Source organism: Miniopterus schreibersii (assembly GCF_964146895.1).
Source record: "Miniopterus schreibersii genome assembly, chromosome: 15".
Classification (NCBI taxonomy): Eukaryota; Metazoa; Chordata; class Mammalia; order Chiroptera; family Miniopteridae; genus Miniopterus; species Miniopterus schreibersii.
In genome coordinates, this window is record NC_138115.1 from 31,246,625 (window position 1) to 31,759,679 (window position 513,055).

Consider the following 513,055-nt stretch of genomic DNA (forward strand, 5'->3'; position numbering starts at 1 on the left):
TTGCAAAAATGGAATGGATCATATTGCAAAATTCATGGGGTCTGGCTCTCAAAGTGTTGATTCAGCCACATTTCCAAAGTTACAATTTGCTCATCTGTAGAAACAACTAACACATATGTTTTCTTGTCTTTTTTCCTTCCCTCCCTCTCTGCCTCTCTCTCTCTCTGTCTCTCTCTCCTTGCTTTCTTCAGACCTTAGCAAATCAACCATTTGGAGGGTCACTTAAATTCTAGTATAAATAACTTTTGACATTAGAAAGAATTTTTCTGAAATCATTTTCTGCACTGATGTTTCTTAATGTACTTTGCATAATTTGGAATCTGTTACAATAGTTTTCCGGGGTTCAGTGGCTCAGGGTTGAGCTTTTGTTGTATACTGCCCCATTCATCGATCTGATTCTCTTCTGCCCAAATAGCCAACTTGCAGGTTAAGCACCATTTTTGACCAGGAGAGAAATGGGAAGACAACCATTTAGCGTCCAGGGTGTCCGCAGGACTGGCTTCTTCTGAAGTCTCTCTCCTTGGGTTGCATATGGCGGCCTTCTTGTGTCCTCACACGGCCTTTTCTGTGTGTATAAACATCGTGATGTCTCTTCCTCCTCTTATAAAGACACCAGTCCTGTTGGATTAGGGCCCAATGACCTAATTCAGCCATAATTATCTCTTTAAAGGCCCTATCTCCAAATTCAGTCACATTCTGAGGAACTGAGGGTTAGGCTCTCAATATATACATTTTTGGGGGGGGTGTGCACAATTCAGCCCATAGCAATGTTGTTGTTGTTATTATTATTATTGCATTTTTTTGTCCGTGATGAGGCAAGACGTGAAGAATTTCAGTACCCTGCTCAGGATCTCACAATGTGGAAGCGGCCAGTTGGATGTGAGTCTAGATGAGCACACTCCCCCCCACACTGCGTGCTGGTCTCCTGCTCGCCCCTTTCTTCACGTTAACAGACACTTTTCCTGTCTTTACCCCCTTTTTGGGGAGCTGGACATCAGCCTCTCAGCTCACTGCTCTGTTGTTTTTGAGACTAACACAGACTTATGTTGTCGTTTCATTTTAGAATTAAATGAAGATTTATTTATTTTTTAGCCTAGCCTACAATTTTTGAGTTCAGTTGTGTGTATTTCAGTAATAGCCGAAGGCATGTAACTGCTCATTTCCCCAGGGAAACAGACGTGGGCTAACTCAACAAGTCAGGCCAGAGGAATAACAAATTCTTGTCCTATCTCCCTTGTCTCTGGCCTGGATTAACTCTCTTAGCCGGCTCTTCGGGAACTCTGAGCCTTCTTGTTTTGTTTTCTACTTTCCTCCTTAAGACCAGCTGCTGGGGAACCTCCCTGTCCCCCTTTCGTCGCCCCCTCCCTCCTCCCCCCGTGGCCTGTTTCTTCCTGCGGCAGGAGGATGCCCGGAGCCCGCCCTTCCTGAGCTTGAGGCTCGCTCTGCGCCTGCCAACGGGCATCAGCGGCAGTGCAAGTCTGCCGACCCCCAAGCGGCAGCTTACGCCTCAGGGGAACCCCGAGTGGGCAGCTCCCGTCTCATCTGCTGTCTTCTCAGCACAGGAAATGCTTTCTTACCAGCTTAATAACCGTATTCCGAATAAAACTTCCTGCTCCAGATGGCTGACCGAACATGCCTGTTTACCTGTCTTCCTTTCCAAAATCCCATCAGAATGAAGAAATATAAAAATTTAGTATAACAATGCCTGATAGGCCTACTTTTTACAGTTAACCTTCAGAACACATCTGGGTAGACAGTAATATCAGCCTTTTCAAAGAGGAAGCTCAGCTTCAGAGGAGGTAACTACCTGCCCCAGGCAGGATAATACGAGCGGGGCAGCTGGCACCTCCGCCCGCCGTCCGATGGCCTCATTCTCGGCTCTGGTCTGTCCAGATGATTCTGTTTAGCAAGTCTGACCATCTGATCAGGCAGAATTGACTTCTGGTTGCGTAAGAACCGCTTGTGTGGAGAAACCACTTTGTATCTAATTTAAAACCCAAAGATCAGTTTTTATTTGCAATAGATCTCCATTTACAATGTAGGATGCATCTGACTTCACCATCCATTCCTCCAGCTTATCAGCATTTTTTGAGGTGCCTGAGATACCCGAGGCTCATTAAGCTGGCTACCTTAGGCAGCTCTGTAATATATTTAGTATTATGACAGAATCTATGCTTTCATTTGGGGACTGAAATAATAATTCAGTTTGATATGTAATTTTAAAAAAGCCTTCTCACCTTATTGGTGTCTGGTTGAAAGCAATGCCAAGTGTCCAGTTTCTAAAGGTGATAAGCAGAAACAGGCTGGACCGGCTTCTAGGGAGACTTTGCTTTCATCCCTGAATCCAAAATGGTTTTAGATCATGCTAAATAAAATGGAAGATTCAAGAGCAATTATGCAGAGAGGAAGTGCATCTAATCCATGGCTTTGCTGATGTCGTTAAACAAGTATTTATTCAGGAGAAAAACGAGCATGCATCCCTGTATTGGTCTAAGAAAACCACTTATAAGTGAACACAGTAGATATCAGAGTCAATTCTACAAATCAAACCAAACCAGACCAAGCCAAACAAACAACCAGTACCTCAACTGAAGAACTTGAGAGCTGTCAGATAAGATGGGACCCCGCAAGATGCGTCCAATAACTGAAGGATTTTAATATGGTAACATTTAAAAATAATGAATTTTCTTATTTGCCATATGCTTTTTGAGGAAAATTTCATATTTGCTTAAATTTATTATAGAATTGGGAAATAAAATTGCCTGTGATTTTACTATTTCTTGTGTTCTGCATGTGTATAGACAATACACATACTTACACACATGTACCATGTGTATCACATGTACTCACACAATGTAGCTGTTGGCTACCATACACACCCACACACCCATGTATATTCAGGATTATACCACACATGCTATTTTATAAGCTTTTTTTTTTTTTAACATATAATGAGTTTATTTCCATGGCAATGCCCGGACATACACATTATAAAGCTCTTCACGGTCAGTTCACAAGCACTCTGGCCCTCAAGTTTATCCATGTTGCCACAAATGGCAAGATTCCCTTCTTTATCGTGGCCAAAAAATATTCTATCATATATATGTAGCACCTCCCCTTTATCCATTCATCTTGACTATTGTGAATAATGTTGCAGTAAACATGGGAGTGCAGATTCCTCCACAAGATAGTGATTTCATTGCCTTCAGATAAGTACCCAAAAAATTGCTGAATCATATGGCAGTTCTATTTTTAATTTTGCAGAAATCTTTATACTGGTTTTCATAATGGTTGTACCAATGTAGGTCAGCCACCAACAGTGTACAAGGGTTTCCTTTCCTCCACACCCTCGCCAACGCTTAGTATCTCTTGTATTTTGATTGTAGTCATTATAACAGATGTGGGATGATAGCTTATTGTGGTTTTGATTTACATTCCCCTGATAATTAATGATGTTGAGCACCTTTGCATGGACTTGTTGGCCATTTGTATGTCTTCATTGAAAAAATGTCCACTCAGTTCTTCTGTCCATTTTAAAATCAGATTATTTGTATTTTTGTATTGAGTTGTGAGTTTCTTACATATTTTGGATATCAACCCCTCATCTGATATATTGTTTATGAATATTTTCCTCCATTCCACAGGTTGACTTTTCATTTTGTTGATGGTTTATGTTGCTGTGCAGAAGCTTTTTAGTTTGATGTAGTCCCACTTGTGGTTTTTGCTTTTGTGGCTTGTGATTTTGGTGTCCTATCCAAAAAATCATTGCCAACCAATGTTAAGGAGCTTTTCCCCTATACGAAACTTGAATTTTAATACTCAATGGGATAATCTTCTTTGCCACCTTCAAGTCACTTTCAGCACAATCTCTTGCAAAACCCTTTGTGACCCATCGTATGTCAAAAGTGTTTGCTGGGATATGTGCAGGGGCAGGAAGGAATGCAATGACTGAAGCTAGTGCTATAACAGGTGTCGTGGTGGGAGCAGTCCCTTCTGAGTGCTGACAATAAGTGGGTGCGCTGTCTAAAAATAGTAACAAAACTAAAATTGGTCTGCTGTTTAGTATCACATGTACCAGCAATTCTAAAGGGTGTCAGTGATGAACTACTTCTCTATGTCTCAGCCAACGGCTTTCACCCACTCCCCACTCGAAACACCACTGCCCAGCAAGCACAGATGGCCAGGCTTTTTCTTCAGTGAAGGAAGCACAGTGCCTTCTGGATAAGAGCATTGAAGTAGCATGTAGGAGACCTGCACTGTCCAATAAGGTAACTGCTGGCCAAATGTGGCTACTTACATTTAAATCAATAAGAATGAAATAATATTAAAAATTCACTACCTCAGTCTCACTAGCCACATGTCAGGAGTTCATCAGCTCCATGTAACTAGTGGCTACCATGTCAGACAGCTGGTTGGGGCTGATGTTTTCTGTTATGTGTCCTTGGCAGTCGAATTATGACATTAGTTTGAGACATGGGAGGGGAGGCAGGGCGGGGCTGTGGATGACAGCTGGGAAAGGGCCTGTCTCCTGGAAGCTGTACGAGTTGTTCTTTCTCACTTCCTTTTTTCTTCCTTCCGTTTTATGATTGCAAACTGGTGGTGGCAGGACAGCTCTGGCTATATTTGCCAGGAGCAGATGTCCACAATAATTTATAATTTCAGAAACCGAAACTCACAGAGGGTGGCACCATGAAATGCGGAAGAAGCGAATGAAAATTTTGTCAGCCAGATGAAATCTCTGCCGATCTCCTGACTTCTGAAAATTATTGACATGACCGGATACTGGAACTAGGACACCTTTTAATAACTGAAAACATTTTAGGATTTCGAAGTTTAGATCTAGAACTTCAATTCTCCCTGATCTGCCACTCCCTCCCCTTCCCCACTACCTAACCTTCTTCTGGAGTTTCTGGAAAGCAAAGAAACATGAGTGAAAGCCGAACAAATAAAAATTCAAGACCTTGTGGAGGCCAAGGGCTTGGCCTGTGATAAAATAACCCCATCTTTACCGAGTTTCGTTTAAGATTTGTATGCCAACCGTGTCAAAGAGAAGAATCATTTCTCTGCTGCAGGAGCCACCATCTGTCCATTTCCATTTTTATTTCCTAAGCTCACCACCCACTGCCTGGGTTGCCACACTGCCCTCCACAGATGCCTTATCACCTGATCCTAGGATATGACATCCAAGACCTCACACCAGTGAAAAGGAGTTGCTGCCACCTCCCTTCTAGTGGTCAGCCCACAGTAGGTCTGTCACTGCTGAAAACGCAACTCCCACTGGAGTTGAGAGAGAGGGAAGAACAATATAAGAACGGCAGAGCCCCTGCAATTCTTTCCTTAGCTCTCAGTTCCACCCCGGGGCAGGGCTGAAAAAGAAAGGAATGGGGCCTCCCAGCTCCGGGGCTATCAGACAAGCACAGCCTGACGCGAAGTGGCCATCCCAAGCTTAGGATCCTTTAAAAAGGTCTGAAAAATCGACGTGGCCTGGGAACTTGGCGGAAGAGAGGCTGCCCAACAGGTTCAAACCTGCAAGGTTTCCATCGGAAGCGCCCGAGCAGTTGCTCAGGGTGAGAGGTGATCATGCAGCCAAGGAACAGAGGTGACTCCAATGCGGTTGTGTTTGGAAGTTGAAAAGGAATCTGTGGTGGTTGGACCAGGGTAAATAACTTACTTTATGGAGTAAGAGGCTCTTGTTTGGAGCCTGTTTTCTTTGTACCAAATGACCTTTTGGAGTCGGCAATATTCCAAGTTTCAGGCAAGTTACATCATATAAGAGTGTAACTCGCTGGCCATCTGGTTTCGTGTGGCTACAATCCGCTTACAGCCATGGCTTGGAAGAGCTATCTCACGCAGGTTGTTATTTATAGTTTCCTTTCCCACAATATCACTTTCTGTGATTTCAGTTACCTGTGGGCAACAGTGGTCCAAGAATATTAAATTGAAAATTCCAGTAATAAACAATTTATAAGTTTTAAATTGTGGGCTCTTCTGAGTAGGATGATGAAATCTTGAGCTGTCCTGCCTTGTCCTACCTGGGACCCTGGGATGTGAATCAACTCTTTGTCCTGAGCTTCCTGCCCACTCCCTGTCTGTTATCACTTAGTAGCTATCTTTATTTTTTTTTAAATAAATGTTTTTATTGATTTTAGAGAGAGAGGAAGGGGGAGAGAGATAGAAACATTGATGAGGGAGAAACATCAACATCGATCGTCTGCCTCCTGCACGCCCCCTACCAGGGATCAAGCCTGCAACCCGGGCATGTGCCCTGACCGGGAATCGAACCAGCGACCTCTTGGTGCGCAGGTTGATGCTCAGCCACTGAGCAACACCAGCTGGGCAGTAGCTATGTGATTATCAGACCAGCTGTCACGGTATCTCAGTGCTTGTGTTCAGGTAACCCCTACAGCACCCTAATTCTGTTATGTCACAATGGCTACGTCACTCACCTCACATCGTCTTATCGCATGGGTATCATATCACCTTATTACCATCACAAGAGGAAGGGTGAGTAAAATACAATAAGATATATATATATTTAAATATATCTTTATTGATTTCAGAGAGAGGAAAAGAGAGGGAGAGAGAGAAAGACAGAAACATCAATGATGAGAGAGTCATTGGTCAGCTGCAGCCCGCAACCCGGGCATGTGCCCTGACCGGGAATCGAACCCCGATCGCCTGGATCCTAGGTCGACGCTCAGCCGCTGATCCACGCCTGGCAGGGCCAATAAAATATTTTAAGAGAGAGAGAGGCCACATTCTTATAACTTTTTAAATAGTACATCCTTATAATTGTTTATTTTTGTTATTAATTATTGTTAATCTCTTACTTGTTTAATTTATAAATTAAGCTTTATGATAGATAGGTATGTATAGAAAAAAAACCATAATATATATATAGGGGTTGGTACTATCCCGGTTTCAGGCATCCACTGGGGTCTTGGAACCTATCCCCCATGGATAAGGGGGGACCACTGTACTTATTTTTTCCCAAATCAGTTTAATGCAACCGATACCTGTTGAGAGCCAGTGATGAGCTCAGTTCTGTGACGTCGTGAAGGGGAAAGAGTCTCAGTTGCTGGCAGCCTTGACAGGAATCCAACCGTCCACATTATATTGATGCTGCCATTTGCGGAAAGCTTGATGAGTTTTACCTGAAACTGAGGATTGTTTTATGTAAGACACGGTCGACAGGAGAGACTTTGGGTATTGGAAAGTCTGAGAAGAGTTTCTTGGCTTAGAGAACTTAGTTCTCAGGAGTCGGGCATGTTTTCATAATAAACTTCTAAGACTTTTAATGCCCAGACTCCTCCCAGGCACCATTCTCTCTAATTATAGATCCCCTGAATCATTGCAGGTTTTTAGAACCAGAATGTTGAGAGAGGGATAGACTATAAAAACAAGCTTATTTCACTGGGGTAGGGGGTATAGCTCAGGGGTAGAGCATTTGACTGCAGATCAAGAGGTCCCTGGTTCAAATCCAGGTGCCCCCTGATACATTCCCATTTTTGGACTGACTTTGATTTTATTATTTTCTGTAGCTCGTCGCTGGCTGACTAATAAAGTCCCTTGTGTGTATGCCAGGCATAAGTCTAGGTTCTTTACATTAATTATCTCCTCCACTTCTTGCCAATATTTTATGAGATACCTACTACCAGTATCTCCATTTTACATGAGGCGACTGAGGCAAATAGGGATCTGGGTGTAAAGAACTTTGCATGTTGTGCTCAGAGACTTGGAGTGTTTCATGAAAGCGTTGAAAGGGGAATGACCTGGGTAGAGTTGGTTTTAAAATGGCTGTACCTGGATGGATGGGAGGGGTTGAGGCCTGGAGGCCATCTAGGAAGTGGTGATCCTGCTAACATAGGGATGGGGTTGGATCTAAGTGATGTCAAAGGTAAAATCAACACTACCCAGCAAGATTAACTGGAATGGGGAAGAGAGGGTGGGGGAAGCCCAGAGTTGTGTTGGGTGTTTTGGCCAAATGATTGAATACACAGTGATGTCACCAACCAAGACAGGGAGGAGGCTGATGCAATGGCTAAATAGTCAGGGCCAATATTCACCGGACTCTGCACTGGAATCCCGGCCCCACCACCTCCTAGCTGTGTGACCACTCTGTGCCTCAGTTTCCTTACCTGCAAAATCAGTATGCTAACAACAATAATACCTGTCTTACGGGTTTTTTTTGTGATGATTCCTGGGAAGTTAGGGGTAGAACTTTTAGTACCATGCCTGGCACACAGCAAGTGTCCAGTAAGCAGGAGCTATTCTCATTACAGCAAAGCAAAATAGGAGGAGATGTAGGTTTGGGCAGGAAGATGACAAGTTTTGGGGGGCATAACTGGGTTTGATTCCTGAGGTTCCTATAAGGACGCAGAGTGAGGAGGCTGGGGATGGGCGTCTCAGGGCTTCAGAGAGCTGGTGAGTTGGAGCCCGGGCTGCTGTTGGCTCCTCAGCTCCAAGGCAGCTGACAGGCCTCATCGCCGAGGATTCGTTGCAAATACAGGGACTTCCTCGACCTTCCTTCTCAATCGTGGACATACACAAGATTTAAAATCCTCAGATTGGAATTCAAGGGAACAGGAATTAGAGGTGTTCAAAGGTGAATTTTGAACTTTGGAACATCAGTTTGTGTATTTTTTTTTTTTTTAAACTGTAAAATGAGTGTCACAGAGGAGGTCCCTTTCGAAAATCTGATGAAAACCTGCACAATTTTGTCTATGATTTCAGAGTTGTACATGGACCTATGAAGTCCATTTGTGGATACCCAGGTAAGATTCCCTCGATGTCCAATACAGGGTGGTGGCCCATAGTATTTAAAATATTTATCGATGTCCTCAGAGATCTATGGGCAGTTGGTGGTATATTTTAAAAGCTGGAGAATTAGACTGAGAATACAGCACTGAGCTTTAGGTGCTGGGAAGAGAGTGAGCACACAGGCTCTGGGAAAAGCAGTGGGTGGTATGGCTACAGGGAACTGAGATGAATTTAAATCCAGGAGGCATCTCAACCGCAAAGGTTATGTAGGATGATGTAACTCATAAAAGTGGAATAGGTGTTTATAGAGGACCTGTCACGTCAGGGGGTATAGCTCAGTGGTAGAGCATTTGACTGCAGATCAAGAGGTCCCTGGTTCAAATCCAGGTGCCCCCTGTTTATTTTTCCCCTCTTGGCAGTTTCATTAAAAGACTGGATCCAGGGTGAGGCCAGCAAGGTGCCTAGAGCTCAAAATTTAAAGAGATGCTCATTGTCAGGTTTATGCAAGCACCTTGGCTCATTCATTCCCTCCCAGCAGAGCTTATGTTCACATAAACTCACCCTTCCTCCAACACACACACACACACACATACACAATCACAGCCACACACCCAGAGAAACACACACACAGCCACACACCAGATGTCCCTCAACCACATACACACACAGACCCTCACACCATCACACACACACCCCAAGAGACAAAAATTAGCACCCTTACACACCTGTGGTTTCTCACATGTACTCCTAGTCTGCTTTCCTGCATATTCAGTCTTATCAACCAGACCTTTTCTATTTTCCTTTCTTTAAATGTTTTCTCTTTTAATCATTTTAGATTTTCAGAAGAGTTGTAAAGATAGTACAGAGAGGTCCCATGTACCCGTCACTCAGCTGCCCCTAATGGGAACATCTTGCATGATCATGGCATATTAATCAAAACTGTGAAATACACATCGGTGCAACTCTGTGAACCAAACCATAGACTTCATTCAGATTTCTCCAGTTTTTCTACTAAATGTCTCTTTTCTGTTCCTGGATTCAATCCAGGACACTATGTTACACTGAATTATAATGTGTTCTTCCTTTCCTTCAGTCTCTGAGAGTTTCTCGGTCTTTCCTTATGGTTTTTTGTGGGTTTTTTGTGTGTTTTTTGGTAACACTGTTTAAAAGTCCTGTTCAGATATTTTGTAGAATGCCCTCACTTTTTGGGTTTATCTGGTATTTTTTCATGATTAGACTGAGGTTATGGACTTTTGGGGAAAATATCACAAAGGTGCTGTGCTCTTGTCACATCTTATTGGGGGTGGAAGAAAACACTGCAACAATCTAAAAGTTTGCTACATTGTAAAAATTTTCAGGGTCTGGTGTCAAAGCCTCATCAGGATAGCCTTCTAAAGTGAGGGAAGCCATACAGAACAAAGCACATCATTGGTAGGGCTCTTGGGGGTTTGGTGGCAATGTATCTGGATGCGCTTGTCTGGCATGTTTGCTAGATAACAATAACCCATAAGACTGTCAGTTTTCTGTGGGTCCCAGAGCAAGAAAAGGGCCTGTACTCCTTCCAGGCTGTGGGGAAAGCTGTCCCTCCACGTGGGTATTGTGACACAGTATCGGAAGTGTAAGTGCCAACTCCAGTTTTGTTAATTCACCTTTCCTTTGTTTCCATAGCACATTGAATCTACATCTCTTTAATGTTATTATATGGTGTATTGTAATCATTTCTTTGTCTATATGTATTAGTCAGGCTACTCTTGGGTTATAAGGTGGTAACAACCCCGAAATCTCAGGAGCTTAAGACAATCAAGATTTGTGTCATTCATGTGAGGTCTGGTGTGGGTCTGGCTGTCCTTGTAGCTATGACATTTAGCAAAACGTGGCCTCTAGGGTCATTGGTCCAGGGGTAGAGAGGGTTGGAGGAGTCATAGCAGTTCATAACTGCCTTAGCCCAGCAGTGCCATGCATCACTTCTGCTCACCATTCATGGGACAGGTCTAGTCCCAAGGCCCCAACTTCATTGCAATGAGGCTCAAAAACTAAGAAAGCATTTGGATACCCAGTGAGCACTAATCTTCTCTGCCATAACCCATCCTACCCACCTTAGTTAGATGGTGGCACTTCTCTGATTTCTTCTTGTTATCACCAGTGACTGGCAAGTACCTTGCCCATAGTAGGGACTCAGAAAGTATTTGGTGAATAACAGCTATTGGCTATAGAGGGAATAAATAAATGGATGATGCAAGATATATGAACAAATTATGTTTTTTAATTATTTGAGAAACTAATTTTATTATAAGGCAAGAGTTTTTCTAAATAATCTCTCCAAAGACCCAACCTTTGAGTGAAGATAACTTTATCGATGCCCATCACGTAAAACACAGAATAATTTTTGACCAGTTTGTTTTACTACTTTAAAAAATAAATGTTTACTACCCTGCCCCTCTTTCATGACTTTCACCCATTATAAAATCAAAATACCTTTATTGTATAAAACTTGAAACAGACATCAAAGACTAGAGGAGGGAATAAAATCTGGCTGGATCTTCACCATTGTCTTTTTTAAACTGCTGTCTTTTTCATATGTGATTGTGTTTGTACCTGTGAGCGTGTGTTTTATGTGTGTAACTGTGTGAATATTTATTATTGAATAGAAATGTATCAGGCATATCTTAGGCAGCATCTCAGATCCTCCTGGCCTCCACTCGGCCTGAGGCCCTTGGCCAGCTCACTGGGGTAACCAAGTTCTGTATTATGGACTCCATCACCACCCAGGCAGCCCCTGCAGCCCCTCCTCCCTGCCTCCGCTGGCTGCCGCTCGCCTCCTGCTCTCGGTTACTCTTAGCTTTTGAGGTGTGCGAGGCCGTGAGCCCCAGCTGGTGCGCCCACAGGCAGAATCTGGAAGGGCTGAGGAGCTCATGCACCGTGGGGAAAACTCTCACCGGTGAGATCCAGAGCCAAGGGCCAACGTCTTCTCCTCCCTGCCTTAGGACAGATTGTCCTGGGACGCAACAGTTCTTACGTTGTCAAGAGGCAGCATGATGAGATCGAGCGATCATCTCAACTGCATTAGTTACCAAATGATGGGCAGCCTGGAAACGCACCTCTGCACCGAATAAACCTTCTTTCTCTCCCTCGCTCCTGCCCCTGGGATCACTCCACTAGCATGTAAGCTTCTGCCTTGAGCTCTGGGTTCTGGGGTATCTCGATATAGCAGACAGTCTGGGTGCTCTTCCAGTTTCTTCTTCAGCCTGTGCAATAGTTCAGCCTGGCCAGATTCCAACAGCCAGCATTTTCATTTCTTCCCCTGAATTTTTTTGGGGGGTGGGAGTGGGAATGGGGAGACTCAGCCAGAGCCTATTGTTCAACTATTCCTGGCAAACTGGAAGTGCCAGAGAATGGATGGCCCTTGGGAGCATGTCTCAATGACTGGCAAAGTTGCTATTTATATACCCCAGATTCCTTACCTCTTCCAGGGGATAACTGAGTCGGGATGCGTTTTCCCTGGCTCTAGACTTTCCAGTAGAATGAGGCTGGGTTGCCCTCAGTAGTAACTTTCTTGACAATGCAACCTTCATCGGCTGCCTTCCCTCTGGTCTCACTTCCCCTCTCCTCTACCAGTGTGTCCTGCGGTCACCACGTAAGCTACTGGGACTTGAATGATTGACTCAGAGTCTGCTTCTGTGGGAACCCAAACCAAGACAGCCTAAGACATAATTTTTAAAATTGTTATAAATGGATTTTTAACTTAATAACATATCCTGTACACAATGTTAAATATTCTAAAAACTTTTCTAAACGATATTTGCTTTAAATTCTGTGTGACATTTACCATATGGCTTATCTAAATAAAATGCTGGACATTTCAGTTGTTCCTATCCAACTTTAATTAACTCAGTGCTAAACAGACCTAGACAAGCTTTGTCTCTGGGGTCAGAGTTGCAAATAAATAAACCACTAATGGGTCATTTTTCACATAACAGGAAAGAAATCATCAACACAGAGAATTCCCCTGACTTCTGTTTGATGTGTTTTGAAGGTTGCCACATAGCAGGAGTTCTTTAGAGAAAAATAAAAGGAATCTTGATTATATTCTACTTTAAAAGGAAGTAAATGGCATCCAAGATTTCATTACACAAGGCACCATCTCTACCACCTTTGAAAAGAAATGACAGCTGAGGCTCATTATGTGGTTCTTTGCTACCTTATGGATTTTGTTTTACTGTGGGGCAAATTGGGATCTCTCTCTCTCTCTCTCTCTCTCTGTTTCACAGAAGGAGAACTTCGAAAATTTTATTTTAGCTCTAAGAATGATTTGGGGCCAGTTAACTAATCCCTGTAATCTCTGGGTTCTTTTCATTTGTTCATTGGGGCTAATAATAGTGATCCTCTTACTAAGTGTGATGTCAGAATTATGTAATATAATGTCAGTGAGTACATAGTAACTGCTCGATAAATGATAGCAATTATTTCACAGCGACTTTATTTTCAGTGGTGAAAGAAGTAACGCAGAACAGAGGGTGGAACTTAAAAAATATGAAGGGCTTTGGGGTGGGACACTCAGTTATCTAATTAGATTCAAGAAACAGGAATGGTTCTCAGCTCAAAGATATTTCCTCTACGTGTTCTTCCTGCTGCGACGGACTTGGTCCCAAAGTCCTGCATCATCCCAGCCCTTCTGTCTAGCTCAGCACTTTTCAAGGTGCTCCAGGAGCACCAGCAACACCTGGGAACTGGTAAGAAATGCAGATTACCAGGTTCTTCCTTTGATCTCGGAATCAGAGTCTCAGCAGGGGGTAGTATTCTGTGTTTTAAAAAGCTACTGATGCACGTTAAAATCTGAAAACCACTGATCTAGCTTGAGCCTTGCCCCTGGACTGCCCAGCCTCTCCTTCCATGGCCAGCCCTGGGGGCCCTGCCTGATTCAGGTTCCCCACCTTCCAGCCTTCATCCTGATGGTGCTATTTGTTCTGTCTCAATTCTGCACTCTCCTTTCCGCCTCTGATTTTGACCCCTCATCTTTTACATTATACTTATCTGCCACATGATGTGATTTCTATCTGTCCGTTGGTCCCTGTGTCTGGCAGCTCCAGACAATTCATCCTTGCGCAGTTTAGCCCCTGAGACCTCAGTCTGTTTGAAGCCAAATGGGAAGCCAACATTTCCACTAGGTTTTGGCCCCTGCAGGAGGACTGGCCCATTACTAGCCCAATTTCCAGGCTCAGTCCTGCCCCAAATTCTGCAGCAAGGGGACTCCCAATCAGGAGAGATATAAGAATCTCTGAATTATAGCTCTGCCCCTAGGCCTCAGGCAAATGTGTGGTTCCTCTTGCTCTGACTACCCTAATTTCCATATCCGAGTTCCTGTTTCGGCTCCTAGCTCGGTGCCCCATTTCTCCTGGGGCTGGAGTCCTTCCTGCCTCTCTCCACTCTTTCTTAGTGGCTGAAGTCGTGTTCCTCTCAGCATATGAGTTATCTATATTATTAGTTAGATCTGTTCTATAATTCTGACATCACACTTAGTAATAAGTTTTATTACCCCAAAATTTATTGACTTAAAACAACAACAAGCCTTTGTTATTGCACAGTCTCTGAGGAGCAGGAATTCAGGATCAGCTTTGCTAGGTGGGATGCCTTGGGGTCTTCATGAGGTCAAAGTCAAGGTATAGAATGATGAAGGCTTGACTGCCAGTGGGCATGATGCTTTCAAGGAGACTCCCTCACACATTGGCAAACTAATGCCTGCTGTTCGCGAGAGGCCTCCCTCAGCTCCTTGGCGTCTAGACTTCTCCATGGGATTGCTTGAGCCTCCTCATGACATGGCAGCCAGTCCTTCCTACGAGTGCTTCAAAGAGAGGAAAGCGTGATTTTTAAGATCTATTCTTTTAAGTCACAAACCATCATTTCTGTCACATTTTATTTGTTAGAAACAAGTCACTAAATTTAGTCCACACACAAGGGGAGGGGAATTAAGCTGAACCTTCTGAAGGGAGAGGTGGCAAAGAATTTGTGGGCATATTTTAAAACCACAACAGTCAGTCTTTGGGGAAAGCTTCCTGCCACATACCGCCAAATTCTTAAGATGCTCTTCTCTGCTGGCCCATTCTAGAAGATTCTAAATCTTTGTCTTTGGCCAGGTATCCAGTACCAGCCACCAGTTGGAGCCCCCTGCTCCCACCTTTTAAAAAAATAAATCTAGCCTGGCCGGGCGTGGCTCAGCGGTTGAGCATCGACCGAGGGTCCAGGCGATCAGGGTTCGATTCCCGGTCAGGGCACATGCCCGGATTGTGGGCTTGATCAATGACTCTCTCATCATTGATGTTTCTTTCTCTCTCTCTCCCTCTCCCTTCCTCTCTCTGAAATCAATAAAGATATATTAATAAATAAATAAATAAATAATAAAATAAATAAATCTATTTTCAGTACTCAATCCAGATTGGTATGGCTATCGAAGGGATCTTATAAAATGATAAGATTCAGTAATCTATTGAGTACCTACTATGTGAATTGATAACTGGTGCATTCGGTCATCCCCTAATTGCCTGTTTCTAACTTGGTGAGTCTGATATGTCCTAACACAATCAAAGTCTTTGCCAATAAGAGATTAATTTGAGTTAACAAGTTCAAACTTTTTGTATGTCAACCAGGCTCAGAGCTGCCGCTTGAAGACATGCAGTTAGAACATAATGCAAAGCTGCTCAGCTGAGAGGGTGACTAATGGATGAAATCCAGCCCACTCTCCACTAGCCAACCTAGTTTGGACTGCATGTGCCTAGAGAGGAAAGGCAGCCTCTTTCCAATGTGCACAAATATGCCATTAATTTGTTGACCATTAAACCCTCAGGGTGCCCAAAGCCCAGCTTTCTCATGCACGAAACCCTAACATCAGAATTCCAGTTGGTCCCTCCACCCTGAGGTGCTTGCTTTTCTCTCCATAAATCTATGATAAGAAGACATGCCACCCACCACGTATGGAGGTTGAAGACTAATTAGAAGACTTGAGAAATTCTTTGTTTTTACAAAATGCTAGCAAAAGAGCACTGTGCATTAATATCTCTCACTCTCCATTTTCTCTTTTTTAAATTTAAGAAAAACAACTTCTCTGCAAAGTAAAATTTGTCTTTTCTTTTAAAAAAAGACCAATTATCTAGATTCACTTTTTAAGATATAAACAATCTAGACTAAAAATATCCCTGCCTGTGGTGGGAGGTGGGAGGATTCAGGGCCAAACTGGCTCTCTCTCTTTCCAGTCCCCTCACTTTTCTTCCCTCATCTTCTTAAATTCTCGACTTTGGGGTTTCTGGTACTGTAAAGAAATGCAGTTATTCTGAAAACTCCAACGCCAGTGAGATGTTAACTTGATTTTGTTTTAAATCTAAGTTTGTCACCAACTGGCATTATTTTGAGAAAATACTCCATTGGTTTGTATGAGAGTAGATTTGCTGCAGAGGAAATGAACCACATGGTGCAGTCACCAGGGAAGGAAGGGGTGGGGTGTACTGGGGAGCAGGGGGGCAGGGAGGACGGGCCCACGAGGGAAGAAGGCAGAGCCAGCTGAGACAGAAACAATGCCCGGACCAACCTTCCTCGATGGCCTCAAGCTCCGGTTAGATGATAGAATATTGGCAGGGCTGTCAGATTTAGCGAACAAAAATGCAGGACACCCAGTTGAATTTGAATTTTAGATAAGTAATGGATCCTTTTTTATTATGAGCATTTCATGGCAACCCTTCGATGTAAGAATAGGGGCATTTTCCTTGCCTAGGGTCAATGGGTTACTTTGCTAGCTTTCTGGAACCTACAGGTGAAACTGACTCCAGCTCATAGCCCGAGAGCAAAACCACAGAGAAGTTTTACTCTAAGTTCCTGAAACTTCTGAACTCTCTCTTGTTTTAATAGATGCCTATAATGGACTGAAGTGCTCACATATTCTATCTGAGTAGTAGTATGACTGTATTTCTTTTTTTAAAACCCTTTTTATTATTAGAAATTTAAAATTACACACAAAAGTGGAATTATAATGAACTTCCACTGCCTTGCTTGAGGAGCTGTTAACGTTTTGCCAGTGTTGTTTCATCTCACCTCCTCCACCCCCTCTATTTTGCAGGAGTGTTCTAAAGAAAATCCCAAACTTCATGTCATCCTGAGACACTATGTTTCTTTTTTAATTTTATATTTTCTTTCCTATCTTTAAGCATATCAAATCTGTTTGATATTGCCAAGATCCTGCTTTTTACCTGTCTCTCTTTATATAAAATAGTAAATGTAAAGTAATTGTCTCTCCCCACACAAGATAATGAATATTCCTTCGTTTTCTTCCTCAGAGCATCCCTATAGCTCCTGGTTTCTCCTACTCTGGTAGCCTGCTCAGGCCTCCTCAAGGAATTGGTTGCATTGTGTTGAGGGGTCTCTGGTGGAAGGAAGGGTGGAGGGTGGGGGTGAGGGAGTGGGGAGTGAAGGTGGGGCTGAGCGTTACTATATTTTGACTTTCTCTGAAACTTCCTTCCTATGAGAAATGCTAATCTTCTCTCTTTTTATTCTAACTTTATGCATGATGCTAGTCTATACTCTTCACGGTAACTACTGGATCCTCCGATTTAACATTGAAATAAGCCAGGCAGAGAAAGACAAACATCACACGATCTCACTTATATGTGGAATCTGAAGAACATAATAAACTGATGAACAAAATAGATTCAGTGACATAGAAGCATGGAACAGACTGACAAATCTCGGGGAGAAGGTGGGGATGGGGGTGGGGGAGGGAGAGATTAACCCGAGAATTTATATGCATATATGCATAACCCATGCACGCAGACAACAGTGTGGTGAAGGCCGGGGGTGGGCAGTGGGAGGGGGGTGGAAAGGGTTAATGGGGGAAAAAAGGGGCATCTGTAATATTTGCAACAATAAAGATAAATTTTTAAAAAGTTAAAAAAACACACACATTCAAATATTTCTAGGAGTAGGTTTGAAGACCCGAGAACAGCATAGTAGAGGACAATGGTTCTCAGATGTTAGTGCGCAGGGCACCCTGGAGGGCTGGGTAGACGCAGGTCCTGAGCCCCCCCCCCATCCTGATTCAGTCGTCTGGGGTGGGGTGTGAGAATTTGTATCTTTACAGGTCCCCAGGCAGCGAGTTGCTGGTTGTCCGGGAGAGCATCATGAGAACCACTGGTATAGTAAAAGGGTTTTGGCCATAGAAACCTGAAGAAGAGCCCTTATTCTGCGGCCCTGGGCAGGTTACGTAACCTCTCAGACAGTGTCCTCACCTGTGACCGACCAGCGTTCATTCCTCCTTCTTTCCCAGTAACGATCTGCTGCTTCAAAGAGCAAAAGCTCACCCTTCCTTCACGGTTGCTTTGTCAGCGGCTTGTTGGAAGGGGCTTTGCCGGACTTCCCCTCTCAGATCCCAGCTGCAACGCCAGAGCAGAGCTCTGGGTAAACAAGAATAGGTGTTGAACTCAGAAGATTGTACCCCGGCTCCTGAAGAGAGGGAGTGAGGGGGAGACAGCTTTAGTTCACTCATTCAGCCAATATCTACTGAGCCCTACTATGTGCCAGGTGCTTTTTCAGAGCTACAGTGAGACTGAAGCATTGTCCTTAGGGAATTTGCATTCTTGTGGGGTGAGCGAAAAGGAAACAATCTTGGTGGGGCCCTCATCAAATAGGAAAAATACAGTGATGGGTCAGTTAAATAAGAATTTGCATTCGCCTCTCCCAGTTCTGGAGGCCAGAAGTTCAGAGTCAGTTTCACTGGGCTAAAGGCAAGGTGTTGGAGGCTCCAGGGGAGAATCTGTCTTCTTGTCTTTCCAGCTTCTTGAGCTGCGTTCCTTGGCTCATGATCTCTTCCTCTGTCTTCAAAACCACCAGTGTAGAATCCTAAAGGAAGCCTTGCTACACAGTCTTTCTCTTAGCAGCATTGGAATCGCCCAGGAACTCGTTAAAGATGCAGAATCTTGCCCTGGCTGGGTGGCTCAGTTGGTTGAAACATGCACCAGAAGGTTGCAGATTCAATTCCCAATCAGGGCATATACTTAGATTGTGGGTTTGATCCCCCTTGGGGCATGTATGGGAGGCCCCAGAAGGCGACCAATCGAGATTCTCTCTCATATCGATGTTTCTCTCTCTCTTCCTCTCTCTAAAATAAATAAAAACATATCCTTGGGTGAGCATTAAAAAAAAAGGCAAGCCTGGCTGGGCGTGGCTCAGCAGTTGAGCGTTGACCTAGGATCCAGGCGATCTGGGTTCGATTCCCGATCAGGGCACAGGCCCGGGTTGCGGGCTGCAGCCGATCAATGGCTCTCTCATCATTGATGTTTCTGTCTCTCTCTCTCTCCTTCTCCTTTCCTCTCTCTGAAATCAATAAAGATATATTTAAAAAAAAAAAAAAAAAGCCAGAATCTTTGGCTCCATCCTAGACCTGCTGAATCAACATCTGCATTTTTTTTAAAAAAACATGTTTTTATTGTTTTCAGAGAGAGGAAGGGAGAGGGAGAGAGAGGTAGAAGAAACATCAATGATGAGTCATTGATCAGCTGCCTTCTGCACATCCCCTACTGGGAATGGAGCCCCTAACCCAGCATGTGCCCTGACCCGGAATCAACCCTTGACCTCCTAGTTCATAGGTCAAAGCTCAACCACTGAGCCGCACCAGCTGGGCAACACCTGCATTTTAACAAGAGCCCCAGTGACTCAAATGCACACTGAAGTCAGAGGAGCAGCTACTGAGCAGCCCTCTGGAAACGCAGTGAAACGACCTTTGGGCAGCTGTGGAGTTTGGCGGGGGTACCTTTCTCTGTGCTGTTTGCTGTGACGATATTAGGGAGCCCAGTTAGTCTGATATGTCTTTATTTGAGTAAACAAATAACAGGTTAAAAAAAAACACTCTCCAAGTTTTTGTCTTCAGGCCTAAGGAAGGACACCACAGCGCACTCTAAATAGCTGTTGTCTCTGGGTGTAAAATACTTGCTGACTCGGTTGGTTAGGTATCATCTCCGTGTGCTGCAGGGTCCAGGTGATAAATTATGGAAGAGAGTTATTAAATTACAACACTCTCTCTTACATCAGGTGCTGGTGTTAGGCGTATTTTGGGCACTGCGATCGTCGCACAGCAAGTAGAGAAACATGATGATTGTGCTCTGAAAGGTGCTTACTCATTGAAGCCCGTTTTCACCTCAGGTCCCTGTTAGGCTAAGACTCTTTTTCTAAACCGTAGAGTGTGCAGTTTGGGCTGGAGCAAGGTCTAGAAGAAACAGAAAGAGGAGAAGCTGCTATGTTAGTATCTCTCATGGATCATTTGCAATAGAATTGCTTGGTGCTGGTTAAAAATATAGATCTTTAGGCCTGTATTAGGAGCCTGGAAAATTAGAGGGTGATATTCATAAATTTTAATTTTTAAGAAGCTGACCAGGTACTTCTTACGTAAAGTAATTTTTGAGAGTCACCATTGTGTACTATCTGTTATTGTATAGGTGAGGAATCAGAAAAAGACAACTGTATAATGATTTTCTTAAAATTTCCGTGCCCCACATATAATAACGTTTCCCATTTTCTTTTATATATATATATAAAAGAAAAAAGTCTGGTATAGATGGTTGTGTTTTTAGGAGAGCCTTTTAGGTGTTAGTACCTAATAAAGGCAGGGCTAGCTGATTGTGAGTGGCTGAATGTGAGAGTAAGGTAATGAAGTGTTAAAGAAACAAGGGTTAAACTTTAAAAAACACTCTCATGTGATAGATATTAAATGGCCATTTGTCACCAGGCATGCGAAATCCACAGATTTTACTAGAATTTAGAGTTAGGGCAACTAGCTATGTTCCTTGAAAGATCTGACATAATGCCACAAATTGCCAGGAGGGGACAGCAGAGAGCTGCCAACCGGCCCGCAAAGGCCGGGTGAAGCAAGGTTATCAATTAGGAGGATTGTCAGAAGGGCTGCTGAAAGCTGGCTGCCTAGGGAGGAATCGAGGTAAATGAGGAGAGCTGGGTCTGCAGCAGAGGCAGCTACCTCTCAGGAAAAAAGCACGGCCCAGGCTAGGGGATGAAAGAGAGAAGCTGAAGTCAGAAAAGCAAGCTGGGCGACGCGGGAGCAGGGTAAGCGGTGGGTGGCTGTGTCACAGTGAGGTGGTGGGGCCATCAGGAAGCTAATGGGCTGTCAGGGAGCACCAGCTACCTCTGAGGCAGTTACCCCGGTTCACAGTATTTTAGGGGTCACTGCTCTGGTGAAATCAGAAAACAATACGGCTCTTGAAGAAGAACATCTCATAACCAGATCATTAAAAATCCTGGAACCTACAGTAGTTCCTTATTTGAGAGACCCTTTGGTAGCGAGATCTTTAAATTCTTGTTGGAAAATGCACTAGTATTAAAAAAAAAACCTTAAGAAATACAAGACAGGACATGATAAAATACTGCAGTTAGGGTACAATCAATACTTGCTCAAGAAGCTTCAGTGAAGGGGGAGATCAATGAAGGTTTGAGAGGCCAAGGAAGGCTTCTTTAAGGAAGGGAAATTTGATCTGAGCCTTAATGCACCAGTAGGATTTAGAAAGGCAAGGACACCTAATGAGCCAGGGGGAAAAGCTGCCTCGGCCTGCAGGGCTGTGAGGGGGCCCCTGCTTTGTATCAGGGCGCCTGGAGCTGGTGGAAGCCTGGGGCACAAAGACGCTTGTTTGACCTTCGTTAAACTTTGTTCTGTTTGATGGTTTACGAAGGAGTAGGGTCCAGCTCCTTCAAGCAACAGGAGAGATCATTCACTTAGAGGAAATAGACATTGGTGCCACATGTCACTCACACCCAGAGAGGTTGCTGGGGAGATGCTGCCTGATTTCTTCTCGTTGGGGCACCATGATCTTGATTCTTTAAATAGGTAGGATCTGCTCAGTACACGTCTGGATATATAAGACTGTACCCAGAATTTTAGGAAGATCATAAAAGATTTTATTGAGAATTCCTGAAACCATATTCTGTTCTGAGAACCAGGTACAGTGAACTATGCACATACTCGATAAAGGACGCAAGAAATCCATCTTCCTCCCACTAAACGGCTGATAATTATTTCTTATAATCCTGGTCCAGATAGAAATGATGATGCAGTTGGGTAGGTGTTCTTGGTACATCCTATCTCTCCTGAAATGTTAGTATCTTGCTTTTTATTGCTGATCGTCGATAGGTCTTTTTGTATTTGCTTATACACTTGTCTAAGATACTATCTTCTTTTCATTCACTTTTTGGAGGACTTCATGTCCCTCCAATACGTCTGTAAAGCACTAGCCTGTATTTGTCAACACAGTAGTTCTTGTTTCTCCAATGTAGGTTGTTTCTGAACCCCACTTATTAATATATTTTTTTGGTCTGAGCAACTTGAAAGACAAAACACTTTCCCATCAGTAACAGTGGCTCGGAGGCAGTAATTCTCATGGGAATGGAGATGGGGTTGGGGGTAAAGTAGGAAAGAACATATCACCCGTCACCAAGGGAAACATCACAGGGATCCTGAGAAACCCCTGTCCACCCCTGTGCTCTTGGCTAAGAGACTTCGCTGTAACTGCAGCATCTGGGAAGCTGTGGTGGGGTATGTGACTGTGTATCTTGCAGTAGCCACTGTTCAGTGCTCTCTGTCTGCTGTTGGGTTGTGGGGTGTTTAAATCCTTTTGGTGAATCCCTTTGGTAGGTCAAATCACTTCCCACTTGAGATCCAAGAAAAGCAGGGCCTCATTGGGCATCCCAAGGATGTTGGGACCGGAAGGTATTTTCTTACAGAATATTCCTCAGGGTGTCAGGGCGTCCATAAAAAATTATTTGAGGAAGGGAAAAGAGCTAAAGCTAGCATCATTTTGAGGTTCCATCTGACAAGAATGATAACTTAAATGAGAAAAAATGAACCACTTGGAGTCATTTAATTCCCCTAAGTGGCTGAGGGTTGCCAGAAGTAATGACCAAATCTGAAATCACAGTTGAATCCAGCCTTAGTTAAGCTCAGGCCATGTTAACATGGACTAGGGTTGCCTGTATCTGCAGCTGGGACTACACTCTATGTGCAGAGATTACGTAGTTTATTTCCTAATTAACTAATCTGGTCCACCTTGCTACCTAATGTTTAGTCCAATGGAATCATTTTAGTTCAACCCAGTAATTTAAACCCTCTACAAGTTTATTTTCTTTGCATAAACACTCTCTGTCCCCACCCACTGTGCCTCTTTAAAGTTGCGGTGGGTCATTAGGGCTTGTGGCCTGTGTGACCTCTGCTGGTGGGGTGGGGATGGGACTCTTGCACTCTGTTGTTTCCTGGGTCTGCTCTGATCTCCGTGGCAGAGGGGCTAAGCTGGGCTGCTCCCTGGCTCGGAGAATTCCAAGGTCAATGAGCTCCATCAGAGGGGGCGTTCAGCTGATGTCTGCTGCTGAACCCCAATGGCTCGGCCTCTCTCTCAGGTTTCTGTGTTAACCTGGCACTCACCTGGTTCTTGCTCTGCTGTGGGTACCTGGAAGTCTGGCTGGGACTCCTTATTATGATGGCTTCTGTGAAACTCCCCACATTGGCTCTCAGGGGTTTTAGGGAGCTTCAGGTGCCATCCATGGGACCAAAGGCAGCTTTGGGAGTTAACAGAGAATGCTCCTCTACCTAATCATGAATCATCACCAAATTTTGTTTGAGACAGGGTGCCCTCATTGGGTATTTTCATTCCAGTGTTGGAAACCACAAGCTGGACAGAAGTTTTACTGGAAATTTCCTCATTCCCTCCCTGATATACCTCTGTTCTCTGGGACTCTGGTCCAAATAGGGGAGATTGAGATACACTTTCCCTTCCTCTGCCTCCTTTGATCCTTCCACCGTCCTTCAGGCTGCAAAGGAAAGCTTTGGGCTTTCCTCAGCATCTTCTCTTCTTCCTACCCTGGGGCAGCAAGCCTCATGGTGAGCCATCAGATGTGCAAGGAGCAGCCTCCCTGGGTGTATCCTGGTTCAACGTGTGGCCCATGGACCCGCAGCATCAGCATCACCTGGGAGCTGATTAGAAATGCAGACTCTCGGGCCCCGCTTAGACCTAGTGGGTCAGAATCTGCATTTTTAACAAGACTTATGTGCACAGTAAGGTTTGAGGAGCCCAGGTGTAGAAGAAACATGTGATCTGGCTTACTTAGGTCTAGCCCTTAGCAAGTTAACGGAAGTTAAAGAGATTTAGAAAAATCCTTTCTTTCTCTTGAAAAAGCTTGCTTTTATAGACCATTAAGTTGCTGCAAAATTGTATTTTGGAATTCTGAAGCTGAATATTAGTGGGCTTTTTTTTTTTTTGGCACTCTAGCTATAATAATCGTTAACCTTCTCAAGGGAAATAGATGCTTCTGATGGACTATTGGAAGAAGTTCGGTATGGGGAAAGGCAGAAGAGAAAGCTACTTAACCATATTAGAATGTTATCCCATATGGATTTTGAAAAAAAAGACAAGAAAACAATTAAAGATGGTTAGAACAGTTAAGTTGGCGACAATATAATTTGCTATACTGACGTTTCCTCTGGACTGTGCAGCTTGTGAATAGAAAGCAGGTTTAATTGACTTATGTCGCTATGTTCATGCTTCTTACAGTGTATTTTGCCAAAATGCTCTCAAAAGGTGGGCTTCATAATCGATCGGCTTCCAAAATGCTGTGAGCTGCATATGCCCAGGAGACTTACAATACGCATTATCATTACACAATCCTGGGCAAAGCCCTGCCAAGACATCCCTCTGAGATAAGCTAACAGGAGCTTCTAAACCTCATTTGTTCATGGAACACTGTTTTCGTGTAAGTAATAGCCTTTAGCATGACACAAGACTCGCGCTCTCTGGAAATGTTTTAGAACATCCTAATCTAAAATAAACCCCTAATATTAAATCGATAATGATTGCCAAGGCTAATGGGTGGGGGTATCCCCAAGCTCCACCTGGTGGCTCACAGCTGGTTCAAAATGACCCAGATTTTTTTCACTCACCGGCAAGGTCAAGGCCCCTCGGTGCTGCAGGACTCCAGGCGATGCTCCCTCCTCCTTGCCCCGGACCTGGCTGCTCTGCCCTCCGTGTCTGTTTTTGTATCTGGTCCTTGCTTTCTGCCCGCCTAAGCCACCAATTCTAGTTGATACCGTGGACTGTCTGGTCGCCTCTCTGTTCATTTCACCACAGATGCAACCTCTTAGATCTCCTTGAAATTGAGAACAAACAGACGATAAAGAAGCTGACATCTCCCACTCACAACCCAGCTCAGGCTCCCAGGCCAATTTCCAGAGACTCCTGCTGACATAGGGAGTTGGACAATTACTGAAGTAAACTTATTCTAATGAGTTGGCACTGATGGCCTGACCGCAGCTGCAAGAGGCAAATAAATGGCTTTGCAAACCCAAAAGGACGACACACTCCGCAGGGGATTTCTGTTCTTTTCCTGGCACAGTCTTGGAAAAGTTTTCAAATTCTGTGTGAGGCTAGTCTTGCAATTTCCTATGTTTTCCAGCAACATTGTATAAATAAAACACATGCATGTTTAGAGAGGATGGGGTCTCAGGTATTCATTCCTCTTTTTCTCTTTTTCACAGTGAAAAAGCCTCGTCTGTATGAAAACCAAGCCTCATTCTATAGTTATGCATCTGGTCATTTGTGTATAGATTAGCATGAAGTGTATTCCATGGAAATAATTTTGGTAGATATGAGTCAGAAGAGAGTCCTATAGTTAAATAAAGTAGGGTACTCCTGGGATGGTAGTTGAAACATTGGTAGAGTCAAGAGTGGGATGGAAGGAATGCCAGGGAGTTAATGGGTTGTCAAAAGGTAGTAGAGTTACACACACACTCTCAAGCCACGACCTCATAGTAGGCAGGGTGTACTTCCTGCCCCGTCACTAGGGTTTGTCCAGATGTCTTGCTTTGGCCAATGGAGTGTTAGCAGGCCTGCCATGAGCAGAGGCTTGAAATAATGCTTGTGCAAGAGTTTCCCCTGGGTGGCCACTGCCCTTTCAGTCTGGGACCCAGAATGAATACTCCAGAAGGTGGCCTGAGCCCAGCCCATAGCCCAAAGTATAGTGAGCAAAGGAACATCCCCTAAAGGAGTCACTCACACATGGTTGTGTCTTTCCATGATGCCAGGATTTTTAGGGGAGACCTCCCCAATAAACCAGCAGAGCCACATGTAGGATACACATGTGAGGGGCTGCTTAAGCAATAGAAGTGAGCAGAGTGAGCATCTGGTGCAAAGTCCCAGCCACCGGCAGTGTCCAAAGATGGAGATGCAGGCACTGGTCTCAAGCCAGGAGGCAACAGTGGCTGCATGCATCCTGTGGAAGTCCAGCAGGGCTCTGAGAGTGATCTGTGGTACAGCCAAGCTTGAGAACTGCGTGGTCAGACCTCTGAGTTTTTATAGCCCACAAGAGGCGGAGGTTCCACTCATATCAGTGTCTAGGAGTCCTATCCAAGTGTCTAGACTTGTAGTTTTGGGTGCTCTAGGCCCTTCATAAGGGCATTCCTGTTATACCCCATCACCTCATTCTTGACATAGCACTTGACATAACTGTCACGGTTGACAGTGACTCCATATTGGGTTGTCAAGGGTGTCCCAAAAGTCCAGTCTGCTCTTGCTTTATGCACCAAAGCCCAGCCCAGCCAATCCTCAGCCTGAAGAAAAGGTGCCCAACTGAGCCCAGCCTAGCTCAGCCAAACTATTGTCAACCTGCAGACTTGTGAGTGTTAGAATAAATGCTTGCTGTAAGCCAAGGGATTTGGGGGGATGGGGGTTGTTATGCAGCACCTATTGTGGTGATGGTTGCCTAATAGACTAGGTTAACAAAGTTAAATATGTTTCTCTACTGCATTGTTTCTTAGAGACTTTAATCTTCTACATGCACGGAAAATCTTTAAAATGGCCATAGAATCAGTGGCATTTTCCACTGGACCTTTATTTTTCAGAACAACTTATGATACCAAGGCAGGTAGAGATATAACCAGAGTTGGCCTCTAGGGGAAGGATGATTAACCTTCCCCTTAACCCCAACCCCTTAATGCAACACACACAGAAGTCCACCTCAATAAGACCAATTGCTAATATGATGGGTTACAGCCACATGGTTATAGGGTCATGGTGTTAGGAAAATAGTTTTGGATGTGGAGAAGGGAAAGGTGAAATTTTTAAGATTGTTCCATGTCTCATCTTCATCTTCATAGCTGCTAATACATCTATAGCCAATATACATTCTTTGGGAGATGGGTATAAAAGACAATATGAAATTAAGAAAATACATGATCTGTCTGAGGTAGGGAAGATATCCAGCTGTGAGGAATGAAAATCTGAGATGTGACAATAAAGTCATCTAATTACCACACCCACCAGTTCACTGAGGTATATTTCCTTCCTGAGATTTTCTAGTGCATCTTTTTCTCCTGTGAGGGCTGATTGGAGCTGCCACCTCATTGGGAGGCACCTCCTACCTTGAGGAAGTCTAGGATGAGTGACTTTGGGTTACTCTGCTAGAGGTCACAAGAAGAAATGCCCCATTTTCCTCCCAGGTGCAAATGTTCTTGGGTTTCTCTCTCCTTGGTCTGCTCTTGCCATCAGTGATGAAAACCAGATGCTAAGATAAAGAGGTGCCATAGTTTGATGACCTCTGCTTTGGAAAATGCTTTCTTATCGCTAACATACCACTGTGCTTGAAGCCAACCAAAACACCTTGCGAAGATAATGCCTTTTTCTGAGATTCCCCCTCGGCACATCTTGCTCATGAACTTGTGATACAAAGTGTTGGATTTGCAGATCCTGGGCTTACGTTCTCTTTGTTCGTCTTTTTCTTTTTCACAGACAGGACAAAAAAGTAACTCCTGATGCTCTTATGAGTTAAGCTGTACCCTGGTCTGGAGAAGAAAAGATAAATATACCAGGTTTTGATTAACCTATATGTTATTTATTATTTTTAAACTCTAAAAGAAGGCAAACTTTCCTACTTTATTCTAAAAACTTCATCCGTGTTAGTATGCTACTATAGTGATTATAAAGTCTATGTATTTATATCTTTTGCTCAAGGTTTAAAGAAAAAAAATGGAGTATATTTCTTGAGAAGAATTTCTACCAGATTCTGAATTCCAAGCAACATGTGATAACATTTCCGATGTGCGACATGAAGAACTTTCTGCTTTCGGTCTTAGATCAGTTGAGTGTGACAAGACAATCTGAAGATGAATTCTCAAACTATGTCAGAGCAGTACTCAATATCTTGTACATAGTAAAGCTTTAAAAAATATTTTTATTGATATAATAAAATAATAATTTTGCCCTTATTTTGTAGATGCTTGACATTTACTTCCGAATTTCCTACAAAAGACATATTGGGGGGAAAAATTCAATAGCAAAATAGATTGCAGAAAATTAAATATTACAACTTGATAGATTGCTAAAAGGCAAATCAAATTCCAGAGAAGCATCCTGAGACAAGGAGACGCTGACGTATGGCCGGTGGGCTCGGCGGCCAGGCAGCGTGGCCCGGCTGGGGGGGCAGTCGGCCTGACTGCGAATTCAGCTGCGCACCAACGGGACCCCCCAACTGCACAGTGACCTTCCTGCGTTCCTGTGTGCTTGACACTTTCATGGTGCTGCCTCCAGCATGGCCCAGATTTCTTCCTTTTTATGACTCTCCTAAGTTTTTTGCCACAGCAGTCTCTTAGGGCTCACCGCGGGTCGTGCTCTAAGGGAGGTGACACAGTTACGCAAGGAGCCATCCCTGCTGGTCGCCAGCCACTTAATTGCCAGCTCTGCCAGATCGCCCATCAGGTAACCACAAAACTTTTCTGAAGGAACAGAGCCAAAATCAAGGGAGGAAATGTGACTGTTAGCAGCGTGTGGCTGCATTTTCCTGCCTTTGGGTGCCGATGGGTTCATTTTCAGGCTTGCACAGGCAAAGAGGTCTTAGGGACCATTGTCCCTTATTCCACCGTGAGCAACTCCTTCAGACACTATGGGGGTATCAACATGCAAGCAGAGACTTCTGGCTGCTCATTTATACATCTGTCTTAAATTCTATCCTATTGGCCCTCCTGGACTCTATGACATCTAATTAGACAATTTTCTGTCTGATTTTCTCCCCAGGCCTTATGTGCTTTTGTATCTTCTCATTTTGATGCCTAATGAGTGGCATTGGACTCATGCTTATTAGCTGGTCTTCTTGAGGTCTACAGACACTTCCAGAGTGAAAACTCACAGGTAACACTTCCAATTAGGAGAATGAGGTGACTTTCTTCTAAAAGGACCCAAAGCGGTAGCCTGGGTTACATTTGTTCTAGATTAGTTCTTGCTTTCAGTACCACAGACAGGGAAGCTTTCTGATAAAATCAAATCAACAAAAAACCAAGGTGTCTGTCTAGTGTGTTAAAAGCTTTGGAAATGATCCAAAGTAGATTGTTATCATTGCTTTCTTCTATCGCATTTCTGTGAGACCCAACGAGCCTATTAGAAGGGATGTGTTTTAAAGGACAGTCTACGAATATCACATATTATGTCTAATGAAGTCACAAGGTCGGTCAGATTTTGTTTTCCTTTGTTTGGCATCCAGTGTCTGTCCATCTTACTTTTACTACCAACTCTTTGGGGGATCCATCTTCTTTTTTTGTTGGTAAAATTCCACTTTTCAACTTGAGAGTTATCCCTGTTGCCTAAGCCAGTCAAAGCGTTGCATGCCATCTGCCTACCAAGATGAGCTTGAATTGGGTCATAAGCTCATTATTAAGGCAATAAGATATCTTTAGACTTGCTGAGACATATGGGACCGAGGCAAGTGTTTTTTCCACTGGATATGAATAGAAGACAATGTAGCTCTTTGTACTCTTGCAGCCACATTGCTTTCATGTAAATGCTAAGCATGGGTTCACCATCTAGAAGGCAGAGCCAAGAAATAAAGAAGAAAAATTTCTGGAACATGTTGGAATCTGAGCAATCCACAGTTGATTTCCTTATGGATTTTTTTCAGTTATATAAGATAATAAAATCCCTTTTTGCTTAACCCAATTTGAGCGGGTTATGTTTTCTGTTACTTGTAAACCAACAAGGCCTAAATATTCAGCTTCAGATGACCACTGCTCATGCTGAAAGGAACGTGAGGGGTGCTCCCTCCAATACTTGTTTTTGGAATGCATTAACCCGGGAGACGGGCACTGACTTGGCAGCAAGTCTGGTGGGGGTAGAAATACATCCAGCATCGAGATCTCTTTTCTTTCTGGCCTTTAAATTAAGAACTATATCCATCATTAGGCAATGAGACACATTCAAGAAAGCTGCTTAATCTTTTTAATTTATTCTCATTCAAATATGCCAGTTCTGTCTGCTGTCAGGTCTTACTTTTATCTTTTAAAATAAAGTCACAACAAGCAAACAAACCGATACAAATAAGAGTTATTGTAACATGCCCTTGGCTTGTCAATCTGAGTTGGTATGTTTTATAGGCTTTGGGAAAATACTGATAAGACACCTCCCTAGGACATCTGCCAGGACTGTCTCCTGGAAAGCAAACAAAGTATAACTTTTCAAGACAACCTCCCTAGTATCTGCTCAACTTCAGGACAACCCAAACCCCTCCCTTCCTTGTCACCTAGCAACCTACCTGCTTAAAAGCAGGCTAACTCGTTTTGTTTCTTGCTCTTGTATTGATCAGTAATGCATTGGCCCTTTCCCTTCTTGGGGAAAATAAAATAAACTTTCTTTCTGCATCTCTTCTTTTAGTTGAGAAATTTTTCACAGCCCGCATCACCGGCCCACAAAAACCCTATCATTATGTATTCTGTGTTATTAATGCCTCTTATCTCAAGAAAGATACACTTTTGAAGGTCTGTGTGAAATTCAGATTGTGTATATATATATGTGTGTGTGTATATACACACACACACACATATATATAATTTGTTCTTAGTTTGTTATTTGCATATCTTGTGCATATGTAACAGCGTGCTTTGGATTATAACAATAGTGCTTAGAAATGTCTCTTGAATCTATTTGTGAAGTAGCTACTATGCACAAATAGAGCATAGTGCAGAGTCTCTCAGTGAATGGTTCATAAACCACCAATTTTAGAATCACCTGTGGTGCTTGTTAATACGTATCAAGTATATAGATTCCTATGCCCCACCCCAGATCTACTGTAACACATTATCTAGGTGGGAAGCCCTGGAATCTGCATTTTACACCAGGCACTGTTTGAGACTCACTTGTGAGCAGCTGTCCTGAGTGGGCAATGGTAATAGCCCCATGCTGATGGTGGTGCCCTGAGCAGAGTAGTGAAAACGTGTTCCAGAAGGAACAGCCCCTAGAAATTCTATTGGCCAGTCATGGGCACAGTATCCTGCACAGCATGACAGGGTCCAGCTGGGAAGTAAGTCAGTCCACCAGTGTGGGCTGGGGTTAAAGGAGAGTGGAGCTGGAAGGAGAGGGGCTAGGCTTGTCTCAGGTTAGGTTCTATGGGACGCAGACTCTCAGTTGGATGGTTGAATGCAGAAAGTTTATTGGGCTGTGTTCTCAGAATCACCTCTGTAAGGGAGTGAAGGAAATAAGGTTGGGAAGAGAGAGAAGTTGAACCACAGTCACAACAAAAGGCCTCAGTCAGTCTTGCAGGGGTGCTGGAGCTGAGATGGGCTTTCAGAGTTGTCCCTAATTGAGCCAAATAGACTGGGCCTTTATATTTCCCATCACCAAGCCTTGGATGTGCTGGCTTCTGAGAAGACAGACTGTACTTTGGGTAAGGTGGCTTTCGTCAGCTGACAGCAGTCCCCATAGAAGGACTCAGCTGAGAGCTTTCAACCTCCACAATTCCTCGCAGCTAGAACTGTGAGTTCTTCAGTCCTGCAGGGGGCGATGCAGGCAACAAGCACAACAGCATCTAGTGCAGCAAGGTTTGCCCCACTGCGGCCGTGGACCAAATGCAGCCTGCCACATGTTTCAGTAAATAAGCTTTGCTTGAAACACAGCCATGCTCAACCTCTTTCATAGTGTCTATGTCTTCTTTCCTGATACAATTGCAGAGTTGAATGGTTGTGCCTAGAATATTTAGTCTCTGGGGAGAAAGATTGCTGCAACACCTGAAGTCGAAGCAGCCCAATCCAAAGTGCCTTCTCCAAGAGAAGTTCTTCCAAATACTAGGGTAATAGAGGGTGGGGTGGAAGGGGGGGAAGGTGAGCAGAAGGGGAACATTCCAGCTCAGACAGGAGACCTCATTAAAAATTTTGCCTCAACCCATTTTAGGTCCAAGGATGTAACCTCCTGCAGATCCCACTGGGCTGATCTGCAGCCTGGCTCAGGGTCTTCTCTTTCCTTACATGTTGGGGTCAAAGAAGGAGGTCCATAGCTATTTTTACCCAGGTGATGCAGATCATGAGAAGCTTATATGTTTTGTACTTTTAAACTCATGTACTACAGGAAAGGCGGGTGATCAACCTGACCTCTCTTGCATTTAAATGGGGTCTGTAAAAGAGGGGTTTGGATATCCTGGGGCCCTGAGGCCTGTGTTAGAGGGAAGGGAGAGCTCCAGAGGCGACATGCCTCAGTCTCCATGGTTAGAGAGAAACGCATCTGAACATCCAGTCAGCGAGCCAAGATGTGCATTGAGAACAAATGAGGCCTCCTGGGCTCCACTAAGAGCCTGTTCATTTCAATAGAGTATGTGGAGCTTATCATTCACTTAAAATAGGTAGTTTCTATAACAACGGTCCTAACTTAAATAGATGCATGCTCATCTCTTTGTTATGGAGGAAAACAATGTTTCAAAGGATCTCTTCTGCTTTGCTAATCACTTTCAAGATTGGAAAAGGTGTTCTGACTCATAACTTCATGGGGATTGAGCCTGCTTAGGTGCCTCCATGAGCTCTGAATTACTATTTTGGGGGCAGAACCCAGCCATTTGATGAGGCCAGAAACCCATTTCTCTCTGGGCAGCAGTGCCGTTGGATGCATTTGAAATCTTGGTTCTGGACTGAGATGGTTAAAAATGCAAGACACTCAGACTATAGGTGACATCTAGGAGCCCTTCAGGTGGGAGGGAAGGTTCAGGATGAAATATAAGCTTTTGAAGGGTGAGGGCAGCATTTCTTAAATCATGACAAAAGACTATCTGCCTTAAGATCGCTTGGAGAGCTTGATTTAAAAAATAGACTCCTGGATTCTAACTCAATCCTTTCAAATCTGATCTAGGAGAGTGGACTTTTTAAAACTAAGCTCTTTGGGTGATTCTGTTGCCCACAAGTTTGAGGAGCAATAACAGCTCGGCTTTTGCACCATTTCTGTCTACCATACCCTGGGAAAAATGTGTTTCCATGACCATCAAAAATAAATCACAGTGAAGGTAGTGATGCCAGTAGGGTTTAATAATTTTATATATATATGCATGCTACAGATCTTTCATTCATTTTTTCAAAATTCAGCCAGCAAACATTTAAACGTTGATTGACCACCTACTGTGTTGTAGGCATTGTCTTAGGCTTTGTGGGTACCAAGAAGTGTAAAGAGAATCTCCACCTTCAGGGAATTCACAGTCTGGCAATTCCACTTCACAGATGATGGACTGTGGTTCAAGATGTGAAACAGCTTATAAAGATAGATTGCTTCTAGGTGGCAGAACTGGGACTCAGTTCTGAACTCCTGAATCCTAGTCTAGTGTTCTTTTTAGTCCAGCTTCTATTTTTTTAAGGTATAATTATGCCCTTTTTAAAAACAAAATTAGACTTAGGCTTGGAACATGCTAAGAACATGAAGAACCATACCCAGCATATCTTTATCACTTTTTTAAAATGTCACAGCCATCTCTGTGGACTTAGAAATACTACTATCACTGGGCAATAATTATCCCTATAATACTATAATTATGTTTAAGCCTTGAAACTTTCTTGAATGAAAGGATTCTTTAAAATAAGGCCCTTTGGAAACTTTCCCAAGCATGCCCTCCTAAGCAGAGGTTACGGAGAACAAGGTCAAGGGCTGCAATGATGTTGAATGAAAGGAAACTGGAGATGAAGTTATTAAATGTTGGACTTAGGAGGCCATTAGTGACCTTGGGGTGAGCAGCCCCTGTCCAGTGGTGTGAACAGAAGCCAGGGAGCAGGAGAGCGAAGGGTCGTTGAAGGAGAAGCAGGAGAATCAAGCTGAGCTCAATCCAATGATCAAGCTAAATGGGGGCAGGTAAATGGTAGATACTGAGGTAGGGAGTTGTGGTTCTTTCCAGAGATGCAGAGCAACACAGAAGCTGGAGTTTGTTTATACTCAGCCAGGTGGGCAGCCAAGTCTTGTCACAGGGTTGGAGCTCCATAGACAGCTCAGATGTGGAATCTATCTTCTGGAACTGCCCCTTGACTAGTATTTGCACTTGTCTCTCAGAAGCCATCTGCTTTCTGTTTCTCTAGCATCATCTTGCCCAGAGCATCTGCCACCAGCATAGGCTATATATGGGATCCATTTCTCTGTGGAGCTTTTGAGGATGTAACAAACCACCCTGAAATTTTGTGGTTTAAAACAACCACCATACATTTAGTTCACAGTTCTGTGGATTGGATGGGTATAGCTGGGCTCACGCGTGTCTGTGGTCAGCCAGGAGGGCCTGCTTCTGAGGTTTGGCTGGCTGCTGGCTGAGGCAATGGGAGGTGACTGGGCCGTAGGGCTCTCATTACCCAGCAGGCTGGCTCACAAGGTGGCTTGGCAAGGTCCCAAGAAAAAGAGTGCAATATTTCTTGAGGCATAGGCTTGAAGCTGGCTCAATATCACTTCCACTGTAGTCTCTTGACCAAAAGTTATGGAGCCATTGAGACTGATAAAATTAAGAAATGGATGATTGATGGGAGGATTGAAAAATCACATTGCAAACAGATGTGGATTTGGGGAGGGGAACAATTGGGTTCACTTTCACAGACAATCTACCCAGTCGTCCTTCTGCTTTTGGGAGCAGGCACCACCCACCACATTGAAATATAAGCCAACCTTTGTAGTTTGCACAGAAAATCAACTCCTCTTCCTGAAGGGGTAGGCCTTTCCGGGTACCCACTGAGTGAACTGGTGACAGCACAGTGATTACATCCCTCCTGCTTGGTCTTAGGACTGGAGAGCAGGCGTCTTGGTCCTGATTCGCTCCAACGTGCTCTATAGTCCTTCGAACTTGAAATGCTTTTGGTAATGGCTTGCAACCCAAGGGAACCCGTTCTGGGAGGAATGTTTAACACCAGGAGACATGAACAATACAAAGTGGCAGTCAAGCCTCATGACTTCTGAGAACACTGAACACAAAAATGTCATCTCAACACATTCCCTGATCTCCATGTCAGGAGATGACCAACAGTACCACAAAACTGAAATAATTAAGCCGTATACTCCCTAGGCGATGACCTGGGCCAACCCTGATCTATAAGGAACCCTGCCTTCCTCCTCCATCACGGCTGGTGGGAGCTGCTTTTAGGACTTCTTTGTAGTTGAACAAAGCTCTACTTAGTGAACCCCTTCCACAGGATGGCCCTTGAATATCAAATGTGCTGTTCCCTCTCCACAGGCAGGCAGCCACCATTAACATTCCCCATGTGCCTGTTGTGAGAACTACAAACTAATTACGGAATGCATAATTAAGTGCTTCATCTTTCAAATGCTGAAAAAATAACCAAGCATTCATCCGTTTGAGCTTGATCTTACTATTGGTGATTAGCAACATGATGCATTTTGAAAGGGGAGGGGTGCGCTTGGAAGCATACTTCTCACTTTTCAAGCATAAAACAAGGTTGGAAGGTCAGGACAAGTTTGAATTATTTCTTTCCCAAAGAAAGAAAGTTGACTGAAAACCCCTTTCTTCTCACCCTTTGTAAATTATTGTTCAGTTCTCATTGGACTCGTGGAGTGTACTCCCTCCTCACTGGCTGAGGTCCAGGTAATGGCATAAGAAAACTACGCACATTCATGTAGCATTTTACAGTTAGTGAAGCTTGTTTATACCCATAACTTAATTAATACTCAGCGTAACAAAGGTGTTTTTATCTCCATTTTATAGTTGGGGATCCTGAAGTTCAAGGAGTTTATGTAATTTAGAGTCATGCTACTAACTAAAGAATGACTGAGGTCTTTGGCCAGGGTCAGTATGATTCTAGAATTCCACGTACATTCCATGTAGAATTCCATGTAGAATTCCATGTACTTTCTCCTACAACATTATGGAAAGGAGGGAGTAGGCCAAACAAGTTCTGTTTGGGCATGCCTAGCTTAGGACATCCCATTTAATTCCTAGAATTTTCTTGTGTCTGATACACCCCAGTGCTGCTGTTTGTGATGTACGGTGGTTGTCAGGTGGAGAGTGGGAGTAGAGTTTTGGCAACACAAAGGCATAAACGCATCTATTAAAGGACGGATGTGTGTAGAAGCAATACTGTCTGAATGTTGAGATTTGATTGTGGGGCTGAACAAGGTTCAACCTTGTTTATAAGATGACTTCCCCTTAAATGGCTTAGAAAGTGTGGAGTGAGCCTCCACAGACATGAGGAGGCTTCGAAGGAATTAGATGTATGTATGAGGAAAACTCTCTCGTTTCTGACACCGGATGTGTGGGGTTTTCAGTAGCTGTGTGTTCTAGAATTCAGTTCAGTTCTGATGCTGTCTACCTGGAATTAGAGTCAGATTCCACAAGTTAAAGGCTCAGTCCTGCAAGACTGCCCCCACTTCACATGCCAATCACAAGTCCCAGGTTCTGATCAATCAGCCATAAATCAGAGTTCCCATGACCTCCTACTGGGGATTGATAATTTGCTAGACGAGCTCACAGAACTCAGAGAAACACGTATGTTTACTGGCTTATTATATGGAAAGGATATAATAAAGGATACAAATGAACAGCCAGGTGAAGAGGTACATAGGGCAAGGCCTGGAAGGGTTCTGAGCACAAGAGCTTCTGTGGAGTTGGAGTGCACCAGACTCCTGGCATGTGAATGTGTTTTCCAATCCAGAAGCCCTCCAAACTCCACAGTGTAAGGATTGGTATGAAGGCTTCATCATGTAGGCATGACTGATTATTAATGCAACTTCCAGCCCCTCTCCCTTGTCTGGAAAAAGGGGGGTAGGGCTGAAAATTCTAAGCTTCTATAATCATAGCTTGGTCTTCCTCGTGACCAGCCTCCAAACAGGAGCCCACCAAGAGTTGTCTTATTAGAATAAAAGACACTCCTTTCACTCAAGAAATTATAAGGGATTCAGGAGCTCTGTGTTAGACACTCCTGCCACTTAGAAAATTACAAGGGTTTTAAGAGCTCTGTGTAAGGAATTGGGGTCAAAGACCAATATTAGCAGGAACCAACATAGGGGATATCTGTCTATCTACCTACCTACCTGTCTATCATCTATGTATGTATCTATCATATCTATCTATCTATCTATCTATCATCTATCTATCATCTATCTATCTATCTATCTATCTATCTATCTATCTATCTATCTATCTATCTATCTACCTATCTATCATCTATCTATCTATCATCTATCATCTAGTTCTCTGGGAAACAGTAGCACCGATTTGTCCTGGATGGCAACATAAACGCAGATTGCTCTGCCTTTATACCCAGTTTAACAATTGCACCTGTATAACAATAAAAAAAAAAAAAAAAAAAAAGATGTTGGTGTCCTGCTTTGCAGTTCACTTGAATTTCTTTACAATCATTATCATATTTCACACACGAAACATGTTATTTCCATTTTACAGATGAAGAGGAAAATTGAGCCTCAGAAAATGGAAAGATCTTATTTAAAACCACGTAGCTGGTAGTGAAGGGGCTGGGACACAAAGCGAGGTCTTTTCAGCCTCAAAGCTCTGTACCTGCCGCTGCACGGTTTTATAGCACCACCCCTTACAGGTCCTCCCGGCCTTTTTCCTTGCTGCTCCCCCCCCAGCCACCCTAACGTGCCCTGGCTGTTTGCCTGCGCTCCGAGCACCACTCTGCTTCTCCAATTGCTGCCTTTGGGTTCTCATCTCAGAATGTCCTTCAGCTCCTGGCCTCCCTGCAAAGTGTCTGCTCACCTTTATAAGTCAGGTAAAGCAGCACCTCCTCGGTGGGACATTCCTAACACATCTCTTCTTTATGAGATAAAGACCTTTGTCCTCAGGAATGGCACTTATCTGTTTTCTTGTCTCTCCTCTAGGCTGTGGACAGATTGAGGGCAGCGCCTGGTGCTCTTGCCTCTGTGTGGCCAGGACCTACCCCCATGTCCAGAACTGAGTAGAAACTTAATAAATGCCTTTTGAAAGGAAAGGCCCCCATGTGCTTCTAATGGCTAAGCATAATGCGATTTCCTTTGATGTATGAACGTGTCATTCCTTTCTGTGGTCTGTCAGTCACAGCCTTGCAGAGGATGAGCTGTTGGGCCTCTCCTGGGGGCGAGGCGTTTCCTGTGAGTGATTTACGGTGTTCCAGCACATCACGGGGGCGCATTTTAATTTCCATGTGACTGTCAGAATGAGATGCCTTTTGTTCTATCGCCAAGATTATCGGTATTTTTTGTTGCTTCCCACTTTTTAGTCTTCGGTTTATAGCTCCTTATTAGCATATCTGTCTATAAAATTTATCTTAATTACTGTATACAGAGTTCAATTTAGTGCTCTTATTTGGGGGAAATTTGAAAAATGGCTTGTTCTTGGCTTAAGAATGCTGGACACTTGGCAGTTTTCTCATCTCTTTAGAGCAATGCTAGAAACGATTTATTTTCTCAGTAAAAACACTTTCTCAGTCACTGTGAGTCCCACACTTGTCCGTCTCAGTGGAGACGAAAGTCTGAGATGACACTACATCTCCTAATGGAGAATAAGAGGATTGTAGGCAGGTTGCTTTGCTTTGGCTAGAGCTTTCAGATCTCTCGTCCTTCACGTATGGTTATAAATATTTCCTGGGTTTTCAGTTAAGCGAGTCTCTTAGACAATTACCTGCTAAGAATTAGCATACGGGGTATTTAAATATCATAGAACAAGTATCACAGTGTTTTTCTATGTGGTAGACACTGCATTACTTCCCCTGAGTCCTTGCTAACAGAACCCCAGTTCAACTCCTGGCAGCAATACGTCCAGCCTCAACAGAACACTTGTGATTAATGTAAATGTATCAGGGCTTTCTGGCTCCCCTCTGCCAGATCATTCCTTTCTCTGCCTGCCTGGGAACAAGCTGGTGGTAGAACTTTGAGTGTCAATGAGCTAAAGGGAAGGTTCTCTAACCTGGCTGTCCCCTCCCCATTGCTTCTAGCCTTGGGACCTTAAGGTGACAAACCTAGGGATTAAAAAGAAAAATCCTTAGGATGATGGGAAGACCAGCAATTGCCGAATCCTTGAAGACACATTTGAGCTGTTGAACCAGCCATAGACTCCTACCTCCAGGCTTATTGAGTAAACAGTTACATTTTTAAAGTTTAAGCAACTGTCTGCTAGACTTTTGGTTACTTGCAGCCTAATGCACACTGACTAAGGGAGGACAGTGAGCATCCTGTTTCCACACCTGCAGCAGTCAGGGACCTATCTCAGTTAGAGATCTGTCTCTGCCCAGGTTATGAGGTGTTCCTCTAAAATATATTGTCTGTTTTTTTCCCTGTGCCATCTATTTCTTCATAAACTCAGCTTGCATTAATTTGCATTTAATCTGTGTTCTTTTCTCTGGCGTCTAGATTCTTCTCAGCATTTTGCTTTAATATTTCCAGGCTATCCCAGCAATTTTGATGAATACTTTACTTTTGGTCTAGGCCAGTGTTATCCAATAGAAATATAATGAGACTCCCATATATAATGTCCAAATTTTCTAGAAGAAAAAAGTTCATACACATGGTAGTACAATATCTTATGTGATGCAATAGTTAGAATGAAATGTAATCATGCCGAAACAATAAAGTATATATAACAAAAAAAAAATTTACATTGCTTTAGTTTCAAAATTTAAATGAATTAAAATTAATTTATTGCACTGGTTACATTTCAAGTACTCAATAGCCATGTGGCTACTGTATTGGATAACTCAGGTCTATGCTTTTAAACCCTTTCAGGGCAGGAAGTGTGTTTTATGCGGGTCTCACCTTAGTTATTGCTTCTTCCTGGAACCCATCCCGTGTCCCCCCAAACTGGGTTAAGTGCCCCTCTGATGAGTGCCTACAGTCCTCTGTGCCAACTTCTACAGTGATGCTTACACACCCTTTATCACAGTGACTTATTTACTTGTCTATAGGCCCCTTACAGGTAAAGACTGTTCCTAGTTCACTGTTTATGTCTTGCGCTTAGTACGGGGTCAGGCATGTTGTAGGTACTCATTAAATAGATATTGATCTTTTTTTTCATAAATTGTTAAATTTATCAAAAAATGTTTTTGGAACTTCTACCAGACCATGAGTTGCTTGATGGTGGGGATCATGACTTATTCCTCTCTGTAGTCTGTTCACTTAGCATAATGCTTAGCATATAGTAGGTACTCAATAGAGTTTGTTGAGTGACTGTTGATCTCTGCCCAACCTCAGGTTTTGCAGCCCTCTGTCTTCACAGCTGAGGCTGGCTGGTTCTACCTGCAGCCTCAGCTTCTTCCTCAGTCTTTGAGACTTAGAGTCACCTTCTGAAGACTGTGACTTTCTGAGCTGGAGTCTCTCATGCTTCCTCAGTCTGGGTGGTGCTGGAGCCTCTCTTGGGCTTGTCAAGCTCCATCTCTCTCTATCAACAACTAGCTGTATGACCAGAGGCAATGGCCCCATGGGCTTTCTGATGGGGCCTCCCTCTGGAGTCCTTCATCCTGGATAATGCCTTACCTGGGTTTATATTTTACCTGGTATAGACTAATTTCTAGCTCACACAGTTTTGGGATTTTCTGTTCCACCTACTAGACTAGATTTCCTCCCAAGTTGACCTCAATTTAGTTGTTTTGGTTATACAGTGACCAGGCACACCTCCAGGGGGTGACATTCACTCACAGTCACTCTAGATATGAAGAGTTATTTTGACAACATCCCAGCAGATGGCAGTAACGTGTTTTGAGCAAGGGGTGCCTTTTCTAGTTTGCACAGTCTCTGAACAAGCTGGTATCAGGGCTGCCAGTGGGGTCTGCCTGCAAATGTAGCAGGACAGTCTAGTTGGAGTCCCTTTCCTCTTATCCCTTATTGTTGTAGTGAATCATGCCTGGCCAGGGATAGAGAAGACGTGGGAAATAGGAAAAGCCTCATGGTTGGGGAATGAAACATTTCCTTCTGACTATTTCCAGTCACCAGACACCACAGGGTACGGCTTCATGGACCACCTCCCCCCAGCCTTGCCTCCACCCTTGCTCTCTGGTCTCATTCCTTTGCTGTCCGTGAGTCACCTGGAGACACCACCTGTGCCCTATGATGAGTCTGACTAAGGCTCCTTGTATGTAAAACCAGTTTCTTCATGGGCACTAATGGTACACGGCCCTGGAGATTGGAGGAATATTCTATGCAAGATTTTTTTTTTTAAGAGAAATCTGTTTAAGACCATTAAAAGGATATAGGAAAGAAATGAAAGGGTTCCAAGAAAAGGAAGGTGCTAAAATGCTTGTGATGCTAATTTTCCTGTTAGACCTAATGGTCTGGACTGGCGAAAGCATATCTAACTGAGAGGTCTATAAAGCTGCGAGCGTCTCTGCCTGAGAGTCGGTCAGGAGGAATGCGGCCCTCTGATTATTGACTCTATCGTGACGCATTTCGGAGTGCATTTGGGGAGCAGAATCTATAGCCACACCCCTGCAGGGCTATGCCCCTGTCCTCACCCCAGGAAGCTCCAGGGAAGAGAGTGTATTGCAATGTGCAGCATCCAGCCAGCTCTGTCCTGTTCCACAGAGCCGACTTCATCGCAGCCAGTCCCCTTGTCCCCAACTTTCCTGGAAGTGTATTCCTGCTCAGGAGCTCAGGACCAGCCCTCGTCTGGTTTGGTTCTTAGAGGGTTGGACTATTCCAGCTTATTTCTTGGTGGTACATGAGAGAGGCCGCCACCTGCTGCTTGGGGGAACTGCCCTCTGGCCTGGCATAGCGGAGATGTGCTCAGCTTTCTTTTCAGAAGCTATGCAACAGACATGGCTAAGATTAAAGGCGACTTGTCTCATTGCGGGACACCAGTGAGGGTACTGAATAAAACCAAGTTCTAGCGTTGCTCCTGCGTTTCCAAGTAGTCATGTAGCTTCGGGAAATTCATTCTTTTGAATACTGCTTCTCTTATATTAAGTGTGAATTCGAAAGAGGGAAAGTCTCCAGAATTCTCTGACTCTGGGTGATGTATAACCTGGCAGGCATTTCCGATGCAAATGCTAAATCACTAAGAGCAAGGATAGCAAGTGCCTGGCGCTTTGCTGCCACGTTGCCTATAACCAGTCCCACTGATCTCTCCTCTTGTGCCTGGGTGTGGTCTCAGAATCTTTCTCAAAACGATGCCCCGGAGACCACTACTAGTCAATGGATGTTAGCCTGCAAGTTGCAATGTTCTTGCCATCCCAGAGGTTCCACGTCTCTCATCACATTGGAGTTTCCATTTCCTAATAGCTCCTAAAGCTAGTTAGTTGTTCATGAAAACAGACATATGCCTGGCCGGGCGTGGCTCAGCGGTTGAGCATCAATTTAGGATCCAGGGGATCGGGGTTCGATTCCCAGTCTGGGCACATGCCTGGGTTTTGGGCTCAATCCCAAGTTGGGGGCGTGCAGGAGGCAGCCGATCAATGACTCTCTCATCATTGATGTTTCTCTCTCTCTCCCTCTCTCTCCCTCTCTCTGAAATCAATAAAGATATATTAAAAACAAACAAAAACAATATAGACATATTAACAGACTCACGAGGATAAACTCCCATTCTCAATTTTTGGCATGCGTCAAGGCAGGGACATCTGGATGTGAAAACAGATGAAATGAAATAAACTGCAATGGTAAAGACAAGGCTACATCAACATGAATAAATGGCATTTGATCTCTGTTGAATTAAGTAGGAGAGGTAGAGAACTTTAAAAAAATCCCAAATCTAGTTTGGCACAGCATCTTCATATCTCAGAATAGGGGGGAAATCCCCTTGGCTAACAATGTGTTAACAATTCTGTGTTGCAGATATGAACAGTGAAGGCCTTTTCTTTGTCGTAGTGTAAACTGATGGACTACAGCCCACAGTCTATGTTCCCCAGGGACAGAAACCAACATGTTCAGGGCCTCTCATCCTATATACCTTTATGTTAGCCCCGTAAATCTTAGTTAGATCTAGTATTGTACGGTTGGACCAGAAATTATTTCAAGGTCTGAGTTTACTGGTTCTCAGACTTTATGGGTGATGAAATCTCTAGGGAACTTGCAAAAAAAATGCAATTTCTTGTGCCCCGTCTCTGGAGAATCTGACTTAATAAATCTGAGATAGTGCTCAGGAATATGACTTTTTATCAAGTCCCAGATAGTTCTGTGAAATAGTCGTCTATGCTTTAGTGAAGTAGTTCTTTCCTGAGCTCAAAACCGGATATTGATGGCTTCCATTTCTCATGTAAGTAAGCCACATGGTGCCCCCGTTTAACTCTGTGGTGCCCAGTTTGCATCAGATCTCAAAGAACAGATTCAAGAAGCTGTGTGGAAGATAGCAGTAGTTCTTGAGTACAAAAGCCCCTAGTGGCAAAACTAACACATCCACGCGATAATATTGTACTTTTGGCATCTGCTGGTGGAAAACATATACAATAAGGAGAAGATGCTGTGAATTCAGTGACACTTCTAAATGCATTTATATTTCATCGACAGCATCTATGCACATTTAAGAGTATTCGTGCATATATGTGTGAAAGATACTGTTTAGTTAATCTACTTACAAGGATTGGGAAACCCTATGAAAGAATTCCCATCAGCTAACCCATGGGTCCCTCACCCTGCCCTGAGTGTTCTTGATGCAGAAGTTTGAATTATTTGGCGTAAGAAAAAGCCCAGGAAGACCTGCGTTTGAATGCCACAGGGGACATGCGCTGGCTGAGGTACATAGTTACTTAACCCGCAAGCCTCAGTTTCCTCACCTGCAAAATGATGATGGGAATACATTCCTAATGGTTTTAATGTAAAGATTGAATGAGGTCATATATGCACAATTACTGGCCTGAAGTAGACCATTGATGTTCATTTCCTTTCTTTCTTTAAAAGAATTAGTGAAGCGATGCCTTAAGACTGTAGCCACAGGAGAACCTGAAGCTCTAAGCTTTCCCCTTTGGTTGGGCTTCACTGTCCCAGGAGCTTTCTTTCTCTACATGACAGTGTGGGGGGCTTTGCAGTTGGTGCTATGCTGAGACCCTTTTGTCCTGGGCTGCTTTTGTGACTTTAAGAGTCTATAAGCCACAGTAATCTTAGGAAAATGAGGCGGGAATTGGAGGGGACTTCTGCAAGTTGTCGGTGTCTGACACGACTGTTCTTCATTAAAAAGATTCCCGGCACTCGAGGAATGTGAGGAATGATACAGAACAACCACCCACCCCGTCCCTTTTCAAAGGACGTCACCCATAATTAGTGTGTTTTTGTTCTTAATGTTCCCAAGTCAAGCCTACAGATGGAGCCAAGGCTATTACATCCACTTGGAACATTCCCATTCGCCTCTTGTCAGGGGCTAGCGGGAGGAAGGTTGTGTTTCCTCTCTCCCTTTGTAGCTATTCTACAATTTGACACTGAAAACACTCAGGCTCGGGGTTTAATTTGAATATCTATGGTGTAAAATTACCAGTGTTCACATCCTCTAGCATTTTCCTGACAAATTAATTGCCAATACAATTTTCAGCAGTGGGTGTGCGTGGAGGGTGGTAGGGTTGTGGGTTCAGTTTACGGGAGGTAATTATGGGTGCCCTTGGCCAGGAAAGAGCAGAGATGATACTAAAGGAGCTGTCGTTTGGGGTAGGTAGCACCTGCTCTTTGCCTGCCCCATAGACCCATAGGCCTGGGAAACACATAGAATTTGGAAGATTTAGTGTCTACCTTTGGTACAGGTCATTTAATCTCGTAAACGTGGTGTGATCTGTGACTGCTGGGAGCTCTCTGAAATGACATGATGTGCCACCTGGCTCTTAGATCTGTGATGTATTGTGTTCAGCGTTTTGAGTCTTTCCAGCACCAAGATAAAGGAGACAAACAGAATTGCCTAAGGCAGAAGGAGGGTAAGTGAGGCTAAAAGGAGAGTCCTCCTTTTGGCTGGGCCTGCGGGAAGGATACTTTTGCTGACATATCTGAAAGTAACTGGTCTCCTCTGTAGGGTGTGGGAAAACATTGCGTTGGGATGAAGCATCTGACTGTTTAAGAAATAGTCTCTGCTCGTTTCCAAGTCTTCATTGAAAAACCATTTCCCTGAAACACACGCCTTTAGACAAGATACATACTTTTTTTTTTCAGCTCAAGCCTCTCACAACAGTTGTAATTTTCTAGTATCAGAGGCATTTGCTGCTGTAGTTGTTTTAATTTTTATTGTGTTTACCTGTAAAAACAACAACAGCAACAAATCGAAGCAGACAAATAACAGCCAATAAAATCCCAAAGTGAGATGAGGAAGGAGTGGAGGTGGTGAAGACCAGAATAGATATAAACCCTAAACATCCTCCTTAGATTTTTCCAACTGTTTAAAATATTAGCACTTTTATAGATTTCTTTTCATCTCAAAGATATTTTGGGGAATAGAGTGTTATACTATCACTGTGTGACAACAGAAGCCTCAGCAAAACAGACAGGTGTACACATTTGATTCCATTAAGTCTTGAACTCAAGTTGTCTCTGTGATGTCAGTTGCTTTTAAAAATATTAAAGGTCCAGTGGGGATGAGATAATATTTCTGGCACTCTTGTGCCTAGAATAATGGGATTGGAGAGAAAGGAATGAGGCTGTTTGTTGGCCGAGGTTAACGGACAGGGTTTCACTTGTCTTCTCCATGAACTTGGATCTCATCACCCAGGTATCTCAGCCACGAGGCTTCTGCCACGTTTCCTGGGAGACAACTCCAGGCTCTCAGAACCCTCACCAGGGTAATCAGTTAGTTGGAAGACACTAGAGTTGAGTGAGATCATCTACTTCAATCTTTCATTTCACAGAGGCCCACAGATGATCAAGAGACTTACCCAAGGTTGTTAAGCAAGGTGGTAATAGAACTAGGGCTAAAGCCTGGACCTGATTGTCCTTCAGGCAGCAATAAGCAAATGCTACAGGGCTCTAATGAGTTACTTTATGTGGATATGGGTGTTGCATTCTTAACTTTACATCAACTTTGCTTTATAAAGTTTTCAGATGATAATACAAATGTCATGGTGCTGACAGGTGGAGCTGGGAAAGGAGAGGAGACAGTGAATGTTTATTGAGCACCTACTATTGCAAGGCAATACCATTTACTATTGCATGTAATTTTCATGTATCATTAATTAGGAGGATATTCCTATTTTATAAATGAGAAAATCAAGGCTTGGAGAAGTTGAGCATTTTGCCTACGCTCCTTCAGCCATTAGTGTGAGATTTAAACCCATAAATACATGACTTGAAGTCCATCTATAATCTTTCCATTCACTAACTTGTTTTACCCCCTTTCAACAATATTTTTGTTACCTATCTAAGACCAGGAAAATCACAAAGCAGGACCTAGATAATCAACCTTATTATTTAACATAGGCATTTATAGTGCATCTATCAAATCCTCAGCTTTGTGCCGGCTGGGGAGAAAATACCAAAGGGGTATGAGACTTTTGTGTAATTGAGCAGGGCTTCAGACATATAAGGGCATCAGATAAATGTGGCTTTCCATTGGAATTAGCAGGAATTCAAACATTTCCCCCAGGGCTTACAAGGCCCTATATTCTTGCTATCTGTAGTGGGTTCCACGGACCAGCAGCGTCAGCATCATCTGTTAGCTTATTAGAAATGTGGAAGCTCAGGCCCTGCCCCAAACCTATTGAAACAGTTTCTGCATTTTAACAAGATCCCCAGGTGACTTGTAATCACACTCAAGATTAAGAAGCGTAGCCCACAATCTCTTTGATGTTATTACCCAGCCACAGCGGCCTTCTTTTTGCCCCAAACATGCTCTCTGGCTCCTACCTCAGGGCCTTTGCACTTGCTATTCCCTTTGCCTGGCTGCTCTGTCCCCAAATTTTTTGTGGCTCTGTTTTGTCATTCAGATTTCAGTTCAAGCAGTATTCGGTCAGAGAGCCTAAGAGGGCTGACTCGTAGGAAACTGAATCATACTGTTATGTTTTCTCACAGTGTTTATTCTCTGAAATTGTATAGCGTGCATCTATTTGTTTACATGCTTATTACCTGCCTCCTCTCACTGGAGTATTAAGCTCCATAAATGCAGGGATGCTTGGCCTGTCTGATTCACTGTTTTATTCCCCAGCACCTGGAGCACTGTCTGGCTCAAGTTAGGTATTCAGTGCTGCATGAATTAATAAATGAATGAACAATAAAAAGTATTTTGTTGCTATTGAAATTTCAACATGTTGATATTAAAAGCTAAGATTACTTGCAAACACTTATCTAACCAAATTACCAACCTGTACAACAACATTTTTGTGTGTGTTTGCTAGTTTGAGATAAAGTCCTTTGGGGCTGCAATTCATGAATCAAGGAAAGGAAAGCTGTGGTAGAAAAATAAGCATTCTTCTCAAAACTTGCCAATTTTATATAAATTAATTTTATTAGGGTAGCTTTTGTGGATTTTTGACTTATCTGCGTAGGTGAGTTTTTCTTTTAGTGTCCTTTTAGCAATTTCCTTGAGCCATGCAGATGTTCACCTTTGACAGGAGAAATGTGAGTGGAAACCTTCCCTTTTTATTTATAGGCACCTACAATGCAGTGGTTTATTTCTTGGGTAGAAACGGCGGTTTGGAGAGAGCTCACGCATCCTTTACGAGCTGACTCTGCACTAACACGCTGCGGATCCTCCTGGAATGAAAGGCAAAGGTAACCGCTCTGAATTCTGATGAGAGCTCCTGAGAAGGGGTCTCTCATCTGCGGAGCACGAAGGCCCCATAAAAAAGAAACTGAGAAAGAGAAAGGTGTGATCCTCTAGGTGAGGTGACTTAGAAACAAGCTTTCATTTTAATTCTCACAACACGATTACGAAGCAATATTACCCCCTATTCAGAGTGAGAAACCAAGAGTAAAAGGTGGACTTGATCAGAGTTGTCCCACTGGTAAGGGGCAGAGCTGGAAAGTCAAGTCCATGCTATTTCCATTTGATCACTGTCTCGTTCTCAGAGAAACTCCAGCCTCCACCTTCACTCTTTTGGGTAAGGTGAACTCTAGTGCTATCCTTTTATATAAGAACTTTGTGTGTGTGTGTGTGTGTGAGCCAAATTTTCTACTTACATCAGAAGAACACGTCAGGGACCAATACATTATAAAGGATTAATGAGGAAAACAGAAGTGATGGTGCAGAATCTCAGTATCATGCAGGCAGAAGATGCTCTAGCTCAGAGGTGAGGAAATCCAGAGCTAAAAATATTGCTTACCTCACAGGCCTGTGGCATTTTCAGTCAGCAGGTCCAACCAGATTATAGTGTACTAAGAATCTGAGAGATAAGCCATCGTGGTTTCACATACACATACGTATATTATTTTATTTTATTAGCCAGACAGTGGTAGTCATTGTTAAGTGAAGGACCTAATTCAGATAGAATATTTATGACCCTGTTTTTGTCAATAGAGGAGAAAATAATTTTGAGGGCCATCTGATATTCAGATGACTGCACCTTTTATTTCCCCAGGGACCTGAAGGCAGTGCGAGGCGGGGGAAGGGTTGCTTGGAGGGTTCTTCCACTCCACCCGATTTTACACTTAAGACCTACCCACCTGCCTTATAGAGATGTCCAGAAGCTTTCATTTCCTGGGGTGCTCACTTTGCATCTTTCCCCTGGAAATGGAACCCCTAATCCTATCCTAATACCTATTCAAAAGACCACGACAGTAAGATTTCCAGGTGAATCCAAAAGCCTGCCTGGGTTTCCAGAACTTTCTCTGCCAAGAGACCACTGTGCAAAATGAATTCTGCATTTCATTGCCAAGTGCACTAAAATTTCCTAACACATTTTGGGTAGTTCCCAGTAGATGGCGCTCATCAGCAACTTTCTGGAAAAGGAGTATCTTAAGCTTTTTCAAAAATACTACTAAAAGATTTTGACTTTAGAGCCTTTTGGAAGACTAGAGCTTTGTAAAAGATACGTTTTTGCTCATTTCCTGATTTATTGCTCATTTTTTCAGAAGTCAGAATTCAAAGGGCAGGAGGGAACGTTGCTTTTCTTTAGTTTATTAAATTGCTTTCTTTGGTTTATAAATTTTTTGTTAACTACGGTAGTAACTTCCATGGCTCAGCAGGAAAAAACAAACCATCATGAAAGACATTTCTCCCTGTTCTTTTCCACTTAGAGGATCTGGATGTATCCCTTCCCCCCTGCCCTCTGAACATTCATTTTTGCCCCAGGGGTTTTCGTTTGGAGGTCATTTGTTTAGAGCTCAAAGTCCCCTTCTTGAAACAGGTGTTTTTTGCAATAACAGGAGGCGCCTATAAATGCCTCCCGACCCTTGACGTGCCTGAAGTTCAGTCTCAGCACTATTTTAATAAAACGTAGGCACCGTGTACACCATTGTTTCTATGGAAAACGGATTCTGAATCCCTCCCCTCTCAATGGACCTGCAGGTCCTGAAACAGGTTTCCTGGCACCAGTAACTCATTGATTTGTCATCCTGGATTATAGATGGGGACTCTCTCGAGCCCTTACTCTCTTATTTTCCAATGGGCAAAAATGAGCAGTTACATTCCCACAGCAAACCTCAGCTTCCTCCCCGTGCAGGGCCTTGAGAATCTACTGTTCTCAAACCCAGTCTCCAAATCAAGCCTCCATTTGTGTCTATGTCTTCTTTCAGTAACTGAGTCATCCTACCTTTGGCAGTGTGGCCTCACAATAAATTATAGTGCCTTAATCATGACTTTTATCCATTCTGAAGGCTCTCCGGAGGAAAAGATTGTAGCAGGAAAGGGCTAAGATGCGGTTCAGGAGGTAGCAGAATCAGAGGAAAACTTGGATGATGGGTAATTCACTAAGCGTCTTCTTTTAGAAACTACAGGTCATTTTTATCATCAGCTGATGTGACACACCATTCTTTCTATATTCAGACCCTGTCTGGTCTAAGCACAGGCCGGGTCTTTAGGTTGGCACTCAAGTGTTTCTCAATGCTTTAGGGTCTCGCTGATGAGCCTGATCTTAGTACAAAGCATATTCCCAGCTCTTTCCTAAATCACAGAGGGACTGAAATACTACATTTCAGTGCTAAGAACATAAGAGAAAACACGGCTCTGTGAGTAATAAGCTATTGCTAGATGTATACAAGAGTCATTGGCTGAGCATTTACTTTTCCTTCTATTTTTTATTTAGTGTTTCCTACCAGAGAGTGTTCTATTTAGATCCCTCATTCATTTATGCACTTGATGAACATTTACTGAGCATCTTCTACATGCCACATGCTCATCTAGATAAGAGGCTGCCAAACTATGGTCTATGGGTGAAATCCAGCCCACCACTTGTTTTTGTAAATAAAGTTTTATTGAACACAGCCATGCTCATTTGTTTACATATTATCTATGGCTGCCTCTGTGCTATCGTGGCAGAGTTGAGCAGTTGTGACAGACGGTTGGACCTGCAAATCTCTTTATGGAAAGACTTCTGTTCTCGATCAGGAAGATACAGTGTACCGTGACCTTAATGAGAGAACATTTTTTGGAGGAAATGTGGTGCTGGAGAGACAGTAAGTAAGAGATGCCAGCTGTATCTAGATCAAGCCAGAGTTTCCAAATATTGGATCCCCAGCATTTCTACTCCTTGATGCACAGAGCTGGAAAATGATTTCAGGTGTGAACACATGAAGATCAGGGAGCTTTGTTCCTCTAAGTAGAAGTGACTCGTGATTTGCTAAGAAACATGATTTGGCAAAAAATTACTGTTTAAATCAGAGGCTAAAAGTCAAAGATTTTCAACATTAGGAAACTAAGGATCAAAGGTATAAAATAGCCAAAGCTACACGGTTGGTAAGGGGCTGAGAAAAAAATTAGAATCTGGGTCTAATTCAAAATTTCCAGTTCTGTGAGAATACCTTTGCAAGGTTTATTCCTATTTGGTAGCTATCTCCTCTTTTCTATCACTATTTTTATTTCCCTAGGGGATCTTTTCCATTCCCATAGCTATGAAAACCATCTACATGCTACAGACTCTAAAATTCTTCTTTTCAATTCTGGTACCGCTCCAATTTTGATATCACATCAAAAGTATATAACCAGCCCTGCCTACACAGCTCAGTGGTTGAGTGTCGACCTATGAACCAAGAGGTCGACATGATTCAAGCCCTGTGCCAGACATTGGGGTTGTAGAAGTGAATGTGGCCCAGTTCCATTCAGCAGGTCATACTCTAGGCAAGGAGACAGACATGGAAATGAACATTTTCAAAATCACTCTGTCCCAGATTCCTGAAATAGCTATTTATTTTATTTCCTTAAAATCCTTATCTATTCTCTGGCTAAGTTCTTTTTATTCACATGCTGAAGGCCATCTTAAAAGATACATTAAGCAAGAAGCTGATGGGCATGTCTTCAATAAAAAAGCACTGGATTTAGAGCATTGCAGAGTTCATTTTGAGCCTCAGCTCTTTTACAGCCATAAGACTTTGCTCAAGATTCTCAAGGCCTCAGTTTTTCTATTTGCAAAATGAGGAGAATTACACCTTCCTTTCTTATCACATGGGCCTTTTATGCAGCTTACACTGAAATAATGGATGTGAGATGCATTTGAAACTGTAAAGTGATGTATAAATGTAAAGAGATTTCAGTGTATCATACGCACATGAAATACAGTGTTATCTATAATGGTGAAAAAATATTGGAAATAAAAATGAGCCTGCAGTGTGGGCCAGTATGACTAGTCCCAGCCAGTGGTCTGGGAGCAACCATGACATTTCCAGTTCTAGGCTGTGGCAGTTAAGAGCCAGTGCGCCCCCCCCATCCTTCCTCTCCCCGGATGCAGAGGCCCTGAAGGCCACACATGTCAGATTGTTTAACTACTTGATGGAGCAACCCAGATCTCCATGTCACGATTTGGAGGAGAGTCACGTAGGAGGGCCACCTGTCTCACATCACACTTTTTGTGAGGTTAAAATAAACTTTTATCGTGTTCAGCTGTTGAAATCTTGGAGTTGTTTATTATCAGAGAACAGCCTGTCCTATTGTGACGAAGGATACACAGTTCACCCTTTCAGACGTTCAATGCATTTAGATATATAGGCAATTACAAAGGTATAGTATTGCCTGTGCATTTTGGCCATAAATGTTCTCTTACTGCATGTATTGTGGTGCAACACATTTTCACTCAGTAATATATCGGAGACATGTTTTATGTTGGTTCATATGGATCTACCTATTCTTTCAGCAGACACAAAGTGTCCCACACTAAGCCATTACTACATTGATGGAAAATCCCTTTCTCTCTATCTTTTTCTCTCAAACAATACTGAAATAGGCATATTTGTACCTGCTCCTTGCTACACATGTTGGCGATTCTCTAGAATAGATACTGAGAGATAAAATTACTGAGTTATAGGGCATATGCATTTCAAATGTTAATAAATACTGCCAAATTGTCCTCCAAGTTAACCGTTTTTGTATAAAGTATTTGTATGCTTTTTTGCTTTTGTTTTCAGTATAAACTGAATTTATACTTTCATCAGCAGTGTATAGGAGTGTCCATTCCCTACACTTTCCTATTATTTTTTAAGTAAGAATATCTAAAAATTATTGTTTAATTTATCTGTTGCTGTGTAACAAGCCACCCACAGCCACCATCTTATCATTTCTCATGATTCTGAGATGGCTCCTTCTTGCGGCTGCCATCGTCTTCTCTGTGTGGCTTGAAAACCCTCAGAAAAACCCTCAGAAAATGAGCAGGGTTTCTTGAGAGGAGGTGGAAGCTACCAGATCTCTTAAGGTCTAGGCAATGAAGTCCGAGAGCATCATTTCTCCACTGGTCAAAGCACTCACAGGGCCAACCCAGGTTTAAGGAGAAAACAAAAGGACTCACAAATGTATTGGTGGTCATCTTTGGAGACTATTTACATGCTCATTGTATCTTAACAAACAATAGTTGTATCTGAGTTTGAACAGAGTTCAAGAAATGGTATTTGATAAACATCCAAAAAACAAGTGGAGCTTTAAGTGTTCGATTCTTGATTATGCAGCGAATAAGCTCTGCGCTAATCAAGCTGGAGAAATAGGAAGTTCTGCAGGAATTCTAGCTGGAAGGCCAATCACCATACCGGTGACTAAGTGAGTCAAGGTTTGAGGAAGCTGCTATTTCTTCCCCCTCTAACGCTTTCTGAATAAACCAGCAGAAAATAAAACGAAGACTTGGGTTCAGGCTCATTTCCAGCGATCTATCATGTATTTGGGAGCTTCAAGGTTAGATATGATGGGAAACATTCAGGATAAATGGCTCAGATGTGTGCAAGGCCTGCATCACTCAGAATGACAGTTCATTCATTCATCTGCTTCAGCGACGGGGTAAGAGGCGAGGCCAATGATGGGGCTGTGGTGGGAGGGAGGGCAGGGGCTTGAAGGCAATAGTTCAGGGAAGGCCTGGGGAGGGAGTAGGAATGGGGAGGAGCGGGTCAATGGGGGGGGGGAAGGGAGACATCTGTAATACTTTCAACAATAAATATAAATTTTAACAACAGTAAAAGAGCCTCATCTTGTCCTAGCCCCAGAGAGCAGTTCTCTGTACCACATGACCCACCTCCCCACCCCTCACCAAGACAACTGTTTATACCAGGGGCTCACCCAACCGGATCTGGCTCCTCTGGAGTGCCCTTCTGGGAATCGGGAATTTCAAATGAGAGACTAATTAGGTGGTGACGGGTGCTGGAGTGGGAGGTCACGTTGAGCCTTTGAGCCATTTCCCACCATATGTCACTCAAGCATAGGAGACTGCTTTGCAGAAAGACATTTGCAGAAAGGGGTAAGGCCTTTGTGGAGGCAGAGGTGTGTGTGTGTGTGTGTGTGTGTGTGTGTGTGAGGGGGAGGGTCAGATGGGTAAGAGAAAGTACAAGAGCGCAGGAGCGGGGGAGCTGGGGTGGTGAGTTACACTGTTCATGATTTTATGGTCCTTGGTTGGAGCCTCTTGTAAGATCTATATGTGTTTCATCCATTTCAGTTCTAAGAAATCCCTGCAGTTTCTAGAAAATTTCCCATTTGCTTGAGAAGTACAAATGGGATTCTATTATTTTCAACACACCATGCTTGACCAAGATGCTTATTCCAACTTCAATATAATGGACTTGATATTATAACCCAGATGAGACCCATCCATCTCAGGGTATGCCTCCTCCCAACTCTCATCAGTCACAGCCTGGTGACCATATTGTAAAATCCTTGATAAGTCTCACCCTGCAGTGTATTATTCTGAGTATAGAAAGGAGAAGTAGAAAAGTTGTAAATATTAGTCCTAGAAGAGACCTTGGAGGTTGTCTAGACACCAAGCCCCTCCTATTATAGAGAAGGAAACTGAGAGCCAAGAGGGGAAGTGACTTGCCCAAGGTTGTAGGTTAGTTTACAGCGGAGCTGAGTTGCAAAATCAGGTCTGATTATCACTTCAGTTCCTGCCTGACTTTAAATCAGCCAGAGCTACTTGGGAGAAAAACGGCAGCTCACTGAGCAATCAAATATACATCCCACATCACTTTTCTCTGCACCTCTCTTGTTCTCATGGGAGTCAGACTCCGTAGGGAAACCTTGACTGCTAGCAATGACAGATGTTTTGTTATTGTCCTGATGCAGGGGACAGGAAGTATAGAGGGGACAGTAAGTATAAAATAAGGGTCACTTTAGGGGGCAAATTAAAGTTGTGCAAGCCTAGCATGCTCCTGAGAACTAGCAACACAACTTAGGTTATAACATGCATAAGCATTGAAAGCACTTGTTGGCTTTCCCGGTGGAGCAGGGGGATCGATATGATACCTTGAGGCCACTTCTAATTCTATGACTCTATGTTGTACCAAAAAAGCAAAGGTGTTTCTTTTTAATTTTTTATTCTAGACTATTTTAAACGCATACAAAGGCAGACAGAAGAGTGAAACAAATCCCCAGGCAACAAAGATTTTTAAAAGAGCTTCATGGAGGTATAATTGATGTAGAATAACTTTCATATATGTAAAGGGTACAATTTGAAAAGTTTTGACACCCACACATACAATGGTGAATCCATCAACACAATCAAGATAATGATACATTTTTACGCCTTCCCAAGCTTTCTCATGCCTCCTTGTTATCACTCCCTGTGGCAACTCCCCACGATCTCTTCCATCTTCCTTCCCCGTCTGTAGGCCGTGACCATCTGCTTTCTGTCACTATATATTTGCTTACATTTTCTAGAGGTTTATGGAAATGGAAGCATTGTGCACTCCTTTTAGCGTCTGACTTCTTTCACTTAGCATAATTACTTTGAGATTCATCCATGTTGTTGCCTGTATCAATGGTTAATTTTAGTAAAGTCAGATTTATTAATTGTTTCTTTTTGGATTATGTTTTCAGTAGTCTTTCAACTCCACTCAGCTGCATAAGAATGGGCCTTGGGTCTTATCAAGAGATAAAGAGCTCGCACAGCCTGTGTGAGGCTTATTACCTTGTGTGGGACTATCTTTCCCTGTTTCAGGAGCAACGAGTATTCTTGTCTCTGCCTAAACATGACCCCTGGCCAACCCCACTTTTATATCTGTTCTCTGTGAGGAGGAGACAGGGTTCCTTCTACTGAGGCAGCAAAGGGATACACATAGGCAAATCGCCATGTCAGCTGCTGGGAGAGACCCACTGGCCGTGGGGGACCATCGCACACGATTAAAGCTGATCTTACTCTGTCCCTTCTTTATGAAAGTAAAGCTCCATTCCATCTAGTGCTTGACTGCGTTGTATTTTCTTTGGTGGCTTTGCTACTAAGCTGTAGTGGGCAGAGGTGTTTAAAGTCCTCCCCGGGGATTGGTTTAAGTGGTGCATGGTGCTCTGCTTGACAACTAGCATTGCAACATGTGGGTGAAAGGAGAGTCAGTGGCCACCAACTAGACCCTGTAAGACTCATAGGTCAACAGCTGCACAGAGCTCTGTGCATGAGACCCTTGAACCAAAGCTGGTACTAAAAATCTTCCTACGATGTATCTTCTCTTGCAACCAGCTGGTTTAAAACCCTCCATTGGCTTCCATCACCTGCAGAGTGTGCACCAGCACCTTCATGATCTGGCCCGTCTTACATCGATCAGATTCATCTCTGGCCAGAGTCCCCAACCCTACTGCCTTAACTCAAGTTCCAGATAAAACAAAGGGCTTCTGATTTCCTGCGGGAGCCGTGTTCTTCAGACTGTGAAACTAGACTATGCCCTGTTCCCTCTGCCTAAGACCTCTTCCTCCATTTCCTTTAACTTACTTTCCCCAGCTATCTCCAACCCATCTCTTAGGATTCAGCTCTGAGAAGCTTCCCTCAGGCTCCAACTGTGTACCTTTAAGACATGTTGCTAATCAGGGTTGGTTACATAATTTGCAAAACCTATGGAAGATACAAACGGGGGGCCCGGTGTTCAAAAGTAGGAAACAAAAGTACCATTAAAGGTCCTACAATATAAAGGGTTTTCTTTTCTTTCATAGTCTGTCCCCTAACTTGCCTATTTGCTTGCTATTTAAATTGTTAGTGAATGTGAATTTTACCATTTATCTCTATATGGTGCAGTGCAGATTTCTATGAGCATTTACCTCGTATGTGGGATCACTGACATTACAGAATTCATGTTTTGTAGCTTGTACATGCATATGCGTTTTGTTTTTATCAGACAGTGGAAAATGTTTATAAAACTAACTCAACATTTTAAGTTTCGTTTCTTGGTAAGAACATATTCTATCAGCACTCCCTACCTTCAGCTTACTAGGGGTAAGGAGGGACTGTATGATAAATGCCTGATACTGTAGTTGAGTTCTGGGAATTTGTGTTAGTCAGGGGCCTCCAAAAACAAACAAACAAACAAAAACAGAAGCAATCTCCTTCCTTCCTCCCTTCCTCCCTTCCTTTCCCTTCTCTCTATGTCATCATTTTAAGCCTAAGTGAGTGGCTAATACAGGGAAGAAATATGAATGAAAAGAGCATACGATAGTATTTCTTGGCTATAGGTATTTGTTAGAATGCCATTGTTTTCTTTCTATGTTTGCAGAAAGTTTTGGCCTGAACTTTCACTGTGGCCTCTTAGGGCTGTCAATGGCCTCCGTCTCCTTCTCTCCTACTCACTTAGTTGTGGAAGTAACAATCTTATCTTCTACTCTGCGTCTCACTGAATTCCCATGTATTGTGTGTCCACTGGGATTAGTTGGTTGCAGGGCATCTCAAATGCTATATATGAACGGGGTGGCAAGGAACAGTGAACATGCATACCGTGCGTATCTCCTTTTGCTTGCACACATGCTCCGTCGTTCCATCGGACTGCACTTACAAAACACAAGTTTGAAGACTTTCAAGATGGTGACAGTAGATCATATAACCTAGGTCCTTCGAAGTGTGGTACCCTGTGTGACTGCACAGGTCTCACGACCATGAAGCTGGCGCTAGTGCTAACTCAGATCATTATGACTGTATCATAAATGCCTGATACTGTAGCTGAGTTCTGAGAATTTGTGTCAGTCAGGGGCCTCCAAAAACAAACAAACAAACAAACAAAAACAGAAGCAATCTCCTTCTTTCCTCCCTCCCTCCCTCCCTCCCTCCCTCCCTCCCTCCCTTCCTTCCTTCCTTCCTTCCTTCCTTCCTTCCTTCCTTCCTTCCTTCCTTCCTTCCTTCCTCTCTCTCTCTCTCTCTCTCTCTCTCTTTCTTTCTTTTTCTTTCTTTCTCCTGTTCCTCTTTCTCTTCTTCTTCCTCTTTTTCTTTCTGCTGGGGGCCCAGGGAAGAGTTGGTGTCGCAGTTCAAGTCCAAAGGCAGCCTGAAAGCAGAATTTCTCCCTCGTTGGGAGATCTCAGTCTTTTCTCTTAAGGCCTTCAACTGATTGGGTGAGGCCCACTCACGTTGTGGGAGGCAATCTGCTTTGCCCAAAGTCTACTGACTTAAATGTTAACCATAACCAAAAAATATTTTCATAGCAACATTTAGGCTTGAGTTTGACCCAAAACTGGGCACCATAACCTAGCTAAGTTGATAATACAATTAATCATCACAGAAACAGACTCTGAGAAGGATGTCAGTGTGCAGGAAGCTTATTGAGGAGCTCTCCGGGATCAATACTTGTGGAAAGGAAGGGAAGCAAGCAGGATTGGTCAGAGGAAGAAGGTGAGCTGTGATACAGTCACAATGTCAGCCAGCCCTATGGAAAATTCTGAGGAGGTATGACCCTTTTTTCAGAAGTGCCCCAGGTTGGGGAAAGAGGACTGTCCCCTTATTAGCTTAAGTTATTTGATATGAACACACCCCCTCCCCGAAAGGGGGCATGGCATCGAGCAAGGTGACTCTTCAGCCCAGGCATTTCTTTAAGGGACTGGCAGGTGGGAGAATAAGTCCTTTGACACCAAAGGGGCATCTGGGTGCCACATCATAGCATCTACTATAATTAACTCCCTTTCTTGTTGCCCTCCCACCCCCATATTCACTATCCCATGCGTAGATTGTAGTCTTTAAGGATCAAGATCTTGTTATATTTCCAACACATACCCCACTGTCTGGCACATAGAAGACACTCAACAAACCTTTATTAGATGAATCAAAAAGGTGCAGAGCACAAAAATAATTTTTGTCATAAAAAGTGGATTCAGATAAAGCATAGAATGGCCATGAATGCTTACACTACTTTTTACAGCTTTTTCACATTTGTCTCATTTAAACTTCATACAACTTGGTGAGGTAGGGAATGACTATTCTCATTTTCTAGATGAAGAAACTGAGGCTCAGAGAAACAAAATGATTTGCCCATAGAGCCAATGAGTGACTTTTGTAAGATTTCCTTTGCTTCAGTTTAGAGTGCTTATGTTTGTTGACTGAAAGTGACCCATCCTTCTTATTTTCTGAGACCTGGTCCTCATAATCATGCTCTGAGGATAAAGAAACAATCAAATACCTTAAATTCCTTTAGCTGCCTAAAGGATGCTACTGACTTGTGTTTCCTGTAGTAGGACAAGTTAGGGGAGAGATACTTTTCTGGACTCACATTGTGACTGCTGGTGTCAATGGTTGTTTGGGTGTCTCCAGTAATGTCAAAGCTATTTCAATGACCTCCTCATGGATAGAGCCAGTCCCTTGTCCTCATTATATAAGCACACTCAAACTACTCAAAGTAACTGGCTCTGATAACACAGGGTCAAGTTTGAGGCTATGAAGAGGAGAGAGATTTGTGGCAGATGCTCTTAAATAGTTTTTCCTTTTTACTGCCACTGTGCTGACCTTTAAAAAATCTGCAGACCATCAGATGAAAATAAAAATAGCCTTTCTTGGCATTGAATAATCTGACTTCTGTTGACAAAGAGGTCATGGATTCCCCTCTTCAAATGGTTTCTTCTTTTTGATTAAGTAGCCAAATCCGTTGAGGAAAGAGCATTCAACTCTTAGAGGAAAGAAAATGGAAATGTTTAGGTAAAGGACATCTTTTTTTAAAGCTGCATTTTTGGTGACTTCCATTTGATCTTATTGAACCCATAAAGTATGGATCTGTGGGTTGGAATGATAGCAGTAGAACTGAACTCTATTTTTTGACAGCAAATAAGATGAATCAAATATGTCTTCTGCTGCTTGGGTGTCCTAATAACAAGGAAATTAGAATCAAGAGTCAAGAGCCTATGACTCAGTGCATTTAAAGCCATTGGTGATGTAATCAGAAATTGGTAGACTCAGGTACAAGCGGATTTTAGTCCATCCTGTTTTTATCAGCTTGGTGACTCTAAATCTCAGTTACTTGACTGAGAAGACTAAAAAATATATGCCTTAAGCTATATACCTTTTAGTAGTCACACCATGTTTAATGTTATCACATTTAATATGACAGTCTACTGGATTATTATGCCAATCATTTGGATTCCAGGAAGTCCTTTGATATTATTTGTATATAAATAATTTGAATAATAAAGTTGTATTTTTCAAATGGCAAGTCACTACCCATTAGTAGATCCAAAATTACTTTACTCATTTTTAGTGTACAGTTCCATGAGTTTTGACAAATGTAAACCCCCTTGTAACTACCACCATAATCAGGATATGGAATATTTTCATCACCTGCCCCCTCCCAATTCCTTTGTGCCCCTTTGTAGGCAGTCCTCTCCTTCAGATCCCAGACACCATTGGTATGTGTGTGTGTGTGTGTGTGTGTGTGTGTATATACTGATCATAAAGAAAGTATTTCTCCTATATAGCATTTTATATAAATGGATTCATACAATATCTATGAGTTGCATCTGGCTTCTTTCGCTTAGTACAATGTTTGTGTGTTTCATTCACATCATGGGTATTAATAGTTACTCTTTGTTGCTGAGTAGTATTCCTTTATTAGGGTATATCACATTTTGGTTACCTATTTATTTATTGATGGACAAGTGATGGTTGTGCCCATCTCTTGGGGGCATATTATGAATAAAGCTGCTGTGAATATTCATGCGCAAGTCTTGGTGAGAAATTGTGTTTTTGTTTCTCTTGGGTATATACTATGAATTGCTGGGTCTTATGATCAGTGTGTATTTAAATCAATAAAAAGCTACCAACTGCTTTTTCGAAGTATAGCCTTTTACATTCACATTGGCAGAGTCCCGATTGCTCTGTCTTCTCTCTAACACTTAGCATTGTCAGTCTTTTAAATTTTAGCCATTTCAGTGTGTGGCAGTGGTATATCATTGTAGATTTTATTTGCCATTGTCTGAACAAGTGTCTTTTTATGGGTATCTTTTATGTGCCTATTGGTCATTTGCATATCTTCTGTTGTGAAGCATCTGCTCAAATATTTTGCCTTTGAAAAAATTGGGTTGTTTGTCACTGAAAGCTTTAAAAATAGAAACTGAACAAAACAGAATAAAAGCTATTGAATACATTGCATGCAGTAAATTTTGTTTCATTATACTTTTATTTCAGTATATATACACATAACCAAATGCATGTATGTATACACATATAAACACATGTATACATATGTACTGTGTTGCAACGTTAAATACATCTATAATTACTTAATACCACATTTCTTATCATGTAATAAAAAGATTCTCCTTGATTTTTTCAGCCCACTGAAAGTTGAGTTTTCTATTACTTGCAGCTGAAAGCATGTCTGTTCTGGCTTTAAGCTTCTCCAGTTTTTCCCCAGGACAACCTCTTTACATTCCACTCTTTGCATTATGCATCGAGTTGGAGTTCTGTATTTGAATAAATATACAGGAGATTGTTCATTTTGCTCGGCTGATTGCTGAAGTGTGTGATTGCTGAAAAGTGGAAGTCTCGTCTCGCTACTGAATTTGGATTCGTACGCTTAGATGGAAAAGTCTGGTAGGAAAAAGGGGAGACATGACATAAAAGATCTTTAGGGTTGGAATACACGTGATTTTATGCACCTTTTCAAGTTATATTTTATTCCCTTTAATAGATTTGTAATTAATTAATTTTCAATTTGGTAATAGTGGTAGTTTTCGAGAAGGTTTTAGAGTTTATTACTTATACCATGTTTCGTTTCAGAATTTTTTATTGTTCTGGAATTTCCTCCTTTGACTGTTAAATATTTGCAAAAGAAATTCTCCACAGGCTATTTTGAAAAGAAGAGAGGACTTTTCAGCTCCTTTTCAGTATGTTCTCCACATTAAAAGTTTAAGGCTAAAACTATCGCTTTTATAGTTCTGAGTTGCCTGAGGGTTTGCTGTTCCCTGAATGTTCCACAGCTGCTTAATAAGGCTGGAGGGTGTTTTACTTTTCTGCTCTAAGTGGTTGGCCAAGGGAAACATGAGTCCTCCCTCCAGGGAGAGCTGTTTCCTGAGATGTTACGCGTAATTGTTAGGATAATGCAAACTTCAGTAAGAAATAAACCTCCAAACTCCAGGGCTTCACACAACAGAAGTTTACGTCTATCTCAAGTAACAATCCACTGTGGCTGTTCCTCATCGGGGGCTGTGGTGAACGGGAGTCTGCTCCGTGCAGTCCATGTAGTCGCTGAGGGACCCAGACTAACAGGAGTTGCCATCTGGAATATGTTCTTTCCATCATCACCTTTGGCTCTGACATCCAGCCAGAGGAGAGCTAAGAGCATGGAAGATCACACACGGTCTAGGCTGGGCTTGGAAGCTGTGCGTCACCTCTGCTCACATTCCTTGTCCAGAGCCCGGCTGTATGGCCGTACCCAATGCAGGGGAGGCTGGTTGCTATGGTCCGAATGTTTGTGCCCCCAACTCCAATTCATATGTTGAAACACCAACCCCAAGGTGCTGGTATTAGGAGGTGGGAACTTTGCGAGGTGATTAGGTCATATCAATGGGATTAGTGACCTTATAAAAGATGCTCCAGAGAGATCCCTTGTCCCTTCTACCATGTGAGTTACAAGGAAAAGTTGACCATCTGTGAACAAGAAAGAGGGTTCTCGCCAGACACTGAGCCTGCCAGTGCCTTGATCTTGGACTTCATAGCCTTCAGAACTGTGAGAAATAAATTTCTATTGTTGATAAGCTACCCAGTTTATGATATTTTTTAAAGCAGCCCAAATGAACTAGAATGCTGATATACTTAGTTTGGCTTTTTGCTCAGCATATCATTCTCTCTCTCCCACATCAGGTCGGCCCAGGTTTTCAGATCTCAGGAAGGGTCCTAGCAGACCACTCAGGCAAAGGGGCTGCAGACTTAGAGGGTAAGAGAGGAAAGACCAAACATTCATCCTGAAAGCAGTGGCTTTGCCTTAAATTAATCCCCTCAGAGGGAGGGTTTCTTTAAGCTGCTTGCGTAGCTGAAGGCTGCAGTGATGATACCAGTCCCTCACCGGAGGCTGTGAGATGAGGAGAGTACCTGGGACTCATTAGCTTTTGTCCAAGATGAGTCGTGGGAGAATAGCACATTGGTATGTCAGGTCTAAGCTGCAACTGGCAGCAAGGCCAAGGCTTCCCATTCTCTGCTGCTTCTCATTCAAAACATCTTAATTCCCCACTGTTCCCTGGGGAGGCATTAACTATATTGTCCAAGGGAGCTGGTGAACTCTGGGTGCTCCTAGGGGAGAAACATGCTAGCTGATCCTTTATTCTCTGGGTGGCAATTCTCTTTCTCATAACCTCTGCTGCTAAGAATCCTGGAAGCACTTTGGAAAGCCCGCTGTTGCTTAGAACAATCTTATGTTACTTAAATGAAAGGTGCAAACCAAAATGATATCATCTTAGAAGGCCACTGGTGAGGAGGACTTGGCACTTCTTGGGGAGCTGGGAGCGACAGGCCAGGCAGGTTATGGACCAGCATTCTGCTCACACGGTGGGGAGTAAGTCACTGCTGTGGAATACTAATAGTTTCTTAGCCAGAGACACAAATCCCCTGGTAGAAGGGGTGTTATTGTTGAAATGCACAAATTGGTTACTAAATGATATACTTCAAGAAAGTCAGGGAAGGAAGAAAACAAATATTTACCAGGCTTCTATTAGTTACTTGGACCCCACTTGCCACTGATCTCACACTTTTCTCATTTATCCCCTAACTTGCCCTATGAGGAAGTTATGTAAATAATACTAAAACCCATCTTTATATAAAAAGAATTGAGTTTTAGAGACGTGTGCTGCTTGCTGAGGTCACAGAGCTGGTTGGGATGGGAACCAGGATGTCCTTATAAAAGAAATAATATAGAGATAAATGCATAAAAATGCACAGAAAGAAATAATAAATAAATTTTAAAAGTTCAACATTTAAGTGTGTTTTATTGAGTTATAATTCATATACCTTAAAATTCACCCACTGTAAGGATAAATTCAAAGGTTTTAGTAAATGTATAGAATTGTGCAACTACCACCACAACCTGGTTTTTGAATATTTCTGTCCAAATGTACTTCTTTTTATGTAATAAGACTATTTTTGAAAATTTGGATAGAGAAAATACTCTAATTTCTATAGTTTCCATTACCTTTTCTAGATTCTAGAGGAGGGAAGAGAACGAGTCAGGGTGCCGGGACCCACTGCAGCTCTTAGAGCTAATCCCAGGTGGGTGAGATTTCCAGAAGGGTGGTTCTAAAAATCAGTGATGGCCTGTATGGCCTTACCTGATGGGAGCTCTAAAATAAACTGTCCTCCTGGCATGCAGCATTAGTACTTTCAAATAGTTGGCTTGTTGTTACACAGGTCCACTCATTTTTTACGTTGATCTCAAACATCCTAGTATATTGAAGCACCGGGATATAGAAAATTGAGACGATGAATCAGAGAATATTGTTCTTTCCTTGCCTCCCTCTGGCACTGGCTTAGCCATCATGTCCCCAGGCACCCATCTCTGCCCTTCCTTCTGCCCTTAACACATTATTTGTCGCACTGTGTGGCATTGTCCTTCTACATCAGGGTCCTCCCTACTAGATTCTAAGCTACCTGAAGGTACAGGATTCCCCCCTTTCAGTAGAAAGGAATCCATTCAGATTTCATTTTGATTCTAGTTCACCTAGAGAGTTGACGAGATAAAGTGGTGTATGTTACTTGATTTTTTAGAAGGGGGTGGAGAAGATTGATTGCACTTAGTGTTCATTACCATCTAAAAGATGAAAATCCATAGAAAAGAGCATAAAATGTCTCTGAGTTTTTAATGTGGTTAAATGGGACAAGGCTGAGGTGATGAGATGGGGTTGGGATGGGAGCTGCTTCGGAAGAAGGCTTCCAGTTATGAAAAAGTACGTCAGCCCGGCCAGGTGTGGCTCAGCGGTTGAGCATCGGCCTAGGATCCAGGAGGTCGCGGTTCGATTCCCGGTCAGGGCACATGCCGGGGTTGCAGGCTCGATCCCCAGTAGGGGGCGTGCAGGAGGCAGCCGATCAATGACTCTCATCATTGATGTTTCTCTCTCTCTCCCTTCCTCTCTCTGAAATCAATAAAGATATAAAAAAATTATTAAAAGAAAAAGTACTTTATAAAGTCACATATGTAGTATAGGGTCTCCTAAACTTCTAGATTATTTAGAAATTATTTACCTTTTCCAGCCTAGAAATCTTGAAAATTTCCTAGAAATGTTTAACGTTTGACAACAGCTTTTAAGCATTGACACTGCATTTTCATGAGTCTATTTTGCATAACTCCACTTTCTCACTTTTAAAAAATATTTAAAAATGTCTATGTTGTTTGAAAGATGACTTTCTCACATGACTTTTGCAAGTGTTCTAGCCACAGCAATTTGATTTTCTTCTGGCCATCATATAACTATATGTGTTAACTAAATGAATGTCTGAAGTTTTATTTTAAATCTGAACTGGAATACCGGTAATTATTTAACCTTTTAAGTTCTTGTTGCAATGCACTTATTTCTTAATCTCTTGTGCCGTCTATAAATCAACTGATGGACTCTTTAGCTGATTTATGTTTAAACAACTGTTTGTATCTCAGCAAAATTTCTTCCATATTGTTTTGCCTTGTGCTCTAGAAAATATTGGTAATTTGTGGGAGTTATTTTCTTTTCCCCCCTTATTGTTGCCTGTCAGCAAATGTAACTGCTTCTCGATTTGTTTATTTGGTTGTTTATTAAAAGCCAGGGGATCCTGCAGTCTGGGTGGTGATTTAGGAAGTTAATTACCTCCAATAATCTTTCTGAGGACTTGTGACCTTCCTGAATTGGTATCTCTTGGAATTTTTAAACCTACTCTAGAGATAACTGGGAAGTCACACAGAACCGCTGCTAAACAGGTTTCAACTTTGGAGGCGAAGGTAGAGGGATGGGTGAGCATTGGTGGCCAGTGTTTCCCTTTCTCCTTTCTCTCTATAGCTAAGTAATTTATTTTATAGCAAATTGGGGCACAAGGCCAGATGTAGCTATAACAGATTTATTTCCAGAATGGCTAAACAGACTCACAATTCCAGTAGCACTGCCTAAAGTTTCCCATTTTTACACACTCTTGCCAGTACTTGGTATCATCTGACTTCTAACGTGATGAGCCAAAGGTGGCACCTTATTTTGACTTGCATTTTCTGTTTATTAGTGACGTTAACTTTGAGGATTTCTGTTTCTATAAATTACCAATTCATATTTTTTGCTCAATTTTTGTTTTTGTTAGTGTTTTGATCTTTTCCACCAAACTATTTTGTTGGAAATTTTATAATTAATAAGTAATAATAAATTCATTTCCTATTTTAGTGTTCCTATATCTCTACCAATCTCTCCACCTGCTAACCATGGCTTCTTATCAGCCCTTCTAATCAATGAATTGACATAATTCCAGCTAAAGCAGCCAGGTGTATCTGTTGGTCTATGTAGCCATATCTTAGTTAACATCACATTTCCATTAGCCTTTTTAAATGTTTGAGGATAGAATCATTTCACTTATATGTGGCATCTAAGAAAACAAAATAAGTGAACAAAAAAACAGAAACAAACTTATAGATACAGAGAACAAATTGATGCTTGCCAGACGGTAGGGAGTTGGGGGCCCTACCATCTCCCTGAAAAGGTGAAGGGATTAAGAAGTACAAATTGGTAGTTACAAAATAGTCATGGAGACGTAAAGTACAGCATAGGAAATATAGTCAATAATATGGTAATAACTATGTATGGTGCCAGGCGGGTGCTGGAAATATTGGAGGGAACACTTTGTAAAGCACATGATTGCCTAACCACTATGCTGTACACCTGAAACTAATACAAAATAATATTGAATGTAAACTGTAATTGAAAAAAAAAGATAACAAAAAACACAAGAAAGAGAGAGCTGAGCTGAAACGCAGCTTTGCTGCTCTTCTCTGTGTGGCATGGAGCATGATACTAAACACCCGTGGAGCTTCATCTTCTCAGGCAACACTGACTCCTCACACCCAGATTGGCAAGGACCATAAACAAGACAACATAGGTGAAAGCTATAGCCCAGTGGTGGGTACATAATTAATACTTACAAATATTACTTATATTGGAATCCAAATCTGTTTTAAAATCATAATGAACTTCACAGAGTGGTCCTTGTTTAGGTTCAGAGATGCGCAGATGTGTCTTGGTGAGATTCCGCAGTTGCCATCCTTTTTCTGTACTAGAGACAGATCTGGGCTCTTTCCCCCCATTAGCCTCACGGTGCCATCTGTCTGTGGGGTACAACCAATACTCGCTTTGGGTGGTTGGAGAGTGACCTGAGGGTTTCCAGAATCCTACCAGGGAGAGGGCTCTCTCTTTCTGAAGTGAGTCCATCAATACAACATTCTCTGACTATGGCCCCAATAGCTGATGGAAACCAAAAGGCCCAGCTTGGATTCCGGGACAGATTTCTGCCCTGCCTTCCCCATTCAGATGAAGGAGTTGTGGCCTTTTGAAAAATACCTGTCAGTGATAGTTTTCTTATGTCTCATCTAAGTTTTTCTATAGTCACGTTCCTCTTTTGGGTTCTAAGAACACAGTGGAACAGATCCAGGTTCAAATTTCCATTCTCATTTTTACTAGCCACATGACCTTGAACAAGTCATTTAATTTCCTTGAGCCTCCGTTTTCTCATTTATAAAAGGCAACCCATATACTGACCTTGCAGGGCTGTTATTGGGTTTCAATGAGATTATGTATAAAAATCCTAAGCACTTTGCCAGGCACATTGTAGGTCTTTAGTATATTTTACTTTCTTTCAGATTCACTTATCCATAAGGAAAAGTAGGTTGCTCTGTGAGTTGAGAGCCACGTGTGCCAGTGTCTGATTCCAAATTGGGCATCCTTCTCAGGTTCCCATCAGGACTCCACACCGCATTCTCATTTGACAGATGCTAGACTCTGGATTCGCAAGGCCCAGTTCTGTGACAGTGCTGGGTATGCAAATGAAGCCTTCCCAGGAGCAGCTGAATGTCAAAAAGCCAGCACTTCTGCCAAGGACTATTGATGTGCTTTCTTTTGCTACCTCTGCTCAAGCTCTCAGGAGCCCCTTTTCACATTTTAAAACCAATGAGCTTCCAGGGCTTGTCAACGCAGAACTAACTCTTTCTCTTTGTAGCCTGAGAGAAATGACTGGAGATATGGACTGGTAAGCAGTTGAGTGACTTACTTATGGCCTCTGGGATGCAGACCTGTGTTGGGATTCTAATGCCATGGGATCAGAGCATGTAATTTTAGGAAAGAAAATAAAAAATAACCTGGGGAGAGGGAGGTGCTAACTCTATCCCTAAGGAATAATGGGAAAAAGTGACCTACTTTGTCAGTAGTGAGGGGCTCATTCTGCTCAGTTTGCCTGAGATCCATTTGCCAGGCTAGAGCATCCAGCCTATGGTGTGGCTCAAAGGTGGAAAGGAGGAAGGTGAGACCCATGTCAAAGAATATTATACACAAGGCTTTGCTAGATAATAGAAGTCTTTAGTCAGGTCTGCAGAAGGCAGACATTTGTAAATAGACCACAAGACCAGAAGCTGCACACTCAGGAACTCTGTGGCCTATTTACAAATTTCCTTTGCATCCCTTCCCTGCCATCCAGCACTATCCTCTAGCATTGACCTGGGCATTGCCCTTGACTACTCTGAAGCTGTGAACCATGCATGAATATCAGAAGCCTGCTCAGGCTTCTTTTTCTTAATATTATTATTGTTATTATTTTAAAATTGGGTACAGGCTACATTGCGTATGAGCAGGTCTTATGGCTTGAAGAAATCGGGCAGAATTGTACAGCTTGCTTCTGTCCCATATTTCTGGCTCTTGGTTAGTGTAGTGGTTAGCGATTGCTTTGTAACAACTAACTACAAAATATTCTCAGTTGTTCACAACAAGCATTTACTTAGCTCATATGTTTGTGGGTTTATTGGGATGTCTCTGGTTCAAGTAGAGGATTCCGCTGGCTCAGATATGCTCCATATGTTTTATTCTGAAGTTCAAGGTAAAAGGACAGCAACTACCTGAAACTGTTCTCAAGGAAATCACAAGGACACAAAAGAATAAGCAGAAATATATAAGGCCTCTGAAGGCCTGGGTTTGGAACTAGCACACTATTACTCCTGCTCATATATAATTGGCCAAAAGAAAGTCACATGATTAAGTCCAAAGGCAAGAGTTGGGGAAATGCACTCCATCAATGGAAGCAAGAAGAAATTTCTTGCTAATTTCATAGCATAGAACATGGACTCAGGATGGATGAAGAACTGGAGACAGTAATCCCATCTGGGAATTAAGAGGAAGGCCTAAACTTATGAAAGTTATTTTATTAAATGTAATTCCTGTTTATTTACTTTGCAGGTCAATTTGTAATTTGGAGCCCTGCATTAAGGACTAATGGTTCCTTCAAATGCACACATGCCAAGCACAATGGGAAAGGAAATATCTGCATGTGTTCTCTGTTCCAACTAATGCTCATGAAGATAAGCCAAGAACTGAAATGAAAGTGTGAAGCTCACAGAGTTTGTCATTTAAAAAAATGTTGTGCTGTTGAAGAATAATATGCATTCCATGAAGTATACAAATCATGAGGGTATAGCTTAAAGAATTTTCACAAATTGAACACTGCTGTATTCAATTTGTATAACCAGCACCTAGATCAATTGACACAACGTAACCAGTATCCTAGGAGCCCACTTTAGGCCACCATTAGTCGTTATCTCTCAAGGGCAGCCACTATCAGGACTTCTAACATTGATGAGATTTAGAATTTTATAAGTGAATTGAATCATAAATCAGATTCTGCCTTTTGAGTCCCCAGCCTCTCGATGGGACTTCTTCAGAGGTTCTCCCTCTCTATGCCTTTCCGAGTGTCTAGAGCCCTCTCCTGTTCTTATCCTTCCCGTTAAAGGGTTTCAGAGTTCATTGGCACATTGACAGACAGACAATAACACCAGTGTGCTAGCACTGAAAATTATTTTATCTCTAAATCCCAATAGTAGATGTGTCTCCTCGTATAGATATTGTGGGTAATGGTGTAAAGGGGGAATTATTCAGATTTTCTGTGTCTTCGCTGATTTTTCACCTAGTTATTCTATCATTTTTGAGAGAGTTATGGTGAACTCTCCAGCTAGAATTCTGGATTTGTCTATCTCCCTCTAGTTCTGTCCACTTTTTCTCATATACTTTGAATTTTTGGTAATAGATGTATGTACATTTATAATCGTTTTATCTTTCTGACATATTGACCCTTTTGTTATTTTAAAAGATCTCTCTTTGTCTCCAGTCCATTTACCTGCTGTGAAGAACTGAAGTGGTGCTAGGAACATGGAGCTTTGTGCCACAGGAGGGTGTCGTTTTCTCGAAACCACTACCCCTGACCAGGGAGGGTGGCTATCATATGAACCTTTGTGTAGGTCAGGACCCTGGAAGAAAATAAATGGCATCCTTGAAAGTTTTAGGTGAAGAGAGTTGAAGTAAAAAAATACTTAGAGGATGTGGACAGAGTTAAGGCAAATAACAAAGGGTGGGAAACACCTGGAACACCTGGAGACTGGCAACAGAGGGGACCTGTCAACTCCCATGGGCCTAGAAAGGGAAGGGAGGGGATGGTGTTACCAGAGTCCATTGAGAGAGAGCAGGAGCGAGGGGACAGTGCTTGCCAGCAGGAGCGGTGGCTGTCTGTTGAGGAAGTAGCCATGGTTAGCACTGTGGTGAGGGAAGGAGGGAGTGGGGAGGGCTTGGGGTGGGGAATAAATTCCTTTTCCCACCTTCTTATCTCCCATCAGCCCTTTCCTTCCATTGGTCAAATCCACTGGAAGCCAGAGGGCAGGGGGTCTGGTTGAAGCCGATGGGAAGGTGCAGCCTGCCGGGACACAGGGCGAGGCAGAAGGGTGAAAACTGGCTCTGAGCATTCAGGGGGTCCGCAGAGAATAACCGGCAGGGACCCTACAAGGCCTGGGCAGGGAGAGCGTAGAATCCAGCGTCTAGGAGCCCAGCCTCTGGAGCCAGACTGTGCCTCTGCCACTGATAGCTGTGCACTAGTTACTCATCCTGTGCACAGCTCCCTTCCTCCCTGCCCAACAAGCATGATCATAGCATCTGCCTCATGGGGCTGTTTTGTGAAGATTAAATGAGTGAATGTATAAAACGCTTAGGAGAGTGCTGGGCACATAGCATGAAAGAGGCGATGTTTTTGTTTATAGTCCAATGGCCTGGAAATCTTGCTTTTCTTTTCTTTTTGAGAGAGAGAGAGAGAGAAACATCAATCAGTTGCCTCCTACACCTGCCCCGACAGGGGATCAAACCCACAACAACCTGGGTATGTGCTCTGACCGGGAATCGAACCCATCGCCTTTTGGTGTATGGGACGACACTACAAGCAACTGAGCCACACCGGCTAGGGCAGTCTTGCTTTTTTTAAGCTCTGCAACATCAGGAGCAAACTTCTTTGGAGTTTCAGTAACTTTCAAGTGAGTATGAGGATTGTGACATGTGTGGAGGAGAGAAAGCCTCAGCCCTGCAGGTCAGCGAGTGGGCAGGGCCAGGGAAGGGCAGGCCTTTGCCAGGAGAAGGTCCGGGTATTTGGCCTACTTTACGCTTTTCTGAGTGCACGTGTGTGTGCACATATGATGATGCTAAAATAATAATTCCACGGGCTTTGCTGCTAATTCTAGATAGACTCTGGCAAACTAACAAAATAAGGAGAAAGATGCAAAAAGCGGCTTATTTGTATACGAACGATTACCATCATTCACGAGCATTAGTTACCACTTAAGTACAATTATGGAGCAGCACAATGCGATTATGGCTAGCATTAGGTGTGTTATTTTATCAGGGCTGGAAACTCAGCTCATTTTTTTTGTCCGGTTGTCAAAGTTTATTGTCCCCATAAGAGGATGGTCAATAGAAGTTTCCAAAAGAAGTAGAATAGATCTGTGTCTGTTACTATCTCCATCGTTAAGTGAATGGGCAACTTAGAGAAAAGTTCTCAATCCGTGTATGACGTTTCTCTCTACAGATACCGCCGAGGCACTTTAAGATCCTTGGAGGTGAGGTCTCTGTTTTACCAATGGGTAATCTTGGGGTTTCAAGGATGGTATTGAGAGAGAAGGGGGAAGAGAACACTGGGTGCAGAACAGGGCTCAGTAAATATTCGTAGGTGGATAGACTGAGCGATCCTGCAAGAGTCATGTCCACAGTTTGCTGCCTTTAAAATGCTATTAGCCTTTCCTGCTTGTGTCAAAATGATGATGTATTGGTGAGCGTCGGCCCCCCCGTGCCATCTCTCCAGGACCTCCTTATCGCTCTTACTTGCCTTCACTGTCTTGCCAGTAAATGGCTCATACGACCTGAAATGGATTATAAGCCCCGATATGCCTTAGAAAATTACTCTTGTCCGTTGGGAATATGCTCAGAAGAAAATAAAAGAAAGACCACCTGAGAGAAGTTTAAGCAAGGAGTTTGTTTTTGTCACTTAATAAAAAGCAGAGGGGCAGGCTGGTGCAGCTGCCCAGTGATGCCCCTGGGGACGCGGGTCATTCTCAATGCTTATTGGGTCATGCTTGTCACCTCATGGTCAAAGAGTGGCTATATTTTTAGGCCTCATGATTGCAAGAAGGAAAGTGAATGGTGGAGAAATGCTTTCTAACAAGGCTTAACTTTTTTGTCTAGGGGCTTTTAAAATCTGCCTGAGGGACATTTGCCTGTGTTTCATTGGTTAGACTTGTGCCTTAAGACCACCATTGTCTACAAGGGAGGCTGTATTTGAAATGGTCATATTGCTGCCCTGAAGAGATCAGGTTAGTAAGGAAGCAGTGTATGTGTGAGTTGGGGGGAGTGGAAGTTGGGAGGGGAGGGTTTTGGAGGGGGTGGGATGGCCATTGGTTAGACACTCAGCAGTGTCTATGTCAGGAATTCATTTGTTATGTAGTTTCAGCAATAGGTTCTCTAGTCTCATGCTTAGACATATCCTGGAGACCTGCTTTATGCACATACAGACATGAATAAAGCAGAGTTTATAACCTAGTGGGCAGCTTCAGTAGAGGACCCTGGAGGTAACAGACCCTCTGCTTCTCTTTCATCTGTCTTAAAGAGCAGTGGAGTTTTAAAGAATGAGATATTCATTCCTTTTGCACTAAGTGTCAGAAACAGTAATTGGGGTTCATGCTGCACCTTGCATGTGAAGATCAACCCTCCTGTTGCAGTGGGAGAAATGAAGAGAATCACTAGTCTAGCAGATGGTGGCTTTGATAATGGGTGTATAAATCTTGGTCAGATGGGAACTTGCACCGTACTGTTTGCCTGGACTTACCCTCTGTCTTCAGAGCATCATTCCTGAGTCGTCCTCCCCCTCCTTGCAGCCTAACAACTCACAGACATACCACCCCTCTCATTAAACCCATATGCCAGAGTAGCATTGAGGAAATGATGACCATACTATCATCACCTTGCCCTAAAGAGCCCTTTGGGTTTCATAGCCTTCTCTGCACACATCACTTTTCATTTCGCTTGCACAGTCACTTGGTGGGTTTGGGGTGTGGCGCTTGGAGGAAAATTTTCAATCATTCTCTTTGTAGATAAGCAGGCTGCCACTGAAAGAGAACTTAGTTACGGCCACCTAACCACTACTTGCCTAAATTCTGACCCTAACAGTTAAACCAGGAAACCCACTTATGGAACCAGCCCTTGGTTAATTTAGAAAAGCACACATGCTAGGGGATTTTTGGTGATTTGATGCTCACTTCCTGCTTTGTCCATCTTTTCTCCCTGAATCTTAATTTTTGGCTCTGCACATTTTCTAATTTGGGACCATTTTTAATTCTGTCCTTGATCTTATAGCTGGGCTCCAACACAGTGGCCGGTTTGCAGTGCCCACTTTTTGCTCCAGTGAGCGCACCCCCTCCTAGGGCCTCTCCCAGGCCACCTTGGGCCACCTCTCGTTGGGAGCACGCCGTACAGTCTCCTTTGTAGCAACTTGCCTCATCTTTATACCACCTTAAGAGCCACAATGCAATTCTGTTTGGAATAAAAGCATAACCAAAATATCCCTTCCCTTCCAACCTTGAATGATCTGCAACAAAGATTCACTTATCAGGCCGGCTGTGCCACTTCCATTCAGACGATCACTGACCCCCTTGCAGCACCTCTCCCAACCCCAAATCAGGAGGTTAGATTCCTTAACCTGCTCTTGCTTTCCAGTTGCCCAAATAGCTTTCTCTCCTTTTCATACCCAGCTGGTAGTGCTTAAGATTTCCATTCATTTTTCTCTCCTGCTCCCTATTCCGTTTCTCAGCCTGAAGGCCTATGTAGCCACCAGGATCTGGTCTCCCAGGCTTCTCTGCCAGGGGCCCAGCCAATCAAGGTTTGAGTTAATTCTTTCCTGTTACCCTGGACCTAATATCTATCCTAGTCCTCTATGCTATCGTCACTGGCAACAACGTTCCTGGTCCCTCGTGTCTAATTTTTAATTTCTTCATTGTGTCTCTTCTAACAAAGCTGTCTTACGATGAAACCCAGGAAGGTGGGAAACCCAGGAAAGGAAAAAGTTCCAAATGACAGCAGGTACTTGCCGTATCTTCATTCTTGATGGCATCTCTGCCTGCCAGCTGTCCCTGCAATTTCCCTGCCGACCGCAGCTTCCTTCACAGGGGGCCCCATGCCCTATTTCTGGACCGGGTTACTGCTGGCATCTCCCATTCAGTTTTTCTCCGGCTGATAAAAATAGATTAAGAACAGGTGGTTGGCTTCCTTGGCCCACAGCCAGGGAGGAGAAAGGTTGAATAAAATACTGGAATCCTTTTCAGAATTTCAGAGTTAAAGTCGTCTCAGTTTTCACGTGGTGACACGGGAGAGAAAAATACTGTGCTCCATCTAATGTATGTGAAGTAGAGCAAAAGAGTTGGAGGCCTAATAGAATGAGCACAGACTAGTTACTGGGAAACCAGTGTTGCATTTCTGGCTCTGCTATTAACCAGCTAGTTGTGTGATTTGGAGAAAATCAGTTCATTCTTCTGAGTGTTGTAAGTGGACTAGTTACCAGTCTCTTTCCAGCTTTAAAATTCAAAAAATGAAATAAGCGAATTATTCCATCTTTCTTTAGGGCACCATCTATGCCTGTTCATTACCCTCTAAGTCTCATTCTCGAAGTGTATGCATGAGTAGGAATCATTTTCTCAGTCTGCTCCCAGCACCCAAGCGAGAGGCCACCTAGAGTCTGACTCTTTATGAAGATTCTGCCCTGCACAGCACCTTTTATCTTTTAAATACCACGTTGCTGTCCCCCTTTTTGGTAATTGATCTGGCACAGTGCAGTGGTTCTCAAATATGTGTGTGCATCAGAATTACTCAGAAGCCTATGAAAACCTAGATTACTGTGTCCTACCCCGGTTTCTTTTTAAGAAGGTCTGGGGTGATCCGAGAATTTGCACTTGTAACAAGTTCCCACATTCCCCAGTGATGCTGATGCTGTGGTGAGCGGGTCCCCACTTGCAGAACCTGGAGAGTAGAATGTGCAGAGGTTTCGCACACAGATATGAGTTTAAGTCTTGACTCTGTCCCTTACTGTTTATGTGACTTTGGGCAAGTTATTTCATTAGTCTAAGCCTTGGTTTCCTCACCCACAAATGGGGCAAAAAATACTACGGTTGCTGTGAGAGTTAATTATTGCTGTGTACCAGTGTCTGCTATTTTGCCAACATTAATTTCCTATTCCCTTGTTCTTTCTTATCTCCACTTTTCTTTTAGAAAAGTATTCAAGTTGTGTATTATCAGTGGATAACAACTACAATCTCACAAGCAAAACTGAAGATAGTAAGCTATCCTAACAGCCTTCTGAAAGGACAGACTTTTAGCAAGTTGAATAAAAACCTTTCTGAACATTCAAGGAAGTATTTTACAGCAGTCTTCCCATCTGAAGCTCTCAAATATTTTTCAGTTATAGCAGATATGGCCAAAACATTAGCCTTTATTATACATCCAGAATCCTAAGCGAATCATGTCAGGACTAAAATGAGGCATAAAGTATAGAGGAAATAGGTAATTGTCATTGCTTTCCATTTTCTCCTGACATGAACATGCGGGAGTTATGTTTCTGAGTGAGTGACTGAAGATATTTGGTACCTATTATTAGATAAATGATGTTCTCTTAACCCATCATATACTGAGTCATAGTAGGGACCAGATGGCAAGGACTTCCGAATTAGACAAATGCAGAAACCAACAGTAAAGAGAGCTGGGAACTATGACAGATATTATTATTATGGGGAAGCATTCAAAGACTCCTTTACTCCAAAATCACAAACTCAAATATTTAAAGTTATTCAGATATGAATTTTTGTTATGATTTACTTCGTTGAACCACCCTTACTTAATTCAGTTAACTCAGATTCACTTTTATTTATTATTTATTGAAATATTTGAACCCATAGGGAATGAAACCACTCCAACAAGAAAATGTCCTTTCTCTCATTTGTTTAAAACACATGGCTTTTTAAAATATCTTCTAATATATGTAGAGATCTGAAAACAAAAACCATTTCACTTTTAATTCTTCTTTACTGAAAATGGCAGCACAAGTGTGGTAATAAATGGAAACTGTTGCTCAGTCTCAGGGTAAAGGAGACAGAGGGGAGGGCCAGGGACTGTGAATAACTGGACATTTCATGCCTGGAACAGATTTCTGCCACGGGAGATGAGAATACAGGTTTGTGTTGCCATATTTGGATATTTTTTAAGAGAAGTGGGAAATGAGGGTCTTATGTGAAGACGAGTCACTTAATATAATTAGCAGATTAAGAAGGAGTTAAATACCATGCAGGTTGTCACTGTGGATGTGAGACAAGATCTGCAGGCTGACGCTGCCACAGGCGGCCAGGTCTCATCCTCCGCTTTAATGTACCTGAAAGTCCCTTGAAAAGGAGAGCAGGTCATAATCACTGTGGTTCTAGATATTGAGAAGAAACCCAGAATCAGACAATGTGGATTTTAGTCTTGGCTTTAGTAGTGAGGGTTCCTCCAGCCACGCCCCGGGCTGGGAAGCATGCTGAAACATCTCCAAGGGAAGGGAAACCGTGTGGGTGAAGTAACCTGAGGTTACCTTCTCACAAGCCAATGGCAGAGTGTCACTGGTCCTCTATGCTCCCTTGGGTTAGAGAGCATTATGTTCTTTTCACTCAGTCGTCTTGGGCAAACAAAAAACATGCTGAAAAGCAACCAACTTCACCAGCACATGCCATCCCACAGTTAGAAGTAACCAGACTTCTGTGCTCAAAGTTCCTATCAGCGGTGAACACCGGTGTCAGCTGGAAAGACTGGGTCCTGTTCTCTACTCTGGAAAAATGGCTGGGGTATGTCATGTATCTCCCTAACTCTAATCTTATCCCTCTTTTTACTAAAGTAGGTCTGCCACATCTTCAGTCAGTCACAGAAGGCTATCAAGAACTGGATCCAAGTGCAAACTCAATGCAGAATTTTGAAGAAATTGCCATCAGGGAATGTAGCTATAGTACTTCTCTATTGAGCGTGATTCCTGCCCGCTCAGTTTACTTGATCTTTTCCAATATCTATTTTGTTTAACACAGAGTCTCCTGGGGTTTTTTTCTTTTTTGATTTTAGAGAGAAAGGAAGAGAGAAAGAGAAAGAGAGAGAGATCTACAGAGAGAAACATTGATAGCTGCCTCCTGTACGTGCCCCAACTGGAGATCAAACCCAAAACTTAGGTATGTGCCCTGACCAGGAACTGATCCTACAACCTTTTGGTGTAGGGCATGATGCTCCAACCAACTGAGCCACCCGCCCAGGGCTAACACAGAGGTTTTGGTCTTCCCTTCCTCTTTCTTTCCAAATCTAAAGCCAATTTCTATTTCCAAGGAAAGTAATAAGTTAATTAATTAAGTGCTCATTACAAGACATGTTCTTGTTTTTCCAGAAACTATCAGCAGGAAGAGACAGAAAGGTGATGTGTTTCCAATAAAGATAACAATTTATGAAATTTATTGCAAGTGTACACTGTGCCAGATTAGAGTTGACAGATAAAACACAGGTCGCCTCTATTTTTATTTGCTAAATCTAGTGGGAAACCATGCTGGAGACTTTACATAGTTTATCTGGAATATCTATCACGACTCTACAACAGAGGATGAAAATGGCCAAACTGGAGTTTGAATCCAGCTGTGTCTCGTTTCTGAGCCTAGGCTTCTGCTTTATTTATTTCTTGTTCATGTGACTATAGGAGTCCACATAGTAAAGGTCAGTGAGAATACACAGTGGACTTGAACTTGTGCTGAGCTGATCCTGTCTTCTAGGAAGGAGGCGACTTATCTCTAGGAATTAAGCCTCTACCTGGGAGCCAGAGGGGACTTAGAGAGGAAATTGTCAAAAGGCTTAACTATTCAGAAAAGAGGCGAGAGTGAGAAAAACCTTACATTCTTTGACCTTAAAAATTTTTATTTTTTATGGTTTGAAACAGCATGTTCTGAAACATGATTTAAATAGGGGGCACACTAGGAGCTAACAATATGAACAGAAAGCTCTTACTGCCCCACCACCCCAAACTCTCAAAAGCTAATTACACAATCACCTCTGATTTCCCTTTCGGCAAAGGTTCTGGATTTAATAAAGAGATATTTTTTTCTTTTTAAATTACAAAAATGATGGAATGTCTATTTTTCTTTAATTTTAAAAACATCAAAAAATATTCCAAATGAAATTATAGCTATGGTTACATAATAGTTGAAAGACTTCAAGACAGATCATAGTTCACTTTCTTGAACCAATCTGTGAGTCCTACCCATTTTCCAGAGGGACAAATCCAGTCCAGAGGTCTAAAGTGGCCTTTCATCAATGATAATAGTGATCATAAAGATGAAGTGAAGTTGCATCTTATCAATGGGGCAGATGTAAGTGCAGCTTAGAGTAATGTTTCCAGGCTTTGGACATTCATATATTACCTACACGATTCTTTTTAACCCTCACTCGAGAATGTGCTTTTTATTGATTTGAGAGAGATTGAGAAAGAGAGAGAGAGAAGGAGAGAGAGAGAAATGAAGACATTAATCAGCTGCATCCCATATGGGCCCTGACTGGAGGTCGAGCCCAAAACCTAGGTATTTGTCCTGATGGGGAATCCAACTCACAGCCTTTTTGGTGCATGGGACAATGCTCCAACCAACTGAGCCACCCAGTGGGGCTACAGGATTTTTGCAATATCAATATCCTCCTTCTATTTACTTATTATTTTTTTTAAATCAAGTCACTGTTTTAACTTAAATATAAATTTAACCTTAAACTAAGTAATAATATGCATGACATTCTGGTTTTGATATATTTGTTTCTAGTAAACACCAAATCACAAAGATAACTTAAAATTTAAAACATTTCTTTGTGAGCTCCCTAAAATCACCCAGTATACCCATGTACCCATGGTGGTATATACACAATACTTTAGGAATCATTGGCTTAGAGGGGGGTCTGCAAACTTCGGCTTGTTGCCCGTTTGTGAAAATAAAGTTTTATTGGAACACAGCTAGGTCTATGCATTTTTGTATTGTCTATGGCTGCTTTTGTGCTACAATAGCAGAGTTGAGTAGTTGCTGCAGAGACCATATATTCTGCAAAACTGAATATATTTAGCATATGTCCTTTATAGAAAAGTTTACCAACCCCTGGCCTGAAGGGAAACTCCCCGGGTGGGTTTTGTCCATTCTCATGAACTGCCCTCTGGTTCCCATTCATGACCCAAGTCCCCTTCTCCTTGGAAGTGTCTTTCACCAGATTAGAGAAAATTCCCTGAAGCATAGGCTGAGCCCACAGTGTTTAATGAAGGCCTATTGATAGATCTGCACCAAATGTCAATTTGCTGCAGGAACTAGATGTCTCATTATCTCCAACCAGCTGGACTGAACATTCTCGTATTATTCTTCTCTCTAGTCTTCAAAATGGCATGTCAAGATGGGATGTCAAGCTTGAAAACTGACTGGGAATAAAATTTCCACATCGAGGTGGCTGTCATCCGTAGCTCTGATTTCTATATTCATGGCAAGTTTGGGCAGCTTCTGTTTGGGGTAAAGTTGAAAATTGTTAAGCAGAAAAGTAATTTTCATCAGGTAAAGGAAGGGAAAACCTGTGAAGTTGTGTCACCTTGTGTTACACTGTCTGACATTTTTTTTCTTAGTTGTTTCTTGTGGAAGGAGCTAAAAGTTCTTATATAAAAACAACTGAGAATTGCTCATTTTAAGACCAAAGAGAAACGGCCAGTGTATGTGTGTTCGCTATTGCTTGCTCTGGAAATGTGTTTTTATTACTTATTACTATTGTTGTTCATCATTGGATAGTAGCATTAAGATATATAATTTATATCCAATTGATAAGATAAGGAGATGTCACAATTAAGCATTTTTAGTATAAGCTTATTTCTTCAAGATGTTTATGGATTGAGCAATCACATGAAGGAGATATTGATATATTATAGAGAAGACAATGATTTATTGCTGTGTGTGTATGTGTTTGTGTGTTTAGGATGGAGAAGGATTGGGAAGGTATTCACAGAGGCATTTTATTTGGGTCTGGAAGGATGAGTAGCAGTTTTTAGGTGAGGAAGCTGTTGGAAGACATTTCAGGCAGAAGGACCAGTCCACCTCTTACAGCAGTCAATGATAAGCTTCTACGAGAAGCATTAGTTGCATCTTCATTGTCCGTAGCAAGTTTGACCCTGACCAGCCTTTAGGGACAGGTCTGCTTGGTGGGACTTTTGTGAAAGAGCCACTTGTTCTCAAGAAAAAGATATGCTTCCTTGTCTTTGGGGCAAGAATATGCACCCCCTAACTCCTGATGCTTTGGCCTGGCTCACCAAACCACATGACTTTTGCACCTTGGTCTCTTTTGAAGCAGTAGGGATTCAGGTTTGAGAAGGGAGATAAGACCCGTGCCCCGGCCTCACTGTTGCTTAAAGATTTCCTTTCTTGGGTGTCCCCAGAGGGTGAGACTCAGAAGCCTCACACCATAACACAGTATCTTTCTGATTTCTCTGATCTGGGCCTCCCTGCCAATTCCCCATTGGCACCTGCAGCAGGGATGGAACCAGTGAGCAGATGCCCACTTGTCCTGGGGTTCTGCATCAGAATAACGTCTAAATGCTCTTTGCATTTTTTGTGAATATTTTTGGATTCATATAGTTCATTGAATCACTGCATGTAGAAGTGGAAGGTATCTTAGAGTTCATCTGCTTCAAGTCTTTTGTTTTATTTCAAGGTGAAAACTGTGGCTCAGAGAGGGCAACTGAATTGGATGGTCCAAGAATGGTCAACGTGGCCCCCTCCCTCCCTCCCTTCTTTCCTCCCTTCTTTCCTCCCTTCTTTCCTCCCTTCTTTCCTTCCTTCTTTCCTTCCTCCTTCCTTCCTTTTTTCCTTCCTTCTTTCCTTCTTTCCTTCCTTCCTTCCTTCCTTCTTTCCTTCCTTCCTTCCTTCCTTCCTTCCTTCCTTCCTTCCTTCCTTCCTTCCTTCCTTCCTTCTTTCCTTCCTTCTTTATGCAAATATGTATCCAGCACCTACTATGTTCCAGGTAATCTTCTAGGCAAGTTGGGACATGTCAGTGAACAAAATAATGAAACATCTCTGTCTTCGTGGATCCTACATGCTATTGAGGAAACAGGTATTAGACAACATACATAATGAATGAGTTATACAACATGGTAAGAACTATGGAAAAAACCCAGTGCAAGATTACTGGGTGGAATGAGGGAAGAATATTGTGTTAAATAGAGTGGTCAGGACAGGATTGGTTGAGAAGGTGACCTTTGAGCAAAAGCTTAAAGGCAGTGAGACTTTGCTGTGTGAATATCTGGAGGGGGGGGTATTCTAAAGTATTCTCTAGAATATTCTCAACCTAGAATATTCCAGGTAGAGAGAACAGCCAATGCACAGGCACTGAGGTAAGAGTTTGTCTGATATGCTCAAAAAAAAAAATTAAAAAATGGCAATGGGTCCAGAGAGACTGGAGTGTAATAAATGAAGAGCAGAAAATAGAAGATGAGATCAGAGGAGTGGCAGGTTTATGATTATCTTGTAAATGATTATAAAGGACTTTGGCTTTTTATTTTGAGTAGGATGGGAAATCAGTGGGGAATTTTGAAGCAGAGGAATGACATCATTTGATTTATATTTACAAAGGATAATCCTGTCTGCTGATTAGGCATAGACTCTGAGAGGACAAGGGGAGATGTGGGGAACCCAGTCAGTGCTCTTTCTCAGACCAAGAGGTGGTGAAATATTGTATTGAATTGTGGTGTTAGATGACTCCAGAGGTTTGTTTGTTTTTGTTGTTGTTGTTGTTTTTTGTTTTTTTTTGTTTTTTGACCTGAATGATGGGAAAGATGGAGATGCCATCTACTTAGAGCAGGTTTGAGAGGAAAAATCAGGAGTTTAGTTTTGGACATGTCGAATTAGCCTATGAGACATCTAAGTGGAGTTGTTAAACAAGTGGCCATGTGGCAAAGTCTAGAACTTAGGAAAAAGCTCTGGAATGAATAAGTAAATTTGGAAGTAGCCATTGTATATGTGGTATTTAAATTTATAAGACTCAATGGAACTGTAAGGATAGTGTGTATAAATCGAGAAGAAGAGGTGATCAAGGATTCAACCCTGGTCACCTCAATATTAAGAGGTCAGGAAAAAAGAAACCAAGAATGAAGGCTAAGTAGGTACAACCAGGGATGTAAGAGGAAAACCAGGAGAGAGCGGTGTCCTAGAACCCAGGCGAAGCAAGTTTAATTAGGAAGGAGGGTGTGAGGAACTGTGTTAACGGTGCTGAAGGACCAAGGAAGATGAGAACTGAAAACTGACCACTGGGCTTAGCCATACGGAGGAGACCGTAAGGAGAGCAGCATTGGTGGAGCGGTGGCAGAAAACGCCGAGTTGGAGTGGATTAATGTGAAAATAAGAGAACTGTAGGTGGGAGGTATGAATAACACTTTCAAGGGTTTTGCTGCAAGGAAAGGAAAGAATTGAAGTGGCAGCTACAGGAAAAGTGGGAAGCTCCAGAAAGGATTTTTTAAGATGGGAGAAATAACATGTTTGCTAACGGATACAGATGATTTAGTAGAGGGTGAAAATTCGACGGTAGGAGAGAGAAGGGAGAATTGTTAGAAGAGCATCCTTAAGCAGTCCAGAGGGGTGGGGTCAAGCGCAAGGATGAGGGATCGTTTTTAGATAGGAGTGTGGTTAATTCATAGGTTAGCAGGTGAGCTGAAAATGTGGCCTTGCAGGTGGTAGATGGGTAGGAGGGGTGGCAGAGTTTGCCAGGCTTTACTGTTTCAAATTTCTCCATGAAGAAGAAAGAGAATTGGCTGAGAGTAAGAAGGGGACGGGTATTGGGGGTTTGAGGACAGAAGATGTGAGAAAGTCCTTCCAAAGAGAAGGAAAGGGAATGGACTAGGAAAATACAGCATTAAGTCTCCCTCCCTCCCTCCCTCCCTCCCTCCTTCCCTCCCTCCCTCCCTCCCTCCCTCCCTCCCTCCCTCCCTCCCTCCCTCCCTCCCTCCCTCCCTTCCCTCCTCCCTCCCTCCCTCCCTCCCTCCCTCCCTCCCTCCCTCCCTCCCTCCCTCCCTCCCTTCCCTCCTCCCTCCCTCCCTCCCTCCCTCCCTCCCTCCCTCCCTCCCTCCCTCCCTCCCTCCCTCCCTCCCTTCCTTCCTTCCTTCCCTCCTTCCTTCCTTCCTTCCTTCCTTCTTTTTCCCCCCTTTAATCCAGCTTTCTCTTGAATGCCTATAACCCATGAAACACAGGGGACCTGTGACTGAAGGTACAACCCTTTTTCCCAGACAGCCCTATTGGGAGAGTCAGCCCTGGTCCAAGTCAGTGTCCTGAGTGAGTCAGGCAGGCGTCAGGCCCACCTCGCAGCCGTCAAAGCTGCTCCCGCAGGCAACTGTAGACGGTTAGAAACGGGCAGTCAGAATGCCAGCGGCGGAGTTCTGCAGGAGCGCAGAAATCCCAAACCCAGCAGCGAAACTGAATTTGCCTCACTCCCACACACAGGCTCTCCAATTTCATTATTTAAGGAGGCTGTTCTCCTAAGTCAGTTGTCTAGAAATATGGTTCGGGTGATTTCTCAGAACTAGATTAAAAACATTTTCTTATACTGCAATGTTTTCAGAATATATCCAAGCCAAAGCTATTCATCACGCGACTCAGCTAAAGATTGTGGTCACTATTTCTCTTTCAAGGACTCTCAACATCTGATGGGTGCTTGGAGCATGCCATGTGAACTGGACATTGTCCTTATTCATGGGGACCCAAAACAGAGCAATGTAGAATTTATAGATTGTTTCAATTACAAGAGGGAAACTGAAACCTTCGTAGGGAATGCAGTGGCTAGGTATCCCATTCTAAATAGCTTTTCTTAAAATTCTGAGCTTTATTTCAAACAATATGAGCTTGGTTGTTTTTCATCTTTCCCAGCACATCATTTGGCTCCTATTTTCACTGTGTTGGCCTCTCCCTTGCCTCTTCCCTTATTGTGTTAATATGCTCTCAATGATCGAGGGGCTGGAAGTTGCTCAAAATAATTCAGGTTGACTAAAACTAGATACGTTCTAACTAAAAATGGACTTTAGAGGTCTGACCAGGAAGCGCACATATTTCTAGGGGAGACCACTTAAAAAATGAGCTAAAATCATATCTATAAGAGAGATGGTGCTGTAATATCTTCATCCCACTGGCCAGCAAATCTATGGAGTGACCTGTGCTTGTGTTCTGTGTCAAGTCTGTCCTCTGTTCTGATACAGATTCCTCCACACTGCTAGCCGTCCATCCAACACTTCCTCATGATCAATTGGTGGGTCCTCTCTTCCTTTGCTATGGTCACTTGTGAAACTCCCTGGGACAGACCCCTGGGAGGGACAAGACTCCCTCACTATGAGTCCATTAGAAGGGTGGATGTGTAATAAGTAACATATCCTTTACTCCCACACCCCCATTACACTATTCTCAGCACACACCACTCAGGGTTGTACGGAGATTCTACACTTTACTGAAGGGTTGAGAGAGGATGTTAAACTGGAGGTTAAATTTTACTTTTTTTGCAGTCTTTAAGGGAAAAACACAGGAGAATATACCCTCCGAGGGAGTTCTCTGGCAAAACACCCTCCGCTTTCCATCCTATTACTGTGCCTTCACATGTTTGCCTCTCCCTGTGAGAGCTGATCCTTTCCCCACTTTTTAACCTTGTATTTGTGACTTTCCACCCAACTTGTAGGAAACCCCATTTCTCATATGGTGGGGGGGGGGTCTCAGATTCTTGGCCCATGCAGCGAGCCACTAGGTCTACCATGAAGCCACCTCCCTAAAAGGCCTTCCCCAGGAATAGTCCTAGAGTCCCATGTTTGTGGGACCTGACAACCTCCTCCCTCTTCCCAGTTGAGACACTGTCTTTCTTTCTGACCCCTCAAGGATATTTTCTTCTTTCTTCCTTCTTCTCTGAGACATATAATAACTTCAAGGAGTTTGGGCCTTCACAGGGACTCATCAGAAACTTCAGCTTCCTGTTCTGCAAAACCCCCTGTTTCAAGGAACTACAAAGAGCCTGCCTAGTTTCTTGAAACAGAAATGGGGTAGGAAGAAAAAATATGGAGGCCAAAATAAAACTAATATCGCAATAATTTTTCATGTGTATTTCTGTTAACATCTGTATGTGTAAGTTCTCTTGTCATTTGAAGAAAATAATGACCTCTATTTCCGGGGTGCAGTATGAAATTTCCTTAAAGGCTCCTTTGGACAAGCCACAAAAATACCTTAAGATGGAATGGTGTGTGTCTTCGGAAGACTTTTCTTAAGGCCTTCCAAGAAGATTCTGAGATGAGGATTTATGTGAAAGTATTTTTAGAAAAAGTCATCGGGGCAATAGGGAACTGGGACCAGGCAGGAACAATCTAAGAAAGGGGGCTGTGTTGGGAAAAGTCCCCAGAGGAGCTCTTTGGCTCTATCCCCAGAGGAATTCTGAAAACAGTGGAGATCACACCTCAAAGTTGCCCTAACCAAGAGGCAAGCAAGATGCAGTACTTGTACCCCTGCACCTGTCAGTAATTGGTTAAAAACTATTGGGGGGTGGATGTCAGTTCCCAGGCACTTGGCGGTCTCTCCAGGCGCACAGGTAAAATGGTCTCCTGCAGCCAGGGGCAGCCCTCTGACAAAGAGACGAACATGCTAGATCTTGCAAGTGTGGCAGATTGTATTTTCCCAAAATGGTATAACACTCCCTCCCGCTCCACATGCTCTCTTCACAATATGACTTTGACACTTCCCGTTGAGAGATGGAATCTATGTTTCTTTCCCTTGAACTTGTGCAGGTCTCTGTGACTGCTTCCATGTATAGAATGCAGAAATGACACTACAGAGGCTAAGTTAAAAAAAGATCCTGCACATTCTGCCTCATTCTATTGTGAGACTTGCCTTTGGATCCCTGAGCTGCTATGTAAAACATCTGAGGCCAGCATTCTGTGAGGGAGCCAATTTGCTCCATTGAGAGACCTGTGTAGAAAGGAATTGGCAGCCAGCATCCAATTGCCAGCCATGTGAGTGAGCCAGCTTGGAAATGGGTCCTCCAGCCCAGCCTAGCCTCCCCATCTGATGCCATTCCAGCTAACGTCAAGATGAGCTGCTCCCACTGAGCCCTGCTCACCTTGGAGATTCATGAACAAAATGATATTATTGTTTTAAATTAGGTTTTAAGGTGTGTGTGTGTGTCTTTGCATATAAGAAGATCCATTGCCTTTTACAACCTAGCTTTGGAAGTCATATAGCAACACTTTCTCTAAAGTCACAGATCCACCCAGATTCAAGAGGAGGGAACATAGACCCAAACTCCCCATAACAGGAATGTCAATGTCATATTGTGGGAAGAATGTGTGGGATGAGAGATCTTCTTAAGGTCATCTTGGAAAATGCAATGTGTCCCATCGGGAAATCTGAAAACCACTGGGCAGTGTTACAAGGAGTCACCTCCAAATGCTGGTGTGGGTTGTGACTAATGTTTATCAGACTTGAGACACTGAACATCAGAGGCCATGGCTTCTTTATCTTTGAATGTTTTGCACACAGAACAGTGTTGGATTCATAGTAATTGCTCAACGAATGTTTATTACATAAATGAGTGGTGGTATTTAAATTTCATCTGACCCAACCCTCACAACCAGTGTTTCCAGTTTCATTAAGGTTGGGGGAGGTGGAGACTAAGAAAGCTAAAAATCATACGGCCTTATAAGAAGCCTTATAAAGCTGCTGGTGACAGTGGTGAGACAAAGCCTGACTCCAGTTGGCAGAAATGGCGTTGTTAACCAGTGGCCTCAGCAAGGTCATAGTCCATGGAGAATGAGACGAAGGAAGCAGCATTTTCCATGTAGAGCCACTGTGCAGTGGGTTGCATGTGTCACCATTGACAGCAGCAGTAGTAATAATAAGTTATTATTATAATAATTATAACAATGACAATAATTATAACATTAACTAAGTTGGCTATAAACCATCTATGTGCCAAAGGCTTTAGAAAGGTATCTCTGTGATCTCAAGAACCATCGAGCAAGGCAGGCATTCTTATCTTTATATTTTTAGATGATGAAACTGTGATTAACAAAGATTAAGTACTTTTACCAAGATCACACCCTATTAAGAGCAGAGCTGGGATTTGAACAAAATAGGCCTGATCCGAAAGTGTGTGCTTAATCGGCTCCATCCTGTGTCTTCCCCAGGAGCTTTCAATGGTCACTGAGGAATCTCAGATCCCTACTGGGAACATAAAGGATTTGGAAGTTTGAGAGGCCGGGGATTTTCAGGGTTGGGATAATTGAAATAGTCATCAAGTTCTTGACAGTTCTCTTTCTGACTGGTGTGACCTAGAAAGCAAATGTTACATTAGAATATAGAAAGTGAGTGAATACGTCACGGGGAAAAAGAACTTGCTTTCTGAGCGTTTCAATTTCCCTGTATTTCGGGGCTTTGGATCTTGAAGACACATCCCCTGAAGTCGTTATCTGAATGGAATGAGAGGTGACGGCCATTCCCAGAGCAGCTCAAACCACCTCATTACCTACTTGCAAATGGTCATTGAGGGAAAGCTACAATAAATCTGGGTTTATGAACATACCCACTTGTTTCCCATTCATTTTGCTTCTGGCATTACTTATGCATTCACCTCCACTATAAGTGACTCTTTTTAAGTCAGTTTATTATTTATTTATTTATTTATTTATTTAATCATCTTCCAGTTTTTTAAATTTTCTTTTTCTTTTTTTAAAAATTTATCTTTACTGTTGAGAGTATTACAGGTGCCCCATTCCCCCCCCCCAATTGACCCCCTCCACTTCTCTCCCACTCCCTCCCCAGGCCTTCACCCCGTTATTGACTGTGGCCATGGGTTATGTATATATGCCTATAACTTCTTTGGTTAATCTCTTCCTACCCTCCACCCCCCTTCCCTCTTTCCTCTGAAATATGATCATCTGTTGCCTGCATCAATGTCTTTGGATCTATTTAGTTCATCAGATTCTTTTGTTCATTAGCTTCTTGTTAAAGAAGACTCTTCAACTTTTCCTGTAGTGCTGGTCTGGTGGTGATGAACTCCTTTAGCTTTTTCTTATCTGTGAAGCTCTTTATCTGACCTTCAATTCTAAATGATAGCTTTGCTGGGTAGAGCAATCTTGGCTATAGTTCCATGTTTTCCATCACTTTGACTATTTCTTGCCACTCCCTTCTGGCCTGTAAGGTTTCTGTTGAGAAATCAGATGACAGTCGTATGGGTGCTCCCTTGTAGGTAACTAACTGCTTTTAAGATTCTCTCTTTGTCTTTAACTTTTGGCATTTTAATTATGATGTGCCTTGCTGTGGGCCTCTTTGGGTTCCTCTTGTTTGGGACCCTCTGTGCTTCCTGGACTTGTAAGTCTATTTCTCTCCAAAGGTAGGAGAGGTTTTCTGTAATTATTTTTTCAAATAGGTTTTCAATTTCTTGGTTTCTTTCTTCCCCTTCTGGCACCTCAATAATACTACTGTTGGGCCTCTCAAAGTTGTCCCAGAGGCTCCTTATACTATCTTCATATTTCTGGATTCCTTTTTCTTTTTGCTCTTCTGGTTGTTTTTTTTTGTTTCCTCATGTTCCAAATTGCTGATTTGATTCTCAATGTCCTCTACTCTACTGTTGATTCCCTGTAAATTATTCTTCATTTCAGTTCGTGTAGCCTTCATTCCAAATTGGTCCTTTATTATGTTATCGATTTTCTCAGTTATTTCCCTAATAGTATGCTTAAACATCCTTATAAACAAAATTCTGAGCTCTGTATCTGTTAGCTTGCTTGGATCTATTTCATTTAGTTCCTCTTCTAGAGATTTCTAATGTTCTTTCCTTTGTGACATGTTTCTTTGCCTCCACATTTTGGCTGCTTCCAGGTGTTTGTTTGTATGTATTAGGTAGAGCTGCTATGTCTCCTGGAATTGGTAGAGTGGCTTTGTGTAGTAGGTGTCCTGTAGTGCCCAGTGGCTCAGCCTCCCCAGTCACCTGAGCTGGGCCTTCTAGGTGCTCCCCTGTGTGGGCTGTGTGCACTGTCCTGTAGTAGTTGACCCTTGGTTGCTGTTGGCATCACCAGGCCAATCGGCTGTGAGGACCAGCTGCAACTACAGCCAGAGAGCTGCTGTGCTGGAGACACCCCTATGGAGCAGGATTTGCTTCAGTGGAGCTTTGGTGTTCACCAAGTGCGCCCCTTGAGTGTGTCACTCGTGGCTGTGGTAGGGTTGTAATCCAGCGTGGTTGAGTCTGACCACCAGGTGCACTGTCTCTGGGGCCTCCCGGGAGGTGCAAAGTCAGCCTCTGCCAGTGCCTTGCCCAGGGCCACCCAGCATGAGCTACACAGCAAACCGTAGTTGGCTGCTACTTGTGCTGGGCTTGGAGGTGCCCAGGAGAGGCCAAGCTATGAGCCAGTGCAGGCTGCCGCTAGTGCCAGGCCTGGGGCCACTTATCAAGCCGTATGGGGCCCGCTGCTGCTGTTTGAGAGATTTTAGGAAAGTCCTAAGCATGAGGCTCGAGGGGCCACTTGCACAGAAAAGCCCCTGGAAATGGCCTGGATGGGCTGCAGGTGGGGAGGGGCGGGGCCTCCGGGAATCACGGGGCGGGGCCAAGGGTGTGAGTTGGGCGCTGGCGACTCAAACATGGCGCCTGCCTGCCGGCTGTGTGCCGGGAGGACTCGCCAAAGCAGCAACGGCCTCTGCCAGCTCTTCTGCCTGGGAGGAAGCCGCCCCTCCACCTCTCGCCCCGACTTCAGGCAGGTTAGTTCCCCCCCGAGTGTCCCAGGTCCTTTCAGGCTGCTGCCCGGCGCTGGGGCTGAGGGAGCGTCCGAGTGAGTCCGCGCCGGGCCCTTTAGAGGAGCTGCTGGGGCTCCCGCAGCCTCCGGGACCCTCAGGGACAGTCCCCGCTGGTTTCACAGCCCGAAGGTGTGGGGACGTCTCTTCCCGGCCCTGGGGCCCTGCTGTGGGGCTGGGACCCCTCACTCCTCCGGGAAACCTCTGCCCCCGAGATGTCCTCCCGGGTTTAACCCACGGCACCGGGGGTGGGCCCGCGGCCTTGTCTCCCAGATTCAGCCCCATCCGCTGCGTCTCCGCCCCTCCTACAGGTCTCGGTGCTTCTTCAGGTCCCTGGTTGTGGGGCTTTTGTGCAGCCGGCTTTCAGGAGGCTCTGAGTGACGGTGGTTCTGTGTTTTAGTTATAATTTTGATGTGGTTGCGGAGGCGGCGGGTGCAGCTGTGACCTGCGCCGCCATCTTGTTCCCGCCCCATCCTAGGTCAGTTTTTTAAAATGTTCATTTTCATCAAATGTTAGCATGCACATGATTTAAAGAGTCAAACTGTGTTACAAGGTTTGACATGAAAACAGTAACCCTCGCCCTGCCTCCTTTACTCCTCCCTAGGAGACAACCGTTCTCCTCTTTTAGTGGATCCTTTCGGTATTTACCACCACGGTTTAAAGTAACATTTTTCCGTTGGGCGTTATCTATCGAGGCCCTGATATCAGAGGATTTACCTCTCTGAATCCCCACCTCGCCCGTCACCCTCCTTCCCATTCTCCTGTCCTAGTATCGTTGTATCAGTTAGATCAGTACTCGGGGTTTACCCTACGACAATGCGAATTATTTACAGCGGAGTCGCGGAGTATTCTAGAATAACTATTCTGCACTGCCTTTTGTTTTCCACAGTGAAACCGTCCTTTGTTTTCTTGTGTAATTTTCTATGTGCCTTTCCCTAAATTAAACCCCAAAATTTCACCAGCTGTTCAATTCACCTTTCAATATATATTCTGATGCACCAGGGGTTATTCTGATTTCATTTTCTGTGCTGGAACAGTCTTCCGTGCTCCGATATGGACTGATTACTTTCTATCCTGGCTGTCCGCTGCTCTTCTGGGATTGCCTTTACCCATCATTTTGGGGAGCCTGGTGTTGTTTTCCCTGTTTCCTGAACCCAAATCTTTTTCTTTATGGTTTATTCTCTTTTAAAAAAATTTTTGATCACATGCCTATACCAGTAAATGCCTGAAAAATAATGCATAAAGATAAACTATAGCTTTAGAGATACATAGTTTAATATAACGGTGGATAAAGATTGGGAGGGGGTCCATTGGAAGTTTCTAAAGATGGCAATGTTCTTTTTCCCCCCCTAACGTGGCTGGTGGTTACATGAATATTCCCTATTTGATAAGTTATTGAGCTATACATTTTTATTTTCTACACTACTGTGTATGGATAATATATTTGACCATAAAAAGCATAAAAATAAAAAAGGGTTTAAATCAGTACTTGATAGGTACTATAGCCTCATTAATTTTTGGCTGTTAGTGTTATTGTTAAAGCAGCAGTTTCAACCAGTGGAAATTTCCCCACTTAGGGGACATTTGGCAATGTCTAGAGACATTCTTGGATGTTTCAGTTGGGGAAGGGGAATGGTGCTACTGCATCTATTGGGTCCAGGCCAGGATGCTGCTAAACATCCTGGAGTGTACAGGATAGCTCCCTACAACACAGAATTATCTGGCTCAAAATGCCAATAAATGGCCCTGAGGTTGAGACGCCCTATTGTAAAGGCTCTCATATGATATGTAGCATCCAGTAGTCCTCAGAGAATGGTCATCCCCACCCTCATCACTAACTACACTCCTTACTTACGTCTGTTTAGTTTCCTTGTTAATTATATCACTGCTTCAATATGGTAACGATGCACATGGCTTGATTCCTTCAAGGTCAAATACTGATAAGCTTTAAATAGATGGGAACAGCCAGGGTTTCCTGTTAAATCACTTGGCTAACGGTAATGTCCTATTTGCTGGCCATGAACTCAGCTCTCCAGAGTCACCAGATGTACCAGGCCTATGCTACATCTTATCTTATCTTCTGACTGGCAAGGGTTAACTCTTGTGTTCTTGACGTCTTTTTCCTGTAAATTCAATCTTTCTCATTATAGGTCTGTCTCCTCAGGCAGCAGTGGCGGTGGGCCAGTGGATGTCATTTATATCATCTTTGCTTAAGGTCCAGAGACTTGGACAAATGGGTACAACTCAAGGGCCGTAGGCACACTGAACATGTCTTTCTCCGAACATATCTAAAGATATATTGAGCCACAGTGGTTGGCTTTTTCCAGACACAATGATCGGCTACACTACATTAAAATAATCTCAAATAATAATATATCTTTAAAATAACTCACTTAGAGAAGATTATACGTAATTGAAAATTACTGTTTCAGTGTTTTTCCTGGTTGAGGTAAGAACCTCAAAAGGGAATAAAATAAATTGATACCTATCTATGGCATATTGATTTGATGGAACAAGTGGGAAACAATGATTAATCTGATTGTTTAGTAAAGCTTCATATGACTTCATAATATAATAAGTAGAATAATATATGTGAATCCTATTAAACCAAGTAATTTTCTTTTAAATGATTTCATCCCTTCTCTAAACCACTCTGCCTTAAAAAAATGCTTTATAAACTTTGGAATTCCAGAAGCTGAGTTAGGTATGATTTAATAACTCATGCCTTTGATTTGGACTATTTCTCACATCGCGCCTTATGGTTTGTATTTTTTCTTTGTGTGCTTCAAGCAACAACTTTCTCCTGGAGACCGTCCCTTGCTCTGAAGTCATCCTGTGAGAAGCTATCTCTAGAAACAAATTATAAACATCTATAATGAGGAATTCTGATTGTTTTGGTTTGGGTGTTTTGTGCCAGGATAGATAAAATTTTTCTCTTTAATATTAGTATTTTACCACCGTTCAAGACAGTTTTCCATGGTACAATTAAAATAGGGAAGATCTTGGCTTGGTTGGATCCCAGCTTTGCCATTTACTGACTGTGTGGGAAGGTTTACTTAACCTCTCTGTGCCTACATTTCCTCATCTTTAAAAGGAGCAGGTACTTACCATGCTCTAAACAACTCTGACAGTGGGGAGGGGAACGCCATGGGCTTTTAGATGGGCAGTTTCACCTAGAAAGGGGTTTGGGAGAGATAGGCTGTTATGAACGTAACTCAATGCCTGGGGACTAGGGATTAAGTTTTGAGGGAAATTGAAAGACTTAAAATGTAATTGGGCTGAGTATAGAAAGAGGAAAAAGGGAAAAAAAGAAACTTTTGAGTGTCTGTATGCCCAACATATGCGAGGTACAGTTATACATTTTCATCTTATTTAGCCTTTGTGATGGTTCTACAAGGGAGATATTAGTTTGCTCCTTTTTAAGTTGAACCATAGGCGACTGACAGCCTGGGCTCCAAAGATGAGCTGGATGCATCAGCTCCTTGCTCTTGGGAAATCAGGAAACACAGGGAGAGAGAGGGGGTGAGGGGAAGAGGGGAGGGAGAGAGAGCGAGCTTAGCCGTAGAGGCAAAGGCAGACAGAGTCTGGAGTGGATGCAATGACATTTCAGAATTACAAGAATGAGGACCCTCTTGACACAGAGGGAAACTGGCTAAAGAAGCAGTGGGAACGGAGTAAATGCCAGAGAGAAACTTGGTTAGAGAGAGAGGGGGAGAGAGAGACTCCAGCTCATGAGAGAACTGGGGAAAGGGTACTCAGCCTCCAAGGCTGCCTGCCCACGGGGCTGTTGCTTCTGCATTTTCGAGTCAAGTGTGTCCCCGCCTAATTCCCAACCCTGTGGGTTTTTTCCAAAGGTGAAATCATTTGGATTGTTCTCTGAGGTTCTACTTAACATCCCATTATTACAAACACACACACAATCCCCAGCCAACCTCCCCTGAGTGTTGCCTGATAGCCAGGAACGGTGCATGTAGACGGGGAAGCCGTCCCGGCTATAAGGGGAGGGAGGGGTTTCCTCAGGGCTTCTACCTGCACGTTTTCTCACTTCCCCCCAGCCCGCTCCTGACTTCCAGGCTTTGCCTGGACAGCGAGGATGAATGTGGGTGGGGTCCCCAGTCCTACATACACTGAATATAGGACCGAAGCGTGAACTATTAGCACCCGGTCAACTCCTCCTCCCATGTCCTATGTCGTCTGCTCTTCCTCTTGCCCTTCATACCAGCCCAGTGTAGCCAGATATTTAAAGGACAAACCAACACAACTGTGTGCGATTGTAGCTACCACTCTGGAACTTTTTCACACCCCTGCCCCTTACCATCCACCTGTTCCTGATCTTTAGTTTCTGATCTTCATCTTCCGATCTCTTGGTTCCATAGCCTGAACTTGACCTCCCCTCTGGTCTTCAGAACCAGTGCTTTGTAGCAGGGCTGTGTAGTGTTTAAACCTTGCCTTTCGCCTTCAGAATTTGTGTCATAACCCCTGCTGTTCATCATGCTGCCTAAAGGTCCCTTGGCAGCAGCTGGGCCATTCAAAGTCTCTCACAAGAAAAAAGGGGGCATTTGGACATATTCCTGAAATACATTTTTCAACATCTGCACTGGTCGGGATTTAGGCACCAAATAGAGCAGCCTGTACGTGAGTCCATGTCCGAAAAGAACTGGGTTAGAAGACAGGGGACAGAAGTGAAATGAAGCCGGGATCCTGAGGTTCTTGATGGCTAGTGAATTTCTGTCACTAGAGACCTCAGCAGAACATAGGAGAGAAATTTGGCAGGTGAGAGGTTTATCCTGGTGCCCTGAATAACACAGGTGTATGGCAAGAATCCAGTATGGCTGATAAATTGCTTGCTTGCTTGATTCAGTCATTCATTCACTTTTTATTGCACTTTTATCAAGTACCAGCCATGTGCCCACAATGCAGCGTAAATCTCTTCTGCTTCCATGAAATACTTCAGGCATTGTATTTCCCAAAATAAGCATTGTAAACTGTGGCCAGATGTGAGGCCAAGGGTGTGAATGGGAAGGCCCCATTTTCAAGCCTCAGTGCTGGTAGCTGAGAAATTACCAGAACAATTAGATTTTCTCTCTTTCCCCAACATCCAGCTGCATGGTGCAATCTGAGCTCTTGTGTGGGCAACAAAAACATTGTAGAGTCCATGTGGATGGAGTTTCCTGCTGAAACACAAGACAGTTACAGAGCCAGGAGTCTCATCCTTGGCTTGGCCAGTGTCTGAGCCATTCTCTCTATTGAGAAAATACAGGAAAGTCTAAAGAAGCATTTTATGTGGTCTGTAATCTAACCTTCCAGACACAATCTTGTGTATAAACAACATTGCAAGATATATACTATTTGTATTAGGCTTGTCCCCACTAACATTATGTCTTGAAAATTTTCCCACATCATGACATATATTTAGAATATAATTTTAATGGCTACATATGTTTTATTATTTGGGTGTCTCTTTATTTAACTGTATTGATTTTTCTTTATGTAAATAGTACTTTTGTAAACATTCTTTGTCTGCATCTTTGATCTTTTTTTAGATAGATTTTTTTAAGTACTGAATTTAGGAATTTTAACATTTAAAGGCCTTTGATCTACACTACAAAGAGTATTTTTTATCAAGACTGAAAGTACCACAGAGTAGCCCCTCAGCAATGTATGCAAGTGATTGAAAAGTGACACTTTCTCCAATATTGTGCAATGACTTGCAGAGTCTTCTGTTACTGAATTAGCTGTCACATTATCTGCTGAAGGCTAACTCGAGTCTCCCGTTATATCTGAATGTTTATTACTCTTTTCTGACTAGCCCCTGAGAAGGATGAAAACGTTGAGTCAGGTGTTCAGAAAGCCACCAGGACTTGCCTCATTCTCAGATGTGCCTTCCTCTTGCTGCCAGGAGGCAAAATCAATGACTCTGCTCCTCCTCACCCTCAGCCCCTCAGAACGCTTGTCTTGATGGTGTGAGGATTTCTCTCTTCTCCTTCTGGCTGACAAGGAAGTTAGAATGTACTCGAGGGTGTGATGTGACTTGAAGCTGCTGATTGGGATCCGGGGAAGAAAAGATTATGATGGCTTTCTTTCCCATTCAGTATTTTAACCTTGACTTAAAATCAACTTCAATAAAAGAGTCCTAAAGTTGGTTATGTAATAACTCCAGATATCTTCGATTTTACCCTGGGTTGCCATAAATTTTTTTTCAAAGATGATGAAATATAATTTAATTTGAAAATTCAAACAACATTTTTCAGAGGAGAAGGGAGTATCAGAAAATCAAACCAATAAAGTAGAATTTCTCAGCTCCCTGAAGATTGGCAAATAATACCTTAAGGGCGAAGGACCTTTGGTGCTGGGTGTTTTTAGCCAGCCAGGCCTGTTTTGGCTGAAAACAGTGAAATAAGGTTGACCGGGATGAGATCAGAGTTGGAATGGTCTGTCTACTGGGATGAACTAGCACTTAGGTGACAGAACTAATTGTGGAAGCTAGAAAAATGTGGCCTAGGTTTATGATGTGGTATCTAAATAATGTGGCAACAAACACTAGTTAACATGATAATACTGGGTAATATAAGAGGTAGGTTTCAACAAGAATAATGGAGATGTCCCAACAGGTAGGTGCAACACAGTGTGAAAATAGGTGGCTGTTGTGATCCTGCCAGCGCACTTCAGGGAAGGCTTTCAGAAGATTACATGTGTCTAAACGATACGAATATAGGAGCTGGCCACTAGCTCTTGTCTACCTGGAAAGAGTGAGATGGTTAAAGGACCTACAGAACCTGGGATCCTAAGCTGGCAAGACAGAAAGCGAGTTAACCAGGCTAGGGCATGAGGTTGTCACTTGATTTAAAAAAGAAAAACTCTACAACCTGAACAATGGCCGGAGCAACCTGACAACCCAGGTGACAAAGCTGCATTGTGGAGTATTGAGCAAGAGCTGTAGATAAACTCCTTGCTCAGAACTGGCTTGGTCTTAGAACAGGCTGGCAATTGAGGGGTGAAAGGAGCCTTGCTGTGGGGTGAAGCTGTTGTGCTGGGATTGGGAGCGAGGCAGGCCCGACTCTGGGCCAGGAGCACAGCATAGATCATGCAGTTAGTGCTTGTGTCCCTGTTTGGGATCAGTGCAATGTCCTGTCTTTTGAATATGTAGATTAATTATGAAGGCAATTTGTCATCCATCTCTTATTCTCTCTTTGCTCCTTTATCTGCCAGAAGCCAATCCTCAATGCCCTGTTGAAGATGAAAAGAGGGGCCTGAAGAGGAAAGTGAATCACACTCCCCTTACTAATGTCATACTTGTCAAGAGGTAGATGAGGGCTGTGGGACAGCACATCCATCTTTTCCCACTAGTGTGTTCTTAAAAAAATGACTCATGGTTCCAGTGCAGTCCTCCATCATAGCACCCTTAGCTCTTACCACGACCGTGACAGAGTTAGAAATGTTTTGTGCGAGCAGAGTTTGGGGGTGGAAATGCTTCAAGTTGAAGAGGGACCTGGGGACTGTTACTTTTCTCTCCACCTTGGTCAAAACCATCTGTCTACTCTTCAAAGCACCTATAGTGTTGTTGCAGTGGACAGAGCATGGACTTGGGGGCCAGACACATCTGGGCTCGATTCCCTGTACCATCACCTATTATCTGAAACTGATCCTCCGTTTCCTTACTTATAAACCAGTATCTTCCTTGTCTGCCTTCTAGGATTGTTCTATATATCAGTTGGAGTAATGTAAATGGAAATGCTCTATATAGTTAAAAGTGTTACACGAATGAAAATTATGGTTACTGAGTGAAAAGAACAATTGAAATAATGAATTATCTGTTCTTTAAGTCGACCCTTAAGCAATAGAACTAACTTAGGCCAGAATCTGGAGATAAGCGAGGCAATGCTTTCATACACCAAATCATCAGACCTAAGTCAACCAGCAGGACCATTCACAGCCATTCTACTTATATGTTAGGAAGGCAAAGGTTAGCAGGAAAAGGCTGATGCACCTGGAAAAGAAAGAAGGCAAGAGATCCAGTCAAATTTTCTTGTAAACATGCTAATAAGAGACTTCTTGGGAAATAAGCTTAGTCTTTGTCTATAGCTTTTAGCAGGACTCTAGGACTCTTATCCTAAACAAACCTGAATCTATGACTTTATATGTCACAGCTCCCTGGAAGTTAAACTATGTTACTAACTGAGCATGACATGACCTGTTCTCTGTTCAGTGATGTGACTTGCACACATTGCTTAGAGACCTATAGGTTAATCAGGGCCTAGAGCATGACCTGATGTAACAAGAAAAGACTTGATGGACAGTGTCGGGAGTCCCCAAGCCTCTCCTTGCTTGGTCTGTGCCTCAAGATTATCTGTATCTTTGAAATTCTTAGAAAAGCTTGATTTGGTAAAATCTGGGCAAGATCTCTGATTCATGTTAGTCTGATTTGACAGTCTGATCCTGCGTGCTATTTCATTAATCTTCCTTAAAAATGAGTTGGAGTCCTCAAAACAAAAATTACTTGCTCATTACTTCCTCCAGAGAGTATGTGTTTTCATGGTCACTAATGTACACGGACAAGCTCAATGACACAGTAGGAAATCTTGTATCTATACAATCTAGTCACGCAGTTTCCTGCTTCCCTTCACCCTTTCTCTACCTTTAACTCCTCCCTCAACATTTCCTTCCCACTACCATATCCATCAAGGTCCTGATCACTGAATGCCCTTCCTCAGTTTACTATTTCTTCTTTGCAATTGAGCTCAGTAGGGTCTTCCAGAGCCTTTGCAGCCAGCTCTGCCTACCATCTGGTAGGATCCTGTAGGTTCTGTTTCCATCTGGTTATTGAGTGTGTGACCTTCTTATAGCTTCTCCTTTCTCAGAATGGTGACTATATTTCCTGGGTCCATTTGGCTGGCTCAGAGGCTCCCATCTCTACCTCTTCTTTCATTACATTGATTGAGAAGAAATATACAGCTAATTCACAGACAGCTATCAGCTTAATAAAAATGCACATCTACACTCTGTTTCCTTATCTTTGCCACTCACATGCACGTGTTAGAGGAGTCTCCTGCATCGATGGAAGAGCTGTCTTTCAGTTTCTCATCCATAAATAGTCAACTTCCTGCTGTGCCCTAGTTGGGAGAGACGGCCTTCCTAAAATCTTTGACAAATGGGCCTGTTCTTATGTACTGTTCTGCTTCCTTGGATTTGTTCTATTATAGGCGTCCTTGGTGTTTAAAAATCAGTTTGAGAGGGGAAAAAAATACTTCTACCTGGGAAGATGTCTTCTGATTCTAATTTTTTGAATTGTGTATTGAAAGCTTTGGAGGATGAGGAGTCCTATCTAGGATGACTGTAGGTTTGTTTCATTTTTCTCATCGCCTCTTGAGATGACGGGAATAGACAGCATGGTGAGATGGTGAGAGGACATGAAACTTGAAATTGAAGATCGTGAAGTGAAGAGACCTCTCTTTCCCAGTTGGTAACTGTGTGACTTTGAACCTATCCTGTGTCTTCTCTGAGCCTTATTTGCTTATATGTAAAATTGATATAAATATTTACATTGAAGGATGGTTGAGGTCAACTATGATGGTGGATGTGAAGGTATTTTCTAAACTATTAAGTGCTGCAAATAAATGTTCTGATTTGGTATTTTAAACAAAAAGGGCTTGGTTGTTTTTTTGTGTTTTCTGAGTATTACACCTGCTCCTGGCCTTGATCAGCAGCTCCATAAACATACATATATAAAATGTATGTATATGTATATATATGTATGTATATGTATATATATATGTATATATATGTGTGTGTGTATATATATGTATTTTAAATATATCTTCATTGATTTCAGAGAGAGGGAGAGGGAGAGAGAGAAACATCAATGATGAAAGAGTCATTGATCAGCTGCCTCCTGCACTCCCTCTGCTGGGGATCGAACCTGAAACCCAGGCATGTGCCCTGACCAGGAATCGAACCTCAAACTCCTGGATCCTAGGTTGATGCTCAATTGCTAAGCCGTGCCGGCCAGGGTAAACATATTTTTTAATTTATTTTTTATTGTCAACAGTATTACAGGTATCTCCCATTCCCTGCCTTCACCTTTTGCCCCCCTCCACCTAACCCCCACCCTACCCCAGGCCTACTGCACTATTGTCTGTGTCCATGGATTATGCGTATATGCATATAAGTTATTTGGTTAATCTTTTCCCTCCCCACCCCCTTCCCTCTGAGATCTGTCAGTCTGTTCCATACATCCATGTCTCTGAACCTATTTTGTTCATCAGTTTATTTTGTTCATTAGATTCCACATATAAGTGAGATCTTATGATACTTGTCTTTCTCTGACCAGCTTATTTCACTTAGCATAATAATCTCCAGGTCCCTCCAGAAATCCATAAACATTTAATGTGGGAGGTTAGACTCTATCAGACTCTTGTCTGACTGTCTGCTAAGTGAATCCTGAGATCTGTTCAAAAGAGAGCAGAAATTCAAGGGACCGTGGTACACATGCACACAGACACATACACATAGATATGCAACACACACACACACAGACATCCCTTTCCCCCAAATCTCAGAGCTATAATTTCTTTAAATCATGTTGTTTTTCACAAAAAAACTTGTTGTTTTTCCCACAGCTATTTATAATGCCACTTGGGAAAGCAGTGTTGGTGCCCTGTGAGCTGGCATCTACATCCAGCTTGGGAGTTCATGAAGTCTGAAGGGAGAGGAAAGACAAGATACCCCCACAGAAGGGTCATCATCTTGGGGTCAGAAACCAGGGTTAGGGCTCCAAATACCAAGGCTCTGTTGACATCCTGGCATAGAGTTTCTGGGGACTGGTCCTTTAGCTTTGTTTCCACTTCTGTGACTTCACGCTTTTACCTCATGGGGATGGTTGAGGAGAGTGAATTCCCATCCACTGAGCTCTTGGAATATTCCATTTAGTTCAATACAGAGAGAAGCCAGAGCAGCCGGGTAACTCTGCGTGCTTTCTAGTGAATGGGGAAATTGAAATCAAGTTACTCTGAATTACAAGGTCATGACTGGGATTTATTAGTTATTTTATTTATTTATTTGTTTGTTACTTTAGACCTGTGTGGTTTACGCCAGGTATCTGTGTCTAAGAGTAGCTCTGTAATTCTTTGACTTTTCATCAGGCAAATCTTGGTTCTTTGTCCAGAATAAGACTTAGAAAAACTAGCTGCTAAGTTATGGTTGTTCTTCAGCTCTGTTCCCAGATATTTGGTATAATAGAATTAGACAGACTTCAGTTCAAATCCCACTAACTAGTTTTGAGATCACAGATAAGATGGTTAAGCTCTCTGCAGTCAGTTTATTTATTTGTAAAGTGTGTATAATAATAATCCTTTGTGTTCTACAACAAAGGGAGAAAATACACAACCTATTGCTTGACATGGAGTAGGAACTCATTAAATGTTGGTTTCCCCTGTCTCCTTCCTAATTCAGGCTCCTCTTGATGGATTTTCCCTGGACAACTCCCTCCACCCACGACTGCCGTTTAGTTTTAGATTATTTAAAACTCACTTGGTTATTTGTTTAGTTACCTTCAAGCTAATGGAGATAATAATAGGACCTAACAGTACCCAACTCATTGGGTACTGTTAGGATAATAGTTCATTGTAAAGGATAATTGATATATTACAAAGAAAACAGCACAGAGCTTAGCAAATAGTAGGTGGGTACAGGATAGCTAAATTTATTATCCTTCCAATGAGTGAGGAAGAAAAGGAAAGACAGTTCTTGAGCCCTGAACCTGCCCCATGGTCAATTGTTCCCTTAGTGACATTTCCACAACTCAGTAATCCTGAGTTTGAATCAAGAAGTCCTCAAAATATTGTCCCTGTTCCCTGTGTGACCTGACACTACAGAAAATTCTCAAGTCAACTAAAACCATGTCTATGCTCTAATTTTTCTGCATTCCTTCATTGTTTGACCTGCTGCAGTTAGGTTTATTGAGACCATTCCCAAGGGTTGCACAGTGAAATGCTCCTGAAAAATCTGGGTAGGGATTTTTTTTCCAGTTTTGTTGGGCTTGGGGAGCGAGGGTGAGGTGGCAGTATCTGAAAACCCTTCATTTTACAAAGGAGAAAACACTTCTTCGTGTTCTCCTTTTCTGGGTCCAGCTTTAGATCATGATGAAAAGCCAAATACACCTCCCTCAACACACCTACAGCAATCCAAGGACAGCACCTGGTTCCAAATTACAGCTTCTGGGTGCCAGTTCCTCAGACTTTGTTTTCTTTAGATGCTGATGCTATCGGGACTCCTTTTTTTCTAATCTCAAGAGAATAAGAAACATGATAGCAGTGATAAAGAAAGGTGAAAACATTCTTACACAGAAATGCAAATTTGTGGCTTCAGAATGTGCAGCTGTTTTCAGGTATGTATAGAACTGGCCCAATAATTTTGGAGATTGCATTGTCTATGATTGGTAGTGGCCGTCTTGAGCAGCACGGAGCTGAGCTGGCTCAGGAATGGACTGCCACAATCAATTAGTAACGCCTGCCGTGGGTATGCAAGGGTGGGATGTGATATGTATGATCTGTCCTACTCTAGGTCCTTTTTATAGCATCAAACAGAATAAGCAGTCAATAAAACTTTATTTGAGTTCATAATTTGAAACAAAATGCAAACTGCCAAAAAAGCTCTGGAGTTATTACACACCCATTTTCTCTTCGGGTAGAACAAAAAAGCATATACCCATGACCATATAGTGTATTCTTTAAATTGGGACACTCTCAGGGAAAGGAGGCTCTATTGATAACTATTCTGGGACAGCGAAAGTTTACTGGGACTGTTGTTGATGAGTGAGACAGATGGGTTACCTTCTATGTCTCTCTAAAGAAAAACTAAAAAGTTAGCCTATATAATAAATTCGGAGTACTAGAAAGGAGTTGGCTTTGGTTCAAATCCTGAGTTGGACATTTTAGGACTGTGTGAATCTCTGCATTTCTCTAACCCCTGGGAGAGACCGAACAGCACAGTGCAGCAGAGTAAGCCCAGATTTTGGGGGAAGCCATGCCAATATTAAAATTGCTGACCCGTTACTTGCAGGCTCTGAGTTGTGGGATGATACGTGATTTCTCTGAGCTTTGGTATCTCAATCAGGAGGTAGGTGCAAAAGGCCATGGTATTGATTTTAGATGATTTGCAGTAGGCATAATCACCTTTGGTGGCCTCTAGTCACCTGGTGAAGAAAAGGGAATGTCAGGTAGAGAGCTGGACTGACAGAAGCCCTGGGGAGGGGTGAGGGGTATGACTTGATTAGAACCTAATACTCTACTTGCCTGTGCTCTAGAGAGGTGGCCTGAGTGGGACCTGGCCATGATTGCCGCTGATGAGTGAGAGGGATGTTTGAAAGGCTCAGAGAGAGATGGATGAGCTTTTAAAAATGCTCTTTCAGTTAACAGATCTAGCGACCATATGATACTTAATTTGGGTTTCCCCAAAAACTAACCCTAGGAAAGAATTTTGGTGTAAGTGGTTTATTTGGGAAGTGTGACAGAAATGAAGGGACAGGGCAATAGATAGGAAAGGTCAGAAAGCCAATAAAGATACATTTGTGAATCAGTTACCACCGTGGGCAACTGGGGCTGAGTTTCAATGAGGACCCCCTGAGAAATTATGTGGAATGTGGCTTAGAGTCGCTCCACAAAAGGGCAAGGAAGTTGGGATATTTATCTATTAGTTTCCATCCCTGTTTGGTTGAAGGTCACTCTGGGGGGCATGGCCTTGCTTATATTTTGGCCTGCCCTTGCCAGTGGCACAAATGTAGGCAGCTACCTATGTGTATGGCATCTGTTTGCAGGTGATCTCAGATTTGGGCAGAGGAATCTTAGTGAGAGGAGGGGAGGGAGAAAACCAATAGCATCTGCTACAGTAAGTGAAACTGTACTAACATGATGCCACACATATGATCTGTTCAGGTATTTTGGATCCACACTAAATGATCCCAAGTCCCATGAATTTTTATCTTATGAATATCTTTGTAATCACCTAGTCCTTCCCTTCTCACCATCACCACTTGAGTTTAGGCCACCATCATCTTTCACCCAGATCACTGCCACCATCCTAAATAGTCTCCCTGCCTCTGTATTGCTCACCTTCAGTTTAATTCTCCACCCAGCTGCTAGAAGGAGTTTTCTAAAATGGAAATAAAATCATGCCAATCCCCTTTTAACAATTTTTTCAGTGACTCCTTAAAGTCCACTTTTTAGTGACATTACAAGATCTGTTTGAGAAGTAAGACAGAGCTAGAGTTACTGGATAAAACCACCTTTGAATATTGTCCAGCCTATGGAGTCTTCCAACTCCATGAGCCTATCGATCCCTGATTGTTCAAGCTAGTTTATGTTCATTTTTCTGATACTTATTACCAAAAAGATTCCAAATTTGTTCTCTTGTATATTGAGTATAAAAATCATTTTGAGGGTAAACCATACATAAAGAAGAATAACATGATTATTTATTCATTCAATAAATATTTATTGAGAGTCTACTATGTACAAAGCTGCATTCTAGCCTTGGGTATACAATGGCCAGTAAAAGACAGTAAGTTAAGGGTTACAGATAATGAAACCAACACAGCACAGAATGGTAAATGTTATAGTGGGGCAAGTATAGGCTACTTGTGGGCACGTAAAAAAACCATATTATCTTCTTTGTGGGGTTCAGAGCAGGACTTCCCAGCAGGAGGGACATTTCCTCTAAAACTTAATAAATTAGCCAAAATGTATGTGTGCATGTGTGGGTGCATGTGTGTGTGTGTGCATGTGCATACACGCACACACACATAAAGGGAATTCCCAGCAGAGGAAACAGCATATGGGAGGCTCGGAAACAGGAGTTGAAGGACCTGAAAGAAATTCAGTCTGGCTAAAGCATGAATGTCAAGGAGCTGGAGAGGGTCATCGTGTGAGATCAAGCAAGGAAAGTAGAAAGGACTGGCTCATGCAGGGCCCACTGGCATGTTAAGGGGTTCATTGCAATAGGAAAGTACTGAGGGGTATTAAGCAGAGGAATGACACAATCTAACTCACCTAGTTGTTGACCCAAAGAAACACAATCTGGAAGTCATGAACTAGAGGAGTGACAAATTTAAGACCAGGAAAGGAAGTTATCAAAAATGCAGGAGTTAGGAGAATGGGGCTGCGAGAGATTAATTAAATTGCTATTATACAGGTTTTGACGGACAGAAAAAGTTAGACTGAGCCCAGGAGATTAAAGGGAAAAGGTTTGGAAAGAGACATTGAACAAAGGAGGGATGGAAACGCAGAGCAGAGCCCCATGGGGAGGGAGAAAAGGAGTGCTGAGTGTTTGTCCCCAGAGTGACCTTGCTTTTAAGGGAGAAACAAGTCAGTTTGTCAAAAGCAAGCCAGTTGTCATTGTGAGATAATTACAGATTTACACCAAGACGAATGCATTTGATTTAGACTGTTACTGAAGTTAAAAAAATAGCTTTCTCTCACCTAGCTCCATTGAATAGATCATTCTTTACAAACACATACACATCGCACACATTGCACTGTACCTAGAAGACAGCTGGGAAAGTGACTCCGTTTTATCACATTTAACAAGATGTGACCTGTGGTTGTGTTGGTTTTTCTTCCTGTTTCTATTTCATGGGCAGAGGCTATAGTAGAAGGAGAGGAGACCTTGGATTTATTTAGTCTCTGGATTGAATCCTGACTGTCTCCACTTACTAGCTGCTTGGCTTAGGGGAAATTACTTAATCCCTCTATGCCTCAATTTTCTTACATCTTAAAGAAATATGACTACCATATTGTATCAATTTGCTATTGATGTATAACGAACCACTTCCCAAACTCAGTGTTTTCAAATAACAAGCAGTTATGAGCTCACAGTTTTGCCCAGGCTCAGCTGTTTGGGGCATGGCTCATTCATGTGCTGACGATCAGTTGAGGGTTGGCTGGGGGATGGTTTGCTGATCTTGTCTGGGCTGTCTCACAGGTCTGGGCTTCAGCAGCAATGGCCCATCTCTGTCCTATCTCTCACTCATCCTCTAACAAGAGCCCGGGTGTGTTCTCATGGTGGCTGGGTGGAAACGTTCCAGACCTCTTAAAAGTCAAGGATCAGAACTGGCAAAACATCACTTCTGCTGCTTTTTATTGGCCGAAGCAAGTCACAAGTCCAGCCCAGATTTAAGAGGGCAGAGAAACAGTTGGCCCTACTGGGTGGGAAGAGCTACAGAGGGACCTAGCAAGGGGTATGAATATAGGGAAGGGAAGATAGGGGTCGTTTTTTGGAATCTCCCAGGCTGTTACCCTGCACTGTGGGGATAAACTGATGAAAACATACCCAGATGGGCCCAGTACAGTGCCTGGCCCACAGGTACTTAATCCCTATGTTAATGTCTCCTTTCCTATTAAAGCCAACAGCAAGGTCAGACACAGTGGAAACCATCCACTGCACACTGCTATAGGAAGAGGTGATAGAAACAGAATAGATAAATTTTTTAATACAAGTCTCAGCGTTACTTATGCCTTTCCCAACAGGCAAGTGTTTTTTTAAAAAAAAGATGTTCAAAATAACAAAATTACAGGCCTTGCTTTTAGAAAAAGTAGACAATGTGGTCTCTCTCTTGCTCTTCTCTCTTTCCCCCGAGAACACCCTCAGAATGATAGGACTTCACCTTCTCGTCTCTGGAGGAACAATGTGTTATTTTGGTCTGCCTTTGATCACCAGTGATTCACTTTAAAGGCAGCGCTGCTGGAAAAATGCAGAAAGCAGAGTTACAATCAGAAAAATGACTATGTAAAAATGGCATCCTCTGACTTTTTGTTCTTGTTTCCCAGGAGTTTCTTTCTTTCTCTCTTTCTCTCTTTCTCTTTCTCTCTCTCTCTCTCTCTCTCTCTCTCTCTCTCTCTCTCTCTCTCTCCCTCCCTCCCTCCCTCCCTCCCTCCCTTCTTTCTTTTCTTTCTTTCTTTCTTTCTTTCTTTCTTTCTTTCTTTCTTTCTTTCTTTCTTTCTTTCTTTCTTTCTTTCTTTCTTTCTTTCTTTCTTTCTTTCTTTCTTTCTTTCTTTCTTTCTTTCTTTCTTTCTTTCTTTCTTTCTTTCTTTCTTTCCTTCCTTCCTTCCTTCCTTCCTTCCTTTCTTTTCTCTTTCTTTTTTTTTTTAAATTTCTTTGCATGTTCAGAACCAGCCAGACTGGGAAAGGTGAGCTGGGTTCCTCATTCTCTGGCAGTTCTCATCGATATTCTCTCTGAGTTTTGCAAGGAGTTACCTGGGAAATGTCTTCCTGTGGAATTTGCTAAGGAGACATTTGACTTAAAGATACCAAGCAGATAAAGCAAGGTTTTTGCTCACAAAAATGGCAATTTCCATCCTGGTAAATTTCACAAAATTTATCATGAACCTGAATTGTGCATGGCCTGCACCTCAACTAGTCTGTATCCTAAGGAAACAAGTAGAAAAGTTGTGTGTTTTTAAAAAATAAACTTTCAATTTGGAATAATTTTAGATTTAATGGAGAAGTTGTAAAAATAGTATGGAGAATTTCCATATACTTGTCACTTATTTTCTCCTAAATTAACAGATTATATTTACCACAGAATATTTGTCATTACAGAAAAACCAACAAGGATACAGTACTATTAAGTAAGTAAACTCCACACTTTTTTGGATTTCACCAGTTTTTCCATTAATTTCCTCTTTCTGTTTGAAAATCCAGTCTAGGGCACCACCTTGCATTTGTTGTCATGTTGTAATATCCTCTAGTCTGTGACAGGTTCTCAGTCTTTCTGTTTTGTTTTGTTTTTTAATGATGTTGACAGCTTTGAGGAGTACTGGTGTGGTATTTTATAGAATGTTCCTCAGTTTGTGTTTGGTGTTTTGCTCATGATATTAAGCTGAGATTATGGATTTTTGTAAAGATTACCACAGAGGTGCCCTTCTTGGTAGTCTTGTCACATCATAGCAGGGGTGCAAGATATAAAATCATGCTCAGGGAAGCCTTGTGTATAATAGTGAGAAACTGGAAACAAATGCTAAGAAATGGGACTACTTTAGCGTATTTTATTGTATCCATACAGTGGATATTGCATAGACATTATAAATTATGATGGAGGTTAATATATTTAGACATAAAAGGGAGACTGCAAGCAGGATATATAATAAGATTCCATTTAATAATTAAAAATATCTTTAAATATATGTGGTTTAAAAACTCTGCACACTGCCTCACAGCAGCCCTTCATTACGTAGTTGTGGCAAGAGCCAAGCAGACCTGGATTTAAAACTCAGCTCTGTAACTAACTAGCTATGTAGATTTATTTTTTTTAAATATATCTTTATTGATTTCAGAGAGAGGAAGGAAGAGGGAGAAAGAGAGATAGAAATATCAATGATGAGAGAGTCATTGATCTACTGCCTCCTGTATGCCCCCAAAGCCCCCAACTGGGGATCAAGCCCGCAAACTGGGCATGTGCCCTGACCAGGAATTGAACCTCGATTTCCTGGATCCTAGGTTGATGCTTAACCACTAAACCACGCCCAGCCGGGCACTAGCTATGTAGATTTTGACAGTATACTTAATCTCTCTCAGTTTCAGTTATCTGCAAAACAGAAAGGGAATACTTAACTTATTTGGGTTGTCATGAAAGCTAACTACGATAATGTTAAATCATTCAGCCAAGTCTTTAGCCCTTAAGACAGGCTCAAGTATTATTTTCCTTTTCTCTCCATACCCATCAACCTCTTCTCCAGGAAAATCCAAAGCTGCTCTTCAGCTAAACTATAAGGTAGAAGATAATTACTTTGGGTACCATTAATGCCCATCTCCCCCTTTTTGGCCCACTTGCATATCTAAATGAATGGATAATTATCTCTTTGTGGATATATACATTGTTTTATTTCTTTTAGGCAGGATCTTGTCCCCAACTCTGTCTAAAGAAAAGGAAACTGGAAAGCAACTTGTTTATCCAAAGCCATTAATAGAAAATTGTCCAGGTAACTTTCTGAAGGTGTATCAGAAATAATATTTGGCTGTTAGTAACAAAAAGCTGAAAATAATGGCTTGAATCAACTGGTGGCTTAATTTTTCTCCTAATAAAATTGATGATAACATGCTTGCCTTCATGATATCAAGACCCAGGTTCCTTTATCTCTCTGCTTATCCTGGCTTAACAAATGCTTGCTGCTCCAAAGTCACATGACGGCTGACCCACGGGCACCTTCAGGTAGAGAACAGGGAGGGGCGGGGATAGAGGTACAGGCCGCCTGAGCCAGTATCACTCTCCCTTTTTAGAACATCATGGGAATTGCCCCATAACTTCCACTGACATCTCAATGGCTAGACCAGCACATACAGCAGAACTTTGGGCGATGCTGGAAATGTTCTGTCTTGGAATTATCCGAGATGGTAGCTACTAGCCACTTGTGACTATTAGAATTTAAAATGTGGCTAGTGTGCCCTGGCCAGTGTGGCTCAGTTGGTTGAGAATCATCCCATGCACCCAAAGGTCACTGGTTTGATTCCCGGTCAGGGCACATGCCCCGGTTGCCAGCTCAGTCCCCAATAGGGGCCGTGCAGGGGGCAGCCGATGGATGTTTCTCTCTCACATCGATGATCTTTCTCTCTCTCTCCCTTCCTCTCTCTCTAAAATCAATAAAAATATATTTATAAAAATAAAATGTGGCTAGTGTCACTGAAGAAATGAATTTCAAATTTTACTGAATTTCAATAAGTTTAAATTTGAGTAGCCGCATGTGTCTAGTGGCTGCCACATCAAACAGTGCAGGGCAGGATCTCTGTCACATGACTACCCCATCTGCAAGCGAGGCTGGGAAATGTGGGTTTGGGGCTGAGCACATTGCCACCTCCCACAAAACTGTGCTGTTCTTGTAAAGAAAAACAAACAAAAGTGAACATAGGCTAGGCAAATAGCAGCCTCTGCCACACAGTAAGGGTTGCATGCTAACATCCCTTAAACCCAAAGGAATGGAGTCTTAATGAGTTTATCACAAACACAAGGAATGGTATGGCTGGGCAGACGTTAAGTAGGTGAAAACCAGAATCCCAGAGATGGAGTTCAATTCAAAATACATTCTTTTCACCATGAGGAAACTGAGGGTTAGAGGGGTGACTGAAAGGCCTAATTAAGAGATATATGGAATAATTTGCTCTAAAATAACAGAGCTGATTCACTGTTCTTTAAAATATCACCAATGGGCAAATGTAAAATCTCAGAAAGAAAATGCTCTCTGCCTATGGTTTTAAAAAATGCAATGAAGAAAAGCTAGAGGGATTTTAATGCCACCTATTGGTAGGCAAGGGTATAAGGTGCCCCTTCCTTCCTGGCACAGCTTGTTGGTGACGGTTTTAGAGACACCAGGGTCATATAGGGACCCCACAGAGAAGAGTGACAAAGAGTGGAAGGTGTGTTCCCTGCATCAGCTTGGAACATGTGTGTTAATTAATTCTTTCCAGACTCTTAGCATGTTTGAAGGGCTTTCTTAGAGTGCTGCTCTCTGCTTTCCAGTAATAAAACCCATCTCAGGCATATACAGAAACACCAGAGGAACACATATCAGTCAATTCTCAAAATCACATGAAATAGAAAACAAAACACATTTTGAGCTATAAATAACCCAAGGGAGAAATTCAAGGTTCTTATTTTATCCAAAGACTCAAAAATAAATCCTGTTATTTACAGCCGTCCCCTTGACTAGTTGAGTGTGTAACCATCCTACAGCTCAAAAAAAAGAAAACAGAAATTCAATTTCAAAACAAAATGCTCATCCTGACTCATTCAGGGAAGGATCCAAGGTTTTTAAGGCAGGGCATCGACTCTCTGCCTGTTTTTCCCCTTCATCATCTGCTACCCTTTAAAAAATGGTATCAACTGCCTTGGTAAGAATCCACATTTCTTCCCTTTTGTTCCCTGGCTCCATTCCAGCATTTCACTTGTCACACTGACGGGTGAGGTGCCTTTCATATTGGCATAGGACAGCGTGTGGATGCCTCCCCTTATGTTATTAAACAGAGACCGGGCTGGCGAATCTACCCAGAGCTGGAGCCTCCTTTGCCGCTTGGGAAGACCAGTGGCACCTTGGCTCGAGATAATTCTGACTATGGCTGTAGAACCCAGCAGCTCCGAATCCACGAAAAGGAGAGTTGGAAGGAGGTGAGTGATACACATAAGGGGATTCTGATGTCACAGTTGTGGAAGGGACTCTGGCTGGTGAGCAGCTTGCTGTGGGCTCAATGGTTGCGACCATAGTTTATTAACTGGTTACACATCCTCATTTGTAGAGATGACCTGTTAGTTTCATGTGAGAGGTGGGAGTAAATTCTGCTTTTTGTGCCCTGCAAAGATCCTCTTTGAATTTACCTTCAGTGCCATGCCAGGAGGAAAAAACCACCACCAAGTTTCTGGCACAAAGCTGCAAGTGTGTTCTGCATACCGGCTTGCAAGCGACTGTTTGTTTCTAATTAGGGAGCTGAAGGCTGCTGGCAGAGGAAATCATATTTGTCACAAGTTGTGTTGCATTTAGTTTGTGTGTCTATGCTTATAACATGGGGGACCACATATGATGGTCCTGGATTCTTCCCCATGGGTTCCGACTCTATTACTTCTGTTCTCAGGTTCATGTCCAGTTATTCTGAGTTGATCCCTCAGAGCCTGCTTCCATGAACACTCCGGGTTCTCCCATTAACTGGTTGTGTTCCCAAGTATGATTATCCTGACAACCTAAATCCCAGTCTTTTTGTAGATATAATAAAACCCACTCTGGTAAATTGTTGAGAAAATTAAATGAGATGGTCAATAGAGTGCCTATCGGATTGCCTGGAAACAGTACATGCTCAGCACATCTTAATTCTTTCTCTCTTACCTATAAAATAAGAGGTTCGTGTTAAATGATCTCTAAGGTATTTTTAAAAATTTAGTTTAACAAATGTTTGTTGGCCAACTGCTAGGGAAGCACATTTTGTTAGCCATTGGGGTGACAATCAAGAACAGAACAACAGAGCAGACTACCACCAGTCCTCATGGGTCTTAAATTTCAGAGGACACAGGCAACATGCAAGGAAATGCTTAATGACTTTCCTTTCTCTTCTTTTCATCTTTGTAAATTCAGTCCAGCTCAGACATTAAGTTTGTCATTGAGGCTACTTCTCCATTAAACCTGAGAGGCATATTTTCTGACTTAACATTTTAAAAAATATATATATCTTTACTGATTTCAGAGAGAGGAAAAGAGAGGGAGAGAGAGAGAGAAACATCAATGATGAGAGAGTCACTGATCGGCTGCCTCTTGCACGCCCCCAACTGGGAATTGATTCCCCAACCCGGGCATGTGCCCTGACCGGGAATTGAACCCCAATTGCCTGGATCCTAGGTCGATGCTCAACCACTGAGCCACGCCCGGCAGGGCCTGACTTAACATTTTTATATTTAGTAAACATATGCTGACTTTGGTCTGCCCAGCATCCATCTCTTCTTTCTTGGTAGGAAGACCCTGAATTTCCTTTGGGGAACCTACCTTGTGTTTTACTCTCAATGTGAATCAGCTTGGGCTCCACCTTGGCTCTGGGAGGACTACAGGGCACACTCCGATGCTGTGGAAGGCCTGGCCCATCAGTGTAATTAATACCATATCCCAAGGCCACAGTGATAGGCATGTGCTTAAAACCATATGACCCAAGTATTCCCAATCAAAGCAAATCAAAGGAGCTTCAGTATACAGACAAGCTCCCTAAGATCCTTTCTAGAGACCATGTTTAATGTTATCCTACTTCCAAAGGTCTTGAGAGGTGACTTGGGGGAAGGAAAGTGTCTATATATTTTTTTGTTTTGTTTCTGAAAGCTTTTCTTTCTCTCAAAGATCTTCCTAATTGCCACTATAGAAGCATTAGTGGGGTGCCTGCCCCTCATCCTATTATTTCTCCTTAGCTGACTTTGAGATGGACAGCTCTGTGGTTGGTGAAAGGCTCTTGGCTGATAACCTCTGTACATGAAGGGAGTCTTGCTGGATAGAGCCTTGAGAGGATGGAGTGAAGACCCCCTACCTCCCTATGTCCCCATTAGATTGTCACATCCTCCATGTCACCTCAGTGTCAGAGAGAGTCTTTTCTGAACCCTAGGGACTGTGAAGTCCAATTTGTGATTCTGGCAATATTTATATGCTGAGTTGTCCATTTTATCTTCTGTTGTAGAAACAATCAGATACTATATGTTCTCCTATTGCTCATTTGCCTGAATTTGAATAAATTTGGAACAGGAAAGTCACATTTTCTAAAGTGCTTCTTAAGGTGAGGCAGTGGCTCTCCCTTCCACAAGACAGTGTGGTTATGTCTATTTTTATTTTCAAAATATATCTTTATTGATCTCAGAGAGAGGAAAGGAGGGGAGGAGAGAGAGATAGAAACATCAACGATGAGAGAGTCACTGATCGGCTGCCTCCTGCACGCCCCTGACTGGAGTTCGAGCCCGCGACCCAGGCATGTGCCCTGACCGGGAATCGAACCCAGATGGCCTAGATCCTAGGTCGATGCTCAACCCTTGATTCACGCCGGCCAGGCGTTATGTCTATTTTTAAACACAACTACTCCCTAAGCATTTCTTTATCTTATTTGTTAGGTGGGTGTATTTAGGAACACATTATGGGATAACCAAAAAACCTGGCTGTGCATTCATTTATTCATGCATTTACTTACTAAAAAATAATTACCAGGCTCCTGCTATACGCCAGGCACTGTTGCAGACATTAAAAAATAATTATCGGGCTCCCACTGTCTACGCAAGTGAGCGACTTCTTCATCTTCGGTGGGAGTTGAGCATGCATCCAAGAAGTTTCTTCCAATGTGTGCAGAAAAAGAAAAAAAGTGCCAGTCCCACCCCCTCGCAGATAGTACCGCTTTACCCCCAAGTGGAGATGAGCTCCAAGCACTCGGAGAACTGAACCTAAGGTCCCCCGGGGCCGGGTGTGGGCGACAGGGCTGAGCAGGAAGCCTGGGCTGTGGACGCGGCCGGACCGCCGAGCGCGCCACCCGCCGGGCCGGGGCGGGGCCGCGGACTCGCGTGCGGGGGGCAGCGCTCGCGTCGCCGCAACCCCCCAGGGGGCGCTCGCGCGGAGGTTTCCCAACTAGTATCTCGCGGGCTGCCGAGCGCATGGGTTTCGTCAGACGGTGGAAACCTCGCTGAGCAGCTGCCGCCTCCCGCCGCCCGCTCCCCTCCCCTCCGCTTCCTTCCTCCCTCCGCGGCTCCTCTCCGCTCCCTCCCTTCCCCCAGCACCGTCCACTTAACTCTCTGAGTGCGCCGCGAGCGAGCTGCTGCCCCCAACGTTTTCACCTTCCCCAGCCCCCATCACCAAGAATGGAGTCGGGGTTTCCGGGGAGACCAAACTCTCCCCCCAGCATCTTTTCCAGCCGCCGTTTTTAAACTGGCCTCAGAGGCCGAGGGGGGCGGGAAGCGCGACCCCGCGCGCACCGCTCCACCGCTGCACCGCCCACCACCTCCCCTCCCCAGCCGGATCCTGCACCCCGGGGGTGGGGCCGACCAGTCCCGCGCGGAATTCTCCGTCTACTCCTCGAGGTTGGCACGCCCAGGTGAGTAAACGCCAACTCTGCATTCCCGTGTTCCGGGGCGCTGAGATTGCAAAGTGCGGCGGGGCTGCTGCGTAGGAAGCCCAACTTTTGAGAGGCACCGGGTTGCGTCCGGATTTGCATGTTTATCGTGGCCGCTGCCGTGTTAAGAATTGGCTACCAGCGTAGCCTTTCATGCAGGCAACTTCGATCCCCTGCACCTCGCCTTCCGACGGCCCTGGGCGCGGCTCGCCCAGGTAGGGTGGGGCGCGTGGGAGGGGCGGCGGCGCCCCGGGGACCCCGGCGCTCCGCCGAGTGGCCGGCGCTGGGAGTTCTGAAGGGGGCAGGGCAGGGCTGGCACCGCGGCGGGAGGGGGGAGCCGAGTCCTGCCGAAGTTGCAGCTTTCCCTCCGACTGGGAGAAAGCTCTGGGGAGCCGCAGCGGTTTCCAATGGCTACACCTCGCTGCGGGGGGATTCAGCCTCCCCGCCTCCTCCCCAGCCCCCTTACAATGGGTCCCCAAACTCTCGCATTGCGCCCGCGGCTGTGGGGCTTACAACTAATCCCTAGGCTTCAAGTGCCTTGCTTGGTTCAGCCCAGTTCTTCTGCACTCCTTCCTCTCTTAGGAAAGTGGCCAGGGCGACCAGGGGACAGGGGGTGGGACTGGAGGCACTGCCGAGGCGCCAGCCACAGCTGACTCGAGAGATGTGGCATCGCAGGCGCCCCAGGAGTGCTGGGGCGGAATCGGGGGAGACAGGTAGGCGGGGGCCCACGCCAAGTCAAGCGGGTCGGGATGGCCACGGGCGGGGAGACGGGGAGCCTGGGAGATACTCCTGGGGAGCTGCGCTTCTCCTCGCCCCTGAAGGAGGTGGGTGGGCTTTAGGGCGCTGGCTGCCCTCCCGCCCTCCGGAGCCGACCGCGCCCCTCCGCGGCCTTGCGAGACTGGCTTCCAGCCCCAGCACTTGCCAGGCTCCGGGAGGAACCGCCGGCTGCGGAGGTGGCGACCCGGATCCGGATCGCGGGGCCCGAGCCTGGGAAGGGCGCGCCGGGGGCCCGGAGGTGGGGCAGGGAAGCCGAGGGGCGGGGGAGCGCCTGGGGAAACCCTGCGCGAGAAATAACAGCCCCCCCCCTCCTGCCCCAGCCGACCCACCGAGGCCCTCGGGTTTCTGTGCCTTTTGGGAGCGTCTCTGCTCGTTCACACCTGTGTTGAAAGCTATGCAAAACCAACTCTTCCCCCTTCTTGCTGCTTTGCCAGGAATTTTTTTAAAGCCTTGCTCTGGTTGCTCTTGGCTCACTGGCTTTTTGGTTTCCTAAACAGCATTTTTTAGCTGTCCAAGGTACTGAAAAGTGTTCTGAAACTAAGATCAGGCCCTGTTCTTATGGGAAAACTACTTTAACTTCAAATGAAATATTCTTTCCTTCCCATTCCTTCTTTCTACGGCCCTCTTAGCATCCATAATCTCAAACACGCCCCCCCCCCAAAGAAACCCTCAACTTTCCTAGAGCTTAGGTGTGTAGAATCCATGACGATGTTTTGTGGTTGTTATACGCTGGTTAAACTGCATAGCACATCCCCCAAGAGCCAGAGAGAAGCAACAACTTTTCTCATTTTATTTTATGCCCTTTAAGTTTAGGGAGGCCCCATTCTTTTCATCACCCAGCAGATAAGACAGAGCTCAGGATGGCTGTGGCTGCGATTAGACAGCTTCTGATGTTTTCATTTCCCGTACAAAGCTGCTGCCTCTAGGTTAAATTTGTTTTATTTGCCTGTCCATTTTTAAAGAAAGTCACTCTAGTAGATCAGGAGGCTGAGCTCAGGGTAGGTCAAAGGTGCTCACCTGTAGGGAGGTGGGTAAAAATAGGAGAACTGGCAAACACAGCTAGGACATCTGTGTTCATACTGGGTCCTAACAAAGGCGAGATTCTCATTTGTCTCTGGTGTCTGGTGGGAAGATTCTAATGGTTTCACAGTGTCAAACTCAAACCACATCAAAACTAGTTGATTTCCCCTGGTCATGACATAAAAGGAAGTATCAGTTCAAAGCAGGAGTGGATGTTGAATCCTGGGCAGTTTGGGATGGTTGGGTGAGAAGACCTTGCCTATAATGGAACCAAAGGTCTACTCATGTGTTAGCATGTGAAGGCTCTCACTGCCACCAGACCTGTACCTCTCCTTCGAGGGGTCACTCTCTTTTTTATTCTACCAGACATACTCCCAGCATAACTGTATTGGGAGCAGGCATGGATGGGCTCCATTGTGCTTCCCAGCATGGGACAACCGCTTTACCAGAACTTCTAAATATTTCTTTTAAAATAGTTGCCCTGAGGTTTGTGAGTTGTTTTTTAATTGCGCTTCAAAGACTAATGTTTATCTCCAGCTCTCTGGTGGCATCATGGCATTTTGCTTGAATCATTGGTTTGTCTTAAGGGGACCCTGCTTTTAGAGGTTTTAATTAAACAGTGTCTTGCATTAAAGTGTCTCTTGATCTGCTTGTGGATTTTCGATTTTAAAATATCTCCTTTCAGTTAGTAGGAAGCAAAGATGTTATCTGTCTCCAGAGAAGTTTTATGTAGCGTTCCAGCAAATAGAAGCTTTGGTTGTTACCATCTTCAGACTGAGTCCGCCAGCAGGATGGAAAACCTTATGGTTATACTGACGATAAGAAATAATTATGGAGGAAAAAAATGAGTTAAGGGTGGAATCTTTCTTTTCATCTGCATTTGAATCTTTTGGAACCCAACTGAATGTATTTATATGGCTTGCACCATGCCTTTCTCTGCCTTCATTTCACAAGGTCCCGGAAATAGAACACTCCGGACCATTATGGCCACCTTTAGTGGATTAAGGAAAGGATTTTCTATTTGGAGGTAAACATATTGAAGGTGAGCAGCTCATGTTGTGTGCAATCAATGTCACACACTCTCACAGGGATCTGAACCCAACAGACAATGAGGAGGGGACTCTGATGGTATCAGATTGGCTGACTGGGAGAAAGTCTCTTCACTAGTTGGGAAAGTCACTTCATGAGTCTTTGTACTTTTTAATCAGAGATATAGCCTGAGGATCTGTGTTTTATGCATTTTGAAGAGGGAAAGGGCTAAATTTGTTCTCTGTATTTGATCTTTCCATTTTTGTGTTGTTAATATATTTTTTAAAAACCACAAAGCCCCTTTGGGTCCATATGTAAGCCTAAGTCATATTTCCTTGGAAACGGTAGTCAGTATATTAGAGTTACAAACTATCAAGACAGAACATTTTAAATGCATTAAAAAATGTCATGTGGTTCAAGACCATCCTATAGTGCAATAGAACTGACCCTGTAGCATAGAGTAATAGAATTGCATTTGACCCTACCTTTCTCCTGATTGAATGCAGATGGTAAATAACAAATTACAGGACTTTAATGCTTTTTAGAGTGTTCTAAGAATTCTATAATGGTTTTGCTTTTGAGGCAAGCATGTTACGAAAATTAAGGGTTTGAAGTTACAAGTCCATTTTTTGGGTAAGGTGTTTATTTGAAGGTTGGCAGTAGATCGAAAATCAAGCTCAATAAATGGGTCAGGCAAGATGTATTGTCTTTTCTACGTTACCTGAAATAGACAATATATAGTAAGGCCTCAGTTAGCATTCAGTTCAAGCAGTTTTATCTGACAAAACTTGTGACTGCACAATACCTTCAGTCTTTACAAGAAACCTTATTTATGTGGAGCTTCCTGTTTAGTCCATGACCTACTGAATATATATGATGCATAGTATGTTTTCCTTAAGTTGGCCAACCCCAGGAAGCCCTTTATTTGTTTGCTTTATTCTTGGGAAAGCCTATTGAGAACCACTAGCTTTTAACTCAGTAAATACTGAAGACCTGAAGGCAAGTCTTGAAAAGCTGAAAGTGGTAAGGATGACTTGTTTGGGAAGGCTCGTTCCAGTCCTGTGATTTTAGTGTATACTCACCGGGGTTGGAGAGCCCATTTAAGCTGGCCTACGGTATGCTCACCTCCGTGCTGTGAACAACAACTTTATCACTTTGAATCTATGACCCTCAGAACTGGGAGAGAACTTGGGGATAATCTGTTGACTCTAACTGTTTAATTTGACAGATGTGGAAACTGGATCTCAGAGAGATGACTTGCTCAAGAACAGGGAACTCATTCAACAACCCTGTTGATTACTCCTCTCATAAAGAGACTCAGGTTCCCTGGAAATAATTACTGTGGTGGTGCCAATCTCTGGTGCCATGTGTACTCATAATCTTTACTGAGTTGGGGGTGGGGGGGCTCCCACTTCCATTGGAGTGTTTGGAGGAGCAGGCTTGGGACTTATTACATTGCTGTCTCTAGGAGCCAGTATAATACTTACCCAATAGATATGATTAAATTTGTACAAAGTCATTGTCTGCAGCCATCCCTGTTAATGTGCATGTTTTGTGAAGAATTGCTCATGCAGCCTTAGCTTTCTATTTTAAATGTCACAACCGAGTCAATAAAGTAAACATTTTGTGAGTGTTTACAGTTCCAGGAACCCACAGGGGAATCCTTTATTCTGTTTTGAATGAAAGGTCCACGCAAAAAGAACAAATTTCTAAAACATTGCTTTTCTATCTGTGGCACAGAACATAATATTTTTAACTTTGTATCTCTTGTTATTTAGAAAACTAAAGACAGTTCTCCTTGGAAACATCAGGGGGGAAATACAGCATTTCAGGTTAATTCTAGAAACCTTCTCAGGTTTAAGGTGTACTGACTGAAAGACCTTCCTTACCCAAAAGATCACAAACCTCTCTAGAGCAATGCATTTCGCTTTGAGAGAGAGGGGGAACGAAACCAGGCTGCCAGGGGCCTGAGGCCAGGGCAGCCCCGTGGGCTGGGAGGCAAGAGGAAGGGTGGGAGAGAGCTGGCATTAGAGGGGATGGTCGCTAGAGGGCGCCGGAGCACCGGCGGAGCCCACCTCCCGGGCCCATGAGCTGGACCTCCAGGCTCAGAGATGGGGTACTCAGAGCGCCAAGGAGGTGCCCAGGTGTTAGGCATTGGTTTTGGGGGGCACCCCTCACTCTCCACCCAAATTGCCTCAATGCAGAGAGGTTTCAGCCTCAGGTGGGGAGCTTCTAGTGCCTGGTTGGGTTGCCCAGTGGCTGGACAGCCTGACTGCTCTCAGGATTCGGCCTGACAGTCTGGACCCAGTCCGGCTACTCTTTGTTTCCCCAGAGGCAGAACCTCTGGGTCCAAAAATACATGGTTTGAATATTGGGTTTACAGTTTTCAAGCTGCAGGTCTTTGAGTGAATTACTTCACCTGCATGAGTGTTAGCATCTGGAAAATGGACGAGTCATGATTGTGCATGCGGAATGTTTAAACGTATCCGGTGGGCAGGCAAATGCTGGTTCTGAGAGTTCTCTCAGAATGTCTTTCCCTCCTTTCCATCTGAGCCCCTTTCTTGTGTCTCCACATCCATCCCCACCCCCAGCCCCCAGCAGAAGGGTCTCATTTATCCATCTGTTGAATAATAATTGATCACAGCCTTTATGCCGAAGGCTGTGTTAGGCACTGGGGATAAACGTGAAGTTCATGTCTTTTGAAGTTGCAGGCTTGCGGGGCAGACAGTCGTGTGAGAAGAAACATTAAAACCTGCAGTGGAAAGAGATGAACAAGTGATGTGGGTGAGACACGCCAGAGGCATTTGCTTTGTCTCACAGAGCCTGGAAAACGGTCCCTCAAGTCCTTTACACTCAGGTGTTTTCATCGCCTGTATTTCAGGGAAGAGGGTCTGTGGAGGGTAATTCTGAGGTAGGAGAGAGGGGAGGGGAATCTCACTTAGCACGTACTTTGGTTTTTACATATATTTAACGATGCTAATCGAGGTTCTTAAATCGAGCCAGCTTGTACCACTGCCCCGTATGTACTAATTTCATCAACATTAAAAGATAAATGCCTATGTAATCGACTTAATCCATTTAAACAGGAAAATGATTTTTAAAGGCAGCGTGATAGAAATATAACAATAACAAAATCCTTATCACTAAGTGGTGGGTCTGAAACAACCTAAATAAGGATTCTGTTTTTAAGATACTGAAAGATGTATTCAATACAAGTATGAACAAAAACGAGAAATAATGACAGTAGAATGGTGGAAAGAAATGCTTTTAGTTTATTAGTAGGTGCTGGGGGCACAGGGTTACCTGATTTGATGTCAGTGACAAAATGCAGCAACAGTCAGGGAAGTTTGTGTCTGAGATGGTGTTGATGTGAACCCCGGGGATGGGTATCTTGGAGGGGCGGTGCGCCAATTTTTTCTGTCCAGGTAGATGGCAAAGCTCCTGAGAAGCCATGGTTGGAGTTCTTTTGCTGATGCCCCTCAAATTCTGTGACTTGACTGATTTTGCATCATGTTGGTAGAAAGGCCTGACTAGAGGGAAAGGGTGGAAATAGTTTATTTCGCAGGCAGCTAAGAACATTCATCGCAGCTCATGGCCTGATTGAATGTTAAAGAGACAAGAAGAGAAATGTTTCGTATGGAATCAGAGCCTCTGAGGGCTGGGTAATGGAATACAATTAGGCACACTCCTCCCCATTTTCCAGATGAGGAAACAGAGGCCCAGCAAGGTGGAATCACCATTGAAGCTGGTTGGTGGTGCTTGGGTCCTGCATGAGAGCAGGACTCTCCTCCTTTTGTTCACTGCAGAACCCCAAACAGGGCTAGGCACCTAGCGGTTGCTCACACAATCTTGGTAGACTTTACGAACAATGCCATCTTTTTCTTCCTTTCTCTTTCTTATTTGGGAATGTGCCAAGAAATCCCTGGGTTGTGATGCAATTTGATAAAGACAAATATTTGTTGAGTTTTGTTATGATAATGGCTTAAGCTTTGAAGGTAGCCAGACTTGGTTCAAATCCTGGCTCTGCAGCCCCATAGCTGTTTGGCTTTGGGAAAATTACTAAACCTCTCGGAGCCTTATTTCCTCATTTGTAAAAATGGAGATGAAGCTATATAAGGTAGCAGAGGACTTGCATCGCAGGCGTGCACTAAGTGTTTGTTTTTCTTACTCTCCCATGCCCGCTCTCTGTTCTTTCTAGAGAAGATTTAAATGGGGGAGGAGGAAGACTCATGTCTAAGCTGTCCCCACCCAAATTCTAAGATCAAATCTGTGTATCCTATGATCTTTGTTTCTTATTCATCCTGCTTCTCTCAAAGAGTTTCAGATCCTCCCTTTCACCTGCCCTCAAGGCCTGGCTATGCTGTGGCCCCTGCCTTGTCACATCACTAGCCACGGGTGTGCCCTCTCGCCAGGTGTGATATAAGCTTTTCCAGGTAACAGCTGTCTAGGGCCCTTCTTGCTGTAACTCCAAAGTGCCTAGAGCCACCTGGTACACAGAGCGCTCCCTCTGTCACTCTGTGTGTGTGCCTGTTCCCTTAGCATATGGCCTGTTTGTGGGTGGCTACCATGTACATTTAACTCACTCAAAATCGACTCTATATCTTCTCTCATTTATTATAAATACTCAGGTTTTGATTGTTTGCTCTATATGATATAATCTAAGTTAATGTGTGAGGTTGTACAGGTATGTTACCGTACAATGTTGTGTATGTAGTACAATATGTATTGTACTTGATGAACAATTGATAAGATTTTTTTTCAAAGATTATTACGGGAGATCTCATTTATGCGTGAACTTTGGATCATAGCCCCTATCAAAGGTGTATTTCATTATATTTGCAAAAGTGTATTTCATTATATTTACTATTCTCTGTGTTGAACATAGATGGGTAGAATTATTAGTGAAGGGCACACATTTTGAGTCAGGCATTCCTGGGTTTGAATCCTATCTCTGCTTAATCTCTTGAAGCTCAATTTCTAGAGATGTAAAATGAAAACAATGATAGTGCCCAGGCCCTAGGAGACCTGTGAGTCTAGAAAGATACAGTGCACACCTATAGCTCCTCAACTGCCCATCTTATTGCGGGCATATGGAAATTACTCAAATTAAATTGTAGCTGCTATTGGCTGGTGGCATCCTTCAAAGGTTAGAACTCACGTGTAATTTCCCTAATGGTGGTGGTTTTCTGTGTTGCAGGGACTTATGAACACTAGAAATCAGCCATCAAATGTATGCTCTCCATAGCTATTGACACAACCATTTAGCTTCCTTCTCTCTCCGCCCACCTCTGTTCCCACTCACAGATTTTATGCCTAAACCACAAAGATGACTCAAGGGTTATGCTGTGGTTTCGCTAAGATATAGCTTCCTTTGTTCCGACTGCTTCCAGCTTTATTTCAAACGCAAAGTATCTTCAGCACTGGCCCCAGATACATGGCCAGAATACAGAATCAGTCGCTCCACTCTGCGACGCCCACAACAGACGGTTTTTGTGTTTGACTTTCTGTATCTCCTGCCTTTGTCCAAAAAAAGATCTTAGGCAGCCAGTGATAGAGATCATACTGGGTCCTCTCTGCTATCAAAGTCCAATATGCTACTAGCATAAAATACTCTTTTTTTCGGAGAGACCTCATGTGTATCTTAAAGCCATGGATCTCTCCCTTGAGCACAAACTAGAATCTCCTGGAGGGCTTGTTACAACACAGACTGATGGGCCCCACCTCCAGAGTCTCCAGTTCAGTGGGTCTAGTGTTGGAGCCAAATAATTTGTATTTGTGGCAGTTTCTCAGGTGATGTTGATGCTGTTAGTTTGTAGACCACACTTTGAAACCAATGCCTTAAGCATTCACTTTATATAGACAAACTGTGCATTTTCTCTCCTGCGTGGTACAACCAAGAACAACATTAGTGGTGAAGGAAGGGACCTGACATTTACTGAGCACCTGTGACATTTGCCATGTGCCAGGGACCTTACTGAGCACTTTACACATATTGTCTTATTTAATCCTCACAGCCATCCTGCCAGTCAATTCATAATTATTAGTTGAGACCCTGTTCTGTATCATGCAATGGGCTGTGCTAGGCTCTGGGGTTATGGAATGAACAGAATGAACATGACAGACATAACCCTGACCTTCTGGAGAGTATATTTCAGTAGGGAACATGCTTGAACAGAACAGTTGGATCCATAGAAAATGGAAGACCAGAGAGGGTAAGTAACTTGGCTAAGTTTACATAGCCAGTGGGACACAGAGGAGACAAAACAAACTTAAAAACCATTTTACTTCCACTAAACCAGAGGTTCTCAGACTCTTTGGTCTCAGGGCCCCTTTATACTTTTCAAAAATTATGAAAAACCCACAAAGAGCTTTTGCTTATTTGGGTTAAACGTACCAACATTTACTGCATTAGAAATTACAACAAAGTGGTTCATGCTTTGAGAACCACAGCACTGAGCTGACCTGCAAGTAGCACTGTCGTTCTTAGATTCTGAACCCTAAGGTGTTTCAATGACGTTTGTAGTCATCAAGGATGAGAAACTTCTCTCTCCTCCCAGACATTGTATTTTTAATTTTTTTTAATTTTATTATTTTTTTAAATATATCTTTATTGATTTCAGAGAGAGGAAAGGAGAGGGAGAGAGAGATAGAAACATCAATGATGAGAGAGTCATTGATTGGCTGCCTCCTGAAGGCCCCGACTGGGGATCGAGCCCGCAACCCGGGCATGTGCCCTGACCGGGAATTGAACCCCGATCGCCTGGATCCTAGGTCGACGCTCAACCGCTGAGCCACGCCCGGCCGGTTGACATTATATTTTTTAAACATGAGAGTCTCTCTTAAGCCTTAGCTTATATTTCTAGTGATGGTGACGTCCCCACAGAAAAGGCCGATCTGCTTTGGAATTGCCTTTTGTGTGTGTGTGTGTGTGTGTGTGTGTGTGTGTCTATGACAAGGAAAAGCAACAGTTAAGTTGCCAATCACAGAACAAACTAAGGCGTAGCGGCTTTGCTCTTCATCGAAGGACCTCTATCCCAGCCGAGTGCATTTAAAAAGGCACAGTTTATAAAAGTGTGTGACGTGTGTTGCCATCGCAGGGGAAGCCCGAGCGCGCTGAAGTCACTCCCGGTGCCCCTAACGGGAAGGAAAGTAGATGCGGGATTGGACCGCAGGGCCTGCTGATTTTATACAATGCTGGCAGCTGAACTGGCTTTGATCGTGGGCTAACGACCGAAGCACTGCCCTTTCCCATCATTTTCACTCCTTATCGGATGGGAATGAGAAGTCCTCAAAGACATTTCCCTTTGGTGTGTAATGGTCCGTGGCTGTTCTGACACTGATGCTCTCTCCGGCTGACTCTGAATGCTTTATGGCATCGTTAAGTTTTACTGAGTAAAATCAACCAAATCAGAGCTGACATAACTTAGCATGGTTCTCAATTGATGATCAATGGATTCGAATCGACTTTTATTTTTATAGAGGCCGGCAAACCAAGGGGGATGCTGCAGCAGGGTAGTGTGGTTATTTAGTGGTAGCAAATCCTTGGGTGAGAAGTGAGGAAGGGGACCCGCCAATCATCTAACTGGTCTTTACAACACCAAACATCTGGATCACTGGTTCATGAAGAAAGTTTAAAAATGTTTATCCAGATGTTTGGTGTCACATAGCACATCCTGCAGCCAAAACAAATCGGCCCCAAACATGTGATGCTAGATGATCGTTTGTCACCTTCCTTAAAAGCTGAAACTGGACACGAAGCATCTCTGTCGGTCCCCCGAGGTGGCAGGGGTTCCTGCACGCAGCATCTCTGGGCACCGTGCACATTTTGCTAGGTGATTGTAACTTTTTAGAGGAAATACCTTTCTGGAAAGAAGCACTTGTAGGAGGGTCTAAGGCATAAGTGATCTTTGAAATCAATCACCTTTTCACCTTCACATCCGGCAGGAGTCTGAGATACGTCTCATCGGGGCCATCGCCTGGGGACCTTCTCAGCCAATTTTCTTGTGCTATTTTTAAGTTGTGAGCTTTTGCCCAGAATTCTCAAATTCTGACTCGATGGACTCACATGAGCAATACATACTTTCACTGTAGGTGATGAACCCTGCTGGTTTTGTAGATTGCTAGGGCTACTTCGGAGAACCCTTTTCTCTAAAGTGGGCACAAACAGGGAGGTAGCTGGGCCACCTCTTTCTCACCCACTCACCCTGCCCAGGCAGTGGACTCGGGGAAGGTCAGACCTGCTTACTGATGAATAGTTATGCATTTTGAGATAAAGGACTTATGGTCTGGGTTTTATTTCCCCATTTATAAAATCGAAGTGTCTGATGTGATCTCGAAGGATCCTTCTTGCACGGCTATTCTACATAACATTAGAGAGAGAGGAGGTGAAACAGTCTTGGTGCCTTGCACCCCAGTCTGCCAAAGTGACAGCCACAGCCTCACGAGTCACCATCAGTCATACTCATTTAGCATCAGCGGGAATTATTAGGCAGGGTCAACAAGCATGACCATCCGCTGTCACCGTGATATCAGGTATCTTACGAGGAGAGAAGCAAAGGGATTTAAGAGGTGAGAGCACCAACATTGTGCTTAATGCTTGCTCTGAGTTGCTTTATGGAGATGGGCTTGAAGAACAGATTTGTGTTCAGCGGCTCTTCTCCTAATCTTGGTCACCTGCCAGATGTGCCTAAGGTCCCTTCGCTCACGTACCAAAATCATACGTGGAAATCATACTTCCACTAGCTTCCAAAATTATTGTACAGGGAGGGGGACAGCTATAAATTGACTACTTGGTGGGGGATGGAAGGAGGAGAGGTGATGGCAGTCTCCTGGCTCTAACCCCTGGGGAGAGATATGACATGTGTCATCCTGGGAGAAAGGCTCCTGCTCTGTGGTGTGATTTGGGTAACAGACTCCTGATTTATTCAAAGCATATGCTATGCCCCACTTTAGTAACTGGAGTTCCCATGGTCCTCTTTCCTGAAAAAAAAAAAAGCCAAAAAAAAGCCAGGGTTTCCATCTGCTCAGCTGCACAGATTTGACCATGGGGTTATTGTTGATTAATTCATTCATTTGGGAGGGTGACATGCTGCCTCTGCTGAGATGTGAGCGGAGCTCAGCCCCTGCGGACTTGGCCCAGGCTGAGCCGGGTTTCCCTCTCAGGCACTCCAGCCTCCGGAGCGCTGGGGTTCAGACGGAGCAGCCCTGCCCGCCTCCCGTCGTGGTAAGTGGCTCACTCGCTGTGGCAGTCAGGCAGCTGAGAGCAGGGGGGACCCGGGCAGCCCCCGGCTGAAGGCGTGGAAAGCCCACGCTCAAGCTTCTGGCTTCCATGGGCAGGACCCGGATCACTTTCTCCCTTTTGGGAAGAGAAGGGTAGGAGGGACAGGATAGGACCGACACTGGGAGGTACAGGCTGTCCCACATTCCTACTCTCGTCTCTTTAAGCTCCACGGGTGGGAGGCGAGTTGCATGGACAGACTGCCCCGTTCTCCCGGCTGGGGAGCAGAATTCGTTCCTTTCTAGGCTTTTAGTTCCTGAGAGCTCCTAATGCTTAGAACTTCTGAAAGCCATTCGTTTCAGGACAAGAAACAGAGAGATTGCTTTTTGATCTGAAGGATGGCTGATGTTGCAGTTCAGTAAAGTGGCGTCACCGTGTCAGTTGAGAGCATTGAGGCAAATTTTCCTGAATCCTGAGTTTCATATTGGTTACCTCTGTCATTCCTTATTTTCAAAGAACTGGGCAAATCATATGCAGATCTCTGTAAACCTTCTTCATTCCTTTCCATGTGTATCTTCCTGTGCCCCAATTAATGTATGCCCCTTTATTCGCCAAATTTGTTTTTAGCTGCATTGTTGTTACAGACTGGTGCAATACCGTGCCTGTTACTCTGAATCAAATTTATTTAAATCCTTCATCTAAAACAACAGCTATCGGAGTCTTTCGGCTACTCCCAACCCAGGGTTTAGGAGATTTCACGTACAATCAAGGCAGAGTCTTAGAGTAGCAGTTTCTTTTAAGTAAAGGACGGCACTGTTTCTGCAGCTCGGATACGAAGCTTCACATAACTGGACAGAATGTAAAACTGTAACACACTCTCTTGCTTGTCCCATTTGTAAATGCTGATCCTTGCACTGAGACCCTCGGAGCCTTTCCTATTTGCTTGTGTCACAACTCCTTAGGAACATGCCAAAGGAAAGGTAATAAAGGACAGTCTTTTCAAGATAAAACGTGATTCATAAAGGTGGCAGCCGTGCCATCTGTGAGCAGTGATTAACAGCGGCAGAGTCTGCTAACAGCTTTTTAAAAATAAAGTGATAACGCAGATTTTCCCATTATTCCGAGTTTCGGTGCTTGCTCAAGTGCATCACCCTGATTTTCCCAGGCTTCATTATATTCTGTAGCAATCGAATTGCTCTTCACGTCCCGGCAGGGCTCCCTTAAATATTTCACATGTATCTTTGGTTATTCTTCCAGCAATATTTTTAAATTTCAAGACAATGATTTGGTATATTAAGACTGCAACCTCTTTGAAAACCACTCACCTTATTGTTATTATTATTTTTTAGAGTGCATTTGGATGGACAAAGGGGAGTGCATTTCCAAGGCTTGTGTACTTAGAATTGGTTTACTTTAATTTAGAGCAGGGTTGGTGGTGGGCAGGTGCCTAATGAAGTGTCACAGGTTTAAATGGCCTTCCCTGGCCATCACCGCCGGATACGAGCTGCAGGGCTGGTGGGGTCAGACAGACAGATGGGCACAAAGACTGGTTTAGCTCTGAGATGGGGAATGGAAGGGGAAGAAAGCTCCGATATTAAAATTTAATTGTCACCTTAGAGAAATAGGTTAATTCTAGAAAATGCACTTTCATGAAGTTCAGTTGTCTTTGGCAAACGAAGCAAGCCCTCTTTTCCTGACAGATAAACTCCTGACTACTTGGCTTGTATTGGGTGGCAGTTTTAATCTTGTTTGGATCACAGTTCCCTTGGAGAATTGACTGGAAGCTGTGGGCTCTCTCACCTGAACAGTGAACACACCTACAGACAAAAGTCTGGGTCCAATTTCAGGGGCTTACAGACCTCCCTGAGGCAGAGACGGTCTCCTTTTCCCATCAAGAGCCCCTTCGTTGCGTCTTCAGTGGATGTATTTTCCATGGCGAATGTCTTTAAAAAAAAACCAAAAGTACATTAACATTCACAATGTTGTGTATTTCTGTTTGAGGGAAAAGGAAACAGTAGAGCTGGAGACATCTTGGGAAGCCTGGAGCTGCCCGGGATCTTTTTTGGGGGTGACCACAAAGAGCTGTGCATTTGCCAAGATGTAGGCTGCCACCTTCCTGTGTTGTCTGGGCACACTCTGAATTGAGTGCCTGGGTCCTGGCAGGTGAAGGAGGAAGATGGCAGTGCCACAGGGGGTGGCAGAGAGGGAGGCATGACTGCGTGCCAATGAGTATCCTCAAAGGCACTCCCCTGCCCCCACCCCGTGGAGCCTTGGATCCCTGGGTCCCTGATGGGCTGCCCGGGAAGCTGGTGGACCGAGCATGTCAGGTGATGCCTTGGCACGAATAAGAGGCGGAGGCCTCCCACGGCACCTCCTGGTGGAGAGCCAGCGCGCCTCGGGCTGATGCCCAGACGTCCTCTGGAGCTCCGAGCCCTGGGCCCTGAGATGCAGCCTCCCCGGGGCTGACTTCCCAGGACTGACGCTGCTTTCTGGCGGGACATGGTGGGTGCTGACCAGTGAAGCAAGTCGGCGTTGGAAGCGGCTCACGCACAGCCCTAGGCAGGTGCACCCACAAGCCTGGAACCAGGTGCTGGGTGGCCTGTGAGGTACCAAGAGATATTCTGGAAAGAGAAAGGGAACAGGCATAAAAATGGAAGATCCAGAAGTCCAAGGGTAAGACTTGTCCTGTGTCCCAGCCTTGCCCCCTTTTTCCACCCTCCCTTCTCCTTCCTCCCACCCTTTCTTCTAGCTGTCCTTCCAGTTTTCTTTCCAGCCTTCCTTCCTTCCAGTCTTCTCTCCTCCTCCCATCCCTGTCTCCCTCCCCCTTCCCTCCCCTCCACTGCCTTCCTTTTCATGATTTCCTTCCTTCCTTCCTTCCTTCCTTCCTTCCTTCCTTCCTTCCTTCCTTCCTTCCTTCTTTCCTTCCTTCCTTCTTTCCTTCCTTCCTTCCTTCTCCCCTCTTTCCTTCTTTCCTTTCTTCCTTCCCTTCCTCCCCCTTCCTTCCTTCCTTCCTTCCTTCCTTCCTTCCTTCCTTCCTTCCTTCCTTCCTTCCTTCCTTCCTTCCTTCCTTCCTTCCCCCCTTCCCCCCTTCCCCCCTTCCCCCCTTCCTTCAATTCTGCAGACATTTGGAGGTGTCTCCCGGGTACAGTTTGTCCTTGGCTTGCATGAGATTTTCATTCCTTCTCTGTCACGACGGGTCTGCCTTCATTCTCTGCGGCACATTTTGTCCTGTTTCCTGTCCTCTACTCCTCCTTTCTTCCTTCATCGACTGGCATATTGAAAGCCCACCTGTGCCGTTTATTGCCTAACAGAAAAAGCTAAAATAGTGATGGGCTCTGCTTTGGGGAAGGCTGACATCAAACCAAGGTACAAGTATGTGTGGAGCCAGATAACAGCGTAATTGTTGCACAATGTCACAAAACGAAAATATGAGATGATGCAAGACAGTGTGAGCATTATTGCTAGACGAGTGAGACGAGACGCCTTTGGAGCTCAGAGAATGCAGCAGTTTTTTTGTGGGGTGGATGGGTTTGGGAAAGTCTTACAGAGGAGAAATATAAACAGGGGTTTCAAATAGGATTTTAATATTTGGAGAGGAGAGAACATGCCAGTCCAGGAAGGGGCACTGACATGAGTAAAAGCTCAGTGATACCAGTCCTTTTTGGTTGCTGTTGTTGACTTCATTTTCCAAGGGAGAGTCTTGGAGGAACCTGTTTTCCTAGTTCAGGGCTCCTTTGGCTTCTCCTGGGCACTGTCATCTCCTCTCTAGTTTCCATATTTCTCCCCCAAGTGCCATTTCTCTTCAGCTAGCGATGGGCTCAGGGGAATCACCCAGCTTATCTCAGACCCTACCTAGATCAGCAGTCACTTTGTGCTGCACTTAAAAGCTACTTAGAATGGAAGTCCAAATAGAAGAGAGGGCATTGCAGTGTAATTCCCAGCTTAGTAATTTTTGTCAGCTCTTGGGTGAGCCAAAGCACTGCTTTTAGGACTAGTGATCTGACATGCTGGAGAGCTCAGAGAGCCTTGGAGTCAGGGATCTCAGTTGGAATTCCTAGTGTGGCTGGTTTGACACGATTGAGTCCAGTCCAGGATAGAATGCTTGGCATGTCATTAGATTTTTGTTTTCTTTTTATTGCAGGAGATCAGGGTTGAAAGGCTCCTAGAGGTTGTCTTACCTTTTACATTGTCCAATCCTATAGGCCAGGGAGCTCTCCCCGTTTTTGTTGCTCACCATATATGTACATTTAATTTGAGTTCTTCGATGTTTTCATAGTAAATGTGTGTTATGAGCTGAAACCAATTTATATTAGTGCCTGATCAGCCCAGTCCTAGTCCACTGTCTGGGTCTTTCGTGATAGTGACTTGAATGAAATGTGACCGATACATTGTGGTGACAGCTTAGCCATGGAGGTGGGAGATTCCAAGTTTATTCCCTCCGAGGCTGGCATTTCTCTGCGGTTGTGCCATCAGATCCTTTCCCCCACCCCACCCCATCAGAGCCTTTCAAAGGCTTGACCTCATCGGCAGCATTGCTTAGGAGATTCAGGGCTGGTGGTTGGGGTCCCCTCAGCTTGTGGCCTTTTGGTTTTCGCTCTTAAGTAAAGGAAATAATCCCTTTACCAAATATTTGCTGGCTGCGTTATAATTGATTATGGAAAAGTTCATAGCATCATATATCTCTCCTGTGTGTGGTAGTGGTGGTGGGGAGGGGAAGTTGGAACAAATGATTCATTTTCTTCCCAAGGACGGTGTGGTGATCCTTAGGGTCTGTTTGTTCTTTCCCTCCCTTCCTTCATCAGCTGAAACCTGGTTAAAGGGGTTACCCTGTAGCAGAAAGGAAGGGGGGAGAAGGTCCCAGTGGTAAATGGGAACCTCACACTGTAAGCTATCCTAGACTGATTTTGCCAAAAGGCACTTTTGAAATTTCTAAATTCAACTTCGAATGTTATAATTAAGGAAAACCTAGATCCAAAGATGTGAAGTGTTTGGGGCCAAAGTGATGTAGCAGACAAAAGATAAACCACCATCTGAACAGAGTCTCTGACTCTTGAAAATAATTAGATGTGCAGAATCTTTGCATCCTATCATCAAAATATGTTAGCGAAAGAAAGCAATGGCAAATAAATATTTGATCAGCAAGTAAATCAAACAGTTCTGTTCCACATTTTATTAGGAGTAATTTAAATACGTATTTTGTGAAAGACAGAAGCCAAGAACACAATACATGACAAGACAATAGCAATGTGTTCCTCCCCATATGCCATGGGACGCACGCCCATGTAATTAGACTACATTTCCTACACCCAAGTGCCAATGTTAGACAAGAAAAAGAGAGATTAAAATAGCTTCTGGATTGAAAACATTTTAAGGAAAAAAGTAAAAATAAAAATAATCTGAGTATGGAGGAAGGAAAGAGCTAGTGGTCTAATGAACAAAGCCGTCACTTCTAGCCCCTGCTTGATGGTGCCTCTCTCTTGCTCTTCCTCAGCTGCCCTGGCCTTGACCTCAGTCCCTGGGAAATTCGCAGTGCCTGAGCCCTGCACTCCCAGGAGGACGACCGGGGAGAATGGGGGGGGAAGGCTCTGAAAGTGCCCAGAGAAAGCACCATTCCCACCGGTAGGCTATTTCCAAGGCCTTCCAGCCTGGAGCTCTTGAAGAAGGGGCTTTCTTTACAGAGCTGCCCATGTCTTCCCGAGCTCTTCCAACAGCAGCCACCACTCTTAGAGCTCGGCTCGCCTTTGAGAGCCCTCAGGACAGTACAGCGTGCCCACTTCAGGAGACAGCGGTGCAGAAGGAGGTTGTCAGCAGCCGACACAATCTGGCTTAGCTCCAGCTCAGACCGCAGCCTTTGTTTCCCACCTCTCAGAGTCACTACGGCACTAACTGCAAACACTGATTGATCGCCTCTGTAGGTTGCATTAGTAGAAGCAGGTAGTACATAGTAGCATCCATGCTCCAGGGAAGTCCTTTCTCTGACTGCATGACCCCAATCTCCTGTTTAATCTTCTTCCCAACTTGATGACAATCAAGGGTAAGAACAGAGGAAGGATTTCCCACCATTGCCATCTTGGCTCCTAAATTCAGTTCGACCAGGAACGTCACCTCTTGGTTTTCACAGCAGGTGTCAGTGACCTGGAGCTCAGGTTCTGCCCACCTCATGCCCACCTAGAGCAGTGGTCAGCAAACTGTGGCCAATGAGCCCAATCTAGCCTACCACCACTGTTGTTGTTTTAATAAATAAAGCTTTATTGGAACACAGCGAATATAACTGACTCCATCTCTACTAAGAAGTTGTCAGTGTGATCTCAGCTCTGTGACACTCATTTTTGTGATTGTGAGCAATCCCTTTCCCAGAGTTTCTGCATGGGATGGTTTGGTGCACAGCGGAGCCTGTCTGTTGGCCTGAGATCCAGACCACTTTCATTGTCAGGCTATTTTTCACTCTGGCTCAGGACTGCTGCCATCAGATGGGCACTGTTTCTAATTTGCATAAAGGTACCCTATGGGCTAGTGGCAGTCCTGTCCCTTCTTCTCTCTGAGCTTCAGTTTCATCAACTAGGGGGAACTGAGCTAGATGTTTTCAAGGCACCTCTCAGCTCTTTGACAGAAGGCCTTTTGAGGCAGCCAAGAAGTTCTCTCCATGCTCTGTGGTGTTCCCCTGACTGGAGTGCCTTTGAAGCCAGCAGGGAACACCATATGCCAAGAAATCCATGGGGCCTGCGGAGAGGAGAGCTGCTGGGTTGCTCTGAGGGCAGGGCTCTGAATACTGGGGGTAACAGTGTCCCGACAAATAACAGCTATGGGAGGTCAGAGGGGCGTGTCAGACCAAAGGCAGGTTTCACTAAGTTTGGCCTGATATTGCTCAGCATTGGAACAATAGAGGCCACAGCCTGTCTGTGCAGGAAGAGCAGTGACGTGTGCCTAAGTATCAGGTATTGACAATCTCTTCTCCCTGACCAGACCATCACTGGAGTCATGCTTGGCCTTTGACACAAGACCTGGACATAAGAGTGACCAGTTACCTGGGCTGACAAAGAGGACAGGAATGGTTGGGGACAGTCAATGAGATGCTCAGTTGGGTGTGAGTGCATAGTGGTGAGTCTTGTTGGTGCCAAAAAACCCTCTGGGGAAAGAGGCAACAGGTCTGAGCCTCCTTGAGATCTTTCATACTCCAGTCCCCTCAGATTACCAAAATGGTTGGTGTATTTCTCTTAAAACCTTGTTTTATCCTGTTTTGCCCCGACTTTGTTGAGCACTCAATTATCTGTTGCTTTGTGTAGACATGGTGGTAAATGCTTTTCGGTTTTGTTTTCAACATTTTATTATCAAAATTTCAAACGGACGGAAAGGTTGAAAGAATATGTCTACCACCATCTAGATTCAACCCTTAATTTTTATTGTACTGTACCAGACCTATTCATTAATCCATTTTAAATGCTTTTTGAAGCGAATTGCAATTATCAGCACTCTTTTCCTTAAATACTTTAGCATGCGTATCATTAACTAGAATTCAATAGCTAAATGCTTTCTTATGATCTCATGTAATTTAAACCTCACAAGGTTAGATGTGACTGCTTGTCTGTGTTTGGCCGAAGAGGAAACCAAGGCTCACGGAAGTTAGATAACATCTCCAGGGCCACAGAGCTAGAGTCCTGCACCTAAATTCAAACCCGCACCCAGATGATATTCTTCTTAAATGCTGTGCCCCGGTGCCTCCCCACACTCCCCTGAATGTGGCTAATTTAGTTGCTATGGCAATGAGGTTGCAGGGGAAGGGGGAGCTTTCTTATCTGTTCAGAGTTAACATAACCCGGGGTTTCTCAACTTTGGCACTCTTGACATTTAAGGCCAGAATTTTTTTAAAAAAAATATGTCTTTATTGATTTCAGAGGGAGGAAGGGAGAGGCAGAGAGAGAGAAACATCAGTGATGAGAGAGAGTCATTGATCAGTTGCCTTCTGCATGCCCCTGCTGGGGATTGATCGCGCAGCCCAGGCATGTGCCCTGACCCGGGATCGAACTGAGATCTCCTGGACCATACAGATTGATGCTCAGCCACTGAGCCACCCTGGCCAGGCAGGCCAGATAATTTTGTCGTTGGGGACTGTCCTGTGCATTGTAGGATGCTTAGCATCCTCCCTGGTCTCTACCCACTAGGTGACAGCAGCACCCTCATCTCTATCCAGTTTCGACAACCCAAAATACCTCCAGACTTGGCTAAATATCCCTTGGGAGACAAAATTGACCCTGAGGGAGTGAGAATCACTGACCTAAACTCATGTTAATCTGCCATTAAAGAAAAACATCTCCACAGATGTAATTTCTTTATTATAGTCCTTTTTTTGCACCAAAATTCTATTATTCATGACTTGGGCCCTTCTCCCTGCCTGGCTGACATCCTGAACTGTATTCACCTTGCTGGCACTTTCCCCAACTCTCCAGACATCTCTCTTTGAGCGTGGAGTCTCCTGAGGAGGTATTAAGAGCCAACCAGCTATGAAAACAATGTGCTCTTCTATGTGCTAAGTGCCTCGGCTCAGGCAGTAAAATGCTTCAGTGGCATGAACATATGGCGTCAACCTGGTCTCTGAAAGCCGTGCTGGGCTTCTAACAAGCAAGGAGGGAAGGGGACAGGCTGTGCTGAGCTCCGGAAGCTTACAGAACAGGACCTCCCCACGCCCAGGAGCAGCTGGGCTGGGGCTCCTCGGGGATCTTGATGCCACACAGACCAAGGCTTTGCAGGGAAGAGGGCTGATGCCTTTAAGCCATTGCACTTTGTCCTTCAATAAAACACCCTGCAGACCTTGACATCTGCCACAGAGGAAGTCCTGGAGCAGTCATGTGGTCCCGCGCTGGCTCTTACCTCTGGCTCCAGACAAGCTTCCTGCTGAGCTACACCTTCTATTAGGTAAGAGAATGTGGGCAGCTCAGCAGTGACCCACTGCATCCTGCAGGCACAGCATCCTAAGGGTGGGGCCCATCCCTGTGAGAGTTCTAGGCCAATAAACCACCTTCAGTACTGGTCACAGAGCAGGTGTCTGAGTTGCTCAGCAGCTCAATTTAATAATGCGAGGATACAATAAGTTAAAGAGGTCATTGGCATAGTTGACCAGAAAAGTGACTGCCTGCGAATTTTCATAATCATGCCTAGAGCAAGACATCTCCCTCCTGGATGATGTCATCATGGAAATTGTTAATGGATTTTTTAAATAGGTTTTTTTTTTGGTTTGTTTTGTTTTTAAGAATATAAATTTTTGGAACTAAGTAAAATCACCAGGAAAAATCTTTAGAAGTTCAGTTCAATGAGCTGTTCTTTATGAAAGGATTTATAAGCATATCCTGAACCACAGACAGTGTGAGGTGTACGCACGTGTGACCCTCATGCCCATGTGTACATGTCCATGTCCATTGTTTTCTCCATATGGAAAGATCATGGGGCTTAGAGCCAGACAAGCCTGTTTCAAATTTGAGTTTAGTTACTTCCCACGAGTAAGGCATGAATGAATTACTTAAGGTCCCTGAGCCTGCCTCTTTGTCCTTGAGAAGGGATAATAGCACCTACTTCATGGCATTGTGGTGAAGGGTAGAGTTAATGCATTGGAAGTTGCAGAGCTTAGAAGGCACTTGGCAAATGACATTATTATTATAACCATCATGTCCTCTTATGAACTATTCAGAAAAACAGACACTAAGTCTGGGGTAGAGCTAGTTTTCTTACACTTGATTCTCCATTTCACTCTTAGGACTAGATAGGGATGTTTTCCATTTCAAAATACCTTCTTTCAATCCTCATTTGATACAGAATAAATCAGCTTTCTAAATTATTTTCACATAATACTCCAAAGGCTCCATCCAGCTCATTCCACAAGCATTTACGAAGCACCGACTGTGTGCAAGGCACTGATCTAGGGCCTAGGGATTCAACGATAAAAATGGAGACAAAGACCCATGCTCGCTGCTAGTTTACAGCCAGGGCTGCGCCGGCCGCGTCTCCTGGAAGGATGCATGCCATCCAGTGTTGGAGCTGCCAGTCATGAACAGTTTCACTCTGCAGGATGCAGCGATGAGCAGAAACGCCCGAATGTGGTGACGTGGCTGGTGCGCTGGGTAACCGACACATGAGCAATTGACCTTGAGACAGAAAATACAAAATCATGACAGGCATGATGGCAACCCAAGGGTTGCTTTAGAATCAATTTGTGGATGAATAATTCATTAAGACTTATTAAGGGAACAGCGTAAGTGCCTGGAACATAGTACGTGAACGTTTGAATGAACAAACTATGAATGAAGGAAAAGACTGCCACGTGTGCCATTCACAGTGTGGAGACAGTGTTCGCCCGTGTGGTCAGCGACTGCCAAGCACACGCACAATCTCATTTAATCCTCTCAGCACTCCACTATTTAAGTTGTGCTTTTTCCATTTTAAAGGCATGGAATTTGAGACTCAGTGAGGCTGTTACCTGCCCAGGTTAACAACGTGAGTCAGTGAGGGGCACTCACAGTTGGCACGCAGGCCCCTTGGACTCCAGTGTCTGCTTGAAGAACAGGAGAAAATAGTCCCTTGCAAGTTAATATGGATGGTTTGGATTTTGTCTTGTCTTTAATCAAATGTTTAGATCTCTGGGATCAAAATGGAGACAGTGAAATGATTACCTTTCATTCACAAACGTCCTGGGCTTCCAGTCACAACCCCTGTGAGCCCCTGGCCCTGATGTCTTCCACTTGACCACATCACATTCTTAGTCCTTCTTCCATCTCTCCTTAAGAGATGCCTGGGCCCAAGACCAGGTAAACCCACCTGGTAGGGAAGCTGGGCACACTATATGTACTATTAACAAACAATTAAAGGCGACAGCCCTGGACCAGCTAAAGTAAGGAGCTGTTACTGTAGCATATGAGCAGCTTCTCGGTGGGATCACATCCAGCTCTGCTATGCGGTTTCTCGTATAACTCATTTTTAATCTCTCTCCATCCCTGAGTCAGCAGTACCTGGATAACACAATGTCATGTTGGTGTCTTCTCAAGACTTGTTGGCTGTGAAATAACAAGCCCTTCCCCACACTGCCCCGCTGAAATCTTGGCACTTCACGCCCCCATGTGATCACAGAAATCCATGGGAGGTGGGGTTGACTGACTGCTCCTAGTCGCTCTTGCTTGTAAAGGCAATTCATTTCTCAACCAACTTTTTAATACAACAGCTCAGCCCAGAGAACCACAAAAGGTGAAAGAAAAATGAATGTCAGGTTAAAAACAATTACGAAAGGTGAAAGAAAAATGATGTCAGGTTAAGAAAAATTGTGGATTACAATGAATACAATTTTAAAGTTGCAGGGCCTGGAGGATTGTGAGTGACGTGACTTTGGAAGGGGACAGCAGGAGAGCTGCATGGGAAACACCTTGCCTCTTAGGCTGAACACTTCTGTCCGACTTTCAGAACCTGTGGGATATTTAGAGATAATCGACTCAGGTGCTTTACGTCTTTTGTTCTGTTTATCTTTCTTCAAGAAAGAAGGCGACGAGTGAGGGAAAGATTTATAGTTCAGACTTATGTGGTTTCCTTAATTCCCTCCAAGGATCCTAAAAGGAAGACATTACTATCTCAGTTTTCTTGGTGATGAAACTGAGGTCTTCAGAAGTCACACGGCCCAGGGTGTGTGTTCCAGTTGTCCCTCTCTGGACTGTGTGTGGCATAGCCCATGTTCTTTCTACAATAGCTTATATTTTGACACTCAGGGAGAGGCCACTTCCTCTAATAGAAGAAGAATTAATTCTTTTTATTATTGTTTTTGGGGTTTTTTGCTTTGCTTTTATTTTATTTTTATTTTTTAAATTCAATTTTTGGGATGACATTGGTTAATAAAATTATAACCATCTATAACCTCAATTCAGTGAGGAAGGTACTGTTTTTATCCCCATTTGACAGATAGTGAAGCTGAGGCTCAGAGAGAGAAATGACCTTCCCATAGTCACACAGTTGTTAGAAAGTGCCCCATCTTTGTACTCTTGTGGTTTTCTTCTCTGTTAGACTTTAAACTTCTAGAAGGTAGGGACTGTCCGTAATTAACTTCTTCATTCCTAGGAGCCCCAGCAAAGTGGTTTTCCCATAGTAGGTGCCAATGGACATTTGAGTGGGTGAATGTCTACTGCTCCTGAAGCCCGCCCTCCTTGATCTGTGCTTTTGGTCCCTTCACACATTCCGACCGACGCTGTTTTATCGGACAAATGGGGAAGAAGAGTGTGTTGGGAGATGGTTGTCTTTCTTCTGTAAAGCATAGTGACCTACAGCTATCGTGTATATATGATAGGGATGGAATATTCTTTTTTTTTTGGTGACTATATCAGGATAAGATAGGTTATGTTAACTTGACAAGTAGCTCCAGTGGCTTAGTACTACTGAGCAGCTAGCTCTTTAGGGCACTTGTCCCCCACTGTCAGTGGTCCAAGGTGCACTCTTGATCTTTGATTCTGCCATTTCAACACAAGGCCTCCTGCATAGTCACCACAGCAGGGCACACAGGTGCTGGGACTGTCTTGCATTGGTCATTGAAGAGACATACATCAATTCCGATTACATCCTGTTAGTTGAAATTAGTCATATTCCCCCAGACTTCATAGTAGGTGGAAAAGAGAAATTAATTTACCTTTGTGCTCAGGGAGGAAAATTAGATGTAAGTAACACCCGAAGACTCTACCCCAGTGGTGTTGGTTCTTTATTTTATTTATACTACTGAGTTATAGAAATGATTAAAGGTGACATTTATGCTACTATAGTATTTCTTCAGAAGAGTATCATGGATTTGCAGTTTCATTAGGCATGAGATATTAATTTTAATTCCATATGTTTAACCACAGTGACTCATTCCAGCTTTGGCTATTTGAAATTTCTATATGTTGGCTAAATCAGCAGTTGCTTTTATTAAAGGGTAAGATATTTAATCTATCAAGAATGTTTTAGTCAGGAAATTGTTCTATTTCTCGATACTATCGCAAAGAAGATAAACTCTAATTTCTTAAACTGTAAGCTTCTGGAGGATGTGGGCTGGTGCTTTGTGCAGACAGGTGCTTTCTTGTCATACTCACAGCTTTTTTTGACTGTGATCTGACTTGGAAACAAAGAAAAACAATAAAAAGGTTTAGGCATTTGAATTAAATGTGGCAAGAAAAATTGAAGCCAATCCTGTAGAACTTCACTGCCTTGTATTCCTGCTTAAATCAGAGTTGAATCCTTACAGAAGTCCCATGAACGTGACAAGGCAGCTACACATTGATGAAAGGTGTGGTCCCTGTCACTTGCCTTTTCTTTCTGGGTCTCTCTGTGACTTTCTGCCAAGGCAAGGGTTTAATTTAATATCCCCATTTCTGCAGTAATTGGTCTGCGGCCTTTTGAGACTGTTCTGAATGCCATGATATGCTGCTGAGATGATGAATGGGGCAAATAAGAGCGTCAAGACAACAGCCATAGCAAGCTTTTGCCATGGTGGATATGAGTGCCAGAGGTGACAATAAGATTGGCAGCTCAGTAGATTTTTTATTAGCTGGCACCGCCATGTGTGCAGGGATCCTTGAGAAAGTAGCCTAGGACTCGCTGGGAAAAACATAACCTGGTAAAGGAAAATCAAAGTGTTTGGAAAGGCTCACAAGTGGGAAAAAATTCTACTTATCAGCAGCTGATCTAGGGAAGCTACAAAAAGAAAATCAGTTGCATATGGGTTACCAGAGCCAACTTCAAATGCTTCCTTGTACTGGGCCGGCTGTAAATGACTTTCTGTAATTTGGAGGGACTCAGTGGAATGACCTACGGATATGGAATTGAGACTCAATTCTGCCCTTGAGTCTCTGGATGTTCTCATTTGTGGAGTGCATGGAAGGAGAGAGGCTGAAGGTCCACCTTCATACACTTCAAGTATACAGGCATGGAGCTGTTTTTAAGAAGTGTTGCTTTGAATCATATATGGAGGGGAAAATTTTTTTTTTAAATTATTTTTTTAATTTTTAAAAAATATGTCTTTATTGATTTCAGAGAGAGGAAGGGAGCGGGAGAGGGAGAGAGAGAACCATCTATGATGAGAGAGTCATTGATCGGCTGCCTCCTGCATGCCCCCCACCCGGGATCGAGCTGGCAACCCGAACATGTGCCCTGACCGGGAATCGAACCACAATCTCCTGGATCAAAGATCGATGCTCACCCACAGAGCCACGCCAGCTGAGCAGATAAAAAAATTTTTTTTAAATGCTGAGAAACTACTAGGCTCCAGGTATTTTTTTTTTTTTTTTTAATATAGCTTTATTGATTTTAGAGAGAGGAAGGGAGAGGGCAAGGGAGAGAGAAACATCAATGATGAGAGTCATTGATCAGCTGCCTCCTGCATGCCCTACTGGGATCGTGCCCTGACCGGGAATCGAACCCCGATCTCCCGGATCGTGGGTTGCTGCTCAACCGCTGAACCACGCCCGGCCAGACTCCAGGTATTTCTTATGGCCCAGGCCAGTAGGCTTTGAGTTCCTGCTTGGAGCAGTTGCTCCACCCTATAGGTGGCATTTGTATGGTTTTCATTTGAGACAGATCGCGTTGATCATTTCATCTGTGGGATATTGATTAAAGCAGCCGCATTGCTGACATTATCTCCTCATCATGCTCGGAGGAGATTTCCCCTCTGCCCTTTTATGAGTGTTTTATTTTGTTCTTCTGAATTAAGATGAATCATAATCCTCATCTATTCAAATCAAATCATCTTTTGGTCGACCTCCCTGACCTTCCCGTTCTCTAGCCAGCAGCATAAACCATTCGGTAATCAGGATGTCGCTGAGTTTCTTTGCTTTCTCGGTCTGGTTGTAACATTCAGAACCTTAGGCTTTTCCTTCCTGGCACCGCTTGCAGCTACCACACCAGGAACCAGCGGACTCTGTGCATTATGCAGCTTGGTTCTGACACGAGGGTTGTTCTGAGGGGGTCGAAGCTACCTTAACGCTTCTGTGCCCTGCTTCCTCCTCGGTAAAATGTGTGTGGTTTATAGGACGCAGCTCTTAGGGTTGCTAATTTCAAGGACTAGGTGAGATAATAATGTATTATCCATTTTTTGTTGTTTGTGTAAATATTGAAATGCTCCTGCCTCAGGAATTCGTTCTGTCTGTCTGAAATGTTTCTTCCAGTTCCCCAAATCGCCAGCTTTCTAATTCCTTTAAGTTTTTACTTAAGAATTCCCCCTCAATGAGAATTTCCTCTTTCTAAATTTTACCTCCCTCTTGCACTTTATATTCTTCTTCCCTGCTTTGTTCTTTGTCTTAGCTCCTATCACTGTCTAATAAACTGGATATTTCATTTATTTATCATGTTTATTGACTGTCATTCCCTCCTCTCAACCCATTAGAATATCAGATCCGTTAAGTAAAAGAAATCTGTGCCCTGTTTTATCCCTAGCACCTGGGAATAAAAAATATTTGTTCAATTAATGGAATGTGCTTAGCACAGCTCAGCACAGCTCAGCACATAATAAGTACTTAATAAACATCACATTGTGACCTGGAGACCTCGCACTGCCTTCGCAAGACTTATTGTCTAAATTCTACAGCTCAATCCAATTTCATCTGTCTTCCTGGGCCACTCAGATATTCATTCCTCTATGCCAGTCGCTTATTTCTTTAAATCTCATTTTTATGATAGCATTATCTTTTGACTTCTCCTAGCTTGTTCTCTGATTATTTCATATGAGTTAGTCCAATCTCCTCAGTATTTTTGCAAGCTTCTTTTTAGAAGTTTGCAAAAGTAACTCCTTGTGTGTTTTTTTCTGTTTCCTTCAGCATAGTGTCAAGGGCATAGTGCATATTTACTGAATATCATTGTATCAATCCACATTGAGGAAATGTGTGACTGCAGAATTTATCATTTACTAACTAGAAACCATGAAACCAATTGAATGGAGGAAAATAAGTATTATTTTTAACAGCAACAACAACAGAAAGCATGAGTGAAACATATTTACTTGTATGAATTAGTTGATCAGTACATGTCTTCGTCACATCAGGGTGCTCTAGCCACACTGGATTCTTTTCTTGCCCTCGCTTTTACTATGAAGAAAAATCAAATATCAGTAAAGTTAAGAGAATTTTACAGTAAACACCTATACCCACGAGTTAGGTTCTGTTGTTAAAATTTTAGTTTGTGTTATCACCCATCCATCCAGCTGTCTACTTTTCTGTCTATTAATCTCCTGTTTGGTGCATCTCAAAGTAAATTGCAGACATCGGTACACTTTCCCTTAATTACATCAGCATATGTTGAGCTAGAGTTTGATACTACACCCATCATTCTGATTTTTTTCCAGCATAGGTTTCATTTTCTTCTCCTAGGATTTCATATAAATGGAGGCATGTAGTATGGACTGTCTTTTGCATAAGGATCATTCACTAAACACCGTGTACCTGAGATTCATCCATGTTCTTGTAAGCTCATTGCTTTTCATTGCTGAGTAGTATTCCATTCATGGATGTATCTCACTTTGTCCTCACATCAGTTGATGGACATTATGAATAAGGCTGCTATTCATGTACATTTATGGTCATAGCTGTCTTTTTCACCTTGGATAATACCTTATATTGACATTTCTGGGTCATAGAATGCACTTCTCTTCTTTTTTATCCTCAAACATACCAAGCTTTCCCCTGTACTAGCCCTCTCTTTTGTTGGGAATGTTGTTCTCTGTGACTGCTCTTTTGTATCACTCAGATTACAGCCTTCCCCTACCACCCATTCTAAAGAAATCACATAGTCCCTCTTTAGCACACGATGCTATTTTAATGATCTACATAGCATGTCCCATCATCTGATACTTCTGTTTTACCCCCTTATTATAACATGAGCTAGGGATAGGGCCTGTCTGCTTTACTGTTCTCATTCCATAATCTAAAATGGTCAACAGTAGTTTAGTTGTAGTTTTAGACTATCCTGTGGTCAAAAATGGCATGGTATGTATTAGGTACTCAATAAACATTTGATGACATCCATACAGGAATGAATAAATTAAATTCCAAATTGCTAGAACCCCACTTATGTATTTTTATTTTATTTTAATATATCTTTATTGTTGAAAGTATTATGAATGTCCCCTTTTTCCTCCATTGTCCCCCTCCATCCTGCATCCACCCCACCCCCAGGCCTTCCTCATACCAATGTCTGTGTCCATGGGTTATGCTTATAAGCATATAAGTTCTTTGATTAATCTCTCCCTGCCTACTCCCCCCTCTCTGCCTTCCCTCTGAGATCCCTCAATCTGTTCCATGCCTCTGTGTCCCTGGATCCATTTTGTTCATCGGTTTATTTTGTTCATTAGATTCCACATGTAAGTGAGATCATGTGGTACTTGTCTTTCTCTGACTGGCTTATTTCACTTAACATAATACTCTCCAGTTCCCTCCGTGCTATCCCAAAGGATAAGAGATCATTTTTTTTTATAGCTGCATAGTATTCCATGGTGTAAATGTACCACAGCTTTTTTATCCACTCATCTACTGATGGGCACTTGGGATGTTTCCAGATCTTAGCTTTTGTAAATTGCGCTGCTATGAACATAGGGGTGCTTATGCTCTTTCTGATTAGTGTTTTGGGATTCTTAGGATATATTCTTAGAAGTGGGATCACTGGGTCAAATGGCAGCTCCATTTTTTATTTTCTGAGGAAGCTCCATACTGCTTTCCACAGTGGCTGCCCCAGTCTGCATTCCCACCAGCAGTACACCAGGGAAGAACCCCATTTATTTTATTCCCTGTTTTATTCTCAGTACCCAACACAGAGCAAGTGCACACTTTGTATTTGATGGATGGATAGATAATAACAGTTTCTTGGTGGACCAGAAACTCTTAAGAAAGTGCCACTCCAGAAAAGGCCTTCTGTCCTACCTTGTCATATGAAGGCAGTTAATTAAATTACTTAAACATGTTCAAAACCTGGGTAAAAATGGGTCAGAGCTTGATATGTGAGGCATCTGCCCTATGTGCCTTGATCCCCAGAGGGCAATTGCTGGTGGCAAATGAAAAACACATTTGTAAGCTGCCCTGTGAACAGATTGGCTCATTAATCTGATGGTTAGTGATGCTCAAATGTATTTCTCTAAATTTAGTTTTTGGTAGTCACCCTAATTAAGGGGATAAGCATGAAGGAGGAAGCACTTACCTTACAGAGTAATTAGTACACACAGTGGGGTTAGCAATTGGACATGGTTTTCTTGTCTTGCTCATGGATTGTTATCTAGGATGCCTGCAGCAAGAGCAACAGGGGATCTTTGAAGTTCAAGGGCAGGAAAAGTCAGCATTTCTACGCTCTTAGAGTTCCTGGAGTGGTAGAGGGGGACAAGAAAGAAAGAATGCATATTGATATCTATGTCTAAGTCCTTCCTTGCTCAATCTAGCTGACCTTGTACTATGTACGAGCAGAGAATTGGACCTGCCCGTCATGTGAATTGAGAAGAGAATCCTAGTACCTTCCAATACTCCATGAAAGAAATGGACAGTCAGTGGGTACATTGGAAGAGAATCTTCTCAGTGTCAGCTTCTCTTTTCATTGGTCACTTGTATGCGTACGTCCTGAATTTTAAAAACAGAGATATGAAAAGAGGCAAGGTGGAACTTACAGGTGAAGTTGTGCCTAGCCCGCCAAACCAATGTTCCACCCAACAGCCCTAGTCTTCTACCTCAATGCCCAGTGGAGAATCCACTTATTTGGGGGTCAGACTCAAGCAGCCATTGTCCATTGTGCCTTTCACTGTTAACATTTGCGTTTCCTCTCTCAATAGAAACTGGCTCATGTTTATTAAGGTCTCTTTCATTACACAAGTTGAATTAAACCATGTCTGGTAAATGTCTTGGTTTGAGGAAAAGGTAAATTAATAACATTAAGATGATCTAGGGCAGCTGGATAAGAGATGAGGGGAAACTTATGTGGGCTTCTCTTTCTGTAGTAGGCATAACCATGAAAAACCAAGCACTCATCAAGGTTTTTTTAATTTTTAATTTTTATTTGTAAATCAGGCTATTGTAATGCTAAGAAGATGCTACTCAGCAATGTGATATTTTGTAAAGCAGAGTTTATTCTGTACTATGAATGAGATCTATTAGGCCCATTAAAGACCACAGTTGGACTCCTTTCTTAAGTACCCCACATTATATCTCTTAGAAACTTGGACTTTGATCATTTAGTTGTATTTTTAAAAGATATTTGAGTTTAAGGGACACTTTGAGGTAGGAGATTCTGGGAAGATGGTAACTGGAAGGTATATTCTTCATATCGTCCCTTCTCAACTTCCAGTTATCTGCTTCTACTGAGCTAGATGGCAGTTGGGATTGACAAACTGGCAGACACTGGAGGTATAATTGAGAACACGTTTTCTGGGATTTTTGGATAAGAGAGCAAGTTTAGGATTTTATTCCCCTTTGGGCTAATTAAATTCTAGTAGAAAGAGCCTGTGAGGTCAAGGGTCAAGAATGGCTAACAGTTGGCCTAGGAGAAATAAAAGGACCTCCTTAAGGAAGGAGTCCAAGCGTAGTCTTTAGTGGGTCTGATGGATCCTCCTGGATCCTACATAATGGCCAGGGAGTTAAGTGGATAGGATATGATCCTCTCCTGAGTCTAGGAGACCATTAACTATTGTAACTCAGAAGACCCGAAGGCTTCTTCCAGGAGAATGGATGGGTAGTTGCTAATCAGTGCTTCACTGTTCCACAGTGACTGCTGCACAATCCACTATTTGCAACTTTCCTACTACCTAGGGTGACTTTTACTTGGTTATTGGAGGGTGAGAGGAATGTGGAAAGATTTTAAATAATCACTAATCAAAAGAAAATAGTAGTGAAGCCATAAGAAGAGGGAAAAACAGAATACCTAGGACAGACATTGCCTAGTGAACTTGAGCTGCTAGAGATGCAGGATGACCAGTGAGAATAATAAGAGTATTTAGGAAGACTTGCTGAAGCGTAAAGAAGAGTTATTTGGATCTTTATTATTATTTTTTTATTTTTAAAAATTAAAAAAAATTTTTTTTAATATATCTTTATTGATTTCAGAGAGAGGGAAGGAGAGGGAGAGAGAGAGAGAAACATCAATGATGAGAGAGTCACTGATCGAGCCTGCAACCTGGGCATGTGCCCTGACCGGGAATCGTACCCCGATTGCCTGGATCCCAAGTCGATGCTCAACCACTGAGCCACGCCTGGCCGGGCTGGATCTTTAAATTATTTTAAAAATAATAATGTAGTAGTTCAACTGAAAGAGAATAATTGCTAATTAGGAACTAAAAAAGAGTCTTGGAAGATGAATGTGAAGAAATATTTCAAAGCTCAGAGCAAAAGCATAAAAATATTAAAATAATGAGGAATGTTGAAAAACCCAGAGGACAGCTGAGGGCTTTACACAGGCCTTCCAGAAGGTCCACAAAAAAACAGATGAAGGAGAGGCAGTTATTTTAAAGAATAATAAAAGAAAATTTCCTATCTTTGGAGACAAAGTTTAGTCTATAAATTGAAGATCTTCGCTGAGTTCTGCATAGGATTAATTGAAAAACAGTCATACTTCTGGGCATATGCTTTTAAAACTTGTAGATTTCCAAAATCTGAGTAAAACTGTCAAAAGCTTCAAAACAGCAAGAAGTTACTGGCAAAGGAAAAAAAAAAATCAGACTTACCCCAGACTTCTTATCTGCAACTCTAAAAGCTAGAATGTGGTAGAAATAACATCTATGGAAAATTTGAATTTTTATGTCAAGTGTTGAACTCTCTGGAAAGATTATTCCTAGTTTGAGACTACACAACTCAGACATGCTGACTGTCTTATTGAGAGGGGACTCAAAAGACAGTGGGCTTTCCAAAGATGCTCCTAAACACTACAGAAAAAGCCCTTTAATTGCATTTTCTCCCAAACCTCACCCTTTCTTCCTGGGATTTTTTTTTTTTTCAGTATTATAGAAAATAGTTCTTGAAAATAGAGATATTTGAGAACACCAGACTTAAAATAGAGCTTTTGTTTCATCTGGTTCTACCTCCTACTTTATAAAGACCAGGAGACTGAGGAATATCAAGTAGTAAATTAACCAAAGCTTCATAGGTAATGAGTGGAAAATCCAGGGCAAGAACACAAATCTTGTTTCCAGTCCAGTAATCCTTCCAACCAAGCTGAGGGAAGAAGTTCTTTAATTTTGTGTTCTACTCCATAGCCTTCCAATAGATTTCTTTGTTAAGTAGCCTTGAATGGGTTTCTGTTGCTTGCGACCGAAGGACCCTAACTGATTGCAACTTCACTATTCTCTCAGTTTCAATAAGGACATATATTCCTGTGATTACTGAATTAATATTTCTAGGCACGTGTCACCTTTTCCTTGGCTTTCAATATCTCAAATTTCCTAAAAAGTGTTTCTCTCTGGGTGTGTTACCCACTTTTCAAACTCAGTAGTTAGGAAACCACACTCACATTGTCATTTCCAAACTGGCTGTTGCTTAATATTCCTATTTGTCACTGGAATCACAATTACTCCATAAATGCAAGCTGCTTTTTATGAAACAGCATTCTCATTATGTCATTCTCCTCCTCAAAAACCTTCTGCCTTTCTGTGCTGCTTGCAAGGTCATGTTTGTTAACACCCCTGCCTAGCATTCAAGTCCCTGCCAAATCTGGCCACTTTATTGTCTGGCCACTAAATTTTTTAATATTCATACCTGTGACCATACTGAACATTTCACCTACAATGGCTTTCCCTACCTATAAAAATGTTCTCCAGGCCTTGGCCAGGTAGCTCAGTTGGTTAGAGCATGGTCCTGATTTGCCAAGGTTGCGGGTTCAATCCCCAGTCAGGGTACATACAAGAATCAACCAATGAATGCATAAATAAGTGGAACAACACATCGATGTGTTTCTCTCTCTCACTTACTCTCTCTCTTTCTCTCTCTTTCCCTTCCTCTCTCTCTCTAAAATCAATAAAAATAATGTTCTCCATATTGCACGTAATCAAAGAACCTCCAGCTCTGCTTAAAATCAAAAGTATTGACTTGTGTTAGTTCCACGAATACTAGCAATGGGCCCTGGAAGCTTCAGTTTTCTTATCTATAAAATATGCATCTTTTTTCTCTTTTAGGCCAGCCCTTTCATTTCATTCATATAGATAAAGGGAAATAAGCTATAGAGAATTTTAGGGACTTGATTAAGATCACACTGCTTCTAAACAGCAGGGCCAGAGCTGAGGAAAATTAAATGACTATTTCTCAGGAGTTCCCTTGCTTGTTGCTGCTGGTGGCCTTCAGCATAGTGCGCTGGGAAGACCAGCCCGTGCAATGGGGAGGAGGGGACTGGGCAGAGTCTGATCTGTAAAATCTCTTTTTGTGTTTCTGTGTTTAGGATAACGGTAGCTGTTGGAAAGTCTGAAAATTTTATTCCCGAGTGGTCTGCCATTTCCACTCTTGGTTAAAAACAGACTTTTAATACCCAGGAAATATTTTTTCAGTCAAGTGAATTAGGCAGGTGGAGGGATGCTAGAATCCAGGCAGCTTTATATGAAAATAGATTATCTGAAAACAGTGGTGAAGAGAGTGACTCTTAATCAATCTTGTGTTAAAGGGGGGCTTTCCCAGTAATAATTCTATGTCAGCACTTATTATGGCCCCTTCAGCCTGGACCTATCCCTGTGTTATTATTTCCATGTGAGGGTTCTTGATGTAACCCAGTCATTCTCATCATCAACATGTTGGTCTTCATAATTCTTGAAGGAGATGCTTTATACATTTGGGTGTGTTTCAAAAATGCTGGTGCAACTTTTCGGGCCTCCTAAACCTCACTGCTTCATTTCTAGACAGGGAGACAATTTTCCAAAGAGATGAGGCCATTCCTTCATTCTCCCCTCCTAACTAAATACTCAGATGATGCCTTACAGGGTGTGACGATGCAATCCCAGTGGGCTGGGGATTCCCCAGTAACTACGAAACTGTGAAATCTTCTTTCATATGTAACCCATCAGACAAATCCAATCATATCACGTCTAGGCTCTGCAGACAGATGCTGGCTGAGTTGGCAGGCAGTGACTCAAGTGCCAGACAGCATTAAAAACTCTCAGTGCTGGTTTGAGGATTTTCTTATGTGCCCATTGCTGCGTTCTCTCCCCCATCCTCTCTGACATTATCGAGTTTCTCATCTCTCTCTTCCTTCAGTGTGTGCATGGATTCCTCTTCCTCCTACATGTTGACTTTTCCATCTCTAGCCTTCCTGCTCGAGTTCACTTTTTAATGAAATTTCTCCTCTGGTCGCCTCCTCTCTCCTTTTACTCTCTGTGTTCTTCCATAATCCCCCAGCTATAAATAACCCAAGGCATCCAACCTTTTGCGCTCATGGAGAAATGAATAATTAAAATTTTAAAGGAAGACACTTGGATTACATTAGGCACTTAATTTCTTCAAAACACAGCATTTTATGGCATTTGGTTCATACAGATGAGTCACAGCCAATTGCTTCAAGAGGGAAGAAAGCTGAAGTTTGGCTTCATCAACAATATTAAAAAAAACATGGAGTGTGCTAATCCATGTCATATATTGCACAGGAATGACACTTCTTCCAAATTCAGCAGCATGGGCTGTGGAGTCCCAGCTGTAATGCATGCGACAGTGACAGAGTTTCCTGACCAGTTGTGTCTATCTAATGTTTCTCTGTCATATTCCCTTTACATAACCAAATATCACAAATTCTGAGTTCCTGCTTGGCAAATGTGCCATGGTGGCAGTTCATTTGTTAGAAACGATCTGTTCGGTGGAGTGGGAAGTTTCGATTCTCTTGGAGCCCATGTTGAGGTGGTGGACTTGAGAGACTGTCTGATAGTAAGTGTTCGGAAAGTAGTCAGTACGCTTTGTGTAGCCGATGACTCAGGAATGGGTGGCCCACAGAGGAGGCTGGCAGCCGCCTGGCTGAGTGGCTCTCACCAGCTTCCTCGTTTTACAGGTTCTTCTCAGGCGTTCCACGGGCTGGCTGGGTTCCTTCCCGAGTGGGCTCACTTTACAGTGTCTTCTCTAGCCCTGACGCCTTGCTTATGTTGTGGCCAAGGAAGCACAGGTGTCAGGATCTATTATGCCATAGCCTGTTCTGCTGCTGTGTGAATGGACTTTCTGGAAGAAAGTAAAGAAGCATGTTCAACCTGTATGAAGTTTGCAAAACCTTTAGATGGGAGGCCAAAGGCCTCTCCCTACACAACCTTGAAGGGGGAGGTATCATTCAGAGACCCATGAGGAGGAGAGGCCTGGGTCCTGGATTTAGAAATAAAACATGCACATGCGTGCCCCCCCCCCCCCCGAAAATAGCAGTAATTTTACGGAAATATAGAAGACCTGGCTCAACCCATGTAAGAGCCATGTGTGCAACTCCCTCAAAAGCAACAGGAATGGGTGTGTAAATTCTGCTTTGAAAACAGATAAAATAAAATAAAAGCTACCTTGGAGGAAATCACTCAGTGAGGTAGGAGTGAAGAAAAGCTGAGCAGAAAGGACAGAACACTTACATTTTTATTAAAAAAGTGACTTTTCAGCCTGTGTTTTTGGTTAAAGCCCTTCTCTTTTCAACATTAATTATCTGCTTTTCTCTGCACGTGACAGTTTCATTAGAGAAAAGGTTTTTTCCTCTGTTTATCCACTCTCCAGTGTACATGCTACTCTCTAAAAGTTTGGGTTCTTTGGAAATAGGTGTTAATTAAGCTAATTACTTGCTTTCACTTATTCAGACCTTAGAAATGGCTTTAGGGCCCAGTACAGGGGCTCTCCCAAAGCAATAAACGGGCCTTTGGAAGAATTTAATTTCCTTTACTTGCACTTTGCTTCTTAAATAAGGGAAGGTGTCTTTGCCCTCAACACGCCTACCACTTTATGAATTAAGTTGTACTTGCACATAAGGTATTAGTCTTGAGTTATTGAACAAATTATAACTGAGTAAATATTTAGATGGAAGACTTTAGAATTCCAAGAACTTGCTGCATATTTTGCACTTTAAAGAGCTCTTTTTCTATAAATTGTGTTATCCAACATAAGTCTTTTCGTGTCTCTCCACATCGGAACAAGGAATTTATAATATGTATATATTTCAAAGATGCAATGCAGCATTCTAGCAATGAAACAGTCTCCGTATGATGTAAATGTAAATTACCTCTGTCAGGCTCTGTGTCTTAAATTCTAGTGCAAGGTTATATACATTTTAAGGATGGACCTACTGTCAGAGAAAAATTACTGTATCTCTTTATTTTTTATAAGTTTAGACAAATATGGAGTTAACTAGAGTTAATTCCCAAGACCCTAAACTCATACCTGAGAACTTAGGAATATGTAAGTTAGTGGCTTTTAGTCAGGAAATCTAATGCTCACCAAAAGCATTTTTTTTTAAAAATGATTTTTATAAATGTTGAATGGGAGATTCTCTGTTTTTTATTTTATGTCAGGTGAATACATAATTTGAAATAAATTGTAATTGATTTCTCATTTAGATTATCTTTTCTTTCTTTTTTTTAAAAAATTAATTAATTTTTTTTAATGTTTCTTTATCTTTATTGTTGATACCTTTATAGATGTCCCCCTTTTAACCCCACTGATCCCCTCCACCCCACATCCATCCCACCCCCAGGCCCTCCTCACACCAATGTCCACGTCCATGGGCCATGCCCATAAACATACAAGTTCCCTGATTAATCTCTCCCCACCCACATCCCCCTCCCCGCCTTCCCTCTGAGATCCCTCAGTTTGTTCCAAGCTTCTATGTTACTGGATCCACTTTGTTCATCAGTTTATTTTATTTATTATATTCCACATATAAGTGCGATCATGTGTTACTTGTCATTCTCCGACTGGCTCATTTCACTTAGCATAATACTCTCTAGTTCCCTCCATGCTGTGCCAAAGGCCAAAAGGTCCTTCCTCTTCACAGCCGTATAGTATTCCATGGTGTAAATGTGCCACAGCTTTTTTATCCACTCATCTACTGATGGGCACTTGGGCTGTTTCCAAGTCTTAGCTATTGTGAATTGCACTGCTATGAACATAGGGGTGCATAAGTTCTTTGAGATTGTTGTTTGGGGTTCCTTAGGATATATTCCTAGGAGTGGGATCACTGGGTCAAATGGCAGGTCAATTTTTAATCTTTTGAGGAAACTCCATACTATTTTCCATAGTGGCTGCACCAGTCTGCATTCCCACCAGCAGTATACTAAGGCTCCCTTTTCTCCACACCCTCACCAGCACTTGTAGTTTGTTGACTTGTTGATGGAGCCATTCTGACAGGTGTGAAGTGATACCTCATTGTGGTTTTAATCTGCATCTCTCTGATGATTAGCGATGTTGAGCATTTTTTCATATGTCTCTTAGCCAAGTTAGTCCTGGGAGAGTGTCAGTGTAGCTTCCATTCAGTCCACTGCCATCTTGGATCTCCTCAAAAGTATCATTTAAAATTAGTGTGGTTATAGTATTTTCTAGTTTTAACTTTAAAAAAAAAATTTTGTGAAATTATTTGGAAAATAAAAGTGATTGAGACAGTTAAAGATATTAGGAAATAATTGTCTCATTTTTTTCTTCTTTGAGGTTTTGTTTGCTCAAATCAGAATTATCTGTAACTTCAACATTAATTTTAGAGCATCCATAAAGTAACATGGGCAGAATATTTCTAGATAATATATATGAAATATATATGATAGTTTCATTATAAACAATTTGAAGTTTACTGATATTGCATGTATATGCATATATATGAAAATAAATATTACCTTTTATGTATTAATATGATTTAATACCTAAACAAACAAAAAGCTCATATGAGTACTAACAATAATGTACCACCAACGATCCCAGCAAAGGAGCACATAAATAAAGTTGAAATTATGATCTTCCTTTAACCATAAACTCTAATCATGGTAAAGGAGATAAGAAATTATTTATAATAATTCAGCCTATTGTAATTAAATTTAAGAAACCAACTACTTCTTTTCTGTGACTTTAGTTTCTAAATCTAACACTTCCTTTTCGCAAATTGAAGGACCTGAGTCTTTACATCCAGTGTGTGGAGGTGTTCAGTGAATAACTGCAGATTGATTGGATCCTTATGAATTCTGCTATTTTTATTAACTTAACTCTATGACAGCTTATTTATATCTTTGCAAGTGTTTTTACTAAATTACATTATATACATAAGACTTTTCATTAGTCTAAAATGGCCCATCAGTTAAGAGATCTGAGTGGATGTATTAGTGGTAAGAGAGTTTATCTCATAGGTTACATTGGTAAGTGAAGCTTAAAGATGTAGGTATAGCAGGTTTCCAGAGCTTTCAGTGGACATTTCAGATCATACAAGGGACATTTTTTTTTTTTTAATTATAGTGAGTTTATTTGAGCCAAACTGTTGTCAACTGCTGGGAAGCAAAATCTCAACGGATTGAGAAAATGTTCCAGAGAATGCAGTTTTGCATCTTATTTTATAGTTTACAACCAAAAGGGAGGGGGGAAAAAGCATTGCATGACCACGCCTCCCTAATCGTTGACAATGGATTTCATGTAACCCACGTACAGTGGACGTTTTAAAGAACCATATAGAGGAGGTGCCTGCAACCGAGTAGCCGAGCAGTGGTTTCTCGGTGTGTGTGGTGGCAGGGCGGCCGGGGCGGTGGAGCGGAGGGGCCCGGCAGGGGGCAGGTATGGCGGGTTGGGGTTGGGGATAGGTAGTTTTTTCCTTGGGTGATTTATTGTCAGATACGAATTTACTGCATTTTCAGCACAGGACGCCACTTCAGTTGCAGGTCCTTATCTTGTGCTACTTTTTACAGCCCTGAAAGGAGAAGGTATTGTGGTGGCTAATGGTTACCGTGTCTGCTTTATTACTATAACAACGCCACGGTGTCTTGCTTGTACTTAATCACTCACCCACGTGGTAAAGATTTCTTCCCGGTGACTTGGTTTACTTATAAACCGTGGAAGTGCAGCTTTGGGGAAAGTGGCATTTTTTATACATTCTCTGCCACTGCCAGGTCCTGTTTGCAGCGGGAGACTCTGGTCCTTGTTGCCTTCTCCCTGTGTCTCCTTCACTTCACCCTCTGACTCCAGGATAGTTGAGTATTGGTGCCGGGCAGAATTAGTTCGCAGTTGATTTGCATCTTTCCGAGGACCGTCTGGGAATGGAATGAAGTTAAGTTTCACCCAAAGTAGGTTTATCAAGAATAGTAATGTTTTTTCCTTCATCGCCTATTAATGTTTTAGTGGTGGAGGTTTATTTCTTTCAGATACTTAGAAGCCGGTTGCCAAATCCTTTGCCAGCCGTTACACAACCAGGTCATTTCCTTGGGCCCTAACTCAGAAGTAATTTCCTTGACCATTTGTATGATTTCCCCCCCTGAGCCTCCCTTAATTACTTTTCCTCTTGGGTACTGTGCAGCCTGATGCTAGACATAATTTTCTGACATTCATCTCAGGAGACTACTTCTGGGAAGGCTTTTCCCCCTCTTTTCCCTTTTCCACTCCTCTCCTACTTTTCCTCCTGCACACTCTTTAGAAAAACAATCAAAAACAAACAAACAATGGTAAGCAAACAAAAAACGACTTTCTCTTACAGAGTCTCAGACCCAAGTTGCCACACACTGGCCAGTCTTAAAGGGAAAATAGCTTAGGTGAATTTTATTAAAGTTTCCTGTTGTCGTTATTGAGTTTTCATTGTTTGCTTGTTTTGATATGAATGCAACATTTTTTAGATGGAAAAGTAAACCATGGTTATAGTATATTTAAAAAAAATTAAGCCTATAGAAGTAAATCTTCCCCGCCCAGACTCCTGTCCCCAGCTTTCTTCCCCAGGTGCTGAAGTGATAGATAATGCTGCTTTGAGCAAACGAAACCTTCTTAAAAGAGAAAAAGGTGGGACAATTACTTCTTAGTATCTTTAACTGCCCCATCATTTTTATTTCCCCAACGCAGTAATTTGTGACTTGGAGACAGTGACTCTCGCAAGGCACATGAGACACATTGGTGTAAATGAGCAGGGTTCCAGGGGTTCTGTGCGGCTCTGTCTTCAGTGGAGACTGTGGCTGCAACTGCTTTGTTCCGTTTCCTCCTGGAAACAGTATCTCTGACATCCTGGGGTATTTCCTTAGCTCCTCCTACATGAAGGAGAAGAATCCAGGGCAAGTGCTTATGTAATTTCACTCTCCCTTGTTCTTGTATCCAAGGAATGATCATGTCAGATTTGGGGGGGTGACAGGTAACTTTGCCAGCAGCGTGGCCTACTACTTTCTGAATTAAGTCATTCATACACAAGGTACTGGTTTTAAATTCCTAACGATTTATAACTGATTAAATATTTGGTGGAAGACTTTAGAATTCCAAGAATTTACTGCATATTTTGAACTTTAAAGAGCTTTCCTGCTATGAATTGGACTATTTCTGTATTCCAAGGATTAAATGTTATGTAGCGAGGGAACAGGGGAGAAAGGAATGAGAGAGCATTCTTTGCTTTTAAAAAAGACTAATAGTGACAACTTACCAAGGTTTTATTTCCACCTAACAATGTATCTTTAGAGGTCTTTTCATATTACCATTCACAAATCTACTTCATTCTTTGTCACAGCTGAGTTGCATGGATAACTTATAATCTGTTTTACCTGCCCTTTATCAGTGGACATTTCAATTCTTTCATTCATTTGGTCATTTATTTGGCTGTTGCAAGTCATGCTGTAACAATTATACTTATTTGTGTGCCATTTTCTCATAACCTGGTAAATATTTGTTGGGTAAAATTCTGTGCATACTAGGTATAAATATCTATGCAAGCAGATGTATGTTTATAACTACTTATATACACAAACAGAAGCACAAAGAGCATTCAGTTCTGCCCCTGATTTCTCTACTTGACAAAGTACCTTAGGATAGCAACAGGTACAGAGCTACCTCATTCCTTTCAGGGTCACCTTGCATTTCCCCTCTATAGATGTAGATGTCAGGGTGTTTGTTTCTGTAATGTAGGCACTGGGCACCCGCAGAAGCAGCATGAGTAGATTTCCTTGGATAGGAGATGGGGGCTGAAGAGGTTGGAGCCAGCAGCACCCAGGCTTGTCATGGCTCAGAAGACGAGGCTGGCAGCCGTGTGAGAGACGGCGAGGTGATTGAAGCCAACCCCACATTCCCAAAGCGGAGGGACTGGGCATCTAGGGGAAGTCAGGCTCACGTCTGAGTCACTTACTCCAGTGAGGGGCAGAGGCTCCTATTCCCCTCCCAGGGCTTTCTCTACTAAAGAGTGGAGACCTGTACTTCGTATTTTCTGCAGGTTGACTCTCCTGCTCTGTATTGTTTCTGTTCATGACCTTGACTTGATTTCTTACCTTGTACATTCAGAGTGGAAATGGACACTGAAACACCTCATTCAACCTCCAGAACCTAGATAAAATTTGACAGGCAGTTCTCTCTTGCAGAAGGGATTTTGCCAACTTCTCTGAGGCTGCAGTCTCACTTTGGTGATGGCTTCAAAACCACTGCTAAAAATTAATGATAGGATTTTTGAAAAAAATGGATGGTTCTCTGTCTTTCTCTCTCTTGCATCCCTTTTGAGCTGGTTGAGGGGACAGGGAACAGGGGACAGGCCTGGCCCCGTTCACGTAGCGCAGGGGAGGGGAGGAGTAAGCAGCAGAGACATGGTTTTCCTGCCAGCGGTGACCTTAGTGAGCTGGAGCCTCTGGCTGGCGCTTCTCTCGGTGGAGGCGGGATGAAGAGATGCTTCCTGTGTCCTTTCCCAGCTGAATCTGCTTCCAGACAAATAGGTCACATGCCAGGATCATGAGCTGCGAGTGTCACGGTGAAAAGAAGTTGGGGAGTCAGTATACATACACATATGCACTGTTAGATGTGTGTTAGATGTGCGTGAATGTGCACATTACACATATATGTATATATATACACACATACATATGTGCACTTACTGTATATGTGTACATATGCACATACATGTATATATGTGTATAAATGTGGGCATATACACACAGAAATATGCAACACATATATAAACACAATGGATTTTACAATATACAGCTGTGAAGGGAAGCAGAAGAGAAGATCTCTCTTAAATCTCTTCCAGGGAGAAAAAAATGAGAAATAACTATATTAAGAAGACCTGAGAACAGAAAGTTCTAACAAAAGCAAGAGTGTTTTTCCTTCTAAAGTGAAAGAGCTCCCACAGGACAGATTCTCTTCAAATATCCCCTTTGTACCACAAACAGGATTTTAATGACAGCCCTTCCCCTGTCTGTTTACATATGGGCATCGCCACTGATGCTGGTTGCCATGGTGACTTAAAGCAACTTGCTATGGCCCTGTAGTTTGTGTAAGAAGCCAAAGAACGTACTTCTGTGGCTTGGCGTCTTGCTAATCTGTGCTGAATTCTTAGGGTGAAAAAAATCCACGCTATGCTCCATGAACCAATTTCTTTTGACAAGATCTGTGCTTTTGCTGCCTTGTTAAATAGATAGACTATATTGACCTTAGAGATAAACATTCACACTAATTTTTCCACTGTTATAGCTATTCAAATCATTCCTTCCAGGTTTCTTTGAAATAGATTCCCATGTGGAGAAAAGTCATTCAATGTAATGGGTTGAAGGCTGGGAGACCTTGAAAAAAATGACTTAAACTTTCGATCATCAGCTTCCTTGTCTGCCAGTGGGGATGATAGCCTCTACTATTTATAGAGTTGTACTGAAGAATAAATTAATATATGTAAGACACTTAGAATCGTGCCTACTTCATACTAGGGGCTACGTAAGTGTCAGATATCATCATCATCATCATTATCATTATTTATTTCTACTATTATTATTACATTGAATCCTTGGCATGAAAAAATCAACTTTCTTTTTCTCATCCTACACTTAGATGAGCTCTCGGGGGAAGAAGAAAAATAATAAAGTCCATAGAACAGAGTCTGGGTAGAACTTGAAATCACACAAATTATTTCAAGATCACCTAAAAATCTTGAACACGCCTGAGAATCTCCATCCTTTCTTTTCTTCTCCTAAACTCAGGTTTTGGTAGCTCTCAAGGTTGCCGTGACACCACTAATCAGGTGTGTGAAATGACTTTTCTCCAAGTCATTAGATACACTGAGAGTTCAAGCTAAATCATACTGTTCTATTATGTCCAGCTGGAGTTTTAGAACGAAGAGGAGTTAGGGAGTTTGTGTACATGTGTGGGGAAGAAGGTAGAATTTAACCTGAGTTGTAGACCTTTGTTATGCCTTAATTCTCCTTTTAAAAAGTATATGAGAAAGCCTAGAGTTCAGGGAAAGATTAAGCGTGAAACTCATCATATTAGTGCTTTGTTGCTAGGCTTTCTTTGAAACCTGTGATCTTAGAATGGTAGGTCTGGGATGAGTCCATTGGGAACATCTGGCCCAACCCTCCCATTAATGGAAGAGGAACCACAACCCCAGAAACATGAGTGGCTTGCCCAAGGTAACCTGGGGAAGGAGGGACAAGGTGGGACCAGAACCAGGTCACCTCTTGGCCCAGTCCAGAGCTACCTTCAGAAGCAGAACTGTTTGTCGTTTGAGCCCTCTGTACCATTTGGCCTCCTCTGCATTGTTTTCTTCTAAGTCCTGGGCTTGGGTACAGAAATGACATCTTGACACTTTAACACTGTTAGAAGGTTCTTCTCAGAGGTGAGAGCATCCTTTGTTCCGTGACAGCAGCAGCTTCCTGTGTGGTGCCCCATTTCTCCTGTGGAATTCCAACAGGAAAGAACAGCATTCTATGTCCCCAGTATTACCATCTATTTATTTAAAAGAGAACCAAAGGTCACTGGGGTTTGGTGTTGGTCTAGTTCTGTGTGCATAAACAAAGAAACTGATTCTAAATGCTGTGATGAGGCTGAGAGGTCGCCAGCTGAACTTGGGGAATTCACCAGGGAGAGACATACAGAACTTTTTTGTCATACTGGAGTGAATACTTATTGACAACAGTGAGACCTTTGTGTGCCAAGGGGATGTTGCTGTATGACCCTAGTCATTTTATTGGCTTTAAAGTCTCTGAGAGAACAACATTTACTGTCCTCTGAGAGGATAAGCATTTCTCTTTGCTCTGTGTATTCTGTTTTTCTCCCGAGGATAGTAAAATAAATTTCATAATCCCAATTCTGACCTTTGGTTTTCACCTGCATTTTCTTCTCTTAAGTATACATGCTTTGCCATTCTCTCATTCATTCCTTTGTCTACCCATTCACTCCACGAGCATTAAACATCTACCATGTGCCAGGCACAGAGCTAAATGAAGGAGGCACAAAGGCAGTTAAGCCCATCCTAGACCCTGAGGGGTCCATAGCCTAGTGGGAGAGAGGTAAGTAAGTGGCTTCACTGTGTGCTCAACAGATAGTACATTGTAAATGTTTGGTGAGTTCAGTTGAATCTAACAGTAAAACTGGAATTTGGGGATTACTTGTTAAGATATTTCATGAGGGAATATTTCATATCTTCTTGTCTAAGTGAGGAGATATTTCAGATCTTCTAGTCTGTTGATGATCAACTTTTTGTTAGTGTTTTTGTTGTTGCTTTTTGACATAGGGTCAATTCAAGAAGTGAATTCAATAGTAATTTCCTCATTAAAATATTTTGATGTTAAAAGAAAGTAATTAATCTAAGAATATACTTTACTCAACATTAACCTCAAAGAAGCCTTAAATAGATTTAATTTAGAAATGTTTTAATAAAGGGGTTATTGAAATTAGAGAAAACACTTATTATTCTAGAGGGGGATGCCTGGCTGGAGCTGAGACCTCAGCTCAGCTAGAGGTCCATGACCAACTACAGTGCTCCAGGAGGAAAGAAGGTAAGGAATAATGCCCCTTTTCACTCTCCTCTAGTCCTTTACTCCCCCGCCAGCACCTCTCATTGACTGCATCCAAGGAGAAACCAGTGGACAAGGGAGCCACTAATAGAGCCCATAAAGGTTACACTTCCAGGGACTATAGCAGGGGAGTAAAGGGTGAAGAGTGCATTGGGGTGGAGAGGATGGGGAAGAGACAAGGAAATATCTAGCACAGTAGGGCTTTTGTAAATGAATCCAAATAACCCTCTGGGGCTGAAAGGAAGGCATTTAAACTTGTAAGGGAATTACTATTCACTCATCAAAGATTAATGTAGTCACTAGGGTTTTTGGATCCATTGGTATCTCAGAGAACCAGAGAAGCAGCCAAGAGGTTGTTATTTTATGATATAATAGAGATGATTGCAAATGCTTTGCTAATCTTCCCATTGGGACATAGAATCTAATTCCCCTCCATATAAGCTGGATATAACCTAATTGGTCATTTTCAACCAATAAATTTCAGTAGAAGTGCTGTTCTGGGACTTTCAAGGCTAGGTCCTGAGAAGCCTTGCAGATTCTGCCTTGAAACACTCTTTCTGGAAATCTTGATCTACCACATAGGAAATCCAGCTACCTTTAGGCTACAATATTGGATAGTCACTCCAGTTAATAGACCTAGAGGAGCCTCTGCCTTCCACCTGGCCCTACCAAGGTGCCAGGCATGTGAATGAAGCCATCTAGGACTTTCTAGACCAGACTAGCCACCATATAAACACCACCGCATGGCCTCATCTATGCCACATAGAACAGAAGATTCACCCAGCAGAGCCCTTCCCAATTTTTTGACCTAAAAACCCAGAAGGTACAATTAAATGGTTTTTGCTTTAACCTACTGAGTTTTGGGACCATTTGTTAAGCAGCAATAGGAAATTTGGAAGTGCTCTTACCCTCTCAAATTGATGATTTTCATTCAACTTAAATCCATATTAGTTAGGGAGGTAACAACAACCCTCCCTCAACTCCTATACACACATATACTAACACATGCAACTTCAACTTTACAGTTCTATAAGTGATCCAGCCAGATAACTAACTCTAATGTGAAGCTGTTGAGTTCTGGATGGATTTTGATTTCTGGAAATGGAAAAGGAAGGAGCAGCATCACCAGTTAACCTAGAAAGTGTAATCCATTTTATAACTAGAAAGCAGGCCTATTATGGTCAAGTACCTTGAGCATAATCACAGTTAATAATTGAAGAAGAATCCAGGTCCTTAGGTCTGATTCCAAAGGGTATGCTTTTTTTTTTTTTTTTTTAAAAAAACACACACAAAAACACCTCACCATGATTCCTATCAAGCAATTTATATCATTTAGGAACTTGAAGGGGCAAAAAGAAGTGAGGAGAATTTAATAATTGTATTTGTATTTGTATTTTGGGATGTTTTTTATTTTAATAAGTCACTTTGTTTCACCTTAGACCTGTGCTCTGAAGTGCCCTGAGGTGACTGAGAAGCTGTGGAGTCCTCCTTGTGTTCAGGGCATTGTTCTTGGTCTGAGAAGAGAAAGAAAAAAATCAGAACACAGTCACCAGTATCCTTGTAGAGATTATTATACTCTAGGAAAAAAGAGACATTCTTCTAAAAAAGGCTCATTAGGCACTTAAAGAGTCCACTTGTAAATTGATACTCGCTGCATCTCTTGAAGTTTGAACACGGTGTTTAAAAAAGAATAAAGATTCTTTTTATATGCAAATAGCCAAGTCTTGGAACTTGTTCAGATATAAGTATATATTGTTCCAAGCAGAGTTTAGAACAATGGTTCTTAAATTTTTTTGAATCAGGGACTCTTGAGAATCTGCTGAGAACTATTTTCTTTACTAGGAAAAGGTATTTTTACACTTGTAAATTTTTTAGTTTCAGGGGCTTCACAGATTCATTCCCCACCAGGAGTTCATCCAGTTGTGTAAGACTCCACGATTTAGATAAAATATTTAATTATAAATGCTTAAGTTCTTAGAATAGCACCTTCCACATATCAGGTGCTCAATAAATACTGTTGAACAAATGAATGGAAAGAGAAGGAATATTTGAGGTGTAGCTCTAATACATGCTCTTCTTGTATGGCTGTCACTCAAAAGGATGGTCTATATTTTGCTTTGGGGCCTCTGAGTGCATTTTGTGGATATTCATAGCATGAGAATTGGAACCAGAGGAGCTGAGAGAAATTGTTGGGAAGTAAAGTCTCAATGAATTGAGAAAATGCTCCAGAGAATGGCAGTTTTATAGCTTCTTTTATACATTAGAATCAAAGGAGGCATGAAATGCATTGGTGGCAGGCTAGGGAGGCGGGAGAAAGCAAAGTGGGGATATCTCTGAGATTGGACAAAGAATAAAACAGAGACATACTTCTTTTACATTGAAAGGTACAGAGCAGTTAACATTTATAGCACATAGAGATGGTATGTGGGTAACATGAGGGGTTCTGTGGTCTCCTGCTCTGATGGGAGATTGTGCCCTGAGCGGTCTGAAAAAGGAGGATTACTCAGTCATTCCAAGGGTATGTTATCTTAGATGCTGAAAGACAATAGACAGGTTCAGTTAAGGTAAAAATTGATGTTTGTGAAGGAAACTACAGGCCTAGGACATGACTCTCCACCACGATCCTCTTTTAGTTATCAGTTTTTAGGTCCAGACCATCTTTTGTGGTAACTTTTGGTCTCTGGGTTTGCAGGGCCTGCCATGCTGGCCTCCCCGGAGCTTGGCAGGGCTAGTTTGTAGAGTCAGGAATATCAGCAGAGAAGGGATAGGAGGGTGCTTTTGGAGAAACATGGCACGCGTGCTTGTAATGGAGTAATGCACTGAATGCGTATTTTAATGACTGTTTCAGCCAGAGACTCTGGCTGACCACTCAGGTTGTGGAAAGGCTGTAGTTTAGCGTGCTCACACTGTACGTGGCCCAGCTCCATTTCCTTTGGCCTTATAATAATGCATATTTGCTAGCACTATTTTGGATGGATTCCTGGATCAGGCAATATATCACATGTTTGTTCCTCAAAGCAAAAGCGGGACTTAATCAGAATCATTACTGTTCAAACAGTGATGAAACTAAGGCTCAGAGTGATTAAGTTACCTGCCTAGGGTCATAGAGGAGCTGTGGAAACTCAATCCTTTAGGATGCAAGAAAGTTTAAATTCTAATACAGCACTGTGAAATGATTCCTTAAGGGGAAATAAGTCATTCTATGAGCCATAGTTACTCAAAAGGGTTTGTTTTTGTTTTTTTGGTTCTCTCTCCACAAAATATACTCACATGGGAAATGCCCTGGATGGAGATGCAGGTGATGAAGATTTTAGTGCTAGTTGGACCCCTGATTACCTACCTCTGTGGCCTGAGAGTAGTCATTGAACATTTCTGATCTCTGCTTCCTGTGACATCTCTCTGAGGTGGTCTTGTCCATCTCTCTGGCTATCATAAGCCATGTTGCTTGTTCTGATATAAATTATGGCAATGAGACCAAACTGTTTGAAGTCAACTTTGTGGATTAAAAGGTAAATCAAATATCATATGAAAATAAACATTGTCAGAAGATACTATAAGCATGTTCAAAACATTAAGGGTTTCTGACGTAATATCATTATATGCTGTGCTATTCAGCGTGAAGAGCATTCTCTGTCTCACACTCTCCTATGCCTCACACTGTATTATCAGGCTTACAGTCCTTCTCAAGGCTGTCTCTGAGTTATTTTAATGACCTGAATCTTTAGAAGTGCCCCATAGTATGACATATTACTTGAATTTGCTACTGGATTTTAGTATTCAGAAGATGTATTTCTTACAATAATGATCATTCAAAAAAAATGGGCATTCATCGTCATAGCTGATTGTCAGTGTAATTCAGGGCACGGTATAACCTTTTAATTGAGGTGGCTTTGCAGGTGAGTGGGTGGGGTGTGTGATAAAGGGAAGCAAAAGGAGATAGGTCGTCCTAAATTGCATCTGAGAGTGGAAAACATTCTTTGTAACCTTCCACTAATTTTCAGAGAGGTACCATCATGCTCCAGTGTTACAGGCAGTTACACAAGTAAGTTACTCTGAGTGGAGGAGAGGTGCTTTTTTTTTTTTAAATTGATTTTAGAGAGGAAGGGCAAGGAATAGAGAGACAGAAACATCAATGAGAGACAAATAGCATTGATCGGCTGCCTCCTGCACGCCCCCTACTGGGGATCGAGCCCATAACCTGGACATGTGCCCTGACTGGGAATCAAACCGGTGACCTCTTGGTTCCTGGGTCGACACTCAACCACTGAGCCACACTGGTCTGGTGAGGAGAGCTTTTATTTTTTTAAAACATTGGGTGTTTCAGTCTCCCCCTTTCCGTAGTCTGATGGTGTGTTCAACAGTTACACAGTGGTCCTTGAATGAGAAGCTGGTGGCTGTGCCTTGGTACCACCTCTGACACTCTGTTCTGCTCAGCACATTGGCTTTGGTGACTGAAAATCTGATCTGAAAGGACACTGAGTTTGTGATTTTTCTCTCATGGCTTTTGATGAAAAATAGTCTGCCTTTCCTCTTCTACCCTCCCGGTTTCCCTAATGCTTAGATGTTGACATTGGGGGGATTATTTCCCAGTTATGGGTTTTGATGCCTCAATGAAAGGTGTGAACCAGAATTTTATTATTTTAAATACCTGCCTTTTCTGTAACATCTACTCATGCCCCAGGTCGAATGACTTCCTACTCAGCAATTTGATAACAATGCCGATAACCAAAGGCTCTGTGCATGCTCCTCTTTAGCTTGCTGTACCATAAAGTTCTCCTTTCTGTGTACCTAACGCTGAACGGGATGCAGGTCATGCTGCTGTGTGCACTGTGGAGACATTTCTTTCTCCAGATCCCCATGACTCCACTCAAGAAGCTATTCTATTTGTCCCAGGATCAGGCTGACAGGCTTGGAGATGTTATGCTTTGGAAAGGGCTGCTTCTTTTTTCGTTGTTGTTTTTGTTTTTTTGTTTTTACCCTTTAGAGGATGCCCTAGGTGGATTCTGGCAAGAGTGTGGCCGCGGTGGAGACGTGCTCTGACAGCAGTTGCCGATGAGAGAGCAGCTTCTCCCCGAGCTGCACTGTGGGCTCGTTTCGCAGCCCCACGCAGCCGAGGCAGGACGTGGCCCTGAACCAGGAGCGGATGCCCTGGGTGCAGGGTCATCTAACGCCCATCCCGGGTCAGTGCGGCTGGAGAACAGTAGTGACTTTTTAAAATGTGACGTGTTTTCTTCCTGAGGACAAAACTATCATCATGCTTATGATAAAATATAAAACATTCTAATGAAGAACATAACAAGGTTAAAACTTTAGGATATGTCCGCCTAGTCTTTTATCCTTTCTGCCCCCTTCCTGATGCCCTTCTCTCCCTCTCTCCCTCCCTTTCCTGGCCCTCCACCCTCTCACTCCCCTTCCCTCTCTCTCTTTACTTCAACATTTGCAAACAAAATTAAGTAGTTGTGGAATATACAGCTTTTTCTTACCTGCCAACCCAAAGTGGTTTCTCATAATCTCTAAATATTCTTCCCGAATATAACTTTTATTGGCTATTGGTATTCAACTGGGTAGATATAATACATTGTTTAAAACAATCTCAATTTTTTTGATATTTATATCCGCCCGCCAAATTACTGATATTACAATAAATTATGTATTGTACTTCCATCCCTACATATAAATTTTGTGTACATTTATGATAATTTCAGTAAAAATAACTACATAAAAATGGAATTTTACTTGATCATAAGGCATAAGCATGCTTTGCCATCCCATAAATTACAAACAACATTTTAAAAATATAAACCATTTTAAACCTTAAGATTTTATTGACTGATGGAGACATAGAAAACCTCGGCGAGCCCATTGAAGAAATTGACTTGGTAGTTAAAAAATATGCCTCCATCAATCCTACATCTCTCAAATTTAAAAGATACATCAGGCTAATAAACTTTGAACACAAATTTTGTTAAACCTCAATGAACTGGTAATCCCTGTTCCATGCATATTTCAGAGGACATAGAAAGAAAAACACACAAAATCATTTCATGAACAAATATTACCTTGATACTGAAACCAGGTGCTGACAATAACAGAAAAGAACACTATAGACTAATCTCACTTAAAATCATAATGAATAATTCCTAAATAAAATAGTAGCATATAATTCAAGTATTTTTTTACTTTATCTTTTGTTATTGAATTTATTGGGGTAACATTGGTTAATAAAATTATATAGGTTTCAGGTAAAAGTACATCATAAACAAGAAAAATTTATCTTGGGGATGAAGGATAGATCCCTATCAGTGTATATATCAATGTATAGCACCATATTAATATCTGAAAGAAATTAGAAGAGAAAAACGTTAACATTGTCTCAAAAAATGCAGTACATTTTATCCTGAGGATCCTTGTCTGGATCTTCTGGAAAGCAGAGCCTGAGGCACAGATTACTATGGTGACATGTAGAGAAGTACAAAGCTCAGCAGTGAGAGTGAGAAAAATAGGTAAATGTGAGGCAAGGAAAGATGTGAAGCAGTTGTGTCGCTGTCCTTGCTACAACTACTAAACACACTGCAAAGGCCCTTAGTCATAATCTCTCAGCTCCTGGGACCTTCTCCAGGAGGCTTGCAAGAGGAGCTACTATGAAGCAGCTCAGAGAGGGACAAAAGGAGGGAAAATTGATCAGATTGCTTCCCTCCTAACTCTTGTTTCCCTTCGGTCAGGGTTCATCCCACAAAGACCTACTAATCCACATCTGGCAACATGGCAGCTGCTAAAGAAGCCGCCCATTGTGTGGCATTTCATCCCACTGTGGAAGCAGAGGGGAGACTGGAAGCAGGTTGGAGCACCAGCCAAGAGGGAAAAGGAAACAGCTGAGGGAAACATAGGAGGCACGCACACACACACACACACACACACACGCGCGCGCGAAAAAAACAAAACCAAACTTACAGGCAATTCAATTCTGAAAGAGTATTGGATATGATGTAACACTTGGGATAAAAATATATAAAACAAAAAGAAAACCTCTTAACCAAGTATGAAAAAAAAAAAGGAAATTACCTAACATGATTAAATATATCTATCCAAAAGCTATAGCAAATTTTCAGAATTGTTTTGGCTAGTTAGGGGACTTTGCAATTTCATGTGAATTTGATCAATGCTAATGGACTATTGCACTGGAATATTATTCAGCCATAAAAAAGAAGAAAATCCTGCCACTACAGTATGTTACAGGCACAAGAACAGACTTAGATCAGTGGAATAGAATTGAGAGTCTAGATATAAGTCTATGCATTCATGGCCAATTGATTTTTACAAGGGTGCCAAGACCTTTCAACAGGGAAAGAATAGTCTCTTCAACAAAAGGTGCTAGGGCAACTGAATATCAATACGCAAAAAACTGAAGTTGGACCTCTATTCTACATCATAGACAAATTTAACTTAAAATGGATCAAAGACCTAATTATAAGAGCTAAAACCACGAAACTCTTAGGACAAAACATGAGGGTAAATCTTCATGACTTTGGCAATGGATTCTTAGACATGACACCAAAAGCATGACCAACTTAAAGAAATTTGACTTTATCAAAATTTAAAACTTTTATTTATCATAGGACATGATCAAGAAAGTGAAAAGAACTTACAGAGTAAGAGAAAATATTTGCAAATATGTATCTGATAAAGGTCAGAATATATAAAGAACTGTTACAGCTCAACAACAAAAAGATAAACCACCAACCTTTAAAATGTACAATGGACTTGAATAGACTTCTCCCCAAAGATTATGTGCAAAGGGCCAACAAGCACATGTAAAGATGTGTAGTCGTTAAGAATAAAGTGGAGAACTGGAGAGTATTATAAGCAAAATAAGCCAGTCAGAGAAAGACAAGTACCACATGATCTCACACATATGTGGAATCTAGTGAGCAAAATAAATTGATGAACAAAATTGATCCAGAGACATAGAAGCATGAAACAGACTGAGGGATCTTAGAGGGAAGGCAGGGGTGAGGGAGTGGGTGGGGAGAGATTAATCAAAGAATTTATATGCTTATATGCATAACCTATAGACACAGACATTGGTATGAGGAAGGCCTGGGGGTGGGTTGGATGGAGGGTGGAGGGGATCAATGGGAGAGAAAAGGGGACATCTGTAACACTTTTTCCAACAATAAAGATAAATTAAAAAAAACCAAAAAACTTTGCCAAAAAAAGAATAAAGCAGGGAGAGAAAAGATTAGGTGGGAAAAGCTTTCAGGTTGAGATACAAGTCTGATGCCTGGGAAAGGATAGTAAGGAGGAGAGACGATTAGATAAGAAAAGTTTCAGACTTTAGTGCAGCTCTGAGAAAATCTCAGCCAGGCCATGTGGGTCCCCAGAGCAAAGACTGCCCATCAGAGAGTCTGCTTGGGCTGGAATGACCCCTCTCTGTCTCTCTTTGTGAAATCCTTCCCAGTCACTGGCTGGGAGCGACCCTGGGAGGGTGTGGCCTCAGTGGTGAATGCTGGAGGATGCCCCACTACCCTCCTTGCCCCAGGTTCTCTTGAATGAAGATCCAAGCAGGACACCTCCATGGGCACTGCAGTGTGATACTGGACAAGTCCCATAATCTCTCTGAACCGCATTTGCAAAATGAAGTGAATGTCATCTCCATCACCAGGTTTTAGGAAGACTAAATATGATGACATAAGTAGAGGTACTTGGCATAGTGTCTGGAACGAATATAAGTGATTGACCATGATTTTTTCTATTTTCCATATGAGCAATCTGTGGCTCAGAGAGAGAAAACTTAGTAGTTTCTCCCGAAGGCCTCATGACTTGTGGCAAATGCGAGATTAAAACCCAGCCTAACCTCATATCCTACACATATTCCACTTAAGCACATAGTTATCTAAGAATTTATTTCCAATGTCTGGCACTAGGGACTGATGAACACTCTCTGTATTGTATAAGCCGTCCGTGGAGAAACATCTGCCAGCCCCGGGGTGGGCACATATGTAGCTTTGACTTAATTTCCTTGTGTCTTACTTTCCTTTGGCACAGCACAGACGAGTGCCAAGCACCTTCTTCTCTCATCATTAGGAGCATATTGGCATTTGGAGCTCTTGGAAGGAGATAATATCTCCAGCAGTGAAATATTCGTCTTTGATAAACACTGTCTTAGGAGGAAAAAAATTAAGATGTAAGTAGCTTTCATTTAAGTCTCACCACTTGCACCACACAACCCCACCAAGTTGATATGGCCAGACTAGAAGTAGCTCCCTTTATATTCCATGGCATCTGTAGAGAGATGGATGCACAGCAGCTGCTCCTTGTCTGGGGCTTTGGGGCCATGGGACGTACCCCGCTGAGGGCGAGTTGAGCTCTGGCCCTTACATTTCCCCTGCTGCTGCTACTATTGTGGAAAGTGAAATATTGACAATGGTGATCCCCAGGAGCAACCTGTGGTCAGGGAAGATGTACACAACACCCTGTGGTCTCTCAGCCATTTGTCTCACTTCTTATGCTTTTTTTGTATGTTACTCAAGAATACAGCAGCCATCCCTCCTTACCTCAAATTGCCCACATCGTGAAGTCATTTGTCAGCTTCCACTACAGAAGGGATGACACTGAACAGTCTCCTCTGGGCTTTCCCTGCACACATTGTTTTCTGAAAAAAAAGAGAGAAAGAGGTTCAGCTTTGCTAGTGTTTAGAAGATAAACATTTGGTGTCTGGTTAACCTTATAATAAATATAGTGTTAGACCTGGGATTCAGTTCTGTAAACATTTTTAATGTTGACCATGGCTAGGTGCTTGAAATTCGGAGTTGGAAAGATAGTCCTGTCTATCTTTGCAAACCAGTTCCAATACCCTGTACTGAATATGGTGGTAGACTTAAGTATGTATGTGGCAAAGCGACAGCAGAGAGGATAATGGTTTGGGGCACGTGTGATGGGGTATCTGCATGCATCAGGGGAAGGCTCCCAGGAGGAGGTGCTGCCCAAAGGGGAGATCAGAAGTTAACTATGGACTCATGGAGTGGATAACAGAGATCAGCAGCACAGACAGAAGGAAAGCTTCTGCAAAGGCGTGGTATGTTTGAGGAGACTTGAAGAGGTATTGCTAGAGAGTCAAGTACAAGGAAGGATATAGTAGGAGATGAAGCAGAAACCAGAGGTGTGGACCAGACAAGAATTGGTTTTGTAGATCATACTGCACAATTTAGACTTACTGGAGCCAGTGGCAGGAAGCTGGTGAGGACAGTAAGTAGGGGAGATGTGTGGTCACACTTGTGTTTTTAGAGTAATCCTGTGCTGACAGAGGAAGATGAGTGTCCTGGGAGAGACGCAAGGAGGGGAGATCAGTTAGGAGGCGAATAGAGGAGGCCTGGTGGGAACAGGTGGAGATCAGATTGTATGCAAAGGGCAGTGGCATTGGAGAGAAGGAGGTAGACGTGAAAGGGCTTTTGAATAAGAAATAGGATTCATCAGGTGGAGTAACAGCAGTAATAAGTTGTTATTGCTGTAGTAACATTAATTGAATCCCCATAATGCACCAGGTCCTGTGATCGATAAGCATTTCTTCTCATTTAGAATCTCATGAGGTATTAAAGGATTGCAGTCTCTCATCCAAGAATCTAAAATTCCTAAACTCCTCAAAGCAAAAAGTTTTCTAAGTTTTTTTTTTAATCTTCACCCGAGGATATGTTCTGTTGATTTTAGAGAGAGAGGAATTCCTGGGAGAGGGAGAGAGAAATGTTGATGTGAGAAAGGAACATTGATTGGTTGCCTCCCGTAAGCACCAAGTGGGAATCGAACCCGAAACCTTTCGGTGTAGGGAATGATGCTCCAACCAATCGAGCCACACTGGCCAGGGCAAGATAACTCTGTTTTCTATTTGCAGTAAAGCTTGACCAGGTTTTTTTAATTCACTTGGTGGGAAAATCTGACCTGAAATGATGGGAAGCTACTTATAGGTTTTATTTATGTTTCCTAGTGTGGATATCCACACTTGTGCTGCAGGAATGAATATAAATGTGTTTGATGACAGAGTGCTGCCCAGACCCTTCTGGGGACGTTACCAAATATACCACAGATGATGTAATGCCCTCTGTGGGTGTTACAGATTAAACTTTATACCCACTTTATTGCCTTTGTAAATTTCAAAGCTTCTCAATTTCCATAACACATCTGACCCCAAGGGTTTCAGATAAGGGATTGTGGGCCTACAGTCACCACTTATAGTGGTGGAAACACAGGCACAGAGAGATTAAGTAATTTTTTCAAAGATACCCAGCTTTTTTGGACTCCAGAGCCTGCTCTCTGAACCCTATTTCTGTATTATCTGCTTAGGTTGGCAGAAATAAATCTGAGAGATCACTTTACACTTGAGGCAACTGCTGTGTTCACTCTGTGAGTGATAATACCTTTATAGGCATTAGAAGAGTGGAAGCTGTTCCTTACCAAAGTTACTTAAATGAATCCTTTGGCGAGAAAAAAGACTCTGGAGAGATGGAGTAGGTTTTGGTGCGTGGGGTAGGGGAGTGGGGGAGGTTAAGGGGATGGGAGGTATGGAGGTAAATTGCCAGTTTGGGAGGAGTCATCAGGTGGAGGTGAAAGATAATAGTTGTTTAATGTCATCAGGCTCCAGATTGAAGGAGTTGGGACAAGATTCTGGTCCTCAGTTTTTAACTCACAAAAATAAAACGATGGTGCCCATGTATATGCACATAAGCGTGCCCGTATACTGGAAGGAACTCTGCCAAAATGTTAACAGTGGTAAACTTTGGGTTGCAAGGTTATAGATGATTTTGGTTCTGATTCTTAAAGGTTACAGGTTTTTTCATAATTTATCACATTTAACTTTTATAATTAGAAAATATGTTTTAACATTTTTGTTACAAATGGCATACTTTGAGGAGAGAGAATGCAGTAAGTGCCTTGTAAATACTTGTTGATGTGTTTCTACTGATAGACAACTCGATTGTCCCACTTGGTAATGGCCCATGAATACTGAAGTTTGCAAGTAGAATTTTTGTTAATTACTTGGAATTATTTTATGTTGTCTGAAATATTTTTCAGTTTTTTGAAGCTATACTGGTTCACTTTATTGCAATAACAAATTTTAAAAGGAATCACCTTGGCTAGTGTGTCTTAGTAGTTGAGCATCGACCCATGAACCAAGAGGTGGCTGGTTCGATTCCTGGTCAGGGCACATGCCCAGGTTGCGGGCTTGATCTCCGATAGGGAGCATGCAGGAGGCGGCCCATTGATGTTTCTCTCTCATCGATGTTTCTATCTCTATCCCTCTCCCTTCTTCTCTCTCTAAAATGAATAAAAACATTTTTTTTTTTTTTTAAAAGAGTCAACAGATTTTCAAATCATTATGAATTGTTTGGTGAAAATAAAGCAATACTTAATTTAGTAAACATTCCATTACCATTAGAGAATTTAGGCAGTCTTTTGAAGCTTATATTAGGTTTTAATAAGAGGAAAAAAGTCTCTTTCTGTCAAACAAGGTATTATGATGACATTTTATATGTATTAAAAATAACCAATTAAACATCTGTGAGCCATAGGAGGCAAATTTTTATTGAACACCTGATTAATGCTAAGAGGATGAGGGGAGTCTTAAAGTGGTAGGCTTGATCTTGGGTTTTAAAATATGTATCTTCTGAACCAGAAGTTTTAACCTTTCATAAAATCACCTTCATAATATTTGCCTTCAAGGAACAGTAAATAGCATCAGATATATTGCATACTTTTTTGAAAAAGCCTCTCTTTGGGCCTTAGTTTTCTTATTTGTAGTTATGAATAATAAGATCTATTTCATAGAAGTGGGACTGGAAGTGTGCTGGTAAATGTTTAACTAACAGCCTTCAAAAAGGAAGAAAAGGAGGAAAATGCTCTGGTTTGTAGTGTTTCCTAATTCCCGAGGTGTAGAGAGTCCCGCCATGGCTGATTCCAAGCTACCATGTAACATCAGAATGCCATTGTATAGTGTTTCTCCGCTTACTATATATATAATAAATGTAAATAACCTTAAGAGCATAGATAACAGTAAAATGTAGTAAAACAGGAAGGGATGAGTTTTGAGTGCTTATTACCATTGTTTTAAATGTAATTTAATTCTAAATTTATATAATTTAATTTTTAATGGTTGCTCTGTTTAACAAGCTGCTTGCAAAATTCCTGAAAATTTAACAGTTGGCTCTTAGAGCTTGTGCCAGCCAGCTCCAGCATACCACTCACTAGGTGTTAGGAAGATTAAAAGGAAATCATTAATTTTAAAACTGCCTAATAGTGCCTTGCAACATCATAGGCCCTCCGTAAATCTTAATTTTCTCCTGTCTTCCTGTATGTTTGATTAAGCGCCAGCCTCCTCCTTGGAGCCCATGACAACGTCTCTAGTTTAATGCATTATTCTGAATATTCAGGAAAACTTAGTGAGCATGAGTCACTTACTCTCAGGGAGGTTTCTGAGAAGGGTCAGCTGGCCTGTGAGGAGAAGAGACACTGCCATCTTCATCTCTCCTTGTGAACATTTGTTCCTGTTCACAAAACCTGCACGCCTGGAATTTACTGCCCTCTTTTCCATGAATCAATAGTTCTTTTTTTCTTTCTCCTAGATCTGACTGTTGTTCGGATATACCATTAACTTTTTGAACTTTTAGATTGTTTGCAAAATTTAGCTATTTCAAGTAATGCCCCAATGAATAAGTTCTGTTTACTCTGCTCACCTTGGGTTCCCAGCCTCCTGTCTTCCTCTCCAAGCCCATTAGCTGACATGTGAGATCTCTCTGATGTTCACAGCACATCACTCACGATGTCTCTTGGACCTTCCTCTCTTCTGACTACTGTGTTCATGGGAACATTGCTTTGCACTGTGGTAGCTGCAGCCATATCGTATTGGTGCTCGCTTGTATCGTGGGGCCAAACTAGAAGTAGAAAAAAGAAACAGCATTTTGAAAGGCAATACACTTTGAGATGTAAGAACTAAGGGGATCGTTTCCTGTCTCCTGGATCCACAGAATGTCAGAATGGGAAAGTACTTTACAGCTCTAATTTAAACATCTACTGCACCGATAAGAAATTTGAAGCCCAGTGAATTAAAGTAATTTCTCCAAGGCTACACAGTTGTTGGGCCCCATTGTCCACTATACCTTGTATTTATCTTAGTAACCAAAATATGCACATGACGACTTTAGATTGATTTTTTTGGAATATTTTCTGAATTGTAAAAAGGTTGGAGTGAAATGAATGTGACAGATAAAGTGTGGATGGTGACATAGTCTCTGTGATTGGAGGGAAATACTCAAGTTCTTTATCCCTCAGGGTTGAGGGAGTCCTCAAAAGTCATATAAAGCATAAACACTGGTGCAGGCCCTACAAACACAGCTGCCAGGTCTATGGATACGATGCTTAATATTGAGATAGTTAAGAACAGAGTTTACTCTCTGTTGAATATAGTTCCCTTGGCAAAATAGTCTTGTTGGTCAAGATAAGGTTACTGTTCTACTTGAGGGGACTTCAGTTTCTCCCTAACCTTTTAATTGAATGCATCCACCAATTTCTCCTTCACTGAAATTAGTTTCATTTCCTTTCTGGAGACATCTTCCACTACTCCTATGCTGAGGATTTTGTTCAGTGTTGGTTGGGTTTCAGGAGTATATCCAAACGATTCGACCAGTCTGATTGGTAGAACAAGTTCCATTGGCTGTACTTCATACCGTTATTGGAGTTGCCCTGAAATTTATGGGGAATGAATAAGTGTAAGTTGTCTTTGCTAAAATATCAGGTAATGATATTTCCTGTATGATGCATTGGGCCGTGCGCTGACTGGAAATATTTCTAATCAACACCCTTAGTTTCCTGTGTGTGAGCTCATTCTTTCTCACCTCCCATCAGTTCATCTGCCTCCCCCCCACCTTGTGAGAGAGGCAAAGACCCAAGATGGGAAGCAGGAAGTTTGAAAGCACCTGTTTCCGAAAAATTCTGTGATCACAGGCATCAGGCTTGAGAGCTCCCCACCGTTCAGTAAATTCTTTGCTGCCTAAAGGAAAGAGGTTATCGGAAGGGTCGCAGCTTTGGTCCTTAGGATCCTGTAGGTGAGGACCCAAAGAGACCTACATATAATTGGCAGTTTCAGGTTAGCCTGTCCCAATTGAAAGAGGTAAAGGAGTTACTATTCACCAGGTACTAACTATCAGCAGGGCACTGTGCTGTTTAATAGGGCTGTCATATTGCATGACTGCAGGGAGCACCATTGCAGTCTTTTACCACTGGAAGTTGTGCAGTGAGGTATCCTTATGCCTATTATCACAGTTACTACAACTGTCCCATAAATAACCATACCAATAAGTGAAGTCTTTTGGCTTTCAATTATTTTTTTTAAAAAATATATTTTTATTGATTTCACAGAGAAGAAAGGAGAGGGAGAGAGAGAGAGAAACATCAGTGATGAGAGAGTCATTGATTGGCTGCAGCCCGCAACCCGGGCATGTGCCCTGACCGGGAATCGAACCCTGATCGCCTGGATCCTAGGTCGATGCTCAACCACTGAGCCACGCCCGGCTGGGTGCAATTAATTTTTTTTTAATTGTGAGCCCCAGAAGTTGATCAGAAGAAAGGATGAGGTCAGAGTGTATAGTCCCCTGGCTTCTTCCCTGCGAGGTCACTCTGGGCTGGCTGTGTCCCTGCTCTTCTCAAGACAGTTTTTTTCTACATAACTCTGTCCCTCTGGGTTCTGGCTCAGTCTGTTGTCCCTTTGCTGCACTGCCCCTTGAAGTTTCTCTACATTACACTTACCCTAATTTGGATGTGCCATCTGTTTCTGTAGGGACCCTAACTAATACAGGCTAGATTTCAAGATGAGGTCTATCTGACTAGAAAGTAAAGGTCCTTTCCATTACCTCTTGTTAACACCCACTGGAACGTGTTAATACTGTAACAGGACTCTCTTTTTTAAAATAATATATTTTTATTGATTTAAGAGAGAGGAAGGGAGAGAGAGATAGAAACATCAATGATGAGAGAGAGTCATTGATTGGCTGCCTCCTGCATGCTCCCGACTGGGGATCGAGCCCACAATCCAGGCATGTGCCCTGACCAGAATCGAACCTCGATCTCCTGGATCATAGGTCGATGCTCAAACACTGAGCAGCTCGGTTCAGGCAGGACTCTCTTTTGAGTCACGTGGAGTCACAGACAAGAACATCTAAGGTGGTGCATGTTAGATACCTACTTGCAAAATCTCCACAGGAAATTTACAATAATGGCACTTGAAGCCCAGGGGACCTGCCCTGCATATGCATGGTGCTCAAGCGATTGCTCATTAAGACACACTAGAATAGTACTTCCTGTAAAAAGGATCCCTCTGGTCTCAGAAGCTTGTCAGTGCTGCTAATGCAGATTCATTCAATACCACTAACATTTTGCAACTCCAGGAGTGTTCAATTAAAGGTTAAAAAAAAAACAACTTGTAAGGAGTAGGAGTACACATTCTGACAGAATAGCTAATTAGTTGGAGAGCTTTTTAACATGGCGGTTAGGCAAGAGAGAATGGGTCACAGAAAAGGTCAACTCTGATAAGGGAGGGAGAATGCAGAACTGCATTTGAGCTTTGCCAAGGGGGCAGGTCTGTGCAGGTGGTAGGTACTGTGAGGAAGCCCTGGGAGGCCAATGCACTACCTAATGGAGGAGATGTGAAGACATGGAGGCGGGGTAGAAACGAGACATGGGACAAAGCTGAAATTTCCACCTACCTGACAGGGTTTCTCTTGCATGCCTTGGATGATGTCATTATAGATCTCTGGTAAAGCATCTTCAAGGCTTAGTTTAATTCTTCCACCTCATTATAAAGAGCCACTCTAATTTCCTATTTATTTTCCTTCCAGCAAAAGGGAAGTTCAAAACAGATTTTTAGGAGTGTGTTCACAGCCTGGAGGGTGTCTCCATGGGATAGATCACAAAAAGAGGAGGGGTTGGCAAGCTTTTGAAGGGTATGTACCCATTCTTTAGTTGTTTATCCCTTAAATTAGGCCCAGGGTTGCGGTAGGAGCTACCCAGACACGACTGGGGTCTGAATCAGTGCCATCCCTGTTTAACTTCTCAGCCATGGTTCCAATAAGAATACCCTGGGTGGAGGGAAGGAGAGAGGTGGTGTTGGTAGAGTGGAAAGGTCCATGGCAGGGAGGCCAGCGATTAAGAACAAACTCTGATGTCAGACCCTGACACTCAGTAACCATGTGACTTTGGCCAAGTTATATTACCTGGTTGAGCTTCAGTCACATCATCTGTAAGTAGGATAATAGTAATCATACATACATACCTCACAGATTTACTGTGTAATTGAAGAAGTTAATTTAAATAAAGTTCTTAGAACAATTCTTGGCGCACATTAAGGGCCATTTAGCCATATGGTTATTGTTACTATTAGGCAGAACGGGAAGGAAGGAGTGCTGTTAACAGTTGGCGAGAGCTTGCCAGAAGAACATTACTGACTTGAGCTTGGCTAAAACTGTTCCAGATTGTGTAACTCAGAAGAATCTTTTGGGTCCCCTTTGTCATTCATTCATCTATTTCACAAATATTTCTCATATGTCTCGAGTATCTACAACATGCCCAACACTGAATGAGGTATTGGGCCCATCATCGAGAGCATTTGTAGTCACATGGTTCGTCTGAGAGCGGAGGAGACGGATGAGTGAACAAATCATTTCAGTACAGCAGGGCATGTGCTGTATTAGGGAGAGAGCCAGCATGGTAAGTGTATGTGAAGGAAGAGAGGGGGAGAGAGATGGGAAATTTTAGCTGGCTTGGAATAATGTCAAGTTTGGCTTCCTGCTGACCAATGCCTTAGTAGAAGAAAATAGATAATGCATTGAAAAATACGCTTAAGGTCAAAGTTGTTTTATTGATCAACTCAGTAAGTGTTTATTGAACACTGCCTCCCTTCCAACCATTGGGCTAGGTGCTCTAAAACCCTGTGAAGGTGGAAACACTGTCGTTTTCTCAGTTCTCAGTTGACACCTGTGTACTGATACAGTGGTTGTGTAAAGGAGATCCGAGTCCTAGGTGATTCCAAAGACTATCCAAATCTTGGTCTTTACTGGGAATCTCTGGTCCCTGGTGGGCTTAGTGTTTGTAATACAGTGATGATATCTGTGCTTCTTATGTGGCACAAATGAATGAACAGTGAGTAAATGCAGCCATCAACTCATTGGTATGTTCTGGAACAGAGCACATCTTTTATTGTGTGTGAAGACAAGTTGGGGGCTGGTGATTGGTAATGAAAGGAGAGGTTGGCAGGATGCATGACACGTAAATCTGGTTAATCTGAACAATCTTAACCATCCCTGAGACCGTGAAGCTTATTCAGTGGACACCAGAAATCAGAATGACTTCCTTTGCAGCCGTTGTTTGGAAGACTCTCTAGCTCGGCTTTCCCTCCACTACTCTTAGGATTGGCCCTCTCCCTTGCACTGATTCCAGAACCTCATTACTCACCGTTGATAGCAGAAGCCAAGCTTCGATGCTCGATGCTCGTGCAGCCAGCTGCTGCTCATTCCCTTTAATTTTCCCTCCTCTTGACCAAGGTGTCAGGGAAACGCAGCTTCTCAGATGACAACTTCCCCTGGCTTATGCCTGGGAGACCTAACGTTCCTCCATCTGTTCCAATCTGGCCTGGGGTGAGCGTGGCAGGCAGAGTAGTCACTCCGGGATGTTTGCCTTAACAAGCATGGTCAGGTGCAGACATGGAAGACAGCTTGGAGACACGTGGAGATCACACCTCAGGCACACCCACCTGGACACAGCTTCAGGTCTTGAGATGGGCTTTGCAATGCTTGCTATAGGCAGCCACTGCCAGGATGCTCTTACCCTTTCAGACCTCCTTCTGTAACAGTTGGGCAACTCCTGCTGATGAATGGCAAAGGAATATGGGCAGTGGGGGTCACTGGCTTGAAAGGCTTGTTCTTTTTAATAGGGTTGGGCTGCTTTCATGATGAAATTCCATTAGGATTTTAGAGGCAATTAGATTTAAAGCATGCATTACAAAGTTTTTGTTTAAATACAATCTCAATTTTATTTGCAGGCAATTTATTTTAGAAGAGCAAACATAAATTTTAAATTGTACCTTACTTAATTCACTGATATATGTATAATTAATACATGCTTATTCTAGATTTTTGAACATGAATATTATGCAACAACCCCTGTCTATACAGTTTGCTTAATGCTTTAAAACATAATCTCTGTTGCATTTTTGTTACAAAAGTAATTATTCCTAGAGAAGTCATAAACAATGGACTGTGTCCCTGCAATGCTGGGGTCACAGGTACTTAGTTGTTGATCAAAGAAGAATTTGAGAGATGGCTTAATGAGTAAGAATTGGATTTCAAGGAACCTTACAGTCATTCTAGGAATAGCCACTGATGGAACATTTAGTTGTCCTTGTAGATAACTCACTCTAAAAGACCTTTGCATGAATTTAGGAGGTAGGTCTAGCAACCAGAGCCAATAAAGCATGCTGCATTCTTATGTGGTGATGCTATTGTCTAATAGCACACACATTTTCACTTACTTTTCCTCTCAGTTTCTTTCACTCATACCCCATCACACACATACACTTTGTTTGATTCAAGAAAAGAGATGAATATGGATATTGTATTGGTCAGGGTAGGTTAGGTTATGCTGCAGTAACAAACAAACCAAAACCTCAATGCTGAATGCACCAAAGGTTTATTTCTAGCTAACATAGAGTCCTTTTTATGTTCTAAGGCTACTGTCTTTCAGTGATGACTCAGTGACTGAAGGTGCTTAGATATTGCCATTCCACTGTCTTAAAAAAAGTTTTCTTTGGTCAACAGCAGTGAAAAGGACAGCTGGAGCATATATACTAGCTCTTCTGTGCTTTCTCCTGAAGCATTTTACTTCTCAGAACTAGTCACCTGGCTCTACCTAACTGCAAGAGTGCCAAGGGAACAGAATGTTTGGTGAGAAGATTTTACACAAGTACACACACACAGCTTTTTACCTTTGCTTCTTTGGTTCTACTATTACCATGAAAGAGGACCATGATAAAGCAAAAGCTATTTATAGCAGTCTTTTTAGTTGAACTAAACTCTGACTTTTCGAGTGAGAATGTAGTTAGCTAATTTTTAACCCTCCAGAAGCTAATTTCTTTACAGAATTTGCCAAAAATTCCCACATGTCCAATAAACCAGGCTAAATTATAATCAGACCTATTCATTCTCAAGTTTTTGACCCAAACCAAAATATATGAATAACTTAACATGAACTGATTTTTAATTTGGAGTCTTGATTTAGAATAATGATTTATCTTTAAATCATAGCTCTCTCAAGTGATCTGAAATATGAGTGTGGGAGCATTTGGGTATTTGCTACATTTTGAACCATAGGACAGGAGAAACGACGTCTTTGTAGAATCTACTGGGTTCATTGTTATGCTTGATTCTTTTATACCTGTTATCTCCTCTAATACTCAAAATGGCCCTGGAAGGTAGCTATTACTATACATTTTTTCAGAATGAGAAAACTGAGGATCAGTGAAGTTTGGTCACAACTAGGAAATATCAGAGCCAGACACAAATTCAAGTGCTTGGTCTCCAGTGTACTTTCAGCTCTCATGTACCACCCGGGTGATCCCCTTGTGCATTTGAGCATCTCATGACCTCCAGACACAACATGCTGCTTCTTTGTTTTTGCCATTTTTTTGATGGCTAGATATACAAATTGGCATTTCCTTTTTTCTTTTTTTAGCCTTTTCAAATTCAGAGCAGGCTCTTGGGCTTACATTAAAGACCTGTCTCTTCCATTTTACAGATAACATCATGATGGTTCAGTGTAAAGCACCTAATATCAGTTTTGGCATTAGGAAGTCTGTTTGATAAATATCGCCTTTCTTTTCTCTTCACTAGATTTTGGACCAAAGCATCTGTATCTTTTCTGGGCTTTATCAATCACTTAACTTGTCTTTGTTCATTATTTTAGCAATTCATCAAATATCTACTTGCAGAAATCTTTTTCACATCAATACTGGTAACATAATGATTATTTAGCACCTGCCCTGTATCAGTATGGTTACTCCCTGAGCCCTCACAACAATGCAAAGGTAGATCCTACTCTTAGTTCTGTTTTGCAGTTGAGGAGAAAGCCAAAGTACATCTTGCCTGTAGCTGTACAGTTAGGAAATTGTAGATCCGGGGCATGAACCTAGGCTGTCTGACTCAAAAGCCTACACATTTAAAAATCATGCTGCAGTGCCTTCCATGAGTAAATTAGTTCAGCTACTCGGTCCCACTGAATGTCCTTCAAAGGCAGTGACCACATCTTAACATTTTGGTGCCCTTTATAGCATGTAATAGAGTATTAGGTTCACAGTAGTTGCTCAAAATTATTTGTCAAGTTGCATTTTAGGGATCTTAAGGGTGAAAGGAGAGTATCCCTGATCATGAGCGTCTCTTGCTAGTGGTCTGTGATTATGAGAATTTGCGTTGTTTGCTTCCAAGGCTTTTATTTTATTTTTTTAAAGGGGCTGAGTAATCTTTATTAATTTTTTATTTATCTTTATTTTTGAAAGTATTACAGATGTCCCCCTTTTCTCCCACATAGACTCCCTTCACCCCACTCTTCCTCACCCCCCCCCCCCCCAGGTCTTTGTCACGCTATTGTCTGTATCTGTGGGTTATGCATATATACATATAAGTTCTTTGGTTAATCTCTTCCCGCCCTCCTCCCCCCCCCCCCGAGATTCATCAGTCTGTTCCATGCTTCCATGTCTCTGGATCTATTTTGTTCGTCAGTTTATTTTGTTCATTAGATTCCACATATAAGTGAAATCATGTGGTACTCGTCTTTCTCTGCCTGGCTTATTTCACTTAGCGTAATACTCTCCAGGTCCATCCCTACTGTCCCAAAGGGACAGCTGCATAGTATTCCATGGTGTAAATGAGCCACAGCTTTGTTATCCACTCATCTACTGATGGGCACTTGGGCTGTTTCCAGATCTTAGCTATTGTAAATAGCGCTGCTATGAACATAGGGGTGCATATATTCTTCACAGGTGGCTATTTAAATTAAGATGAAATAAATTAAAAATTATTTCTCCAATTGCACGAACCACAGTTCAAGTCCTCAGTAGCCCCCTGTGGCTAGTGTCCACTGTATTGGACAGCACAGATACAGAACATTTCCCTCATCACTCATTTTTTTTCTTTTTGTCCTATGCTGAACTAGAGGTTGTATTCTGTATTCTAAGAGGTATTTCTCTTTACATTTGGTCATTTATTTGACCCCCTCTTCCTTCCACAAGCACTCCATGCTGTTCTCTGCCAGGTAAGCAGAAGCATGTTAATACTAGGATGCCCTTCAAAGCAGATGAGACAGGTCTTCAGCGAGAAGGTGAGCAAGGCCCACAAAGTGATCAGTTATCATGCTTTCTCAAGGAAATTGGCTTCTGGCTTCACATGCTGTCATTAGTGTATCCCTTTGAATATAAAAATAATCTTGCTGCTTTTCTTCTTTTAAATTTAGCCACATGTAGGAGACCAAAAACACAAACTCCCATTTTGTGAGCCCTCAGCTTCCTGTTCACGTGACATTAGTAGAAAAATCCAACCTGTGATTACATTAAAAAGGGAAAATACTGAACAAAAGGGATTTGATCTTTCTACTGGATAAATTTAGTTGCCTGAGAAACAGGAAGAAATTATATTTCAGTACCAAAATAATAAAAGCATCATCTAAATTTTTTTTTCCTCATTCAGGAGCTGTAGTTGCCTTTGGTATGATAAGAAAAGGAGGGGCTATGACAGGGAGGAGATAGTCATTCGTATGGTTTCTTTTGATATTTTATTCGAGTGTTACTTTTAAAACTTTCGATCAGCCTTTATAATTACCCAGTTAAATTTATAACCCAGTTCTCCTAAAAATAGGTGACATTTGAGTGCAGTAAAATTAATATGAGTGAGATGCAATGGACATAATTGCTTTCTAGAAAAGTCTCAACTTTATGATTCACCGTTGGAGACAAAAATGTGAGCCCTGAAGTTCTTAGAACATTGATATATCCGATTCCTTATGCACATTTTCCCAAGAAAACTGATTTTCAGGAAATAGGATCTCTGCTGGATTTTTTTTCTTTTGGTCTCTTCATTGTCTCAAATTAGAAAGCTCAGGAAATGGCTGAAGTAATAATTTACTGCCCTTGAGTGATTTGACATAGTGTATTTCAGAAAAACATTCACGTACACAGATGTCAGTTTCAAACTGTATTCATTAGAAGCAGGGACTTTTGGTTCACCTGGTTTGTCTCTGGGTTTCTGGGTGCTGTCACCCCACCATTCATAACGCATCAAGTGCTCAGTGTTTGAAACCATCAGAGTAGGCGCACTGGTGAGGTTGCTGTTGCAAACAGAGCTCCAAAAGCGACTTGGGCTGCCTCTCTAGGGTAAGGGTGGGAAAAGTGAATTTTTAAAGATGGCTGGAGCACAAACTCATTCTGAACTACAATGCACATACCGTGTCTTTGCAGTTTATTAAGATTGGAATGGGGTAGGAATTTGCCTTTGCATGATCCAGGAAGAAAATAATTGTTAAACAAATTAAGAATGTGAATCATTTTATAAGAAATGGTCAAAAACATTTGGAGTTCATTAGACCCAGGTTTAAATCCTTGCCTCTTATTTATCAGCTATGACTTTGGGATAAATTACTTAACCACTGTTAGTCTTATTTTTTACATCTATGAAATGGGGCTGACAATTCCTATCTCAAGAGATTGTCTCAAGGTTTGTTTTTAGTGTAGTTAGTATTAGTAGGTAAGAAAGCAAACTATTTTTAAAAGAAATTTATAGAACATTATATGCTTAATGAGGACAAAAGTATAAATATTCATAGCTTTTCTTCCTTTCCCAGTCTCCAGAAGAGTTGATATTTGTGCTGCCAAACTGGGAGTTGGGGAGGGGTGGGGGCTGAGCCAGGGAAGCAATGATGCAGTTGTGAGGTGAAATCTAGTGGTCACATTAATTTACAAAATGATAGACTCTCTATGAAAGAAAAAAAAATACTAAAGAATATGCAAGTCTGGAAGATTGAGAGAGAAGGGTGCTGGAAGTTTTGGAGGGTAGACAGAAAGAGAGAAGCGGGAGTGGCTGCAGTGTGACAATTAGGGGAACCAGCTAGGTTAAGAAACTTTTGGAAAGTGTTGTGTGGGAAAGTCTCCAGTAGCCAGTTTTTTGAAAGTCTTCTTAAGTAGCTATCCCACAGGGAGGCAAGAATAGCAGAGTGGTTAAGGGCCTAAATTCTGGACCTGGAGTTCTGGGTTTAAATCTACAACGCTGTGGCTGGATAACCATGTGCAGCTGTTTCTCTCCTCTAAGCTAAAGTTCATTCCTGTGAAATGGGCACCCTAACCAGACCATCCACAAGATTATCCTGAGGACCAGGTGAAAGGGTCTCCTGAGGATCTGATGGTTTAATGTTCAGTGCTTGTCAGGTGTATAAATATATTGATAAACATCAACTTAGTGGTGTCACTTTTAACAGGTACAATAATAGTTTCCATTTATTGAATGTTTACTATGGACCAGGCACTCTTCTGCGTACTTTATGAGGATTAATTCATTTAATCCTCAAGACAACTCTACAAGGTAGGAATTATTATTCTCCCCATTTCACACATGATAAAACTGAGGCACAGATGACTCAAGTAACTTGAGGTGAGTGGTAGAGCTTGGGGAGCCTCAAATACTGTGATGCTAGATCCATACTCTCATCCTCTGGGTCATTCTGCATCTCACATATGAGTCTGATCTTAAGATAACTTTGGGGCCTTATTTTATAGGTGCTTGGTTTGCACTCAGCAAACTGGCAACTCAAAATGTGGTCTACAGGCTGCCCAGGAACAGAATCGCAGGCCCGCCCCAGACTCTGTATCCCAGGAAACAGGAACTGCATTTTAACAGGCTCCCCAGGTGATTCGTGATCATGTTCAAGTCTGAGAAGCAGCGCTCCAGAATTCGGACCTTCAGGCGGATGAACTGTCCATTCACATCTCCATCCTTTACAGTGTCTAGCACAGCCCTTGCTACGCAAGAGATTGACTCTTGATCCAAAAGTAGATCAAGGAATGTTAAATATGAAATAAACTGACAAGTCCTGGTTGAGGAACAACTGGTTTATCTTCGCCTGATGGAGTGGGATGCTCAGGCCTCCAGCCTCCGGCACAGCACCAGGCACATACCAGATGCCTCGTGCATATTTCTCAAATCAAGACAGAAATGTTGTGTGATAGAGACATCCAGCATACCAGCCTTCCCTGGATGTGCTCCGACATTTAAAAAGGCCAAGTAATGCCAGAGCAAGCGGAACAGTGATTACGCTCTTATTCTTAACACAGTTCTAAGACAATCTCTGCTCAGTTGGTTCCCCTGTGAACTCAAGCTACTTCTCCTCCCTCTAGAGCTCTCTATTGTCTTGGCTTTGTTTGCAACTCATTCAGAAACTAATTAAGTTTCAGGATCAGTTTGTCCTGTTAAGAGAGAGCGGATCTGCTGAAGTGGTGGCTTTTTTATAACTTAAATTATCTGAGTATAAAGACAATTATAATTTGCTTCTAAAATTGGCCAAAAGTCAGTTTTCATCAAAATGATTCTCAGCAGACATTAGTTTCTGTAAAACCAGGATATTTTAATGAAAGGCAACAAAGAGGATTTAAATAGGCCATGGAAAATGTATTGATAATCTGGCCATATTTTAATCCTGTTCTCTAACAGAGTGTGAAATTACTTGTTTACTTCACTTATCTGGGGCTGGAGGTAGCTCGTCACTCGTTGACAGAGCCATATTTTGTGATCACCTTTCAGCAGTGAGCTCCTGCCAGGCCAAAGCCAAACAGTTTGACTTCACTGGCCTATGTACTACCTCCAAAGTCAAGGTCAGGACTGCTATTACCTCTCCCAGCCAGAGGAACTCATGAACTCCAGAGTATCTGGTCAGGGCTTTCACTTGTGCATGGACAGGGAGGTAAGCCAGGAGTAATTGTAAAAAGTTGGGAGTTTTATTTCCAGTATCCTCACGTTTCTTTTCTGTACCACATTCCCCCAGAAGTGAGGATTATGTTGGTTTCATCATCAGCCTGCAGAATTATCAAGTTGAACAATATTGAGGATGCAATAAAGTATGGGAAGTAGTCCCTGACCTAAAGGACTTCATATATATACACATAATCAGAGACTAACCACTGTGATGGAATAGACCATGTTGATATTCTGCCCAGATTCCCTTTATCAAGTTCGTGCATTAATCCCCTAATGGCTGTGAGTGTTAACTGCTAATGAATGGCTCAGAGCTGCCCCTTTCTGGAGAATTGACTGATTGTTCTCAGCCAGTGGAGGGAGGCACCAAACCTGTGAGGTTCTGCCTCCCTGGCACAACTGATTGACATGGGGCTATAAGAAGCTGGACCCCTTTCCTTAAGGTGGGACTAACCCATGGTACAACTCATGCCCCAGAGCCTCCCTTGGAACCATGCTGAAGCTAGACTCCTGCTGAGACCACCTCCTTGCTTCCTTTCTATCCTCCGTTCAATTAGTCGAGTGCCTCTGAATCTTGTTCTAGAATGCTCAACTCAAAACTTGCAGGGAGCTATTACTGCCTATAAGCCTGAAGGAGCAAAAGGAGGAAACTATTCCCAAAGTGCAGCGAGAGCGAGAACCTCGGAGAGAGGGTGGCCTGACAGGACCGGGGCCATGTAGGGACTTGGCCACTGATAAAAATCAGGGTAGGAATTGGGAAGAAATATGTTGTCTTTCTCCTCCCTTCTCTGGGTCTGCATCCCTTTAGTCAGAGGGATGACTTAGCCCATGGAAGCTGCTATAACAAAATAGCAGACTGAGTGGCTTTATAAACAATAGAAATGTACTGCTTCCAGTTCTGGAGGCTAGAAGTTCAAGATCAGAGAGTGCCAGCATGGTCGGCGAGGTTCCTCTTCTGGGACATGGACTTCTCATTGTATCCTCACATGGTTGAAGGGCCCAAGGAGCTCTGTGGGTCTCTTTTATCAGAGCTCTAATCCCATTCATGAGGGTTCTAGCCTTATCACCTGATCACCTCCCAAAGACTCTTCCTCCTAATACTACCACCTTCAGGGGTTAGGATTTGAGGGGACACAAATATTCAGACCACAGCAACAGGAAGCTAGCCAACAATGAGCTGGCAGTCAATACAGGGATTATCCTGACTTTATAGATGTCAAGATTCCACTCTAGGGGACTAATGCCTTATGAGGTTGGGGAAGCCATTGCGGGTTTTCCTGAGGAATCTCCAGGGAAACAGAATTCCGTGAGAAGGATATTGAATTTTGCTCCTGAGAGAATCTTTCAGTGTCCTCATAGGCCCCATCATCCTTAGAGAAGGAGGAACTTGCTGGTGGCCACTGGGGGATCCCTGTAGCCTTGGCCCTCCTGATGCCAAGCGTTGTTGAAAGGTTATCAGGTGGAGGTGGGGAGGGGACCTGCTGGTGCTTATGTGTGGCTGCTGTTTCTGTGAGTCCAGAATCAGAGGCTCTGTGCTTTTTATCTCATACAGTCATTCTCTTGCTTTCCCCCTTTTGATTCTGAATCTTGATGGTGCAGGTCAGAGCTGGAAGGGAAAGGTGAGAATGGGCTTGGGCACCTGGGGCAGGAGATCAGCTTCTGGGCCTCTGTCTTGGAGCTGAAGGCATCTTGAGAAGGTGGACCAGGGTTTAGGGAAGGGAAACTTGGACTGTTTCTTCAGGCAGGGCAACATTTATCTCTGTGCCATCACATAGAAGGAAAAGTTGGAAATCTGCAAAATTGCACACAGTCTTAATATAGAACTGGATTACAGTTTCAGGATCCGTTTGCACTAATTCATTAATGTGATTTCTCAGACTAAAATTTTTACCATGCAAAGGTATGCAAATCGTTTTGGAAAATAATGTTCTTAGCCAAGTGCACCAACACCTGTTGAGGTTATTTTTGTTTCTGATTTTTGTTTGTTTACTTCCCTGGAGCTGTGCCATTGGGGTGGGATGCGGAAGAGTAAATACAGTCACTATTTGAAACTGTGCTGAATGATTTCCTACCCGTGACTGAGAGGTTTCCTCCTTTGATGGATGTTCCGCTGACTGGCATGTTTCTTTCTCTCCCTTTCTTGCCCCAAAACAGGATGAAGAAAATGAGCAACATCTACGAGTCTGCGGCCAACACGCTGGGGATCTTCAGCAGCCCCTGCCTGACCAAGGTTGAGCTGCGCGTGGCCTGTAAGGGCATTTCCGACAGAGACGCCCTTTCCAAACCGGACCCCTGTGTCATCCTCAAGATGCAGTCCCATGGGCAGTGGTTCGAGGTAGGCATGTCCGAGCAAACGGACACAAGTGTGGCTGGAGAATTGGTTCGAAAAGAGTTTGGCCTTCCTCGTTTTTCGGTGTTTTAGTTTGATGAGATGAAAAATTCTAGAGCTGACTATGATCACAGTTCTGCTGGCACCATGAGGGGTTTGATGTGGCTGTTTTGCTGCTGTGTATGTTTTCACATTTCTCCTTCTTTTGTGTGCTCCTTATGGACAGAGTGGCCCCCGAGGAAGGGCAGGGAGGGCTGCCCTGTGGGGGCCACATCGCACAGCATTAATTTTTGGGGGAGAACCTAATACTAGCTAAACTTGATTGGGCGCCTGTTAAATGTCAGGCACTGTTCTAAGAGCTCTATGTAAAAATAGCTAATTTAGTCTTCCTATGAGGAAACAGAGGCAGATTGGTTAAGGATTTGCCCAAGATCGTTCAGCTTGTAAGTGGAAAATCTAATACATGCACCCAGGTGGTGGAGCTCCAGGCCCTGGGCTTCGTTGCTATTTTATAATAATGGTGGGCGCCTGGCAGTCTTCGGAGGCTTGTGTGGGAATGTTGCTGGTTGGATTCTGCAGTTAGACTTAGTTTATTTAAAAGTTGAAACAAATCGGGTGAGGACTTGCTTTAAGTTGTTGTTGTTTTTTGTTTTTCTTTTTCATTTCTAGGTACCTGGCCTAAATAAGCTTTGCTTTTAAATATCTGGTCTGAGGTGAATGGGGGGCTAGGAAGGGGCAGGGGGTGCAGCTGTGTAAGCAGCTACTATCCTCTTTAAGGGAACCAGAGACTTGGTGGAATTTGGATATAGGTCTGAGCCATGCCAGTCAAGAAAGTGGAGACAATTCCTTGCTCTGGATCCCTGAGGACAAATGCTTTAGGGCTTCAACACTTCTCCCACCTGTGCGCAAATAGTTGGAAGGTGCTCCTCTAGGGGGCAAAGTCTTCCACTTGACAGTAGACAGAAGGTCCTAGAGGCAGCACATTTGCTATTAGTACACATGTGATAAAAGCCGCTCCTGAAAGGGAGGTGTGAGGGTGAGCAGATGTTATTGAGGTGAGTAGGAGCCGTGCATGGGGGAGTAGATGACAGATTGGCAGGTCGGGGATCTTAATTTAACTTCAGGCTTATCCAGGGCTTATACTGTAAACTAAAACAGTGTTCACAGGTATCTTAATGTGTAATATATATGTGTGTGTGTATATATATACTCACACACACATATATACATACATATTTTTTTCCTTCTAAATATCCTCATTGACCTTGTCAGTGGGTTTCTCTGTTGTTTTTTTTAAATTAACAAAACTAAGTGGAGTTTTTATATTAGAAAAAGGTCCCTCTGAAAATTAGAGAAAAAGTTCATCTCCTAATACCCTCTTTGCATAATTCAGTGATTATTTGTTCATATTTCCTTTCAGTCTTATCATGCATGTGAAATTTTCTTTCCTGATTATTACCTAGTAGGATATGTTTTTCCCATAGTGCTGTAATATTCATAGTTATAATTTTCAAGGCTGTATAATAGCCCATCAAATGGATTTAATTAATCATTTTTCTATTTTTTCACTTTGAAGTTGCTTCCCAAAATACCCTATTTTAAGTAATGCTGCCGTGAACATCTTTTCGCATGCAGCTCTCCCCCTCTTTGGGGATGAGTTCCTGGGACAGGTTCTGCCAGAGTGGAGCCAGTGGGACAAAGGACAGGACACTTGTGGGCCTTTTGATACATGTTGGCAAATTGCTTTTCCAAAGTGCTCTATTACAGTGTCACTCAAAGTGCAGACTCCACACAGACAGTTCCTTGTCCACAGACACTTTGTTACCAAGGGGCAATGAGATAAGAGACTTGTGCAGCAACGTATATTGCTTTGCTTCTTCCTTCACCTAAAAAGTCTTAACTCTTTAAAAACAGTAACGTCAGCTGAACTTCCTACATGCTTAGTGGTGTGGCTGATTTTTATTCCGGTGCTTTGAGAAGCTCTTCTCTGACACATTTTACACTCTTAGCAATATACCTTCAGGATACAGTTGGGAAAAATGCACTCGTGCCAGGCAGCTAATAAGATTTAGTTCAGGTAACTAACCACTAACAAAGGATTTGGAAATGCAGAGAAACTAAGAGAGACTGTGAGGGAACCAAGAGATGAACGAGGAATCTGTTCCTTTACTTAGGGTGAGTAGTAGTGTGCTGGAAATCAGCTTGTATAGGCTTGTAAGTGTCTGGCTATTAAATATTCAGGAATTTTCCAAGCCTGAGTGTATTTACACCGCAGACATTGGCAAACATTTCAAATCAGGGCTTCTTCTTCCCTTCCCCCCTCCTCCTTCCAGAGCCAGTTGTTAAGCATTTACCAGCACACCGCTGGGTGTGAGGGACAAAGGAGGAATCAAGCGGCTGGACCACCAGCAGAAGCTGGATGCATGGAAGGAGGGCCTCCTTATTGGGAACCCGAAAGGCAGAGGAGATGCAGATGGTGCTGGAAATGCTGCCTGAAAGGGAGATGCGGCTACCCGGGCATCCCCTCTGTTGCTCTCTGGTCTCCTATCTGTGCCTTCCACTGATCAAACCTTGACGGAAGCCAGTGGGCAAGGTTTGCAGGCAGAGAATGTAAATGAGAGCAAAGAGGTAAATGACTAGCCCATAAACGCCCTGACAACTCACAGTAACTTGGAGAATCATTCACCCCCTCTCACCATTAGTGTGAACACCTACTCTTCAGTGCAAATTCAGCCAGTGGTCCTGTGCTACAAGTTAGGAGGAACTGACAGTCTATTTAAACCATGTAGCTATTACTATCTGTGTTTGGTGAGGGCTAGCAAACATGGACAGTGCTTTCTCTGGGGCAAGATTTAGTGATAGGTGAGTTTTCCTGTATCTGGCCCCTAGAACATGTCTGGATTTACGGAGCGATTTTTATGTACAGACTTCCAGAATTGAGAGAAAGCCCTGCAGAAGAGAATTCATGCCGGCTGGGTCACTTCCTTGAGGGGAATCTGGTAGTTGACTGAGTGAAGAAAAGCATAGAGGCCAAACTGATTTGCATAATGAAGAGATGGGGGGGAGGTGTCAGGGAGGGAGAGAAAAAAAAGGGAGAGCTTATCTTTTATATAGAATTTTAAAGTCTGGAAAAAGAAGCTCTCTCTGGATGAGCACTGTCCCTGCAATGATGGGAATGTCTCTCTGTGCCACATGTGAGCACTTGGAAGGTGGATTATGTAAAAACTGACATTTTTAACTATTTAGTTTTAATTAATTTAAGAGTAAGTGTAAATAGCTCACACAGTTCCAGAGGTCTTTGGTGTTCTGGAGAATTTAGCTGGGTTGGGTGGAAGAGGAAAGGGAGTTTGTAAAAATGTAACCGAGGGCTATTAATTTTACAGCTCCAGTGTTTTTCTGGGGAGCTGTAACTAAAGATTGACATTTCCTTTTTATTACTTGTGATTGCTGGCCTGTGCTTTTTGTAATGGAATTCCAGCAGGGAAAGGACCCTGCTATGCCCTGGTTTACAGCCGGGGTTACTGCTGCTGTCGTTAGAGCCACCTTCAGATGGTGCTTCCTATATGGAGGGGAACGGTTTGCTCTTTTAATTGGCTGTAACTTGTTAACAATGGAAGAGAACATTCGACCCCCTAAGAGGGATCATAAAAATGTTAGCCTGGTTTTTAGACTCAGAAAGACCTACAATCTGGTCTCCTGTGCTGCTAATAGTATTAAGAGCCAGTGAGGATAAGTAGATATGTCTTTGAAGTATTGGAAATCAATTGATCTGAAATGCACATGGAATGTTGCTCTTTGTAGACCAGAAGGGTTTGGAGCATATGTCTGAGGACTGAGAAGACAGAGAGGATAGTTTTGGTTTTTTACCAGAATATGAAGATAGGATGGTGTTTTTTTATTGGGTGAACCCTTTAGTCAATCGCTCATGGCCATGATTGTAACTGTCAGAAAGAAGGAAAGAGAAAACTTGTAGCTTGGAAATATATTCCAAACTGAGAGTTTCAGACCTACCATTGAATTTCCCCAATTTAGCATTATACCTATTTTGTAAAATTCCCACTGAACCTACTCCTGGCCATGTAACGGCCACAGTATATGCTACAGTTCAGTGTAATGATAATTTAGAACATATTTCATTTTCCAATGAAGGGTGGAAATAATTTTCTCCTGCCTTCTGGTGAGTAGTGATGCATTCACGGACTGCTGGAGGTAAACATCGTATCCAAGTGGGATAAATGAACGCTTCTCAGGGATTGAAAGGCAAGGGCCGCTGTGAACCTAAGACTTTTATTCAGTTTCCTGGAGCATATGTTCCATCGCCTGGGCATGCTCAGTGTTCTCCATGAAGCACAGCCAAGCTCACGGCGCCGTGGCCCTTAGCAGAGATCCTACAAATGGCAGAGTACTTGTCCTCTTTGGGAAAACCAAGTTATTTCCCACACTACTAGAATATTGCTCCAAACACCTTCAATTCCGTTTTTCCATTTAATTTTAGTACACAGTTATTAAAGCCCCTCCATGGGAAGCTGTAAGTAATTCTGAGGACTAATTGCCGTTGGATCAATTCCATATGAAAACATGTTATGATGAATCAGGTGCTTTGGTGGAGTCTCAGTGATAATAGTAATTGTCAGTGATAATTAGTGTGGCTATTTCTAACCCATCAGTGCACTCTAGTGCAAGATTATTGTTTATAATAATAATATATTCATATAGCACTTTATATTTACAAAGCCCGTCTACTTACATTTATTTCATTTACTTCTCATAACGGCCCTGTGAAAAGAAGGCACAGGCATTGAAATGAACCCCAGCAGGCATTGAGTACCATGAAAAAGACATGGGTTGTATCCTCAACGACCTCAGAGTCCAGAGAAGAACTCGCCCTGTTGTGGGGTCAGAGGGCTGGAGGCTCAGGTGGTCTCGTGACCTTGAGAAACAGGCTCAGAACAAGGCCCCAACTTAAGTCCCTTCCTTTCCTTAAGGCGCAGTGGGTAGACCATCTCGCGGGTGCCTGGGCTACCTTATGGAGTGGGGCTAGCACTCCCTCTTTCGTTCCTCCATTAGCATCCATCGTTCCTCCATCCTCTCCATCTCTCCAGGCGCATGCAGGGCTGGGTGGTGACAGGGCGGGGCACCCTTGCTGGCCTAACAGAAGGGGAGGCGTGGGTCCATGGCGGTGGTAGGCTTGCGCGCTCCCAGATGAGTGGGCACGCGGAGGAGCTCCGCGGGAGTCTCTTTCATTTTTGGGACAGTAGTGAGCCACCACCCTTCTGTGTATCAAGCCAGGAAGATGAAGCCCCAAATAGTAGTTTCACCTGCACCTGAGATATTCCATTTTGCGTTGCTCCAAAGTGCTAGAATTTTATGAAAATGGGTCAGGCGATATGAACATTTTGGTGACGAGAAGATAAAGTAGCCGGCTGTATAGGCTGATACCAACTAAGCGTTAGCCGTTTTACACGTATACTTTCTAACCCTCATAACTAACTACGCTGCTGTGTAGACTTTACTCACCACGTAAGGAAACTGTGGCTGGGCAGGATTAATAAACCACCCAGGGTCACACAACTAGCAAGTAGAAAAGCTGGAATCTGGTTGATTCCAAACCCTGTGCTCTCTTCACTTGCTCAGAGGTTGCTAACTTGAAGCCGGACTCTGTCTAGTCTCCAGACTATTTTGTTTGGCTTTCATGGTGTTCAAACAGGCAACTGTTCATAAAGTACCAGGTTTCTGGTTGAAATTTTGAGTTACCAGAAAATATGGCAACCTGAAGCCTGTAAGTTTTGTGCAGTGACGAGCTGGAGATAGTTAGCAGCTGCCCATAGCCAGGTATGAGTCTGTCCCCGTGCTTCCCGCTAGTGAGCCTGCTGCGCTCACTTGACCTACTGTGGCCTCTGAAGGGATTTGAGCGTAGACCACACTCCTGCACCTCCACCCCCTGGGCTGGGTCCCTGCAACGTGGTTGACCTCTCCATTGTGGACACAGACTGAAGCCAAAAAATGAAAATTATGTCAATTAAAACATTCCCTCTGAATATCACAAACAAGCTCCTTTCTTCAAAGATGTTCTGTTCACACTTCACCGACTCGCAGCGTTTTGTTGGCTAACACCTAGGCTTGGCAGATGATAAAAAACAACAGTTTCTTCACTTGTTCACAAAGTTTCCTCTGTGGTTTCACATCAAACTCCCATCTGAGAAAACTTTGGTGTTGCTTTCTATCTCCTCCTTAACACGTCCTTAATAAAAATAATTTCTTCTCTTAAAAACAAACAAAATAAAGTTGATTTTGCTGATATTAGAAATTTTACCCTGAGCACTAAATGGAGAGGAAAGCAAAATGAAATATTAGAACCAGAAAATGTTTCTTCCCTGCTGCCCGAGATCACCTCCCTGATGTTCCCTCTGTAGGTGATGCACTGGATGAAGGGAAAGAAGCTTACTGGGTTGCATAATATGTGACTAAGTGGCTTTCTTGTCACTGAAATCTCAAAATTGTCAGTGTCATGGTGTTTGAGAAGAATCACACAAAATGAGAAACTAGGGGCTGCAAATGAGGACATACAATTACAACTGAAATCTTGAGTCGACTATTAATTCTCTTGTGTGCCCTGAAGATGACCTGCCAGCTGGTAGAATAGTGTCTGTCCTCCTGTGGAGAGGATAGCACCGTGACGCGGGCTTCACTGCCTCTTTAGCTTGCAGAACTCTGGGCATTCAAACAGCATTGGTCGCCGTGGGTTTTTATAATATAGCTTGAGTCCCATGATGAGTATTTGAAAGATGGAATTATAGGTTGAGGAAAGAGCTTCAGGAGACATCTATGATTTAGAGTCTTCTGCCTCTAGCTCGAGCCACCTTTAGCATCTCAGAGAAGTTGTTTTCAATATAGTTCTTGGGTACCTGTCTTAATGTTTGACTAGACTCTCTACTGATAATTATCTCCTTAAACAATGAGCTTTCCTGTGTAATTTCAACCCATTTAATCTGTTTTACTGATTGTAGTGGTAGTTTATTAATAGTAATACCTTAAATATGTTGGGAGTAGTTATACAATGTATCAGGCAGTCTCCTAAGCACTTCATTTGTGCCATCCTGTTTAATGATCAGGACAACTCTAGCATTGGGGTCCATATATATTTAATACGTAGGCTAGGTAAAGTAACTTGCTGAAGGGCCGCACAGGTAATAAGTGGAGGAGCTATGACAAATTGGACCCAGAATGTCTGACTTCAGGAACTGTGCTATTCATACATGACTAGAAGATAGAGATTGCAATTGCCCATTTACAGGTGAGAAAGCTGACACCCACATAGGAAAAGTCCAAGTCCAAGGTCACAAGGTAAGAAGTAGTATTAGGGTTTGAACTCAGATCTTTGTGTCTTCAGTGCCCGTGAATCTGCACCTCTCTCATCCTGGCCTCTGGGAAGGTGGAGCAACTCCATGTAACGCCACTGCCACTAGTCTTTAAAAGGAAGATGTTTTCTTCTCTTCAGAGAATTCAAGAATTCATTTAAAACTGTTCATGTTTGTTTCTTTAAATATAAACTAAATTTGGTTTTGTGACTAATTGAAACATCCTTCTCACCCCCAATTTATAATGGTTTCTGCCTGACCCCTGCATGGCATAGGGGTTCAGAGCTCAGACTGCCTAGATTAAGTCCTAACCCAGCTATGCTGAGGGCAAATGACCCCAACCTCCCAGTGCCTCAATTTTCTCGTCTATAAAATGGGTATCCTAATGGTACCTACTTCATGAGGGCCATTATGAAGATTAAATGAGTCAGTGCACGTAGTTGTGCTTAGAACGGTGCCCAGGATGAGAGTGAGTGCTCAGTAAGTGCTATGATATTGCACGTGTCATTTTTTGAGACATGTTTTGTTTTCTAAATAAAGATGTGCGGTTCAGTCCTCAACTTTTCTGAGGACTAAGGCCATTTAAAGAACCCATGGCTAGGGGCGGAGTAGTGGGAACGCATCTGGAGGTCACTGGGGTGGTGAATTCTGGGACACTAAGGCTGTGGCCACTGTGTTGATTTTGCGTCCCCAGGGCCCAGCACAGTGGATACTTGAAATTCAGTAGTTGGATGAATTTCATTTTCCTGGTCCCTTTCCCTGTGTTCACCTCCAAAGACACTGAATTTCTGAGGGTCATCCTGCCTTCATTCAGGAGAGTAACTCATTAGAATTTAACAACACGGTTCGGCTTATCCCTTTCACGTGGAAGCAAGAGGAGGGGGGCCTACGGTGAGGAGTTGGATCTAAACGGGCTTGTTTATGTGTTTGTGTGTTAAGTTCTGTGCAGGGCAGTTGGAGGTGTGTTGAAGAGAGGAGATGAGGCTTGGAGGGATGAGGTCTGCGGAGTGGTTTGTAACTGGTCCCGTTCGTTTTAAACTTCTTCATGCTTTTCTGTCCCCCCCCCCCCCCCCCGTGGGGAGAGTGGGGCAGGGAGAGCAAGGGGAGCCCTGCAGCGGCAGTTAGTGTCAGTGACTGGAGGCCTCGCCAGGCTGCCCCCGAGCTGGTCTTCCTCCTGGGCCTCTCGCTGAGACCCCACGGAAGACGGAGTGAATGATCTGCTGAAAACCCAGCTCCTTCCACCTGCTCTTCTCCTCCCTGTTCTCCTCCGCCAGCTTCAGAAGCAGCTGAGTCTAGATGTGGCAACGAGTTTTTCTTGTTAGCTCTCAGGGATTAGATGGTGTGTTTAAGCCACAGAAATTCCTGGAATGAGATTGAAGTCCTTCAACGTCTTAATTTAAACTTTAGGACAAAAAGAGTTTTCAGCTTCCCCACTCTGAGCCACTGAAATGTTTGCTTTCAAGATGTTAATTAGTGCTCTGGGAGGAGCCTGGTTACTACAGAAGCACTGCCAGTATTTGTTTGAAATAGAACTTTTTGCTTTTTATCAACTTTAATGAGGCAATTTGCATACAAATGCATCTATTTTAGATACACTGTCCCAATCAAAATATGAAGCATTTCCTAAAATGTATTTTACTATTTAAAATATATAACAGAAAATAACACATACTTTTAACCAGTAACTCTGATTGTGTTCCCATTGATTGACATGATAGTGACAGAAATTCCAACTTATAAAATACATTTATGCCAATAAAATATCACTTTAATCTATTATATATATTGGGGGCCTATGTAAGATTTTCTTTTAAAATGGGAAAATATGGTTCTATTACTAAAAAATTGGAAAATTCAGAGAGAGTACCGTAAAAAGAAAAATAAACCCAGAGCTTGTTTAGCTCAGAAACAAACTAAACTGTTTATGCCATGACTCACCCAGCTTTGGCTCAAGCTGAGATCGCTGCCTGACAGCCCAGGAAGCTGGCATAGCAGGCAGGCTGGATCTGGAGTTAGCATGGAAGCAAAGCCTAGGTCCTCCACATAGTAACTGTGTGACCTTGGAAAGTCTCCTAACACCTCTGACCCTCTCCTACTACCTCACGTCTACATGGTTGTGTCAGGATTAATGATTGGCTGGCAGGAGAGTGGAGAGGCTGATGCCACAGGCTGTGGAATCAGGCCACTTGGGTTGCCTGTGTGATCTTATCTTTTGGAAATGCCTCAGCTTCCCTGGGCCTGCATTTTCAACACCTGTCAAATGGAGGCAACAGTAAAACATATTCATGAGTTTATTATAAGGATGAAATGAAATAATGCTGAAGACTTGCTTAATATAGTACCCAGGGCATAGTGAGTGCTTAATAAATATTAAATGGTGCTATGTTTAAAAGAGATGCTGTCTCCAAAACTAATGTAGCTGGCACATCACTTAGTACTCGGTATACAGGAGATACCAGGTAATACCTGCATTGAGGTGTGTTTAATGCCAGAGGCACGTTTTTGAACTATTGCCCAGCCCAAGTATTCTTGGCCCCAGTCTTCTGTGTAAAAGAAGAGAACTTTCAGAGAGAAAATGTACCAGGTCTCTGAGTTTCTGCCAAGTCTCTGACTACCACTTTCACCTGTTTCGGCTCCCCTGGTCGGGAATTATCAAGCCTACTTATCCCCTGCTCTCTCTGCAGTTTGAAGATGAGTAGACTTGGAGCGACTCACTCCACTTGTCCCTGTTCTCTAATCTGTGGATGGGAATCCGAGGGGCCATGCCGATAACCTTAGCTTTCCATCTTAGCCTCGGTGCCCACACCAGCCCCCACTGTTTGGCAGTCTTAGAGGAGAAGTGACAAGAAAATTCTTTCCTTCTGGAAACTCCAGATGTTCTTGGGGTCAGTTTATAGGCTAATTAAATATTTTATCTTGATTCAAGCCCAGACATGTTCAACTCCCTATCTTGGCAAGTCGGTTTTCAAATGCTTGGTATTTCGAGAGCTTCCTCTCATCTGAGAATTTAGTCTTAGATATTTTCTTCTTGAGTGTGAAGACTGGTTCTTGTTGAGAGATTACAGTTTGGGAACTGTGCGTCGAAGCAAGAAAATTCGATACCTTTTAAATGTCCCCTTTTGAATTCTAGCCTTTTTTAAAACAACTTCTCAGAACCTGGGATTTGCTGGGGGCACTGATTTAGTCTAATCCCATTGGAGTTTTACTTTGTTCAGCTTGTTCTAGTTACTGCTGTTGCATAACAATTATCCCCAATTGAACAGCATAGGGCTGCCCTTTTATTAAACTCATGAATTGTGTGCGTCAGAACCTCAGACAGGGCACAGTGGGGATGGCTCATCCTGTTCCACCATGTCTAGGACTTCAGCTGGGAAGACTGGAAGGCTAGTGATGCTATAAGGCTAGGGTTTCAAATCATCTGAAGGTCTCTTTGCTCTCACGTCAGGCTAGGACTTAGGGTTGGGGCATCTACATGTGGCCTTCCATGTACAGCAGTCTCAGTGCAAGGACATAGCCCCTGTTCCTGAACAGGAAAGTGCCCAATGTTTGCCTCACAGGTAAATCATAGACTATATCTGGAAATGTGAATTAAGTTAGGAGCCTCATCTTATTATCACATGTTCCTATGATTACCTTAAAAGGTGTGATTAGGAGGAATGGGGGAATATTTATAATCCCAATTCCCATTTAGGGTGCTGTCTTAGAAGCTTGAAAGATGCAAATATTAAACTTGTAAAGGAGAGACTTTCTACTCTACTCTGAGTGATAAACGTAGGAAAAGCATAGCCTGGAAAAGTGCAAGAGGAAGAAAATATAAGTTGAAGTCTCTCTCCTGGTTTTAAACACCAGTCTTAAGAATAATACACATATATGCTACCATCACTAGATACAACAAAGGAACAGGGGAAGGGGAAAGAAAAGAAAAGGGGGGAGGAGAGAAAGAGGGAACAGAAAGGAGAGCAGCTAACATCTGTATAACCCTTCTACATTTTTTCCATTGATTCCTCACAACAGCCTACTGAAGTCAGCCCTATTATTTTTATTGCCCACTTACAGATGAAAGAACTGAAATTCAGATATGTCATACTATTTCTAAGATCGTATAGTCAGTGTGAATAGAACCTGCTCTCTGAAATCATAGGACTTCAGATTTCGGATCCTCTGGTCACAGCATGAGCCCTCTGCCCCTGGAGCCCATTGTGGCAAAGTCTCCCCCTTATTAGATGTCAACACACCCAGGGCTGTGGAGCCACCGAAGCCCAAACGCATCTCGTTGCTGCTGGATTCTCTTCTTGCATACTCTCCATGCTACCTTGAGATTGGCCCAATCCCACTTATCAATCCTAATAAATATTTCCCACTGTAATTTACTGACGAGAGAGCAGTTCATCCTGCAGCTGAGCCATGATTCACACTCGGGCCCACTAATGGTGCACCTGTAAATGGTTCATTTTTTCATTCAATCAGGGAACATTCATTGAGTTCCTACTATATGCTAGGCACTGCTCCATGGGCTGGGACTAGAGCAGGCAACAATACATGGCCCAGGCTTTTGTGCTAGTGGGGGGAACAGAAAATAAGCAATAAATACATACTCTGTTGTCAGATAGTGGTACATGCCACAAGGAAAAATGATGCAGGGAAGGGCATGGAGAATGATAGGGGGACTACTTTAAAAATTGTAGGCAGGGAAGACTTCTCTGAGGAAGCAATATGCCCACAGAAACCTGAATGGATAAGGGACATAGTTATCTGGATATAGGGAAAGAGTGTTCCACAGAAGGACTAGCAGAGGCCAAGACATAGGCATTTTCTTGGCTTATTTTAGGAATAGCTTGGAGGCAAGGTGGCTGGAGAGCAGTGGGATAAGAGGGCAAGAGTGAGAGGAAATAATGTTGAAGAGGCAGCTAGAGGGTAGATCGTGTAGGGCTTTGTAGGTCCTGGATAGTTGGGATCCTGGATTTTATTCCAAATGGGATATGAGTGGGGGTGCACGTTGGAAGGCTTGGAGCAGGGAAATGATTTGCATATTAAGAGATAACATTGTTTGCTTGTGCCAGGCAGTGTACAGAGATAAGAGCAGGTGCTGGAGACAACTCAAGCTACTGCATCTGTCCATGTGAGAGATATAATAGTTTGGATCAGGTGGCAACCATGGAGGAGACGAGCAGTGGTTTGCAAGAAGATGTTTTTGAAAAGTAGACTAAAATTTGCTGATGGGGACATCTGTAATACTTTCAACAATAAAGATAAATTTTTAAAAATTGCTGATGGATTGGGTGCAGAGTATGAGAAAAAGAGAGGAGGCAGTAGTGATTCCAGAAAACTGAGCAATTGGGTGAATGGTGATGGATCATACCGGGGGAAGAGCAGGTTGTATCAGTGGTTCTACAATGAATATGCTTCGATTGGTGAGAGACACTGTGGTGTACTGGCACAGGGTGATTCTGGTCACAGACTATATTTGAATCCCAGCTCCATTTACCAGCTATGAGATCTTGCACAAGTCAGATACCTCCATTTTCTCATCTGTTTAGTGGGTAGTTCTGAGGAGTTAACACGCAACAGTGTCTAGCACTTAGCATCACATAACTGCTAGCCATTAATTGTTATTATTAATATAATTCTGTGAACACTTATGATTGCTTTCTTAGGGAAAGAAGTAGGTCAAATAATACACACATTTTTTAAGCTTGGAAAATTACCCAGTTGCTTATCTGGAGTGACTATACCAATGTGTTCCCACCAGCAAACTGTGAAATTCAAAGGAGTCAATTCTTTAAAAAATATCTTAAACATTTAGACTTTAATATATAAATCCCTTTCCTCAGACCTTTGTCATCCCTTCTTGCCCCAGTGACAGAATGGGTATTTCCTTGCTTTGACATGACTTGAGTTCACATAAGTGATTCTAATCACACTTCTATCCTCCCTCCAAAATTATTGTATTAATATGTATAATTATTAATATAACATAATATGACTGACATAACACAACACTAATGTAATGAAAGCATAACTAATCTGCAGTGTATGTGCGTTTGCAAGAGAGTGAGGACGTGCGTGAGAGAGACGTGGGTTGTTATGTGTGTGTTAGAACTGAAGAGTGAATCCAAACATCTCTAGGTTGTCATCTATAATTCTAAACGATCACTGTACTTGGTGCTGTGCTTCATTTAAAGAGAGGAAGAGAGATTGATTTAATAACCTGTCACATTATACAACATAAAAAGAACTCGGGAAGAAAAAGCACTCTGGTATTCTTAGTGGGAAGAAAAATATTATGACAGCTCCATGGAGAAATCTTTGTGCAGAGAGAACTAGTAGAAATTATGGTGATGAGCTGAGGATCTTAGAAAAATGTACTGCTTCCATGGATGAAATTCAACCATGACACCACAGAGCTCTACATTACAAAAGGTGATTTCCCTCTCTTAGATGAGGGACGTAAGAAAATAGAAACTCCAATTATTCCCTCTTTATTTTTCATTTCTTAATATTTATTCCATCATTTCCTCTGGAGGAAATTTAACCGAGGTGGGACAGCATAACAGATTATAATAATATGATGGAATTGTAAAATTTAATCAAGAGAGTTTAATATCTTAGTGTTAAACTCTGGCATCCTTGAAAAGTCAGTTTATACTTGAGTGAACAAATAAAGTTAGGTAATAATTCCCTCCAACCACCAGGAAGACATCTGTAGTTGAATAAGTTGGGTTTATTGCTTATTGCTCCAAGGAAGAACACTGTGCATGGCGAACTGTGAGGCATCTTAGTGAGAGAATTTCAGAAAGGGCTTGTAGCATTCAGGATATTGTTAGGTGTTTCAGGAGAATTTAAGGAAGGACAGCTTTCCTCTGGATTGGATGGTTTCAGGAAGCCAGGACAATGCTATAACTGAGTCCCGTAATAGATCTATCTAGGAGGAAAGCATAGGCCAGGCCTGAAGCTGTAATGGGGAAAGAAGCAGCAGTCACTCATTTTAATCAGGATGAGGGATGTTTGGTTATTTTTTTGTGGTTTGGACAGTGTTGATGTTTGTTTGGTTCAAGCATGATCACAGAGAAGTCTAGCTTTTGTCTTGCCCCATCACGGGCACACAGTGTAGCCTTGTGCTGTGCTGGTTTTCTAATGAAATTTTTTTTGTTCAGCAGAACACTAAAACCTAGCTGTGTGTGCCAGGCCAGCTTCTAGCAACACAAAGGCCTAAATGATAGCACCGCGTCAGCCCACCACGCCCACTCCCAGATATCAGGGGCTGCTTTCCTCTTGCTCAAAGTGAAACTGGAAGTTAAGCTGCTCCATTTAAAAAACATCTTAATGGCCCAACTTGTTGGCTAAGCAGAATAGCAATCATAACAAGTCTTGGATCTAAACCTTTTATTTCTCAGTTATTATCCAAAGAATGATATTTGAGGCTCAGTGTATGTGGATTCTATAATATTTTTTTCTTCAATTTAACTCCATATCTCTTTTCTATTCTTTCTCTATCTCCCTGATCAGTGAGAGGGAAAATTCCCAGGAGCTCTTTTGAAGACATTGAAGTTTCTCACCTATAGAAAGCTCCTTAAGAAATATCCTGAGTTTATCAGACAGGGCGTGAGTTTTCACAAGAGATCTGGACAGGAGACATGTTTTGTTTTTTTAAGATGAGGTAGATGGCTTAATTGCTGTCCCATTTATTAGACCAACTCTTTGTTGTGTTTTGAGGAATGTTATTATCCGGAAGTTCCATTTTATAAGTATAACCTGGTCCCTGGCTTTCGTTCGCTAAATGACAATTGAATTCTTATGCCATGCACCCTCCTTGCCACTGGACTTGAGAATGGACAGTTATGGTCCCTGTCTTCATAAGGCTCATATTCCTCATGGGACAGAAAAATATGTGATCCAAAATATTCTTTAAAAGCTTGGAGGAGTCAGAGGAAAGTATATTCAACTCTAGACTGGGAAGAGGAGCCAGGGAAGGTTTTGTAGACAGGATGCTCCTTGAACTAAATCTTAGGTGATGAGTCTGCCAGGTAAACAAGGTAGGAAATAACATTGTTTAAAAAGGGAAAATTATGCTATGTGCAAAGGACTGACTTCAACCGGAGGGGACAACCCCTTCCAATCACTGAACCTTGATAATTCTGACAATAAGGTTCTTAATAGGATGTTATGAAAGGCTCATCTCTTTTTGCTAGAGCTCTGCCTAAGCCATACCCCAGAAGAGAATATCTCTTCTATTTTTAAAGACCTTTTGAGAAGGGGAATCCGCAGTCATCCTAGGAGGTCGATGAGTTTTAAGTCACAGAGCCTTATTAGCACAGATGGTGCTCAACAGCTCTCAGTGGGGAGGGGAAGGGACGTTCTGGGAGGGATAACAGGCCAGTTTTTGAGGGTCTAATCCTGTGAATAGAGAATAACCCTGATACAGCCGTGAGCTTGAATCAGATTGCTTATGTGCCGGCCTTTTTCCATGAATATACCACAAGAGACTGGATGTGGTCATTTCGGATGAAACAGCTGACTGCTTTTACATCGTGAGATCTTAGGGAAGAATGGGAAGCTTAGGAAAAACTCGCTAATGGAATAGATCTATGTTAGTTGCAAGATTTCAGCCTCAGGCACCCCCCCCCCCATTCATACCCTCTCCTATAGCGTTGCACACTCAGTTCATCTCTTCACTTAATCATTTTTTTGTCTCTTAGACAGCCTCACACACGGTGTTATTTGCAGTCACCGACAAACTCTAACACACACCGCCTGCCTCTTGCACGCCCCCCGCCAGGGATCCAGTGCAATCCTGACTTGAACCAGCAACATTTAGGTGCCCGGGACAACACCCAGCCAACTGAGCCATGTGGGCCAGGGCTAAGTTACACTTTTGATGGTATCTCTCAGGATAAACAAATCAATTTCCTAGGTTTTCTTTATTCAGGAACATGGGGTGGGGGGAGGGCAAGGTAAAATCCACGAGGGCAAGATTTTTATCTAGCCTACTCATCGCTGACTCTCCAGCTCCTACAACAGTGTCTGGTACCTGGAAGTCACTAAACAAATATTGGAATGTATCGATCAATGAAGTTTCCTCTTACTTGTAGAGATTTTTTTTTTTTTTTTTAATTAGTACTGAATTTGATCATTTGAAAGTTCTTCTATAGAGATCAGTGTACCCTGTCCCTAGCACATCTGTTCTTAGTGGAATATCTGATTTGTGGATAGCAAGTGAATTAAGGATATGTCTTATTTGAATCATCTGATTGATGTGATTTTGTTCAAGTCTGTCTTTGGAGGAATGTTCTCTGATAATTATTTTAGGTAAACTTTTTATTTTACAAGTCATGAGTGTACAGCTCAAGGAATTTTCTGGAAATGAACCCAGCTATAAAACTAGCACCCAGATTAAGAAGCAGAACACCCACAGCTCCTCAGGACCCTTCTTGAGCTTCCTTCTGTTTCCTACTCGTCTCTACCTGTGCCTGGAGTAAACACTAACTTGACTTTTAACAGCGCTGACTGCTTTTGCCTATCTTTGATTTTTATACAAATAAAGCATGTTGTCTTTAGTGTCAGGCTCCTTTCCTTTAGCTTTATATTTGTAAGATTCCTGGTATTGCATATAGTCTGGCGCATTCATTCTCGTTGCTGTTTGCTGTTCTATTGTATGGACATACCATAATTAGTTTATCCATTCAGCTGCTGAGAGATATTTCGTTGTTTCCAGTTTAGGACTATTATGAATAATGCTTCTATGCACATTTTTATAGATGATTCGTGGGGAGTATATGGATGTATTACTTTGAATAAATACCTAGGAGTGTGATTGCTAGGCCATAGGGTGAATATATGTTTAGCTTTAGTAGGTATTTCCAAGTAGTTTCCCAAAAAGTACACCCCCACGAGTAATGTATGAGAATAATGATTGTTCCACATCTTCCCCAACGTTTGATAGCACCCATCCTCTTCATCATAGCTATTCTGTAGTATCCTATTGGAGTTTTAGTCTGCACATTCTTGATAAACAGGAAGATGAGCACTTACATATATTTGTTGGGCATTTGGATAGTCTATTTTGTGAAATATTTCTGTGTGATAAACATTTTATTTACTAGTTGTATCTCTATTCTGCATATATGTCTCCAACCACAACAGGTGCTCTCTTCTCCACCTATTTCTAATTCACTTCTACAGTACTTATTACAATAATAACCAGGGTAATTCTTAGCTGTTAGAGTCATTTTTGCCACCACTCTTTTATTGTGGAAACTTATACTTTTAAAATCATTACATATATTTTTGATTGGTATTTATATTATTGATAATCTTTTTTATTCAAAATGTAATTCTTGACTCACAGTTGTTGCAATCATCATCCATATTATGTCATAGGCTTTAGAGTAAACCATGTTACATCTCTGCACCAGCAAACAATGCTTTCATCTGTGAGAAAACAAGGCTAGAGGGTCTTAAATAAATAGGGCTTAATTTTTCTCAAATAACAAGAGATTGCTAGCGTTAGATTAGCTGTTTCACATCACCATCAGGAGATCAGATTTTATTTTTTGCATTTTCTTTGTGCCATTCTTAGTAAGCTTATTGGCTCCCTTCACCCCCATAGTTAGTTGTTGTCTCCTGGACACAAGATGGCTGTTGAATTGTCAAATATTACATCTGTATTTTAGATGGGAAAATTGGGGTTGGACAGAAGGGTGTGCAATCCATGTGTGAAGCCCTTTTTTAATGGACTTTTTTTTTTTCAGGACCCCGATCTGTTTACATTTCAATGGTCACTTAATAGTAACTGTGTCATTGGTTACCACTAGCTGCAAGGGAAGCTGGGAAATTAGTGGTTGCTTTGTAGCCCATAAGCAGAAGGCAAGAGAAGAGGGGTGGTGGTTTAGTGTCAAGGGAACAAACATACAGTTTCAGCTGCAGACTGTTAGAGAAAAGAAGCCACAAACAGCTTAATGCAGCCAACTCCCTTCTTTACTGTTCAAGAAGACAGCACCAGAATGGCTTTTTAAAAGATAAATAATGCCCTTTGCTGATGATAATGCGACTTATACCTGGTGCTCAGAACATGATTCAGGGAGCACTTGCCATGTTGTTCCTGGCTGTTCCTTGTGATTAGAGATGTTGCCACATGCTTCATTACACTCTGCCACCTTTGTCAGTTACCACGCAGATTGACCTTTAATAAAATTCACAATAAAACACACACATTCAGGGAAAAAGGGAAAAAGAGTGTCTCCTAGCAATAAGCAGCTCTCACAAAAAATGAAAGGCATGCCTTCCTTTAGAGTTGAAATTTTGTATAAACTAGATAAATATTGGTTGTGCCTGCTTTTTATTGGTAAATGCAGGACCTTGTTTATCTGTGGAGAAGTAACTCATTTCTTTTCTTAACTACACTAAGTAAATAAAATGCACATACCGACCAAGAACAATCTAACAGTCTGTTTAATGGTTTTTGTTTTAAAATGGTTTTTGTTTTAAAATTTTCCAGCTTTATTGAGGTATGTTGCACACATAAAAATGATATGTATTTAGGTTTTACACCATGATGTTTTAAAAGTCAGTGTTTTTTAGATATCTGTGAATGTGAACGGGGCACATGGATGTACTAAAGGAACTGTTTCCCATGCAGCAGAATTTCATCTTCTGTAAGGGAAGTACCTCAGAGTGGCCTCAGGTCTGTAGAGCCCAGGAGATAAAACCTCATCTAAAACTCAGCATATCGAGAAGAGGGGAGGAAGGATTAGCCTGCCCTGGAGGCAGGTTTCTCTGGAAAAATCTCAGAATGCAGCTTTGCCAGAGTAATAATTTCACCCTCCACCCCGTCCATCAGGGTCCAGTCAGAAGGAAGAAACTACACGTTGTTTTAACAGATAGGACTTAATATAAGGAATTGTTTACTGGGACTTAAAGACATGAAAATCAAATAGGAGACACGAAGGCATCAAAACAATAGCTACTGCGGGAAGCAGCGTTCACCCTCGGCCTGGAAGAACAGAGGGAAAAAGTTGACTGAAACTCAGACCTTTGAGGTGAAGACTGCGCTTTGTCTCTGAAGGGGGGTCACCAACTGGTTCTGTGAGTGTTGGAGAAACTGCAAAGCAGATTCAGCAGCTGCCGAGGAAAGGAAGTGATGTTGCCAAGAGAGAAGTGTTGTTGAGGAAGAGTCCTGATGCTCATGGGGACTGGGAGCAAGTCTCCTGCCCTCCCTCTTCCAGCCTTGTAGTTACCTCTCGTGGTGACCCCTTTTGGGAAAGGCTAACAGGGATCCAGCTGGTTTTCAGAGTTCCCGGCCCCAGCATCACCAGTTAATGTAGAAGAGTGGGTCTGAAACGGAGAGGTGCGAGCTTCATAATTGGCACACCTGCCTGCCCTCCCAGAGCTGTCAGTCACAGACCACGGGCTGCCTACAGTTCCTCCACAAGACCACTAAGCTCCTACGTTTGCTGTTGCCAGTAAGTCAAGATCCCAGAGGTATGAGATGGATTTATGTCTAGAAAGTCCCATGGAGTTCATTGTGTTTAATTTTATTTGCATGGTAGGGATCTGAGCTTATTAAGTTCCCCTTTCATAATAAAGCCATGGTTTCTCCTAGGCACACTGAAGCAATTATACTGGGAGAAATGGAGTCTGGTATTGTGAGACTATCCGTTCACTTTCTCCTATGTTCTACCTGGACCCATAGAGAGTGCTGAGACGCTCCGGGTGGTCACTTTCCTCCTGGCAGCAGTATTAGACATGTTTCCAGTGTCTGGGTATGAAGTGGTAGGGAATAAAATGTCAGGATGTCAGCAGCTCTGCTCCAGACACCCTCATCTGGCCGTTTTCAGCATCCTGAAGAATGTTCTCCATGCTGACACCTGAGAATACAATCCTATTTTTAAGATTTCCAAGGAGACTCCTCAACCTTCATTGGTATAAAATGATCCCACATCCCCAGAGGGATGCTCCCTGTGTTCCATCCTATTTTAATCCCCTCAACTCTTATTATTAGGAAAAATCTCAACTAATTATTATTTTCTAACAATATTAATTCCTAGGGCAGAGAGAGAGAGTACACCCTCCTGTTCTGTCTTGGGGAAGCATACAACAACAGTTGGCCACCATCAGCTTGGAGGTGCTAGTTAAATACCTTCATGTTGCTGGTTCTTTCTCCCTTACCCTCCTGATTTATTCAGGGACTAGTTTTGATTTCTGCAATACTTCTTCCTCCTTTTATTCCTTTACATTTCCTTCCCCCCCCACTCTTAGAATTTTCTTCCTGGACTATGGAGGTAGCTTAATGATTGGTCTGTCAACCTACTATCCTTTCCCACCCCCACCACACTTACATCAGTAGGACCTCTTCACAGAGGGCACTCAATAAATGCTTGGTTTTTCCTAGGAGGTGGTTATGGAATTGCCCTTCCACCTTGTCTTCTCAGGATGATTCCACATCCCCAGAGGGTTGCTCCCTGTGCTTCTCTAACATGGCTCAGTGTGATGTCTGCTACCATGAGTCAAATGATTTCTAAATAGAAACCTTCTGGTAGCACCATTATTAATTAGCATCCTTTCTCAGAACATCTAAAAGAAACTAGTTGGGAGAACAGTGTGCTCCAAGCAAAACTCATGAAGTTTGGAAGTTGGTTGCTTTAAAAATAGATAGATAAAGTGCAGCCCTTGCTGATTAGTTGTTCATGTGGAGTTTATGGAACTTCTCTCTCTGTTGTCCTTGATTCTCTATCCACTGTCTTCTTGTCTTCTCCCCTCAGAATTATAACTACTTGTCTCTCATTGACTACACTGTGTCTGTTCATGCCTGATTACTGGTAGCTAAAGCCTCATACCACCAATTTATGCAAGGACTGCCTTTGTTGACAAAACCAGGTGCTCCTTGAGGGTAGGAACTATGTCTTATTTATCCCTTTAAGCTCTGTAATTGTAGTGCAGTGCAGGGCACACAGTGGATGCTCAGTAAATATTTAATGGCTAAATGAATGGGTAAATTATTAGTAGGGAATGCTGTTTTGCTCATTTTGGGTAAGGCAGCCAAGTGGGACCTATGATGATATCCTGACATGATCGCACTGAAATGCTCCTGGACGTTTGCCTCTATTCTGCCCAGGACATTCTTTCCATCCTCACTAAGATAGCTCTTACTCCTTGTGGGTAGATCTTAGCTTAGCTGTCATTTCCTTGAGAAACTTTCCCTAACCTCCACCAAACTTCAGTCTCCCTTCCCTTCTTACTAAGGTAAGGACTCCCATATATGCTTCCTTATACTTTTCATGTCATAGGAAATGCCATAGTTTACCTTTTGCTTATTAATTATCTACATTCATCTTCAAACTACATGCTCCAGGAGAGACAGGTCCGTACGATCTTGCTTTCATTGTCTTCCCAATGCCAAACAGAATGCCTGGCAACCTGTAGACTCAATAATTATGAATAAAAGTATACGAATGATTAATAAAACAGGGTCCTTCCCTGTGGGTTTTGGAATAGTTGTCTCTCCCATTTTCTTCCCCAACATAGGACCGTCCCATCTATATAGTTATTATTGTGGTATGAAAAAATAAAACCACAATAAAATATAACACATTCAACTCATTCCACAAAAACCCAGTAACATCTTTTATTTATGCTTTTCTCTAAAAATATTTTGATGCTATAAAATATGCAGAAGTGGAAGATAAGAGCCCCACAAGTTCTTGAATTGAAAAGCTGAGCTGACTAATGGACGTTGGTTGCCTCTGCTGTGTACTATGAATGGGCTGTCTCAGCTGTGTAATGTCATAGGTGCCATCCACCTATGTCTTAGAGGAGACTATGTTTACCATGAGAAACAGTGAGGAGTTTTATCAAAAAATGATAGAATAAATTAATAGCCCTAATATAACTGATTCTGGAATAATATTCCCTGCTCTTCATGCTTCACGGGCAATGAACTGTCAGAATATAGCACTACAGCCCTGGCCGGTGTGGCTTAGTTGGTTGAGTGTCGTCCTGTGCACCAAAAGATTTCCAGTTCGATTCCTGGTCAGGGCACATACCCAGGTTACAGGTTTGATCCCTGCCAGGGTGCATTCGGGAGGCAATCGATCAGTGTTTCTCTCTCACATCGATCTTTCTTTCTCCCTTCCTCTCTCTGTAAAATCAATAAAAAATATATTTAACAAGAATATAGCACTACAAGGGAGGCCAGCAATGTGAAATTCATGGTCTCATGAGCACAGGGAGAATCAAACTGACTTCCCCACCTCTTAGCTTTCTGAAAGTGATAAGATTTATCCAAGTAGTTGCTTTAGGACTGGAGCTGGTATGGAGGGCCTAGAGATGGGAGGAAAAGTAAATACTTCTTTTTTTATTTCTTGAAAAATTCCTCTTGAAATCTTGGCTTAGTTCTCAAAAGCCTTTAAAATGTACCTTACAGCCCGGCTGGCATGGCTCAGTGGTTGAGCATCGACCTAGAGTCCAGGAGATCGCAGTTCGATTCCCGTCAGGGCACATGCCCGGGTTGCGGGCTGGATCCCCAGTTGGGGGCGTGCAGGAGGCAGCCAATCAATGACTCTCTCATCACTGATCTTTCTATTTCTCTCTCCCTCTCCCTTCCTCTCTCTGAAATCAATAAAGATATATTAAAAATAAATAAAAAATTTTAAAAATAAAATGTACCTTACAGCAACCCTAGTAAGGAGTGTGTGTGTGCGCACGTGCTGGTCGTTTACTTACTATTTCTGGTCCTGTGTTCTCATTTTCTTCCAGTCCTTACTTAGATACTTGGAGGAATATAGAATCCTTCCTAGAGGTGGTATCCAGTGCTTCCTAATTAATTCTGAAGAGGCAACTGTCGCCTTGAACTTGCCAGAGGAATGTTTTTCCACATGGAGCGCAACATGAGCTGCTTCTGAGATGCTCTAGTCTCGGACGAATTCCATTGTAGAGGGTTTGTATTTCAGCTATGGTGGCTTTTATCTATTTAGAGAGAAGTAGGAAGTGCACTGGGCTTAGGTGTCAAAATTGCTGTGTGTTCAAATGTCAGCCCCATTGACGTTTTTAGCAAATTATCAAATCTGTAAAAGAAAACTAATAATTCCTGCCCTTATATCAGTTAGGACTTAATTGGGCTGCAAGGGAAGTAAATAAAAACAGTTATTCAAACAAGCAGAAGTTTGTTTTTATCGCATATTAAAGGGCCTGCTAAAGCAGATTGATGGAGCCCTTAGGAACCAAGGTGCTGTCTCCTGCTGCTTTCCCACCCTTCACATGGGGTTTCTGCTTCCTGGGCCTAGACGTTGCTTGAACTCTACCCATTAGTCTACATTTCAGCCAAGGAAGGGGAAAGGAGGAGACACACGGCCACTGCTTTCTAAGGGTGTTTTCTGGAAATTATAACACTGCCTCTCCCAGGACTAGCTGTGGGGGAGGCTGGGAAAGGCAGCCTGTATTTCAGATGTTTGTGGGCTGCAATAAGAGACAAGGAATGGATGTGGGGGGACCACTATCCTTCCCTGGATATTATGAGGATTAGGTGATGCAAATGAATTTCTTAAACTGTGAAGTCCTGTAATCTTGACAGATTTTATTTTAAAAATCTTATTAGTACTATTCTTATGGGTAGCAATTCATAAAATGAAGGACAAGTTAAAGGAATTAGGGTTGTCCGTTTCTTTTGTCTTTAATTATTATTTATTGAGAGAGAAACATTGGTCTGTTGCTCCACCTATTTGTGCATTCATTAGTTGATTCTCGTATGCACCCTGACTGGGGATTAAACTCATGACCTTGGTGTGTGGAGGGACGATGCTCTAACCAACCGAGTTACCTGGCCAGGGCTGGGTTTTCCACTTCTTAGAAGGGCAACTGTTAGGTAAAATTTCATTCTGGAGAGTTATTGCTGAGATCTGTTTTATGAAGGATTATTATAAGGAAAACATCATTCATTATTTATCCACATAGGGGATGAAGGGAACTGAGAGACAGGTGGTCCATCTCTTTCATTTTACAGCTGAGGAAAGGAGGCCCAGAGACAGGCATGTTATCTTTCAAGGTCATAAAGCTGGTTAGTGGCAGAGCCGGAATCGAAACCCAGGATCCCTGGCAGAATAATTAATTTTATCCATTGCATGTGCCTACCTTCCCCAAATGAAAATCAACTGTAAAATGAGAGGTGATTTAACAATCAAGGGAAGTTGTGTAGAGAAGTTGCTGGAGTTTTCGAAGAATGAAAGGAACTGGCATTTGCACAGAGAGCTGGGTGATTGACCTCTTAAGGCGACCTCAGCCCCATGCTTTCCTTAGGACTGGAGTTCGAATTCACAGGGGCTCATTCAACATTGTCTCTGTTTCCTTTCCTTTGACTTGATATTGGCCATCCTATGGCCACACTATGGTTCCATTCTTTTCTGTCCTGAAATCTGTTTAATATTTTGATTGTCCATTGCTTGCTGCATTCTGAATTCAACAATTCTTAGTTTCTCAGCTCCTGGTGCTTTCTGTCCTCATAGGTTTTCTTACCCACTCCTCTAACAGCTGTGCCCAAGGGAGGGGAGGAAGGAGACTCAGTTTCTCCTGAACATCACAGCCCTCTTTCCATCTCTTGCCTTGCATCAGGGAAACCTATTTCTATCTTCAAAATGGGACCTTACCCGGCCGGGTGTGGCTCCGCGGTTGAGTGTCGACCTAGGATCCAGGCGACTGGGGTTCGATTCCCGGTCAGGGCACATGCCCGGGTTGCGGGCTCGATCCTCAGTTGGGGGGCCTGCAGGAGGCAGCCGATCAATGACTCTCTCATCATTGATGTTTCTATCTCTCTCTCCCTCTCCTTTCCTCTCTCTGAAATCAATAAAGATATATATATTTTTTAAAAAGTGACCTTGAGCTTCTTTTATGAACAGTGGCAACAAACACTTATCACATGCACAGCAGCACCAGCTGCCTTTCTGACTCCTTACTTGAATTTCTAAGGAGTGTCGCTGAGATGTTTGTGCTTTGTGTTTTACGCTCGCTGTTTTCTTTTAATGCTTGGTGGTGTCTTTTTCCAGTCTTGTCTTCTTCTTTGTTATTCTCTTCTTTGCCCTCTTTAATTTAAGATGACTGTGATTCTTTGTCCCAGCAACCTGTTTTCTGCTGTGTCAGGAGCTGTCGGCCACTCTCTTTCCCTGATCTCCTCTGGCAAGCTTAATTAATTCATATAATTTTGCTATGCTAAATGGGAAACATTCACTTTACAAAACAGCAATTACCGCATGAATCTATCCTGTCTCTGTGTGATCCAATCTTATTATATGTCACTTGTTTCTCCTTTGAACCTGGATTTTAAACTTGGGCCTATTTGGCAGAAATTCCTAGTTATTTACTGTTTGCTCTCTCTTTTTCACTAAGAGAACTCTTTGGGGAGTGTGATAGAGGGACAATTGCTCCCAGCTATAGAAATTATAATTTCCATCCCATGCATTTTTTTACCACAATAAAAGACAAAACTTACATTAGTTATACTTCTGCTGCTCTGAAATCATAATTTTTATGTGTTTGTGTCTTGCTTCCCTCACCCATGACTCTAAACTCTGGATGAATGTCCCTTATTTATAAATCTCTATTATCTTAGTGTAATATCTTACACAGTGACCATTGTACTATGACCAATAGAGTAGTAAAACTTGGAAAAGATTAATAAATATAAGTATGATGAAAACTTAATTTCCAGTCTCCCTTTCATCTAAGCATGGCCATGGGGTAGTGTTCCCACCAATAACATGTAAAAAGAAGTCTGAGTTGGGGATGTCTGGAAAAGTTTGACTTTCCATAGATGCCGGCGCCTCATTCTTTGTGCTAAGCACTGTGGTTTATTTTTGTTGTTGTTTTGCATTGCTTGGCACATGGAAGGCACTAGTTGTTTTTTCCTTCCAGCATCTTCTGTGACATAAGCAATATAATCCCCGTTTACAAATGAAGAAACCAAGACTTTGGTTTGACGCACTTAGGCACACAACCTACATCTTGGCATCAAATTTAGGTCTACTTGACTCAAAGTCTTACACTCTTTATTACATGTCCACAGTGTTTCCTATGTCCTTCGTTAAAAATGTGTGCAGAGCCTCAATCAAAGGAAGTAAATGCAATTTTCAGATGTCTTTATTTCTGTTATCCATCCCAGGGACAGGAAATAGTAGGGAATATACAGACTTTACCTCAACTGTTTCCTGTTTCAGATCCTGCCATTTCTTTTAGTGTTTTATAGCAATAATTAAAATGAGCTCAATTACTTTTTGACTTCTTTATACCTTGGCCCTTCCCTCCTTGGGTTCTATACAACCACTAATCCTCCCGTTACTATCTGGACTCTTTCCAAAATGTTATCATTGTAATTTAGTAACACTTTTACTTTTGTAAGCTTATGGTCTTAGAAAATACTAACTCTGGTGGATTGGCTCTCTATATTGACTATTTATATCTCCCAAACATAACTTCTGAGGCATTTGTTTTCATGCTTTGTTGTGTGATGTGCCAACATAACTGTATAGACACAGGAGGTCTGAGGACCAACAGTTAAAAACTGAAGTGCCTTAGCTTGTCTAAATGACTTTGGGGTTGTCGTTAGTCTGAGTTCATGAGAAATAGATGGAACCCAGGAGAAGGTGATTGGTTTGAAATAAAGGCCAAGCATGGGGAAAGTAATTGCTGGATGAAAAAGTGTGGAATGATGGCATCATTCTGTGGATGGGTGTGCTTGGATGTTTTCTATTTTAATTAGGTTGTATCCTAGATTCTTTTTGATCAGAATCATTATAATTTCTTTAACCAGGGTCAGTGCTTCTCTGTATGTTTCCCCATTAGCTTCTGATGCAAGTTTTGCCTTTTGAGGTAAGGTTCTTGAGAAACCAAAGAAACTTGGGCATCAGCAGAATCAGAGACTGAAGCCAGGGACCCCTGCAATCTGAACTGGGCAGAGTTCAGTGTTGGCAGTACCATCTGCTTATTGGAGTCGCCTGGACAGCATTGGTTCTCAATCTTGGTTGCACATTCAAATCACCTTTAACAAGTGCTGATGCCTGAGATTCACCCCTGGAGATGCTGCTTTTTTGGCCTGGAATATGGCCTGGGTAATTGAATATTCTAAGGTGCAGCTTGAGAACCATTCAGATAGAGGTTGAGAACCACTGAGATAGGTGCTAAAGTTGGGGGAAAGTTTTATAGAAGAGGGTCAAAAGCAATGACTAACTTGAGTTGCAAGAGTAGCTAAAGGAGACCGACAGCAGGTGGCTTCCAATGATGAGTACTGGGCAGAGCAGAGCATCGTGATGACCACGGGCTGCCAGCAGGTGAGGGGTAGGAAAAATAAGGAGCCAAGCTGGGATTTGTGACTTGCTTTCTTGGGGTTCTTTGTGGATAGGTTTAATATACAAATTATCACCTAGTCACACATTTTTTGTAAATGAAAAGGAATGCTAGTAATAATGACACTGAGAAAATAGACGTGAACCAAGATTATCTTGGAAATATTGAGGTGTATGGTCACTTCAGCATGGGTCTCATTCTTGACTTCTGGTGCTATGAGTATTTGGCTAGTGTAAACTTGTCTTTTTAAAGTACATATGTACAATTGAAAATTATTTTTGACCTTTGATAATATCATTGCCACAGCTCCACCAGCTTCTCCAGACAGTGGTCCTCAACCTTAGTTGCACATTAGAATCACTTAGAACTTCTAAAAACAAATGCTAATACCTGGCTCCCCCTCCTCAAGTAATTCAGATTTTGGTGGGAAGAGTCCAGGCATTGCTATTCTTTCTTTCAAAGCTTTCTAAGTGAATCTAATTGACTGCCATGGTTGAGAAGCACCGCTTAGGAGGGAAGGGGCTGCTGGAGCTCCAAGTGTACACATCCCTTTGTGGAAGAGTGACTGGTGGCAAGTGACAATATTATAAAGATTGGTTGTGGTTTTTTGTGTAATGAGTCTTTTTGTTTTATAGCTACAATTCCTACATGTGCTTTGTCCCATTTGCTGTTGAAATTATGTAACTGTTATGTGATTTATGGATTTATGGTCTATAAGTTGCTGTGGCCTTGTGTAGACTTTGGCAGTGATTATTTCCAAATGGGATGGCATTCGAAAGAGAAAATGTCTTAAACCCCTTTTATAAAACTTCTGGAATACCATGATAATACCCTAGGATGCCCACTTGTAAATGGGTCTCTATGGATGACAAGGGAAGAAAAGCATCTCCCTTTGTATTTTCAGTATATATTAAACACTGCCTCTTTGTAAACATAGCCAACATTTTTTTTTTTTATCCAAGGCTCTTTGTAGACAATCAGTGCTTCTCTTGTCTCTTACCCTGGGGCTGCTTGTTTTTTGAGCAGTAGCTCATTACAGTCCATCAGAGGAGGGAACATCATAAAGGGGAAAGGAAACTCAGTTGCTATTTTCATTAATGGATCTGGTGATAGGGTTGAATGGGAGGAGAGTATAAAGCTTGGGTTGAAATGATGCCTTTCCATTACCTGTGTAATGCAATTCATTAATCTTTTTTTCACTCCTTGTGCCCTCAGAGAACAAATCACGGTAAAACCTTTAATTCTCTTTGCTTCATGATTTTAAGAGATGTAATTTTGTGAGTTAACTTAAAAAATGTGAACAATTTATATTTTTAAATTAATAAAATTTTTTGAAGAAATGTGTATAGCTGTTCTTAAAAGTTAAATTGTCAAGAAAAGAGACTTAGTTGCATAACTTGGAGAACTTATTCCCCTCCAAACACCTGTGGGGTAGTATTTATATGGGCTGCATCTGGTGAGAGGTCTTTTTTTTGCTCTTCATTTTTTTAACCACATAGCACCTGCTAGAAATTGCCTGCGTTGTTAGGAGAAATGAGGGTTGTATTAGATTTCTCAGTGGATTCTACAACATAATTAGCCCAAGAGTATAACTGATTGAGCAGCAGAGAAGTTGGGAGATGGAAAGGCGATGAGGGCCAGAAGAGGGTTTCCTTCTGCCATTCCGCAGAGATTTGCTCTCACTGACCTTTCCCCCAGAAAGCAAGGGCCCGAAAGAACATTCTGTCCTGAAGCCAACCAGCCCCAATTCCATACACCTATACAATGCCATATCTAAGGCCTTAGAGACTTTGTAGCCGCCCAACTCTTTTCTGAAAAATGAAGGAAATAAGTCTCAGGGAGACAGAAAGGTTCCCAAAGTCAAGCTAATTCAGTCTTCCAGTTCCCGGTTCATTGCTCTTTTCACTGCATCCCACTGTCCACCCCAGGGCTCCAGGCACTGGTTTTGGGAACTCGACAAACAAGGGAGCATTTCTTGTCAAGCAGAGAGTGATTGAACTGCTGCTGCTGGAAGACCCACCCTTCACTTTTACCCAATTTATGTTGCAGAGTTCTACATGAGGTTTTTAAGGTAGAAAAAGAAACCACAATCAGTTTTGCTACTAAAAATATAAAATACCCACGGACCGAAAAGGGTAAGTTGCCTTGAAAACAGATTTGCAACCCTAGAATCTGGCACTAAGATTGGAACCAAGTTATCTGTCATTAGGTTCTTGATTAAAGATCATGAGAAGGAACACATGAATGAAGGAACATGGCTTACGATCTTAGTTTCTCTCATTGCATAATCCTTGAAGGTGAAGGTTTGACATCTATTTCTAGGAGGAATATACTCATAATCTAGGTCAGGGGAAGCTACCATGTTTTGTAAACAGAAGTAATTGACAAAAGCTATTCCATCATATTCCACTGAGTGAACAGACTAAGTCTCCAGAGGGCTCAAATCTGAACTTTGCCTTCTATTAGCTGTGTGAAATCAAGTATGTTTTCTGTACTTTATTTTGCTCATCTGTAAAATGGGGACAATAACCTCTACCTCCTGGGAATATGAAATGGTTTAAGGCATATAAATCCTTAGAACAGTATCTGGCACATACAAGCATTCAATAAATATTAACAGTTGTAAGCTAAGAAGCACAATGCTTGGAAAATCCTTCTGTGGCCATCTTCCCCAAGGTCCTGTCGCATCTCAGTAGGCTTTCCTTCCCCCTCCCGTGTTTCTCACTCACATGTGTGTTCTTTTCCTCTTCCAGGAACTTAGTGCAGAACTTGCCCGTGAACAGCCCTTCTGGCTGCTGCCCGTATTCCTCAGACTCTGTACAGCCCTAGAAAGTTCGAGCTGGGAGCGATCCATAGAATGTTTAGAATGTGTAATACCTTTGATATCCTGGCTCATTCCTCCTGGCATTTTTGGATTACTGTGTTTGTTGTTGTTTTAAAGTTTATTTTATTTTATATATTTTTTTCTATCCATTTTTAGAGAGAGTAGAAGGGAGGGAGGAAGGGGAGAGAGAGAGAAATATTTATGGGAGAGAATTGGTTGCCTCCCACAGGTGCCCAGATCAGGGCTGGGATCGAACCTGCAACCCAGGTATGTGCCCCCCGCCAGAAATTGAACCCTCAACCCTTTGGTCTGCAGGCCAGTGCTCTAACCACTGAGCCAAACCAGCCAGGGTAGATCACCATGTTTTTCATAAAACATCTTAACTTAGATAGAATGAGTGCATGATCATTATGACAGAAACAATTACGTAGAAGCCATGTAAAGGGAAATGTTTGTCTTCCGAGCTTCTGCACATAGTGGGTGCCCCAGAGATGTATGCTGAATTGAATTGACTTTAGAGATAAAACCACCTGGTGGGTCATTTTCCTCTCATTCATATTAGATTATGTTATCAAAAGTTCCTGACCTGCCTCGGAGGAAAGCACAATAATATATTGCAAACAGAGGGACTACTCCAAACAAATTACCTATTGGCCTGAATTTCATATATAGTCCTGATTCCAGTGGCTTTTCAACCAGAGGAGGACTCGGAGAGAGGCAAATGTATAAGACCAAGTGCAGGAAGGAAGTTACAATACATTTTATTTTATATGAACTCAATATCTGTTTATTAGAAAAGATCAGGCTTGGCTGCCGGGATAATGATGACAAATATTGCCAGATATATGATGATAGATATAACCAAGCAGAGTCTGGAAGTGGGAGGCTTTATAAACAGGCTGAAACCAATCCTTCAAAATTAAATGGTTGCAATATCACACACACACACACACACACACACACCCTTGCAAAGGCACAATTGGAAGAACAAATGACTATTCAGATCAAAACAGAAACTAAGGAACTCGTGCTTTACCTAATTGTGCAACTAATGAATGTGAGATGGACAAAGAAACTGATGATTTTGAAACCAATCCAAGTTTTGAAAAAGAAGGCATAGCTGCAGGAGGGAAAAGATCCTTTTCAAACACCTGAAGCACCTTTCCTGAGACAAAGGCAGAGTCAACTCTACAATCAGAGTGCTGTGAAAGATGGTGCAATTATTGGCAAGTCGAGAGCCAAAAATACCCGCTTGTTTCTAGAAACTGGAGTCTTAGGTAAGTCTTCTTTGTGTCTGCTCATTGGATTCAGCCTGTTGGCACAGACCCACTACTGCCGTGGTAATAAGGGACTAGTTCCAGGTCCAAGTCTCCTTGCCTTTGCATAGGCCAATCTTTTTCCAACAAGGAAATCACGTTACCTTGTTCAACAATAGAGGGGTGTGTATTTTGGGACCAGAGGGAAAAGTCCAACTACTGTGAAAAAGATTCAAGAGAGATCAGACCCACAAAGACCCTCTTGACTATTGGAAAATAAAACCAAGGAAGAGGCTCCTCAGAAATGCACATAAAACAAAAGCTAGTTTCTCTTGAATTTTGTTGGATTCCTGATCAAAAGGAATGATGGGAACATCAGTTCTCTGGTAGGCTTGTCCTGACCCATGGAAAAGGGTTTGATAGATAAGCATTTGGATGTGTTTATTATGCTTTGGTCACACAAAATTTAAATTCTTGGGTTGAGTGCAATTGTGCTCTTCAAATACATCCGTTCCAGTTTTCTAGGCATCCTCAAAAGAAGAAAGAGAAATGAGAGACAGAAAGAGAGAGGGAAGAAGGGAAGTAGGGAGGGAGAGAAAAGAATAAAAGAAAGAATCAGACACATATAGTCTCTGCTTAATGATGCTGAGTATTTCTTACTTTAGTAATGGAATGGAAAATGTGGATGTTTTACCTCAAGTTGGAGTACAAATGGAATACACAAATATCTTTCCTAATTGGAATTTGAGAACCATTTGAACCATTTTTTACTATTTTTAAAAATTTAGGTAAATTTGCAAATAAAATGCACAGATCTACTCAGTTTGATGTCAATGTATATTATTTCAACAATTATATACACTTATGTAGCAACCACCCAAAACAATATGCAGAATAGTTTTATCACCCCAGAAAGGGGTAGGAGTGAAAATCTTTGCCTTGTTTCTGACTGTGGGGGAAAGTGTTCAGTGTTTCTTCATCAAATAAGATGATAGCTCTAAGTTTGTTGTAAAATTCACCTGTGAAGCCATCTGGCTCAGGACTTTTGTTTGCTGGGAGTTTTTTTTTGTTACTGTTTCAACTTCACTGGTTGTAATCTGTCTATTTGGGTTCTCTGGTTCTTCCTGATTCAGTTATGATGGTATGTTTTTCTCCTTTATTCTGGTAATGCTGTAAATTATATTGATTCCGTTTCAAATGTTAAGCCAACCCTGTATCTCTGGAATGAACCCCCCTTGGTTGTGGTATATTATCCTTCTTATATATTGCTGGATTTTATATATTGTCAATATTACAGTGGGCACACAGCCATCACACTCTCCTACTGGGGTTCATTCTTGAGAAGGGCATTATTTCTAATCTCTGAAAGTGCCCATCCCTGTATCATACTCATGATGCCCAGTAAGTGCATTGAAAATATTTTAAGAATAAAATAATTCATGAATAAACAAAAGAATGTATACACCTTGGTCCTCTCGTGTCTCTTTCAAGAGTAGGCTTTGCTTAACAGAAAGCTCAGGCTTAGTGCCTTCCCCATTGCCTAGGTCTGAGTGCCTTGTACTGATGGTGCCATTACAGCTGTCCATGATATGTGTGGGCGTCACTGCGGACACTCAGTTATCATCCATGAATAGAAAGGCTCATCCTTGAGACTGTGCGGTGATCAGAAAAGGGTTATGGCTGGGATCCTAGTCTGGGCTTTGCTGCTGCAGGGGATCTTTAGCAACCCACTTTTCCTGACTGTGTCTCTGTTCCCTCATCTATAAAGTAAGAAGGCTTGGTTTCTAAGACCTCTTCTGGTTATAAGATTCCATATGTCTGGAGGTGGCAACTAAATTTTGGGACGGCCAGGAATAAAAACCAGATCTTCTCAGGCCAAACTGGCTGTTACCTCCACTGGACTGCTCTCCCTTCTTCTTTCTAATAATTACTTTTTCATGCTGTTTGAAGGCTTCTATTAAAGTTATTTGGTTCATGGAATGCCTATTCTCCCTCTCTTCCATCACCAACTCCTACGAAATGATTCTATAAAGTTTTTTATACCCAGCCTCTATTAATGTGAGGATAGAAGTCAAACCCTGAATTTTTTCCAATTTATTGAGGTATAACTGAGAAATAAAATTGTGAAACATTTAATGTGTACTCAAATCCTTATGTACTGATATATTACTCCCTCAATACCTCAGAGCTGTTCTGTATGTGTGATTCATTTAGAGAGGAATGGTCCTAGCTATGTGTTATGATTTTCTGGTCTTCATTTATTGAGCTTGTCATATTTCCTCTGCCCAGCTGTTACACAGCTAGTGCTGAGCTCATAGAATATTCTGTAAGCCAACCTTTGGAGTTTCTCATTGAGTTTTTATTAAAGAGGATTTAAAATGTTAATTTTTAATTGAATGAGGAATATGCAAACAGTCTCATTTTTAAAATTTCAAATGTTATAGATAATGCTTAAAGCCTATGAATCACTCACCTTCCTTCCTGGTCACTTCCCAAGAGGTTAGCCATTTGGTGTCTTTTCTCATGTATTTACATATATACATGCACTAAAAAAAATCTAAAATGTTAACATAAATGGCATCATGCAATGCATATTTTTCAGCATCTTCCCTCATATTGTTTCAGTTTTTCAACATTCTAAGTGACTTTTCAGTGAAGATTCTTATAATGTTGTCTTGTATACAAGTGCAAGGAGGGGTGGCAGGAAGTAGAACCTCTGCATTGTGGATTATGTGCATTTTTAATTTTAATAAATAATACAGCAAAGTGGTTAAGGCATGGGCCCTGGAACCAGACTACTCAGGTTTGAATCCCTGCTCTGCTACTTACAAGCTATGTGATTTGGGGCTGGTTAACCACTCTGCAAAATGGGGATAAGATCTCACCAGCTTGTTATAGGGGGTAAATGAGATCACACATGTGAAACACTTAAAATAGTACCACCCAGTGTGTCTTCCACTACACTTTAGTTCACTGAAGCCAGGGACCGTGTCCTACTCATGTTTTACCCCTAGGAACATGCTGTACTTGGCACACCTTAAGGATGCAGGAAATCCTTATTGAACATTGTTTGCTTAACACCAAAATGGCTATTCTTCCACATCGCCCTAGGATTTCCTTGCAGAAGATGAGAAATGGAGTCAGAGTGGGAAGCAAATAAATATTTATTGAGTACCTGTACTGGTATATGCCAGGTATTATACTGGGTATTCTACATTTCTTACCTAATGTAACAGCCCTGTGAGGTCTCAGGATATAGATAAAATAACTGTGGCTCAGATAAGTTAAGTAACTTGTCCAAGGCCTCATAGCTATCAGGTTTGAATTAAAATTCAGTGATGTCTGCTTTCTGATCCAATGAATACTCTCCCTGGACAAACAACAGAATGTCTTCTGTTCCTATAGGCACAGCCTCCATGAAAGAAGGTATACTTTTTCTAGAGGTGTCGTATCCCTACATCAAGAGCCCTTAGAAAGCACTTTTAAAGAACAGGTACTTTCTTAAGATCTGTTTAACATTAAGCTGATGAAAGGAATCCTTTTTTGTTTGCAAAAAAGCAAACAAACCTAGAAAGTGTTTTAAATTTCAGAAAAATGGAAATGATGAATTATGCAGACTGCTGTTACAAAGGGCTACTCCCAGTATTAAGCAGATACTAGTCATGAATATTCTAAGTTTTATACAAAATGGAATATAGCATCTGTACTCACACTGAAAGACAGATTTACAGCATCAGATTGAAAAAGGAGTACTCCTAGATTTTAATACCTGTGTTTAGTACTCTATCAGTTTGCTTTTGCTACAATAATGCTGTTAAGCAAACAACTACGGACCCTTAGTGGCACAGGAATATGACTTAATTTGGTCCAAGTGTCTATAAGTTGACTGAGAGGCAATTTAGGCGAAGCTCCTTCACGTTCTTTTTGGGTTAGGACAGCTCTACTTCATGAATTTCTCACCCAGGCATGTACCATCATGGTGATGGCACAGGTCCCAAAGAGCAAGAACCATCACATAGGCCTCTTAACGCCTCGGCTCAAAGCTAACACACTTTACCTGCTGCTTCATTCGATAGCCAATGAAAGTAACATGGGCAAACCCAAAGCCAAGGTGTGGAGAAACATACTCTGTATCTTTAGATGGAGGAACTTCAAAATCATTTGACACAGGGCATGGAATCAGGGTAGGTGAAAAATTGGAACCAATGATGTAATCCACCACTAGGATTTTAATCATAGAGCTCCCCTGAGGATATGTATTTGCTTCTCCAACCTCAGATGGGCAGATGATGTCTGTGTTTATTTGTTGTTTTTTATCCTATTTTGGAATCACCGCTCTTGTTCCACTAGCAAGGCTGTGATGGAAAATGCCTGCTTCAATCCTCCCTCCCCTTTGGGCTCATGGAGAGAAGAGTAATTTAAAATGAGCAGGCTGCTGTAGATTTTTCAGAACACCTGCATCTTATTTTAGAAGCAATTGGCGCTCTTGGCCTGGTTTGTGCTTGGGCAATTTGAAGTGATTAAAGAATTTTACATTTCTCAAGTGCTTCTGTGTACAGATGAGCCAAATAGGGGTTGGGTGCAAATCTTCTTTGGTGCTTTTTTTTTTTTTTTAGGCACTTTTAATTACTAATCACCTAATAAAGTAGCTAAGATATGAAGCTCCCAATGCCCCAGTTTGAATTCACAGCAGGACAAATTTAGAAGCCTCCTTGGCAAACTCCAACTCATTGGCTTGGTATATCTTCCCCTTTCCTTTATTTTTAACAAGAAGAAGTCCTCGCCTCTGTGTTTGTTATTTTTGCTCACATGGTAGGCTTGAAGGAAGTCAGCTTAAAACTAATGCTCCCTTAAATGAGAATATCCTGGGGTGGGGATGAAGTAGGGAGAAAGGGTGGTGGGGGGGTGGAACAGGGTAGAAGCCAGAAGATAAGATTGGCTCCTGGTGGTATCTGCCTCAGGAAACCTAGAGATGGTGACCATGATGCAGAAGAAACAAAACATTTGAATTTTTAAATGAAGCTGTCTTCCAAGGAGGGTGAACTGTACTAAATACAAGTTCCATTGTTGAACAGACCAATGAGTTTGGAAAGACAAAAGGTGGATTCAGAAATGTAGCTTGGCCATAGGAGCCCAGAAGAGAAGAACTGATTGCATAAAAGAAAAATATGGAATTCCCAAGAGCCTTCTATGCAAAGTATCATCCTTGGACCAACAGCATGGGTAACACATGGGAGCTTGTTAGAAATGTAGAATTTGGGGCCCACCCTAGACCAATTGGATCGGAATCTACATTGTAGCAAGAACCTGGAGAAGAACTGCCCTTGAACAGCCAGGATGGAAAGGGTTAAGACTAAAGGCAGAGTGAGAAAAGGGAGATGGGAAGGAGGTGGTGTGGACTAAGGAGTGGGAAGCTGCCTGCGAAAACTCACCAGTGATGGCTGGGCCAATGGACTTTTAGGAACGAAATTGCCTAGTGTCCGATTTGAGCTGTTTGCTTTTCTGAAATATAAATTCCTTATCTATTTCACCCCCTACCTTTAGTAAAGTTTGTTCTATATATCACAGTGGCTTTCGGAGGTGTCTTTTTCTTTTGCATGTGCGTGTAAATCTCAGGTCTATCTGAGTTTTACAACTGAGTGTAGGTGAGAAAGAACAGAGAGAGCACATGCAGCAAGGCAGGGTGATTCAGGGCCTGAATTGATATACTGGAATTGGGAATCTGGGATAAGGGACAATGAGAATGTTCTAGAATATATTAATATATTTCCCCCTTGCGCTTTTGACTCTTATGCCCTCCCTATTTAATCAGAAGAAACTTTTGCCTCAAGGAATGTTGAGACTCTTAAAGCCATAAAGCAATCAGAGAGTCACTGTGCAGCTTGTGATTGTCTTGAAGACCATAAGGATTTTCTAAGTTGCAGAATCTCTCCTTTACATATCAAGAGTAAAGCCTATCTGGCTCTGATTATAGAATTTTATTCTAAACTCTGGTGTAGAGAAGATGCAGACTATGAACATGGGGATACCCTGTGACGGGAAGGTGAAGGGGACATGAAAGTCTTCAGCTGGGTGAGGAAGGAGAGCGTTTAGGATCTGAGTCTAAAGTGAGGACCCTGTCTCTCCCATCCTCAAGAATCCAGTTTCCCCATTCCATGGGCTTTGGCTCAGGAGATCTGATAAGTAAGAAACCACAGATAGGTTGAGGGAGATGCTTAAAGCAGAGAGGCTCTTGTTTGTAACTCTGGGAAGAAGCTGCGGAAGAGATGCCTCATGTTGACATGTGGTGACCACAGTAGGGTTGAAATGGCATTGTCAGATATGAATGAGGAATTAATGCCATTTCCCCACTAACACCTACCGTGCTGCTCTCATTGTATATGGACACTGAAGAAAGGACTAGAGCTCAGTGCTCTAAAGAACTTACCTGTAAGACTATCCATAATGACATAGCATGCTTTAGGGGCCAGGACTTAGAGAACATTTCCAATTTCTTTAATGATTATTGGATAATTCCAATTGTCTGCTTTTACTTGTGTCTGCTTTTACTTGTGTCAGCTTTGGAACTTCATATTTTCTCACCAATAAATAATCCATTTCATCAAACTAACCCCATTCCTTTATCGTTTTTTTAAAGCCTCTTCCATATTTGTGGTGATAGAATTTTCCCCAATGTTTTATTATGAAATTTCTTAACATTCCGAAATGTTAAAGATTTTGCTATGAAACTCATATAACCTCCATCAAGATTTTATTGCAAACATTTTACTGTATTTGCTTTATGACATTTCTATCCACCAGTCCATCTTTTTTTTAAATGAACTCCAAAGTAAACAGCTGACGTGGTGATAGAATTTTAAATGAAAAAAAATGTTTTTAATCTCTGTGAGCAGCGGAATGGCAGGAAAGAGATAGCATGTCATATTGGGCAATTTGAGGACCATTCACAGAGATGGGAATGGTGCAGTGCCCAGGGACAGTGGGGCACCAATGTCATCCTGGGGCATGGAGGGGCAATAGAAGAGAGTGCTCACTAGAACTAGAGAACGAGCTGTATGGAGCAGGCTGCCTGACAGGAGAAATGCAGGTCAGAAGCTGGAGGAATAAATGCCAAACTCACCCTGCTCTCTTCCCCCAGTCTCCTGCTGGTGGTCCCCATTGGCCAAACCCAGCCAGAGCCGGGTCAGCCTTTGGAGCAGAGAGCAGGATGGAGAAGGGTGCGAGTGGATCAGGAGGGGAGAATGGAGGTTCAGCCCAATTTTGAGTTCTATATCTGGAAGCATTTGGACCATCTAAGTAGCATAAATTTTAGGTAGAACCTAGCATGTTCAGCAGTAACCTAGATTTTGAAAGCCGTGAAGTAGCTCAAGTGGATATATACATGCTAGGAACCCAGGAAATGTCAGGTAAATGAACATCAGAGTTGTGAAAAGCTTAATTTAAGGTGATTGAAGCCCGAAAAACCATCAACACAGCAGCAGAAAAGCTTCTGGGTGGTAGAGGTAACTGTGAGAGAAGCAGAGAACAGGAAAGCTGTGTGGTTGATTGATCATGCTGCAGGCTTTTGTTTCCAGTGGATCTCCTGTCTCATTAGATAAAATAAATGGCAGGACTAAATGGCTGTCGACTGTGTGAAAGTGTGCTCGCAGCTGTGCACATCTGGCCCACTGCTGACTCACTTAGCCTGGCCTGCTGGCTGCACAGCTGAGAAAGTTTAATCCGAGGCCCTAAAGTATTTTCTCAAAAGAAGTGTTCGCAACCTTGTGGTTTCCTGTAGATTTGGAAATCGTAATGCACGAAGCAAGGAATGTTTGCAAGGTGTCTTCTAGGCCCTGTGGGGAATACAGGCAGGGCTGCCCAGGAGGAGCTTCTAATCAATAAATGAGATATAATGAAGCACAAATGACCTTTTTCTTGCAAGTGTCACTAGAGATGCTATTATCTTAAGGTGATCACCATGTTTATCCATATCATGATTTCTGCTTCATCTAAATACTGTGGGTCCATCCGGGGGCAAACAAATAGAGAAGAGGCCCCCACTAGAAAGTATAGTAGACACCGCACATTTGTTTCAGCTGCCCAGCTGCCACACCTCTTTCTTTATTTGGGAAATCTCCATCTTCGGAGTTTTGGGAGGGGACACAAGCCTCCTCCCTCCCAAGAAGCCGCAGGCTCTGTAAGTTGACCATGCCAGCCTGTTAGATGTTGATCAGAAACTAGTGATAAGAGACACACAGGACAAGGACTTGTTCTGAGGGTGGTTGCCAGAGGGGTTGTATTTTTTCACCGGAATCAGTTGAAAAGGAAGGTGTTAGTTATATTTCCTGGCTGTTTCGCCTCAAGGTTGGTTTTCAAGCCTTCCCCAAAAGACCCTCTGAACCACCTCAAATCCTTTGAACATAATCTTTTTCCTCCCTCCCTCCCTTTCACTCTTTCTCTCTTTTCTTGCAATTAAGAGCCCTGACTAAATACTCAGAAACCTAAGCATATATGTTCTTTTTTACAGGCAAAAGGAAAGAAACCATTATTTGTACAGTTGATCCTGGAAAATATATGGAGTTTGTATCATGCTGTCTTTTAAATGCCGTCTTTTAAAGGCTAATACACAAACCCAGTCCATGCTGCAGATATTATTATCACGTGCAGACTGCAGACAGAATTCCTAAAGCAGACTTTTAAATGGCTAAACATAAAAATGTTCTGCTCTGTTAACAATCAAATAAGTATGAATTCAAATAAGATATAATTTTTCAATTATCATAATTCCTTTTATTTTTAAAGATGATAATACCCAGTATTATTGAGGGTGTGGCGGAGGGATGCTCTCAACCCCTTATGGTGGCCAGTGGAAATAGAATCTAATGAATATGTAAACCTTACATAGAGAGAAGGTTGCTCCTCATGGTGTTATTTATAGTAGTGAAAATATTAAACCAATGGGGACAGCCTACATATACAACAGGAAAGTTATTAGATAAATTATGTTCATACAATTCAGTAGTGTTCAGTCATTAACAATGAGATTTTCAAGCAATATTTAATGATACAAATCATGAATTAATGTTGTTTATAAAGCGGGATACTTAGTTGTAGAGGTAATATGATCCCGTTTCTGTTAAACTGTGAAGAAATATATTATCATGCACAAAGTACTAGAAAAAATTTTCACTGAAATGTACATACTGTTTATCTCTGGGTTATGAGCAAGTGAGAGGTTTTAATTTTCTTCTTTATTCTTGTTGGTACATTCCAAGTCGTCTTCCCTAATCAAGTAAAATTATTTTTTAAATCCATGGTCATGATTTTCTCCCTTACATCTTGCTAATAGCCCATCTGCTGCAATTAACATCTATTTTCTCTCTCCATTTGAAATTTATGGTGTCCTCTTGAAATAGTGGGGACTCTAAAGTGGATGAATGTCCATATTTCTGTGCTGCCTCTTAACACTAATTATACCCACCTGGATAAACCCTCATATGTGGGATTTGAGGGAAATTCTATTGCTTTGGCTTCTTAACACTTGTTTAGCAGTAGCTTTGATTTCGGTCTCTGCTGATCCACGATTCTCTTGCCAGTTCTGCCTCAAGTTAGGAAATCACCAGATTTATTCTCTGATTAGACAGGGCCAGCATTGCATTCGGTTTCACTTAATTGTATATGCCCAGGATTGTGGGAAAATAAATCATAGACAACATTAGTTTCTGGAACTAATATACTAGTGAAATAAATGGAATTTGCTTCTTTATTGGAGGACAGACAGAGAGGTGGAGGGCATATGTATAAACTTATATCAGACAAAACAAACACTGAGTGGAATAGTAGGGATGAGCAAAACCAAGCACACGAGGGCAACTGGTCCCAGGGCACAGCCACAGAGACAAGATGCAGCGGAAGCCTTAGGAGACCAGTGTCGGGCAGCGGAATGGTGGGTCACCGCCTCGAGGAGCCAGTGGTGGGACGATGTTATGTCCGAGAGAGAACGCTAGACTGAGTTAGAATCTGACAGGTGTCACGGATGGCCACGACAATATGATCACCCCCATGCTCTTCCTGCAATAGGACTTGGACATCCCTCCCTTCAAGGTGGGTTTCTGGGGCCCGGCCGGTGTGGCTCAGCTGTTGAGCATCAACCTAGGATCCAGGAGATCGAGATACATTTAAAAAAAAGATGGAGGATCTGGGTAGACTTGTGACTACAGGAAATATGATGCTGTGTGACTTCTGAGGCTAGATCATGGAAGAAAAGACAGCTTCTGCCTAATGCGTGTGTGTGTGTGTGTGTGTGTGTGTGTGAGACATGCTCTTGAAACTCAGCTGTCATGTTCTGAGGAACTCACAGAATCTGTGAGCATGTTGAAATGATTGCTTCACACCTCTGGCTTTGGGATGTTTGTTACATGGCATAGTAACTGGACTAGGGAAGAAGTGAACATAAATGGGTCAAAATCTGGGGTTATGGTACAGAGACAAGGCTGGATCCCAAAAGCTAGAGTCAAGTTGCTAAAGAAAGGTAAAAACAAAGCATTTAAATGTAAATGACATTTAACTAGTAGTAACTCCATGGTGAAATACTACTAAAAGCACAGAAGACAATCTACAACACCTCCAAACATCAAGAAAGACTATCATAGCTCTAGAAGAGTTTTCACACATTTGACATCTCGTGGAGCTGAACTGAGAATCTCAACAGGCAGCCTGCCATCCGAAGCTACTCCTCAGTGTGAAAGAAGTAGGAGACACTTTCTCACTTCCTTCCTAGGGTCTGAAGCAGGCAGAAAATGGAACACTTTTTACTTTGTGGATGTGAGTTCATGGAGCCATCAGTTTATTCTGTCCTTGCCATGCCTTCTATAAGTGTTCCTAGTAAATTCCAGTCTGACCCATTACATCCATCCGCCTCCTGAACAAGGCCAAGCCCTTAGCACCTCTCTTACTACATCTATTCTGAGACAGGTTTTCCCTGTCGATAGGCAAAGAATAAGGGTAAAGGAAAGTGGGCTGTACTGGGGAAACTGGAGTGATGCAAAGGGTTTTAGAGACAGAGTTCTGACAACAAAACCCGGTAACTGAAGGGTAAAAGAAGAACCGAGGTAGCTGGAGACTGGAGGGAGAGGGGGTGGATTTCTGTTAATTTATTTCATCAAGAGTGTTGGAAGTCTAGGCAGTAAGGAGAGAGATATCAGCGCTTTCCAGCAGATCTGTGCTAAATGAATGTCTCTTGGATCCTGGAATTTATACTTGACGTTCCTGAAGAATACACACTTACTAAATACCAAGCACTTCTAAGTGATTTACATATATTAATTCATAATAGCTCCATGAGTGAAGTACATTATTTTCCCCATTTTACATATAGGAAAGAGGCACAGAAAGGTTACATGCTTTGCCCCAAAATTGTGTAGTTTATAAAAATTAGAATTTAGGTAATCTGGCTATAATCCCTACACTGTTGACCTCTATGCTATCAGGCTTCAAGTGGTCAATTTAATTTCAGTTAACTTTTCAGAACTGAGAATAGAATCAAAGATGCAAACTGAAAAGGTTTATCCCATTTCATAAAAAAAAAAAAAAAAAAATAGAGACTCAGTCCTCAACTCACTGTGGCCAAATTTTTGTCACAAAGCAAACATACAAAGCCTGTAAACATCCAGGAATTTTAAAAAGCAAGCTAGTATCCAATTTCTGCCACATTAAATGCCAGAGGAAACTGAGTAATATCTACCTACTCTTTGGGCAACAAGGATATGACCAATAATTTCATGCCTAGTCAAGTTGATTTCATAAATCATCTGTTCATTCACTCATTCCTTCATTCATTAAATCAACTTACTATTAAATATCTATTATGTTAAAGGAAGTACCTGAAAATAGCAGAAAAATATCCTGAGACATATTTTAACTGCCTTGAACCCATGTTCCACCTCCGTGCCTCTGGACTGTCTGGGTTCTTACAGGTGTGACATGTTTCTCATGAAGAATTTAAGTAGATTAAGGGAAATGTGTTGCAGTTAACGTTAACTTTTGGAAGATTTGACTGTGGTTAAATGGCTGGGCAATGCAACCTTTGGAAGGCAGACTCTCATGTCAGAGAACATTGGGTCTGAGTCCTGTGTCTGCTGCTTGAATGTGACCTAAGGTAAGATATCTCTTTTAAGACTCAGTTTCCTCATTGTGAAATGGAGTTAATATATCATAGGGCTGTTGTGAAGATCAAGTGAGGGTAATATGTTTAGATAGTTGAGCATGGTACCTGACATAGAATTAATATTCAATATACATTAATGATGGTGGTGGTGGTTGTGATGATGTTATAGTTATATATATAGTAAGCAGTCGGTATTTTAAATCAGTTTGCTAAAGCTTTTCAGCAAGTCTTAAATTCAGTGAAAATACATAAATGGAATTAAAACATTGAAAGAGTCTAGTTTTCTTTTTCTGTTAGATATTTTTCCAAGTCATCTTTCTTTTAATGGCTATGCTTAGCCTGTTTATGAGGAAATTGTTACTGTTTGTTAATGTAGTGAATTCAATGTAATATGTATTGTCTTATTTATGCCAATAAGGTAAATATACTTTAGAACTGTATTTATTATTATATGAATTTATCATTATATTTATCTAAGGTTTACTGAAATTGGTTTTTACCTCACCCAAAATTGAAATGCAGTATGAAAAAACTAGCAAGGAAAGTGATTATTACTAAATTATGAAGGCATAAATCGGGAGTAGCAGATGGCATAAACTCTTAGCTCAAAGTAATTGCACTTTTCCAGGAGTGTTGGCTTGTGTAGTGTACAGAATATGCTTTAGTGTCGTGTGGGAGCCATTCAAAAGAACTTCAAAAGAGAAAGGAAGGTTGTGGCTGGATAAGATGCAACATGATTATACGTATGGTTTTGCAGTTAAAACACCAGCAATGGGAGAGAAAGTGGTTATATTTTCTGTGTTGTCTTGTACCATATTCCCAAGGTTGAGATCAGACAGCCAGCACGAATTGAGTGTCTACTCTATGCCGGGCATCATGAGGGACTCTGGTGGGGAAGAGCCCTGAGATATGGACGTCACAGCATGGCTCCCGAGAGCTTAGATGCTCGAGGTCACAGCCGAGACTCAGATACCCATTCTGATCTTGCAAAGGTCTGTGACCTTCAATTCATTATCTTCCCCCAATGTCCATCGGCGTATCTGTTAAAAGGGGATGATTCGATATCCTCAGACATAAGAAACCCCTTGAATATCAAAATGTCCTAGGAAATTAAGAAAGTGTTGCAAAGAATTGTCTTTTTACAGTTGTGTGCTACTTGTACGTGTTGGTAATTTTCTCCAGTTGCTGCCTTTGTATTTGTTTGGGGAGATTAAAATTCCTTGAGCATGGAAAAAAAAAAGGGAGGGCTGATGATAGTATCTAAAACAGTGACCATTTGAAATATTTTATGAGATCATATCTATTAAAACTATTAGCCTGGCATATAGTAAACAATAATATGTTAATTTATTTTACAATTTCAACTTAACTTCAAGGAGCTACATTTTGGTAGATACAATGGCTTTAAAATAAATAATGAGACCATGACATATATGGAACATACAGAGATTTTTAGGATCATTTATAGAGGCAAGGTTTGCTTTTATCTGTCTAAGGGCCTGGAGGTAAATGTCGCAGAGACCTTGGAGAGAGAGCAGACATTTACATATGCGGTAACTATAACACAGACTGGGGCCAAGACGGCATGGGAGTGGCAGTGCGTGTGCAGAGGTGGTAACCAAACATACAGAAATGGAAAACAAAAAACTTTCTTTGAATTAATATCCCCTGAACATCTTCATATTTCTTCCCCAAAGTCCCTCATTCCCCTCTAACAATACAGAGCTAGGGAAACCAGGATGGAGGGTCACATTGGTGGCTCAGGGGCAAAGGGGACAAGGTCCTTAGAACGTGCTAGACTCCCACACTGAGTACTGTATGCACAGCGCCATTTAACCTTCACAGCAGTCCTGCAGGGGAGGTCTCATTGCCCCCATTCTGCACAGGAGAAAACTGAGGCTCCAAGTGATCGAAAAACTGGAACTAATGCAAAATTTCAAATTGCATTTTAGAAATGGCCTGCTTATCCAAGTAACCTGCTGAATCGCAGAGGAGCAAATCACTTCTTTCATCATAAACACTGTCAACACCATTACTTCCTTTTTCAAAAAATGTTTCTAAATATCTTGAGTTGATTAATAAATGCACACGCTTTCCACCTAGCCACTCTTTTCTGTGTGCATCACGTTGTCTCTTTGAGTGATGTGACCTGTGATGTGTAAATAAGAGATGACAACTCCTGTGGTATGTATGGGGGAGGGATGGATTTGATAAAACAGAAGCAAGCATAATTCAGTAGCAAGCCCTGTCCCGCTCAGTTTCGGCATCAGTAATTTGCAGATTCCCTGGATTCTGCTAGTAACTCTCCCCAGGCCCCCCTTCCAGAAATCTGAGTCATGCTGCTCATGGTATAGGGAGACAGGGGTGGTAGAAATCAGATTTGTTTGTCTCTAAATCTAATTATTGTCATTTCACTTTTTTCTATATGCTTTATGATTAATATTAGTGGGTTTTACTTATGTTTACTAGTAGGCAAATGGAGATGCAGAGATGGTTAAAGGCAGCCCAAGGAACCATTGCTTATTGGTGGAAAGGGTGAGATTAGGACTAAAATCACTATGTAGGACTCAGCTCATTGAGTCTGTGCTCTGTTCTCAGATGCCTTGTTTACCCCGTGGTAAATATCCTGCATTGTCTCTGGCCCTGTCCATCGTAGGGCCTTTTTCAGGTGTGTGTCTGGTGGAATCAAGTGTTTCATGTTACTTTTGAAGATGGGCAGATGGCTTAAAATTTTTAGTGACCAGTCGGTTGTGACAAGATACGATTTTATTTTTCCACAGCAGAACATGACTTGCTCTCGAGCCCTCATTCCTCCCTTGTGGTGATGGGAATGGCCCTAGATTTGCCTGCCGGAGGTAACTTCACTATTTCTGGTTTACAGTAGTTTCATCCAGGTCAACACTATCATTTCGGTATAAATAGTCAGTTGAGGACTTAAGTCCAGTCGATTCAAACTTTCTACCCAGGCGATTCTTCCCTCTCAAGGAGCCTCCTCTTCCTGCCTTCTTTCCAGTGCGGGGCCTGGGCTGAGACGGGCCTGTACAGGGGCAGCTGCCCGGTGTCAGAGGAAGGGCGTCTGGCCCTCGTGCAGGCGTCCGGGCCCCTGCGGCCCCCTCTGAAGCAGATGCCTGTGTCCATCGCACCGCGTGCCCTTGGGAGCGCATCCACCTGCTGATGTTCATGGTCCCCGTGGCTTCCTCTCTCTGCCTTCTTCACTCCAATTATAGGTTTCTTTCAGCCTATAGGCCCTCTTGGCCCATTTCCATTCCCTGCAGAAACTTCTGCAAACTACAGATGGGCACTGGGAAACTGAAACAGACTTTTTCACTCTAGCTCCTTCAAAACGTGATTCTGCCATTTCGGTTCTACTGGGGCCAGGTACACTCTAAGAAGACCCCAAGCCCATCTTGGGTTTCATCCTATTTATTCCTAAAGGGAGAGGCAGGGATCAGGCTTCAACTTGTGTTTCAAAATTCATGTTTCTACCCCGCTGTCCCCTTACTATCCCGATCCCTATCTCAGTCCTGACACCTGTCTCCATCCCTCAGCCTCCCCCTTGGCTTCTCTAACACAAGCAGAGTTTTTATTTCCTCCCAGTGTGGCAGGAACGTCCCCTGCTTCATGGTTTATAGCCAGCTCTGCTGGTGATCCCCGGAGAAGCTGTTCCTGAGGATTGTCTGCCAACAGCACTCCCAGCTGCTGGGCCAACTACCCCCTCCATGAAGAAAGATGTGGGTGGCGCACCTCCGTGTCCCTTACGATGATGGGTGGCTGCTGTGCTTGCTTAGCGATGGAACTGGGCCTTTCTTTTACACACATCTAAGTACCCTGTGTTCTTTCCTCTGCATTTCTTTGCCTTGTGGAGTGAAAGGAGGGGCGGTTTATACTCCTTTGGGAGGGTTCAGTCACTTCTTCATGGGAATCTGAACAAAACTTGATTTCCTATGTTCTCTCCTCCCTACCACGGCTGAAACATCAAGCCCCGAGGCTTCCCTGTGTAACACCATGTGACCCCCTCACTGCAGTAGCTCAGAGGTTCCTTTCCAGCCACTCCAAGCTCAGGACCACGAAGGCGCTACTCTTGTTTCAGAAACTAGAAGGACAGCATTTCAGCCATTTAGGAGGTGGCGATGGGTTGCAGAAGAACTGTGCTCAGAGGTGCTGTGTGGATGCAGACAAGAGGGAGACTGCAGAAAAGGGTGAAAAGAAGCTATGCCACTCCTTGAGAGGTTTCCCCAAGGGGATAACACAGCAGGTGGCCCCTATCCAGATAGTCACATCTTAAGACCCCCCCCCCCCCCGAGATAATGTAAATATCTATTTGTATCATTACAACAGGAAAAACAATTCCAGGTGCCTTTCTTGCCAAAGTCAGGTCATTAACAAACCAGAATTTGTGTTCTTCAAGCCCACTCTAGGAATGCAGAGACATTCAGCTGGAGTGATATCCATGATGCCCGCAAGAAAAGCTAAATAATCACCACTATACAGGACTTCTTAAAGGGCTCAAGGACTCAGGGTGGTGCCTGAATGTGTACAAGAGCCATACCCTGCGAGGCTGACAACTGAAATGCTAACACAAATATTTGTATTGCGACTTTGACTGTCCCTTGATTAGAATTCTCGAGTTAACCAGCTAGATATACCACACACTCAGCTGAGCAGAAATTTAAATCAAACTGTAGAATTAAAATCCTGTTGATAAATATTTTGGCTGACTATTTCCTACTGAGGCCGGCATTTAGCCAACAGATTTGTTAACTGAGCTGCGATTTGTTCTTTTGGATTCCAATTCACTGGTTCCATGTCACTCTTAGGCTGCTGACGGGGCTCACTGCAGAGGGAATCGAAATAAAAACAAATAATGATCCAAACGGCTAATGGAATAAAATTGGAAGCCAATTGAGAAAATTCCGGAGGAGAAAATCAGCTGAACTGGGAGTAGAAGAGATAAGGCTGGTGATGCTAACTTTTTCATCAAAATAGTTCTGCTCGCCTGCCAGCGTGGCTTCCCCTGCCTAACCCGCGTGGCTCTCGGCAGGTTCCCGCTTGTCCTGATGGATTTGTGTGTGTGATCATTTCCTCCCGACTAGACATTAAGGTCTCTGAGGTTAAGCCCACCTTTTCCATCTTGTGTTGCCTGGTATAATGCCTCACACATGCTAGGTAATTGAACTGTAACATAATAGAGCTAAAGGGAACTCTAAAGTGACATAAGCTCATTTCTTCTGTAGCAGGTGACACACCTGAGGACTGGGATGTTTTAATAATCTGCCTGGGGTGACCTGGTTAGTGGCAGCACGGCAACTAAACACCTCACTGTCAAGGCATAGTATTTTTCTGATTATAATATCACATGTAGAAATATGTTACCCATAAGCCTGCTTCCGTATATGACAAAAATATAAAGCACAAACCAGAAGTTATCCATAATCCCACCACTCAGAATAATCACTATGAATATATCTATATCTGTATACATGTATATGTACCCTGATTCATTTTATATTAGATTGTAAGCCTCTTTCCAGGGTATTATATTATGATTTTAAAGACTACCTTAAAATTTTCATTGTGTAGAATTAACAGTTTTTTAACCTCTCTTCTACAAGGTAGATTTAGAAATCATTCAAAATTTTCACCTTTATAATGCAAATGTTTTCCTTCAGGAAAACCTTTCCCCATTAAAATGTAAAGATATGAAGGTCATCTTTGCACATTTTTGTCCACACCTCACATTTCCTTACAAAGGTAATTTCTGAAACCAAGTAATGAACTATTTTAAGGCTTTTGATACGTATTAAAAGATTGCTTTTTTAAAAATTTGCACCAATACGTACTCCTATTACCATTATTTGACTCTCTTGAATAAGGTGTTGTATTAAAATTGCTTTCTTTTAAAAAGGCATTATTTCTTATTACCTGAAAACTAAAAATATAGTTTATTTCTTTATATTTTAAATTAGTATCATTGCCATTGTAAATCATGTATATTTACTAAATATATACATACCCATGTGTGCATGTCCATATGCATATGCATTTATATACATATAGATGCATATAAACATGCATACAGTAACTTTTTAATGTACAGAAGACATTGAAGTATATAATGTCCTGCCACTTGAGTTTATTTGGTTGTGTTCTATGAAATGCTTATATTCCTTTTTCTCTGATGAAAAGTTGTTTTGGTTAAAAGCTTTAAGAAATACTTTAATGTTGATCAACATTATTATTTTTAAAATTTTAACATAAGCTTTTAATGTTGTTTAATTTGCTATTGAATTTTCACAATTTTAGAGTTCTTTTTAAATATCATATTATTGTATCACCTACAGAAATAAGTTTAAATGCTTCTTATATACCTTGTTTACTTCTTACTGGTCCCTATGGAATAAATTTGTCATCAACAATAGCTGAATTGTCTCTGTCCTATATTGAGGTATCTTGAGTATTCTAATAAGACTAAGTGCTTCTGAGCATTGATAACAGAACTGCACCATTACCTTGTCATCCGTATTTTTCTAACATACACTGCATATGAAATCTTTAAAACACCCTCTGGCCTAGAGAGATTCAATATGAATATCTGATAATATTACCAAATTTTGAAAGAATAAATATTAAGGTTTAAATTTTTTTTTGTTTTTATTTTGAAATAATCATACACTAACACAGAAGTTGAAAAAATAGCACAGAAACCAGAATAGGTATGTCTATACAGAAGGTAGCCTGGAGCAGGGGATGGGACAGGGAGTGACTGCAGATAAGCATGAGGTTTCCTTTGGGAGTGATGAAAATGCTCTAAAAATAGTTACTGGTAATGGTTGTATGGTAAATTTACTAAAACCCATTCAGCTGTATACTTAAAGTGAGTGAATTTTATAGTATGTATATTGCACTTCAAAAAGCTCTTAAATATTGAATCAATATGTTGTACACCTGAAACTAATATAATGTTATATGTCACTTATACTGCAATAAAAATATGGGATTATATTTTTAAAGGCTTTTAAAAATACGTACAGTGTTCCCATGTATCATTTACCAAGCTTCCCTCAAAAATAATATTTTATATATATATATATATAACCTTAGTGCAGTTATCAAGACCAAGAATTTGACAATTGTATAATAATATTACCTAAATGACAGGTATTTTTGGGTTTTATCAGGGTTTTTTTCATGTACTTTCCCCTTTGTTATTTTTGGGGGTAGGAAAGTTAAAGTTCTATTAACTGTATTACATGTGTAGATTTGTATAACCTTTGCCACAATTAGAGTATAGAGCTATCCCATCACCTTCCACAAACACGTCTTTATGCTATCCCTTTATAGCCATGCCCTTTCCCCTTTATAACCCCTGTGGCAACCACTAATCTGTGGTTGTGGAATGGTGGTACCATTTTACACTTCCCAGGTTCCCAGAATGGTGGTACCATTTTACACTTCCACAAGCAATGTTTGAGGGATCCAGTTGCTCTGCCATCTCATGAGCACCTGATAATGCCAGCATTTTGTTACTTTAGCCATTCTAATAGGTCCATAGCTGTATCTCACTGTGGCTTTAATTTGCATATCTCTAGTGTCTAGTGATGTTGAACATCTTTTCATTTGCTTATTTGCCTTCTGCGTATTTTTAGTGCAGTGTATATTCAAGTATTTTACTCATGCTTAAGTTGGATTGCTTAGTTTTTTACTGTTGAGTTTAGAGAGTTCTTTATATATTTTGGATACAAGCTCTTTGTTGGACATGTGATTTACAAATATTTTCTCCCAGTCTGTAACTTATCTCTTTGTTCTCCTAATGGTACCTTTAGATGACCAGAAGTTTTTCATTTTGATAAAGTCTTATCAACTGTCTGTTATGGATCGTGCTTTTGACGTCACATCTAAGAACTCTTTGCTTAATCCCTGGCCGTAAATGGAAAATTTTTGTTTCTTCCTTTCCAAACTATTGCTTTTGCTTATCTTACTGCACAAACTAGAACATCCTTATGTTGGATAAAAGTGGTGAAAGTAGAATTACTTGCCCTATTCTTCATCTTTGGGAGAAAGCATTCAGTCTGTCCCATTGAATATGATGTGAACTATAGGCTGTTTCTAGATGCTTTTTATCAAGTTGAGCAAGTTTCCTTCTATTTCCACTTTGCTGAGAGTTTTAAGCATGAATAGATGTTACATTTCATCAAAGACATTTTTCTGCCTCAATCGATATGATCATGTGGGTTTTCTTTTTTAGACTGTACATATCGCAGATTGCATTAATTCATTTTTCAGTATTGAACCAACTTTGTGTCCTGGAATAAATCCTACTTGGTCATGATGTATTATTCCTTTTATATATTTATTAATATTTTGTTGGTAATTTTTCTATCTATGATCAGGAGGGCTGGGGTTCAAATGCTAATTTCATTTTCAAGTCTTTGAAGTGCTACTCTGGTCTGTCCCCCTTGTGTACCACCTAGAGGACAACCTGAAGATTGAGTGATATTTTTTTATACCATAATTCATTTCTCAAAGCATTTGCTGTGTTCACTCTGGCTGGGTTCATGCACGGGCCACATCAGGTTGAGCGGGGGGCTTCAGACATAGATTTAAAGGATCCCTTTCTCTAGCTCCATCTTCTCATGATCCTCTTCCTACCCTCTAGTTTGAAGGAGGAGGGACATGGAGAGATGCTGCCTCTGCTTACATTTGCTTAGTGAAGGGTGTGGATGGTCCTAATAGAGTTCCACTTCTCTGTATCTGCAGCAGAGATGCCAGGGGGTGGGGGCAGGACACCACCTCTCTGTTGGCATTTGCCCAGTGGAGGAAGGAGTGAGTCTCCACTCTGAGACTCTTGGGTGGATGCACTCATTGGGGAGAGGCAAAGAAAGGGACACTGCCTGAATGCCACAGCTGTGCTGGTGGCAAGTGAGAAGGGGACTGCTTCTTTTGTGGAGTTAGTAGTGCAGGTGGGGTACTGGATCCATCGGACAGGGCCTCCCTCTTCTCAGTCCTCTGGATAGAGGGAGCAGACTCTTCTTGTGTCTTTGTTTGGTCCTTTACTGTACCCTTTGGTGGGTCTGAGTTGCAGACAGCTCTAGCACCAGACCAAGATATAGATGAGACAAAAATAAACCCCAGGGAACTCACTGTCAAGTCTTCCTTCTTGATTAGCCCAACCATCTTTTTGATTCCACCTCTCAAAATATTTTAATAGCTGTCGTATGCAGGCCCAGGGTTTTAGAGGTAATTAGCAGAATAAGTAGGGTGTGATGTGTTTATTTCATCTTGACCAGAACCAGAAGCTATCATTTTATTTTTATCACTTGTGGGATAAAATTTGTTTTCTGTATTTATTATTAATTTTTATTTCTTCTTTGAATTTCTGTTGATGTCCTTTGGCCAATTTCAAATGAGATTTAAATGTTTTCCTTATTATCTAATATGTATCACTTGCTTATAATAATTTTATTTGCTGTAAAATAATTTCTCCAGCTTTTTGCCTTTTTATATTTACTGTTTTTTACAAACCTGTAGTTGGTTTCCTATGGCGATTTCTTCTTTGTACATTCTGACATCAGATAAACAATCATAGTTTCTTCAGACACATTTATTTTTTTCACATTTAAATTATGGTCTGACTTGAATTTATTTTTATTCTATGTTGAGAAGTGATGTAATTTGATTTTTTTCTTCCAAGTAGTTAATTGTCTCAGCATCTTTGTTTAGTGATCCGTTTCCTACTAACAGATATAATTATTGAATGGATAAGCCCCTTTTCCTTCAAAGAAGAATTTCTTTGCCACCCACACCTTGAAGTCTAACGAACCCTCTCTCACAATCTAAATAAGAAAATAAAATCTAACTCCTCTCATAGAAAGTGACACAAAAAGAATTTCCTGCTCTTCACTTTTCTACCCCTCCCTCATCAATCCACATCTAAAGGAATAAACAAGTAAATGAGCCAAACAGAGAAATAAGAAACTTAATTTAAAAGGAGATAATTAAGTCTGGCTGTCCCATGATACTAATAAAGGGAGAAAATGCAGGAAGAGAAGGGTTATTATAAAATCTGAAAAGGGAATTTAAACCACAGGCTTTCACTGTAGTCTGCATTTTTCTACCTAGTTTTTGTCTTAAAAAATGTGAGACATATGAATATTTATTGTCATCTTTTCAAAATGTGTAGTTAAAATTGGTGTTTCATGAAGAAGTAAAGTAATTATAATTTTTCAATTTGCAGATATTTCATATTTTCCTGCTTAATTCTTTGAATTATTAAAATAATTTTCATTGGCCATTTTAGTAGCTATGTGAATTTAAAGACATACATTAGCCCCCAGTTGCCCCTGCTTTTGTACAAATGGGGAAAATATGGCCCAAATGCCCATTCTCTCTTTCTGGAATGTATGTGGCTCTCACAGTGGAAGATGGAATCGTGGTGAAATGTGGGGTAAAGGAGAGAACTGGAAATGTTGGATCTTCTTGATGAGTCAGTGGTGACCTTTGCAAATTTCCCCAATTTTGATGAATTATTTCTGAGCAAATTAGCCCATCCAACTTTTATATCTGGGTGCTCTTAGCCAGCTCTCCTCTGTTACAGATGGCATTTTCAGCTGTAGAGACTTAGAGAACATCCTGGTTTCCAAAGCTACCTCAGTTGACCTATCAGTTACTGTCACTGTCCATTCAGAACTGGCTGGGCTAGCTGTATAGGACTATCCATAAAAAACCCCTCCCCCAAACTATAATGACATAGTGCTGTAATTGTCAACTACAAAATATAAACTATAAACACATTAAATAGAACTTTGCAACTTTCACAGTGAGGACTCAAGGGTGGCCTAGACAGGGAGGATTTTAGTCATTGAAATTGAAGGCCAAGAATCTCTTTTGACCTGGTAGGGAACTGCCATTTTACAGCACCTGCTTGTTGGTATCACATATTCTATCATTTCACTGTCACATTCATCTGCAACATAAGCACTATTTGCCCCATTTTGCAGGTGAGGGAAAAATGAAACTTGGAGAGATGATTCTCTAGCTCACGGTTGCAGAGTTAGTAAATAATGGGGGTTAGCATTTAAATCCAGATGTTGAACTCCAAAGTTCACCCTAACATCCTTATGGCACTAGGGACAAAAGAGATGATTTTAGGGCAATCTGGACACAGGATTAAGTAATCCTGAATCACACAATGAGACAGCCCTTTTATAGTCTCTTTCTATTCTGATGATGATGTCAAAAGGAAGCTTTTTACGGCATTATATATATGTTGTATCTTTTTAACACTTAATGTTCTCCATTTTCAATATAGGAGAGAAAGACCTCAGACTCAAGCATTGGGCCAACAATAGTATCTAGCTAGAATTTAATATAATTTTTCTTTTCATTATGTGTTTTTATTTATCTCTTCTACTTATGGCAAATGATACTAATTTTTTTTTACTAATTTTCTATTTGTGGTAGTGATATAATGCTTCAGCTGTTTAGAGGGAAATACTTAAATTTTTAACATGTCATTTTAAAGAAAAAGTAATATCTAAATGCAAGCACTAGGAGTATATGAAAGACTAATATGTGGGAAACACATATTTTGTTTTAGATATGATGCTATAAATTCTTAGAACAATGCCAGTGCTTGAACAATGTGATGTAGAATCCCTTCCCCTGGGGCCCACAACACTCATCCCATATGCCATGGACCGCTGAATTTGAGAAATATCAGCATCAGAACATGACAGCATTTTCCTTGCAGGGTAAAGAAAAACGTATTGTTTTCAATTCTAAGAAATGTCTACGAGTGTTATATACCAGATGAACTGCCTAGAAAAGTTGTAGCTTTTCTTCTTTTAAAAGCCCTCCTTTACTTCCAGGTGAGATAATTTTTACCTGCAGTTCTGCATGGAATTTAAAATTTGACCTACAACAATGATTCTAACAGTGTCTATCAATGTATTTTCTAAATTTCCGATGCCCAAGTCAATATCAAGGGAGACCTCCCTTCCCAGAAGCATCTAATGCAAGGTTTTTCTTTTTTTTCAACAGTTGTGTGTAGAGTACTACTCACTATATGCTGAACATTGCACATTTGGGACATATCAGTGAACGAAGTAAATGGGAATTTATGAGCTTACCTTTGTGGAGCTGGTTAGGGAAGAGACAGTAAGCAATATCTACATATAAAATAAGTACGGATATAGAAAGAAAATAAAGAAAGTGCATAGAGAAATAAGGAAGTACATGGGGGGAGGGGGGAGGCAGGCGGGTGTTGGGATGTGAGTAGGGTGGCCTGAGCTCACTTCATTGAGACATTTGAGCCAAGGCCCGAAGGTGCATAAGTAGGACTGAGAAGGAACTTCCATCAGGGCTCCGCGGTGCGGGGACCCTGAGCAGCCACGGAGGGGGTGCCAACAAGGGGGTGGCCAGGGGCGAAGTGCTCAGGGGGGAGGAGAGCAGCAGCCGTCCCCCTTACCGTTCTGAAGGGGCATACTGTCGGTGGGTTTGAAAATAAGCCGTGGAGGGGGACGGTGAAAGCAGGGGCACCAGATAAAAGGGGATCTGGGACTAGGCAGAGATGGAGAAAAGTGGTCATAGTCTGGATTTATTTTGAAGATAGACGAATTTCTTAGTGAACTGGATGTAGAATGGAAAGGACCTTGTCAGCGAGAGGGCAGCGCAGAATGAACTACTTGGGAAGGAATAACTGTAGAAAAACACAAATTTGGACGAGGATCTGTCCTTGGGCAGACACATTTTAATGGCATTTTCTACGCTTTAAACACGTAGTTAATTCAAAAGAAAAGATCTGTGAAATACTTGTGGGTTTTTTTGTTTTTGTTTTGTTTTCTGCCTTTATAGCCAAGTAAATCTAAATGGTGGCCACCTCTTCTTGCCAGAACTTCCCTAGTGCTGGCTTTCAGAGACGCGCGTGTTTGTGCGGTGCACATGCTAATTTTGCTAATTTCTGCCTCTAAAAAAGATCACCTAATGGCTTGATTGAAATGCAGCACCACTTTCTGCACTTTCAACACTCCTGGTGGCGGTGATGTTTTCGAAGTTATTTCAACAACAGAGACACATAAATCCAACCAATTTCTCCCCATTCTCTTGTCACTTCTGATTTATTCCAGCTCGGCATCTTTACCATTTGTCAAGCAGCGTTCCTGGGCGCTTTACCCTTTCGTTTGTTTTTTGTAGTGCAGTTACAGTATCATTTTAAAGGATTGTGAAGTTAACGTTCTGGACACCTTCCATTGTGCTTGCTGTCTCCTCGGCCCCACCTTGGAGCTGGACGTTGACTCCCGGCTCCCACAGCTTTCACCCTGTGCCCTGAGGGGGGCCGTGGGTAAGAGGGAGCAACCACGCTGCGCCAGGGAAATGTGAGCGGGGTGACTCAACACAAGCACGTATTTCATTTAACGTGTATTTACTAACCCCAGCCAGGCGCCAGGCCCTGGGGTTGTAATGATGACAACATACCGTCCCTGCTTCAAGGTGCAGTATTCCAGGTGGGTGATGACAAAGCCTAGTTCAGAACAACAATTTTCAATTGTTGTGCTGCAAGAAGTTTTAAAACATGCGCTACCTGACTGTTTAGTCAGGGGCACTGACCTCTTTTCTCTTAGATCGTTAAATGAAAACAGCCAACACAACAATAGGTGTCCAGTGAGAAGGAATCAAAATTATACCTATTTTTTTTATCAGATCGGCAAAAAGTAGAATGTATTTTTTGGTGTGCCACAGAATTTTAAAATTAGTTTATGTGTGCCATGAGATGCAAAAGGTCGAAAGTCACTGGCCTAGAGCAATGACCTTGATCGTAGATGAGAGAGAAGGACGTGGATTTCAAAAGTGTAGCACCCATGTCCATAAACAACAAACACGCCTGTACGAATCCTTGGGAAATAACGCAGTTTCTCAAGAAACATACTACCTTTCAAACTTTTCAGCAAAAACGTTCAAATATGTGATCCAGCTCACCAAGAAATTAATCAAAACAAGAGTTCAAGAATAAAATGTGTGAACTGAACAATTCCCTACTTCATATTCATCCAAGACGAAAATATACCCACACAGGGACTTACATAAGAATGTTCGTAGCATCTTTATTTATAATAGCCCAAACTTAGAAACAATTACTTGGAAATAACCCAAATGAATGATTAAACAAGCTGTGGTATATTCATATAATAAAACAAACTACAAGTGCATACAGTAATGTAAATAAATCTAGTAGACAGTTTTTGACCGAAGGAATCCACCTATTAAAAAAACACACATAATGTTTGATTCCATTGATATGAACCAAAACTAAGCAAATCTAAGCTAGGGTAATAGAAGTCAGTACAGGGAGAAGCTTGCTTGAATTAGGGAAATGTTCTATAGCTTGATTGTGGTATTGGTTAAATGTATATTTGTCAAATTATACATATGACAAAACTCATTGAACTGTATTCTTAAAGCCTGCACATTTTATTGCTGGGAAATTATATCTCAGTAAAAAAAAGAGTAATGGGGGAAAATAAAATTTGAGGATCAAGCAATCAGAAAATTGCATCAGACAAATTTAGGATCTGAGCAATACAATGTTCTATTGGCTTGTCTTAGACTTATAGGGATATTACCACCATATATATGACTTATGATACTGGGCTATTTTTAATTATTGTTTCTACTTCATGCTCCCTCATTGAAATATGAGCTCATTCGTTTCTAATTCATCTTTGGCAAGAGCATAATGCGTGCCACAGAGTATTTTCTTGGAATCTGCCACATCTCAGCTTAAGAAAACCATGCAAGGTACCAGTGATGGCAGTCTGGCTCCTGTGAGGTCTGTTCTACAACTACATACTTATTCCCGATGCCATCTGGGTCGGCTCCACGTTTAATCCTTTCATCTTATTTTATTAACTTCTTATTTCTTTCTCTTACCAATCCCACTTGAAGAGCCAACATTTTCCTACATTTCAGTCCCAACTCAGCATTCTTCCTTATGATATAATAAAATAAAACTGAAATGTAATAATAATAATAAGATTGAAATTAAATACTCTGAAACATGACAGTTATTATGGTAAGAACATGAGCATTTTCTAGTGATTTGATTCACTCTCTTTTGCTTTTTTTTTGCATGTATGGCTATTTGTGTTTAAATCATAAAGTGTTTTACGACTTGCTGTGCTGCCAGTTGTATCCTGTTTGTCCATTGCTGCTGTTTTCTACCGTCTCAAATGAAATTAAGGTAGAAGCTGCAGCTGTAGGTGATCCCATGAGACTGTCACAGCGGCCATGGATTACCGTGACTACTTGGTGTATTGCATCTTGTCTCACCCTTGAGTATATGCACATTAAAGTGTATGCACATGTGTACAGTGAAGCACGTTTCCATTACTGGCAAAGCTAAGGAACTTTGGAATAAACCGATCGTTTTGACAATGCAAAGTCTGATTCCTTCCTAGAACATGTTTTAGTTAATTCGATGTGTGTAGCTGGGCCCAGAAGCATTTGGGAACCAGGCTGACCAGGCTGAATGGATTTTTTCCTAAAGTAGTCGCCCTGAGACATTTTCCTTTCTTCTCCCAAATCCATATCTCTGACACTAACATTTCAGATGCATCTTTTTTGAATCCCATAAGAAAATTCCTCAAGATAATTCAAATTCTTTCTTTTTAAAGTGAAATATAACATATGTTCTAACTTCAAATTACATGGAACAACCTTCAAAGAATAGTAAAGACCAAGAATTAACTGTAAGAAAGAAAAACTAGGGCTGTTTATGGAGACACAGAGCTCATGGGATTTGGGTGACTGACCAAAGGACACCCAGACGTCCTGATGTGACGGAGCACGCAGTACATCCGAGTGTCTACATTTACAGGGTAGGAATGGCTGGTCAGAGCTCAGTGGACGGCCCTGTTGAATGAAAACAGTGTAGAGGGAAGGGCGTTAGCTCAGAGAACAGGGGACCTAAATTTCCTCTTTTACCTCACCTCCCTCAATTCGGAGTGACTTGGTGCAAGGGATCTCCTCTCATAGGAGCTAGAGAGACCCAAGGACATACTGAACCCCAAACCTGGCTGCGAGTTTCCCCTGAGAAACTGTTCTCTCCTAGCTCTCTCGTACTTTCCCTTTGATTCTGCCCTTGGGGTGGGAGAGGGTGGGTGAAAAGTGGCCTCCTACGGCTCAGCGGCGGGAGGCAGCTGGGGGGTGGTGGTCGCTGAACAGTCTGGAGAATAGGGGTTAGTCCTATTCTCCTAAGCAAACACATCTTTGTCCCCTCAGCCCTTAAATATGAAAGAAACTTCGCTAAGCTTCTTTCCAGCCCACTCTGAGTTTCTGTGACCTTTCTCAGTTATGAAATTATCCTTAAAATTCTCTTTTCAGTCCACCCATCTCTTCTCATGTGGTATAGTTTGTACCCTGTAATCATTTGAGTTACTCTTAACCAAAGATCCCCAGATTCTCTAGACTTCCCTTAAACCAATGAAGAGCCAAACTAACATACTTTTTGGCTACCTACTGTAGGCCAAACACTCTAGAGACACACACACACACACACACACACACATACACACACACACACACACACACACACTTCATCTTCATGCACAACCCTGTGAAACAGGTATTATTTCCCCCATTTTTGGGGGTGTGTGTGTGGAAATTTACAGGAATTAAGTGATTTAGCCAAGATATAGCTTGTGTAATTCAGGATTAGACTCCAGGGCCTATGATCTTCCCTTTGTCTTGCTCTAACTCACTAATTTCATTTATTTATGCAAATCCAAGACTTATACTGAGTACCTACTTTGTGCTTGTCTCGATACTGGGGATTTGGAATGTCTACAAAAATATTAATTCAGGCATTTTTTTCCCCTTTCGGAGTGAAAATAGTCCAACACACCAGAGCTTTTTTTAAAACGTTCAATCTAATATTCTGTTTAATTTAAAACCTAAAATATAGGACACCCTATAAAATGTCAAATGAAAAAAAAGTGGAGTGAAAGGAAAGTTCTGGTGGGGGAGTAGTTGAAGGTATGGTCCCTGAAATGGTGCTGAGGGGAGTTCCAGAGCCAGCCCTCCCTGCATGGGTGCTGGGTCCTGGGTCCTGTGCCAGTTCCAGGTCTCCTGCCTGAGCCAGTGCAGGTGAAGTTTCTCCCTGTAGTGGTACAGAGCCCTATGCAAGCTCCAGGTCTGTTGCAAGAGCCAATACAGGTGTTTTTGTAGAGTTCTCTGCTTTTATCACAAGCTTCTCTAGGTCCCTTTAATTTTTATTTTGATTATTTTTGGTTTCACACTATGTCCGTCCAAGACATGGGGCATAGGGCCGGGGCTCTGGGTAATGCTAAGAACAATTGGCCTGTGCCTTTGGGTCTGCCATCAGAGACTGAGTGGCATTGAATGAGTTGACTGAGAGTTCACTGTGTACTGTAGCCTTTATGAAGCCCAGGGACCTTGGCTGGGCCTCTTTCCGGTGATGTGAATCACAGTCATCATCTTGGGAAACGATTTTATGACAACTCTCAACCTAAACCTGCACAGAGTGGGTGTATACTTGCCTACCTTGAACTTTGTGCTAATACCCAAATTACTATAGGCAAAGCAGGCCATGACCAAGAAGCAGCTGACACTGTAGGAAAAGAATGACTTCTTATATATTTCTTCATTCTCACATTCTTCTGGGACAAAGCTCTACCTTAGAAATGACGACTCATGAAAGTTACCACTTTCTCATTTGTTGATCAGGCCTCAAAACAGTGCAAATGGTTTTGCCAAATTTTAGCTGCCATTTCTGAGGATAATTTTTAAGGGTATCCTGCAAGAATCACTTACATGATCCCTGTCTCTCACTATTAATTACATTTGGAATAATTCATTACTGTGACACCAAGAGCAGCAAAGGAATCTCATGACAGATCCCTTGTGGTTCCCTGGAGCTCCTAGGCCCCTCAGAGGTCCTGCTTCAGCGAAGTTCAAGGGACTTATTTCCATTTCACTGGTGGCAGAAGTTCAGGTGTCACATTCCATGAAATTAAGACTACGGATTCCACTTGAGTGGTCCCTCCAAGACTTCAAGATTCTGTGCTACTGTGAAGAATTTTCAGGAATATCAAGCCTGTCTTATTTCCTGCTGCCAAATGTGTCCACTCCAGGCCCTAACCAATGATGCTCGTCAAATCCTAGGTATCCTATAAATAAGAGGGAGGACACTTTATCTCCTTCTCTAGTTTATCTCTCTTCTCTAGTTCTGCTCCACAGGAAAAGGAAGCAGAAACACTAAATAACTGGAAAAGTTTTACTTCAGAGGATCCTGTGTTTAATCTGCTTTCATTTACATAACTTGCTATTTTTTTTCCCTGTGAGAGGAGTTTGCACAGGCTTACTTATTTAAGTATGCATAAAACTGGGACCCAAAGACATTGAAAGACCTGATCAGAGTCCTGGCTGATTTTAACTGCAGCAGTTCCACCCCATTCCCACCATACCCAGTTAAAGGATAAGACCAGGCACTATATCACGTCACGTTTTTGCAAAGATCGCTGGCGTCCAATAAAGACTTGGCCTCCATCCTTTGATAATATACTCAAGAGCCCTCAAGTGAGCTACCTTTTAGGAGACGGGTAGCTCTCTCTTTTTTAAACTTTGAATTGTGCATTTCTTTCTAAGTCACATTTCTGTCAAATCCCTATGTTATTGGATAACAAGAAAGATATCAGGGAGTAAGTATGTTCTGAATAACTAGGTTTTGATTTCATAGAATCATAGAGTCACAGTGTGAAATGGGGCCTTTTAAATGTCTCATTTGATAAATAAAGTACTCATGGCCAGAGAATTTAAATGAGGTATCCAACTGGTTGACCGTGGAAGTCAGGTTTTCTGCCTTCTAGAGTAGTGTTTTTAATTCTCTGAGGGTTTAACATATTAAAGATTCTTAGCCAGTGTTAGATTCTGCCCTCTGGCCTCTGAATTAGGAAACAGGCTGTCATTCATTCATTCTACAAGAATTTGCTGTATATCTTCTCTGTGTTAGGTGATTAAAGTGCGCCAAAGAATCATGAAATGGTTCTGTATCCAGATCTTACAACCTAGTTACAAGTTCCAATGTGCACACCAGTACCTCCCGTCTTTTTTCATTTAAATAAATGTATCTGGCTTACTATACTTTATACCAGACTAGAAACAAACTACAGTTTTGCTGTATGGTTTTATTTAAACCTTTCAACATGTACTTATCTTTAAATATTTTGTAGTGTGACTGATGAAAGCAACTTGGCCTTCATGCCTAACCTTTAGGGAGGGTGTGATTGCAACATGATTTTACAACTCCAGTTGTTTTTGCATTCATTAGAAAGTGCCTTAATGATGCTCTAAAGCTTATTCTTCATTATTGGCTTTCAGGAAGATATTTAATTGCTATGTGCTCAGTGAAAATGAAAGTCTTGACCCTGTCTATATTCAGAACACATGGCAAGTTTTAATCTCCACAGCTCCTGGGGGTAGTGTCTGTATGGATGTGACAATCTCCAAGAGGCTGATTTCCCAACTGTGGCACCATCAAACTTGTGGCTTGCTGGCAGTGCCACAGTGGAAGACCTAAGACTGTTGAAGTTAGGATCAAATACAACTCTGCAAATTACAGGGTATGGGAACTTCAGCAAGTGACTAACATTTCCACATGTCCATCCAGTGAAAATAACCCAGCATCTTGCAGCATTGCTATAGGGAAACACAATGCTTGGCACATAGCAGGTTTTCTATATGTGTTAGTTTCCTTCCCCCCTTTTCCTGCATTATATATTTAAAAAAAGACTTATGATTGGATGAGTTGCCACTTATTTCTGTCTCCTTGCTGAGAAGTGGGGAAATTATTTTGGAGATTCAGTCCTGGAAGAAAACAAGCTGAAGTATGTGAAACAGGAATATTTCCCAAATGATCCCTTAAGTAGATGGATTTTTCTGGAACTGCAAGAGTGAGGAGATGACTTGGATATATGTTACACCTGTGCAAGCAAGGCATCTGCTGACTCTGTATAATTGTGTCTGGGAAGGTATTTGGTTCTCTGTGCAGACAGAAAAGCCAGTCAACTGCCCAAGGCAGACAAGGACATTAACGTCGATGGCTGAGTAGCAAACTCATGGTCAAATTCTCTCCACTTTGTTAAATTAGTAAATTCTGAATTATGTGGGAAAATGGGAGTAGTATGGGTGTTTAAGGCAAAAAGGTATACATTGATTTTTTTAACACTTTGGAAAGTGATCCATGGAGCTCAGGCTGAAGTTACAGTCGTTGGCCTACGCTGGTCAAAGGATCAGAGCAACCAGCATAAGGAACATATAAGACAAGCACCACATGATCCCACTCATATGTGGGATATAAAAAACAAAATGAATTGATGAACGAAATAGATCCAGAGACACTGAATCATGGAACAGACTTAAGGATCTCAGAGGGAAGGCGGGAGTGGGTGGGGAGAGATTAATCAAAGAACTTATACGCTTATGCATAACCTACGGGCACAGACATTGGTATGGAAAGGGCCTGGGGGTGGGGTAGATGTGGGGTGGAGGGGATCAGTGGGGGAAAGAAAAAAAATTTTTTTTAATCCCTCTTTGAGATTTCTTGACAAAGAACCAAATTCCAAATCCTATAAGAGGACTCTGATAGGACTCCTAGAGAGGTTGTTGTAGCCTGACTGAAAGTTAAAAATCTAAGTAGTTTACTTTAGAACCTGAAAATAAAAGGTTTATATCACATGGTTTTACTTTGTTTTGTAAATCCAGTTTCTTTGAATTTACAAAATTTAGGAATTAATTGACTTCCTCTACCCTGATTATTAAGCATACATGTAAAATAGCAGTTTCCCCAGATTATTGGACTATTTACCAAGTCCTCACTTTCTGGAAATGTTCTTCTGCATTCGTCTTCTCTTGGGAATGAGGGAATAGGCAATTCCTTGAAGAGCTAGCTACTCAGGGTTCATTTGTCAAGTTTTCCTTTGTCAAGTTTTCCTATTTTCCAAAGGAGTCTATCAAATATAAATGGGAGGCATAGGAACCCCTGGAGAGACCTCGGGATCTGGGAAGCAGGATCCTGCAAGGATTTGGACAACATAAGAATACAAAGAATAAGTTGACTTGTTCTGTGGTCATAAGACTGAGTAGGAAACCTGCAGTAATAAGTGTGGAAATTTGCAATGCAGTGCACAGCTACAGTCCCCTTCAAAATATACCCCAGTTTTCTTTTGTGAAATGCACTTCTCCCCCAGCTTGTATAGTCTTGGTGGGAAAAGAACTTCATGTGCCCACATCTACAGTGGAAACCAATGGAATCGCACCCTCTCTGACCTCTCCGTGGTACAGCCTGGGGCCGCCAACAGATGATTTCTCTCCTGTCCTTCCATCTTGAGTGAGTGATGAAGGGTGGAAGGAGTTTTTGGGATTCATTCATCACAGTGGCTACACTAGCAGAATGGGCAACATCTATCTGTCTTCTGGCTTCCTGCTTTACAACCCCTCTTCCCTCTGCTCCCCCTGCCCCCCGGAGCTGTGTAGTCCTTCCAGCTCCCAAGCCTAGTCCTCTAACCTTCCACTGATTCCCTAAATTCCTAATGTTCTCCAACAAATGCTGTTTTGTGTAAATTGGTCAACGCTAGTCTCTGTTGCTTGCAACCAAGAAACTATAACTGATCTCTACTTCACTCTAAGCTTACTTTAAGTACATTACACCTCATCAGTTAATATGATGGGCTATCAGTAGAGAATTCTCAAGCTGAAAGGGAATGTAGAGGTCCTCTAGTCCAACCACAGTTTTTCTGCAGTTCTTGAGTATGTGAGGTGGGGAGGAGACAGGGGTTGATTACACTTTAAAATGTGGGAACATTGTGGCCTTAAGGTTAAGTGAATTGGCAAGATGCACGAATCACCTTTCTCAACAAATGGGAAGAAAGGGAACACAGCTCCCTTGACACCCCTGTTGTTCAATTGTTGATGGGTTGAGTTGATGTTGGACAGTCACAGCAATGGTGTGGCAAGAAGTGTCCTTTCACTTCCAGCTGCTTATCAGAACTATTTCTTGTTATTCTCTGCACTTGTTACTTCAACTATATAATGGAGATGAACATTACCCCATAGAATTATTGAGAGGTTTAAATGAGATGAGTATGGATTTCAGAGCCCCAGAGCCCAGGATTTAACAAAGTACTAAGAATTATTTTTAAGAACACAGATTGTTAGGATGTTAATCATAATGGATTTTTTTTCTGGACACCGGAGTCTCTATTAGTACGAGATGTTTGTACAGATTACATATGCAAAAGAAAAGCAAACATTACTTGCATAGTGTGCATGGTGTATAGAGATGGGGCATCCAGATCCCCCTTCAAAGGGTTTGTGGCTCAGCTGCTGAGGATGCCGTCAGCACAGTCAGGGACTGACTCAGCTGCAGAGAGCTCCCTCACCCAGAGTCATGTCCTCCCCTGAGTAGCCCATATCTATTGACTGACTGATGGAGGTGGGATAAATGTCCTGGCCATTGTCAGATAGCTCTGTCAGGACATGTTAGTTCCAGAACTTTCCATGTGGTCAGCCAAGTCTGTTGTTGGGCCTTTATCACAGCATAATATCTCCTTCTGCCTGATCCTGCTTCCTTCCTTTCCCTTCCCCAGATGTTGACCCCAAGGGCACCCCCTAATAAATTTCCTGAACACTAAACTCAAAATCTACTTCCAGGGGAACCTAATCTACAACACCCTGCGCTGGGCATTTTATACTGAATTCTTTTAAGAACCTTATGAAATATCTATTGTTTATTCCATTATAACAGATAAAGGAACTGAAGCTCAATGAAGTAACAATTTATCTAAGGAAACACATTATGTGATAAAGCTGGGATTCAAATCTGGTTTAGTTGGCTTCCAAAGACTGTGCTTAGAGAAATTATTAATGGATCTCCTCTTGGCCTGAAAGAACAATTTTGTCTCCCAGAGTAAGCAGCTGGGCTCAGTGCTCTGGGCAGGGTCAGAATCATTCTGTCCATACAACTGTTGGGGTTGGCTCAGATGAGATTCCCTTTCCTTTGGCCTGTACTCATTGACAGCCTTCTTTACTCCCAGGGTTAATGGCTATTGTTTTAGCCTAAAAATAGCAAGTATCAGCTATTACACATTTTCAAAATTTCAATGTAATCATTTAAAAATAGGCTCTGAAATTTTGTTTTCTCTCTATTGGCAACCATGGTTGCTATGGAGTTCAAGTAATAGATTGTGATGTTTAACGCTGAATTAATTACTACTTCTCACTCCCAGGGAACATCTAATTATACATATTCATGCCTAGCAGGGTTTGGTTTTCTTAAGCAGAGTGGTATGTGTGTGTGCATGTGTGTGTGTCCCTTTACTATACAGGGGAAATGGGGTCTTGGTTTGTGATCCTCTAGAAGACTTCTTTTCCCTCCTTAATTACAATTTCTCCTACTAGATCTGGCCTATATTGAGATCATATATCTCTCTTACACACCCAAACGGCTTTTCCTGCATGCTAACGGTGGCCTTTTTCTTTTCTTTGAACCATCATGATGAGCTAAAGCATGAAGATTTCCCCTCATTTTATCCCTCAGTCTTGTCCTCTTGGCCACACATAGCCTTAGGTAATGAAGTATTACTGGAAACAGCATGTGTCTTTTGGATTCAGATATGCCTGAGTCTGAATCCTGGTTTTACCACTTCATTGACTTGGAGCGAGTCATATCAGGACTGAACCTCAACTCTCTACTCAGTAAAATGGGGATGATTTTTTTCTACCTCATGGAGCTGTTGCAAAGATACAATTAGGTTTTAGAGAAACTTAGCACTGTGCTTCTCAAGCTTTAATGTGCAAAATGGAGGTCTTGTTAAAATGCAGATTTGGATTGATAACAAAGTTAAGAATCGGGCCCCAGGTTCTGCATTTCTGACAGGTCCCCAGTTGATGCCTTTGCTGCCGGTCCATGGACCACACTTTGAGGAGCAGGAACATAGACAATGCTAGAGATATAGTATGAGGTCTGTACATGTGTGCTATTAGTATGAACCCTTAATTAGCTATCCTACTGATTTTGCACTGAACAGCACAAAATTCACACCCATTAGCCTTTTGAAGAAACTGAGGCATGGGCAAGCAGGTCATGCAGTGTCAGCAAGATAAGCCCACTGGGTGTCTCTGCTGCTTATTGTGACTGTGAAGCTTCTATTTTTCCTCTGTGTGGGCTGTAGCAACTCCTACCACTACTGATGGGAGTTACTCGAGCATGTGTTGAACAAAGAAATAAATCCTGTGGCGTTTTATAGACTCAACTAATAAAGCAATTTTGTGTATTACTGAAAAGAGACCAATTTTCTGACACTGACAGTAAAGCAATGAGGAATTTACTTCTTTTGATTGACTCATCAGATGACTATTTTTTTAAAAAAATTGAATTTGGGTGTTCATTTGAAAATGGAGCTGTGGTTCAAAAGGCTCGGGAGACCTAAATGGCTGAAATTGTGCAAAAACGGCATGGTGCATTTTAAGATTAGAATGCAGCCCCTTGCTGAAAAGATCCTGAGATTCTTACAAAACAGGAGTTGGCAACCTTTCAGATGTGAGTGGGTGGTGTTTCTTTTATTTATACTCTTCGTTTAGGGGAGGTGGTAAAATGCTGCTTCTTTGAGAAGGCTGGGAAAGGACTTTGCTGCGTTTCTTCCTCAGTGGCTCAAGGGCGTACTTCTCTCTTTAACACCTGGCCACGAGCATCAACAACACAATTTCATGTCCCCTGGGCCTCCCGGCTTCTTAGAACCTCTGTGTTCTTCTAGCCTTCCTATATATTTATATTTATATTTATATTTATATTTATATTTATATTTATATTTATATTTATATTTATATTTATATTTATATTTATATTTATATTTATATTTATATTTATATTTATATATTATTTATTGTTGAAAATATTGCAGCTGTCTACATTTTTCCCCCTATTGCCCCCTCCACCTCACTCCTGCAGCCCCCAGGCTTTCACCGCACTATTGTCTGTGTCCAGGGTTATGCACATATGCATGTAAGTTCTTTGGTTAATCTCTTCCTGCCTCCCCCTCCCCTCTCTCTGATATATGTCAGTCTGTTCTATGTTTCAATGTCTCTGGGTCTATTTTGTTCATCAGTTTATTTTGTTCATTAAATTCCACATATAAGTGAGATCATGTTATACTTGTCTTTCTCTGACTGGCTTATTTCACTTAGCATGATACTCTCCAGGTCTCTCCATGGTGTCTCAACAAGTAAGAGAACCTTCTTTTTTTCTAGCTGCATAGTACTCCATGGTGTAAATGTGCCACAGCTTTTTTATCTACTCATCTACTGATAGATAACCACCACTTTTTCCTTGGCTGATGACCTTGATGGCCCCAGGGTCTCCTTCCACACCACCATATGACGTGGTAGAAAAAATACTAACCAAAGTCCTCCAATGGCCACCTAGACACATCATGGTTTGACTCCTTTATCACCTCTCTGACCCCCTGTCCTACTATTTGCTTCTCATTTGTCATACTTTAGGCACAGCAGCCTCCTTGGTGTTCCTTGAATATATCAGGGACATTCCTACATTAGGACCTATGCCGGCTGCCTGCTTTGCCTGGAACACTTTCCCCCCTGAGAGCAGCTGGTTAACTCCGCCCCCTCTTTCAAGTCTTACCTTCTTAACGGAGGCTTGCCCCAGAATCTCCTTTAATATTGCAACCTGCAAATCGTGGCCACTCCCACACCCACATTCCTGGTCCCCCACCCTGCTTTACTCTGCTTTCTTCTGTTCCTATGCTGTGAACTACAGTTTCAGTATAAATCACTCCTCACCCCCTCCCAACATTACTGATTTGGATGGAAACATCCCTTTCCTCTCGCATTAGGCAAATGTAAGTCTTTAGACAGACGCATTATTGAATAGCTTTTACTTGAGATAGTAGGGGCAGAAATATTTTTTTCTAAAGAAAAGTTAACACTATTATGTATCTTGATTTGGGTGGTGTCTGCATAGGTGTGTGCATTTGTCAAAGCTCATCACACTGTACCCTTTAAGTGGGTCCGGTGTACTGTATGTAAATTATACCTCAGTGAAGTTACTTTTAAAAAAGAGGGTATAACTGTTCATCCCAGGGCATGGGGTGAGTGTGAGGTAGGCTGATATTACAGGGTAGAGATAGTAGTTGGCATTTAGGAAGGTAAATTTCTTCCTCAAAAATGGTATGGATAGCCCTGGCCAGTGTGGCTCAGTTGGTTGGAGCACTGTCCCATGCACCCAGAGGTCACTGGCTCCATTCTCAGTCAGGTCACATGCCCAGGTTGTGGGCTCGATCCCCAATAGGGGGCGTGCAGGAGGCAGTTGATCTATGTTCCCCTCTCATCAATGTTTCTCTCCAAAAATTAATTTAAAAAAAAAAAGTACTTGAAAGAAGTAGTATGGACAAAAAAATCAGAATAAATTTGTATCATGCCAATCGCTCACTGTGGCTTTGAACGACTAGAGCAAAGGCCTTAGCGTTCACTGGCATTGTCGTTGCTGGCTCTTCTCTTGTTTGCCGAGTTGCTCTTAGAAACCCAAAGATTAGACATTTTCAGGTCAGTTTGATTTTATGTCATTCTGAACTGAGCTGATCCCTGTCTTACTCCTATAAAGGAATGTGAATTCGATTATTTAAACTCTGAAAACATGCCGTTTTCATAAAAAATTTCAACAAACAAGCCAAACCCCTCGTCTTTCCTGTGGAAAAACAAGCTAGCAGAAAGTAAGTGATGGACGTCTTCTTGTGTTAACACAGGAAACAGCTGATAAGAAACCAGCTAGCAAACTCCCCAAATGCACACTCCCAGGTATCTAAAGGTGCCCACTCCCCCCACCTTTCAATTTTAAACTTTTAAAAATGATTAAGTAAAAGGAAGGCCTAAATCTAAATTCTGCCACCCCTGAGACACCCACCATGACGGCATGGGAGGTTTGAGAAAACCTGCCAATACCTGACTATCAGTGTTAGTCCTGGACATATCAAAACCTATGGTTCTAGACTTCGAAAGTATGAAAATGCTTATAGAGGCACCTTGCATAACTGTAATTATAGTGGATGTTAAGACTTTTCCTCCCCAAAACATACTCCAAGTTTTATGTATGGCTAAGTTCTGGAATCTTCCCCATCCTGGAATAGAGGAAGGGCTCACTGTAAAGTGCTGCTTGGTTTTCTTAAACTTCTGTTGCTCTAAACTCTCAGAAAGGTTATCAGGAGGGTGTATCTGCTTCTCCTGCCCCCTCCGGTTGGAAGCTGGCTAGTGAGCGTGACTGTGGGAGGTCAAGCTCACCCCAGGTGCTCCTCACCTTCATCCCTGGACATCTCCAGTTCTCATCCATTTCTAACCGATCATTTTCCCCCCTATTGTCTCCAGTAAAAACTATTCAATAATGCTTCTGTCTCTGTCGCTTTATATGTACTGTTAGCAGTTTGTCCAATTTCCTGATACCAGAGCCTCTTTTCTCATATCCATCTCTGGAATGTCTAGTGATGCTTTCTGATTTTCATGCTAAATTATTCTCCCTTCAGATCCTTTACATCCTGTGGATATTTTTAGATTGCTACCATGTCCACCCCTACCACCCACTGTTGCTCCCTACTGCGTCTGCTCAACCAAACCTATACATATTTAATTCTTCTAAACTTTCTTTATCTACCAGACCCGCCAGTCTCTTAAAATTGTGTTGCTCCATCTGTAGAGCTCCTCCTGATTGTTGATTCCCTGTGACCCTGCAGACTGTCTGCGATGATATTGAAAGGCACCGCTAGCATCATATCTCAGTGTCTCATGCCTCTGTTAAAAATAATGCAGAAAGAGTTCTGGTGGTAGTCATTAACCATGTTTGTCAAGCATTTTCAGGTCTCTGCCTTCTGAACACACAGTGAGGTTGTACTTCCTGTGCTCCTATCATTGGTAGAGACTTGCGACTAATTCTGGCAAATGAATTAGGAGTAATGACTCCCTTCCAGGCCAGTGAAACACCCTCTAGAGTGCTGTTTTCTCTCTGGAACAGTGGCTGACAATGTTCAAGGTGGCAGCTGCTCTGGTAGCCTGATTCCTTGAGTCATTGTAGAATGAGCTGTAAGCCCTCCACAAAGCTATGATCTCCACGTGAGAAGAACAAAGAATATAGTTTTGTTGTTTTAAGCCTCTGAGATCGGAGTGCTGTTTGTTACTGTAGAATAACGTAACTTATCCTGACTGATTCAACTCTAACATATACACTGAGATGGTCCCATGTATAAAGGCGTCTATGCCATACCCAGCAGCCTGTTATAATACATTTTTGAGTATATGAACACAGCAAATCTCTATTGGGTATAATACCATATTAAGTCGATGCCTTCACCTAGACTCTTGCTATTTTTCAGTCAGAAATTAGGCCCAGAAAGGATGACACATTTGGAACCTCTTGCCAAAGACTCAAGATACAGAAAAATTAAGCATCCCCCATATCATTCAACACAAGAATTTAAAAACTGTATCAGATCTAATTAAGCACATCACATCTTGGATTCAGATGCCGCAATAACAGCAGGAATAAACATATGTTTTGGGACTTTTCCTCCTAGAACCCACTGCTTCATAGCATGCCAAGCACTCCCTCTTCAGCTGGCTTCCATTTGATATTTCTATTTAAGAATGAAATTAGTGACTTCTTTTTCTTCCCCCTGGAGAAATAGGTTAACATGTTTCTTTTGGACTTGCACAAAATGGAGTATTTTTAAAAATCTCTGAAACCCTTTTAAAAGGACTTGATTAATTCAACTTTATATGTGTATATGCGTATATATATACATACATAGATTACACAGAAACACACATACACACACATAAATTGAAACAACATGAATGGATTTTTACTATTCTTCTTGCTTTTGCTGTTCTGTTACAACTTTCATTTCTCTATGTTCTTCTTAATCTTTGTCAATGAGGAAATATATTTTACATGCTTGAATATTGGTGCTTCATATTTCAGTTGCCATTATTTCATGAATTCTTTTTATCTGTTTCTATTTAGTCTTCATAGATTTTCTTCCATTTCATTGGAATAACTTTCATTAGGTTGAAATTCCATTGGGTTAAATGATGTGAAAAACAGTCAAGTAGACTATCGAATCCACATAAGATTGTCTTAACTATTCCTCATCGGTTGAACATGTGGGTGCATTGTTTCCTGATTTACCTCAGAATAAATCTGCTTTAAATATATGCATTTATTTAAAAATATGTTTTCTTAGTATATAGTCCCAGATGTGGGATTACTGCCTAAAATGTTTATTCTTCCCTTTATTTTTTTTGGTGAACTCCTGTGTATACTTTGAGATCCAACTCAAATGGTCCCCTACTTGGGAAGATACCCAGTGTTCTCCGAGGTGCTCCCTGCAACACTGTCCATGTTTTGAAGTAGTAACAGATCTTGAAATTTTTAGTCTGCCAGGCTGCTTTCACTGGCCTCTGAACTCCTGTAAGGAGTGTCCAATTTCCCTGGGTATCAGCAGTGTTGTCAGCAGTTCTTGGGAACACAGTAAGTGCTTGATCTGTGTTTGTGGAATGGACTGAAGAAAAGGTTAGGTGCAGCCCCGGGCACACAACATTGCCATGTGACGTTTGACATGTATCCCCAGGGCAGTTGGTGTCAATGCAGAGCTCAGAGAAGTTCAGATTCCTTAGACTAACTGACAGCATAGCAGGCTCGGGTATCTTTATTTTTGTTCCTGAGTCCTGGTTGCTTCCCCAACTGGACCTCCACCTTGTTTTGTGTTATACCGAATGTGTTAAATATTTATCTTTGACTTTTTCTCTTTCCTGGGCATTCGTTTTGCACCTCTCCACCCCCCACCAAGCTAAATCTCTGCTTTACTTTCATCTTCATGTCTCTGACTTTATTGATTTATTTTATTAGAATTGTGCTTCCCAGACTTTGTGGGTTTCTGTCCCCCAGTTTGGACAGCTTAATTTCCATCTTCTTGATTTCCTCTTAGGGAACCATAAACATCGCTTCCTAATTATAGCCCTGGATGGTTTAGACCATCAGTTAGGGCACAGGTGTAAAATTGTCTAATTTTTTCTTTATAGGCCCGAACACACCAGAGCAGGGAGCACATTGGAATTCCTAGCAAGTACTATTGATTCCCGAGCCCTCCCTCACAGACAGGTCACTCTCCCATCCTTGACTCTCAAGCAATACCCTTCAACACCACCTTTCTGAAAAACTCATGTCCCTACCTTCGCTGATTGCTAGCTATGTGACCTTGAGCAAGAGGCTTTATCCCTTTGAGATTTAGTTTCCTGATCAAGGTTTTTATAGTCATCAGCTAAAGATGAGGGGGTTAAATGAGATGATGCATTTAATATTTCAACTCCTTAGCACAGCGCCTTCTGCACTATTAGCCCTTCGTAAGTATCAGTTTACTTTTTGTTTTGGACTGTGTTCAGCTTGGTTCCCTATTCTAATTGTTAATTTAAGAAAATCTACATAATGCCCTCCCTCTGGGACACTCAGTAGAGTAAGAACTTTTATATCCGGGCTAATTTGAATAACATTCTCGGGGAAAGAATTAGAGGCAAGGCTGGGACAGAAGGAAACCGTGGAAGGGTGGACGCCCAGGAAAGGCAGCTTTGAACACGTACAGAAACTCCACTTTGTCCCAGGTGACCTTCCTGCTGGATGTGAGGCCGTCCCCTCAATGGCCTTTCTGCCACTGCTCCTCCCACGCCCCAGGGTTCCAGCCTGACAGGCTTAGGTTGTTACTAGGTGTTAGCATTTTTATGTATTTATCTCTTCCACCTCTCTCTTCTCCTCTCCTTCTCTTCTTCCTCTGCCTTTGAGTGTGTGTGTGTGTGTGTGTGTGTGTGTGTGTGTGTGTGTGTCACAAGAAGATTTTTAGCCAGGGCTGGAATGTAACCTATTCTCCTGTAAGACATTTGATGCCCCTTAAACACTGCCTTGTTAGAGTCCATTTCAAGTTATTTATTCCCTTTTTGTGTTATATTTGCAAATTTCTACAATAGTCTATGAGATAATTAGGACCTGTTCACACTCTTACAAGCGATCATTGTAGCTTCTGAGCTGTTTGTCTACATCTGGTTTCCTGTTGGCACATGTTCCATTGGTTTCTCATTAACCCTGGTGTATTTTATTGTCAGTCTTTTATTACCACACAGCGGGGAGTTGACCCCTCACGTTCTGCTCTCTCACTTTTTTCCTAGGCAGCCATTGAAGTGTCGTGGATGAGAGGAGAGTGCTCTGGTAACAAATTACTACAAACTTAGTGTCTTGAAACAACACAAATTTATTATCTTACGTTCTGTGTGTTACAAGGCTGACCTGAGTCTCACTGAGTAAAATCAAGGTATTAGCAAAATACTTTCGGGGGAAGCACCTTCCCTTCTGGAAAAAAATACTAATTTTTATTACAGTGCTTAGTTCCCCTTTTACAAAATCCCTTACAACAAATTCTTCTGAAAACACTGGTCAAAGAAAAGGTTTATTCTCTTTTATTTCATAATAAAAACTGGCAAATTATCACATTTCTTCTTCTGCTTGTTAGAAACCTCAATGCTAACTTTATTAACTAGATTTCCTTACAGAAAATTTCATTACTTGGCCCATACGTATACTTTTTATGCAATTGATTTGATAACATTAAAGGTAGTTTCATTACAATTTCAAAAGACCCAAGGCTTTAAGGAATGGTTAGGGATGACTGATTTAATCTAAAATCTAAATGGTCACTTCAGATCATGACAATTAAATGGAATCAACAAGATGAGATTGATTAGCGATGAAAATAAAGACCACCTTTATGTTCCAGGAGTCAAATGCAAGGATACAGGAAATAGAAGGCCTCACTCAACAGAAATTTAATCTAGGGGTTTGTCAGCTGTGAGATCAGTAAAAAGTCAAGAACATGATGTGAATGGGGGGGGGGGAAAGTATATATGTGGCTTTAGACGTAATCACTAGATGAGATGTCGGAATCCACAAAATTTTATTAGTAAAGTAGACATCAAAAGACTAAGTTGATAAAGAGAAGACTGTACTAAAGCTAGGAATCTGTATGCTTTGTGATCTGAAAACAATGTGAAATGATTAATAGTTAAAACAACTATTTAGAGATAAATTTGAATAATGCTGGAGGGGGGAGTAGGAGTATTTCCTCATAAGCCCACTATTTAGATACTCAGTTGGAAACTGGTGGTCCACATACATTTCTAAACTGAGCAGATACTTATACTAGGTAACTTGAAGGTCTCTTCCAACTCTGGAATTAGACGAGCCTATTAAAAGACAAAAGCAACAGCAAATTTGAACTTGTACTTCTAATCATTTTTACTTTAAGTAAATGTGCCACTTAGCCCCAATACATAAGTACAACTTAAGTTCTAGCAGGAAACGGTGTAATTAAAGAGAACTGACTGACAGGATAAAAATATAAAAGAGACTCTGAGTTGGATGAATGGTTTCATAGAGCTTTAATTAGTTGTCTGTTGCTGTGTAACGACCTACGCTGAAATTTAGTGGCTTAAAATAATAAACATTTTTTTAATCTCACACTGTTTTTATAGGTCAGCAATTGGAGAGCAGCTTTGCTGGGTGGTTTTGGCTCAAGGTCTCTCATGAGATTACAGTCAGAATATTGGCCAGGGCTGCAGTCCTCTGAGAGCTGAGGTTAAAGGACTTACTTCCAAGATGTTCCGTTTATATGAATGGTGAGCATATAGTGTTGCTCGCTTCCTCTTGAGCAAGTGATCCAGGAGAGAGCAGGGTGGGATCCCCAATGTCTTATATGACCTAGCCTTGGAAACCGCACCCCATCATTTCACACTATCCTGCTGATGACACTGGGGGCCCTGTTCAGTGTGAGAGGGAGCTACACAGGCAAGTGACTGCCAGCTGGGGACCACTGGAAACTGCTTGGAGGCCACCCGCTACCGGGCTATTTTCTAATGCATTGCTTTTTAGCCACCTAAGCGGCTAGTGAGGGGCAGAGTAGACTAGGTGATGAGAATGATTTCTAATTCCATCACCTTTTACTCAGTAAATAAGAACTGGTTGTTGTCTTTTCATTATTTTTCTTTCAAATTAATTCTATTCAAATCCTTGACTATTTTATGACTGCCTACAATATGTGAAAATGGTAGAAGACTAACACCTGGAGTCATAAGACTGCTTCTTCACAGAAGGCTTTACACATGGGGTCATATTTAAACAATTCAGGAATCCTCTAAGTCGGTATAATGTGTTCTGTATCACAGATGAGAAAACTGAGGCTAAATTAAATGCTTATAATTATACAGCCAGTCAGTGGTGTTATCAGGATTTGAACACCAGACTACCCATCTCCAGATGTTCTTTCCACTAAACTGAGATGAAAGGTGTTTCCTCCTTATTTCTTCAGTTTTCTGTCCACTAATGTGAAATTGATTTTGCTAGACTTAAGAAAATAATGACTACAAAAATATTTATTTCTCTGAAGATAAATAATGCAATGGTTATGAATCTGGGTCCAGAAACTCATGAGCAAAAAATAGAACTTGCATTATTTTCTGTAATACAATTTAATATCTACTTGATCTAGCTTTATTGTGGTTTGTGGTATCTAAAAGTACTTAAGAGATTTTTTTTTTTAATTCTCACCTTTTCCCTGCACCTGGGAATTAACATCAGCTAATATCAGCTGACCAAGTTGGCTGTGTTTTGCTCCAGGCAGAGACTAACAACTGTAAAATTAATGTGTTCTGATTAATATTTTAAGGCAAAGTTCATATTTTAAGTTAACTATTATTTAGCTATATGTGGAAGGATGGTATCCAGGTTCTTATTAACACCCAAGATGTTTTTATGAAAACTCAAATAGGAAAGTTTTTTTATATCCAGGACCTGGCTGAGTATGGCCACACAGTATTTAATTTCTAAGTCATTAGCTAGTGTGATCCTAGCCACATGTCAATAAAAGTAAAGGGACTCCAGAATATACTGATCTCCCATTATTTACATGCACATCTCAGAGGTTATATTGTCCAGTGAAGGCTCTAATAATACCTTTCACCACCCCATCTCCCCTTGCCAGTGATCTTCTTTGAATGTGACCCCCCCCATCCATAATTGGAGGGGTGGAATCTGTATCCCCTTTTCTTGTACCTAAGCATACCTTTTTGACTGAGTAGAGCGACAGTAGAGTCTATTTTACAATGGAAGTGACACTATTTGACTCCTGAGGCATTAAAGGAGCTACAGCTTCGGCCTAGCTCTCTCTCGGAACACTTGCTCTTGGGGCCCAGTCACCATGCTGTGAAGAACTCCTGGCCATGTGAAGAGACCTCTCGTAGGTGTTCCACCTGACAGCCAGCATCTACCACCACACACGTGAGTGAAGAAGTCTTCAAGGTGACCCCAGCTCCACTTCCCATCAAGTTCATCTGAGACCCTGAGTGAGGATCACGTAGTTAAGCCCTCTCAAGGCCCAGAATGGCGAGAAATAACAATAATAAACAATGGTTGGAGTTTTTTTTAATCCTGTTGAAGTTAGAGTGTTTTTTTTTAGGCAGACATAGAAGACAGACACAGCACATTGGCCCAGGGACAAAAACAACCCTGAAGTAGAGGTGTCAAAGTTGGCATTACCTGTTGGTGGTTTCACTGTAGCTCCTTATGTTCATTTTTCCCCATCAACCTCTTTATCTTACCATAAATACTTGGAAACAGGAGAGCTCCCTGTCACATGCATCTTTGCAAAATTATGCTTCAGACTAGCTATTCAGAATAATGTATCTACGCAGGGCACCCAGGAAATTGCCAGGGAAATGCACATCTCCCCATTTTGCGGCAGCTGCACTGTGACTCATTCACGGGCTGATCCGATGGGAGCGGGGATAGAAAACTCACAGAGCTAGGATTCGCCTGGCTGGACTCAGGGCCAAAGAATTTGGGAAGAGCTCAGAATTCTGCTCATTTTGGAATCTAATCTGCTTCTGACTTGAATAATAAACCACCCGAAATATAGTGGTTTCAAACAACCACCATTTATTTAACTCAGTGTGATATGGTTAGCGATTCATGCTCTGCTTAGCTGAGCCGTTCTTCTGGTCTCAGGTGAATTTTCTCGTGTGTCTGCTCCTCCGCTGCAAGGCCTGGCTAATGCCAAGGGCAATGGGGAGGACTGTGCCACATGTCCCTTGTTCTTCAGCAGGCTGGCCTGGGGTCAGTCACATGGCAGTGGCATAGCTCCAAGAGAAAGAGCAGAAGCGCACAAGCACCTTGTAGCCCTGGCTGAGAACTGGCTCGCTGCCACGGCTACCACGTGCCATCGGCCACAGCAAGTCACAAGGCGACCCGGTGCAAAAGGTAGGCACACACACTGTAACTTGATGGGATGCATTGAAGTCACACGGTAAAGGACGTTGGACACAGGGAGGAGTAAAAAATACATTTTTTTCAGTAACTTAGTCCTGGTCTTGGTTGCCCAGGTCGGTGTTCGTTTCATAGATCAGGCGACAGAGGGCAATCTCACAAGTAGAAAGAGCTGGAGGCCAGACATTTGCTCACGAAGCTGAAGTCACATTCTGGGAAGATATACCTCCGTTTGTAAGTAGTTCTCACAGATATCTGCAATTTGTATTTATGTGATACTTGCCCACTCTATGAAATTAGCATTTTCTCTCTAGCACCCTGGTTTTATTTGGCTAAATCACGTGGAATCTTCTTAGGGCAGATGGCTGAGGTCCACAGAGATGTAAATGGTGAGGGCGAGACCCAATGTGAGTGGGTAGAAAAGGCAGAAGCGATATCAACTTTCAGAACTTCTACCTGATGGTAGAAAAATCTCAAACCTTCAGTGCCAGAGGGAATTTCAGCCAACCACATTTACTCCGATGGGACAGATGAATTAATAATGGGGTGTGTGTGTGAGAGAGAGATCGAGACTAGTACTATGCGGCACAAGAGATAAAACAAGATGAGAAAGAACTAAGATTTATTGTGACAGGAACTATATCATATAGACTCAGATGCTCAGCGATGGAACCAAACCTTAATAAGAACCTTAATTTCTTATTTAGTAAGAGGCTAGTAGTTCTTATTTATGGTTGTCCATTTTTTTCATTGCTGTCATTTTGATCACTGCGTAATGCTCTCGCAATTAGAAGTACATAATTTACTTTCTTCCCTGTTGTTAAACACTTATATGTCTAGTTTCTTATCATTACAAACAGTGTTGCAATAAACATTTCTGAGGACAGTTTGTCTCCCCAATTGTGTATAAGCCTCAGGAGGGCAGACTGGTGTCTCCAGTGCCCAGAACAGTGCCTGGCACAGGGTAGGTGACTAACAATGCTTTAAAATATCTTTTCTCACATTTTAAACTCTCAGGGAAGATGTCCAGATGTCTATGCCTTCAGAGTGTTTTTATCCAAATATTTTCTGTACAGAGAACAAATCACATGCACTAATTTTCTTCCGTGTGAAAAACTCGATAGAGGCAAATATCAGCCAAACTTCCTTTTACTTTCATTTTCTGGTTAGAAATAAGGAACTAAACTTGGATAGAGAAAGAGAGAATGAGCATTTCCTACACCTACTGTGTGCCAGACACTGTGCAAAGCATGATACTTTCATTGCCTCCTGTCATCTTCACAGCATCCAAGATGTGGGTGAAATTATGCCCACACACAGGCCTCAGGTAGATTATGCAACTTGCCCAATGCCAAGGTCACCCAACTGGCTGATGGTAGAACCAGGATTTGAATTCACATTTGTTGACTTCAAAGCACTTCTGTTTTTTACCTCTCGCTACCTACCTGGAAACCAAATTGGATATATAACTTCAAAAATCCTCCAACAAGCCAACCTCAGAAACTTCTAATCCCAGTCCTGTGTTCATTGAAGTTTTCCATCTGAGGCTGGGATATCAAAACCCAAGGGCTGAAGTACCTATTCAGGAACAGTTGTCTCTGTGGGTGGCTGACCTGTTCTCCTGTGATTTTTGGCCCCATGTTCTCATAACCTGGTCCCTCTTTGCAGACCATCAGGGAAAGTCAGCATCTTTTTCTGGGTCTATAAAGCCGAATACTCGGTCTTCATTGTTTGATTTCTTTCTGGGCTTTCAGACCCATGCACACATTTTGGGGAGGTTCCAGGGTTTTACTCTGTGAACACTTGGCGCTTTAGGGATGCTGCCAGGGGTCTCTGCTTAGACATCTGCTCTTTGACATCATCACGGCCTTGCTGTGAGCTCAGTGCAGTGTGACTTGGGTCCTTCCACCTAACGGTGCCCTGGTCGCATCCCAGCTACACCGCGCACGGCCAGCGTCTGCTGCCTGCCTCACCCCACTTTTGGAACCCAGAAGTAGCAGCTGGGCAATTTGTCAACATTTTTTGCTGTGCAACCAGGGCAGTTTGTTATAATCTACTGTTCTACACCCGTGACCGGAAGACTGAGGCATTTGAATGATAATCCTTCATATTCTTGGTTGTTTTCTGCTTGGGGGGGTCTGATGTTTCTATGGCCTCGAGCCTCTGTGGCCCCCTGGAAGGAAGCTTTTCACTCAACTTTGACCAGGTCGGTGGAACCTGATTCTCACCAAAGTCCTGGGACATTTTCCATATTACTCTCTTCTCTTATTTTGAATGTATCGCCTATTTGGTATGAAATGGAGCCTCTTTTTATCTTTTCCCTGAACTTCCCCCACCCCATATGCTTGATCTGGAAGATACGATTATCGCCATCTCTCTGGGGATCCCAACAGTGCCTCTCTCTCTACATTCCTCTTGGCTTCTGGCTTAGTTTTTTTTTTTGAATCCTAGCCTTGCTTGTGCTTAGAACAACTAGGCAATGTACCCAGACTGAGTCCTGACAACTAGCATTTACTAAATGCCTATCAGCGCTCACAAGCCTGAGAAAATACTAATGATGTCTACTTCATTTTATATCCTGGAATTTTCTGCACTGTGATGTCCTGTTTGTGAAAGAGTTAACCTGTGGTTGAGTCCTGTCTTTGGTTAGATGTAATGACTCCATAGCTATCCAGTCTCCCCAGTTTCTCTTCTGCTGACAGATAACCAACCCCCAGATACCTGAGCAGGTGAAACATCTCAGTCTGATTCCTCTTCTCTTTCTGTTTGGGGTCACAAGTCAACTTTTTGGCCTTAATTATATCGATTCAACTCTTCTGCAGCGGTGTAGATGGTCTGGAGCGATTGGACAGGAAGTTATTGTGAAATGCAGGAAACTGTAGAAATAAACCTGACCCATTTCAATCAGGAAAGCAGCATGAGCCTTTTAGAAAATTCCAGGCACTGCCTGAATACTGAGTGATTGGCCTGCTGAGGGCATTGCTAATAGGAACAGGGCATTTCTCCCAGGCCCCTTGCTTAAATGGCGGAGGCTGCCTGCAAGTGCCCCCTGAGGAAATGTATGCCTGTGGACCACGTTACTAGGTTCTGGATACTCCCTCTATTTGACATAAGGCCCTGCTGGTATTTTGAACTTGGTCTTTTTCTCAAATCTTTCTTCTTTACAACCAACACCAAGTCCCTTGGAAATCTTTCTAAATGACCTTTCTAAATGATCTTTTGTGATTGTGTGATTGTCTAAAATAGCCCTCAACGCCATGATCTTTCTTCTTTTCACCCTCACGGAGGTCGCCTTCATTTCTCTCGTGGAAACTCATGGAAACTGCTTATGAGGCAGGTCTACCTTTGCCCTTGTCTTTGCTCGTCGCTACCAGAGTGGGTTCCCCAATATATATATAATCATGTCACCCATTCCAGGCATCTATCCAATGTCCTCTCTCATTTGTTCAGAACCTTCATGAAATTAAGACCGTGCCCTTGGGTTGACATTTACAGCCTCTCCCTCGTAACCCCAGCATTTCTTTTTTGGATTATTTTCAACCAGGTCTTCCCAGCAGGCACGTGAGCAACATCAGTGGGAGATACACAGCGGGAGGTCCTTGCACATGCCTACTAGCCCAGCTTACTGCCTTAAACAGAATCGAAAGAAGCCCCACTTTTCATGCCCAACAAATATTTTGGCAGATAATGTGTCAGATCCATTCAAGCCCTGACATTTTAAGTGTGTATAAAATTAAAATATTGATACCTTTAGGATCAGAGTCCTAAGTGTTATTTCCTTTTTGCCAGTAGTGGATGGATAGAAGGTGACAGAATTAGCAAGGTGGTCAGATGTGTGCAAAACCATTCTTCTGTCATTATGGTAAAGCTACAACCCCAAAGCAATACCCATTTCACCATTTATCTATCCATCTAGTCACCTGTAGGTATTCACTGAGCAACCACTATATGCTAGGCACTGCAAGGAGCTAAGAATATGTAAGTTTTTGTGATAAATGGACCCTATCTTCAAGCAGCTTGCTATGTAAGGGTGGTAGAGACCTATAAACAGAGCTGCACCTCTAGGTGTTATGAGAGCTGCAATAACAACCTTAATGGTTGTGTGGGGAGCACAAACTCTCCTGGGGTAGTTAGGAAAGGTTTCTAGGAGGAAATGTAATGACTCAGATCCATTCGAGCCCTGATATTTTAAGTGTCTCTAAAATTAAAATATGGATACATTTAGGGTCAGAATCCTGAATATTATTTCCCTTTTTTTTTTTTTTTGCCAGGAGTGGATTGATAGAATGTGACAATGTGAAACACACACACACACACACACACACACACACACACAGAGTCTAAAGATAAGCAGTCCACGTGAAGACTGAGACCTGATGACTTGGGCTCTTGGAAACGAAAGCCTGCTTCATCCTCAGACCTTGCACTGTCTTCAACATTAGAGAGAAGGCAATGACCCTAGTTGCAGACACTGGCCACTTCCTCACTAGCCCTAGGGCCAGCTTCAGGCCACAGAACCATCATTCTGGGTACGTTTTACAGGGATTGCACCAGGTGAAGAGAGTCTAGGGTGCCGTTTAAAACAGTGATTGTAGTTGGCCCCACTGTTAGTGACAGAACATCATTCATGGGAGCTGAGAGGTGGGAGAAAGGGAGAGCATTGTGGAAGAAGACTATTCCAGTTTATTTCATAATTAAATCTGGAGACTTGGGAGCGACAGCAAAATATTAGAATGTAAAAATAAAACCAAAATAACACAACAAAACAAGATTCATAGGTACAGAAATAGATTCAGTTACAGAGAACAAACTGATGTTTGCCAGAGGGAGAGGAGTGGGGATAGATGAAAAAAGTAAAGGGGAATATGAGGTGTAAACTTCTAGTTATGAAATACATAAGCCACAGAGATTTAGTGGACAGGACAGGGAGTACAGTCAATAATATCGTAATAACTTTGCGCAGGGACAGATGGTTGCTAGACTTAATTGTGGTAATCCATCCTAAGATATATAAATGTTGAATCACTATGTTATACACCTGGAGCTAATATAATATCATATGCCAACTACTCTTTAATTAAAAAAAATTTAAAAACACCAGAGTAGGTAATCTCAGCATAAATAATTCTGTGAGTCCCTCTTGCCTATAGAGTGGGTTCAGAGGGATGGGTCTGCATACCTCCTTGCAGGTTCATGTGGGAGAATTCTAAGCCGATCCCAACTCACTCCTTGGGCACCATATTTTGGGTGAGATTATTATAATGGTCCCATTTGGTATTGCAGCTGTGCTCCTTGCCTTAATCTTAAAGACACTGCATAGAGTTTAACCTTTCATGAGTTTATTTTTACCTCATGAGGAAGTCCTGGCCCAGATGTTTGTGTCTTTTCTAACTCAATTATATCCAGTCTCTCATGGGGTAACTAAGAAAGTTGAAAACATTTCCAGAGTAGCATTCATGACTCCTTTTTTTATTTTTTTCTTTCAGAGCCAGTTTTCGTAGCTCCACAAAGTGGATAAATACATATTAAGCTCTTTGCAAATGTCTTGTCAGGAGAGTTTGGAGAAAAGTGCCTTTAATTGACTATGGGCGCACAGTTCAATTTAAATTCCAAAGTGTAATGGAGTTAAACCTTGCATGATTGTATCTTACTGATTTTCATCTGGGTTTTGGTTTAAAAAAAAAAAAGGAGAAGCCCTGGCTGGTGTGGCTCAGTTGGTTGGGCATGGTCCCAGGCACCAAGAGGCTGCAGGTTCGATTCCCAGTCAGGGCACACGCCTGGGTTTGGGGCTTGATCCCTAGTAGGGAGCGTGCAGGAGCCAGCTAATTGATGTTTCTCACATTGATGTTTTTCTCTTTCTCTCCCTCTCCCATCCTCTCTTTCTCTCTCTCAAATTAATAAAAACATATTTTTAAAAAAGAAGAAAAAAATAAAAACTTGCAAGCAATCCCTTTTCTTTGTGAAATTCAAACTATGATGCCAGGAGCATTAATGCTACATTAACCAAACATTACCAATTTCCCATCAACTAATAATGTCCATTTAACTGTCCCAGTTCAGCTAGTTATTTGATCAGGCTGAGAAGAGATAAGAGGCAACTGCCTTCTTTATTCCAAGCACTTGCCTAATTGAAAGAAAATTGGAAGGTTGAAGAACATCTTCCTGGGGCTCCAGCTACCTCACACAACTATCGCATCCCACTCAGCTTAAGGATCGCCTCTTCTAGGAAGTATCTTCTTATGTCCCCTTCATAGGCTAGGTTGGAGGATGTTCCTAGGTGTGAATTTTCATATTGCTCTATGCATATCTTTAACATCAGACTGAGGTTGTTTTTTATGTTCATAAGTATCTCTCTATGTGTCCAACTCTCTATACTATGATATTCTTGAGAATGGAAACCGTGTCCTGTTTATCTTCCCATTGTCATGGAAAAGAGTAGGGCCTAGGTAGTGACTGAGTGACTTATTGTCTACATCTTCATATCTTAGTTGGCAGAAGCCTATAACAGGCCATTGAGCAGCACTCTCCCCCTAATTACAGCAGAGGTCCGATGGTAGAGCCCCTGGGCTCACCTGCCCATTCACTGGGCAGCTTCATCCACCCACTGCCCTGACAGGCAGCCTCAGCACAGCTGTTCAGCGAATGCAGATGTGAAAGGCTCTGGTGGATTACGTCTGAACAGGACAGTCGGTCCATCTCGGAACATCTACTTTAGTGTTAGTGAGCACTGACCAGCCAGCTTGCCCTACCTAACTGGAGTATAATAATACTTAGCCCGTTTTCTGTAGCCAGTGACTCTGACGGATTAATAAAGCTTTTAACTAGATCCCCCTCATTTCCATGTTACTGGTTCCTTCAGAATAGGACCTAAATACATAATAGGTATCCTGAGTGTTGGACCCTTCTAGAATGTTCATTTGGCAAAGCTGTATGTGAAACAGCCTAACTGAAAAGTTCCTAATGGAATGCATGGTCATCTTCGGCTGCACTCTGGGATGGGTCTCTATGGTGGTCAGTCTTGATTAGCCAGTGGCAACGAGCCAGTAACCATCATGGTTTTTTCATGCTGGAAAAATACAGGCAAATCCCCAGCAAATTGGTCACATTTTGTACTGACTTGCCCGGAACCCTCCCCTTGCCAGTTTGGGGATCCTTGCTCAGGAAATAACAAATCCAAGAAGACAGATCGAAGCCCAACGTCATTGCAAATTAGAGGGGTGTGAAGTATTCTGCTTTCGGCCCATCTCTCCTTGACAAATTAGAAAGTCAAGAAAGATGGCCTTGATGTGGCCAGCATTTTAATCCAGAATTCAGACATCCATACCTTAAGACTGCTAAATCCTCTGTGACCTACAGACTTGAACTGTACAGGATGGAGTGAAACTTCAGTAAATACATGTCTTGGGGGCTGGAGGTGACCAGGACCATTGTGCCCTTTTCCAAAGAAAGACTCTCCAGCCTTCTGGCTGGAGGCAAAGAGTTGTTACCTTTGCAAAGAAAGTTAAACTTGCCCGACATCATTAGATGAAAAAAACATGTGTGTATTATTCTAACAACAAAGCCAGGGCTGCGAGAGGAAGGCTCCTGCAGGCTGTTTCAGTGAGCCACGGTGGCATCGATGCTCTTTGAGTGGGAGGTTTCTGTTCATTTGCAAATGCGATGACATTTGCAGCTTTTTGTACCAAGAACGGAAGCACCTTGGGAAGCTTGTGGTTGAATGCACTCTCCCTAGAGAGCAGCAAATGAGGTTAAATCCATTTACTGGTGGAGGGTCTGCAGGGAAGGGGGAACTGAGAGAGAAAGGGGCAGATGGGTGTGTGGCAATGAGTTATTCTAGTTTGAATTGACTTAGAGAAAATGTATTTATTTGCCTCCTTTCTTCCTACCTTAATCATTTTCTTCAAAGACTGCAGGGACAAGGCTCAGAAAGCATGATTCTTCAGCAGAAAGCTCTGGGGTGGCTGTAACCTCTTGACCTGAGAGGGCAGGCTCAGGCTCCTGGCTCCCGGGCATGGGACGCCTGACTTTATCCAAATTAGGGATTCAGTTCAACAGCAAATTTGATTAAAAGGGAGGTCAGTAGTGACCAAACTAACCCCCTGAAGGAGTTAATGAGGCTGAAGGGATTCCAAATGGCTTCATGTGGCAGTAGATGGTTTTAATTCAAGCAGCCTTGGACAGTTGTAATTAAAAAGTAAATAAAGTTCTCCGTTTATAAAAAGCTCTCCCATTTCCTCATACCAGAGATATTAGAGCCCTAAGGAATCTTATTTGATGCTGGATTTACCCCCTCAGTTTCCAAGGGAGAAAAAGGAACCCCAAGGAGTTAAATGACTCCCACAGAATTGGAGGTTATTAATGGGCTGCTCTGTGCTCTGAAGACTATGCCTCTCACTGTGGAATCTTGGACCCAACCCCTGCCCTATAGCCCTTGGTTCCAAAGCAGGAATCACCCCAAAGTCACAATAAGAACACTCCCAAGTAGGCGTGAGAAGAACTCTAGACTTTTTGTCCACTTGCTAGCAGATTTGACTCACTGAATTTTTTCTACTGGGACTGGGTACTTCCCCTTTGAATAATAGACATGTCATCTGCAAAATAAAACAAGCAAAAATCAGCGCTGGCGGGGCTGCTTGTACCACGCACGTAGAGCCTTCGCAGAAATGAGGAGAAATGCCCCCTCTGGCGGTGGAGCTGGAGAAGAACACCCTTTCCTGTGGGGTGGCTCGCCCTTGGAACAGGGGACCAGCTTGACAGGGGGCTGGATTTCATGCCCCACTTACCCCTTAGCCGGGCATACTTTTGCAGGGTGCCAACTACACATTGAATACAGGGACTCTGGTACTAGCCTTACTCCCAGGTTTTCGTGAGACCACGAGGGAAAGCATCTGTAGGAGTCTTTGTAAGGTGCAGCACTCCATGTCAATGTCGGTCCCACTAAAATATTCAAAGTGGTGGAGACCATAGGGACATCCCTTTATAATTAAATTGCGCTTGGGCAGCCGAGTTGAAACTCATTCTACCACTGAGAGCTTTATGCCTAAGTCAGCTGCACCTTTGAAAAAGTGGTTTTCAAACTTGAACTGGATTTTTCATGAGTATTTTCTTGGGAAAGGTCATTGAAGGATAGTTATCAAGGTCTGCATGTCAGGATATATCCCCAGGGAGAAGTGTCATTTCTCAGAGTCAATCAGAGGTGGCTTCTGCTAGCATGACATGTTAAGAACCTGGTAATTCTGATGTTCCTTAGGATGGCTGCACAACATAGGCAAGGGAAACAGAAGGGCAGTCACTGACAGCAAGCTCTTAGAAAACAGGACACATGATATGTGAGTGACTGGAGGTTGCAGGGTGGTAATTTTTGACATGAAGACTCTGATCTTGTATACATAGAAATGAAGGTTTGCAAGTGTGGTTGCCCAATTCTCTGTGACTCTCTCCTCTTTGAAGAGGTGAGATTTGAACTGAGACCTAAATGAGGAGAGGGAGCCAGCTAATGTGACTATCTGGGTATAAAGCATTTCAGAGAGAAGAAACAGCTAGTGAAAAGGTCCTGGGGCAGACACAGGTTTGGTGTGTTCCAAAAACTAATGGGTTGGTATGTTTCAATTTTAGTGAGTGAGAGATAGAGAGTGACTGGAGAATTGGCAGGAGCAGTAGACAAAAGTCATATCATACTGGGCAGTGGTTGTCAGCTACCACTGTATATCAAAAATGCATGTGCTCCACTCACAGAGATTCTGGTGCAGTTAGCCTGGTGCACTGCCCTGACAAACAGAGGTCATTTGAAATATTAGTGTGGGTGTCGAGAAAATGGATGGTTGTCCTGACTCGGTAATTAACAATTTTGTTTTTGAAAGCCAGGTTTTCCAGTTCTTTATTTTCTACAAAACTGGAGGTGGATCTAATTGACTTGTCAATGGCTAATGATAAATCACTATGTGATGTTGACATTCAGCTTTAAACGGTACAAAACATTGAGTGGCACCGCCATTACAAAAGTCCCATTTGTGTCTGTTTGTTTACAGGAAAAACTTTCTAAGTTCTAAGTATTTATACAAATGAAAAACAGGAATGCAATTGAGGCTGAACCTCATTTGTTCTAGAGATTGGTTATATTCATCCATGAATACGTGAGAGACCCATTTTGGATTATAGTTTTAACTCCGTAATTATTTATCAAAATTTAGAAGGTATTTTATTGTTTTGAAAAATGTTGTGCTCATAATTGTAATGATAGCTCAATCTTTAACACGTAGGGTTACAGAAAACTTTCTAAAGATTGTTGTAAAGAGGTATGAGAGACTGATTAATAGAGCATTTTAAAGTGTAAAATTACATTTCATTATGTAATTTTATGAAAAAAATAAAATAGAAATATAATTTAAAGGGAGAAAAAAGGTTTATAAAAGTTGTTAAAGAAGAGCTTGTCTGTGTTATTTTTCCCTCCAGCAGATAATAGCATTAAATTCCTGTGCCTTCCCTTTGCCACTCTTTAGATTTCAAACAGTTTTCAGATGGCAGAAGTAAAATATGCTGCATATTATATCCTTTGCAGCTGTTGAAACTTTAATGAAGTATTTAGATGCCAGCTTAGAGGTGTTTAAGTGGATTCATAGCTTTTCAGAATTCTTTTAGTGGACATGTAAGCACCAGAATTGGAAGGTGACTCTTTTAGAGCAGATGATGGACTTTCTTATGGGCCATTTGGATTCCTCTTAGGCCATGGACACACATCTTTCTTCTAAATGGCCTCTCTTGGGCCACTGAACACTGGTTGGTGTTACAGTCTTAGTTCAGGGTAATTCCAAAGCAACCACTGGAAATATATGTCTGTGTGTATATATTGAGGTAAAATATACATAACATAAAATTTACCACTTCAACCATTTTCAAGAGTTACAGTCCTGTGGCATTAAGTACATGCACAGGGTTGTGCATCCATCACCACCATAGAAATATTTTAAGAAACGATTTGGCACCTCAAAAATTTACAATCAATAAAATGCATTTTACTGGTATTTGTTAAGAGAAAGCCAGACATCTGAAAGCTTTCACCTTATTTTCTGCATTACTCTGATTGAGAGTTTTGTTTACTCTGTGCTGCCATATACAGGCCTGTGTGAGAAATACTTCTGTATCCAGGTCTCGGAAAGAATTAGATTTAAAAAATTTTAGCAGTGGTTGGGCTTTTTGTATAATGTATCTGCATTACAAAAACTGCAGTAATTACGTGTTCCTTATGTGGTAAAAATATAAAACAAAAACAAGAAGTTTGGATGCTTTTTACGAAAGGATGTGAGCTCTATGCTCAGCTCTGAGTGACTAAGGGTGGCCCTTCTTTGAAGCCCTGGGAGACACAGTCCCAGGGGGGGTCTGCGAGAATATTTTTCTGCCTAGAATTTCCTCTTTTATCTTTACATTAAGTTCTACACATGACCTGTCAGGGAAGTTCATTTGTTCATTCACTCATTCATGATTCATTCATCAGACACTGATTGGACACCTACCATATGCCAGGTCACCACCTTGCTAGCTCTGGGCTACAGGGAAACGTTATAATAGCCATCCCCCCAAAAACTCTTGGTTTAGTGTGGGAAAGAGAATGATTCTAAATGTTACCAATGGGGTGAGTGCTTCTGCTGATGGCAGAGAAGCACCTATCTGAGTCAGGAAGCCGAGCTAGAGAAAATGTTTCGGGTGGGGTGATGCCATAGCTGGGTCTCAGAAGACAAGCAGGAGTCAGCAGGGTGGAGGAAAGAAGGGCAGGATTTCCAGCCAGAGGGAACAGCTAGCTGGCCTCCCCAAATAGCCCTCCCCGGGTTTGGCCCATTCTTGACCTATATTGCAGAGATTTCAACTTCTAAATTAGACTCCTACAGAAGCTGCCAATTTGAGCCAGGCACAGAGTGACTGGCAGACAAAATCAGCTATGTTGGGGGTATCCAGTCAGGTTCCCATTTGGCCCACAGAGCAAAGAAGCACCCCTGGGGAGGGGAGGTTTTGGCTAAATGCTTAATTTTCAGATGTCCTTGTGTTCTTCAGACCCTGTGACAGCAAGATTTGGGTATTTACCTCTGTGAGCACAGGGCTTAGCACAGCCTTTCACTGAAGGGTGAACCAACCTGAGGAGGGGAAGTTTGTAACCGCCATGTCCAGCTGGCAGGGGCAGGAGGGAGAAAGGACCCTGGAATGTCAGAAGTGTGTGAGATGTGAGTGTGAGTTGGCGTTACACCTCCAGGCCGCCTGCAGTGGGAGTGGGCAAGTGGCCCTGGGAGGACACGCCTGCAGCTTTCTTTTCTCTCTCCTGTGGCTCATCACAGGCTCCCCTTAAGGATTGGACACGGGGAGATGATCAGAAGGAGAATGGAACAGAGGAAGGGAGCAGACGTGGACTGAGTGCCTACTAAGTGCTTGAAGCTCCAGCTCACTCTTATCTCCTTCTTTGGACTCCTGGCTGGGGAGCCGAGGCTGCTCCTCTGTGCTCCCAGGGTGCCCTGTACAGAACTCCGGCTCCCTTTGTTCTTTCCACGGGGACTTTCTTTCTTCCTGTATATTCCTCCTTCTCAAAATCAGGACTTTCTCACAAGCAGAGGTTATCTAGTCTGATGTTTTGGACCTTTAACAAGGACTTAGCACATAGTAGGCCCTCAGATTCTTAATTAACTGGATTGCATCTCTTCGATGGTGTTTTGTTTTGTTTTTAAATATATCTTTATTGATTTCACAGAGAGGAAGGGAGAGGGGGAGAGAGAGAGAGAAACATCAATGATGAGAGTCATTGATCGGCTGCCTCCTGTAGGCCCCCGACCGGGGATCAAGCCTGCAACCCGGGCATGTGCCCTGACCGGGAATCGAACCCTGATCTCCTGGTTCCTAGGTCGATGCTCAACCTCTGATCCACGCCCGGCGGGCACTCCGGTGGGGTTTTATATTCGCTGTCTCATTGAATGATTGTAACAAGCACTGCCGGGGTTTACCAGGACTGCTCTCAGTGCTCATTCACCCCTATGCTTCTCCTAAGACCTGTCGAGTGGGCGCTGTTACCATCTCCCACTAAATAAGGGGCCACCACGGCACCTAAAGGTTAACTAGCTTGGCCCTGGTCTCACATCGAGGAGGTGGTGGAGATGGGATTTGAACCACGGCCCCGACCCCCTAGCCTGTGCTTGGAGCTGCTGCACCACCCTGTTCCCGCCTTGACACTGCTCGGTCGGTGGATATTTATAACCTTTTGTAAATCTCATCTCCCTAGTCTTTGTCTACAGTATTATCTTTTCAAAATTTGTCAGGTAGATGAGAAACGTTTTCTTCAGTTTTAAAATTGTAATCCTTTGATTATTAAAGTGGCCTGGCTTTTTCTATGTAGTTCCTGGTCATTTTTCTATTTCCTGGTTTGTGTTTCTTTTCCTTTGAAATGTACTTTCCTATTTTTCATTCTTTTTTTCATTAGGATACTTTGGTTTTCCTAATCAACTTGTAGGACCTCTTTATTTATTAAAAAGAAGACTTGATCTGCTTCATATATTATTCAAATTGACCATTTGTCTTTAATTTTTTTCTTTTTTTAACTTATGGAAGTTTAAAAATCATATAAGCAAGCTATGAATTTATATTTTGCTTTTCCCATTGTTCCTGAAACTTGAATACCCCAAAATTAGAATCATGCTTACCTCTGTTTTCTTAGACTTAGGGTTTCAATTTTTATATTTCAGATGGTAATACATTTGCCATTCATTTTGGAACATGGTATGAGGTAGGTGCTAATTAGTCTTACTTTTTCTCAATTAAAACAATAGTTCAAAAGTGATATGTTGAGCGATCCTTTCCCCCGTGGTCCTTACTAGCATTCTCCTCTAGTTTTTTATTTGGCCCTATTACATCAAGGGCACTGCGCTGTATGCTGTAAGGCCTTTAGACGCAGAACTCCCAGCTTCTGCCCTCTGGGAGTTTCCACCCCGTGTGGGAAAGTCAGGCTACCACAGTAACCCTCCCACTGACGGAAGGAAGAAGGAAGGCAGTCATTTTGGTAATGGTTTTAAAGTTTCCATTAAAATATTGATGAAATCCTATGTCTACTTTGAATTTCTCCCGTGGAAGATGAACCACCCGGATCCCCCTTGGAGGAAAGTTGATGTCCAGCTGTGGGGAGGAAGCTCATCAGAGAGCCTCGAACTGTCAGGTCCTCCAGGATTTGCCTGCTTGGCAGAGGGCACCTCACCCAAGGACACGCGCTTTCTGCATCCAGTGACTGGGCAAGGCGGAGGTATAAAAGCCTAGCCATTTGGGTAGGACAGTTCCTACAGGCAGTATTTGCTCCAGAGATCCCCAGGGGTCGGCCAAGACTTTACCAGCCCTGAGTTTCAATTCATCTTCTCCCTCTGCTAAATCCTGCTTCCACCCCTTCCTCTCACAGGTGTTAATCCATAATAAACATTTTGTACTCTCAAAACCCACTTCAACATCTGTCTCAAGAACTTAACCTGAGACACTCTCCTCCTCTCTCTGCCACGTATTGGCCCAGATCAAGGGGACAAATCAGCTCTTCCAAGGCATCTACAGAAACTTAATTCTGGAGACCTAGGAGAAATCTTAAAGATGACTTTGGTGTACTAGGAAATGAGTTGGAGCATGAGGAGTGCATCAATTAGCATTAATATGAATTTAAAATGTGTGAAGACACAAATAGGCAGAATTTCAAGTAGGTAATAACTGATGTGTTCACAGAAGGTAGACAGGGAACTGCCTGGCAGACAGAGAGAGTGTGCTGGTGCTAACATCTGAGGATGGTGAAAGGAACACAGCATCATCTCTTCACGTCCAAAGAGGATTTTTATTTTCCCTGCCGATACATTTATGATCTCTGAAGGGATGCTCTGTAATAACGCCTAACATTTACAGAGTATTCTGTGTGCCAGGCACTGCACTAGGCACTTTCTAGGGATATGCTCACTTAATCTTCACATTGAATATTATAAATTCCATTCCCATTTTCCTTAGAAAGTTTAAGGACTTTGCTCAAAGTCATATACATTGTAAGCAGTGGACTCTGGATATGCACCTCAGTAGCCCAAACACTGCTTTATTCCAGGTGTGTCAGCCACCAACCAGCTGTGTGACCGTGGAAAGTTACTTCAACCTCAGTTTCTTCTTCTCTAAAATAGGCATCGTGGTGGCTATCTCGTGGAGTTGTTTGGGTGACTAAATTAGATAATGTAATATAAAGCCCCCAGCATTTTATCTGCCACAAAATAAACTCTTTACACATGTCAATTACTATCAGTGTTGTTATTTTCTAGGTTTGTGACACAAATTTCCACATCGAAATATGGTTTATTTCTAATAAGGGACTACATATGGAAAGACTTGTAGTCACTTTGGCAAACTGATCTGGCCTAGAAAGAACCCTGACTTTCTCCCAAGAAATAATAGATGAAATAAACAAAAGTATAACATAAACACAAAAGTGAGCTTGAAAGTAAGACAGAGCAATCCAGGTGCCAGAAATGAAACAGAGTATATGGCAAAAGCTGTTGATGACTAGCTCATAAAGCTGTTAGGATCTGACTATTGGCCCTGCATCCTGGAGAGCTGCTGCTGAAACGCCCATACAGGGCAGGAGAAGAGGCCTTTGGACCTCGCGGTTAAGCTCCCATGTAGACACGGGAGTTACTGTGATTAGAGAATTAAAAAGAAAGAGAAGCATTAAGAAAGCTAGGGCTTTACCTAAGTCACAAATAGTAATAGAGTCACCTGGGAGTGGCTAACACAGCCCTGATTTACACCATCTGAATATGTGAAAATTAAGAAATTAATACACAAAACAAGTAGTCTAGAACTTGTGGGTCTCTTAGGGTCTTGGAAGAAGCCAACATGAAACCCATCCCTTAGGGATGACTTTAAACCCGGAGTACCCAGACTCTCAGGGAACACAACTCTCGCTGAAGATGAGGCACAATAACAATTAGAAAACACATGAGGGAAGTAAGCCACCATGAGAAAGAGTTAGCAGGTAAGACAAACTTGTCAATTTTGTACCCAAAGAATTTGAGATAATAGAACAGTCTGACAAAACTTTAAAAGAAGTATTCTAAAAATATGCTGGGTCACTGGGGAGAAAAAGGGACATCTGTAATATTTTAAACAAAAATAAACAACAACAAAATAAATAAAATTAGGGATTAGAAGGAAGAAAAATAATTAAAAAATAAAAATAAAAATATGCAGGAAGTTGAAAGGAGAGAAACAATCAGGCAAAAATAAGGAAACAAAATCCCTGAGGCTTGGGGGAGTCATGGTGAGGAAGACTGTAATAAATAGGGTGATATGGATTAAATTAGTGTTTCAATATTATTATAAAGTATTTGTAAAATATGACATGTTTGTGAACATCAAATCTGAATAGAGGTGAGGTGATGACACCATATGAAAATCTTTGGTGTCAGATGCCTTTTTCACTAAGATATCTATTTCTATTACGAATTTTAGAAGCTGTCATTTCAGAATTGACAAATTGATATTTCACTTTACATATTACAAAGTTTGACCTTCTTGGTATAAAGTATTCATTTATTTAAGATTTTGAGGGTGATGAAGCGCATACTGGATGGCAGAATTGAAGAATAGCAGAAATAGTGCTATTTTGAAGTCACTTAACCGTTTCAAAGTGTTTCCGTATCTGCCATCTCATATCTTCATTCATTCACTTACTCAGTCATTTAACCGGAAGCTTCTGGCACCCTCTCTGTGCCAGGCTCAGGGGCAGGCACTGGAGATGGAGATTTGAAAGGCCTGCCTCTGCTTGCACGGGTGGTAAGGCTCTTCTCAGGGTGTGCTCTGAGCAAGAAGGAAGATGAGACTCAAAAAGCTTAAGTCATTTTCGCAAGGGAACACGTCATTAACGATTGAAAGGGCTGAAATCTTAACCACGTCTCCTGGCTTAAGTGAGAAGCCCAGACGTTTTTAAGATGGTGCATTTAATAAGTGTTTCACTTAGACTCAGAATGTTGATTTTTGAGCCAGTGATGACCCAGAGGGGAAATATTAGGAAATGAGAACATGCACGAATTACCACTTGTGTGCCTTCATCCCAGTAAGTGTTTTTCTTTGACTTCAACTTGAGTTTGGAACCCTCTTCACATCTTAGTTGCAGACACTCTAAATTTAATTTGTCTTTTTTTAAGAAGGACACTGTACTTTGCTCTGCCATTAAAATTCTGTATGGCCTTTGCATATTTATTATTCATGCTTGTTTGTTTTTTCGTTTTAAATATTCAGATGACTAGGGTAGGTCAAGTTTGAAGCTTTAACTCTGGTAAACGCAAGAGGAAATCCAAATATATGGCATTGTTATCCTTATGGAAGGCAAGATGGAGATGTCTCTTCCAGCGGGTTTTCTGCTCTTTTAGCATGTTTGTTCCTGGGCATTGTCTGCGTCCAGCCACATCCAGGCAATTCATGTAAAAACTTGGGAAAACATTATTTATATTTGTTGCTCTTCAGGAACTCTGACTTCTTGGTAAGAGTGGGGCTAAAGTGAGAACCAATTTCATTTTACCCGTACTTGGGTTCACCAACAGACAGAGATTGATTCAGGGGGCATTTTGTTCCCTCCTCTCCCCTTCCTCAGAGAAACATTCAGCCAGGCTCACTCAAACTTTCAGGGGACCCTCTGAGCAAATTGGTTTTTACCATGGCCAGAGTTCATGTCCCCCTTTGTTTTCTAGCCCTCCCTGCGCCTCCCATCCACCAGTTTAACTACAGGCTGTGCCTTGTAGTCCTGGTTCCACACTTTCCCCTTGGACCTGGTGACAGGTTTAGCTCCTCTGATTTGCCCCCCAGTATTCCTCCCTGGGCACTAGTAATGTATGATCCTCCAGCTCAATAACCTGCCAGTCCATTCCCCTCAGCGCCTCAGAGGGAATATAACACAGGTAGGGGCGAAAGTATCTGTGCCTTGCTATCCACAGTGTCCAGCCAGGCTAGGAATTTCCCCAGCTTGCTCTGTTGTAGAGCTCTACGAAAGAAACAGATGATCAGATCTATCGCACAATAGAACTGGAACAGGAAGGCTGACTATGGAGAGAGCAGATAATACCTACCATTTATGCATCTCCCACTCTGTGTTAGAAACTGCACTTTACAGGTACTTCCTCTGTGGTGGTGATGATAATCCCCAGTTTCTAAATGAGGAAATTGAGATTCAAGGATGTTATACGACTTTGAGGTGATATGCCAGATGTCACATCACTTGTAAAAGCCATATTTCAAACCCATACTCTGTCTAGAACAGGCTGCTTCTCATGAGATCTGGACTGTACATACACTTCTGGGAGGGGCACATGATAGGAGTGGGGTAGTATGTACTCATGGAGTGCGCCGGGCAAGGAGCTGGCCTCGGGAGCAAGGCGGTGTGCTGTTCCTAAAAGCAGAGGGTGGGGTAGGCAATAAGAGGAGCCCCAGCAGTCAAGGGAGGTTCCGAGAGATCTGTCATGGGTTCCCAGGGAACAAGCCTGGTGTAGGAGTTCAGCCAGACACAAATCCAGAGGACAAGGGCAGGACCAAGGCACATTCCCTATGCAGGATGGAGACAGTCACTGGAGAGTAAAACTCAGTCCCTCTGGGGGACTCAGTTTTGACAACTGGATCAAAATCATACAGAATCAGTGTGAATCTCCTTCCTGAAGACAAAGCTATAAAATTCCTTCACACCATCACTGAGTAACAGTTTCAGTAAGAGCATGTGTTTCACCTCCAGCCTGCTGGGAGAGGTTCCCCACATGGTTTCTTTCAACCTTGCCCAAGGATAGGTGCCGGGTGCTTTCCATTCCACGTCCTCACCATCCCTCTACATGCCTAAGGACCACCGTTGGTCTTGGGGAAGTTCAGGGTTCTGAGAATGTTGAAAGGGTGTTGCTAATAATGGATGTAACCAATAGAATTGCATAAAGTCTTGGGGTACATGTTGAGTCTCGATGGCTGCTATTGATGAGACATCCTCCCCAGGGAGGGCAGACACCATACTTCCTGATGGACAGTGGTCCCTAGAATGGCTCTAAATCTGCTTCTAGGTCCCTCTCAACCAGTCTCTCCAATGTGATCCATCCAGCAGGACAACTCTTCTCCACCCTCTGTGGAGGTCTCCCCAATCTTCAGCTATTTCTTCCCAATTCTGCTGTTTATAATAGGTTTGCCTTTGTTACTTGAAATTTCTGTGCTCTTGAAACTAAAGAAAACCAAGTCCCCAAATACTAATGCCACTGGTCCAAAATCTACTTAAAAACTCAAAGCTGAACGCATCTCATATTTTTTCTGTCTTTGCTTCTACAGGTATAGGTCTACCTGAGGACAGGGTATGTTGATTTGTTGAAAGTATGTGTGCTGGGAGAAGTCAGGTTCAAGCCACCACAGGGAAAGACACATGCATTACTCTAATAGTATCACCAATAACACAACTTTTCAGAGTAGAAAAGAAGGACTTCATTAAAGATGTACCTTTACTGTAAAATGAACCCATGTTTCCAGAAAATTGATATGTGTGTTTTAGAATACATTCTGAATGAGGCAGTCTGCAGGTAGGGTGTGGTCCTGTGGCTCTGCTCTGAGGATGGGAAAATCATGGAACCTCCAGTTAGATCAGAAGAAAGCACAGCAGCCTCAAGCCAACCTTCCTGAGCTACTAGGGGACAGAAATAGCAGTAACCAATATAAAACTCAATGAATTACTCTGTCACTCTTTAATTCCATCTATACACTTGCTTCAGTGTTCTTGTTAAGGTTTAACAGGCCTCCCTAAATGTGTGTGGGGCAGATAAAGGATGAAGAGGGGAGTTACTTTCTCCCCGAAGAAAGGTCCTTAATCAACTGTCAGCTCCTGATGAACAAAAGGCCATTGTCCAGCGAGATGCGATAGATGCAATGTATTAGGCGAGGTGCCCCCGTTTTCAATGGTTTGTGGAAAATGTTGACTTTTGGAGATGCTGATTGCTTCCAATCCAAGTGATTTTGTGCAGTACTTTCCACAAATTGACATCTGCTTTATCTCTAGGGGTATCTCTCTCGCTTGGCTTCAGTGCATCTATTTGAAGCTGACTGAAATGGTTTTGTCTGAAATAAAGTTCCCATTGTGACACTCTGTCCTTATCCCTGGTGGTGGCAACAGGATGCTCAGGTGAAAAATGTTCAGCCAAGATGCTATCAGTCTCCTCCCTCTCTTGTTTCAGGCACCAGGTTTCTTGAAGCCTCCGATCAGGGCTTTGGAAGGTCCTGAGGCAGTGGAAAGACACAGACTCCCCCAACTGGAATCCTGGCCTGCCACTTGCTATCAGTGAAACTCAGGAAATTTCTTAAAATCTTTGAGCCTTGGCTTCCTGACCTGTAAGAGGGAAGATACATTTTATTGAAGGAGATGGGTTCACCTCCACTGATATCAAGTCCATGACAAATACATGACGAGGCTGACCTAAGATCACCTGACCAAGAGGCTTGGTTGTTTTGGGAAGCTTATTAGAAAGCTAGTGAGAAGCTGAGACAGAATGAGGCAGTGACCAGTCAGAAAGATACTTCAGGGAAAGCCAGGGAGGAGAAAACAGACCAGCATGTGCCCGGCCACTATGGCTCAGTTGGTTGAGCTTCGTCCCACTCACCAAGAGGTCACCGGTGCCATTCCAGGTCAGGGCCCAGGCCCAGGTTGCGGGCTCAATCCCCAGGAGGGACATGCAGGAGGCAGCCAATCAATGTTTCTCTTATTGATGTTTCTCTCTCTCTCTCCCTCTCCCTTCCTCTCTCTCTAAAATCAATAAAAACATATTTTTTTAAAAAGAGAAAAGCATGAAAATGGATGCTCCACCTTGGAGGAGGGTACCGGGCTGAGCCTTGAAGTGGCTGCCCTCTCACAAGTATCTACCTCTGGAGCATGTTTGTGCATGAGGACCCAGGAAGCCCGCAGTGTATCTAGGCTGATGCATTTATTGTGCATTTATTTTCCTGATGTGCTTTGCCCACAGGGGCCTCTCTTACCAGTACATTCTGATCTTCTCCCCAACACAGAGAAGCCATGATATCTGCAGTTTCCTTCACCTTTGGGTTCTGAACTCTGAGACAGATAAAGAAGAACACAGCAGTGGAGAGCCCTGAACTCTCCTTGTTGTCCAGCTGGAACATTTCCAGATTTCTTATTTCAACTGGCTGCATGGCCCTCTGCAAGTTGCCAGCAGGAACCCTGATCCTTAGAAAACAGAACCTGAAGATTCAGGACTTTGGGGTCTTATTTCCATCTTTCATTTTGACCTGTACCCCATACTGCAAACCGAGAGAACTCAGGTTAGAGCCTTCCACAGAAGCACACATTCAGTGGCATTTCAACTGATGCAGCAAGTGGCTAGAACACTCCCTCCCCTTCCCCCTCTGCTTTCTTCTCTCCCCTCATCCCCCCAATCTCTTTTTCTAGCATCTTTTTAGACATTTATTGTGTAGGAACTAAAAGTCTACTCCACCAAAGATGGATAACTTTCTGGAACAAAAGTGAAGGATCCCTGAAACCTGCCTGAAGGAGCACCAGAGGTTTGAAAGAACTTAGTGCTCTGAGCTGTTTCCCCACTGCTGCTGAATTGGGCTCCCTCGCACCCACCCCCGGCGTCGGGCCCTCTCTCTCCTCTATGGGACCGTGGCCGGTTCATTTCTCATTAGGACCTACCCTAGAGGGAAAAAGGAAACAGAAAGCCGGAATAGGAAACAAGCTGGTTTAGTAGCTCAGGGGAAAAACAGATCTAGACAAGAAAGAAGAAAGTAGCCCAGTTCAGTTAAAGGGTGGTTTCTTAATTGCCTCGGGATTGCATCTTTTCTTCCACTCCGCCCCGTCCCTTGTCAGGATTTGGAGAGAGGTCCTTTTAAGTAACAGACAACTGCTGGTTTAGGATTGGCTTGAAGAAAAGAAATCCATCTTCTAAAAAGATGCCTAGGGTGGTGCTATGGTTTTCTATCATTTTTAATCAGGAAAAACTTTATAAGAACATCTGACCCTGAACCTGTATGTTAAAGGATGAGTGGGGGCGGTGGAGGGCAGGCTGGGGTCTCCCCAGTTTATTTTCTCCCTGGTTCTTGGTAACAACCCCTGAAGCACTGAAGAGGCTTCCCCAGAGGCCACAGTGACTGGGTAGCTCTGTGGGCTTTGTGGCCAGTCGGGGTTGGATTGAAATCTCATCTCTGTCACTCTACCAGCTAGAATGCTTTTGACGGCAAGTAACAGAATACTCAACTATTTATTAGTTATGATTGATTATTAATGTTCCTACAAACCAAGGTTCTTTTATTATTTTGCCCTTCTATCCAAAACATGTTGGCTTTCCCATTTTCCCAAAACATGTTGGCTGATTCCGCATTATGGTGGGGTTGTGGGCTCGATCCCCAGTTCTGGGCGTGCAGGAGGCAGATCAATGACTCTCTCATCATTGATGTTTCTCTCTCTCTCCCTCTCCCTTCCTCTCTCTTTGAAATCAGTAAAGACATAAAAAAAAAGAAAAGGAAATTGTGCCCTCCCTCTTCTGTGTCTGCAGGAAGGAAAGCGGTCCTTCTCTTTGCTTCTCTCCATTTATTCAGGATAGAAAATATGTTGCCAAAGCTCAGTAGACTTCCCGTGCTGTATTTTTTGCTGGAACTAGGTAGAGGTTCAGCTAAAAGCCAGTCCAGTGACTGACCGAGGAGAATGAGTTTACCGTTTGGAGTTTTGACCAGTTATGCTTCACCTTGGGTGGGAGCCTGTCTTCCATGGGAACCCTGCCAACTGGATAAAGCTGGCATCCTGTTAGCAAGGAAAAAGGGAGGAATGGCTATTGGGCAGGAAACCAGGTGTCTGGTGATCTTGAGCCTCAGTTTTCTTGTCTGACAAGTAGGGACAGCAAGACTTATCACAAGATGGTTGTGAAAATCAACAAAAGACAAAAGCAGCAAGTAGCTCAGAAAAGATATTTTTGGGGATAGTCTTCCTTGTAAAGTTTTAAATTGGCTGGAAGATTAAATAAAGGCTTGTGTCTTTGTGCATTAAATTCAACTGCCTCCTTCTCCTAAGAGTAGCTTAACTAGTTAATACTTAGAAAAAAGTTTTTCCTTTCTTTGCAACTAGAATATCTTAGTTCCCACATTTTGCACGTTGAGATATAATAGTGTTCACGTATGCAACTGTTTGAAAAGTAATTTGGTGAGATGTTTATAAGCTAATAATTATGCTTTAGGGAATTATTTATAACGAGATAACCCATAAATAGGATAAAAATGTTGGGCACAAAGATATTCATCACTTGTTATTTTAAAAGAGCAGACATTTGGAAGCCACCAAAAATGTCCAGCAATAGAAAATGGTTAAGTAAGCTTTGATTTAACCACTTAATAGAATATTGTGTGGCCATTTAAAATATTTGTAAAGAGTTTTTATAACAAATTAGAATGTTCAATGAACTGGAAAACTGGATGCAAGATTTTACTATTATTAAAAGTCCAGAACCAAATGAGCGTCTTTGAAGAGGGAATTTTACGAAATGGACTGTATAAAATATGTCAAAATGCTACCATGACTGAGTGTGCATGATTGGATTTTAGGTGGTTGTTTCTTCTTTGCATTTCAGTCTTTTCCAAATCTTTGTTAATGATCACATGTTGCTTCTATCATTTTAAAAGCACACATTCATTTTTGCACTTATTAAAATAAAAGAGAACAACTATGTTCTTGCTGAAGCTAGGTAGAGAATCTTCCCTAAAATTCTTTACGTTTCTCTCTGCAGAGATTAAACTGTGAGCCTAACAAAACACATGGCTGGTTTTTCTCTATCACGCTGCCTCACTTAGCAGATTATGAGATTCCAAATTGAGGTTCAAGGGGTTTTGCCCCATGGATTCTCTGATGTTCTACACCACCTAATAAATGTTAGGTACCCAATAAAGTGTTTATTCTTTTGTAATTTACCCATGAGTTGGTTCAGTCTAAAAAACTGAGTACACTCCAAAAAGGTTTCAAGAAATATTTGAATGATTGCTCACTTGTTAGTTCTTGTGGAATCCTCTGATAGAATTTGGAGATATGTTTCTCAGAGAGTAGCCAGTCCATCTCATTACTACCAGACACACCATCTCCCATGGTGTGTTTGATCGTGGAGTATGTAGGTAGCACATCAGGCCAGGGGTAGCCCCGCCTTCAGTAGACAGTGCTCACAGGGCAGCTCCAGGTCCAGATTTCCCCACACACATTCATGATGAGCTCACAGATCACAAGCAGCTCTCCAAGGGAACAAAATGCCAACAGGAACACAAAGGAAGGAATGTTCTAATATTAAATCACATGCAGTAAGATTTGAGGTCAATAAACATCCCGCCCCACTGCACTCATTCCTTGTAATTGACAGGGTGTTACCAAGCCATCTGTGTTTCACAAATCTGAGTAGCAGGAGCAGGTGACTTCACATCAATAATTTCAAGGAAAAATTATGGCTTCTTGCATTTGTGGCTCTCTGTTGAGCCTGCTAGGAGTAAAAATGCACCTAGTGATTCAGATGCTGTCAAGGAACTCTAAGTAGAATTTTTTTGCACTGACATAATAACTAACATGGGGATGCTTCCTCCTGTCTCACACCTTATGGACACTGTCTGAAAGAACTTCTGTGACCATAGTTAGTGTATCAAGACTCTCAAGATCTCAATCTTTAGTTCCATGTTAATACCAACTAATACTTAGAGTAAAATTTCATTCATCCCATTCATTAATCCACTTAACATATATTCATTGAGCACCTACTACATGCTAGGTACTGTTCTTGGTGTGTCGTAGGTATGAGTCACGTAGTCTTGGCTTCTTGGTCATTCTTTCCTCTTGATTACAATGAAGGTGGTTGAGCCAAGCCTTGTGGTGTTGCCACCTGTAGTGATTAAGCTCCTGTGATAGAACGAGGGACCTGCTTTGAGGGATGAGACACCTGCTAAACCTCCTGGGACATCTTCTTCCATTGCCTGGTCATCTGTTTGTTGTTAATGAGGAGTGCTGGTGACAGCTCAGAAAAGGACCCTAACTCCCATAAAAATCATTTGAGTTAAATGGAGACCCATGAGCAAGAAGGATTGCATCTGGAAATTAGTGTGCTGGAAAAAAAATTCAAAACCTCTTGCCAACCTCTGTGAAACAGGTGTATGAGATGAAATCAGGACTCATGAAACCACTTTCGGATAGTATCCACCTCATCAGAATGGGGATTTTGAAAAATCAACATGAATACCAAATCCAGATATATTACTGGCTAAAAAATTAAAAAAAAATAAGTGTTGTATGTCTTATAATTTGTATGTTTTCATTTATGGTATTTTAAAGATTTTTTTTTGTTTTTTCAACAAATATTTATTGAGTATCTATTATGTGGCAGACCCTGAACTAGACACTGAGGATAAGGCATTAAAATAGATATGCTTCTTGTTTTCATGAAGCTTAGAACTTGGTAGGGGCAACACTTTAACAAATAAGCACATAGAAATAAGGAGTTATAATACACGTAAAGACTATGATGGTCATTGGGCATTGTTTTTAGCCATTACTTTCATAAATAGATTTTCATGTGTTCTTATTTGGTCAATAAACTGAAATATCAAACTTTGCAGGAAATATCTGCATTTTGCAGGCAGGCAACTCCAGTAAATGGCTTGTGAATGGTGTGAAGACTTCTGCAGCTTAGATTTAGGGATCCCAATCATGACATTTAAGTATTCGTCAGGTTTTTGGTGGTGGGAACATGGCCTAAGCTAGTCCTAAGGTGGCAGAAATCTCAGCTTTGGAAGTTGCTCTTCCAGGCTTATATACCAGCAGGTGGTCATAAGCACTGGGCAGAGGACCGTGGCCCTCTTCAAGCTGTACCTTCACCCCTGCCTCTAGGGTCTCCTGGTTTGTCAGATGAAGAGTGCCTGGCACTTGAGTTTTCTTTGCATAGTCCCACAAACCCAAGGGAAACACCCACCAGCAGTGTTTCTCTGTTTTCAGTACGTAGCAAATTGACTTCAGAGCTTCCCAGGCCCCAGCCCTGAGCTTGCCCTCCGATGATACATATCCAAGAGCAGGATCATTGAAGTGCATAAGTTACCCCCCCATAGGTAGGAAAATTCCATAGGCAAAGAGTATGGGTGACTCTAACAGCACCAACGGATGAGCATATCTTGGATGAGGTCAAGCTTTGTAGATATTTGATGAAAACCCACACATCTATGCCAGCATGTACCTAAAAAATATAACTTCCAATAACAATTTACTCTGCCCAGTTGTCAGGGCTATGAAATATTCAGAACATCATTTTTTCTAGCCAGTGTAAGATGCAAAGGACTTAGAATTTCCCTTGAATAAGAAAATCTCTTTGACGGATGGAGGTAGCCTTTCCCTCTAACCGGCATCGTTTGGTGCTCAAGTTTCTGCCCGGGAGGCTCATTCAGTATTCACGTTCAATCTGGCTGCACCGCAGGGAAGGGTGGCATAGAATTCACGGTGCAGAAGATAAAAAACAAGGCAGAAATCCATCCTCCACAGTGGAAGGAAATCAGTTCTGTTTTTCCCAGGCCTTTCGAAAGCTGATCAGAGGGAGCCATTCCCTACCTGCTTAAGAGGAAGTTATTCAGCAAACGTCCCTCTGGATCCTTCGGAGTAAAGCTGTTTTTGCAGAGAGTGTCAATGGAGTTTCCTCCACGTCAAGGCCCTTTAAGTGCTGCGATTTCTAAAACTTGAGAGATTCTGTTTGATACCAAAACAGCAGTGAGTGGAAAGAAAAGATCAACGCGAAGGGAATTTACACAAAGGATGACTTCTGATTCAATATCTGCCTCCATGGATGGATTCTCTCTGTGCTCAGGATATCACGAGGGTGACAGGATGTCGTTCAGATCTCCCCTGTAACCAGCGTATCCTCTGGTGCTGTTTTCATTTCTACGTCTCCTTGCAAAATGCGAAATTGGAATTCCTGGGCTCTGACACAGCCTCTCTTTCTTGGCATCCTTAGTGGCCTGGACAAACCACCAGAAGTCAGGATTGGGTTCTAGGATAAGTGGGTGCAAACGTTCCTCAAAACCAGCCCTTGGTTTTCTGCAGGAATGGTGGGAGCAGGAGAGCATTGAAACTTCCGATACCTGCAGGATCCCGTCGGCCTGACACCGTCCTGGGCCTTAGCCTCCTTCCCGCAGGCGCTGGGATTGCAGATCTCCTCGCAGCAGCTGCCTCGAGCTGCCTTTCCTGCCGTGTCCGCTCCTTGGCCAGGCCTGGGAAGAGAAAGGAAGCTAGGGAGCAGAAAAGCTTAGGACCCAAATAATCTGCAACCTGGAGACTGGGTTTCCAGCTGAAGCAATAGGCTGAAGGCTCTGTCTGATAAGGTGCTTGACTTGCTAGACACAAACACCCAAAACGTGCTTTTCATAAAAACTGAGATCTGAGTGTGGGTGTTTAGGGAGAAGGGGATTGGGGGAATTGAAAAGAAATCCTTCTAGCTCAAATTTATCCTTTTGGTAGACAGATAGGATCTGAAGCTCTTGTTTTGAAGAAGCCTTCACTGAGGAAGCAGGGAAAAGTGTGGCTGTGTTATTTTTTTAGTTTTCTTTCAAGTCCGACAAAGAATGAACGATGCTCTCTTGTTGCCTAATGGAGAAAGGGGTCACGACTGCCCCCATCCCCTCCTGTCAGTGCCCCCGGAGACCACGGGGCTGGCTGTTCGTACTGAAAAATGCCACTCACTGGGCTTAGACAGGTCCAGCCCTTCATTATTGAGGCCTGCTTATTTTTTAACCAGTCTGAACTGGGTTTCTTTAGCTTCCTTGAAAGGGCCAGCTCTAAATGTATGTCTCGATACAGTGCAGCACTCCTGGGTAGAGGGTAAACCAAACTGAGGAGTGATGAAGGTTTTTTTTACTAAATATCTGAATAAAATATACATGCACACCACACACACACACACACAAACCAACACACACACACACAGCACTTTCCATGCCACTCGTCAAGCCTTTAATGCCTCATAATCAGATGTCATCAGTAAGCTATAGACTAAAGACAAAAGCAGGAAAAAGTGAAAGTAAATAAGGAAACATGAGGAAAAAGAAAAAGCAAAAAAGGGAGAGAGGGAGGGAAGGGACTTTTCCTTCCTTGAGCATACTCATTTGTGCTCACGTTCAGACTCTCTTTTAAAGTTTTGTTTTGATTTACTACGTAGACAACATTAACAGGCATCCAAATGAGAGAAAAATTTCACTTACAGCTTTGCCTCAACAGCAAATCAAACTGATTTCACGTTGCTGTTTTCTTTCCCTGTCCCCATCCTGACGTTGGCATCAATTTGTCTGTCATTTATCGTTGATTCTAGAGCAGCCTTGCTTGTGGGGCATCACTGATTTATTAATTGCTTTTCAGAACAACAAAACATGAAACAACACGGAGTGTGGATTATAAAATGAATTGTGAGCACAGAAAATCCAGCAAAAATAGGAAAATTGTATCTTAGATTCATGGAAACCTGTGAGTTACCATCTCATTAGAGATATGATTTTGAATCTGAGTTTTTTTATAATCGTAAGCAATTTGTAGGGCTGTGTCTAGTCTTTATAATTCCGATTTTCATAGCACCATTTTAGGTTATCAAGGGGCATCCTATGGCCCACTCTGCTTTTGCAAATATTTAAGCCTCTCCTCAGTGGGGTGCTCGAGCCGGCTTGTACCAACTCGCTCCTGGGGGCCCACTGTGCGTATCTCTGCCCTACTCTGGGTTCAGTGACTTCAAATTGGTAGCTTGAAATTGGCCACAGTGGGAGTCTTTACACAATGAAAATTGGCAAATGTTGCAAACTTACCAGCACCCCACCACTTGCTTATAAACTTCTTGCTATTCTATATCATACCATCATGATTATCTTTGACTGAACTTCCTGATTATGTTTCCCCTACTGGCATCTGGAAGAATTCTACCAAGGGAATAATCATAATATAGTAATAATAGATAAAGTCCGGAATACTTACCATGTGCCAACTACCTGATTTAATCTTGAAAACAACCCTATGAACTAGGTTTTATTTGTAATTTCATTTTACAGTTGAGAAAACCGAGGTTTAGAATAATTGGATGAAAGTCAGGTAGATTACCCGAAGTGGCACAACTAGTGAGCGGCAGGGCCAGGGTTTGAATTCAGGTGGTCTGGCGCCAGAGGCCATCCCCTGAGTCACAATGCAGCCAGTGGTGTTTCCAGAGCTCCAGCTCTGAGCTCCAACAAATGGACCCTCTGAAGCCCTAGCCTGCCAAGTCCTTCCCTGCCCTGTCATGAGGCCAGGAGGATTCGCATATTTTCTTTGAAGCTTGGTAGCCAGATCTGCTCAAGGTGTCCACACTCTTCTTATATCACTTGGTTCCAGTGACAGTGAGTTGATGAAGCCTGTCCATCCTCAGGATCTGTGTCCATTCTACCAGAGTCCCCTCCTTTGCCTGCCTTCCCAACGATGTGGCTCTCCTTCCCGGGGTCCTAGGGTTTGCCTCCGCCTCAGCAATGTAGCTTGCATCACCTCATTGCTCCCTCTCTCTTCCAGTTTCTTTCCTGTTTCTTAATCTCAGAGGAGTCAACAGTTGCCTTTAGCAAAAGACCACCAGAAAACCTATTAATCAAGAAAGCGAAGTTTGTTAGACCCACTGCAGTGAAAGAGAATGCCACCTGGATAGAGTCTTAGTAGTGTCTCCGATGGGTGGGTAGGGGTGGGGTGAAGGGAAGACATTTAAAAGGTGTTAGGGTCTGGGCTGGATGATAGGAGGCAGGTCTTGCAAGGCACGGAACTGGTTGGGGTTGGGGAGAGTTTGTGAGCTTTTGGTTGGTGGGCACAGTAAGGCGAATGGCCTAAAACAGCTCGGTAAGCAAGCCATTGGTCTTCAAAAATAAGCTATTATGTTGGTTCATGGTCTCATCTTCCAGGTGCAGTATTTCCTAGTGTGATGAACTAAATCACTTTTGTTTGTTCCCAGTATCGTTTACCCACAGAGAGAGGAAAGTGTGATGTTTTCAGTTCTCAGGAGAAAGAGGCCCTCCCTGCCCTAATGCCTATGACTTCCCGAGCAGGGAGGAGACTTTCACCCGCTTCTCATGGGCCCTCAGGCAGAAGCCTGAAACAAGTCCCTGAAGACAACACCGGTGACAACACAAGGCATCGTACCCAGGAGCCTTCCACCCCACAACCCACTGGGGTTCCCACATTGAGGTCCATGCCTTATGTTTTCTGGATGCATTTGCTGGCTTTAGTGACAGTAGGCCTTTGTTAAGCTCTCTCAGAGCTCCTCGCTACATCTAGTCGTCGTCTTTCTCAAGGCCCATTAGGAAGCTGTACAAATAAGAACCCTGCTAGCCTGCGCAAGCATACCAGTGGATGCACAAATTGACTCTTATAGTTATGTATTTCTTCCTAAATACATAAAGCAGTTTCTTTCTTTTGAATTGTGATCATAGGGCAATTTCTAAAAATGTGACCACGGGGGAGGAAATGAACATTTTCATGGTTCTTAAATTATATTGAAGGCTACTTCCTATTGAGGGTAGTGAGGATTTATACTGGCAGCAGCAAAGCATGAGTGTACTGTTTTCACCACAATATGACTAGCAGTAAGTTTTATGATTCAAAATATATTATATACTATAACTTAATTATAGTATTCTTTATATTTAAATTTCCACTTCTTTGATTTTGAAGTAGGCTTAATATTTGAATACATGGTCTTTGTAACAATGGCTACAACTAAGAGATAAGCAAAAAGAAAACTTAAGCACCCTAAAAATGCCACCTAAAAATAACCACTGGTACTAGCTGGATATATCTTTAAGGCTTTTTTCTTTCTATAAATGCATTCCTTTTTTTCTTTAAAAATGGGGTCACACTGTCCAACCTACTTCATAACCTGCTTTTTTTTCATTCACCCACCTATTTTGAACACTTTTCCATGAAATAATACGTATCCCTAATATCCGTTGTACTGATGGAACATTATTCCATTGTCATGAGGCTGCATAAATAGAGATCAAGTACATAAAGTGCCTGGCTGCTGGGTTCAAATGCTGGGTCAGCCACTCAGTAACCATGTGACTTTAGGCAAGTTGTTTAGATCCCTGTGACTTAGTTACTCACTTGTAAAACAGAGATCATAACATTACTGCCTCATAGGATTGTTTTGGAGGTTAAATGAGTTAAAACTTGTAATGCTTAGTTTGGCACACGAGTGTTTGCTGCAAACAATGTCGGGTATCCCATAATTAACTAATCAAACCATATTGTTGGATATTTCAGTTGTTTCCTCATTTTTTTAAAATCCTCACCCAAGGATATTTTTTCATTGCTTTTCAGAGACAGTGGAAAGGAGACAGAGAGAGAGAGAAAGAGAGAGAGAGAGAGAGAGAGAGAGAGGAACAATGATGTGAGAGAGACACATCGACTGATAGCTTCCTGCACTTGGCCTGACCAGAGCCAGGGGTCAAGTTTGCAACTGAGGTACGTGCCCTTGGCCGAAATCAAACCCGGAACCCTTTAGTCCACAGGCTGACACTCTCACCACTGAGCCAGGGCTCCTCATTTTTTCTATTACTAAAAATGCTGTGATCAACATTTCTTCCATTAATTCCTGAATATTAAGTTACTTGATCAAAGAGCACAGACAGTGTTAAGGCTTTTGTACACATTGCTGTTGTCCCCCCAAAGTACATCCGATAAGCAGTGTCAGGGAGGGCCATTTCTCCCTTCATGTTAGCCACCGGTTTCCTGTAGATTCTTTGCCTGCCTGAGACGATGAGGTCTGGGAGGTAAGCACGATCGGATGGAAGAGCCACTGGCACAGTTCCCTGTGGCCTCTCTGTTCTGCCCATCATAGCTGCTCATTAGCTGGCCTGGGACTTTATCTATAGCTGGGAACAGTGGCCACTTAAGCACGATTTAGAGTGACAAATAAGAACTGCTAATACTGCATTTGGGGTTATCATTACCTTGAGCTAAAATACGGTGAGACAGCTCCAGAGCTAAGTAGGAGATCTGGAGGAACAGCAACCGGGTTTATTCTAACTCCCCACGAGCGTGAGGAGCGCTGGGCCCGTTTGTCACGACGGGCGCTTCGGATCAGCTGAGTCAAATGAAGGCGGCTGGGCTGTGGCCGCCGGGGTTCGTGTTATCTCAGTTATTAAGTCAGTTGCTAAATCACACTTGTCAAGATACTTTATCCCTTGTCCAGCTTCAAGAGGAAAAACTCACTGTGCAAGAGGATCACACTGGCTGCTCCGTCGTCATTAGGGATACATGCAGCAACCTAAGTTTTCTCGGGGGGGAAAACGCTAATTACTCTGTCTGGAGATTTTAGATGGTCATGTTCTGCAAAGAAAAGACAGTTTTATTTTCTGAAAGAAACTATGTTGTGGCCTCTATATTCTTTTTTACCTTATCTTCTCCTTCCCTACAGGAATCTTAATGGGGTCGGTCTAGTCACTTCTGTGCGTGTGACTTTTTTTCCTGCCTTGACATGTACAAGTTTAATTGTAATATCAAAAAGAACATAAGCCTTTGCCTATTTTAACTTGGTTATAGGGGGGGAAAATGTATATCTCAAGTAAGGGAAAATCAGTTGCTATTTTTAATGTTATTACCTGAGCTTTCCCCCTGAAAGGAATAAAATTATATTTATCATTTTTTTTAATATTTCAAGAGTGGTGATCTAGCTCTTGCTTAATATTATTAGGATGTCAGCCAGCCCTCTCTTTTTCAGGTTACCTTCTTCAGGTCTTAAGCCTGACTGTTAACTTGTTAATGCCTGAGGGGAAAGTTAGAACATGCATGTCATCTCACTGTCCCTCTTAAATTACTCTCCAAGCTTGAAGAGGGAGGTGGCAGCTCTTGGCCCATATGAAGGGATTGGCCAGCCTCGATCCCTGACACACTTTCTCCCTAAAACCACAAAGAGGGGGAGGCGACTATTTCTGAGTGGCAGCCCTTCATTAAATTCATCTGTCATTTACAGCGTTGAAAGCATGTATTATCCACTCGTATTTATTATTCAAGAAACAAAGACCTAGAAAATTGTGTGTTTCAACTAAAGTCAGAAAGAGATGGGATGATACAAGATACTGGAACTAACATACATTGAGCAACTACAGACTAGATATACTGATTTGTGACAAATGATTTAACCTTGACTCACAACAGTGAGATGAGACAGGTACACACTCTGTCGTGGCAGACGTCAAATGCATCGTTAAGGCCAAGAAAGATCACAATGTTTTAGTTACATGCAGTCAGTCCCCAAGTGCATTAGAGAACTTATCAGGGTCTTTAATTTGCAATTTAGTATTTCAGATCTTCAAAAAGGGGGCATAATATGCAGAATCTCCCAGTTTATTTGGCACAACTCCCCACTCCCTCCCAAACACACACACACCCCCCACATCCAAACAGACACATTTTTAACAGAATATCTTGCCAGTTAAATGTTTCACAAAATACATTTGGAAAACACCCCTCCTTGTACTGATGAGATATTAGAGACCCAGAGAGGCGAAGTGACTCTCTTAAGTCACACAGAAATTTTAAGGTAGAATCGGTGCTCAGCCCCGGGCCAAGGCTCTGTCCACGTCAGGCCACCCACCCCCGTCTTAATCTTGAGCAGTCCCACTGCTGCTTTAACAACGAAGCCTCGCAGGGTGATACATATGCTTGAACTCCAGCTGATAAGGATTTTCTCCTGTGGTTTCTTTTTTATCCTACATATTATTCAGTATTCTCAATTTGAATAACAAAAGCAAGAAGTTCCTTGTTTGTCTTAGGCAAAAAAATCTTAAGATACTGGACCTTAGCTGGAGTGAGCTGTCACGGAGAAGTTCGGCTCTCTCTGGTCTGACCCGGCGTAATGCAGTTCGTAAGGGCTCAGCCTTTGGTTGAGACAGGCAGCCCTGACCCATATCTGGCTCTGCCACTTAACTGCTGGCTTCTTTACATTTAATGAGGGCAGTTTCTCTGTTGGTTTTCTTCAATAGTATATATCCACTAAGGGATTAAGAGATTAAGCAAAAACAAACAAATAAAAACAGACAACAGTGTGGTGATTACCAGAGGGAAAGGGGGTGGGGAGGTAGGAGAGAGTAAAGGGGAGATAAATGGTGATGGAAGGAGGCTTGACTTGGGGTGGTGAACACAGTACAATATACAGATGCTGTATTATAGAACTGTACACCTGAAACCTGTGTAATTTTATTAATCAGTTACCCCAATAAATTCAATAAAATATTTTTTAAAAGTTAGCTTTTATTCTGCTTATCAATCGCTATGTAAAAAACACCCTAAAAATTAGTGGTTTAAATCACAGCAGTTTATTATTGTTATATCTTATGATTCTGTGGATCAGCAGCACATCAGAGAGGTCAGCACACAGAGAGGAAAGCTTATTCCTGCACCCCAATGCCTGGTTTGAAGGGGCAGAAGTCATTTATTTTTAAAATGGCATTCCTCTTTAAGCAAACATCAAAGTTGTTAGGAAGATCTTTAATAGAATGGGCATCATGATGGGTCACTCATTTCACCAAGCAGGGGAACCTCATTTGAGTGCTATCATTTGCTCCCTAATTGATTGACTATAAATAGTAATCCAGACATTTATTTCCACTCAAAAAGGCCTCCTAATTTGTTCATTTGAGCATTAAAGCAGTGCAGATTTTCATCTCCTCTCAGCTGGAGAACCACGGTTTTTCCTGAGAAACATCCAGACATCCTACCTGCTTCCATTTCAACATCTGTTTTTGTTCTTTCCTCTTCATAGAGTTGTTGAGAGTTAACCCAAGACACCATCATTGGGTGGTCAAAGTCCTAGGGTTTTAAGAGAAGCAAATGCAATTAGGAACAGCAAGAGCACAGCACTGTAAAGGTACAAGTGCAGGTGTCAGCTGCTTCATGTATCTGGTTGAACTTGACCCAAATTTTTTCATGGTCTGTAGGAACTTAGAGCCACCCCTGCCACCCTGCCAATTAGTAGACATTCTCAGAAGCTTGCTTTCTTGTGGATCTCTGCCTCTAGAAGCTTACTTTCTTGTGGATCTCTGCCTCTATGATCCCCAATCTTTTTCTATAGTACCACTCGGTCATTCCAGACAATATGTCTAATTATCAAGACTATATTAACACTTCTTGTGTTTGGCAAAAGAGATGCTAGTGTTTTAAACACCAAAGCTTTTTGGCATTTTTTTTCACCCACTATCTCTTCATAGTCACCCATAAAATGCCAGCATAACACTCAGCACACTGTGCACTGCTCTTGGTGGTGTAATAAATTATTAGTTCAGGAGGACCTAGATGAGTTTACTGACATTCTCTGAGAAGGGAATGGAGACTTTATGGAAGTGCACTGTCAAGAATTTCTCTTAGACATGCCAAGGAAGTTTTACACTTTGAAACTGGATTGGAGAGTCTCTCTGGAAAATGCTTCACTTTGCTAGCAATCCTGACAGTCTCCGGATTAAGAATGCCTAATGGGATGGGACAGATGATCCTAATGTGATTTATTGAATAATGGTATAATAAGGTAGACATGTAGCCTTTGCATTTAACAAATCCCACTACAAAACACACAAAGGAAATAATCAACACTAGGAAGTGTAAAGTCTGAATAGATCTGATGCCGGGCTTCTGAATGTTAAGAAATATGTCAAACTTACAGTGTCTCCTAGCAAGGCGGCTCTCAGATTTATGGCTCCTGTAAGCCGATGGAGCAGTAATCAATTTGTAACTGTTTTGTAGTCTTTCATCCCTGCAGGTTGTAATAGAGGCAGTGGACGGAGTAGCAATTAACTCCTTGGGGTAAATATGAGTCGTCGGTGGTAGCGCTTATAAGATTAAAAATAATTTTTGTACAAAAGAAGGAAAGAGTTTATTGTATTTAAGTAATGCTCATCTGTCAGAGGCCCATGTAGCTGTTTTTATAGTGCTTGCAACCACTGCCTCCTTCCCTATGGAGAACTGAGTTGCCTTCGCTTAGTCTGTGTATCCTGTAGCAGATGATGCCCTCATGGCTCCCTTAGTGACTCAGTAATTATCTCGCAGTGCATCCAGGCTCAAAGAAATAGCCATCCATTCCATTTATTAAGTAGTTAGGTCCAAACAACTGAACAAGTCATTTGAAAAAATAGCACAAGTACATTGGAAGAAAAAAATTTTACATTTCACTCTAATGATCCTAGTTACTGGATAAAGGAATGCATGTGTCTTTGGGCACTTCACAGCTTCTCAAACCTTGCAACCATATTGGACCACACCACTCTCATTTCCTGTTCCACTTTTTAGCAACTGCCAAAAATCTAGTTTCACAAGGATATGACACTAAAAGAAATATAGTAGTGATCTGATGTTGAAAATGTAAACTACTTTATGCTAGTAATTTACAAGATATCCAATAGATACCAAGTATTTCTGCATTTCTCTTGAGCATATCTAGTGTTGCTGCGAGTTCACTGTGATGCCTTGGGGTGCCTTGGTGTAGAAAGTTTGGAGCCATGACCCAGGGCTTCATGTCCCAGGAGCACCTAACCTCCAGAAGCAACTATACTCTCCTGCAGCTAGAAGCTATTTTCTTGTGTTCAAAGTTACATATTTTAACACAGTATGTTATCTAAATGTAATCAACTAATTCAATTCAACCTCATACAAAGAATCAGATTCTATTACAACATGGGAAAAAAAGTTACTTGTTATTTGCAAGCCACATATTCAACAAAGGACCATCTTTAATATATTTTGAATCTGAAAACTCAGCAGTAAAAACAAAAATCCAATTAGAAAATGGGTAAGAGGTGTGAAAAATCATTTCACCAAGCAAAAAAATATAGATGGCAAATAGATGTATGAAAAGTTGGTCAGCATCATTAGCTATTAGGGAAATGCAAATTCAAACCACACTGAAATATCACTAAATACCTATCAGAACAGCTAGTAAAAAAAACAATCTCTAGGAATTGGCTAGCTTTGAGAGGAACGCTGCCTTCAGGACCAGCGAGGCCCCAAGGTGTCAAAACAAAAAAATATAGAAAATCAAAAGGCATGATTAATACACACATTCTGTTTTGTTGACGTGTTTGTTTTGTTGATGTATTCGTGCATATGGACCAAGAAAAATAGACCTCGCGTTGGATCAAGCTAAATCAGAGAGGCTGGGAATGAGCCATGGACAATTCATAACCACTAAACTTGTCCTCTGGGTAATTAAAAACTATCAATTTTCTGGTTATCAAAGCCAGTTTAAAACAATCCTTATTTGTATTCAAACATAGAATTAGTGTTCTAAGGTTGAAAAAACCTTAAGAATTAGTCTGTTTCCCCCTCTCCCCTCATCTGCTGCTGAAATCTCTTCATTCCTGCTAAGTGGTGTCTCATTCCTTCTTCAGGATTTTCTGATCATAAGAAAGGTCTTCTCTTACTGGGGCCAAAATAGGCTTCGTTCTTCGCTTGTTCATTCCTGAAAGCCTGATGTCTTGCTGTACAGTTAGAAAATAACACTCAGCCCAGCTCATAGAACAACTGCCAGATCAGATAAAATGTGTATAATGGGTCTGCAGAACTGCTGTTACCACTGTGATGAAGAGCCACTTGTATTTGTCACACATATTATACATCAAAAGATGTCACTGATGAGAATTTGTTTTCTTTCTGTCTCTGAGCAGGAATGCCTCCACCGCAGGGCACCATGGAGAATTGCCAATAGCCACCACTACATAGAGTGTCCTTCCTGTGCACTTGAGGCCTTCTGTAGAATGAATGGGACTTTGAGTAGGACATCGGTATTATAAATCGAACACTTTGCTTTGGGGTGGGTGGTATTTGTCTAGTTTAATGCTGGACCCCTACAGCCTAGCTCAGTGCTGGAAAAATCACATGCACTCATTAAAGAATGAAAAAAATTTCATTGAAGAATGAAAAAAATGCTTGGAAATGAGCACGAATTACTCGTCAGAGGCAACTGCAAAAAATTCACTTTGGCCAAATAAGTAAGACATAAGAAAAGAACGTTTGAGTTGCTATTACAAGAAAAAACAGTCCTCCAGAGGGTAAGGAGCATCTGAGGTTCGGCCCTGAAATCGTTGATGTTGTCACAAGAAAGCAATATACTTTGGGTTATGTTTCCTGAACCCTCTAACCTGTTGAGCAAGGGGCCCGCCCAGAAGGGCTGTTGTGCAGCTTCCGAGAGAGAACAAGCGTCAGAAACTCAGCACAGAGCCCACAGCAAGCTGTCGAAGGACAGAGCCCAGCTATTGTTGATTCGCTCCTTCTCTGTGACCATGAGTGTCCCCAACCCCTGGTGCTTGTAAAATGTAGGCCTGCAGTAAATATTGATCACTGACGATCGTTTGAATGGTGCTGATGGTGATGCTAGTGTGGTGGGAGATTTCTCCACGTAGAGAGTTGGCCGCACTCCCCTGGGGTGCTTGTACCTCGTGAAGGGCCCAGCAGCGTAGGCTCTTCAGCATCAACAGGCTCAGTGACAGAGGAGTAGGAGCAGCGCCGCACATTAGTGACAGAGCCTCCGAGAGACATGTGCTTCCTAAAAGCAGCATCATGGGCTGTAGGTCGTGCGTATTGACAGGCCGAGGAAGTAGGCAGCTGAGAGTGGGAAGGACTGAAAGAAAGACAGAAGGATTTTTACCCCTTCGTGTGTTACCTTGTGGCCGTCTCAGGGTAAGTGCCATAAAGAAACAGTTTACCCAAGTGGCTGGCAGTGAAGTGAAAATCCTTTGAGATTAATTTTCTGATGACCAATTCTTTTCATTGATCAGAGCCTCTCTTTCTTATGTTTACAACGAAAGACAAGAATAGGAAAGAAAAAAAAAATACACATTTGGAGAGCTTTTTGGTATGTGGAGCAGCTTGAATATGCTGGATCGGAGAAGGAACAGTCATCATCTATAATAGTCTAGAACATCCTAGTACTCAGCCTACTGCAGGGTGGAGTCAAGGCTCCAAACAGTCAGGATTCAATAAAGAGAATGTGTGTCCTTAACTCTAGGTGTCCCTCCCCCCATGCTTTCTCTCAACGCTGTGTAAGCAGCTTCAGCTTTTCCATGAACAAACATAGTAAAATGTTATAAATTCCTTGACTTCAAGAAGAAATTTTCAGGAACTAGTAAAACAAAAAGCAATATATATGGAAATGGGGCAAAAGAAGTGTATGGCAGCTATTGGGTCACAGTGAGAAGAGAACCCAGGTATGTAGCTAGTGACTCAGATGGCATCACCCCAAGCTTGTCACCAGGGAAGGTCTGTGACGTGCAGCTAAGCAAAGCTGTTTGGTCTAAGCTGACTGGAGAGAAGGCAGGGAGCCTGGGGCACATGCTGGAATCCACCCCAGGCCGGGCAGAAACTCAGTTATCTCTCCCAATCTGTGTCCTGCTGCTGAGATAGCCTCATGATAATAAGAATTTGTGATCACTTGGGTTTGGCTTCAGATAAAAGCTCAATATTTTAATAAGGAGTAGGGAAGGGAAGCTGGTCAAGAGAAACATCAGGGGAAAATAGAGGCAGGGGCCATGGAAACTGCAAAATATTGAATGCCTTCCGAGGCTTATCGTCTGTCTATTCATTTAATAAATAAATGCTGAGCAGAGTTTGTTCTCGGTGCTTTGCCAAGTGTGGAGTATGCAAGGCAACTTGTCTCGCTGGTGTTTTAACTTCTGTGCTCTTCAAGAAAGTGAAAGATGCCTATTAATACTTTAGTGCAAACTCCTTCAGATGTGTCTTGTTGGATATGAATATATTTTATGGGGGGAAGAAGGCTTTGAAAAGTTTGGAAAATTTTAGGAAAGTGAGCACATTTATCTGCTGCAGGAGTCAATAGCCTTTAACATATATTCTGCATGCAGGCTTTCTAAGAAAACGGCATTGTGGATGGGGCTTCCGAAATTCACTTTGCTGCTGGCCGCTGGACGCTAGCTGCTTGCAGAGCTGGTGTGTGTGGAGTGTGCCTGGCTGGAGGGCCTCTGACTGACACTCACGTAGGGAGGCACCTGGACTCACCCATTTCCTAAGGGGCCATTTCCTGGCCTGGCCTATTTCCATAGTGTTGCCCTCTTCAGTGGATTTGGTTTTTAAAAGTTTATTTCAGATGTTGTAGGGGGTTAGTCTTCATTTACAAAACCACACATACACACACACACACACAGGCTGAATGTGCATATGTCTATGTGTTAAACTTGGATGCTGAAGTGCTGGCTCTGAATCCTGTAGGCACCTGTGCAGCTGTGTAAGAAGTTGTGGAATAAGCAGTTTGGTGTAGGGAGACCAGGGGTCACTGCACCAGGATCCAGAGTACCTAGCTGGGTCCACATCTCAATGACCCGTGTGTAGCTTCAGGAACTTGAGAATGTCATTTAAAAATTTTAATTTATTTTTCAATTATAGTTGAGATACAGTGTTAGTTTCAGGTGTGCAATATACTGATTAGACATTTATATAATTTATGAAGTGATCACCCTGATAAGTCTAGTGCCCACCTGACACCACACCTAGTTATTACAGTATTATTCACTATATTCCATATGCTGCACTTTACATCCCCATGACCATTTTTATAACTGGCAATTTGTACTTCTTAATTCCTTTATCTTTTTCACCCAGTCCCCAACCCCCTCCCATCTGGTGACCATCAATTCATTCTCTGTATCTGTAAGTTTGTTTCTGTTTTGTTTGTTCATTTATTTTGTTTTTTAGATTACACATATAGGTGAAATGGTATGGTGTTCGTCTCTCTCTGTCTGACTTATTCACTTAGGATAATATTCTCTTGGTTCATCCATTATGTCGCAAATAGCAAGACTTCATTCTTTTTTATGGCTGAGTACTATTCCATTTTTTTAATATAAGAATTACATTTAAATATCTGTGGGCCTCGGTCTCCTCTGCTAAAAGTTGAATCACTAGAGTAGAAGAGGAATGACATGCATGTGACACCTGAGCCACACCTACCCCCTCCTACACTCGGGGCAGACATTGCTAATTGATCAATCTTCCCACTCAATAGAGAGATAACCTCAGGTACCTTTGCAACACCACGTTCCCACCAATCACTCTGCAATGAAAGGCAGGATGAAAGCTGCTGCCATTCGCAGATTTGATGAACTCTAGGAATCTAAGCTCTGAGGTTATTGCTGTCAACCACATACGATACACCTCATGGGAAGAGCAAAGTGTCAGGAGAGGTGAGCGCCCCTGGCGAATGAGGGAGTGCTGTGGGAAGGCATGGGGAGCGTAAGGCTGGGGTGCTCCTCCCTGCCCGGTGGCATGCGGAGAAGGCCCACCGGGATCCTCTGACTAATGCACAGTTTGGGCAATTGAGAACTGACTTATAAACAGAATGAGCATTGGTTATTCTAAAGGAGCCATGGGAGGGAGAGTTGGAACCGGGGGGGCTGCCCCTGAGCTATGGGGCAGCCCACTGCTTCATGCCTGCAGGCCGACATCTACTGTGAGGAGGGTAGATGCAGGCTCGCGAGCCCACCTTCACTGTCCGCTGGCTGGTGAGCCTGTGCGACCTGGGACGTGTGTGCAGCATCCTGCAGCTGAGTTCCTTTTCACTGTTTCAAATATCAATAAGAAAACTAAGGCTTTCCAGTCTTGGACAACCTTTCCTGAGGACTCCACAGAGGTGACAGAGGCGAGACGGGGGGAACATCCTGTTCATAACCAGCATCTGAGTGAAGTGGAAATCGCTGTGCGCTTGTGTGGGATTGGCCTCCCGGCTCCGTGTGAGGGAGATCTGACCGTAGCTGCAGCTTGTAGTGACCTGCAACCCGTCACCTTCCCACTGCCATCTGCAGGCAGGTGTGAATTTTGGGAGGTAGTTTCTGATTGCTTGATATTTGTGGGCCAGCTTACAGCTGGACTGCGGGGTTGTAGAAGGCGGATGATTTAGGACTGAAAAACACCATTTATGTCATAGAATCGCCTCATGTCCCCTTGGCTTGGAGCATCCAGATTTCTCCAGAGACATTTGTGGTGGAGGAAACTTGAAGAGCAAAATATAAAAGGAGGGGGAAGAGAAAGTTTCCAGACCGGGAAAGGCATGCTAGACACTCAACAGTCACTGAGAAGACTTTTCAGGGTCTGTCACCCAGCTGAGGATGTTAAAGATTATTTTCCTCTCAAAGAGCATGTGGAGTACTGAGTGTTGGAAAGGGCTTTGCTTGAAGCCACCCTTGCAGAGGGTGCCTGAAAAGATTTGTCTTCTTCCAGAGAGATGCCACATCCCAAGAAAGAGGTCTCAGGGAAATCCCAAGTGGCTTCATCACTGAAGAGCTGGTGACCTTGGGCAAGTGGACCTCTTTAACCCTAAGTTCCCTCATGTGTAAAATTATTGTAGTGTTAATATATGGCTGTTGGGATGACTAAGTGGAATAATGTATGTGAATTGGTTAGAACAACACCTGGTGCATACTAAGTACTCAGTGAATATTGCTTATGATCCATTTGGGGCCATGGTTGGGAAATAGGATGTTGTGGCTAAGAGGGACTCACCACATGAATCCCGTATGGATTACCACTTTTCAGAGTTTTAAAAGACCATATAATTCAATCATTGTGAGCCACCAAACTGGACACAATTTCATCTGCCCATTGGTTTCAGAAGGCTCTTTTAGGTTTTGGAATATCTTGGTCCATTTTTAAGAGTATTACTAAACCAGTCAGAGTCCTAGCCAAAAAAAGAAATGTTAATAATGGGACCACTTAGAGATATGTGGGCAAAATTAAAAGAATCAACAAGGGATGCTGAGATGTTCTGGGACTAGCGGTAGTGGGAAGCCACCCCTGGGCTTGATGGGAGGCAGAGGTGGTGGCGGTGCTAGAACCCGGTGAGACTTGGCGCCTTGCAGGAAGTCTTCTATGAGAGCCTGTAGGGGAGGGCTATAGTCACTGCCTAAACTGCAGCACAGGGCAGGGAGGGGGCAAGAAAAACACACCACCTGCCTTTCCTCTCACTTTCTGATCTCCTACTGGTGCCCCTATTAGCTGGTGGAGACAAGCTGGCAAAGAAACCCGAATGAAACAATCCACACAGGCCAGTCTCCTGGGTCATGGAGCAGAGCAGAAAGAACTGGGGATACAAAGAATAACTACCACATTCACTAGCTCTTGTTACACAAATTGGGAGCAACCCGTAATGCGGTATTTCATTCAGTCTTCATGTCCTGTAATGAAATGAACTGTAATCAAAATGGGAGCTTTCAAAGAAGCAGAAATGTACTAATACACAAAGTCTAATCCGGAGGTTGGGGTGTGGCGCTCAGAGTAGATTCCATGATACCTTCTGTTTCCTATTATCCATGTACCTTGGGGCTGAGCCATGGCAGTTGGTAACACAATATTACTGGTTATCAGATTTAACTGTGCATTGGTTAAGAGTTTTAAATTACTGGGTAGATTTTTAAGCTAAATCACCTGATGTCTTAGCCCATTAAGACTGCTATAGAAGAATACCATAGATAGATAGCTTATAAACAATAAAAAATTATTTCTCAGTGTTCTGGAGGCTAGGAAGTCCAAGATCACGACACTGGCAGATTTGGTGGCTGGTGAGAGCTCTCTTTCTTGTCCATAGGTAGCCATCTTCTCACTGTGTTTTCACTTGATGGAAGGGGCAAAGGAGATCTCTGGGGTCTCTTTTATAAGGACACTAATCCCAGTAATGAGGGCCCCACCCTCATTGAATTTAAAATTCAATTCCTCAGTCCCACTAGCTACATTTCAAGGGCCCAATAGCCATGTCTAGCTAGTTGATACCATTTTGGACAGTGCAGATATTTTTAGACATTTCCATCATCATGGGAAGTTTATTATAGAGCATTGTCAAGTGACAAGACCCCCATGCTCATGGGCTGGGGCTCAAGGCAATGAGAGATGGAGCAGAAATCAAGAAACTAATCCACACAAACTGGGCATCCACACTGGGGAAAGTAACAGCTATGGAGTATACAGAGGTGGTCAGCATAGGAAGACATATGTGAGACCCCTGCAGATATGCGGATCCGGTCAGAGTTGGCTTGGACTCTGTGTGGATGGAGCCAGCAGCCTAGATGGGCTGGGGAGACCAAGACTCATGCTGTAGCACTAGACACCTCTTGGAAAGTGGGCATAGGGTGATGGTTATTTCATTTACTTTCGAGCCTCACTCCTGGTCAAGGTGAGGTGACTCGACTGTCCACCTTGAACAGCACAAGCCCGGGGCTATGTCAGGTGGTGAAAGGACAGTCTATATCCAGACTCTCCAGCAGGTTTATCCCCAGAGCTCCAGAAACAGAACCGAGCTGTTGCAAGAGGCCCTGTTACTGGAGAGCAAGGTTAAGTGTATAGCAGGAAGATGTAGGGAACTTTCAATGGGCTGATAATGAGAGGGACATTTGTAATTATGAATTACTTATTAAGTTCAATCTAGAACACTTGAATGCTTTACCATGTAGTGGGGGAAGAGTGCCTTTTTGGAGATAAGTCCGTGAAAGGTGCTGACTGGATGTTTCGAGAGAGAGGTAGAATGGTAGAGCAGTTTCCCAGGACAGCAGTGCAGAGTCCCAGAGGCCGGATCGCTTAGACAACAGGAATTTACCATCCCACAGTTTGGGAGGCTAGAAGCCCAAGATCAAGGTGTTGGCAGGGTTGGTTCCTTCTGAGGACACTAAGGAGACTGTCTTCCATTCCTCTTTCCTGGCTTCTGGTTGGCTGGCCATCTTAGGCATTCCTTGAGTTATGAGCACATTCCCACTCCAATATCTTCGTGTTTAAATGGAATCTCCCTGTGTGTGTATGTCTGTGTCCAAATTTCCCCTTTCATAAGACACCAGTCATATCACATGAGGGTCCGCCCTACTCTAGTAGGACCTAATCTGAATGTAATGAATTACTTCTAGAACAACCCTATTTCCAAATAAGATTACATTCTAAGGTGCTGGAGATTAGGATCTCAGCATATACAGTTTGACATTATTCAACCTGTAACAAATGGCTCGGTAGAAAGAGCGTTTATTTTGGAATCAGACAGACTAGGTTTGAGTCTTGCTTTTGCCACTGCTTTTCTAATGCAGTTTTATTTTATCATCAGCAAAATGAGGATGATATATTTAATAGAATCATTGGTAAAATGATAAATCAGTGGTAGAATGAAGCACTATTTGATGTATTACCAGTTAAAAAATATTTCCAATTAAAACAATGGCACATCATCAATTATAACATGCACCACAACTTTAAATATGTCAAATTGTGAAATAAAATGTTTTAAAGTTAATGAAAGTAAAGACTGAAGATAACATGTAAAGTGTCTCCTGTGGGAAGGTAAGGAGGTGTACAATAAAACTGCATCAGTTTTCCTGTCACCCCTTTCTTTTGCCTGAGCAGAAAAGCTACCATCTCCATTGGTCACCACCCAACTTGCCATCCATTTCAAGAAGGAATGAAATCATTTACTGGGCAGAGGTCAAAATGATTTCCTAAGGAGACAGTTCTGTGAAGTGTGTTATTCTCACAAAAATTTTAGTTCAAACAGGGTGACTTCCGAAGTTTCTCATCTGGAGGATCCCACTCTTTATTCCTACCTTGGCTAATAAGTCCATTTATGTGGATTGCTCTGAAAACCAGAAAGCCCTTGGGGAAGTTTATTTGTTTAGTTGGGATAGAAGGTGGGTTGAACCAATAGGGAACACTACTACCTTTGAAGGATATGTAGTTCTGTGTTAATCAGAACTAATGTCGACAGTGTAGGATATTTAGCATCCAGTGATGTCACCTCATCATGACAACCCCCAAAACCCTTACACATTTCCAAATGCCCCCTAGGAAAGTGAGTATTACCCCCACCGAGAACTACTACGCTAGACCAATGTGTCAAGGGTACAAGATCAGCTTCTGCCCAGGATTTTATAAGTTAAAAAGAAGCAAAGGCTGCCAATATCAGGCATGTTTTCAATTTTAGAAACTGGTGAGCAGGAACCCCCAGTTCATGTGGTAGGTCAGCCAGGCCCCCAGAAATAATGCATCTTCAGCACATAGACATATCATAAACACATGGCACCCATGCACTTGATTCCACACGGGACTCTTTATATAACCAACAAATGTTAAAGAGTTTTCATCCTATGGAAGTAGAGAAATCACTTAAATTGAAAATAAAAGTCATTTCTCACTAGTACCAACCTCCTTCTGTTTAGTGATTTTGAGACTTAGAATTTGTTGCAGCTATAGGGCAGTCACTTGAAATCAGCAGCCACAAGCTGCTGAAATCCTGAAATTAAATAATGCTATTCAATTCTGGTGACTCAGTGATTTGATTTTATTATCTGAATTTTATGTGGTTTAATGTGTGCCCTTGGAAGTGATATGGTTTGAAAAACTGTCTGTAATAAATCCTTTATTTTTGAACATAAAGCAAGCGATCCATTCTTTATTCAGAGAAAATTAATTTTCTTCCCATCCTCACTAAATAAACATTGGGGAGATAGTTAAAGAATATCAGTTTGGAGGAATATCTAGTAATCCGCCTGCCGTGGAGGCCATCGTGTCCCTCTGGCCAGTGATGTCATTCTTTACCTGCCTCTGCTGCCCATGGGACAGGGCCTTGCACTTCCCCAGGAAACCTTAACCTGTTCAGTGACTGGCATCAGTTTGGGTCCCTGCCTTCACCTTCTCCTCACGAATAGCATCCCGTTGTTCAGTGCTCACCTCCCAACAGCCTCATCTCCTTTGCCTATGGGAGTTCCAGCAGCCCTTGGAAGCCTAAAGCACCAGACAGCTATTCTGTGCATAGCCTTGAACTGTTTCTTAACGACATACTGACCTTGTCTCCTACCCAATCCAATCTGGATTGGCTTGTTCAGTGTCCAGGGCCTCCACCGCATCTCCAGTATGCCCAGTGGACAAACCAGGTCTCTGGGAACACAGTCACAGGCTTATTCAATGACTTTTCCTATCACTTCCTCATTTTACATCTGTTGTCTGGCTTGTGCATTACTTTGAGCAACAGGGGTTAGGTGCAAAAACTTCAGATTTGCATGACGATAACCCATACAGGTGAAACACGCAGACTCGTGAGCTTGACTCCCTGGGTTCAACTCTACCTCTTGCAAGCTGTGTGAAGTTGGGGAGTTTACAGGGTCTCTCTACCTCCGGGTTAGAGGAGATAATAATGGTACCTGCCTCGTAACGCTGTCATAAGGATGAAAATGGGTGCCTGTCAAAAGACTTGAATGGACGCTTTACCATAGAATATACACAGATGGCAAGAAAAGATGTTCAGCAGCCTCACTTATTAGGAAAATGCAAGTGAAAACCACAAAGAGGTATCACTATACACCTAATAGAATTTTAAAAGTTAAACATACACTTATTTCACCCCTATGTATTTACCACTCAAGAGAAGAAGAAATATATGGCCATAGAAATGCTTGTACATGAATATTCATGGAAGCTATATGTGTAATAGCCAAACTGGAAACATTCCGTATGTCCATCAATAGACTATTACTCAGCAATAAAATAGATGAACCATTGATGCACATAACCATGAATAAATCTAAAAATAATTGCTTGGCAATGGGAGGAGGGTGGGATGACAGGGCAGAGTTACCGAGGAACATGAGCAGGCTTTGGGGTAATGTTATGTTCACTATCTTGACTGTGGTGATGGCTTCACATGTGCGTACATGTGTCAAAACTTGTTGAATTGCACACTTTAGATAGATGTGGTTTATTATATGTCAATTATACCTAAATAATGCATTTTTTAAAGTAAGCATTCCGTAAGTATTATCTATTATAAACTTTAGTGTTATACTGAAAAGTGTTTTAGATAAAATTTTTAAAAGAGCATCTCATCCAAAGCAATATTCAATTATTGCATCTATCACCACCATGCCATAACCTTGCTGCATGTTTCATTTTCATTTTCATTTTCAAGGGATTCTCATGAATAAACTTAAATTAAGGAAAATAGTCCAGGCTTTGAGGTCAGAAGACATGAGTTCAGGCGCCCACGTTATCATGTGATGCTTGACCTTGATTTTTCTCTTATATAAAATAGTGTACAGTCACACCCCATGTTTGCTGTAAGAATCAAGTTTAAAAATGGATGTGAGCATGTGCTGAAAACTGTAAAGCAACATGAGTATGTAAGTCACTGTGATATATATTATGAGTCATTATGACCAGGGAGGAGAGGCGATTAGCACACTTTTGGAAGACTTGGTGACAGAGAGCCAGCAAGATGAAAATAAACATTCACCAAAAAACAAACAAAAACAAAACAAAAACTCACACAAGAGCAAGGAATAAACCCTGAATCTTCTCAAATCCCTTCCGCTGGTATTTCTACATCAGAATTTCCTGGGACACTCTTAAAAGTACAGATTTCTGGGTCCCACCTTATACTTACTGAGTCAAAATTGCTGGGGGTAGGGAACAGGAATCTGAGTTTTAAGGAAAGCTGCCTGATTGATTCTGATGCAGCCAGTAGCATCAGTCAGTAGATAGTCTTTTGGAAACAACCACCTTGACCTTATCATATCTCAGTGAGAAACATGAGCTACCTTAGGCTCTGTTGCTCAGATTAAACCTGGCTTCATTCTCCAGAAAAGGTAATGCATCTCCAAGAATGGCTGGGGGTGCAGAAAGGTTTGAAACACCTTTCAAATAAGCAGTTAGTACTGAGAGCATGTCTTCTATCATCATTTTCTGTCTTTTCCTGAGCAGCTATGTGCTGTTAGGATTTTTACTGGCCCTGAAATTGTCTTTGGAAATCACCTACCTTGGTAATGCAAATGTATATTGCTTAATTTCTTTCCAACCAGTTATTTCCCTCAAAAAAAAAAACGAAACAAAAAAAACCCCACCTCATTCAGTGTTGCATGCTGGCAGCTTGCCTTAGCGTGCCTGAGCCGTGTGGCTTGATGCCAACATGAACTTTATACCTATGTGGGATCATCATTATTTGAAAATCAAAAAGTGAGAAAAGCAGAAGGATTGGTGCAAATCAGCCATTTGTGCTACTTGGGGCAGTTAAAGCAGAGGAAGCAAGACTAGAATCGGATGGAATCTAAACCTGCCTTTGACTTTATTCTTCCATCCACAAGGAGAGAAGATTCCTTTTCTGTGTCTTAAGGGTGTAAAATCCACCTAGAAGTTCTTTCTTGGGAGTCATTTTGAAATTCCCTATCAAAAGATACCATGTGAATATAATCAAGTCTCTTATTGTAAGGCTCTTTATTCTACAAATTGGACCAGATGTTGCAAAGATGCATCTAGGGGCTGGGCAGGGAAATTCATTAAGAGAAGAGCTGGAAACCAGAGGGTGAGTGCCCCCTATGGTTGGGGCAGTTACCAAATGTTGCCAAGTGCGAATGTGGCTTTTCATCCTCTGATCCTCACTTTGTCGATAAGGAAACGGAAGCCCAGGGAGGGGAAATGACTGAGTAACCATGATAATCCCAAAATAAGGCATACTTAAGACCAAAGGCGGTTATCTTCGTATCCATTCTCCTGGCTTTCCACTTTATTATGGGGGGAATTATGAGTTACGCAACCTATAAAGAGTAAGATTGGCTAAAATGGGCACCTACACAGTCATTAGCCATTACTGTGCCCATCACACAGCACTAATCTATTACCGGTTTCCTTCCTCGAGAGCCCAGATGTGCCCTCAGGCCCTTTCTCATCCTGAGGCTCCAGGCAGCCACTAATAATTGATCCATCTTGCTGCCCTATTACTTAACAACTCTAAATCTTTAAATACAAAGCTTGAGAGTATTCTGTCTAATAAGATTTCCCTCCTTGAAACACGGCTCATTTTCTGAGGGTGTTTCCTTGAAGACTTTCAAACTGCTTGCCCTGGTGATTATCTGCAGCAACCAAAGTCGAAAGATTTAAACTTTATATGGAGAAAAATTGCTATGTCAAGGCCTTTGTACCTGATTTGGTGCTGAGACTGAACTGGTGTATTGGTTTGTTCCAGAATCCAGAGGCCACTCCAAGCTTTGAAGCAAAGTGAAACCCTTAGGTGGGCCTTGGTTGCTTGAGGAACCTCTGGATGGGGGATCATTGGTTTTGCTCTGCACAGGACAGTCCTTCCCCAGGCTAAGAACTGTTTTATGAGAACAGTGGACTGAGGTATATACTGTGTTCAGTCCTTTGTTTGGGGCAACAGGTGGGGAGGACTTTATTTGTTATGTCATATTTCTTTTGGTAATCATTTATCCATAAAAATAAAGAGCAAATGAGTACCTCCAGGTCATTGATGATACCAATATTTTTCCTGCAGTTATCTCTTGCTCAGTGACACTAAGCCCAATGAAAAAGAACACAAGGGCTGAATTTACTGTGAACGCAAGTAGCAAAAGTGACTGGCATCTAGGATAGTGACAGAGCTGGGACTTGACTTTTGCAAAGGTCTCCCGGGCTTGCTGGAGAGCACTTATGGTTTGCAAGAAGGTGAAGCACCGTCAAGTTAATTTGCCTAAAGGTTAACAATTAAAAGCCCTAATCCCCGGTGGGTTTTCTCTTTCTCTGTCTTTGCAGGTTGACAGAACAGAGGTGATTCGCACCTGCATAAACCCGGTGTATTCGAAACTGTTTACTGTGGACTTTTACTTTGAAGAGGTGCAGCGCCTGCGGTTTGAGGTCCACGACATCAGCAGCAACCACAACGGGCTGAAGGAGGCTGACTTCCTCGGGGGCATGGAGTGCACCCTTGGCCAGGTGGGTCAGCAGACGGCCTTCCTCCCTCTTGCCTTCTTAAGGTCTTTCTTCTCCCCATTTTCTCTCTCCTCTCATTCAGTCCATGCTTTCTTTCTCTTGATTTTCTTTTCTTTTACATTTACTACTTTATGACTTCCTATGCACTGTCGCATCCATTGTATTTACCTAGGGATGTTGCTGAAAATATGTGAAGTTACTTATTTTGCAAAATTAATCACTTTTTTCCTTCTGAATTCCTTCATTTATCTCACAGTTGTTCACTGAGCAGCTACTCTGCTCTGGTTGTGTGTCTGATAGCTGTACCTTGATACAGTGTAAATTTCCATCTCCCAACTCATCTCCCACACAAGGAATATTGCTCATTTACATGTATTCCAAGCCTCTTGTGCCCAAAATAGCCCAGGAGAGGGGCTAAATAGATATTTGGTGAATGAATAAATGCTTTCACTTAATCTTCACAACACTGATGTGAAATATATTAACATCATTAGTATATACATCTGTAGGTGAGAAAACCAAGGCTCAGAGAGGTTCAGCGTAAGGCACTGCACTAAAAAGGGGCTGAGCTAGAACTTGAACCAGGTCAGCCTCACTCAAAACCCCATCATGTTGCTTCTGTAACATCCTTCCTTTTTCCTTCCCTTCCTACTGTACCCAGGACTTCAGTAGGTGCTCAGGTGATATCTAAGTGGAGAAATAGTCCCTGTGCCCAAGAAGCAGACACTCTGATTGGAGAAGGCATACTGTATGCATCTCAAATAGAGCAATTTCTGATGCTCCTTAAGCCACAGTGAGACTAAATACCCTGGGCTCTATGCATGGCATTGTGGACCTTCAGGGAAAGGAGAGCTTTCTGCTGGCTAGAATCAAAGAAATCATTGCGGGATCAGCTATTGAAAAAATATGGTCCAGGGATTGGAGAAGAAGGAGGGAGGCCTTTCAAGTAAGAAAGAAAAATAAGCTAGGCAGAGAGGTCAGAACAACCGCGGCGGGGTAAGGGGCAGAGGACACCAGTTTCACTGAACCAAGGCCAGATGCTGATTTACTGTGAAACCACTGAAGCTTAAACTTCAGAGCCCCTTTCTCGTGTGGGTTTCTTCCAAGGCGCTGGGTCACATTTTTATTTGTAGTTTTGTACTTTTTTTCTCAAAGAAGGATTCCAAATTATATGAGCCTGTAACTTCACAAAACCAGCACCAGTCCCATGCCGAGGTGAGAGTCTGCCTGGTAGAGAGATGGCACATATGCCTGTTGGTTGGTTTGAACCCTGCCTCATGCCACTTGTCCCTAAAAAAGAAATGTCTCCCAGGTGAACACTGAGTGACAACATAGACAGTGTCCTCAGTAAATGTAGTGATTACTTTCATAAGATTCTTGCTTGTTCCTTTAATGAAAGGCAAAAGCCTAAAGTGGAAGTACTGCTGAGGGGAGGCAGATAGGTCATAGATATAATCTCTCTGTGACTTTGGGAAAGAATTGATGGCAGATAATTCTAGGGTCTTGCCAGGTGCAGCACCCAGTAAGTAGGCATTGAATGAATAAGTGAGTAAATTAATGAATTTAAAGTGGACTTCTGTAATATATAAATAAAATTAAAAGGTGATTAAAATGGCATCTTTTAAAGACATAAATGAGCCACTCTACGATTCTCCTTAGGACAGTGGGCATCCCTTATATATAAAAGTCAAATTCTGTCCCAAGAAATAGATGTAGATCCATGTAGGAGTCCTGTGAATAAAAGATTATTTCATCCAGAGCTTTGATTATTTTGTCTATGTGAATGACCCTCAAACTTATATCTTTAATCTCTCACAAGCCTCATCTTGCCAGCAGTCAGTAAGTCCTTGACCCTCTACTTTGTGCCAGGTGTTGAGCTAGATGCCAGTGGTATAGTGGTGAGCCAAAAACATTGTCCCTGCCCTCCAGCAGCTCACCGTCTAGTTGGGGACAAAGAGAGAAGCAAGTGCTCCAGTTCCTGTCTTGCCACAACTGATGCTGAAAAGGAGAGATAAAGGCACTTCCCACAGTCAAAGCTTGTTTCCTCAAAGCTGTGTGCAGGGCCTTGCTCGGTCCATCTGAGTTTGTCACGTTCGCACTCTGCCATGTGAAACAGCAGGCCTCGTGGCCTTTAGGGAAGGAAAATAGCAGCCCTAGGCATGCTAGAAACTGGCATTGGCCATGCGGTTGGTACAGCACATCAAGTGACTTAGCTCAGAGCAATTCTGCCAAAGGAAGGTTCATGTCCTCCCTGAGCACTCAAGGCAGAACCGTGTGTTCTGGGCAGATGGATGAGGGGCCAGATCACAGCGATGCAGGGCGCTTGGAAAGCTGTGTAGCCCTTCTGGGTGAGTGTGGAGACCATCCTTGGATTTCTGTTGGCCAGAAGGAGACCAGGAGCTTAGCTTGCTGCACCCAACAGAGGGCCTATCAAGGAGAGAAATGACCCCACACTATTGAGAACAGCAAGCTGACCTTTGATAAGATGCCTTTATTTTTTTTTTTTTCACTGCTTACTAACTACTTCATTCATCCCAATATTTTTTCACTCCTTCATGTACTCATATAGTGAACAATGAATCAGAAATGATAAAATAATAAATATAGTAGCTAACTTTCTATGGGCCCTTTTATTTACCAGCCACCGGGCTAGGCACTCACTATACCTCAATGCATTTAATCAGCACAACATCCCTAGGCGGTAGGCGTTACAATGACCCTTATTTACATTTGAGGAAACGGAGACTGAGTAAAGCTAGGTAACTTATTCAACTGTGTCACATCGCTAGTAAGTGGTGGAGCTGGAACTTGAATGCAGATGTGTTTGGCTCTTAAGGCCCTCATAATCTTTTCCATTTACTCTAATAGCTTGTCATTAACTAGTGTAAATTATGATGTTGCATCTACTAATGCAAATTCAAGTTGGAGTTGACTTTGCTAGGGTGACTTTTTTTTTAAGTTTGTCATACACAAAGCTGACAGAGGCAATATAGGAATCATGCAGAGAAATAGCCTTGGTTATCTTTCCTCAAGGTTTGCATATTGAATTTACTTTAAATATAACATGGCTTCTTAAATATCATTAGTGTGTCAACTTCCCAAAACCAGTAGCTTAAAATGAAGTGCCCACAGGTATCCCTTACTGGCCTTTTCACCCTCAACCATGTTAAGTGAACCAAATTTAGTGGTTGCTCTGGTTTTCATCTTTGTTTTCTTACAGGCATTTCTCTTCTTCAAGGCTTGGAAGACAGTTACAACTGTGCAAAGTCCTCCTCTCTTCATTGCCATCTGACTCTTCTTTAGTGTATTTCCCCCCTAAAGTTCAGAGAACATCTGTTAAAAGAACCAATAATGCCCTGCCTTATGTTCTCATAAGTGGGGCAGGGAAACCTGTGACCACATTGCCTACCACACTGCGTTCAATTTCCACGACCCTTTGCACATTGGAAAAAGTGGAGTAGCAATACTGCTTAAATGCTATCACTGTAGAACTGCTCACAGAGGTCAAGACAGAAGCAACCTTTTCCCTCGAGTTGATAAATTGACTCCGATATCTAAAAAAAATCTCTCTCCCAGCTCAGGAAGACCCATGACATCCATCTGCAACTAGATACCCCACTGTGAGTGTTTATCTGAAAGACCCCTGACTTCATTCTTTCCTTGGCAGAGACCTATTGCTCACATAGCAGTTAAGGTTTAACAGTCAGATGGAAATAACTGATAGGAATTCATTCATCCACCCAGTCATTCAATGAATGATGCATTTAATGCTAATAGTAATAATGAAAAGCTAATATACACATATTCATTCATTGAAATGCATATCTATAAATTCATTCATTCATGTATTGGGTACTTGCAATATACCAGACACTCTTCAAATAGTGGGGCCTTAGCCATTAGCAAAGTTGGCAAAGCCCTGGTCTCATGGAGCTTGCCTATTCCTACATAATATAAAAACAGATAATAAATAGCCTTATGAAGGAAAACCTTCTGGGCTAAGAAAGAGAGTGGTGGGAAGGGGGTGGGTGCTAATTTAGATAGAAATGTCAGGGAAGCCCTTTCTAAGCAGAGACCAGAATAAAGTGTGGGCATTCGTCATGCAGAGACATCCAGAAAAGTGTTCTGGGCAGAGGGCCGAACAACTGCTCTTACACACTGCCAGACTCTATGCTGAAACTTTGCATCAATTACCTCATTTAATTCTCACAAAACCTCTGATAGGAAAGTACCAGTATTTCCTAGTTTTCCTGCTTAAGTGCACATCTTTTTCAAGTGGGGGAGCCATGAGTTAAACCCAGGCCTCCTGACTCCCTACTGCAAGCTGAGCAATTTTGTGCCTTGGCCAGTCTGCAATACTTGCCAGCATTTTTGATGTAAGATTTAGAGAATGATCACTAGGAAGAAACACTGTAAAGTCTGCATCATCCATCTCATTTGGAGCTTTTGTGTCCTTGGCCTGACGAAATGCTTTACCCTGGGCATTAGGCTGATTGGAGGTGCAGCTCCTTCCTCTTTCTCCTGAATGCCATGTGGTGTGGCTGGGGAGGCGTGGGGATGGAGGTGGGGTGATGATGGCCTCTGATTAATAACTGAGCTACATCATTTATGGTGACGATGGGGCCTTACTCCCATCATCAGAGGCAAAGATGGATAATTAAGACATAGCAGTCCTTAAATCCCTCTCTGAAACTCTCCCTCCCTCCACTTCATCCCTTGCTAATGAAGTCAGAGAAAGGGTAAAAGCCTTTAATTACACTTGAAGTAATTAAAGCCCTGCTTAATAGAAAGCTCAAGACAGGAAGCCCAAACTAGTCGATTACCCATTGCTCCTGTCATTCTGAATCATACTCCGTAGGGTGGTTTTTTTGTAGGTCTCCACTGGGGAGTGAGGACTATACTGAACTCACATAAAATTTATAGACACACACACACTCATGTTGTATGTCCTGTCCCCTGAATGTCTGAGAAAGTTTCCTCATTGTGCCTTTCTTTTCCTTCCTGCACATTTACCCATTAATAGAAGTCTAAATCAGCAGAACAGATTAATTTAGAATTCTGTAACTATAACTCTTTTAAATCTGATCTGTTGAACTATAATTGTCTACATGCAATTCTTACTTTCTAGCTCAGTGCTTCTCAACTGTAATGTGGATGCAGATCACCTAGGGATCTTGTTAAAATGCAGATTCTGATTCAGTAGGTCGGGTGGGGCCTGAGAATCTGCGCTTCTAACAAGTTCCCAGGCCCTGCTGCTGCTACTGCTGCTCAAAAGGGCCAGATAAGATAAGGAACGGAGGACACCCTGAGAGGAGCAAAGGAGAAGTTCTCAGTTCCACAGGCAACTTCACCTTCCTCCTAGCTCAGCAACTATTCCCAACTTCTAATGTGGATCTTGAAGAATGAATATAATTTACCATTTAAGGAGAGAAAGTCTGAGTAATCCTAGGCAAAGGAAACAGCAGAAAAAAAAGCATAGTTCTTGAAGGGTTTTTTGTTTATGCTCTTTAAAATATTTTTTAAGGCTTCCCTTTATTGATAGGGCATATAAGAGGCCAAAGTTCTCAAGGGTTACTTTGTGCTCAGACAAGATTGTGGGTATTTGGGTCAGCGGTGGAAGCAAGGAGACCGGGAAATGTAGAAATAGCACCAAGAGAAGGCTCTTCTGGCATAGTATTTACCTTGAGCCAGTCTGATGTCTTCAGGTGAAGTGATATTGGCCAGAAGTCTTGGGTCAGGAAATGGGATGGTAGGGATTTCCCTAAAATCAGCCATCACTGCATCTTTTCCTGGGACTCTGAACCTGATCATGGGCAAGTCAGTTCTAGATTTTTATGTCTACTGTTACAAATTATCACAAACTTGGTAGCTTAAAACAGCAGAAATGTATTGTGTCATAGTTCTGAAGAGCAATCTCTGAAATCAAGGTATTGGCAAGGCTTTGCTTCTCCCTGGGAGAGAGTCCATTCTTTGCCTCTTTCAACCTCTGGTGGCAGCTAGCACTCCTTGGCTTGTTGCCACATCATTCCAAACATCTAGCATCTTCAAATCGCTCTCTGCCCTGTCTTTATATTTCAATTCTGAGTGTTTCTCATCAAATTTCCCCCCGATTCCCTTTTATGACAACACTTGTGATTGTATTTAGGGTTTCCATAGATAATCCAGGGTTGAACTCCCATCTCAAGACTCTTAACTTAATTACATCTCTGAAGACCCTTTGTTTTTGCCACATAAGGTAATATACACAAGTTTCGGGGATTAGGACGTAGATACCTTTGAGGGGTCATTTTTTTTCCTCCTACTACAGTCAACATTGCTAAAGTACCTAGAGTCAGGTGTACCAAGCACCTAGTCCCGAGGGATAAAGTAAAGGTTTTCTTTCTGTCTGTTGTACTCAGCCTGCTCCTCCTTCTCACGTGTGACCTTTGTATCTCCTGTTCCCTCCACTGAAGCATCATCCCTCCCCTTTCCGACTATTCAATTCTTCTTTTCCAAAATTCTTCAGGTCAGGAGAATTTCTTCAGAAATACCTTACCTCATCTCCTGGACCAGGCCAGTTCCCTTCTCACAGCATGACACTGCTACTCCTTGCGGAGTTGGAATTTGACATGTGCTTTGTGTGACTATCTCTGGGAGGGCAGTCCCCCTGTCTGCCTGTGTCATCATTCTTTCCTTAACACCCAGCACATAATAGACACTCAATTAATATTTGTTCAATGAAGGAAGGAATCCTGGCTTTAACTCTTATAAGCTACGTGTAATATTAGTCTGTTAGGGCTGCCATAATGAAATACCACAGACTGATGATGACTTAAACAACATAAATTTATTTTCTCATAGTTTTGGAGGCTGGAATTTCAAGACCAAGGTAACAGCAGGGTTGGTTTGTGGTGAGGCCTCTCTTGCTGACTGTCTTCTCAGTGGGTCGTCACATAGCGTAAGATCTTTCATGCTTCTTTCTCTTCTTATAAGGACACTAGTCATATTGGATTAGGGCCCCACCCTTATGATCGAATTTAACAATATCTCCTTAAAGGCCCTATCACTAAATGCAGTAAAATCGCAGGATAGGGGTTCAACATAAAAATGTGGGGGAGGACACAATTCAGTCCATAACATCATGTGATCTTAAATAAACCCCTTAACTTCTCTAAGCCTTGGTTCTCTCATCCCAATTCTTTGGGGGCAAGATCAAGTTTAATCATTAAATGGCAGTAAACAGAATACATGTGTGTGAAGCACTTGACATATTATCTGACACAAAGTGAAAGTTTTGGTTGTTTTCTCCAGAAACAGACAAGAATTGGACAGTAAGTAGGTTATTTGGGAGGTGAAAGGAACACCAGAAGGGGAGTGGAGGCATAAGACAGGAAAGAGAAAGCAGCAAATAAAAGATGCATTATCTAACAAATCACCACTGAAAACAACTGTAGCTTTAATAAAAGAATGAATCCTGGCTTTAATTCTTAAACTGCATGTATTAGTCTGTTAGGAATGCCACTCACTGGGGAAACTCAGGCAACTATGTAGAACAAATACCACAGAGTCACCCCATCCCTGGGGCAAAGGAACTGGGGCATTTCTGTACTAATGATGAAATGATGATTGGTTGAGGCCCACTCCCAAGGGTGTTAATTATCTCCACTTCCAACCTGCTGTGCTTGTGGAGAAAACCTTCAGGCAAAGACATGCCCTTTCAGCTCTGCCATCATAAGGCCTGAGGGGATCTGTCTGCTACAATGAGCCATTAAGTAGTAGTTATCCTACTCGCAGTTTTCAGAACACTGGACATGTTGTTTGACCAAGAAGTTCTGGTGCCAAGCAAGTGTAAGGAATGCTCAGTAGATGGCTGTCCTCAGGGATTTTCCACTAAAGCTCTATTGATGTCCTGCAGTTGAGATGCCAAACTTTTTCTAATCCTGTGATTTCCAGACTTATGTTTTTATACAATATGTAAACTATTAAGGAATGAAAAGTTTCTGATATGTGCTTTGGGGATTATCAATTCTGGCTAATAGAGATGTGACTGTCAAGTAAAGATGTTTTTAAACTGCTCACCACTGTAGCCCCGGAACAGTGTCTGGCACAGAGAAAGTTTTCAATCAGTGTTTGTTGTTGCAACAGAGTCTTACAGCAATTTCATAATGGCATCTGAAAAATATGTTCAGTAAAACAAGTCTCATGATAAATAACTGTATAGTCCCTAAAATGACTGTTTTGAAAGACTCTGAACGAAAATTCAGCTGAACATAATACACACTTGTTGAGATACTGGCCAAAACATGTCTTATTTTCCTGGCTTTGTTCCCATCCACCTAAAAGAAACAGTAGACTTTTCTGTAAAAAGAGGACCTGTGCTTTTAGAATAGTGTCTACTTCGGAGGGGGAGAACCACTTCCTCCCCATATCCGTGTGAGAATGCAGATCAGGGACCGAATGGGACTAATGTCCCTCTGGTCCAACTTGGCTACAAAGAGCGTTTCAGCTTCTATTTCCTCCCCCTGTACTTCCTCCTTTTGTTGAATGCTGAGGATTGCAGCTGTGACCCCACTAATGGGTGAAAAAAATCATCCTCCTTATCTTGATGCCAGGTAGAGCTAGCAATTTGTTGGCCTCAAATGTCAGCTGGGACCAGGGTGAGTCCTTGTCACTCTTTCTCACCCTCTATCAAGACCTAAGACATTTCTGAGCCTGAGTTGCTTCCGCTGCAACAAATCATACATGAGAAGTAGGATTTGCAAACACAGGCTTTTCTCTCTAGATCACTGCTCCATCTGGGCATCGGTGCTATTTTCTTCCCAACAGTTGTGAGAATGGCCGCATCGCTGTTTGTTGGTCATTATTACAAGGAAAGGTTTGAAACCCTAATTATCACTCATTCTTTGGAGCTGAGATGGAGGCCTGGGGGCTGTAAAATGAGCTTAATCGCCTGCTTGATTAGCCATTTGTGTACCCAAATGCCCATTTCTTGAGAAGGAATAGTTCCTAGAAAACTGCTTATTTTCCTAGCATCTGTAAAAGGCAGGAGCTGGAACCCAGTAGCCTTCTCTTCACACCCTACAAATAGATATGCTGGCATTTCTAGGTAAGAGTGAGGAGACATGACTGTGACCACCTAGACTCTCATGGGCTAAGTCTCTCTTGGTCTTCCTTGGAGAATGATAATGTAGGTCTTGGAAGAGCCTGTAAAGACAATCTGCCCACACCCAATAACCCAGTGAGTGGGTTGTTACAGTGCTGAGAGGGTGGTAGGGGTCACTTGGAGCCATGCAGGTAGGTAACCAACGTGGATGAAACACAATGACAATGGGCAGAGTATTTCTGAGACCAGATTTATTTGGAAAATGAGGTCTGTTGCCTTTCTTTGGTCTGAAGTTGAACTGGCTACTGCTTACTGGTGACCCTTATTTGTCATTTATTCATTTGTCTTCCTCATTCCCTCCTCGCTGAAAAACCCCTGGAGAGAAACGATACAGTCTTCTAATGCCCTTTTGCTGTTTGTTTTCTGTTTCCTCTGTGTTTTGGTTCACCTCAAGTTCAAGAATAATGTCTGCATTTTTCTAGGAAATGGTAGCTTTCACAATCTGTGAATGGAGAGGGAGAAGGGATAATTATTTTGAGAGCCATGGGCACCTTCTTAATGACTAGGGTAGAAGAGGTGAGGCGTTCGGATTCAGAAATAGCTGTAGGATGGAATGCCAATTCCTTTACCATCAGAAATTTTTTTCATGCCATTTTACTGATAGCCAGCTATAAATAAAAAATGCTATGTTCTTAATCATCATGTTACACTGCCCTTAACTAAGGCTTTCAGATTATTTCATTCTTGAGGTTTAGCCTGATTATTTCTTTACAATGTTCTCCAGGGTTAAGTGCACTAACATGGGACCCAGAGCTTCAAAGCAAACACATGTAGTACAAATCCAGCTGTGACAATTTCCTAAATTTGTTTCACGAGTTTATCAGAATGTGGCTGGAGATCAGTTTCTGGAGTCAGACCTGTGTTCAGATCCCTGCCTCTTAACTCTGTGGCCTTGGGAAAGTTACTAAAACTCTCTGGGCCTTTTTTCCCTCATCTAGAAAAGGAAATTAATAATGCCAAATTTGTGGGGCTGTAACATTAGCAATAATGTGACCAGTAAATCACAACCTTCCTCAATTTCTCATTCCCTTCAGATTATATTCTCTCTCTTCCCCACTTCATAGCCAAACTTGCTGAAAGAATTGTCTCCATGTGTTGCTCAGTTTCCTTCCCTCTTCCTCTCCTCTTCAACCTGCTCCAATCTATTTTCTGTTCCAAACCTGAACGCATGTTCTTTGTCCCCAAATTTAATGTTCTCTTCTCACCTCCCTTATTGTAGTGACTGGCACGGCCATCTTATCCATTGATGCATTCATCATGCTTCCCTCTCTCTTTGTATTCAATCTGTTTCTAAATTCTGACCATTTTACGTCTAAATAGCTCATAAATCCAGCCTCTCCTCTCCATCTCCATGGCCACGATCATCATTTGCCTGGTTTACCGCAAGAGATTCTACGTGGTCTGCTCCCATTCACCCCACCACCTATCCACTCACTCCCCCAACACCAGTGCCTCTCTCCTTTGGGATGAGTTTTCTTTGTTTATTTGACCACTTGGTAAATTCCAGCCTCCCCCACTAGAACATGAGCTCCCTGAGGTCAGAAATGTGCTTACCAATCTATTCTCCATGCCTAGCACCAAGCCCAGCATGCAGTGAGGGCTAAGTCAATATTTGTGGAGTGAATAAAGCATCTGCCATGTAACATATACTCCTTAAATGGGACTTCCCATTGCTGTCATTGTCGTTGTCATCATCACCATCATCACCAGGTGATATTTTTACAGAAATCCTTTCTTCTTCAGATTATAGCTATTTGAACATTAGTGACTTTAGATCTGGCTGTCCTAGGGACGTTCTTTGACTCTTTGCATTTGACACTAGCACACTCAGAATTTTCATTGGTCTAACACACAGACAAAAATGTATAAGAATTTCAGAGACAGCTTTTAAAAAACAAACAGCTCACGGTTTCTGTGTCAGGAATGGGGTGTGGGGAGCATGGCTGGGTCTTCTGGATCAGGGTCTCTCACTGGCTGCTGTTGAGTTATGTCAAGGCTCAAATTGGGGGAGGACCTGCTCCCAAGCTCTCTCGTGTGGCTGTTGGCAGGCCTCAGGCTCTCGCTGGCTGTTGGTTGGACATCAAGTCTTGGCCACATGGGCTGCTCTCTAGGGCTTCTCACAGCATTGCAGCTTGCTTCCCCCAGGGGACTCTGCGAGAGAGGGAGACATGGGGAGCAAGAAGGAAGGCACAGCCATTTGGTAACTTAACCTCAGGAGTGATATCCCGTCACTTTTATGGTCTTCTGTTCATTAGAAACGAGACACTGGATTCATCCCACATTGAAGGAGAGGGAATTACACAGTGGGGTGAATACCAGGAGGTGAGGATCATCGGGGGTCGTCTTAGATAGAAGCTGCCTGATACACGGGGTGACTTCATTCTCTGTAAGCAAGAGCATGGCTTTCACTTGATTCTTTTAAGCCTGGTCCTCTTTGGGAATCATGGGTAGCATGCCCATCAGGGCCTCAATGCCTTGCCACACTGCTCTTTCAAAAAAAAGAGGAAAGATGGAAAGGGGGGCGCAGGTTCTGCTAAAAATAGCTCCTAATATAAAAACTGTTTTAGTTGTCATCACACGTTGTGCATTAAAACTTAATCATGGGAAGGACCCCAATTACTCCTGTTGGCTTGTCTGAGCATCAGTTTCCTGATGACTTACTTTATAGCTTCCTAATGAATATATTAAAAATAGAACTCTAGAGATAATAGATACAAAAGGTGTATATTTAGATGTTGGGTTTCTTCCCCTCCCTTCATCCACACTCCACTTTGCACAGAGGTTTTAGTGTTAATCTGAGATTTTTCTGAAACTTTATCTACTTTCTCTTAATGTACATATGCCCAATATTTGCCACCTAATTTTTTAAATATGTTTTTATTGATTTCAAAGAGAGGGGAGGAGAGAGAGATGGAAACATCAATGATAAGAGAGTCATTGATCGGCTGCCTCCTGCACACCTCCTTCTGAGGATCGAGCCCACAACCTGGGCACATGCCGTGACCAGGAATCAAACTGAGACCTTCTGGGCCATGGGTCCAAGCTCAACCACTGAGCCATACCAGCCAGGCTGCCATCTAATTTTTATATAAATCCCTCCGCAACAATTAAATCACCTCCTAATTGACCGAATTATCTGTAATTCATCACACATCCTTTTATATCACACACCATAAGAGGAAAAAGGGGGAATAACCTATACTTAGGAGAAGCTCATGGAAAACCCTTGGAAAATGAATGGACATAGACATCATCATTTCAGGCTGTGAATGCAGAATTTTGCAGAGGAAGGATTAAAAGTAGACCTGCAGCTATATGGCCACTCTCCCCTTTTGTTTCCTCTGTGCAGATCGTTTCCCAGAGGAAGCTGTCCAAATCCTTGCTGAAGCACGGGAACACTGCGGGGAAGTCCTCCATCACGGTAAGCCCCTGCGCGGCCCCCTGCCAGGCCCAGGGGGCGCAGGCCCGGTGGCTGTTGGCAGTTGATGCCACAGTTGCTCGACTGTCCAAGCCACCTGTTTCTTTTTTTTGTTTCTCCATCTGCCAATACCATTTTAACCTTTTTAGCCCTATGGAAAAGGGGTATAAAAAAAGGATCTGAAAGTGGAGCCATGTACTTCTATAAGCACTTCTGCGACTGCAAGATAGGTTTCAGAGGGGGACAGAGACAGAGTTGTCGAGCTCAGTAAAAATGCGGAATTGTGTGCAGTTTTCAAATCATCAAAACTACCTATCGCTGCCTCTCATTTTTCTGAGAATTGAAAGTTGGCTCTCATCACTTTTAGTCCAAGGTTTGATGTGTTGCCTAAGGACCAGCATTTAACTCTCTTCTTTAATATAATAGTTTGGAGCTATGCTGTCCTATTTGGTAGTCACTAGGCACATATGATTATTTAAGTTTAAGGAAAATTATTTAAAATTAAATAAAAGCAGATATTCATTGCTTAATCCCACAAGCCACATATGAAGTGCTCAATAGTTACATGTGGCAAGCAGCTACTATTTTGAACAGTGCCTATTATAGAAACTTTCTGTGACTGCAGAAAGTTCTATGGGCAATGCTGGAAGTGCTTCTAAATAAAATCGTAAATTTTCCTATATTTGAAACGTTGACATCTTTTCTTATATTGGAAACGTTGACATATTAGAGAGCCTTTGAGAAAGGTAGAGAAAGTAATCTAACCAGTTAGATGTGTGGACCAAAAAAAATAAAAGGTAGGAAAAAGTACCAGGAGAATCTAAATTGCTAGGGAGGAAAATTGCCAGGAGGCAAACCTCCTGAGCTTCTTTGAACATTTCTTTTAAACTTGAAAGTGACTGGTTTATTTTTGTAAATAATAACTTTCATCATTTTTCCAAAGGTGTCTATAAGCCACTTTTTAAAGGAAAAATTCAGAAGAATTCCTGCTGGTAAAAGTTATGACCATTCTTACAATCATTTACCTGAATCTGTTGCTTAAATATTTGAAACGATGCAGCCATGTCAAAGCTTTTTCTTGACTGCCATGTTCAGTCATAACAATGGTTCGAGTGGCTTTGAAGACCCTATGGGTGCTCCCAAAAGCCATAGACCCAAAGGCTCACTCCCAAAGCCCACTAACCCAGAGAAGCCTTGAGTGGTAGATCCAGGTGTGAGACTTGTCCTGGCTCTTTCTCCTGGAAACAAAACCTCACCTTGCCACCTTTTCTCTACAACATCTTGGAGATTTCCTTCCTACACACATTCCAAAGAAACTTTATCTCCTTAATTTTAAATATTTATATACTCCTTCTAATCTTGGGTCTTTGGATCAAAACAATGGCTCTATTAGCTTTTGGAAAACACTTGAAAATATGTGCAAAACTTTTCAAGGCTTCTGCAGATGAAGATTATAAATTTCATCATCTTTCCAAATGTGTCTGTGACCACAAAACAGTTCAAAGACCACTGCTCATGTGGAGTATAAGAGGCATGCAGGTGATAAGGTACCAAAGAGGACCAAATGGAAAGTCTAAATAGGATGGTTTCTAGTTTACCAAGAAGTTCTCGAGTTTTCACTGTTTATCTGGACTCGGTGTTTCCTACTTAGGTGCTCATAGGTTTGGGGGTGATTTTCCTCATTAGGCAAACTTTTTGGCTGTAATGCTAGGTGCAAAATAAAATTTTCCAGAGGCTACCAGTATAGAACCAACTCATAATGGGAAAGTTGAGCTCAGATAGAGCAGAGATATAATTGAGGGTATTCACATACTACGGCCTTTGAATGGTAAAGTCCTAAACATTAATTATAAATGGTTGAACTTGTCTGCAACTAGACTGGTCCCTAAATTTTTGTTACTGTTTTTCTACCAATTTCTGCTCCAAGGTTTTGAGAGTCACTAACTATTAATTATTGAAAAGTGACTTATTATGAAAGAAGCTCTTAAGTAATATTATATTTTCACTTATACCAAAATCTTTGTCAGGAATTCTACTCTTGAGGGCTTAGATCTCTCTCTCTCCCTCTCCCTCTCTCTCCTTCTCCCTCTCTTTCTCTCTCTCTCTCTCTCTCTCTCTCTCTCTCTCTCTTCTCATCTCAGAAAGCCCTGGAGAGTCTTTTTTGAAAAATAGGAATTAGAACATTTTTCCAATGGCCTTACAATCATTGGTCTAGAAAGGACACAGAGGCTGGTTTATCTCCCCCATCCCTTGTGGGTCTGACTCAAAGTAGTGGAGAAATGTTACTGCTCCTCCTTATTTGCAACTTTCCAAAGTGGGGGGGAAGGGAAATATAAATATATATATAATTATTTATGGGCATGTCATCCAATGCTGTGTGGCACATAAAGAAAAAAAATCTTCCTAACTGCTGCTCCAAATGTCCCCTCTTCCAGCCTACGGCCTGTCTCTTGTGTTCTCGTGCTCAGCAGAAATGAAATCTGATCACCTACCATTGTCTATTCTAGGGAGTTGCCTTGAACACCTGGAAATGCTGTCCCTTGTTCACTAGCGTTGTAGAAAACTCCTTTCCCAACATCAGTCTTTGTTGATTTTTGAGCCAAATATGAGCTAAATTTGTTCATGAACTCCCGGGCTGAGTGATCCAACCATTACTGCAGCTGATTCTTGCCTTTTCCTTTAGGTGATTGCTGAAGAATTATCTGGCAATGACGACTATGTTGAACTTGCATTCAATGCACGGAAATTGGATGACAAGGTAAAGTGTTTGGCATTAACCTCATTGAAGGAAGTAATAAAGCCAGCACACAAAGTTTAATCAGATTTTCCCCTGCAGCTCTTTTTTTCTTTTCAACTCATATTATTAAACAGATCAAAGATTTCAGAGAGGTCTGCAAAGTACGACTTACCCCAAATTGTGATTTACTTAATGAGATGAGGGAGAGACTATAATTAAACCAGGACACTGTTATTGCACCAAGACTTCATTTGTTCCCAAACGCGCAGTTCAAATATGCGCAGAGAAAATGTGAAAGGGAAAAGTGACATTTATTAAGCACCTATATTTGCCAGGGTTAAGAGTTTTTCATGCATTATCACATTTATTCATTCTTATAACCTCCATGCAACAGGCATTATTAACACTGTTTTGCAAATAAGGAAATAGATTCTAAGAGGAAGTAACTTGTCTGAGGTCATTCCATGTGTTAGCCCAGATAATCCAAGACAGGCTCAAATATACAAGGATTTTCTCAGGAGACATGCCTGTGTAGGAAGCAGAGGAAGGACGTCTGGGAGAGCTGACAGACCACGGTGCAGGTCTGACCATGAGTAAAGGAGCGAGGGAAAGACGGTTGGGTGGCAGTGTCCTGGAACGCCGTGCAGTCTAAGGAAGGTTCGGCAAGGCCATCAAGGAGTCCTACAGCCAAAATTGGCAACAAGTTCAGCAGTCTTAACATGCAGGTTATCCTGGAATTGAGGATAGAGTGTAATAAGGAAAAGGAATCTGTTCTGTTCAGCTTCTGACTTTAGGAACTGATCATTTTCAAAAGGTCAAGTTCTAATTGCAGTTGTAGGCATTTTACTGAGTGTAACTGTAGAACCAGGCTCTTCACTCATCTGACCTGTCCCTTATTTAATAGGTAAACCAGACTAGTTAATCTTTTTTCTCTTTTTAATATGTTTTTATTGATTTCAGAGAGAGGAAGGGAGAGGGAGAGAGAGATAGAAACATCAATGATGAGAGAGTCACTGATTGGCTGCCTCCTGCACACCCTACTGGGGATCGAGCCCACAACCCCGACACATGCCCTGACCGGCAATGGAACGGTGACCTCCTGGTTCCCAGGTCGATGCTCAATCACTGAGCCACACCAGCCAGACCAGTTAACCTTAACACGAATAAGCAGTTAAGACTTCGTTAAACTGAGAAACATTTCTGTCAAGGTTTATGGGGGAAGTAACCACATACCCCAAAATGTGTTCCCAAGTATTCGGTATGAGGTTTAAAAACACAAACCTCAAGGGAGCCCATAAGAACTAGATCCAGAAGATCAGTCATGTTTACTCTTATACTTCTGGATTGTAGAGTTAGTACTAGTCCTCCTTGGCCACACACACAGTCACTGACTGGGAGCAGCCCCTGGGAAGCGTGGCCTTGGTACGTGCAAGGAAGGATTCGTGAGCACAGTACTTTTGTCTTCAAGCCCCAATAAGATAGTACAATTATATCATGGCACAGCTGGGAAAGTAGATGTAATCCATGTAAACAAAAGTTATTTGGCATCCTCAATAATTTTTAAGAGTGTAAAGGGCTCTAAGATGAAAAAGTTTGAGAACCATTATTGTAGGGTATGCCAGGGAGCACTAGGCACTTTTGCAAACCACAATGTCAGAGAAACATCCCTTTTACTTTGATAGAAATCGTCATTTTTAACTTGTCTTTCCAATATTGTTGAGTAGACTAGCAGGCATCTACCTAAAATGGAAATCCAGAGTCCTTGACATCTGAGAGGTGGTCTTCCATGAGAGCCACACATAAAATAGATTATTATTTATCTAGTATCAATGCAATTCACTTAGTGAAGAGATGGGCATTCTAAGTTTTAGAGCACATTTATTACATTAACAGCTAGTTAGCAGTCATTTGACAAGTAAGTAGTAAGTAATCACTTGAGAACATTCAAGCTGACACAGTATTCTTTCCCCCTTTCCTGAGAAAGTGTTCATGTAGGTGTGTTGGAACTGATTCTCACACTGCTGGCCTCCCCATCTGTCATAGTAATCATTACAACCTGCGTTTTCAGTGCTCCCATGATGCCAGTTCGAGGGGGTGCTGTATAAGCAAACAGATCTGTCTCTAGAGCAGAGGTCGGCAAACTTTCCGTAAAGGGCCAGATGGTAAATATTTTAGACTTTGCAGGCCATATGGTCTCTGTCCCAAGTACTCAGCTCTGCCTTTGAAACATGAAAACAGACATAAGCAATATGTAAATGTATGAGTGTAGCAGTGTTCCCATAAAACTTTATTCACAAAAGCAGGCGGTGGCTGGATTTGGGCCACGCACCATAGTTTGCCAACCTCTGTTCTAAAGCAATGTTAAATCTCTACCTGCTTTGCTGTGATTTAACCTTGTTCAAGTATGCCTACCTGAAAACTATTCCAGCCTGCGTTAATGATAGCAAATAAGCATCTACAGTGTACCAGGTGTCAGGAGTCTAACCTACGTCATCTCCAAAATGCATAACCATGTACCCATAGGCGGGTATTATTATTTCCATCTTACAGATGAAGCAGAGTGAGGCAAATTAAACAATTTGCCCAAAGTCACAAGGTTAAGAAGCTGTAGAGTCCAGATATGACTCCAAATCTTTCAGGCAATCTTTTTAGTACCAATATTTTATTTTCAAGGTCACTGGAAGTACACTGCTTCCTTTTCCATTCCAAACCTCAGCTGATATCTTATTGCCCTCTCACTTGACCAAATGTCTTTCGTATTGGACTAAAAAGGCAGAGTAATATAGCATCCAAGTTATTAAAAAATTTCACTGTAGCAAAATTTCAGTAAAATGTCCCTATAATTCATCTTATTGCACTGAACTGTCCCAAGGGCCATCTTAGTGCTGATAGTATAGCAAAGAAAGCTTAAAACTCCAGATTGTGGTCAAGTAACCACACAATTAGACCCAGAGTTGTTGTTTTTAAGCTAAGAATTTGAGTGTGCATCTAAGATATGTTTGAGCTTCTTATGAGTTGTTTGATTTCCAGAAATCAGATGCCTTCTTAATAGGACTCATCCCTAATACTTGCACAGTGCTCTCCAATGTGTCCTCATGTCTTCTCTCTTTTACTGATAATAATTATAGCAGCAACATTCTTTGAGTGCTTACCCTGTGCCAGGGACTGGACTCAACACTTCCCGTGCATTAGCTCCTCTAATTCTTCCACATTGCCACCAAGCAAAAGGTGATACCCTTCCATTTATGGAGAAGGAAACTGAGACTTGGAGAAATGAACTGTCTTGCCCCAAGTCATCCCTAGGGTGGAGTCAGAACTTGAAAGCAGTCCTGAGGCCAGTGTGCTGCATATTAGATTTTTGCTTACTTGAAGGCAGAGATTGTATCCAGCCTGTCTTTCCTTTATCTGTCCTCCTGATTACTCTGCTAACCCTAAATAGTATTTTAAAAGAGAGTGAAATAAAATAGAAAAAGCATTGCAATATACTAACGAGAGAAAAAATAGGATACTGAAGTGTATATAGAGTATCATTACAAATAGTTTTTTTTTTTAAAGGAAGAAAAGAAAATTATGTCAAGAGTCTAGAAAAATATTTACCAAAATGTTACTGATAGTTACAGAATTATGGGTAAGATTATGGGCTCTCTTTTCCTTCTCTCTATTTTTCTCTATTTTCTGTTTTTAAATTTACATGGTGACATTTTAAAATTATCTAAAGGGGAAAAAACACACACAAACTGATAGAGTTCTTCCAATGTGGTCAACAGTTTTTAAGTATAATTCACAAACATATTTCCTGAGGGATCAACAGTCCGTTTAAGGAGGCAAAGCCTGATGCTCCCAGAGAAGGAGCCAAGAGCACCTAGGAGTAAGCTAATGTGGCCCACATCCATTGGGAAAGGGAGGGAAGAAGGAGTTGCCAATTTTTTATGATGAGTGTTGAAACAGAAATAGGCTCCAGGGATGAGTGTCAAGTAAATGTATGGAGGTGGGAATCAGCTCAATGTGTGTCTGGGGGGGAAACTGGGGCCATTTGGGGGGAAAGCAAGGTCTGCAGGGCAGACTTATTAATGAAAGCAGCCATTGTGTGCTCTTGACAAGATTAAGGCACCTTCAGAAATACTTAGAGGGGAAGGGTATTTGCCAGCCTCTGGGCATTGTGAAGTTTGGTGTTTAGTTCCTGGCTGGGTGGGGAGGGCAGCCAAAGGAAAGGTGATTATCCCACCTCCCATCGGTTCTCCTTAAGGTACCCTACAAAGCTTCTAGGAGGAGTCTTCGCTAAAAGCCATTATTATTTTCCTGCTCAAAATCCTTCTGTGGTTTCCCACTGGCCCTCTAGGCAAGTGCACGCACTTCAGATGAGCACTGAAGGCCCTTCGCATCAGGGCGCTGGCATTGCCAGCAGCCTCTCAAATTGCTCCCCTGCGCGTCCTTGGGCTGCGGTGGAATTAAGCTACTTGATGTGCCCTCTGTTTACTCTTCACACCTTCACCAGCCTGTTTCCTCCCTCTGGACGTCCTCCCTGCGACCCTGTTTTCCAGTCAAAATCCATCACTTCCACTCTCCTCTGTTATTCATTCATTCATTCATTCGTTTGTTCTTCATGTTAGCCCTAGGATGTGTTTACTTGTGTGCTTGTCTTACCACAAAACTAGACAGTTCATTGGAGGGCTAAGAAGAGTTTTTATTTTTCCTTAATATCCTAACATCAAGCACAAAGGCTCCATGATAAGGATATCCCCTTAGAATATTTTGTTGAGCTGAAGGCCACCATGGCTCTAGGCTTTATTCTGCTTTGCTGCAATCTAGATTTCGCGGGGCAGGGTGAGGGCAGTCACCCCCTGAAATACATAGTAAGAGTGTCGTAACTAAGGCTATATTGCACAGAGAGCTTCCTATACCAGCTGTTCTTGTTATTCATTCATTTATTTATTAGTTCACATATTCAATAAGCGCTGTGTGCCACTAAAAGCTAGACACTATGGAACATGCTGAGGAAAATGCTAGAAATATAAAGGAAAATAAGACAGTTCCTCCTCCCTGAGAGTTTATAATCTGTTGGAGTGAAAAACAAGTTTAAAAGAAGGATATGGGTAGGTCTGCTTCTAGTAATAAAATACCTGTTTATTTTACATTATTATCCCACTGAGAATAATTATAAACACTGGATAAGATACAAGAGACATCTGTTCTAGAGTCCTTAGGCAGCCAAGATTTGAGGGGCCAGGAAACTGGAGAGAAGAAAAATCCATTGGGGTGAGTCAGACATTCGATGCAGATTTTCCACTCAAGGCTGACTAGTAAAAGACCTTGGCTAAAGAAGCTGGAAGCCGAGCAGAAAACTGCTGCTAAGAAAGAGAAGCTGGCAGAAGTTCTGGTAGTCTCATGAAACAGGAAGCAACACTGGCGTTCACGGCTACTGAGAGCTGTGGCTAGAGATCTGTAGATGCCTCAGAGAAGGGAAGTGGTCTAATAGTCTGAGTGACATCTCTCAAGGCATTCACTAATAGCAGCAGAGAGAAAAACTGAACAAAAAGCTGGAGCCAAGAGATTATGGAGATAAACAGAGCCTTTGAGGGTCTTCCAAATAAAATGGCATTAAGGGCTTGTCAAGGAGGATCAGCCCTCGTCACACTCAGTCCTTTAGTTGGAGCCCTTTAAGGACTATACCAAAGGAGTAAAGGAATCAGAAATAGATTGGACCTTTAAGGACTTTTGAAGAAATCAACCTCTAAGTAACTCAATCCTAATTGGATTGAGGTGACTGCCTCTATTTTAACTGCTTGCCAGGAGCTAAAGATTCATCTAGAGCCATTATAATCCTCTTTACATAGTATCTAGTATTTAGTAAAAAATTAACAAGCATACCAAGAGGCAGAACCAAGAAACAGATAAAGAAACAGACCCATAGGTGATCCAGATAGTGTAGACATCAGACATAGGCTTTATAATAACTGTAATTAACATGTTGAAGACGGCAGCTAGCTACATCGATTCTCAAAGAATCCTCACTTGAATTGATCTTTGAAGAATACTTTGGATCTCAGCCAAGTACTTACTTCTCAAAGGAGGTGGAGTTCAGAGCAGTTCATTCTAGCCAAGGTTGGGGCACGGGGATGAAGAATGAAACGGAAGGGTCAAATCCAGGGGCACTTGATCCAGGGCTGAACTAGATGTTTGTGTGGAGGAAGGGAAGCAACTGATTGTTGTTTATCTGTCTATTTTAGGATTTCTTCAGTAAATCTGACCCATTTCTGGAAATTTTTCGTATGAATGACGATGCAACTCAGCAGCTTGTGCACCGAACTGAGGTAAGAAGAGTCGTCTTCAGCTATGACATCATGTCTCCTAAGATGATAAATTGACCTGTTTTGAGAAACCCCTTACATTTCTTAATGTCTGTAGCTATGTACTCAGACATGGAGTCCTCACTGTTATCAAGAGGACTCTTTATTCTCAATTTAGATGTTAGCAGAGAAGACCCTCTCTCACCCAAATTTTTCATTATTGACCAATGCTGACAGCTAGCAACTTATTAATAATAGAAATATGAATACTTGCTAATATTTAATGAAGGTGACTAGGTGCCAAGCATTGTACTAAGTGATTTTATATGCATTATTTTATCTACTTCTCACAACAGTCCCTTAATGCTATTATTAATTTCAGCTTGCAGTTGAATAAACTAAACTTTGGGGAGGTTGAGTCACTTTCCTGGTTCTCACAGTTAACAAGGGGTATGGCTCAAGTTCGAATTGAGTTTGTTTGATCTTGAGCTTCACTGTAATTTGGAAAGGCAACCTGCCTCCCCAGGGAAAGCTCATACACTGGCCTTATGTCAAGCCTATCATCTGAACAGCTGCCCTGTCCCAGCCACTGGTCTAGCTCCATCTCTCTCTCATCTTTCGTCCTCTTTCTCCATGTGACTCCAAACCTTATGCCTCACTATCCAACCCCCCACTACCCACTACTACACACCACTCAGCAACCAACCCCAATCTCTACTTTTTATTTTATTTTATTTTAATTTTACTTTACTTTATTTTATTATTTTATTTTATTTTATTTTATTTTAATTTTATTTATAAGCCAATCCAAGAGAGATTCTGTGGGAGGAAGTGGGGTAATTTTGATGACTGCCTTGGAGCTGAGAGAAGACTCTGTTGTGCTTAGTGGTAGCGTAAAGAAAGAAGGAACCCTCATGACTCGAAGGATGAGAGTGGGGTGCCATGTTCCCATACCCCACACTGGAAATCCAGTTCCATATTCCTGAAGTAACAGAGTTGCAGGTAGCATTAGGGGAACAGAACATGTCATACTTCAAGTAGAAAAGAATGGAATAGTCTTGAATGGGCTAGTCTGTGGATATCATCTAGTGCCTACTTGGCACTTAACAAAATGTGTTTAATAAAACAATGAATAAATGAGTGGAGTTGAGCACAGACAGTGCGTCCACTACATGTTATAGCAAAATGTGGTTCTCTGGAACTTAATCCCTGGGGAATAGATGGAGGTACAATGGGAACAGTTTCCCCACCATTGAATAGAATGTTTTCACCCATAAAGATTCCTTTGGTGGAACAGACTTTTTTCAGAAGTAAGTAGACTTTGGGGAAAACAGAAGTGGTGCCCACTCAAGCTTTCACTGTAGTCTGTGAATGGAGGCCTTAAAGTGCAGGGAGCACAGAGATGGATGGGGTACTGCTGGACTTCTCTCCCAAGATCCTTCTCTCCTTTGCTCCTGACAGCATTTCTCTTCTCATTCTTGATATTGTTAAATCCTCCTAGTCCCAAGAATCACTAGAACTCCCCCCCAATTCCCAATTGCTGAGGGGTTCCTGGAGTCTCACAAGAAATGCAATTGTAAGCTTTTCCAGTGAGTCAAGCAACATAAAACATTGATTTTTTTTTCCTCACCAGAATGCACGCAAACACATTTTTAATTTCAGAAGCAATTTCTAGTTGAAATCTTGACTTGCTATTGAGTTTTTCAAAACTGTTGCAACAAGACATCTTTAATTCTTGGTATTTTTATATAAAGATGAGAACTATGAACTAACCCAGACAATTTTATCAGACGTCTCTGGTCACTATCACTTTGACCATCCCCAGGGTATCAGAGCTCAAGACAAAGTCACACAGGACCTTTATTTTTCTACTTTAATGCATTAAGAGAAATTTCATAATGAGCCCGTGATATAATGAATAAGTCACAGTTATAGTAAAGAATCCAGTAGAAAAGAGAATCACTTATAAAACAATTACGTTATTTGGATAGAGAATTAATTTTTTTTACGATGCTACGACTTTTGCTAACTAAAAACTCCATAGGAAGAAAAATCAGTATGACAGAATTCCATTTAAGTTCATTGACATGTCCCCTAGAGCAGTGGTTTCATGCATCCGAATCACCTAGGGGGTCCCCCCTCCGGAGTCTCTGTCCATAGGTCTGGGTGGAACCTGAAAATTAGCATTTTTAACAAGTTCCCAGGTGATACAGCTCCTGCTGATTCAGGAATCACACTTTGAAAACCCTTGCACTAGAGTACACAGTAGTGTTAGGCACAGAGCAGATACTCATACATTCTAAAACAAATTGAATTAGTTGAATCATAGTGGTGACAGGATAAGACTAGACTCATATGGACTCTTGGGCAGGATTTAGCCAAGTTCATGATGAGTAAGCTGCTTTTAAAAGTATTTCACTGTAGAAGAAAGTGACACTGAAGATCTAAAGATCTTCCCTGTGTCTGTCTTCCTAGGATAACTAGTTTAAGTATGCTCCTGGGACTTTTCTTCTAGAAATTTCTCTTCTGATTTGTTATCTCATCTAACTCAAGGTCACAGTTACCAAAGACCATTCAATTCTTAAGCAGTAGAATTGTCCTGCTATACCCCCATGCCCACCAATAGTCTTTGCCTATGCTGACTTCAATAGAAGAGAATTTATGCCATAGGACTGACAGTCCTACAGAACAAGGGATCTTTTATCAGAGGCCAGAGGCAGTCCAACCTCATTAATTCCAACTCCTTTTGATATAGAACAAGTCATCCCCAGCATCCACATACTGGACAGTATTACTGTCATTATTCTTGAAATGACAGCCAGGCCAGTGATCTCAGGAGTTCTGCCCATAATGACCACTTAGTGGACACCATTAAAAGATTTACTACTCTAGGTTTTCATTAAGGCACCAGTTCCAAATAATTGTCCTTTTCAAAGTGCCACAATGTTTCTCAAGCATTTTTATGTTAAAATGTGAAAATGTCAAGCCTTTTTCCCCCCATCCACCACTCCTCTCCTTTTTTCTTCTCAGGTTGTGATGAATAACTTAAGCCCAGCCTGGAAATCATTCAAAGTATCCGTGAATTCCCTGTGCAGTGGAGATCCAGACCGCCGGCTGAAGGTCAGAAATCTATCTATGTCTGAGAAATGCAATTTTTATGTATTTAACCCTCCTTTCTCTCAAGTGAATGTTAGCAAACCAAAAATTTTCTGTACCATTTAATCAAATCTCTTAGCACCTTTTTGGAAAAAACAGGGGCCATTTCTTCTGCGACAGCCATTGAAGCTCACGAGATAGCCCAAGATAAATCTCAATTTTGTTATGTCAAGAGGCAAATCTTATGCTTCTCAGAGATAAACTGTGGCAATAACTTCAGGGTGTAATGGGGAGTTATTAAAAACACAAATACTACTGTATTGACTATCTACAGTTGCATAATGGACTACTCCAAAATTTAGTGGCTTAAAATAATAACCATTTATTTAGCTTAAAATTATTTGTCTTTGGCAAGTTGAGCTCATCTAGGACGTTCTTCTGTTGGTCTTGCTTGGACTCCCTCACACATAGGGAGACTCTACTTCTGGAGTTCAGTTGGCTGTCATCTGGAATGACTGGGGTGGTTAGGCCATGTGTCTGTCTCCCATCACCCAGCAGGCTAGCTTGGCCTTATACACAGAGCAACCTTAGGGTTCCAAAAGAGCAAGAACAGAAGCTGCAAGGTCTCATGAGGCCTAGTCTTAGAACTCATACATGGTCACTTCCTCTGCATTCTGCTGGCCAAAGCAAGTCACATGACTGTCCCAGATTCAAGGGATGAAGGAATAGGAAATACGTTCCACCTTTTGGTGGAAGAGCTACAAAGTATTGTGGCTAATTTTTTGAGCCTATCACAAATGCATTTTGAATACCATAGGAATGTGGAAGTTGGAAGAAAAATGCATTGTGAGAGTCAGGATGACCAAAGGAAGACAATAGGCTGAGTGCCAGAAGCAAACTCCAAGAGGCATTGCCTATGGTCCATGGTCTGTCCCTCTCTCTGCCTTGGTAATCCAGAAGCTGGGACATATTGTCAGTGTCCCAGAGCTGATTCTACCAATTTAAGATGACTAAGTAAATTCAAGGGAGACCAGAGCCTATAAGGCTGATTGATTCATGTTCAATGAGAAACATGACCATCAAGCAGACTTAACATTCACTTCAGCTTCACCAGGGCATTTTCTCCATGTGATTAAACCATAGGGCAGACAATTGTCAGAAGGTTGCTGTGATAGCCTGAAAGCAAAGCCAGGGATGCTAGATAATGTCGATGGCTAATGGCTTCAGGCTCTAAAAGCTTGGGGCATCTGTCTCCACAATAGGAACATAGGTCTATTAGGCAGACTAAACATTCATGTTGGTCTTTCAGGGCACCTTATCCCATGGGCATTGCCAGTGTTTGCCTTGGAAACTTTATATTTTCTTCTCTCTTTTGCTCCATAAATCGTCTTCCTTCTCTCCCCACCACTGGATCATTTTGAAGCAAATCCCAGATCAGGACAGACGCATCCCTTAGGCACAACAAACATAGTGCCAGGGACCATGATCATTTAGGAATCTGTGAAAATGTTTTAATTGCTTTTAAAGTCAGAAGGAAAAAAATCAACTTGTAAGATTGAATAAAATCTTTTCATTTTTCCTCACATCAGAAAACTGACATTTTTAGCATCCCAAAATCTATTGTAAGAGGAAGCCCATGAAGGCAAAAGTATCTAAGGCCAACAAAAGTTATGATGTGGCCCTACCCCAACCAAGCATCATCTCATTTCATCCAAAAATACTCCAGTATGCATCTCTAAAGGCTAAGGAATCTTTCTATAAACAGCCACAAGCCCGTCATCATATCTAAGAATATGAGCTAAGCTTCCTATTAATCAAATATTTTGCGACTATTCCCATGTGACTGATTGTCTAATTTATTAAAATGTTTAGTGTTTTTTTTTTAATTGGGATCTAAACAAGGTTCAAGCATTGCATTAGACTGAAATGTCTCTGAAGTTTGTTTTAATCTGTTAGTTGCCTTTTCCTCTTTTTTTTTTCTTGCACTTTACTTATTGAAGAAGCAAGGTTGGTTGGTTCTGTAGCATTTCTCACATCCCATGTTCCCTGTAAACAGCTAGTTGGAACCTGATCAGCTCCGGGGTCTCCCTTCCAGCAGCAGTGCTTTATACCTAATGGTGCTCTGCTGTGGTGTTAACAGTCACGGAGGAACACTGTCCAGGTTCGTCATTTTGTAATGGTTTCCAAAATAGTGTTTTTGCAATTCTATCATTTCCTTGTTATTTATTATTTAGAGTTCTTCTGTAAAGAAAGACTTTTCCTTTAATAACTATTTGGTCTCTGAGGTATGGTTTGTACACAAAAGGCAGAAATATGACTTATTTTTTCCTTTTTACCAATTTTCAGAATAACATGTTACTTCTCTAGTAGCCTCCATAGGGGCCTAGTGCAGTTTCTCAATATTATTAAGAATTCATGGATTTTTAAAATGTACTTGAGTATTTCAACTCCTTTGAAAACTTGAATTGTCTCATGTGTGACCAATGAAAACCCCTTCAAGTTGGCTCTTGAGTTCTTTTGATATAAAGTTAATAGTGTTTAATACTTTCCTTGCTCTCTAGTATGAATTTTTAAAGTCATAATCTTTAAATTATTTTTCATCCTAAGTTATATCTCTCTATAGATGGTGAGTCATATTTTAAAATCATGAAAGAATTCTCCATAGTTAAACCTCTATCAGGTTCCTTTGTTTCCTTTTGCTTTCATTTTTTAGGATTTATTTTTCCAATTCTAATTTTGTTCTATAATTATATAAAACTTCACATGATTCTAAAGTCGAAACTACAAAACAAGGTACACTCAGGAAAGTTTAGCTCTCATCCCTGTCTCTTCTCTTTTTACTCTCTGCCCTTACAGGTAATTATTTTGTAGTGCACTTGCATACCTGGTAGAGCTAGCACCTTAGATACTTCTGTATTCCTCATCTTTTTAAGGGTTTTCCTGGATACTTAGCTTCTTTGTTCTTTCTATTTAGCTTTAGAAATAAGCAACTAGCACCAGAGAAGACAGGAAATTTGATGGCATTTTTATTGGGATTGCAAAATAAATCTTTTTAAATATTGAGTCTTTCCATTCCAGAACATGGCATGTTTTTCCATTTAACTCATGTCTCCTTTTGTGTTTTGCATGAGTACTGTTTTCTCGTATAGGTTTGGAATGTTTATTTTTAAGTTTATGCCTAGTTAGTTTCTTCCCTTCCCCCTCCTCCTTACTTTGTTATTGTAAATTGGGTCTTCCATTTACATTCTAACTATTGTTTGTATACATAAAAGCTATTGAATTGTTTTCTTAAATTACCATTTTATTAAGTTCTATTATTGTTTATAGTAATTTTCTGTTAATTTTTTGGAGTTTTCTGAATATGTAATTATATCATCTGTAAGTACATAGTGTTTCCCCTCCTTACTTAACTAAGGGGTCTAGTTATTTCTCTTCTTTAATCGTGTGGCCAATACCCTGCTAGATAGTAGTGGAGATAGAAGGCATCCTTGTCGTATTCAGCGCTACAGTAGAAAATCCTACAGCGCTTCCCCATTAATTATGACAGATTAATTTTTTTAAGTAGATCTGAAGGTGTCAAAGGCTTAGAGCTTTCTAAGCCATGTCTACTGAGCCTCAAATACCTGGTAGCATTCAGAGAGGATTCTTCTTTGTTATGACTACCCAAAGACAATGCTGAAACCTGCTGAGATGCCTTCTGAACTATGTGAAAGACCTTGCACTACTTCCTGAATAGACTTAAGTTTATATTTAAAATTAACAATTCAATGAAGTGATCCATGGTTTCCATGGCATACTTGAGTCTTTGTCAAAATCATAATTTTATTTCTAATCATACAATAAGATAAGCTCCATTGTCTTCATTCCACAGATGAAGAAACAGAGGGTCAAAACCCTATGCAGTCGAACGCCAAATTTAATGCTTTTTATTGAATTGTGCTGCCTCTATTTTGTTGTATTTATTAGAAAACAAATCATCCTGATAAAGCATATCCCTTTACTCTGACCCAACCAGAATGTTTATTTATCATCATTCTAATATTTAACAGAAACAAGACTTGTCAATATGTAACATATTTCATAAAGCCTGGAAAACTGTCAATTATTTAACATACCACTAAGGGAAAAACTACTCAACTGTAATGGAAAAATCAATCAATAAAATAAAAAGAAAGCAAGTTCACTTCTATCTCTACCTACCTTACAATTGAAAGGGGGAGGGGGGGGCTTGCATGGTTACTGTCCTGTGAAGTTTTCTTGAGATATGTTAAAATTCAAATGCTTTCTTTCTGGCCTTCTGGACTCGGGGGCTGCTGATTTCGTGCCTGTTGATAGTTCACTCTGTCTAAATGCCCTGCAATTACCTGAGGATTGCAGACTCATCACAGCGTCTCTATAGCGGATCAGCCAAGGCACAGGAATTCTTGACTCTGCTTAAGTAAATGGCACCTGTGAGCCCAGCAGCCTGTCTCTGCTGAGAGCTGTGATCAATACTGCAGCATGGAAAAGCAGTAACCAGCTTAAGTAGCATTAAATCACGCAAGAATAGAGGAGGCTTCTGAATGAGAGAAAACCTACATATTGTCCTAATTTTAATAACTGTTTCCTTTTCATTGATATTATCCCCCCCCTTTTTTTTTTTACAAATGAGGAATTCTCTGTGGTTAAGCAAATTGCCTAAGATTACACAGCTAAGTCGCACAGCCTTAGTTTAAACTGAGGTCTCATCCTCCATAGGCCTTGCTGTTAACTGTTAAAAGACAGTTAACATTTACTGAGCATGCACCAACTACCAGGTACTATGCCAGACACTGCTTAAATCATCTCATTTAACTTTATAATCATCTTTGGTTAAACAATTCTGCAGTAAAAAAAAAAGAGCCCCATGCAATATAAGTTTATTTCTTACGTAACAATCAAAGGGAAAACTTTCCCATCAATGTCTGCCTCTCCTCCATGCAGTGACTCAAGAATCTTATGGCTTCTATCTCATGGCTCATCCATAGCTTAGGGCCTCGTTGTTACTTGCATCCAGCAGGCAGAAGAGTAAAAAATGTGGAGAGAGATCTCTCTAGAAGTTTTAACTGAAAACGGCACATGGCATTGCTATCAAAAAACAACATGCAGGGATTTTCCGTGTGTACTGTGATGCAGGTAGAGAATTAGGAATGAAGAAAACTTTCGATTGCACAGTTGGGCTTTTTTCTAGGCCTCACCAGTACTGTGTCTTCAAATCTGAAAGCATGTGAGGACTCCTTGTTTAGGAATATTCAGAGACTGTTTTCTGCTTTTCTTCATCTTTCTAAAGCCAAGTCAGACAAACATAGTTATCACCCTCCCGAGAGCATGTTTTCTCCCTGAGGTTGCTGCCCCTTTCTGAATCTGGTTCATGCAGGAGTCTCAGGACTGACTTGCCCTCCAGCGTGGCCCCATCTCCTGGTAGCTGAGGACTCAGGCTCTAGGCCAGCAAGAAGCAGCAGAAGCTGTCAGCAAACTCTGGCTCCAGGTTGGCTTGTCCCTTCCAGGTCAAGCGTTCCTCTCCTTTCTGGCCTCCAGCTGTTCCCCTGACGTTACTTTTAGTGCAGCTCTTTTCCCAAAGATATCTATAAACATATTTATGCAGAATTTATAGATGTTTTGCACTAAGAATGTTGTCTGGAAATGGAAGTCCCCTTTTTAGTTTAAGTTGTACAGATTTGCTTTCTTTATTTAACTAATTAATACTTAATGAATATGGGTTGAACAGAAAACAAAGTGGTGCAATGAATAGGAAGTGGCTTGCATAAATAAATAAATGAACAAATGAACTAATTAATTAATTAATTTTAAAAACCAGCATAAGTCACTGTCGTCTGTGTTACCAGCACGCAGCATCCTTTGGACAGAGACCCATCCATTTGGATTATGCCACAAAGCTGCATCAGAACATTCTCAGACTTTCCACTTATAATGTTCCTTCCCCTTCATCATTCAGCAATTTTGTCCAGCTTCCGAGTTCTCCAGCACCTTTCCAGTAGCTGGTTGACTTTCTTATTTTCAGTGCAGAAGCAGGTATAGATGGAGGATTCATAAGTAATGTGAGGAAACTGCTTCTCATCAGAGCAGTTGTGATTTTTTTGAGATGGGTGTTCTTTCTAGCAGAGAAATGCCCACCTCGGAAGACAAGAGAGATCTCTTTTCACTTTAGTCTTTTTTTTCTTTTCCCAGCCCTCACCCAAGGATATTTTTTCCGTTGCTTTTTCAGAGAGTGGAAGGAAGAGAGAGACAGAGACAGAGAGAAACATCGATGTGAGAGAGACACATCGATTGGTGCCTCCCATATGAGCCCTGACCAGGGCTGGGGGTCGAGCCTGCAATTGAGGTGCGTGCCCTTGGCCAGAATCAAACTCAAGACCCTTCAGTCCCCAGGCCGATGCTCTAGCTACTGAGCCAAACCGGCCAGGGCTCTTTTCACTTTAAATGAGAGATCTCACCAGGGCACTGATTAGTGTCTATTGGGTGTTCTTAGTTCAAAATTTCAAAGTATTTTCCAAAGGTGATCTCCTCAAAAACATTTTCTGAGTCAAATACAGAGCATGACCACATGGATAATTTTCCTAAAAAATAGTTTGGCCAGATCGTGCCACCCCTTTTATGGTCTTCACTCATAAGGGTGCAAGGAAGAACCTCTCTTGCACCCCTATAAGGGATTCTGAGAAGGAGGAATCTGTGGTCAGAAGCTCTCAGGGGCTCCATACCCTCGTCCCAGATTGCTGACCGAGCAAAGCCACCTTAGGGAAGGTGCACCAGGGGTCCCCAGGGGTCAAACACTCCTGCGTACCATAACCTCAAGTGGCCCTTTCACAAGGGGCAACTTCAAAGTCATGTTAACAGGAAGAAGATTCTTTTTTAAAATATATTTTTAAATTGTGGTAAAAGATAAATCTACCATTTGGGGTGTACAGCTCTGGGGCATTAAGGACATTCACGTTGTGCAGCTCTCACCACCATCCATCTCCAGAAGTTTCCCATCTTCCCCAGTGAATCTTTATATCCATTAAGCAATGACTTTCAAGATTCTTTTTTTTATATAACACCAGATTGTATGGTTTCCTGGAGTGGGGGGGGACACAACACACACCATTTGCTTTGGCGAGGTTTATTCTCTTCCTAGCTATTGAAAAAATCAGACCTGATTCTCACTGATGAAAAATTATCTTGTCGTTGAACCTACTATTGACCTCATTTGAAGGAGGTCCTTTTTGGAGAAATTAAAGACTGGGCAGAAGAGGGCTCCCATTAGCAGCAGAGGCTTGACTCATGGAGGGGTGGAATTTTCTCCTTGGATGGTGTTTGTTGGAGAAAAGGGGTTGGAGTAGCATCAGCATAGAAGGACTGAAAATAGGAAGGAGATCTGAAAAGAGAGGGGAAGTTAGGAGGGAAGAGCTCTGGCCACGTGTGGGTAGTGGCCACTCTCTCGGACAGCACAGTTACAGAGTATTTTCCTCAACACAGGAAGCTTCACTGGACAGTGCTGGCATAGCGTGGAGGTTCCAGGGTCAGGCAGACTTGATTCTGGCCATGTCACTTGCAAGCTCTGGAATTTAGTCAAGTTATTTCCGCTTTCTGAGCCTCAGTTTTCTCATCTGCAAAATGGGGACAGTAAGAGTGTTTCCCCCTCATACGCTGTTGGTGGGTTTGTAAATCAGTGTAACCACTGTGGAAAACAGTATGGAAGTTCCTCAAAACATTAAACATCCAATTGCCATGTGACCCAGCAATCCCACTTCTGGGTATGGAAGTAACCTAAGTGTCCATCGGTAGACCAATGGAAAAGCCACATGTACATATATACAATGGAATAGGAACGCAGCCATAAAAAAAGAGCAAAACGGACCTAGGGGTGTTTTGCTACGTGAAATAAGTCAGGGAAAACAAATACCATGTGATTTCACTTCTACATGGAACCTAAAAAACCAAATAAACAGAACAGAAACTCATAGAGACAGAGAACAAATTGATGGCTGGCAGAGGGGTTGGGAGGATGGGTGAGAAGGTGGAAGGGGTTAAGAGGTACAAATTGCCAGTTATAAAACCAGCCACAGAATATAAGCTGCAGTTCAGGGAATGGAGTCAACAGTATTATATAACTATGTACTGTGACAAATGGGTACTAGACTTATTGGGGTGATCACTTTACCTGAAACTAACATACTATTGTATGTCAACTATAAATGAAAATAACAGTGTGTCCCTATGGAAGAGTCAGCTAGCTGGTCACCAAAAATCTGTTTTCTTTTCTTTGGAGGCATCCAGCTAGCCCACATTTCCCAGCCTCTCTTGTAGTTCAGTGTGGCCGTATGGCTGAGCTTTCTTAGTTCCTTTGGTGTTTTCTATATAAATAATAATATCATTTGCAGATAATGGCAGTTGTTTCTTTCCAATTCTTAGATTCCTCTTCCCTTTCCTTTGGTGTGAGCTGGGACTGCTGTACACGGTGACCGTGGTACAGAAATGACCCCAGACGTCTTTTGTTCTTCACAGTTTGAAAAGAGGATTCCTGGAGTATGACTTTTGCCATGGTATTTTTGAAGCTATTTATCAGCTAAAGATATTCTATTACATTCCTAGTTTTTCAGAGGATTTATTTTAAGATCATAGATTAACATTATGGATTTCTTTTTGCAAAAGCATATGCGGTTTTCTTCATAAATCTGTTAATGGAGTAGATTAGCTGAATAGATATTCTTACCTTGAATATAAGAATTATCCTGCAAGCATTAAAAGTTAAAAATCTGCCCACAAAAAGAACCAGCAGGCACAACAATTATAGTTATCCAAGGAACAGATATTTTAATCTTATGCAACACTTTTTAGTTAAAAATAATAATAAGGAAAACACCTTAGCCAACATAACCTTGATACTTAAAGCAAACAAAAATAAGAAAAAAATAACCTGTGTGATTCCATTTCCATGAAATACTCAGAATGGACAAATCCAAGGAGACAGAGAACAAATGAGTAGTTGCCAGAGGCTGGGGGAGGGGAGAGACTGCTAATGGGTAGCAAGTTTCCTTTTAGGGGTAATGAAAATATTCTAGAGTCGACCATGGCATCACTTGAGTGGCTCTGTGAATATACTAAACCCATTGACTTATACTTTAAGTGGGTGAATTATGCAATGTGTGGATTACATCTCAATAAAGCTGTTTGTAAAAAGTGTTAGCCAATCTCACTCATGAACATAGATATAAAAATCCCACTTTCTTAACACTTATCAGTAATATAAAATAAAAGATAGTACGACATGATCAAGGGAGCTTCGAAGCTAGAATATTGCTTAACCTAATCTATTTCATAATGGAGCTGTGGAGGAAATCCTCTTTCTGTAGAAAATTACAGACAAAGAGTGAAATGCATTGAAAAACTGAACTTAGATGGGAAACGCATGCTCTTCACTGGAAAAGTCAGTATCTTAGAGATACCAGTTCTCTCCAAACTGGTCTATAAATTCAATGTAATTCTAATCAAAATTCTAGCAGAGCCCGGCCGGGCGTGGCTCAGCGGTTGAGAGTCGACCTAGGATCCAGGAGATTGCGGTTCGATTCCCGGTCAGGGCACAGGCCCGGGTTGGGGGCTCCATCCCCAGTCAGGGGTGTGCAGGAGGCAGCCGATCAATGGCTCATCATTGATGTTTCTATCCCTTCCTCTCTCTCTGAAACCAATAAAAAATATATTATGAAAAAAAAAAATTTCTAGCAGATTTTCTGTGGCCCGTGACATACTGATTAAAAATTATATGGACATTTTTCTCTCTCCTTCTTCTTCTCTTTTTCTTTCTTTTCTCTCTCCCTTTTCCTTACAGGGGCAGCATGGCCAGGGCCCAAAGTGTTAGTGGAGCCAATAAATACAGTGGTACCTCGGTTTTCGAACACGCCTCGGAGGTTGAACATGCCCCAAGGCTTCCGCTGAGGACAAGATCCTGAGGCCCAGCTGCCGGCTGCGGATCCCTCGGGTTTTGAACGTTTCTGAGGCCAAACAGTCTTCAGGAAAAGATTACATTCAAAAACCGAGGCACCGCTCTATGTATAAATATGTAAACACATATACGTAGAAATCAGTTAACAAAATGGGTAACATACATGACAAGGTATTTCACAAAACAGAAAATACAAATGGCCAATAAACAGAAGGAAAAGTGGAAGGTTCCATTAGAAATCAGAAAACCATGCAGTTTAAATCCACCAGAAGACTTCACCTCGTATCATTGCACCACTCTATTAACACTGAAGCTGAAAAAGTTGCCTCGAGATCTCAGTTGTTATTTTTGCACTTTGGAAGTACTGTTTTTAAGCCTAGCCTTGTCGATGGAAAGGTTTTCACAAACTGGGCTGACATCTCTAGAGGCTTTTCCGTTGAGTCAGATTCTGTAGGGCATTCAGCCACTCTCCCGCACTTTAAACATTAAACAGGAATGGTTTTTTAAAAAATGTATTGCCATCTGCAGACATCCTGGGCATTTATTTCTAGAAAGTCTTTTCAGTAGAATTCCTAAGAAAACATTAAAAGAGCTGTCTCTTCGGAAGAAGGACAGCTTTTATCAAAAGAGAGTCCTTTAGGCCAAGAGAATGACCCTTTCTTGGGTGCTTGGCAAAACAACCTCACAGGCCCTCCTCAGAAACTGGAGGAGGCGTTAGCCTCTCCTCCCAGAGATCTTATTCATGAAACCCCCGCTGTCTGCCAAGTGCTTGGACTTCCCGAAAGCATTGGGGAAGGCCAGGGTTTTGTCTGTGGGGAGCACCTGAAACTAGTGTCAGGGGTGAGCAGGTTGACTGACCTCATAAGAAGTGACTTATTTGTTCCCTGAGAGCATGTGAATGACCTTCCTTCTTGTGACCTTTAACTCATCGCAGAGGAACGCAAATGCTTTTGGGCCATCCCAATAAGGGGAAGAAAGGTAGGATGATCATCTCCGCCACCGCCACTGATGGAGTTAGAGAGAAACAAGCTAGAGATGCCTCCTCGTGTTCACTACAGAGGCGCCTGAGGCTGGACTATTCCAGCTGGGGTCTCCTTTCGCCTGCGGTCTCCAGCTTCTTTGCTGGTACAGGGACTCAGCTTCATTCAATCACCCAGGCTTGATGGCACCTGGAAAACTTGGCTCATAGGAGAGACAGATGCATAAGTCAGGATGCCAATGTGTTAATTTACAAAAATTTTAATAAATTAACAAAAACTATAATCCTTGTGCTCCATATAAAGTTAACCTTTCCTGATATCTGAACACTTATGAAGCAGAATTAGCGATCAGAATGTTACTTGGCAGGCATAGAAAATTCAAGGGCACATGAGGAGTCTTGAGAGGTTCTCCTCTGGTCAGCAGTTTGACACAAAGACCCTTTGGAGGGTCTGATTAAGTTAATAGGATGTTTGCTTTTGAAAATGCATACACTTCTAGGATTTTGTGAATTCATTAAAGCTGATCTCTAGACCCTAGACATCTAAGCTGAGGCACAGTGAGTCTTGTTATAAAGTCTAACTTTTAAGAAGTTAAAAGCATGACTCTCATTCAACTATCAAATGAACACATGTCAAAGATTTTTTTCAACTCACTCATTAATGAGGAAGCCAATAAAATAATGACTGTCCTCTAAGACCACTTCAGATTTACATAATCGTTTTTCTTTAAACAGATTAAAGTTTCTAGAGACAAATTGGTTAACGTCCTTCACAGCAATAGATTATAAACTTCAGGGTTTTATCTTTGCTTACCAGACAGAAATCGCTGCATCATGTACAAGTTTAACGTGTATAACTTCCCAGAGTCTGAGCTCTTAATTCATAGATACTAAATAGCAAACTCAACCAATGGCATATTCTTGTAGGGAAACTGTCTTTGGGTGGGCCTGTTAAACACAGCTTCAGTGTGCCATTGAAAGCCCTTGGAGGCCCACTTTTGGATTTCTTGCCATGTGATGGATAATTTTTCTTAATAGGCTTAAATAGCCTCCTGAGTTCACATTTCTAGAGCCTGACATAGGCCTAAAGTTCCTATTTGTCCCCCTTCGCCCTCTCTCCACCTCTGAATGGCTGGCACATTCTCAACCTTAAAGTGTCAGCTCAAAACTCAGTGACTCAGACATGCCTTCCCAGATCTCATTTGTTCATACATGCACCCCTCCAGGTACTTCCCATCTCATCACCCCGTTATAATCTCCCTCGTGGCATTTACCATCATCTGTAATCACCATGTTTGTCTTTTGACATATTTATTTGTCTCCTGTACAGAAATGTAATTACCAAGGCTCAAGGAAAAGAACTGGTTTATCTACATCCTCAGACCCTAAAATAGTGCTTGGCATATAGTAGATGCTTAATAAATAGCTACTTCCTGGATGGATGAATAGATGTCCCTATTTACGTTAGCTAGGTCCTATGGAAGACATTCTGGGGGTTTTGTGATTTGGTTTGCCCTTTTAAAGGCTCCAAGAAAATCACCCCTCTTACCCACTCACATATATTGACATTACTGATTAATTTATTATCACCATCATATCACTTTTGACCTGGAACATTCTTTCATTCAAGACAAGTCTAAATTCACTATGGAAATTTTTGTCTTTATTGTCCATCTTGGAGAGCACCCCCGCTGAGGCCCATTTATCATCACACCCTCCCCTAAACATTTTTCTCCCTCAAATTGCAGCATCTTTCTCTCCACCAGCCCTGGAGGGAAAGAAAGGAAGGGAAGACACAGCATGAGGAGGAAACCAAGAAAGAAAGAGGCTTCTTCAGGAATGAGCTGGAATGAAAAATCACAAAAAGAAGCAGCAATATCTTGGCCTCACCTGGCTCTCACAGCATAGCTTTTGGGGGATAGAGGGGGGGCCTAAGTCCCCTCAGAAAAGAAATAGGAAGGAAAGCAGCCTTGAAGATGTTTCAAATGTCAGGTCTCTTTCATTTCACTGGCTTATTTCATGGCCAGGTACGTTACTTCCTTCAAGCCATCTCTGAAGCACCAAGGACTAAGCCTAGCACCAGGAATGATAAATCCCAGCTTACCTTTAAGCTGTGAGATTCCCAATGGAAAAAATCAAGAGGAGGTGTTGGGGCGAGTAAGATAAGCAGGATTCAATTAAGTCTTGGAGTGGGTGGCAGAAGGGCCATCCTCTATTTTCTGACCCTCAGAGCCTCTTCTACAATTTACTTGTCTCTTTTTTCTCCTGTCCTTCTCCTTGGCAATTGCATGTCTACCCAAATGTTATTGTTGTTGGCCACCCAGCATGCCTGGTTGCACTGTCATTTAAAACAGCTTATGACGGCTATCCCACGAAAGAGCAGAATCCCTAAGTGGACTTGTCAGGAAGCATTACCTCCAGCTCATCTCTCCTGCAGACCAGCCGGCCCTCCTCATATGCTCTCTTGCAATGCGTGTTCCCCTGCTACTCCCCAAAATGAAACCGACTCTTGAGGGCATGCAGTGTAGCAAGTCACAACTGACCTTTTGACAGGTCAGCGTGATCTAAACAATGTCTTCAAACTTGAGCAGCCATAGGATCTCCTGGGGGGCTTGTGAAAACACAGGTTTCTGGGTCCCAACCCCAGAGTTTCTGATTCGGTAGGTCTGGGTGGGGCCCGAGAACGTGCAGTTCTTACAAGTTCCCAGGGGATGCCAATGCCGAGTTCACACAGAGAGAATCGTTGATATTGAAGAAATAGTCAAGAGGCAACCTCAATAGCATGCCTTCCTCGATTTTCCCATCTACACCTTAAAACTTCTCTATGTCTGCACTTGTTTCCTTCTTTCCAAATCTAACTTGTTTATCTGCCCACTTCACTCTAAGTTCCTCGTGGTACTCAAAGGCTCTTCTGCAGCTAGTCATTGATATAAGTATTTTAAAGCTAGAAGGAAGCTTTGGAGTCATCTCTTCTCTCAATCAGGGTTTCTCAACTTCAGCACTACTGGCACTTGAGCAAGATAATTCATTGCTGTAGGGGACTGTGCATTATAGGACATTTAGCAGCATCCCTGGCCTGCACCCACTAGATGCCAGTAACACACCCCTAGTTGTGACCACCAAAAATGTCTCCAGCCTTTATCAGACGTCCTCTGGGAGACAAAAATCACCCCTGGTTGAGGGCTACTCTTGTGAAATATATTTTTATTCTCTCCCTCTCTGTTGGGGTTTAAGGATGAAAATTCATTGCACCCCTTCCTGAGTTTGGTGCAATTGAGAAATAGAAGTAGAATTCAGAAACATGGGGATCACATTGTCACTTCATTGCTGCTAAAGCTGGCCCCTGCTGCACAGAAAGGAATACTTCTCACGGTAGAGGTTTGGGCTGTTTGTGATTAACAATAGCCAAGGAAGCCCGTGTTAATCATAGGATGGGCAGAAAATGACTGCATAAATACCGGGTGGCCCTGCAGTGGCATAACTAAGGTAGTGTCCTCAACCTTGGGTACATTCTAGGGAGCTTTAAAAATTGTTGATTCTGCCCTGGCTGGTGTGGAGAGGTTGGTTGGGTGTCTTCCCGTGCACTGAAGGGTTGCCGGTTCGATTCCTGGTCAGGGCACATGCCCAGGTTCCAGGCTCGATCCCTGTAGGGGGTGTGCAGAGACAGCCAGTCAGTGTTTCTCTCTCTCCCTCTCCCTTCCTCTTTCTCTCTAAAATTCAATAAAAAATCTTAAAAAATAATATTGATTCCTAGATCCCACCTCAGACCAATAAACTAATTTCTGGCCAAATGGGGCCAAAGCATCAGAAATTTTAAAAAGCTCCCAGTGTGATTCTAATGCACACCCAGGGTGGGGAAACACTGCCTGACTAACCAGACTGAGAAGATTTAGTCCCTTGTTGGATTTTCCTTTGGAGCACTGAGGAGACGACAGTCTGAGACAAGGTCTCCTAGTAAGTTTCTAAAGATTTTTTCAGCCAGCTGGTCTTCAAAATTCTAATGATGTGTAAGTTACATAAACTAATTATAAAGAACATAAAATATTTACAGGCTTCAGAAGAGGCTTCCTGGGAGAACCTATCAGCTAAGCCAGGACCTTAGAGATTTGTGAAAAGGGACCAAAGTTTCTGATTAATAGGCCCCAAGGCTGCAGCATTTTAATGTGTGGGGAAGAGGCCCCAGGGCAGGATGTAGAGAGGACTATAAAACTAGTGAGGTAAACAGAACCTTAGGACTTTAGATTTTTATCCTGAGAGCAATGGGAGGCACTGAGGGGTTCTTTGCAGTAGAGTGACATGGTCATATTTGAATTCTTGGGATCAGTACTCTGCCTATTTTGTGGAATTTGTATAGAATGCAGGGGAGGAGAGTCTGGAAGCAGGAGATCTGGTTAGATGACACAGCAGGAATCCAGATAAAAATTACTGACCAGACAGGCATGACCAGAACTTCGTACCATATTGACTATTGGATAGAGAGAGAAGAAGAGGAATGCCTCAGGAATTAGTCCTTAATTCCTGTCTTGGTCACTTGGGTGGAAAATGGCATGATTCCTTAAGATCAGACCATCAAAGGAGCAGGAGTTTAGGGGTGGGAATGATGAATTCAGTTTTGTACTTGCTAAGTTTTAGGTGTGGATGGGTCATCCAGTGGACACTTGACCCAGGATTGTCTCAATTGTTAGCACTGAAAGTCCAACATCCCAGGAAACCATCAGTCTCGGGCAAACCAGGACAGTTGAACCTGGCAGTTGCCTATGTGAGTTTGACTCTCAGAAGAGAGAGCTAGGCTGGGCATAAACATAAAAGTTGTCAATAAATAGATGATGTGTGTGTACATGATTGAACACTCATGCAAGTGCATGCACATGTGTATGGGACTAGGAAGAAACACACCAAAATGATGTGAATGGTACACATTTCTCAGTAGCTAAAGAGCAAAGTTATTTATTTTTTAGAATTGTTTTTAATTTTCTACCTTGAGAACGTGTTATTTTTGTAACAAGGAAAGAGAAACACTGGTTTAAAATAGACACACAATTTCTTAATATCCATGCCAATTTTCTATATTTGCTTAGAACTTTTTAGTTCCTATTTAAAAATTCAAAATTGAAATAGCTATTTTTAAAAATCCCCGTGGGTTTTTCTGGTGATAGGCAAGCATATTCTATTTTTGTATGGTGACATTACGCAAAGCTAGGAAATAGACTTCAGATCAGTTTGGCTTACCTCCTCTTGAATTCCAGTATCTACTTCGGCTCAGAGTAACTTGGCGGTACAGCAACTGCTTAGTGACATGGGTTCAAACAGAGGAGGCAGGTGTCTGTCTGTACTTTCATTCGTTTTCTAAAATGAGTTGATCATATTCCGCATTTCTGCATTGTTCATTCTATGATTACAGCCCACGCTGCACAGTGTTACCTGTACAAAGAAGCAGCATCTAGCTTCTTCGCATAACACGTGGCCAATGTTTTCATCAGCTATTCTTTTTAAAAATAAGTGATCTAGGAATGACGACATTAACCCCACACTGAAGTGAGGAAGAGCGCAGGGGGGAAGCCTACATGTGTTTTCCTGGGCCCCGTGGAATCCTGTCCAGCAATCCTGGGATTTTAAAGCCCAGGACTCCTGAGAGGCAGGCGATAGAGGCCCAGAGAGGAGAAATGACTTGGCCTGGATCACGTGGCTCATTAGAAGCCAAACCAAGACTTGAATCTGTACTTACAGAAGGGAAAAGAGCATTAAGCCATTATTGTGCACCTACTGTATGCCAGGAACTCTGCTGGGTACTTTCCCACATTTCATCCTGTCTGACCTACACCACAAAATTGCAGGGTTGACAAGGACGGAAACTGAAGCTCAGAAAGTTGAACAAGTTCCTAAAAACTCACAGACCTCAAGGACAGAGCCTGAAGCCCAGGGCTGGTTGCCTCAGAAGTCCATCTGCTACCTCCTGAAGGTTCCTTCTCTCAGGCTCCCCTCTCTTCCTTAGATCTTCTGTGCTGACATTCAATTGCTGTCCCCAAGGCAAGAGGAAAACAAAACAGAAGGTTTATTTATCCCCTGTTCTCTGTGACTGAAGGATGAGGGAAGGGGAGAAATGCTGAGGGCACGCCTGCAACTTAATATCACTCATCGCATTTCAGGTGAAGTTGCCCTTGCAGTGAACAGCCAGGAAACAGGAACTCAAGGGTTTCAGTGAGCTTGTTGTAAAACCCTGGAGAGCCCTATAGTATTTCAGATCTCTTGGGCGCATCTTGCACATATGTGGGAGAAATCTTGTATAGACAAAAATGACACAGCCCCTTAAACAATTCTTTTTTGCTTTTCTTAATCTGAAATCAGAGATGACACACACTCTCTTTTGTTTTTCTGCCTACTTTGTATGTACTGTGTCTATTTCTAAATGTTTTCCAACATTTTCTCTTCAGAGTCTCATCTAAGAGGGAGACAGGGCATGAATTATTATCCCCATTTTGCAGGTGAAGAAACTGAGACACAGATTAAGTAATTTGCACAAGATATTAGCAAAGGTGGGAAGAGAAAGTAGGGAAAAGATCTGTTGTTTGAAATGGTTTACAATATTTTGATTACTCATTCCTGTCAAAAGCACCTTCAACATATGTATATTTTCTTAAGTATACACCTTCACTAGTACTAATATGGTGTACATACTTTAAGTTTTATGTAGTAGTGGAATTTTTAAAAGATGTGATAAAAATTAATATAAATGGAAGTGCTGATATTTTCTTTCTTTACCCCAGTTGTGCACACACAAGAGTGTGATGAGTCCTGCCCTCTAGTATCCCTGTCTTTGTGTATTTCCCTCCCCTTGAGTATGAGCAGAATCTGTGACCTTCTAACCAATAGGTAAGGCAAAGTGACGGGATATCCTTCTTGAGATTATGTTACAGTATATGGCAAGGTGAAGATGTAACTAAGATCCCTAATAGATGACAGTGAATGACTCAAAAGGAAGGTTATCCTGGTGGGCCTGACCTAATCAGGTGAGCCCTTTAAAAGACGAGCTACATTTTCTCTAAGTCAGAGACTTCAAGCAGCAGAGACCTTATCTTTCTATTGCTGGCTTTTAAGAAACAAGGTGCCGTGAATTCTAAAGGCACAAATTTCATCAACAATCCGAGGAAGCTTGAAAGCAGTTCTTTTCCTAGTCAAGTCCCCAGATGACAGTGCCCCCAGGCAACACCTAGATTTCAGCCCTGTGAGATCCCCAGCAGAGCTAAGCCGTGCCTGGACTCCTGACCCACAGAAACTGTGGTAACAAATATGCGTTCTTTAAGCCACTATGTTGTGATTTGTGACACGGCGATGTAAAACTCATACCCCAGTGCATGGTCTTTTGCACCCCCTTGGTTTTGCATAACTTACTTTGTAGTCAAAAAATGTCAACACTTACCAAATGCTCTGCTCAGCATTTTACCTACAAGATCTCATTTAATCCTTCCCAAACCCTTATGGAAGTGGCACTTTTGTACCTGTTTTGGGAGTGAGGAAACAAACTCAGCAGGATTCAGCAACTTTCCCCCGGTTCTACAGTCAGAAATGAAAGGTAAGGAACTTGAACTTCAGCTTGGAGCTGAGAATAAAGCCAGTTCTTGGAGCTTCTCTTCTTCTGCTAAGTCTTGAAAAGTGAGACACACCAGGCTGCCCTACCCACGCACAGAATTTGGCTTAGAGAATCACCGCAAAACGTCATTAGCTTGAGGGACCTAGTCCCCAGCCGTCTTCAAATACTGCTCTGGCAGTGTGTGTTCAGCCCCCATTTTTCTAGGGCAGAGCTAACAACTGCTCTCTTAAGAGGAAAAGTTAAAACATTGTTTTCTGCTCGATCCATCAGGATCCTGGCAGAGCATTTAATGAAGGACTAGTGCAGATGAAAAACAAGAGATGGGAAAGTGCCCAGGAACTATTAGCAAGAAGCTTCTAGCAGCCCAGGTAGAAAGGCACTGGGAGAGGGAAGTATGTTACCAGAGAGCTAAAGATGTAGAATCCATCTTCCCCCGCCCCCAGGAGTGATGCCTGTAAAGAAAAACAAGTACTGCCAAGACCTCGGCGTAACAGGGAGGGAGCCGAGGGAACAGCCTGGTGCTCCCTTGGTAGGAAGGCAGCCCTTAGTAGCCACTCTGCTGGGATTTTATCAACGCCGGTCACACTCCCCTGGACGTTCCTCACTCATGCACTGCACAGCCTGTATCTCCCGAGTGGCAACAGTGGGTTCTGTGTGCAATTGCTTATGCGTGGGAAAGAGTCTGTGTGAGGACCCCCTCTCGGGGCCACAAAGACACTGGACTGAATTCAAACTGTTGAATGTCTCAGTATCAGTGGGGAGTGGGGTTCCGGGGGGCAGTTTCACGTGACCTCCCTTTCATGCCACTGTGATGAGCTAAAGTGAAACAACTTACCAAAAACTGCTGCTCTTCATGAATCAACATTTCACCTGGGCACAGCTATCCCAGCAGCTGCTGTCCTGGATTTGCATTTCCAGACCATGCAAATCCATCTCTAATCAAACCCAGGGACAGAGTACAGCAGGGAAATTCTTGGTTTCCATGTCTGCCCAGCTGGCTGCCACTTTGTTCCAGCCAGAGAGGACTTTTGCATAACTGGAATGGCAGGTAGTCAACCAGCACCTCCTTACAGGTGATTGGACCTCCGTGGGCATGCCCCCGAGCAGCATGCCCCAGCCTCCCTGAGCCTCACTTTCTTCATTAGCCAAGTGGAAATGACAGTAGCTGCCCCTATTCCATAGGATTCATTCATTCATTAAACAAATCTTAGATTGCCCACTATATGCCAAGACAGGCCTAAAGAATCCACATTTTAAAAATTATGATCAAGAAGAAGAACCTGAATTTTCCAAACCAACTCAATTTTAAATGTTTAAACCATGTATTCCTTAAAAGTGATAACTATTTGCTGAATGTCTTTTAAGTAACAGCTTTCTTAACTATGTTAAATATGTGATCATTCATTCATCCAAGACCCGCTCTCTGTGAAGCACCATGCTGGGTTCTGGAGGTATAAAGATGAATGTCTCCATCCTCAGACTACTCACAGTGTCACGGGGAAGCCTGATGTCAATGCCTAATCAGAGAGACACTTTAAAGTAGAGAAAAGGGGAAAAGAAGTTCATAGGGCACCCATCCTGAGTTATGAGAGAAGAAAGGTATGGTTATATTTGTATTTCTAGTAGTTAATCTGGTTCCGTGAACTTGAACAAGGGGAAGAAAAAAAAAGACAACTAAGGGCTATGTGGTGTCCAGACAAGAGATGACAAGGCCCTGAAGCTCAGGGACATTCAGGGCAAGAGAGCAAAGGAGCCATTTGGAGACCAAAGGCAATACATTTGACAGGAAATGGTGATTGCTCAGGTGTCAGATTGGGAAGGAGAGAAGGGAAAAGGGGGAATTAAGATTCCTCTCCAATTTCTAGCTGCAATAATCTTATTACTGTCTCTTATCAGCCATGCAGGGTAGGTATTGTAATTGTCACTTTACTCAGAGAGCCTCAAGATCAAGTAACTAGTAAAGTCGGGCCAGAATTCAAACCCAAGCCGGCCAGACACTAAAGCCCATGCTTTTCTACTGCAGTCCCAGCCTCCTCCAGGATCTTCATATTAATGACCATGTGCCCCCCTCTTCTTGATCCAAAAATCTCCCTGGTCCGTTAGAGGGGACAAGGGAAAACAAGGGATGTGCCCGGATTGGAGATGGTAGAGGGCAGGCAAAGGGGGGGCCTCATACCAGACTTCTCTTCTTTGTTTTGCAGTCGTATTGAGAAATAATTGACATATATCACTGTGTAAGTTCAAGGCACGCAACATGATCATTTGATTACATAATATTGTGAAGTGATTATCACAATAGGTTCAGCCAACGTCTATCTTGTATATAGATACAGGAAAAGGAACAGGAAGAACAAGAGGAAAGATTTACTTTCTTAACAATGTTCTTATACACCAAAGAGCAGTATTAGCTATAGTCCTCACATTGTACATTACATGCCTAGAATTTATTTAGAAAAAAACACAAGAAAGTAGGAGGGAAAGAATTTTATCTTGTAACTGCAGGTTTATACCTCCGTTCTCTTTTGCTATGAGTTTGTTTTGGTTTTGTCTACTTATAAGTGAGATCATACAGTATTTGTCTTCCTCTGTCTGACTTACTTCACTTAGCATAATGACTTGCAAGGTCCATCCAGGCTGTCACAAGTGGTAGGATTTCCTCATTTATTATGAACACTTAGATTGTTTCCATATTTGGCTTTTATAAATAATGCTGTTATGAGCATGAGAGTACAGATAGTTTTTTGAGTTAGTGTTTTTGTTTCCTTTGGATATATTCCCAGAAGTAAAATTGCTGCATCATATGGTAATTCTGTTTTTTTTTTAAAGTTAAGGGTCCTTCATACTATTTTTCATAGTGGCCACACCAATTTATATTCCCACCAACAACAGTGCACAAGGGTTGCCCTCTTCTCCACATCCGCACTAGCATTCCTCTCGTCTTTTTTAAATATATATACTCTCAATTTTATTTTTTAATTGCAGTTTACATTCAATATGATTTTGTATTAGTTTCAGGTATAAGCATAGTGGTTAGACAGTCATATCTCTTACAAAGTGAGCCCCTGATATTTCAAGTACCCACCTGGCACCATACATAGTTATTACAATATTATTAACTATCTTATCTATGCTGGACTTTATATCCCCGTGACTATTTTATAACTACTGATTTGTACTTCTTAATCTCTTTATCTTTTCCACTTAGCTGCCCAAACCCCCTCTCCTCCAGCAATCATCAGTCTGTTTTCTGTATGTGTGAGCCTTTTTCTACTTTGTTTGTTTATTTTGTTCTTTAGGTTCCACATATAAGTGAAATCATACGGTATTTGTCTTTCCCTGTCTGACTTATTTCATTGAGCATAATACCCTCTGGGTGCACCCATGTTGTCACAAATGGTAAGATTCTTTCTATGGCCAAGTGATGTTCCATTATATATATGTACCATTTTATCCATTTGTCTATTGATGGGCACTTAGGATGCTTCCATATCATGTCTTTTTGGTAATAGCTATTCTGACAGGCATGAGGTGATATCTCATTGTGGTTTTAATTTGCATTTTCCTGATGATAATGATGCTGAGCATCTTTTCACATACCTGTTGGTCTTTCAATAGTCTCTCTTAAAACATAGCTAGAGGCTCTTTCAACCTCCGTATTTCACGTGAGTTCAGAAGGAACATCGCTTCACCTTCAGCTTTCTATCCTCTGAGCTCCTTTCCAGTTTTAAGGTGCTGTCAGGCTCAAGAACAACAATATTGGTGCTCAGAGTAGGCTTAAGGTAGAAGGAATCATATTTACCCAATCTAAAATGTTCGCCTTGAGAATGGAGATGAGCAAATAAGGACTGGCTATGAAATTACTGAATATTACTGGCCCTTTAACTGGAGACCCAAGTTTAATGGTATCTAGAATTGCTTTGCTGGCCGAAGTTTAGGCAAACTGGATTGGGGTAATAAGTGAGTGTGATTGCTTACTTTCTTCATTGATTCTGACATCTCTGCCTGGGGACATAATCCAAAGTGAAGCACTTTTTAAAATTTAGACTTCCTATGAATAAAACTTTGACAAAACATTTGCCAATCTTGGCATTCATATTTTCTAAACTTATTAAGTCAGTTAATGGATGCTCAGGGTTTGCAAAGTTCAGGAGACTATTAAGTGTGCTTCCAATATCTAAGGGATGAATATGTCTGTTGGCAGTGAAAATTCATTGTCATACAGAACAAAATGCAAGATTACAAAACAAATAGGTGAAATTAATTGTCTTTAAGTATAGCAAGGGTTATGATATAATCTCCAGCATTAATTGAGGTCAATATGATTAATCATAATAATTCCCAAATATATCTAAGACTTAAAGCAAGTACAAATTTTTCTTAGCCTTCTAGTTCTATTTTAAAAAGTTATTCTGTGGAAATCATCATAGATTTTATATTTATAAATGAAATGTTCATCATAGGTGGATGATAATATAAACAACAGAACAGTCTACATAATGGACTCCTCTACACCCTTTAAAAATGTTACAATATAGTGGTTCGAGATAGGTGGGGGCTAGAGGTCAAACAAAAATCATCCACAAATTCTTTCCCTGCTTCTACTTTCTTGTGGTTTATTCTATTATTTTTTAAATTTAAATTGAACATTTGGCCCATCAGTTTTTCGCAGTTCTTCATTATTAATATAAATTTTCACTTAAGGATACTTTAACCACATCATAAAAATTCTGATATTTAGTATCTTCATTGTCATCTAGTTCCAAGTTATTTTCAGTTTTCGTTGTTATTTATTTATTTATTTTTCATGAGTTATTTAGATTAATGAATTCTTTAGAAGGAGATGTAGTTTTTAAAATCAATTTTAAACTTAATAACAGTAGTCACAGAACATGGTCTGTCTGATACTGATTCTTTGACTTTTTTGAAACTGATTTTAGGGCCTCACCTTGGCCAGAGTTCAGTTTTCATAAAGATTTCACATGTGCTTAAAGAATATGTCTCCTTACATTGGAATAGATTCCTATGGCAGGGTGGGGGTGAGGGTGGAGGTGGGAGGTGAATGAAATTATAGCAGAGCAAGGGTAGAAGCAAAGAGGCCAGTTAATAATTTAGGCAATAGATGGTGGCATGGACCAGGGAGGTAGTAGTGGAAGTGACGAGATGGAATTGGATTATGGATATATTTTTAAAATGAAACCAACAGGTTTCCTAAAGGATAGGGTCTGCTATGTGGGGGAGAGAACTCTTACCTGAGCAACTGGGAAGGGAGAGATGAGATTAACTGAGATGGGGAGCCCCGAGGTGGAACGATTTGGGGGTAGAAGGCTCAAATGGGCAACACGTGTTAGACATCCAAATGGAGACCTAGAGTAGGCAGGATTAAGGTCTGAACTCAAGATTTAAACTTGGGAATTTTTGGCTTACTGCTAATTTTAAAGTCATAAAAATAAATGAGCTCACCTAAGACAATGGTTCTGAATTTGGGCCAACTGAGGTGGGTGCTACTGACATCTAGTGGGTGGGTGGATGCTGCTAAACGTCCTACAGTGCACAGGATGTCCCATCACAACAAAGAAATATTTGGCCTAAAATGTCAATAGTGCCAATGTTGATCAAACCTGACCTAGGACAGGAGCGTGGTTAGAGAAGACAAGGTGCTCAAGGACACGGCGTTGGGGCCCTATTTAGTAGGAGTTCAGGGAGATGAGACACAATCTAAGGAATCTGAGGATATACGGGTAGTGATATTGGAAGGAAACCAAGGGTATTGTGTATTAGAAGCCAGGTATGGAAAGTCTATTAAGCAGGAGAGAGTGATCAGCTCTCTCAAATGCTGCTGATGGGTCAATAAAGATGAGAACCTGTAAGTGACCTTTGGGTTTTTCATTGTGGGGTCATTGACAAGAACCCCATGTTGACAAGAGCATTTTAGCTGAATAGTATTGGCAAAGGTTGCTGAGTGAGCTTGGGCCAGGCCCTTAGCGTCTCTAAGTTTGAGTTTCCTTGTTCACAGGATGAAAATAATCATCCACTTCATGGAGTTGCGTGAGATAATGTGAACAATGTGTGTAAAGCACCCAGCACAGAACTGGCTCGTGGTAGGCACTCAATAAGCGTAAAGCCTCCTTCCACAACTTTTTCGCTCATTTTTAACTTCTTCCCTCCTGTACCCTCTCCCCCCCCCCCACACACACACACCTAGTGCTTCAGTGTTTTATCACACATACTATATGAGGCAATTCTTTCATTAAAACACACTTTGTAATGGGAACCATGTTGCAATGTGGTTAATCATTAGAGTTTTTCTGTATAAGCTGATAGATTGAACTGGGAGAGAAACAGGTAGCAATTGAAAAATACACAGAATTACATACATTGGACTGTTAGAGAAACAGGTAGCAATTTAAAAATATACAAAATCACAAAGTAATTAAGTTGTATTATGTCTGAAGTCTTCCTATGGTTTTGGAACTGTGTAAAACTAAAACAGTAGCCCCATTTTCTAGGTCTATTATATAGCTCCACATATTTTCCCTACACAAAACTCCTATATTCCAAACTCTTAATCGAAGCTAAAATCCTCAGTCAGATATGTCAAAGAACGGAGATTTGGAAAAATCTAGAGAGGTGGAAATTCACCCTTTAAAACTCTTTACTCCGGAATTTCCCACTGATACTGTCTTCTCTTGGGACTCAGAAAATGATTACATTACTCTAATGATTGCACAGTAACTTTATAAAAATGAATTTAATTTCAAAAGGTCAAAGGTAGTCATATTATGGGAAAAAATATATTCAAAAACATGTCATTCTGCATTCAGTTCTCATTTCTACAGAACTAGGAGCCCTGGAAGGTCATCCAAGTAATGAGATTTTGTTCTAATTCCCCAGTTAGTCACACACAGTGAGCTCTCAGTCCAAGAGGCTCCTGACTGTGCTGTGAGCTCAGAAGGCTAGAGAGGATTCCTCCATGATTTAGAATTTACAGATGCCCTGACTTGGTCCCAAGGGATTTTTCAGGTAGCCTGATTCTCATACCTGCTAAGTCCTCAAAGACAGGTTTTAATTCATCTCTCTACCTCTGTGTCTCCTGTATTTTATCACATCTACACATTTTGCTCAAATTCCTGTCTTGGAAACCAGGCCACATCATGCAATCAGTCAATGGCATGTTACTTTGTTGCTGGTCAGCACTGTCCAAAGGAACACTGTGATGATGGAAATGTCCTATATCTGTTCTGTCCAACATGGTCACCACTAGCCACAGATGGCTCTTGAGCACTTGAAATGTGGCCGATGCAACTGAAGAAGTAAAATTTTAATTTTATTTACTTTTCATTGTCATAAATATAAGTAGCCACGTGGCTAGTGGCTACCACGTTGGACAACACAGGTACAAGTTGAATTCTTTCAGAAAGGATTTACGTTTGTTCTTGCACTCACTTGGGAAATGACAAGTTCACGACTTTTTAAAATTAAATTCTCTGCTTGGGGCTTTTATGGACTGCTCTGGTAGTGTGATTTCAGATCATGACCCTGAATTGAATACCAGCTTTAGCTCAAATTCTCAGAAGAGATTTTTCTTTTCTTCCCTCCAACCAGTGCCAACTTTTGTTTGGATGGAAGAAGAGAGGAACTGAGAGGGAATATATATATGAGACCTGATAGAAAAGGGAAAGGCTTAATACTTGGTGTGTCAGTCAGAGTCCTGGCAGAGAAGAGATGGTAAGCCATAGATGGGTGAAGAAGCATCTCCCTTGGTCTGGTTTCTTGAACTGGGCTAGAACCCTGTTTGCACAGGATGAGACTAGAGGCTAAAGACACTGTTTCATGAGCGTTTTTATGAGCTTCTGTGCACAAGAAATGCAGCTTTGAATGCCAGGTAACAAGCATAAGCAGAAGGTTCCTCTCTTCACCTCTATAAAACCCAGACTTGCTCTGGCCTCCCACATCTTGCAGCTTTGAGAACTTTGAGGACCACTTTCCTTGGTGTATATGTCATCCTGGACACCAACAGCAACTGCAATCATGAGGCATCCTTAAATGACCAAGGAGGAGCCTAAGCAGGAAAGGAAGAAAAGTGATTATGCCTCTTGGTGATGAAGCTGGACAGGTGGTTTCTAAGATATTTGGGGCATGGGATGACTCTGTAACTCTGCAAATGACCATCATTTCTGCTTGAACACATATAGCTTAGCCCTAGCAAAATTTTAGTAATAATAGTTGTGGGACCTCACTTCAGTTGAGGAGTGGGTGAGAACTGGTACATTCAGATCATGAGAGAAGGAGACAAATAAAGGAAGAAATTGAGTTGGTTTTTCCCAAAACTGAAACTAAAATTGCGGAGGAAAATAACTATAATATTCCTTTTCATCTAATCCATTCATATTTTATCCAAAAGATATAAAAACTGGGAAGCCAGTTTGAGCATTTCTGAAAACCATAATCCTTTTGGATTCAAGACATAAAGCTGGGGTTTGTACAGACTCCATTTTTGGCCTCTGGACATCAGAATGGTCCATCCACTGCCCCTCTAGGGGTGCATTAAGCCTTGTAGACAGAGAGCACTGGCCTTGGGTGAGAAGGCTCAGGTTTCAGTAACTTCTGTCAAAGCTACACTACCTTGGTGAATTCACTTAACCCACTAAGCACAATATCCTTGTCTGAAAATGGGATATGACACACCTTGCTGAGACCTCACAGAGTTTTCGTATCATCGGATGAGATAATAGTAACCCAGTAAAGTGCCGTATGAATGTAGGAGGATGAGCATGTTTTAAGTAGGGCCAATCTAAGATGAAATGTTAGTTCATTGAAGAAAGCAGAAAGCACAAGTGACGCTTATCTCCTAAAAAAATTACTCCAAATTAAAATCTGTAGAGTCCAGTCCAGATCTCTCAACATAATTGAATCCACTTAGATCTGGGGTTGAATTGAACATATAGTAAGCTCTGTCAGTGATAAAAGAGAATGGAAATAATATGGAAAATAAGCAGGCTTTCTAAGAAATAGATCCATTTGTTTTTCAAGTTGTGGTTCATTATTCTGCTATTAAGAAGAAACACTTCAGTTGAGAAGGGGACAAAAAGTGGCTCTAGAGGAAGGGGTCTATTGTGTTTAGGGAGAAAATAATGCCCTTTGTTTTCCTGTGCAAGCAGCAGCTAGGAGAGTACGTATCCCATGGTTAAAATGAGAAAACTGTGCTCCAAGGGCAGATGCAACAAGGGGACATGCCCACAAAGCAGAGAGCCTCAGCAAACTTGATAAATTAGATGGGACATGATGGTCAAAAAGATATCTCAAGTCAAAATTTAAAAATCCAGATGGATTCACAGCAGAACAAAATAGAACAACAACCAAGTTGACAGAAAAAAAATAAAACACCCACCTCAGAAAGATACATGTAGCTGAGAATAGAGCACAGCCAGGAACCCAAATGTGAGGATGGTGAGAAAGGGGCAGGCCTGTCAGAGTTGAAGGAGAGGGCAAGGTGGTGAGCAAATGCCATGGCACAGCGAACCAAAAGGAGCTGTACCTTCTTTACCTTTTATGCACTGAACCTAGTGCGGTGCCCCCTAGAGAGGAGGTGCCCATTAACTATTGAGTGAATGCATGGGCCCAGTAAACAGGCTTAGGATATTAGAAACTGGCCTTTCTAACTCAGCCAACTGTTAGCCTACGCCAGTGCTTCTCGCACTTTAATGTACCTATGAATTACCTGGGGATCTTGTTTCAGTGCAGGCCTTGGTTCATTTGGTCTGGGATGGGGCCTGAGAGTCTACATTTCTGACCATTCTATGCCTGCGATGCTGCTGATACCCAGATACACTGCTCCATACCACGATTTGAGTAACAAGGGCCTTGACTCAGCAGCTTGTACTAACTTTTTTAAAGGCAGAAATCAATTCCAAGGGGGGTGGACAGCAGTGAAGATAAGGAAAGCATCTTCGAGGAGTAAGGAAGTGAAGTTTGGACAAGAATGATAGTTCTTGTGAGGAGTGATTTGGGGAACGTGGCTGGGACCGTGTCCGCCAAGAACCTTGTGCCCAGCAAGAGGGCATCACAGTGGCCCAGAATTGTACATGGAGATTTGAGAGGAGAGAAACACGTGTGAAGTGGTTCATCCACTGGCGCTGTCACAACTTCTCCTAACCTAACAAAAATCATCACCCAGTGATGGACTTCATTGTATCACGCTCCATCTGTTTTGTTGCATAAAAATAAAATTTCAGGGTTATATTTTTAGTTTGAGTATATTACTATAGTAGGTTTTAGTGACATAGAAAGCTGATATAAAAATAGAGGTGATGGTATAGCAAAAGGGTAGAAATGGAAACTCTGTAGGCATTTCAGAAAGAATTATCACATTAACATTTTGTAGTCTCTCTTTAGCTACTCAGCTCCTCCTTTGTCCCTTTGTCCCTATTGTCCCGTGTGAACTATATATAGCATGTGGGCTGGGCTTAAAGAAAATTTGGAGCATACCTCCATCTTTTCTAGATGCCCCTAGGTGTGGCCACCAATCAACAGTAGTTAGACTCTGTTTTCTAGGACCAGTGTTTTTCAGCACCACGGACAGAGGCGAACTCCTGTGGACACATCTCTGGGATTTCAGTAAGGCCTCGCTGACCATCGCACTACTAAGCAGAGGACAGCCATTTCTGACCTGTAACATCAAGCGCCCACCTTCCTGGCCAATTACACCTCCTTCCCTTATGTTATATGACTGTTCCGTGCTGTGCTTATGCACACAGGACAGCATACTTTTTTTGCTTTGGGCAGGCATTGCCATATATCTATTCCTGTAATTAGGCACCCTACATGGAAATGCCAGACAAAAGCCACTTCAGGGAGGTGTATTAGTTCCCTATTTCTGCTGTAACAACTTCCTACAAACTTGGTGGCTTAACACAACACAAATTTGTTATCTTATGGTTTTGGAGGTGAGAAATCCAAAGCAAGTCCCTCTCTAAGCTGAAATACAAGTGTCAGCAGAGCTGCGTTCCTTCTGGAGGCTCTGGGGATAATCAGCTTCCTTGCTTTTCCCACCTTCTAGAGGCTGCCTGCATTCCTTGTCTCGTAACCCCTTTCTAGCAATCACATCTCTCCGACCTCTGCCTCCATCCTCACATTTCTGTCTTTGATTCTGACCCTCTTTCATCGCTCTTATAAGGACCCTGTGATTGCCTTGGGCCCATCTGGATAATCCAGGATAATCTTCCTATCTCCAGATCCTTAACTTAATCACACCTGCAAAGTCTCTTTTGCCATGTAAAGTAACATATTCAAGGGATTAGGATGTGGGTATCTTTGAGGAACCATTGGTCTGCCTACTGTAGGTGCTGTCTTCACTGAAGGCCAAAAAAATTAGCATTTATCTGGCCCACGGGGGGTTGAGCAACTCAGGACCAAGGGCTCAGGAAAAGTGTCCCACTGTGCCAAAAGGAAAAAGATTTACCCCAGCACAGATTTGTTGATTTAAAACAAACTTTGAAACAATTTCTTGCTCTAAGAAACTGTCTTTAAATCATTTCATTGCAGTACATCATCATCATCATCATTTTTTAAGTCAACCAAACAATTAAAGTAACTTTTTTTGTTCTGAAAACAGAGATGGGATAGGTGGGTGCTCTCCCAGAAACCTTTTTACATTTCTTTCCACCTGTGAGTATTAAGCAAATCATCTCCAATGCATTGTGCAAACAGACCAGCACACCTGCACACTGCCTGCTCCGGCTGAGGCTCTCCTGGGGCACTCACACCCAAAGGAACATGGTGGGATGGCCATCCCCTTTCTTTTGCCCTGGTTAGAAAAGGATTTTGTTGAAAAGCAGGGGTTTACAGCCCACAGAATTCTGGATGAAAAATGCTGATCAGAGATGGAGGGCTTTGCTTTCCTGCAATCACAGTGAAGACCTGTCAATTCTATCTTCCTAATCTCTCTCTACTCCCTCCCCTCTCTTCTTCAACCTCATGCCACTTGTCAAGTCAGCATGATACATTACAGGGTTTCCCAAGATGACTTGATCCTAAAAACTACCTAGGCTGCATATTAAAGATGAAGATCCCAGACACCTCATTTAGACATTCTGATTCTAAGTCTTGCCAGGGGCTTTGGAATCTACATGTGTAACAAACACCCACTAGTGATTCTTATTATTTGGCAAAGATAGGCAAGACTGACTGGATGAAAGAAGCTGGCTTTAGAAATCAGGCACACTTCTGTTTGAATAGTTTTCAAGCTGGTGAGCTTGGTCAAGTCACTTAGCTTCCTGGAACCTGTACAATCAAAAGTTCGTAAGTTGTTTGGAGAATTTAATGGGCTTATGTGTGCATTTCACTGTACACGGAGTCCAGAGTTCAGTAGTTGTGAGTTATCCTCTCTTCTTGCCCTTCACACTTCCCCCCACAGTACCTTCCATATTATATTTTTCACAGCTAGGGGATGTTGACTGACTCTGTAAATGTCATAGACTGACAACTAGTAACACTTGGTTAATCTCTCTGCCACAGGGCCTTCCCTCCCCACCCAGTGTCAAGTTCATCGTGTAATTACATGAGCTTTCAGAGTTCTCCCTGCCACGCAGCTTCCTCTCATTCACAAGAAATAGTTCACAAAGGTTTTCCTTTCTTCATATCACCCAGCTCCAGAAAGAAAACTAATCTTCCCCCACAGCTGTGTCAACCATAGTTCTAGGACGTGCTTCCAGGGAGTGCTTGACTTTTATTCTACAAGAAAAAGAAACATGACAGTTTTACTATGCGGCAGGTCCCAGACAGGGGCCACTCAAGGTCTGTGTCTCCCTGTGGCAGGACAATCGCAGGAATGTATGTCACGTGCCATACGCTGCATGCTATTGGTGAACACTCTAGCTCCTGAGAGATGAATATTTCAGGAGCAGAGGGATCTTTGGTGAGTGCTTTTTCAAACCCTATCAGACAGCCCTTGTCTATATTTATGTAAAACCAATTTCTCTTTGATTAAAACGAGACCAAAGGGAAGCTTACCCTCCCACACTGCTATGCAACTGAACAGTATCAGGACTATATGAAGCCACACCTTATTTCCTTTGGCCTGTCAGCATGAGTAGAAAACAAAGACAAAAGAGCTTATTTGTAATGTAAAGGAAAACATATGGGGGGGGGGGGGAAGAGGATTGCTCTGGAGACTTGGGCTTAAATCTTCCCAATCAATAGCTGCCTGTCTTTGTGATGTCACTTAATTTCATTGGAACTCTGTTTGCTTCTCTATAAATGGATCATTAGATAAGATATCTTTAAGATAAGCTATGTTCTAGCTTAATACAACTTCAGGCAGAGCTGTCAGCAATGCTTTTTCTACTTACACCAAGAGCTCTCCTGTAGACTCAGAAGGGCAGGTGGCCTTTGCAGAGGGATGGTTCCCAAGACGAGTACCAGCTCCTCTAAAACGCCTTCCCTGACCCCTCATTCTGACTTAAAACTTTCTTCTGTGTCTCCACAGTATCCTGTTCTCATCTTTTTCCCAGCAGTGCTCGACCCTACTATGAACTGTTGGTGTGCTTGCCTGTGTTTTCTCTTTCCCACCCCTCTGCTCAGCACCACACTTCACCACACACACTACATTCTGGGAAAAGAGGCACCATTCCTTGTTATCTCTGTATCTTTAACCCTTAACACAGTGTCTGGCACATAGTCATTGACAAAGAAATCATGGATGGATGGATGGATGGATGGATGGATGGATGGATGGATGGATGGATTGCTTGGGGGGAGGTGGTGTTAATGTTGGTGATAAACAGAAGCCTCTGGAGAAAATTATTAACAACAATTAAGCAAAGGCTCAGAATGGTTTGTTGGAAATCAAGAAAAGTTGCCACCATTCCAGAGAATTCTGTTTATAATCCAGTGGAGATTCTCACTTAATTCATACTTGCCTTCCTGTAATTGCAAAGTGTTGTGCTGAGAACCAAAGACACACAGAAGACACTGTCCTTAAGAATGGACCTTTGCTATAGTCCAGGGAACGTGGCATGGGCATGAAGGTGAGGCACGGGGATGAAGGTGAGGGTTATGACAAAGACCAGCATTTTTGTTCCACATTTTAGTTTAAGAAGTATTTTCAAATACATTATTTGTTGGGAAGGCATCTGGATCAGAAGTCAGAGGATCTGGGATTCCAACAAGTAGCCTAGCCTCTCTGAGCATTGGCCTCTTCATCTGTAAAGTGGAGATGATACCTCTGCCCATCTCGAAGGGTTGTTGAGAGAATCAAATAAGACAAGATATGTGACAGCAGTGGAGCTATTATTTATAAACGGTCCCACAAAATAAGTGATTGAATAGGTGAATAAGAGGAAGTTTTTACTGTCTCTGAGCTAAGAGCAAGTAGGCTTTAAAAGCAATACTATCATGAATAAATATTGTGATGTTCATCTTCCTACAACATGTTTCCTGTTTCCTTAGCCTTAAAATTAGAGTCAGAGTGGAACGATCCTCAAATTGTCACTGAACCTAAGATACGAAGATTTCTATGAGCAGTGTGAGACAGGCATGGTGAGTCAAGTTCCCATTTAATGAATCTACAAATACCGGTGCTCATCAGAATATTACTCAGACCCTATAATTCTGCATCACACAAGTGCAGGGAGATTATCTGAAGCACATGGTTCTCTGGCTCATGTTATAGTCGAGCTCACTGGCAGCATGTCCCTCAACCTCATTATCCCTAGTGGACCTGAACCAATTGACCAAAGCCCTACAGAGGTTGACAAAACTAATTATTTATAGATGCAGCTCATCAAAGGCTTTGCATCTTCCTCTGTGGTGAGGGCTGATCTCCCTGACTCTCACTCTTCCTTTCTCTTTTATGTATCGCCTGTTCCTTAATTCTTTACATTTTTATGTGCCTCCAGTTCTGATGAATTCAAAGCTGTGCAAATTTTAACTTACTAATCAGTTGGGAGTGATCAGGAGGGAGAGGAAAGAAATATTATTCCAATTTTTCAGATAGAGACCTGGAATGAAGATTGGAAAGTAAGCATCAACTCTGTGCCAAATCTATCACTAGGGAATTTCCATAGGAGTTTATGTTAGTTAGGCAGTTTTTATTAAAAGGAATTTTATTGACCTTTAGTTCAGGTGAGTTATGTAAGAATTCACCTGGGGAAAAAGAAAATAATATATATGGGATTTTGCTACGGTCCCAGGATTCCAGGAACAGCTGAACCACCAGGTCTTGCAGAGCTTATTATGAGTTCAAGACTCAATAGATCATTCAGATTGCAGAGCAGCACTAGTGACTGGGTCAACTGGCCAACCTCCTAAGCAGCAGGGATTCACAAGTGTTTATTATTGTGGCAACCCAGCTATCCTCTCTGTGTCCTTCAGCTACAATTCCCCAAACCTGCTGCTTCATTCTTTTTCTCTGTCTCAAGTTCTGATAGGTCCAGTTAGTTCCCATGGTCCAAGATGAGCAGAACTTCCACACCAGGTTATCTCGTAGACTCCTGCCCAACCTACTGACTGGCTGTCCTTAGGCAAGGTGCTCACTTCAGAGGAGCACAGACATGAGGCACCATTATAGTAACTTATGTGGAAAGAAACCCTCAGAAGAGGGAGGTGGGAGTAGCAGGTGTTCTGCAGCCCAGCACCTCTAGTAAAGGGTTCAAAGTCAGTGCCATAATGAGCCTGAGAAGCCTATGTTAAATAAAGTCTTTTTCTATAAGTAACTATGATATATAAAAATAAATTCCAACTTTCAAAAGACAGAGTTTTTAAGAACTCCTTTATGCACCGTTTCATTATTTTAAAATTCATTCTATGCTACTCTATTGCCCTTTGATTAAAGGTCATTCAATGAGTCAGGACCCTAATGCATGAAAATACAATTTAATTTATCAAAATTTAGTGGTCATGTAACTTCTAAGAATCAACCGTTGGAACTGAAACACACATATTCAAGATTGTGTTTGATTTAACTGACGGTATTGCCATGGTGATATTTTCTGTGATTATCTCTTTTAGAATTGAGTTTGTTAGATATATTTTGGGTGACCAGAGCATTTGTGCTGAGCTGCAGGCCTAAACACTATTTACAACTTGGTGGCTCCGAGGGAAACTAATGTTTTGAGTTCTGAACATCCAGTTAACCATAGGCATTTCCAACATACAATCATTTATAAGTTGGAGGTTAATGCAGTTTTATTCCAGCAACATTACATCACCTGAAACCAAGCGCCTCTGAAGCATCCTCCTGCGGCAGGCATTTACCAGCCTCTGCTCATCACAGCTTCCCATGACGTTTGGTTCTCTCTGTGTCGTGGGAAATGCTGCCAAGATGAGGGAGAAGCAGCGCTACATGGGTGTAAGACAGTGGGTCCCAAACTATGGTCCTAGAGCTCACACATCAGCATCGCCAGAGGGCTTGTTGGAAGTTCTAACTTCGGGGTAAATCAGAAACGTTGCAGGTGGATCCCAGAAACCTGTGTTTCAAGAAGCCTGCCAGGAGATTCTGTTGCATGCTTGCGTTTGAGAATACTGATCTAAGACTTTGCTGAATTCCAGAAGATCCCAGGACGAATTCATTTCCCATGAGAACAATGCATAGCCCCATAAGTGGGTTAGAAACAAGAGGCTGCTTTATATCTCTAGTTACATTTGAGTGGGAGTGGAAGGATTATATCTTTAGTTACTTCTAACTGGGAGTCGCATCTGGGAGGAAGCCCAAACTAATGACAAATGCTGTCAGTGTACATCGGTTCTCTTTCACTATCCTCTGTCCTTCCCTTCTGCCCCAGCAGGCTGCCCCCCACTTTCCCACCCCACCCCCAACCCATACACTATTTCTAAACTCTTTCTGTTTCCTACACAGAACTTCCTCTTACCTCCTCTCTCCCAACCTAAACTGCACATCCCTCCAGGAAATGTTCCATGTTCTCCCTCGGTTGCATTCATCAAGCATTTACTCAACACATAGCTTTTTCCTGGCAGACAGTTAGAAAGATAATTAAGATTCCATTTCTGTTTTCGTGTCCAAAGAGAACAACCAAAACATCACTCCTTTGCGTTCACTCAAACCTTGCTCTCTCTCTATTTCCTCATAAATTGTCACACAGCTTCACTCTCGTGTTAGGTTACTTCCAGTATATGTTTATCTTCCCTACTAGATGACAAGCTCCTTAAGCGACTGTGTTTTTAAACTCCCTTTGTATATGGCATTTTTCCCCTGGAGCCTGCTGAGCACACAGTATTAGGGGCATGGTGTTGGGCTGAGTGAAGGAAGTAATGATTAAAACAATAATATAGACATGCACAGGCTAGATTCTGTACCTTCACAGTAAGTTTCTCTCTTTTTTCTTTCTCTTCCTTTGACCCACTCTTACATACTAACCTGGAATATTAAACCAATAAAATCCCAAAGATAACTTATTGGAATAAGAGTGGATTCCTGTTTCTTCATGCTGGGCTGGGAGGAGTCCAAACAAGTCCCAGGCCAGCCACCAGGTCAAATGTAAATCCACAGAATTCTTAAGTTAAAAAAGAAATCTTAAATATTGTACCTGAATTCCCTCCCTTGCTTTTGGTTGGGATGATGTTTGGGCTTTGAAGAAAAATTTTGTAGAATCCTGATGCAGGGCCAAAAGACCAATCAGATGCCCTTAATGAGTGGAATTGCAAGGAACCTGCCAAATGAATGATTTGTACATGACCAGAGAGACACAGAGAATGATGGTCTGCTTGGCAGTGATTATATGTCCAAACCTTTCAGCTGAACTAGATTTCATGCCAAGCTGAATTCTCCACAAGCAGCTGCCTCTATGAGTTGCTTACAGATTCTCTTTTGACTCACATGTCCAAGAAGTACTTAGGTTTAGAGAGCACATACTTGCTTGCCAAGGGGACTGTTTGCAAATATGAATAGGACACTGCTAGGTCTGTGTTTGTCGGTTTGTTCACCTCTTCATAGATCAAAGCCCCAGAGAGTGTCTTCCAAGCTAAGCTTCTAAGTAAGGACAGAAGGAGAGGAAGGCAAGGTTCCCAGGGCTTTCTTAGAAACTCAAGCTGGTAGGATCATCATCATCATCATCATCATCATCATCATCATCATCATCATATCCATGGGATGCTAGAGTCCTGAGTCATCAGGAGACTTTGATATTTGCTACCTGATCCTGTGGCTTTAGCGACACATAAAATCAGAAGGACTTGCCATGGAAAATGCATGGCTTTGTGAAAAGGAGAGGTGGGAGGAAGAGAGGTGAGATAGTAATTGCTGTGAATGAAGGAATTTCTTGTTACATCTATAAGAGTTCTTCATAGTCTTGGCAAGGCAACGAGAATGAAAGCTGCTGTCTTTAATAAAATAGCACTAGGGATCGCTAACGTTGTCAGTAGGAGGAATTATCTCAGAGTAAGGAGGGGAAAAGCAGCTGAACTGTAAGACCTGGACTTCCTAGGAGTATTCACTAATAAGCAGCCTCAGATATACTCTGATCTCGAGGTAACCCAGTTTCCCACTTAACTCTGACCCAACCGTGGACACACGGTTCTCCTCCAGGACTCTGTGGCCCAGCTTGACAGGCCAAATCATTCAAACCAAATGTTACCGAAAGACAGGAGAGAACAAAGAGAAATTAAACCCAGGGAGTAACAAGTGAAAACGATCCGGTTGACAAGCTATGGCTCACTCTCGAGGCTCACAGTCCTGCCCCAGTGGGTAAGGTGATGACATTCAGGGAGCTCTCTCCCTCCTCGCACCCAGCCTGCCACCAGTGTATACTAGATAAATGTGCATTCTGACTCTTCAGACTTGAGACGGCCAAAATGGGTTTTAATTGTATAACTTCGAACAACAGACAGTGACTGGCTGGGATGCTGGACTGAGGAGGAGTCAGAGGTTCTATCCCAACCCAGTGGGGCAAGTACAGTGATTGGTTGGTGATGTCTACAGTGGATAGAGGGTAAGAAGGTTTGCAAGGAATAGTGGGGGAAATTAATGATAATGGCCGTGTCTGGAATTTGCCACCCTAGTCTAGACCTAAGAGAGAAATGCCAAGGGAAGGGCACAGACCTTCTGTTTACCACTCTAAGGACCTGACTCCTCTTCTATGACTAGTATTTCAAACACTGCGTCCCCACGTGAGGGAGCACCCCACCTAACCACAGGGTCCAGTTTCTGCAGGCCATGCTAACATATCATATATTACCTCAGTATTCAGACAGGAGAGCCTCACACTAATGTTGGGGTCATATCTTTTCATTAGCCATTTCTTTCCTCTGGAATGAATCTCAACCATGGTCTCAGCTTTCTCTTGGTGACACAGAAGCTAGAGTTTCTGAAGTCACAAGTAGCCATCATGGGCAGAGAAGCCAGCCCTTCTGGGTGACTGTGAACTTTACAGAACAGTCCATACGTGAGAGGCAAACTAACTTGGTCTCCGCTACCCTCGCTCATGGTGATTCATTCCCTGTCAACTCAAAGAGGAGAACACGTTACAACATAGCCTTAGTGAGAAGAAACTATTACAGAAGAGTGTAAATTGCTTCTTTTAAAAAGAAAACTAAGTGAAAGCAGGGACTTGGGCAAAGAAAAAAAAATCACAAGTGGAGAGGACCTAAAAAGAAAAAGCCATCCCAGATAAAGGGGAACTGAGACATTCTTCATAGTGTCACCCTCCCAAAGGACGTAGGTTAAGGTTAAATCTGGATCTGAAAATCAGGTCTCTACCAGTGTTGGGCCTCACAGTGGCCCTGAACAACAATCCAGGGAAGCACTGGCACATCACAAGTCAACCTTCTCATCCCACATGCAGCCCGGTGACAAGTGTTTATACAATATGATTGATTACCCTGCAATTTACTTTGTCAATCAGTCACAGAATTAATTACATGGTACTCTTGGGCATTATAAATAATGGTATGGCAAACAGTGCTGGGTTTAATGGTCCTTAGCATTCGGCTATTAAATTGATGACACAGCCACATCAGTATTGATGAACAGGGACCTTCTCCATCAAGGATAATTTATATCACGAAGTGTAATGGGCTAGCCTGCTCCCATTTTTGCCAAGGCATTATTCACACTGATACAGGCAATGAATCCATCCATAAAGGGGGAACAAATATATTTTGTTTTAAAAAGAAATCCCCTGATAATGTTGATCATGGGAAAACAGGTATTTTTGTATCGTTGACGTAAAGCTTAGGGAAGCTGCGAGCTCACCATAACACTAGTCAAAATGGAAAAATGACCCCAGCCAGGTGTGGCTCAGGGGTTGAGCACCGTCCTAGGATCCAGGAGACCGCTGTTCGATTCCTGGTCAGGGCACGTGCCCGGGCTGCGGGCTCGATCCCCAGTCGGAGGCGTGCAAGAGGCAGCCTATCAGTGACTCTCATCATTGATGTTTCTCTCTCTCTCTCTCTCCCTCTTCCTTCCTTTCTCTGAAATCAATAAAGATATGTTATTTTTTTTTAAAAAGGAAAAATAAGATGGATTCAAGAGAGGAAATTTGCACCCAACCACAGCTTCTGCAAGAGAAGCCTCTGGATGTCCTGGAACATCTTTCCTTTCCATCCACTCCCCATACACTTGGTTGACTCTGGTTATTCATCAGACATCACCTTAAGTGACATTTCTTTCAAGAAGTCTTCCCTGACTTCTGGATTGGGCTAGATGCCTGTCATAGGTTGGATCCTATAGAAGCCGACCCTGAGGTAAGGATTCACGTGAACATGTTCCCAGGAATAGTTGATAGTGGAGCGGGCAAGTGGAACCAGAGAAGGGAAGGAGGCAAAGCAAGGGCAGGATATCAAGCAAAGTCTCGAAATTTGCTTGGAAATTGGGCTCAATCCTACCAGGAATATCTGAAAACAGTGAGTCACATCTCAGAGTTGTCTCAATCAGGGGCAACATTTAGACTTCTGCATGTTAGTCACTGGTTAAGGGCTGCCCCCAAGAACTTCAAGCACTATACCCACATGGAAAGAAGTCTGGCAACTTAGAGATAGTCCTCTAACAAAGACATAGATGTTGGGAGAGAAAAGATACCAAGAGTTGCTGTGCCCCCAAATGGGGAAGGAGTCAACGGTGATGTGGGTGAAACATACTGAAAGCTTCTGCCCTGCACAGTGTTCCCATAGCACCCTGTGCACTCTCTAAGAAAGCACTTACCGTCCTGCGTTGTAATTGCCTAGTTAGTTGTCTGTCTTTCCTGTTAGAGTGTAAGCTCGTGATGGCAGAAATGATGACTATCTTGTGCATCATTTTATAGCCAACAACTAGCACAGTATCTGGCCCATGGTTAGTACTCAGAAAACATTTGTGAAAGAAGAGAAAAAAAGGGGCAAAGGGAAGTTGGTTTAATCGAAGGATTACACTCCTATAATATACTGCACACTCAAAAACAAATCTTGGTAAAACAACATTCTTTAAGGGGTTATGCTGACCTAGTTTCACTCACTCTGAGCATGAGAATCTTGGTTAGAAAGTCAGGTGTTGTTCGTCCAGCCCAGGAGTTCATTTGTAACCGTCTAGCGGGGGCTCATAAATAACTGGATGAGGGGAGAGCCATCAAATCCATGGTCTAGAGTGAAGGTTGTAATCATTTCACTCTCCAGTCAATCTGAACCAACATAAATATGACAACAGTAAGATTTCTATGAGCTCCCAGCTCCTCGTTATTAAACGTTGTTAATCCTTGGCTGATGTGGTCTAGAGAGCCAGGTCTCTTCTGATCATGCCTGGGTTGCTTTTTAATCTTCCATTTGTTCTTTTACACATATTTTTTTAAACTGAATTCTCAGTGGCTTAGTAAAGTGAAAGCTTATTCCTGAGTCAGGGAAAATGTAATTGGGTGTTCCACGGGCAAGCTCCATACAGGGATTTAGGGACCCAGACTCTGCTCACCTTGCAGCTCCATCACCCTCTAAAGCCTTAGAGTCCTTCACTTCCAGCCACATGTTGGTCTGTGAAAGGTGTATATACACATATGTCGTGCCGATGCTCTTAATTCTCCATTCTTATGACCCTCCCAGGATATCCTTTCTTTAAAGCCCGTTGATTTCAATGAGCATTGTCTTCCTCCCCATGGCTGCATCCAGCAGGCATGTCCAACACTGTGCAGTTCCCCAGACACACCTCAGGTTCTCACACCTCGGTACCCACAGCACCCACACTGTTCCTTCTGCCTGGCAGGCTTGTCACCCTTTCATATCTCAAGATTAACTGCATTTATTCTTCAAAACTCAGCTCCCTTGCTCAGCCCCACTATAAACCCTCTGCTGGCTTTCCTCAAACTCCAGTCTGTCTACTTTGATCCCATGGTCCTCCAGTGTGGCTCAGTCGGTTGGACATCTTCCCACGAGCCAGGAGGTTTCCAGTTCGGTTCCCGGTCAGGGCACATGCCCGGGTTGCTGGCTCAGTCCCCAGTAGGGGGCATGCAGAAGGCAGCCCATCGATGTTTCTCTCTCATCGATGTTTCTCTCTCTCTCTCTCTCTCCCTTTTCCTTCCTCTCTCTGAAATCAATATAAACATGTTTTTAAAAAGAAGCACCTCTAGCGTGGCTCTTACTAAATTGTATGCTTGTACTGATTTTTCCCTCTAAATCTCAACATTTTAAGGAAAGGGACTGTTTCCTTCTCCTTTTCATATCCCCAGTGCCCTGCCATTGTTTGGTACCATACTAGACACTCAAAAACAATATTTATTGCATGAGTGAAAGAAGTCTGTTTCTCAAACTTCTTTTCATAAGACACTACTAATCTCATGACACATTTTTACCTGTATACCAATGCACATACAAGTTCCTTGGCCAAAAAAAATTGGGAAATGCTGCAGAGTATGCCTTAATCTTGAAAATTATTCACAGTGCCCATTAACAAGAGCTGGACAATAGTCAGGCAACAGGTGTATTGGGTGCAAAATTTAAGGAAGCAGTCACTCTCAGCTTCGTGCTCTGAGAATAGTGCTTCCTTAAATTTTGCACCCTTGGTTTCTGGTTTTCCTCGCTCTGGTAACTGTGCCCTGCTCGTTGGCATTTCAGAGGCTCTGGCAGTGCCTACGATAGAGAAAACTGTTTAACTTCTGTTATCTCAGGATAACCCAAACTTATTGAGGATGCAGCCCTTTTTTTATTTTTCATTAATGCCTATTAACCTCCTGCAGAATTAGTACTCTGTGAAATGAACTTTTAAAATGTGTTGCTACTATACGGATTAATCATTTTTTATTTCTGCTATTTCATAAGATAACCTTGATGTGGAGAATGGGATTTAGTTGGAAAAATACATTGGCTGTTATGATAGCCAGAGAAATTTCTTATAGTTTTCACAACTTTGGCTGACCTCCCAAAGTAGTTATTGATGAGGCTGTTACTGGGGGGACCTTTCCCATCAGTGAATGGATGGGTTTACTCTCCCAGGTAAAGAAGTTCTGTTTCATCTCCCCAAAGACAAATAAAGCTATTGGTCTGTCCAGTGATAGAAATGGAATGAGAAGAAAGGTTCGATTACTTGGGTAATAAGCCTGATAAGACAGGTCAGTGCCCCTGCTTAATCCTGTCAAAATCCCAGCTCTCTGCTTGTGCATCTCGCTAATGTCTATCTGACTCCATCCAGATGAAAAAGACTAGGATATCTATTTGGCTGACTCATAGAACCAAGTCCTCCTATCTCTCCAGAAAGTCTTCTACTCAGTCTGTCTATAATAATTATTGTTTAGAAAAGGAGAAACAATTCTCTTGGATGAGTTTCACTCTTTAGCAATTTTAGACTAACCACTTAGTAAAAATGTTTGGTTTCCTTATTTCATCCAGGAACTTCCAAACGCTTTTTCTCAGAGAACCATGACTGGCCGAGTCTATGTAGAAAGGCTATGGGTCAGAGAGACCCTGTGACAAATAACTGAATGAAATTTCAGAAAAGAAGGATTGGATTATCCTAAGCCTGGTTCCAAGGGTGGCTGAAGTAAGTCTACACGAGGCTTTATTCAAAAGCCGATTTCTGAGTGGGGACTCAGGATCCAGACCTGGGGCAGATGTGATAGTTGCCCCAAAAAGAGACATGAGTTAGAGGATCCCAAGGATTAGCTAGGCCCTAAGGAGTACTGAGCATCAAAGGTCCTGTTGTGCTCAGAGGATGAGCTAGGTGCGCCAGCAAGCCAAAGAAACATTATAAACAGCAGAACAGAGCAGGATCCAGGATCAATGGTAGTGACAAAGCAAGAGGATCCAGAATAATTTTTGTGAATCCGACTGGCATGCCTGAGTTTATTTTATATTGGCTTGGGGATAGATGGTCAGTGCAATTTAAACACCCGGAATTGGCTTGGATGTGGCAGTAACAAACTGTTTTCCACAGATCGTTTTGTGTGATTGGTTAAGAGTGGCTCATATCGCCATGATTTTAGAATCTGTTTGGTTCCTTAAATCTAAATCGTGAACACCTATGATGGCTGCGTAAGCAGTAATTAAACAAGAGGAGCAAGTAAATGAGCTTATGTTGGAAACACACCGTAATCAAATTGCCGGGCTGTGCCAGGACTTCCTCCTGGCTGTCAGTGAGTCCCACGGTGCCAGCCTGTGGTCTCCAGACAGATTAACCATACAAATGGAGTCCTCTGGGTTGTTGTTGTTGTTGTTTTCTGGTCTTCACATGCCTTTTCCTCCTTGGGGACCCAATGGGAGGTTGTCTCCAGGCATCACATTATAGCAATCGATAAACCACGAGCCGCACGACTCGTTTAGGAACAGACTCAGGCATCTTGCTGGAGGAAGCAATGATCGCCTGTCGTGAGTCCAGAGAATCAGGGCGTTTGTTAGAGGCCGAGAGCGTGGGATTCAGCATGCAGCAGGGCCAAATACAGTGGTGTCTCGGTTCTCGAACATCTCCGTTGACGAACATTTCGGATTACAAACGCCGTACACCCGGAGGTAAACGCTTCGGTTCTCGAACACGCCTCGGAATTCGAACATGCCCTGCGGCTCCCGCTGGGCGCAGGATCCTGAGGCCTCGCTGTCGGCTGCTGATCCCTCGGTTTTCGAAGGTTTCCGAACTCGAACTTTGGGAACTCGAAGCCCGAGGCACCACTGCACGGCATTAGCCCTTGGCCCCCAAACTGTCCCTTGGTTCTTGCTGTGATTCCCTGAATAACCCCAGACAGGAGCTGGGGGGGATCCTCACTTTTTCTTTCATCTTCTCCCCTCCCAAGCGCAGCGTGTGCTTCGAGGCTGAGCCCTGCGGCTGCCCCTTCTCGGCGCCTCTGTAACCTCCCCGTCGCAGGCTTTCCGTCTCCGCCTCTGCTCAGACTCCGGGCGCAGGCAGGGGCCTGTGTGCAGCGCCGGCCTTGCCGTGCCGTCCCTCTGTTTCAAATACTTCACATCTCCGACCTGCCTGCGGAGGGTCAGCCAGCCAAGGGATTCTGCACGGTGCTCCCGGGCCTGGTCAGGGCTGGGCTGGACAGACTCCCTAGAAATAGCGGGGTAGCCTCAAGCGCCACGTGACCAGTACCCCTGGAGAGTTGCAAAAACAGAGCAGATGCTCAACGAGCGTTCATTCCACGATTGCTAAATAGGCAGTGTGGTGGGTGGAAAACCACGGACTCTTCCCCAAGAGACCAAGGTTCAAGTCCCCACTTTGCCGCCTTTGAGCCGAGTGACCCCAGAAAAGGTTATCTACTCTTAACTTCAACATTCTTCAAAGCGTGACCAACGCCTGCCTAGTGGGTTTGTTGCGAGGGTTAAATGAGATGCGCGTAAAGACCGTGGCCCGTGAGTGCCTGGTACACAGAAATAACCGTATGCTACTTATACTAAAAACAAACGAAGTGGCAGGAGGAAAAGCGTGTATTTATTAGGCATCATCTGCACAGGGTACTTTACAAGGAAAGCCGGGGAGCCGTGATCTCTGACCAGCAGAACTTACAGCTCACACTGCACATATCACCTCTCGTCAGTCAGTCAAGGGGCATTAACTCAGGGCTCATCATTCAACTGGAAGTCGCCATTTCAATAGGATTAAGAAATCTTTCCCCCGCGTCAAACAAGGATTTAAAATTTTTTAAATTGAGTTTGGTGTTTCCCAGGGAAAGAACAACACCTGTTAAAGCAGATCTACTTTGTGTAGAAATCAAATGGGAAGATTCTCAGATAGAATGTCAGCTTCTTAGACAGATCTTACACCTGTAGATGTGGTAGAGGAGATGGTACAGGTTGAGCCAATGCAGTGACTCAGATCATGAAGCTAGAGCTCTTGTTGAGAGCTCGAGGCATAAGTCACTGTGAAAGCCAGCCTCCTCTCTCTGCCCACACGGCCGTAGGTGTTTCAATCTTCCTCAAGTGTAGCGAGCTATGAAGTTAAAAAGGTTTGGGCGAGCATTTGGGAGCCTCTGAAGCTTATCTGAACTAACCAAGTCTCACAAAGCCATAAATCTCCAATGGCAGCCTCCAGGAGTGACACACTTCTTTGTGGAATGTCCCTGGGCTTGGCTGCAGTCCAGAAAAGATGTGTGAACTGGCAAGATAAAGCCAACATAAGCAATGCCCTTCCCTCCTGGGCATCTCTCAGTCTGACACTCGTGAGCATAACATTTTAGGATTTTGTTTGCCTGCTTAGAGCAGTGCTGCATTGAATGGTCATTAAGGAGCCAGGATGGCCCTTTGAATGTTGTTTTTTGTCTGTGGTTGGGTTTCTTATTGAATTGAAGAAGACAGTGTGCTCCAGGATATAATTGTAATTATTATCATTGTAATTATTGTCACCATTGTCACAAACCATGGACTGTTGGGTTTTCTGTCCAATGAGTCTCAGTATGTCTAGAGACCACATGCATCTAAACTGACCCGTTGCTTGCTTCTAAGGCTTGCTCTTGGGAACCTCCCCAGAAAACTGAATCATAATCTCTGAAGGTAGGGCCCAGGAATCTGGGTAATAACAATATTGTCATTTCAGCACTATTGTAAAGGACTAAAGACCGTAAACACATTGATCAGTTAAGACAAACTATGAAGTTCAGCTTCTTTTAGTTCAATGATACCTAGTGTTAGCTGTGTGGTCTTGGGAAACTTACTTCACTTCTCTGTGCCTCAGTTACCTCGTCTGTAAAGTGAGCAGAATGATATATTGTTCTAGGGGTAAGTTGAGTTGATTTGTATGAGGGGCTCAGAGCAGTCCATAGCTAACAAGTCTGGTATATAGTAAGCATGTGTAAGTTTCAATTATTATAACTTGGTATTTGTGTGGCAGTGGTGAAATCAGGGAGGCAGGAGACCTGGATTTTAGCCCCAGCCCTGTACTTGGTGAACTTACAGAAGTCACTTCACTTCTCTGCCCTCAATTTCCTTCTCTGTAAAATGAGGGAGTTGACGAGACCATCTGTCGCGCTCAGACATGTTAAGACTGAACACCTACCCTCCACCGTAAGCTGTAAGAACTCGAGCAGGCTTTCCGGCTTGGAGGTAGTTTTGAGCTTCTGATCCTTTGCAGATCTGTCAAGGCTCCTCCTTGATTCACACCAAGAACCCTGCCTCTGTCCCAGGTGCAGGGCTGTGGATCTGTTTACTCTTCTCCAAGACGAGATCCTCTGTCAGCCACCTCGGAGCTGCTACAAGCCAGCTTCCTGGTGGGGAGAGAGGGAAAGACAGTGTTTTTATTTTTCTGCCTCACTGTGCCTTCCTTCCTTTGGGATCCCATCTGGCAAAGGTCAAAAGAAATTTCCGCAGCTGCCGTGATGAGAAATGCCCGCCGACTGAAGGAGCAGGGCCCGTGTCGGGGTGGTGCCTGCCCCTGGAGGTCACAGCTGGAGTCTTGTCGCGCCTGAGCACCCTCCAGCTCGGTCACTCCCTCTCTGCCCCAGAGAGAGAGCACATTACAAACATCTTGACTCTTGTGGTTGGCAGATGGAACGAGGGACAGTGACTGAAGCATGACAGGAAATCTAAGAAATGGCAAAGAAGCAGGGTTAGTGGTTTTGCTTAAGATTTTGTGACAAATCAGAGTAGTACATCCATCCCTCTGGCTTTTTTGATATTCCTCCTGGGGAGGGGGTGTAGGGGGGTTACACCCCTACCTCTAAAGGAGGGACCTTCTATTCTCTCTCCCAGTGCAGGGGAGTGTTAAAAAGGCTGCTTCCCTCCTTTCTTTTATTTATTTTTTATTTTTTAATTACAGTTTGCATTCAACATTATTCTGTATTAGTGTCGGGTGTACAGCATAGTGGTTAGACAATCATGTACTTTATAGCGTGGTCCCCCCTGATATGCCAAGTACCCTCCTGGCCCCGTACACAGTTAGTACAGGATTATTGACTATATTCTCTACGCCGTAATTTACGTCTCTGTGACTGTTTTGTCACCATGGATCTGTACTTCGTAACCCACTTCCTTTCTTCCATTTACTTCTGCTTTCTTTACCTCTTTATTTGCTCCACTCCGAAGGCAGAAGAGAGAGGATGTGAGTGACAGACTCAGGCACCCCATGACTGTATTACTCCCGGGCAAAGCTGTGAGCCTTAAAGCGGCGTCCCAAGACACACCCTTCTTTTTTTTTCTTTTTTTTTTTCTTTGCAAAGCAAGCAAGAATTTATTGACCGCAGCAAAAACACACTTAGGACAGTGAAACAAGGAAGAGCCTAGAAAAAGCATCAGGGGAGCCCAGGCTGGGCTGCTTTGGCCCACTGGGAAGTCAGAGAAAAGGGGGCCTTGGGGACAGGTTCACGGGGTTAGCCCGGGACGACCCGCTGCTGCCCGTTGCTCCCCTGGTTGCAAGTCTCGTGGGGCCCCTTAGAATTTAGGAGACACGTGCCTGTGGGAAAAGGAGAGGGGAAAGGGAATGGCACGGGCATGCAGCCCTGGGGGAGAGCGTGCCTCTTTTCTCTTCTGTGTCCAGACCCAGCAAGTTTTCTTCTAGTTTTTGCTCCTGGTAATAAATATGTGAGTGTCAGGGTTAGTAAAGAAGGACTGGCGAACAGAGAGAAAAACACCTGGTTGTAAGTAACTGCACATCAGTCAACAGTGTTTGACCGTGAGGTTCACAGCGCACATCCTGCGCAATTTTTCCAAATGACTGGATTAGTGATCGCTTCCACTGTCCACCAAAATCAATGAGGTAGAACGCATTCCACCTTGAATGAAAAGGGGCCCCTCATCGCTCCTATCAAAGCTACTTTGCATGGTTTGTCATTTCAGCCAGAAGGAGACGGACCTTTCGCTGACTTTATTCCGCAGCCTGGGCAACTGCACCTCGCCTTAGAAGCAAGTTCAGTGAACATCCCGTCGAATCCCCTGCAACATTCTCTTTTCGACTTTTTCTATTACCTCTTAGGCATGTAGTCCTGCAGTTTCTATTTGAACATTTCCAGCAATAAAACACTGACTCTTCCACAGATTATTTTGTTTTTAGACAGGTGTAACTATTGGTGTTGCCTGGGAGGCCAGAATTTACCTTTAACATTGTTAGAGGGAGCCCTCTGGTTATAAGTAAACATCCTGTGTGTGATGGGCGCCTGATATTTACCAGTGTGACCTACCTGTCACCGTTCCCGCCCATTTCAAATATGGATACAGTTACAGATCTCACATTTTTGCCTTTTACATGTTTTTCTTAACATTCCTCTTTTGCCCTCAGGGGGAAAAAAGGAAAAAAAAAAAACACGAAAAAAACACTGTGATTAATATGATCCCATTCATATCATTATACGTAAGTTGTCATTATAGAAACTATAGACATGGACCCAGGCGTCTGGTTCCAGCTGTGCACCAGGAAGGCCATCTGCTCTGGGGAAAGAGCCCTGGAATCGAGGTCAGGACACCTGCCTTCCAATTCCAGGTCTCGTTCTCTAGATGGTCCCTTTGGCAAGTCACTTATCTCCCTTTTGGTCTTCCTGGACTTAGCTGAAAAATATGCAAGTTAGAAGTCACTGCTGCGTCACAGGATGCTTGGAGATGGTGGCAAAAGGCTACATAAAGTCTACAGAAACTAAAGGAATCTTTCATCCCACATGCCGCAGACCTAGACTGCGGGGCCTTTGTTCCAGACCAAGCACGTTTTATCGGCTCTTTCTCGTAAAGTTCGTACTGCCTTCAGCCACTGCGGATGCATTCTTAATTTAAAAAGCAAAGCAAAACCTTCTTTTTTCTTGCAGTGCATAGTATGGGACTGGGACTCCAACGGCAAACATGATTTCATTGGAGAATTCACCTCGACATTCAAGGAGATGAGAGGAGCAATCGAAGGGAAGCAGGTACGTGGTGAACCACTCGTGGTACTTTTCCAGACACTTCTCTCATGATACACCCAGCTGCGCTTGGCCAGCAGGAGGTGAGGCATCAATATATGATTAACTGGGATCAGAAGGGAGCATGGTGGGATTTGAGCACCTAGCTTAAAGTACTAGCCCAACCCAAAGCAATTGGTGTGACCTTAGACAAGACATCACCCCAGAGCTGTGCAGTTTCTCCATCAGTCAAATGAAGAGGTCAGATGAGAATATTTCTAATTTCTTTGAGCTGTGTAGCCTTGGACAAGTGACTTAATCTATCTGTGCCTCCATTTTCTCATCTAAAAAAAAAAAAAAAAAAAAAAAGAATGTGGTAATTGTATCAGTTTTATAGAATTTTGTGAAGATTAAATGACATAATCCATGATATGCATTTACTAGAGTGCCTTGCACATGGCTAGAACTTTCTAAATATCTGCCATTAGTACTAATGTTCTTCCCACTCTACATTTCCATGACTTGGTGACATTGGTTACACATTTAATGCTTTAGAGAGATTATTTGATTCCTCTAAATTTTTATTATGGGCATCAGATCTTCATCTAGTTCCACCATTTTACTCTTTGGGTACCAAGACATGTACCCAACACTGTCACGTACCACAGAAGCACACAGGGATTTCACTGCACCACACAGAAACCTAACCCTCCTCTGGGTTTCTCTGAGGCACATGTACTTTTTATACACACATATATATCAATTTATCAGTCAGTTGCTGTCATCTGGCCTCTGGCCTGTATGTAACTCTGCTCTTACCTGTTCAGTGTTCACCTGCCCGACTTCCAGCGGCAGAACATAAATCTCTTTGCCTGAGGACTTTCTCTGGCTGCTGGAGCCTGCTCTGACTGTTCCCACAGTGGGCTGCAAAGTGTGGGGGAGATGGAACACCAACTAGGGAACAGCCCTCGACAAATAATTAATGGGAGTGGAGATGTGAAGGTGGCAAAACTCTGAAGTGTGTTCTATGCAGTTTCCTAGCAGGAATAAGCCCCGGTTGCCCGCGGTGGTAACTGACTTGATAATGCACCCCCTTTTTGGCTGCCTCCCCTCTTTCGATTTACCACTCTGTTGGTGCTTCCTGACATTACCTCTCTGATGAGCTGCTTGCACTTAAATCCTTGCCTCGGGTTTTGTTTCTGGGGGAACTCCAAACAAAATACCTGCTATTCTTACTATGAAGCCCATTGTCCCCATAAAATAGAAAGAGTGACAGCAATGGCTTTGACAAAGTCTTTTTCCCTTAGAGATAAGACCCTGCCCCTGGTCAGACATGCAGAGAAGATGCCCCAGTCATTATTCAAGTCTCTTCTTTTAGATGTAAGGTCAAGTTTTATGGAAATAAACCAACATCCTTTGGAATTAGAAGCTTAACCTGAATCAGACCTTTTGTTGAATATAGACCTTTGGTCTGGAAACTCAAGGGCAGCCCTCTGCGTAGTTGCAACAAAGCTTGTTTTATATGTTCTGTTGTGTACTAGTCATTGTAAGACACTTGTCAAACACACAGAGACCTTCATCCACAAGCAAGCGTGCAGAGTTTCGGGGCCACAGTTAAAACCAACAGTAAGTTATCAGGAAAGTCACTCCCAGGATAAAAAGGAATATAGTCAGAGAAATTGCTCCATTGAATGTCCTGGGCCAGACTCTATTGAGCTAATAAATCTAGGAAAGTTATCCATACCACGTGCCAGGGCTCCAGAGTTTTACAAAGTTTAGCCTTGCTCTCCTCTACAAATACAAATATCTAAATTAATAACTATGAGAACCATTTCATCCTGAAGCTCCTACAATGGTATTAAAAGTAAAATTCTAACATATGTCACAATTAAAGAACACCAAAGCCTGATGCATTCAAAGAAACAAAAATAAATCATTAAGTCCCACTGAGGAAATGGACCATATGCTACTGTATTTTTCTGTATCACAGAGATACAAGAAAGATTTTAGATCCATCACCCAGCCCGTTTTGACACATTTGCACTGTGGGAACTGTTTCCTTATTTGATTCTCCTAAGAGTTACTGAGGAGCACCTAGTAAGTGCCAGGCACTCTGCCAGGCTCTGGGTGTGCCAGGACTGTGCATCAGAGTAAACTAAAAACAAATATCAAGTAAACAATATAATAAAAATGGAGTTCTGACTTGTGACAAATGATATAAAAAACCTGAACCAGTTTAGGCATCAAGGTGTGGCATAGAGGAGATAATCTGAAAAAGTGACATTTAAGTTGAGGGCCTTTAAGGACTGAAAGAAGTCAACCGTGTAACAAGCAAGGGAAAAGCATTTCGGGCAGAGGGAATAGCATGGGAAGTAAGGAGATAGGAAAGAGTTGGGTGGGTTAAGGATCTGGAAAGAGCCCGGTGTGTCTGGAGCAGAGAGGGTGAGGGAGCCATGCATGAGAGGGCGTTAGAGACAGAGGCGGAGGCCAGGAAAAGTAGATTCTGATAGCTCAGGGGAAAAGGAGTCTGGGATTTTCTTCTAAATGTGATGACCGCACGCTAAAGCTGTGCTCTTCAATACAGCAGCCACTCGCTATATGTGACTATTTTTTACTGATGTTTGTATACGAAATCATACAGGTTTCACATGTACAACTCAACAAAACATCATCTGCACACTGCATTGTGCTCCCATCGCCCAAAATGAAGTATCTTTCCATCTCCATTTACCCCCCTTGCCTTCTTTAAATTTTAATTTTAATTAAAATGGTAATTCCCCAGTCACACTAGCCACATTTCAAATACTCAGTAGTCTCATGTAGCTTCATTATTGGCTGGTGCAGATATAGATTGTTTCCACCACTGCAGAAAGTTCTACTGGACAGGGCTGCAAAGGAGTCTAGGCAAGAGAATGACATGATTGGTTTTAATTTTTTAAAAGATTACTTTGGCTACTGTGTAGATAATCCATGATAGGGAGACAAGGGAGTGAGGCAGGGAGATCTGTTGGAAGCTAATACTATAGGCAGGACAAGATGCGATAATGACTTGGACTAAACAAAGTGGTAAGACAGATGGAGAGAAGTGGGGAGATACAAGATATATTTTGCAGATAGTAGCTACAAGATTTGTTGGGGATTGTATATGAGGGGGAAAGGGAGGTAGGGAAAGAATGACTTGAGACTAGATGGATAATTGTTGGTTTCTCTTCCTGTCTGAGGAAGTCTCATTTCAGGGAGGTCCAGTTTGTGGTGAAGGTTTGAGAATTGAGCTTGGGGGCTTGGCACCCTGAGGATTTACCTGGAGCTATAAACAATGGGAGGCATTTGAAGTCAAGAGAATGGATGAGTACACTTAAGGAGAGAAGATAGAACAGATAATAGAAGGGGCTTCAACGCTAGGAACCTCAATATGTAGAGTCAGAGAGAGAAAGAGATGTTGTCTTTCGAACTCCTTCCTGTGAGAGTTATGTTTCTGCAGACACAGGGTAGGTTCTTGATTAACTTGGAGTAATTCCTAGGTAACCTTTATGAACATGCTTAGTTGGAGGTGGCCAAAAGGAAGCTTGCAAGAACAAATAGGAGAGCCCCTCCAAGACCCTCCTAGGGGAGAGCTGTGTGACTAATAGGCCAGGCTTTGGGGTGAAACTGGCGTGTGAATCCCAGCTCTTCCAGGTACCACCTGTGTGACTCAGCCTCCTCTCCAAGGCTCATCTTTCCTCTAGAAAAGTGAGTTGTAGGAGAGTTCAGTGGTTGTGGGTATAAAGTAAATAGCCACAGCTACATGACAGTTTCATGCCAAGACATATGCAGCATATTTAGACCTGGCTCCCTCAGCACTCCCTTCCCACCCAACAGGCACAAAAGCCCCAAGGACCCGTAGGTTCTGATTTTGCTTCCTTGGCGCCCTGGTCTGGCTGAGCCAACCCATCCTCCACTGTTGGTCCATCTTACCCTGAGGGAAATGAGTAGATTTTTCATGGATGATCATTATAATTCTTCATGGAACTTGGAATCTAACTCAGTCAGAGTTTGTTATGTCCTGCTTGATTAAAAAATCAAGGTTAATAGCAATTATTGAAAATGACCCAAAAAACCCAGCAGATTTATTTTTAGAATTTTTTCTTTCCAATTGTTAGGTAAATCCCTAAACTACTTGTTTATACTGTAACATTAAAGGAAGCTTTGGGGAAAAGGCAATTTCAGTTTTGATGGGTTTGGGGATGGACTTGGGATGTTTTTTCTGAAAAATACTAAATCTACTTTGAGACAGAATGGAATTCTCAATTATCAAGCGATACCCACGTGAAGAATGAATTAGAAGAAAACCTAAGAGAGGAAAGAAAAACAATATCATGATGGTGGAAAGATTAGGCCTTTTAAAAAATGGGGCTGGAGATCTACTGATTTCAGATTCAGCTTTGACTCTTTTCTCTCCTTCCTTCCTTCCTTCCTTCCTTCCTTCCTTCCTTCCTTCCTTCCTTCCTTCCTTCCTTCCTTCCTTCCTTCCTTCCTTCCTCCCTCCCTCCCTCCCTCCCTCCCTTCCTTCCTTCCTTCCCTCCTTCCTCCCTCCCTCCCTCCCCCCTCCCTCCCTCCCTCCCTCCCTCCCTCCCTCCCTCCCTCCCTCCCTCCCTCCCTCCCTCCCTCCCTCCCTCCCTCCCTTCCCTTTTATGGAAGGAATCTTAGAGGCCCCTTAACCAGGATAGCATTCCTGTCTTCCAAGCCCTTATGCGGTTGCCCAGTTCCTACTGGAACTTCCCCGGTGGTGAGAAACTACCTTATCAGTTATCTGTTGCTGAGTAACAAATTACACCAAAACTTCCTGGCTGGAAAAAACAATCATTATTTACTCATGATTCTCTGGGTTGGCAATTCAGGCTGCGTTCACTTGGAATAGCTCCTCTCGGCTACACATGGTGCCAACTGAATTCACTTACGCGTTTTGCCTCAGCAGCTGGAATTTTTCCACATGCTTTAATTTACCAAGAGACCAACCTAAGCTTTTTAAATGGTGGCAAAAACTTCTCAGCGCCAAGCCCCAATGTACAGGCGCTTTTCAATCCTCTGCTCATATCACTTTTGCTAATGTCCCTTTGGTCAAACAAGTCACCTGACTAAGCTCAGGGTCGTTGTGGGAGGAAACTACACAAATGCATGGACACTGCGAGGAATGCTGTGTCAGTCTACCCTACTCACATCTGCCTGAGGTTACTTCCGTTTCAGACACACATAATTGTTAGAGAGTGAAAATTTGTCTCCTAAGTGGAAATCCAAAGATCCAGCTCCCATAGGATGGTCAACTGTATGCACTGATTTTCACCATTTTATATAGGGAACTTGGGCATCCATGGATTTTGTTATTGCAGGTGTCCTGGAACCAGTCCTCCATGGATACCAATGGTAGTTAAGTTTTGGGGGAGTCCAAAGTTATACACCGATTTTCAAACAACCTTTGCATTGTTTAAGGGTCAACTATAATTTGCCAAAGGTCACACAGCTGGGAGGTGGGGGAGCTGGGATTCAAATCTGGCAGTTCAATATCAGAGTCTTACTTTCAACCACTCTTTTTACATTCCCTCTAGATGCAGGGGTTGTCACTTGGAGACCATTTGTCACCCCTTAGTTTCATCCGCAGAAGCCCCAGGGGACTTGATGTCATCGAATGACTCCACTTCTTCCTGAGCAGGCAATCATGCTGTGACTCTTCTTGTTGCAGGTGCAGTGGGAGTGCATCAACCCCAAGTACAAAGCCAAGAAGAAGAATTATAAGAACTCAGGCATTGTGATTTTGAATCAATGCAAGGTATGTACATAGTCTGTCTTTCAGGAGTATGAAACCAGGGCTGTTCAGGTTGTGTGGTCAGAGGGAGAGAGTGTCAAAGCGATGTCATCTTTTTTAAAATAAAAATCAGAAAGTCACTGTATTAATGGACATACAATGAGAAATGTATGTATGGGTGGTCTTGGAGCTATGGTAGACCGATGCCACCATCCCCTCCACAAGGATAGTCCTACCCCCAAGTTTAGGATAGTTCTGGTCAAAAGTCAGGCTCTTCTCTGCCCACAGCAGCAGCAGAGGGAGATCCCCCAAAGGGGACAATCAACCTTTCCAAAGCACCTACTATGTGCCTATCACAGTTTCAGTGGTTTATATGTGGCACCTCATTCATGCTGAAAGGGTCCCATGAAAACAAGACAATAGGAGATTGGAGGGCCTAGAAGTTCCTCCAAGAGGGGCTCTAACTTCACAGAAAAATCTGTGTGCTAATAAGTAAACCCCTTAAATTGCATCCGAGAATAATTCTGCCACTGATTGAGTACTTACTATACAAGAGTAACTACAATAAATTCTATTTACTCTATCACAACCCTGAGATTTTCACTTTCAAATGAGATCATTCACAAGTGGTAAGTTTAAGAGCTGAGATTTTAATCTATGTCTTTCTGATTCACCTTATAGGACTTAAGTGCCATCTATTTTCTCTATATATATGTCAGGTACTTCTCCCAGATTGGCTTCTCCATAGCTGCCAGGAGCTGTAGGAGCACATCTTTACATAACAAGAGAGCAGAGGAAAAGACTGATTAGTCTGGTGTGGGTCACATGCCCACTTTTGAATCAATCACTGGGACCAGGGGATAATGTATTGTGATAGGCCATCTGGGATCATTGTTTTAATCATGTCTTTTATTTATTTTTTATCTTATGATGCTTTGACATCTGGGGGCCTTGTAGACCCCAGGAGGGGCTGCCCCTCCCAGAGTTGACTAATTCCTAGAGGTAGCAATCCACTCGCCTGGAAGCCTGCCTTTAATATGCAGACCAACCCATCCAGAGCCTATACCCCCAACCACCTCCTTTACTTCCACACGCCAAAGCTTACTAAGACAGTTTCCTTCCCTCCTCCTTTGCAGATCCACAAGATGCATTCTTTCTTGGACTACATCATGGGTGGCTGCCAAATCCAGTTTACAGTAAGTGGTCTCTTTGTTCTTATTTAGGGAGCAAGGTTGGGGAATGGTGCTGGGTTTGGGGCATGAGGAGACAAAAGTCTATTAAAACACTAGGTCAGCTTTGTTCAAATCTCATTGCTGAAATACTGTATGGTCACATGTTTTTAAAATAAGTTCATACTTCTGTTTTTTTCCAGTGAGTATGGTTTTCAGCATCATGTCAGGAAATACATGCCACTCAACCTCAGGTGCTTTGGGGAACCATGCTAATGCTCCTCACTCTTTCAGTAGCTACATGGGGCATGAGGCAGTAGGCACAGTGCCAGAGCCCATCACCTGGTGAGAAGGGTGGGAAGGAAGTGAGCCTGGTAGTGAGTCCTACTGACTCAGGCAGGTGCCTTTGTTGTATTCATGTGGCCAGAACACAAGCGCCAATGTCATGCCCAATGACAATAAAAAGGTGAATTCCAGAACATTGGAAAACCAATCTTTCAAAGTTGAGAAATAGTGTGAGTGTCTAGACTCAGTGGGTGGATAGAGGCTCATCTCCTACATGTAATATCTGAGCCCATGGGATTTACACACTCCTAAATATGCATTTGGGTGGGTGGACTGGGTCTTTTTAACATTCCCAAGTAGGCAAAGTTTGTGAGTCCATCTGCTCTGGAAAAACTTGTTCTTAGGTTTGGGCAGATGTGGCCTCCAGAAAGAGAGTCCCCAGATGTCAAAAGACAGCTCTGCTAAAACCTATGGGAAAACAACATTGGATGTAAACAAGAGAAATACAATCTGTGCAGTGTTTGTTCTTCATATTGCAGAAGTATACTCATGAAGCTCAGCCCTGTTTAGCTCCCTAGACTGGCTCAATCATGTGAGGAAGGCAAGAAAAATGGGTTTATTTTTTTTGTCCTGTTTTGAGCCCAAGACAGTAGATAGGATAGGACCAATGTATTCTTGTGACCAGGAATGGTGGTACTCAAAGGACTAAAAGGGAGAGTCTCGGGGGCATGAGATAAGGGGTCTTTTGATAGGTCAGTCTCTCCCTAGCTAGAGCTTGTCCTCTGCTATAGTCTCAGATGGGTCTACCTATGTCCTGTCTGAACTCAGGGGCATTGTTCATTTACCCCTTAATAGTTACAGGAGCTAATTATAGAATTTGGTCATTTCTTTAAGGTCTAAAGACACACTCACCCAGCCCTCCTACATGCACACTGGCATATACAGAAGGTAGCGAACATGTTCTCTGGGACACACACATCTAACTCTAGCTGTCCTGTGGGTTCATTGTCACTCTGAGTGTATACAAATGAGGTAGGAAAACCAGCAATGTCATAAAGGAGAGATACTGGAAGTAGTGTCCCAAGATCTTAGGCAAAGGAGTGATTTCAGGAAACTATTTATAGGTTTTCAAGGGAAAGCTCTATTGACTTGAGTTTGTTTTAGATTCTATAGATCCCATGCTCTTGAGCAATACTTTATTCAACCTTCAGGGCCTTGCTTTGCCCTTGAAGTTGTGCTGCAAAGAATCAGCCCCCATAAAACCCAGAAGTTTAACCCCACATCGTCCCCAGGTCAGCATCCTAACTTATAGAGGCCTGTACAGCATTCCTGACCCAGAAGGATTGCCCTCTCAGCTTTGATCTCCTCTCTTTCTCACTTTTGCTGATGCTCCCCAATTGGGAGGTACCACCTTAGTGGGCCTTAACACCCCCTCCCGAGTCCCAGCTTCTCAGCCCCTCCCGTGTCAACTGATGGACCTTTGGGGGTCTGGAGTGAGTCTGGAGCTAGAAATGAGAAAAGGAGAATGTACAGATAAATGCTGAGAAGGCGACAGGCCACCATCACTGTCTGCCACAAAACCCTTCCCCCCGTGGGGTTTCAGGCTGGGGCCTCAGAAGGTTGTGACGTGCTCTGTTTTGAGCTTTCTACTAAAGAACACATGCCAGTCACTTTTATGTCACTTTCTTCCAAAATTAAGTCAGCTTTCTTATTAATTTCTTATTGCTCAGGCAGTACAATCTAATGTGAAATGTAACTGTAATGCAAACTATTAATAAAAATTAGCATGTCTTATTTAATCTGGTCCGTAAGTGCTTATTATCTGTCCGGTAATTTTCTTGAGACCATCTGGCAACATAAAAAGGAAAGTGGCAGAGGGATGAGAAATGAGAAGAGGGCTTCCTGGCATGGAGATCTGCAGAGCAGAGAGAGGGGAAAAAAGATGTCTTGTTGCAGTCAGAAACTCCCATTGGCACAGAAATTAATAAAGCCCAGGAATGTTAGCCAAGATGAACTTTGTGCCTCCCTGGAGACAGACCTCCAGGAGCCAGCAGTGAAATAAAGTTCTGGATGTTACCTCCACTCTTGAGTCTCCACCTCTCCCCAGCGCCCCAGGAGGACTTCCTCTTTGGATGTACTAGCCAGGCTCTCCTGCTCGTGGGTTTTGGTTGGCTTTGACCAATGGGAAGAAGCAACTAGGGATCAAAGAAAGAGAGAGGTGAAGTTGGGACACCCAGCTCTGCCTGCCAAGCTGTGGCTTGGCAGTGACCATGAGCCTCTATGGAAGGTCACAGTTCCTGTCCAGTGCCTTGTCCTACAGATAGTACTCTTACTAAGTTCTAGTAACTGCTTCTTCCCACCCTATCTAGTCAGTCCCCCTTAACCTTTTTGAATGGTCTTTCATTAAACTTGCCCTGGTCATCTTTTCTGAGTGGGCCATTTGTTTCCCGTCAAGACTTTCACCGATGCACATTACAAATAGGGGCAAGGAGAAAGTATTTGCACTTTCCACAGATGCCTGGTGCTTCTGGTTCAACCCTCACCTTTCCTTCAGGTGCCAGGCTGACATATATTAGGTGCTAAAAATACTTTTGTTGAATTATAATGGATTGAACCCAAAATCTTCAAGAAGAGGTAAGGCTTAGGGAAAAGAAAGAATTGGATGAATGAATATGATACTAAGTTTTTGCTTTAAAAAGCACCCCTATGAACTTAAATGTTTATACCTCTACATATTCCAATGATAAATACTGAAACCCTAATATGAATCAGCAGGGCATATTTAAGGGAGTGTTGGGGAAGTGGTTTGGAGTAAGAACTTGAAGGGCTTTGAGTTTTGATGTAATATGCTGGATAAGGAAATGTTCAAGAGGCTGTTGGGCAGGACATTGAAGCAATCAGCCACATGCTTCAGGGAAATAAATCTGGGAGTGTTTGGTGAAAGGCACTGAGAAAAGCAACGGAGAATGATGAGCCCAGGAGGACTCTAGTCTTTTGTGCCTGGCTAACTAAGCATGACGGTCCTACTCGTGGAAATCTGGGGCGCTCAAGAGGAGCTGCAGGACAAGATGATGAATCTGTCTGTGGACATGTTGGAAGTACTTTCAGATGTCCCAGTGGAGTTGGCACTTTATAAATATGGACCTAGGTTTCAAGAGAGAGGTGGAAGCTGCACATATATGGGTCTGGATGAGATGGTCAAAGATAAGACTACAGAAAGCAAAGGGGCCTGGTGACAGAAAGTTATAGAAGATCTACATTTGGTAGCAAAGGAAAGAGGGGCAAGCAGCAAGAGAAGAGATGCCAGAAGAAAAGGCCCAGGAGGAGGCACTAACCCAAATGACCAGGAGAAAAAGTTACGAGATCAAGGAAGATAATCCCATAATCTAAAGAGAAGTCAGAGAGCAAAGAATGAAAACCAGTGACAGGCTTATGTGATGAGTAGGCACACGTCATCTTCAAAAGAGCCATTTCAGCCCTGCCGGGCGTGGCTCAGCGGTTGAGCATCAATCTAGGATCCAGGCGATCAGGGTTCGATTCTCGGTCAGGGCACATGCCCAGTTGTGGGCTTGATCAATGACTCTCTCATCATTGATGTTTCTATCTCTCTCGCTCCCTCTCCTTTCCTCTCTCTGAAATCAATAAAGATATATTTTTTAAAAAAGAGCCATTTCAGCAGAATGCGACAGGAGAGACCCAGAAGTTAGGGTATAATTAGAAAGTAAGGAAGTAAACACAGCAGGATGTACCCATTGACTCAACAAGGTTGACAGTGAAGGGAAAGCGAGAGTGGGAAAAGAGAATGGCAACTTGAGGATTAACAGAGGGGAGGTTTTAGGCTAGAATTTGACCATAGCAGAGGACAAGGCCCAGTGGAGAAAAGGAGACACATGATGCTAAAAAACAGCCCTAGTCAACAATTCTTTATCTTCTTTGGTCACCTGGACCACTTAGGAATCTGATACAAGATCTATATCGTCTCACTGGAAAATGCACACATTCAATTCTGCATGCTATTTTGGGAGGTCAAGGGCACCCCTGAGGACAATCCGTGTTCCTCCCATGAGTCCTAGAGTCATAAGAACTCTAGGGCAACTGTCTCCTCGCAGTCTTGGAGGAGGTGGGCACAGGTGAAACAGACTACAGGAAGAGCGGTTGAGTTCAGTATATTTGGTGCATGGCACAGCAGCTAAAAATAAAGCTAGATACTAGAATTTCACACACAAAATACAAAATTTTAGACAGCACAGATGAGACAGACACCAGAAGGTATTTGGAAAGAAAATGGTAGAAGAATTAAGTGTTTCCTTGGGAAGTTATTGCTTTTCCAGATGCACAAAAATTTATTCATTGTAAAGCAGATTTTCACAGAGACAAGTTGTAAGCAACCTATATGTCTGACAATAAGATCATGGCCATGTAAATCACAGTACCTCCTTTAGGTGAACTATGACAAAGCCATTTTAAATGATAATTATGATGATTGGAAATAACATGGGAACATGTTTCTGACACAGTGTTAAGTGAAAAAAAGAATATAAAGCAGAGCCACCCTATGATTACAATTATGTAAAGTGTTTAAAACATTTGTCCCTATATAGACAATAACTAGAAAGGAAATATGACTTACTAGGCTAGTGGAATCTTTGAGGGACAAGGATTGTCCTCAGGGTGCTCTTGACCTCCCAAAATTGTGCATAAAATTGAGTGTGTGATTTTCCAGTGAGAGAATATAGATCTTGCATCAGATTTTCAAGTGGTTCACATGAACCTCCCCCAAATCATTTTTTCTTATTATTCTCAAATGGCCATTCTCATTATTTGTAACTTTTCAAAATTAAGATGGTATTACTTTCTTTTATCTCTGATTTTATAGTCTGCATTTTAATTATATAATATGATATAGTATTATAAGCTCAGTGTGGCTTCTTCCAGATTAACCTTGAAGCCTAAAAAAAGGTCACCTGTTAAAGGTTCTCTGGGGAAATCTTTTCTAACCCTGAAATATTTAAGGCATCCTGTGTCCATGCTGTGTCCCAGTTTAAGTTTTAAATCTTTATTTTATATCCCAGATTAAACACTGACAGACTCCGGTGTAGACCTCTGAGAAATAAGAGCGAGCCCTGGGTTGAAGAGGGAGGGGAATGCTTTGCGGTTTCCAGGAAATAACCTCAGGGGTCTTTTCCATCTAGTCTAGGTTCCAATTTCTTTGCCTGCTATGGAGTTTTGAGAAAATATAAAAGCATAAGAATTTAAACTATCATTTAAGAACTGGTCCAAACTAAACAGTATCTTCACCTATAGGCTCATTGTATAGGTGCAAATTGTGTTCAAAAAAAAAAGCTACCCCAGCAGGTGCTAATGCAAAGGTTGACTGCGGGTTGACTGCAGAGAGATTAGCAACTGCTGAGGTTGGTTCACCACAGTTTCCCTTAGAAAACATCCAGGAGGGTCCCCCATGGCCCATATGTCACAGGCGGAGAAGGGCTCTGAGTGGGTTCGTTTCATGAAGAAACTAAAAATGTCCAAGGACAAAGTCTCATCTTTCATTTCCAGCCTTCTCTGGAAAGCAGCTCCTCCGCGCACTGGGGGCTTGTTGGCAGCGAGGAAGCATTTGCATCCTTACCCTACCAGGCTTGCCAACTGCTCCTCAGCTCTGCCTAATGAGAGGGGGGCGTCCTGGGCAGAAGGAGCGCCATGGGTGGGCTCCTGCTCCCGGGCTGCCAGCTGAGAAGACTGGAGCGCATACCAGCACCATAGGCTTTTGGAAATAAATGTTTCATATCAGAAAATGAAAACACGGTGGCTCTGCGAGCTCACTCCATTCAGGACACCGGGAATCAGTAGCCGCCTCCACAAACTGGCATTTTTCGGTCATTTGTGTGCTTTTATTTCTCAACTTCATCCCATCCTTAAGGGTCTCCCTGTTGCTTTTTAAAATAAACCTCACCTTTCACTCTGTTCTCTTTTCACTAATGCTAACTCTAAAGAGCACAGAAATTCTTGGTAGAAAGCCACCTCCTGAAGAAAGATACTTTACCTCCCGCTCCATCAGGGAGACTTCAGAAACCGCCGCTTGCCAGGGGGAAAGTCTTCAGCTGCCCTATACTTAAGACTGTCCACTGCTGTCTGGTCAAATGATAAAATATTGTTATGAGCGACGGGAACTACAGAAAGGGGTGGGTGGTAAGGATCACTGGTTTATTTCTTTATTCCTCAGGTAATTTTTAAGTTTATACCCCTTCCCCAAAGCTTTCTCAGAACTCCTGAGCTGGAAGAGCCTCTGTGATGGTCAGGCACGGGGGGCCATCCCCATGGGAAAAGTGGAAACCAGAGGCCCACCTGCAGAAAAAGAGTAAAATTCCCATCAGGCTTGTTATATGTCTAGTCAGCACCACCAGGGACAGGCCGCCAGTGCCAACCTCCTATCACTGATCTTCAGGTTGTTCCACTATCCTTAAAATGTCATCTCCCCCCAAAAACCTGCCTGCTCCCCCTCCCTAGCTGACATCCAATTCCACATGTAATGTCACCAAATCCTGTTCACTTTCTGTCCTCAACATCTTCCATCACAGTCCCCTTCTCACTCTCATTGCCGCCCCACCCTAGTTTGTTAGGCGCAAGGGCATGACTCCGAGCAGACGAAGAGTTGATAGAAATGAAACGACGTAGCAGGGCAGGCAAGGGTGAGGCAAGAGAGGCGCTGAGGATGCAAAATGTAAGGATGCACTTGCTCCCAAGATCGTGCAAATGTAGGGTCAGCTGGGAATAAGTGCCTTCCGGAGTTATGTCCTAGTCACCTCTCCTGCCTGGCCCTAGTTTCAGCCCCACATTTGTCTGTTTGTTTTGAAAAAAAAAATTGTTGCCAAAAACCTGTGTATGCTCATCTAGACATTCTCCCAGTGCCACAGCTTGCTCATCCAGGTGAGGTGCCTGGGCCCAGATGCTGCCACTTGGTGCTTGCGTGCTTGGAGGATCTTGTCCATACCTGAGGAGGAAAGAGGGACGATGACATCTCTTGAGTTGTCATTTTTTATGGAAGTTTCCCCCCTGGTCTTTACATTATCTGATTTCATTCTTTGGTTTTATATCAAGACACCAGCATGTTTCTGCCATCACAAGATACCCCTTGACATTGAGTCAGGTAATCAGCACATGGGACAGTGGGCAACTGCAGTGTGGAGAAGCACAGGGAGAGGAGTGTGGGGACCCATGGCGAAGGGCCCCCCTCATAATAAGGCGTGAGGTGAGCCATAGACTCCCATTCACAAAGTCCCCACACCCGCCAATGATTTGCATTTTAGATCAGTTGGAGCAGAAATCAGGTTATCTCCATAACCACATTCTTTAGGATTCTCTAGCATTCTAATGTTTTCTTTAGTAAGAAAGAAAGGTGGCTTTACACCTGGCCTTCCCAGAACTGTTTTTACCTTTGAAACACTATGTGCACACGTGCGAGGTGCCATTATCGCTTAAGTGTGTCTCATCAGGACAAAAAGGCTGAGGATGGCAGCCCTGCATGTTGGAGCTTAGTAAACCCAGGAGACCTCTGGGGGTGTGATTTCTTCAAACACTGTCTCTCAAGCACCTCTTGAGTGTGCCTCTTGCAGTCTTCTAGGAATTATCTGCTCGCATTTGGACCTCTGTGCTGACGTGGTTATAATAGACCGCATCTTTAACACACAATTTGATTTTAAGGAATTTTTACCTATGGCTCAGAGACGGCATTGCCCTACCCAGAGTCCTTTCTTAGGGAATTAGGATTTCTGCCCTTGCTGCCTGGTGACACAGATCATCAGCTGCTGGACTTTCTGACCAATCTCAAGTTCTGTTTTGGAAAGGGAAAAGAGAGGGCATTGGGGGGTGGGGGGTTGAAGACAACAGAAATGGCTTCAACCTTCCTTTTAAGCTAATTAATTTCTTCTCTAACTCTCCTCATTGGCAGGGTATGTAACAAGCTGTTTTTTTCCGTCTCAGGCCATGTCTTTCTGTGGCTGATCCTAATTCCTAGGAGATGCATTCACTTTAAATCTACCCATTCTCCTATTTTCTCTTCCAGGTAGCTATAGACTTCACTGCCTCAAACGGGGACCCCAGGAACAGCTGTTCCCTGCACTACATCCACCCTTACCAGCCCAACGAGTACCTGAAGGCCTTGGTGGCTGTGGGGGAGATTTGCCAAGACTATGACAGGTACCAGACTCTCGGTTGGCTCAGGCCTTATCTTCTCTCTGTGAATTCCGATGGCTCCTGGCTGATCCTTGGTAGAAGAATGGAGATTAAGTCTAGCAACTCATCACGCGGAGGCCTGTGCAGGGACAGAAATAATAAAACCTTGCCCCAAAACCTAGAGAAACTGAGTCCGTGCCATGTTCACCTTAGTCATAAAAAATGTTTCTTTCTCAGATTCCTTGAATTGGCTTGCAAGACCACTGGATAGCAATTTTGGTTTCCCAGAGTTTTAGTGTATGCCTTGCTCCTCAAAGTTTGGTCCATGATCTAGCAACATCACCTGGGAATTTAGAATCTCAAGCTCCATTCCAGACCTCTGAATCAGAATCTGCATTTTAATAAGATAACGAGATGATCTGAGTGTACTTTAGAGCTTGAGAAGCACTAGTTTATTGGACATTATTGCATCTAATCCTCATATTAACCCCTATGTCATAGGGGTTACTTAACAGAGAAGGAAAATTGTGCAGGGAGGTTGAGTAATTGTGCACTGTCACACAGCCAGAGGCAGGACTTGAACCCAGATCTATCTCATTCCATAGCTGAAGCTCACAATCGCTGTATTTCACTGACCTCAAAAGATATTGGTAACTTTAGCAGTGGTTACGTGTCTGCCCACATGCCCGTATGTGTGCCCGTGTGTGTGTATGTGTGTGTCTGTAGGAAACATTATTTTGAGATAAGTTGAGTAGTATATTCATTTCCACTTGATGGTAAATATTGACCTTTCCCACTACAATAATTCCCTGTAAGAAGTGATTTACATAAATAATATTAAATTGAATTTATTCTGTGCTTCCAGTATTTTCTGATTGAGATGAAGTTGTCCATGTGTTTGTTCAAACAGGCTTTTTGAGGTAGAACCAATGTAAATATAAATGTGGGTAAATCCCAGTTGACTCCCTGTTGTGATTATAAAACAAACCTACTTAATGAGCAGCAACTGACTGACTGACCTTTTAAGCCAGGAAAATAATGAAAGCAAATTCTATCCCCCAACTTCAGAGAAAATTTACAGGATAGCATGATTTCTGTTCTGTCTATTCTCATAACTGGTGATAATCATATTTTTTTTAAAAACCAAAAGACTATTATCACAGTCACCATAGAGAATGATACAACCCAGAAACCAGAATGTGCGGAGAAAGCAACAGGACAGGTAATAGGACAGGTCCCATTAGTGTCCTTCCTGAGGGTGAGTCTGGATTCGGCACAGTCACTGCCAGTAACTCAGATGGGCATGAGGGAAGCTGGGCACTGAGTGGATGAGTCCAGTAAAATCAAAGAGCTTTAAACATTTAGACATTTGCCCTTCTAAACATTTAGAACAAAGGGCAACAGCGTTCATATTACTTATTGAAGTGATACTTCTTATATTTAACCTTGAGATGGTGACTGTGAAAATAACTTGAATTTCGGCTCTGCTTTCCTTAGGCCCAGGACAGGGAGGATTCCTAAAGAGATTCATAGCATATGGAGATTTCTGCCAAAAAAAAAAAAGAAGAGAGAGAGAAAAGACTGACAAATTGCATCTCCACTGTCAGAAACCTCTTTAAACATCCTCAGAGCACCAAAACAGTAATTCTCACCCTTCTTTCTGTCACACACACACACACACACAATCTAGATCATAATGTGCACCTGAAAGACAAGGAGGGAGGGAGGAAATATCTCCTGGAATCTTAGTGACCCTTACATTCTTGAAATGCTTATAAAAGAAATAGAATAGGTAAATGCACTTCATACATGTCATACAATAGGCGCTTAATAATAGAGCTGACTCTGACTCGGCAGGGGAGAAGCTGTATACAAATGACTCCCAAAGAGAAGGTTGGTGGGTTGTCAGAAAAGAAGATGCTGCGAGCCAGCGCCCTCACCGTGGCCAGTGAGGAGGCAGGCTTGCTGGGTGATCTGGAGCAAGCAGCTAAACCTCTCTGTTTCCTGATCGCCTCGCGTGCCAGAGGCAGAGACTCTAATTGGAGTGACCTGTGCATCTTTCAGAGCTGTTATGCCTTTGTACTGTGAGCCAGAAAGAGCCTGGGGAGCATCTTGTATTCCTTCAAAATAACAGATTCAGTACAAAAATAAGATATGACACCTTAGGGGTTATGTAAAAAATCGTGATTCTTTTTAAAACCTTAATAGGGTAATACTGAAGTTATGGGCCCCAACTGGCCAAGAAAATCAGGTTTCTTCAGCTCAGGGGACCACATATATATATGTATCTATGTGGCAGCTCAGCATAAAAGTGGACAAATATCAGGAATAAAAGAAGGACTGAAAAGCCTGGGCTCTCTTTGCAAAGACCCCCTAGCAGGCTGTGTAAAGCAAGCTGCTCTCTTGAAAACTGACAAGTGCCGCGGCTTCTCCTCTGTGTGGGTGGATAGGGAGCAGACAGGCGGAGTCAGGGAATTTCAAGTCGGGGCTTTGGAATTCTTTTTTTCTCACATCAAAGTCAGTGAGGTTGATGCTCAAAAAGAAACACTTGAAAAAAAATTGACAGAAGGCATCGTTCCCCTCCTGCAGCGACACGGAGGTTTTTAATCCCCATGAGCCTTAGAAATTCCTCCCAGCCTCTGACAGCCGGGGGGTTTCCTTCTGCCTCGTACAGTCATTGCTAACAGGTCCTCACGAGGTGATCCGCGAAGTAGAACAGCTCCAGAGATGCATGAGCCCTGCTCAGGGAGGCCTGGAGGGGAAGCTCCTCCCAGATTCTGGCCCTCGAGCCCAGGAGGCAGTCCTGCCAGCCTGTTCTCTCTGCGACTCAGCCTCTCCCCTTGACTCCACATGCACACACAGGCACGCATGCACATGCACACACATGCATGAACGTGCACAGACACACACAAGCTCATATTCCCAGTTGCTTGTAGCACTTGCCCAGCTCCTGTAAACATTCTCGTCTCCTCAGGCTGCTCAAGGCCCCAGTGGTAGCCATCCCTTGGGCCCACAGAGATGTGCCTTTGTCCACCTGCCCTGTCCTCTAATATGAATGGGAGAGTCTAGCATCAGTTTGAACCCAATTTTTTGTTTTAATTAATATGAACACTAAGAAAACTTGTTCTTATAAATAAGTATCTGGTACTGGAAAGTTTGACTGGCAGTACTTTCAATTCTGAGGTATATATCAAAAATCATATAATGATCTATTATCAAAATATATTTTAAGCAATTTTTTTAAGCTTTTCTTTTTTTAATATGTTTTTGTTGATTTCAGAGAAAGGAAGGGAAAGGGAGAGAGATAGAAACACCAATGATGAGAGAGAGTCATTGATCGGCTGCCTCCTGCACGCCCCCTACTAGTGATCGAGCCTGAAACCCAGGCATGTGCCCTGACAGGGATTCGAATCATGACCTCCTGGCTCATAGGTTGACGCTCAACCACTGAGCCACGCTGGCCAGGCTCTCAACAATTTTTTTAAAGCAAAAGTTGGCAACTACCTGACTTGCAAAAGGATTTGTTTCCTAGTGCATCATCCACATTAAGAATTGTTCCTGTAGAGTTTGTACACCCTGGAACAATGCACCGTGAGGGTTAAGATTCAGAATGGGTAAAGGAGAAGGGTAATTGTGAAAGGGAAGGTGTCAGTGGAGGATAGGTCTTTCCATCACAGGTTGCTCCCAGAAGATCAGTTTCAGCAAAGAATATATAGGGAAATCAAGAAACCGAATACTGATTTCCTTAAAAGAAAAAAAAAAGCTCTCATATCCACAGTAGGGCTTTGCATTTCCACATTTCCATCTACCCCAGTTTTAAAACCAATGTTTTAGAGGACAGTCTTTATTAAATGAATGCCATTTTGCTTTGAGTTCATCTCCACTTTCTTGTGGATGCAGTAACTTGTCTTTTCTCTTCATAATCTCTTGCTTTACCTCAAGCCTTCCTAACAGGGAGGGTGAAAACGGTGGATGAAAATGAATCTTCCATCTGAAGATCCTTGCACCAGTCATTCTCTAAGGAAGTTCAATGCTCATTAGCGCTGAAGACCCTAGGTTCTTTTACTGTATTTTTATACTATTTTATTTCAATAGTAAGAAATATTGCCCTTACCAATGTGGTGATAGGCCCCTGAATTTTCCAGATTGGCAGGTTTCACCAATCATGTTCCCAATGGTTGCTAAATGGCCCCTCACTCAGTGCTGAGTGCATCCCGTCTCTGGTGCTTTGATGTGTTGGCCTGCAGAGGCTCGCTTGTGTGCTCCACTTGCCTTCTCTTTCCTCTTACATAATAAGACTCCTCTCTGCTTAGTTTTATTTTTAATCAGGAAGAGCGATGTTTCAATCCATTGTGCGTAGGCTTGAAATTTTTTCTTTAGTATGTTTATTAGCTAGAGTCTTTGTGGTGGCTAACTTCAGAGAAATGTTGCCCTCCTGGCTCATTAATTATTTCTCTTGTAGGTGAGGCATTTTTCATACCTCTCTACTCTTCAAACTCAGTTGCATAACAATACATCCTGCTCAGCAAACTTCAGATTCCCATGGGTGGCCTAGAATATCATTATAAAGGAATATCATTAAGGCTGGAACACTGGTTGGGTGATTAGAAATGGATGGAATATTAGATCACACGGATCCTAAACTTGTCAAAGAAGAAAATAAAGGGTGTGGTGCCTCCTAGGTCTCTATTCTGACTTCTGGACCATCTCTGAGTTGGAAGAACAAGGACCCATCCCCGCTGATCTAGGAAAGCTTTCTTCAGGACATAACTAGAAAATACCTCTGAAATCCCCTGACAGATTCCTCCCCACACCTGCTTATCCTTGTTGTGGTTAAAGAGGAATTGCTGAAACAAAGTATTTCAGTATTTCCAAAGATCAGAAGTATTTTTTCTCAGAGCTGTCGCTAATCCTTTATAAGCTGCTGTGATTTTTTTTATTTATCAACATTAATACCTTTTCTAATACACGTTAGATGCAATGTGCCACAAAGCTCTTATCTACACAACAGTGAGGAGAAGGGGGAGCTGGTGATTTTCTGGAGAATTTAGACTTTGATTTCAAACAATTCTGGCTTCCTTGCATCTACCAATCCCTACCCCAAATTTGGTCAGCTTGGCTGTGTTTTGGTAAAAGTTTATCAGAGTCATTACTGGCTACTGATGATCTTTAAATCAGATGGGTGGTGATGGGTGAGAATGTGACTTTGCTACTTTGACTTCTCAGTCAGCCTTGGGGAGTGGGGGGACTGGGGCATGCCTTTTGCTTAGAGATGCTCAGGGACAGCGAGCCCTAACCTGAATTTTCTTTTCTCTTCAACTAACTCTGCAAAGAACTGAGAAATGCAGGAATTTTTCCAAGAACAAATCTCAGTTGTGTTTTTAATGGGAGAGAAAGTAAAAGGTAAATGGCACGAGAAGGGCATGCCCTCTGACAAGAACACTATTCCAGAGCCCCCGTTGCAACAATCCTCTGATGGCACAAATTTGCGTAAGGATGGTCTTATTTGTTGTCTGATCCGGGGGCCTTGCTGCTAAAAGAGCCAGAAGAAAATCACATTTAATGCTACATATAATCATTACATTATAATGGTATAATAGAAAAAACTTGGGCTTTGGAATCACACAGTCCTCTCTGGGAAACACCTTAGGTTTCTGAGACTTTCTTAGTCTTTCTGTGACTCCCTTTATTTGTCTGTAAAATGGGAATGATAAGTAGATGGAACTTCAAGGGTTGCTTGAGAATTAAATAAGTACATATATCGCCTAGCATAGTGCCTGGCACATTGTATGTGCCAATAAATTTTAATTTTCCTCCCCATCCTCTCATCTATGGTACAGTCAAGTTAGAGTTAAGATATAACATATGTGAATGAATAATTTGAGAGAAATTTCAGATTACATAAGAGAAACCAAGCCAAAAGACATGTATGTGGCTCCCATAGGTTTTCATAAGACTTCTTCTCCTTTATACAGCCACATCTTAGTGACTCAATTCATGGATTATCTAGTCATTAAATACTTATTGAGCACACACTCTATGGCAAGTGTCACCCTGAAGGTAGGGGCAAGGGGCAGTTTGAGGCAGGGAAGCAATGGAGATATAAAGATATTAATACAAAAAACAGCATCCCTTTGAATTCAGGAGACAAGAAAAGACATGTGAACAATTTATTGCTGCTTGTATGAGATAAAGTAGTGGGTACAATGAGTTCTGTAGATGAAACCAAGTTCTGTCAATAAGTCAGCCTTCCAAGCTTTCCATTGCTTTGTAATATCTCCTTGGATTCAGCTTGTCTGGATTTGAACCCTGGCTCTAACTAGCAGCATGATCTTGGACAATTCCCTTCCCTTCCCGAGACAATTCCCTTCCCTTCCCTTCCCAAGGCATTTCTCCACTTGAATAACGGGAATAATAATCTCTCCGTATAAGGATTTAAAAAGATAACATATGTCTAGCACAGTCAACCATAGGAGTTACCCAATTCATGATCACTTTTCAAAGGAGACAAAATACTGGGGGAGGGGAGGAGAGGAAATCCTGAGGCCATTTTATGCCTTGGTATCAAATCCAACAAAAAGGAAGGAAGAAGTTGCAGACTAATGACTGTAATGAACTCTGGGGATTAGTCCTTGATTTTAATTATCCATGCTATTGCTATCCCCTGTCACCACAGATCATCAAGAAGCATGAATCAGCACCTGGCATAGCAACATCCCGAGCGAGGTAATGCCGGTTCATGTTTTTCTTCCTCATTAGATGATAAATAAAGCAACTTCTTCTTTTTTTTGTTTCAGTGACAAAATGTTCCCAGCCTTTGGGTTCGGTGCCAGGATACCCCCAGAGTACACGGTGAGTGAGTAGCGATGCTTTGCTATAGCCAGAGGATAATTTGAGTTTCCTTCCCAGGAGTCTCACTCCTTCAGCCCTTGATATAATTATGTAAGTAGGGCCCAAAGACTCAGAAATGGTCTTCAGAACCAATGAGATTAGGTCCTCAGAGCCTGTCTTTTGATGAAACCCAATCTCCTGATATTCTGAATGGTTCTTCTGAGAGGTCCAAATTTCACTGCTTAGCTGCTTATAGATATGGTCAGAGACTGAGAAAATACTCAGGAAGTTGATCTTCGGTGGTTCAGAACTTATCTATTCAGCTATCTCCTAGAGAAAGATCTTATTGACAATACCAACCGTGGAAGTCCACAACAGTGAAGTCTACAGAGTCCCTCATCTCAATTCTCTGAGCACCAGTCTTGTGTGAGAGACACAGAGAAGTCCTAAACAGAACAACTCTGGCTTAGAGAAGTGAGAAGCTAAAAGCTTCCTATGAGGACATTGGAATCCTATTTGTTTTTGATACTTATTTCCATGACACAAAGAAAGCAAAGCTCGTGCAGAGAGAGATTTGCACTGCAGTGGAGCTGAGGCACCCTCGTGTGGTATACCAGGTGCTCCTGTAGGACACTCTCCACAGAGAGCTCAGCTCTCCAGGTGGGAGGGCCTTGAAGGGACAGCGTGGTTCCTGTCCCAGCTTCACCAAGGCCTCTGAGGTCTGAGTTAAGTGCAGGCAACACTGTCCGATCATCAACTTCTCTTTTGCTGGCTGTGTCTGAGTTGCAGAGCAGGAGACAGATGCTGACATTTACTCCCACACCAGAGCTGTCAGACCAAGGGCCTTCCCCTTCTGTGCCCCTTTTGAAAGAAAGAAGCCATCTCCCTGTGACCACTGAGAGCGCAGTGGACAGAGTGGCATGTCCCCCGACCTGTCCTCACCTGCCTTGTGTTCCACACTGGCCTCCCTGCTGGGCATGCCTACAGAATTCTAGAAGCATTTGTTGGAAATCAGCGCGTGGGGAGGAAGAATATAGAACAGGAGTTGCTGACTGGTGGCCTGATGACATTATTTGGGCCATAAATGTATTATAGTTGACACACAAATTATTTTTAAGATTTAGGCAATTTCATATGAAATGTCAGATTTCTGATTCTTTGGAAACACTAAAAGGCCTGGCAACACTAAGATTAAGATTACACAACAAGAATTAGCCAGAGCTGAGGAAATGAAGTCCCCTTCGGGTGGGGTACCGGCTCTGAGGTGTGGTCAGGAGGGTGTTGAGCTGTTACACCTCGAGACTGGAATGCACACCAACAACCACCAGTCCCCCTACCCAGAGATGCTTGAGTGTCCCCCACCGCGTCCCCGCCAGCTTGGCCCAGCAGGGCTGAGGACACCGTGTCCCAGGCCTGCCTTTTCTCACCCATGACATCTGCCTGGTCCCCCTCCTAGCCTAACTCATCCTTCTTGATGTTTTCCGATGTCCTCACGCTCACCGGCTCCCCTGGCTCTGCCCTGCCTGTCAGCCAGCTTGTTCTTCCTGCTGTCCTAACAGGCTTCCCTCATATCTCCTCACTCTGCTCCCCAAAAAGCTACTCAGATACCTCCTTTTCAGGCCTTAACTTCCCTCTGCCCCAAACAGGCACTGGTGATCTCAGCAGCTCAGGTGCCCCCAGCAAGTTCACAAGGTCACCGAGATTTACTTCTTTAGGATAAAATCCCAGAGCTTGCCTTGAAACTGAGCCACAGGCACCTCTGTCTTAGGTTATACTCTCCCTAGAACAGACGTTGAGACAGGATTTGGATGCTAGTAGTTTATTTGAGACCTGGGGGAAACCACAATAGAGAGTGGGGAACTGAAAGGAAGTCGACATAGGGCATCCTAACAAGTCAGTTACTGCTGTGGACAGCAGAGCTCAATCCTGCTGGGGACCCTGGAAGGCGGTGTGGAGCACACACAGACCCCAAGGATCAGAGGGCTGGGCACTGATCCACCATCTCTTGTCAGCCACTGGGGAAGAGATGCTCCCAAGCCACATTAATACCCCAACATCTTCAGCCTGTCACTGGGGCAGGCAAAAGCAGGCTCCAGAGACCCGAGAAAAACTTAAGGTAAATAAGGCCCATACGGTGGGTGGAAGTCAGCCGACTTGCCTGGAAGACCTAAGGGCAGGAGGATGTGGACCAGGCACCAACAGCATTGGCTCTGACCTCCGTCCAAGAGAAGAGGGGTCTTTTAACACAATGACTACTTTTAGCCCCCAAGAGAGTCAGGGCTTGAATATAACATGTGAAATGGAAGTCTCTGTAAAATCCCACATGATCCCATAGTGTCCAGGTGCCAGGACATCTTTCCTGTTCTATCAAATTTTAGAATGAAGTAAACATGTTATTTGACCTTGTGAGAGGTCCTGCCAGCTAGAGAAATTTGTGTTGGATATTACAAGGTACATGATTTTAGCACTTTTCCAAAAGTAGAGTCTATTTTACCTGCATACTCATGAAAATCCTGCTGTCCCATAGCTCTGCATAGTATGTTTGAATGAGTCTTAATGTCAACAGCTTAGCGGGAGCTGTTATAACCATCACCACGTGGAGCGGACATGGTGACGAGTTACCACTTTTTTATCACTGGATCCAAGCAGAGCTCAGCCCAATCTAAGCCTCCAGTCTGCGGCCAGTTCTTTCTAGTGTTACATTTTTCTGAAATCTCATCTTGTATTTTTTTATATACGTTATTCGCCCCTCCTGCCAGCATTTAGCTGATTCTAGAAAATTTCCCTGTCACGTCAGCTCCACAAGGAGCTTAGAATTCACCCTCCACCTCAGACTGATTGTGGGAAGGTTAAAATGCTCCCTGCTGCTGAACTCCGAGTGAATAGAATGGGCATTTGTTTGCATGCTCTTCAACCGAGGGCCTCCTTCCTGGCTTAAAGTTCTAATTCTCCTTCCTTCCTTTTTGCAATCTTAATTGGCGTCTAGGTCTCTCATGACTTTGCAATCAACTTTAATGAAGACAACCCAGAATGTGCAGGTAAATTCCAAGGTGAACGAAAGCCAGCGTCTCACAACCCTTTTGTTCGCACGTTTCCCAGTTTAGTTTCTCTCCTCGGATGCAGTCTAGCGGTTATGATTGTCCAGAGCACAGAAGTAGGCTGTCTGGATCCGAATGGACTGTGCCACTCCAAAGGCAACGGAGAGCCATAATGACAGCAGAAAACTAAGAGCTGGAAGAGACAGAATGCAGAGGAGGCCCTGAGTTTGCAGCGAGAATGTTAATCCCCATTCTGGATTCCTCCGGCCAAAAAAAACATAGGGGGGATTTAACCTGATGGGCTGTGATGACGCCCCTCTTTCTGCTCTCCCACTGTCCCCCAAGTGCTGATTTTCCACAGCTTCCTCTCTGAGAAGGAATAAGTAGGGGGTGGGGAGAGGACATGGAAATCATTTGACACGTTCAACATGTTGGTAAGGATACGGCCTCAGTGACTTCCAACAAGTAGCTTCATGGTTTTGTGCCAGAAACAGGCTTCTCAAAGGCTTTGGTCCATGTTCCATTATTTCCAGCTAGAAGTCCCCCAACACAGTTCCACAAGATAGTGATGATGACAGCTGTGGTAATACATTTTATCCTAGAATTCCTTTTTCTGCTTTCTAAGTAACAAATAGAGCCAAGTACACCAGTTGCTATGAAGCTTGTAAGATATTTTTATAGTGAAATAGAAATGGCCGTGTCTCTCTCCCCCTTCTTGTCAAGGAAGAAGAGAGCTGAACCAGGGTTAATTCAGATCCAGTGAGGTCTGCGCAGCATCCAGCAGTTTCTTTCACCAATTCGGCACTTAACGTCCAAGAACATGACATCAGTATCATTGGGTCTGCACATAGTAACCTCTGAGACCCGATCTCCATTCTGCCACTATTCCTTCTCATGATCCCTCACCCGAAATTTATTATGGTTTAGAGGTCAGTCATCCCTAACCACCCCCATTCTGAAACTGTAAGAATGGTCTTTCGCCAAAGCAGCACAAAGTACATGCCCAGTATTCACCTGTTTCTCACTCTTAGAATTCCTTTGCCTGTTTCTTTTAGAGAAATCCAACCCGCTTATCTTAGGCAAAAACTCAAGAGTTAAAATAGGTAAAGAGCATCTGTTGAGTGTCACTTAACTTCACAGCCAAGCTGCAAAACGCTCTAACATCTGTCTTCAGACCGACAGGCTTTGGGCAGGGCAACGAGGCTGCAGCATTTTCAGTGGGGCTGGAAGCATGGGTATGAGGCCAGAACACACAGCTTGCTTATCCACGATACCCAAGGTCTGGTCTGCAGTGCACGGTGGATGTGAAAAACCATTTCAGGAGGGGCTTCTGTGGATCCCTCTGGCCAAAATCAGGACCCGTGTGCTGTTTCAGGATAGAAAGGGATGGGGGGGCGGTGAGCTAAAACAGGGAAAGGCAAGAGCTAACACAGGCACAGACACCAAGAGGAGCCACTTGAATAAAATTCTTAGTAATGGGACTCTTGTGGAATCACGGGTATAACATTAAATGTGCCGTCAAGGCTCATAAAATGCTAAGAGAAGCTACACAACCAGGGCTGTCCCTTCCAGCGGAGTGCCACCCTTTACTATTTCCTTGGCTCCCGCGGCCTCGGTGGAAACCGCCTTTAAATGAGAGGTTGACCGTAATGATGAACATCATTCCCCTGTACTGCAGTCCCCAGCAGACGATCGTGCCCCGTTTCGCTCATTCATTACACACTTGGTGTGCCCCACCTGCCTCGGGACCTTTGAGGGAGGGAGTCACAATTCCTGCCCACAAGGACTTGAGCATCTGGAACGATGGTCGTGTGTACATGGACATTAACTCCTGTAAGTGGACGTGGGTGGTATATACTACAATAGAGTCAACAAGGTGGGGTGAAAACCAGAGAAGCACTAAAGCTGACTTGCCCAATGGCTGAGAGCACAGCCCTCAGAGCCGGACAGACATGGGCTTTAATCCTGAGTCTGCAGTTCATTTTGCTGTGTGACCTGGAGTAGATGATGTAACCTCTTGAAGCCTCAGTTTCTTCGTCTGTGAAATGGGTATCGCATCTGTTTCATTACCCTATGAGAGCCTCATGAAATCTTATGTGTAAAGCAGGATATTAGGGTCCAGCTGGTGTGGCTCAGTGGTTGAGCGCCAACCTAGGAACCAAAAGGTCATGACTCGATTCCTGGTCAGGGCACATGCCGAGGTTGCAGGCTTGATCCTCAGTAGGGGGCGTGCAGGAGGCAGCCGATCAATGATGGTTCTCTCTCACTGATGTTTTTCTCTATCCCTCTCCCTTCCTCGCTCTCTAAAAATCAATAAAAACACATTTTAAAAATTAAAAAAAATAAAGTGGGATCTTAGGGAAAAGTTTATGGAAAGTATTGCTTATGATGGAAGCTGTTAAAGAGAATAATGATTTCAGGGGGGTGGGTAGAGGCAATAGTGTAGTACTTTTTATCTTAAGAACATAAATGTGGTGATAAGAACATTTGAGGAATTTAATGCTTTATTTGTGTGTATGTTTGATTTTAATTGTATTTGAGGGGACTACTGACCTATTGATCTTTGCCAATTTCACCTTAGGAATTCAAGGAGTTGTGGAAGCCTATCAGAGCTGCCTCCCTAAGCTCCAGCTCTATGGTCCCACCAACATCGCCCCCATCATTCAGAAGGTCGCCAAGTCAGCATCGGAGGAGACTAACACCAAGGAGGCCTCGGTAAGGAGAGGGACGGTTTGCCTGCTGTGTGATGACCCTTTCTCACCTGGACATTGGCCATAGCACCCATCCCATTCTGACAATAAATTACAGCATCCTTACTTGTGTGAGTTTGGACAAGTGACTTAACCTTCTCTTGTCCTCAGTCTCCTCGTCCAAAAATTGGGGATAATCATACCTATCTCTGCTGGGTTATTGTGAGGCTTAGAGATGACACATCTCAAATGTCTGCAACATTAGCTGGACAGAGGGGACACTCAACAGTGGAATTTACTTTATTCACTGGAGTATAAAGCATACCCACATTATGTTCCTAGGAAGAAAAAAAGAACTACCCAAAATAAACTTACTTTCCAATGTACCCATATTTTAGATGAAAGAGAAGCAAAATAATAGATGCTTCTGTCCCCTGGTGGTCAAGTGCAGCAATACAAACCATAGCAAAGATTTGTTTTATACTCTCTTTGTGATTTTCTTAAGAAAAATGCAAACCAATGTTTTGCATACTCACAACCATAAAGCTACTTTTGCCCTCCCCTGTATCTTACCATAACAACTTGTCTATGTATCACTTTTAATGACATCAATATATTTCTTTTTTAGATTGATGACTTCTTTCAGATTTAGTAGAACATTGCTGATGCCTGAAGTTGTCTCTGATTTTGTCCTGAGTCCTAAGATACTGCATTTGCATGAAGAAAATAATGTAGTTCTCCCTCATCTTCTTACATCAACTTATCTAACCTAGTTATGCTGTGCCATGTTCTCAGCCCTCCCTCACGATAGAATGGATGGGGGACCAGCCTCTTCTCTCGTATACTGGGGTCCATCTCCTCTCAGTTACCCAACAGCATAGACGTAGTAGCTACTACATCTCCTCAATTTTTCCCCCTTTCTGCTGAAGGCTCATTTTTATTAGCAAATAAAACATCCTATCATATCTCCCGTTTAAGTTAAAAGCTCTCCCTTGACATCACTTACCCTAGCTACTGTTCCTTCTTTTGCCTCCCTTTAGAGCAAAAGTCATTTAAAAATTTGCCTATACTCACTGTCTCCATCTCCTCGCATTGGTTCCTCCACCTGTACCAGTCAGACTTTCCTCCCCAACATTCTCCTGAAAACTGCACTTGTCAAAAGCAACAATATCTCCATCTTGCCAAACCCACAGAGGCCTTGCAGCAAATTCGAATCCTCACAGATGCAAGATTCGGAGATACGTGTTGGACAGATCAGTATTTCATTTTATTTTTTTTATCACTTTTTTACCATCAGAACTTCAAATTCAAATTCTTCAAATGATATGTTACTCAGAAACCCAACATATAAAATAGGTTTTAAGAAAAACAGACTGTTCTTGCTCAATCTGGACTAAGAGATGGGGCCTAAACTTGTCTATTCCCTTTTCCCTCTTGCATCCCCAAGAGCATCCAAGGCATCCCCAGGGCTCCTCAGAGCCCAGATTGAAAACAAAAGTCATCTCAGTCCCTCTGGAGTACCAGGAGCTAGAAGAGTGAAAACAGAACGGAGCTGACATAGATCTGGACTTAGGCCTGATATAAGCCAGCATGAGTTTTTGCCCCTCACTCCCCCAGGGACAGGTATTCTGCTCTGTAAGGACAGGTCAGGAAACGGTGCAAGTGTCTATCCACATATCCCCAAATAAATGGCCCTCGTAGTCCAGGAACTATGATCCTTCTCCCCGGAGCTTTCTCCTGTTCTTTAAACAATGTGTGGTCCAGGACTCCTTGTTATCACCGATTACTAAGAGTCTTAAACTTGAACCTCTTAGGCAAGTTGTGCCAGGGAGTTGGGCTGTAGGATCTTCTCCTTGATTTTGTGAAATTCTTCTAGAAAGAAAGAAAAAGTCTCCTTCATATCTGAACAGGACCTCATGTACATTCAAAAATTAATATTTCACCCATGAGCATTTTTCTAGCCTGGCTTTGGAAGCAACTGTTACCAAAGCTTTATTGGAAATTTCCATCAGGGTTTTGCGCCAGCAGTCAGTCTGCTGCCTAGTGCCTTTAGCTAGATTAGCCCTGGATCAGATCCTAGGATCCTGAGGATCTCTTCAGATCAGGGGCTCTTAACCTTTTTTATGAACCCCATTAGCAGCTGATGAAGCCCATGTGCCCCTTCTCAGAAATATTTTTAAATGTACAAAATAATCTCATTTTAGCATGTACTCCATATAAAAAATTATCAATAAAATATTTTACACTTTTTATATTAAGTCTTCAAAACCCAGGGTGTATTTTACACTTACATCACCTAATTTGGGTGCTAAGTTATCATCACAAATACTTGATCTTATTTAGACTTTATAAATTGATAGTTGAGAAAGTACATTCACATACTTGAGTTATTTCAAACATACTTGAAAGCCTTCCAATAACTGAATCGAGTACCCATGTTTAAAGTTGAATTTAAATTCATTAAAATGAAATAAAATTTAAAATTCAGTTCCTCCATCACTCTAGCCACATTTCAAGGGCTCGGCAGTCACGTGGAGCTCGTAGGTATTGTAGTGGGCAGCGTGGCTTTAGACTCAAAAATCTCCTAGCTGAAGAGACTCATACAAATGATCTAGTCCCACCCTTCACCTGAGAGAGGAAGCTGAGACCCAGAGGAGTTCAGGGATTTTCCCAGGATCTCAGAAAATGAGGCTTTGACGCCAATCCTCCTGACTCCTCCTGGGGCTCTGTCGACCAAACTGTGCTTCATAACAGTCACTAAGGTGATTGTTAGAATTACCCTACAGTTACTGTGCCTGCCTTGAGACCCACTCATCATAAGCTTGCTTTTAGGGCTGTCTGCAGACACTCCAAAGTCTGTTATCACTATTGCTGTAGCCTGTATGCACTGAAGCCACCAGGGTGTGTAACTGGTATTGCCCTTGTCTCCCCCTCCCCGCCCCCCTCTGTCCCCGTCGTTGCCTGGCGTCTGATCCATTGCAGCAATACTTCATCCTGCTGATCCTGACCGACGGTGTCATCACAGACATGGCTGACACCCGGGAGGCCATCGTCCATGCCTCCCACCTCCCCATGTCGGTCATCATCGTGGGGGTGGGCAACGCCGACTTCAGCGACATGCAGATGCTGGACGGTGATGACGGGATCCTGAGGTCACCCAAAGGAGAGCCTGTCCTTCGAGACATCGTTCAGTTCGTGCCCTTCAGGAACTTCAAACATGTACGCATATCTCGGGGACTGGCCCCGGGAGGGCAGGGCCAAAGCAAACTCCCTCCCTGTGTGTCCACCAACCTGTAGCGAAGCAGTGCCAGCCACCCCTGCCAGGCCAGGCCACCTGCCCCACAGTATGTGGAGAGCTTGGCTCTGTGGAGATCAAAGTGTAGCTTGAATGCGAGGTGAGAAGTCACGCCCACCATGGTAGCTGACATTTCACCGGTCGTCGTCCATATAGCTTAGGACCCCGGCGCCCTCGGCGCTGCGCGTGCAGGTGGGCAGGGTGCTCCCCGCGCCAGGGCCCAGCCAGCGAGGCAGGGGCCGCTTAAACTCAGCCTGGGTCCTGCCTGTCCAGCCCGTGCCCTGGCAGAGGCCCGTGTTTGCCTGGGCAAAGTGTAGTTCCAAAATGATAGAAACCTAAGCCCTCTATAAAGGTAGTCAGCAGCATCAAAGATTTATTTAACTCGTTAAGGCGGGAACCAGTAAGATGCCAAAGGTAGTTCAAAGGAGGGTATAAAACAGTTGCTTGTGGTCAGTGGGGAAGAGGCTGCAGGAAGTTTACTGGGGCAGATTCAAAACTAGGTAGTGACCAAAGGGGTTAAAAATAAATAGATAGACTGGAGGACCATCTCTGCTGGGCAGAAATCTTCTCAGTTTTCTACAAGTTACCCTCTACCTTTACAGTCTTGCTCTCTAATCAATAATAAATAAGCAACGTTACCCTCCCCTCATGACCCAAATGCAGGCTCATTAGACTACGCTCTAGTATGACATCGAAAAGTGCTCAATAACAACTTTATTGCATCTCCAAATGTAGGATTATTATTAGCTCCATGAAGAAGGGGCACCTTTAAAATTCCAACAACAGCCTGCACCTATGGGCTGCAATTGCCCAGAAGGACGCTTCTGATTCATCCAAAGGCTCCCTCCGCGCTGGTGACCCTGCAGAACCCTTCAGAGCCTCCCGAGCTGTGTGTGGGCGTCCTCGAAGGTCATGCGGGCTGTCACACAGTCCTCTGTGACCTTTGGTTCCCTGCCCCTAGTGAAAGTCACTCAGGAGCAGAGCACACTCCCCTCCCCCTGCGGCTTGGCCCTCTCCACTGCTGACGCCCCCGGCAGCACCACTCCCAGTGGCTGGTAAGGGAAGGTGGGCTGCCCCCGCAGGAGGGAATCCCCAGGATGCTCAGCGCCCTGAAGCAGCTCTGCAGTCCCCTTGGCAATGATGAGAGTCCCCCCATCCCTGCTGCAGTGACCCCTGTCACCTAGACCATCCATGCAGTTAAGTCTGTGTCCCCGCATCTTCAGGATCCCTGCTGGAAACATCTTCTTTAGCTTCCACTGCAGCTCCTCCATCTTCAGGGCCGAGGTCAGGTATTCAGGGGCCCAGGGAAGGAACAGGCACCACGCCATCCACAAGCTCCACGCCATCCGCTCCAAGCCTCCCCTCCTGATGCTGTTCTGGAAAAGCCTATCTGCTCCGGCCCAAACCCCTCATTCAAGTGAGCCCTTGGCAGTGTCCTAGCCAGTTTATCGGATATGTCCAGGGGCATGGAAATCCCACTCTGAGCCCACCCTGGGACCCCAGCTACACTGGGTAAGGTAAATATAGGGGGTGGAAGGACGGATGGACCATTGTTTATGTAGACACATCCCAGTGCCGGCGTCAGGGCCTTTGGCCTGTGCTTGTTAAAAATTGCCATTTGTTCTGCTGCCTGCTTGGGACAGGCGTTACAGCCGCATTCAGGTAAATCACAGCCCCGCGGCCTCCGCTGGACCCTAGATCTCATGAATTGGCAGGACTGCGCGGGGAGGTCACTGCGCACTCCAGGGCTCCTTCAAAGATGAGGCATAGCTCAGAAACCTAGCACCACACAACTCTGGTGCTCCTCTTAAGGCTACAGCGTTATTAGAACCACTGAAGGAGCACAGTGTCAGTCCTTGGCCACAGAGCTGAGTGCAGATTCCAAGTACCAGCAGCAACAGCCAAGCCCCCTACGGGCTCACAGGCAGGGAGCGTGGGTGAGGGTGAGGGCAGGGAGCGTGGGTGAGGGTGGGGGCAGGGAGCGTGGGTGAGGGTGGGGGCAGGGAGCGTGGGTGAGGGTGGGGGCAGGGAGCGTGGGGGAGGGTGGGGGCAGGGAGCGTGGGGGAGGGTGAAGGCAGGGAGCGTGGGGGAGGGTGAAGGCAGGGAGCGTGGGGGAGGGTGAGGGCAGGGAGCGTGGGGGAGGGTGGGGGCAGGGAGCGTGGGGGAGGGTGGGGGCAGGGAGTGTGGGGGAGGGTGGGGGCAGGGAGCGTGGGGGAGGGTGAGGGCAGGGAGCGTGGGGGAGGGTGAAGGCAGGGAGCGTGGGGGAGGGTGAGGGCAGGGAGCGTGGGGGAGGGTGAGGGCAGGGAGCACGGGGGAGGGTGAGGGCAGGGAGCGTGGGTGAGGGTGGAGGCAGGGAGCGTGGGGGAGGGGTGAGGGCAGGGAGCATGGGTGGGGGGTGAGGGCAGGGAGCGTGGGGGAGGGTGAGGGCAGGGAGCGTGGGGGAGGGGGAGGGCAGGGAGCGTGGGGGAGGGTGGAGGCAGGGAGCGTGGGGGAGGGGTGAGGGCAGGGAGCACGGGGGAGGGTGAGGGCAGGGAGCGTGGGGGAGGGTGGAGGCAGGGAGCGTGGGTCAGGGTGAAGGCCATCTCCCACTTGCCCTAGGAGGAAGCTTCCAAATGAAACCACTCGGTAGGTGAAAGGCTCAGTGTCCTCAGCTTGTCTGCACGTGGACGCAAGGAGCGGAGTGCTCTTCAAGGAGGACGCGCAGGGGCGGGCGGGGTGCACGCGTGTGCTCGTCAGCGGGCCCTCGCCTGGCTGGCGCCCAGGTGCGCAGAGGGGCGCTCTCCTGGCCGCGATGTCCTGCTCCGTTGGTGAGACAGAGGAGTAGCCCTATCACTCACCACCACCTGTAACTCTGCCTGAGTGAAGGCTCAAAGAATTTACTCCCTAGGAGAGTCACGCACTTCCCCAAACCTCCCTATCCCTGCCCCCTACACACACACACACACACACACACACACACACACACACACACACCCCTGTGTGTTGAAACAGTGCAGCTGAGCCATGCAGGATTCCAGCCCCTACCCCAGGCCTCCTCTCAGGGAGTGCCTGCTGCGTGCAAGACCTGTGCTAGCATTGGGGCCACAGCGAGGGGAGAGCCCTGAGTCCAGGCCACAAGGAACTTACTGGGGAGTTGCATGGTTGGGATATAGGCGTCAGCAGAAAAAATCTGTGGGTGCCTGAAAAGGGCTTAAATAATGCTATGGGACTTCAGAGCAGAGAGAAGTTGCCGTGAGGAAAGCCCAACAGCTCGAGCTGGGTCTGTGGGGACGGGCAGGGCCTTGGTCAGCAGGGAGTTGAGGGGGCATCGCCAGCCAGGGAAGTGCCCTGATCAGGGCAAGGAAGTCGGCCCGGCTCCCCGTCTGTGCTGCGGTCCCAGCTGCTCTGCAGATGAGGAACACGGAGTGCCAGGAGCATGTCATCCAGCCTACCGTCCTGGGTTTCAAATTAGATTTTGAAAACCATTTCATTACCCAGACTGCGCTGAATTCAATAGGCCATAAATAAAATGAAAAGTGATGCATTTCATGTAAGTCCGTAACCTGGGAGCGTCTCTCTTTTTCTGCTCTGTGTGGTAGCTCAGAGCTTTGAAGTGGACAGGGCACAGGCTCTGAGCTGTGTGACCTTGGGCTAGTTAGTTAACCCCTCTGTGCCACAGACTCATCTGTAAACAAGGCAAATGACACACACGTTGGAAGCCTGAAGGCGGTGTCTACACAAATCTTATCACTGTGCCTGGTCCATGTACATGAGGAATAAATATAGCTCTTATTACCAGCTGCTTTCACACTTGGGCCTTTACCTGACCAAATAATGCCCCCCAAATCCCGATTTGCTCACCACCAGCACAAGTATGCAAAAGGGCAGGAGAATCGCTTAGGCACTGTGCTGTCCAATGCAGTAGAGGAAAACCACATGTGGCTATTTAAATTCATTAAAATTAAATAAAACAAAAATTTTAGCTCTTCAGTCACACTAGCCACATTTCAAGGGTTCATTACTCACATGTGTCTAGTGACCACACTATTGGACAGCACGGATATAGAATATTTCCATCGCTGGAGCAAGTTCCATTTGACAGCACAGTTTAGGAAAGAGTTTGTCTTCAAGTAACAGCAAAATCATCTTACAGTTGATTACATGAATGGTTCCTAACCAAGGGTGACTTCTTTTCTCCAGGAGAAAGTTGGTAGTGTCTGGAGACATTTAATGGTGACAGTGTGGCGTGCTTAATTCACATCTAGTGCGTAGAGACCAGGAATGTTGGTAAACATCCTACAATGCAAAGGACAGTCCCCCACACAAACAATTATCTGGCCCTAAAGAGCAAAATACTGCTAAAATTGAGAAACCCTGGACTACATAAGTACAAATATGTTTTTCTCATGTCACTAGAATTTAGGGGCTGGAGGCTGCTGACATATGTCTTTCCAGTTATTCACTAGTGTCAGGGCCAGCACTTGGTGATTCCCTTTCCTCTTCTCTCATAGTGATAAAGTGGTTGCCATAGCTCCAGGAATCACATTCCAGTTCAAAGAAAAGAGGAAGAGGAAAGGGAAACAGAGCCAACCATGTCTGTCCCCTTTAACCAAGAAAGCAAAGCTTTCCAAGAAACATCCCCCAGGAAACTTTCATTTCTCTCTCAAAGATGAAATTGGGTCACATGGAGCTACCTAGATAGACGGGAAGTTAGGATATCATGTATTTGGCTTTGTAACCTTTATGTGAGAGGTGGCCAGAGAGAAAGGGATGACTTTTTATATACCCCAGTGTACACATGGATCGTGATCTAACACACAACCCTGAGCAGTTATTTATAAAACAAAAGAGCATTCATGGATGTCAGATGTCCAACGTGCCATAACATCTCCAAAATGTGAAGAATCCTTTTTTTAAAATATGCTTTTATTGATTTGAGAGAGAGGGGAAGGGAGAGGGAGAGAGAGAAAAACATCGATGTGAGAGAAAAAGATTGATTGGCTGCCTCCTGCACACCCCCTACTGGGGATCGATTCTGCAACCCAGGCATGTGCTCTGACCGTGTTTTCAGATTGTTGTTAAGATATATCTCTTATTTTGAGCCTCCTAAAAACTCTGTGAGGTAGAATGAATGCTTATTCTTTCCTATTTTGTCTCTGAAAACACCAGGGCTTCAGCTAAGCTGAATGGCTGAGTGACAGGCCACACGGGAAGGAAAGAGCTAGAAACCAGGTCCTCTGGCATATAGTTGACTCCTTTTCCTTCAGGATCTTTCCTGAGGAATCTCAAACACTTGGTAACTGGTCACTCTGCTTCAAATGTTCAGTCTCTTCCGTACTTCTAATGGAGTTTGGGCACTTTTTCTTGACCAGGGGTTGAGCAGTTAGTACTGACAGCCAAGAGTCCACACAGAATATCGACTTCCACTTTCTTCTGCATCAGGTCCTACAGGGGAGCCACAATGCTGATAAAATAACCACTGCATTAATGAGCATGGTGGTGTTCAGTACAACCCCTCACCCGGCCTCAAGCTTATTTTCCTACTGAATGTCCCATCAATCCTTCATTTGCAACACACACACACTCCTCAGCCCCATCAGATGACTCACGGTCCCTAAAATGATCAAATGCCAATCCCTGCCTGCTCTACATTTTAAAACAACTTAAATGCCACTTCCTCTGGGAAGCCTGCTCAGATTTCCTCCAAGAAGATTAGTCTCTTTGTTTTCTGCGCTCTGGTCACACAGTGTTTATGACTCTGGAACAGTGCTTTTCAAATTTTTTATGCACAGGAGTCACGGGCATCAAGATAAAAGTGCAGATTCTGATTCCATAGCTCTGGGATGGGTCGAAGATTCTACACTTCTAATAGGCTCCCATGTGCCATGATGCTCTTGGTTCCCAGCATGTGTCGTGTTTTACCTGAAAGTAGGGTTAATTTTCACCACACCAGGTTTCTCTCACATGATGATAACTTCCCTAAAGCAAGAATCATAGGCCCCCAGAACCCTAGCACAGTGCCTGGAACATAAATAACTGCCTGGAATTGAATGCAATCAGAAACAAAACTGTGAGACAGTTCATTCTGTCACCCATATTTCAAGTGTGAGTAGTTTTATATTTTGAGACAGGCATGCAAAAATATAATTAGGAAATTGATGGCTCACTTTCCAGCAACCTGACAACTCTTGCTGGGGAGCCCTTGACAAATACTGAATGAATGAATGAATGAATGAATGAATGAATGAATGAATGAGAGAAACTAGCTGCTCAGAACAGGACTCAAGCTTTTTAGGCTGATACTCAATCAGACTCCTCTGACCAGGTGCCAAAGTCATGGTGATTTCTTCTTCCCTGCAGGCATCTCCAGCTGCCCTGGCAAAGAGCGTGTTGGCTGAAGTCCCAAACCAAGTCGTGGACTATTACAATGGCAAAGGGATTAAGCCAAAATGTTCCTCAGAAATGTACGAGTCTTCCAGGACACTAGCACCGTGAACTCCACGCACTTTTACAGAGCTCTGAAATACTACTCCTGCTAATATTTAATACTTCCACTACTCCCGTACTTTAAAAAAACCACACATACACATTTAAAAATAGCACGTTTTGGTGATTTTTAACTAACTGACCATTTTTTTTGCATGTGTAGCCCTGAGGCCTGGATCTGGTAAGCCCTTGTATTGTTAAAGACTTTTTACAAAGAAACAAATAATTATAACTTACTCTTTACATTACAGCATGTCGCCTTGAGATAAAATGGTTATCTGTATCTGTTTTTTATACAGGTTTGTTGAAATTTTGCTAAATTTCTTATTATCTTTACACTGTAAAGCATTTTGAAACATTTACCGAACGTTGATAGCCAAAACACATTTGGTTTTATCTGCTCCAGGATGAGAGACTTTTCAAAATGGTAGATGCATGGACTGTATTTTGCATGTTTCAAATAAAAACACCCACACCCACACTGTTTTTTGCAGTTGTTATCTATAACTCATCCCTGCTGAGAATGGTCTCTCTGCTGATGAAGATGTTTAGCCACCTAGAAGTAGTCTTCTTGACGTGGGTCTGGGGCTCTTAGCCCAGCACCTACCTCTCAGCTTTACTGAGCACACAGATCCCCTGAGGATCTTGTCAGAATTCAGACCATGATGCCATAGGTCTGCAGGGGCCCCCGATTCTGCTGCTCTGACAAAGTCCCAGGGGATGCCAGTGCTGTCCTCAGGCCGCACTAAGAGGGCCGAGGTTCTGGATGCCAGGGTGTGATCGTAGAGACCATCCGAAACAGGGCAGAACCTAGCCTGCTTGAGAATGGCACCTCTCCCCTGCCAGTAGCACAAAGGCCCTGCCTGACTCCGAGGTGGGAGTAGAAAGTACTGAGACTGATTCCAGAAGCTGCAGGCCCCGCATCAGTCTCACTGCTCGGTAGTCCCACCTCTTCCTTAACGGAGGCATCGCTCACCTTGCAGCATGAATGATGCCACGTTTATGTCCACCCCTAGCAATGACCTCAGAAGGTCTTTAGTAGAACCACGAAGATGGAGCCTTGTCCATGGCAAATGGCCGTGCAGTGCGCTCCCCAGAAAGGTGGCCCACCGAGTTGATTTTTAAGCTGAGTCTGGGGCTTCTCTTTGCCTCATTTTTATCATTCCCAAGAGCAAACTCTTATCAGCAGACATGCCTGGAATCATTGTTTTAGATGGAGTTGTTTTGTTTCGACATAAAGTGGCCAGTCTTGCACTGGAAGGATGAATGTTTCACTTGTATAACCTCACAGGGAAGGGGACAAGTGTTTCGCAGCATCAAAGGCACAAGATAGAAAAGTGAGGAGGTAAATCACAAAGTGAAATAGATCTGTTTGTTGTTTGTTTGTTGAAGGGGGGACATATTAACAAGCAAATAAATCAAATAGGCTTTGTATAATTTCCAGCATTATAATTATAGATTCTAACCTTGCAAATACATGTCAGCCAAATGCACAACATTTTGGGAATGATGGGGAAAATGTATGACTGGAAAAAAATCATAAATATTTAAACTGTATTGTTTTATGAATAAATTGGGTACTTACAGAATTTTTTCTCTAAGAGTTATGGTCTTGTTTCTCTTTTCAAGGCAATTTTCTAGCAGTGATTTATTTCATGTAGGTGACATGGCCTCAGGCCAGGACTAGCTCTTTCACAGTCCCATGGAGACATGGGCCATTGTTTTTAACAAACGAGGAATTAAAATATTTAGGTTCCTACAGAAATATCTGGTGGTTGTTTCTAGCCCCAAACCAGGACAGAGATTTCCTTACCTGTGTGCCTGGAACATAGTAAGCACTCAATAGATATTTAATGAACAAAGAGATGACTAATCGAATGAATGAATGAATGAATGAATGAATGAATGAATGAATGAATGAACTTGTTCATGTGCCTCATGAGAGATCTCAAATCCATCGCAGTTTTAACAGGTAGATTACGTGGCTGTGGCTGGCAATCAAAACGATGCACCGTTTCATCCTCAAATATCTGTTGAGATCTATTACATTCATGTCAGGGATCCTGGGATGTGTGACATGGGGTGACAAGGACAGAGTTTGGTTTGCCTGGAAGAACCTTATGACAATTTACTTCCTTTTTCATAGCCAGACTGAATCTCAGCTCTAAAGAATAATAAAAATAGTAGCTAACAGTTATTGAGCACTTACTGTATGCCAGTCACTGTTCTAAGTACCCATCACATACTATCTCATTTAATTCTCCCAACAGCCCTAACAGGTAACCGGCAGCATTAGTCTCATTTTGCAGGTGAGGCAACTAAAACACAAAGAGGTCGGGTAACTAACCTCAGGTCACACAGCTATCAAAAGGCATAGACAAGGTTTGAACACAGACACTCTGGCTCTTGTGCCCAAACTCATTTTGTATAATCTCCATTTCAGCCACCCTCCGGGCACTATACCCATCCACTGCCTTATCAAGCAGCAGATTCTTTTTTTTAACTTTATCTTTATTGTTGAAAGTATTACAAATGTCCTCTTTTTTCCTCCCATTGACCCCTTCTGCCCCACACCCACCCCCTGCCCCAGGCCTTCACCACACTATTGTCTGTGTCCATGGGTTGTGCATAAATGTGTATAAATTCTAGGGTTAATCTCTCCCCGCCCACCCACCCACCCTCTCCTTCCCTCTGAGATCCCTCAGTCTGTTCCATGTTTCTGTCTCTGGATCTATTTTGTTCATCGGTTTATTTTGTTTAGATTCCACATACGAGTGAGATCATGGGATACTTGTCTTTCTCCTGTCAAGCAGCAGATTCTTAAGAGATTTGAGAGAATGTGCCTTAAAAACATGATCTTTGCCTCCATTTCGGAAATTTCTTCTCCTCTAATGATGTCAGCTTTTTGTTGTGGGTTCTTGGCATCTTGTGATGCACAGCATCCCCCTGGGTGCAGTGGAAGAGTCTCAGGATACCACTAGGCCTTCCCAACTTCTCGCCACCAAGGAGGCCATGTAGACGGGACATCACGAATACAGCCCCCAGGAGCTGAGCAGGCCAGGTGAACACAGGAGGAGCAGGTGCAAACAAAGGGACATGAAGAGTAGAGTGAGATGAGGACAGAGGGAAACGAGAGCATGTGTCCAAAGAGGGCAGCCGCCACCAGCTCCAGGGGCCCTGCACAAATGCTGGCCCAGTGCAGTCAGTTCATCCAGTTTTTCGAGAGAATCGAATAATCTGGTATTTGACACAAGACCCACCGATTTGTAAATGTGGAAAACTCATTCAAAATTAAACAAGTGTTGTAGACACTACAAAATGAAAAATGCCTTTGTGGGAGTGCAAATTTGGAACCGCTGACTTACTACGTCCATGGCCTGCCCTCCACTGGGCTTCAGTAGATCCCATAGACTCTAAATCCTTGAGGACGTCACAGAGATTTTATTTCTGTGGCTTATGTCTGTCAATACTTGTTGTATTAGAAATTCAAACTGCAAATGTCATCTACAGTGGTGCCTCAGTTTTCGAACGTCTCCGTTGATGAACATTTTGGGTTATGGAAGCCGTAAACCCAGAAGTAAATGCTTCGGTTTTCGAACACGCCTCAGAAGTGGAACACGCCCCACGGCTTCCGCTGAGCGCAAGATCCTGAGGCCCAGCTGCGGGCTGTGGATCGCTTGGTTTTCAAACATTTCAGAGCTCGAACAGTCTTCAGGAAAAGATTACGTTCGAAAACCGAAGTACTGCTCTATTACCAATTCATTTAAACAACAGTGATAAACCCCATTACATATTAACAAAAGTGAAATATTTTTTGTCTTAAAAAAACCTGTATTTTTACACCTGAAGCCTATATGAGCCTATCAACCAATGTCGCCCCCAATAAATTTAATAATAAAAATAAATTTTTAAAAAAACCTATATTCTCAAAACCAAAAAATAGTGAAACAAAGAAGCTCTGTGTGTCTTGCTTCCTAAAAGACAGCTGGATGCTCTTATCTGCTTCTGCATTCAACCTGTTGTGAAATGATGTTTTTGGTTGAAGCACAATGAAGAAAATCCAGCCTCCCACAGTAACATAGTTGATAAGAGGAGTATTTTTAGCTTTCTCAGATAACTGTGTTTATTCTTTTTACCACGCCAAAACCCAACAAGTGGTAGTTTCTTAAAGCTTAGCTGTAATGTGAAATAGGCAGTCATATCAATAAATCTCTCCTTGCATTTTCAATTTTTTTTTTTTAACCACTCATGACTTTGTAATATTATGCGTTGGTCATTTGGAAAATGTTGATTCACTCAGTTAGATATTCCAAATGCTCACACACTATATTTTACAATATTAAAAAAAAATCACAATCTTTCGCTGTCTAAAATCACTGCCAATCTCATCACACTGTCTTTAAGTATTCATAATCTGTCAAATCATGGTGGCAGATTCAGGTTTTCCAAAATTCTAATCTTTGCTAGAAAGCTCAAATGTTATCCTTGGCAACAAACGCTGTCAGTTGTTTTGCTTGAAGCCACGGGTTCGACTTCATTCATTTTCAAGAAAATATCTCCTGAATACACATGTCTGAGTAGCTTGCTTGTCTATCTTTTTTTTTTTTTAGGTAAAAATGGAAGTCTGTGGGGAAAACACACACCAGCTAGCTCAGGTCACGACACAAGGACACACATCTCAGGTTGGAATCAGCAGAAGCACTTTCTGGGTGCCTTACATGTTGTCACCCAGCCTATGAAAAAGACATGAGAGCCAAGATTTAATAACATTTATAATTCGTCTTCTTGATCAAGAACATTCTTAACTGAAACTGCATGTTCTTTCCTGCAAGGGTAAAGGCTGGTTGGTGCCACCTCCTTGAAGCAAGCCAAAGCTCCAGCAGTTTTCCCCACCATTGCTTTTGCACCATTAGTGCAAATGTCAACACAGTGAAACAGGCAAGTGACATCTTTGTGTCGTGATGAAGATAGTTTTTACCTCATAGACTCCTTAAAAAGTTCAGGGACCTTTGGGAACCGCACTTAGACCTGCTTGCTCTAGACCGCTTGACAAAGGGTGTATTGGCTCACTGTCTGCATAACAGATCACCGCAAGCTCGGTGGCTTAAAACAACACATATTTATCATGGCACAGTTTCTGTAGGTCACAAATCCGGGGAGACAGCTGGGTCCTTTCAGCCTCATAGGCTGAAATCGCGGTATCAGCAGGACAGCCCTCCTTATGGGATGCTCCCGGAAAGAACCCGCTTCCCAGCCCGCTCGGGCTGTCGTCGGAGCTGCAGAGCTGAGGCCCGGTTCCTCGCTGGCTGTCAGCTGGGAAAGGTGGGGGGCGGCCTTTACTCCTGGAGACTTTGCACAGCCTTTCGCTAGAAACCCCAACAGAACAGTGATGAAAATGTTTGGGAACATTAGAGATGGTGGTTCGCGACACTGTGAATGTATGAACTGTCACTGAACTGTCCACTTTAAAGTGGCTAATTTTATGTTATTCACATGAATTTCCCCTCAATTTTTAAAATCCCAAAATATCTTAACATCCCAGTTTATTTGATTAGCAGGCAGTTCAATCGCTCACAGGGACCCCTCCCATCCTCACTTCTCACTTTGGGTTTGGTTCCAGGTTTTTCTGCTAATCACCTCCTCTCCCTTCTATCTCATTAACACCTTTCTGAACTGCAGCATTTTTCTTTAAATTATACTCCAGCCCCTACTCACAAAGGCACCGCCATGGGCACAGTTCCCTTGCTTAATTCTCCAAAGTACAGTCAAGAGCAGACGGTAGTGCTTCACGAAGGTTTCCTGAATACTTGCACTGAACAAAGGAAATTTCGATGTGAGAGAAATACACTTAACATTGGACACCTTGTTTTAACAAAATGTGAGTCTTATTGCAAGGACTTATTTACCATTTGTTGCTTTTTTCTCTCCCAATACACACAAAAGTGGAAGGGCACTATGTAGGTCTAGTAATTGCTCATAGCTCCTCAAATACTCTACAAATTTTAATTTACATAGAATCTAAGATGCCATTGATTTTAAGATGCACCATTATTTTATGCACTCCTTATAAAGAGAGAAAAGAAACACGCAATTACACTATTACACACTGTCAGTTGTGAGCGTCATCATGATTTAAACAATGTTAAAATATTGAAAAATATACATCTTAGAATCAATAAAATATGATAATATCTTTTTGTGCCAACACACCACACTTAAACACATACATATACACATACACCTATGCAAACACACACAAATGGGAGAAGCTTCCCCATTAGGCAGAAGCTGAGAGTGAGTGCAATCATTGGGAAAGATGATTACTATAGAGATGTTTTACCAGGTAGCAAGCTTAGCAGTTTGCTGGGTTCCAGCTCTACAAAATCGATTATTTTATGTTGAGCTTATTCTATGCTGCTGGGGATCATCCTGAAGCTACTTTATAATGAGTTGGAAAACAAAAATAACAAAGAAATATTTTTTAAATGCTTGAATGCTGAATAAAATTAAACCATTGGATACCTTGATTGCTCTAAGAAGTCATGGATTATAAGATGTATCATTAATGTAATACTCTTAGGAGAGAGAAAAGAACACTTCATTAAACGCTTACAAAAATGTCATATATGCCAACAATAGCCCACATTTATCCCCACAACCCCACCCTCCTTTCCTATTCAGTGTCCAAACGCACTAAGCCTTCCTCACACTGTGACTTTAAGGTCCTCATGCCATTTGCAGGGAAGCAGAGCACAGCGAGGAAATGCTGGGATTTGTGAGTGTCCCTGGGACTCTGACCTTTTTGGGTTTTTAGAGTGGATAATATAATTCTGAAGTTTATCCAAGAACACTGAGGTTTTCTATGCATTTCCTATCTGGTTAAACTTACATTAGTCTCTAACTGTAAAAGCCTGGTGCGGATTCACGAAGGGACCTGGGCTGCCATTCCATTCCTGTCTGTTTTTCTGACTCCTGAGAGCTTCAGAGGGTCCTGAAACTGCAGCCTTGTTGACAGGGCAAAAACACTTTTCCCCAGGAAGTAAAAACAGAGTCAAGTTCTCTAGTCTTACCCAGGAATTTTTGAAAGAAAAAAAAAAATTGATTTAAACATACATTGGTTTCTTCTAGTATGTAGAGTGCCCTTTTATGTATATACGTACCTGTATGCACACATATTCTTTAGCTTTCACTTTTTTAAAATTGAAAGCAGAACCCAAGTGTGACACTGGTCACTCTAAGATGAACAGACACTGTTTCCCCTATTATTGCTCCCATCCTGATGGCCAGGCTAAGATTTCTAAGAAAGGAGATTCTTTCACAGATGATTAACAGGTATAGTATATTTCAAAAGGAAGCTCTTTCTTCTCTCTTGCATATTGAATGCTTTTTCTAGGCCACATAAAAATGCTAAAAAAAGACCTCCTGAATTCATTAACCATCCAAAGGTAAATCCTTGGCAACCGGCTGAGATCCCCTAGGATTGCAATCCCTGCATTATGGAAAGCCATCAGAGAGCCAAATGTCAAGCCCAGGTGGACTGGAGTGTGGGATATTAAAAATACATACTCCCACCGGAATGGGTTGGGCTGAGAAGATAATTTTATAACCTAAACTAATTCATTTAGAGTTTAATATGAATCGAACTAATTGAAAGTGACTGAAAATGTCATTAAGTACAGCCACGGCTCAGAAATTACCATCACATCTGTCCACGTCTCTTTATTTAATATCCTCAGGATCAGAATGAGCTGAGCTGAGCTGCCCTTCTGCAGATCTCTGTTCATTTAAGGGTGCACATTGATCCATTCTAGCAAGGATAGTAAACAAAGTGGCCCGACCCTCCCAAGAAAACAGAACCATGATGGTTATGAGGAAGAATTTTGGTGTCAGACAGAAATATGTTTCCCAGAATATATAAATTTAGTTACCTTCTCTGTCCCTCGGATTCCTCATCTGTAAAATGGAAACAATACCATCTACCTCTTAGAGTCCTTGTGAGGACTTAAGGAGATAATGTCTTTAAAATGTTGAGCTCAATGTATGGCATATATTAAGTGGTCTGTAGAAATCATTGTTTTTAGCATAATGGGGAAATTGTCTAGTCTAGAAGACAAAAGCATGACTAAAAAAAATAAAGTAAGCTGAAAAAAAAAATGCAAAAGCCTTTAGCATTTGATGGTGTTTGTCACCATGACTGACTGAAATGAACACATGACTTGAGCCAGGCCAAGTAATCCAAACCCAGGACTTCGGCTGGAGCTCTCAGGAGAGGGTAACCCTCCTTTGATGTTGCTGCACTGTGAGGACATGAATCCCTGTGAGCAGGAAGTCATCCGGCCACCTCATGGGAATGACAACAAAGCAGAGGAAAGCAGGACTAAGAAGTAAAAAGGGGAAAAGAATAACATAGCATGTTGATGGCCTCAGTCAGGCTCTGGATCCAGCCTTGCCTGAAACTTGGTCTGCTACTGGAACGTTCGGCCACCAAAGCCCATAGATTTCCTTTGCACTTAACCCAATTGAAGTTTACCCAGTGAAATCTCTAAATTAATATAATGTTACTTACCTGTTATTTTATTGTACGTATTCTGCCTTGGGACCTTGGAGAACAGGTTTATCTTTAATTCCCCTGTAGGACTGAGCACATAGATAGCACACGACACATAGGATTTGAAACATAGAAGGTGCTTGGATATTTGTTAAATGAAACAAGCATGTTGCCCATTCACTGACCTCTACTTCACTTTCTTAGATGAGATGGAAAAGAAACAGTGGAGATACAAATTGTTTCTAGACTGGAAGGAATCACTAGAGTTGCCACTGCAGGAAAGGAGCAAAGGGACAGGCAATTACAGTGTCCTCCTCGCCTCCACCTGAGAAACCCCCTGTGTCCCCTCCTGCTATTCTACATCGACCGCTTCTATTTCCCTTCGTGTCCCTATATGATGTCCCGCTGCATTTTTCGTTTCAGGATTTGGAATAAGAATTCAGACGTATAAACCTGAAACAATGGAGAGATTAAGATCTAATCGCTCTCACATTTTTGGAAGCAGGAGGGACATCGTGATTAAAGTGTTCTCTAAATTTGCTAGAAGATTGGGGTGGAGGGTCTGAGTGAAGTTTGAGGGAGACAGTTCCTTGTCCCACAAGCTGGCCTCTCTTTCCTCCTCAGGAAAAGCCATTGTGCTTCAGAGTCCAAGAAAGCATTTGTTATAACCAGAACCTTCCCTTGCCTGAGGCCTCCCAGCTTCCCAGTGCTGGGAAAGTGCCAAGTTCAGGTGACAAGTCAATTTCTCTGATATATTCCAATTTCTGATATATTTTATTTTGTTAAGTGACCAACGCGCAACTTCCCTTTGGCAGAAGGACGTGCCCACTCAGAATGACATTTTATATTCAGACACTTCCAATCCAGTTGATATTTCACTTTAAAGATCACTTTTCCCCTTTCCTGCTGGCCACCACTTAAGCAGGGAGACATTTTATAAATAACTTCTGCTTTCAGTCACCCAACCCAGCAAACCTAAAGGCTCAGCATCACGGAGAGGGGGAAAATAAGGGTGGGAATTAGGAGACCTGGGTTCTAAACCAGGCTGAACCAGGCATATGGCTTTACTAGGGATGTTTACTAGATATGTAATGTAGTCTTGGACAATTTACTCAACCTCTTAGGCCATGGTATTTTCCTCATACGTTGTTGCAGGGATTTAAATGAAATAATGTTTGCACAACATTTAACATTGTACCAGTCATTATATAAATGGCTCAGGAAGTAAATTTACTGTGAGCATTTTCATTACACCTATTACTACTGTTATGGTATAACAACAGTTTCTCTTCCAGAGGACAAATTACTGTTCCCATCATGACTGACACACTCGAAGGAAACTGTTTTCCTTTAAGGCAAAGGTTGCAGAACCACACTTGGCTCCTGGGCTGAGGGTTGTGCATTCCAAGGAGAAATGAAGAGAGGGAAGGAAGAGAGGGGGTGGGCTTAGTGTATGACACTTTGTCTAGCAAAAGCCCTGGCTCCCTGATGGTGGTGTCCATGGTGTTCTTGATGATGGTGATGATAGGTTTTTAAACAATGAAAACACTACTCTTATGTATGTTGTATTTCTTTAGTAATAAAAGCAGATCAGCAAACATGGACATAAAAGACACCAGAGGCCAAGAGAAAGACAAAGGGATCTCCTAACATCTTGTTAGGAATCTTGCACGATTGCACCCAGATGAAATTGTTCATGCAGAAAATACCCTCCGAAAAGAGTAGGTAACTGTTATAACATCTAACAGAAAGTCAATATAAATATTGATAATAGTATTTCTTAGTTCTTACTATGTGCTGAGTACTGTGTAAAGCACTTCATGTACATCATTTCATTTCATCTGCACGGTTGCCTTGTGAAGGATGATTCTTTAAATCATATTTTACAGATGAGGGAACTCAGAAAAACTAAGTGATTCACCCAGGTTCATGGAAATAGTAGCAGAGACAGGACCTGAAAACAGATCCTCCCACTTCTAAAAAAAAACTTCTCCTGGCTAGTTACACGGGTGGATGGAGTCCTCGGCTGCTCCTGATGTTGGTGGAGGGGGCAGAGGGAACCTCTCAGCGAGTCAGGCAGGACCCTTTCCTTCTGTTAGGCATTTGGTGACCCAAGTTCAGACCCTTTCAGCCAACTTTCGGTTCTGGGGTTGCCCATTCTGTTGGTGTGGTAATTCTGGCTACTCTCGGTATTTCACATCAGATTTCAATATATTTCTGATACCGTAAACCTTTTTTAAATGTACATTTTGGTGACTTTTAGTATATTTACAAAGTTGTGCAACTATCACTGCTAAAATTTCCAACAATTTCTGAAGTTCGTATAAATGTAGGGCCTCCAGGAGAGCTGAAGGAATATATTCTACTGGATTACCCCTCCTTTAAAGAGTTTGCAGTCTTGTGGAGAAGATGTGGTTTATGAACTTGAGGCTCCTCAGTACTCACAATAAAGAGAATAAAATCATGTAGGAACATACACACTTAAGGAAAGTGCTAAGAGAGGCGAGGACTTGGCCCTGGCGAGGATGATGAGGGGTCCTCGCAGAGGAGGCAGGCCTTGGAGATGAGGGGACATTGGAGAAATGCTGGGGGCCGGGAGGTGTCAGATGCAAGCAACTCTCAGGCTCAGTGGCCACGTGTTAAACTCTTGCCCAGCGTAACTATTCGCCCCACTGAGAGACTGGCTGGGAAGGACTTCAATAGCAAATAGAAAAAAGATTACATGAAGCTGAGTTATTTCAGCCAGAGGTGCCTGGCCTCCTTGAAGGTAATTTATAGGACAGTGACCAGCAGCTCCTCTCAGAATTCGGGCGCGATGCTCGTTGGTTTCAGCGGGCTGTGTGCTTTGTGGAGCGAAGACAGCATTTGGCCCTGGGTTGGAAATTCCTGCTTTAAAAAGCCATTTTGTTGCATTTTGAAATAAAGTGGGAGTGAAAGCCCTGCCCCATGATGCTTCATGGTTAATAAAACTGCAAAGACATTTCTGCCTGGGCATAGAAGATTATTTTAAGCATCGTCTCCCGGGCTCTTTGGTTACTAAGGGAATCCTGTCTGGTTCGGCGGCGCAGACGGGCGAGTTGCCATGACGATCCTGCTAAGCCTGGCTGGAGTCTAAATACCGCAGATGGAAGATCCACTGTCGCTACCTGACTCCTGAGCAGCCTGGCAGCGCCCTCCCTGCCCCTTGCAGCTTTCCGCTGCTCCTCCTAAACCTGCCTCGGCTGCCCACTCCTTGCCACCAGGGTGCACGAGCTCAGCTGGAAGGGCACTCAAGGTCACCGGCTCATCCGGCCTGATGGTCAGGCTCCTGTCCCAGAATGTGTCGTCCATGCTGGGGTATATTCAAGTCTTCTTGGGCATATACAGTCCTGCAAGCCTGGCCTTTGTCTCTGAGTACAGGAAATACTGTTTCTTTGCTGCCAAGAAGGTTGTACATGACTGAACGAGGGAATATCTCCAGCAGTTTGGCCTCACGGCTCGCTCTTGAGACCAACTAATTCTGATCCAGGCTAATCAGATCTCTAGGGAGGCAGACTTAGCACTACCGTGCCCAGTGCTGGCTTATCTGGGCAACCTCTGGAGGCGAAGCTGAGTGTCCCAATATTGTGCCACGCGTGACTCTTCTTGAGGGACAGGCAATACAGTTCCGGAGTCAGCCTGCTCGGGCTCCGCTCCTGGCTCCACCACTTACGGTCTGTGAACTTGGGCGAGCTGCTTGTCTTCTCTATGCCTCAATTTCCTGAAAATAAAGATGACAATCAGAGTGCCTACTTCATAGCTGAGCAGTAAATGAGTGAATATACGTAAACCACTTAAAATCTGCCACTTAGCAAGAGCAATGTGTTCATTATTTCTCCTTTTTCTGGGACCCCTTCCAAGTAGAATCAAAATCCTAAATCAATTCGGTTTCCAGGAATTCCTCAAGAGTCTGTATCTTCTGGAATCAGAGGGGGCACCTTGGCTATGGTTCCACGTGACACTGGTCTAGTGCCACACTCCAGCAATGAGAACTACACTGGCATCAGAAGGAAGACCAGGGAGAAGGGGCTGTCGTTGGCTGAAAGCATTTGGTCCCCTGGCATGTGACTCTCCATTGTCTGTTACTAACATTTTTGTTCAGAACTTTAAAGAAATGCACATAGGTTTAAATACATTAAGTTTCCGAACCGTTCTGAATACAACAGAGGAGGCAGGATGCTGAGAAACAAAACCCACATCACAACATGGCCACACTGCTTTTAAATATATATATATGTTTTTATTGATTTCAGAGAGAAGAAGGGAGAGGGAGAGAGAGATAGAAACATCAATGATGGGAGAGATGCATTGATCGGCTGCCTCCTGCACGCCCCCTACTGGGGATCAAGCCCGCAACCCGGGCATGTGCCCTGACGGGGAATCAAACCCTGATCTCCTGGATCCTAGGTCAACAGTCAACCACTGAGCCATGCCAGCCGGGCTGTTTTTTCTTTTTTAAAGGCTTTCTTCAAGCCAAATGTGTTTCCGTCCTGGTCTGGAGCCCTAAAATCTGTGGGTTTAGAAATTTATAAATAAAGATTGTGCTTTTAAATTCATTATATTGAAGTTGAAAATTGTAATTTGGTCTTGATGGAGGATATCTAAGCAGAATTCATTTTCTTATTGCATGTCATCTGTGAATATTGCAATATGGCCTTTTACGTTTTCTATACCAGCCAGTAATTAAATCTCAAAGTTCAAAATTTCTTCATTTATTTATTCCCTCATCCAATGCTTCATAATACGGCTACCAATTTTAAAATATGCTAAATTCCCTTTAGAAAAATGGAAGAAAGCCAAGAATAATTTAATGAAAAGTCTAAACTCACTTTTAAAAGATTTTTAATTTCAAATATAAGGCATGTTATGAACTAAGAGACAGCATCAATGAATATAAAATGCAAATTAACCAACAATGAAAAATTTATTATTCTGCAGTAAACCAACCATACAGGACATGTCACAAACATTATAAAAACTAACTGAAGAGCCTAAAGGCAAGAACACAGGAAAGATATTTCTAATAAACCCTTGGTTTGAAACCTCCTTCAAAAATAAAATTATTCCTAATGTTTTACTTTATAAGAAGAACACTTATTATATTACCTTTTGGGTTGAATTAGAAGAACAAGAATTATGGAATTTTAGTACAGTAAGTCCTCAATGCAATCAATAGATTCTGCAACTTTAAGGGAAATAACATAACAAAACCAATTCTATCATAGACTAATTGATATAAACAAGAGTTAAGTTCCTAGAGCATCTCATCAATGTTATAACAAAATGACATTGAATGAAAAGATATTATTCAAGGACCTGCTATACTAAAAAGAGATTGTGGAGGTTATCTTTCTTCCAACGATGCACTGAAGTACCAGAGGCAAAGTGGTCCCAGGGTCCCAGGGTCCCAGGGCCTAAGACAGTCTCTGAAGGATGATGTTAATAATGGGAAACTTGAGCTCAGTACCTGAGAACACAACAAGAGCCCTGGCTGGGTCCCTCAAGAATTGGCCCTGATCTTTGTCAATTAGCAGCACACTGCAGTGACAAAATTGACTATAATGATACTTCCCAGCCCCAGCTGGCAATCAGCACACATGTGCTATGTAACAGATGAAGCACATTTTGCTTTGATTCAGTTCATCAGTGGTGCCTGCCGAGGGTCCCATTGACTCAAGGTTCCCATTATGGACCGAGAGAGATTTAGTACTAGGGGCAAATGTTAGACTGAATGGCTGCCTCCTCAATCCTCACTCACCACCTTGTGTCACATGTTTATTTGCCAGTTTTCCTCTTTAACTATAAAGAAATTCTAATGCAAGGATAGTAACAGATTTATCATTGAGAGCCAAAGAAACAAAAGCTCTCTGGTCACATTGCCAAGATTTAAATCTTGGCTCTACCACTTACTAGCAGAGTGATCTCGTTTAAGTTATGTAATAGCTCTGTACTTATTTTCTTGATTGTAAAGTGGAGATAATTATAGTATTATCACATGGGGTTGTTATTAAGTGAGAAAATATACTGAAAGAGTGAAAATGAATCCTGTTAGTAATCAGACTGCAGTGTAATTTATAATGGAATGTCAACACACTATTTCTTTTTTTTTTTTAATCCTGACCTGAGGATATTTTTTCCATTGATTTTCTTAGAGACAGTGGGGCGGGGGGGGAGACAATGATGTGAGAGAGACATATCCATTGGTTGCCTCCGGCACACGCCCTGATGGGCGCGGGGCATCGAACCTGCAACCAAGGTATGTGCCCTTGACCAGGGATGGAGCCCTCGACCTTTCTTTCCATCCGAGGGACGATGCTCTAACCACTGAGCAACTGGCCAGGGCAGCAACACACTATTTCTAACAGACCATACCCAAGGCCACACCACTGGTACAAAAATGACTAACAGTTCCTTCTTCGGAGTGATTTCTGGTTTCTTACCAACATCATCCCTAGTCTTCCTCTGTCCTTCTTTCCTCCAGCACAGAATTATTGAGATGCCCAATTGCTGAACTGTTCTTGCTTCTTGATGCCTTTATTTCAAAATAAGTCCCTACTTCCCTTATGCCACCTTAAAAATCACCCAGCATAAGTCCAAATCTTACAACAAGCCCCTCCCAACTCATTCATACAGAGAGAGGCACCCTTAGGTGTATGCACTCTCTTGCTACAGCAAGCTAATTAAACTTAACCTTGTTCGAGTACAGGTGTGCTCCTGGTGGTCTGCGACTGATGGGCTTCCATAATACTGAGCACACACTAGAGCACACTACATGCATAAGAAGTGCTGACTACTGGCAGTAGTAGGCAAGGCTTTTTACCCCAGCTTCTTCGTAGCACACCTCAAGACACGTTTGTTCAATGAAGGGCCATTCTTATGTAACTGGGAAGCCAGTTAGCATGGCTAAGATGAAGAGGTGTAATTTTTTTCTCCAAAGTGTTATTTAGGACCCCCCGCCCCGCCCCCCCGTAACTGCAACAGCAACTAGTGAAATGGAAGAGCAAGCGAGCAGAGGTTTTGAGCCTGCTGGAGTCCAAGTAGTAATCAGAAATTGACCATATCCTGGACCTTTTCAGCCCAGCTGGCCAGATAGCTATAAAAAGAGGGTGTTAAAATAGCAAAATTTTAAAGTTTCTAATTTACAGATTTCTACAAATAGCCATTGGACAAATTAGAAAAAAAAGACTTCTGGAGTAGAATGAATGCCCAGGGCGCACGCAGGTGATTAGGCTGGGTCTGGAACCAAGGACAGGACTTTGTACAGAAGGTGTATGGCTACCTATTTCTGTGTCCCAAGTCACCCTAAAATTTAGTGACTCAAAATAAGAGCAATCTCTTATTCTCTTTGGCAGTTTCTTCTGTCGGGAGCCCTGGAGCTCCTTGGCTGCGCAGTTCGGGCTTGAGGTCTTTCATGAGTTGCAGCCACATGAGGGGTTGGTTGCTGGGGCCGCAGGATCCACCTCCTGGGTGGCTCACTCCTGGCTGGAAAGTTGGTCCCTCTTCATCTGGGCCTCTCTCCAGGGCTGCTGGAGTGTCTGCAGGGCATGACCACTGACCATGCCCATAGGCAGCAATCCGAAAGGCCAGGACTGAAGTAGCAATACCTTCTATGACCCAGCCCTGGAAGGCACACACCATCCCCTTGGCCTATTCCATTGCTAACACGCCAGCCCTGTTTCAGAGCAGCTCTGCCCATCTGCCAGATGTGCTGTTTTGGGCCAGCACCAAATTCTGAGTCTGCGTTCCCTCATTTATAATATAAAAATAACAAGCCCCTTTTAGGGCTGTTTTGAACATAAGCCAATAAAAGAAAATCAAGCGCTGCTTAGCAGGGATTATTTAGAAGTGATTTCACTTCCTTAACAAGCCTGTCCCTAGCACGTGTCATTCTTCTAAAGCTTGAACTCCGAACGCACTTTTCCCCCCCAAATGCCCTGGAGAGAGAATCAGCCCCCGCCCTCCCCGCGCCAAACCGACCAAAGTAGGACTATTTCGGAGGCAGAACTTTAGTTCCGGGGGCTGACCTGGCGCCCGGAGCGCATTGCGGAGCGGACCGGAAGGGGCTCCCGCGGTTTTTTCCCTCCGGGCGGGCATCGGCGGCAGCCGGCTGGACGGCTTCGGGAGGGCTGCTGCGGACCCTTGGCCGCCCCGTGGGGACTCCCCGAAAGTCCGAGCGGAGGGCCCCTCGGGAGTGTAGCGGCCCGAGCCCTGCCAGGCTCCTCCATGCTTGGTTGGCGGCGGCTGGCTCAGGCCGGCTCCCAGGTGCTGGGCCGCGGCGCCCGGGGCCTGGCTGCTGCCCGGGGCTCCGGGAACAGGTGAGTGTGGGCGAGACGGGGTGGGTGTGTGTGTGGGCGGGGGGGGGGGGTCCCTGCAAAACTGCGACTTCGAGCAGTGGCGTTGCCGGGCATGGAGGGGTCTGCCCTGGAAGGAGGAGGAAGGGGCTGTGTCCAGAACCGAGGTATAGAAGAGTAAGGAGCGTTATTCTCAGGAAGCCCGTTAAAGGACTGAAGGGGTGATTTTTGTTTTGTTTTGTTTTGTTTTTAATGCTTGTGAGCGACTGGCCGCGAGCGTCACCAACAAAAATAATATTCGCCAACTAGGGAGCGTTTTCTATGTACTAGGTGTTCTGTTAAGGGGCCTTCGCTCATGTAGCCTCACGTGAGAGAACTATCATCTGTTTTACAGAAACTATCCTTATTCCGTTTTGCAGATAAAACGGAGGTTTGGACTGAGGAAATAACTTGCCCATAAGTGCAAAATTGGGACTCTAACCTGAATAATCTACCTGAGTACAAAAGGAGATTCGACTACAGAAAGCTTTGCTTCTTTTCTGACCCTCCCTGCAGAACTTCCTCACCTCCTCCCGGGCCTCAGTCCCCCAAGGTCTTTCTTGGAGAGTTGAGCTGACACAAGGTCATGCCCTTTACAGACCTTTTAAATTTACACATCCAGTTCCTTCACCACACTGAGCCTAGGCAGGATCATTGCAGGGAAGACTTGAGCTTAGAAAGATCAGCGTTCCATATTCCATCTTTTCTACTGGATATGAACTATTTAAGGTTCATGTACAAATGGCTTCTCTGTCTATGTAGGACTACTTTGTTAGAAAACTGTTTACCTCAGAAGAGAAGGTGAAGAACTTTTCCTCCAGGGTAACTATTAACAGTTAAAATGTGAACCCCATTATTATCATAAGGCGTGTGGGGGGGGAGACACTTGTATGGAATTCAAGCCTCTCTTAAGACCCTGACAACACTTTCCAATTCATGTGACCTCCCTTCTGTGTAGTAACTAGAGAAACTTGAATTGTGGTTTGTTTTTTATTTTTAATTTTACAGAACAGACACCTGGCTTTTGGTTAGAAGCCTCCATGGCAAGAGTGCTACCTGGTGGGATGAGCATCTTTCTGAAGAAAATGTTTCATTTGTTAAGCAGTTGGTCTCTGATGAAGATAAAGCCCAAATAGCAAGTAAACTGTGTCCTCTGAAAGATGAACCGTGGCCTATACAGCCTTGGGAACCAGGTGGTTATTTTGTATAGGATGAGTTCTCCTAATTACTTTGTGGCTGGCACATTCAAAATTATAGTGGCTGCTTGATAGATTTATCACCTCTTGAATTTATTGTTCATGTCTTAAGTGCGTCTGTTTCGTTCTGGTTTGGTTTACAATTTTATTTCCAGCATCCTATTCTGCTGTTAGTGAATATCTGGTGATAATCAAGGCGTACTAAAGAAGCTGTTTTGTGTGTGAAATGAAAATCATTCTGCATATGTTTTCTTGTTTACTTCAGATAAAAAGACTATAAAAATAAATCAGGGAAGAAAATTTGGAAGAGTATGATCTAAATTATGTTATACAGATGTCTCCAGTTTGGATGTTCTAACACTCCAGGTTTGCCTATCTCGACCCCAGAGTCAGCTCTGTGTGCCTGGTAGAGTGCTAAACCCATCTGTGGACAGACCAAGAGAATAAGGCCTTTCCTGTTGAGAAAGTGATCTCTTGTTGGGGTTTATTAAAACAGTTGAATTGTACAGTGGAACAATTTGATCAATTTATGCAACAAATCTGTGTCATGGTGAAGACCAACATATTATAGCAATGTGACCACTTGTGTCATCTTATAACCCCAGCCAACATTTTAGAATTTGAGTGGTAGATGTTTTCTAATGGAGTTTGATATTGATACTAGAAAAGCAAAGCATATTGAGTGCTTTATCATGCCCTGTATTAATACCACTATTTTAAAACCATTTAACTGTTTATTTTGTACAGTTCTCTTATATTTGTTCTGTATACAGAAATTTATTGAGTACCAATATCTTATGTCAGGCATGTTTGAAGGCGCTTACATCTGTAAGGAACATTTGTGTTTTACTCTATGAATATATCAGCATGTTTCTTATTTGCTTGCTCCTTATTTTGAAACCACGATTTAGGAAATACTGTTGCATCGTGTTGGCAAATGTTGAAAAAGCTCTTGTTAATGTTCATTTGTTTTTAATTGCCAGGTTCTGCTAGAGTAGGCGTTGTAGCAGTGAAGCTGGGCATGATGCCTTTATGGACCAAAGATGGTCGAAAGCACGTGGCCACATTACTTCAGGTAAGAAACAGGAGATGTAGTATCTGTATGTGTGCCAAGATCTATTTGTGTAAACCTAAATGGGCAATATTTGTACCCTGAAACTCGTAACTATATGATGAATAAGTTAATGTTGAGCATAAATACTGTTAAAGAACTTCACTTCTAATGGTTTCAGTGAATGTTCTCACTCTTACCTGAGTGGTGGCCTTCTTGCTACTGGCATGGGATAACTGGGGCAGTAAACAATAAAAGATTGTAACGATTGTAATCTAGCTCCTCACAGATCTACTAATTTAATTCATAGTCAGAAAAAAATCTTGGTTCCATCTTATTTTCATTATGAAGGTCTTTCAACTCCAAAATAATTTTGATCTCTTTGCCAACTCAGAATGTAACACTCTTGTCATAGGAAGCAGCCTTTTGTTCTCTGAGATAAGGTAAACTCCTCTAATGTTCAATAATGTGAGCCCTAGGACCAGAATACCTGGCTTCAAGTCTTGGTTCTGCCATTCTTTAGCTGTGTTCTTTGGAGTGCTGTGTCTCATCTATAAAATATATACTATTTTATAAAAGAAATAATTATGATCTACCTCAAAAGGTTATTGTGAGGTTTGCACAAGGTGATAAATATCAAGCACTTAAAATGTAAAACAGTATTAAATATCCAACAAATGTCGGCTGCTGTTGTCTTTATCATAATTATTATAAAAAGACCACTGATAAAGTTAGGAGACCATCATTCCGCAGATCACTTTGGACAACTCAGTTTATCTTAGGGGCCCAGCCTTAGACAACTTTTTAGGCAGGTGATGGTAATTAAAATAAGAGCTCATGCACATAAGTGCTTAGAGTGCTAATAGGCAGAAGGAACCTACAAGCTCTTAGTAAATTTTTATTGACTCTAAATGATCAAGGATAGGATTATGGTTTCTAGAACTCTAAGGACCTTTGGGAGCTTTCAGGAATGACTGATAGAATTGTAAATTGGTATGACCACTTCAGAAGATAATTTAGCCTTATGTAGTAGAGTTGAGATGAGTGAACCTTGTAGTCTATTGATTCCATTTGTGAAGGTTACTAGAAGATTTAAACAAGTATGCACCATGATAACTGTACAACAATGTTTATAGCAGTATTACTCTTAATATTCTAAAACTAGAAATAATCCAAATGTCCATGAGTGGTAGAATGGGTACATCATGGTGTATTCATGTGTTGGAATGCTGGATAGCAATGAAAAGGAACAGATGGAGCTACATGCAACGATATGGATTAACCTTACACATGTAATCTTGAGTGAAAGAAGTAAGACATGGAAGAAGACATACAATCTGATTCCATTTATATAAAGTTTAAAGCAGACAACACTAAACTACATTATTAAGCAATACTTTCAAAGGTAGTAATTATAAAGAAAAGTAAGTAAAGAATGACCATAAATGTCAAGAGTAGTGGTTATTTCTAGGATAGTGCATCTCAAACAGTGTGCCTCAGAGTCACATGGAGGGCTTCTGAAACACACAGGTTCTGATTTAGTAGGTCTCTGCTGAGGCCTGAGCCCTGCATTTCCACCTAGCTCCCAGATGATGCTGATGCAGCTTGTCTGGGGACCATACTTTGAGAGCCACTGCTCTAGAGGTTTGAAAAAGAAGAAAAGGGTGAGGAGTGATTGGGAAGAGTCACAGATATTTTAGGAATTCTACTTATTGACACTGGTAGTGGTTATGTGCATATTTTCTTTATAAATACTCACTTATATATTTGTGTTTTATGTACTTTTTTAAAAGTTTATTTTTTATTGTTGACAGTATTACAGATGTCCCCTATTTTCCCCCCACTTCTCCTCTCCACCCAGCCCCCACCCCACCCCACCCCAGGCCTTCACCACACTATTATCTGTGTCCATGGGCTATGCATATTATGCACTTTTTTATGTGTTGTATTTGACACTTTTTTTCAAAGGTTATTGTATTTTAAGATTTGGTTGGTGTTAGAGGAATGATGAGATAAGTAACTTTAGGGAAATCCTAATTGTCCTTGGGCCTCAGTGTGACTGATGTGTAATGTTAAAATGTATTTTGGCACAGACTTTGCTTTTTTTTAATGTTTGTGTTTTTAGGTACAAGACTGTCATGTCCTACAGTATACTCCAAAGGAAAACCATGATGGAAAAATGGCAGCCCTAACTGTAGGAGGAAAAACTGTATCCCGTTTCCATGTAAGGATGTATTTTCATTCCTTGAATAGTACATTTTATTAGTTTCAGACCTGAATCTGTAAGTTTTGAGCATATTCCATTGCCACAAACTTGTATTTGTCCATGAGATAGATTGAGGGAGTGGGAGCGGCAGGCTAGTAGAGCCATTGAGCCCTGGAGTCAGCCCCATAGTCTGAGAGACTGAGTTTGTTCCAGTACATCTCACTATCTGGAGCAAGTAACTTTACCTCATAAGCTGTAGTATTTGCCTATCTATAAAATGGGGATAAAAATACTGCTGATATAAGAGGTTTGTTACCAGGGTTACATGAGAATTTTCAAATGTCCCTGGCTTATAACAGACACGCAATAATCTTTTTGCTTATTTTGTTGTCTTATGTTTAGTTTCCTTTTTTTTTTTTTTAAATTGTTTCAACAGTTGATGCCAACAGCATGTGGGGGTTAATGTTGTATATTTTATTTATTTATTTATTTATTTTTAATCCTGACCCGAGGATATGTTTTTATTGATTTTTAGAGAGAGAGAAAGAAAGAAACATTGCTGTGAGAGGGAAACATTGATCGGTTTCCTCCTTTACACACCTACTGGGGATCAAACCCGCAACCTGTGTGTGTGCCCTGACTGGGAATTGAACCCGAGACCTTTCGGTGCATAGGACAATGCTCCAACCAACTGAGCCACACCTGCCAGGGCAGTTTTGTATAGAAGGAGCTTTCAGTGTTTTGGAGAAAGCTGTATACCAACCCACATCAGAATTTTTCAAATGAAGCATTTTTTCCCAAATAGAATACTAATAGAATGCTTAGTATCCTTAATTGGATGATTAAAAGCAGAGAATACCTTTCTAGAAATAGTGATAGTTTTCACTAATGAATACTGAAACATCTTTAGGTTTATTAAAACATTGCTTATCTTTAAGATAAACTTTTTCATTGTAAATTGTTTATGAAATGAACATGGTTGGAAATTAGGGTACAACCTATACTATGCAACTCAAAACTAGCAAATGCTTGTGTGCCTCCTGTTTCCCTGTCATAGGTAACTTTTATTGAGCACTTAATCACATGCCTGGTACGTAAGCATTAAGCCTTTACGTTTATTAAGTGATCTTTTCAGCCTCTGAGACTAAAGAGAATAATTCACTCAGGGCCACCCACTGATAAGAGGCAGAGTGACAAGCAAACTCCAGAACCTTACTTTCTTAACTGTGACTTGATGTCCACCCTCTGGGAACACATACGTGAATGGGGAAGATGGACAAGTAAATCAGCTACCTCAATATAGTATTGTAAATGCAACAAGCACAGAATGGGGGATGACCACTTCTGGTTGGTCAAATCCTCTGAGGTTTCACAGGTAGAAGACCAGAAAGGAGAATGTGTTAAAGGCATACCAGATGGAATGGCCTCTGTAGAAGCAGAGATGTTTGAAAGAGTATGTGTGCTTGGGAAGAGAAGTGTGGTGTGTCTCAATCTTAGTGTGTGGGTGTGGGGCCAGGGGGGAAGGTGGTAAAGGCACAACTGTCAGGATAGAAGACTAAGGAGTTTAGACTTCACCCTGTAGGCTCCAAGGAGCTTTCCGAATTCTTTAACCAGGGTAGTAAGGGGGTCAAATTGTTACCTGGTTAAATAAGTGATAAGAATCTGGAAAGAGGGGGAAGAACATTTAGGAGATTGGTTTAAGCACTAGGGGAGAGTTGATAAAGGCTACAGAGCATTGCATTGGGCTTGGAGGGAGCAGGGATATGTGAAAGATGGGGTGAGTATGAATATGTGGTTAGGGGACTCAGGCACAGAGCGGTTTCTCACTAAACAACTAAGTTAGTGCTTGTGCTGTAACCTGGAATAGAGACAAAGAAAGGGAAGCAGGAGGAAAGATATGTTTGAAGTGTGTAGAGAAAATCCAGGTGGAGTTGTCTCATAAGTACTAGAGAAGTTAGCTGGTTTTGCATATTGTGATAGTATAACTTATTTTTCATTAAAGTTTTATAGCTATTAATTCTTGACAGTTTATTGACTAATAATTTCAAGATTCAAATAATTCCACAGTAATTAAAAGCACAATGAGGTATATATTGAAACTTCTTTTTAAATGTCAAATGTTTGAATTTTTAACTGTATAAATATATGCCGCCTTATGTCAATCATGTGAATGATTCTTTGGTTTAATAGATGCCACTGTTTTCTAATTGATTGTATTTCTGTGTTTTTATAGTGACTAGCACCATCATCTTTATTTTTATTACCAATTATTGTAAATTCACAGCTTTATGGCCTTGATATTTATAAATCAAGCATCATGGTGGGGTAATCCATTCTGCTTCAATAGATCTGTGGACATTACTTCCTCACAACCATGAGATTGTGGAAAAACGAGTGGACATAGGGTCAAAAGAGCTGAGTTCTAATTCTGATCTCTATCATTAGCTCTTTCTCTCCACTTTTTTGAACATCTCTTTTCTTACCCATGAAAACAGGAGATTGGTCCTGATGGTCTCTAAATTCTCTCCCAGTTCTAAAAGTCTCAAATTGGTTCTCTCATATTTTAGTTTTCAAGAAAAAAGTCAAAGTTCTAAAATAAGAAAAGTACTTGCCAGCTCAATTTATTGTTTTACTTAGTGATGATGTCTTACAAATAGAACTTTATTAATGTGATACTAATAACTAAAATATTACAGAAATGCTCTAAACCCAGAACATAAACTTTTAAAACTACTCACTTCTCTAGTGTAGGAAGTGCTACAGAGGCCCTTCTTATTCTTCAAGACATTGATGTTCTGGGTCCGGAGGACATGTATTATTATATTAAGAAAAAGCTTTGTCTCTGAACAACTTTCTTCAGAATAGTTTGTGAAAATGAAGTATTAGAATTCTTTGTAAGGAGAGCATTTTGATTCAGAAAGGGAGAAAAAAATAAAACTGGAAGTATACAGACTTCTTGCATATTATAACCCTTAGGGAAACTGCAAGTAGATTGATTGTGGAGGGTATTTAGATAGAGAGAGAGAGAAAGACCTATGAATATAAAGTAGCGAATAGTTAAGCATTCTAAAATAAATTGGTTGAATCAATTTTGTTTATACAAGGGCTAGAACTGTTGTTCTTTAAATCTGTAAAAGATTTATGCCTCCAAGAAATTCGAGTCACTTTGCTTTTGCTATTTTTGTACCTTATTATAAATAAAAGCTGATATGATACATAGTATTTTTGAATAAGCAAGTTAAGTAGCCTTAAAGTTGATTAAATCAATTCATCTTGGGAGCAGAGAAGCATTTTCATTGTGAGAGGATAATTGTCGAAAACTTTGAAGGGGGGCGGAAATGCAGTCTCATAGATGGGATTATCCAAGTGTGACATTGCTGTCAGTCTTTTAAATTGCCTTTGAAATTGTTTGGAAGTTTAAAAAAACACACACCACACCTTTGTTACACTGCCGCTAGTTTCAACTCAACTGGAGCATTTGGTTTTTCTCACAAATGATACCTAACTAGCTTTGTGATACTTTATTTTTAAAAGAAAAGAATTGAAGTACTCAATCTTAGTGAAATTGGAAGACAATCAAAAAGTGTGTATTACATTTTTTCTTTTTATGTTGCAGTCTGTAGTTATTTAGGTCAAGATGTTTATCTTGTCTATTTTTTATTACTAATAAAGTAGGCTGGGGGATTGTGAGCGACAGAAAGTGGTGCTATTTTAGATAGAGTGATCAGGGAAGGGAAGTTGATGTTTGGATAGAGACCTGAATAAAGTAAGGGAACAAGTCATGCAAAAATCTGGCAGAAAAGCATTCCAGGCAGGGGGAACCGTATGTGTAAAGGACCCGAGGCCACTGTTTAATGTGTTCTTGGACTGGAAGGGAATGTATTGTACCTGAAGCAGCATGAGCCAAGAGAAGAGCAGTGGATGCGGTCAGATTGTATAGAACTTTGTAAACCGTGGTAAGGACTTAGGACTTGATTCTGCATGAGGTGGAAGCCATTGTAGAGACATGAAATAGCTTGAGTTTTAAAAGGAACATGGCAGCCTGTGCATGGAGAACAGACCAGGGTTCAGGAATATGGAATTTTGGAGACTAGTTTAGGGGTCTGTTGATAGAATGCAAGCAAAAGATGGTTGAGTGGAGGGGGGTGAGAAATAGTTGATGTGGGCTATATTTTCAATAAAGTCTACAGGAATTGCTGATGGTTGGGACATGGGATGTGAGAAAGAAGAAAGTCACAGGTGACCATGAGATTTTTGGTCCATCAACAGAAGTATGGAGTTGCCACTGAAATTTGGAAGACAAGAGAAAGCAGGCTTGTCAGGGAAGTGGGGAATCGAGTGCAATTTTAGACTGGTTAAAATTGATGTTACTGTACAACATCAAAGTGAGATACTCAGTTTGCAGTTGGACATAGGAATTTGTAGTTCAGAGTAGAATTTGGGATTGAAGCTACAAATGTGGGAACCCAGAGAGTAGTGACTGGAAGCTGAGTGAGTCTTTCAAGGAGAGTCGTCACCCATGCGAAGCATTACTGATGGAGCCAATAAAATGAGTATTGACCAATGTATTTAACAACATGGACACACTGGTGATCTTGACAGGTCCTTTCTATTGAGTATTAGGGGATGAAAGCAGCTGATTAAAGTTGAATTGAGAGAAGAGGGGAGAGAAAATAGACTGCAAGTCTTTCAGGGAGTGTGGTTGTAAGGGGGAACAGAACGATTAGCTAAAGGAGGCTGGCTTAAGGAAAAGTTTTGTTTTAACATGAGTTATTGCGATATCTTTGTATACCAATAGGAATGTTTCAGTAGGAAGGGGGCAAATAGTGATTTAGAAGACAATGGAGACAATTTCAGGAGTAAAGCTATTAAATAGACGAGAGAGATTAGGAATGAGTACACAGGGAAGGATATGGCTTTTAATAAGAGCATGGACAGTTTATCTGTCATTGTGATTCCCAGCCCTTTTCACATCACAATCATGTGGAGTGCTTTAAAAAAAACACAAACCCTGACGCCTGGATGCCACAGTAGACCAGTGAAATTAGTCTCTAAGCTGAGGGCCCTGGGCATCAGCATTTTCTAAATGCTCCCCATGTGCACCTCGGACAACCTCGAGTGAGGAGGGAGGAGGACAGTATGTAAGTGGTGGTGCAGGCAGTTAGGTGGATTGGGTGATAAGAGCGTGAGGAAGTGCTCTTGATTCCTCTACTTTTTTTCAGTGAAATAAGAAGCAACATGATCAGCTCAAAGGGGAGAGGAGAAGGGAACAGTGCAGGAGGACTTTGAAGGGGATGTGACATGGTTGTCTTGGAGAGTATGAGGATTTAACCCAGGGGAGGGAAATGTAGGTTGGCCAGGCCACATTTAGGATTGACTTTGAAGTTTGTGGTCATGCATTTGAATGTGACCTAGCACATTTTCTTCTGGCTGTTTGGAAACAAGTGCAGAGTAGACAGAGTCGAATTTCCCAGGATTGGGGTTCTTGATACAGGGAAAATGCAAATACAAGCACAACTCTATTTCTTTCCACTACAGAACAAAGGCCTTTCTTCATGTGCTGTATATGAGCTATACTATGCACATGGTTGGATCCTACGTGTAATGGATTATAGATGAAAATCTCACCTCCCTTCAGTAAGGGAGGAGGGTGCTCTTTGTTCATTAGGGAAACAGAGTGCTCTTTGATTTGTTTTTGGTGTGTTAATAACTTGGGTTAGATCTCCGCATTAAACCCCACGTTTATTATTTAGTGTGTTATTTATGCGTGCTGCTTTTCCTCTAGAAATCTCCAGCAAAATTGGAATTTTACCAAGAACTTGGATTGCCACCAAAACAGAAAACTAAAGTCTTCCGCATAACAGATAATGCTGCAATTAAGCCAGGTAATCTGAGGTCAGGGAGGGGAGGAAGGCAAAAATACCCAAATATGTGATTTCTTTAATGTCAGCCCTTTTAATAAAGCTGAATCTATAGTACAAAGCGCCAAACATTTATTTTTAAGTATAAAAATGTATCTGATTCACAAGGGACAAACAAGTCTTTTTTCAGCGAAAAGAACTGTAGAGAACTCTTTGTTTTCTATGAAAGAGGGAGGAACACCTTTGTTTCTAATGTACAGAGAGTTTCACATTTGGAAAAGTCACTCAGAGTAAATACATCATCTTTTAAAATGTGAAGTTTACTGTTTGTAGGTTGGCATGTCATTAAGTGGAGAATAGCTATACTCACCGAGATAGAAGAATTTGAAAAAATATAGCCTGAAATTGGGCAGTGACCAACCATAGCACTTTGATATAAAGAGTATTACTTAAAATTTTCAAAGTATTTTACCTAATCCATGGAATGTCAAAAAGTGAGATTTGGCAATATGATTATATTGGTTCATGTAATTAACAGCATTTGATGTCTTTATACTTAAGAAGAGCTCTCTGATCTCTTGAATTTGAGTTCTAACAAGTAGTAGAAGGATGTTTTGAAGTGCAGGTTTTGCAATTAAATGGAATTAAACTAACAAGTGCAAAAATTAAGTCTACATTAACTTTTGCTGTAGCTCAGACCAGGTGAAATTGTGTGTTGGCTCATTCTAGTACCGAGTCCCTCAACTGGGGCATGTTGTCCTTTAGCCCATGTAGTTAATTAAAGCATGTTTGTCGAATAATTTTGTTATTTTATAGTTGGTCTTTCTGCAGTGATTATATTTGCAGAAGAGAATCTCCTACCATTTTTGAAATCTGTTATCTAGAAGGCTTCCTGGATGTAGTTTATGTTTAGTGAAGTTATTTCTGGGTGGACAAACTTCATATTGATTGTTTTCTTTTCATAAAGGCACCCCTCTTTATGCTGCTCACTTTCGCCCAGGACAGTATGTGGATGTCACAGCCAAAACGTAAGTCCACATAATGGGTTCTTTTTTTCTTTTGTTTTCCTCATATATTAAAAAATAACAGAGCAAGTGAAAGAAGTACAGCTTTTCAAGTTAGTGAATAAAGGATAAGTAACCATTATTCTCATTCATAATTCTAACCTTTGATGTTAGTGACTCTACCAGTTTTTAAATTCCATTGGATTAGTTGTGAGTGATCAGGTCAATTTCATTGGATTAGTTGTCAGTGAAGAGTTCACATCAGATTATAGCATTTAAACTGAGATGTAGGCTTCTTGAAATGCGTCTAAGAGAAAGGTCACATTACTTGGGTTCTTTGTGGGCTGGGCCCACTTCTGTTTTGAATACCAAAGGCTGTATACAGTTTGATGGTAAAATATACATGAGCAGTGCTATGGAGTACTTTTGAGATTATTTTGTAGGCTAGTAATTGGCTCTTCTGTCCAATTCTAGGAAATAGTTAAATTAGAAACATTTTATACAACTTGTGATAGTGGTTGTTGTGCTTAAGGTTCCCCTTAGGTAACTATAAAACGTTTTTGTAACTGTGTTAAAAGCCTAATTAGAATCAGGAAGAAGAAATAGCAGTATACTTTAGGCCTCTTAAGTAGCATGACATTATCTCTCAGTACTAGTTAAGTGAAATTTCTTCCATAAAAGCAAATATTTTTATATTCTTAAACAAGGGTTTAATTTGGTACAAATCAACACTGAATTGTCACCCCAACAGTAATACTGAATTTGAGTTCAGTTTAGACTGGGCAGTGGTATTTTTTGCACTGTATTTTTTTCCTATTTTACCATCTATCAGATGGCTTAAGGTAAGTTCAGTCCTGGCTAGATGATCTCCAGGAAACATTTAGATTTTATGGAAGTAATTTTTCAAAAATTAGCTGAGGTTACCTCACTATGGAATGAAGTAATTGAACCCTAATATATGTTTTCATAGAAACTGTTCAGTATAGGTTATTAGAATCTGCATGACCTAAGCTAAATGAAACTCCAAGTATCAGCTCTTGTCCATTCCTGTTACTTGTTCTGTCAACACGGTGATAATTTTACTTCTTTATATACCTCAGTTTTCTTTTTGACAAAGTCATTTCACAAAGTCTGCAGCCTGTGTTCCAGGAATATTCTGATTAGGAACCCTTTATTTAATCATTTATTTATTTAATTTATTTTTTATTGTTGACAGTATTACACATGTCCCCCATTTCCCCCCTATGCCCTCCCTCCATCCAGCCTCCACCCCACCCCACCCCAGGCCTTCACTGCACTCTTGTCTGTGCTGACTTGGAACCCTTTAAAAGTGAAGTGGTCCACAGGTGCTCTAGGAGAGTGTTAAGATCACAGTGACTGAGCCAAAGCGGCTCTTATCCAGGGAAATCAGATGAGTGTCAGCATCAGTTTCCTTAACACAGTCAGTTAGATACATCTTCATTTCCACACTATTACTGCCTACTTTCAAATGTGAGCCGTTGCAAACAGCTGCAAGGTGCCTTTACCTCTGATGAGCTGTTTAGAAGTGGAGTAGGAAAGATTGGCAGTAGAGTGAGTCCTCTTTTTAGAGAGATTATGAACCTCTCCCTTTTTTCCCCAGCTCCTTGATTGTTGTGACTTATACCTACTTACTGGGGCTTCTAAAATCACTGGTTGCTTGGTAACTTTGTTTATTCTGCTTTCTCTTGTCAAGAACTCAAAATATTGGAACTACAAAGCTTTGGTTTGGTTAACTAGGAGTTGTGTGTGTTCTGAATTAGATGATTCTACTTTTTTCATTTCTGAATTTATTATTACATATAGGGTATCCCCCCAAAACTGTAGACACACTTTGAGTGATTATAAAGTCATTGTTTATTAACATACAGTTCATTTTCAAAATTTAAAAGAATCTACAAAATGGATAATTTTTTGAGTGTCAACTTCTGTTTTCATACTGATGACCATTCTGGTCCAGGCACTGCTGATAACACGAAGCAGTGGTATCGCAGTCCATCAAGAATCATTTCGTTCAGTATTTGTGCGGCTTCAATTTGTCAGCTATTGCCAGTTTTGTGCTGTAAACTTAATCTTTTATGAATCCCCATAAAAAAGTCTAGTGGATAAATTTTCTTTGTTCGAAGCTTAGTCTGGCTGGAAAGAAAGAAATATCAGTTGAGCTATCAGCTGTTAAAGTGTGTATACATGTTTTTGGGACACCCTGTATAATAAAATACCTCACAGTAATTCTGTATTTGAACACAGTTAATAGTTTGTGAATTACATTACATATTCGGTAGGATATATGGGATATTCTGAGAAGCCCTGGGAAGTCAAGAGGCCTTTGTTAGTTGATGCCTTATGACAGGATTTGTGACTAGCTTGGATTAGAGCCTAGCTTTTCAAGTGCCTGTATTCAGTAAATACTTTCATTTCATATGCTACTTCTGGGTTTCCTTGACTTCTTAAAAGTTGTTTTTAAAACTTCAACCTTCTTCTGTGAGTATAAAGTGAGAGGGGAAGTATGTTGGTTTTGGTTTGTGTTTTAAGGTCATATACCTAGGAAACAAGATTATGTAAAGCCATGTGCCAGCTTCGGGACTAGAAAACTGGTAAGAGCTGGGAAGATAACTAGCCCTGGGGTTTAAATTAGTTGACATTTAACTCTGGGGGAGGGAGGACCTTCATTTGAGAAGATCCTCGAAATTGTATGGGCTGCAATATAGTACTTTGTTTGACTTTCACTGTATGCCAGTTGGGAGGAGGGTTGCTCCTACATATATGTGCAGTGCACTGTGGTGTGCATACCCTTACGTGTGGCATTACCTGAGATCAGAATGAAATGCACCTTATAGGACCTTTCTCTGAGTGTTCGTGATGACTACAGCCCCTGTAGCTGGCATGCTGTTACAGTCTCAGGATGCTTACAAGTGCTTGTAAGTTTGTAGGATTCTTTGTCTTTCTCACATGGAGCAGTTTTCAATTCCTTGCATCTTCTGATTCAGTAGATCTGGGGTATTCCATAAGAATTTGCATTTCTAATAAGTTCCTAGGTTATGTGGATGCTACTAGTCCAGGCAGAGACCACGCTTTTTTTTAGATATTGATTGATTTTTTAGATATTTATTGATTTCAGAGAGAGGAAGGGAGAGGGAGATAGGAACATCAATGATGAGAGAGTCATTGATTGGCTGCCTCCTGCACTCCTCCTACCGGGAACTGAGCCTGCAACCCGGGCATGTGGTTCATAAGTTGCCAGTGAACCACTGAGCCACACAGGCTGGGGCAGGGACCACACTTTGCAAACCACTAGACTGGAGAATAGTTAAAGGCTCACCAGTGGAACTACTTTTCCTTCCCACTTCTCAACCCAGCACAGAATCGTAGTAGCTTCTTTTCCTTAATGCTACTCACATTATAACATATAAACATCTGGTTTAAAGCAGACGAGTTTAATTAACCTAGTTTCGAATAACATTGTCAATAAAACTTGGTCTGTTTATTACTCACATTTTAGTTAGCATGAAACAGAAAATTGGTCTCTTAAGTAATTGGCTTCATTATCTCTTTTCTAATGGAAAAGAGAAAAGCCTCAAATTAATCTCTAATTGAACTCTTTATTTTTCTTATGTTGTAATGATTATATTTAATTATAAAATTTACACTTATATTTTGAGTATTTCAAGTCCTTTCTACCTTCGATTTTAATTGCTGGATTAAACATACTTTAGATATAACTAAATAAGAAAATTTAAAACAAAAAGTACTGTCTAATTTAAGAAAATAGTATTAATAGAATCCATCTACTTCAAGAATGAAATTGCCTGCAGACATTTTCTTTTTAAAGTGACCAGTGACCAACAGTAGCAGCCTCCTCTTAAAGAAGACTTCCTTAAAATTTTTAATTGTTGTTCTTTTAATAATTGCATTGGGAAATCTGCTTACGTTGGAAAGATACATTGTGTTTACCTGTGCTGAATTTGGGTGTAATCTTCCATATAAATAAGTAAATTTACTTGTGTCACTGTGGAATGTGAGGTGAATATATAGTTACCAGAGTTCATTTTAATTTTTACTTTTATATCAGAAATACTTATTTTATTTAAAAGGTCTGAGAATACAAATTCAATTTAAGTTATATGGGAAAGATTTTTTTCATCTAATATATATAGAACCATTCTAGCAGAATATTTCACAATTTTATTATGCTATTAATAGATAATAAATCCCAGTTTTTGAAATATGGCAGTTTTATGTAACTCATTCAAAATAAAACTTTAAGACTAGCATGTATAATGATGTGTTCCCAACACTCGCACCACCCTACCCTTGTACCCTTTTTTTTTTTTTTAATATGTCTTGACTTCAGAGAGAGGAAGGGAGAAGGAGAGAGAGAAATATCAATGATGAGAGAGTCATTGATTGGCTGCCTCCCACACGCCCCCTACTGGGGATCGAGCCCAAAAACTAGGCAAGTGCCCCGATGGGGAATCAGACCTCCATCTCCTGGATCATAGGTCGATGTTCAGCTGCTGAACCATGCTGGCCAGGCAATCGTGGTATTTTCTAATGCATCAAGTTATTGCCATCTTACTTTAGACTGTCATATACTCTTACAAGGCACTTTGGATAATTTTAAGATTACACACCACTTGCTCCATCTAGAATTTACAGAATAATGGTGAACTCTTGAAATAGCTTCATGCCTCTTTAATTTGCTGGGTAGTTTTATATTTTTTTCTCTAATCTATTTATCAAGAGGCAGCATGGCCTGGGTTGAGAGTATAGGACTATGTGGTTTCTAAGGTTCCTTTCAGTTCTAAAAATCTGTTCCCAAAAAATAATTCCTCAGTTTTCTAAGAGTTATAACTCATTCTTATGTATTAAAAATAATACATAACAACAGATTCACAGCACATGGCAATATGGTTTTCTGATCTACTGAAGAAAAGATATGGCTGAAGACCTTCAGAAAACTGTTAAGTCCTGTCATAATATTGCAGAATTGGTTATTCGAGGGTTTTTGGTTTTTTTTAAGGAGCATGCTGAGCTCAGGACAGCAAATGCAGTGTTCTGGGTTTATTTAGGACAGCCAGGAAATGCTCCCTTTCATAAGAGGACTCAAAGGAGTCTCTATAAGTTTGGCTCTTTGTACTGTTGAATGAGCTAGATTTGATGTCAGAAAGCTGTAAGCAGTGAACTTTTAGCAGTTCCTTGTTGATAAAAGTGTTCCCAGATATCGATGGCAGTTTTATGATTTTTAGAAATAGAATACCTGCATTTCAGGTCCTGCTGTCACAAACTCATCTAGAGAGTAACAGCTATACAGATATTTCATGCCAGGTTTTAACTATGTGTGATGGAGAACAGAGAAATTGGGGAAGTCCACCGTGACTTCCTCGTGGGCTCAGAAACTATGCATCACTGATCAAACAGGTTTAGACAACAACACTGAAGTGGGTAGATGTTCACTGCCAGAGTTTACAGGGATTCTGTGGAGGTGCTTTATCCTTGAAATGTGTGAAGATGAAAGTAGATAGGTAACATCTGGGTGAGTTGTTGAAATGAGGAGGCACTATAATTAAAGATTAAAATGTTTATGCCATATTAGTTTATCATAAATTAAAAGCCAATCCTGATGAAGATCGTGAATTAGCTAAAAGTGCCTTTTAGATATACCTAATTTATTTGAATAAAAATTGAATTTTTTATTATTAAAAGCTTCTTGGGTGGTTTGAATCTAAAATATAACAAAGTGGTGTTAAGTTATATGCTACAAGACATTCTTTAGGTTGTTTTTTGGGGCATTATGCTCTTATATTCAATAGTACTTTTTCACAATTAAAATTTTCATCTTACTCCAATCTGTTCTCAGTGGTTCAGTTTTATCAAGAAGCCCAGTCTTGATTTTGGCTAGGAACTGATGTTAGTCTATTTCCCTGTGTAGTGTTTAACCAGAGAAGCTGGTGTTAACCTTCCCTCCCCCACCTTCATTTTTATTTATTAACTATAAAAATGCAGCCTGATTTTGAGGCATCCTTAGTGAACTTGAGTGCTCTCTTCCACGTAGTACTCAGTTATGGGTTTTCTGAGAGATTTTGTACAAGTCACTGAAAGTTTTTACAGCATAAATCAGTTGAAGAGAGCAAGTTCAAACTTAATATGGAAATGGTTCTGATTGAAAGACCTATTTGTGGTATGGATTTTGATTTTTTTTTAATAAAGAGATGAGATACTTTACAGCTGATGCTACAGGATGACAAACACTTTCAGTTCTTTTTCATGGTAATAGTGGAAATACAGATTATGTGTAATAGGAAGGGTGTTTGAGGCAGAGGGAACAAATGAGCAAAGGCGTGGAAGAGAGTGGTGTATTTTGGGATTCACAGAGTAATCTGCTATGACTAGATCTGCAATGGGCAGTGTTTGAAAAGATAGGCTGGACCCAGTTATAAAAGGCCTTAAATGCCACAAGCTAAAGAAATTGCTAGGGAACACTTAGCGTTGTTTTGTGTTTAACCTCAGAGTGAGTTCCAGAGAACACTTGGAGAGAAAAGTAGATTGCAGGTGCTGGATAAGCGACGGAGAAGCAGTTTGCTTCCTAAGAAAGAAAAGGGTACAGAGGAGAGAGAGGGTCGAAGAAGCCAGGGGCAGGGAAAGACTCAGTGATGAGAATTTTAAAGGAAGTTCTCAGAGGACTCAGAACAGATGGACTTGAGAGGGAGTCTTACCTCATGGTCATTTTGTTTTATCTCCAGATACAAGTGTATCCTAAACCATGAAATCAAAGGCAGTTTCCCACAAAGTGGGGAAATACTGGTGGGCACCATTTGTCACAGTGTGGCAAGGGAATGAAATTCACATGGTAGTCATCTCTAGAGATTTGTAGGCTGCAGTTAGAAACCCTAAATTATGCATTCTCTTCTGCAAGATTCTTACCGTCACACCTTTCAGTCCTCTTCTCCTTTTCTTAACACTATCTGCTTAAATTCCATGGAAGGCATGCCCGCTATACAACATTTAGAACCTACAGGGCAAAATAAAGGAAACTAATCTTTTCCTAAGACACAGCTATTGCCCGTAACAGAATTACTCTGACTTCTCTAGGTTGGGCACTAGGATTAAATAATACACAATCCTTGCCTTTCATGAATTTAAAGTATACTAAGGAAATAGGCCAAGCAACGGGGCAGTAAAGTCTCCTAAATTTAAATAGTATTTCTGAGGTTTTTGATGAATTCTTGGTTCAACAAGTGTAAATGCTCTAAATAAAATACATTTTGTTTTTCTAATTTTCAGATGTTTCACTAAATTTGGAACTTTGAACATTGTGTTCTTTCTAATTTGAATTTTCCTTGATTTGATTTTTTTCTGCTGTCATTAACTGATCTGCATTAGAGAAGAGGTGGGGGAAGCTTGTGTGCTTTGTGTTGTGTATCATTTCTAGTAATATGAACAGTTTATTTTATGTGACCTTATATTGGAAACATGCGTGGGTATGCTAAGTATAGATTAGTTCATGTCTCTTGTTTACTTTTGTTCTCAAGATGGGTGACAACTGAGAGAAACAAAAGAATAGATACCTGTACCACCCATGGATCAACAGGTGCACTCTGTTCTTCAGCATGTGAATTAAGCTAGTAATTTGTCATGCCATTGTGTTTTGTCCTTTTGTTTAAAAGTTATTTATTGAAGAAGTTTCCATTGTACACAGGCTAACAACATGATGTACCCTAGAGCTAGATTAAAAAACAGTCTGTAATTAGCTGACAGATAATTAGCACTTTCAGGATACCATTTTCATCTTATAATCATTTACTCTCAAATTGAGCTAAATATCTTCTGTAATTTACCTGGCATGGGTGTTACTGGTGCACAGTCATGCTCTCTTTTTAAGTAAGAGATGAATCAGTTTGAGAACTCAGAAGGCACCAGCAGACTTTCTACCAACCATGGCCAGTTTTATAATGGGATCTTTTTAAAATGTGTTCATTTTAGATTTAATGTTGCCAGTCCCCTTCCCTTTTTTCTTTAAAGTGTTAATTGCCAAACAACATATAGGTTCAAATGACTCTTTAAATTTCCTTTTTATTTTTAAATTGCCAAGCTCTTTATTTTTCAGTATGTTCTAAAATCCAGTGTTAAATGGAATGGAAATGTTTGTTAAGTTTCTGAAGCAGAATTTTTGTAAAATATTTGATTATCATAGTTTTTCTCCTTAAATGTTAATTTTGCAATTTTTAAAATTTAGTATATATTAAACTTCCATTTTAGCTCTCATATCAGGAATAAGCATTAGTTTGAGTTTTTGAGGCAAAAAAGAATTATGTATACACCATAGGGATATGTCCAGTTGATTAATATTAAGAAAGTGGTGTGGGCTGCATTTAAGTTACTCATATACAAGTATCTTTTGACCTGTGATTTGATAATGTTCAGCTGTTAGGTGCTATACATAGTTCATATTGTTTTTATGTTGAATTGTTGATTTATCTAAAACAAACTATTATACATATGGACTTCAATTCATGACTCTGATAATTCTTTGTTAAATGTATAGCAAAGTCCTTGTGGAAATACGGTTTTCATAATGTTTTGCTTTTGGTTCTTTTTGTAAATGGCTTGACTATTGACTGTTTAATAATAGCTAGCTTTATTAGGGTTAGAAAACATGACAGTTGAATATGTTGACATACTATCTAATGAAAGCTGAAAACAATGTTCATAAGAGTCTATAAAAACATGTCCAGTACAGCTTGCAATTTATTCTAGCCCTTTCATTGTACCATTTGTACTGATGTATTTGACAGTCAGAGACAGACTTAGTAATGCTTCAATCTTAGTATTTGTTCGCTTTCCCACCTGCAAGGCAGAATGTTTCTCTAGTTAGCAGACTTTGAAAGTAGAATGGTTTTGTTTAAAAAATTAAATGTTACACTTTAAGAAATTGTTACTCTCTGATTTTATTTTTTCATTAGCTTCCTATTCAAATCCTGAAACCAATATCCATTTGGTATCTTCTAATAGTAAAACATTCAACATTTAGGGCATTATTATTGTTTTATTTAGTGTCTGTTGTGTTAGTTTTCTATTGCTGTGTAACACATTACCCTAAATGATAACAGCTTAAAACAACAAATATTTATTACCTCATAGCTTCTGTGGTCAGGAGTCCCAGTAAACTTAGCTGAGTTGCTGCAGCCAAGGTATCTCACAGGCTGCATCCAAGGCATCAGTCCAGGCCACAGCCGTCTCAAGGTTGCACATGGGGAGAATTGCCCCCCAGTTCTCTGCTACAGCTGTGCCAAGCCTTGGGTCCACAGTTGTTGGCTGGACACGTCCTGGCTTCTTGACTCTGCAGAATAGCTTACAGTATGGCAGCTTGCTTCCTTCAGAGCCTGTCAAGCAAAAGAGTGCCAAGATGGAAGCCACATTCTCTTTGTAAACTGTCAGAGGTGGCATCTCATCACTTTTGCTATACTTTATTCCTTAAAAGTGAGTTGCTAGGTCCACCCAGACTCAAGAGGAGGTGATTACTTGAGGGCGTAGGTACCAGGAAGTGTGGGGATCTTAAAGGCTGCCTGCAGTATCTCTAGTGAGTACTTGGCAGCTTCTGAAAATTTACCACTCTTCCTATGTTGTTTCATAGGATTATGATGATAAAACTCCCTGTTCAGATTGAACTCCCTTCGCTTAGCTTGCTCTTGCCTCACAATCTTGAATTAATAATCTTTCATAAAGACTTCAGGAAGGGGTGCGAACCAGGTCAGAGATACAGGAATGCTCGTTTGCGGTTTTGCTTGTATAGCCTTTTCTAGTTCCTCAGATAAGGAGCTTTGTTAAAACTCTCAGGCACTACCAAGAAAGTGTACAGCTGGGAGTATTTTATGCTCTGTTCATTGTGTAACTTCTGATGTTTATCTTGTTCAGTATTGGTAAAGGTTTTCAAGGTGTCATGAAACGATGGGGATTTAAAGGCCAGCCTGCTACTCATGGTCAAACGAAAACTCACAGGAGACCTGGAGCTATTGCAACTGGTGTAAGTGTAACTTAGTGATGCTCCTCTTACTGCTAAATATTCAACTTCTGTGCATATAGTGCTTTAGTCTGTCCTTGGGATCAATGTTAATCTCACTTGAGGTGGGTCCTAGTATGTGTCACACTTTTATGGGTGTTGGCTTTACTTACTTTCCAGAGGCTAACTTGAATCATTTTGTTATACCCTGCATACCTGCAGTCAGTATTCTAAATATTTTTCTGCCTGCATTCTCATTCCCATCTCTGACTCCCATCCTACACTCTGGAGTCGGCTGCAAGAAATCAGCGAGTAGAATGTCCTTTCATCTGGCCCCACTTGTTCCTTCACAGATTTATTTATTATTATTAATTTTTTTTTTCTTTGCCTTAAAAGACAGTTGGGAAGGATTGTCAAGGAAAATATAATAGTGCAGGGCAAAAGTCATAGAGAAGAAGTAGAGAAGTAAACAGTAACACATGGGAAATGGAGAAGGACTTTGGTATTGCTAATTCAGTTCTGCTGTCCCAAGGTACAGCATGAAGTGCTGGGGAGGTGGCCTTCTTTGGAGCATCAGAGTAGTGCAAGTTTAATCTCTAAAGCTTGATATATATGTATATCAGTGTTACATGGAAATATTTATACTTCTTTTATAAAGAAGTAGAAATTAGCTCTCACTTGGCAAAAATTAGGACAGTTTGATCTGAAAACTTAAAAAAAATGAAATAAACTTAGGATCAGTGAATTCACACTGATGAAAAGATAGGTTAATAAATAAATGGGAGAAAAGGGACTGCTCTTCCTTACAGTGTAATCTCAGCTCATAAATGTAGAAGGAATGTTGGAGTTAGAATTTCACTTTGACGTCCATCAAAGGAATAATCGATTCAGACAGGACATCAGTGGATGCTAAAACAAGTGGTGAAAGCTTGATGGACACTAGTTGTTTACATAGTCCCACAACAAATCGCCTGTTAATTACAAAGGGAAAAATAATCACCTTAGAGTGAATTAACCGGGTGAACACATACTTAACTAACTGATCAGTGTTATATATCACCAGTAATTGAACAAACCAACATAAAGTGCCTCCTGATAGGATTCTGGGAAAAGAACACATCATTTCTGTGGTGATACCTATTGAAACTGCATCACCCAAATCTAATCACAGGAGACTGTAGACAAACCCAAAGTGAGTGGTACTCTCGAAATAATTGGTTTGTAGCCTTCAAAAATGTCAGGATCATGAAACACCAGGAAAGGCTGAGGAGCTGCTCCAGATTTAAGGAGGCTAAAGAGACATTACAGCTAAGTGCAATGTGTAATTCTGAAGTGGATCCTAAGAGTTGGGGTATACTTTTAAGGAGAGTAAATTTAATTGGGGAGGACAGTCTTTTTTTAGTAATGTAATGTTAAGCAAGGTGCTTATCACCGAGTGTATTTATAGAATAAATATGGTATGAATAAGAGTGATACTTCATCTGTAGTATTCAGAGTTGTCTTTTAAGCTGTGTTGGTTATCTCTTAATATGAGCTCCTTCCCCTGGACTTTGGCCTGTTATTGTGAGTGTAGTGATGTAAAAGTTTTTCTATTTTAAGAATTCATGTGTCATGAGAACCTTTCCCATTTAATTCAGATATGCTTCTTTAGAAGTAAAATTATTATCCATTATCAAAGCCAAAATCAGAGAGACTGTGTGAAGCTGTTTGATTTATGTGAGTCAGAGACAACCAGGGCTGGACAAACAAACTCAATATTCTGATAACTAACTCTGTCCTTTAATCATTCTGGTGAGGGAAGGTAACATCACAAGCAGGGGTGGGGGTGGGACTATTTCAGCGGCAGTGGTGTGGTTTGAGTCCATCAAATAGGGTAATACAAGAGATTCGTGAAAACAGGCCGGTAGTTAGGTTTTTTTGGTGGTGTTATGTGTTTGTGTGTTCTTTATTTTTCTTTTTTAATTCTCAACCAGTATTAGCACAGTTGCTACTCTCTTGTTACTGAGTTTTTCTCCTAAATCTGTTCTTTGTCTGTATTTATTTTGCTACTCTAATTTAGATTATCCCTCCTGGGGTAGATGTGTCTAAATCCATATTTAGTTCTTTACTGAGGCCTAGCAGAATGGGGGGAGAAATGAAACATTTTAATAATTCCTATCTTAGTTTACATTTTGTTTTGATCAGAACTATTTGAAATTGAGAGTACTTAAAAGTGCTAATTTTGGTTCTCTCATTTAGGATATTGCCAGAGTCTGGCCTGGAACTAAAATGCCTGGGAAAATGGGAAACATCGATAGGACAGCATTTGGACTGAAAGTAAGTTTCTGAGGTGGCCCTTTTTAGGAATGGTTAAATTAATGCCTGAATGCAAAGGCACCAGAGTATGTATTTAACGTGTGCCTGTTTAATTATTGTTTGGTCAATTTAATGCTTAAACAATATGATTGTTCTAATAGGTTTTACAGTTACTGAGGGGTGGAGGATGCGTGAACTGTGTGTTACATATTCTCAAATTTTTAACTTTTAAAGTTTGATTTCTTTTTTTGCTTTAGGTGTGGAGAATAAACACAAAGCACAATATAATCTATGTAAATGGCTCTGTACCTGGACATAAAAATTGCTTGGTAAAGGTATGTAGAGCTGTCCTTATTTTCCATTGCTTATATATGTGGATGGGGAAAAGTCACTAATTTTAAATTACATAGTCCCACATGTAATTTTAAATTAGTGGCTGTTTTTCTGAGTTCTCTGCTAAATTATTTTTTGCTTTTTAGTAGCACCTGAGTAAAAAAATTGCATAAAATAACCCATAGTATATGTCTACAAAATGGTGAACCTGCAAAAAGGGTAGGACCAATATGACGCAGAGACTTTAGAAATATAAAAAGGAGATTAGGGTACTGGTGCCAAAATATCAATATATCTGTTGTTCCAAAGAAGAATTCTTTAGAACTTTTTCTTAAGAGTACTTTAACACAGGAACCAGAAATACAGGAGGTAGAAATTAAATGAGAGAGTCAAGAAGAAAGGTGATCTCTCATTTTAAAGAGAGATTCTGTTGTTGTTATTAGCAACAGTACTTAAAAGTACTGATTGCATTCAGGTCTGGTTGTTATAAACAGTTTATATGATTGTACTTTTAAGTATTTCCCTAAAAATACGCATGCTCATTTTTATGTTCAAAATACAAAGTAAAAGAAGAAACCAAACATGTTATACAGGTTAGATTTGAAGAAAAACTCACTCTCTCAGAGACTTATTTCCATCAAATAAAATACAAATTAAATATTCTGCCTGGAATTTAAGCCATTGTAATACAAAGTCATAGATCACTAGAACTTTGAATCTTCCATTCAGAAAATAAATTTATAGTAGAAGTGGTATCAGCTATTCCTAGAAATTTATTCTTCATTAATTTTCCAGCAGTAACAACAAAAATAAGTTGTAACTTAAACCTCAGATTTGTTGTATTGGGCCTCTTTCTATGTATGCTTTTTATTTCTTAAAGTAGGTTCTGTTACTAACATAAAGTACAGTATTTATTTTAATCTTACAGTAATTAAAATTCCCTTCCTGGCACTCTTCACTTTTTGACTGAACTATTCTCATTTTTCTTAAAGAAAAAAATGTATTTGATGAATATTTGCAAGGTCTTTTTTTCTAAGATTGCAGGTGTTTAGGCTTAAGCAGGTTTCCAGTCTCCAAGTGATCCATTCTCCAAGTGACTACAATGACAGGTAGTTGAAGCCAGCAGGTTGTCATTGTATTTCTCATAACATTTTGGCTTCATAATTCATTGTATCCTTACCTCCACATTCCAGATTTATTACATGTTATGCACATCACAACCCAATAAAAAAAAGAAAAAGAAAGTGATTACTTTCCATAATCAAGTTATACTGGATAGCAGGTAGATTTTTTAATGTTGTCAAATCCTTATATCCCCATTTGCACATCCGTGATTCTAGGCTGTCTTTCCAGCCGAACCTCACTGCTGCTGCTGCAACTTCTCAGGTACCACCTCAGCATCTTCTCTGACACTGTTGGGGGTGAATAGGCCAGCTGTCTTAGAAAACCATAATGTAGGCAGTCATTTTCTGGTCTGGTTGTTATAAACAGTTTATAATCAACAGCATTAATTACTCAGACTTTTCATCCACTTTAGTAAAAGACTGCTTTCAAAAACTCACTCAGCTCTCTAACAGGTGATGGCCTGCTCATGGAAGACAGTCAGAAGGTACACAAAGCAACTCCAAGAAGGGTCCAGATATATTCTGAGAAACTGTAGTAGCAGAGAAATGTCTGGTCCACTTCGAACTGTTAACACACTAGTGAATACATTCTCAACAGACATATTATGTAACCTTAAATGTCTGCCTCAAACATTAAGGTACAGGTTTGAAGGGGTATTTTGTGCGCTTGTGTTTAAATGTCAGGAGTTTGGTACATCTTTTGAAAACAGCCCACTTTTTCCGTTCTCCCAGATGGCTGCATAGCAAGAGAGTAAGTCCCCTTGCCCGTGGACAATGAGCACTTCCTGCTCGACAGGCGCCTCATGAACATCCACTCTTCCCATGGGAGTTTTCGCTCCCCCAGAGTACAGGGCTGCCAATAACTTTTTTTTTTTAATCTAAAATTAGTAAAGATAGTTCTAAAAATGACAACCTGTTTCATTAATGTAAGCTTTTTTTGTTTGGGTTCACTAATTGTATTAAGAGAGCCTAAAGAACTATCTACAGCATAATGTACTTTATGTTATTAGATACTATGCATATGTGCTCATCCCTGTATGCTAATTTATAATTTAAGTTTATTTTCAAGTGTGCCTGTTTTTTGTGTGTGTCCTAACCCCCTACCTTTCTCCAAAGATTTGAACTGGTTTGCCAATAGACATAAATATAAAAATAATGAAGTAGGTAGTTGAGGGGCTCTTGGTGAAGGGACATAATAAAGCCATAGAGTCTTACACCTTTGGACTGCAAACTTTGGCCCTCAGTTTTAGAGCTGCTGTCTTTTATGTTTCGAATCAATGAGTTATAGTACTGTAGCATTTACAGTTAGAATATTTAAGCAGTACTTTTGTCTGAAATGTTCCTTAGGTATAATAGATTTATAAAAATGTAAAAGTTACTGGAAACTCATTCTTTAGGTCATTTATTAGTAAATGTTTACATTTACCAAATTAGCACAGAAAGCTTTATTGTTGGTTTTATTGCTTATTTACTTGGGTTTGATTTTCAATTCTAAATTCTGAGACAGTTTAAATTGGTAAGAATATCACCTTTTTTATTCCAAGTTAAAGTTCAACTCATGATTAGTTGAGGGGAAAAAACATTAATTTTCTTCTGAGCAAGTTACCAATAATTTTTTGGAACAATTTTAATGAGAGAGACTAAAAAATATATATTTTTTATACTTAGCTGCTCCTAGCAGCTGTGTACTTATTTCAATCAAATTATTCATTTCTTATTACCAAAATGATTATGGTTTATTTTACTCTGTGTGTATAATTATATGTAATTTTTTTTATTTCTCTTTGAATGTGAAGGCTGTAAAATAAGTTAGAAGCTTTAAAAGCCCAATGATGTTTTCTAAAAATCCAACATTTTAGACTATATCAATATCGGTACTATTCCTTGGTTTATGAATTCACAGACATAATTACAATATTTTTAGAAGCGATATTATAAAGACATGAGTTTATTATTATTTCTTGCTAAGTACTATTCTGTTCTTAGCTCCTAATGAGAATGCTACTTGTTAAATGTAAGTTAATTTCCTTAATAAAACTTGATATTTTTGATTATGTGTACTTAGAATTAAGACTAATAAAAATACTAGGTAAATTATTTGTAACCCCAGCTCAAAAAATCTATCGTATAAAACAATAAAAATAGATAATATGAATAAAGTCAATAATTAAGAAGTAAATAGTAATACCTTTTAAGTATATAGTTTATATCAATCTTTATATTTGAAAAATCAATTTGGATATAACTGATATTTAAATAGTAAATATAGAATATAATTTATCTTGTTGGGCAGTTCTAGATTTAAAGTTATGGATAAGATAAATTCATAATCAGTAATTTTCTTCTTATGAGATAGCTGTTTAACTTGAGGAAGATTGTGTTTCTGTCACTGGATTGATTAAATTTATTGGTATAAAAGGAATATATTGAGTTCCTTTTACTTTATATATATAACAGTTGTGTTATTCACGTTAGGAAATACAGGAACAGATATTCTCTGATTATGAATAATAAGTAACACGGGCTGTCTTTAAGTAACTTAACCAGTAACACTCATTAATAAGATCTTTGCTTCCTCCCCCCAGATCAGAGATTCTAAACTACCTGCATATAAGGATTTCTGCAAAAATCTACCATTTCCTACATATTTTCCTGATGGAGATGAAGAGGAACTACCAGAAAATTTGTATGATGAAAGTGTGTGTCTGCCCAGCGCGCCTTCTATTACGTTTGCCTAACCTCATCCATCGGACGTAGAAGAACCTCACGTATTTTGTTAGCTTTGATGAGCCAGAACAATAATACAGCCAGAAATTATATTTTGCTTTCTTAGTCACAACAATATCACACTTGTCACCTTTGTCAAGGGAATAAATATATCATTCATCCCCCAATGAAATTTTTTTTAATTACCACATTAAATAAATCAATTAAGTAGATTGGATATGCCAAATTTAAATGGACTGGCAATGTGCATTTAAGTAAAATCTTTGTAATTTGTGGGTTTCATTTCTTTTTTACTACATATTTTTCAAGTTATCTTAAAATGTTCATAAATTTAATTTTTATTAAAGATTTATCCATCTTTGTGAAATCATGGTTATGTATAACAGTGGTGTAACCTATTTAGATAATGGAATCCATTTCCCAAAATTTGTTTTTATCAGTCTTCTACATTTTAGAGTCCTAAAAAGGGAAAGGAAGTGAGATTTTTATTTCAATTACAGAAATATATATGTCATAGTTAAAGGCCTGACAGACAATAAAATCATAAATTATGGGTCCTGTTTACACTGTTGTTGAGAGGAATAGCTATTTTTTAGTTTGATCACTCAACTACAACATAGGTATAATCATTTTTCCTTGATGCCTTCTAAAGAGGATTTGAAATGGCCTGGGATTGTATGTTCAACAGACTTCTTAAGCACCTATTACTGAAAATGTTAGTGGCTCCTGGGTTTCTCTTCATTGTATGAAATTAAAATGTGTTTACTAATGGCTGCTTATGACAAATAATTAAGCTTTACAGTTACGTATAAGCAGTCCTCATTTAACTACTGGATTGACTCTGAACCAGATTCCTGAGGCCCCACAGCATTCATTTTTACTTCAGGTGTTTTCTGAGACCTGATTCAAATGGCCACCCAAAAGACTGATTAACCATAGTGTTAGATCTCCATGTGATTTCCTGATAACTCATGGATTTGTTATTAGAAGATCCCACACTATTTTCCTGCCCATATCACATTTCTCTCATTTTTAATTTTAAATCCAAATGTAACCACATCTTTTTAGAAGTTTTTATTTATATTTATTTCATTCTGTTAAAGATTTGTGGAAATTGGCAGGAAACCCATGCAATAAAATCGTAAAGTTAAGGGGGAAATATCTAGGAAGATATAAGTCAAAGTAGGTGGCGAGTTGGGAAGGATTAATGCCAATATAATATAGATGAGCAGGCTGTGATATGCAGTTGTTACACTCGGTCTGGCTCTGAGCTCCCTGGGTACCAAAGTAAAACAAGTAACATTGAACTGTTACATATTTATCTTTAATCATGAGTTCCTCAAGAGGAATTACTTTTAACTGGAGTAAGTGTTGGTTTCCATACCGTTTTTTATTAAAAACATAACTTATGAACCTAGAAATTCCTGAACTTACTAAAAGGTATCTCAAGCAAACATCATAATCACGGGCAAAATATTAAGTGCATTCTCAGATCAAACAAAAATACCCTTTACTATTCCATTCAACAATGTTCTTGGAGGTCCTAGCCAGTGCAGTAAGACACCAAAAAGTAATGATATAAATATTGGAAAGTGAGAACAAATTTTACTATTTGTAAGAAATGTGCTCTACCTAGATGATCAAGGACAATTAACTGATAAGCTACCAGAACCAATGGAGAAAGTTCAAAAAGGTGACTGAATACAAGATTAATATACAAAAAGGGACATCTGTAATATTTTGAACAATAAAAAAAAAGATAAATATACAAACATAAAACAGCAATATTTAATTGGGAAATTTTGTAGGAGGAAAATGAGTACCATCCACAATAGCATTTTTTTAAAAAGTTACCTGGGAAAAAGGCCTAACAGGAAATTTGCTAGAGTCTTATTGGAGAAGATAAAACTTTATAGAAGGGCATAAAAGAAAACGGAGAATATTATGGTTATGAATGGAAGACTTAATGTTGCAAAGAATTCAATCCTATTTTTAAAATCTCAACAGGACTTACTGTAGAATTGTTCAGACTGATTCTAAAATTTATGTGAACATGTAACTTCAAGAGTAACCAAAACTTAAAGTTAGTTTGGTATATGATCCATACTATGCTAAGCACTTCGGCACACTTAACTTCGAAATTCAGAATACTGTATGCCTGAATTCTTTAATTAGCTACATTTGATCAAAGATTTTAATGAACTTACAGATGTGTCAAGTTTGCTGATAAAGTGGTGGGAAGCAGCTTTTTTCTTGATAAGACAAATGAGCAATTATTACTGGGAGAACATAGTCTTGGAATCATAGCCTCTGAAGGTAGCCTGATGGCAGAAAAAGAGCAAGGATCCGTTTAGCAGCCATTTGCCCAATGCATGAGTTTTGACCGTAGAGAGGCCACCCTGGACCCACCATATCTATCTACAGAGTCTGCAAGTGGGCTGTGGGTCTGCATTTGAGTTTTAAAGAGAAAATATCTGATCACCTTTTAGGATTACGAGTGTGAGCCCTGGCTTCTAGAGCCAGGCAGCAAAGCATCTACTCCCCCCCCCATCAACACCCCCACCCCACTTCCCACTGCCAGCACCTTCTACAGCTACCTGTCTACTGAGAATCTGGGTCCTGCTTTTGCAAACGTTTTCAGTGGCCCAGAAGTGTTCTGCTAAGCCAGGTGGGAGAGGAGGAGGCCTTCTTTATAGCTATGGAATACATAAGCCAGAGTGTCCTGGTCCAACACTAAGCAAAACAAATGTGATTTGTTAAGAACCTTGGTTCACTATTTCTGGCTACAGCACCTGTCATTCAATGTTCAACTCAAGAAAAATGGAACTCTGCCCACTGTGGATAAAGGAGTACATCGTCTAGACACTGGCTTACTCGCCTCTCTTTAGAGCCCATGCAATACCAGTGACCTACTCACGAGCAGTGTGGGCCCCTGGAGAGGAGGCAATTCAATTCTCAGAAGTGGAGCCCACTTAGGTCCTGGTTTTGGCTTGAACTTGATTTATTTTTTTAGATTTTGTCTTGAAATAGAGAACCTTTTTGTAACCAAATTTCATTCAAATTTGATCTTTTTTTCCCAGCCTTAGTTTATACTAGCTATTGTTTATAAAATAGATACATATGGAGCCTTACGTAAGTCCTGTAGTCCTCAGGAACGACAGCTGGTCAAGGCATACCTGCTTTAAGAGTACACCAAGCCTTAGTTGTCCTTCCTTTCTAGGACCCTTAGTTTACTTTCTAGGGTAGCTGAAGCTGAAATGCTAGTGTTGATTAGTCCTCTCCGGAAAGTGGGCCCTGACCCTGGGTGATTTGGGGTGATGCCAAGCTGTCACAAACACTAAAATTTCAAAGCACTCCTTGAACATAGCAGATGTAAGGATATAATTTACAAGTAGGTTTAAATATTTCAGAGTCAGCCAGTAGTGCTTTCTGTAACCTTTAATGCTGAAATGCAGACCTACTTTTCAACTTTTCACAAGGGGTGTAATATAAGGATAACTTAGAGCTTATTTCCAAAGGTGAGTTTGTGAATGGACCATGGCCATGTCTCAGGATATATGATGAAGTATATACAGAACTGTGCTTTAAAAAAAAAAAAAAAAATCTTTATTGATTTCAGAGAGAGGAAGAGAGAGGGAGAGAGAAACATCAATGATGAGAGAGTCACTGATCGGCTGCCTCCTGCACACCCCCTGCTGGGGATCGAGTCCAAAACCCAGGCATGTGCCCTGACCGGGAATCGGACCTCAATCTCCTGGATTCTAGGTCAATGCTCAACCACTGAGCAAGGCCCGGCCGGGCTGCGTTTGCTTTTTAGTGTAAAGGGTGTTACACAAGTTAAGGCAGCTGTTCAGGGGTCCTGATACTGCAAGATAAATTCCACCAGTCTGTGGGAGTAGAAGAGTACTTGTTTCACCTTCAGAAACCTACTGTTTTAGTTATCCAAAGAAACCCCCTTTGAGAAAAATGTCAAAATGAGAGCATCTCCTGTTTACAGCAAAACAGGACCTTGGTCCTAAGTCACTGTGCAGTGAAAACCCAGCAGGAAGGGAGGAGCAGCTTTCAGCGGGCTGACACGGCCTGTGTTTGGACCTCTGGGACGAATGCTCTTGGAAGTACCCTCAAATGCCTGCGACTCCCCATTCTTATGGAAACAGAATGCCATGGCTTCATGTGGCATTGGGCCTTTCGAGGTGGTCCAGCCTGCAGTAGGGTGCCCTGGCTACTTTGCTGTTTGCTTTTCCGTGGCTGATCTCTTTCTCTGGGTTTTACTCTACAAATGCCCATTGCTGCCTGTTTTGTCTGAAGGTCTCTGCTTCGGAAGCTTCCCCGCCCTCGTAGGAAGTGTGGCAGGGAGAATGCACGGGTGCTGCTTATCCTGTTTTATAGATTATGGCAGAGCGCTGTAGTGGTGGGGGAGGGCATGTTGCTGAGACCAGTTTCCCTGAACTGCTTACTCAGGAGGACACTTAAATTCAGACAGAAGTAGGTGCCCCCACCGTGATGCCCCCTTGGGCAAACGTCTTCAGGATCTTTCCAGTCCTGCCTGTCATTCAGAGCTACCTGTTTTCTATACAGGAAGCGGTCCTTCACACCAGAGTTTTCTTGACTAATGATGTAAGTTTCTGCTGCTTTCAGGAATTTTCTGGGAAGTTGACTTTACTGTAACAGCAGACATTCTTCAGTTTCCAGTTTTACTGCTCTATTTGCTATAAAGCCTCATCTGCCAGCTTCCAGGTGGTAACTTGGCCCCAGAAATAACAGGGGTGTCCCAAAGCATTCCTAACAAGACAAATGATGACTGCCATCCATATTCCGCCTCTGGCAGTTGCCTAGGAGTCTCTGAAATGAGAGGACCCAATTAAAGTGTCACCGTCACCGTCACCGTTCCCTCCAGAAGGCAGCCAGAATCCTGAGCATGCAGGGCTGCCAGCCTCCACTTCATCTGCTTTTAAATGTTTCCAAAGAACGTACAGCAGTCCCTGTCACACATTGTTTTTTTGTGTGGTTTTGGGTTTTTTTTAGATTAATGAGGCGGCCTATTCAAGTTAGATGAGCCAAATTAATCTCAATGAATGCAACCCGACACCATAAAAGCAAATAAATTATTTTAACTCAGCCGGCCAAAGAATCTTTTTGGCATGGGAGGTGAATAATTGTTTCTTTCTGGCATTTGGAAGAGTGAAAGTCACTGTGTGATCTGGATTCTCCTAAAAACAGACTTTATGTGAGCATTGAGTGTGTCAGGAAATCTGGAAAGCTTGTTGTCGTTCTTAAAGATAAGATATTCATCAAGCTGTGACACGAGGAGGAACTCACGAAACACTCCATCACAAAGCCCTGACAGAGACGCATGGACGGCTGTAGAAAGGGACTGGATCAGAACGCACAATAGTAAGTGGCTTTCTTGGGAATCCATAAATGTCCTTAACCAAAGCGCTGCGTTTCAGTGAAGCGGAGATGGCATCAGAACCGCTGGCTGGCTGTCCCTTTTTTCTGCTAACTGCAGAAACACTGCAGTGCTTCTCCCAGAGGACTGGCGCTTACAGGGAGGGTGGTCATCTCCTCCCCAAACAAGGCCTTACAAGCTGCCACTAACAGCCAGCCCGCTGCTAAGATATCGCTGTAAACAACAGGACCGATGCGACTATCCACAGTGCAAATGGGTATTTAGGAAAACAAATCAAAGCAGAAGAAGTAGGCAAAGAATAAAACTGATAAAAGGACAGTGAATAAGGAAAGACCTATAAAAACTCAACTTTTCTGCCTGCAAAGTGGGAACAGGCGGCACCTCTTCCTCCCTCTCTGGCGTAATTCATTTCTCCACCCAGTAACCGACGATGACGCATCTGCCGCAGGAAGAAGGCTGTGATTTAATGACCCAGTGCCCTTTGTTAGACACGCTTCCCACAAAAAGAGAGGCTCAAAACTGTGGCCCAGGAGCCACCGAGATGCCTGTGTACAACGAGGCCCATCCACACAAGGGGACACTGGAAGGGGCCCTGTCAAGCACAGGGAATTCTCACAGTGGTTCACTGAGGCGAGTGTTCCCTACATCTAACACAGGGCCTCTCAGCCTTGGCTGCACATGAGAACCCACAGGGAGCTTTTAAAGCCCCAGTTCAGACTGGTGGATGCCAGAGTGGAGGGGTGTTGGGGGGTAGGGTAAATGAAGTGATGGGGCGTGGGGAGTAGTCGACAATATTGTGGTGACTGGTGCCAGGGGGGAGCTCGAATTATCGGAGGGAACGCTTTGGAACCTATGTAAATGTCTGTCTGCTGTGCTGTGTGTCTGAAACTAACACAAAATAGTATTGAGTGCAAACCATAATTGGAAAAAAATAACAAGAATACAGTTCAATATGCTCAGAATCTCGGCCTGGGCCCCAGACATCAGTACTTTTTAAAGCTCCACAGTCACGGTTCAGAACGACTGGCCACAAACAGCTCGATGTACAGACATGTCATTTGTGGCACCCGGGCCAGTTATTTGGGAGCCTCCCTAAAGCAATTCAAGTTGGAAAAAATTTTATAAAAATGTAATAATAGTAATGTTTTATATGTGTGTAGTACTTCATGTTATAAGGTTTTTTTATGTTATTGTATGAGTACCCTTCTGGGAGAGTGCTTAGCATCTGGTAAAACTATACCAATGTTGGACATAATCAGCCCTGTGCGGTAATTGAGAAAACAAGCAGCATGAGAGGCCTGGGCTTGATTAGAGTCTCACTAAACACGTGGCTGGATAAAAGAAAAAGATACATTTACAAGTCAATTAATTCATGTTAAACCATTAGAAAACATAGGAAGCCCTGAGTCCATACAATAATAAATATAAATAAGTGAGAGAGAAGAGAAGACCTTTGCTTGCATTAGAATTTTGAATGCCAACTGATAAAGGTGGAAGGTGAGTTAGAGTTAGGAAACCATCATTTGCAAAACACCTAGGCTGTTCTAACTTGCCATAGAACTATGCACAATAGAATGATATAATTTACCCACAGCTGCCGATATTATGCTCCTAACAATTTAACTTCAAAATATATAAGGCGTGTACAAACAGAATTGCAAGGGAAAATCACACATCCACGGCAGTGCCCTCAGGGGTACCCTGGATCTGTGTCTTGCTTCAACAGTGTTTGGATGGAACAGACCCAGGGACGCCCCTTCTTCCAGCCTCCAACCGCCCTCCAAGCTCTTCCAGTCACCACCTCCAGAACCATCTCAGCCATCCTCGGCCTCCGAGACCAGCCAACACCATTTTGGGAACTTAACTTCTTCTTGCTGAACAGCCATGAGCTCCCAAATTCGTCAGAATTATTCCACCAAGGTGGAAGCTGCCGTCGACTGCCTGGTCAACCTGCATCTGCGCGCCTCCTACACCGACCTCTCTGGGGGCTTCTATTTCAACCCTGAGGATGTGGCTCTGGAGGGTGTGGGCCACTTCTTCTGAGAGTTGCCGAGCCGAGTGTCTCTTAAACATGCAAAACCAGGGAGGTGACCTCGCCCTCTTCCAGGACCTGCGGAAGCCTTCCCCAGGTGAGTGGGTGAAACTCAGGATGCCACGGAAGCTGCCATGGCCCTGGAGAAGAACCTGAACCAGGCCCTTTCGGATCTGCGTGCCCTGGGCTCCACCCACAGACCTTCATCTCTGTGGCTCCTGGAGAACCGCTCCCTGGATAAGCAGGTGAAACTCAACAAGAAGACAGGCGACCATCTGACTCCCCTCCACGGGCTGGCCTGACCCCTGGCTGGGCTGGGCTGGTATCTCTCAGAAAGGCTCGCCCTCAAGCACGACTAGCTTAGGACCCCCGAGGCCTTTGAGGGGCCCCTTTGCATCCCTCTGGTGTCTGGCTTCTCCCTGAGCCTTTCCCTGAAACCACCAGGTATCCTTTTAACCACCCCGGAGCCCCCTCCCATGCCTTGGACCAAACGGAAACAATAAAGCAGACAAAAATCAATAAGGACCTAGAAGACTTGAGGAAGACAATTAAAAGTTTAATCTAATGTATTTTTAAAGAGCCATTACATGCTAGCAGCACAAAACTCCCTCAGGACTCTTCCAGGCGTTAATTAAGTTTTACTCTTTCTGGAGCATTCTTTCCATCCTTACCCTAGATGAGGCTCCTATCATTTCTGCCTTTATTGCATCAGTGACAATAACAGCTAAGATTTATTGAGCCAAGGGCTAATTCCTTTAGGCCAAGGGCTAATTACTTTAACTGTTTCTTAATTTAATCTTCAAAATAACTCCCTAGGGTGGTGCTTTTCAAAATCGGAGCTACTAGCCACCTGTGACTCTTGAACATTTGAAATGTGGCTGGTCTGAATGAGATGTGTTATGATGGTAAAGTACACACTGGCGTTCTAAATACCAAGAAATCTATTGATTACATGTTGATATAGACAATCTCATACACCAACAGCAGCAGACAAGCCTCCTCTGTGATCGTGATGGGGCAGGACACAAACAGGATCGCTGAAATTGTATCTGAGCACAAGCAAAACAAGAACAGGATCCCAACCATAAAAGGACCAAATAAATGCCCCTCCCCGTGCTGATACTAGTGACTGCTTCTTTATCAATTATAGCTTTTGTCTTTGTTCCTCTCACTTCTGATTACGGTATAACAGACTTGCTCTTGTTTCCAGACAGACCAAAACCACACGTCTTTGAATTCTCTCCGAAATCACCCAACACAAGTTCAAATCCTGCAACAGCCCCTCCCAGCACCCGCTTTTTGAATCGCCTCATGGCTCCTTGAGAAGTGCTATTTCCTAAGTTGCTGCAAGCCACTAAATCAACTCTGTTCAAGTACTGTGTATTCCTGATGGTCTTTGGCAGGAAGGCATTGAGAAGCCCACTTAACAGATAAGAAAACTGAGGCGCAGAAAGGCAAAGTAATTCACTTAAGGTCACACAGGATACTGGGCTACAATCAGTGATCTGCAACCCTGACAACACATCAGATTCTCTAGAGATGGGACCCAAATATTCGTATGTATTAAAAACTTCCCACAACCTAGAAGGTATTGTGCTCAGTGAAATAAGTCAGACAGAGAAAGACAAGTACCATATGACTTCACTTATATGTGGAATCTAAAGAGCAAAATAAATAAACAAAACAGAAACAGACTCATAAATAGAGAAAACACTGATGGTCGCCAGATGGGCGGGGGTGGGGGGTGTTGAGGGACTGGGTGAAAAGGTGAAGGGATTAAGAAGTACAAATTGGTAGTTATAAAATAGTCATGGGGATATAATGTATAGCATAGGAATAGAGTCAATAATATTATAATAACTACGTATGGTGCCAGGTGGGTACCAGAATTATTCAGGGATCACTTCATAAATTATCTAAATGCCTAACCATGATGCTGTACACCTGGAACTAATATAAAATAATGTTGAATGTCAACTGTAATTGAAATTTTATTTTTAAAAAAGCTTCCCATCGTGATAGTCAGCGGGGGTTGAGAAACGTTGGCTAGATGATATCCATCACAGCACATCTCAAATATCATCATGCATAGTGATCCCCTGAATATCTCATTAACATGCAAATTCTGATTCCGTGTTCTGGGCGGAGCCTAAGAGTCTCCATTTCAAACAAGGTCCCAGGTGACGCTGTTCTGCTCAGCCACAGGCCATAGTTTGAATAGCAGAGTGGAAAGTTCCCTACAGTTCCAAAACATCGACTCTCCAGAAACGTGCTTCGCGCGCGTGTGCTTATTTCTTCGTTTATAGAGCACCTCTAACGCTCCAGCGCCACGGTAGGCGCTGGGTCACCCAGCAGGAAGCGGGCAGGAAAGGGCTCTGCCCCCAGAGCCGACCGTCTGGGGCCTGAGGGGAGATACCACGCGCGGTTCACGCTGGGAGTCTGGCGACCTGGGGGCCGCGCTTTGTGCTTCTGCACCAGCCTGGTGACCTCGATGACGGTTAGGCTCTTGGCATGTTCCTTCGAGCGTCAAAACTGTACTATTTGATTTTCTCCTGAACAGTATGAATTTGGGAACCATACATTTATTCCAGACACATTTGTTAGCTAAAACAACTGTAATGTGTTGCTAGGGGTGAGGGGTGGGGGAGAACATCATGTATTCAAGGTCATGAAAAGAAAAAGCGTGTGTTCTTATTTTTAAAAATCACAGCAACTGTAATGGAATTTAAAAGTAAATTGTTCGGCATCCATGGTAATCCCCCCAAAGATTATCACAGTTTTAAAGTAGGTCAGTTCCTGGGACTGTGTCTCTAGACTGTACCTATAATAAGGGGAATGCAAATGTCTTCACTACTCTTACATTTAAATGGTTTTGACATGGAATTTTAATTAGTCTTCAAAAGGCATCGCCTGTCTGCTGCTGGGAGCTTGGGGAATTTGTAAGCGCTGCCTTTTTTGTTTCTCCTGAATGTCAGAGCAGCAGAGCCAGTTTAGCGAAAGCCAGAATTCTCTTCCTCTTCATGTTTGGTCAGCTGGGTAGAGTGAACGAGAGAGAAGCAGCCGTGGTACATGTCCCCCTGGGGAACATAATACTGGCCCAGAACGTCAGCATCAGACAAGGTCACTCGATGACCTTGATAGATGGAGATCAAACAAGACCACCTGCAACCATGTCTGAACCCAGGCAAGGCATGAACGTTACCCAGACCACGGAAATGAGCGAACAGCCCGACCCGGGCTCAGGGGAGCGGCTGGTTTTTGCCGGTTCCAACTTGACTGTCGTCGACTCTCCCCTCTTTCTAAACAGGCTGGTTAAGGCCCCGGGTCGCAGAATCCTCCGGGTGCGGTGGCCACTCGAGGCAGAGCTGTGGACCAGAACCCCGAATTCTCGATTTCACACCCGCTCCCCTCCAGCCGCGGTTTCCTGATGTTCCAGCTCGGGTGCCTCGTCTCAGGTGCGTCCAGCTCGCTGCAGCAGAGCTGGCTTCTCAGCCGCTCACATGTGTTCAGGATGTGGGACACATCCTGGTGGTGACACTCAGCAGTGCTAAAATCCAGGGAAGGAAAGAGGGGTTTGAAAAAAAACAAATCAAGGAGCAAAGAAGAGTCAGGAGGAAGGGAGGGAGGGCCATCTGCGGAAGCACTGGCTTCCAGGGCCAGAAAGTAGCCATTTCCATGCTCTGGGACAGAAAGGAACAAACTCCTTTGAGGGGCGTGACCCTTCGCTCCCCATGCCCCAGGATCTGAGATATCCCATTCAGAAGCCCTTTTACAATATCTTAGAAAGAGGTTTATTTAACCGGAAAGCCCTACCAACTAGCTTAGTTCTGCCATTTGCATGGAGGGGAAAGAAACCCCACACTGGCCTGGTGTCTGGATCACCCACCATCGTTATGACCACACACCAAGCTAGAGCCCCTCAGTCAGGTCGCTCCCGAAGTCTCAACCACAGAAACCGGGAGAGGTATAAATTATCACTGCTGCTTTAAACCGCTAAGCTTTGGGGTGATTTGTTACACAGCAATGGAAAACCAATGCACTGTTTTCTACAGCAGAATTCTAAGGAAATTTTTATTTGAAGAACTCTGTTGCTTAAAACAAAATCACAGCAAACAGAAATCATTTATCATCATCGAATCCAAACGTCTTCATTCATTGACCAGAAACAGAAGCAAGAGAGGTCAAGAAAGACAGTGACACAACCAGGTCACTGCAGAGCCAAAACCAGCACCCACCTTTCATTGCTGTTTCCTTCCATGCCACCCAACGAGAGACACTCAGGGGAGAAAGTATTCAGAGTCTGGTTGAGAGAGAAGACCGGTTTATCCAACCCGGTTATTAAAGCAGCTACCACGACATTTGGAAGTGAACGTTAGGTAAGTATGGACTTCCGTTTTGACACCAAGAGTTGAAGTACATGGTGACAGATCACTGTCATTATCCTGAATAAGAGAAATGATGAATTGGATCTCTAAGGGCCTTTATTTTAAAAAAAATTATAAACAAGTGTAAAACTCATCAATCCATTAACTAAAAGCTTTGCTGCCCCAAACATGGCAATTTCCCAAACACCAAATCAGTGATTTGCAACATAAATAAAGCAATCAGAGTGATGCAAATAGACGGCTTCCAGCAAAACCCACTTCGAGGGCCGCTGCCAAAGGGAAAGGAAACGCATTTTCAAGCTACAATTTTGACTGAAAACGAGCTGAAAATGATCTCTCTTTGAAACCCAGAGGTTAGCTACGCTGTTTCCCAGCAAGGTGGATACAGATGCAGCTGTGATAAAAGAAATAAATGTACATTCGGAGAAAATCCAAACCACAATTCCTTTGATGGTATGTTACTTTTCTCCCTAATGCAGCCCAGGTTGTAAATGTCATTCACACCGCCTTCAGTAGTGTTCGTGAAGTTGCTAGAAAATAACCGAAGACCTTTGCCCTGTCTCTTCAAATGACCAGCGCTCAGACATTCTTGGGTCAACACTCACTGTTCATTGCTGTTTAGGTTCCTGTGGGGGTTCAGAGTAGTCACCCCAACATGTGCCTCTGTGACATGCACATTGTTTTGAGCTAAGGACAAGTTTATGTTCGGGCTCAAGAGGAACATCTGCCTCTCCCTTTAACTATCTAGAGGAAATGGAATTAGGGGCCTTGCCCATAGTAAGAGATTATCAGCCATAATCTCTATGTCAGCCACTTATATGGGAGGGCAAACTTTTATTTACTTAACATCTGCTGTTCTCATCTTCCAGAAATGACCCTTTGAAGCCTCCCCCCCCCCCCCCCCCCGTGCATGAAGTCATCCCTCACTCAAAATGTCTTTTCTACCTCTATCCCCCTTTCTATCAGTGACCCTCTCCTGCATGTGGGCTCTCTCTCTTGTGTGTGCGGGCAGGGTTCCCATACACATGTATATGTTAAATTTGGTCACTTTTTCTTACTAATGTTGAGCTTTGGCCTTTTGAGGTGTGGGACACATGGACTTTGGTTCGGTAACATGCCAAGGTGCCATGTTTTGGGGTAGTGTCCTGAACCCCATCATTAGTCTTTTCTCTATCATGGTTGATTAAAATTTATTATTATCATTTACAGCTTTTAAAACATTTCTTTTATCTTTATTGCTCATTATTAGTAAAGTTATGTAAGTTTGGGGAGTTATTGTCAAATTAGAAATTATCCAGTTTCTTTCACATGCATTGGAATATTTTGAGGCATGTCAGGTTTTCCTGTGTACGGAGCAATCAAAGAATTATCTCATCAGTATGCCTAGAAGCCATTTCTATACCCAGCCACATGCCACAAACCCTGCATTAAGGGTGTTACTTTACATATGAACCAATGCCTACAAAGCTCTCCTAGGAAAACTGCTCCAAATAGGAAAGAAAATACAGGAGTTCTCCCACTTACCCAAGGTTTCCACAATTCCAGTTACCTTCGGTCAACCGTGGTACAAAAATAGTAAATAGAAAATTCCAGAAATAAATAATTCATAATTTTTAAATTGTACAGCTGTTCTGAGTATCCTGATGAAATCTCACGCTCCCACTCAATCCCACCCAGGCCATGAATCATCCCTTTGTCCAGTGATCCACACCATCCAGGCTTGTGACTCACTTAGAAGCCATCTCCATCATGTGGTATCACAGTGCTGTGTTCAAGTGGCCCTTATTTTACTTGTAATGGCTCCATTTGCAAGCGTAGTGATTCTGACCACTCAGGCATGCCAAAGAGAAGCTGTGAAGTGCCTTCCTTTAAGTGAAAAGGTGAGTACAGTGAATTAAGATATTTTCAGACATACCATAGTCACATAACGTTTTTTGCAGTATGTTGTTATCATTGTTATATTTTATTATTAGTTATTGTTAATCTATTATGGTGCTTAATTTATAAACTAAACTGTATCACAGGTATGTATTTATAGGAAAATACATAGTATATACAGGGGTTGTTACTACTCGTGGCTTCCGGCATCTACTGGGGGGTCTTAGGTCATATCCCCCAAAGATAAAGGGGGCACTACTGTAATAGAGACTTTTCAAAGTCCAATCTGAGATTCCAACTCAATATGGTTGCCCAGTACTGCATGGCTCTAGATTTATAAAGCAAACTCAAGCAAGCCTATGTGGTTTCTTAACACTCTTGCTGCACAGGCCAAACCTGAAGAGAGCAACCTTTTCTATGATCAAAAATAATCTTGCAGATTATTTATGATCACAAAGGGGGAGACTGTCAATAAAAATTATCCTAAACAAGAAGATAGGCAAGAGATTATTGGGCTTCTTTCCAGAGCGGTGCTGGGAATGCGCCTTTGATTGGCTTTCTATTGGCCAGTCCGTTTTACAACTGTGGGGCAGAGGCTGACCTGTAGAAGGCAGAAAACAACGCGAATGATTTTTGCCTGAAAGCAAAGCAAATGATGCCTGACAAAGGCGAACCCTGAATGGTAGTGAGATCATTGATTTCCATTGGTAGAAATTATAACCCCAAAATAAGCTTTCACTGTTTGTTGGATATAAACCAACATCACATTTATAAGCAAACTCATTTTAACTTTGTTGTTGTTGTTAATCCTCACTTGAAGATATTTTTTTCATTGATTTTTTTTTTTTCAGAAAGAATGGGGGAGAGAGAGAGAGAAACATCCATGTGAGAGAGACACATCAATTGCTTGCCTCCTGCACTGTTGGGTACGTGCCCTTGACCAAAATCGAACCCGGGACCCTTCAGTCTGAGGGCCAATGCTCTAACCACTGAGCAAAACCAGCCAGGGCATAACTCTTTTTTTCTTTTCTTGATCTGACTGTTGTAAAGCTCTGTTCTGCAAATTCTCACTTGAATTAGTTTTAACATATTACTGGTTCCTTAATGAGCCGAATAAAATCCTTGACGCTTTTCTTTTATATTTATAGGAAGGTCATGTATGTAACATGTTGACAAGTATTCTTTAACACATGCAGTAAAAGCGGGCCAGCAGTTTTGTAATGTGCCTCATCGGCCATTCTCACTCTCCAGTCCATACCATAGAGCCAGGTTCTGCTTCCCGGTGTCCTGCTCCGACTCCATCACGCCCTTGCTCCAAACTCTCCCCGAGCTCCCTCCTCTTGACACGAGAAGGTTCACGTGCATTAGGCTGGCATTCCTAGGGTCAGGCCCAACCTCTCTAGGGGGACAGAACTCCCCCCGCTTCCCAGACACACCTTCCCTCTCCCGCCTCCTGAAAATGACTCACTGCATAGAAGGGCCCCTGGTTAAAACCCTTTCTCATCCACCTTGCAAAGCCCATGACCACCACATAAATTCTGTCTTTTTCCTCAGGCTCTTATAACCCTTGAATTTGAATATCCTTTAATCACATTTCATTTGTGGTTGAGGTATCTATAGATCTTAGAATCTGAACTAGATTTAAACTATGAAGACAGTGCTTGAGTCAGCATTATGCATACAGTGCATACAGTAGGTATCCAATTAATGCTTGGTGACAAATGGAGAGATGAACTCATCAGTATCACTTACCTAAATGTAATGGTTTTCTTCTTGGTCTTGAGAAAGAAGAGACTCTGCCCCTTTCCCCTATCGGGCATTCCACCTGAAATACTTTCTTGCTATTTTTGTCTTACTTTGGTCACCCCCTGAAGCAGACCCTAAGGAAAGGATTCAAAGACAAGCAGCTTCGTTGAGTGGTGATTCAGGAAAACACCAGCAGAGGAGCAAGGAAGTGAGCTGGGAAGAGAAAGAAGGCAATAAAGGGGAGCTCCGGCCATTCAGGGGTTACTGGAGAGCATTTCTCTTAGGGTGCTCTGAAGGGTGTGCGGGATCGCCTCTGGGAGGTGAGGACACCCGCAGTATTTATCTACTATTTCCCTGTCTGCGGTTGGTTGAGTGTTGCTTCTGGGGACACTATCTCCTGATATTTCAGCTCCTCTGTGCACAGGCCAACATGCTCCCTCCACCAGACAAAACACACTCAAGCAGAGTCAAAGGGCTTTACAGTGAGCACCAGAGTTTGGGCTGCATTACTGGAGAAGCTCCCAAACTAGTAACCCAGAGCATTCCTTCAGCTTAAGAGCAAAGGCAGGCTCCTCTCTCCCACCACCTCTGCGTGAGCAGCTCAATCTTTCCTGATTATATTCTAGCAGGACTGAGGGCCATTACAGTCCTAAATCTAGGAGCTGTGGCTTTGGAATACATCGAAGGGTCTCAGGAGTCTGAACTCATTCATGTTTAGCCATAAAAGAAACTAGATGTCTGCAAATGTTTTATTAAAATTATGTAATGTGTCAATTACAAGGAAGATGGGGTTGGTTGGGCCTCCCGCTTGCCTTTGTGTTATTACTTCTCTGTGCGTTTAATGGGCTCCCTCTGGGCTCCGTTTAGCATGCAGGTTACAGTGTGGGGAAGCAGAAGGGAGGGAGGCCAACTGCTGGAAATCTGAATCATCCTTGTTCAAAGTTATTCTACATGATAATTAAAAGGAGAGGTGGGAAAGCTCACATCTCTCTGCAGGAGGTTCCTGAAAGGCCATCATGGGAAGCTCTCTGGTCACCCCTGGAATGGAGGCTGGAAGTACAGTCTTGGGAACTGAAATTTCATGAGAAATTTTATTGGTGACAAAATATAACCATCCATGTGCTGCGATATAGGTAGAACAAGGCCGATTCCAAGTTCAGGCTGGATTATTATCCTGGGAGAAATGCTCTAACCTGTAAACTTATACACCAGGCTGCCAGCTGGCTGTCACCTCCCTCTGCCTCACCTCTCCACTTCCAGCAGGCTTCTTATCTCCCTGGGTTCCGGTGGCACTTCAGATTTTCAGTAACGCTCGTCAATAGTGGCTCTCAAACTTTAGCTGCATCAAAATCACCTGGAAGGTTTGTTAAAATGCAGATTGCTGGGTAGAGTTTCTGATTCAGTAGGTCTGAGGTTTATTTATCGCTCTAAGAAGTTCCATGGTGATGCTGATACTGTTGGTCCAAAGATCATAATTTGGGAACTACTGCACCCCAGGCCTGCTGGTTCAGAATTTCCATGAGGGGAAGATCTCCAGGTGATCCATGTGCTCACTGAAGTATGAGAAACACAATTTTCTCTCTTCTCCCAAGGATGGCGTTAGTCTAGATGCATAGGAAAGAAGTTTGTTAATTCATTATATACATTGGATGCTTTAGGCATTAAGACTTTATTTCCCCCTAAGGTTAGAAAAGGCTGAGTTGTCTAGAAAAAGAGTTCCCAATTTTTTCAAGAGTAGAATCCCTTTATAAGGTCAAATGGTTTATATGTGCTCCTCCCATGTAAGTAGCTATTCAAAACGAAAACAACTGACCCTTAAAAACCAAGACCCTCACCCTGTTTGGGTAGCTCAGTTGGTTAGAGTATCATCCCAATACACTAAGGTTGTGGGTTCAATCCCCAGTCAGGGGTCAGGGCACATACAAGCATCAACCAATGAATGCATAAGTAAGTGGGACAGCAAATCGATGTTTCTCTCTCTCTCTCTCTCTCTCCCCTCCCTCCCTCCCTTCAGAACTGTGTGACTCCCGAATATAGAGCAGTGTTGGATTTTGCTCTGTTAGCAAATCTGAACACTGCTATTTAAATAGGTTTAAGCCAGCAAAATATAAGCAAAAGAAATGAAAGGAATCCAGATAGGAAAAGAAGCCATTTTATTTGCATAAAACATGGATCATTTTTTGTAGAATATCCTATGGAACCTTCAATAAAGCTGCTATAACTAATAGTGCCTTTGGCTCCCACCTGGGCAAAAGAAAGCTGTTATTGCCACAGAACATTTTTCACTCAGCAGCTGAAAGTGACAGCTTGAGTTGTAGAAAATTGGCGGAGACACATTTGGAGAAATAGAAGCCATTTTTCTGTCAGAAGTTAGGGTATGTAAACTAAGAAGCAAAAGTCTCCAAAGCCAAAAGATGCAAACTTTAGAGGAGAGGTAAGCAGAAACTCTTAGAGTGAGAAATATAAACAGTAAAGAATGAACACATCATCAGATTACTGTTCTTTGTTCTCTCTGGGTCATGTCTTAGTTTCCAGAGAGGAAGGAAAAATGCATTAGAAAGTAAGCAAAACAATAGCAACAAATAAAAATCCACCACCACAAAAAAAAAAAAAGAAAGAAAGAAAAGAAAATCCCAAATTTGAATATTTATAGAGGAAAGTACTTGAAAGGGAGGGCAGAACTGAAGTCAATCAATAAACATAAATTAAAAAATCATTTAGCAAAATATTATGATATTTATGACATTAATAAATTATTTTTAGGGTGAATGTGCCCTTCCCCTAGAAGAAAAATCCTAAACTCTTTAGCATTGGGTGTAGGGGGTGGCTTATCATTCAAATTTTAAAAATAATAGCTGGGGGAAAGGGTCAATGTGGGGGGGAAAGGGAACATCTGTAACAATAAAGATAAATTAAAAAAATAAAAATAATAATAAAAAATAACTGCTAATTTTTAAAAAGATGCTATTATAGGTACTAATAACAAAATGTTGAAAGCCCCCCAAATTTGTGAATATAGTACCTCTAAAATGTGAAGGGCTTATTAAAAAAATAAATGCTATCCAAGGAAAATACAGATATAAAGTTATCTTAATGCTTTTCCTGGTCTCACTAGACTAGGAAAGAAATGATGGCTTGAAATAGGGCTCTGACAGTGGAAATGGAGAGAAATCGGCTGAATTGTGGAGTAGTTTGGAGGTAAAAGCAGCACAATTCCGCCTTTAGTCCCTTGCCGAGAATGCAAAAAGGAATTATTGGAATTTATCAGGGTCAGAGAGTGATAAGATTAGGAAGGTCTTCCCCTAAATCCCCTTAGAACTGGAAATCTCCCGGAGAAAGATAGCATCGCCTCAGCGGAATAAAGCTGACCGCCCAGGGCAGGAGCCCGCAGCCCAGAGGCCCCAGCGAAGTGGATGAGTGAAGTCACCTGACTGTGACAGGAGAAACCCCAGCCCACGCTGTTGCCAGGCAACAAGGGGAGTGACAGGAACCAGGGGGTCTGTGGAGGGGCCCCAGCTTCTCCAGCTCAGCCCCTTGCAGGGACAAGACCAGGTGGGCACAGTATTGCTGGAGCTTTTGGTTTTCTAAACGATGCCAGAAATGTGGATTTTCTTCAAATGGAGGGAGGGAGGCAGGGAGGGAGGCAGGGAGGGAGGGAGGGAAGGAAACTGGAAACTGCTTCTCCAGTTTCCCCCATGAAGGCCACTAGGGCTCTTTCAGCCCTTCCTTCTGAGTTACTACAGCACAGATTTCAGATTGTCCCTATTTCATCTGAAAGTTTTCCTCTAAATAGACAGTGTGTTCTCACACATCTGTCTACATTTCGCTGACATCTTTGTGTGGTTCGCTGACATCTCAATTTATTTTCCTGTGAGGGATGTCCCTCTCTTTCCATGTCTAAATCGGGGCTTCCCCGAGGTTTTCACACGTGGCACTCATCACCTGAAAGCTGTACAGTAAATGAGGTTACTTCAGACCCCGAGGTGACAGCCTGGGGGACTCCCGCACTCGGCTACCCCAGTCCCGGCCCAGCCACCCTGAGGACTGGGGGCATCCAGGCCTCCATCTCTTTCCCATTCACATCTCACCAGCTTGCAAAACACTCTTCCAGAGGCTCCGGCCTAAGCCAAGGGGCAAACTGGGTTTGACAAACCAAAGCGCTCTTCCCACGCAGCTTTCCAGGGGTGGGCCTGTTCCGCATGGAGTGGATCAGAAAGGGGAGAGATGAGAGTGAAGAGAACATGCAATATCCCAGTGTCCATCAGCAGAGGAATGGTTGAGCAGTGGTATATTTGCACAGTGGAATTTACGTGTTAATAAAAAAAGAACTCCTGAGTCCATGCAACCACATGGATGAATGTAAAAAAAAAAAAAAGAAGGCTGAGTGAAAGCCAGACACAAAAGAGAACATAATGTATTATTTCATTTCTATGAAGTTTTAGGACATCTAAGACTAATCCATGGGGATGTAGTGGGTAATGGAAATAGGAATGGGCTAGAAGGTGCCAATGAGGGAACTCTCTGGGGTGACGGTAATATTCGTTATCTTGATAGAGGTTTGGGTTACACGAGTGTTTGCATTTGCCACTTAAGATGAGTGTATTTCATAGTATATAAGCTTTATCTTAAAAATATAAACAACTGTTGAACTTGTAGTGAGCACTATGCATGCTGAAATGTTTAGGGGTGAAGTGTCTGGAACTTTGAATTATATTTTTAAAATGTGATGAAATGATGGATGGGCAAAGGAGTAGGTAGATGAGTAAATATGCGATTGAGCAAGTGAAGTAAAATGTTAATGGTAGCATCTAGGCGGTGGATATATGAGTGTTCCCTGTACAATTCTTTCAATGTTGCTGTATGTTCGAAAAATTTTATTATAAAATATATAGAAAATATCAGCAACATGATATATATGTAGGCAATTTATAGAAATTTTTTACTGTATTTAGGGTAGGGAAGCTAGTGTGCATAGATAGATGCTAAAGAATTCCAGCCCGGCCGGGCGTGGCTCAGCGGTTGAGCGTCGACCTGGGATCCAGGCGATTGGGGTTCGATTCCCAGTCAGGGCACATGCCCGGGTTGCGGGATGCAGCTGATCAATGACTCTCATTATTGATGTTTCTATCTCTCTCTCTCCCTCTCCTTTCCTCTCTCTGAAATCAATAAAGATATATTTAAAAAAAAAAAAAGAATTCCAGAGCAGGAAAGAGCCTAAGAGGTATATTCCAGTGACCTCTTTTAACAGATGAGGAAACTGAGGCCCAGAGAGCAGCCACTTGCCTTAGGCCACTTGGCTAGTTGGTGGCGGGCCAGGCAGGCCTAGAGCTGCGAGCTGAAAACCCTCTCAATTCCATCATTTGGAAAACGTTTTGGCTTCATATTGAAGCATTGCTCTCAGGTGCATTTTAGAGTCTTGCCGTTTTATTTCTATCTAATAATATACTTCTGCAAACTATAATCTTTGGTATCTATCCAGGCAATTAGTTCAAACACTATCTTTTAATGTTTTGTAGACACTGGGGGTAGAAAAGAATAAAAGGTACTTTATTTTAAGCGGCTTAATAAAAGTCTTTAACTGCTTATCTATTTAATGCTTTATTCTAAAGTGTTTTCGCAATGCCCAACTTCTTCGGCAGAGCACAGAGAGGTACGATATTAATTACTACTATCATAACCGCTCCGCGCAGCAAGAAGTGCTTGGGCCTCACCCATACTTCCCAGGAGCAAAACTTCCACAGCCACAGTCCTCAAAGCCTTCATCTGAATCACCAGGAGTTATTATTAAACCCTGTTCAGAGTTTCTGAGTCATTAACTAAAAGATTTAAATTCGGTTTAATTTGAGGGGAAAATAGAGGGCTAGGATTTAATATTTTTCTCCTCCCTTGAAAAGTACTGGTCCTTGACCATGTTTCCTTGAACTTCCTTGCCTCCCTCTCGCTCCTCTTAAGAGAGAAACGATGCTCCGAGGCTCCCCGGTTCCTCTGTAGAGTGAAGAGTGTGTCCGTGGGGAATGTCCAGGGCAGTGGACCAAAAAGGGCTGCTGGCTCCTTCCCCACAAACCTACCCCAGAAAAGCTATGGAAGGAGATGCAAGCATAGCAGGACCCCCAAGCCATGAGAGCCCCCTGTGGGGAGACAGAAGGTTGTAGGGAGAGGGAGAGGGCGTGTGAGAGCTGGGGGGCTGCAGCCTGGCACAGACAGCTGGAGGGCAGAGTCGACAGGGTGGGCTGAGGAAGGACTGAATCCCACCCTCACCCACCCTGCCTGGCCTTCAGTGCCTCACAGCTCGACTCCCGGCCACAGAAAGCCGCAGCATCCGGCCCATAGAAGTACAGCAAAAGCCTGCCGGGGCGAGGAGCTGATGCAAACAGGACTGAGCAGCTCATGGGTGGCCTTCACTCATTCACCTCTTGCCCCTCAAGCTCCCTGGATGATAGATTTATGGAGGAGGCCGCTGCTCGCCGGAGTGGCCTGGGGCAGGGGCACCAAGGGGTGGTCAGTGGAATTCCGTGGTGTCTGCAGCAACCTGCCCTGGGGCTCCTCTCTTCCCCTCCCCTTAAACGCACATGGAGGTGTTCAGCTCTTCCTCAAAACACATTACCAGCCCAGGAAGCTTAAAACAGGGCCATGAGCTCCCAGGGCAAAATAACCGTCCACCTAAAGACAACAAATGGAGCTATGAACGTTGATTGGACTTACGGAGAAGGGACTTAAAATAAGCATAACAAATATATAGAGATAGAGGCTGGGGATGGGGAAATGGGGAGACGTGGGTCAAAGGCTCCAAGCTTCCAGTTATAAGATGAATTCGTTCTGGGGATGTAATGTACAGCCTGGTGACTAGAGGTACGGGGACTGTGCTGTGTCCTTGAAAGTTGCTATGAGACTAGAACTTAAATGTTCTCCCTATGACAACAATAACAAAAATGATGATTATGTGAGGTGGAGAATAGACTGAAAGATCAAGAAAAACTCGGTCCTAATCAGGTCCTTTGAGCATGATTGACTCAACCAGCCACTCCTGTCTCTCTGATGTGACTTGGAGGGCTTGCGTGATCTGGCCCCCGCTCAGTCTCAATGCAACCCCTTACCATGTCCAGCCTCTCAAATAGGGGCCCCAGACATCCTGATTCTCGGGTCCACTCCAAGCATTTGCATCCTTTTGCTTCTTGGAAGATTCCCCCAGGCTTCGCTCCTACACATATACCCATGTTTACCTGGATAATTGCTTTAGATTTCTGCTTAGATGCCCCTTCATGAAGCTGTCACTGACCATCTTTCCCTACCCCTGCTATGTGAACCTGTATGCACAGGGTTTCCACGTCTTAGCAGTTATTACTCTGTCTCATAAGTGCCTATTTCCTTCTCTGAAGCCCTTCGCCATCCTGTGAGAAATTATAAGGGCAATAAATGTCTGCTTATATATCATAGGTCCAGTGCCTTGGACACCGTCCAGAATATGATATGTTTGCTGAATGATTTGATAAATAAATCAATGGGAGATGGGTGATGCAAGAACACCTCTTAACCACTAAACTTAAAGGAGACTCAGGCCAACTCTGTAAACAAGAGAGAGGCTGAGTAGTACAGTGGTAAGCGCTCAGGCTGCAATATCAGGTAGACTTGGATTCGGATACAAGCTCTGTCACTTAGTAGTTTAACCATGTGGAAGTTCCTGAACCTCCCTGTGTCTTAATATCTTCCTCTGTTAAGTGGAGGCAACAGTGATACCTATCTCATTGGGTTGTTTTGAGGATTAAATGAGATAATCTGTGTAGCTGGAGATCCAATGCCTAGTTCAGCCCAATAAATGTTAACGATTAAACAAAATAATATTGTAGTCTGTAAGAGCAAAAGGAACTAAATAGTAATAGAAGTCAGTCAAGTACAGGATGTCCCTACAAATGTAAACACACTTTGAATGATTATAAAGTCAGTGTTTATTAATATATAGTTTATTTTCAAATTTAAAAGAATCTACAGAAATGAATACTTTTTTTTGTCAACGCCTGTCTTCTGGCCTAGACTCTGCTGATAATTCAAAGCAGTGGAATCGCAAACATCAAGAATCATTTTGTTCGTATTTGTGCACATTCAATTCGTGTACTGTTGCCGGGTTTTGTATCATAAACTTTATCTTTTGTGTATCCCCATTAAAAAAAATCATGTGGAGCTTTAGGATAATTTTTCTTTGTTCAAACCTTAGTCTGGCTTCACCCATTATTTCAAATCCGTTAAACCTGAAAAGGAGTGAAAATTAAGTGAGTTATCAGCTGTTAAAGTGTGTATCCAATTTGTGGGGGGACACCCTATACAGGTTTCTGGTATTCCCCAAATCTGGAAACCAGTCTCGAGTGAGTAGCCTTCTTAATCAGTGTCGGCTCACACTCAGGCTCTGACTTGGAGGCTTTCTGTCCAGTTCTCCTGCGGTGTTTCTTTGGTGAGTCTGAGGGTGTTGAGGCCATTCTGAGTTTTTGCAAAACTCTGCTGAAGTGGTATCTAGAGGTGAGGCGTCCATGGGAGTCCATCAGGGAGAAGATGTCCCTCCCAACTTGCGCATGGAGGCTGTGCTGTGCCTCCCAGACCCGCAGCTCCAGGGCTGAAGTGCCCGTCCCCCAACTCCCAGGAGCGTTGGCAGCCAGCACTCAGCCCAGGCTCCAAGTGGGAACTGGGGAGAGCGCCACCCTACCCAAGTCACACTCCTTCTTGGGCAGCTGCATGCAATGACTATTGGATGTGTGGTGCAAACCCCACCCCAACTGGAGATGACTCCAGCTCTGGACCTCCCTGTAGAATTGACCTCTGTTAGGGCTGCAGAGGGTTCGCCATTTCCCTCCGCCCAATTTTTGCCCCAGGGTGCTTCTCAACAAACTTCTTGCCTGCAGTTCTCTGGCTCAGAACCTGCTCCCCTGGAAACTAGACCTGCGGTGCCCTTTTTGTCCAACCAACCACCCCTGGATCCATTGGACACCCCAGTGCCCATATACCCACATGCCACTGGGCTAGCAGCCAATTTAGGGCCCCATGCCTCCTCTGAAAGCAGAATTGGGGCAACAAAGAGTGTCTGCATCAGAAGAATAAAAGCAAACTCCCACTGCCCTTATGGGTTTGAGGTGCAGAGTTATATTTCAGGGCAAGTAGCATTTGGGAAAGAGGCGCAGGGTTTACTGAATGATTGAAAAAGATATTTAGGGTAGAAATCTGGGAGATCAGGACATAAATACCTGAACGATTCTTACTAAAGTGTAAGCTCCTGAGGGCAGGAATGTTTATCCACTTTGTTCACTGCTGTGTTTCTAGCACCTAAAACAGTGTCTGGCATATAGGAGGTGCTTGGTGAATACTTACTGAGTCAATGAATATAGAGTTGAGCAGAGGAGAGGTGGGCAGGGAAGGAGCAAAGCTAAAAGCAAAATGAAAAACGTGATTTCAAGTTCAGAGAGGCAGTGAAGCTTGGTGGGTCAGATCATGAGCTGTGACCGCAGGCAGACCCTAGTTCAGTTTAGGCTTTGCTACTTATAGCTCTGTGACGGCTGGAAAATCATTTAGCCTCTTCAAGCCTGTCTCCTTATCTGTACAATGGGGCTCATATTTACTAAGGCGAGTCTGCACATTACATAAAATGCTTTAGATTAAGTACCTGTTACGTAGCAGACACTCAAGTCTCTGTTCATAAATGAGGACATATGGTGCATGTGCACACACACACACACACTCTCCCGTAATCTCAAGGGAGCCTAGGGTGATAGCGTTTAAAATGTACCTGCAGATCCTCAGGAGGACCGGGTATGGCGCACTGTCAGTTCTAAAAGTCTTGATAACACCTCGGCTTTAAGGATGACAAAAATGATGCAAGATGTTCTGGCCACCCAGCCGGGTGCGGCTCAGCGGTTGAGCATCGACCTGGGATCCAGGAGATCACTGTTCGATCCCCAGTCAGGGGCGTCCAGGAGGCCGATCAATGACTCTCTCATCATTGATGTCTCTTTCTCTCTCTCCCTCTCCCTTCCTTTCTTTGAAATCAATAAAGATATATTTTTAAAAAACCCAAAACGTTCTGGCCAAGTAGAGCCTTTGAAACAAAAATGCAAGGCTACCACAGCCCATTCATTTCAGTCCTAACCATAGTACTAATTTTATAGTCAGTTGAGCAAATAAATGTTTTGAAACACCCTTTGGAGAACAGCCTAATGTGTACGTAATTTTTTTAAATTGGCCATTTGAGACATCGCTGCTGAACTTGAACATTCCGCTCTGACTTTGAGTAGGACAGTGGTGCCAGACAGGCTCTTCTATCTTTGCGAAAGCATTCGAAACAAAAGCCCTGGACACAAGATTCGCTATATCTAATCACCATGGGGTATGAGTGGCCACATCCATTTCCGACTTCAGTCTCTTATTGAGTGTGGTGTGGAAGTGGGGGAACTGCCAAGGACAGCCAGTGGCTTCACCTAAATCTTTCAGTGACATGGAACTGTCTGAAATCAGGCAGAACAATACAAGTTTCATCTGTGCCCCCATTTACACTTAGACAAAAATAACCATGTACTTAATTCAGAGGTAACGTTCTGATTCTATGGCACCGTAGTTGCCAGTTTGGACTTTGTGGTTTTCTTCCCTCCCTCATTGAATAGCAGCCGTGAAATCTGAACAGAATTGACCCTCACCCTCCTGTTCCTCCTGGCACCGTCACTGATTTAGGCCTCCCAGGCCTAAGGCAACCAGCTCATTGCCTCCCTTTGACCAGAGGGGTTGGTCAGGGCTTGCCCAGTCATGGCAAAGCTAAGAACTCTTCTCTTGGATACAAATAAAGGGAACTGGCCTTGATGGAGCCCTTGGTGCAGTGAGAGTATAAAACTGTCACTAAGCCTTCACATCAAACGTTCCTGAAATCTACATATTTCTCAGATTTCCAGGGATATAAGCTAAAAAAGGTTTAAATTGGATTTTCTGTTACTTACAACCCACAACTTCATAAATAATATATGCCCATCAGAAAAATCAAGTTATATTTTACTTCCTTGCTTTTTATGCCAGGGGTTCAGCTCACAACTCCCTGGAGAGGCATGCACAATCAAAGCAGGTGATATCACTTAAGCAAAATGATTTTCCTTCACGTCTGAAGTAGAATTCTGAATTTGTGATTTGTTTGTATATGCACACTGCACATACATTTCCCCCCAGTTTTGAGATACAATTAACATACATCACTGTATAAGTTTAAGACATGCAACCTAAGAGTTTGATTGACATGTAGTGTGAAATGATTATCACAGTAGGTTCAGCTAATATCCATCAACTCATATGACACCATATAAAGAAAGAAAAAAAATTCTCTTTGTGATTAGAACTTTTAGGGGAAATGTTTCTTTGCATTATTAGGAAGCCAAAGAGGGACCTGTGAGATAATTAATCCAATCCTTTCATTCATTTTACAGGTTCATTTATTCAAATATTTATTGAGCACATACTATGTGCCAGGCACTGTGCTAAATAATGGAAGATGCAGGGCGCCCTCGAGATGGCCTCATGAAACAGGGAGGCCAAGACTCAGCGAGATTAGGGAAGTGGCCCAAAGTCTCACGGCCACTGGACTTGTAAAAGAGACTTCAATCCCAGTCCAGTGCTGTTTGCCACAATATGAAAAAACTTGTTGGAAGAGAATTAATATTCAAAATGAGCTTGTTCAGGCTTGTTTAACTTCCATAAGAGAAAAACTTTTCAAGAAGCATGCCTCCAATAAGCTTACTGACTGCTTTGTTAGCGACAGGCTAGAGCTGGGGAAATAAAGTCATGTTCCAGTGGGGCCAAAGCAATGAAAAGACAGAATCCTGGCCAGTGGGATGCTGCTGTGGAAGCGTGTTCAGGTTGCCATGGCAGCCAGGTGGCCTGGGGCCAAAGCTGCCCTCGAGGGGTGATGGGCTTTGAGGAACAAGCTGGCATTAGAGAGGCCTGGGGCAAGCGGACTGTCCAGGAATGGGCGGCCTCTCCCCTAATCAGTCTTAATAAAAAGAGGATTGCCGTCTTCTCAGCAGTTTCTGACAGCAGGTGCTGCCCAGTTTCAAACACCCAGCTCCTTTGTCTCTCCAAATTGGAGCCACTTGGACTGACTACAGATCCTATTTTGGGAAATGGGAAAATGAAACCAATATTTGAACAGATCTTAAAGTACGAAGTACAAGGTGCTCGAGTTGCTGTGAGTGGTTCAAGTGGCTAAATTATTTTACCCAAAACATTTGTTCCAATCACACACCCAAACACAGTTTTAACTTTTCTCCATAAGCAACAGATCCATAAATGTTTTGATTCCACTGGCGCCAGCCTCAGCTAGGCAGCTTGTCCCACATCGTCAGTCCCATGTCCACCTCTGATCTCCCCTGGGGCTTGGCTGGACCCTATAGTCCCTTTTATAAGATACTTGAGGCTGGGCTGGTCATCAGTGGTAGGGACAGGCAGAAGGCACTCACTGTCCCACGAAGGCAGCTCAGAACCTCCTACTGTCCATGCTGGGGGCCTCCACTTGCCCCAGGGCTGCTTCCAGCCATGTAGTTTGGTCTCCATGACCTCAGCTCTGTTTCCTTACTCAGCGCTGGTCTCTGCCCGGTGCCCCAGGCAGCAGATGAGCCAGAGCAGTCGTGATGGTGGCATTTCTGACTCCTTGTCTCTCAGTCCTCACTGCATAGCACGGACTAGCTCTTAAATGTTCCTTACAACTCCAGATGCATCCAGGGTAAAAAAAAAAAAAAAGGGGGGGGATTCTCCCCTCCTACACTTACTTCACTTACTCTCAGACATTATGGATTGCAGCATGCATTATGATTTTATGCTTCTCTAAGAAAGAAAGATGCTGCCATCAAGTCTTTATCATTTAGAAGCTTGTAAAAAAATTCTATATATTGAAAAAGAATTGGCTTGTTTAGGCATGGGTTTTATCATAGACCACTCTTGTGAACACACAGAAAGGAAATATAAGCAAAATAAAGTGTTTTAGATACAGTGTCCCTAAAGCTTCCACACAGGATCTGGCTCTTTTGAATCATGTTTCAACTTGGGGTCATAGGTGTCTGGCTTTCCACAAAACTTTGACGTCTGTGCTATCAAGAATTCTCTGGAAGAGGGCCCATCGTGGGGGAAATAAGGGAGACATCTGTAATACTTTCAACAATAAAGATAAATTAAAAAAAAAAAAGAGTTCTCTGGGATTCCCTCCAAGCTGCTAAAAGTAAAAATATCAAGGTGGGACCTGTATCTATCTTTTATTTCCTTCTTAGCACTGATGTAAATAAAACAATAAGCATCATAATTAAAATTATTGCCCAGCCGGCATGGCTCAGTGGTTGAGCATCGCAGTTTGATTTCCCGTCAGGGCACATGCCAGGATTGTGGGCTCGATCCCCAGCTGGGGCAGCTGCAGGAGGCAGCTGATCAATGACTCTCTCATCATTGATGTTTCTCTCTCCCTCCCTCTCCCTCTCCCTTCCTCTCTGAAATCAATAAAAATATATTTTAAAAATAAATAAAATTATTAATCTTTTCCTCTAGAGTAGAGGTTGGCCACCTATGGCTCACAGGCTGGCCACCTCCTTTTAAAAATAGCTTTATTGGAGCACAGCCACACCCATTCACTTATGTATTGTCCATTACTACTCCTGACATGGCAGAGTTGAATTAGCTACAAAGACCATGTGGCTCAATAAAACCTAAAATATTTATCATTTAGCCCCCAAAAGCTTCCCAACCCCAAAGGGAGCAAGTCCCATGTCTCTCATCCTCAATCCCCAGTACCTCATACATATTGTTGAAAGAAAGAAGGGACCAAGAAGCCCACTATAAGCCCTCATTTACTGGCAGGCTCTTTTTGTCAGAGTAAGACTAGACCAGGGCTGGGTCAGCTCCTTTCTGATGTCCCCAGTCTAAGGGGTCCCAAAGATGAAAACCTTGAAGGAGATGCACCAGGACTCAGATGTGTCAAGTTAAAGGTCAGTCCAAGGAGACCTTTCCTCACCCTTTCTGCTGTTTCAGAAGAGAGTAGGGGTTTGATTAGGACCCTTTACCACCTTTCAGGGGTATATTGCTTTGGCCAATTCCCAGGCAAGGATGTGACCACTTTCAGAGGGAAAAAGGGCCCTCTGCTTCTCTCTCCTTCACAATCATGAGCTGGGCTAGACCCTGGAGAGCAGCCACGTGGGAGTGAGACCACGTAGGAGTGTGGTTCAGGAGCTCCCCCCTAGCAAGAGGACGGGATGGTGACGACTGAGGCCCCACACATGCCACTTCCTGGTTAAACTAAACTTTGGGGGTCAGGGAGGCATCAGCCTGTGTGGCGGCACAGATTTCACATTCACATGTCTGGAGGCTGCCAGGCTGTGTGTGTGCAAATGTACAGGAAGGAGACAGGCTGAGAATTTGCCGGGCCCCGGGGATGGGATGCAGATTTTTGCCCCTAATGCCATGAGTTGCTGGGGGTCCTCTGCTCATAAAATATTACACATACTTCTCCTTTTAATCTGTTACCTATCAGTCCCAGGCCCAGAAAAGAAAACATTTCCTTTCTCCTCCCTCCCAAGTACAAAGGTCCTGATCTCAGCGCTGAGATCTTTTTTTTTTTTAATTTATCTTTATTGTTGAAAGTGTTACACATGTCCCCTTTTTCCGCCCCGTTGATCGCCTCCACCCCACATCCACCCCACCCCCAGGTCTTCCCCAGACCAATTTCTGTGTCCATAGGTTATGCATATAAGCATGTAAGTTCTTTGGTTAATCTCTCCCCACTCACTCCCCCACCCCCGCCTTCCCTCTGAGATTCCCTCAGTCTGTTTCAGAGCTGAGATCTTAAAGCTTGAAAACAGAGTCAGATTCCAGCAATCCCAAGTCCCGGAGGGCCTCCAGCAGCTGCTCCCGTGCAGTTCCAATAAAGGTATTCTCCAGGAAGGCAGGCAGGCCTCCCACACCATCCCGCAGCGTATACAGGGGCACCCGCACCAGGCCCAGCACCTGTGAAAGGAGGACAGGAGACGCTGGGAAGCCAGGTAGTTCATCCCAGCCAGTCTTTCTAGAGCACACGCCTCACCCCTCTCAGTCGGGCAGAACCAGGTCTGAGGACTCATATCTCAGTAAAGCTCTCTGCGGACAAGTGACCCAAGTCATGCTATCCAGCTCCACAAAGGTGAATCCTTCCCACACCACTAACCCGTTAGTGGCTGCTGCCTCCAGGATGCCTGCTTGGCCCTACATCAGTAGTTCTCAAAACGTGGTACTCAGACCAGCCCCATCAGCACCATTTAGGAACTTCTGAAAAATACAGATTCTCCGGTTTTCCCCTCCCTCCCCCACTGAACCAGCAGTTCTGGGAGTGGGGCCAGTAAGCACTGCTTTAATAGGCCTCTCGGATGATTCTGATAACTGCCAAAGTTTGAGAACCGTCTCCATGCACCATCTGTCCCTGTGCTCCCCTAGCCTAAGTGCCAAGGTTTCCCCCAAAAGTATCAGGCCACATCTTGTATCCAAGAAAAGCCTGGCCATTATAAACTGGGAGCGGGAGAGAGGCTCGTCTGGGTGTGTTTTAGAAAGTCAGCTGCAGAGGCCCGTGAAGGGGGCAGAGGGAGACCTTCACAGGGGCCCAGTGGGCTGTGGCTGGTCACCCCGGTGAAAGGTGACCAGGCTTCGGGTGCACCGGCCACCTGAGGGAGAGGCCCCCGGCGGCGGGGGGAGGGCACGGGGCGCGGGTTCCGGGCGGGCCCCACCTCCAGCCCGTGGTCCGGGGCGTGCGGGGCGCCTCTCTCCACCGCAGTCAGCTGCTCCAGGGTCAGAGGCTTCGCATAGAAATGGGCCACGACCTGCGGGCTGGAGGACGCGTGCGAGCTGCGGTAGTCGGCGCGCTCCACGCGGAAGGCGGCCGCAGCCTCGCCCAGCTCCTCGCTCAGCTCGCGGTTCAGCCCATCCTCCAGGCTGCCATCCCGCAAATTCACGAAACCGCCGGGGAAGCCCAAACGTCCGTCAAAGCGCATCTGCATCTGCGGGAGAGGGAAGCGGGGAATGACTTGCCCGGGCGCCGGGGGCCGGCCCGGCAGGGAGGTGGCGGGGCCGGGCGGCGGCCCCTCCTCACCAGGACAGCGTAACGCAGCGGGATGCGGCGGAAGAGCAGCCCGGGGTCGGGCGCGTAGAGCAGAGCGTGGCACGCGTGCCGCCAGTTGGGCCCCAGCGCCAGCGCCTCCTCCAGCTCCAGCCTGCGGACCCGGGCCATGGCCCAACGCTCTCTCCGCACCGGCCCCGAAGGCCCACGGGAGCGGGCTCAACCGCGGCCAATCCAAGCCTGGGCGGGGCTGCCAGGACCAATCGCTGCAGGGCTCAGGGGCGGTGACTGCTGGATGGCAGCCAATCAGGGCAGGGCTTGGGTGAAATTCTTGGCAGTGGGACACGGGGGCTGAAACACCTGCCCCCGGATTGGGCCCGGGGCGGGGGGCGGGTGAGTTGTGTTTACCTGCGGGCCGGGCGCCCGTAGTTCTTCCCGAGGGGCGTGGAGGGCGGGGCGCACGTGAGGGCTCGGAGCCCGCGCGGGATTTCATTCGGGGCGAGTCCCGGGAGCCCGAGGAGCGCGGGGAGCGTTCGGGGAACCGCGCCTGGTGTGGCGGACGGTGCAGCGAGCGCCGGGCTGCGGGGGGTGAGACGGGAGCGGGGCGGGGCGGGGCTGCGTCGGGGGCGCGGCCCTGACTGCGGGCGCGGAGGCGGCGAGCGGGGCTGGTGCGGCGGCAGCCCGGCTGGGGCCGGAGGACCGCGGGCTCGCTCAACGCCGGGGCAGAGTCGTGCTGGGCTGAGGTCAGAGCCTCTGGTCTGATGGGATGGTGGGTTTTTTTTTTTTTAATCCGCACCGTAGGATATGTTTTTATTGATTCTAGAGAGATGTGAGAGGGAAACATCCGTCCACGGCCTCTGCCCCGACTGCAGATGGAACCCGCAACCTGGATGCGCGCCCCGGGGGATGGAACCCAGGACCCTCCAGCGCACGGCCGGGGGCTGCGGGCTCCATCCCCAGGAGGCGGCCGACCCGTCATCCGTGTTTCTCTCTCTCTCTCTCCCTTCCTCTCTCTAAAAATAAAAACATTTTTTTAAAAAGGTTATTTAAAACAAATAATAAAAATTAAAAAATTTCTTGCTACCTTAAGATCTCGATATTATGGTTTAAATACCTTTATAATTGAGTTTCATGGTTTAAGTTTTAAGCACATAGCAGAATAAAAATCTTACAATTCAACAAAGAAAAAGACTCTCTTTTAGAGATACATGCTGAAATATTTATGAATGCTATGATAAAAATAATCCAGTGGGGGAATAGGTGAGAGCATAAATAAAATAAGGTTGGCCGAGAATTGATCATTTTTGAAGCTGAGTGGTGGTTTCATAACAAGGGCTTATTATATTATTCTCTTTACTTTTATATAGTCTGATGGGTTTCTATAGTAAGTGTTAAAGAGATCTTCTCCTGAAGTTAAAGGTAAAGGTTATAATTTACATTTGAATAAAGCTTTGCATTTCATCAAACCCTTTCTACAGACACAATCCCTTTTGGTCCAGGAGGGGGACAGGTTAGGGTCTGGTCTCACTTTTTAGGAAGAAAGAAGACTATGACCAATGTCTACCATCTGCCAGGAAATTTAAAATCATTCCACTTCTAAAATTTTCTAGGTCTTTCAAATGCAGAGCCCAAAAGTTAAAAACCGCTGATTTTGAAGTGGGGAAGGCGCCACCAGCACCAGAGCTGCCAGCTACAGCCAGTTGGGGTGTATCCAAAAGGACTTACTGAAAGGGATAGATGCTTAGTATTTTTTAGGCATTCACGCACCTGAAGTCACAATCAGCACCCTTAAAGGAGGTGGCATTTATAGAAGCCAGCCCTGTTCTTGGTTGGGTATAGGTCCAGCATCAAGAATATCCTCAGCTGTGTGGTATGGAGCTCGTTAAGTGGATCTATCTCACTCTGACAGAACTTTTCAGATACCTCCAGCGGCATGCCTGGACCTCTTCACCTAAATACCCTACAAGCGCCTCAATTCCAACACACCCAGGAATTAGCTCAGTATTTCTCCAGCCCCCCACCCCAGCCATCTGCATCTCCTTCTGTTTCCCCAGCTCTCCACATGGCCCACCCCACCCATGCTGGAAACCTAGCAGTCCTGGGAGATGGTTTGTTCACCCCAACCCAGTCGGTCTTTGCTCCTCTCAGTTCCCTCTCCTTGTCTCCACTCTCAATGCCCTGACCATCACATGTCAGGTGTCCTCACCTGGACTATACCACCCAACGGCCTTCCTGCCCTGCCTACAGTCTCACCCTGCACTCCACACAGTTTCATGATCCAGCTAAAAGCTGTGCCTTTAGATACTTTCACAGGATACAGCAGAGCGAACTCCACAACTGGGATCTGAGCTTTGCCTCCTGTATTGGTGATCTATTGCTGAGACGTATTGAAAAACGCTGTGACTTAACAATAAACACTCATCACTTCACGGTGTCTGTGGGTCAGAAATTAAGAAATGGTGTAGCTGGATGGTTCTGGCTCAGGGTTTCCTATGAGGTTTTGGTCCAGATGTCATCCAGGGCTGCAGTCAAATGAGGGCCTAAGGCTGGAGAATTTGCTTCCCAGGTGGCTCCCTGACGTGGCTGGAAGTTGGTGCTGGCTTTTGGCAAAAGCCCCAGTTTCACACAACACAGATCTCTCCATAGGGTTGCTTGAGTGTCATGACACTATGGCCAGCTTCCTTCAGAGTGAATGTTCAAGAGAGAACACGATGGATTCCATGTCCTTTATGACCTGGTCTCAGAAGTCATACTTCTACAGCATCCTGTTGGTCACACGGGCTACCTGTGATGCAGTGCGAGAGGAACTACACAGCAGGAATACCAGAACTGAGGATCACTGGGGCCACCACACCTCTCCCTCAAACTTGACATTATCACTCACTCTTTATGGACCACCAGCACAGCGCGATTTCCAGTTCCCAGAACACACAAGGCTGTGTCCTGTGTCTCCCACCCTTGTGTTCTTCATGATTGCAAGATCTTTTCCTCTCTCGTATTTTCCTGGTGATTTTCCCCCAGCTTTATTGAGGTATAATTGAAAAAAAAAAAAAGATATATTTTTAAGGTCTACAACATGATGTTTTGATATAACATATACATTGTGAAATGATTTTCACAAGCTAATTAACATATATCTCCTCACACAGTTACCATTTTTTGTGTGTGTGGTAAGAACACAAGATTTACTTTCTTAGCAAATTTCAGATATACAGTAAGACAGTGTTATTAACTATAGTGACCATGCTGTACATTAGATCTCCAGAACATATGCATCCTACATAACTGTAGCTTCGTACCCTTTGGCCAGCATCTCCCCATTTCCCCTACACTCTTAACTCCTGGCAACCACCATTCTACTGTTTTTATGAGTTTGACTTTTTCAGATTCTACACATATGTGATATTATGCAGTATTTGTCTTTCTGTCGCTCCCTTATTTCACATAGCATAACAATCTCCAGGTTCGTTCATGTTGTCACAAATGGCAGGATTTTTTCTTTTCTGAGGCTGGATAATAATCCGTTGCGTATCTACGTAAATGTGTCACATTTCATTACGCATTCATCTGTCAGCACGCTTAGGTTGTTGCCATTGCCTGGTGAATTCTTATTATTCAAAATCATGTGAACTCAATACATGTTGAGCTAAATCCAAGGAAGCATTAGAGCACATCTGCAGGAGAGATGGTCTTGGTGGGCTCCGTGTTGCCGTGAGGCATCGCCTGGAAACACGCCGAAAGCCAGGAAAGAGAGCTCATGGTTTCCCTGAGCCATTTTGACAAAGGGTATCCATATTTTTCCCGAGAAGCCAGAGAATCTTTTAATTAGAACTTTCCCCCAAATTTGTAAAAACCAATGCCAAAAAGTACGAGGCCCAAGGATTTGATAAAAGGTGTTAAGAGAAGGAATAGAGAGAGTGATGTCTTGAGAAGGTTAGCCCATTGCCAAAATAGTGAGCAATAAACAGCCCAACCCCCCAGAGTAGCACAGGGCAATAAGCACCTGCCTGTGGCTCAGAGTTTACAGAATGCCTGGAGCGGCTCTGCCTCACTCGGGCTGGGGTGACTGTGGGTGGGCCGGGCCAGCTCTGCCCCACAGCTCTCGCCTCCCCCTGTGATGGGCAGACTAGCTGGTGCGGGAAGAGGCACAAGAGAACATAAGCAACTGCACCTGCGAGTGTCCTGCTCCTGAGTGATCACTCAGCCAAAACAAGTTCGTGGCCAAACTCAGAGTCAAGGGGTAGGGAAGTGTACTCTCCAGGGGTGGGAAGAGCTAGGAAGTTACAAGGGAGGAGTCAGGGGTCCAGAGAGGGGTGAATTGGGACCAAAAATGCAATCTTTCAGATCAGGCCGAAGCCACAATATTTTGGAAAGAAAACAGTTTCTAGCCGTTGAAAGATTGTCTATTAAAAGAACCCTACACATCTGCTTTGAAACTATCCCTGTTGGAGTCAAGCTCTCAATTCTGCATACATGTCAATGACTCTGGTGCTCCTCGTGAATATTTATGAGTATGTTATTTTATAATCTGTACTTGTCGGACCAAATTTCTGAACTTCCTTCTGTAGTTATGGAAGAACTGAGTGTCCTAAGGGTACTGGTGATGCCTCCTTCTTTGGGGTCACACAGGCAGGTTAGTGGAGTGGGAAGGTCATTGTGTGCAGGGGGCCCAGGCCTGAGACCACTCACTGCCTTTTCACTGCTGCTCTTTGTGGCCCTCGTAGCTCTCAGCTGACTGTCAGTGATCTTTAATCAAGTGCTAGCTGAAGATGGCTGAAGGGATGTGTACTTTTGGGGGGTGTTTGCATGGTGGTGGTAGAATCTTAGAAGCCTAAAGATCCTTCAAAGAAGAATCTCCAATGATGGGAGATCAGGTGGCCTGACCATAAAATTAAGAATAATTTCTCCTCCAAAGCTGAGGATATCTTAAAGCATTTCCCATATTTCAGCGAACCCCATAGGCAATGTCACGTGGTTCAACCTATTACATTACCTTGTTCTTTACAGTAATCTTCAGACAGAGGCAGGAAGCTGAGACTCAGAGAAAATGACTTTCCCTGGGTCACACAGTACGTGGCAAGAGTGGGTCTAAAATCCACGCCATTTGGTATTAAGTTCAATTCTTTTTCCCTTACATAGGCTGTGTCAGATCATTTAAAAACATTCTTTCACGCACACACGCGCGCACACACATACACATTTCTCTTTGCCTTTTTTCTTTTTTGCTCCTGATCCCACCCCCTTCTGACACAGTAGTTAGCAATCCCATCATCCTGAAAGAGGAGTGGGTATGTTTTCCCCTTGAGCTACTGTTTAATTTGTCAGCCTCCTTTATCTCGGGCCCACGGTGATGGCTGGACTTGTTTAATAGACCTAGAGCTTCCACTCCAGCCTCAGTCCAAATACACTAAATAATTAACTTCCACCACGGTCCTTTGTGCGTCTTATCTCTGCATCACCCAAAACAGCTGGTGGCATTTCCTCGGCATAAATAGAAAGTAGAAAGGTCAATTGGCATTTGTGAAATATATCTATTTTTTACAAAGCAGCAAGCTAGCAGGGTCCCTTTATTTCCCCATACCTGTGACTGTTTCATAACAAGCACTTTCCTACTTCCCCAATTCCTCAGCCAGTCTCCACTCATCGCCTTGCGGTTGGTTAGCGATTAACACCCACACTGCTGTGTGTGTTATGTGCTGTAGGGTTGGCTCCGACGCCTGGCGACCCTGTGAGTGAGTGACGTCCACAATGTCCTGTCCTCAGCGGCCCTGCTCAGCTCCTGCAGACTCACGCCTGTGGCTTCTTTGGTGGAGTCCATCCATCTCATAGTTCATCTTCCTCTTTCTGCTGTTCTCTATTTCTCCCAGCATTATTATTTTTTCCAAAGAACCCTGCCTTCTCATGATGTGCCTGAAGGAAAATAACTTTGGTTTTTTCATCTTTACCCCAGCGATGTTTCAGGCTTACTTTGCTCCAGGGCCCCCCGCTCATCCATCTCTGGGGCGCCCAGGGTACCCGGGGAGCTCTCCTCCCACAGCATATTTCAGACGAGAATTCTCTTTCCCGTCGGCCTTCTTCACGGTCCGGCTTTGGCCTCCGTCCATAGTTATTGGTAATACGAGGGTGTGCATGGCCTCAGCCTTGGCCTCTAGTCTTTGATCATGCCGATCTTTCCCAATTCGACAGAATTCAATGAATCCTCTAATTCAATGTAAGGAGATAGACTAGAACAAGGGGAGAAACCAGAGACCTCTACGAAAAGGCTGAAGCAATAAAAGGGGCATTCACACCTAGGCTAGGACTGCGAGGGACCAACAAGGAAGCACATTACCAACGGGGAGGGAGTGACGGGAAGGTGGAAACAGCCTGCTCAGAATCTGCACAGAGAAGGCGAACGATGCCAGGCCTTTGAAGACCCAGGAGGAAGAGCCTGCAATCTAGAAGGCGAAGGAAAGCCGCCCTGAGAGTATTGGGAAGAAATAAATCTCCAGGGGTGGGTGGGAAACGACAGAATTATTTCAGCCCACGCTGGAGTCGACATCACCATGGAGTAGGCCCGAGGGAGAAAGCTCTGTCCCCCGGAGCACAGGAGAGGTGTCTTCCCGGAGTCTTCTCAAACCTTGTGCCGCGGCTCCCGTGGGCCAAGGGAAAGGAGAACAGGGCCAGGTTTCTTTGCCAAGGCGTGGAGCTGTGAGCCAAAGCGGG

At 42.5% G+C, this 513,055-nt stretch overlaps 3 protein-coding genes and 1 pseudogene across 9 annotated transcripts; 3 read left to right on the forward strand and 1 right to left on the reverse strand.

Annotated features, from left to right (window-relative positions):
* Positions 1-111,133: 111,133 nt before the first annotated feature.
* On the forward strand, positions 111,134-431,715 carry CPNE4 (copine 4). Of its 5 annotated transcripts, none has more exons than XM_081159934.1 (16): positions 111,134-111,201; positions 188,737-188,917; positions 318,826-319,005; positions 331,494-331,565; positions 334,246-334,320; positions 340,527-340,610; positions 343,617-343,706; positions 392,324-392,422; positions 398,112-398,198; positions 399,311-399,370; positions 407,688-407,821; positions 414,595-414,649; positions 417,615-417,666; positions 420,248-420,381; positions 423,339-423,575; positions 429,991-431,714. In XM_081159934.1, the coding sequence occupies exons 1-16, from the start codon at positions 111,149-111,151 to the stop codon at positions 430,123-430,125; spliced, it is 1,728 nt and encodes a 575-aa protein (XP_081016060.1). In that variant the 5' UTR covers positions 111,134-111,148; the 3' UTR covers positions 430,126-431,714. The 5 variants fall into 5 exon arrangements, with proteins under 5 accessions (XP_081016060.1, XP_081016057.1, XP_081016058.1 ...); XM_081159931.1 differs by lacking the exon at positions 111,134-111,201 and adding an exon at positions 114,143-114,626; XM_081159932.1 differs by lacking the exon at positions 111,134-111,201 and adding an exon at positions 115,033-115,357.
* Positions 431,716-446,705: 14,990 nt separating this feature from the next.
* MRPL3 (mitochondrial ribosomal protein L3) lies at positions 446,706-475,377 on the forward strand. 2 transcript variants are annotated; one of them, XR_014000353.1, is made up of 11 exons: positions 446,729-446,997; positions 448,021-448,205; positions 449,192-449,283; positions 451,385-451,483; positions 457,251-457,350; positions 458,294-458,354; positions 468,261-468,369; positions 470,584-470,661; positions 470,898-470,975; positions 472,511-472,582; positions 474,683-474,750. XR_014000353.1 is itself a non-coding variant. In XM_081159442.1 (10 exons), exons 1-10 carry the CDS (start codon positions 446,906-446,908, stop codon positions 474,833-474,835), a joined length of 1,047 nt encoding a protein of 348 aa, XP_081015568.1. In that variant the 5' UTR covers positions 446,706-446,905; the 3' UTR covers positions 474,836-475,377. The 2 variants fall into 2 exon arrangements, 1 of the variants encoding a protein (XP_081015568.1); XM_081159442.1 differs by lacking the exon at positions 472,511-472,582 and having other exon boundaries at positions 446,706-446,997; positions 474,683-475,377.
* A 6,741-nt stretch (positions 475,378-482,118) lies between these two features.
* Positions 482,119-482,625, forward strand: LOC308567741 (ferritin light chain pseudogene; annotated as a pseudogene). Its single transcript has one exon. The product of its transcript is annotated as a ferritin light chain pseudogene (transcript).
* Positions 482,626-504,759: 22,134 nt separating this feature from the next.
* NUDT16 (nudix hydrolase 16) lies at positions 504,760-506,569 on the reverse strand. The gene is made up of 3 exons (XM_081159462.1): positions 506,384-506,569; positions 506,022-506,291; positions 504,760-505,272 (listed from the first exon to the last, which is right to left on the reverse strand). Exons 1-3 carry the CDS (start codon positions 506,519-506,521, stop codon positions 505,111-505,113), a joined length of 570 nt encoding a protein of 189 aa, XP_081015588.1. The 5' UTR covers positions 506,522-506,569; the 3' UTR covers positions 504,760-505,110.
* Positions 506,570-513,055: the final 6,486 nt, after the last annotated feature.

Coding starts and splice junctions, on each gene's coding strand:
- CPNE4 (XM_081159934.1), top strand. CDS start 111,149: ATGGCTGTAGAACCCAGCAGCTCCGAATCCACGAAAAGGAGAGTTGGA. Junction 392,423..398,111: donor GAGCAATCGAAGGGAAGCAG/GTACGTGGTGAA, acceptor TTCTTGTTGCAG/GTGCAGTGGGAGTGCATCAA. Junction 407,822..414,594: donor ATTTGCCAAGACTATGACAG/GTACCAGACTCT, acceptor TTTTTGTTTCAG/TGACAAAATGTTCCCAGCCT.
- MRPL3 (XM_081159442.1), top strand. CDS start 446,906: ATGCTTGGTTGGCGGCGGCTGGCTCAGGCCGGCTCCCAGGTGCTGGGC. Junction 457,351..458,293: donor TAATGCTGCAATTAAGCCAG/GTAATCTGAGGT, acceptor CTTTTCATAAAG/GCACCCCTCTTTATGCTGCT. Junction 470,662..470,897: donor GGACAGCATTTGGACTGAAA/GTAAGTTTCTGA, acceptor TTTTTGCTTTAG/GTGTGGAGAATAAACACAAA.
- NUDT16 (XM_081159462.1), bottom strand. CDS start 506,521: ATGGCCCGGGTCCGCAGGCTGGAGCTGGAGGAGGCGCTGGCGCTGGGG. Junction 506,292..506,383: donor CGCTGCGTTACGCTGTCCTG/GTGAGGAGGGGC, acceptor CCTCTCCCGCAG/ATGCAGATGCGCTTTGACGG. Junction 505,273..506,021: donor CCCCGGACCACGGGCTGGAG/GTGGGGCCCGCC, acceptor CTCCTTTCACAG/GTGCTGGGCCTGGTGCGGGT.